At 19.1% G+C, this 491,509-nt stretch overlaps 2 protein-coding genes across 5 annotated transcripts; both read right to left on the bottom strand.

Annotated features, from left to right (window-relative positions):
• Nucleotides 1-52,295: 52,295 nt before the first annotated feature.
• Nucleotides 52,296-52,715, bottom strand: LOC133666454 (uncharacterized). Its single transcript, XM_062077412.1, has one exon. The coding sequence runs from the start codon at nt 52,713-52,715 to the stop codon at nt 52,296-52,298; it is 420 nt and encodes a 139-aa protein (XP_061933396.1).
• Nucleotides 52,716-92,466: 39,751 nt separating this feature from the next.
• Nucleotides 92,467-395,692, bottom strand: LOC108003087 (basement membrane-specific heparan sulfate proteoglycan core protein). 4 transcript variants are annotated; one of them, XM_062076951.1, is made up of 7 exons: nt 395,194-395,692; nt 385,614-386,814; nt 194,741-194,910; nt 180,072-180,282; nt 172,228-172,339; nt 169,742-169,924; nt 92,467-93,648 (listed from the first exon to the last, which is right to left on the bottom strand). In XM_062076951.1, exons 2-7 carry the CDS (start codon nt 385,681-385,683, stop codon nt 93,606-93,608), a joined length of 789 nt encoding a protein of 262 aa, XP_061932935.1. In that variant the 5' UTR covers nt 385,684-386,814; nt 395,194-395,692; the 3' UTR covers nt 92,467-93,605. The 4 variants fall into 4 exon arrangements, with proteins under 4 accessions (XP_061932935.1, XP_061932933.1, XP_061932932.1 ...); XM_062076949.1 differs by having other exon boundaries at nt 169,746-169,924; nt 395,194-395,690; XM_062076948.1 differs by having other exon boundaries at nt 169,746-169,924; nt 395,588-395,690.
• Nucleotides 395,693-491,509: the final 95,817 nt, after the last annotated feature.

The raw sequence follows: 491,509 nt of genomic DNA, 5'->3' as shown, positions 1-491,509 counted from the left end.
AAAAACGAATAATTTGATTTGAAAATTTCACAACATAAAATTTAAAAATCATATAAATGAATATGATTATTATTAGTATAAATTATTATTTTAAATATAAATAGTATTTTAAGTAATTCACTTTTTTATTTTAAATATTTTTATGAAATGATTTTTATGAAATGATTTTTATGAAATGATTATATAAATTTAAAAAACCAGATAATTTGAAATTAAGAAATAATAAAATTCAAAACTAATTCTTTGTAACTTATAATCTGTGGATTTTTAAAACTTTTACGTGCAAGTGAATGATTGAAAAAAAGCATGTAATATTTTTGGCTTTACTTACTTATGATAAATCCTAAATTAATTTTACATTTTATTGAAAATTCATAAATATAACTATTTTTCTAAAAAAATAAACAATAAATTTAATAATTATTAAAATATAACAAAAAGACTAACGTTAAGGACTTGTGAAGCGGTCCCGTAACCTGGTCTATATTTTCAATAGTTCGAGTACCATCAATAATTTATGAGCGGGTATTGTTTCCGCTCACTACGATGCGATCCCGCGAGGGCCCATCCTTCGAAGTCGTTCTCGAGCGTGAACATTGATCCTTTCTCTATATGCATTTTTCCCGAAAAGCAAAGATTGGAGGAAAATCAAGAATTGTAATAATAGAATTGATATAGAAATAAAAGCGAAAACAGATAGAATTCGAAAACGATATACTGTACATCAAAATACAATTAAAATCATTATAGTTAGCCGCAAAAAAATCAAAGTATCATCATTCGTTCACTCAGAACTCATAATATAAAAAATATACAGTCAATATAGTAAATAGTTTTTCGAGCAGTAATCAGGTTAGGCACTTCATTTGTGCAATATTTGAAGTCGTTCACCAATTTCGACTACTACAGCTAATGCACTTTCATTAAAATAATGTAAATAATTAATACAACTACTGTAAATAAACAAATTTCAAATTATTACATTTTTAAAGAAATAAAATTGGAAAGCAAAATATAATAACTTATTCAGAACATTTTTTTATTGATTTTTTTAAATTTTTGAGATTTTTTCAAAAGTTATAAAAATTATATTTAGTTATATTTTGCATAATTTAATGTATAATTTAATATTAATACATATTATATAATTTAAATAATATATAATTTATTAATATATAAAATAAAACTCGAAGAATATATTTTCTTGTACTTTTTTGAAATTTTTTTATTTTGAAATATAATATATCAAATAATAAGTATTTTTCTTAAGTTATTTCTTTTATAAAACTATATTCTAGTTCTCTATTCTATATATAACAAAAAATATGTAATATGTTTATTATATTTTGTTACTGATCGAAAAAAGAACTTATTTTTAATATTTAAAAATTTGAGGTCAATGAAAAATTAAAATCAAATAAAATAATTGTACCATTTTAATTAAAAAATTAATTTTAAATTGTATTACTTTATTGATATATATTTATTTACAAAAAGAAAAATTATTTTGTTCCAATGAATAAAATATTAAATAAATATGTATTAAAATTGAATAATTTAATTTTTTGCATTTTAATCATCATATTTTCATAACTAAATTGTTATATTAATATTATGTTTGCTCAAATATCAACCACATATGTTAAGTTATATTTAATAATCATTAAATACTATATTTAATCAGAATAGATAAATCAATAATCAACAACTGCTATCATAATATACTGCTATCATAACATTCAAATAAAATATTATATATTTATTTCTGTTTCATTAGTATATTCATTGATATATATATATATATATATATATATATATATATATATATATATATATGTATGTATGTATATAATAATTCCAAAGTTTTTTTTTTGTGTACCGATAAATGTTAATTATTTTTATTTGAAATAATATTGTTTTAAATTTTAATTTGTAATTATATTATGAATGAAATAGGGTATAACTATATACTACCACTGTATTAAATAATTAGATTAATCTATCTATAATTATTCTATTGATCTTTATAAACTAAAAATATGTTTTTAAAGATATCATTTTAAGTAACATTTTACATTAATTAATCTTCGTTTTCGAAATATATTCAAAAAATTTTTAATATCATATTATTCGTAAAAAATTCTGCATATACATATGATAATGTATGCGTAAACACATTAAAATAATTAAATTAATATATGTATATGGATTATATGTACTGGTCATGCTCAATTGATCTTTTTTACAATATAAAATTTTGTTCAAATTAAAATGTAATATAATTGATATAAAATTAAGAAGTATAGAAAAGGAGTTCATCATTTTGTTTGTTTTTTGTTTGTTTTGTAAAAATGAATTTACTTATTTTCTTTAAAAACAAAATAACAATCTTTTAAATTTTTTGATTTTTAAAAATGATTATATATTTTTATATTATAAATATTCATCAATTTATTTTTTTTCATTTTAATGAGAAAAAAATAGCCTTCTTAAATATATATTTTTTTTAAATTAGAAAATTATTTTTTTACTATTAACAATTTTAAATAAATTTCTATTTTTTAAATTTTTATTTCTTAATTTTTAATTTATGATTATATATTTAAAAAATTAAAACAAATATTCTCTGAAAATTTTATACTATATAATATAATATACTATATTTTCTGAAATATTTTTTATAAAATAGATAATTGAATCTTGCTTTAATATTATTTCATTAATAGTAATGAATTACAAACGATAGCGATACATTCTGTTTTATTGTTAGATAACATAAACGATGTGTTGCTTTATAGCGACTAATCATATCGTTGCTATTCTATATTTGCTATTTTGATAATGTTATAAAATCTAATAATTTATTATTATTTCAATAATATCATTTATATTTAATACTAGAAAAATTTTATTAAATCATTCTTAATAAAACACATTATAATAATAAATATTATAATAATAAAAATTTTAACATCTTTGTTTGTTGAATATTATTTATAAAGAAATAAATGTTACTAAACTATAGAAATCATGATAACTGAATTATTTTTATTAAAAGAGAGATAAGGAAACAAATAAAATAATACAAATAAATTAATTTTAAATAACAAACTTAAAATAATTTATATACCTATAACAAAGAGAAAATAAAAAATATCGTATTATTAAAAAAGCGAGCTTATAAATTAATAATATATTCTAATTGTATGTTGTTTCTCGTTTACATAATCAAATATAAAATATAAAATAATATAATAAAATCAAAAATAATATTTAATAAAAATAATATTTTTACTTATTCCAATAATTTTTGTGGAAAAAAATTTGATTATTTAATAATTATTTTAATTTATTATTTAATAGTTATTTAATAGTTATTTACTTATATATATTGCAACGATATCTCCGATTATATCATATGATCTTATCATGTGTTGTTACAAAAAAATTCTATTTTGTACTAAAATCACTAATGTGATTTTAAGTAATAATGTGATAAATAAACTTATGAAATTTTTTCTATTCTTATATTGAACAACAATATTGTAAAATATTTCGTAAAATTATTCATACATTATCTCTTTAGCATTTTTTAAAAAGATGTTTTATTAATTGTTTTTGAAATATATTAATATATATATAATATTATGATATAAAATTAATACGAAATTATTATTTGATTATATATAGATATATATATAAATATGTTATCTTCTCAAAATTTTAATTCATTATAACAATTGAATCATGTTATATCCTTAAAAATAACAATAATAATAACTAATATATAAACTAATATATTAATAAACTTATGTTTTGAAGCATATTATATATGTGTGTTTCGAGACATATATTATAGTATATACACATTATTTATTATTTATTAACATTATTATTTTTAAAAATATAATATGATTCAATTATCATAATGAATTAAAATTTTGAGAAAATAAGAGAGGAAAAAGAAATCAAAAATTTTAATTTCGGTTAATTAATTGACATAACATTAAAGACATTCGGTACAATATATTGAATTCTATCATACATATATAATATTAAATATGACTGTCACTTATCTATTATTTTTATAAATATTTACATTATTATGCATAATATTTACATTATGCATATTTATATTATGCATAATTTTATAAATTTATGTGAATAAAATAAAATGTATCAAGAAAAATCATTAATATTCTTAAGTTCTAAATTCTTTCTAACTTCAATAAAATATTTTAATTTCTTACATGACAAATAACATATAAAGTTCAAAAATGACTTTGAATATTTGAATTGAATTTAATTGAATGGCACTGGAAGAATTACGCATGTTTATATAATATATAGTTATATATTATAAGTCAACTGTTTATATTGTAAGTCTTAAGAACTTAATAATTTATTCTAATTATTTTTGCGGCTAATAACTGATTGAATTTCGCAATTTTTAATTGATATCTGATTGATTTCTGCGGTTTCTGATTTTTTTTGGAAATTATCGCAGATTTTAGATCTTCCTCTAGTAATTATTTTCGAAAATATAACTAAAAAGAACTCAAAAAGAACTGATTGCACTGGAGGATGATTTCCAAGAATAGATCTTTGATTGTATTAAAACATGTGGGGCTCAGGATTCTTATAATTAAGAAGTGGTCGCAAGATATTTGGCATACAAATGTCAATTATGAAATGACTATTGATATTATATTTCAGTTTCTCGAATAATTGTTATTAAAAATTTTGAACAATGTAAAAAAATCTGTAAATTAATATTAAAAATTTAAACAGTTGAATCCATTGAAAAGTAAAGTTTAAGCTATTTTCATAAGTCAATCTTAGTTTTCATTCTTCAATCGTAAATTTGTTATTGATTATTATATATTGATTGTATAAATAGCAATATATCGATTGTCATTTATCAATTATTGATTATATAGTATTACTACAAATTTTGAAATTATTTCACTATAATGTATTTTACCATAAAAATATAATTTTTTTAACATTCATTAGTTGTGTTATGTTAATATATGATGGTAAATAAAACATTTTTGTTACACTATAAAATTCTTATTATTTATTTTAGTATATGTGCATTATTTGAATTTTCATTTCATTCTGATCATTTTTTAATAAAAAAATTGAAAGAATATATATTAATTTTATTATTAATTTATTAATTTATTAAATTATTTATATTAATTTTTCCTGAATTTGATTATCTTACTATACTTCTAAATTTTACATATAAATATATATTTTTAAATAGTTATTTTTAAATAGTTAAATAATTATATTTTTAATATGTTATGTTTCACAGAAAATTTGAAATTTTGCTTAGTGAAATAGAAAAATATAATAGAAATATGAAGATATGTTTATATATTTTTTTATTTATTATTATATATTTTTAATTTTTATATATTTTAATTATTTTATTTATTTTAAATATTAGACTCAAAGGATATTTCTCTCATATGTTATTCTAAAAACAAAACAATTACGAAAATAATTTCATTGTAAAAATCCTTACTAGATATATAATGAGAAATTTTGCTCAATATAATAAAAAATATTAATATAATTTAAAAATATATTCCAAAATATAAAAATTTTTTTTTTAAAATATGTATAAGTTGAGGACATATTATTAATACAAACGATGTTTTAGCATTTAATGAAGATTAATAAAATTATGATATGAAATCATTCATATATACAATTATATATTATTGCAACGAAAAAATGGAAAATATCGTAATGTAATAATATTCTGATCTATCATCAGGTACGAAATATTATTCAATAAAAATTATTCATTAAAATATTAATAATTATTGAAATATTAATGAAAATTATATCAAAATTAGTTTTGAATATAGATAATTATAAGTTTTGAATATAAAATATAGATAATAAAATTTGCAATTCTTTTTTAAATGTATTTTCATAGAAATGTTATAATATATATGTAGTTGTGTTTCCAGAAAAGTAAATGATTGAACTATTTATAGCAAAAAAAAAAGAATGCTAAGATTATCAATTGATACATATAATATATATATAAGATTTATCGATTTAATATATCATATTTTTATATGTAAGATATTATTCCATTTATCTCATTCTTTAAATATTAAATATTAAATTAAAGATAAATTAAATCTGAAAATTATATGTGTGTGTGTGTGTGTGTGTGTATGCGCGTATTATAAAGAGAAAAAAAAATAAAAAAAAATACAATGTAAGAAGAATGCAAAAATCAAGATTTCAAGAAAAAAGATTTCATTTGCAAATTTTATTATTTTATTGTAGACGCAATAAAATAAAATTATAGAATTACAGAATTAATAACGGTAATCACTGGATATTTTTTAAAAATTTGTCTTTATTTACTTATAATTGATAGATAAAATTTTAATTAAAAGATTTTCAGATCTTTTAGAAACGATTTTATGGAATGAAATTAATTAATCCAAAAGCACTTAATAATGATACATAAATCAGATTTGTAGATTTATATCCACGATATTTTATGTCAATAATATAAATTAGTAATGTAAATAAGTCATTGTGCAAAATGCTACATTTCCAATTGTTTAATTATTGAAGAATGTATTAAAATCTGTATAAAAAAATAAAAAAATATGCAATATATAATAGAAAGTTTTTTTAAAAAGCTTTTTTTTAAAAACTTTTTTGTATTAGAGCCATTAATAAATAGCTTTTTATAAATTAATAAATAGTTTCTTTTTAAGTTATACGAGCTATTGAAGAAGATATTACTAGATGTTTTATCGCTTCTATTAAATCTCACAATGTATTGAAGAGCTAGATTTATTAAAAACTAGAATTGATTTGTAAAGCGATCAAAGAGCTTGAATTTTGTCTTCTATAGCTTCAGCATTTTTAATAGTTTAGGTTTTAACGATAATTTACGAGCAGATATAATTTCCTCATTTTTCCAAACTGTCAATAGCAGTCACTCGAGAATGATATTGAGATATAACAGCGATGACGACTTCACAAGTTACACTTGCGCGTCAAATACCTTGCAACCACCATAAAAACGAAGAGTTCTAACGCGAAGGTCCATCCTTGGAAACTGCTTTCCAACATGATTATTAATTTTTTTAATCTCTTTATATTTTTGCCAAAGATGGAGAAAAGATTTGCCAAGAATGAATGGAGAAAAAAATTAAGATCCGCAACAATTGTTCAGAAATACAATTAGAAGGCAGACAGAGTTCGGATAAAATGAATTAAAATAAGATAGAATTTAAATTAGATAGATGTCAAATAATCAGAAATTGTAGAATTCAATTAGTCGTCTATCAGCCGCAAACGGTTAGAGCCAATCACTATTAGTTCATTCAATACAATTGTATAGTCCTATAACTATAGGTGATTTTTCGAGGAATATTCGGTATTCTTTTTGTGCGATATTCAAAATTATATTTAGTTGGATTTTAATATTTGATCTTTCGAGTCGAATTAAATCGACTAAAATATAGTCAAGAAGTGAATATTCAGAAATGAATTCAGTCAATTCAGCATCCAATAAACAGTGTTGAAAGCATTTAAGGATCATTATTTGAAGATTCACTTTAGAAATCCTCTAGTGGATTCAATTTAAAAAAAAATTCAATACAATTATCACGAAAAAAATATATATTGAGTTTCTGACATCTAGCATAATAACAGCATTTCAACAATCATCATTGTGACAACAATCAATTTTCACATTATTGATTTATTTTCCTAACTTAATTCTGATAAAGGAATTTCCATTCCTTTCCTTAGATTAGCAGAAATGAAAATTCAATTAAAATCAGCGAGCTAAGTTTGATCAAGACATCACTGACAAAATATAAGAAATTCTTAGAAGAATCTAGACAATCGGCTCTTAAAAAACGATATAAAGCGTATTGTTTTTTATATGCTAGATATGCATATCTAGGAAAAAAATAAAAAAATTGTCGCACGCATGGAGGTAGAATTATTACATGTAATTCATCGTGACAACTTTAAAAATACATTTTAATATAATTTACAATACAAGATTTTATAGAGAATGCAACAAAAAGAAAATGATCTCTCTTCATTATTAAGACCGTATCCGTTCAGCTAATATATCCATAATTTTGTCGCAAATAAAATTATCAACATTCGATGGAGCTTCCAAAAATTGGATTAAATTCAAAGATATATTTATTTCATTGGTCCAGAATCATAAGTCTTTATCAGACTTGCAAAAATTTTATTATTTGCATTACGCTCCTTATACAATTCAATCCTTAAGTATATCCGAAAAAATAAAAAATTACAGATTAGTCTGGAAGAATCTACAGATATGATATGAGACAATCATGAATCTTCACTATTATTATGGAAACGCACTTTTAGATCTGCTATTGATCGTAGACAGATTTTGCATCGCATTAAGAGAATTCATTGAATAATCATCTTCTCGTGCTGGGGAAATTAGATAAACCAGTATCGTGGGATACTATTGCATTGGAAATCCTCTTGAGAAAATTAGACGCTAGACGAATGGAAGCACTATTAACTTTAGTGCGCAAACATTTAGAGATTTCCGCGATTTCTTAGAAGATCGAGCGATATATTTAGAAATGTTCACGGCGAATAATCAACAACAGATCCATCAACACACTGACTAAAGTTAACGGCGGCGCATGTAATTAACATCTTTTTTGCGTGTCCAATTCATTAGAGCAACTACTTTTTATTATAATGTAGAAAATTCAAGAAATTAAGTTTAGAAAAAAAACAAAGATAATAAAATATGAGAAACTTTGCTTTAATTGTTTGCAATCGGAATATCGAATAAAAACGCATGCGTCGATTTTATAAAATGTGCGAAACACATACATTATTAGATAGAGACAATTTTCAGGCCGAAAAAATTCAAGATTTTTTTAATAGAAAGTATGGATTGGAAAAATTGACAAAGAATATTCTATCATATAATCCTCATCTATTGCAAATATTGCGGCTTATTTATTATCAAATGAATATGTCATATTGTCGATCACAGTCGTTACGTTTACATGAGAGATAGGTGCGGAAATAGACAGAAATAGTCTTATTAAATTTAGATTTAGATTTTCTATTTAATGTAATATCATTATGCAAAATATGTAAATATATAAATCGACTGGAAATAAAATATAAGAAAATAAAATCGAATAATAATTTGAATATCGAAATGATTCAAAAGTTAATTAGTATCAAAGGAACTGCACATTAATATTTGCTTTTTATATAATAAGTTTAGCACTAGCATTTCATGCCTGGCCATAAATAAAATTACACTAAATATGAACTTCTCGTTAACAAAAGAAAAATTAAAAATATTGCTATACATTAGCCAAGGATTAACTGATCTTTAATTTAATTAATGATGAAAAATAGACATGCTTTTTGGAGTAGACATTTTGAAAATTGATGTGCAGAGTAATATTGCGCAGATCTTTACTTATTATGGTAAAGGATCTAGCTCGATTGGAAGCTTAGCGGTATCTTTATAAGCTACATTTGACATGCGCCATAAATATCGATTTGGACAAACAATTTATTAATTTATTAAAATTTAAATAACAATGTAAACTATATAGGTCGAAAAACTTTCTGGAGAAGAAATTAATTAAACAATCGGAAGTATTAAAATAGATTGCTTATTTAATTTCAGAACAAGAATCTCGTAATTTTATTTTCCAAATACTTATTTATACAAATAATAATAAGAAACAAATATATCAAACTGTTACATGCCAACAAACAATAAAATTGCATGAGCGATATTGGTCCATAGCCTGCAAATCTTCAGTTAAAAATATGGTAGTAAATCGTAGTAAAAAATGCATAAGCTGTTTTAAAACAAGGCCATGATCCTTAAAATTATGCGTAGTGGCTCAATTTAATGCATAATGGACCAGCCATTTTCTACTTGCGGTCTCAACTATACGTTTGTTTTAACACGTGACAAAATCTATAATGAAATATTATTTATTTTTGTATGTTCGTCACAAAAACCGTATACTTAGAATTGGCCACAGACTCGACTGAGGAATTTTTAAATTGTTTATATAGATTCATAATCCGTAGAGAATTAATATTCTCAGAGAACAAATTTCATAGATGCATGAAATGAAATTTGTTCTTGCTTATAAGTTAAATGTGTTTTGAAGAGCAAAGAGTATAATGCGAAGATGTCGGATGCATTGAAAAAAATACAAATATAATATTTTGATGAACTATGAGTGTGGTGAGATCCATCGAATATCCATCGAATTTATGTTGGATTATAAAGAAATATTCGAAGAGTTATACACTCTGCTAATGTAAATGAAATCCTATGTGAGTTATCCTTCACTCCATATATCTAAATCCTTTCCAATTCATTTCTTCATCAACGATGTACTGATACAACAGGGAAAGAGAAATCAAAATAAATTGTTTCAATTGATATCAATTAATTTAACAGATGTTTCAGCATTTTTGGCAGAATTGAACAATGCAGCTTAATAGATATTTTGCAAGAAAATGATTAGTAACAAGATGAGAAGAAAACTTATTCTCTCTACAATGATGCATGGATAATAATTATGCAATTGCACTTGGAAGAAATTGTATCTTGTATATAAATCATTATATTGTATAAAAATCATTAGCGGCATTATTAAGCAACCAACGTCAAAATTATGCATCCTATTCATATGTGAAGATAGTAGATCCAAACAACAATCAAGGGGAAACAAATCAGTCGATGCCAGGAACTGGAAACGCAAACTATTAGAGAGATATTTTATAGAATTGAATTAATATATTAATATCATTTATATTGTATATCAGTTACAATATTTAATGTAAAAACATAATTTAATCATAAGATATATAGTTTGATTAGCATAATCGATCAATATTGAAATCGCTAGTGATTTTAAGATGCGTAGTATGTTAAAGATAAAAATTAGGATTAGCTTGAATATTATTTTTTATAGTTTTAATGTTTTCAACAGTTTTACAATTTCAATTTCTTTATTTTTTTCTAAATTCTCAATAGCAATTATTCGAGACAAAGATATAACAATGATGATCATTTTACATCATACTTGCACGCCAAATACTATAGAAACTACTATATTAGTTGTAGAATCTTCAGTCGCTACAATTCCCACTTGCAATTTCGCAAACACTATTCTTCAACACGAATATTGATTCTTTTTAATCCCTTGTTTGTATTTTTGCGGAAGATAATGATTGAAGAAAAAAAACGCGCGATAATTTTTTAAAATCACAATTGGAAATCGGACGAAACATAGATCAGATCAGATAGAATTGAAATAAAGTTCAGATCAAATCATAATTAAAATTCAAATAGTAGAATAAAAAGTGTAGAGATCGCAGATCATCAAAGAGACTGCATTCAATAGTCGCATTAAAATCAGTCAGATTTTAATTATAATTGAAAACGGCAGAATTGAGTCCACAACAATTAGAACCACAAACAATTAGAATCAATCATCATTAGTTCATTCAAAGCTTATGATACAAATAATTATATAATATTATAATATTGCGGATTAATATTATCCTTTGAGTGATAATATTCACATCCTTTTGTGTAATACTCATAATTAATTCGATTTAAAGAATAAAAAGAATATTTTAAATCAACATTCGAAATATAAATTTTTAGTAAATTTTGAGCAATAAAAATAATTATAAATAAATAAATATTTAAATATTTTCTATATATATATAGAAAGAATTATATCAACAAATTTATAAAAATATTTTTTGATATATTTGTTTCCTTATCATTTATTTTTCATTAATTTGACTACTGTACAATGCTCAGCAAAATATATAATAGGTGAATTAATACGTATTATACCATTTGGTATTTATAGTGAATCTTTCGAATTTATCCTGCAAAATATCATTATGAATATTAATATTAAATATAATATTGAGCAATAAGTGCTATAATATATTTATAGAAATAATAGATTAAGTACAATCTTATTCTATTGGCAGGGAAGTAGATATATATACAGACTGATTCCAATGTATTATATTGAAATTTTTTTATTAATTTCAAAAACTAAGAAATATTCTAAGTTAAAATTTTATATTTATCTTTTTTCCCTTCTAAATTCCTCAAAATTTCATTATAGATACTTAGGTTAAATCATTCTAATCATTATTTTATTTTATGCATATTAAAATGAGTATTATATTTGATATATGATTATTATATTGTTGTTTTTATAAATAGTTATATTATTAATTATTTTATATATAATTATATAAATATTATATAATTATTATATAATTTATTAATATAAATATAATAATAATAAGAACAATAAGTTAAATATTATATAAATAAAAATCAATATCCACAAAAATAAAAATTTCCATTTAAGAAAATCAAGTTTCATATTACTCGCAAAAATTCTTAAATGAAAAAATGTAGTTTTTTAAATAAAAATAAAATTTTTTAATTAAATGTTTTCTTTTTTATCTCTAATTTCATGTAAAACAAATTAGATAAAAAAGAAATATAAGGATTAGATTAAAATTAAAAAAAAATTATATATTACCAAAGTTAATATTATATATACCAAAGAAATATCATATCTTTTTATATATTTAATTTATATTTTAATATAAATTTTATCAAATATAAATCAGCATATATAAATATTTGTGTACACATTATTTCAATAGCATGTTATAATATTAATTGAAATTCTCATTATAAATATCTTGCAAATCAATTAATGATCACATTATTAATTATGCTTTATATTATGACATAAAATACAGATTATAATTATTTATTAATAATATATTCAGTGAAAATATACCTATGTAATGAAAAATTAATCGATAGTTTTGTACAATTATAGTGATAAAATTCATATTAATCACAAAATAATCCTTTATATATATATAATATATAAATATATATTATATAAATATATAATAGATAAAGTTCATTGTTTTTATATAATACATATAAATTTTTGTGCTTTATTAAATTTTTATGAGTTAAAACTTTTTACTAAAAAAAAATTATTTTTATGACTATTTTGAGAGAACATTTTTTTATGAACGTATTGGAACAAATGTGTCCTCTTTTCGATAACATAATATTAGATTATTTATATATATATATAATTTATTTATATATATATATATATATAATCATATATATATATATCATTCGTTTTGTTAAACTTTCTAATAAATTATTTAATTAATTATTTATTTTTAAAAATATATTATATTAATAATTTTATATTATATATATTATAATCATTTTATTAGATTTAATAAATAGTATGTGATTTTATTTTATAATAATTTTTATTAAATTTTTATAATAATTTTTATAATTAATTTTTATAATGCAAAGTATATAGAGATAAGGATATGTATAAATTGTATAATATTTATGTAATTATGAGTACTCAATAACAAAAGCAATTAGTATAATAATTTAACTATTTATAAGCATAATTTACACGTAATTTCTCAGCTAATAATGTGTTTCCCCTCTCGAATTACTTTATGAAGTCATTACTATATTGGTTTAATGTAAATATGAACTCAATGAAAGATCAAACAATTTTCAATTTATATATGAATTTACTATCAGAATGAAGTTTTGAATATTAATTAAACTTTTGAAATTCTTTATCTTTCTTTTTTATCTTTGTAAATTCTTAAATAATTTAATAATCGTAACGGAATATATATCTCAATTTTCTTCAGATAAAAATTATACGTGTAAAGATAAGAACATAATTATTTTCAAAAATCTTTAAAATTCTTTAAAAACTTTTTAAAAAGTAATAAATTAATAAAAAAGTATATATCATCAAATATCTTAAAACGAAAACTTATTAAAAAGAGTTCAAATAAAATAAGTTTTTTATATTATATATAATTTGTATTTTATAATTGTCATATTTAACTTAAGTTTCATTACAAATATATTTTATAGTTTCAGATAATATCAGATAATAAATTATAATTTCACTTTATTTCTAATTTTAATTCTTATATTCTTATATATTCTTATGTTCTTATATTTTTATATTTTTATGTTTTTATTTACTCTTATGTTTTCTTATATTTTCTTATATTTTCTTATATTTACTCTTATGTTTTTATATTCTTATTTATTTGTTTAATATATACATTTTTATACATGAACTTATTTAACTTATACATGAACTTATGAACTTTATTTAAATATAATTACGAAAAATTTATAAATAATCTTATATTTTACTTGTTAAAATTATTTTTTTAATGTAAGAGTTAATATTATAGAAAATTTGATAAACAACAAAGATTTGAAATTTAGATTTTTTAATTAAACATATTTTTTAGCATAAAATGAAGCATTTCATAATTTCCATTAAGAATATAAAATGTTAGTATATATTTTATAATATATATTTTTAATATATATATTTTTAAATTAAATTTTTTTAATGTTCATCAAATTCAATCAATATGTGTATTTACAAATTTTAATATCGAGGTAATAACCTGCATTAATGGAATAGTTATGTAAAGAATGTAATAGATGAAGCTTTATGGAATGTACGTGAGTACCATATAGTATATACGGAGAATAAGGAGAATATTAAGGATATACACATATGTATCACATATGTATTATATATTTTAATGGAAATAAATGTTATTTTTAAAATAATTAAAACATTTCAACTCTTATATTATATATTAATTATAATTCCATAATTACAAATTATATTGCATTTTATTATTTTCTTAAATATATATATATATATTATATGTATATATAATAAATATAATAATCTTAATTCACTGATCTAATTTAAGAAAATACAATTTTTATAATTCTGTTTAAAAAGATTAGAGATAAATATATTTGTAAAATTTTACTTTATTCTATTTTAAAATTCATTTATGGAAATTTTATAATTCTCATTTATTTTATATTTAAATTACGTTTAACTAGAATTTTTTAATATCTATAATATCTAATAATAATTGTAGATGTTATAAAGAAATTGCAATATATTAAAATTATACATTAAACATAAAATATGAAATAAATTATCGATCTTGAAATTAAAAATTTTAGAACGTATTTTAAAATAAAATTATTTTTTAGATACATTAATTATAGAAGATATTTTTTAAAAAAATTAAATTTTCTGGAAGTAATTATAATATCTATACGTTTCGTTAGTAGTTAAGTTTTCAAATTATTACTTTTTCAAATTCACATATTCTTATATCTTTACATTATTGGAATTTTATATTAAGAATTACACTTAGTACACATAATATATACAACATAAAAATATTATCGAATATTGGAAATATTATTAAAGTACGTATCAATATATTTCATTTTTAAATAGTTGATTTTTTTAAATACAACTTTATATTATTCGATATGCATATATATAAAGAACTTAAACATATTCAATATATTCAATATATTCATTCATTAAAAGAATATATTATTATAATATTTCATAAATATAAAAGATTATATTAAAATCTATAATTTTTAGAATAATTTTAGTAGGTTTTTTTACACAGAATATTTCTAAATTTAAATAATTAATTAAACAAATTTAAAACAATAAAAAATAAAAAAATATTATAATATATATATTAAAATTCAATTAGATTCATAAGTTTTTTAGAAATACCAAAGTTTCATAAAGCATTGAATTAAAACTCTATAATAGATATTATTTTAATACACACACACACATATATATATATAATTTTAATAATTTTAATAAAGCATTCATATTGCAAAGCATGAAACGAATATAATCGAATAAATATTAAAAACAAAATGCTGTCTAAGTATGATTTTGCTGTGACAATAAAACTGAATTCATTTATAACGAAGATGAAGTTGAAATTATCGCGCTGCATGTTTATGTTTGAAATGAATCACCGTATTGTTAGAATCATTGTATTTACTGGTCGATAGCTTTTTAGTTGGTACGGTTCATTAACACTGTCAATATGCATTTCTACCTTCATATATTCCAACAGAAATCATTACATTGCATTGTAATGGAAGATAATTATAACTGTTACTGGTCTTTTGAATGTATTGATCAGTTTGCAAATCAAATCCCAGAATTACAATGATTTTCATATATGATATTTTCATATAAAAAGGATATTCTCTTTACAGTGAAATTCTTATTTTAATTATAATTATAATGATATAAACTTTTATTATTATTATTTCCTATTATATTATATTAATGTGCAATATATTATTGCTTTGCATTTATTATTTTATGGATTGATAATTGAAAATCTAAAAATTATAGTGGTCGGATATATAAATATATTAGTACAATACAAATAATTTTTTAAAAAATCAAGATATAAGTTAATAATTAAGAAAATAATAATTTATTTTTTCTATTATTATTTTATATTCTTTACTTTCAATTGTGATTGATTTTAAATTATAATTATAATATTAGAATAACTTATATTATATTAAATTAAAATATCGTAAAATTATATATATTCATTTTTTAAATTTATACCATTTGTTAAACTTACACCATTGTGATTCTTAACTCTCCAATTAATAATAAGAATATGCATATTTTTACAAAAAATTTAATATGTTCAATTGGTTACAAGAAAATTTGATTAATTACAAATTAGGAATTAAGAAAGCAATTAAAAAAAAGAATCCAAAAATTAATTTCAATTTCGGATTTATAATATGTTTCAGAAAAATTTGATTAATTTATTCATATGTTTTGATTTTGTAAAAAGGAAAGATAGAAACTAATAAAGAAATACTAATAATATTAATATAAGTATATAACATAGTATAATATAGTATAGTACAATATGGTATATTATAATATAATGCAATATAATATAGTATAATATAATATAATGTAATATAATATTGTATAGTATAATATAATGTAATATAATATAGTATAATATAATATAATATAATATTGTATAGTATAATATAATGTAATATAATATAATATAATATAATATAATATAATATTGTATAGTATAATATAATGTAATATAATATAATACAATATTAATATAAAGAAAAACTAATAATAACAAAATAATAAATCTCTTAGAAATAAAACAATAAGAAAAATTACTAATATAAAAATAATAAATGTTTGCATTTGTGAATCAAAAAGAAAGAAGAAAAGCCTTTTGTACAATTTTATTATATTAGGTATGCAAATATGTTCTTTCCTCTTTTTTTTTCGAAATTCAAAATTTTACATAAATCAGGTACAGGATTATATTTCAAAGTATTCACTTTTCTTTATGATATTTTCCCATCTGGTGAGTAAATTATAAATTCCATCCTTAAAAAATAATGGCTGCTTGCTGGTTATGAAGTTATCAATACATTTTTGGATATCTTCTTCCGAATTCAAGTGCTTATCCGACAATTGATGTTGCAAACTCCGAAAAAGATAATAATCTGACGAAACCAGGTCTGAAAATATTGCATGTGGCAGGACTTCCCATTTCAATGCATATATTGTTCCGCGTTTGCACCGTATGGCTAAGCATTGTCGTGCCACAAAATCATGTGTTTTGTTCCTTGTTCAGAAAACGGCTGTTTCTATTCTAGTTAATTATATAAATTCATTAATTGATTTTAATAATATTCGGCAGTTATTATCCTTTTAGGTGAAAGCAGTTCATAATGGATGATTCCTCGGAAATTCCACAAAATAGACAGCAAAACTTTTTTACAATGCAAATTCAGTTTTGTTACTGAACTTGATAGTTCCTCGGGATTAACATTTAGATGATTTGCGTTGTTTAGAATTGTCATGTAAGACTCATTTTTCATCGCCAATAATAATTTTGTGTAGAAAACTTTTCATTTTATGCCCTAAAAATAAGGTAACAGAAATCTCGAATCTGTTTTTCTTATTCATTTCGCTTAATTCATATGGAATCCATCACTCTAACTTCTGAATCTTACTCAATTATTTCAGTCGGATAGATACTATTTGTCTGGTGACTCCTAATTTTTCTGTTAATTCTTTTTGCATCTAAATCAGATTTTTGTTGAGCAATTAACTTACCGTCATCAAATTTTTTAGTGCAGCTGATCTTCTTCTAAATTAAAATTTTCGACTTTAAATCTTTAATACCATTTTTTCGCATATTCTGTAGATACAACGTTCTTCCTTCTCCAGTGCTACAAAAACTATTTCAATAGCTTCAACAGATTTTCTAAGCTGGAATGCAAAAATTAAACAGTGACCTAAATGATGCTTCTTGTCCGCCATATTGTTCGAAATTGTTGCATAGACTAGACTTTTTAGAGCATCACGTTTCTTTTTAAAAATAAAAGAAATCTTTCAAATGGCATCACAAATGGGAAGTAATTCGAATTTAGTCGAAAGTTATAATAAAAAAAAGGGGAAGGAACTTATTTGCACACTTAATAAATTGAGTGCGTAAAACTTAATTATACAAAAAATTAAAACAAGAATTTTATAACTATGTTCTAAAGACTGTAGGAATGGAATTTTTGCAACTTAATATGTCTAAAAACTATCGACTTTTGTTGAAATTTTGAGGATATAATATTGAATCTAATTAAGAATTTCTAATTAATATTATTTAAGGATTAAATAGTATAGTATATTTAAGGATTAACTATTATAGATTAAACAGTAAAAAGTTCCTTGTGAATTACATATTTGTTAACTATAAAAGTCTTTAATTTGTGAAAACTTTAAGTTTTTGGTAGTTAATCTAATCAATATATCGCCTCATTTGACCAATTTCTTTTTAATTATTTCATTATGATATATAAATAACAAAAAAAAATAATATATATATATATATATTATATATATATAAAAAATGAAATTAGTATTGACATACATATATTATGAAAATTCATTTTTATCAATTAAATTTTGTACGTAAGTGCTTAAATATGTATATGTTTTTCGTGTGTTGATGTAATGAGTAAATATATTATATCTTTAATAAAAATTTTATCTATCTATTTAAGATATTTTATTATATATAGAAGTATATTAGATATAGTTATGGTTAATATGATTAAATCAATATTAGATTACGATTAATTAGATTCGATTGAATTATATTTGGATTTATTTTGATTAAGTAAATATTTTTTAAAAGTCTCATTTGAATATATGAGATAGATTTTTTATAATACGAAATAATGGAAAGAACGCTAATATCATAACGTTAATATCATAATGTAATAATATATTATATTTTTTTCATCTTATCAAGATCATTGGAATTGTTGATATTACAATATGGATCACAGGGAGTTTGAGCACACGAGCATATTATATAAAATGCATAACAATTCGAATAACTTTTTTACATATCGATTAATGCCAATGTCTACATTTTATTCAAGATCTGGAATTTAACCGATATGTAATATTATTTTTTTCATTATTTATTATTATACCAAAATAGTTAAAAAAATGTCTTGTTTGAATTCATGAAACAATACATCGATATGTTCATCCTATCCCAATTATTTCTGAGTCATAAAAGTATAATTAATTATATTTTTTAATTTATTTTTTTTAAATATTTTAATTTAATGTAAATTTTTTTAATATAAATTTTATAAAAAAAATTTATATTTGAAATATTAGTAGCATGGACCATAAATAACCTAAAGTTAATCGTCCATGTAGTTATAAATCAATCGAACGTCTGAAAGTTAATGTTTCAAGCAATTTTTTGTAAATATATATCCAATGTTTTATTCATATTTATTCTTTTTTAAATTCTAAATATGTTAAATTTAAAACCTATCCAATTATTTATAGGAATATTTTAAGAATATTATATCAAAAATTTAAAGTAATTTCAAAATAAGATTATTTATGATTGGTTTTATATATAATATAAAATTAAAGTAATGGTATATATACGATATGATGCGCGCAATTTCAGTATTTAAGACATTTTGTATAACTGTATAAGAATTATATTATGTATAAAATAAGGAATGGGACACTATGGTTAACCTAAACCGCAATCGGAGAAACAACTATGAACAGTTGTATTCATGGCTTCTAATTATACTATAGATTTTACAAGCATCTGAAAGGTAATGAACATCCTTTAGTATACATTTGGCGTTTTAAATGTACAAGAAAATGTTTTTGTACAGCGCATATGCCGAAGTAACGAGAATAAGTTGGGCGGATATTAATTGTGAACGCGGCTGTGCACGCTTTTAATTAATGCTCTTTTAATTAAGACCATAATTATAAGTCGCCTACTACAGATGTTGTTTTGTGTTCAGTTGTAAAAGAATCTCTATGATGCTTTTCTCTCTTTTGGAACTTCTCTTTGACCTTCTGAAATCGTTTTGGGCATTATATTTGTATTTAAGAAGTACCACTTTTATTAGAAATTGCGTATGAAAACTCGAAGATATATTTAAGCTAATATAAATATCTATCTATATTATAATATATTATAATATATTATAATATATTTTTTATAAAATTTAATTGCTATTTAATAATATTTTATATTAATAATTCATTAATAATAATATCAATAATTTATTAATTTATTAATAATTTACAGCAAAATAATGACAATGCGATAGTAAATGTGATCTTGAATAGTAAGAATAATTACTTCATATTTTTATATGCGAAATAATAATAGTTCATGCTATTAATTTTCATTTTTCTTGAAAATGATAGATTTTAGAAAAAAATAAAAAAAACAAAATCTTATTTACTTTTCATGTGCAATTTTTTAAATTTATAAATGATTTAGAAATAACAATGTTATTACTTTTTTTAAATTGATAAAGGAAAATGTGCTAATACAATTCGTCAGTGTTATATTTCTTTTTGAAATCTGATTAATAATTTAATATGTATTATGAAAATAAATCATTTTTTAAACTTTTATAAAAAAGGTAATATAGCTCCTTAATAAAAATTATAAAAAATGAATCCTTCAATTTCTTTAAATCATTAATTTTTATTAATTCATTTAAAACATTTTTTATATCTTTTATTCTTTTTTCATGTATTGTTGCATTTATTAAATTTTTAACTATTAATTCATAATCTTTTTTGAGACTTCTATCTCGAAAAAATAAATGATATTCTATATTTATGTAATTATAATAAAAATCAAGAATGAAATATATTAGTATAATTATAAAGGATAATAACTCGCTAATAATAATAAGGAAAATAATATGCAGTTTATTTATTGTATTTAAAATTGAATGTAAATACAATATATTTATTAACTTCAATCCATGAAGTTATATAGTAACAAAATTAATTTATTAAAAAATTCTATGTCTGTTAACAAAATTCTATTTTAAACGATCAAAAATAAAATCCATATGCCAATAAAAGTTTACATATGTCATTGAATGAATGTGCGAATTCATGAAATAAAAATGTTGTTGGTTAAAAATTCGAAAGATTTAAGATTTAAAATATTCCTTTAATTTAGATCAATTAGTTTCAATAGTTCAAATCTATTCTGAATTATTCTGAAAATAGTTCAAAAATTAGAATTCTTCTAATTTTTTCTCGAATTTTACAAACGTTTATGCCTTCTGAAATCCATTTTTTTTATTTCAAAGAATACTTATGGAGCACATAAACAATGACGTAGCGAATCAATTTCTTAATTGTGACATTTTTAAGTTAAAAAAAGTTCTTAAAATTAAATTAAGGAAAATTCATTATTGTACTCAGGAAAACTGATCCACAAGTATTTGTAATAAATTTTTTTCAAGTGTAGAATGATGCTGATTGTTAAAATTGACATGGAGAAATATCAAATTCGAAGATTACATTCACACTTTAGCCACCAAAATGTTTTTAAAAAATATATAATTGCAAAATATTCTTTAAAAACTTGTGTCAAAAATATTGTTCCCATGTATCCCATGTATTATATGCTGTTTGTTAAGTATCTTAACAATATTAAAATTGAAATTCTATTATTAATTATTATTAATTAATTAATTATTAATTATTAATTTTATATTTCAAGCGATTTTATAAAATCGCATATAGATAATATATTGAATTAGATTTAATTAATTATTTATATTTATTGAGAAATGTTTAAAATTATTAATTAATAATAACATTGAAAAACATAAAATTTTATCAATAGATAATAATCAAAGTAATTTTTATAAATACCATAAAAATAACTTTTAAAAAAAATATTTTAAATAAATATTTTAAATAATACTTCAAACAGAATGAAATAGACATTTATATGCCATTTAAAATATTAGAAGTTAGATTTATAATTATAATTTTAATTAATTAAATAAATATTAACAGTTAGATTTATAATTAAAACATTTAAAATCAACTTATGCTTGTATTACAAAATATGTATATAGACAGAAACATAAAATGAAATGCTAAAATGAAACATTAGCAGTTCCTTTAATTTAATTTAATTAATTGTTTTAATAATAATCTATTATATTTTCTTTAAAATTCATTTATTTATAAGAACATATTTCTTCATATCAATAAAATATTATAATGTAATATAATATAATTTTTCTATGTTACATTATAATCGAATATTATCTTTTGAATAAAATTTTAAATAGAGATTGAATATCTGTATCACATGTTTATATATCTAAAATGTATTTTTCGTCTCAACTAATCTAATAATACAATAACGAAGATATATTGTTACTATATATAATAAAAACGTAATAAAAATATTATATGATTATAAAAATTAGAAAAAATATTTTTATAAAAAGAAATCATAAATCACAAAATTAATCATTTATTAGAATCAAAGTATTTAAGATAATAAAATATTTTTGTTAATTATTTACAAAAAATAAATTATTATTTATAATAATAACTATATTATTTATAATATACAAAATTTTTCTCACAAACAATATAACTTCATCATCAAATTTTATTGCATTTTATAAATAATCCCATACTATACAGAAAAAAAATATCTTGAAAAGAGTTTTAAAGAAATTTTAAACTAAAAAGAAGCTATGTATAACGCATTATTCATGTAATCCTGCTTGTCGATTTTTCTACGAACCGAAGACAAAGAGCAAGGAAATAATATTATCCATATTAAGGTAAATATATTGACTAACTAAAACTAAAATTGCGATTTAAAATCTTGACTTACTTGAAAAAAACTGCAAATGTTAAGAAATAATAAAAAAAAAAACAATTTTCCAAATAACAAAAACGAAATAAAGCATAGCCGAAGAAATTGTTGGAAATATAATAAAAATACACAAATGCGTATATCTTATTCATCATCCAAAAAATTCTGATATTTTTTCTAATGCATTGTTGATTTATTTATGATAATGAATACATTTTTTTTTATATAATGATTTATGGGATTATATTTCATGCATTCTTTTAAGCGATGAATTTCTAAATAAAAGCTTTAATACGCTTTCACAACTAATTTACGTTGCATTTCAACAAATATACATATGTATGATAAATAATTTATTTGACATATGTTCATTAAAAGTTTTCAACATAAACAAGCATATCTAGTATTACATTTGAAATTGCCGAATTCAAGAAATAAATATAATGTTAGATTCACAATCTAGCGATAACATACAGACTTGATAAGTAATTAGAGAGTCATCGCGTAGTCTACTCAACATTATGTTGATGATAATGACTAAGGAACATATAAGTTATCCTTTATCCTTAAATTTGAATATCCTAAAATACTGCAAAATATTTTCAGAACTATAGAAAAGACCATAGTGAAATTACTTATTCTTATTGATAATTGACAACTATCGGAACCACAATAGTTTCATATGGAAAATTCAGAAGCCAACCAGTGTAAATTACATCCTTTGAAAATGATAATTAAAAAATCTTTTTATCGATCAAACTTTAGATTAAAAAATCAATTAAATAACTACTTCAATAGTTTAATATTAACTTAATTAATTTGTCAATTGAAGATTTAATATAAAGAAATTTTTGAAATTTTTATATAATTATTTTTAGATTATGTAATTAACTCTGATTGGCTTCTGACTTCTCCATGTGATATTAATTCATAACTCTTTTACATAAATTAAAACAATATTAAAACAAATATATAAAACAATTTTAATAAAATATAATAAAATATCCATAAACTATTATTATTTATATAATTTATTGTTTGTTTTTTAGAAATAACAAGAAATGTTATTAATGGTAAATTATTCAACAGATTGCGCCTTAAGATATCTGATTTAATCTCTTATATTAAAACTCCATTGTAATGATTAATTTATAAGATATTTTCTGTTTTATAACGATGCAAATTTATGTGCATAATATTTGCGTAAATTCGATAAAATTTTGTCCCCTATATATATTATATAAATACTGATTAGGTAAGATACTGATTAGGTACATAGTTTTTATAAGAATAAAGATTTTAACTTTTTAAAAAATATAAGTCTTTTAAACATTTCAAGCAGCGTGATTACGTATCAATTGAAACATATATTTACCTTAAAATCAATATGTTCAAAATGAAAAGGGAGCTTATCAATGTAAATTATACAATATTGAATCCGGCTGTAAATCCGATTATGTTATTTAAGAATATGTGAATATGCATATCTATGTATAATATGAATTTTCAATAATGTAATATTTTGCACAACAGAAAACTTCGTGAAGTGTAATATATTATAATTTTGAGAACACGAATGTCGATAATAATCTCTTATGGGAAATAATGACGTTAGTTTCCAGTGATTAATTGTTATTGACGCGATGTAAATTTAGACTTGAAAAAGATATTCAATGAAATGAATACATAATCTATATGAATGTGAATATCAAGTAAAATTTTATGACTTAATCTAAATAAAAATTAATTACATTAGAAATATGTATTTCACATTAATTTAAAAAATATTAATTTATTTATTATAATATTAAAATATAGAAATATATAATTTATTATAATTTATTATGTATTTATATTTATTTATTTATATTTATTATAGTATTTATAAAATACTAGCATAATAAATAAAATAATTTATTGATAAAAAATTTGTTGTTCTGTATAATTATTTGTCATTTTTGTATAATTATTTTATTTATTATGGATATTTTCTTTTATTAACGTTTATTAATCTTTAATATTAAAATATGGAAATTATCTTTTATTAATACAATTGTCTTTATTATTATTATTTTATTTCCAAACATTCTCTTTTAAAAAAATAAATGATTACTATTATATATAGTTGGTAATTTTCATCCAAAATTTCCATTCAAGGATATATTATAAGTATACATGGCACATGTGGTATATAAATTATTTCACCGTTTCTAGAGCAGCAAATCGGGAACTACCAAATTAGTAAGTTAGTTTTATGCAATTGTGCGCTGTGTAATACGTGTGCAATTTAAACCATTTCGTGCATCCTCACTCTGGCAACACTCATATTGCTTGTTCTCCCCAGATACTTCTGTTATCATGGGATTATGTAGAAATTACTTCCTTGTAATTTATAGTTATGGATATTTGCATTTATAATGTTGATATACTTTCTACTAAACGCGTGAAAATCTATTGGAATTCTTTTTGCTTTACTATTTAATTTATATAGTTTTAGTATTGTTTTCAATACAATTCAATTGTATATTTCGAATAGTAATTTTTAATATTTCATATTACATGTACATATACATATACATATACATATACATATTTAATTTCTGAATTTATGATTTCATATACATATAATTAATAACATAATGTGATAATTGTTTATAATTATTATAAATAATATTCATATTATATTAAAATTTTTTTATTTATTATTTATTTTGAAATAAATAATCCAACTTATCATTAATTATTATATAAAATTTTCTTTAAATTTTTTATTTAATAGAATAAAATAATTGTTTTCTTTGTACTGATTTAACGATTAAATCTTGTATTTTCTTATTGCATTAATATTTATATATCTTTATCTTTATTATAATCAAAAGATTATGTTACTAATCTTCTACAATATATTTGCTTGCATTATTTCACAAGTTTAAATTATGACAGAAAATAAATTATTGGATTTACAATTCATAAAAAAATATCCCAGACTACAAATTTTAAATATAAAAATTTTAAATATAAGAGCTTATCAAATGATATTTATATTCGATTGATCTGATTGTTTTTTCTATAATTTAGACAAATTTTTTTGTTTAGATATATAAATATTAAAAATTTCATTGGAAAAATAAAATGCAATAATGGAAATATAGCTCTTAGATAAAAATTTTTTAGAATTATTCAAAATTTTTTAAATTTTTCGTATTTTTAATGAAATTTAATAATTTAAATAATTTATTAAAGTTATTTAATAATAATTTTATTAATTATTTCAGTAATTATTACTAAACTATACATATATAGTACGTATATTAATAATTTCTGTTTTTTTTCTTTGCTTTAATTATAGCAAGATTATATTCTTTTCATATTTTATACTGTTTTATTGTATTTTTAAATTTTTTAATTCGTCAAATATTCAGAATTCTTTTGAATCAATATAATACCCAATGATATATATATAAATGTATTAAACAATTTTAGACATCCTCAATTCAATATTGAAAAAGTTATTTAATTATGTAAAATCACATTTAATCATTAAAAAATAATAAAATATATTATATATTATATATTATAATATATAAATTATTAATATATATATAAAACATATTAATAATTAATAAAATTTTCAATTAAATTTCATTTATTAGTCATCCTCAATTCATATTGGAAAAATTATTTAATCATGGGAATAAATTAAAAAAAATAACAAAATTATATTTATTATGTATTATAATATATAAATTATTATATTATATACGTATATAATATATACGTATTAATAATTAATAAAATTTTCAATTAAATTTTATTTATTAGAAAATTTTATTAAAAACATGAAAAACATTAAAAATTGTAAATAATCTTAATTTTTAACCAAAGATTATAAATTTTGCATATAATAAAAAATAAAAGTGAAAATAATGAATTATATTTTAATTTTTATTTTTTCAGATAATTAAAGATAGTTCTGCTAATTTTATTAAGAAATTTTTAGAATAAGAATAAAAATATAATTTTTTAATATTTTATTTTTATATATTGGGAGAATATAACATATATTATTTAATAAATTAATTTAATTCAATCTATTGATTTATATTTATTTATATTATTATAAATAATATTATATATAATAATTATATTATAGTTACCATATATATATATATAGATTTTTCTTTTAATTAAATATTAATGATTTTTATATCAATAATTGAAATGCTTTGTATATATTGAAAAATATGTGAAAATAATGATATATAAAATAAATTAATTTCAATATCGAAATATTTTCTATTTTAAAATAATTGTCGGAAATGATGGATCATAGAAAAGATTTCACTTTTTTCTTAATTTTAAAGAAATGAATTTTTAATTAATATACACATATAAAATATTACACATAAAAATCATTTTGAAATTGCATTCGCACTGAAAAAATTAAATTCATAGGAAGTGATAGTATAAAAAATATATATAAAAAAATCAATAAAAATAGTTATATTTTTTTCTTTAAAAATAGTATTGACCTAGTCCCGTATAAAATTATATTAAATGACACTTAAAAGTCAATGCGAATGTTTTATAAACTGGTTCACTGCCAAATAAAATATGACCAAGCAATATAAATTAAAGTTCATCGTTTTTATATTTCTGCAGGTTCATTTGCAAATCAAAAATAATAAAGGAAACTGTAGTTTGATTATTACATTTTACATTATTACATTATTAAAATAAATTATTAAAATAAAAGTTACATTTTTAAAATAAAGAAAATTTATTCTCTATGATTTTTTTCATATTTAAAAATATATGAAAATTTTTTTTGTATAATATATATCCAAGAATAATACTTAAATATTTAATGAAAGTACAATTGTAATGTTATTTTCAATATTTTTTATTTTTATCATCTATAAAGTTATATAACAATTTATTTTAAAATAGTATATATAATTGAGAATATTTAAATCTATTACTAATATATGTACTATGAAATTGCAATGTAATAATATGTACTTGATTTAGACGAGCAATATGATAATATTGTGATTTTATAAAGATAATACTTAAGTGTTTCGATTTATATGTATATTTCCAATAGTTGAATTCATTCGTATGCATTGCATCATTAGAAATGTCGTGTTTATCTTGAGGAAATTTTCAATTGACATTTTGCGATGAATATTTATAATGATTGATAAGTATTTATTTAATATATATTATAATATATATTATACATATTATATTTATTATATTAATATAATATATATTATATTTAGAAAAAAATAAATTTAACGTGAATAAAATAAAATAAAAATATTGTCATATAATAAATATCTCCATGTATGTATATATCTATTTAATATTATGTATATCAATTAAATAAGTTTGTCAAATAATAAAAATCAATATCTTCGAATGTTTAAATTTTTTAATTTTAATTTTTAATTTTTTAATTTAATTTTTTATTATTGAATGTTCATTAATTACTTAAAAAAATTAATTTTTTAATCAACAATTTCTATTTCATGATCGTAATATGATGATTCTTACGTTTTTAACTTTTCTTTTTCTGTTAAGTTTGAATGAATGTGAAATGTTGGAAATTGTTTTATTATTTATCTTTGGAAAAAGAAAAAGAGAAGAGAAGTATAATAATATCTATTTGCTTTAAGTTTTTCTGTTATATCTTTATATAGCTAAAATGTTATAGTTAAAATCGACGGAAATCAACATTTTAAAAAAGGATTTGTATTATAAATAAAATTTAATAAAAAAGAGAAGATTAATTTTGTGAAATTTAATAATAAAAATTGATAATTTTTTAAAAATAAAATAAAGGAAATTTGTAAAAATTGAAAAATTGGTTTTTAGTACTGAAGTGTCAATTAAATATTAGATTTTAAATGATTAATAATGTTAATAAAAATTTATTAGTTATTAGAACGGAAAATTTCTATTCAAATTTTATTTGTTATTAACATGAAAATTAAATTATCTTATCTAAATTATCTTCTTGATTCATTTAATATATGTTTAATTTTCATATTACGATTATAACTTTATAATTTTTTTAAGAGAAAAAATAGAAAAAAAACTAATATAAAATTTTCTAATTTAATTTTAATTAATAAATAATTAAACTTGTAGATAAAAACAATTTATTTTATAGTACTCAATAAATTTTGGATTAATAATAAAGAATTTTCCTCTAAATTAAATATAAAAGACATTTTAAATATAATATAATAATAATAATAGTAATAATAATATAATAACGTTTTAAATAAATGTTTAATGTTTAATAATTCGAATTATTTTTTTTTATATTTTCGTCGATTATTCTGTATAATTAGTATTATATTGAATTTAAAACGACAATTTGAATATATCGTTATTTTCTTGTGTAATAAATTAAATTGTCTTAATAAAATCTCGCAATGTGAAATATAAGGTGACAACAGCACATAATTATTACACGCATAATATCGGAAATGTTCTATCCTTGTATAGAATAAAAGCTAAATATTATTGCATACAATATATGAAAATGTTTTTATGAAAATATTTGTTTTTATAAAGAAATACAAATAATAGTACAGAATTTATTAATAAAAAATGGAATTTATAGCAAAAAATAAGTTTTATTTTAAATTTAAAAATAATTATAGTTATAATACCATAATTATCACTATGTAATTTATCATGTAAATTTTAAGTTATTACTATATTATTTACCAAAATTATTTTTCAAATTTATTTTGAATTATTTGACAATGAATAAATTCTAATATTTTGGAACTTTGAAAATTTAATTATTTTTCGATTTCATTTCATAAATCATAAATTATAAGAAATAGAAACAAATTTTTAGATTTTTCTTTTAATTAGATTATATATATACATATATAATTATTAAACATAATAACAAAAATTGTATTATTAGAGAAATAAAAAAAAAAAAAGAAAAACTTGAATAGTATTAGAATTAAACTTTAAATAATTTATTTTAAATAATAATTTAAATTATTCTAAATAATGTTAATTAATTTCATAAGTAATATATTTTAATTAAAGTTACATTTTTTAGTCAATTAAACGAATTTAAAGTTTGAATGCAAATTTTAGGAAAATATTAAATTAAAAAATTTATTTGAGAATTTTTTATTAAGAATTCGTTCTTAATTTTCAAAATTGTTTTAAATAAATATAATAATAATTATAATAATATTAATCAGAAACAATAATGATATAAATGTTTGATATATTAAAAAATATATGTATATTAAAAAATTAATTAATTTCATTGAAATCAAATAACAAATAATAATAAATAACAAATAATTTATTTCATAAAATGTTAAATAAATAATTTAATTTAAAAATTGCAATTTATTCATTTTTCATATGAAATATTTTCTGAAATATTTATTTCAAAAATAAATTGTTTCATAAATAATTTTACTGTTTAATTTTAAAGTAATATAATTTTAAAGTAATAAAGGAATTTTCAAAATTCCTTAAAACAAAATTATTATTACTTTTCATTTTTTCAATATTTTATTTGTTATTTTTATTGTTATAGTATTATCATCGTTTCTTTTGTTTGTTATTATTTAATTCATAAATATATACTTCGATATTCACTTTCATAATTAAAAAATTTCTGAACTAATAATAACTAAAGAAAAAAAGGTTTTGATTTTCATTTTTTTTGAAATAATTAATTTTTATTTGAATATCGGTTTTAAATAAATTCTTTTTAATCTGAATAATTTAATTAATTTAATTTGATTTTAATTTGAATAATATTAAATTTTGTAACTATTATTGCGAATAAACAATATTAAATTACTTTTCAATATGTGTAAATTTAAGAAAAAAATAATTTAAAAAGATATAGAAAAATTTATATAGTTAAAAAAATTTTGTAGTTATATGTGACACGAATTTTGATTAAACGATGAGATGGATTAATATTTCCATATTAATTTTCTCTTTTGTGAATATATCATAAAATATTTAATGAAAAATTTCTTTTACAAGATAAGACTGATAAATCGGACAATTTTTATCGAAGTTCAAAACATAATATATTTATTGATTTAAATTTTCACTTTAGTGAAAATTATAATGAATATTATCATTTTATTGATATTTTATTAAAAAATAAATTAACTAAAAAATTTGATATAAAACATATCTTATATATATTATTTTTCTTACATATTATATATTAAAGGAAAAATTTATACATACATGAATGAATATTAATTATAATTTAATTCTTTAAATCATATCCATTACAATATAATTATTTCAATTAAATTTGAATCAATTTATGGTATATTTATTTTATTATCATTATTACATTTTATAGTTAATATAATTATAAAAACGATATATTTTATAAAATATTTCTTTAAATTAATAATTATTTTATTTTCATATTGAATTTATAAATATATTACTTATTAATGTATTTAATTGATTCAAAATTTATTATAATAATCTAATAATTAATCTGATTATTAGTGTTTGTAATTTTATTGCATTCTTTTTTATTAACTATAATATATATATATATATATACATACAATATATAATATTATAGTAAATAAATTATTATATTATTATAGTAATAATAGTATATTATAGTATATTATAGTATAGTATTTTATAGTAACATAGTAAATTATTATAGTAAATAAATTATTATAATATTATATATTATATATATATATATATATATATTATAGTAAATAAAAAGAATGCAATAAAATTACAAACACTAATAATCAAATTAATTATTAGATTATTATAATAAATTTTGAATCAATTAAATACATTAATAAGTAACATATTTATAAATTCAATATGAAAATAAAATAATTATTAATTTAAAGAAATATTTTATAAAATATATATATATATATATTAATATATATAATATTTTATATGTAATATTATGTTATAATTTATTTTTGTATATATTCAATATTATATATATTGAAATATGTGATAATGAGAGTTTCTGAGCTTTTATATTCTAATCTATCTATTATCTATTTATATTTATTCTATTAAAAGTTTCTTAGCATTTTTTATTGAAACTTCAATTCATATATATAATAAAATTTTATAAAATTAAAAATATAAATATGATTCAATAATAGTATGACATAATGATATATACATATTTTGTAAATGCCTATTGTATTGAACATATTATAAAAAAGAAGTTTATCCATTATATCATTTGTTATATTTATTTTTGATATACAAAATATCATTTTTTCATTCTTATATTTTAATTTTTTTTTGATAGTATATGATAGTAAATATAAATTATTTACCATCTTTTTTAATTGATATTATTACAAACAAACAAAAATAATTGTGAATTTAAATGCAAAAATTTTTGTTAAAACAAAAATGTGATTCATTTTTTATTAGAATATTTTATAGAACATCTTTTATATTAATTGAAAATTGCGTACAAATATAAAATTGATTACAATATTAATTGTTATTTTAAACAATGAATTCAATATTATAGATAATAAAAATAATAAAATAAAAATCTTTTTGTAAAAATTTATTGTAATGATTATTTTATTTCAATACATAATGTATATTTAAATTTATACTTTCTAGATAGTCCAGAATTTAAAATATCGACTGAAATTTTATTCGCATTTTATAAAATATTTTTTCATATCGGCTTTTAATATTGTGCTTCGATGAAGTATGGTAAGTTTAAATTTTATCCATGAAAAATGTCGAATAATGAATCGATCAAGCGTAAATTCGTATGCTCGCAGGCTATACAACATCCATGATTGAACCGCATGCAGGCTGATTACGATATTCCTCAGGGGAGCATTAAATTTCATTTTAGTGAGCGAGGGAAAGGACCGAGTAACGTGAGGTTTGACGTGTATTATAACTGTTCATACTCTACAAGTTCGCAATTCATATTACTGAATTCATCATTCAAATGCTTATGCATTAATTGAGAAAATAAAAACATTTTTCAACAAATGAATGAATTTGCTTCAATGAAATATTTAATTTTTAATAAAAGTCGAATTTTTGATAAATTTTAATTGCCTTTCTAATTTAAGAATAGTTTATAATTTATTACATTATTTTTATATAGAAAATGAGAAGAATGAATATTATTTATATTATAAATATATAATGATAAATATATAATGATAAATAAAATATTTTTTATCTGAAGAGCAAAAATGAATCAATGTTCAATGAAAAGTTTATAACTTAAATTATCAGCATTGACTTCATGAAAATATGAAAACTTTACTTTCACAGTTTGTTTTTTTAAAAATGTTTTTATATTATGTTTTTATATGTTTTTATATTATGTAAAAAATAGAAGAGTAAAGATATTTTTTTTCTTAAAAATTAAAAAAAAATCAATCTATTATAAAGATACTGAAAAAAATTTTTGTGATTAAATCTGCAATAAACTTGAAGATTAAAATTTGCCTTTTACAATAAAAATAAAACTTACTATACGATTTTTTTTCCAATTTATTGAACTTTAAATATTAGGATTAGATGACTTTTTCTCTAATTTATATTTTTAACTTTGATATTAGGATTCAATATTGAATATTCGAAAATTGAAAGAGAATATTAAATTTTCTCCTTTTTTATGTATATTAGAAATTCAATAATTTGAAAAAAAAATCTTGCAAACTTGAAAAGATTGATATAAAGAAAAAATTTCAATTTTCAAGTCTTTTATGAATTTAGTCATAAACAAAATTTTCCAGTGTTTTAGATGATTAAATATTTCAAATTTATTATTTTTTTAATATTTTTATAATATTTAATATTTTTTGAAGAAAAATATTATTTACTTTTTTATTTGATATAATATTTTATGCATACTCAGGATTATGAGTGTTGACTGGACAGTAAAAACAATAAATAAAAATGTACAATAAATAACAATAAATATGGGTTTAGAAATGAATGAATATATTTGATTATACATATTTGTTTACAAAACATTTTGAAGTATACATATTGAAGAAAAACAAATAGGCACATACCAACTATGAAGTAGTGGTATTGCTAGTAACATTGAATAATAAAACCACAAATAAAATTTCAGTGAATTTTAAATTCTATAACACTCTCACTAAAAGTGAACAGAAATTTATTTAGTGTGTGTATATTTATTATGTTTGAGTGTTTTAGTTCTATGTGCCCATTATGTCTTCGATATTCTTGATATTTAATCGATTTCTTTATATCTCAAACACTGTTCTTTTCAGGGATTTCGTCAGAAATTCTGACGAATGCTATATGTTGCAGAATAAGCATCCTTCTCATTAAATTTATCTCGTATGAAATGATAGTGTACATCAATATGCTTACTTCTTCGATAAAATTCTGGGTTTTTAGTAAGTTTGATTGCACTCAACTTATCCACGTAAAGAATCTTGAATTGTAAAATTCTTAAACATAGCTAGATCATTGATCAGATTTTCATCCATATGATCTTTTTCACAATTTGACTAGCTGCTATATATTCGGTTTCAGTAGTCAATAGAGCTACTGTTCGTTGTCATATTGATCCCCAAGCAATTGCAGAATCGTCTAGTTTTAATATAAAACTAATAATGGATTTCTTAGTTTCAATGTCTCCAGCATAATTTGCATCACTGAATGCTTTAATATGATTATTCTGTTCGGTTGAAAAATGAGTACCATGTTTTGTTGTTCCCTTTAGATACTTGAAAATTCTCTTTATTGCATTCGAGTAAATTTTGTTGGATTTTTCCAAATATTGGCTGGTTTTGTTTACTGCAAATGTCTGATCTAGTGTCCACTAACAAATTAAACTTTCTACCGCTTGCCGATAAGAGAATTCTGATTTTTCCTTGTATCCATTTTTATGCGCCTCCACGCACAGTTAATGGTTTTGGTTTGCTAGGATTGCTACTGCGTTAGCATTTTCTATCCGAAATCGTTGCAAAATTTTTTTAATGTAAGCCTTCTGATGCAAAAATATGGATTCATCTGCCAGTCGCTCAATCTTGTCTTGAATCGTTGAACGCTTCTATTATTATTCATTTTCAGTTTGTAAGTCCATCGATTATTTATGATTTGATGATCTGATGGCGGATTTACTAATATCCATGTTTGAATTTTTCTCGAAGAATCAATTTCGTCATCCATGGTTTCTTTCCATTTGATTGTGTTGCTACACGCGTTATCATAACTTTCCGGTTCTGTGATTAGAAAGTTTCCGTATGTGAGTCTGTCTGATCGTCGTATTTTATTTCTTAACGTCTCTCAAACGTCGGTTCGTATTGATTTTTGTTTTCCGGATCATTTGATTCTTCATTTCTTCATCTAAATTTATTTGTTCGTTGTTTTCTGACTGAACAACAATTTTCGATTCATTTATTTTGGCTGTCTCGTCTTTTAAAAATTATAATATTTGAATCTGATTCCCATTTTTCATTTGAATTAAATTCGTAGTGCTGAACTGTGAATTTTATATTTCTATGTATTTTAATTTGTCCTCTTTCAGGAAGCCAAATCCGGAATTCTTTTGTTTCCATCATACCCGACGAAAACGTCTTTTTCGGTTTTGACGTCCCATTTTCGTCTCTTCTCTTTAGAGATATGGAAATATACTTCTTCTCTGAAGATTCTGAGGCTCTTCTTGAGCCACAGTTCAATGGGTGTTATTCCTTTCTCGTCGCTAGGTCCGGTTCTATTTAAAATATAAACGGTGTAATTAACTGTTTCAGCCTACATTTTAATTGATAATTTTTCTGCATATAACATTTTCGCTAAGTCAACTATGGTTCTGTTTTCCAGTTCAGCGGAACCGTTCTGTTTTAGAATAAATAATACTGTTTTCTGATGCGTAATACCATATCGACATACTAATTCCTCGATTTGTTTATTGGCAAATTCAAGATTGTTATCCGACTGAAGACTTTTACTAAATACTTATCAGTCTTCTTAAAGAAATCTTCTAGACTCAAAACCTGTTGACTAAGCAATGAAAACAATAAATAAAAATGTACAGGTTTAGCTAAATGAATATATTTGATTATACGTAATTGTACATACAGAAAAACAAATAGATACCATCTATGAAGTAGTGGTATTGCTAATAACATTAAATAATAAAACCACAAATAAAATTTCAGTGAACTTTAAATTCTATAATAAAATATATAGATTTCATGTTTTAAAATAAATTCAGATTAATTAATTGTTATATAAAAATTTTTTTCTATGAAGTTATAACAATTTGAAATCGATAATTTTTCGATTAAATATAGTTCACTTATGTTTTTCGCTATATTTTCAAATAAAATATATATAAATAATTAATAATTAATAAAGACATGGATTGGAAAGAATAAAAATCAAATGAAACAAATGAAACGTATAGAAAATGTTACAATATATAATTATTATTTTTTTATTAATTATTTTTTTAATTACTTTTTTTAGTATAAATGAAAGATGGAATGGAGCACTGTTCAATTCTCAGATCTAAAAGTGAAGATCTTTTATTATTATCTCTATTTATTATTATCTTAATGCCTTATCAATTGGTTGTTTTCAAATATACTCGTAAGCTCGATCTATAAATCAATCATCATTAATTCAAGAGATTTATGAAAAAAAGTTATTGATTTATTTTTAATCAATTGTATTTAATTAATTATATTTTCTAAATATATAATGAATTTTAATTATAATTATTATTGAATGAATTATTAAATTATACATTATTTTTTTCTTCTTACTATTATATTATAATTAAACTATTATACTTACTATACTATTATACTATTATATATTTTATTACTATAACTATACTTAAACTATTATATTATAATTAAAATATATTTATATAATATAGAGAAATTAAATTTTTAATGTTTCTTGACTATAAAATCACATATAAGAAATATAAAAAATTCCTAAAAATTAATACATGTTTTACTTCCATCATAAATTTAATATAATTGTAAGAATTTAATTAATAATTAAATCATACAAATATATAATCTAATTGTAATATCATAACAAATGCGAAATGATCTATATTGAAATAATATTAACTATTATGATTAGATATAATATATGTATCTAAATTGTAATCAATCAAATGTATTATATCAAAGGTATGCTATTACAGCCAATTATGATATTATTAATTAGCTGTAATAGCATTTGCTGATCTTATCCTATATCTAAGACAAATAATATTGAGTATCAATTCAATTTTAATAATCTCAAATGTCAAGAATAATTTTATTCATAAATTTTTTTAAAAAATAAAATTAGGATTATAGAGAAATTAAATACTGCGTTAAATATAAACATTATATTATATTATATTATGTTATGTTATATTATATTATGTTATATTATATTATATTATATTATATGTACATAATCTTTTGATATTGTTTTGATACATATATTAACTTTAAGAAAAGAATTTTTTTATATAGAAATATTATTATAATTTTTTGATAATTAATTGATGATGAGTAATGAATTAATTTTTTTTAAAAATGGTCAAGAAACATTTTTTTTAATCGTGAATAGTAATTGAATGTAATATAAGTGAATATAATAAATTCACAGTAAAAGAAAGTATACAATTTTATAAATCATTTTCCTTAAATAAAAATTCCTTTGTACAAAATCCGTAGATATTGGAAATCATACGCAGCTCACAGCCGCAAACTATTCTAAATTTTTTGTCAATCTTTTACATTCTATTCATTCTACTTTATCACTTTTATCACAAGAATATCTTTAAGAAAGAACTAAATTTAACTTATTAAATATGCTTCAAAAGAATTTACTATATTATAAAATAATTAAACATTGTATTAGTAATATTTAACTTCATTCATTTTGAGTTTTAATAAATTTTTTAGTTTTGTGAAATAAAATTGTTCATTTACTGTATAACCTACTCGATAAGTAGAATTATCTAACAGATACAAATGAAACTATTTCCTTTCTATCGATTTGAATACTATTGATAGATAATTCCGAATATGCGATTCAATTAATGCTACACACCCTTCCTAGCTATATATTTCGCATTACATCGCTAGGGATCGTGGCTGTACTGCATCTAATAACAATTCGCCAGGAAGCATGCCGTTTTCAATCAGTTGCAGGTAATATGGTGGATTATGGCCGATGTTGGTGCTAAACCAGTGTTCGACCCATTTTTCCTGTCGGTGGAGCAGCCTGAATTCAGTAGGGACCAACATAGTTCAATGAATATATTAATTGAATAATCCTAAGGTTTCAGCTACTCAAAGACAGCCACTTATCTGGCCTCTCCTGTCTCCTCTGACAGGGTCCCTGTTCGTGTTATATATGCAAATTCCTCGGCGAATTCGGTGTAATAGCCCCTCTTCTCTCCTCCCATCTCTTCTCTCTTTATCCCTTTCACTTCCCTTTGCCTACGTCTGCCTCCTCTCTTTCTCTCCAGAGAGCAATGGGCTAATGTGAGTGCAGTTAGGCGGCGCTAACCCCAATTCACCGTGCACTCCTGCAAATTCATTAAGCAATTGTGATTTCATCCACCAGCACTTTTACAACTGGTCCACTTTTATGTTCTCTCGTAAACCGACTTCTCGATGATTATGTGAGTACTGTTTTCATCAACAATACAATGCGATGTGAACTTCCAAAATAGCTTTTATGGTGATTTTGATCGTCATTATTTTCCATCTTGTCGAACAATATTTTGAAACAGTTAACACTAGTTTGTCGATCTTTTTATTCGAAGTGATAGAGAACAGGAATAGATTTTTATCACAGAAAATGCCTAATATAGAAGAATAAAAAAGAATATTGGGAATAAACAACAATGTCTCAAACTATTTATCTTTTATTTATTTAGGTTTATTTAATAATATTAAGTAATAAAATAAAAAATCTTAATTTTGAAAAAAATTTATTTATAAAATGCTAATCAGACACAAAACATAATTTCATGAAAAATATTATTTGATAATTGTTAATATACTTAAAGAAAATATATTGAATTTTTAAATATCGAATTTTTTTTTAAATTTATTCTTAAATTACATATTTTTAATCCTACATTAAATTTAAATTTAAAAATATAATATTATTTTAAAATTATAATTTTATTTAATTAATTGATGATTTTATTAAGTAACTTTCTAAAATGAAAAATATGTTGAAATGATATGTATAATAGTAAAGAGATATTTAATTAAAATAAAATTTATGCAATTATTAAGAATTATTTTAATTATTAAAAAATGAAATTTTTGGTTTTCCTATATTTTTGGTTTATTTATATTTTATATTACATTTACATTACATAACATTTCAATTTATATATCTATTAAAAAATTTTGTATACAAAAATAAAAAAAATTTTAATATTATTGGAAAATATAATTCAAAGAGATACATATAAGTGTTAAAAGACAAGGATATATTTGTAATTCTATGAGATAGAATTGCAAATATTGTATTAGCAATTGTCTTGAAAATTGTCTTAGCAATTATAAATAGTCAATCATAGTCTTAAATTACGAAAGCCACTTCATTAGTTTTCAACTTTTCTTACAAAATTTTCACAAATTTATATCTATAGGAATTTATAGCGTACTTTCTAAGATTACTTGTGATCTTTATTTCCATGCACGTTACTTTGTAAATCATTCTTATAAGTCATATTTACAAACATGATTTATAGATAATTATAACGATTTCTAAATTAAATAATTTTAATTGAATAAAATGATAGACAGTTGCCCAAAATTATTTATCATTTATGTAATATCCCATATAACCGACTCAAAAATTGTGCTAAATAAATGCCGATTTTTTTATCGATAATAAGCGATTCAATATTAATATATAATAAACACGAAAGTAATTAATCAATAGAATTATTTCAAAAACATTTCAAAAATATTGATAATTGTAATATTAACATATACTTATCATTAATCAATTAATATCGATTTTATACTATCTTCATTTATTAAATATTAATTGAAATTTCATTAATTTCATTGATTGATTAGATTGGATTAATAGTTTTAATTAGTTTTAAAAAGTTTTTTTTTTAAATTTGTTAGAGACAATAATAAAAAAATCATTATATATGCAAATGTTATTAATAGTAGTTTCATTTTTTTTCAAGTTTTTAATAGTGTTTCATTTGTTTTTTTAAAATTGTTTCAACAATTTTGACTTTTAAAAATAAATTAGCAACGATAGTATTTTTGAATCATTTATTAAAATATTCTAATTGCTGAGTAAATAATAAAAGTACTCGGAAATATTTATTTAAATTATTTTAAATCTGGAAAACTGATAGTATGATTATTTATTTTTTAATTGTTTATTATTTTACACATTTTAAAAATCGAAGTCAAAGCTTCTAAAGATGTTAACAGAATATTAATAAAGAATTTAAATGTGATCTGATCCGTCTATTATATATATTCGATAATGTAATATTAAATATAGATATCAGTATTTCTCTAATATATAAATGTCACTATACAAAAATTGGATTAAAATTTTTTCTACTAAAGACAAAAATATTTGATATTTATTATCATGATATAGTAACCTTAATTATCGTAATAATAACTCTGAAACTGTAATTTGTGAATATCTTGATATTCGAACCTTGATATTTGAAATATCTATTATCCTAACAATTTTTTATATTTTGTAACTTTTTATGACGATATTTATATACAATATACAAAAATATAAAATTTTTATTATCTAAACTAAATAGGAAAATAAAACCATTCGGATAAAGAAATAAATTTTTTTAGATGAATTATTTAATATTTTGAGGAAAATATATGCTTATTTATAATAAAATTAAGATAATAATATAATTTTTATTATAAAATCAGAGATTCTATATCTTTTTAACTACTAAATTGCACAAATTTTTTAATATATAAAAAAATATATAGTTTACCAATAATTTTTTATTTTATTCTTTTTTTTAATGATTGTTTATGCTTTAATATTATAATATTCTTTAATCTTTAATGTCAATAATTGTGGATTTTTCATTTCAAGCAATATTATGTATTTCTTATCAATATTTTCACTATTAATATTAATTATTAATTAATATATACTTTCTTAAATATTTTTGATTTCATTTTAATAATACAAAAATATATTAAATAAATATATTATGTGAATATATTTAATAATTTCAAATTAAATTTCATTTCCATTACTATACATTTAAAAATGTATATTTATATTATTAAGATTTCAACAAAATTTGAAGAAGGAAAAATATAAAAAAAGTTAATTTTAACCAATTATTATTTTTTGATATTAATAAAATAATGATAAAATTTTTATTATATATTTTTATTATATATTGCATACACAAACATAATTAATATATTGAATTTACTCTATTCATCATTCTAATTATTAATCCTGTGTTTATTATAGTACAATGTATTAAAAATATAAGATTTTATCTTTTATTTCACATAATAAATCTTGCTTCTGAATAAAACTTATATGAATATACATGCTGATGACATATGAATATATATAAAACTCAATAGAATTTTTCAGATGATAACGATACTAATATTAAATATTTTTAGTCAATTAACAAATTTATGATATATGTTTAAACGTTTAACAAAATATTCGATATATTTTAAACGAAATATGTCTCCTTTTTTTCATCTGAATTTCCATAATTTTTTAAAAAATTTATTTTAGAATAATATAACTTTTTTAAAAATGCAAATAAAAATATTAATACAAAAAACGCGTTATATATATATACAAATAAAAACTAAAATATATATATAAAAGATATGATTTAAAAATTAGTTCTTAAAGAAATAAGAGTAAAATATGACTGAAAACATTTATCAATTTATTTTCCCTGTAACAATAAATAATTTGTAAAATAGTATAATATATATAATGGTTGTATGACAAGAATTGTAAAAATTGTATGAACAAAAAACATTATAAAAACTGTATGATTTGTAAAAATAATTTTTAATGCTCAAGAAAATTTATGAAAATTATAAAAATTAAAATGTGTTTGATCATTTTTTTGTGAAATTAAAAAATCTGTGATTTTTTTATTTTGAACTTTAGAAAATTTCTTTTTAACTTTATATTCATATTTTTTTTATTTAATTTCATATAATTTTTTAAAAATTTGATTTATTTTTTTTATTAGAAAATAAAAATTGTTTAGCTTTCATTTCAACAGAAATGAAAGAAAATTGTAAGGATTTCTTATAATTAATTTTTAAATAACTTTAAATTCTTAAAAATTCTTTTTTTAATATTTATTAATTGAAAAAAAAAGAAGAAAAATGATTAATATTTTAAAAATTAAAAATTAAAACCATAATTGAATAGAAATATAAAATGAATTCAATTATAATTATAAATTAATTATATTTTTAAAATAGAAATTAATAATTCGTTTATTTTCGAACAAGATTAAAGTTTAACTAAATTATTCTTTGCAAAACGTAAGGTAATATTAATTTGGACATTATTAATTTTTAATTTCAACTAAAAATATAAATTTTGTTAAAAAATTTGAATTAATAGATAAATTATATAAATAATTATTGCAAAGAGAGAGAGAGAGAGAGAGAGAGAGAGAGAGAGAGAGAGAGACAGAGAAAGAGATAAAGAGAAAGAAATTAAATTGAAAATGGAAAAATATGATAAATTTTTTTCAAAAAATAAACAATGCAAAGATTACGATTTAAGATTGTAAATCTTATTATAAAAATTATTATATAATTATTACTTAATATATAATAATATATAATATAATATAATATATATAATATATAATAATATAATATAATATAATATATATAATATATAATAATATAATATATATAATATATAATAATATAATATAATATATATATAATTATAAATCTTATTATAAAAATTAATTATCACAAAAATTTGGAATATAAAAAAAAGATTTTAATTGAAAATTATTATTTATCAATACGTAAAATATTAAAATAAAAAATTTAATTAACAATTTTTCAATTTTATTAGGTTTTTTATTACATATAATGTATAAGCTTTCATTACAATAATTTATAGAAATTGTTTGAGTTTTTGAAAAAATTTTTTAATTTCTAAAAAATAGTTCTTTTAGAATTGAAAATAAAAAATATAATTTTTCTCCATTGATAAAAAAATTAGAACATACAACATTTTCAGAATTGAAAAAAATTAAAAAAATTTTTTTAGGTTATTTATTTTTTTTTTGAAAATTATTCGAAATATGACATGATTTTTTATATAAATAATAATAGAATAATAAGATAGAATTAAATTGAAAAAAATAATTTTATGATTTAATTATGAGTTAATTTTATTTTATAAAATTATTTTATTAATTATTTCAATGTTTAAGAATTCAAAGACACGTTTCTTGCTTATCTGATCAAGTTTAAATCGAACTCAAATTTTACATTAATTATTTTTTTTAAATAAAAAAAAAGTACTTTTCGAAATTATGAAAGAAATAAAAATAACAATAAAAATAATCATATCATTTGTGGCATTATTCCTTTAAGAAAATTTTTGATAATATTTACTCTAATTACTTTATTTAAAAATCTCATTGATATATTTTTCTGGTAAAAAATTACTTTTCAGTTTGAATATAAACATAATGTTATATTATCATGCGATCCAATCAGATTGTAAATTCGAATTATTGATGTTATCAAATGATCGATGGAAATTATCATTTGATGAAAAGTATGTTGAATTCATATATATGATCCATCATACAAATTCAATAAAACAAATGTCATCGTATGACAAGAAAACTATATTTTAATCCTCGTATCTATATTATAACTATTATTATGTAAATAAGTTTTTTAATTTATAAAAAATCATCACTCGTATAATATATATATATATATATTATAATCAATTATGATAATTATAACAAAGATAAAAAGATAAAGTTATATGATAGATATAAATACATTTGAATGTACAACTATATAATATTCAATATATTTAATTTTATTTAATTAGCATTTAATTTGTTTTTTACACATATATTCAATATATTAAAATATTTTGTGCCGAAAATATTTTATTAATTTTTCGATAAATAATGGAATATAAAATCTGACTAAATTGTACTGAATCATTTACATTCTCAAGTTAATCATTTAATTCTGCCCTAGCTTTAATTCTTTCCATACTACACTTTTCCTCAATATTTCTTTATTTTTTTATATATTGCAAAAATAATATAAAAATAGAATAATAAAAATGTCATAAAATATATCATTATTGTAATTCATTTCAAAATTTATAATTGTATATATATTCTTGAATAAACTTCTTTTAAAAAATTCTTCTACATAATAAAAATCCAATATATTATTTTAATATCAGAAATGGAATGATCTAACATTTATTATTCTGATTGAAAAAATTCTGCACAAATTGTGAAAGACAAATTAATAAAATTATCGAATGAAAACATCGAACATCGAAAAGAAAGAGAAATATATTTAAAGAGTTATCACAGAATATTGAGTATTGTATGTTTATTGCTATAATTTGATAATAATAATTGAATAATAATAGATCTTTTTATATTTTCTTTTTAAATTCTATCATATTCTATCTATAAATTGTTATCTCTTTATTTATATCTATAGCAATTTTACAAAATGTCTATATTTCAACATGAATTTTGCAATTTTTATTGGAATTTTTTATCAGATTATTATCTGTTATAGATTAGAATCTTTAGATTATAATTCTTTAATTCTGACAAATATATATATATATATATAGATTACTTTATGAAATAAATTGATGCAGTTTTTGAGCAAGCTTAACTATTTCAAATTTTATTTTTATTTATACGAAAATAGAATATGAATTGAAAATCAGAGAAATTTTAGAATTATTAATTTCATTGTATCAAAATTTGAAATCATTTAATCATTTGTTAGAACAATTCAATTGTATAATACAAGAATCATATGAGAATATAATCACAATTTTATTAAAAATTAGAAAAATTAAGTTCTAAAGTATTAACCAAAATTTAATATAAAATTTAATGAAAAAAAATATAATTATTTATATTAACGATATCACTTTAAATCAATTTGTTAACTATATTCATTCTGCAATTTTTACAGAAGGAAAAAAATTTAAAAATATTAAGAAAATTAAGAAAATTTAAAAATATTAATGCCATCTAATTATCGTTATTTCCAAAGAAATCTTTTATGTAATTTAGAGAGAAAATTCTTGTAAACGTAAGATTTATAATTATGTAAATTATATTAATGATTCTTATAGAATAGATTCTAATTTTTCTATTTGTGATTATAATATGTTAGATCAATTAATTTTAATTAAATTTCTATCATATTCACGACTTCATGTTTTATAAATATCGTTAAAAATTTGTAAATATTTCAGTTATATTATAGAAGAATGTAGAAAATAACAATCAATTAAATTAATATAATAAACTTTTTAAAGAGATTCAAAGCTCTAATATGAATTTAAAATAATGTAATGCTAATAACTAATACTAAAATAATATAATACTGAAGTTTAAATTTTTTAATAGGATTTTCAATTTTTTCATTCTCCAAATTTTTTCGATTTCAATAAAACAAATGAAAGTAAAATTCAATAACTTCAAATTGTGACAATTGCCGAATCTTTATTCAAATAATTTAAGCTATGTTCTATTCTTTCTGTTAAGGATAAAGTTTATGAAGCAATCGACTAATCTGGCCTGTGTTTTCAATAATTCGAGTACCATCAATAGTCTGAGAATAATTTTTGAGCGGGCATGGTTTTTTAACGTTTTCTAGATAATTTAAACAAAAGCATCACAGCAACGGCTATTTTATGAGCACGTCATGAGATAGACTATGTAGAAGCGAATGCGAAGGTCCTAATTTCTACGCGCTACGATGCGATTCCGCCCATCATCCTTCGAGGCCAGTGCGAAGATTGATACAACCCCTCTCTATGTGCATTTTTTCCGAAAAGCAAATATTGGAGAAAAAACTAAGCGACAGTCCTGTAATGGAGTTGATATACAAATAGAAACGAGATAGAAGTCAACGACGATATAGTATACATCAAAATACAATTTAAAATCATTACAGTTAGCCGCAAAGAGTCAAAGCATCACTATTCGTTCACTCATCAGAGTTCATAATATAAAAAACATACAGTCCTACAATAATAAGTGGTCCTTCGAGCAGTAACATCAATTTAGACCCATTTGTGCAATATTCGAAGTCGTTCATCAGTTTTCGATTTTAACACTTTCAATTAGAATTATTTCAATTCTGATTATAAGATTTAAAATTTGTTATTAACTAACATTTAGATTAAGACAAGTGGCATTGCAAAAATACATAATAATAATATAATAATATTAAATGAAATATATTCGAACGCATTATGCGTTGAATTATGCATTAAAAATGAAATGAAATTTCAGATATATTCTAAAATTATTAAAGATAAAAATCAAGACTTACTTGTGATATAATGAGACAGTTTGAATTTCATTTTCAATAGCTTCAGCATTTTTAACAACTTAAATTTTAATAGTAATTTACGAATACAATTTCCTTATATTTTTCAAACTCACAATAACAATAGAAACTAAAATATAATAGCAATCACTTTACATCTCACATCTGCGCATCAAATGTTTTGCGACATTATAGAAGCAATCGTAAAGATCTTAACTCACGCCTTGCAATGCGATTTCACAAAGATCCATTTTTGAAAATTGCCAATGCGACCATTGGTTTTTTTAAATCCTTTCTTAATTCGTATTGTCACGCAAGATAATAATTGGAAAACCAAAATCCATGACAATTTTACAAAATCAGTTAGAATTCAGTCGAGATACAGTTCAAATCAAATCGATAATTTAGTTCAGATCAAATCGATAATTTAATTCAGATACAGTTGTTAATCAATTGCAAATACTTAAAGCTAATCATTAATTTACAATACAAACAATTGTATAATTTTACAATAGTGGATATTTTTTCTAGTGATAGCATTCAGTTTAGGCATTTCATTTTATGCAATACTCAAAATATCTTGTTTAATTGAATTTTAACAAAAATTAATTAAACAAAAAGATTAAATGTTAAATGTTTTAGAATTTTCCACTAACTTTAACATTAATTAAAATTTTAAATTTTAGAATCTTCCATTCAATGGACAACAATTTTTAAACAACAATTTCCTCTTATTTTTATGGAGTTGCAATTAATTATATTGCAATTAATTTCTATTTCTATTATCTTGCTCTATTCCGTTTCGAATCTCTTTCTTCTCTGAAAATGATCCATTTTCATAGTTAGGATCAATTCATAAATGGAAACGGCGATTCCTATTAAAATATTAAATCCACATAATATCATAGAACATATATAGGCTCGAATATATGTTATTCGAATAATACATTGCTAACCTTATATGCCTTAGTTCGAATTAATGATACATCAAACATGATATACTATCATTTTAAATTCTTAATACGATTGATAATATATCCAAATATGAATTAATTATAATTAAATTATAATTAAGTTAAATTATTTAAACATTTATTTCTATTATAAAATACTACATTTGAATGTTATTTCAAAAGACAACATAGTAATTTTCGCTATTCCATTAATTGATAAAACTATATTTAACTTATACGAGTTAATTTCTCTTCTAATAGCAACAGTAATAACATTTTTTCTTCTAAACATTTTTTTTATTTTTTTATATTATATTGTCAATTTAAAATTTATTTCATCTTCTTCAAAGATTTATTAGATTGTATCTAGATTATATTTCATCTGATATTATATTTCACAAAGTATATATTAAATATTATAAACAAGAAGACTGGTCAACTTATGTGCGAGAAATTCTCTTTTCATTTCGTCATTAAATAATAGATAATTGTAAAATGAAAATTTTGAAAATCGAAAAAGAAATCTAAAAATATAAAAGCCAATTAGTGATTTGGATTTTAAAAATCTATCAGGTAATATTTATTTGCAGATATTATTCTAATCATATAAAGGATATATTGTCACATTAAATTGAAATTCTTTATTGAAACCATTTTATAAGAGTTATATAGATTTTTTGTATTAAAAATATGATATGTTATAACACAATATTAAAATGTAATATATTATATTATGTTCCGAGACTCGATATAATGAACATGAGTTTTTTTTCCCCCTTTTTTTTCAATATATTAAACATAGTAACAATCAAAAGATCATCAGGTTTTAAAATATTGAATATATGAAATTTTATAATGTAAAAATATAATTAACTTGCTTTCAATGTCTGATTTCAAAATGAAAAACATGAATAATTTTTTTATGATTTGTATGATGACTTTTTTATGATTTATTAAATTTGAATTTCATTACCACTCTGCATATACTTTCGATAATTGAATATCTGCGAAGAAAAATTATTAGCTAACAATAGTTTTAAACAGATACTTTAGAATAAATTTCAATAAATTTCTAAATAATAAAGAATGCATATTATACTATATGTATATAATGCTAATGAAACAAAATTAAAAAATATTATTGTAAAAAAATGTTAATTTATTTCTTTGTATGAAGATGTTGGATGTCAATTTTCGATTTTAATTATTGAAAAAAATAACACACTGTTTAAAATGTAATAATATAAATACAATTATTTATAAAAATTAGACAAATTAATAAAATTTTTTTTTATGTTTTGATAATATTTTTATATTAGCAATTATAAGATATAAATTCTAGAGAAGATAAATCGAAAAAAATGAAATTCTTTTGAAATTCTTAGTAGAATAAACTAATTTAAAATAATTATATTTTTGTTAAATGTAATTTTTGTCTAATGTAATTTGTCTAATGTAACTTCATTTATACAATTGGTATTAATCATTTAAATGCTTTATGGAAAAATATATTTATGGAAAAGAATTACTTAAACAAATTTTGTTTATATTTGAATTCAATAAGAAAAGATAATAGACTAATATAAAAAAAAAATGATAATTAGTACTTATGCATATAGAAATTTTTTAGAGATATAATAGAGACATTTTCTTATAGTTCTTCTGAAAAAATGAATAGGATAAAATAATTGCAAACTTAGCTGAAAAATTATATGTTATTTAAGTATAATCACTGAATCGAATAAATGAGACTTGATTATAGAACTAACAGAATAAATATTGACTGAGCTTGATATTTTCAATCTTTCCATAACAATTAATGCAGTAGAGATTTGAAAAATATTTTCGTTTTTTCAGATTTTCATCAATTCTATCACTAATTCAAATCAATCTGAATAGCAATTATAGTTCTACAAATAGAAATTCGGATCGGTATAAAATAATAAATAAATCTTCCGATCCAAATAAATATAAATATTTACTATATATATTCAATTTTTTTCATTTTGCTAAATATTTTTAATATTTTCGGTCAATATGCAAAAAAATAAAATTCATAAAGCAAACATTTATGTGAAAATATATAATTAACAGATTAACTATATTTTCAATAAGATGAATATTTATGTATATATATATTGTATAAAATATCGAATATATATGTATAATAATGATTAGATTGTGGATATTTATATATTTATGAAAAATACATGAAAAAATGAAAAAATTGAATTTAAAAAATCTACAAAATACATAAAAAAAAAAAAAAAATATAAAATATAGAACAAATTATGATATTTGAAAGATAAAATAAATTTTTATTTAAGCTCTATTTTTTTATTCATAAAAATCTACAATAATGTTCATAAAAATTTTATTTTATAGAAACATCTTGTACTCCATTGATGATCAATAGTGTATTATTGATTAGTATTAATGTGATATGTTATCAAAATCATGTTTCATGTTTCATGTAATTAATATTTTGTAACCATTGATATATTACATTATAGAAATACTAATTTTATAAATTTTTCAATAGTTTAATGCAAACAATGTGTGAAATCACGATAAGTTACAATTAAGTTACAATTAAGTTTTTTAATTTTTATAAATAAATTGCTAGTAATTGAGGATTTTTTCTGTAATTCTTTTAAATTATTTGTAATTATTATTAAATTTTTTGTATTTATGTTAAAAAAATTATGAAAAAGAAATGTGTTGGATTTTTATAGGAAGATTTTTACTTAATCTTGAATTTTTAAAAAATCAAACTCAGAAATCTCCAAATAAGAAATTTATATGATATGAAGATAACAATTATATTAATAAAAAGATTTTATATTATATTATACAAAGAGATTACTTTCTAAATTATTTGTGAAAGATTATTTTTAAAAGTCAGATCAGAAATAAATTTGAAGAGAAATATTTAGAAAAAAAATTATTGTTTAGAAAATATTTCAAAAGAATAATTTCTTGATTAACAAGTAATAAAATAAACTTTTAATTAAATATTTTATTTAAAAGAATATATTAATTCAATACGAGTATATATTAGTATTTTTGTTTTGATAGATATTAATTTTTTTTAATTTTTTTCAATATAACAAATAATAAATAAAAATAATGTATAATAATAAATGAAAATATTTTGATAATATTTGAAAATTTTTAATAAAAGAAAAAATTATATCATAATTTATTTAGCTACTGAACATAACAAATGATTGCATATAGAGAAAATTAAATTAAATAATCAATAATGAAATAATCTTACTGTATAATATTAATTTTAGAAAAAATAATGATATATTTTACGAGATTATCAAACTTTTAATTACAATTTCTATCATGTTCATAATCAAATCGAAACTAAATTCTTATCATCAAACCTGCATATTCGTGTTAATATCATAATTATTATTAAATATAAATAATTATAAATATTTTTAATTTTATTTAATTTTATTTATTTAATTTTATTAAGACAAAGATATTCATTTTCATCATACATATTCACACTACATTTATTATTAATATTATGACTAATAATTTATAGAATTGCCTTTTTGCATGAATAATAGCTTGTAATTTATTTAAATGTATTATATTTTTAACTAAATTTGATTATATTTTATTTTATTTCTAGTAGTATCTTCGGCTTTGATCGGAGTTGATTGTTTTAGCACAACTAAGATTTTTTCTAATAATTAGAATCTGAATTAAAATAATAATAATAAAAATAAATGAAATCCACTAAAATTTAATTATGTATAGATATTATATAAGCTGGCAAAATTCTAATTGTTTTAATTGTAACTAATTTAAATTTAATTTAAATCTATTTTGAAGTAACATCGTTTTCTCGATTTCTCCCTGTTAGCAGGGCAGTGAAAACAATAAATACGACCGTGCAAGTTTGCTGAAAGAATATTTTAATTATATGTGACTACATGTGGCTGCGCGCGTAACGGTTTACAAAAAAGACCTGAAACTATATACATCTAAGAGAAACAAATAGATGCCAACAAATAGAAGCAATGACATTACTACCAACATTGAATAATCAACCATGAAGTAATGGCATTGCTGACAACATTGAATAAAACCATGAACAAAATTTGAACTTTAAACTCCTTAACATTACCACTAAAAGTGAACTAAAATTTGTTTAGAGTGTCACAATTCTATGTATCTATTTTATCATGTCTTCGATACTCTTGATATTCAGTTGATCTCTTTGTATTTCAAATGCTGCTCTTCTCAGGGGTTTTCGTTAGGTCTGCTTATTGATTTTCCATTGCTATATGTTGTAGAAGAAACTCCTTCTCGTTGAATTTGTCTCGTATGAAATGATAGCGCACATCAATATGCTTACTTCTTCTGTGAAATTCAGGATTTTTAATAAGTTTGATTGTGCTCAAATTATCCACGTAAAAAGTCGTAGAGTTGTAGGATCCTTGAACATAGCTAGATCATTGATCAGACTTTTTATGATCTCTTTTACAGTTTGACTGGCTGCTATGTATTCGGCCTCAATAATCGATAGAGCTACTGTTCGTTGTCGTGTTGACTCCCAAGCAGAATCATCTAGTTTTAATACAAAACCAGTAGTGGATTTTCTGGTTTCAGTGTCTCCAGCATAATCTGCATCACTGAATGCTTTAATATGATTACTCTGTTCGGTTGAAGAAAGAATACCATGTTTTGTTATTCTTTTTAAGTATTTGAAAATTCTCTTTACAGCATTCCAGTGGATTTTATTGGATTTTTCCAAATATTGACTGGCTTTGTTTACTGCAAATGTAATGTCTGGTCTAATACCTATTGATAAATACATTAAACTTCCTACTGCTTGTCGATAAGGAAATTCTGTTTTTTCTTTGTGTTCTTTTTTATACGCTTCCTCGTATAGTTGATGGTTCTGCTGGAATTGCTACTGCGTTAGCATTTTCCATTCGAAATCGTTGTAGAATTTTCTTGGTATAAGTCTCCTGACGCAAAAATATAGATCCATCTGCCAGTCGCTCGATCTGTAATCCCAGGTATGTATTTATCCCATTGGATGTTATTTCAAATTCTTTACGAAGTTCAGCTAACAACTTTTTTATAGATGATTGGTTCGTTGCACTAATTAGCCCATCATCGATATAAATTGCTAGAATCAACCGATCCTTATTGTTTTCATTAGTAAATACATAATAGTCAGCACTGGTGGACGTGAGACCATGCTTCTTCAATATTTCTGTAAAATGGTGATTCCAACACCTTGATGCCTGCTTTAGACTATATAAACTGCGATTTAATTTGCAGACACGGTCAGTTCCGTCTTCGTATCCCTTCGGTTGCTCTATATAGATGATCTCATCAAATTCTCCGTAAAGAAAAGCTGTTTTTACGTCAAATTGCTGTAAATGCATTTCGTTCGAAGCTGTGATAGAATAATCCTTATTGAGTCGAATCTAGCTACGGGACTGAATGTTTCGTGATAATCAATCCTAGCTGTTTGTTTGAAATCTCTAGCAACAAGTCTTGAATCGTTGAGCACTTCCATCCTTGTTCAATTTCAATTTGTAGATCCATCGATTATCTATGACTTAATGGTTTGATGGTGGATTCACTAATGTCCATGCTTGAGTTTTTCTTAAAGAATCAATTTCATCATTGCTTCTTTCCATTTGATTGCATTGCTACATGTGACTGCATCATCATAGCTTTCCAGTTCATATTGTTCTGTTATTATAATGTTTCCGTATGTAAGTATGTTTCCTATCTGGTCGTCGTATTTTACTTCTGTCTCTCAAACGTCGGTCCTGTTCATCTAAATTTACTTGTTTGTTGTTCTCTGACTGAATAACAGTTTCTGATTCCGATTCATTTATTTTGGTTGTATCATTCATAAGTTCGTTCTGATGGTCAAGTATTATGATGTTTGATTCATATTCTTCATTTGAATTAAATTCGTAATGCTAATCTACAAATCTTACGTCACTGCAAATTTTGACTTGTCCTCTTTCAGGAAGCTAGATCCGAAAACCTTTTATGTTTTCATCATACCCGACGAAAATGCCTTTTTCGACTTTGGCATCCCATTTTCGTCTTTTTTCTTTAGGGATATGGAAATATACTTTTTCTCCAAAGGTTCTAAGGTTCAAAATGTTTGGTCTCTTCTTGAGTCACAGTTCAATGGGTGTTACTCCTTTCTTCGCGCTAGTTCCGGTTCTGTTTAAAGTGTAAGCGGTGTAATCAACTGCTTCAGCCCACATTTTGATTAGTAGTTTTTCTGTATGCAATGACGTTCTCGCTAAGTCAACTATAGTTCTATTTTCGGCAGAACCATTCTGTTCCGGAGTAAATGGTACCGTTCTCTGATGCGTAATGCCATATCGGCATGTCAATTCCTCAATTTCTTTATTGACAAATTCAAGGCTGTTATCCAATCTGAATATATTGATTCTTTTTTTTAAGTGATTATCGGTCTTCTTGAAGAAATCCTCTAAGCATTGTGATGTTTCTAACTTATTTTTAATGAAATATAGACTTTTCCAGTGACTGTAGTCATCTTTCATCATCATTAAAAAATATCGAGCTCCTCCAAGCGAATTTTCTTGCATTGGACCTGAAAGATCTGCATGAATGAGTTTTCCAATACGCTCAGATATTGTATCGCTTTTTGGAAATGGTAGTCTATGGATTTTCCCTATGATACAGTCAATTCACAGCAAAACTTTTGATCTTTAAAAGAGATGTTCTGGGATCTTAGAGTTTCCTTCACTTGATCCATATTCTAATGAGCCATTCTTTTGTACCAGGAGAAAAGAGAATTGCAAACAGCCATATTTGCCTGATGCTTGTTTGTAATTTATATTTATATTTATAATTATATATATTTATATATATATTTATATATATTTATATTTATATATATTTATATTTATATTTATAATTATATTTTTTATAATAACTTTGAATTTTATTACAAATGATTTACCTTTTCTTTCTCCCACTGTAGTAATATTTTCACTCTTTATAAAAATGCTTTTCTTTTCGTCACAATATTGTCGTAGTCTCTTGCATCCACCGAAAAGAGATTAAAACTCAGTTCTGGTACGTGGAGAATATTACTGAGATATTTTCGCACTCATCCTTTTCCATTGAAAGCAAGAATATCAATATCTCCTGATCCAATTGCTTGAAGTTATTTGCCATCGCCTATTTTAATGTTCTTTACTGTGTCAAATTTTTTATATGATGAGAACCATTCGCGACGGTTTGACATGTGTTCAGTTGCACTTGAATCCATGTGCCATACATCACTGGATGCTTCTAAATTATATTTTGCAGACATTGCTCCAATAAGTGCTTCTTCTTTCTTTTCTGTGTATTTTTCGTTTAGTGTTGTTGCTTTTCGCTTTTTACATTCCCTGATACAATGTCTTGGTTTGTAGTAATAATGACACACGCCTGGTCTAGCCTTTTTTGAAATTTTTCTTATATTGATTATTATTTTGATTATTACTATTATATTTATTATATTGCTTATTGGCAGTAAAAGCAATATTCTTTGCTCTTTCTTCGGTTTCTGTCTTTGTTTCCTCAATAGTGAATTTTGTGAGAGTTAATAAGATTTGTGAGAGTTCTCTCGTTGGGGTGAATTGAATTCCACGCACTAATAAAATATTTAAACGATGGAGATAATGTCATAAGTATTTTAGTAATAATCATGTGGTTTGGAATTTTCTCATCCAGAGTTTGCAGCCGATATGCAAGATTCTCAAGCTTTGCGATGTGAGTAGCGATATCATCACCTGGTTCCTTTTGGTAACTATACCATTGTTGCAGCAGCATATATCGGTTTTCTGCTCGTAAACGGACTCTAGTTTTTTCTACATGTCTTTGACTGTTTCACAATTGATAATATGCAGAAGTGGTTTCTCATCCAACGATATAGCAATTATGTGTTAGGCTATACTATCGAGTTTTGTCCAGACAGCTCGATTTGTCGCGTCATCTCCTAGTACGAACTGATTCACCTGTAACTGTTTCCCATGCTCCGCAGGATTTCAATGCAACGCGCACTTGAAATTTCCATGAGGATTCCCAATTCTCCAATTCTTTCAGCTTATTAATACAGTTTTCTCCATCACGATTAAGTTATGTTTCACGTTTGCTCAAGGCCGGATAACTAACCCACGTGTTTTTTCGATTTAATTGTACTTTTTCTAATTATTTATTGTTTCTTTCGTAACCTGGGCCCATAACCTGTTAGCAGGGCAGTAAAAACAATAAATACGAGCGTGTAAGTTTGCTAAAAGAACACTTTAATTACACGTGACTATATGTGGCTGCACGGTTTACAAAAAAGACTTGAAACTATATACATCTAAAAGAAATAAATAGATGCCAACAAATAGAAGCAATGACATTACTACCAATATTGAATAATCAACCATGAAGTAATGGCATTGCTGACAATATTGAATAGTAAAACCATGAACAAAATTTCAGTGAACTTTAAACTCCTTAATACTTCCATCTTTTCAAGAAAAATTAAAGAAAAATTAGAAGAGAGTATAAGTCTTTGAGATCTAAAGAGAGTATGCTCATGGTCTAGAAAGTGACCAATTTCAAATTATCCTCAATGCACTCAAAAAACCATATGCTGCGGAGTAGAAATGATAGGATTGATCGTTCATAAGTGAGAGTCCGACGATGGTGTGTCGCTGAATCACGTTCGAATGCCTGGAATCCATCGAGGATAGTTGTATCGATGCTGACTCTAATGACTTTATAGTGATATATTGTCCATTAGCAATTAAGGACTTTTTATAATTTTCTAAGTGCTTAGATTCTAAGCCAGATGTTCTAAGATTACGTTTACAACATAAAATCCCAATTTTGTTCTAACAATTTCTCTTTCAAGATTTTTAAAATATTTTTCTGTAATATAATATATTTTTTTTTTTTACTTCCTGTTTTTCGAATTTAGATCAAATGTATTTAATGAGATTTAAATCAAAAAATAGATAATGTGTACAGGATATTATAAAATTTATTGATATAATGTATTTACAGTGTTTTAAACTTTAATACTATTAAAAATAAAATATGTTATATATAATATTAAATAAAATTTTATTAAAATATGTTTTCTAATTTATCAAAATTTTTTAAAAATATAATTTATTAATTTTAATAATATTCAATAAATACGATTTTTCTAATTCCCAATAATACTTCTACATCATTATGTTTTCATATATATGTTTTATTATCGAGTCGCATCATTGAAAAATATTTTAATAATAAAAAAAGAATCGTTTAAAAATGTTTTAATAATAAAAAATACAAATATAGTGTTTTGAAAAAATCATATTATTTAATGACTAGTTATTTTTTATGAATTATGTAATATTTCTTTGATAAAAAATATGAAAAATAAACAAAAAGTTCTATATTATAGAGTGCTGCTCGATAATATTATTCTTTAAAAAACAATACAATGGCATGTCATTTCACTTTGTCATTAAACAATTTCAAACGAACATAGAGATTTATGGCTTTTTGTTTTATAGATTTTTTACTCGTTTTTACATCTTTTACTTTACTTCAAACAAAGAAATGAGAAGAGTAAATGAGAAATGATGTACTTATTTTGAGCAAGATAATGTTATCTTTTTCAAAATAATATTATATCATATTTAGCAAAAGTCAGAATTAATTCTAATATATTTTTAGCAAATTCTAATTTCTTTTTCTTTGACATTTAAAAAAATTTTTTCATTCTACATATACATATACCTAGTAAAAATAAAAAATTGTTTTTTATAAATTTGAAATATATAGAATAATTTCAATATCAATATAATCTTATGGTTAACTCATAAAAGTACAATTGATAATTTTATATTAAACATTGAAAAATATGATATAGAATTCATATTTAAGAAAACGATTAATTCGAACATACGATGATGAGAAATGAGAATTTTAATAAAAATTTAACTAAAGTCTCAACGTATTCAAATTATAATAAATAATATAATATATTTTTAATGTAAATAATGTTTAAAATTTCATACATAATTAAAAATTGTTATTTTAAATATAAATGAATTCGCTAATTATCTTTCTTATCCATGTTAATGATCCTGAAATAAATTGTATCATTTTCACCAATTTATATATAATTAGTGGTCAGTTTTAATTTTTAAATTATTTATAAAGTTTTCTTTTGATAGATATTAATTGTGAATGTTATTTATATTTATTCATTCATTATATTATTTACATAAACAATTGAAACATTGTGTAAGAATATCTAAATATATAGAATTCATTGTAATAGTATTGTTTCTTAGGAATAATTTGAAAATTAAAGCATTATGTATATATATATATATATATTACATATACATATATATATATGTACACATATATATGTTACACATATAGTTATATCTTCAAAGAGAAACTTTTTATAATATATTTTAATTTCATTAAAATCGATGAAAAGGGAATCAATGGATTTCCAAAACAAAAGTAGATTTTACAAAAATATTAATATATAAAAATGATTAATTATTTTATTAAGTTATAAATAATTGAAGTTTGTGTTAGATGGACCAATGCAAGAACAAAATATGACAGCGTTGTAACGGAAACAAAGCGGTGTTATTTTATTTTCACTCTGCTTCATCTAACACAAACTTAAATTGTTTATAAGTTAATAAATAAGTCTTTATATAATAATCCTTATAAAAATAATCAATATTTTCTTATACAATTTTTGTATTTATTTTGGTTTTTAAAATTAAAAAATTAAAAAATGCCTCAAAGATATTAATGCGATATTTAATAGTCTTTAATCTATTGAATATTCAATTTCGATATTATGTACTTTCGTAAAATTTTTCCTCATCAGAATTTATCAATCAAAATAATTAATTTGGATTAATTAAATCTGTTCAATAAAATCATTAGCAATCTCTTTCTTTAAATCGCTATATATTCAAAAAGTTTGCCAAAAAGTTTTGAATTAATCAGTAACTAAGTTTATTACGAATTTTTTTTATGAAACTTATTACAATCCATGCGTATTATATATATATATATATATATATATATATATATATATATATATATATATTAAACAATTTTTATATTTTATATTAAACAATATATCATAATTTTGCCAGAAATTCATTTATTTCTGATATAAAAAAATGTTTCAAAAACCGGAAATATCATTATGAAACAATGAATAAGTAAACTTGTTCAAAAAAAAAACGAAATTTCTATAAAACTATATAAATTTTCTTCACTTCATATGTATATGATAGTATAATTAAATATAACTAAATTGTATCATTAAATATTGTTACTTATGTACATATATATTTATACATATAATTTTCTAAAATTAAACAAAAAATATAGCAAAAATATATTGATGGCAATAATGAATTTAAAGTAATTATTCTTGTTTAAAGAAATAACGAATAATAATATTACTATTAATAAAATAAAGAGAATTTTGTAACTAACTACAATTATATGATATGTATAAAAAATATTACATTAAGATTATAAGAACATAAGATTATTATATAAAGAAATGCAAGATTAGAATTCATAAAAAATTACATGATGTAATACAAAGAATGGAAAATTGTAATACTTTCGGACGCAAAAAAATTTAATTTAGACAATCCGCACGGATTTAAATATTACAATTTATATAAAAATGAAACCTTAAGAATAATAGAAATTTTGATTGTAGAATTTTAATAATTATAGATTTTAATGATTTAGTTATAATTCTAAAATAATAAAATTTCTATAAAAATTAACATAAATAAATGTATCGATTTTTTAGAAAACATTTTAATTTGATTTATTGAAGAAAACTATAATAATAATATTATTTTTCAATAAAATAGTATAGCGATATATGTGAAAAAAATGGAAGAATAGTTTTAACAAAAAAATTTATAAAATGATTCTCGTGTTCTAAATCGCAATGCCAATAGAGAAGTTGTGGAAAATTTTATTATATGTAATGTATACAAAAATGGAAAAAAATATAAAACAATAATAAATAATAATAAAAAGTTAGAAAATATAATAAAACATGAATAGAATAAAATGAAAAAAATAATATTGTAAAAAATAGTATGAAAAACACATTTCTTGAAATATAATTGAAAATAAGCACAGTAATACAAGCTATTAAATTGCAAATTTAGTTTCTTGAAACAAATAAAAGATTGTGTTTGTGGAACTTTGATATATTTCTATGCATCGAATTATAATATTTTATTTATAATAAAAATGTAACAGTTTTTATTTTTGCACATCAATTTTTTATTCTTATTTCTAATAATTTTTTAATATTTCTTTTATTATTTAATAATTTTATTAATAATTGATATTTTTATTAAAAATAATAGTGTTCTTATAAATTTTATCCATTGTATAAGATTTACATCTAAGATTATTAATTTTAGATATTTTATATTTATTAGATATCTCTAGTAGCTCGTTTGAAAAAATTAATATAAATATTTAAGATGTTTACATAAATATTCACAAAATTTGTCTCATGAAACGAATTATATTTTTGAATTATATTCTATTATATATTCTATTATTCTGCATTAGAAATTAAAGAATATTTTTTAAAACTTCGAAAACAAATTTTCTTTTAAAAAGAAAGTTTTTCATTCAAAAAATTTTCTCGAATTTTCTTAAAAAAACTGAGTATCACAATTTATTTAACTGAGTATCACAATTATTTTCGTTTGTTTCATTTATCAAAACTGGTTTCATAAAATCAGTTTTATTTCATAATAAGTTTTCGTATATAAATATATATTCATTTAAAATAAATGTAAATAAATTCTTTGAGAATTTTTAAATAAAACCTATGAAGATATGTTTTACTAAATTTTTATTTCACTGGATAATCAATTAAATTTTTATTTAATTTTGGATAACTTATTATCACAGGATAAACTTATTATCACAGAAGAATATCAATTCTATTATATCGTCTCAATCTATTATATCGAGTAATTGAACTAGTATCGAATAATAAAATTAAATAAGAATTGTCAAGTAAACGACTTAAATTATATTAATCTTATAGCTTTAAATAATTCAATTCATTGTGATTCTATAAAAATAACTGTGAATTTAGCTTTTATGTATTATAAGGACTTTTTGATGAAAAATATTTTGTTAATCTTCTTCTTTAAGAAACCGATTGTTTCAATTAAAAAAAAAATGAAGATATAAAAGCATAATATTATTATAAAAGCATAAAATTATATAGTAATAAACTATATAGTAATTTACTGTCCAATCTGAAATTATTAGATATTGAATTAGATTTTCAACATCTATATTCTTAAGAAAAATAATTAGAAAGAAAATTTTTATTTAAAATTAAAAGTAATTTAAGTATTACACATTTTAATGTTACATTATTGTTATATTTTTTTGGTTAAAATGCTTCGTATTACTTATGTTAACATTAATAAAAAATTAACTATATAGCAATTAGATAAAAAATAATTATAATTAAAAATAATTATAATAGAGAGTAATTATAAGATAATAACGAATAAGAAAAAAGATTTTGTTTTTACAGTTAATTTTGACTATTTCCATGATCTCCCATGAAAGGTAATTTTTCTAAGCAAATTAATCAGTAATATCCTCCTTTAGATTATAAATCAATATTTTTTAAAATGATTTTAAATTTTCTGAAACAGCAGAATTAATTCTAAAGAAAAACTTCATTGAAATTTTATATTTTCGTTATATAAAAAATAAGTATTTAATAAATATAATATATTGGCTTAATTTAATTTTCCAAATTTTAATTTATTCCAAATCGATAAAATAGATAGAATAGAGATATTATTTTTCTCATAAATTTTAAAATTTTGTAATATTTAAGAATTTAATAATATTTTCGATAATTTAGAAATTAAAATTATTTTAATAGAATACTATAAAGGAATCTTAATTTTCAAGTTTCATAATTCAAATTAACTATTTCTTTAATTAAATTTTTATCCGATTTTCGATGATTTTAATTTATATAATATCATCACAAATATAATCTGAATGAAATCACAATTTTTAATTCCATAACGAATTCAAAATTAATTTTAATTTAATTTGAAACAATAACATTTATATTGATTTATTTAAATTATCAAAAAAAAAATTATTTAAATCTAATTTAGATTTATTTTTTATCTTCTGATATTTTTAATAACATTAATATATTTGATATTAATCAACATTAATATATTTGAAGATATTCCAATCATTTTCTCTTAAATATCAAATTAATAGTTACAATAAATCTAATATAGTGAATATTCCATTATAATATTAAAATGTAAAAAGTAATTTTCAAAGATTAATTCTTGGATTTCTACAAATCTTTTTTCATAATTTTCTTTCATAATTTTGTTTGTTAAGAAATTAATTTTTTAGTTCTTCATTTGATTTTTGTGAATTAAATTTTATTCTTATAATTAATTGTAAGAATATTTAAAAATCTTTTCAGATTCAAAATTAAATATCATTTTATTGTTAATTTTTCCATCAAGCTTTTACTTGATCTATTATTTAATCTATACTATATCATATCTTTGTAAAATTCTTTAAAAAATTATAAAGACAAGATTCCAGTGGTGGATAGAGAATTTTTTTCACTTATTTAACAATTTTATTATAATGGTTTTAAGAATTTGAGAATTACTTTATGGAAAGGAAAATGTTCTGAATATATTTTTTGGACGTCAAAATTTATTTTAATGTTGTAAAATAATAATATTAAAAAATGTTCTTCTTAATTTAAATAATATATTATATATATTATTATAATATTATATTATATTATGTATATTATTATAAATAAAAGTTATATATTATTATAATATATGTATAATGATATATAATATATTATATATATTCCATGTAAGAATTGTGATGGAAAGTGCATGTATACATGTGTCAAATGTTTTTTTATGAAATGCATATTTATATAGAAGTTAATATCTTGTAATCTTTTGTTTTTCTTAACGATAAATGGATTATATTATAAATGCAGTACATATGCTTATATAAGATCTAGATCTCGTATAATCTTAAGTTAGGTGACCGTATCTGACGATTAAAACACAATATGTAGTTACAAAAAACGTAGATTTTTTTTCCTGCCATTTCTCACAGTTGCATTTGATACACTAGTTCTAATTAAATTGATTTTTCTATTTGTTGCATTATTTCGTTTCAATCTATTAATTCTTTTATTATTTTATTGTTTTTTCGCCAGATATTTCTCTTATTATGTTTATTACAAATTTTGTGTTTTCACGAAGCATTAAAATCTTTTATATTTCAATTTACGATATTTATCACATTTTATTTTTGTTAAAAAAACATACTATGAAACGGTGGATCTCTCTTCATATTTCTTCCTTGTGATATTGACATTTTTATCAGTTGGTTTATAATTGGTTTTTTAATTGTTTTTTGAATGAACTTCTTTTTAGCTCAAATTTGACCATTTGTGTAGTATCGATCAAGTCATATTTGCCTTATTTCTTTTCTTTGTAGTATTTTATATATTATTTTTTTGTTTTTCATTTTTTAATTTTCTTCTATTGCTTTTTACCGTATTTGAAATTATAATATTCTAATGTAAACTATTGTTAACAATTTCTGATTCATCAGTATACCCAATAATTCTTAAACTCCGGATGAATGTTTCGTGATACATATGATTCATCTGGACTGGTATCCGGTTTCAATTTCTGTTTTGTCCTTAGCGTTTTCTAATAATTTTATATAATTGTTTCTGATAGTTGCGTCTATGATCATGCTAGTAAAATCAATTTGATAATTTGACATTATTGTTCTAGTTTTTGCGCAAGATATCTAATTTTTTCTAAGTTTTTTATTGTATCTTCCTCAAACTTTTATTAATTTTAATTAATTTTTCAATGATATGAAATGATTTTAAAGTATTTATAATGGATTTTCTAATTTTTACATACAAATATAAATTCTTCGAAATCTGATTTCGGATTCTTATACTTAAAACGAATTTTAGTATCTTATATATAGTGAAAGTCACTATTTTAATTTGCTTGAATATCATTTGACTTTTGTAGTCTCTCGATTCTTGGTTTATACAGTGAATTCTCGAATTTGCAGATGATAAATTAACATATTTTAATGGGATTAAATTTTGTCATGGAAGAATATGCATAATAGAAAAAAAAACTAACAATATTTATTTGCATCACGCTTAAGATGATTCGCGAACTGAATGTGACTCTTTTTCCAATTTCTGTTTTGTCCATTATATTTCTTATAGTTGATTTTGTCGTACTCGATTTTCTGTATTTATCGTATTCGTAGTTACGTTATTTAAGTTATTTATCGTAGTTACGATATGTTCACAACGAATACTAATTAAACTTTTCTTAAAAAGAGTGTTTTCAAAAAATTCCTTCCTAGTTCAATTGACAGAATCGTGGTTTCCTAGTGTGCCATGATAATAACCAATAACATCGAGATCTGATTCGACTTCTCCTAATTACAGGAAAAATTTCTCGAATTGAGCTGGTGTAAAGATATCAAGATATTGGTAATCAGATAATCATTGATCAATATATATTTATTATAGATTTTCTCGAACTAAAATGATATTGTCGTTGAGTTAGTCATGTCTAAAGTATGTCACTTTTGGGATCAGCTTCCATTCCAGCCAGTGTGAAACATATCAAAAATATACAATAATAAATGTCGACTAAATTCTTTTCAAAAATAACAATCTTTTTAGATAATATTATTTTTTATTTAAGTTTAATGGAGATTGATGATCGATAATAATAGAAAAAGATTTTCATATGAAGAAATAAATTGATTATAAATCTTGCGAGGAATAAATGCTCGCGAATAATATAATAATTAATATAACAATGATAGAAAAGTTTTATGCTATTAGTTATTCAAATATTATTTTTATTGGATTCTTAACTTATGAATGAAATATACATTTATTAATTCTTCTTGTATTATAATTGAGAAAGTTTTTAAAATTTTCAGAGAAAATTTTTTTTAATTCTTTGACATACTTAATTCATATTAAAAATATTAATTTAAACAATAATATTTAAATTTTTCAATTTACAAATGATATTTTTTGTTAAATATTCATTTCGAATTCTGTTAAGAAAATTAAGAAAAAAGTGAATGTAAGTGAGTATAAGTAATATCTTTAATTTATTAAGACTATCAATCTGACTTTTGAAAAAATTGTCTTGTATTTTTATAATAAAAACAAAATTTTGAAGGAAGCTCTTGTATATTCAAATTAAAAAATATAAAATCTAGTATGACAGTTAAATTTTTAGAAATTCTCTTTAATCGTTAATTCAGTTACAAAGGACATATTGAATCCATCTCTATAGAAAAAAATGTTTTAATAGATTAAAATAGATTAAATTTTAAAATTTATATTTGGTATAAAATATAATTGAAACTTTGTTCTATATTTAAACAATTATAATATATTATATAGTTAAAATTATATAGTTAAATATTTATCTTAAAGATTCATATAAATTCTGTTTTTCTTATTTTCATAATAGGCTTCATAACTCATTCTCTTTCTTTACTAATGAGAAAGAAAAGTGAAAAGGGAAATGTTGATGCTGCTCTTTTTTCTCTGGACATAAACATTTTTCTCTTGTTTGAATTGACAAATATTTTTTTTTGCAGAATGTATTATTATTGAGATTAGAAGTAATGTATCTTCATATATTTTTATATAATTTTATAATTTAAATATTTTATAATTATGTAAAGACTATATTAATATTTTAAAATCAATTTTATTTTATTCTATTATAATACAAAAATTATATATATATAAAATATGTTTTTTCTGCTTACATTAGTATATTCTTTCTTGATTTTTCATTCTGATTTTTCGTAAAATTTTAGAAAATAAATTAAAGATAATAATGAAAAATTCGAAGAAATTAAATAGAAAAAGAAACATATTCTCAAACATTTTTTTAATAATATTGATTCCAAAACATGATTTGTACATAAAACTCTTTCTAAAAATTTTTTTATACGAACCAGATATATTAGATATCATATTATTATGAATTAGCTATTTTATTTTTGATGAGAAAATAATCATTGATTGTGATTTTTAGAATATAAATTTGATTGTTTAGAATAAAATATAAATTAAAATATAATTATAAATAATATATATAATAAAGATCATTATATAATATGAAATTGATATAATTTATAACCTTTAAAGCCTTAAAGCTTAAAATTGGATTTTCTTTTTCTTATAAATATTTTTTTTAATTATTTTCAAATTTTCCAAAAACTTATTATATTATTATATTATTATTACCCATTATATATATTGCATTATACACTAATCTCGTAAAGAACTTCATAGCATTAAATAAAAAAAGACTATTATAAGCAATAATAGAAGAATAATAGATAAAAGAATAAGAAATAAATTTTTTCTTCATTAATATACAGAGTATTCCACAAATAATGATATAATCATGAATAAGTTGATTCCATATGAAAAAATAAATCAAGAATATAAATAAAATTTTTTCAGTTGGGATTTTAATTTCAAGTAAATCAAATTTGAAAATTTTTTTGTTCGATAAAAAAAAAATTTTGATATAAATTTGGATATAAAATAAATTATTGATAAATAATTATCCTATAAAAATAAACCTATAAAATAAGCAAATAATTTAGAAATTTTGTCGCTTAGATCTATATTTTTAGAAAAATTAAGATTGAATAGATATGTTAAGAATAAGAATTTGCAAAATTCTCTAAAAAATTACAATATTTTCAACGATGGAACGATAGAACAATTTTAATTTTTTAATTATTTGAACATTTTTGACTATTGAATAATTTTAATTTTTGATTATTATAATATTTTCAATTGTCACAAGTTTAATGTTTAAATTATTAGAATGTTTGAAACTATTGAACTAAACTATTGAATTAAAAAAAAGTTAAAAACCTTGAATCAACAACATTCTCAATCTTTAAATCTCAAATTAATAGAAATTTCAGGATTTCATAAATTCACATTCATTTAGTAATATAAGTAAACTTTCATTAATCTATGGATTTTGTTCTGAACTATTTAAACACATAATAAATTAATTTTATTATAAAATTAATAAATTGTTCCATGAATGAATTGGACTTAACAATAATATATAAATAATATAATAATATAACAATGCAAATAATATAAATTATATATCACATAAAAAGTTATTCATTATATTCATTATATATCATATAAAAAGTTATCTTTATAAATCATAATAACATATAATTCATAAGTATATAAATTATGAACACAATTATTTGAATAATATACAATTTCAATAAAAAATAATTAATTAAAAGTAAAACTAAATTAATTAAAAAGAAAAATATGAAAAAAATCTTAAATTTTTTAGAATGAAATTATCATTGCCATAATTTTTAGAAATATGGTTGGAAAAGCTGAAAATTGCAACAAAAAGAGCGTTTGTTAATTATACGTGGAATTGCAAATGTGCAATATAATATATAAGAAACAGAGTAAATTGGACACTGTGAAAATGGTACTGTATAACGTATAATGGTATCTTTAAATATGTAATTCAACGAAAGCAGTGCTAACCTAGTTACCAAATCAACATGATCATACCATTATTTGTTGCTTTCATAGAATGTTCTAATGTTTTAATTTATTTAATTGTACATATTTATAATAATTATATATACATGTACGCGAATAAGTAAATATTATCATATGATATAGTATAATATTATTATATATATAAGATATTGAAATATAAATATATTTTTAAATCTATTACTTATGACATAAATTAAAAATTTTTAATTATATATACTTTTTAAATATTATAATTTTTAAATATATAAAGTTGTTTTTGTGCTGTAATAATCTAAATAAATTAAAATAAATAAATTTTTGCATAATAAATATAACTTTATATTTAAAATTATATATAAAACAATTAGAATATAAATTAAAATAAGAATTTAAATATGATAAAATTTAATATATATTAAATTATAATTTTTTGATTATTTTATAATTTGTGAAAATAAAATAAAATATTTTTTAAATTATCATAAACAATTACTACAGAAAATATGATTACAGAAAATATTATCTATGTAGATGTAGTACTATAGATCTGTAATTCATGATTCAAATAAGATCAAATTCTACGATTCATACAATTTTTTTATATGAAAATTCGTTTTTAAATAAAAAAAATTCAAATTTGAAAAATTTTTAAATATAAATAAAATTAGCTAATTCTTGCATATAAATGAATCATTAATTATTTTTCATAAATAATAAAATAATATTATAATAGTAATAATAAATAATAATAATAAAATAATAAAAATTGTTAAAGTCAAAATCAGAGATAATTTGTATTTTATTTTCAACAATTCGAGCATTTTCAATAATTTAGCAGTAATTTACGAGTGAGTATAATTCTCTTCCAGATTTTTCCTAGCAATCGAAATCATAACTTTGCGAAGATCTATTCTTTGAAATCATTTTCCAATTGACAATTGATTCCTCTAGTTTATATTTTTACAGAAAATAATGATTGAAGTAGAAACCAAGGCCTATAGTCTTCGAAATCAGATAAAATTCAGCATACAATTCACATAAGAGTATAATTAGAATCAGCATTATAATCAATTATTAATTAGTAAATAATTAAAGTACTATTCATTCAGTCTAAGCTTATATAAAAATAATATTTTTTAATAATATTAAAATAAAAATTGTATTATACAATTCTACAACTATAAATGGTCTTTCGAATAATACTATCAATTCAAGTACCCCATTTATGTAATATTCAATCATTAAATTAAATAAGTAAATTCTAAAGAAATATTCGTAAATATTTTAGATAAAAACAAGTGAAAAATATAGAATAAAATTTTATCGTTGTTTTTGAAAAAAATTAAGATGAAATATATACAATCAATCTGTCAAATCAAAATTGTACAAGTAATTATATAATCAATGAATTTTTAAATATTTTCTTGAAAATTAATTTTTAAATGACAAAAATACTTTTTCATTTCGTTTATTTAAAATAACATTCTATTAATATTCATTTATATTTATAGCAAATTTGTTAATTTTTTATTTGAAAAATTTTTAAACTTCATTTACTTAAAAGCGAAGTCTCTCATATAATTTCATTATTCTTGATTTTTGTTATTTTGAGCTATATAATTTTTCTGACTCTCTATATGAATTACGAATTTTGTATACAATTACATATATAATTATCTAATTTAATAATAATAACAACAATAACAATAATAATAATAATAACAATAATAATAACAATAATAACAATAATAATAATAACAATAACAACAATGATAATAACAATAATAACAATAATAATAACAATAATAATAATAATAATAATAATAATAATAATAATAACAATAACAATAATAATAATAATAACAATAACAATAACAATAATAATAATAATAATAATAATAATAATAATAATAATAATAAGAACAACAACAACAATAACAACAACAACAACAACTACAGTAATAATAATAATGATGATGATGATGATGATGATAATGATAATGATTATAATAATAATAATAATAATAAAAAAGTGATAAGTTAATTAATATTTATATCTTAACAATTTTACAATGCGAAAATTTTACAATTTTACAATAAATAAAGAAAATTAAATTAATACTGTTTTTTTTATATTTAAATAATGATAAATAATTAAAATGTAAATGAAGATATATTTCAGAATTTCATTTAATGGACAAAGCGATAAGAAGAAATTAAATAATACTTTCCGAAGTGATATATAGTAGGAAGGTGCAAATACCTTGGCCATTAGTTTGTAGTTAAAATTTAATTCATGAGCGTGTTGCGCAAAACCGCATTACACGTTTCTGCTCTTAAACCTAAGTGCAGTAGTTGAAAAATAATTAGCATTGGTACATGTATTTTTTTTTTTTTTGCTATGATTGTACAACGATTTTTGTCATTATGTTTTTCTTTATTCTAAATGTATTTATTGTTCTCTAAAGAATTGAACTGTATTGTATTTTTGGATTATCAATAATTTTAGAAAATGTAGATAAATTTTAATCAGTGATAATAATTGTAATACTCAAAGGAGAATTTAATAATATTCAAATTATATCTTGAAATGATTATTTTATTTCGTTCAAGTCGTATGCATGTAATCAATTTACCAATCATTCTAATATTAATTTTTTGATCATTATTTACATTTATTTTATTATTCATTTATTTTTTTAACAATGAATTTTGTATAAATTTCATTTAATTATATTTCATTATAATATGTATTATTCACATTTTATTATAATTGTTTTTCAATGTTTCTTATGCGTTTAATGGTTGCATTTTTTGTTCCGTTTAATTTGTATATTTATACAATTTGGTTTTGTTGTATACTAAGATTATTTTTTTTTATTAATAGTAAATATTTTACAAAATGCATGTTGGTACAAATAAAATTTTTCTATCTTTATATGTGCACATATAAAATATAAATTCTATTACACATTAGTGCTTCATAAATTTAATAATAAAAGAAATGAAATACTATTGTGAATAATAAGAGAAATTATAACAAGTTAAGACATGTAATTAGTTAAAACAATCAAGTATATTTTATGATAATTATATCAATGATATTATATTACTATTATATTACTAGAAATATTTTCTAGAAAAAATCGATATATTTAAATCAATTTATCAATTCAATTCATTAAAAGATTGTAAATTGATAATATAAATTCGAATAATAACTATTATCACTTTTTATTTTTATTTTGAGTATTTAAAATAATTTTCTATTTTTTCTATTCAAATCATTTACTTTTCATTTTTTATTTTTTACTTAAATAAAACTATAAATGAATTTATATAATTCTTTATGCTTATATATATATATCTATAAACTTTTATAATATATAACACATTATTATATTTATAAGAATTTAAAGTCGATTCAGAAATGAAAATAAAAATTGTTATACAAAAATATTAATTAAAGTTAATTAAACTTAATAAATAAAGTTATAAACAATTTAAATTTTATTAAATGATGAAACGAATATCTTCATATTACTGCATAAATATTTTGCATATAATATTAAAATAAATTTTTATTTAAATAGTTATACAAAAAAGATTTAAATTTTATTGTTTATTTAATATATTATTTTAGAAAATTATTTATATAATATATATATTAAATATTTAAAAGTTAAATCATTTTAATTATTTATATTTTTTGCTACCTATAATATATTATTATATATTGCTACCTATTATATATTTATTACGTATTTATTATTTGATATTTCATTACAAAAATGTAAAAATATTGTTTTATTATTATTAAATATATTTATTTGAAATAATTATTTATTCATTTATTTCTTTTTATTCGTTATTTTTATCTGTTATTTTTATTTCAAATAAAGAAGTTTAATTATGAATTTATTGTAAAAGAATTTATATTTTTAATATAAAAATTATGTCTTAATATATCAGAAATATTTCAAAATTCATGCAATTACAAAATATCAAATAATTCAAATATTGATAGTTAATTATATTATTAAAAAAGAAAATTATTTATTTATTTAAATAAATTCATACATAACTATATAAAACAATTTAGTCAAATAATAAATTATTTAATCAAATAATAATTTATATAGTTATTCAAATGTATTTATTTTTTTAATGAATTATAAGAATCTTAGAAATTCTCTCTTAGAAATTAAAACAAATTGTAAAATTTGATGCAATGTCTAATAAAACCTATTTTTTAAACTATATATAAAATTTTTATAAACTTCATTTAATGCAAAATTAAATTATTAATAATTTAAAAAAACATTTGATTTATTTTATTTTTTAGAATCACTCTTTTTTTTATCTATTTTGTCCGAAACAACTTTAAGAAAAATAGGTTACCTTTATAATATAATATATAAAATATATAGTTTAATGATTTTAATAACTATCATAGATTTATGTAAAAATTTAATAAATATGATTAGATTTTTCAACATTAATAATGTATTACTTGTTTAAATATAACTTTAATATTATTTTATATTAATTAGAATACATAGATCACTACGATATATATTGCATTCCATTTCACATAATCTATACATTTCTACATTTCATATTTTTCTTTCTTTCATAAACGTAAACTAAATTTTCATAATCTTATTTTCGTTTTTTACTATTTTCATTTAAATTATTTTAAACTTTTTTATCTCTAATGATAGAAGAAATTAATTTTTTTTAATATGTCAGTAATTTTTTTAAAATTTCATCATAATATTTAAAAATATTTCGAATTACAATTAAATTTTTTCATAATTATATCTGATATACATTTTTTCATTATTTTTATTTATTTTAAAAATATTTAAAAAATTTTTTACGTTTCAATAAAAAAATTTTAAAAATAAAGAAATTCGTTTTCATTAACCAACATAACTCAGCACAGTCAGACTGAAAGCATTTTGCTGAAACAGGAGAACAATGAAAAGACTCATCAAACTAAATTTTCAATTCTCCAGTAAAATTGCGCTTCGTCTGTACGATAACCGAAGCCTGGGTTTCCTTCAACAATTGGAATTATTCTACAAATTGCTCATTTAAAGTGCAGAAACGTCAATTTCTGCAGCTCTCTTGCTTTCGTTGTAGATAATAAACCAATTGTAAGTATAAAATGAAAGTGAAAATTAGCATTCTAATTTTATTTTCTATTTGATTTATTTTTTATTTTATTATTTTTTTTATTAGTTTTGAATTATTTTTTATTTTAATTCAAAATTAAATTAAATATATATTTTTTATTTTATAAGAGAATTTTATATAAATATGAGATTTTGAGAAAGATATATAAATGAAAAATTTTATCGTTAATTATACATGAAAAGTTATCTGATTAGATAAACTAATCATTTTAAATTACATATATATATTGTTATAATGTATATATAACGTATAAAAATACTGTTATATTTATCAAAAAATGAAGTATTTATACTTAAAAAAAATATAATTATAAAAATATTTATAGTAGGAATTATAATTATATATAATTGTACTGTAATTATATAATAACTGTATATAATTTGATAATTGATGATGATATGTGAAATAGTTCTTAAAATATATCAAAATTATTATCTTAAACATCTTTTTCTTATTATATAACTTATTATTATGTACAAAAATATTTTCTATCAATATTGTATTTATAAATATGTAAGTGAAGATGATTTAAAATAGATTACGTATGTCTTATATATTTATTATTATATTTTGTATTTAAATTATTTAAAATATTTTTATAACTATATTTTATTATATTTGAAATGTTTATTTAAGCTTCAATTAAATACATATTATTTTTTTAATTCGATTATAATAGTGTAATTATTAGATAGGTTTAAATAGAATTTAAACTTTTGATTTTTAAATATAATCAAAATCGAAATTTAATCAACGCATTTTGTTTTCAAGTAAAGAATAGAATAATTAAAACTAGAATATCTTTCAAACGTTGTAAATTTATTTAACTACGATGAATTGATATAAAATATATAATATAAAAAATAGTATAATGTTAAGAATACTTTTGATATTATTTGATTTTAGAATTATTTAGAATTATTTAGAATTAGAATTACTTATTTTAAAATTATTCAGAATTTAGAATAATGATTTAAATAATAAATTATAAGATAACTATGTATAAAATTTCAAATAAAAAATAAGACAATAATCATTTATTTTTATAAATATGTATATAATTCACAGATTTTTTGATAAATAACTTATTGATTTCTAAGTTAAAGACATTGATTTATAAAGCAAGTTATTCTTGCCTTATAAAACAAGCAGGTTCCAATTTCAATCGATTGGCTCTATTTATATTTGTTTTAATTTTTTTTTATCTATCATATATAAATAATCAATATATGTTATCTATATAAATTCTTATTCTTAGTTGATAATAATAATTTCATTTACATACAAATGTAATGATCCAATTATATAACACTTATAATAACACTTATAATAACACTAACAATTATAATAACACTTCCAATTATAACTTCTTAAAGAAAATATATTATAGCATTTAAGAATGTAATTGATAATTAAATTTAAGTTAAATATATTTTAGAATTTTAGAATTTTAGAATTTTAGAATATTTTAGAATTTCTAACGCTTATGAAAAATATTAAAGTATTGTTTATTTTATATATCTTTCTCTTATAAGTCACATTCTATGCGCAAAAAGAAATATTAATAAAAAAATTTATTTACTGTAATATTTTCTATTTGAAAAAATATGTAATAAAATTGATTAGTTGTTTCACTCCAAGTTTAATTTATTTTTTTCTGATTTAATAAAAAATTGAAAATTAAGAACTGTTTAGCATATTTTCACCATATCCATATATTTAAATAATAAAACGATTTGTATAATATGTACCTATATATGTAACTGTATAGCATTTATAATACATTTCGAAACATTATATCATGACATTTATTCGTCTGGTAGAATTTCAGTGGTTATCCACGATGACCACAGGTTAATTTAACGCACGTGAGTATAAATACGTGGCATGCTTAAAAATTTCTAGATATCATTCTGCAGTTTAAATTAGTATTCTATATTTACTTCAATATTTGTTATTTTGGCATTCAATTGAATATTAATATATTATTTTTATTGTTTTGATAAAATATATTTCAAAGAATGAAGAAAATATCGATCACATTAGGATTTCTTTATACAAAAATATGATCATTCATAATTTTTATCAATCATTAATTAATCATTTTAATATTTTATCTATACTTACAAACATTCAAGTAAATACTTTTAATTTAAACAAAAATATTATAATAATAAACGAATGATAAATCATTGATAATGCACAATTAATATATGAATTTATATTTATAATTCATACATATAGCTATATATAGCTTATATACATTTGAAATAAGTCTTATTTAGTAATTAATAAATATTTATATAATATATTTAATTATATATTAATTATATAATATAGACTAATATAATCGATAAATTCGTAAATAATAAATTCAATTTATTAATAAGTTATTTTTAAATCTAAAGAAAAATATAAATTTGACTATCAAATAATTATTTAAAATGTATCGAAAATATTTTTCTCCTAAACAAAAAAAATTAATATAGCATTTTTTTTACAAGCAAAATCAGAAAAATTTCTGAAAAATGTGTAAATGTATTGAATAATTTTAATAAATTGTTTAAAATTTTTTTGCTTTTATATATTTTATTAGATATTTTAAGCGTTCAAAAATAATTATAAATGAATTGATTGTAAATTTATTATGTTAATCTTGAAATATGCACATTATTAAATTTTTTCGCTTTCTTTATTTAATTAACAAATCGAATTACGTATCTGTATAATAAATTTACATTAATCCTAAAATATATTTTTACATGATATAATATTATAATAATATAAGATTGATTATATCAAAACATATTTATTTACATTCTTTTCTTAAATCTCATGTTTGATTTATTTATTTTTTAAACATTTATTTTTTATGAACAACAAAACATTTATTTTTTATTCTATCAAATATAAGTGTATATTTTTTAAAAACTATATATATTATTTATATGAATATAAAAATATTTTAAAAACATTTGATATTAGAGATCATTTTTTTAAAAATCTTATTTTAGATAATTATTATAATAAAGAATTAAATTTCTTCTCGGAAAGTCTTAAAAACATAAATTAATCATACTAATATAAAGATTCTGTAATGATATTAAAAATTCTCTTCAAAAAATTTCATGGATATGGTTCTTTGATATTAATCAAAGATATAAAATTATTTGTATTTATTATAATATAATATATATTATAATTATATAATTATTTGTTGATAACAATCATTATATAAAGGGTTGATATATTTATAGAATATATTTGAAAGATTAATTATAAAGATTAAAATAAACACAAAAGTTGATACAATACAATACAGTACAATAATTTTTGAGCAAGAGTTTATTATTAAGTAATTGAAGTATGCTTATTTTAAGTTTTGAAATAAATATTTAATGAATAAGTTAAAATTCTATGTTATTAGAAAATTTATGCAATATTCAATATTCTAACTTCTTTTATTTTAAAGAAACTTCTTTTCTTTTATTTACATTTTGATTTTAAAATCAAGATTTTCGATATTTTTAGTATAAATAAAACTTTATAAAAAAAAAGAAAATTATTTTTATGAAATTTAATAACAAGAATTAATTAAAAAAATCAAAAAATTTATAATTTGAAGAAAAATTGTTATTCAATAATCAATTTCAAAAATTTCAATTCAATTTCAATTCAAATATCAATTATTTATACAATTATTAAATTCTTTTTAAATTTAATAATAATATAATAACAATAAAAAATATTTATTTGTTAGAATAGAAGATTTTTATTCTTTATAAATATTGCTAGAAAAATAATTAATAGTTTTTTGATCTATTGTGTATTCGACATATGTCTAATCTTTGCATTTAATTTTTCATTTTATTCTAATTGAATTTATTGTAAAATTTGAAATATCAGTCTAGGAGAAAAAAAAAAGAACTAAAAAAATATATTTTATTTTCAATTGCTAATAGATTAAACTTAAAAAAATTTAATAAAAATAATTGATACAAAAATTTGTAATAGTCAACAATATTCAGATTTTTTATTAATATTTGACGAATCTTTTTTAACTATGTTTATTTTTTAATAAATTGTTTTCTTTATTATTTGTTTCTCTTTATTATAAAAAATATTAAGTAAGTATTAAGTAAATAAAGTATTTAACAAAAATAATAATTAATCAAAAATAATAAAAAGATAATAAGAAATATTAATATTAATATTTAATTAATATATCTATATAATTTGCACATAATTAATATAAAAATGATAAAATTTCTTAATAAAATAATTATTTAAAAATGAAAAATTAATTTAAAAATTTATCGTTATTAAATTTATATTAGGATAAACAATAATTAAAAGAATTACAAGAGAATTTATTTTTTGAAAACATATCAATGATTTATATATCAGATAATATTTATTTATCAGATAATATTTACATTTAAATTTTTTTTTCATTTAACAGTATTAAATTTATTATTGATTAATTGTAAATCGCAAAATAATAATTAACGAATAAAAAATATTACACAAATAAATAACAGAAATTAATGATTTTTATTTCCAATAATTTATAATTTTATAATTCATATACTTCATTAAAGTTAAGAACAAAAATATTTAAAAATTTAATAAATTAAGATGGAAATACTGTTTTAGAATATAGAATAATTATCCAAAAGATGATGTACATATATCAGCTTGTTAAGTCTAAACCTTTATTGCGACTGTCTTCGTTCGTATTTCAAGTTAGGTCAGAGTTAGGTCAGAGTTAGGTCAGGGTTGTGTACTCGTTAATCAAAACAAACACTAGAGGAAGAAATGCAATCATACTGTGCATCCTAAAGTATTTAAACGCTTTGCACTTGTGAAATAATTCAGGAACTAGAGGCATCTTGCTACGACTAATTAGCATCGTCCAGAAGGATCTTTTTGTATTTAGCGTGTAAAAGTAATGAAACTGGCTCTCGCGTTCCTAACCAAATATAATATTCAACGTGTATGCTAATCGGTGCGTAACGCTAAGCTTAACCGTGGTTTGAATTGTGGTAGGGCGACCACCGTTGAAATTATTACAGTGATAAAGTAGAGGTTAACTGCGGATTCAATTAAAAGAACATTAGATTTGGGGTCATGATTAAATTGCAATCAGATTTGAATTAAGCATTACATTTCTGCAAGAAAGATTTCCAAGTTGATAATAGTCGACATTACTATAGCTTCATTTAATATTGTACAATAAGATTTTTGTAAAGTTATTTATTATTAAATTTCATATTTAAAGAAAACGATTCGTTTGAAGTGATTTGTATAAAACTTTATTTTTTCTTTTCCGATCAAATAATTTTTATGTTAATTAATTAGTTTTTAATTAAATCTTGCGAATAATAATTAATTCAAGCTTAATTTTCTAACTCATAATATATATTTATATTATCTTATGGAAAAATAAACACCTATCAATTTTAATTTAGTCTGGAATTAATATAATATTATGAAAAAAAATAAGTTCGAACAAATATTTTCCACGCTGATGCAATTTCTATAGGATATTATCAGCTCGAAAGGATTAAATCGATCCTAATGTTATTGTGCTAAGCCGGAGCTTACGTCAAAATTGTTCTCATCGACGGTACATGGTTGGTTAGCGACACCGAACAAGAACCAGGGAATTTGCTTAAGTGCCACTAACATGTAAGTAGACGTGCCAGGTATGAGAAATGAACATGTATTCATGAACGATACAGGTGAATGGACGATATATCGTTGTGTACCAAACTATGCTTATACAGGTATCCAAGATAATGTTTATCGATATCGACGTGGAAGCTAAATTCTGACATCGGGGACCAACTGAAATGCAAATCACTGTGCATCGCATTGACGATGCATTCATAAACAAAAGATGGTTATTCGAACGATGCTGTCCTCAGAGAGATTATACAACATGAAGCTATTTTTTTATGCTATCTATCATTAATATATTATCAAATATTATCATTCAAATTAATTCATTATTTTTTGCAAATTAAAACATAACAAATGATAACAAAGTATTGCGTTTTTTAATAATATTAACTTGAAAGGATGAAATAAAACTGTCAAATAATTTCCATAAATTATCATTATTCTTTAATTGGTATATGAATTCTGGTACAATTGGATTCAACATAAACGATCAATTGATATTATTAATATGTATATATATATTAATATTATTTTTTAATTTTCGATTAGTGTCACTAACGTACGTATTTCGTTTGCCAACAATTATTTAATTTTATTACAATTTTGATTAACTTATTCGCTACCAGTTTAATGTTAGCTCGTGCTCGTATCATATAATGATTTTATGTTAAAAAAAAATAGTGAAATTTCTTCATAATTTTTAACGAGAATTCTATGCGATATAAAATATAAAAAAACATGAATCATTTATTAAAAAAATAATTTTAATCGAGAACGAACTAACAATAGTTTTGTGTTGTTTCAATTGTTTATATAAGATTAAATCTATCATCTAACAAGCTGATCGACTTACAATTAGACAAATCTGGCGAATGCGTGGGAAACAACATGGTGCGAAGCAAAAGTTAGCTTTCAGCACATCTAATGCATCTTGTATTATATATGTAATGCAATCTTTGTATTATAAGCAGAATTTGGACTTCCAATTTCAAGGAAATCGATTGAACTGGACAACGTAAGCTAATTTACTGTATATATAAATTTCTATGAAATATCAATTCAATTTTTAAAACAAGATTAGTGATGTGAAAAAAATTTTAAATGCTTATTTGCAAAAGTTCATTGAAATATCAATCTAGCAAAAGCGAAAGCATGATAGGATTTATAAATAAAATTAAACTGGAATGATGATTATTTTTCATTTTCAATTCTTTGAGCATTGATGTGTTTTTCTTTTTTACTTGAATTTGTTTCAATACTTAAATAATATACACATTAATATTATAAAAAAAATAAAAATTATTTTTATTTTACAAAGAAACGTAAAAAATAAATTAAATTGATTATATTAATCACATTAATGAAATATATTTTCGAAATTAACATTACTTTATTGACTATTATTTGTAAAATTTATAAAATAATTAATTTATGCAATTTTTAAATAAACAATTTTATATGTTTATTTTAAAAACATTGTATGTTTCCTTATAAAAATGATTAACAATATAAAAATGATTAAGTAGTTAAATAATAAATAAAAAGATATTTTAATAAAATATACACATGCATAATATTTCGTAATATTTCGTAACAATTTCGAATTATTCGTTAATTATTTATTAAAAATATTTCATGTAAAGTAATATGATATCATTAATTTAATATTATTAATTTATTATTTTAATAATATTAAATATTATTAAATATTATTAAATATTATTTTTTTGTAAGTGAAGATTTAGAAGACATGAAGATTAAATTTGTTTTTTTTATAAATCATATATTTTTTAATAGAGTAATCGATATAGAAATATTTTTAAAAAAATTTAATATATATTTTGACTTAAATTTTAAAAACAAATATGCGAAGCGATGTCTTCTGTTGCATGTCTTCTTTATTTTTTATATAATAAAATTTTACAAAATTCAAGATAAAATGTTTCTTAAACTAATAATCTTTTACTTTAAATGATTTTTCATATCATTAAGAATAATCTATATGAATTTATATTAAATTTGTATTTATATTAAAAAACTTATAATTCTGTTTAAGCAAAGAACAAATTTGACTTTCATATGTATTTAAAATGTCTACTTATAAAAAATTAATAATACTATACAATTTTTATGTAATTTTATAATATATATATATATATAATGTATATATGGATGATGTATATATGTATGTGTTACTTTTAAAATATATATATATATATATATTATATAACATAACATATTATATATTATATTATATAATATAACATATATATTATTCTTTTGTATAAAATATAGAAGTTAGTCTTGTTTCGAAATTAGAAAAAGATTATTGCTGCTCATCTGCAATATTGATTTAAATAAGTAGTCAGTCTTACATGAAATTTTATAGCAAACAAATATACGTAATTGAATAATTGAATTATAAATAGTTATTTTGTTTATTGTATAATATGAAAACTAACAATGTAGGAAATTATATCTTATAAATAAAAAATATAGAAGATTAAGGACAAGATTATTAATTTTAGTGCAAAATGATTTAAAATTTTATCATCAAGAAATTATTCAAAATATTCTGATTTGAAGATTAAATGAAATATAGGTTTAATCAGTTTATGTTTGAATTATAGGTTTAAATCAGTTTCAAAATAAAAATGCAAAGATGTGAAAGTTATATAATAAATAATAATATTTTTATATTTCTGATAACATTTTTTTTTTTAGGAAAGAAACGCTATTATTACAAAGAAATTTTGAAATCGATGAATATTTTCTAATAAAAATTGTAATTTTAAATAATTTTAAATAATAACGATTATTAACGCATAAAAATAATAATTAAATAACTAACGAATATTAAATCGTTTATTTTTTATTAATTGCAATATTGATATAACTTTATTTTAATTTCATTTAATTTTCAATTTTTTTTTAGAACATACGCTATTTTTTGACGTAGCTTGTGATGGAGATGATATCGAAATGGTATCGAATATTCTGTGAAAAATTATTTTTTTATTATATATTATATAATAGTTTCACATACGTAGATAGAAAATTGAACAGTAATGTTTAATACTTCCATAAAAGCTTTGATTTATTCGTTTCTCCTAAAAAATTTTTCCATGAAAAAAATATTTTATATACGATATTACTGCTTTATTTCATATGAAATCTTTTTTTAAAAAATATAAATAAGATGTAAATAAAAAAAATTTGGAATATTATTCTTTTGATAATAATATATTATTTTCTTTCTTATAATTTTTTATTGTCATAGATATATTAAATATTAATATTATATATATATTCTGATATTCTTGTTTTCAAATATTTATGTAATTATTCAATTCTTAATACTAATTCTTAATGTATATAGTTTTTAACGATTCTATATTACATTTTTGCAAAATTTATTATATGCATAAATACATAAAAATTGACAATCAAGACATAAATAGAAAAGTAAATTTTGTACGAAATGAATCTTATATTAGAAAACAAATTTTAATAAAAAATATTAAAAAATTAATAAAAATTTTTAATAAAAAAATAATTTTTTGTTTTCTCTGAACAAACAGTCTCCATTATAAAACAAAATGCGAAACAGAAAAATACAAAACAGTAAAATCGACATTAATAAGTAAAACATTAATATTAATAAGTAAACATATTACTATATAACTATTTTTTATAGCTTTATTATCAAGATTATAATGAAAAAAGATTTAGTAGATAAGATTTGAACACAACTATATTTTTATACAACATATTATTATTGTCGATTATTTATAACAGATCGTTACACGAAATATTGAAGTTTTTTTTTATTTCCATAATGATTCTACTGCTTTATTTGATTTTGAAATATATTATATTTCATACGAAACATTGTTATTGAATGTGTATGTCCATATCAGTATTTCAATTCTGAATTAATACCAAAGAATCGAATCGCAATCGTTAAGTTTCGTATCAACTCCATCACTAGTGTACGCTCAACGATGCGCAATACAAACCGTGCGCGCGGACGATTTTCCTTTTTGACGTCAATGTCGGAACCACTGATGGTCGTTATAAATTTTTATCATGGCAAATTTTTATCGGTGATAGTAAAAATGTTTCGGCCGTAAATCCATTTGGTTGGAAAAACGCGGCGTTATCGTGTCGCAAGTTTCTAGATTCATTCGATGAATCTGAATTAACCTGGAAAACCACCAAGTTCGTTCGACTAACGAAGTAATTGATTCGTACGTTGATCTTTCTCTCTCTTAACGTTTTCTCGCTCCGATTAAATATTTACAATACACTTATATACGAGTCGATTTATATCTCGTCGATGCTTCATGTTTTCTAGAAAAGAAAGAAAAAAAAAAAAATACCGACAAATTGAAGCGTTTATCGTTTTTTGGCTGCACGTTTCGATATACATATATATCATATATTTACACGTCCTCTGTACCGTCGGCTGTTACGATGAAATAGACTAACGAGTCAATTTTTCGTTTTTTTTTTAACGGGAAAAAGTAAAGAGTGAAATGAATGTGGATTTCAGAAAAAATCAATCCTTTTACTTTTACTAAGAGTACTTTATACTTATAAGAAATGTATTTTCTTAAACTATACGATGGAGTAGTATACGTACGAGTGCTTATGTGAATCACAGACCTTTATTCAGAGAACGCTCATGAAAATTTCATGTAAATATGTGTGTATATGCTGCGTCACGTAACGATTGAGTTGAATTAGTGTTTCACTGTTGTTAAATTACGTAGTAGTATTGTACTTCAATATTCTCAATGCAGTTAAGGAATCAAATAAGTGAGGATTTTTAAATCCTATGTATCATATTCTTTTAAAATTATTTTTAAAATTAAAAGCATTAATATTTAGAATTTTATTAATGCTAATAAATATTAATAATAAAAATTAGTAAAAGTTTTAACTATGATTAATTAGATTTGTTAAATTAATTAAAAATGATTAATTACATTTTATTATTTAAATTTCAATGTAGTATTAGTTATACATCTGAGAGAGATATTATTAATCAAAGAAAGATATCATTAAGAATAACTTTATGCTAAAACGTAAAAACTTATTTATATGAAACGTTGCTCATAACGTTAAATTCTATTCACTGTTTTTTTTTTGTTTACGAATGAAGTATATTTATACAGCGCTATTTTATGAAGATAAATATCAGCAAATGAATTAATTAGAGTATCACGTTAAAAATAATTTCAGAAATTAAAAAATTCAAAAAACTGTTTTTATTATAAAATATTAATCGTGCACAGCTTTCAATATTTTTAATCTACATATACTATTTTCAATCTACATATATGTTTAGTTATTTCCATAAATATTAAAACATATTACAAAAAACAAAAAATATTTTATTGTTTTAATTTTATCTTAATTTCATATTGTAAGGGTATTCTGTTGCTATAAACTTTCTTTTTTTTTAGAATTAGATTGCAATTAAATGATCAAATAATAATAATTTATTAGCAGATATTATTGTAAGAAAATTATTCTCAATTTAAATTCCTCAACTGCAAAATATTCTAATCACGCTATTCAACGAAAGTCTAATTATTTCATTCAATTTCCGTGTGAATAAAAGATCGATTCCAATCGATTATAATTACTTTATAAAGATGATAAATGGGATCGTATACGTAGATACATCATTATTCGAATTATTTAAAATTAGTTTTTTCTATTTTAGTCCTCTTCTCAGCAGACAGACAAATCTATTATTAATTTTATCTATTATTAATTTTCACAATGATCTTATTTTTAATGAACTTCTCTTAAGTATTTTTTTAAAGTTTTATTATCTCATTAAATATTCATTATCTATGATTTATAGAAGTTTCCACGCGTACATTTACGATATTTTTACAATTTTATTTAAGGAATGCCTGGTCGACGTTTCCGCTTCATCGTATTGGCGCTTAGTTAACAATTATATCTTAAGTCTAATATCTAAAAATTATTTTATATGAGTGAAAATCTTGAAAACGATTTTACGAAAATGATCGATGGTGTTAAAATAGTGAAATCGACTTTTTTCGTGATACGTATTGTTTATTCTCGCTATAGCATATAATCTTATGAATGAATATTTTTTACATCTGCAATGAACTTCATTAATAACAATTAACATAATTTTACAATGATAATAATTATCATATATTCTTATTCATTAACTCCATATATGACATTATTATCATTCTTAAGATATATATTAGTACAAAATGTGAATTTAAAATAACAGAGATATATTTTTTTTTTTTAGAATTCCTATCAATTGAATATTGTACATTTTAACATGCTTTGTACATGCACATGTGGCAACTAACGATAGTGATTAAATAATTTTACAATTTTACAATTTTAAATGTAATAAATAGTCTATTAATAGCGTTTGAAAATTCAATATAGACAAATTAAAATTATCGTAATTGTATCGTAAAAGTTCCGTCCATCTCAGTTAAAAAAAACTTTGTTACAGAATTTATCGTTTTTTCGCGCAACAACGTGCAATCAATCTCGTGTATTTACGTTCGTCAATATTCAAGCTGATCACGTAACTTTACGTGTTCACCATACCAATTACCAGACCATGTCAAACAGCTTCAATTGTTTACATAAGCCGTTAGCAAAACTGAATGTACAAGAAATAAAATCGTTTGAAAAGTATATGATTTCCATAAGTCATAAAAATACAATTATTGTAGACAAATAAAATGTATCAAATAAATGTAAATACGAATATTAAAAACGAATATATAAAAAAATAAAACGAAAATAAAAAAATATAATTATCGCTTTTATCAAAAACTATAAAAAATATAGAATATAGAATATAAAGTATAGAAATTTATTTATATAATTAATGTCCAAATCAGATTTTTTTAAATAAAATATTAAAAATATATTTTAAGTATTTAGATGATTAAAATAAAATAATTAATTTACATTATGTACATTATTTAAACAGAATATTTAAAATTAATTAAGAATTTATAGGACATCTCAATATATTGGATCGGACATAAATCATCAATATTTACAAAAATAAAAATATAATTCATAACTTAATAACTTAACAAATAATGTCTAGCAATAATAATTGTATCCATATATATTTTAAAAAACATTTAATTATTTATTTTCAATAAAAGAGAATTAAATTGAAAAAGAAAAATTAAGTATATAATTCCAGAAGCGTAATTTCACTAAATTTTCATGATAAAGCAAAATATCAATGACTATTTATCAACATAAACAAATTTTATAGTTATTCAATATTCATTATTTATTCACATATTAACTTCGCAATCTTAAAGTATTCCTATATTTAGATTCAATCACCTTCAACTCGTTAATCCAGATGACAGAAGTTCCAGGATAAATTTATTATAGAGACGCCGCTGTACGCCAACACGTTGAAGTAGTTTTTCTGACATCAGATGAACAATTTATTCTATCAATAGTGATAAGTATCGAATTCAATTTTAACTCTTAGTTATTTTTTGAAATAAATTTCAGATAATAATACAAAATACATAATATTTAAATTTTGAAATTAAAAGTTTATGATGTTAAAAAATTTTCAGAGATTTGAATATATGGATTGAATTGATATCAATGTTAAAAAAAAAAGAAAAAAAAAGTTTATGAAATCATTTATTTTCTGAATAAAAATTCAAAAAATATTAAATATTCTTCTTAATGTATATGTTAATAGCTTAGATTTTTAAAATATTCAAATTAATATGAATCATAGTTCTGAGCTTTAAAATTTAAATATATTTTGAATTTTAACATGTCAAATTAAATTAAAATAAATGAATAATAAAAATAATAGAAATAAAATAATTGCTGTTGATAAAAATTATAACAAATAATTTCTTTACTATAAAATATGAAAAATATAAAAAAAAATAAGCAAAATATTTTTAAATTAATGATTTTTATGTAAGATTTTCAAATCTCCATCTGAAAAATTTATTATTGATTTAAATATATCCGAATAATATTTTAAAAAATTTTTTATTTTGAATTTCATTAATGTAAAAAGTTTTATGTTTATTGCTACCTATATGTCCACTTTCGAGCATATATCGCTTCATTACGTGATTTTTTAAAAAAATTACTAGCGGACAAAAATTTTTTTTAAGTATTTATATTTGTTCGACTTCGTCGGAAAAACTCAAATTGGGAAATATAATGATTTGATAATTGGCGTAGACTAGTGGAGGGCGAGCACAGTATGTCTAGCGCTAAAACTTATCGAGTCTATTTTACGTAGAGGGATATGTGATGGTCTCGTGCATCAATCCAAGATCAATGATCTGCCACGGTAAACTCCGTGTCGAGTAACTGGTCTCTCGAATTTCCTCTACCGAATTCGAGTCGAATTCGATAGAAACATGGTCGACTTGATTCGAGCTGGGGAATATTGGAATGAACGAGTGCCAGACAAATGGAATTCGTTTCTTTTTTGCACATTCACTTTTTTAGGAAACTGTGGATAAATTTTACCTCGGTGAAGCGCAACGTAACAGAGCTCTGATTGTTCGAACGACGCCCACGTTTAAACTTTTCACTACGGTTTTACGATTCAACCATATAAGAGAAAAACTTTCTCTTCTCTTTACTATATTCTGATACATACTACTTAGCCATTTAAAAAATATTTTTTCGGTATAGATTTTTTTAAAAATTCTAAATTTCTCTTTCATTATCTTAAAAAGCCATGTAAAAGCCATGTTTTTATTATTGAAAAAATTTTTTTATATTAGAGAAGAAGAAATAAATTAGATTATTAATAATTAAAGATAATAATAAAGATGTATAAAATTATATTCATGATTATATAATTTTTCATTATTATTCTTCAAATAGTATTTTTGATAGTTTGATTAGTATTTTTGATAGTTTATTACTCTTTATTTATTATATGCATCAGTAATTTTTTTCTATTCTAAAATATATATATATATATATATATATATATATATATATATATATATATATAATTCTGTAACTTAGTTTTTAAAAATTAAAAATTAAAACTGGAATAATATTCAAAATTTATTTCCAAAATTTAATTATTTATCCATTTATTCCACTTCATTATTCATTTTCTTATTGTGAATTATCATATTTGTTTTTAAAATTTTCAAAAATCAATTTTATTATGAAAGTAGTAGTTTTTTAATTTCTAATTTAAAAAATTAATTAAATTCACGTAAATTACGTAAATATTAAAAATAATTTTAAAAATTAGTTAAATTCACAATTAGTCAAATTAGTAAATTAACGTAAATATTTTAGAATGTGAATTTCAATACTGAAAAATTAATTTGGTAAAATAAATAATTTCCTACTATTAAATAAATGAATAACTAAATAAATATATATAATAATTTCTTACTACTAAATAAATAACTAAATAAATACATATAAATGAATCTTAATGTGTTTTAAATATTTTATAGATAATAAAATAGAAAGATATAATAAAATATATTTTATAGATAATAAAAGAAAAATATAAAAAATATATACAGAAAATACATTTCATTGAAAATGTATAAAAACAGATTGGTATTAAAAAAATAGACTTGATAATACAAAAAGAAAATAGAAATAATAACTTGTTTATTTTTGTTATTTCAATTATTAAATTAAATAATTGAATGAATATTCACTTATTAAAATAACATTTTCTTCTAATATTTTTGGAATATATGTTAATTAATTAAGATTGATTGGAAGTTTTTTTACATGTAGTTAAAATCAATATTTCATCATACATTATTTACGCAGAATTTAAAAAATCTTGTAAACTTAAGAAAAAAATATTTAGGGATCGAATCATGTGGATCGCGTTATCGATATGAATCGATTTTGCGTCCATTGGTAGACTTTGAGAAAAGTAGAAGCTCAATAGAGTTCTAAATATTTGTCTGCTTGAAATTCAAGCGTACATGGAGCTAAAAGAAAGGCAGCAGCTCGCTTCTAACATTCTAGCGGAATTCCAAACCAAGGTTTTGTCATAATATTCGGGTCACGGTAGGTCTTGGAGCATGGAAAATATGTTGCTTCTTATTCAAGAATTCGCGAACCAACCATTATGTTATTCACGATTTAAAGCAACATAATTCAGTTATTTATGTTTATGTTTAATAAAAGAGACGCTGAAAACGAGCGAAATAATTTTTTTCGTAAATGGTAATTTCCGCTACAAAATTGAGCTTGACTTAGTCTATATTCTTTCAGAGTTTCATTCTTTTTCTTTCAAATTTATTTGTTGAAAGTGTAGTTAATATAAAAATAAATATTTAATATATATATATATATATATATATATATATATATATAATTTATAAAACAAAATTTTATAAAATAAATTGATATTTTTTATTAAAGAGAATTTGAGAATTGTTTCAAATTTAGTGAATTCACCAATTCTTATATGCAATTATATAATATATAATTTTTTTATATATAATTAAATATATATACGTAAACATATAAACAAAATATTAATAGAAATGTAATTTCTATACGTAAATAAATCTGCATATGGGTACTGTATGTATGTTATTTCACTTATCAATTTAATAATTTTTGAATATACAAAATATTGAAATAAATATATTGTACAAATATCTAGTTTAGTTCTCTTTTTTCCTAAAAACTTTATTTCATTATTAAAACAAGATTTCAATTAAGAGAATTTGAAAAAAATATATTATATTTATTTTTACAAAAATTAAAATTTAATATAAAATAATATAGATGAAATAAATATTATCTAAATATTATCTATTGATCCAGATCCATTCTTTTATTTTAAATTCAAGATGTAGAATAAATAACAATTATATAATGATTTAAAACCAAACCAACAAAAAGCATTTTTATCATTTGAAATACAATACAATACAACAGGCAATACAATACAACAATATATTGCTTTGAGTATATTTAATCTTTGAGCTTAATAGATACATTAAAAAATTCAAAAAGATTCAAAAAAGATACAAAAATTTAAATATGAATACATATGTTTGAAAATATACAAAAAAGAAGAATATAATAAATGAAAAATATAAATTTTTTTTATATTGTAAAATAAATAAAAATATATTTTTTAAATTTATTTCACGTTAATAGTGAAAAAACAATTAGAAAGATATTTTCAAAATTAATCAAACTGCATAATTATTGAATATATATATAGAAATAATATTTATATAATGTAATATTGTTTCTTCGAATTCTTGGGATATACAATTTCTTGTAAATCTAAACATAAATAATTTATTAGAAAATATAATATTTTTCATAATAACAGATATGTTTTATTTTAGAAAGAATATAGAACTTATTAAATAATTATAAATAAATAAAACTACAATAAAAAAATAAATAATTGCCCATTAATTTTGTAGTATAGGCAATATAAATAAAATATAAAACATATTTTAAATATGTTCATTATCTTTTAAAATAATATATAATAATAATAATAAGTGATCAAAAGATTTCTATTAATATTATATTAAATTTTCACTATAATTTAATACTATAACTTAACAAAAAAATTAAAAATTGAAAATAATTTCTTACTTTATATCGTTAATATTTAAGTAAATTAAAAAAAAAAATATTACTGATTTAAAAATACAAAACAAAATATTATAATGCATAATATTATTTTATATTTTTTTGAAAATTCATTTTCCTATTTTTTATAAAAATAAGAATACACAAAATACAAGAATATATAGCAATTTATCATAAAAAAGACAAAATTGTGTGATTTTCGTTTTATAAATTGTAGATAACATATTTTTAAAGAATCATTGTTAAAAATAATTTAATTTGATACTAGAAACTTTTCAGAAACGTACAAGAGAGGTAGGAAACACATATATAGAAGAGAGTAATTGGAAACAAAAGATGGCTAGAATAACGTTATCTGATATTTTGTTAGTTATACAATTTTGTTAGATACAAAAAGTATTTGTATTTTTATTTTTCAATTAAGTAATTTTTTATTATATTTTAATTTTTTTATAATCGTGATCAAATATTATACAATTAATGATATTAAAATATAACATACTTGAATATAATTAATTGATATGTAAGTATTTAAATATAGTAATGAAAGTATTTTAATATAATATTTCTGTAACTAAATATGTAAATAAAGAAATTATATACATTTTGTAATGTATATAAGTGAAAAGATATACATTTAAATGAAAGGATAGATATAATTTATCATGTTAAATCATGCAAATTGTTAGATGTTATGTATAAAGTAAGTTTTATTATATAAATTTATTATAAAATTATTATAATTAAATAAAATTATTAAAAATTATTATAATTCAACTGATACAAGATATTATTTTTTACATATTTTAAATTAAAGTAATCTTTATTTACTTTTTTTTTTCTGTAATTAATTTTCTTCTATTTTCATACAAAAAATTGAATAACTTTTATGCAAATTTTAAAATTAAAATTTGTTTTCTGAATATTACAGCACAAAGTTTACCAAATCAATATGTGAATACTAGTACTATTAATTTCTCTGTTCCTTTTGCAGGTTGATCGTTTGTCATTGTCAGACGATACTATTAAACCAGGTGCTGCTATGTGTCGTTTGATCACGAAAATTATTGCGGCTACATGTGGAATTGTCACAGTACAAGTAACCCTTGTGAAAGGACATCTTTTGTCGTGACAATACCATGGCATACTCCCACCGTTTGAATCCTTCTACACATGCATATTGTCGATCAAAAATAAGTCATTTCTGATGAGGAAAGTGGCAATCATGTGGTATTAACAGCAATAAAGGAATGATAGAGGCAATTGGACTATAATAAAGCAATTCGTGGAAATGATCTATCGTATGACTGCATGATTCGATTAGATACTAGATATGACTAAAAATAGTTTAAATTATGTTTCTAAATATTCAGAATTTATACAAATTAATATAAATATTATTTTATTAACAAATAAATATGAATTAAAATTTACATATAAAAAAATTTGAAAATTATGTAACATTCCTTTTTATTAAATGAAAAATATTCTAACAAACAATTTTGATTAATTGCTTGATTAAATACTTAAATTATTATTAATAATTATTTCTTTCATTTTTTAAAAAGATATATATAAATGCATTTTAATAAATAAATAAAATGAAACATTAGAGTTATAAATAATAATTTTTAATAATAATTTTTCTTTTCTTTTTTTTTATATTTTAATTTAAAAACAAAAAGAAATCTTCAACGATCTTGAAAAAATATAAAATATATAAAAAATTAATATAAAAATTCAATGTAAAAATTTATATTTCAAATAATTAAATTAATTAAATTATATCTATTAAAATGATATCATGTCAATAAATTCATTTCATGAAATATAATATTTATATATAGTAATCTTTTATATTCATTCATATTATTCTTAATAAGCAATAATAAATAAACAAATAAGTACATTAGATTAATTTTTTTAAATGATTTGAAAGATTTTTATAATCAACAATAAATTATATATATATATATTGCATTTTTATTATTTTGTTTCAATACAATATTAAAAGATTATTCAATTTTATTAAAAGATTATTATTAAATTTAAAAATTAGATATTAAAAATAACGAATAAATTAAGAAATAGATATTATAATATAATGATAATCTTCTGCTAGATGCTAGAAATAGAATTAAATACTATAAACACTGCATTTCAAATAAAAAGATAGATATATTATTTATATATAACATATATATATGTTTATATGTGTTTATATATATGTTATATAACATATATATATGTTTTATATATTAAAAATACAAATAATGAATTCATCGAATATTCTGTATTAAATTGTATTAAATCAAATTTTTTATATGTTGAATTTAATTAGATTTTAACTCTTCATATGAAAATGAGATTTAAAAAAAATTTTGTGTTTTTTTTGGATACGTTCGAACACAGAACTCTCTATATTGCTACTTTACTTCTTGCATGTTTTAAACTAAAATACGTATAGTTTTTTAAAGCATAACGATTTGAAGACTACATGTTTTATTTCGTTTTGCAACATATGAACAGCAAGGAATGTTACTGAAGAAACGTGGCAGTCATCCAACTTGGCAGAAACTCGGTATACTCGTTTATTATATTAATTACGATAACGAGCAGCGCGCAAATCCTTGATTATCGCTGACGCTTCCGTGGATCGCATCTAACTGTATCATACTAAACACCCATTTACATGTTGTCGAGTCTTTTTGTCGAGATTTTGGCTGACTCATTTATTTCCGATCTTTCTTCTGCACGAAACAAAAGAAAAATCTTTTTCGTGAATCCGTACAATCTGTGTCACAATAACTGTCGATTAAATGTAGCCTTAGAAAAAAGGAATCATCACTGAAAAAACAGTTTCACGTCATTACGATAAATTCGGAACATTTACGGATATCAAAAGGGAAACGGCTAGCGGCAGTAATATGTCGCTATATATTTACTATTGCGGCATTTGGAAGCAATTCATGTCAGCTAAAACGATCAATAGATTCACGAAGATTATAAGAAGTCAGAAATCAGTCACCAATTATTGTTCCCGAATTATTCGAGATTTGATTAGGAAAGTCACTTTGATAATCGCTGGTTCATCTGTTCTTTTTTCTCTGATCAATTTTAGAAGCAAGATTCAAGATATATATATATATATATATATACATATATATATATATATATATATATATATATATATGTATATATAAGTTATATATTCAATATTGAAGATGGTTGGTGCTAATAAAGATAATATTTCTTTCTTCACTCTTGCTCGCTTCTTTCCAATTTTTCTTTTTGATTACGAAAAACGGCATTCGCTCACGTTCTTACTGAAAGAGTCTGTGATCGACCAGTCACCTCGCAAATGAACCGGCGTGCAGGAGCAATAGAAGCAACGCGAGCGTTCTCGTTGTCGCACCGCTATTGCTCGAGTTTCCATGTTGCATGGCTGCTGGATGTTCTCCTGTAACAAACAATAAGTCGGATTTTAAGTTATCTTATAAACTATACAAGTAGATAAAAATTTTATTTATCCTATCCAAATTTTTCTTGAAAGTTAATCAATAGTTTTCTTGAAGTTTGTAAATAATTTATTATAGCGTGATTGCGAAATAATGTTATATAATAATATATATTTATTATATATTATATAATAATAGTAACTTGATATTCTCAATATTTTCGACGGAAATAAAAAAAATTGAAAAATTATAAAAAAGTTGTAATAGAAAAAGAATTTTTTTGCAAGAAATTTTTTTTTCGGGATAACTCAAATTAAAATATCTATCATTATTAGAAGATAAAATAATTTTTTTATTTTTTACTTAATGTCAGTTTAATTAAAAAAGAAATTTTCAGAAAATCTAATTTTACATCTTATATTTTTTATCGATCGATTAATCGAAAAATTTAATAATTACATTATAATTAATTTATAATTTTGTATATATCGATTTAAAATAAAAAATAAAAGAAAAAAGGAATATTGAAAAATTGAAAAATTAAAAACAAAAAAAAACGAAACGAGAAAAATATAAAAGATGCTAAAGATATCTTCGCCTTTTTAGCTCATTTTTAACTTATATATGTTGCTGACGACATATTAAGCAACAAAAGAAGAGTAATAAATAGTTGGAAAAAAAATACGTACATGTATCATGACATTTTATGCATATTTATACTATAGTTTATATAAGAGTTTCATTAAACAGAACTCTGCTGCGTTCTCGATATACTATAGTGGATGTTCATTGGGTCTTGCATTTATATGTGTCTTTGGGTTTATATTTAGAACGACCTGAGGCGACATCGGAGTATTTCTGTCACGCGTATATTCTTGCTTGCTAAATGTGCTAGGATAGTAGAGAAAATGCATGTCGAGAAAATCGGCTAGCAGAGGAATAAGCCGACTGAATTGTTGGGAATATATAGAAATATAGAGGCTTATGCCATGTTGCATTGCGCAATATAGAATGAGATTCACAAACGCGTTATCAATTTGAGAACAGCTACTACTTTACGATATTTCGGACAACTTTTTGATCAAATAGTTGGGGAAACATATTGATATCGCACGCACCACCAGTGGAAATTGAATACGCCACTGTGTGTACATTGAATATGTTGCTTCGAATCGAATTTTCGAGGTTCTGATTAAAAGTTACGTGGCTGCGTATTGTCGAGGAAATTCCTTTTCATCAATAGCAACGTAAATATATGATTAGTTGCATTTTCATTCGGCAATAGTTTTATATCGTGAAACATATTTTTCGAGAAACAATGATTACACATTTTTTCAACTATTATCAATTCAATTTATTAATTAATATCTAGATTATTTTGTATATTTTAGTTTTCATATATTATTCTGTGTTTATTATTATGTTTATTATTGTACTATTGGAATAATTTTAGATAATTATTATTTATTTATTTATAAAATTATTATTTATATTGTTTATATTTATATTACAAAAAGATCGTCTTCTGATCTTAATGATTTAATATGTTAACATCTTGAGTTATGAAAATTTTACTTAGTTATTCATTAAAATTATTAACTAAAACTATTTTTTTAAAACAAATTAAATCAGATCATGTTAATTTTAATCAAATTTATTGTTAAATAATTGATAACTAGTTTTTCGACGGCTAAATTAAGAAGATTAATGAAAATAGATTAATAATTAAATTCATTTAATTTTGATTTAAAATGAAATTAAATTTAAAATTAACATAAATTAATTAATGATAAAAAAATTTATTTAATTTTTAACTTTATGATTTATATTGGGTTTAGATTAAATAACTTTTTAATCTATTTTAAACTATTTTTGTTAATAATTTTTTGATAAAAAATAAATGCCGCCAAGTAAATCGTTCACAATTACTCAGTGCGATAACTTTGATAACATAATTAAAAAGTCATCGAGAAAAAGTCGAAGTATAATATAAATATTTATTTAATGTTATTAATGAGATTGATTCTATTTTAATATTTTCAAAGTATAAATAGATTTATTATTATTTAATATTTAATCATTTAATATAAATTAAATAATTATTTAAAGTTTCTTATACTTTTTTAATTTTTCTTTCAAAACTATTTTTATTCCATGTAACTTTGTCCTTAAAATTAGCACATATATATAGCAATAGTATATATTATATGTAACAATAATTAGAACATTTCAGATTTATCAGGTAAGTTTTTCTTTAGGATTCTTTATTTTAATATAATTCTTTGACACGTATAATAATGTATATTTACATGCTTGATTAAAAAAAGTATTTACTTAATAATTCTGAATTCGAAATTATATATAAAATTCTATTATATATAAAATTTTTTTAAAGAAATATTTATATGAAAACTTAAAAGTGCAATCAACATTATTTAAAGGATCAATATTATAATTATTATTAACATATGAAAGCAACTTAATAGCAAAGATTTCTGACAATATTTATATAATTGCTATGCTCATTTATTTCTGTAATTTAATTTGCTAATGTACATTTTCTGTTGAAATGATTTTCTGATGCTGAAAATTATCGCAATAACCAATGGAAATATATGAAATACAAAGCATTTTAATTGAGTTATTAACATTACCGTATATTATTAAAAACAAACTAATTTATTACATTAATTTACATTAATTATAATAAATTAAAATAATATAATTCAAATGTCGAATCAAAAATAAATCATTAAATGAAAAGTATTATTGAAAAGATATTGAAATCCTCTATTGATAATTTAGATTTTTTCATTTTTATATTTATTTTCATGTTTATAAAAAAATGTTTATAAAAAATATAATAATAAATAATATAACATGCTTTATTAATTATTTAAGCAAGAAAATATGTTTATATTAAATAGAAATTAATTATCTTTAATAATAAATATAAAATAATTTGCAAAACAAAAAATTGTTGTTCTGTCTAAAAATAAATATTTATTCTTTATAAATTAAAAAAGTAAAAGAGCTCCTTTTAGAATATATTTAATAAAATGTTTAAAGAATCGATATTTTTACAAGTAAATTTTTTACATTATCATGTATAAATTAAAAGTTTAACTCATAATAATATGATCACTGGAGATCATATAAAAAAGATAGTTGTTAAATGATGTCATGAGAATCAGAAATTAATAAAGAATATCTTCTTAAAATTCATCTTTTAGTATTTTAGACGAGATTGAAACTTTTATAATATACATATTATATGAGAGATATTTTGAATTATGGATATATGTGTAGCGAATGTATATATATTATACATAAAATTAACTAATTTTTTAGTTAGTTAATTTAGATTTTTTTAATCTAATTTTCGTTTATAAATTAAAAAAAATATTATTAAAAAAATTATTTGTTGTAATTGTTATTCTTATTTTTAATATAAAAATTTTAAAAAAACTTTCATATTATATATTTTGTTATATTTAATTGTATATTTAATTATATTAAATTATATTTAATTATATTAAATTATTAAATTTAAAATAAATTTAATTTAATTTAATTTAATTTTCTTTCTTTTGTTTCTTTTTTTTGTTACACATAATTATTATTCTAATTACAATTTTACATTTAAACAAAACAGTTTAAATTATGAATTAAATTATAAGAAAAATTATTAGCAAGAAAGTGAAAACTATATAGTGAGAGTATAAATGAGTCTATATTCAATAAAAAATTATCGATATTTGAAATTGTTATAAAATTTTTAAAAAGAAAAAAATTTGAATGAAAATTTTTTTGGTTTGTAAGAAAGAAAAAAAAATATAACAATGAACTCATTTTAAAGAATAACATTTTTAATTTCACAATCCTTAATTTGTTTTTTAAAAATTATTTTATATAATGTAATAAATAAAAGAGTAAAGATACTTCTCAAAAATTTGAAAAATCGATTGTAAAGATACTGAAAAACTTTTTCATGAATGAATCCATAATAAAAAATAAAGTTAAAAATTAAAGTTTTTTTTTAGAATAATTTTCTGAAGCTTATTATTTGATTTTTTCGCCAAGTTATTATCGAATATTAAGCCGAAAATTCAAAAGCACTAAATTTTTATCATTTCCAAAATTATACTTAAAGCTAGATACAAAAGTTCAATAATTTGATGAAAAAAAATTTTTTTTAAAAATATTATGAAAATAACAGAAAATTGCAGTTTTTAAATTATAAAAATTTTTTTATGTTTGTACTGTCTTTACGATGTCTTTATAGCCAATTGAATTTTTTAAATTTTTGAGAAAAAGAATATCTTTATTTTATTGTTTATTTTTTATTTTGTTGTTATTCTATCTATATCTAAATTTAAATAAATTTATATATGAAAACAAATTTAAAACTGTAAAAATAATTTCAATTTTAAAAAAAAGTTCAAACTAATTGTTATACAATTTTTTATATAAAATTATAAAATTTTTATTATTATTTCTACGATGGTAGAAAATATATCAAATTATATATCAAATTTATATCAAATTTGATTTTACAGAAAAAAAATAATACTATATACAATTCAAAGAAATATTGATTTAAAATTATTTTTTTATTGAAAATTATTTTCTTCGATTACAACTCGTTTAAAACAAAACTTTATATTTTTTATCTATTTATCTTGTAAATTTAATTTTAGAGTTACATTTAGATTTAATACACAATAAAAAATCTTTCTATTTTCAAAAAAAAAAAATTCGTTCGTCTTATTTCATATCTTCATTTTGTCAAAATATCAATATTTTCCACAAAAATATGTTCATATTTGTGAAATGATAAGAAAAATTAATTGGTTCATCTTCTCTTATATTAATTATATTATTATAATATAATATTATTAAACAAATTGTACTTTAGGTTAATTATATTTATATTATTAATAATTTATTTATGGACACGTATATCACACTTAAATTGTATTAGTTTCGAGAAACATCGAAAATCAAAATAACTTAAAGATATTATATCATTTTCCTTACACTCTAATATATAACATTATTTTTAAATTCAGAAAATTGTTCGAGTTTATATATAAACAACAAAAAAAAATATAATAGCTTTTATTAATTTATATTAGTTGCTTAATATATTAGTTGCTTTGATATTAATTTGAAATAAAAAAAATTAATAATTAATTAATTTTAAATAATCAAAAATCAAGAGATAAGAGAATTGTAATTAAGTATTTAGTTTGGAATTATTTAAAAAAAAAGAAATATTATTACATTAATAATTAAATGTTAAAAACATTAAGAATTAATAATTATTTTAATTAATCAATTGTTAATTTCAATTAATATTTTAAATAAATTTTAAATTAGAATATTAAATTTCTTTCTACAATTTTTCTTTTAGTGATAGAACAACATTGATTCGAAAAATTGAGTTCACTTACAAAGTTTCGAGATGACTATCAGAAAATTGGAAAAGCTTATACAAAATAGCGAGCGAAAAATTCGAATATCCGTAGCGATATCTAACGCCCCAAGGCAATAGATTTCATTCGCGAACACCTCTACGATTTCGCCTGACACTTTCGTTGGATCGAATATATTTTTTCCCTGAACATTCTGTGGCGACTTGGCCTAATTTACGGTGTGCAATTCAACGAACGAGCGCGCATAACAAGAAATACTCATTTTTCAGTGAAAACGACCATCAGCATACCTCGAGAAAAAGTATAAAACCGCAGCTATGGAATGGCAAGTTTCTTCTAAAATATATTATCAACAAGAACGTTCAGCTTGTATCCTTCGTTCATTAAATCGATGTTAAATTTTTTATGAAACCTATTCGTGATTGATTAATGTTTTTCGATAATTTAACGTAATATTTTTTATTATTTCTTCACATAAAAATAAATAAAAAATATAAGTTTTAAGAATTGAAAGGATTCACTAAGATACAAGTATATTTTTCAAATGTGATTCTTTAACAAATAATATGTAAACGAAAATGTTTATCATGAATTTCGAGAGTTATAAATGTATGGAAAGAATGAGCAATTACTCAGATGTGAAAAATCACATAAAATATTTGGCAGATGTGATTATATGTTTTTTAAGAATGTTCGTTCAAAATAAATAAAAGGATATAAGAAAAAAAAAAAGAAAAAATGTACAAAATTTAGAATTTGAAAGATGCAAATCCTTAAGTTTTTGAATTAAAATAGCTAAATTAAAAGTAAAGTTACTTTAAAAATAAAAAAAATTTTTTTAAATTGTATTTATTTAATATTAAAAATATTTGAATTCTTATATAGAATGAACAATAAAATTTAAAACAAATACATATTTATATTATGTATTTAGCATTATATATACTATAAATATATTAATAGTAATAAATTAATTATTATTTATTGTTTATTACCAATTTTAAATTTAAAAAATGATCCAAAAAAAAGATATTTGTTTTCTTCCGTAAACGCTAAACTATATTTTCATTAAAATAATTAAATAGGAGATTATATTATATATTAATTATAATACATATACAATTATATTGTAATGTAATATATTGTAATATATATATAATATTGTATTTTAATATTATACAGCATAATATATTATAATTAATATTAAGATATATTATTATACATATTATAATATTGTAATATATTACAAGTATTATAAATTCATATAATTAGATTTAGTGCTCTTCATGAGTTATGATTTTTTAAATTACTAATTATGTAATGCTTAATGAATTAATTCTTTATTTATTTTTTATGATATATATATAAAATATATTCAATTTTATTTAATACATATATATTTAACATAAATACATTCATATAAATAAAACATTAATGACAAAAGTTCATTATCTAAAATTAGATAATTAAATATCAAAATTAAGATAATGATTTATAATAATAAGTTTATACACAAAGAGTTATTGCAATTAAATTTTGCAAAAATATTGATATATTAAAATAAAAATAAATTAAATTGTCATATAATACTCAAAAAAATTAATAAAAATTGATGACTATTAAAAGAATTATTCTGTATGAAATTGTATTTTAAGTAAAAGATTATATTAATCTAGATTTCTATTTCAATTTTTTATATATCTAATTAATAATATATTTTTAAGATGTAAACTTATATGCAAAAAGTTTATATTAAATCTGAAAATTTTAATTCTAATGAAATTTGATATGCATATTTACTGTAGATTATGTTAAAAAGTGAAAAAAATAGAGATTTGTTGATAAATTTGTTATCGTACAAGATATTTGAAATAGAAAATTGAAAAAAATTATTATAGAATATTTTATTCCAAATGATCTATTGACATAATAATTTCAAAAAGTATATCTATTGTAAGAATATCTTTTGAATTTTAAAAATATTTTTAGGCATACTTTATACATAAAGTAAAAAAATTATATTTATTTGCTTTTAACCAATAATTTAAATATCTACTGAATCATTTTTGAAAAATATATTTTTGTAAAAAAATATTTAAAATGAAAATATTTATTATAATAAATATAATATATATAAAATTTATACGATTTACTAAAATAAAAAATAGAAATATTTTGTAGATATTCATTTAAAAACTTAATTCTTTATAGTTTAAAAATGTTATTTATTTGAACAAATTTAATAATACATATGTAATATATATTATTATATTATTAATAATTTAATAATACATACACATAATACGTACATAATAAAATTTATATTTACTTAACGATACTCCTCAAACTTACAATTATCAAAATATAGTAAGATCTATTTTTATGCACCAGTTCAGCACAAAAAATTTTATTAAGTGAGAAAGTGCGAAAATTTTGAAATTCTTGGCTGGAATAGCTCTGAAGTCTTTTAAAGAGACAAGGAAGTTCATGGAATCCGTCAGAAACACAACTCGCAAAACACACTTGTCTCGTTTTAATTTAAAAGAAGAACGCTATATCCTGCCAACACGTTCCAAGTATTTTATGAAAAACAGCGACAGTTTCAAACATGTGTCAAGACTTGGACCATTCTTTCGAAATTTATAAAACAATTTTGAGTTGTGAAACATAGATTATATTACATAGATATTTTAGACGCTTTTTCTTTATTGAATATAATCCATGCATGAATTTTTGCAATTTGTAGAGGTACGGAAAAAAGAAACATTAAAAATTCAAGTTGTAGAGAAAAATAAAATATATATATATAAAATATATTCAATTTTATTTAATACATATATATTTAACATAAATACATTCATATAAATAAAACATTAATGACAAAAGTTCATTATCTAAAATTAGATAATTAAATATCAAAATTAAGATAATGATTTATAATAATAAGTTTATACACAAAGAGTTATTGCAATTATATATATATTATATATATATTATATATTATATATATATTATATATATAATTTATTATATATATATATATATATATATATATATATAAAATATTATAATATATATATATAATAAATATAATATACATATAATATAAATATAAGAAATATAAATATATATAATTTGCATAATTAATTTTTCAATAATTATTCTCAATCTAATCTAATACGTTTTTCGTATTTTTACGAAAGTATAAAAAAAATAAAATATATGTTAACATTAAATTTTATATCAAATCACTTAAAAAGGAAACTCTATAATTTGAATTTCTGTAAGAATTTCTGACTAGAATTTTATATATAATACAATTTTTCTTTGTAGTAAAAATATTTATAAATATACATACAAGTTGAAATATAAATTTTAATTTGAGTTATTTTTAATTATATCTAATTAAAATTAATAAATTGAATTTTAAATCAAAATTTATTTCAAACTTATATCTTTATCTTCATGCCTTTATGATTTCTATTGCTTATATCACAATTCCTTAATCGATATCATGTTTCTTTTTTTTCAAATGTTAAAATATTCAAAAAAAAAAAAAAAATAACTTACGAATTTTTTTTTTTGAGTTTTTATAATTAAACAAATTTTATTCTAATCCTTACATCTTCTAATATTAATTTGTAATGTCATAAAATTTAACTATAATGTTTTCATATATCATATTTTTATTTTTAGTCAAAAATTTAAAAAAGAAAATAAAATGAAATTTCTTTAACTCGAAAATTTCGTTTTTTTCTTAAGATTCGAGCCATCATAATCAATTGTATTATATAATGTAATTTCTGAAAAAAAACTTTTTTTACTTTGTAGATGCAAATGCAGCGTCTTTAGTGGCATTAAAATTAAATAAAATTAAATTAAATTCAATAAACTTCTAATATGTATTATATTCAGTTTCTAATAATAAAATTGTTTAATAATAAAAATATATATTTTGTTTATTCTTAATATTTATATCTTTAATTTATATCTTTTGTTTTACGTAAAAAATATTTGCTTAAAGATAGAAAATCGTAGAAAATATTTGCTTATTCACAAAAGATTAATAATTATTTTTATTTTTATTTTTTTTATAAATATAATAGTTTTTAAAAATAAAAAAATTTGTTTTTTTTATATATTATTTAAAATGAATAATTAAAGTTGCTTGTTTGATTTTAATAAAAGATTTCTTATAAATTATGCATAAGATTTCATATTCATAATTTCTAATGTCGTTAATTCATCGATTCAAGTAGCATACATTAGAATCCTAAATTAGAAGCATAAATTACATAATCCAACTAACATATTCCTAAGTAGTCCTTTGTATAAATTTCTCAACGTACATCCTAAATACGCATGCTGCTAAATAATAGATGTGAGCTCACATCTCGCTTCTATTGCGTAAAATAAAATTTATCGAAAAGATTGGTATGCACATCGTTTTCGAAAAGAATGGCACGTAACAGAAACTTTGGAATACCGGCAAGATTAAACAGTAGAGAACAAACAACACTTTCGGAAGCATTAATCAGATTAGAAATCGTGAGAAAGTGCTTAGGATTTCCAAGATTCAGGTGAATTAACCGAAGCTTATATAATATTGCATGTATGTATCAGAATGCGTAATATATTGGTTCGTTTACGGTTCGTTTCAATACCGCTATACCGATGTACATAATCTTGGTTTCCTTTTGGTGCCAAGTTCACATTCCTGCGTATGTTACAGTTCCCATATACTACATGTTATTCTCTTGCCATTGCATTTATATCGCATATGTTGCCTTTCAAGACATTTTACGTTTGACTGTCGTTGATTTAGAACTTGAAAATTAACTGATGAAAATTAATTAATATCGTTATTACGATAATGATGAAGAAATGAATTTGTAAGATTTTCATCGTTTCATGAAATTATTTATCAGTTTCTAATGAAAAGAAAATGAAAAACTATATAATATGCAACATATTATATAGTATAGTTTAATATAGTATATGCAGAATTTATTTCATAAATATATTATGTTATTTTCCTTTCTTCATTAATTTCTAATTTATTTGAAATAGTAATATATAAATTATGAAGTTTTATAAATTTACACTTTGTAATTATCTTTTTTAATTATTTCAAACTTTTAAGTAAAAAATAAAATCGTGTAAATTGTACAAAAATCAAAAAATAAAATATTTTCAATGAATTTTTCAAAATAACTTATTCTATATAAATAGAAGTTTGATAATATTTGAAAAATTTTATAATATTATATATATTTTATAATATTTTATAATATATATATATATATATATATATATATTCTTCTTCGCTTATTTTTATTCTATTAAAAAATAATAAATTTGTTTTATTTTAATATTATAAAATATAAAATATATAAAATATAAAATACATATAAATTATAAAATATATAAATTATTAAATTATAGTATTAATCATCATTATAATTTGCATTTTTTATACATTAAAACATTATTTAGTATTAATTTATTTATAAAACATATGTAATTTCATTTTTTAAAATAGTTGTTTTACATTAATAATAAAATATATTCAATAATTTTATTGCTAACTTTATGAAAATTAACACATTATCATTATAATATTTAAAAGAAATATTTTATTATAAATTTTACGATATATATATAATTTATTAATATATTTCAATATAATTTTCATTACAGAAAGCAATATAATTATTATTTCTATATTATTTTATATTATTATTCTATATTAGCAATATAATTATTATATCGTATATAATTTAATATTATAAAAAATTAAAAAATATTTTTTTTTATATTTATCTTTTCTAAAAAAAACTATCTTTTTTATAATAAAAATTTTTAATTTAAGTAGTATGCATGAGCATTGATAATATTAATAATATTATATTTTAAGATATATGTAATTAGTTGTAAAAAATATTTCAAAACGTTTTTGGAAGAATGTATTATTTAATGAATGATTTAGAAACATTTAGGAAGTCTAATTCTTATTGAGTCAATTTTAAATAATGCATGAATTTGTTCCGTTTTATATCGCAGCAATTCACTACTAGAACGAATGATAATTGATTAAATTATAAAAAGTAATTTGACAAATTTTACAACAATTATAAATTCTCAACAATCATAAATCTTATGATTTAGATTGTTATCGATGTCGTAAAATTTTTAAAATAATACGAAATGCAAAATTTATGGAAATATCATCATACATTTATTATATAAATATTATATGTAATAATTATATTACATATTAATTATTACATTATTATTATATATGTAATATATATATGCAATAGTTTATTACTTATTATTTTTTAATTTATTGTTAATACTGAAATAAAAATTAATATTGAAATAAAAAAATAGAAATTTTTCAACAAATTTTTGTAATAAATTATTAAAAATTATATTTTATAACATGAAATAAAATACTTTGAATTATTTTATTTAAAAATCTATTTTTTTGAATGTATAGAGTTTTATTAAATATTATTTTAAAAAAACTGAATTTGCGTTAAAAATTACAAGATTGTGCAGATTTTCTATACTTTTACCATGTAGCTATGTTCTAGTTTAAGAGTAATCCAATTAAATATGAAAACGTAAAAGAAATTCTGCCATGTTTGCACCAGTCTGAGTTTGCAGATGATAAAAACATTTCAAATAGAAAAACTTTGATGCCAGTAAGAGACTTTAAGAAAAATTGTCACTTTCAGACTAAGTTAAATCGAGAATACTTTCGGTTACAGTAAACTAACTTAAACATTATTAAAAATAAACTGTCAAGATAGTTATATGACTTTCTCCAAGAAAAAACTAATAAAGAAAAATAATAAATGAATCGATAGTCTTATTTTTTATATCAGTCAAAAATGTATAATTATATAATTGTATTCATGTAATAAAATTTTATATTATTATATGAGTTATAAATTATACGTTTTTTTTTATTTTATTATTAAATTTTATATAATATCATTTTATTTCAATCATCTCTATATATTTTTTTACATTATCCTATATCACTTTATTCAAATGTTTTATTCGTATGTTTTTTTTACATAACGCAAATTTATAATATATAAAAGAATACGTCGTCAGAAAGCATGTAAATTATAGTCTAAACTACATGAATTTTTGGATCAAATTCTTTTAAAATTCAAAGCAGATTATTTTGATACGTGATTTACTTCGAAAGGTCTTTTCTATCAACTGAATATTAGATATCAATACTTGAGAATCAATACTTGAGAATCTCTTATCGAATCAATAAAAGCAATTACAATTCAGATATATCTTACAATTTTATATTAAATGCTGAATATTTAGAACTTATCTTATAATGATATTTTAAAATGAAAAATTTTAAATGAAAATAATTTTTTTTTAAATAAATTTTTATATTAAATAAATTCATTGTGAAATTGTATATTTTTCATTATTCAATAAATAGTTTATGTATGTAATAGTTTATATATATCAAAAATTTTATTTTTTAGTTTTTTAAATTTAAATTTTGATTAAAAAAATTTTAATAAAATAAATATATCGAAATATGTAATATATGTATTTTCTAAGTATTTTCTAAATATCTTTTCATATTAATTCGCTATATATTCATTTGCTAATTTAAATCATAATAAGTGATTTACATATATATTTAATTATTATATAAAATTATTTTCTTTTAAAAATACTTATTTTATTTTGCACATTTTTTCACATTTATCTTTTAATTTTGCTTATGCTAATATTATAAATATATAATAAAATTCAAAAGCATATAAAGTTAACAAATTTGAAATCAACTTGATTTTTATAATAATTTACATAATATTTTCAAAATTGATTATTTATTATTTATATATATGATGATACTTAAATATATAATGATTGTTATGTAATATTTGATATTAAACTATATAATGATATTAAATTATCAATTCAATTAATTGTATTGATTATTATAAAATTAAATTTATATTTGTAAGTCAATATTTTAATATTTATCTAAATCATAAAAAATTAAATAGAAATAATTTTTAATTATAAACCAATTATTTAAATAAGAAAACAATAAATAAATAAAAATATATAATTTAAAATTTAGAATAAATGTATGAAAATACTGAAAAGATGCAAGGAAACTGAATGAAGGCAGTGAATTTATTTTCAACGAAAAGCGTTTCAATCAAGATGCAATTTTGTAGGCAAGCAATCTTGGATTACAGGTAAATCGTTTAACCGAGAAGTTTCTTGAATTAAGGCTTTACAAATTAATACCTTATAGTTACGATGTTGGTATTGAACCGCGAAACAAGTTGTTTCGATTAGAAACTCGATTTATAATTATATATGAGAAAGCGGTTGAAAACATGATATAATTTAAAAACGAAAAAGATTTTTTATTTAAATATTACTGTTTATTGTCAAATATACATTTAATAATTAAATAATTAATAATTAAATATACATTTAATAGTTATATAATGTTAAAGAAATGAGAATTATTTATTCTTATTCAAATAAACAATTGTTTTGGAAGATTATTGAGGTTATTTTTCAAAAAATAAATTTTAAAAAATTAATCTTATTACTTTATTAATAAAATTTTCTTAAATAAATTTTTTAAATGAAATTTTCTAATTCATAGAATTAACTAATAGTTTATAAATAATGATTATATAATCTAAAAAGTACTTTTATTACTATTCTTTATTACTTTAATAAAGAAATAAATAAGAATTCAAAAAGTATTAATATAAATAAAAATATGTTATAAATATAAATATGAATTTAAAAACAATTTGATTTTTTAGATTTTTGAATTTTTAGATTTTCGAATTTGTAATTTAGAACTGTGTGAAAATTATAAGAAATAGAAATTTCTAAAAATAATTTATTAAAAATCTTATTGTTCTACGTGTCACATATTATTTAAGTAATCTTCTCTAAGATACCCTTTAATTCTTTAATTCTAAATTAAATTTAGGTTTCTGAAGATTGAAAAGTGAACTCTTAGTCGAATGTATAAAATTTAAATTAAATTAAATTGAGAAATAAAAAAATAAATAGACAACTTAGGTTATTAAAAATAAACTAAACTAATGAAGAAAACAGTAATTTTTTCTCAAGAAAGAATATCCTCTTTTTTTTACAGTTTTAGTGTATTTTCTCTGAAAATAAAGAATAGACAATAAAATAACAAGCTGTTTTTTTCAGAAATACGATTAACGCTGTATATATAAATTTATGACAATTCATTTTATAAAAAAATCCACATATTCTTAATAAATATCAATCTGCACTTTGAAAGCTTCAAAGTTTATAGAATTTTATGTCTTGAACTACATTCTTATATTTTGTCATGTAATAAACTCGAATTAAAAGCATATATATTTTTTGTGTCAATATTTTCTGAAATAAATGTTTCCTTATACATATACATTCCCAAAAATGATAGTGATTTTTTATGTTTTTCAAAAGTAATTTAATATTATATCCAAATATATATCCAAATTTTACATACATATTTATATAAAGTTATATTACTATTACTTTTTTAATAATATAAAAAATACCAAATACAATTAAAATTTCTTTTTTTCTATAAATTTAATTTTCTATAAAATTAATTTTTGGAGAAACTAGATGATAGAAAATAAATGATAATATATATATATATATAAACAAATCAATGAGATTTTATTGTTTGAGAATAGACAAATCTTTTATATATTTTTGAGTACTGAATGTGAATTTAATTGTAAAAATTGTTTATTATATTAAATATGGAAAATATCAAAAATATCAAAAATATCGAAAAAGTATTGATTTTTTCTATATTTACTTAATATTCCAAAGAAAATTTTTTTCAATATTTTTCAACATTATATAGTAAAATCTTATATATGTGGATTTTTTTATAAAATGAAATTTTTTAAGAATTAATTATTAAAATTATATTTTTTGTATTTTATAACATTTTTTCTATTTTAAAATATGTGTCATTTCAAAAAACAATATTATTTTAAAATATCAAAAGCTTATAATATCATAAATATTTAGTATGATGAAAAAAAAAATTGTTTATAATAATAATATAATATTTATAATAATAATATATTAATATTTTAATATCTTTGCAAAATATATTAGAAAATTTGTGTAAAATTTAGAAAACAATAGATTTGTAAAAAAATCTTCTAAAATCATAATATCCATAGATATTTACATAATAGAATTTTATTGCAAAAAAAGTACAAATTATTTTTTTTTATAAAAAAAATTAAGATTTGAATTTCTTTATTGAAGAAATATAAATTCATGTACATATAAGAGAAACAAAATTTCATAATAGATACTTAAACAAATACTCAAAACAGATATTTCATTAATAAACGTAATATTTTAAAAAATTTTAAATTTACTAAATATTTATAATAAACAAAATAATTTATAATAAATAAAATAATAGATGTTTGGAAAATATTATTTCATAATGGATTAAAATTTGAATTAAAATTTCGTTCAAAGGAAAATAATTGTTCAAAGAAAAATTATACATTTTTTATAATTATATTTATTTTGTTTTTTTATAAAATTTCAATTATTAAATCAGAAGTGATTTGTCATGTATGTAATTTATAATTTAACATATTCATGATATAATTTAGATAAAAATATAATAAAACACTGAAAAATAATAAATTTTTATTTAAAAAAACATTATCATAATCGTGATCAAAATATAATTAATAAATTAATATAAAATATAATAAAAAGATATCAAAAAAATAAATAATTGCAAATATTAAATTTCATATTAAATTTATATCTTATATTATTTAATTTTTTTTCTTATATAGTATCATCTGTTGACATACTTTCTATACATATTCTATATATTTCTGTATATAATTAATAAATTGTTTATTATTAAATCGTTATTCTATTTCTATAAATATTTCTATAAATAAATTTTTGTAATTATGATTAACGAAATACAACTTAAAGAAAGATTTATTTCATTTTCATCATAATATAAATTATACTTTGAATATTTTGTTTTTTGTATCAAATATGTTTTGTAGATTTTTGCATAAATTCAATATTCAAATTTTATAAATGCATAAAATATCTGTAGTATATTTATTATTTAAGAATTAGATATTATCAAAAATGTGTATAAATTAAACTTAAATATATATTTATTATTATTACTAAGGAATATTATCTATTAATTATTTACATTGAATTTTATATTGAATTTTTATTATCAATGATATATTATACTTTTGAGCTACTTTTGAACATATTTTTTATGACGAATATATATGGGATATATCTACATATAAAAATAAATTACGCTTATTGTTTCATTTATTAATAAAAATATATTATATCATATTATTATATAAATCTATATTATTTCATTTATAAATAAAAATACTGTTAATTTAATGCGAAATTTATGTCGTTATCGTTATGTGAATCGATATATAAAATAAAAGTATTAATTTATTCGATAATTGCAGAATAGGATATGTCTCATTGATTTTGATGATCTTGAAATATATTGACAAAAATATCATTTTGAATAATTTTTCTTATATTTCCTACATTATATGTATATAATCAATATACAGCCCTAATTTTCGAATTATATATATACAAAGAAATCTTTTGATATTAAATATGCTATTTTTAATGTTTGATCTATATTTTAAATTTAATTTTAGATCTATATTCTAAGATTAATTCACAAGGAATTTGTATTGTAAATGTGTGATATTTTATAGATATGAAAAATACATACTAGATGTAAGTTTGATCAGTATTTTCTTGAAATTTCGTATTGATTAATCGCCAGTATCTTGAGAAAATATTATTCCATATACTTTTTAGGATTTGAAATATCAGTTATATTTAGGTTAGCTTATGTTAGATTAAATTATAGAATAAATAATTATAGTCATAATAATAATATATTAATAAATAATATCTATAAATTATTTTTTATTCATTATTTTTTGAAAACTATTGTTTTTATTTTTTAGTTAATTTAATTTAGTTAATTTAACTTAATAATGACTTAAATGTAACTTAGGTTTTAAGTTATTCAGAATTTGCTTTAATGTATCAAATGAAACCATTAAAATCGTCTATTCATTTATTTTAAATAATTAATGTTTATTCATTATTCATTTATTTTTTATATAAAAATTATCAATTTTTGTTTGATCAATGTCTAAATAAATTTTGTTTCATAAAAAACGTTTCATTATATATTAAAAACAAAAATTACAAATTAGTTTAATTTGTAATTTGATAGTGAAATCAAGTGAAATTAATCGATAATTGAATTTTATAGTGAATAGTGATATCAATCAATATTGGATTTAACAGCGAAATTATTACTATACATATTAATACTATTTCTATCATCATTCATAATATGAGTATATTTATATTACCGCTGATGAAATTCAATGTTTCTATATATATTATTAATATTATTAGTGAGATTATATATAACGAACTTGTAATTAATTTCAGAAGCGATAAATTTTATATAATTTCATATAACTAGACATAATAAGCGTCATTGAATAATTGATATTAATTCGATTTAAGTAATTCGATAGATATATCTGAAGTATAAACGTGTTAATTCATATATGATTTATTTTGATTTATCGAAACAATTAATAGTAAGTATGACATGAATCATTAAATGATTTTGATTAAAACTGGTAGAAATTAAAAAAATATTCTATATATTCGGTTAAATGCACATTTTATGCTGTAAATTGTATCAATTTAATATATTATTTTAATAATTTTTAATATTTGATAATTTTTGAAAAATTATAATTATTTTTACAAATATAAAAATATACAGTCTAAAATTATGATTAATTAGGAAGTGATATACTAATGTATTTATATTTTAAATGATATACTAATATATTTATTATAGTTTTTCTATAATTTAATAAATATTACTTATAATATATAATCTGTAATCTATAATATATTATAATATAATATATTAAATAGTTAAAAAATTTAATATTATTTTTAATATTTTTGAGAATTTGTAATTATAAAATTAGAATTTGTAATTATAAAATTAGATAACAATTATTTTACAACTAATTAAAATGATTGTGCATGAGTTAATTAAACGATTTAAATTTATATTTTTTAAATCAATAAAAAAGTTTTTATTATTGAATTATTATTTATTTAAAAATTATATAATATATATATAATTATATATTATTTAAAAATTAAAAAATAATATAAATTTCAATTTTTATTTTTTTCATCATTTTAAAATTGTTTGAATAAAGATATTTATTTATTTTTGAAATTTGTCTTATAAAGTATGTATTCTCAGAAAGTGGAGCAGTTTCTAGAATATTGGAAAAGCTTAAATATATAATGTAGCTAAAGTTAAATAAAATATATAAATACTTAGAAATATTAATAAGAGTAAAAGAATAAATATTTTATAATTTATTTTACGTTATTTATTAAAGAATAGATTATAAGAATTGAATGGAAATAAATCATAACTATTTAAATAATTGACTAATTAAAATTAAAAATAATATGTATTTAATAATATATAATATATATATGTAATTTTAAAATATTAATATATAAGTTAATATATAAGTATAGTTCAAATAACATTAGTTCAAATAAATAATTCAAATAAACATTTGATTTTAATATTATAATTTAACATTACAATTTTATTCTTTTATATCATTTTAATTTAATTTATTGCTTCAAATATTAATAATTAAATAATATATAATATATAATAAATAAAATATTAATAAAATAATGATATATGACTAATTTTTGCAAATAATAATAGAATAATATCTTATACCATCATAATTTTTTTTCTCAAATTTTAAAAGAATTTTTAAAATTTTTAAAGATTTACTTATACTTTTTATTTTGTAATTTATTCTTTGAAAATTCAATAGAAAAAAATAAAAGATAGATAAACTATATTAAATCATCAGAAATTGAATAAAGAATCGAAAAATTGAAAGAATAATCGGATATGAATACGGTGTTTTAATCGAAACGAGAGGAAGTAATAGGAGTGTTCAAGTAGCATCTGTTAAAAAATTTAATTAAATATTAACTTGGCTGGTCAAATTTTGATGGAACGCTTGTATACTTTATTCACAGTACAGATTTAATTTCGTCTTTCGCCGGGAAATTAAAAACGTATGCCACGAAATTCTCGATAGTTTTATTTCCGAGAAAGTCTCGAAACGTTATTTGCTTGATGGTACGTGAGATCCAAACGAGTGCATCAAGAATAGTTTCTCTCTCTCTCTCTCTCTCTCTCTCTCTCCACATTTCTCGTTTTTTTTCTTTTCACTTTTTCGAATTTCAAACGATACGATTTTCGTTAAAATCCGAAGCAAGTCAACGAGTTTTTAACTTCATCTTAAACTTGTTAATTACCGTGTCCCAAGCATCGATTTTCGCTCGAAATTCGATAGAACCGTACACCAAGACTTTTTACAACTGCCTCCAGCGATGGAAGAACTCTTTAATTAAAAATACTTTTATCCTTGAAGCAGGAATGAAAAGAAAATATTCCTAACTTTTTTTTGTATGTTCTCTTTTACAATCGTTTTTTTTTTTTTTAAATTAGTCTCGTTTCTTTGAACTTGCTATTTTCTTTCAATAATGTAACATACTGTTTCAGAAGTTTTCAAGAAACATATTTTTAAATGAAATTGTAAAAGTCTCACATGTAATAATAAATAAATACTATTACAATGAAAATAAATAAAAGTCAATAAAAGAAAATAAGTAATGTTACCTTATTTTAAAGAAAATAACTATATATTATAAAAAGTTAAATTTATTCTACTAGTTTACAGATTTATCAGTATATAGATATTATTAATTTGAAATTTAAAAAATATTTTTTTATAATTTTCATATTATTTTTTAATTATTTCAAATATATATATATATTTACAAGTCAATATTTTTAGATAAGCAAAACATAGTTTGATATAAACAAATTTTATGTTATGTTATGTTAAATATGAAAAACATGCTAATTATTTTTAAATACTTCGAAAAAAAGTTTTGGATCATACTTATATCATTTGCTTCAACAGAGAAATAAGAAAATTTACAATTAATGAAAGCAGTATATATAATAAATAAATATTTAAAAATTTATTGAAGTATGAATATTTTAAGTATTTTATAATTAGTTTTTAATGTTTACTAATATTTTATATTTTTTAGAAATTTCTAAATTATATCATCATTGTTAATAACGATTAATTATCATAAATTTGATATAATAATATTGAAATAATAAAAAAAAATTAATGATATCATTCTTAATATCTTTTACATCTTCAACTTTATGATATGTCTGATATGATACGAGTCAGACTTGAAGATTGTTAAACTTTAAAAGTAGGTGATCCTTACTTAAACTTGGAAATTGTAACAATAAATGTTCTTTTCAGAGTATTGCATTTCCAATTTATTATGAGAGAAAATTTATAATATATATATAATTTTTTTAAATAGAATCTCAAAAAAAGTAAATTTAAAATAATTATTTCATAGATTTTATAAACTTTCGGAATTTCGAATTCATAGATTGAATTTATTCTATTGTTTGCAATGTTTTATTATTTTTGTTCATTTGCTGCATTACATAATATAATCATACTTTTTATTCAATTTACAACAAATTTAATTAATATTAAAATATTAGCTGTTTATTATTGTGATACTGATTTTTTACTTTCTTAATATATTTCTTTTTTTGAATGAGTTTTAAATTCTTATCTTAATATAACAAAAGTTTATTTATCCTTATTTAACTTTCTGATTTTCATTATTTAGAAAATGATAAAAGTTTCTTTTGCTATTATTCGAGAACTTTAAAAATGTTCTTCTTTGACAATTTGATTTAAAATTCTTAAGTATCTCTTTTATTAGAAATTTTAAAGTTTACTTTATATGATGTTATCTCTTATTCTCTATAAGAGATAATCTATCGTTCTTCCCTCCTATCTTTTTATGCAGTAAAGATATCAAAAAAGTTTTCTTAATATCAATTTGAACTAATTTAATGCTTTGCATAGTTTTAATTTTGGTTCTTTTGACTTAATAAATCATTAAAACAATAAGTTCGAAATTCATGCAATATTTTTAATATCTATGTGTAATTAAATATCTATGTCTAATAAAAATTCTATTTATTTATTATTCTGAAATTTTTGTTAAAAAGAAATTTCATAAGAAATTATAGAATTGATATTTTAATAATTGATATTCAAAAATCTCCAGAATATTCAAAAATCAGAAAAAATGATATAATTTGCATGCATTTGATCTTTTATGCGATAAATATTATTTAAGTTATTAAATCCAAAAAACTTATTTCAACTACAACATTTCTAAGAATATTTTTTAATATGTTTGAACACCTACGAATTTGAAAATTATATTTGAATACCTATAGCTGCAAAATTAGCATTCAATTAAAGCATAAAGATCCGGTAATGATTTTTAAAAATTGCATTAAATGTGTATATAGAAATGAAAAATGAACAAAATGAGATACTGTTCCACAAAATTTTCACTGAGAGATTTAAAACGAATAAAGAGCCGTGAAAGTATAATGTTGTTATGCGTGATATAATAGATTGCCGCTTTAGCATACGATATTTATTTTACCGGCATGTTACGGGTTGAACCTGTTACACGCTACATTTGCCTAAGTATCGGAGAAAGGTTAGCTTATCTCAAAATCTTTTTATTGCTTATTTAGGTCGACTAATTATTCTCAAGTCGTTTCCTTTTTTTCCATAACATTAACAATCTTTTTAAATCTTACAAATTGGATAATATTCTTGACAATGAAAAATTATTATTAATTATTATTATTATTATTAATCAAAATTAGAATAGCAATGAGAAGATGCTTTAACGAAGAAATCAAGCACAATTTTAATTTATGCATTATTCGAAAAATAAGAAATAAAATATATTTTATTAAATCTATTCAAAAATATATGATCATATAAATTTCTGTTTGAACGAAATTATTATACAAGATGTCCTTATTGCAGATACAAAAATAATATACAAAGAGTAAATTTTTTGATTAAATTAACTAGATATTTAGAAAAAAAATCTATATTATATCAGCTCTTTAAATTATACATTATCGAAATTTTTGCTAATAATAAATATAAACAAAAATTTAATATAATAGAATAGAAATAAAATAATAATAATAATAATAAATATAACATTAGAAATAATATTTTTTTAATATCTTATTTTATTAAAGCTATAAATATTTAATAAATTCAAATAAGTTTAATATAACTTTAAATAACTATATTTTAGTTAATTAAAATTTAATAATATAATTGTAATTTTATTCTATATTTAAAAATTCTTTTAAAATTAAGATCATTATAGAATATTTTAAATTTTTTATGTATATTCACTATAAAGATTAAATATTATTATATTATTATTATAATATTATTATTATAAATTGAACATGATTGATTAATTTCCTAAATCATAATACGATAAAGTTTCTTAAATCGATTATTAAATAAAAAAAACAAAGATTATTATAATCAAATTGGAAAAATAGAAGAATAATTATTTTTTAATTATTATATACAATGTTATTATAATAAAAATATAATTATATTGAATTATAATAAAAATATAGAAATATAATAAAAATAGAATTTTTACTAATATATAATAATATATAATAATAATTAATCTTAAATATATTATCAGCATATGATTTTAAACTTTTTCCTATACATCTATATATTCACAATTTCGAAATATATATGATAAATGTTCATGATATATGATTATATATATATATATTTTATTATAATTTTTTTTTTATATTCATTTCCTATAAATATACTACTATTAGTACGAGTGGAATTATATACTGTAATATTTAAAATATAAAATTATTTTTAATAAAATCAATCAAGATTATGTAAAATAGAAATCTCATAACGTGTTAGATAAGTATCTAATATCATAAATGAGACTGATATTGTTTTGTCATGATCTATAACGGCATTATTTTTAAGAAATAAAACTTATCGATCGAAAACTAAAATGTATTTGTAGTTTTGCTTAAATTTTTCGTACGATACAATTGTATTTGATTAATAACAATTGTCAATTTATCTAGGCAATTGGTGGTCACATTAGCGGTTCTGTATGACTATGTGCCTAGATTATATGTGCCTAGAAAGCTAACCTCAGATGTATGGAAGCAATTAGCAAATCCGTTGCCGTCAATGTTTGTTCGTGAATGATGAAGGTACCAATTATTTTAGTGATTATGCTCTCTGATATCCCGCTCAGAATTATATATATATATATATATATATATATATATATATATATATATATATATATATATATTCTATAGTTTAGCTACATTTGAAGTAGTTTCATTAATGTAATTCTAGAGAAATTTGTGAAGACAGAGAAGACAGAGATATCAGAAATAAAGTTAAAATAAATAAATATATTGATTATGTAATTAATTGTAATTTTGTATTTTATTGAGAATTTTCTATACTATAAAGTACAACGTTTTTAAAAATATAAAAATTGAAGAAATTTTCCTATAAATCGATATGATTTAATCAATATGATTAAGTTGAAAAATTATTTTTGACATGAAAAGATTTTTGTTATTATTCAATTTTAATATTTAATAGTATTGATTAATATGAAAGCAAGTATGAACAATAATTGAATAAATATATATTACAATTATATATTATATATGTATTATAAACATTAATATATATTAATATTTATAAAACGTAATAAAATTTGTGATATATATTTATAGTTCAAATATCTATTTATGATTATTTTTATAAATATCAGAAATATAAAAAAATTTTTCGAATGAAAGTTGATAATATCGAGGAAATTAAATTATGATAATAATAATTTGATGTTGAAATAATATTGAAAAACTCTAAGATCATAATTAAATTTTTAGATCGAATCCTATATTTTTTTTTTTATGTATATAAATATATTTTTATATATTTTATATATTTTTATTCATTATATATATTTTATTTATTTATTATATACATTATTATAATTTATTATATACATTTTATTTATTTTTATTTATTCTATACTTTTTACAGATATATATATATATGTATTTCATCTAAGATAAGATATATTTCATAAAGATAACCATTTAAATAATTTCTACAATTATAATAAAAAAGATTAAATATAAAAGATATTTTTAATATAAAAAATATTTTTCAAGGAATTTATAATATTTTAAAACAAAACTTGCTAAGAAATTTTCTCAAAGTAAAGATTTCATTTTCAATTTTTTCTATATATGTATATTTTTTTCTTTGCATATTATATTATAGTCATTAAAACATATTAAGAAATAATAAAGACATCTAAATATTAAAGCGTTTAATTTTCAAAATTGAAATTAATAATATGAAATTCATTTCCATCGATGTTATTGATTATAACAAGCAAGAATTTATAAATATGTAATTATTTAAAAGATATGATTGCTAATATTATTAAATTTGTAAATCACATTTGTTTATCATTTTTTTAAATTATGATATTATCATCAAGTGTTCAAAATAATATCTTAAAAAAAAAAAACATTGATGATTTTAAAAACTTTTAAAAAATGATTTTAAAAAAATATTATTTGTAGTTTTTATTATTTATCTTAAGATATCATATAAATTGTATGAAAAATATTTTTTGTATTACAATTAGAGAAAATTTAAATGACACATATTTATTATCAACTATATATTTTTAATATTAATTAATATTAATTATTTCAAATTATAATTAATATGGATAATATTAATTGTTATATTCAAAACACTATTTTATATAGATGTTTGATTGTTATTTTTTTTATAAATCGTTGTTAAATTATTACCTATCAAAAATTTAAACTTATTAAAATCGACATTATGTGGCGTTTTCTACGAAGAGGTATTCAAGAGGTATGAGATATTCAATCAGATTTCATATTTTATAATGATTAAAAAAATTGATTGTTTGTATATATATATATATATATATATTGATTTTTATGTATATATACATACATGTGCATGTGTTAAAATTTAAGTATTACGCTTTTATCTTAACTTCTTATTATTCTTAATAATACAATAATTTTTTCATTACAATTCATTTCTATAATCTGTGTTAAAATTGCTTTATCATTTTTTTTATCAACATTTCAAATGTTATTTTTAAACATGCACTATTCTATATATATATATATATATATATATATATATATAATACTATTAACTACTATTTATATTATACTATTATACTATTTATATATCAATAGTAGTTAATAGTATTATATATTAACAAATATTACAGTATTATATATTAACAATTCAACAGAAGTGTTATAAATTACTTATTTTAAGTATCTCCATAGAAGGAAATATATAGCATATAATTTAGCGATTTTTATGACCTCATGATAATTAAAATTTAATTCGTTTATTCTGAAAAGTTTTATTTAATAGTTGTATATTGAATAAAACTTAAAATTATTAATTAGCAATACGTAAAATAACTTTAAAATAATTCAATAAGTTATGAAAGATATACAGATAATGTTTTAAACGCTACATTAATATTAATTAAATATAATATAAATATAATTCAAATATATATTAAAATATGTAATAAAAAATACAGAATTCTATCTAAAATTTAATTGTGATCTTCATGATTATCTAACATTATCTTAAAACCAATTATTATTATTACATATCTTACTTTTAGATTGTAAATTTCATCTAAAATATTTTTTCATATTTTTGATATTTATAGAAATAATTAATAGATTTACGACAAATATATTTTACGAGTTTCTATCTTATTCTTCTTTTTTTTATTATTATTCTTCTTTTAAATAATAAGTTTTAAATTCTAATTTTTCATGCAGTTTTCATAAACAAATGTGTATATATATATTAAATAATATATACTTATTTATTTTATCATTGGATTTATTAAGGAATCATAGGGAAATTATTATTTATTTTTTTCTAGAAGTCTTATTTATAAATATTCTTTTTTTGTGCTTTCCTGTTTATCATAATCAAATAATAATAATTTTTAACATTAATTTCATGTCAATATTTAACAATGTATAATGATGCATAAACTTAATTAGATATTACATTACAAGAAAATTCATTTAATTCAATAATTCTGATTTTAATAAAATAAAAAAATTATGGAGAATATTACGGAATAGGATGTGAAATGATTCTATCAAAAATAATAGCAAGAAAGAATATATTTAATAAAGGAAATAGAAATAAATATGTTATAAAAAAAATATATTATATAAATGCTGATGTCTTTGTTCTACTACATTGAATCACTATATCGCATCACAATGATTTAAAAAGGAGAACAAACAAAACAGAATCGAAATAACGATCGCGGTCAGTGACATCCAATTCACATATAAATATATAATAATTAAGTCGCATCTTAACATATAAACTCAATACAAAACATAATAAATTATACATAAAATATTTTTTTGTTGATAGAAAATGTCTTTCTACGCAAATCAACCAAGTTCAACATTTTTCGTGCTTTAAATGCTATTTTGATTGGAAATTTTTTTTGCAATAGAATAATTGAAATAATTTGAAATAATTTTATCATTAAAATTAAACATTTTTTGTATGAAAAGTTTTATTTTATTTTACACTAAATTTATAATAAAAAAAACAAAAAAATTAGAAATAATTTTTTTTTCAATATATTTCAATATATTTTACTTTTTGATGAAATTTTATGACTATATACAGATTAATACATTATTTGGAACAACTTTTTTTAAATGGACTATATATAAAGACATAAAATTCAGAATTTTTGTGCCTTTTATGTTTTCATGTAAATATATTATATCCTATATTTCTACAGTATATATTATACTGTATATGTAAAATTTTTATTAAATTCAGAATTATCGAATTAAATAAATTTTTTTGTAATATAATATATGATAATATAATATAATATATGATTAATTTGATGAATTACTACTATAAAAGAATTTCATATTATTATCATCGTTATTATTGTTGTTGTTGTTATTGTTGTTATTCTTGCTGTTATGATTGTTATTATTATTGTTGTTATTATTGTTATTGTTGTTGTTATTTCAACTTAATGAATTTGAATTTAATTAAAAAAATTGATTATATAGTGAAATGTGCAAAGTTTCTCATAAAATACGTTCATATGAATAAATTTGCAATTAAAATGAACATGCATTTGAATAATTAAGACACATAAATAATTTAATCAGGATATTCTATCTATTCACATTGATTTCTAATTACGTTTATGTGTCTTTATTACATATATTATTACTTAAAGTTTTAAAACAATTATTATTGTATTTACTTCAAAACAAAAACAAAAAAATAATTATAAAATGAAATAAAACTATTCTGGAATTCTATTATTTAGAAGATAACTTGCACAAATAATTTATCAATATAAGTTTTACACAATACAATTAAATATATACATATTCAATAAATCTAGAGATATGTATCTTCTGTTTTCAAAAAGAAAAAAAATAATTAAACAGAAAATTATCATTAAAGATATTATATTACATAGATTATATTGATTATATATTATATATTATATACTATATAGATTATATATATATATTACAAATTTTTGCAAATTTATAATATGTACAATATCGATTTAAAAAACATAATATGTATACTGCGTGACTTTAAAAAATAAAAACATGATATGAGTTTATGATAAAAGTTTATTTGGTTAGATTTGTTTGGCACTTAAATAATATTATAAAATACACTTATAAAATAAAATCGATATTTTCTACTTATTTACTTAATCAATTTAATCAAATTAATAAAATATCTATCTTATAAAATATTTATTTTCTATTTGCAAAAAACGTGCCGAGATTTATTAAATATATTCCGATTATATTATATATTTTATTATTATATTTTAACATCTCATATTCTTTAATATTTATCCCTTTCTATATTTAACAATTTAGAATTAGAAAAAGAAACAACGAAGAAATAAAGAAAAAGAGTGAAGAAAAAGAATGAAAGTTCAAACAAACGTATTTATATATTTTTTTGTATTAAAAGAAAACACAAAAAAAAAGAATAAGAAAACTTTAAAAAATATTTGAAGACGACAATATATGTACAAAAATTAGAAAAATATTAAACGTATTAAGGTATTCAATAATAATAAGTCAATATACTTGAAAAATAATTTTGATACACTATTAATCAAAATTTATAATATGATCAAAATTATTGCTATTTTTAAGAGATAGTATATAATATTTCAATCATTTGAATGGCAATATTCAAGTAGTAAATGACAATTAATATATTTTTAATTTATGTATTTTTAAAATCGCTTCTTTGCATCTCAATAGCAACAATCCTAAATCTTAATCCATGTAAAGTGATCATTTAGCAAAAAAAAAAAAGAATAGTCGAACTATTAAAATCCAATTAAGTATTACTTTGAGTATTGCATAAAATGGAGTGTCTGAACTGAATAACTCGAAAGACTATATTATAGTTTAGGCTATAATTATCTGTATTGTGAATTTTAAGTGAAATGATTCAATGGAATTAACTTTTTATGGCTGATTGAATAAATTCGATTTTCGACTATGATTTGACTGATTTCTGCGACAATTGAATGTGATTTTTCCAACAATCTAATGATTTCTCTGGATTGTGTCTGAATCGATCTTATTTAAATTGTATCTGAATTCTAATTAATCTGATCTGAACTCTATATGAGTTTTTATTCTAACTATAATTTTGAAAAATCGTTGCGGATTTTAATTCTTCTTTCAATCATTATCTTTCGCGAAAATGCAAACTAAAACAGGATTAAAAAAAAAAACTAATGATCGTGTTGGAGAGCAATTTCCAAGAATAGGTCTTTACAGAGGAAACTCGGTGATAATTTCATTCTTATAGAAAAAAATGCTTTTTTTTCCCTTCGAGAAATGAAATGCTTCAGAAACATAATGAAAGGATTGATATGAATTTCATGTCATGAAGTCTTACAAATTCTAAAAACACACTATATAGATTCGGTGTTTAAAAATCATAATAACAAAATTATATATAAAATACAATTGTCATTTCAAATCTGTAATAAATAAATTATCATTCAATTTTTTATCTATAATCATTAATTTGTTTACAATCTTACAATCTCATCTTGTTTATATATCTCGAGCGTTGACGTAAAAATTATTTTATAAAAATCATATACTGAAAAATAATTATTTATAAATTAAGAATATAAACTATTAATTAAAGCTATGATCATTATGAAAAATATTATAGTTTAAAAAAAAAATATTTTAAAAAATCTTAAAAATTACAAAGATTTTTAAAAAAAAAGATTGTTTCACTAAAATAAATTTAAAAAATGTAATTTACTAATTAGATATCGATATTTTCATTTTCATATATGATATTATATATGATTATATAAATTTTATAATTGTTTTAATATTTACATTAATTTCCAATATAATTATAATTATTATTTGTTTTTCTATTAAAAAAATTATTAATTATTTATGAGTTTAATGAATTGTTTTTTAGATTATTAGGAAATACTTATTAATATAATACTTTATTTAAATAAATATAATTTTCTTTTTCTAGGGTTTTTATATTATATATTATTAATTAATTATAATAAAAAATTGTATAATTATTATTAAATTAATATTTTATGTTTATTAAAAATTGAAAAAATAAAAATATTTTATATTGATTATAAAATATTATATTATATTATTATTTTTGTTTTGTAAAAATGTTGAGCTAGATATATTATCTTTTCTAGAAGAATTTATTCAAATTAATATTTTATAAAATAAAGAAAATGTAAACTGATATATTAATGATTTCATTATATATGCTTTAATATTTATGATTTATATTGAAATATAAAACATAAATATCTGATTTTTGATTTTAATATGATTTTTGAGTAATAATTTATCTATTTATTATATTTATTAATTATCTATTTAATAATATTCAATTATTGATATTAGAATATTTTCATTTTATAATCTTTAATATCATATTATATTAAAATTTTGATTTTATCATAATTTTTTTATGATTCAAAAAATTAATATATAAATTATTTAGTTATTATATATCTATAGTTATTATATAATAATTGATCAAGTGCTACTTCAAGTTCTAAAAGCACATATTTTGCTTCTAACGCATTGATTTTTCCTTTTTTTTTTCAAGAATAAAATTTTCATGACGTGATATTTTTAGCAAGTAGTCAATTTTAATTAATTATTTTTATCAAAATCAATTTGATGAATTTAATTTGGTAACATTTAAATCAAATATACTTGATTTTTATTATATAATTTATAATTATATAATTTATATAATTTATTATATAATAATATAAACACTTTACTATACATACATTTTTTAGCAAAGTTTAATTTTTCAAAATCAATTATTCTTTGTTAATAGCTTTGTTCCAATATCTCAGAAGATATAAACCATTTTAAAAAATTCTTTCAGATCAAGGATCATTTTGAAATATGTAAAAACATTGAAAAGAGACTTAATGGATAACCTGATTCTCTCTCCAAAGGGACCGGTTTTATGAAAATTTTGATCATATAGCAAGATACTAGCGGTGTGACATATAATCCTATTAAAATAGAATCTGATTTGCAACAAGTCGTAGCGAAACGTACGAGAAGAAGTCGTACATCAGCAACCAGCTAGAATTATTGCTGGTTTTTTATGAGACATTAATAGGTGGGTATTCGGGTCAGCGAATAGGCGGCTGCTAATACAATGTACCGGTGGTACATCGTGAATGAAGCAAAGCTAACCCAGCACCAAGTATTCATCTCGAAAAGAGGAAGGATGAAGATTCAGGAAAAAGAAAAACTCGGACGGAGATATGTAGCCAAGTTCATTTCGTGGAATAGGAATAGGAATACTAACTCAAAGCATGCTGCGTATGTTGCCTATCATACAGGTACTTGCATCATTTCTATTAAATTGTTACTACAGTGTTTTTTAGCACTGGATGCACCATTTTAATCTTACAGTTCGTAAAACGTGATTATATTACTTTATATTGCGAATGATAATATTGTAATAATAATAATCATTCTTAAATTATAAGTACTTCTAAATAAATTTCTCTATTTATATTCAATATGTCACAACATTACTAAAAAATAAAATTTTTCTTAATAATAATTTTTTTTAAATATATAGATATAGATATATTTTTATAAATATATATATATTTTTATATAGGTTTAAAAAAAATTTTTTTCAATATAAATATTTTCAATGGAAACTAGTACTACAAAAAAATATATTTTCAATCACATCAATATTTGAAATTAATATAATCAATTAATAAATTATGTGCATTATTTTTTATCTTTATTTTTAAATTAAGTGAAATTAAGGTATTATATGGAAGTATATAATAATTCTATATATGGTTGAAATACTTTTGTTTAAAAAAAAATAACTGAAATTCTTTTTTAAATCTGTAATCATCGAAAATAACATAATTTATTATAGTTTATAAAAAAACTACATATTCGATAAATATTTTATACAAATATTAATAATTATTTATTAGAAATTTTTTTCTGTTCAATTTTAACTAAATATAATAATATATCAGCATGAAGAAAGTTAAAATATAATTAAATATAATTAAATACTACATTAGAAAATAATTTAAACAAATAGAATAATATAATATATATAAAAATAATATAATATAATATACATAAAATTTACATTAAGAAATTTATCGATATCAAAATAAAGATTAGGGAAAGAAAAATTTAAATTTTTTAAATTTCATGATATAAAGATATGATAAATGCAATTAAAATTTCTACTTCTGTCTTCTTTTATGTCCTATATCTTTAGCACATCCGTTTTGTTCTGAAAACATATATATATATATATGAATAAAACCTACATATTAAAAATACTTTCACATTAAAATATCTTTATATTTTTTTTCGATATTTAATTAATTTCATTCTGCGTAAAATATACTTTCAAATTAATATAAATAATAATAAATATAAATTATTTTGTAAATTATTATTATATATATCAATTTTAGTCACTAACCACTATGCATTTGTATTGATAATAATATAATCAATATTTATTATAAAATCAATAAAATTTTGAATAGTGCAATTCATTAGAGATTATTGATGTTACAAATATAAATATAAAAATTGTAGATAAATATGATATATGTAGATAAATATAGATATATGTTGTACGTAAATAATAATTCGGTTACGATTACAATAATTATCAAATATCAAAAAACTTAAAAATTATTATATTTAAATAAATAAAAAATTCATATATTTATTTTTTAATCATATTATTATTATAATTTAGTTTAATTTCCGATTAATTGATCAGCGATTAATTTGGATTATCCGATGCCTCGTTTACTAACAACAATACCTTTATATTTTATATTTTTTGACATTCTGTTTTATTATTTTACTTTATGAAATATATGTTATTTTTTAAGCTTAATATTCATTAAATGTTATATTAAAGTTATTAAGAGATCTGATATTATATATTAGTTATTAAATGTTTTATATTATAATAGATATATATTAAGTTTAATTATAAATAAAAATATCAGTATATCTAAATATTCAAAATGTAAAGTGAATTATAAAATTTATAAAAAAAAAAGCAATTTATAAAATTGGTATTTCTAATATTTTCTTCCAGGACAGTCTCTTGTTTAAATAAAATATTGTGATATATTGAAATTTTATTTATTGTTTTATTATTTTTATTGTTATAATTTCATATTATACTCTCTCTTTACAAATATTAGAAAAAATACATAGATACTTAATAAAAAAATATTGTTATTAAATATTGTTATAAATATTGTTATAAATCAGTTTTAATATTAATAATTAAAACTAATTAAAAAAAATTTGGAAATTATTATTAGAAAATTATTATTATTAGAAATTTAAATAAAAATATTAGTATAATTAATAATATAATAAAATATAATATATATAATATAAATATTAAGTTTATAATAAATAAAATGTTTAGTTGGAATCAATGAGTTTATTCTTGCATATATAATTTAATGCCACAAATACTAGCTTGTGTACTATCTATTATAAATAATTAATATTATTTATAAATATTATAAATAAGTCAATTTCATTTATAATAAGTGCAATAATAATGGCCCTAGGCAATTAGAAAAAATATTTAACCTATTATAAGTTTATATATAATATAAGTATTTATTTTTAAGCTCAAAGAAATATTTGCAAAATTAGTATTTCACATTAATTTTTTATTCCTTTCATATTTAATATAAAAAAATAAAATTCCAAATAGATAAATTATGATGAAATCTACAAATTTTCTCAAAATAATTTTCGTAATATATAATGTAATATATAATGTAATCTTGTGTCTTAATTAATTTAATGTTAATAAAATGTTCCTTTGCGTTATTATATTCTCTATGCGAATGAAAAAATGTTTAAAAATATAAAAAATATAAAAAGAATTATTACAACAAATATAAAAATATTGTTTTCAACATATTTTGTGTTAATATGAATTACATACAGATTTAGAAATTCTATATTTCTTTAAATTAAAATTAATTAGTTTTTATGCAGTTAAAATCAGATATTCAACAAAACTATAAAAAATATTCTAAAAAATTAATAAAAAATGTACCATATAAATAAAATACATATCTATGAAAGATATCTTTGAAAATATACTATATATATATTTGCAAAATATCAGTAATTTTATTACATTTTTAGGTATTACACATATTTACGTAATATAATTTACATAAAATATAAAAATTTTTTTAAAGTTATTTATTGAATTCATTTATTTCAAAATATTAATTTGTAAGTTAAAATTATTATTAATTATAAAAATTCATAGAGAACATTTTTAAATTTATTTTAGCATCATGTCCATTTTTGGATTTAAAATATTGCATGATATATTATGTAAATTTTTCTTTCTATATCACAATATTACCGATGACAAAACGGCTTTTCTTATTACAAAAAATCTAATGATTTTTTACTTCATATTTAACAATATTTTATTTAATATTTGCAATATCCAGTAATTTCAGGAATAATTCTTCAAATAAAAATGAAATAAAATTCAAGAATAGAAAAAATTGAATTTTTGATTTTTCTTTTTAATTATTGAATTAATTAAAAATGACAGAAAATATAATTCTATAAGAGTAGCATAAATGCCAAAAAGCCTACTTACACAAACAAATGTAACTATAATTCAAACAACAAAAAATTTAATTTTTGATGAAATGATTTTTATAGCCAACATATGATTTTATAGTCAATATATAGAACATAATCAATAATATTGTAGTCTTTCTTTTATAACTTATATGAAATATAACACTAATATAAAGAATTAAAATAATATTTATTCTTTTGTTTATATATTTATTATTATTTGTATTATATATATAAAAGTATAAAATTAAATAAACTTAAATTTCTATACATATATTTTACATTACAACAAATTATCATAATCACATAAAATCACAAATGAAATTTGAATTACAATTTTTTAATAAGAACTATAAAAAAATGAAAAAGAAAATTAAAAATTTTGCAAAATTAAAGAAATTAATTTTTTGTTTTATTTTGATATTTCCATTATAAGATATAAGAATTCAAAAAATCCATAATGCTTAAGATATATATATATATATATATATATATTTCTTCCAAAAATATTCTTGCTATTTTTTAATCCCCAATAACTAAGGATAAGGACTAAGAATAAAAAGAATATTTTTATATTTGATTTTCGATATATTTTATTCTTCGAAATTATTTTAAATTTTTAAAACATTAACACTTATAATAAACATTCTAATAAAAAATATTTGCATAAAAATTCACAATCCAGTTAATGAGTTTATAATAAAAACTATATATTTTTTGATTGATATGTTTTAATTATTACTTGTTATTTATGTTTCTTTATTTATAAAATACATTAAAAATAATGAACTTTTTTTTTCTCTCAACTATTTATTTTCTTTTAACAAAAAGCTATATTTGCAAAATATAATTTTAATAAAATGCTGTTTGAATTGAATTAATAAATTTTTCAAAATTTTTTTTAATAATTTCCTCTTATAAACATTATATTGCAATAATATAATCTAGTTCTTTTAATTTAATTAAATAGGCTCTTTTTAATTTTAAAAAAATAATATGCAATAATAATATAATATTTATTAATATAATATGTATATAATGAAAAAATATAAAACTTTTACTTTTATTTTTATATTTTGCTTTTATATTTTTTTATAATTGTAAAAAAAATGAAAAAGATAAAAATTTCACTTTTTACTCACTATTTTCATTATATTCAATATAAGGAATAAAATCAAATTTTTAAATTAAAATTTTAAAAGTTTAGTTTATATCAAGTTTTATAATGACAATTCTAAAATTACAATAACTATTTTAAATTGAAACCTATATATTTTTTTTTTATATTTATGGTTGTCTAAACGAATTCAATAATCTGTAAGATAAAATTTAATGATTATGCGATAACTGAAGAGAAGCGACAATATTGAACTCTACAAAATTCATTCATTGAGAAATTTTCAATAATGAATAAAATCGTGAGAATTCGCAATTTTGCAAATTTTTAAAAATCTTAACAATTGGTTTTAACCTATCAAATACATGTCACGATTATTTTTGTAAAATCATGCAAAAAAATTTTGTTTCATAAATTTTTATTAATTGTTAACTATCTATTTTATTTATTATTAAACAATGGATTACATAATTAAATAATAGATATTGAATTTATCTTAATAATTATTATTATAATATATAAAAAAATATATGAATTAATTAAAAAAAAATTGTAATATTATCATTATAAAATTACTACTTATTGATGTAAATTTAAACAATTTGTTATATAGTATTATAGTACTATATAATATTATATAATTATATAGTATATAAAAGAAACAAAATTTTTGTCTTTTCCATTTTTTTTTAAATCTATTACTTGCAAAAAGTATGAAGAAATATAGAATAATATTGCAAACTATTGCATAGTAAATTTAAAAATTACTTATGATTAACAAAAGATATTTTATTAATTAAATCTCATATTTTGTTAATTATCTAATATTTATTCATTAATTATTTTGTCTTTTTAATATAAAATTAATTAATATTATTTTTATAAATTAATTAATTATATTATTAATATAAAATTTACTTTTGTTTATTAAAATATATATTAATAAATGAATATATGAATATAAAATATATTTCATATCTTTTGCGAAAATCATTTAAATATAGTATAAAATGTTTTTGCCATTCTGATTTTATATGATTTTTGATATATTTTCTTGATGCAAGTTCTGAAATATATTGGTAGACTTTGAAATTTGTTAGTACTCGTAAACATAAAGAATAGAAGCAGAAGAATATCTCGAAACTATTCCCATCGGAGACGACCCATTTTATTTCTACAGAAATATTTTAAGATATAGAGATGTAAAAGATGATGCCCATGTTATGGCTATATTACTTTCTCGAATCAACGTATATATAATTCTTGGGGTTAGAAGAGAAAACACTATTTTTCTGAGAATGTTGTTTATGTTATTGTATCTATTATTCTATTGCATCAAGCTATTGCATACGATTTAAGAAGATACGTTTTTAATAAGATATCTTTTTTTATGCACTTGTAGTCAATATTTTCAATTTTTATTTTTTTTAAATTGTATTCTTAATAATTATGATTATATCTTAATAATAATTATTATTATAACTATAAATATTATGACTACATTTTCAATAAATATAGACTTATATTTTTGTTTGTAATGCATTTCTAATCAATATTTGTTTTTTTAAATTGAATTCATAATTGTAATAATAAGTATATAGATTTATTTTTAAAAATATAATATGAAATTGTGCATATGTTAAACTAAAACTATAATCAGTTATTCCATAAAAATCCTATAATACAGAAATTCCAATGCCATACTCATATAATAAAATTTTGATTAAACGAGAAATAAACTTAAATAAATCGATATTCATCGGATAATCGAGGCTTGCAGAAAATAAATGAAAAAAATTTTTCATTTCTTTTTATATAAATTGCATTTCTTTATGGTTCATTTTTATTCATTTTAAGTAATAATATATTCATATTATTCATTTTACTTAATAATATAATTAAATGTAATATGTATCAATTATAATAATTATCTAAAAATTATCGATTTCAAAATAAAATTAGTGTAAAAATGTGAATACATTCAAGAATAATAACTCTTAAGAGTTATTATCTAGAGTTATTTATGTGGATATTTATGGATGGATATTTGTTAATTGTTATTGTTATGATAATGAAAATGATTATTGAATGATTTACAATCCAATATCTTTTAATGAAAAATAATTTCTGAGGAGTTACTCACAAATGTACTTATATTTTTAATAAATAGAAGACGCTGAACCGAGAATTTCGATAATTCCAAATAATTACAAACTGATTAATGGAAATATCTCTGTTTTTTTTTTATTTTATTAATTCTGAAATAATTCTTCTGACAAGAAAGATTCTTTCTTCCAGTACAAAGTATTTTTAAAATAAAATATTTTTTATTTTAAATTATTTTTTTCTTTTATTTTTTATAATTTAGATCTTTCTAACTTATTTATTTGATTTCCATGAACTTCATAATTTCATTTTTTACATATTTACATATTACATATTTTATATATGTATATGTATATATGTATATATGTATATAATAATATGTACATATATGCGCGTGTGTGTGTTATTAAAATATTTTTTATAGAAATCGAAAAGATAATCTGATATTTCATTTTTGATTAATTTACAACAAGAGTTAAATAGAGTTAAATAGACCTTTATGAATATATACAATAAACAAACATATTTTACAATAAATAAAATAAATTCAAACAATGCTAACTACTCAAAAAAATATTATACAGGATTTAAATAGAATTTAAATATAAGCTTGAAATATTGAAACATATTATTTTACTTCATTAAAAATAAAATGAAATTAATTTATAAACAGAAGAAGATGGAGATTAATATTTACTATTTTTACACGTTATGTTACAAAACATATCATTTTCTTATGTTATTTTTATTTTTCAGATAATTCATTTTGTCTTTTTCAATAATAATTTATTGAATTAAGGAATAATTAAGGAACATTCGTGATACTGTAAACTACATTTTAAAACTTTTTAAATTTTGCAATGTATGTCATTACATAGTAATAACCTTTTATCAAAATGATGTAAATATAAATTATTATGTTCCAAAATGTAAAATGTAAAATATAATTCCAAATATGGGATATTTAATTCTAGTAACCGATATTTAATTCTAATTTACTACTTTTATATAAATCTTCTATATAATTTTATATAATCTTATATAAATATATTGCTTAAAATGTATATTTCAGAACGTCAAAAATTAAAATATATTTGACAGAATAAAAGAAATTGAAATAAGAGGATAAAGAAAAATTCTGAAAATAAAAAATAAAAAATAAATGAAATAAAATATAATTTATTATTGTAATTATTTATATTAAATAATAAACACATTATGTGATTATACGTATATTGAAAATGTTGAAATATATCTATATATTTGTGATTATTATAAATAGATTGTAAATATTGTACATAAATAACATTTCGATTTAAGTTTATCTATTTCTTTAAATATTTTTTATCTATTTATTTTTAAATATATTCAAATATTTCAATCTAAAAATATGTAGTTTTTTTCAATTATTTTATGAGATTCATATTTAGATCATATTTTTAAAAACGAAGATTTTCTTCGTAATTTTTAACTTTAATTATATGATTTATAAAACATTGCTTTTATTTAACTTATTTTATTCCATATCATAAAGTAAACATGTTTTTTATATATATTGAAATTTATATCTTAAAAATCATCAACAGCTTTTATAATAAATCCTGAAATGAAACTGTTAGCTTATATTTAAATCATTTTCTCTAAATATTGAATATTCGTTGTATGATATTTGTATATGATGTAACCTTTAAATATAACAAGTGATTATATTATTTACTAAAAATAGAGATATTATTTTTAATGGATTTAACAATGAAGAAGACGACGATATTTTTTCAGATTATGATTAATCATTCAGTATTTTAGAATTTTCAATTAATAAATGAAAATTCAAAATTTCTAACATGTCACATGATATAAAAACTAAACATTATATTAAAATGTAATTCTTTTATATTTAAATTATATATATTTTAATAATTGTTAGAATTTATAGGTAATGCCATTACGAATGCTGAAAATATACCTATTAATTTCGATTATTTTATATCAAAGAAATATATTATTAAGTTTATTATTCAAATGGAAGATGAGATAATCAAAACTTAATAATTAATTAAAGTCATCGTCTTTCATAATTTGTCTTATTATAATTTTATCTATAGGATATAGTTTTAGCATGATCATAACTCCTAAATGTAAATTAATGTTGTATTAATTATTGGAAATTATAAATTATAAATTAATAAATGATACTAATATTTAGATTCGAATTGGTAAATATATCAATAACATATTTTTCTTATATTTAATGTTGTTTATTATCAAAATAAAAGTCAATTTTTTTTTGCTGCATTAAATATTTTTCCATTTCTAATTAATCCATGTTTACAAGTTATATATAATATTACAAATATTCAAAAATGATTTATTTATGTTATAATTTGTTATAATATAAAAATATAATATAATATAATTTGTTATAATATACAAAATTTCATTATTATTTATTATTATGTAAATTTTATCGAATATAATGCAATATACATATTATATAAATTTTTCAGTTAATTATTCATTTTTCAATTTGTTATTTTAATTAATGATTATTTAAAAGCAAATTAATAATTAATAAAAGTATTACTGTTAAATTTTAATTAAAAAACAAATGAAGTATAAATATTTTAAATAAATATATATTCTTTTATGCTTAATTTTGTTGAATTAAAAATAATACTGTTAAATTTTAATTAAAAAAACGAATAAAATATTTTAAACATATATTTTAAACATATTTTAAACATATATTTAAATATATATTTTAAATATATATTTTTTTATGTTTAATTTTGTTGAACTAAAAATAATAAAAATAATAAAATACAATAAAAAAATAAATCTATTTATGATCATATTTTTTTCACAAAATATTATAGACAAATATTAAAAAATCTATTCTTTTTTATTTTATTTTATTTCACATTTTATTTCTCTCTTCCTTTCTTTTGTATCAAGAAATAGAAGTATGCAATTTGTTTATGTAAACACAATATGCAATAGATATTTGTACCTCCGTTTATATCGAATTCAATCATCGAATTCCATGGAGTTCAACGATTGTTGACCCAGATGAAACTAGGTAAATTCAGCGCCGGCGCCCACGTTATCTGCTACGCGGATGACATGCTTATCGTAGTTGCTGGGAGAAACTGATCGAAGATCATTCGCCTCACCGAACTGCGTTGTTGTGGAAATTTCAGACTAGAGCTGAAAGTGATTGTAAAAAACATAGAAGTTATAAGCTGCTATTCTACAGCAACTGCTTCATCCTGAATTTGTATAGATATGATATACATACATATAAATAATATAAGATTGTTCTTGTTGAAAAATCTCGTAAGATAGAAGTGCAAGAATTTTTCACTAGGATCGATTATCCCTATTTTTGATAATTTTGAAAATTGCGCGTTTAGCTTTCTAACTTATATGCTATATAATTTTTTTTTTTTGAATATTCAGAATTGTGAATAGAGAAATCCTATTTATCCTATACGCAAACAAGATATAATTATTTTCATTCATTAAATCATTTTACGATAAATCAAATTGGAGCTAAAATATTAATTATTTCGAAGCACATTAGCATAAAACATTCAATTTATTCATATATACACTATTATTATATCATTTTCTTAACTGAAAGCCTTTATTGAAAGTGTTCTCTCTGAGTGTTCTCTCTCTTCAATTTTAATTTAAATCAAATTAATATATATAATCAAGTTAATATATGTATTCATATTAATTACACGCTAGAATTAAAAATTAAAATAAACATTTTCTTCCATTGTAACCAATCAGAATTTCATTCGCGGGACTTATTTCCAGCAATACTTAAATTTTAATAATGGTTAACAACCTGAACAATTGTTAGCATTTCGAAAATCAGTTTGATTGTTTAATCGCCTAAATGGAGAGAACGCATTATTAACGTCATTTACTTTAAAAGAATATAAGAAAAGAAAATGCTGGCTCTATGTTTCTGAACTCTATGACGCTATAAATGAATTAGCAATGATGACAAGTTGACAACACAAACTATACTAACGAGTAAGTATTACAATGAAAACACGTTAGAATTACTAGAGGATATAGAACAATATCCCATGAAGAAATGCAGCATCAATACTGAAGAGGCTCTTGCTCTTTGAACTATTAGAAGCCCTCATATAATTAGCAACATACAATTGCTAAAATCGTAGGTGATTCAGATAGAGATCCGGATTTGCATTGCAATTTTAACGCGATATGATAGAGTGGCTTAAAATACCAAGAAAGTTTGGGAATAGAAAATATATTCTTATATATCTATTCTCAAAGGAACGAACTCAATTTGAACATTGCGCGGCAAAAATATCTGTATTTTCGATGCTTTCCTAACATATCGAAGTAAATCAACGATAAAAATTCTATATTAATCGAATCCCTCAACCGAAAGTCTTAAATATTTTTTAAAGATTTTCCTTGTATAAAAATTTTCCTTAAAAAAAAAAGAAAAAATTAAATTTAGTATGTTAAACTTTCTATTAATAATAATTATAATTTTGTTATAAATATAATACATTCAAATCATTTTCTCTCTTATCTCTCAATATCTCGATTGATATTTAGTACATAACGCAAATAGATTTTTTATTATTGAATTAAATATCTATAAATTTAATTCAATGATCTTTAAAAAAAATAATATAATAATATAATAAATATATAATGTAATTATAATATATAATTATAATAAATATATAATGTAAATATTTATGATAAAAAAGAAGTTATGTCAAAAATTAAAGTACTAAATTATAAATATTTATAATTAACACATTAATATATATATCTATTTCTACTTGTATCTTGTATTAAAGTATATCTTTATTAAAATAATATTTTATTGGTTTAAATTATTATTTATTCGAATTTCATATTACTTTATTCTTTTCTTTCACGTTACGAGGCATTTAATAAAAAATACGATACTTTGTAATATTCTTTTCGATACGTGCATCAGTATGTATCTATAAACATCGTATCGATTTAAGTTGGTGAAAATATATTGAACATTATCCCATTACTTCTTCTTCGCTTTTCATCTTCCTTGAACAAAGAAAACCATCGAACGCCGCCCTGTATCTAATTTTCACCGCCCGCTACCCAAATTAATTACAGCCGACCGATCATGTTGATTCTGGAAAACCATATTTTCACCGAGAACAAACACGATTCAGCTGAAATAAGTGATACAGGATCGTAAAAAACATAGTAAAGAGAATGCAACGATAGCGCAATCGATGAAGAATGAGATGTTTCTTGCACAAAAGTATAAAATATATTCAGATGAAAGAATAATTTCCACGCGAGAACTCCATGCGCGCATGGACTTACGGATTAAAAGTTTTTCATCGATAGTCTGGATAATTGGTTTAGTTATTGGATCTTCGGACTGAATCGCGAATTCGCAAACGTAGTATCGCTTTGCTTTCCTCGCTTTTCACCACAGACTTTCCAATTTCTGTCCACCCGATCTTCTTAATCCTCTATATTTTCTTTTTTTCCATTGCGTTGGCTTTCTAATTTGTATATATCATTCGACTACGTTTAAATTCGATAAATCTATTAAATCTACATCGTTATAATTTTTATAATTTTCACTTTATTGTAAATCACGAGGAAAATGTTAAATATTGATAAATAAATTTAAAAATGGTTTTTATATAATAATATTATACAAATTTTATTATTATATATAAATAATATAATTATTACTAAATATAGATAATATAGATAATTATTACAATATATAGTAATATCTATAAATATGAATATATAAATATAAAGTATAAAAATAAATCTATTTTTATGTAAATGATAAGTAATGTATATTATATAAGTTTATTTGAAACAAATGTTGCTTAAATAATGTTTTTAACTATTTAATTAATTTTTTTAAAGAATTTATTTATTTAATTGAAAATACTAAATGTGAGAATAGAAAATATATGATATTATATTATGATATAATAATGCATTTTCGATAATATTTGAGGTAAATATGCCATAATATAATTTATTAAAAATAAAAATAATTTAATTACAGATCAGAAAAACTTATTTATGAAACGAAATTTATTTGTTTATGTTCGTTATGCTCTTTAATAATTGATTATGAATATATAAACGAGTATTATAAAATAAGTTTCTTATTTTTTTCATAATTCCTATTATAAATTAGATAACAATAAGTTAATAATATAGTTAATAATTAAAAAAATTTTAGAAATAAAAAGATTCTTTCAAGTAATAAAACAAAAAAAGAAAATATCTTTTTCAATAAAGATATTGATTATTGATCAACCTAATTTGTAAGCACTGAAATTAAAGAAGAATGACTTTGTGTATATTTTTAACATAACATCGACCTTCTATTCAAAAGCTAAGGTTTATCCTGGTCGCATTAATCATTGAGATGGAAACTGATGGAGCAGTTGCATGACTTCCATCTCTTGTCCCTTTATCTATCTTTATCCATATGTATTATAGTACATAGTTACTGTGCAATTATATGAAAGTGAAACATATTACATATAACACATTTTACATATAAACATATTAATTAAAATTAAATAAAATTTTATCCATGTCAAAATCTTTATTCAAGATTAATTAATTTAAAAATTAAGAATAGTAAAAAATGTAATAAAAAATTTATGAAATTATTAAATTATTTGTATAAAACAAAAATTTGTATAAAATAAAGTATTACAGAATGAAAAAAAATAAATGCTTTTGTTTGCTTATAAAATATTGCTAATATTAATATAAATTTTATTTCGAAATTAAAAGAAGACCGACCTATTTTCCTCATAAAAGCATTAATATTAATTTATCTTTTTATTTTTAATACCGTCCATCAGTAAAAACAAAACAATTAATATATCATTTAACATTTATGTGCGCACATGTACACGAATGTAATAATAAAAATAATATTATATGAGAACATAAAATTTTCATTTTAATATCTTTAATATCTTTAATCCATCCATTCATATGAATGATGTATTTGATGTATTACATCAAAATGTTATTCGTTTCAAGAATAATTATTATTTAATTTTGTAATAAATTTTCATAATAATGTAATTTTTAATTTTATAATATTATTTTTATAATCTTTAATTTTTTAAATTTTTAATATTCAAACATATTTTTTCTTTACAATAAAATAATTTAAAGTATTCTTTTCATGTGTAAAATAAAAATATATCAATAATGTATTTCTATTCGTTTTACAATCCGATTCAGATTATGTGATAGATTTTTAAATGAATTAATATAAAGAATAAAAAATAATATATAATATAATATATATATATATATATATAGAATAGAAAATAATAATTAGAATTAAGAGAAAAAATAAAAAATATTAGAACAGTTTTGTGAAAAAAAAACAATTTTTGATATATTCTATCAATAAAAAAAAAGAAATTTAATTAATTTAATCGTATCTTATAATCGATAAATTTTTAATAATTTTTAAATTATATTTTAAATTATAATAAGAAAGAAAAGGAATCAACTTGTATTAATTGAAACACTCAATTCTATAAAATTACGATAGAGATAAAGCTAATGCATTAATCTAATGTTCGGGGAATAATAACATCAAACCAAGCGGAACGTCAGTATAGAGACCGAACCGCAAATTCGAAATATCGACGAGCTGGTGCTATTGGTATCGCCGCAGATTGTAACGTTAAACTGCAATTTCTAATGATTATCGGAACACAATGTCTATGCACTTTCTGCATCCCAAATGCCTCATTTCATTTCTCTTTGATTCCTTTTAATTTCAATGGCTTCATGTCGAAGAATTCGTATGAGCCATTGGATTTTCTATGGCATTAAAAGATTAGCGACGTTATCATGAATCGGTACAATATTGTTTCACAGAATACGCTTGATTAGTATGTTTCGCATTTTCGATTATCCAGTATTAAATGAACTATCTACTTATTTTAATAGGGTTTCCGAGATTCTAGTTGCATAGTAATTTTCTATGTATAGTATATCATATATAGAATTTATTTTTTTTATTGAAATAATAAAAGTTTTTAGCATATCTTTTTTATTATTTTATTTAATAGTATTTTAAGGGAAAACTTTCACAACATAAAAATATTTCATTATATTTGAAGATAATATTTATTTACTTTAAAAAAATTAGTTATTTACAATTTTTTCTTTTATTTTACTTTATTATACTTTATAAATTATATATTGTAGCAATTTGAAATTTAATTTTGAATAGCTAAAAGAACGATAAATATAAATAAAACTTTGTTCAATAAATGTTCACGCGATTTATGATCTGTCTATAATATATAATCAGTATATATATCTGTCTATATTCAAATAAGATTTTCTCACATGGAAGCTTTTTCTCATTATCGGTTGCTAGTCTTCTAAACTTAAACAAAGGATTTAGGATGATATTGCCTGATATTATATTATAACATGGTTTTAGAGGAAATATTTAAATTTTATATTTATAGACAATATTTAAATTTGTATATTTTTTTAAGATAACTTAACAAAGCAACGTAATTCTAAGAATAATATATTCTAAATGCTCATTTAACCAACATCATCCTATACTCAAAAAAATGTATGATAAATTTATGATCGCTAATCATATCAACGCTAATTATTCTCTAATATTTATCACATATCTTTGTGCAATATTGATTATCAGTCTAATTCGAGGAATTTCGAGTATTGTAAGTAAGGGGATTGATTTTATTGACTATTCATATCCGATTGGAAAACGATTAAACTGTGAAAAAAATGTTCGAATAATTTTCATCAAAAAGTAAAAAATTGAGATCTAATTAATTAGATCTAACACTTTAATATCTGATTATTCTAATTGTTAGAAATGAATAAATACTTTTCTTTGTAACACATTGTGCTTTGTCCGTTATCTAGTATAACGTTATGAGAGATTCAAATCTTATATAATAATATATAAAACAAGCATACTGCAATTATAATATAATTATTGTTATTATTGTTACTTGAAAAAATACATCATTTTTTATAAACATCCAATTGATTCGAAATATCATTCTACACATATATCTAACGAGTTTCTATCCATCAACATCGCGGACATAAACAAATTTATAATACAATAAAAAAGGAATTTTAACACATTAAAAATTAAATTTTATTTAATTTTTTTTTATTTAAAAATGCAAATACAAATTATTTTGAATAGAATTCTGACCTATACATATTATTACAAAGAATATATAAATATATATATTTAAATTATATATAATTAAATTAATTAAATACATATAATTAAATTAATTAATTAAATAATAAATATCAATTGTTAATAATTAAACATGCTTAATTTTGTCTTATTATATCAATTATTTATTTAATATATTTTTGTTGTAATTATTAAAAATTTTCAAGAGAAAAAAATTTCAAAGAAGAATAAGAAAATTTCAAACAAATTTTCAAAAAAAGATGACTAATTCATAAATTACAATATTTATAATAATTTATAAATATACATATACATTATATATATACATTATATATATACATTATATACATATATATATATACATATATATACATATATATACACATATATATACATATATATACATATATATACATTATATACATTATATAAATAGAAATATACATTTAAGAGAAAATTATTATAACATCTGGATAGGCAGCATTCAATATATTAATAAATGTATTCATAATTTTTAATATTGTATTAATTTTTAAACATTGAAAGTTTCTTATTAACATCTTAATCTATCAAATTAATAATTATTTGAAGTTAACATTTTAGATTTAAAATTTATTCTCATTTCAAAATTTCATGTCGATCGGCCATCGGTATTTTTTGAAATTTTATTCTATATCTTTAAATATTTTACTATATCTTTAAATAAAAAAAACTTTTTCTGCTTCGAAATATATAAACTTTTACTTATATTTTTGATTAAATCATTTTTATCTATATACGTTATCAATATTAATTTGTTACAAATCCAATTAAATTATAATGATATATCCATAGTTATTTGTTAAGGAAAGCTTTTAGGAAGGATCCAAGTTAATAGAATCGATGTTGGTCAAGCTGATGCGTGTATCTGATAGTCAGTGGAAATCGTCGTTTTCTTTTCTCCTTGGGGCCTTCGTTGACAGCAGCCATTTCTTGTCGACGAAATACGAGGTCCGATTTCGTATTATCGCGACCTGTCGACGTCATTCCGTGGCTTTAATTATGCAAGTGGCATATCTAGCACCGGCAACGGAAGTTTGCCATTTATTGCTTTCACTGCGTTAGCCATGTCTCTACACGTTTTCTCCTAGCGTACATCTTGCATTAAATACAGATAACCGTTGGCTTTTTCCGCCTTCTCAGCTAGAACACGGTCGTCAGTCTCATAAACATATTAATTCAAAAAATCTCATGAGTTTTCTGTCTATCATTTTCGTTTTCATATTTAATTATAAATAAAAGATTATCTTCATACAGGATATATTCTGTCATTTATATTAATAATAGCTTCTATTTTAAATAAATAATCAATAATACACAAAAAATAAAAATTGATCAAGAAAAAACTTAAATCAAATAATAAATCTGAAATTAATTATGATTTGCATATATTATTAAGAATATGATGTGAATTATTTTCAAGAAAATTGAATATCTACGATAAGTTTAATAATCCACAGAGAGAGATGAGGACATTAAGATTGGCGAAAAGATTAATCATTTTTGATGTTATTATTGATAATTTAGATTAAAGACAATATTATATACTGTATATAGTTTTACACATCAAACAAAATCGGAAAAAATAGAAATTTAGTTTTATTGCGTTTTAAAGTACTTAAATAAAATTTTTAAATTTTATTTTTTTTGTTTATTATGAAAGTATTAAATAAATTTAGTTAGTTCATATAATTTGCTAATTAAAAAATTTTAATAAACTCTATAATCTTAATAAACTTTTAAATTTAAACAAAAGATTTTGTATAGGTGCCTTCTATCTAAAATAAAATAAATAATATTATATTAATAAATCTTGTTCTGTTATTCGAGATATTCAATTTTTATAGATAATACATTATATTCAATTCTACTTCGGAATTTCAAACACTTTTTGCAAAAAAAAAGAAAGAAAAAATAAATGTCTTTTAATTTAATTTTTAATTGCCAATAAATTGAATTTATATATGAATAAATATAGAATTCTTTTATATTTTAGTTAATTAATTCTTGATGAAATAAAAATGTTCATGATATATTTTATATGAAAAAAATTGCATTAGAGTTTTTATTATTATATTGAATAAACTATATATACTATATATAATATTTTTATATATATATATTACAGATAACATAAAATCATTTAATTGAAATATAACAAAAAAAAATTCAAAAATATAATTTTTAATATATCAAATATTTTATGTTATATTTTCAACGTACATTTTATATAATATATTATATAATATTTTAGAATATTAAAAACAATGGATGCAAAAATAATCTTAAAATATTATATTTTAATATTGTTTGTATTTTAGCATTTCAAAAAAAAGAGAAGATAAAATTTTAATTCTTTAGACACAAAAAATATTTTTTTATAAATTGATAGAATTTGACAAGTAAATTCCACGAAAATATTACAATTTTTTTACAATTTTATTACAACTTTAGTAATTCATTATTAAATTATAAATGTTAATATAAATCCATTTTGTAAATTCATCTCAAACTTATTCCAAGGAATGCAATTATTTAAAACAATCTTCAGATATTATAAATTGAATGTAAATCAAATATGATTTCAATAAACAAAAATTTAATTAAAAATTGATATTCTAAATAAATGCTGATAGTAAATATATTACTTATAATCTCATCAATTTGTTTCATTAGATATTTAAGTATCAATAATATGCATTTTGAAATAAATATAATTTTTGATTTTTTGCATTCCTAAAATTGAAATTGTAATTTTAAAATTTATTAAAACGTATAATTGTTAAATTTTATTAAATTATATAAAAATATTTTAATATTTTTATGTTCAAAGATTTAACGTTTCTTTAAAAGAAAATATTAATATTATAAATTAAATAATATAATAATATTATTGAGTTTCGGTCATTATTGCTGACTCTCCCCTTTTTCTTTCTGTTTCTTTTCCTCTTCCCCCCCTCCCTCCTCTCTTCTTCCCTTATTCCTTCTCACTCTCCCTCTTCCTTCTTTCCTTCCTTCTCTTCCATACACAATATTATTATATTCAATATATATATTAAGACTAAACATTTTTATACAGTACTTTTAAATAAATAAATAAAATTATATATAAAATATGTATAATTAAAAATTTTTACATAAAAATATTTTTACATTATGAACAATTTAATCATTTTAACAAATTTTGACAAATTGAAAATATTTTAGAAAATTTCGTAAAATTAACAATAAATACGACTATTCTTTATTTAGATAAACTAATTCTAATCTTTAATTAAGACTGTATTAATTAGCAATGCTTTAAGTTTGCTTGAAGGCATTACAAGAAAAAATTTTATCACTATTCAAGAAAACTTTTTTTCAACAGATCCATAAAAGTAGATGATTATCTTGTTAAAAAAACAAAGAAAATTGTTAGCATTTGCAAACTGGACGTCTTAGCAAACTTTTCTTACAAGTATGATTTATTCTGTTCAACTATGGTTCTGAATTATGTTAAATTTATATATATATATAAGAATTATATTTCATATTTAAGATAATTTTATTAATGGGTTAATAAAAATATATTAAACTTTGTGTTATTATTTATTACTTTATTTGATGTTAGTTTTGAATAGATTGATTTTAATTTTAGTTTTTTTAGACTTTTAAATAAAGTTCTTTTAACAATAAACACTGTTTGTAAAATATTATCAATTTTATAAGAAAATTTGTTAGTTATTTTAATAAAATTTTATTAAAAAACTGGAAAATTATTCAAATTATAAATAACACAAAATGTAAATTTTAATATTAACTAAATCATGTATTTCAAATTATAATAATTCTAATAACATTTCTACACTATTGCTAAAAATATTTAAAAATGTAAATAATTTTTATATATTATTCTTAGAATTTCAAAAAAAATAAAATTATAATTTTATAATTTTTCTCAATTTTAATTATTTTATTACAATTTTTTTTAAATTTTCTTTTGTTATTAAAATTATTCAGAAATCGGCGATAAAATAAGCTAATTTTGCACAATTTCAATTATTTGGATAACAAGTTGAAAGATATGATAATTCGATTTATAATTTAAAGATTTTTCTTTTAATAATAACAATTATTTTTTAAATAACAATTTTTTTTTCGAGATTTTAGTTTTAGTTTTTGAGATATTAACAAAAATTATTCTGATTATTATTGAATTTTGTCTATGAATATGCAATCACTATTTATTTAATTTTTATAAATCTAATAATTAGTATTTAAAATGATATTTAAATTGGTAATGGTAATGAATAATCATAATTTACATAAATAAATATAATTTACAGTTAATATCTATTCATAAACAAAGTAATAATTTTATAAATTTTCTGGATCTACAGAATGTAAAAATATAAAATAATTTTTAACTAAAATCTTTGATTAAAATTACAAGAACTGAATGATAGACATCAACTTTATACTATTATATTTATTGTCACAATATTATTTTATATTATTTATATATTATTATTATATATTATTTATTTTAGTATTTTATAGATTCAAAAGATAGTTAAAAAAAAAGCAGATATAAATTATAATTAATAAGTAGCAGTCACATACTAATGATGCACACACTGGATTTAAATATATATATATATATATATGAAATTCCATATAATAATTATAATAAAAATAATATTCTTGTTTTTCAAAAATTTCAAAAATTATAAAATTATAACTAGAATCAAATAGTTTTTATATGCGTAGAAAAAAGTTGTTAAGACTCTTTTTCTTTATAATATATCTAAAAATAATTGAAATTGATAAAGTAAATTGATGTATTCTTTTTTTTACAATTATCCAATCCAATACTTATATCTCTATGAAAAATGAATTAATCTAACAGTAAAAATAATTCATATAATTCAAATTATATTACAATCGGTATTATTTTAATTGAAAATCATTTTAATTGAAAATATGTTGAAATGCATATGAATAAAATATTTTGACATGATGAACAAAAATTTTTACATTTCATACTTTTTTTAGAAAACAATAAAAAATATATTACTTTTTTGATCACTCGATTGATTTTAGTAATAAAATAAAATGCTTTGTAAAAAAAATTAGATTGATAAAAAAATATAATAAACATTGAAAAAAGTTACAAAACTGCAGTTTTATCTTCATAAGAATTTATATATTTTGAAAATAAAATTACACAAACTATTTTTTATTCCACAAACGATTTATTCGTATCATTTAATTTCTTTAATAAATTCCTAATTCTTAAAAGCTACCATAGATAAAATTTCTAACCATTTTCATACAACTTTTTTAAAAAGTAGAAAATAATTTTTTAAAATCTTTTTTTAAAAAAATTAATTTTAGATGATTTTAAACATAAATTTCTTAATTTGTTTATTCATTATATTTTAATTTAAAAAATCAAATTTACAATACAGAATAAAATTATAAATTCTTTTTACTTTATTTATCTTATAATTAAAAATATATTTATAATTATTGGAAATATATTATAATAATTAGAAACGTTGTTTTGTTTTGCAAAATTATAAAACAAAATTTAATAAATAAAATTATCAAATGAAATTTGTATATTTGCAAAAACGATGAATTATTTATTTTTTTAAAGACAATTGTTTATAAAATAAATAAAAATAGTTAAACTATAAATTATTATAAAATATTATTTAATTATTTATAATGAAAATTATTCCTAATAATTCATAACTTGAACTAGTTAAACAATTCTTTCTTTTATATATTTCTTTATTCCATATATTCATCTTATATATTTCTCTATTCTTTTTATATATTTTCTTATATTATATCTTAATCAATTTTTTTCTATATATTAGTAATTCTTGTTTTTAAGTCTATGTGGAATAAAATAATATTTATTATCTATTTATTATATCATTTAATATATTTTTATTTTTTTTTGTTTCTTTTTAATGAAATAAACAACCAGTTCTTAAAGTTTTTCAAAAATTAAAATTACGAATTTATAAAATTTGAATAGAATAGAAATTGATCAATAAATGAAAATTGTTAAGTAATAATGATTTTTCAATTAATTAATAATGAAATAATATCTAATTAATTATTAGAGACTATTTTTATTATAACTTAATATATAAATGATATTTATCCTTTTTATAAATATTAATTTTCTTAAAAAAATAAATAATTTATTATAATAATTTCTCTGAATAGTACAACATTTCTTTTCAACTTTGTTTTTATGTAATACAAAAATAAAAAACAATAGTTCTAATTACGAAACAATATATTACAACATAGTTATATAATATAATAATAATATTTTTATTTGTGAATAAATAAGCTAAAAAAATTTATAATTTCGATAGCATTATAATATTATAATAAAATAAAAAAATATATATTACACGATTTATTAAAATTTATTAAATCTATCAATATATCTATGTATGCATTGACCAAAAATTATAACTTTTTTTCTTCATTTTTCTTTATAAAAAATTATAATATCTGAAAAAATTCTTTAACAGAAAAGTAAAATACACATATAAATTATTGTTTTGAAATTGTTTTGTCAAAATCGTGACAAATTTTTCATATACTTCTAAGTGAAAAAAAAATTATTAAACTTAAATTATTAAATTTTTTTTACAAGAAATTATTTATTACTTAAAATTATTTGAATAATATTTTTTTAACAACATACATATTTTTTGAATAAAAGATTTTTCTAAAAGTGTATCAAAACAAATTAATTTAGTATGTTGTAATATACATGAAAACTGATTAGGTTAATGCATTGATTATTATATCAGCACTGCAATTTTCAGTAATGCCGTGAGAATTATAAATAATCGATATAATCCAGTTTAATAAAAATATGTAAAAAAAAATGCAAAGAAAAATATTTATAATTCTGTAGATGCAATTAATATTAAAATAGTGGTTAATATACTATATACGATCATAATTATGTATTTTATCATGTTATGGTTTTAATATGAATAATCTCTCTTTGCTAAAGGCAAAACCAGTAAAATTAATCTGGGCAACTAATATATTATTTATATTTATAGCAGAATTGTTACTAATAAGAAAATATATTTATATGTACAATTTTGAAATAAAATTTATATGAAAAAACAATTTTTAAAAAAATGTTTTATATCGATTTTATTGATGTCATTTTGATTATTTATATTGAAGAAATAAAAAGAATTTTCAGAAGATGAAATTCACGTAGAAAATATTTATAGATATATAAAAAAAATATTAAGCAAATATAATTAGTTTGACTGATCAACTAATTGTCAATAAATCAATTCATTGCATGATTTAAATTTCCATAATGAACATCATTCGCCATTTCGTTGGAAAATGAACATGCTTTCCTTTTGGACCAGTTTCAAGACAGATGCAAATGTAGCGATAAAGCAATCAACATCTTTCTGATTACACTTAGTGAGCTGCAATTTGCATCGTCCACGATGCAATTTGCTATGCTGCAACGCTAAAGGCTGAAACACCTTCCTCTAAGAAATTACCTAGGACTTTTGAAGATATTCAGAAAATGGTTCGATAAGCAAGTTAAAATAGTTAAAGTTTTCCAATTATGTTGGTGACCGTTTCCATTTCCTTGTTCAATCAATTTTAATCATGACATGTTTCTGATACATTTCTTCTGAAGATTAAAAGTCAATTAACTTATTTTTATTTAACGAATTTTTCTTCATTTTCTTATTTCATTCAATGGAAAACATCAAGAGACTATTTATATTGAAATTTTTTGTGCTAAAATATTAGATATCATATAATTAATGACAATATTATTTTAAATTTTTTTTCTATTTTTAATATTCTTCATTTTTATCTAAATCTAATAAATAAATTGTCAGTATTTTTTTTTATAAAAGATAGATTTTAAAAAAAATGAAAAATTATTTTGTTTAGTTTTGATCGGTAATAATAATGATCGATAGTGTTTACATTAATATAATCATTTATAATTTATTATATATATTTCTATATATTTTGTTTTTGAATTATTTAAATTCATAAAGTCTCAACAAACAATTATGTCATGATTTTTTTTTAAATTAATATTTATATTTTTTTATATTCTATAGATGTTGCCAAAATAAATTTAATGATATAATCAAAATAAAGATTAATGAAGAGAAAATAATGTATAAAAATTTTTTTTCATGTTCTTTATATTAATCTTATGAAAGTATCGCGATTTATCTTTGACAAATCAAGATTAATGAAGAATATAAAAATTTTATGAAACACCGAAAATTTTTATAATTTAGTTCATTATTAAAAAATTGAAAAAAAATTTTTTTATATTCCCTTTTGAAATAAGTCCATGTCATTTTATGGATACAAATTTAATAGATATTTTCATCGATAAGAATTCATTGACATCAGAATCAATCAATTTGATCAATAATAATAATGATTAACAATATTTATATTAATATTATAATATATATAGTTAATCGATTAAATTTACAGTATATATTGCGCATTACACATTTTGTTTTTCTGATTGTTCCATATAAAATGTATAATTATGCAATTATAATTACAACTGTTCGTTTGATATAAATTGATTCAATATTAAAACAAAAATTTATTTAAAAAATATCATTTTATTTATTAATATTTATTAATAAATATTAATATTGTCAATTGTCGGAAGTAATCGAAGTAAAATCTAACCAATTAAATTTGTTAAATCCTTGAGAAAATAAATTTTCAATAAATTCATAAATACATATGGTTGTTATTATCCTTAAAGGACAATAGTATATACTAATATATATACATATACTGTTATGAATATAGAATTCAATAATACACAAAAATCTCAATACAATACAATAAATCAATAAAAATTGATTTCTGGATCAATTTAAAAAAATTATGATATTGTCATTTCACAATTATACATTTAAAAATATTGATCATTTGATTATTGTATAAAATATAATAAATTTTATTTTTTGAGAATATTTATTTTCTTCTAAAATATATTACTTGCAAAAAAAATATTGAAAATTAATAATATTAATTCTATATATTATTAATCGGGAAGGAAAAAAAACTAATTAGAGGTTTAATATAAACATGTTGAAATTAAATAAAATTTCAATTTCACACATATAAATATAATATAAATAAAAAATTAGAATCAATTTTCAAAAAATTAAAAGTTTGTTTTTTTGCGAACTTTTATTTTTCTACTTTGCTTTATAGTTATTCAATCGTTCTAAAATGCACATTCAATGAAGAAGAAATAAAAATAAGAAATTAACAGATAGAAATAAAATCTCACAGAATGAAAATCTTAATTAAAGAAAATATAATGAAAATTAAATCTTTTTTGATCAATATTATTTGTATACAAATGGAAATCTCACATATGAAACAAAAACAATAAATATAATAATAAAATGCTGATCCTAATCAAACTATCGGATACGCAATTAAAGTAAGTCAAGAAATTAAACTTGTGAAATATACGAATTCAAAGTCAACCTTTTGCCCTTATTAAATTATACTCTGTTCGTTGACTTTATCACATCATAAATATGTTTGCAATCTTTTCATTCGTTCGTTCCGGTTCTTCATGTTAACCTATCATTCAGTCTGTTTTCAGAGCGATTATCTCTCACGCAAATCGAGCATAGACCCACCTCAGCTGTAATTCGTCGACCGCATACAATTCGTATTCCAAAATGGAGAGTAGAATGATTGTCAAGAGTCCAAGAAAGACTATCCCGGGAACATGACGGGGATCTTTGTCAATTTAATAAAAATTTAGCATAAGCTAATGCTTTTTAAATATCACTATGTTGCAAACAGGAAATGAAATTTGTTGCAGAGGATTTCAAGAGTTTAGGAGTTTCTATGATTTATAGCGTTTTAATAAAACAAAATTTTATATATGCAAAATAATGTTTTTAGTTCAATTATATTAAACTAGTTTAATTATATTAAATTTAGTTCAATTATATTAAAATTATAAAATTGAAAAATTACTTAAATTATGATAAATATTTTTTATGTTAATTAAAAAAAATTGTGAAATTTTGATATATAGAATTGAATATGAAATAGTTTTATATTTTCTAATAGTTGCAATAAATTAAAATTATTTTAAATAAATTTTGTAAAACTAAATTTTTTTTCGAAAAATCTTTTTTAATAAATCATAAATTTTTATCTCATTTATACATATAAACTTTTTGTTTTTGTATATTAATTTTTATGAAATATCAATTATTTTATATTATCAGTTATTGTAAAAATATATTCAATTATATACATAGTCTAATTTTCGATTTTCAATTTTTAAATATTAAATTATATATTAATATTATTCTTTTGAAAATTTATTTTGAAAAAATTTGAAGCATATAATGAAAAAAAATAAGTTTAAAATTAAACAATTTGAACTTTTTTAGAGAAATATTAAACAGATTATTTTACATATAAGAAAATTTTTTAAAATTTTTAAAATTAATTTTAAAAAATAATTTTATAAATTAGTATTGTTTAGAATTTAAAAAAAATATTATAAAATTAATTATGATTTTTAATATTTTTATCTAATGAAGGTTTAAAACATATTTTTTGTAAATTTAAATTATATATATGCATAATATTTTATCGAAATCAATTAACATTGCTATAAGTTACAAATGATTAGAAATTTTCATTATAGACTCAGATAAAAAAATGAAAATCGTAATTTTGACTAATAACAACTGATAAAAATTTTGATAATTTTAACTAATAACAACTTCAAAAATTTTTTTGTCTTTAAAAAGTTTTCTTGATTCCTATGCATTTTCATGAAGATTAATTTTTGCTTATGTATCCAACAATTTTCAAATAAAAAAAATCAAAATTTGATTAAAAGTAATGGAATTCATTCACAATTAACATATTTAGTTATTACAATTAGTTGTAAATATCAAAAATTGTGAAATTCAGTCAATTATTAATCACAAAAATAATTAGAATCAATCATCATTGAGTTCATTCACAATATATAATGTAACGTATACACAATATAAATAGTTATTTCACAAATGTGATTAATCTTTTGAGCGGTAATTCTATTTATATAATACATTCTCTTTTTATATAATAGTCACAATTAATATACAAAATACATATGATATAAAATGGAGTAAATTTCTAAATTGTTTAATTTTAAAAAATTTGTTTAATTCTTAAATTTTGTTAATCATATTCATACAAATTTTATTTTGCATAAACATTAACAGTTTACTTTAAATATTGGATTCAGTATCAAACACGTCAAATAATAGATTATGTTCATATAAACAAAAAAATAATTTTTGTGAAATTTACGTTTTTTAAAACATAATTTCAAAAAAACATTTCATGTTTCTCACTATCATGTTTCAAAAAAATTAAAAAATTTTATTTTATTTTTGTTCAAAAATAAATATTATACAAATATACAAAGGAATCATTAAAACATTATTTTTTATAATAAATATATATAATTATTTTTTATAATTAATCATATAGTTTTGTCTATATAATTTTTTCTTCAAAATATATTAAGTTTTCCTAATCTCTCCTATATTAATTTTGCAAATTCTATTCATTCTATAATAATATTTTATATTTTATGATTAATGTTATGTCAATAACTATAATTTAATAATTTCTTCCAATTTTGATACATTATTCTATCATTCTTCCAATTTTGATATATTATTCCATTTTCCTTTTTTTTAACTTTATTTTATTATTTAAATTTTAATTTTTAAGATTTCAATTATAATCTTGAAATCTAAAAAAATATTTTTATTTATTTTTATTATATATAATATATATAATAAAATAAAATATAATAAGATAAGAAAAAATTTTACAGTAAAAAAAAAATTGACGTAATTTCAAATACTTTATATGAATAATAATAATTTTTGTAATTAATATATCTGTTAAATCTAAAGACTAAATCTAAAGAAAAAATAAATATATATGATATAATATAATATAATACATGTTTTAAATCATTAAATTGATTTGGATTAATTTAAGTACTTAAAAACTGTTCTTTTGATATTATTTAAGCTAGATCAAAACCAAATAATATTTAATTTACATTAGATTTATGTTAGATTTCAATTTCAGCCTTACTTAAAAAATAATTAAAAATATATTTTTTCATATTCTTCCAATTGGAATTTTGTTTATAATAATAAGATATAGTTCTTTATTAAATTAGATCAATATTAAAAAATTAGAAAAAATTAACTAAATTATTTACTATTATATTTACTATTGTATTTTATTTTATTTTAAAAATTTTTTACATTGTCTGACTTTCATTATCCGATTAAAAATGAATTTCGTCTGATTATCGATCGATATAATGCTTTTTTATGATATTGTAACGATTATATATACTTCCAAAAATGTATAATTAAAAAAAAATGAAATAATAAGACTGCGGAAAACGAGCATTATTCCGATCGATAATCTACTGATATTCATTTTCAATCGTACAACAAAAACAGAATAATATGAAAAAGCTTTTAATAAATAAATGATAAAGCTTTTTTATGATAAGTAAATCAATGATAATACAATTAATTTAAATATATAATATAATATAATATAATATAATATATAGTTATATATATATATATATATATATAATATATATAATGAATTATATGAAATTATATATTGTTATAATACATATATAATTAGTAAAAATAAAAATTTATCACTTTATATACATATACATACAACTGAATCTACATAAAATTATAAAAATATAAAAAGAAGAAACAAAATTTTTTTAGTTTGAAAAAAACTAATAGAAAACTTGTCAATCTAACAGACTAATTTTCAACTTGAATACGAGAGAATGATTAGTAAAAGATTATTTTTTGTGCAAAAATAAATAAAAATTGTAGATTAAAATTTTTTATTTTTAAGAAAATTGCAATAGATCAGAATTTTTTTCAAAAAACTGTATTTTCAATAAATTTAAATTTTTTTTATTTTTATGAAATGTCTTGAAATATAATTAATTATAATAAAATATTTCATTTTATTTATATTATATTATAATATTTCATATTATAATATAATTATTTCATATATTATTATATAAGTATAAATATAAATATAATATAATTAAATATAAATAAAAATATAAATTTTTTTCATTTTTTATTTTTTTTACATGAAAAATAAACTTCTATCAATAATCAATTCGTATCTAATTAGGAATCAATCAAGATTTTATGAATTTGTTTCTGTGAACAATTTTTTCAAAAAAAACTTGAAATAAAAGAATTTTGTTTATTTTTTTTATTTATTTATATATTAAAAATATATAAAAAATATTTTTATATTATTAGTTAAATATTTCGTATCTCTTAAATGTTTTATCTTTTTTAATTCGGAATAATTAAATTAATTGAAAATTTATTTCATTGAGAGTTAATTCTAAATTCATATAATTTAATAATATTGATTTTATTATACAATCACAATATAAATCTTCATTATTTTATATAAATAGCATCTCATGCATATCATAAAAGTTAAGTAATAACTCTGTCTTAAAATTTAAATAATTTCTATGTTCTTTATATTTATATTCATTAAATATATATATTTATATTCACTAAATATATCTTGCTATCCGAAATATTTTTTATGACCAGACTTAAAAATCTTTTATATTTTTCTACAAGTATTCACTTCATAATATTTTAATTTAATAATAATATAATAATAATTTGTTCTGATTATGTATTTGAATAATTGATAATTAATAATTTGAATTTTATTATTATTTTATTTTTAATTATTTTTATTTTTATTATTATTTTATTTATATACATATATATAATATATTTGAATAATATTTGAAAATATTAATTTTATTAAATAATAATCTGTATTCAAAAAATATCTGTAATTAACATTATCAATTTTTATATATTACTAACTATATATTACTACAACTTAATGCTTTAATGCATAAAATGAACAAATGAATGAACTGGCATTTCAAAACTACTATTAATGGCAATGGAATATTCCATTTTCCTTTGTAACTTTGATAAGAAATTTTTTTTTTATTTTTTTATAATAAATTGGAACGTAGTATTCTGCACGATAATGTATGTTTGCATTAATTAACTGTTTTATCAGCTCTTTGTTTTCATATGAAATATATGGAAAAATTCATTCATAAAATAAAATGTAATTAGTTTTATATCGTCAATGATATAAATTTTTGAAATTAAATTATTTAAGTCATTGAAGAAAATATTTATCATTAGTTTTTATGAAAAACGAAAATTTTTAAATATCTATATAAAATCTATAATAGATATTATTATTAATTTACTTTATTCATTTTTATTTATTATTATTATTTATTTATTATTCATTTCTATTTAGTTTATTATTTATTATTATTTTTATTAACATCTTATTTATTTTTATTCTATAATATTCTAAAAATATTTAATAAACATTATCATTAATTCAATTAATTTTTAAGAAAAATATGTATGATAAAAATATATAATTCGCTCTAGATATTTAAGAATATTTTGTTAATCAATTTAGCTTGTGATGTTTTCGTTTAATGCTATCAGTGAAATTGATATTTTTTATATAATTTTTAGTTTAATAATATAACATTGATTATTAATTCTCAGTTTATGTGTTATGTGAACACATATAGAATATTGGAATGCATAATACTATGTTCTAAATAACATGGTTATGAACAGCAGTTTAAGCTTGGCCTGTTGTAGGCTTATTAACTGTCAATAAATGCGCTTGCGCGGTTAATTGGAGGTTGGAAGTTCATGCAAAACGGATTAAAGATAAAAGAGGTTAAACTGCGACCGTATAAAACACTTGGTAATTAAGCACAAATCACTGTGAAAATTGTGCTCGATACGCGTAGTCATTCTTCAGAAGAAAAAGAACCGATATTTTGCAAACTAAAATAAAAAGCTTCTACAAGTACAACTTGAGTAAAGATAAATGAAAGAAAAATTAGAATCGATTATCTTTTTTAGATAATGTTGAAGTTGTGATATTTGTTGTAATAGAATATCATCGATATATATAAATAAAATTATATATAAATAAAATAAAAATAAAATTATATATAAAGGGTTGCATATTGAATCAATATTTAAAGTAAACTATCATTTTCAATTTTTTTCTTTTAACTTTTCAATGTATTTTCCAAAAATAAATTTTAAAAATTTAGCTACAAGATTTTAATTTTTTTAATTTAATTTGTAAAATTTCTAATCGTTTATTTTCCAAGGATTAATTCTATATCAAAAGAAATAAAAAAATGTTATTTGAAATTATTTTTAAATTATATTTTTAAATTATTAAAACTTATCAATTTATAAGTTATGAAATTTATAAACTAATATTTATATTTTATAATTTAATGTATAATAATTTCTTAATAAAATTTTTTAATTAAAAATGTAATCATTTTAATAATACTTTTATTATTAATAATAATTTATAGTTAATTAAAAATAATGTAAATAGTAATATTTATTAATATTAGTTAATATTAATTAATAATTCAAATAATTTATATAAATGAAAAAAATAAAAAAAATTAATATTGCTAAATAGAAATAAATATTATTTTATTTAGAAATTAACATTATATATAGACCTTTATTAATTTTATGTAAATGATTATATGTTATGATGAACAATTATTTGTAAAAAAAAAAGTTATTTTGAATATTAAATATTCGCATTCATGTAGTGTTGCTGGTGAATGAAAAATCAATAACTTGTAACTGATGATATATTTTCTCAACAATAAATAGATTATATTACAAATGCAGTATTATAATATTATATTACTACATAAGAGTTTGATTTTTCACGATGTCATAATAATCGTGTTGTCAGAATATGATGTATAATTACAAAAAAAATTATTTATTGATTATACGGAGATTAGAATATGATATTTATTATAAAGATTTTTTTTCTTATTTTTTAGTTTATACTTTCAGAAATTCTTTTTACAGTCCAATTGAGAATATTGCAATTTCTCAATGGAACATGATAATATCTAATAAAATTGCAATCAGCATTTTAACTTGTGATATCTTGAAATTAGAAAAAAATTTTTTTAACTAATTTTTTTAACTATTTTTTTAACATGATAATTAGTATCACAAAGATATGGTGATAGTCAAAAATTAATCAGTATTTATTATAAATTTTCCTGAATATAGTAATATTATTAGTTGCTGTTGAATCAGCTATGAATCTAGTATATTATGCTTAAAGCTTGAGATTATATTGTCAGATTGAAATATGTCAAAAATATACAATTGAAAATGTCCTAAATTTTTCTCAAAAATGATCTTGATGTCTTTTGAAGCAACATTATTCTTTGTTTAATAGTCACATGTACGATCGATAAAAACGGAAAAGGTTTGTGGAATTTCTTTAATAAACAGATCATAAGTCTCCCGAGCATTTATTATATTACTTGCGAACAGTTAAATTTTATTACAATGTCATAATAAAAAAAAATAAAAAAAATTCTAAAATCAGTAAAAATTTTATGTATATATATTATGTATATATATATATAAATATTTATACAATATCTTTAATTTCTATGAATTATTAATATTATATGTTTTATAAAAAATATTATTAAAGAAAATAAGAGAAAAAATTTTATATGTATATAATTTTATAATGCTACGTAAAATAAATAGGAAAGGTAGAAGATAGGAAAAAATGTAAGAGATGGGAAAATATATCATAAGACAAAAATGAAATGATATGAAAAAAAATAATGTTTTGCATTCTTATATATCAATAAATATGAAAAAAATAACTATAATCATTTTATTGAAAATCTACTTTATTATCTATTTTATTGAAAATCTACATTTACAACTTAAAATTTAACAAATACTTTTTTTTATAGAGATGTTAGAATTTATGATATATCTAAAAAATATTTAATAAATCTTCTATTTTAAAATAAGATTTTTTTTTAATTTTTAATTTATTTTTTTTATATCTTTTAATCTTTTTTATTTCATATATATATATATTCATATATTTATTTTATATATTATTTTATTTCTTTTTTATTTTATATATTTCTTAATAAGAATCAAAAAGAAATGTAGATATTAAATTCTTGATGTATGAATGATATTGTAAATTTGGTGATAATTAATTTTCGGTATGTCATTATGTTATTAAGAAAAATCAGATAAAGTATTTATTATTTAATTTATATTCAATTAAGGACTATAAATCAAATAATAATAAATTTCAATAATATAGTGAGTTAAATTGATTGAAATTTACTAGTTCCATATCGAATATCTGTATAACCATGTTGACAAATTTTAATTAAAATAAGTATATTAATATATAATTATATAATTATATTAATATAAATATAAATATAAATATGTAAGCATATAATAATATTCTTATTTTAATTAAAATCTTATATTAATATAAATATATAAGTATATAATAATATACTTATTTTGATTGATTTTAATATGTACATATATTAATTAATATAATTATTTTATTAATTTTGATTTAATTCTAGCAAAAAAATTTACAATATCTTTATTATTAAAAATATATTATTATTATTAAAAATTATTAAAATTATCAATATTTAAATAAATATAATAGATAACAAATGTTGTAATTATAAAAAAATTATGTTTCATAATAAATAACTTTTTTATGATATTAAAATGATATCATAAAACGCTATTAATATACAAGAAAAGTTAATATTTTTAACATGATTCAGATGCTGTAAATGATTATTGATATCCACTCGAATTGGGAAACTAAAGTAATTTATAGAGGTACCTCGTGATTCCTGAAAAAAATTTGGCATCGTTTCAAATCGTTGTAAAGTTAATCGAGCTCGCACGAATGTATCGACATTTACTGGCTGGCTGCGATTCCATTGATAAATTGCATGTTATTATTTCCATGTCACTGTATATCTTTATAGGATAATAAATGGATGTATGTATACACAATCATATTCTATCATTTTATTAAATTTTAACTTGAAAACTTGTGAATCTTTAAAGAATTTCACTAATAATCAATATGAAAATTTATCTGTTTAATTGTTTAATTCAATTCTAATTAAAATGTATTTTATGGATATGTATATTATTCAGAGAACCTTCAAATTAAATTGAGTAAATATTTAATTATATTTCAATATTTCATTAATTAAAGTATCATAATTAATGATAATTTTATCTATTATATATAATATATATAAAGAATTAGTTTAAGTTGAAATGAATATATAGATAAATAAGTAGTTTAAAAATATAAATGAATTTCGAATTAATATTAAGTAATTATTTAGTAATTTTCAATAAAATTATTTAAGATAATATGTATCAGTTCTTATATTTCGTTAAAGTTTGGAAAGTTTTAAAGACATTCATCAATTTTAAGGATTGTCATGTTTATTTATTTTTATTAATATAATATAGAAAAAAGAAAAGTGAATGAATAAGTGAGTGAGTGAGAAAATATAAGAGAGAAAAAAATAATATTTTATTTTTAAATCATATTAATATTTATTATAAAAAAAATAATATATTATAACAAACATATTCATAGATTTATGATTATTTAAATTATTTAAAGTAACAATCAATCAAAAATTAAAATTTGTATAAATGACATTAATATAAATCACGAAAATATTTTATATAGTTAAAAAAAGTTATTAAAAACTTTGATTTAACATTTCAAATCTATTCTAAATTTGTATTATAAAATATTATTAGAATTTTAAATATTAAATCACTATTGACTTAGGAGCATTTAATTATACGCAATCATTATTGCATAATCTATTATACATTGTGTTGATGCGCATTATTATCTTGTCAATTATTCATGGAAAATTATTATTTAATAGTAGCTGATCGCTTGTGTCATTTCGTTGGAGAATATATTCGATTTTATCGGTTCCGATAAAATACAGTTTACGCTAAATTGTGCTATCATCGGTTTGATCCCTCATGATGACCTCATTTCAAAATTGTTCGCTTTTATCACTTTCGATGAGAAACTTCACCATATATTCCATGCATGATAGCGTTAATTTGAAATATCTCATTTTATAAAGAGACTATCATGTAATTAAGCTTTGTTTTCTAAAAACTGTTGCCGTATAAAAACGATATTATTATATCAATCTTCTTCTTTATTAACAGATATTTATTCTTTGAAAATTACAAGTCATCCAATTGTAATGCAGAATATTTGGAACATTATATATTATCATTGCGGATTTTTCTTAATTCGATTTATTTAGAACTATGACGATTTTCTATTAAAATTTTATTTATATATATCCTGAACTTTCAATAATAATTATTTTTAATCGAATAAAATTTTAATAAAAAAAATTAAGAAATTTAACAAAAAAATTAAAAAAAATTGAATGAGTATGAAAACACATATATCAACAATACAATATAAATAATTTGTTTTATATACCAAGTATGTAATGTTTTGTATCAAAAATCAATGTTTTCCGCACTAAATAAATCACAAGTGTAATAATATTCTTTATCCAAACGTGAAACAATAAGTGATTTTTTGCATGAAAACTGAATAAACATAAAATATGATCCTTTTGATTTCTCGCTATCTATATAAAGCTTGCGAATTCATAATATAACAATTCTTGCATATAACGGCATTCAAAAAAATGGTTATTCAAAAGAAATATGCATATCTGATCGTATCTGCGATGAAACTTTCATGTAAAACAATTTAAATAATGCTACCGCTGTTAATCGTAAAATTTTTTGTTTTAGGATATAATTTAGTTTTATTGTAACAATTCATACTTCAAATTAATTCTTCTTCAAATGGAAATTATATACGATCAAATATAACATAATATGCATCAGTGAAAAATATTGTAAACATACATCAATTCCGAAATTCCGAAACTTTAAATATTTATGACTCCATACTTCCAACATTCAATTAAATCTAATATTTTATAAAATGTACTTTATAAAATAAGTTTTTTTTTTTAAAATATGTAGAGTTTATAAAAAACTACTATAATAATTTTACTATAATAATTCTTTTAAACTATAATAATAATTTTTAATATTTAATGAAAGATTTTTAATCCAATTTTTATATTTTTTATTTTACATGATGTTTTGTTGAAAAATTGTTCATTCTTATCGGGTAAAAAATATCAAATAAATTATACTTGATAACAATTATTCGAAATATATATTTCATGTATATAGTTAATTTCTAAAATATTTCTCTTAATTTCTAAAATATTTATTTTTTTATAAATATTATAGAACGTTTATTAATTAAATAATAATTTATATAATTCAAATTTAATAATTAATAATTATTTTTTAAATAATTTAATTTATTAATAAAAAGTTATAGAAAATATAAATTTTATCTAATTTTACAATGCTTTAATAAAAATTCAATTTATCTTTAAAAAATAATATAAAATAATATAAAAATAATATTTTAATATATCTTCGATAAAAACGAAAGATAGAAAATGTTAAATTTTTTAAGTAATTTGTAGGAAAGAATATTACGGCTGGAACTTGGAAAACTCTATAGCAATATGCATATAGTCATAGGAATTGCAAAAAAATTCGAGTGGAGGCCTGCATTGCCGGAAACAATTTTAGATTTTTAGAGTTTGATATCATGCTGATTTTTAAATAATAAAGAGAAGAAATTAACTCGAAAAGCATAAATTTATATTCTAATATTAATAGTTATATTAGTTATATAGTTATATTAATAGTAATATTAATATTAAAACTAAATAAACATAGGTTTAATTAATTTATTTATTTCTCCATACTTTTCAAATTAAAATATGACATTAGATTTTCAAAAAATCTAGAGAAATTTCTTTTGACAAATCTGTTAGGTTATCAAAGCACCGCAATTCCAAAATTGAGAAATATTTTGATATAATTTTTGATAGAATTTTGTATCAAATTCTTAGCATTATATGTTTGATATCATTATCAGTATTCTCCCAAAGTAAAAGAAGGAAAAAGTTTAGAAGAATTCAAATGTTTTCAGAATTTCATTAAAAAATTTACTAGATATTTTAGAATAAAACTGCCGAATGAGGATAATACTACTTCTTTTAAAATAAGTTAATTCTCTTGTAGCGTATTTATATATAAGAAGAATACATGACATCACATTATTCCCATTGCCATTACTAGATCATGTGACATGATGCGATGTTACCTTTGACGGAAATCTGGTCATGTGATGTACTTTTATGTAATGTATTTTACCTGATCTACCTAATGTAACAATGGCAATGAGAATAATGTGATATCACGATTCTCATTCTGCGGAAATTCAGAGGGGAATTGTACCACTTTAGAGGTAGAGAAGATAATATACTGTTCCCGACCGACAACTCTGCTGTGGGGCTTTTAGTGGGTAAAAATCCCACACTACCAGGCTATCTAAGGATTATTCCTTCTCCAGGGTTTTGATTGTCTTTAAAACATTTCCCTTATATAAAAAGAAAACATTTCTCTTATATATAAAAGAATATTTTATATAAAAAGAAAAAAATCTAAGAAAAGTATTGAAAATGTTTATTATAAAATTAATTTAATATACTTAAAATTTTTTTACATACAATATACATATATTATTATATCATATAGAAAACTTTTTAAATAACGATGATAATATTTATTGTAAATTTTTATGAAAACTACCATAAACTACTGTAAAAGAAATAAACTTAATTACGATTGTAATGTTAATTACGATAATTAAAAGGAATAATGTTTCAATATTAAAACAATCTTTATAAATAAATATAATTATAAGTTGATGAAAATTATTGTAGGTTAGCTTTTTTATCAGAATATATAGAATATAATTGAATAAAATATATTTATATTATACGTATTTGTAATATTTATATTATTATTATTTATTATTTATATTCTTTTTTATATTATTAAATATTTTACTATTAATAAATAAAAATTAGATTTCCATAATTCGAAAACTATAAATACATATAAAAAAATTCTGATAAAATAAATATATAAAAAACTATATATTAAAAAAAAACTATATTTATTTTTGTTTATATACTTTGTATTGTTTATTTACTTTCATTTTGTTATGAAAATTTTTATAATAATTAAAACGTAAATTTACTTTAATTCGAATTATTTGCCACATGTTTAGATACCACAATTTTTTAATAATTATATATTATAATATTCCCTTCTTTCTTTCAATCGTATCACATGTTTGAAAAAAAGATAACATTTATAAATTTTTTTTTCTTTATTGATAAATATATATAAATCAATAAATATTATTTCTTATACAAAATTTATATATGTTCTGTTTATTAAATTAATTAATTAAATGTAATTTAGTTTTTTTCTTAATATTTGATTTATTAAAATTTAATTCTAAAATAAATCTATAAATAGTACTATTTAAGACTTTATCATCATTGGTATTTAAAAAATTAGCAATTATATAAGATTTAAAAATGCTAATTTAGTTTCTATGCAAAAAGGATTATTGAATTCATCTATTATTAATACAAATAATTTAATAGATAGTAATCCTTCGAGATTCGTGATCGAATCTAACAAGCTTTCTAAATACACGGAATATCTAATTTCAATTCAGATTGTCAGTTAATAGATTTTGACAAGGAACAGATGAAATTGTATATTCAATACATATACCATGTAACCATACGTATACATAGCAAAATCTTATGAAATATTAGGAAATTCATATGAAATTGTAACTTACAAATTGCACTGATTGCATACTTTCCATTCCCCAATTATTTCTCGCATTGTTTCGATAGAAAATGAAATTTTTTTTAGGAAAATTCTAAGTTCAAACAACAGATTGTTATGTATAATTATTGTTAATTGTCTAGACAATATGTCAATAATTGCCTTAAAATATATTATCAAAAATAAAAACACAATAAATAATCATGATTATAGTCAATGTAATAATTTTAGAATTTCTTTTTTTTTCAATATTTTTACGAATATCTAAAAACATTGCATGTTTAATAGAATGAAATATATATATATTTATCTATATATTTAATTTTTATTATGAAAAAAGATTATAATTTCTTTCAAAATAAATTCGATTGTAATTTTTTAAATTTTTATTACAAAAATTTTAAAAATAAAAAATTATTACTACCAAATATATTAAGATTAATAATAATATCATAATAAAGATTATGATTTAAATTAGTGAATGTAAAAAGAAATGTCTAAAAAGAATTTAAATATAAATACATGATTATTAGACTATAATAAAGTCAAAGTTTCCTGCAAAAGTAAAAAAATGGATGTATAATATATAATATATATAATGCTGCGAATTAATTTTTATCGAGAAATGTTCCTGATAGAAACATATATGGACAATGTTTAAACTTATTAATCTTATGATAATATCAAAATAAACTTGAAAATAAAGTTAATAGATATAAAACTATATTCTCTTTCATCGGAAAAAACTTTTTAATATACTATGTGTCTTTAGTGTATTATTCTTTTATCTCTTTGCGTTTGTGTAAGAGTACAAGAAAATCCCCCTTGCTTTTTTAAAGATCACTTGCAGATATACAAATATATTTAGATTTTTAAAAAATTGAATAACAACGCAAATTTCTAGACTATAGTATAGACTACGTATGTGTATAATATAATGTGGACATTAAATTATTATTAATGCTACTACATTATTATTCACTTAAAATTTTTATATATTAAAGCATTAATTTTCATTAATGAAAAAATTTTTGAAAAAATCGTTTATAGAACACAAATATTAAAAATCTAAGATGAAAAAATGAGGTAATTTTTTTTTATGGATGATTTAATGAATTAAATCAAATTAGAATATAAAAATATAAACATTTAAATAATTTTTTCTCAAAAATTTTTAATAAATCCTTTAGATTTGAATCTCGAAATTTCATTTTTCAATAAAGATTATAAGAATACATGTTACAGTTTGATACAAAAAAAGATTATTCAGTGAATTTTTAATTAGTTCATTAATTAATCTTTTGACCTATGATGATAAATGATGGTACTAAAAATTAAAAAGAAAAATAAAAGAAAAAGAGAAAAATCGTTAAAACTTTTGTAAAAAAAAATTTATGAAAAGTATTTGAACAAAAAAAATTGAAAGAACTATCTCAAATTTTAAAATATAAAATAAATTTTTATTTATAAAATTGTAAAACATAACAAAACATCTTAAATTTTAAAACATAAAATAAATTTTTATTTATAAAATTGTATATTCATTATAAAAATTCAATGTAATATTAATATGATAATAATAAATATTATTATGTCATAATAGCGTGTGTGTGTATATATATATCTTATTTGATATCCAATTATTTTTTAAATTACTTCATTTTTTGAAAAAAAAATTTTAAATGAAGAATGTTTCAAGAAGAACATTTCGTAATAGTCATATCTTATTTAGATAAATATGTCTTTCATTTCAAGATTTTATTTTTTTAATGGAACGATATGTTTATGTATATATTATTAAATAAACATATAGTTCATTAAATAACAAATAATATGTTGTTCTAAGATTATTCTAAATCATTTATTGATTTTCAAAACTTATCTTCATTAAATATTCAATATTCAAAAATTGTTTCTTATCTTTTATATCCAAAAAAATGACCTTGAATGTCAATATATTAATTGATTCTATCCAACATTGCAGGAATAGTGTTTAAGAATGCATATTTTTATATAATATAGCAGACTATTATTGATAAATAAAAGTAATATTACATTAATATTTTGAATCATTACAATTGAATCGATAATCTTCAGGAAAATGAAATCTAATATTCTGAAAATAAATTTTAAATGATATTAGAATAACAATACATTAGATGAATATTATGGATAAATTTATCTTTGTAGGATCTAAATAGAAACATGTAATTTCATTAAAAAAAAAAAAAAAACAATCACTTTGAAATCTAGAAAATACAATCATTTAACTAAGATTTGTAACTATCATGAAATAATTTTTTTAAATACAAAACAATTTTCATTTGAAACATTTTTTTCAAAAATGAATAATTTAGAATATGATTATGTGGATCATTTCAAATGGAATATCTAATGTATATATATATATATATATATATATATATATATATATATATACACACACACTTTTATTTATATTCATATCTTTGAAAAATTGATTTTTAAAAGCAAAAGTAAAATTCAATAGAATTTCAATAGAAAAATATCAATTGATCAATTTATAAAATTATGAGCAACTGAAATTTGTGTTAGATGAAACAATATGTATATGATTTATACAAATTCAAAATTCATTTTTCTTATTGTTTTATCAAAGAATTTTTCTAAATTACAAACTTTCATTGAATTCCTATGCTTTGTGCTGTTTTCTCAAAATTTTTATCTTTTTACAAAATTTTTATGACTTAAAATTTTAACGATTTATAATTGAATCTTTTATAACTTTTCAAAATTCTAATATCCAATTTTTTAATATAGAAACGAAAAAATACAAAAAACAAATTAATAATATAATTCATTATATATTCATATTGAATTTGTTTTTAAATGATATTTAAGATTATATTATTAATAAAATTGTTTATAATATATTAATATTTCTTAAATTATAAACAATATAAATAGATATTTTATAAATAAAACAAACATTTTTTATTTCATTCTTTTCTTTTTTTTTATTAATAATGCATGAAATTTGAAGAAAATAATGTATTTTATATATATGAAAAAAATATTTTATTGATAAATGAATAATTGATAAATATAATAAATATAATAAATATAATAAATATTCATATAATGAATATTATATGAATAATTTGATATATTATAAATAAATATTATATTACGTAATTATTTTCAAATGATCTACAAGATAACAGCAAGAAAATTTCTATTCTAGTCAACATGTAATACTGATATCAAATTTACTATATACAACTCGCTGATGCTAAAAGCTGATGATACCGATGCCTGCATTGTGCTTCTCTTTTTATAACTTTATATATCCATTTAAGTCCATGAAGTTTATCTATGCTCTAATTTATTAGATTTGTCACATCAGGAATTTATAATATTTATAAAATCTACACGTTTTAAAAATTCGTTTTATAATTTTTATTTCAATAATTTATATGATAACGTTTTAAATTTTTATTGAAAATTTCTCAAAAATGGAATTATACATTTAGTATACAAACTGATTATAAGAATACATTATAATCCAACATATATCTGATTTTTTATCAATATTTTCATTATCAATAAACAGGTATATAAAATATTTTTAATTTTAATTTAAATTTTAATTTTACTGATTTTTACTGATAATTACTGAATATAAATCGTATCTGAATGTAAATTATATTTCTCTAGAATATAATTTATGAAAAAAATCAATTTAAAAAAAAATTGCAATTTTTCAACTTTAAAAATGCTGAATTATTCACTTGATCTTAACATGAAATGATTCTATGGACCTGTGGATTTTTCCTATAAAATGATACAAGTAATTATTGGATGGTAATTATTATAAACATATTTAAATAACAATCACAATTAAAAAAATATTCTTTAATTTATTTCAAAAAATAAAAGTTAAAAAGAAAATATTATATCATAGAGCAGATCTTCTTTCTGAAGAAAACTATAAAATTATTTTTTTTTTTTAATGTATAAGTGAAATAGTTTAGCAAAACGATGACAGTGATATTCAATAAGGGCAATTGTTTCATTGCGATTTTACTATATTATGTGGCGATATATTGTGCAAACGAGTTGTCATTATTATATAATGACATATAATGAATAAAGACAGTTGCTTCATCGCTCATCTCTCAATGTTTTTCTTAGCAAAAACATGTATTCTATCATATAGTTTGACTAGATTTTCTTTGAATCTTTAATTTTTGAAATAAACTAAAGAATATCAGCAAAGATATAATTAAAGAATATCAACAATAGACATGTTTTAAATATTCTTTCAAATTTGATTATAACTTAAATATAATTAGATTAATTTAAATATAATTTATAATCAAATAATTATTTTGTTATTTTATTTGAGAGAATTCACAGAATCATTCAATTGAATAATTATTACTATAAAAATATAAAACACTTAAAATATAATTACAATTTTTTTTTAAAATTGACTTTTTTTCAAGAACCAATATTTCAAGTAATGTTTTATAGATAATACGATTTATAGATTCATATTCAATACATTAAAGTATATAAGAAATGTCTTATATTGAAAATTATAAAATAAAAAAAAAATTAAAATTTGTTAAACAGTATTATAATAAATTTATTCATACTAATAAACAAATAAATAATTTAGATAAAATTTTCAAATATAGAACAATCATTTTTCTATATTAAATTATATTTATTCAAATCAAGAAATTATTCAATATCCAATGATGACAGTTTATTTACTTAAAAATTCCATATCTAAATTAAATCAATTTTTCAAAATAAAAAAAAATAAAACAAATAATGTAAATAAATAAATATAATGCAAATAAATAAATAATTATTAAATTTTGCAATAAAAATTTTTTCAACAATATTATAATTTGAACGATCAGCGACTTCAAATATTTTCATTTTTCAAATATTTCAAATTGTTGATAATTGCTGGAGAATTTTATATCTTCCATTATAGATATTATAATAGATTTATTAAACTTTATTATTATTATTAAGTTTTACTAATAAAATTATTTGAAATTTATATAATATATATTATTTATAAAATATCAATTTTTTTATTTTTTGATATTTTCTTAGTTTTATAATAAAATCAATTCCTTTGATTAATATAAAAAAAAAATTAGTAAATAATTCTTCAAAATTTTGTATTTCTTAATAATTTTGATTTAGTTTAATAAAATATGAGTTTTTTATTCAATTTTTTTTATTCAATTTTTATTATTCTACTTAAAACGTTTTAAATGAAGATTCATAATCATATATCGATAAAAAATAATAATTATAACAATAAGATTAATACTATAGTATGTAAGATTAATAATATAGTATGCAATGAATTTTTGAATAAATAAAATTTCTCTTTTTAATTTAAAAAATGAAATAAAAGATATAATTTAAGTCAATTATGAAATTTTTAATTTTTCTATGGTATAGGTAAAATTTTTTAAAATTGAAAAATTTAAAACTTCTACAAAAGTTTTAAATTTTACGAGAATATCAATATCAATAATTAAAAAATTTATATTCAAATGAAATGGTTTTTTATTATTCTAACTCACCCACCGTTGAGTACGTGGACTAGAACACTGGCTGATTCAGCCGTAGACGGAGCACATGTATAATTTCCAGAATCAGCAGGTAACGCTCTGGATATCAAGAGGCGCGACGTTCGTGTTTGTTTTTCAGTTACTACATTGATACCTCCTCTTTGACTGTAATTTATCACGTGATCATCTTTATACCTGAAAATTTACAATTTTATTTAACTCATCTAATTATTATTTAAACTTCAGCTATTAATAATAAAGTACATAATTTTTCTAGTAGAATTTGTCACGACATAAAAGTAATATATATGTTAATAAAAATCGATATTATTAATTATGATTATTTAAGTAATCCAAAAATATTAAACAAACGAAATTCATCATTTTATCGTTGATGAATGATCATTGAAAAATACCGCTAATATATTCTTAATAACAGATTCCTTTTTTTTTTCTTTTATTTACATTTTTTTCATTAATTATCACCATGTATATGTAATTGTATATTTCCGGTTAGAAATTACCTGAATAAATTTTATTCTATCTTTTCTTTAAAATTTCGAATAATTGTTTTGTTTTGATATTTAAATTTATTTATGCACCATTTTAGCTCTACTCATGAATACTCAGCAATTGAACAATAAATATTTATATTTTATATTTTTTATATTAAGGAATAATTAATATTTAATTGGTTTTGATGTGTTTTTGGTTATTATCAACAATTACGTAAAAAATTGATATTAATTGATATCGAAAATTGATATTAGTTGTTGTTTTAAAAAACGATTTTTGATATCTACTCAATTAATAATTTCTTGTTTTAGAATAAGAACTAATCTAAAAAAGAATCTAAAAAAGAATCAAAAGAACTTGTTTACGATTCATCTAAGAACATTCAATAATTGAGAATTAAAAGAATGTTTTTTTTTCAAATGAATGGAAATTTAATTTAATTGGAAATGATAAAAAATATAATATAAAAGTATAAAATCAATTGATGGAAAATTTAAAATAAAATGCTAAATTAATAATAAAATATTATAAAATATGTAAAAATGTGAAATATTAAGAAATCGATTCACTAATAGAAATTAAAAAAAAATATGGAAGTACAATATATTAAAAAAATATTTTAAATAAAAATTAAAAAAAAATAATGGAAAATTAATTAATTATTAATTAAATATTGATTATTCTTTTTATATTCAAAAATATATTCAAAAATAATAATTATTTAATTAATAATTTAACTAATAATTTTTATATTTGTTTCGAATGAGGATCAAATTTTCCATCATATTTTTTTTAAATTTCATTTGCTTTTCCGAATATAAATTAAATATTTATGGAGAACTGGAACAATATAAGATTTAATAAATTTAGGCATTGATCTTAGAATATAAAGCGAAACATATAATTGATCGAAAACTTTGCAGATAACTATAATATTAAAAAATTCAATTTGCCAGAAATCATCCTAATATGTAACTTTAAAAATAACTTATTATAATCAACTATAAAATTATATAATTTAAATATAATTTAGCATCAAATATAATTTAATATTATAATAATAATAATTATAATAAATTAATAATATAATAATAATAATTAGCAAGCAAATATAATTTAAATATCTTGAATATATATGTAACTATTCGACTTTGTTTTAATTTATAAAAAATAAAAAATTTACAATTATTTTTTAAGGTTTATAATATTTATATTACAGAAATTTCACATGACATTCTAATATTATTATTATTGTTATAAATTTTCTAATATTATTTAAGTTTTTTTTATTTGTCTATTCTGAAACTACAGAATATTAAATAGAAAACAATACGATGTCTTATATTTGTGTCCCTTTTTTAATCATATAAAATAAGAATGAAATAATTATGTTTTAACATAATAAACATATAATATACAAACATATAACAAAAATTAATATTGAAATAAATTTATAAATTTATATAATGAAATATATATAAAATTTATATATAAAATAATGAGAGAATATTTCTCTCTTATGTTAATATATGTAATTAAATTTATTATTAAATAATATATAATAAAGTAAAAATAAATATAATAATAAATAGAATAATAAATTTGTAATAACATCACAAGAAATCTTAATTAAAATTTTTAAATTACAAATAAGTAATGAAAACAATCTTTAAATTTTTAAATTTCTGATTCATTTTTGGTCTTTTTACTTCATTATTCTTTATTAAACAATGAAAAAACTTTTTATTCAATCACTCATACATTTAATCATTAGAGAAAACAATGAGAATAAAAACAGCAATTCCAATCCAATGATGATTTTCCATTTGCTATTAATGTTTTGACGTTCATTTTAGCATGTAATTGAGAACCGTCTCGACGAACATTCCCATTCATGAATGTGTTCATATTACGTGGTTGTGAGAATATGGTATTTATAATCCAGCTTCAAATCGAATTTACGAAAGTCTAATTAAACTCACCAATAAATGAAGGACGGTGGTTCAGGAGTCTGCAATACTATACAGGTTAGATTGATATCGCTTCCACTCTTGATGTATAGTTCTGAGTTACCATTGATCTTCGCCTTTGACACTATCAACATAATTAATTTGATTAATTAATTTGCATAGATCAATACATTTCTAGAAAGTATATAATTATATGATTTAAATAATTTTTTAAAATTTACTATTGTGTAAAATAATAATTGAAATTAAAAAAAATGAAAAAAAATAATATTTTGTATGTTAATATTTATATATTTATAAATTTTTATATATAATTTATATATTTATATATAATTTTATATATTTATAAATTATTATTTATAAATTTTATTAATTTTTGATATTAGAACTAAAAAATTAGAATAAAAGTTTTATAGAAAATTTATAATGCATTTGTTACTACATATATATAGTGTAGTTCATTTTGTGTTATATTAATTTTACTCAATATGTAAAGATGATTTCATTTATGATATTCATATTATATATATTACTCATTAATAATGTAATAATTACAATTTTTCATAATTTTTCATAAAATGAGAATGAATATTTCCAATCTCTATAATAAATATCTATAAAGAAAATAATCATAAGAATATCATATTAAAATTTAAAATAATATTTGAAACCAGATTAAAACTATAAAAAAAATAAAATCAATAAAAAACAATTATTTCTATTTATTATTAAATATATTCTATATATTATATATATTATTCTATATATTACTGAAGAAACTGCAATTTTTAAAATATGTAATTTTTGTAATAAATATATTCATTTCATTTCATTTTAGGATAATTAATTTTAAGAACAACTTTTTTTTTAATCGAATTACATTTAAATTAATAGAAAAAATATAAAAGCTTTTATTTTTAACATAATATATTAACAATATACAAAATAAATATAATTTCTTTTTAAATGAATATTTAAAAAATAATATATACAATAAGTAATAAATATGTAATTGAATTATAATCTAAATGATAAGTGATGGAAAAAAAACAAAAACACATATCAATTATTAATAAAAATAAATAATATTTATAAACATTTATTATAAAAACACTTTATATTTCACTTTATAATTTAAAAATACAAGATTATTCCAATGATTTATATTTTATATAGCTTTCATGCAATTATCTCTTAATCGCAATAATCGATATAATTTTTTTCTTCATTGTATTATATGTCTTTAATCAATACATTCGTTTTAAGATTCTGTTCTTTGTTTTAAAGCTGTTCCTGTTTTCAATCCAGAAATAATAACTCGAGTAACTTTTATTATCTGATTCGATTATTTCTGATTTGATATTTAAAAACATGATAATATTTAAATTGAAAATATTTATATCAATTTTATCAATTATATATTACATCCAACTCAAATAAAGAAAAAATTTTCAATTTACATTTAATTTAAAAAAAACTAAAAATAATGCATAATACAATTTTTTTTTAATTTATTTAGAAAGCTTTTTCTCTTGAAATATCGATACACTATTTTTTTCAAAAATAAAATAATAAAAAATTTTTTTATATTCAACTCAAATATAAAATATGAAATACTTTTCTGAATTTCTTGAAAAATATACAGAATTAAATTAAATTAATATGTAATATTAAGTATTATATTTATATTTCTAAAAATTATTTAAATGTTCTATCTTTTTTAAATTTATCGTATATTGTAAATATGTTTTTAGTTTATTTGTAATAATTTTACAATAAAATTAATTTTAAAATAAAAAGTATTATTATTATGTATATGATCATATAGATCATATCTCTCATATCAGAATTTCGAAATCCGAAATCACATATTTTTCTATTCACAGATTTAAATAACTAAATATATTACAAATAAAACATTGAATCAATATATCTATCATTCACTTTGTATGATTACTATTAATTCATCATTTGGAATGCAATAACTCCAAAAGAAAATTTTGAATTATTTTTAAAAATATTATAAGTTATAAAAACCGATTTTTTTATGATAAATAAGATTTGATGAATTCATCGTTTATCATAACATAAGATTTTATGCATTTATAATTATAAAAAATATTTATAAAATCTAAAAATATGCTATATGGATTCCTTGAATTCATTTTAATTAGTAGTATTCTAATATTAATCCTGGGCAAATTTTGAAAAATATAAATATAATTCTTGTACCAAAACTGCAATGCACCGTTATTTAACATCAGAATAAAATAAAGATATTATTATAAAATAAAGAGATTATTATTAAACAAATATTATTTATATTAACATGATTAATAATTAATCATGTTATCTTGAAACTTATTTCAAAAATAGCTTATATTATGAATGTTAATGATATTATTTTCTTCTGCTATCAAAGGCTTTCGATGATCATATGGTTGACTCATCACTTTTACATCTGTAGGCATTAAATTACCATATTGTACATACGAATGCCAGAAATTCTTTGCTATTAATGTGATTTTAATATATCTCTTGATATCGTAGCCCTTACGTTTCCATCGCATTGAGCATATATTCACAACATATTAAAATATTCATATTTTTAATATATATTTATATATTTACTGTGATACAATTCGCATTATAATTATATAATAAATATGATTTATTATAAAGTTCTAATATTAAAACATTGAAATATTTGTATGCGCATGAAGTTTACTGATTTCATAAAATGTTTGAGAATTTTATTTCATTCAAGTAATTCAAGAATTAACAAGCTTCTAATTTTCCTTAGATTTTTTTTAGAATATTTGTGTTCTTTGAACTTCTCTCCACTTGCATTATGGTTCTTTATGGAGCACATATTGATCAATGTCAATATAGGTCAATCCCTAATTATGGGGTACTCCTAATTTAAGAAAAATTCTTAAGATTGCAGAAAAAATTATATACAAATTCATTGTTTTCAAGAAAATTTATTGAGTAATAAATTGTGAATCTTTTAAATTTTAGAATAATATCAATTATATTGAAATTAGCATTGAAAATATTGTTTTAAAATCTTTAAATTTCAGTGTCGCTGAATTATTTTTAAAAAAGATATAATTCTATGGTCTTAAAAATATTTTTCTTAAAAATGGCACAGATTTTGTTAAATATTTATTAACAAAAAATTTGCATATTTCGAAGAGAAACTTATTGGATAAATATACTTACTGACGAAGAATAGGAGAAAGGAGAGAAGAAGAGAGAGAAAGAGAGAGACATTGGGGATTTATAGAATTTAGGATAAAATTTACAACTTTCTAAATATTTTATTTTTAATTTAAAATCTTATGATGAAAAAACAACTTTATTTAAAAAATATCAAATCTTAAATTTTTATTCAACAAAAAATTTTTTAATTTAATTTCTTCTTAGGAAATGAAAAATTTTAATATTATAAATTTGATAAATTTATAATTTGCTTCGGTTTTACTTAATATATATTTAAATAATATCAAATTACACTTTTATATCTTTAATGATTTATTAAATAATAATTCAACATGAAAAAATAAATAATAATTGAATATAAATTGAAGTGAAAATGTAATATAAACTGAATATATTAAATTTTTATTTCATTTTTTAATTGTAAATACAGTGTGATGCTTATTAATATTATTATGATTATTATAAAATAAATTTATTCAATATACATTAAATTCATAGTTTTAAGAAAATTTATGACACAGTAAAATTGATTAATTCTGAAAAACTTTTAAAAATATGAGAATATGTCAATTCTCATGGATATAGGATTCGACATAATTCAATTAATAATTCAAATTAAAATTATTTAATTAAAATTATTTATTATTAAACTTGTAAAATTAAAATTAAATTATTTAATTCAAATTATTATATTATTTAATTAAAATTACAAGCAATTTTTATAATTTATATAATATCATAAAACTGTATCATAAAGTTTTGAATTTGTAAGAGTTTATCCATAATTAATTTATAGGCTACATATAATAATTTAAATTTATTTAAAAAATGATAATTGATTTAAAAAATTAATTAATTATAATAAAAATAATAATTAATTTGAAACATTATTTATATATATATAATAAAAATAATAATTGATTTTAAAAATTAATTTATTGATAAATTTAAATTAAAATTAATTATGACAAATTTCTTTAATTACGTAAATATTTAATAAATAAGAATCAATTAATTAAATAAATATATTTAAAATATATTAATAATAAAAAAATTTTCTATAAAAAAACTTAATTTTATGTATTAAAAGAATTTCTTTTATAAAAAAATTCTATAAATTTGTAATATATTAGTTGAATTATGTCGAATCCTGTATTATTTTTAAAGAACTCATAAGATTATATATTTTTAAAAAACATTTCAGTTGAAGTTTAATTAAAATATAAATTTTAAAACGATATTCAAATTTCACAATACTATATTATATTTGAAGAAATTTATTATAAATATTTAATCAATTCTCTTGAACAACAGGATTTATGTATGACCTTTTTCTTCAGCTTAATTTTAAAAATTTTCTTTAAATTAAGAATATCCCATATTTAGAGGATTAATCCACATTGTCTATAGCATTCTCATGATCCTATTGAAAATCTACAATTCGATGATATGAACATGGAAAGAAATTCAAAAGATACAAATATAAAAATCTAAGAAAAATTAGAAGCTTATTAACATTTGAATTATTTGGATGAAATAAAATTTTCAAACACTTTGTGAATTCAGTAAACATTATATATATATTTCAACATTTCAATGTTTTAATATTAATAGTTTATAATAAATCATATTTATTATATAATTATAGATCGCAGTGAGTATATAATACAGGAAGTATAGAATATTTTAATGTTGTGGATATTGAAAATTAAATATTCTAGATATATATTCAGCGCAATGGAAATAGGAGAACTGTGGCTTAAAGATATCAAGAAATATCGAAATCATATTAGTAACAAAGAATTTTTAGTATTGGTTACTCGTGGATATAATATAAGTAATTTAATGTTGCAGAATTGAATCATTCACGTAATATGCAATCATTGAGAGCATTAAAGACGAAATCATTAGCATTTGCATAATTTTTAAAGTAAGTTTTAAGATAATATAATTAATTATTAATTAATTTGAAAAATAATAAATAATAATAAATATTTAATGATAAATATCTTCATTTTGTTTTAATGATATTCAATTACAATAATAATGCATCATAATTTCAAAAAACATAATATATTTGTACAAATATTTGTAGATACAAAATTTATATTCTCAAAATTGTATTTAACACGAGAATATTATAATATGTGCAAAAAGATATTACATAGTTTATATAAAAACTTATATCACAATAGAGGATGGATAGAGTGAATTTTATCATAAAAAAATCAGTCTTTTTCAGAATCATTAATATTTTTAACGCAAAAATAATTCAAAATTCTCTTTTGAAATTACCAAATTAGAAGTGATTAGTCTAAGATCGTATAATAAAATAAATGACAGATATATTGATTTAATGATGCTATATATATTATTTTTTAATAATGTTTTATTTGTAATTATTTATATTATTTGTATTATTTGTAATAATTTTTTTTTAATTATTTGTAATCCAATTATAGCATTACATATAAATCTATCAAGAATTAATTTTGCAATAAGAAAGATATCTAAAAAGAAGATAACACATTTCAAAGCTCGAATTGAATTTTTGGTAAGTGATTAATTTTATGTATTTATTTAATGAATTGTTTTTTAATCTAATATATTTTGTCAATTTATAATATTATTGTTTATTTTTTTATTTCAAATATATATTATTTATTATTTATGTGTCAGAAAAATTTTATATTTGTCTTTTTATACTACAATTTTATGTTATTCATTTTGAATGATGAATAAATTCGATTTGTTTGTTCTACATGAATAACAATTATTTAGTTCATTTATTGTTTGCGATATAATTCAATATAATTTTTTTTCAAAAAAAATATTTCTTCTATTCAACACGATTTGTTTGTTAGATATTGCTTAAACTTATTCGTGCTCGATGGTTCGTTGATAACTCTATTCATTTCTACTATGCTTTATGATTAGTAAATATTTTTTTGTTAACAAAGTTATAGCGAAAGTTTTTGCAAAAGAAAATGTTACTTGAAATTAACTTATAAATCTCCAATTAAGATTGTTCTCATATTTTTTATATAATATGGTATGTGTTTTTCATCTAACTTTTCATGATTTTTTAATTATTTAATTATTTATAGATTATTTTTTAATTTTTCTTATTTTATTTTTTTTTTAATATAAAATCTATATATATAATCTTTATAATTGAAAATAAATGTTTTGAATATCAAGAATAATTATAAATTATATTATATAAATATATTATATAAACATAAAATTATATATAATAAATTATATATATATAAATTGTATAATTATAATAAATTATTTATTATAATATAATTATAATAAGTTAAAAAATTAAATTAAAATACAAATAATTCTGTTGTTTCTATAATTATCGCTTTAATTTTGTACATATAATATTTTTATTACTGTTAATTTATTATTATTGCTTATTATAATTATTCAATAATTATCAGTTCTATTAATTATAATATTATAGTTTATTATTATATTATTTATTATATTATTTTACATTTATTATATTATAAGGCGGATAGAAAAAAATTTTTTTTAATATTAATTTTTCTACATTTTTTACTTATAATGAGATTTTAAGTATTGAAAATACATTTTCATTTTTTAAGATTAAGAATGTATAAATATATACATTCTTATAAATTCTATAAATTCTAATTTTATCTTTTAATTTTAGTTTTAAGTAAATTTTTTAATGCATTCTTTATTTATTATATTTTTATTGAGTAAAATAGAAGAAATGAATAGAAGAAATAGAAGAAAGAAAGGTAATTAATAAATTAAAACATATATTTGATTGAAATACATATACTATAAAAGATAAATATATATACTATAAAAGATAAATATATATATAATTATATATATCATAAATATATAAATAAACTATCATTTATTATTATATCATTTATCATTGGAAATTTTGACTATTTAAATAAATGAAATTCAATATAAAAAAAACGATTATCCTAATATTTTATTTCAATAATTTGTCTTCTTCTTAATATCCTCTTAATATAGAGAACTTTATTATAATAATACAAATATAGTTTGATAATAAATTTTATTTAGATTATTTAGATAGTTTATTTTATTTGGAGAAGTTAAATAATTAATTCAAAATGTACACAATTCAAATATAATATTGATTTATTAATAATAATAATGCAATTCCTCTAATAATATTTGTTTGCTAATTTGGTCTCAAAGATTATATTTAAACGATTTTTTTATAGTAAAATGATTACAGTAAATTGATGAAGGGACAAAGAAATGAAAAAGTTGAAATATAATAAAATAAATAATAATTTGTATAACAATAAACTAACGTTGTAAACTTTGTTTTTTTAAGAGTATGTGAAATTTACTACTTTTTCACTATTCATTTTATTGATTTTATTGATCGAAATATTTATATATAATTACTAATTCATAAAATAAATAACAAAACAATTATGTAGAATATAAATTTATAATTTTACATTTTTTTCACTCATGAAATTAAAATGACCGTTGAAAAATGTTTTATGTTGATGTAATTTTATAATAAACTTTTTTTATTGTTTGACAATGAGATTTATTAAAGATAAAAATTATATTTGTACATTATGGATACCAACCTACGACACTCAAGTTAAAAGCCTGACTAATTTTGGATTCAGTTGAGACTTGACATTCATATGTTCCGCTATCTCGAACCTGTGGTGAACTAATTCTTAAAGTCCATTCATCAGATCCATCTCGGTGTAATGATTGGAAACGTTGATCATTTGTATACGTTAAAATTCCTACAGTAAGAATATGCAAATCTCGTTTCCTGATCCATGAAACCTGCAACGAAACACAAAATTTTTTAGATAAATAGCTTCATGAATTAATAGGAAAAAAAATTGATAGCATACAAAGTATAGATTTCATTATTTTTAAAACAACAGTTTGTATCACAAAGTTGTATTTTATATTTATATTTTATATATATTTTTAATTTCTATTTTTATATTTGTATTTTTTCATTATATTTTATTGGTCGAAAGTTTATAAATTAAATTTATAAAAATTTATAAAATTTATAAAGTTTAATCATAACATTATATTAATTTATAATATTATCATAATATTATTTATGAGATTTGCAGTTGTATTATAATATAAAATGTATGGAGATATGAAATATGAAATATTTTGATTATTCTATTACGTGGAAATATATAAATTTTTCGATCAAAATTTTAATTTAATAATTTTTCAAATTAAATATTAATATTTTAATATTTTTAAATGCATTTTATTCTTTTTAATCTTTTCATTCAAAAAAGTACTATCAATAAAGAAAATAAAGTCAGCGATTCATTTGAAATTTCTATTTTTATTTTTATTTTTATTATCATTTAGAGATATGAAAAAAGTGTCAAAGCAATAATTAGAAAAGAAAAAGGTAAAAAATGGTAAATAAATTGTTTGTGAGTAAGATATATAAATACAACAATAAATTCATATAATCTTTTACTATTGCTCGAATAATTTTACAAAAACGAACTGAGTATTTATTGGATAAAGCGAACGAAACGAAAACAGAATTTATGATCGTACGCTTTGGTAAATCCAGTGCAGAATTATTGAGAAAATCTTCTCCCGATTCGATACGCATTGTTCACCGAATTTTATATTACATTCAATCGCCTGTAATCACCACAAACGAAAAAAACAAATGAGAAAGAAAAAAGAGCAAAAATATAACTAGTAAATATAACTAGTAATTGTAAAGAATAAGAGAAAAAGAAAGATGAAAATAAAAAAAGGAAAAGGAATCAATTTTAAAATGAAGCTCTCGATGTGAAAACATATAATTGATCTGTAATATAATTTTCGTTTACAGTTGCTTCTATCGAATTCAATTATCGATGACTGGAAATTTTAAACTTATAATTTCTCGCAATAGAAAATTTCAATTCAATTTAAAAACAGTACTGAAATATTATCTTCTCCTCTCTTTTGAAGAATTTAAAATATGTAAATACTAAAGAAAATTTTGAACAATTTTATATATATATATATATATATATATGTAATCGGCAATCAGCCTTAGTTATGGGCACAATATTTTTTTATATATACTATTAATATATATTTTAATATTAATTTTATTTAATATTAATATTAATTAAACGTACATATACTATTATATATATATTAATATATATATATATATATATACTATATATCATTAACATATGTTCTAATTTTGATATAAGATTTTTATCTAATCTATATGAATTCATTAAATCTTATCATATTCTAAATCATTTCAATAAATTTTTATTGGTTGAGATACATAAAAAACAGTTGCGAAATTTCTTAGAAATATTAAACGTCGTACGTCATATTTCTATTTCTCTTACGGGATTTTTGGTTTATTTTTTTTATATGATAAATTATAACATTACGAAATTATAAATAAAATAGATTTTACTATTAATTTATTTATTTCAATTAAAGATTTAAGATATTTATTTTTTTTAAATTCATTCATTTCAAAATTAAACTTGTTTAATCGATATTTCTATACACCAATATTTGTTTCAGTTTTTGCAATCAATTTTTTAAAAATATTCCACAAATACATATATAAACAATATGTAATAAAGCATACTAAGCAACTTTCTGATTATTTATTATTTAAAATTTATAGTGATTGATTCATAAAGTTTCTTTTTATTTTTTATTGTTATTTGAGATTTTATGAACATTTAATTTACAAAACAAATTTTCAGTAACAGAGAAAATATTAAAACATACTTTGAATATATTGGAAAATAAAAATAAAATAAAAAAATATTAAAAAATTCCTTTGTTAAGGAAATAGTAAAAATATTCCTTTTAATATTTTAAATGTAGGAATACATATATTATATATATTGCTCAGTTATATTTTATAAGTAAAGATGTATATTATTTATCGCTGATTTCATATTTTCATTGTTATAATTTTTTAACAATATTTAAAGTAATATATTTATACAGAAAAATTTTTTTATTAAAGAAACATTATTTCAAAATCTTATAATTTTGTAATAATAATAATAATAATAATAATAATAATAATAATAATAATAATAATAATAATAATAATAATAACAATAACAATAATAATAACAATAACAATAACAATAACAATAACAATAACAATAACAATAACAATAACAATAACAATAACAATAACAATAACAATAACAATAACAATAACAATAACAATAACAATAACAATAACAATAACAATAACAATAACAATAATAACAATAACAATAACAATAACAATAACAATAACAATAATAACAATAACAATAACAATAACAATAACAATAACAATAACAATAACAATAACAATAACAATAACAATAACAATAACAATAACAATAACAATAACAATAATAATAATAATAATAATAATAATAATAATAATAATAATAATAAAATATAAAATTTAATATTCAAATTAATATCAAATTAATGTTCTGTTATTTTGTTATAAAAAATATTTCCGATTGAAATTATGAATATAAAACATGAAAAAATTGTAAAAATTCTCGTATTCAAGAAGATTCATATACAAAATTTTTATTAAGATGGAAATTTTCAAAATATATGAATTTTTTGTAAGCTATTACAGGAATAACTTTATGATTAACTTTTTTATTTCTTCAAAATTATTTATCTGAATATATACTTATAACTGAAACATTTAAATGTTGGATAAAAATCTAATTATAGGAAATTTTATCTTTATTTCAAATCGAATTGTAAAAATAATATAAAAATTGTTGTCATTTAAGAATAATATCAAATCAGCATCAATTCATAATAATTATTAAATTACACATTTATATATTTAAATAGAAATATTTTTATTTAATATCAAGCATAGCATGGACATGTCATTGTACTGTTTCATTAACAAACTTGAATATTTTTATCACACGATTATCCTATTTATTATCCTAAGAATATTTTATCTTATTACGAAATATATATCTTTTCTTTCATGTGATTGAAATAATAATATTGAATTAATATGTTAAATTATATATATTAAATTATATATATAATTATATATTAATGTGTTAAATAGTGGATAATAGTTAATAGATTACAGATTTTTATATAAATATATTTTTTTGTATAATTTATATAAATAATATAATATAATAAAAATAAATACAAAATAAATGTTAAATATTTTTACTTAATATTTTTTTAATATTATTAATTTATTAATTTAATTTAATATTTAAATAATATTAAATATTATAATATTTAATATTTAAATATATATTAAAATATTATAATATTTAAATATTATAAGTAAATTTAGTCTTATTCTAAATATAACTTTTAATATATAATATATTATATAAGATTAAAAACAGAAAAAATTTTGAATAATTTATTCACGAAAGAAGTAGAAGAGATTGCAATGTACTGAAATATTACAATTCCATTACGATATATTATTAATACATTTACGATATATTAAGATTCTAAGATAAAAAGAGTTTTTCTAATGTACAATTTTCTCAGTTCATTTCAGATAAACAATAGTAATTAGAAATATAGTATTTTAATAGTAATTTAAAAAAAAATGAAAAAAATTTTATTTTTATATATAACAAATAATATATATAACAAATAAATATAAAACTTATATTAAATTATAACAAATAAATATAAAAATTTTATTAAATTATAACAAATAAATATATTAAAATGATATTTTGCAAATATTGTATAATTTGATATAAATTTTAAATATATGATATATTTAATGTAATATTTCATCTAGTTTTAACTGCAAAAAATTCACAATTTAATTATTAATATGTAATATATTGATACTGCTCTGCTGTAGTGTTAATAAATAAATAATGATTATTTATGAAAATTACTTATTACTGAGCTAATTTAGCATGTAAATAATAATTAAAAATATCTTCGCGTGATTCAAAAATTTAGATAGTCTAAGATAACACATCCTATAAATTTGTCGATCTGTCACTATTTTATCTCATATTTTTATATAACATAAAGTTAAATTTATTAAAAAAAAAATTTAACTTTGATCTTTTTCTGTAATTGTTAAGGGATACTTTATATATTTTATTATATATATAAAATTTATTATATTATTGTTATTATTATATAAAATTATTAAAATTATTAAAATTATATTATATTTATTATATCATTTAAATAATTGTTAATTTTAAGACATTAAAAATCATATGATATAATTAAGATTATATGTATAAAAGAATATATATTTAAAATATAATGTTGTCCTTAATAATATATATATTACTTGAAATCGATAATAAGATAGTTTTTCGACAAATTCATCCAATTTAACTTTCGTCAAATATAATTGGAATATACTAGAATAAGTGGTTCGAAAATAAGTGGCTTATTAGACAAACGCTTCGTATTAAAATGGTGTTGAAAACAAAATTGATGTCTCCTGTCCTTACAGGAAATTACTTAGTAAGACGGGATTTGCCTATTACGTACCGGTTGAGAAAAATGCAGAAATATTGCATATTTTTCTATGATTTGCATATTTTGTTCTAATAAAAAAGATACAATATATTTTCTTTAAGTATAAAATTATTTTTGTATTAAAATTTGTTTCGAATAAAATTAAATCAATTTCTTCTGTTTATTATTTTTAAGATTTCAAAAAACATTTTAAATTTTCTTTTATACAAATTAGATAACATAGATTTTATATAAGATATAAGATAATTTATAAACCACCTAAAGTTAAGTATTTTACATTTAATATTTCAATTATAATAATATAAATATAAAAAATATAAAATATAAAAAAATACTTGTATGTAATATAAATAATATCACAAAATGAATTTTCTACAAGAAATATTTTTCTATCATTTTAAAAATAAACTTTATTTCTATCGGAAACATTATTTGAAAAATTTTTATAATTTATTGCAATTTATAATCAATAAATAAATAAATAAACTATAAACCTATTTAAAATAATCAAATTGTTGCTTATACATAAGATATCATGATGATACTAGATATTTTAATTTATTTAATTTAAATATTTTATTAACTTCAAAAAACTGTATTTTTGCAATAAAATAATTTTAATTTGAAATATTAATAACAAATATTATATATATAAGTGAATAATATTAACATATATAGAAATGAAAATTAAATTTAAAAATTAACTAATTTTAAGATAGAAAAAAACATTAAGATAGAAAAAAATTAAATTTTGAATCATAAATTATATCATATAATAATGAAAGCAAATAAAAGAGAAATTAAAAACATAATATTTTAATTCATAGATAACGAAAGCATTTAACTTTTAGTTGTTAAAAGTTGTACATATTTTCCTTATTATTACTGATATGAATCAAAATTGTATTTTGTTTATTATACAACTTTATAATTTGAGATGAAACATCTTTATATAGATATGCTTTATTTACTATAGAACTTTACAATTTCAGATCAAATAGCTTTAGATACATCAATATGGAATAACAACATAAATATATACTAATTAATTATATATAGAACTTCTAAAAAGTTAATTCTAGAAATCAAAAGAAATACAAAAAAATTGATATTTCTATAAATTCTATATAAATCTATTGATTTTATTAAAAGATTACTATAAATAATTTAAATTTGCATTAGAAATAAAACAAAAATATAATGAGAAGTCTCTATTTCCATTTTTATCGCCCTATTGCTTCTGTCTTGCTTCATTTAATACAAAATTAAATTGCTTATAATTTAATAAATAAGTTTCAATTGACATTTTTATATCAATTTTTGTATTTTTTAAACTATATAGAAGCAATTTTCCAAAAATATTTCACAAATATATAATAGTATATAATAATATTATTATTCTGTATATTAATATATTTATTTCAATTTTCAAAATGTATATGTATATGTAACATATATGTATATATAACAATATGATATAATGAACATTATGTTTATTTTTGATAAAAAAATTATATTGAAATATAATATTTATATTTTATTACAAATACCGAGAAAAATAATAAGTTATACTTACTCAAAAATATTGAAATATATATATTTATAAATCTTCAGAATAATATATTTTTAAAGAAAAGATTTTAAATACAAAAGTTTCACAAAGTTTTTTTGACGTTATTATTGTTTAAAGTTTTTTTTTTAAATAAAGACCTACATTTTTCTTCATAAATTTTTATTTTACAATAAAGGAAAAAGAAAATTAAACATTTTATTATGAATATTTAACATTTTATTATTGGATGTCATTTTAAATGATATTTAATAAAACAAATCCTTTTTTAAATTTTATTATTATTGAAGATAATATTTGTTTATGTCTTATCTTAAATCTATGAATTCAGCTATCAATATGCTATGATTTGTACATATAGATTTATTGAAAATAAATAATCATTTATTCTCATTATAGTAAATCGGTTATTTGTTAAATTTTATTGCTTTATTTTATATAATATCACATAGATTTTATATACAAATTAAAAAAAATTAGTAAAATACCAAATTACTATCAATTTAAAAGTTTTATTGAAAAGACAATTGAATTTTTCAAAACAAAAGAGATAGCAATTAAATACAATTACTATAAAATATTCAGACACTAATATATATTTAATTTTAATGATCTATATCTTTGTTAATTAAAAAAAAATGAATTCAAATTTGTTTCTTTTAATAAAATACTTAATATATTTTACAAATTTGAGCAATTTCATTATTTAACTTGATATAATAAAATATTTTTATTAATTAATTAAATCACTACTTTTTGTTTCACAAAAATATTTAGATATAATAATTTTTTTATAAAATAAATAATAAAATAGCAATTTTTTATTAAAAATTATTTTTTATTAATTTCTTATGTGTCTTAAAAAATATTAAAAGAATTCAACAAGCTTTCCGGTTTCATTAAGCATGCTAAATAATAATATCTTATAAAAAAATTCTAAATTATTTAAATAATATAAGATTATTATATCGTTTATTAATAATTATTAATAAGTTTTATCCAATCATGATGATTATAAATATATGTGACTTAAAAAGAAAATATATTGTACTTTCTGAAAAATAGCTAAAAAAAAATTAATAAATATTAATTTGCATTAAATGAAATGAAATTTAAAAAAAAATTTAAGTAATTATTTAAAATAAGAGAAATAAAGAAATTAAAATATTTTTATTCTAATAAATTTTTTTTATATATAATATATAATTTATAAAAAAAGTGAAAGTGCAACTAAAAATTTTTAAAGAACGAAATTATTGAAATTATTTGAATATATATGCGAATTTTTATTAAAGTTAGGATTTTTGAAAAATAAAATGCTCTTATTAACGTAAGTACTTTTATTAACATAATCTACGGAATATTTTTGAAGTTACTATATGTATACCTACTATACATACTATACATACCTACATATATGTATATGTTTAATTGCTGATTCGATTATTGTACATTTGCCAACTAGCGTTGTATTATTCATTGTGTTTTGATTTGTGTGTGAATTTGAATCTATCTATCTTTATAGTCAGATTTTTTAATAACTCGTTTTCTTTTTTATTAAGTATTTAAGAATGTTTTTTTGAAAAAATAAAATAGTAAAGAATAAAAAGTGAAAATCAGTTTTGGTCAATTAAAATATGAAAAAATACAAAAAATTCAAATTTTCACAAAAATTAACAAATGATCAAATTTTTGATAACATTGAAATTTATAATATAATATTTGTGATGTAGACAAAAAAAAAAGAATTGTAATTGAAAAATTAAATGATAGTTAAAACATATGCTATCTGAATGTTCTAAATAAAATTATTATTGTATTTCTTTTTTCTTTCTGCAAATCTGCAGAAATAAAACAATCCTCGAATTGAAATTACGAACAATATATATAAAGTATGATATTAATTTCAGTATTATTGTAATTTTAATTATTGTAATTTCTATTATTCAAAGATTATTTTTCGTTTATTTTCATTGAATGCTCATATTTTCTACAAATAAATAATATATTACAACAGTGTAATTATTTCTGCTAAATATTTAAACTCTAAGCTAAGTTGGAATCGTATTTTTGCAACTTTTTCCAAAAATCATCTATTATTACTCATGAACATTTTTGACCAGTTCATTTATTATATATATTTTATTTGTCGCAATGAATATATTAACAAAAAAAAAAAGTAACAACATATATTCACTGTCATAAATATATGATAGTAAAATAAGTAATAAATAAGTAATTATAAAAATTTCAAAAAAATAATACTATTTTTTAATATTTTGATTATTTTTTCAAAAAATGAATTCGAATTTTTTCAAATTTACTCTAATATTAGGAAAATAGAGAATATGTTTTCTATGTCATAAAATGAAATAAAATATTTTTGATTGATAAAAATAAATCATTTAAGTTAAAATATTGAATTTTTTTAATTTTTTGATACTTATTACATAAATTCATTTCATTCATATTTTGTTATGTTTCTTTTTATAAATAAAGTACCAATATAAAAAATAAATATTTAAATTCAATTTATATTAAATTATAAAAAAGAATTACAAGAATTTCGTGTTTCTACTATTTCTAAAATTAGTTTCACAAATATGATTGTTTATGCATAAAATTTCATATAATCGATTAAGAATAATAATAAAATAAAATAAAACAAATAAGAAATTTCAATTAATTGTCAGAAACAATTAGACGTTTATGATAGTTTTCAAATTATAGAAAAAAGTTTTCCCATATTTTATCCGCGAATATCTTATAATAGAAAGTACTTTCGAAGATAAGTGCATGGGTCAACATCGAGTAGTAACATTACTCGTTATCGATGTTATTCATGCATCACCGCATGACGCACAGGAACCCGTCAGAATCCAATCACCGATCGTAATCGACGATAAATCAGATTTCCCTTCGCTTTGGCCCCACTTCAGCTATCGTACCGCATGCACGGTTCTCTATCTACGAGAAACAGGCGTTTATATTCGCAGGAGTAAAATCAACTTGGCAACACTACGTTCACTGTTGTTTGTCACAACAACTACATACCTTTTGTTATTTTAAACGATATTTAAAAGCCACTGAAATATCAATGAAAATGAAAACATTTAATGATTGCTTTTGTTTGAAAGATTATTACTAAACTATCAGTTATTTTTATAAAGCGTCACTAATAAATACACATACACATATATACTTTAATAATTGAAAAATAGATATGATATATAAAAATGAATTTATTGATAATTTCAAATCCAATGTTTATAAAATAAGTTTTAAATTATATATAAAATATTATATTTTGTATAATAATTTAATAAATACATAATTAATATAATCGTTATATAATAGATATATGTATAACTATATATATTTTGATAATAGAAATAATTATTTTTTATATCGATTTTTGTGTGTTTAATAGAATAAGAATAGATAAATTTAATCAATTTCGATAATTTTTAAATATATTATATAAAGGATGAAATAAACATTTTTTTAATCATATAAGAATCAGCTATAATTTTCTAAATATTTCTAAAAAGATATTATTATTATTATAAAATTTTTCATATACATATACATAACAGCATGTATGTATGTATATAAGTATAAATTTATATATTATAATAAGTATATATTTATAAATGTGTAATCCCAGCAATCTCTTTTGCAAATATGTCGAAAATTAGCTTTATATGTATATTGATTTTAAACAATTTTTTTTCATATGAAAAAAATATCAATATTATATGAATATAAATTGTTTAAAATCTCATTCATTGTCTAATATATTAATTCTAAAATATATTAAAAAATATAATATAAGCGAAATATATTTTTTTTAATAAAATTAATAAAAATTTATTTCATTTGATTGTATTTTAAAATATAATTATATTTATATTTTTTATTTTTAAAAGATATTTATTTTAAAAATATATTTTATTAAATATTTATATTTATATAAATTACATAATGATTAATTGATTTTAAGCATATTTTATTATATTTATCAATAAAATATATTTTTATCACGTATTACAGAATTGATTATATCATTTATAAAATTATTAATTTTTATTAATTATATAATTTAAATATTTGAAAAGTAAAAGAGGAAAAGTAACAATTATAGAAATGTATAAATAAATACACGTATAAATATATTGAATAGCAATTAACAATCATAATATGGCACTGATCATAGTATTAAAGTACAAATTCTGATTATAGTATTAAAGATATTTAAAAACTATTTGAAAATTTCATATTTACAGATATACTGAATATAAAAATTTGTGAATGAAAATATCTTATATTTTCTAAAAATAAAGCATTTTCCAAAAAAAATATTAAATACATATTTTATAATTAAATACAAAAATTTTATGATTTCAATAAAGAAATACTACTATTCTATTTATATATTATTTATTACATATTTTTAAAGTTATTTTTAAAGCTTTTTAAAGTTAATTTTTATATTTTATCTTCTTTTTATACTTCATCTGATTTTTATTTTTTGATTTTTTATTTTTTTTTTAATTCTTATTTATGAAGGAAGAGAAAAAAAGATATTGTATTTAAAACATTTTTATATATTTTCAATTTCATTTTAAAAAACTATTTAATAAAATAAATTTTTCGATTTAATTATTTTATTGAAAAAAAGATATACTCAATCTTTAAAAGATATACATAATTTTTTTATTTTCACTAAAATTCATTTATTTTCAAGAAATCCAACGCTCATATGTTTACTTCTATGCTTTTATGCTTCTAAATTTTTATCTTTAAATGAATTTTTATATTATGAGCTCTTATTCTATTGTTATATGTATTTTTTTTTTATTTTATCTACAAATTATTGATCTTGAACGATGCATCTTAAAACAATAGCAACGTTATATTTACTTAGCAATTATATATATTTTATTATAGAATTTTATAGAAATTTATATTTCAGACATATGAATATTATATTCATTCATTATATCTGAATATATAGACCAGATATTAACATAATTGACTTGAAGAGAAATCAACAACCAACTCATGTCAACTTTGATACTGTTGAGTTGAATATTAACTTTAAAAAATAATTAATTAAAATAATTAATTAAAAATTTCGAATAAAATTATTTTAATTAAAATTATCTTAATTAATTAGTTATTAAAATGCTTGAACATTTATTCGTATTATAATTAATCTTCTGTATATAATTCTGGCATTTAGCACTACAGTTATTCAGTTTTTTGAATAATAAATTATTGAAGTAATTTATTGAAATAACTTTATTCTTAACTTTAACTATTAAATTTTATCTATTTATTCTTGATATATATACGTTAAAATTGATAAAACTATATGTTAATATATGTTAACATTAATATAGATACGAACTTTACTTCAATGTGTATAAATATACTTTCAAACAAAGTAATTGCATACAATCTATGACATTAAATGTTTCTTAAAATCTATATAATTTATTTTAATTTTAAATGTATTTATTTTTTTCATAATAATAGAAGTTTAAATGCAGTTAGCATTTTTTTATAAATTTTATTTGCTTAAGTGAAAAATAGATAAAATAATAATATGAAAAAACATAAAAACAGATTAACAAGTTTTTTTTGATTTAAAAAGAATTGATGAAAATTTTTAAATCTGAATTTTTAAATCTGAATTTTTAAATCAAACATAAAAATTGCTTATTATGTTAAAAAATAAATGAATAAAAAATATTGATTTGAATTGTGGTTATATTTCGAAATATAGTCAAAAAAAATAATTTTTTTCAATATTTTTGTCAACTCCATTAATACTTTTCTTGCGAAGTCAAATTTGATTTATTATCAGGACTTTTGTCAAGATATATTAGTTATTCCATTTTTAATATATTCAAATAGAAGTTAAAAAAGCATTTGCTTTGATGTTTGAAAAATCATAATCCATATTTTTACTTTATTAGTCTCTTTGAAAAAAATAAAATAGAATTTTCATAAAAATTTCCTTCTTATCATCAGTAGAAAATTAAAAACAGAATTTCAAAGCAAGAATATATCGCAAGAAAAAATCTCATGATAGTAATTATAAAATTAAATTTAATTTCACAAGCGAAAAATAGATATAATTGATAGAAATATTGAAAAAAATACTATAATTTTTTTTAAATTATATTCTATAAATATAATTGAAATTCGCAAAAATCGATATTTTTTATTTTTTTATTTTAACCTTCCATTATATGCAATTTTTATGCTCAGATTCAAATTTAGTGCATAAAAATATACCAAAAATCTTTTCATTCTCAAACAAAAATATTCGTTATTTTTTTTTTTTTTAGATGTGTACTATCATTTTGTTCTACTCATTTTTCGATTTAAACAGACTTTGTAGAATGTTAAAATATTTTATTTTTCTCTACATTACTAAAGAAAAGATACTTCATATATACATAAAATTTGGATAAATTAGTTTCGAGAAACAGAAAAAATCACAGATATATAATCCGAGATATATATCCGAGAATGCAATGATTTCATATAGTATGATATAGTATAATTTTGTCACCGAATTTATTATATAAATCATATGGTTACTGTTTTAACCATTGATAAAACCAAATATAAAAAATGAGAAAATTGTTTTTATTGTGTACATACATTCATATATATGTTTATAATATGTCTTCTATGTTATTATTGCTTATTGTGGAATTTGCTTTTTTCTTTGATTGTTTACAGTTTAGTTTCTTATATTGAATGGTGTCATCTAGTATGATTTGAATCATTGTATGTTTATTTTTTATAATATAATATGTTGAATTTTTAGATGTTTCAGATTTGATATATTATTATTCATATATTTATATTCATAATTTCTGTTATATTACTATGAATAAGATTTTCTGTTTTTTTTATCAATAACTAGTATTATATTAGATATAATTAACGTTGTTTCAATTGTCTAGATTTTTTTGTAGTATTTTACAAATTTAAATTATCTTTATTTAAGTTATCTTTTCAATTTATTACTATATGTCCTATTTATAAAATATTTTAATATTTCTATAAGAGAATAAATATAATAATTTGATTATGCTCAATTTTTGTCATTTTTGGAATTTTTTATAAGTTATTTAGGCAGAATATAAAATTGGCAATAAAAGTTAAATATGTATGTAAATTCTTCATTTATCATATTAGCTTTTAAAAATGAATTTATTGATTCTCTTATATTATTTTATTCGAAAAAAATTTCCTTTTAATTATTAAATATGAAATTATTAAATAAATTATATGATAATATTATATGAGTTTTGCTTTGCATATTTGATGTATTTTTAACGCAATAAATTTAATATTAGCAATAATGAATAATAATGAATAATTTTGTTCAATGTAAAAGCATAATTTTTTAATAATAAATCTTTTCAATTATTATCGCTTTTTAAAGTTGGGAAAATGTTATTTGAAACTTATTTTAACTTTGTTTTTGATGAGCATTGAAATTATTATTATTATATATATAAATAATTATTATATAATATAATATATATAATGATTATAAAATATATATTTACATCAATTTAGAATATAACAGATTACTAATTGAAAGCCATTTCGGTGAAAAGATCACCGAAATAAATATGAAATTAAATTAAAAAGATTTGGCAAATTAATTCACAATTATTATCTGAATATTTAATTAATTTTTGCAATTGCATAATCGTTTATGAATATAAAGAATTTTGTTAACACAATAAATTAAAAACTCACATTCATAGCAATATGTATAAACAGATTTAATAAGATGATCTTGAACTAACTTTCAAAACATATTTAAATGATTAAGAATTATTTTAAAAAATTGTACATTATATGAATTTTATAATTATTTGAATTTTTACATTTTATTGTGACTAGTGTTCCATTTTTGGTAAAATAAAAAACAGAAAGAAAATATATTCATAATAAAATGAGATTTAATCACTAGAAAAATTGATAAATGGAAGAAACAAAAAGATGAAATAAAAAATATAATAAAAAACAAATACGTGATATCGAAAATTTCGTTAACTAATTACTCATCTGTATAACAGTTTTGTATTCTGATTAAATTACTGGTAGTTAAGCAATAAGGAAATTTGAACTTACAGCACGATCACCAAGATTGCGCACTCTGCAATGAAGAAAAGCGGTTTGGCCGACGGTCGTCGTGGTTTCCCTTTTTGTCGTATTGTCGAAATAAGGCTGACTAAAAGGTTGCTCCCAGTAAGAAGACGGATGATGCTCTACTACCGATCCTCCGCTCTTCGCTGTGCATTCTGCCAAAAGTAATAAACATCGTTAAGGGAATTTTGTTCTTAGTAAGTTACATCAATGATGCGGTTATTTCTACTGCATAATTTTGTTACGAAGATAGATTGAAACATAGTCTACGATATTTCGAAATAGCAAAACAAAATATTTTATATGACGTATAAAAATAATAATTTCATTTAATTAATTATTCATATATTATATTCATTTTATTTAATAGATTTAATATTCTTAATAAAATAAAAATTAATATAAGTTTTAAAGATTTCCTTAATTATTATTAATCTTTTATAAGACATTTTAAAAGAGAATTTTAGATTTTTAAGTTTTTTAATACTTATTTTTTAAAGTTATATTTATTTTATATAGATTTATAACTTGTTTTGTATAGAGATTATTAAATTTTGATTAAAGAAATGTTAATTTAAATTGTTAACCAAAAACTTTATGAATAAATATCACATAATACTTTATGTAGCGTCATTTTTAAAAAACTTTCATTTTCATATTTTATAATTGAATATTTTTAACCAATTATCATATTATTATTAGCAAATAGAATGGAAAACTGATTTATTTTTCCTACAATATTTGAATGAATTTAATATTTTGATAAATTTTGTTCGTAATTCATTTTAGAATGAAAGTATAGTTTAGAAAGTATATATTTTACTCGTATAAAACAAAGTCTTTTATAACCTCCTTTATAATAAAGTCTTTTATAATATTTCTTATATACTTATATATTTATATTTTATTAACTTATATATTTTTTAAAAGTTGTCATACAACTTTTCATTGCTATTTTATTGTATTTTAAATAAAAATGAGTCTGATAATTAAAAGCACGATCAAAATTGTGCAGCATATTTCTATGTATAATTTAAGTATATATATTTAATATGTGTTTAATATATATTTAATATATGTTTATTATATATTTAATATATATTTAGTATATGTGATTTAATTTGTATTTGTTATATTTAAAAATAAGTATTAATTTTGGTTACCTGGCTAGTTATTATTTTTTTTATATTGTTCTTGAATGTTTATTCAAATCAATTTAATTTTATATATTGTATAAACTAATTATATATTATTATGTATGTACTATATACTATAATTATATACTATAATTATATACTATTATATACTATAATATATTATATATTTAATATATTTAACAAATATATTTACTATTTTACTATTTTTATAGTCGATTCCATAGATTTTTTGGAATTGATTAATTTTGCACATGGAATGCTGACTATGATTTTCCTAACTAGATCAAAATATCATTCCAAATTGAAAAAATGAAAACGAATTCAATTTATTGAATTTTGAAATTTATTATACGAAATAGTACTAACGAGAAGATTTTACGCGGAGCGAATTTCTTCTAAATTATATATTTTTATATGTATGTCTAAATCATTATACGAGAATCTATTAATTATATTATATAATTCTATATTTATATTCTAATAATGTATATCAAAACAAAATCATTATCACAAGAAATTGGATCTTTTCCCCATTTTTCAAATCTGCAAAAGATTAAGAATCCAAGAAGATGTAGCTATCCCTTAGAAAGATAACCAATCCTGAATAATTTTCCTATAGTTCGCTCATAGATATTTTAGAAAGAGGATGTGCGAAATTGTCTATTGTGGATAACTGTCTGAGTTTCCTTGTTAGGGCATCAGAATTATTGAAAGTAATTATCAAGATCCACGATCTTTTGAAAATTACTCTTATAGTGACATATTATTAATCTAAATTCAGGAACTTTCTAATTTTTTAATGTTTAAAAATAAAATTCCCAATTGACAAAATTCCAAAAGCCTTATTTAATAGTTATATATACAAAACTACTCGTCTCTGGACTTAACGATATTAAATATATTATACACTTATATATACATACATACATATATATATATATATATATATATATATATATATAATCAATTTATATATAAAATTTGTAGAATTGAGAAAAAAATTTCATTTTCATTTCTATTCGCCATTTCAATAAAGAATTTATAAGAGAAATAATAATAAATCAAATTGATATAAATCAATTTTCTTTTCAAAATTCAATTTTTGAAAAAATTCAATTCAAACATAAAAACTAAAGACTCTATCTTTAAAATGAATTCAAATTATATATGGCTATTATATATTTTAAAAATTATAATAAATTATCAACAATTTTTCAAAAATGAATAATCTTTTAATTTTATGAATAAAGATATGATTATAGTATTATAGAAGTAGTACCTACAATTACTTGTTACAGTTTCGCGAAGTCCCACTAATTCTACTCATTCAAATAGTTGTAGTAGTTCAGTTCAGTTTTGAACTCATTCTCTTCTCCATTAATAAAGTTTTCACAAATTGACGTAGTTCTTGTTTCACTATAATTTGAATGCAGTTTGCCGTTGTGTAAACTTTCAACCTAATTTGTAATATTTACAAAAACATCTTTTGAGTTGATTTTCAGAATTTTCGCAATTCAAATACAAAATAATTAGATTCAAAAATATAATATAAAATATAGAACATACAAATAAAAAATAATCAAAATCTTATAAAATTTTATAGAGAAAATAAATAATTTTATACAGAAAAATAATTGTAATTTTATTTTTAACACTTACTTTAACACTTTAACATTTAAATATATATAATCTTAAAATTTGAATCATCAATATTTTAGCAACATTTAAATAAATTAAATTTATAATTTTTTTTCAAGTATATAACAAGTCTTTTTGAAGTACGTTTTTCTTAAGAATAATATATTGATAATAATAATATTTGTATATATTATATTAATATTTTATTAGTAATGAAAAATAAGTAATAAAAAAATAAGAGAATTGAATTATATATAATTTTGATTGATTGAATTTTCTATTTTTTATAATTTTCTATTTGGACTTTTAATGTCGTTTTATATTGCAAATATAATTCATTTTTTTTTTAATTAGTTATCGGATTATAAATATCATCGTGTAAAATAGTAGTATTCAGATAGACAAGTCAGTTTTTATTTTATCGATTTTAATTAGTTCTATTGATCATGAAGATGTCCAATTGTAAATTCTGTTTATGCAAGGTATTATTATTCAAGACTGTGTATCACAGCAGAATTTGAATTTTAATGAAAACGTGTCTGAAAAAATTAATATAATCAATATTCGATAACTTATTAATGACGCAAATGTTTTAATAGAATTTTTTCCACGAGAATTATTTTGGTATTTGAATTAAAAACTTGCAAACAACAAATTAATAAATTTTTAGAACGGAAATTGATCATTTTTCTTTCTTATCATGAATTGCATATTTTTTTTATGTTTTTATATCTTGGAGCTTAATTTTTTTAAACATGTGATCGATAAATGCATTTTCATATCAATGTTTTGCGTTATTTTAGATAATCAGTGTTACAAAAAATATATCAATTTGATGCATTTATAAACTTAAAATTTGAAATTTATTAATTATGAATGATTATAAATTTATTAATTATATATAATTGTTACATTCTTTTTCATTTATTCTTTAATAAGAATATTTTGAAATTATAAAAAATGCTACAGTTCTATAATAAAATTTAAAAAAAATTAATATTTTAAGAAATTACTTTATAATTTATTAATTGATTATTGGAATTAATTTTGTAATTTATAAATGTTTGATTATTCAAAATAAAAGATAAATATATTAATATTACTTTAATATCATTAATAAACATTTTAGACTTTGAATTATACTAAATACATAAATAATTTTTATTTTTATAACTAAAAAAAAAGATATTCTTTACAAAAATTTACGCAATTCTGAATGAATATTACGAAATTTATGAATATTACAAAAGAAAAATTAAAATTATTTCAAGTTATTAGTGAAATAATCATTCCTGAATTATCATTCGCGAATCAAAAGATTTTCCTTGTTTTCAAATTTCCAGAATTCATTGAAACAATATTATAGGAATTCAAATACAATCTTTGCAGCTGCGGCATGATTAATCGGACACGACTAAAATTTGAATCGATAATTAATCGCTGGTATAGACTTGCAACAGAATCGCGTGTTCTCGTTTAAGAGTCCTCTAATGGTTGGTTTTTTCACCCGTCACTCAGTTCGTTTGTCCTGGTGCTCTCATTGTTGGCTAAAAAGCTACGTTACACGAAACATCTAATCATAAGATATTCAAGTAATATCGGTCAATAAACTCTTGTAAAAAGGATGGTAATTGGTGCCGTGCTTTAGCGGAACATGCGACATGTAAAAAAATATTTCGCTTTTGATCAATACCGTCATTGAGTTTTCGCATTCGAACGCAAACGAGTAGAACGCACTAAACATGGTTGTTGTTGCTTCAAATCAATTCAAACGTCATATCAGTCCGATGAAACGATAATAGCTTGTGAAATGTGCTTCTACAATCTGTGATTTTCAAATGATCGATGACTATTTTACAAGTAGTGGTTTAAAATTTTTCAACTTTTAATATATTCTAGCCATTTATCTATGAATCAAATTTCAAATATTTTCTTTTCTTTTTAAATGATAGTAACAGAAATAAATATTGTTTTTCATTTATATCATATAATCTCATAACTATTATCAAAGTTATAATTTTCTATGAATATTGAAATGATAACTATTGAATGAATATAAAAATATTAATACTATTAAAGTATATAATTTTTTTTCTATATATATATATTATTATATTTAATAATACTTAATAATACTTTGTAATATTAATAATATTTTCATATTCATTCAATTATTATTATTATAATATATATAAATAATGATAATATTTATTTATCATTTTAATATTTATCATTTACAATATTTATAAATTTATAATATTTTAATTATTATCATATATATAAAATAGAAGAGCTACATAAAATATTATTTTAAATAGTAAATAATTCTATTTATTTTATGAATGTAATTATAAAAATGAATATAATATGAATATAATTCTGTATTATAATATAATTTATTCTATAATATAATTCATTTCATTGAAAAATTTATAAAATATGTACTTTTATGAAATTATTTAATATTAAAATATAAAATATTTTTAGTTAATATTGTGCTGTTTTTCAGTACTGAATGATATTTGGAAAAATAAATATTTGAAATAATTGTAAATTTTATATTTTTTAATTTAAATATATAGTTCAATTTAAATATAATGATTTAAATAGGATATAAAATTTTAACAAATAAATATTTTCATTTTAATAATTTGAATTACAAAATAAAATATTTTATTTTAATAATTTGACATAAAAGAAAATATTTTAATTTTATATTGTGTCATTTATAACGAGTCATTCCATAAATGTAATTTTTTCGATTAGTTTTTTGACGTAAAAATTTTTTATTTCGAAGATTATATTATATTGAAAAAAAATTTAGATAATTATAAATAATAATAGTAAAAAAATATTTATATTTATATAAAAATAGTTGACTAATTGTTGACTACGATTTTCGATACACAATATATAAAGAGAGATTAATAAACCATTTGTACTCATAAATTGAATTCGAATCATTTTTAACAATAATAATTAAAATAAAGAAAATAAATTAAATTAATTTATTTAAAATGAAAATAAAAATAAATTAAACAATGATATTTTTTAACAATTAAACAATTAAACAATTAACAATTATTATTGTTCGATAATTAAATAATTTAAAATGAAATTCAAATATTTTTTATTTTCTTTTTCTTCTTTTATTAAATATTTCACTAATATATAAATTTCAAATTCAATGGAGATCTATTTTAATTCTATCTGAATATTTTATTTTACATATAAATATATAAAAAATTTTCTATGAAATATATTGAAATTGAATGATTTTTAAATTTTACTAATTATCTTATTATAATTAAAATATAATTATTATATTTTTATAAACAAATAAATAATTATTTAATATATCTAAATTTTAGACTAATTTAATTTATGCATCTAAATTATTAAATAATGTTTTTATATTTTTCTAAATTAACTATCTTATAACTTATCTTATAACATATAAATACATTATATATATATAAATTATTATTCATTCTAAAGTTTAAGTACATTAAATAATATCATTATCTTTATTTTATTTTAGTATAATTTATCTATGATCTTTATTTTAGTAATAATTTAATAATTATCTTTATTTTAGTATATTTTATTTTTACTATAATTTATTCATTTATAAAAATAATAATCATTTATAAAAATAATAATTATAAGATAATTAGCGAATTTAAAAAGACAATTTTAAAAACTAGAAAATTATTTATATGCTTATATATAATATGTAATATAATTTTGTAATAAAATATTTATATAGAATTGAAATAGATTACCATATATTAAAATTCATATATTGATGAAATGTTTAATAAAAAAAGAAAAAGAAAATGAAAGATAAAATATGCGAAATAAAAATTTACAAAATATATAACTATAGCTATTCAATTAATATTTCAATTTCTATAACGATATAATTTTAACGATTATATTTTAATGATGCTTTCATTGAAATTTTATTGAGAGTATATAATCATAATATCTGCATGAATTTCTTTATGTATCTTAATAAAATCTGAAAAATTTATAAAATTTTTCATCTCCATAATTTTAATGTTAATTAATATTAATTTTAAAATCAATTTTTTATTTAATAGCAATGATATATTAAAATTAATAATCATTATATTTTATTTCATAGAATTACACATTTGATAAAGTATTTAAATTGTTAATGATAAATAAAAGATTAATATATTTTATAAGAAAATAATGTTAATGTGATTTGCAATTTTAATATTTAAAAAAAAAATGAAGAAATTTGATAGTACAAAATATATGTAAGAAATAATATTTTGTGAAATTTATAATTCGAATTTCAAATATATTACATACAAATATAATCGTTAGACAGAATAAATAATAAATTATAATAAAATAAGATAAAATAAAATAAAACACACATATATAAGTTATTAATAGAAAACTGCAGAAATAAATAAATAAACAAATATTTCATGTAATCTTTATTACTTTTATTGTATATCTACATATATAATATATATCTACATATATGAAATATATAAATAAATATATTTTATATAGATAAAATATATAAGTAAAATAATTACAACTAAATATAAAAAAATTACAATACTATAATTAGAAAAATTCAATGATTCTTATATTTAAATTTTAAAATTTTATTTTAAAATTTAATTATAAATTTATTATATTATAAATTTATTATATTATAAATTTATTATTTATTATAAATTTATATAAAATTTATTTCATTTATAAATTTCATAGGAAGGAATTATTTAAATTTGAAAAAATCGTTATAAACTCTCTGTCAAGTTATATATGAATAAATCATAAAATAAATCATAAAAGAGATTAATACATTAATCACAAATCAGTTGAAAAATAATAAAAAAATTTTTTATTTTTATATTCTCAACAGAGATTCAAAATATAAAATGTTTTAAAACCGAAGTCTCAAAATAGTAATTGTAAAGAAGTTCGTTAACCTGCCTTGTTCTGATTGAACTTCAGTTTTGAAATGCTTTAGGAAAAAGTTAAGGTGCTTAATGGCTTGAAACGAACTATTCGATAGATGCCATTTGTTGAAATGCTCGATATTTTTTGCCAATTTGAATAAACATCTTACATTCGTTTCATCACCGTCAAAATAGTTCATCATAGTCAAAATAGAAAAACATTGATCAAAAAGTTCACGGAACCCTAAACTACATTAAAAATGTTTTAACATCTGTGAAATATTTAACGAGAAGACGGAGGATTTAAAAAGACCATCGATTTTTATTCTTGTCTCGCCGACTTACAATTATTCTGCAGAGATGATATTGTTATCTGAATTATTATAATAGAATGGAAATATAATGGATATTTTAAATGCTACATTATTTGTATAATTATCATGATATGAAAATTTAGATAGAATGCTTGTATTTATAATTTTTAAAATTTTATAATTATATATATATAAATTTTTATATAATTTAAAATCAATTAAATTCATATATATTCATATAATATATATAATATACATTAAAATTATATAATATTATAATGTATATATATATATATATATATATACATATATATATATATATATATATACATATATATATCTACAAAATAAAAGTAATAAAAAAAAGAATGTATCTATTTAAAAATATTTTTTATTTGTACCTAAATTTGCATTATATATATGTATAACAGTATATTATATACTATAATAATAAATTGTTTATATTATAATTTCTTTTATAATGCTTTTCTAAAAACTTTTATTTTTTTTTAATTTTTATTATTTCAAAATCAAGAATATTCTTACAATATATAATTATTACACTTATTGTTTCAATACAAATTGAAATATAATGTGAATTAATATAATTGTAATAAAATTGTATGATCATATCCATCGAACATGTATGATTCTACTGTAATCTCAGTTTTTTGATTTATCGATCCAAAATTTTGCATACATATATATTGATACATATAATATATTGCAAAGTAAAATAAATCATAAGGAAAATAAAAAAAACACAAATATTCATGATGTTATTCTCGATTTTTCTTTCATAGTTCAATGTATTCAATACAATCATATATCTCTTCAAAATCAAGTAAAAATATCATAGCTAGAACAAATAATTACCATATTAATTACCAAATAGTTGTCAAATAATTCTATAAAATTATTGCTTATCATACAAAATGTTGTTTTTTAAAAAAAATTTTGTAATTTTTTTTTATAATATAATAATATAATAATACAAGAAAAAATCGAAAAACATCGTCAAAATATCTTGTTCAACTATTGCTAATGAAATAAATGAAATGTAAAATCTCTTGCTAAAATTCAAGAGTACTCTCGACATTATGAATTGTTCCCTTTGAAAGTTAACACATAACGGAAGTAAGTTTCTACGCATTCCAGCTTGCTTTTTGTACATATATATATTCCCATACAATTTGATATTAATACTAATTTGTCACACAAAAATAAATCTGTTGTTCCATTTCTTTCAATTTTCAAATTGTTATTCAATCCTAGAATAAATGTTCTTGAATTTTACAAATGACGAAGTTTTCTTTTGGGAAGTTATAATAAATAAATATATGTTTGTATATATATTGAATGAAATAAAAAATGCGTTACAAATTATTTTTTTTTAAAATGATATCGATATATATCACTTTTTCCAAATTATATAATATTCCATATTATATAATTATATAGTTATTAATAATTGAATAGAATTTAATAATACAGAAAAAAAAATGTTTGTGAACTATCTTAAAAAAGATATTATTTTTTTTAAATAGAATGATACATTAATTTTTTATTTTTTTAGTATTTACTATTATATATTATTTACATAAAATATATTTCTAATTTATATATTGTTATAACATACATATTTTATTTTATATTTTAATTAAATTATTATTATAATGTTTTAATATTTTTAATTTATATAATAATACAATACAATAAACAAAGATTTTAAAATTATTAAAAGTACACAACATATCTTTTTTATTCTTATGTAAAAAATATTTATTTTTTGTTACATCTCTTTAAGTAAAATAGACATAAATATTATTTGATTCAATACAATTGTCAAAATAAAAATTTAATATACTATATAAAAAAATGAAACAAAAAATTTTTAGAAATTATCAATTATGATAATAGAAAGAGATAGAAAAATAGATTTAACAAAAAAAAGTGATATTTAATGTTCTATATTAAATCTCATATTTTTATAATATTTTCATAATCTTCTATATAAAAAATATTTTATTAAAATATATTTATTAAAATTATCATTGTTTTTTTAAACAAAATCATAATTATTAAATCATATAATTTTTTAAAAAAATTATTTTAAACTACTTACGTCAAAAAATTATTAGATTATAAAATATTATAGTTTGAAATTAAAACTTTTTATATAAAGGACAAAAAAAATATAAACAATAATTTTATGTATTTCTTATTTAATTATATGATAAATTTTATAAATTTTAAATTATTACAGTACATTTTAAATTAATATTTTTTTTAAATAAAAATAGTTTAATAATTTTTTCTAGAAAATAAAGAGCTACATTCATTACTATATTAAAAATATAGTATATAATAATAGTATATAATAGTATAATAGTATAATATAATATAATATAATAATATATAATTTAAAAAATTAAAAATCATTTTCACACAATTTTGACAATTCATTGACAGAAAAATTATTAATATATAATAATACTTATTATATACAATAATGTATTTTTTCGTATCAAACAAATTTTGAAAGAATATTTTTCTTTTCTCAAAATATTTCATAATATATTTGATAAAAATAAATTATAAGTATTATAAACATGTTTTATTATAGTAATATATTTTTTATTATTATATACTATATTAATATATTAATATACTATATTAATATACTAATTAAATTCGAAATAAATCTATTTTAGATATTCTTATTAATATATTTTTCTATTTCTATTTAGATTTATTATTATAAATTCTACAATAGATATACATATATCTAGATAAACAAAAAAATATATAATTATATATATGATATATTTAAACTAATAAAGATTTTGAAATATTTAAAAAAATTTTATTTAAATTTTTCCTTAAAGTCATAAAGAAATAAAATTCTATTTATTATTATATTTTTTTTAATAAAAAGTTTTTCAAAAAATATTTTAATTAAAAAATTCAAATAAAACTGTAATATTATTTTACAATCATTTATTTAATTAAATTATTTCTTTAAAATTTTTTTCTATAAGTATAGTTATAAATGATAAGTAAAGTAAAAATATATAGTTATGTATATAGTATATAACTATATATATATATAGTATAACAACTATATATATATATTATATATATATATAGTTGTTAAATAAATAAATGTAGGTAATATCCATTTTTCATCTCGAAAAGATGAACTATTTTATATTATATATATACATATATAAGATCTTTCTAATTGAAATAAAAAATATTGAGAAATTTTATGCTTATAGAATATTTTGCATATAATTAACTATATTTAATTAAAAATGTTTATCATAATACTTATTGTTTTTATATATTTTTTACTATAATTTGGAATGAATTTGATCTTTCAACTTCTATCTTTACTTCTCAAAACTTATTTCTTTATTCCTCTTTCTATTTCAAAAGTTTTTGTTTTGTTTTATTATCATTTTTTCCAGTTTTATCTTTATTTGCTGCTTTTAAAATTTCACTTGCGTCTGATTGTCAATTGCTAAATATTCCTAAGAACTTGTTTTTCTCTTCTTTTTCTCTTTTTTATAATTTTTTTTCATTCATTTTTATTTTCTCTCTATATTTATTTTTCTTTTATTATTTTTCTCAATTTATGATTTTATTCAGTGAAAAAAATAATTTTAATTTTATTGTTTCAAAAAATATAATGCTATATTTAAAAAATATAATGCTATATTGAAAAAAAATCTTAAAAAAAATTAAGCATTAAAGTTTAATTAAGCATTCTAATATGGATAATCATTTTATCCTATCAATAATAATAAAAGTTACTGTAACTATTTTAGTCTTAGTTTGTTTATGTTAAAAGTAAGTTTTCTAATAATATCAAAAAAAAATACTAAATTTTATTTTTGATTGAGCGTATTCAATACTATTTTTGATTAATTTTAAATTCGTTTATTTTTCAAAAATAAATGTATAAATAAAAAACATTATTTTTTCCTTCTTTTTCTTTAATATTCTTTTTTTTAATTTATTTTTTAATTTAAAAATATTGAACAATTAATTTAAATAATTTCTCTATTATTTTAAAGTATTTTTATTCTTGATATTCGATACAAAAGGTTCTTAGTATGATTTTAAATTGTATTTGAAATAGATCACTTTAACCACTATCAATAAATGAACCTAATTTCGATAAAAGCGCACTGTTTAACGATATTTTGATAAATCAATGTGGATCGAATTCTTGACATCTTAATATCTACATTCAATACATGTTACTCTCAAAGAAGAGATAAATTAAACTTTCAGTTCCAAAGAACAATTATAGAATAGATATCTTAGAGATATCTAATCTGCTTTTATTATTCTTTCACAATGTTCATGTTATGAAACGAAAACATTTTAGATATACTATATATTGAAATCAAGTCTAACTTTCCACTAACTTTGGATTAAAATTTAATGTGTTGACTAGTTAAACATGCTATATTATCATGGAAAAGTTTGCTGGTCTCTGATGCATGAAAAAATTGCAATTCCTGAAAGAGCAATCGTGCGCGTTTCGTGCAATCTTTTTGGACTCGGTATGTACTGGGATTGAATGTAAGTTGCCGCCATTAACGAGTATGTTTATTCAAACGTGCCTTTCTTCAGCAATAAATACGAACCGGGTTACATAAATCGTGCAGAATGGTGTATGCTATACGAGGGACGATCCATATAACCTTAGAAACGATGCTTCCCTGTTTCCTGTAAATGTGAAACGCCAAGAAGGAAGATTTCTTGTCGTTTCATTTCTTTTATTGTATCAAAATAAAATACGAGAAAATTTTTTTATTATTTTACTATTGTTACTTCATAAAAGTTAAACGAAGATAATAAGATTTTTTTTATTCTTTATTTTATTTTTTTTCGCAAAATTAGGACATTAAAAAAATACATTAATTTTTAATATTTTTATATTTTAAATAATAATAAGTAATAATAAATAAAATTATAAATTTTTTATTGTTTCATATTTATATGTATTTTATAAGAAAAGAAGAACAAGAAGTTAAAAAAAGAAAAAAAAGGGGAAAAAAAATTCTTCGTTTTATTTTATGATATTATAACAGATGTTCGAAAATTTATTTAATTTATTTAATTCTTCTTTTTTTTTTCTTTTATTTATTTATTATAAAAAATAAAAATTGAAAACTGTGATAGTTACTTTCAAAAATTGAAAATAAAATTTTTGATCATTACATTTTTCGTATTGTAAAATTGAATTATGTAAGATTCATGTAATCTTTAGAAAAATCACGATAAGTTAATGTAACATGTTTTTGAAATGAGAAGAATAAATTAAAATAGAAAAAAAGGGAAATGAACATAGTTGAAATTTAAATCAATAACGATTGATTAAAGCTTTTTTTATAATGAACAAAAAATAAAAAAATAAAATTAAAAAATTTCATTCTATTATTTAAAATAATAATAAAACAAAAATTTTAATTTTTCAAATTTTGTTCAATATATAAAATTGTATATAATAAACTGTAAATATGTAAAACTGTAAATATTAATAATATTATCTTTAATTTGAATTAACGAATATATATCGAAATGATATTGAAGTTTTTCTATTCCTCAGCTTTTGTGTATGTATTGTATCCAATATTTTTAAAAAAATTAAAATTATTTTTATTTGTATTATTTGTATTATTTTTCCTAATAATATTTGCAAATGTCATCATGATTCGCCAATTGATATATAATTATTTTGTGACTAATTTATCGCCGATCAAATAAGTATTGATTATTTGATTAAAAGAGCGAATTGATAACTATCATCTATATTAAGAAGTAAAAGCAGAATTTTTAGAAAATTTTTATATTTATATATAAAATATATTATGAATAAAAATAAGAAAAAAAATTATAAAGATTTTATAAATGTAAACTCATAAGTACTTTTAACAAAATTAAAAAGTTATCACAAAAATATGAAGAGACTGATTTCTTATTTGATACAGAATAGGACTTGCTTTTATTTATTCGATTTACATAAATATATTTACTTTTGAGATCGTTGTAGATCGGCAATGATTAAATTGTAATCTTTTACTTTCTTATAAATATATCGAATTTTATATTTCTGTTTTATTAAAACAATATTATTTTAAAGTGAAATATTATAAATATATATATATATATTGTATAATATATAAAATATACAATATTATACTAAATATAATTATATATAAATGATTGATCATTTTAATAATTTGTTTGCATTTACTACAGTATTTGATCATACATATGAAATTACGTTCCATCATTTTGAAAAATTTTTAATATAAATGTTTATTTTATTCTCATTTTAAAATGCTTTAATTTATTAGGAAATATTATTTAAAAGAATTCGCTTTCGTATTCTATTTCTTTCCACTTCAAAAAATTTTGGCATAGATTAATTGTAAGCGAGTTATTATAATAATGCTAATAAAATTTAAAATTTTATAAAATATAAGAAAATAATATTCTTAAAATGCTATATTTAAAGAAACTAGAAAAAATATTTATGAAATATTTTTATATATATGAAAAATTTAAGCTCGAAATTTTTTAAATTATTTGAGCTATAAATTTTGCAAATGTAGAATATGAATAGTTCCATTAAATAATTAAATAATTTATTATAGAAAAAAAATTAATGCAAAATAATACTATTCAAATAAATATATGTTTTTAATATTGTATCTGAATCAAATTATAATATTGTACTGAATAATTCTTCCAATTAAAATTATTCAAAAGAATGCTTGATCGTTTCTACTATTATTCTTTTATTTATTACGAAAATCTTTTGAAAAATTTCTTAGATTTTATGTTTTTTTATCTCTTTTTTATATTGCTTTGCTTCGTTAATGAATGTAATTTAAAATAGCGATATACATATAAACTTTCTTTAACGAAATATTAACGAAAGATCATAATAATTTATACGGTTTAGCTATTAATTTCTTTAAATATGAAATTATAGTATATTTAGATTTTATTTATAATATTATTTATAGTATATTTAGATTCATGTATGCTTTTATATGACAATTTTTCATGCATATTTAAAATTTGAAAATTCGTTTGAAAATTTCGTTTTGAAAATTAAAATTTAAATCAAATATAAAAAAATAAAAATGAAAAAAAACTGAAAAATTTTTGGACTTTATTATTTTAAATATTGACTCTTTTATTTATAATATTAAATTATTAAATGTGCTATTTCGATTTATAATTTAAAAACATAATTTTATTATTTTTTTTTTATTTTTTTATAGTTCATATTTCATTGAAGAAATATTCTTTTACTAGTAATACTAATCAATAATAAAATTTGATATTTAATAAAAAACTTTTAATAGAACTTTTTCTTTAATAGAAAGCTTTAATAAAACATCCTCTTTTTGGAATATTGGAATTTGGAATATCACTTGGAGCTCTTATGAGCATCATTTACATTATAACAAAAAGTACACAAATAGCTTTTGATCTTTGAAAATGTCTCGTAAATTTATTATACTTATCAATAAAAGTAAATCTGATTAATCTGCTTATAATTCTTTCACTAAAATGTTTAGATTTCAATAATAAATTTTAGATAAAACCGTTCTCATTTTAATCTTATAAATAATTCTTTTGTTAACAATAAGTATTATAAATTATAGTATTATAAAATGATATAAAAATATTTATATATATCATCATATATATATAATAAGTCTTAAATTAAATAATAGATTTTATAATTCGTTTCGAAAATTAGATAAAATTTTATAAAAAATATATAATATAATTATATATTATAAAATATAAAATATTATATAATATATTATATAATTTATTTATTATAAATACATATAATACATATTTATAATAAATAAATATATATAAATATTTTATAAAATCTTAACTAAAATATATATTCTTTTTAAAAAATTCAAAATAAAATATTTACAATATTAAATATAACATTATATTATAATTTCTATAAAAAATTATATGAATTATAATGTCATCATTTTTTATTATAAATTTAATATCATTGATATAAGAATAGGATTTAAAATTTTCAGTAAAAATACTTAATAGTAATATAGTTTACAGTAATAGTTTATAATTCATCATTCATAGTATTTATAAGCAAACTAAATTATATGTAGTGTAGTATAAATTTATAATAAATTTAAATGAACATAAAATCTTATATTATTAATTTAAATTTTAAATCAGTAATAACAATGTAGTTTATAATTATACATGCAATAATAAAAAGATACATAGTTATTTCTGTACGCTACATTTGATTGATGTCATCATAAATTTCACAACATTACTTGTTTCCATCTGCTTCTCTACACTCGTTATTTGTCGGCGCATTTATCAGCGATTTAAGAGGCATTTCCAGGCTCATTGCAAGACGCGTTCTATTTCGGCAAATCTGTTTGAATTTGTTAGTTAGAATTGTGGATTCTCGTCTTGAGAAATTTCAAACTTAGAATTGGAAATTTATTTGAAATTTTTATTATTGAAAGAACAAAAAATAATTAAAACGATCTTTTAATGCAAATTTTAATAGGAATATATTTATATATTTCCCAATTGAATTTAGTTCAATTGTTTTTTGTCTCAATGAATCAAAATATTTTAAAATATTTTTTATAACATTCTGACATAATAAAATTTCTTTATTGAAATAAAATCGATAGAATTGTATTGTATATGTATTATTTAAATAGTTTTATTTACTTAAAATTATTTAAATATTTAATTATAATAATTATATACTTTTTAATTAATATTAATTATAATAATATTTAATAATAATTATATTTAATTATAAAATAATTATTCAAAATAAAAATTAAATAAAATAAATAAAGTACATAAATATGATTATTTTTCCATTTTGTAATTATATAATATAAGTATTGCGATATAAAGCAAAAATTTTAGAAAGAAAGAAGGAAAAAAGAATAATAAGTAAAAAGAAAGGAAGAATTCATTTTGTTCAAAACTTGCATGACTGGACTTATCAATATGATTACTCAGTAAACTTGTAAATGCTTTCAATATTGAGATACAGTGGATGTAATAAAGACCATAAGAATATATTGTATAAAGAAGATTATTAGTTAAAAACATAGAAGAAGAGAGAGAGAGAGACTTTGAGGAAATTTACAAGAATAGAAGAATCTGTTGAATATTTTAAAGAATAATATACATAAAGAAATTTAAATTAATTTTATAATCAATTTTAATTAATTATCTCTTTGAAAAAATATTTGACTATAACGCTCGAAGATAAAAAATAATACAAAGTATATTAGTTTCCTACTCGTGTTTCTGCTCTCATTATGTAGAAAACTATTTTTGCATTTTATTCTATATTACAAAGTGTTTGCATTTGTACTTGGAAATGAGCTTTCGAAATAATGATGAAGATATAGTTACAATGTATTTTTTAAATTATACTTTAACTTTGTGTTTTACATTATTTCGTAATTTGAAATTGCATTACGCTATTTGTATTTGAATTTGCAATTATGGCTAGCAGAATTTTATTTCATAATTAAAAATTATTATACGATTATTCGTGCATGATAATGAGACTTTATTTTCTGAATTTTAATAAAACTTTAAATAATACTATTACTCTAAATAATATACAATAAATATTTTATATAAAAATTAAAAAATTATTGTAAATATAGTTTTGCTACATACATATAATATAATAAATAAATTGAATTTTTTAAATTAAATTCATATATATCATAATTGTGCATAAATTGATTAATTTTTAATTATTTGTTTTTTACGCAAAATTAATTTTACGAAATATATTTTGAAACATTTTTTGTTATTTATATATAAATAAATTTTTTTGCGTATAAAATTGATAATATAAAAAATTGATAATTTGATTTACGTGAGTTTTTTCTTTTAAATCATTTTAGAAATTATATATGTTAATATTAACATATTATTGTATTATATTAAATTTCAAAATATATATAGTTAATATACATACATAATTTATCTCATAATTAGTAAGTAAAAAATAAAAAAAAAATGAAAGAATAAATACAAGTTTTACATTTTTGAAGAAACAAAAAAATAATTTAATTTTTTAATGAAATCCTTTAATTTTTTAAATAAAATTCTGTATATTTTATATTTTTTTACATTTTTGAAGAAACAAAAAAATAATTTAATTTTTTAATGAAATCCTTTAATTTTTTAAACGAAATTCTGTATATTTTATATTTCTTTATATCGTGATAGCACGTGTAATATTATTTCATTCATGTGTTAAACAATTATTTTTCAGATCTGAATAATAAAAGTAAAAAAAATATTTTATATCAATGACAAGTATTTATTTTTAATATGATTTAATATATTCGATATGACTTTCGATATTTTTTATAATAATTCATTGTTACAATATTTATACATTTCTATTTCTAACAATTTAATTTTCATATAGATATCATATTATATTTTTTGTTTTTCAATTTATTGCATCTTTTATTTCTTATTTTTTTTATCTGTCTTTTTTTTATATCTTTTTTTTCTATCAAATATCGTAATATTATATCAAACATATATCATTATAGACAAACAAAAATTATCCTGAACAAATAAAAAAATAATTAAATGTCAAAATATTTTGTGATTAATAAGAAAATGTTTATGATGTAATATTTATATCTAAAACTTCATTAAATAAATAAAATTAAATAATCATTGAAAAACTTTCAGAAAAAAAGAAAAATCTAATAGAAGAAAAGAAATGATGCTGGATAACAATAAAAAAACAAGTCATACCCAATTATATAAAATTGAAAACATATTGATGCAAAATAATAAAAATATTTTTAATTTTTAATCTTGAAGGATTTTAAAGATCATTATGTCAAACAAAAATGACTTCCTTACATATTCTTTTATATAACATAAAAAAAAAATCTTTGATATTTAAAAAATTAAATTAAATTCGTTTCATTTAAAAATATTGGAAATCCAATTCAATAAAAATCCAAATCAATATATTATTATGTTGATCAAAGAAAATTAACTTTTTTTCCTTATATTATTATTATTATTATATTATATTATTATTATTATTATATTATTATATTATTTCCTTATATTCATTTTTTTCTTATATTTATTAAAAATATATTTATTATTATTATATTTCTTATAATTTATTAAAAATATTAATATTATTATTATTATTTATTATATAAAAATATTATTATATAATTATATATAATAAATTATACAATAATTAATAATCATGCGAATATTGTATATTTGTATTATAAAATATCCTGTATATTATATATTTTTATTATAAAAATAAATATTTAATAAAAATATATAATATTTACGAAAAAATTGATTATATTTTTAAAATCGCATATAATTACATAAATTTAAACATTTTGTAATATATATTTTGTAATAATAAATAATCCTGAATATTTTTAACCTCATTATATATTTTTTATTTTTTTTTTATTTATTTATAGCTTTTAACTTTCAAACAAAACAAAATTAAAATTGCAAAATTCTATATTATTTACTTCTGACATATTTCTATCATACCGTTGATATAGCTTTTACTCAGATTTTTACTTTTTCGTTTTTATTTAGATGCATATTCAAATAGTATTTATGATCGTGAAGTTAGCGTACGATCACGGCTCTGGGGATTTCTCAAAGATGTCCAATGGCGTCACTATAAAGCGATAAACTAGAAAAGAAAAGTAGAAAGAGATAGGAAACGCTTTTCCTTCACGGAAAATGAACCATCTGTCCTAGATTCAATCTCTAAAGGAACAAGACGAATTCCCACGAGTTTCCAAATGTAGGACAGTGAAATGTCAGGCGAGCAAAACAATTGTTTTTAAGGATTTCGAATTTGTTACGAGACGACGAGTTCATCAAAGTTCAATTTCAAAGTAATCTAACTATGTTTCGTTTCTAATTTTTCATTCAATTTGCATATAATCTATTAAATATTTCAATGTAATTATTATTTTAATGTAAAATTCTGACGTAATAATTATATTTATTTATTTTGTTATCTCAGAATTTAATATAAAAAATTTTTAATTTTAATTTCGAAAAAATAAAAATAAATTAAAAAATATTAAAAATTATTCCTTACGAAATTTAATTTTTTTGTCAGAAAGAGTAAACAGTCATAAAAAATATATATAATTGAAAAAAAATCATTAATTTAATAATCTCTATCACATTTTATAAATATGCTAAGTATGAGTCAAAAACTTTACAAATATTTTAAAAAATTTGAATTTATTGAATAATATTAAAATTTAACAAAACAATATAAAAATTTCATTAAGAGTTCATTCAAAAAGTAAGAATTAAGTAATTTTATATTAAAAAATAATCAAAAATATAAAATAGAATTTTTTCATTTGAAGTTTTATTTTCAAGAAAATTGACTTTCAACAAATCTGCATATAAACTACTTAATATTAAACTTTATTTTTTTACATAATATTTATATAACTTATATTAATCCAAATCTTATATTAATCCAGTATTTATATAATATTGTCTTACTAATATCTTTTGGTTTTAATTTCATTACCAATTTTTGTAAATTCATATTAATGTATAAATATGTATAAATAAAATATATTTTAAAAATTATATGTCTTGTTTTTACTAATAAATAATCAATAGATAGAAATAGATAGAAATAGATAGTAAAATATTGATAAAAAATTAATATTATTTATAATATTATAAATCATTTAATAATATAATGCATTTTATAAATCACATACAGTTTATATTGAAACTTATTCAATATTGATATAAATAAAATGTCATATTCAAAAAATATTTTCTCATAAATAAAAAAAAAATTTATTTTATATTTCTGATTTATTTTTTTCATCTAAAATAAATCTTTGCTTATATTTATTAATTGTATTATTATATTATTGGAATATACAATATATATATATATATATATATATATATATATATATATATATATTCAAAATTAATATTCATAATATTAATAATTTTTGTATGTTGTTGTATGTAAAGGAATTAAATAGAAGAAAGTATATTTCTAACTAAAATTACTCATGTTATCTAATGTTTATTTAATATTACCTATATTTTAAAAATTAACATGACATAATTATTTCGATAATAGATTTTAATCTTTTACCAAAATTATTAATATATATAGAGATACAGAAAATATAACAATATTAAGGAAGCAACAATTATGATATCAAAAATTAAGTTAATGTGACAATATTTGCAATAAAATAAATTTGATAATTATAATTTACTTTATTTTAGAATTTTTATTCAACATAACAAATATTTAAAAGTTTTTATATTGTTTTAAGAATTTAATTCATGGAAAAATATGGGAAAATTGATTAAATTCTGTTCCAGAAAGAAAATCCAGAAGATCGGATATAAAGATCGGATAAAAAATGATGAAATGCACTTTAAAAATATTAATGAATATGCTAATATTTGTAACAAATTGAATTTTAAGCGATTAAACTTTTATGGCATTCAAAATACCATAATAATGTAATAAATTTCTGATCCTAAAACTCACTAAAGATAAATTGAATTGAATTTTATGATTTATTTATTAATTTTATTTATATTATAATTACATATTTCATTTAAATATATATCATTTAAAATTAAAATATTCACATATCAAAAATCACTATTTTTAAAATAAATATCTATCAATTTTTGAAATTAAAATTTTTGAAATGATATTATTATGAAAAATATTTATTTATCAAAATAAATTTATTAAAATTGTATATTAAAGATAATTTAATTTCTCTTATATTTATTTTTTTATTTATTTAATCTTCCATTAATTTATTGCATTATTATTAATTATATATATTAATTTATTTAATTTATATGTTATTATAAATACTAATTTATCGCATTACTAATAAAAAAAATGTAAAAAGAAAAAAGAAAATAAAAATTAATAAAGAATAAATATAATAAAAATAGAAAAATATTTTATGCATGTCAATGTATATATAGAATCTTTAGTCGATTTTAAAAGACAAAAGGAACACAAAATTTTGTATATAAATATTTATATATTATATAAATTATATATATATATATATAAATATAAATAAAAATGTTAAGACTTATTTATTAATATATTTAAGTTATGAAATAAGATAATAATAAAATTAAACAGCACTATTGTATTATGTTTTGTCTAATTAATCTAATATAAATTTAGTAATAATAAATAATAATTTAATAACTAAGCCAAATTTTTGTATACTAAATTTTATGTTTAAAATTTCTGAAATCGATTTGCAAAGATATCCCACAAAAATATTAATATCTCAAAATTATCTCTTTAGAATTAATATAATAATGAAGATTTGAAAAATGTATTTTCATATTATTCAAATTTAATTTCAATATTATATAAATTAATTCAATATTAATTTATTAATTTATTTTTTACCTTTGATGCTCACATATGATTTTATTAATTGCAATTCTAGCTGTTGAATACTAAAGTAAGAAAGCTAAAGTATTGTATTTTCAAATCAATGAAAAATTGTTATGCAATCGATTAAAGCTGGAAGTAACTTAAATCGATTACGAGATTTAAATACATATGTTAAATAAATACGTTTGAAGGAAAGGAAATGGACCAATTGAAACTAAGAAATTCAATTACATCGAATGAAGAATTTTAATAAACAACGAATCAACTATGAAAGTAGAAACTGAATTTCAGCATTGCTGTAATATAACAGTGTTTCATTGTGAAAATTATTTATATTTCTGTTTTCGCGAAAATGAATGATGACTCAATTACATGAAAAATTGCCTACTGATAGGAATATAATAAACTATCGTTCAAATAAGAATGATGTTGATGACTTTTAAATTAATAAAAAATCAATAAAATACGCAAAAACAGATAATCTCCTAAACTTATTCCAATGATGAAAATATATAAACTTTTTTAATTTCTCATAATAAAAAGAATACTTAATCCGAAAGTTTTATCGTAATTAGAAATAGACAAATGGTTATGACAGAAAAATGAGAGATTTGAAAGCTTTAAGTGATCAAGGATCTTCGAGGATTTAATTACAAAAATAAAAAAAATATACATATTTGAATCTTTATAAATTTTTGTAAAAGCTATACTTATGTATAAATAATCTTATAAATTATTTATAATCAATATAAATCGAAGAATATTATATTTTATATTCTTAGAAATATATATAAATATTATGTATAATACATATATGTATTACACATAATTAATTATAAATAATTATAAATATATTATGAATTATTTATAAGAATGAGAAATAAAAAAATTATCTCAATTTATTATTACTATTTTAAAATTTAATTGAGACACTTTGTTACACAATTTTAAATTGGAAAAGAAACTTTCCTTCTATTTTCAACTCCAAAAAAGAGAATACAATTCATTGACTTTGACATATCACATATTCTATATTAGATTATATTAATAATGATACATCGTAACAAGTTTTTGCAATTAATTCTTTTTAATTATTTACAAAGAAACAATAGATTAATTACACTCATTGAAAAATCAAAATTGAATATACATTTCCTCAATATAATTCTTTTGAAAATAAAAATTGAACATGAAAATTGAATCTGGGAATAAATTTGTTTTTCCATTAATTTTTTCATTTAATTTTATATTTAACATTTGTTATTATCTAATTACGGCAATTAATATTATTAATAATATTATAATAATAATATTAATAATATTAATAATGTTATAATAATAATATTATATTGCATTATATTGCATTATGTTGCATTATATTAAATTATATTGCATTATGCTGCGTTATGCTGCGTTATGCTGTGTTATGTTGCGTTATGTTATGTTATGTTATGTTATGTTATGTTATGTTATGTTATGTTATTAATAACCCCGATATATAATGAAATTTTATGACAACAATTAACTAGAAATTCCAATATAAATTGATCTTCATAATCAACAAATATTTTTAAAAAAACTATAGTATGCATGAATCGATATCTGTAAGTATCAAATATTGAGAATATTAACTATTTTATTCGTTATATAGGATAAAAATGAAATATCTTGTCAGATAACATGTATTAAAACAAGCATGTTGAATAATTATTGGGCAAAATTATATTGAATTCATGAAATCAATAATTAAACTAATTAATTATTATTCATGTATGTATGAATAATATCATTCGTTCTAACTGAAACTGATTTTAATTCATATCCACTATTTTAATTTTGAAGCAGTTTTGAAACTATTCTATATCGATTACATGTATATCGATTCTATCATTTCGTTTTTTATCTTTTACTTCAGTTCTATATCAATTATATCTTAAATCGATTTTATCATTTTGTTTTTCTGTTTTTCTTTTGTTTTTTAGTAATCTATTGCTAAATAAAGTTTGTTTAGTTATTATGTCAAATAAAGAGACATATTTTATAATTATAAATAAATAAAGAACAATAACTTTAAAACTAACAGAGTGTAAATTTATTATTATTATTAAATTTAATTATATTAATTCGTATAATAATGCTAATAGCAATAATTTAAGTTTATTTTGCAGATTCAAATTTATTTTATATAACATTTTATTTATTTGAATAATAACAATTGCATAAAATATTTAGCAAAATTTATTATTAAATAAATAAATAATTGATGATTTTAATATATGATTGTGATTTAATATCGATATGCAATGAATACAAAATCTTATTTATACAATATAGAATTGATATATTGATATAAATATTTCAGAATTGATTTACATATACAATAAAGAATATAAGTAAGCCAATACTCAATGAAAAATTGTGAATATTTCAAATTATATATTATTAGGCAATGTTATAGTATTATAATCTCGTAAAAAAAAATCGTACAATAATCCTCAATTTGTTTTAGAATATGAAATTTTTACTTTCGCAATCCTAATTTCATTATATTATCTAAATAAAAAAGTAAAGATACTTTTCTTCTTAAAAATTCAATCGGCTATGATATTGAAAAATTTTTTGTTGCAATAAGTTCACAATCGAGTTGAAAATTGAAATCTTTTCTTTATAATATGATTTCTAAAATATACTATACAATTTTTCTGACCAAGTTATTGAACATTATATATATTTGAAAATAAGAATTATTAATAAGTAATTTTTTTTAAATTTTCATCAGTTTTAGTTATATTACAAATTCAATAACTTGTTAAAAAAAAAATCAATCGATAATATAAAAAAATATATATATTTCAGTCTTTAAATCTATTGAATTTAGTATTAAAAAAAATTTTTTATTATCTTTACAATTGAAAATTTTTTAAATTTTTAAGCAGAAAAATATTTGTATTTTTCTATTTATTATATAATATAAAAACATTTAAAAAAATTAGAATGAAAAAAAAGAAATGAAATGATTATAGAAGTAAAAACTTTAAAATTATTCAATCTGATTTTTATTGATATTAATATATTATATTATTAATTTATAAATTATGTTAGTATTTTTTTTCTTGAATAAAATTAAATATTTTCAGCATCAAATCATGATAAATATACAGATATATTTTTCACAATATTGAATTTGTTATTGAATTCCTAAATAATTCTCTAAATATTCAGATAGAATACAATTAAATGTAACTATCTGAAATTCAAAATATATACAAACATTGTATTTACAAAACGAAATATATTGCAATTCAAATATTATAATTATAGTCATAGCGTAGTGTAGTTAAAGTATAAACATTGTTGCAATGTTTTTCAGAAATGTTTTAATAAAAAGTTTGATATATTTTTTATGCTCGGTGAATACCAAAAAAATGCATGTAAAGTTACAATTTATATTGCAACATATTCAAACAGACATCATTTAAAAATATTTAATAATATTAAAACATTTTTACGATTTCATAGAAGTATTCAGAAAAAAATTTAAATAAAAAACATATAGTTATAAATAAGTGCTACTGTAATTTTAGCATATATAACAAAAAAACTTTCCATATTTCTATTTATTATTACTATTGATATTAACTTATTTAAGTTAATTAAAAAGAAATATATTCACTATCAAAATAAATATAATGTAAAACTTACACATAATAATAAGTAAATTATCATTTAAATTGTATAGCATAGTTGATTGAATATGTAACATAAACAGACTAATAAAAAAAAGATTATATACGCTTCACGATAACTATTATTTTTAAACAATATTTATTTATTTTATTGTGAAAATGGTAAATTGTTTAAATTTAATTATTACTAAATATTAATTTAATTGTTACTAAGAAAAGCAGTTTTAAATAATAAAAATTGATTAAAAACTTAATAAATTAAAGATTTATGAAAAGCTTATTTAGAGTATATTGATTATATTAATTATATTGATTCGATATTTTTTACTTCTCTTGTTAAATACTATAAATTTTATAATTAAATAATCTTATAATAAAATATTTTTTTTATATTATTCTATATCGTGCCCGCGTTATTATTAGAAATCGATTGAAAGTTATATGTATTATCATTAGGTATATATGTGTACATCGAATGCTTTTTCGACTGAAATGTATATTTGTATATATAAAAACTTGTAACTGCCAATATATTTTCTTAGGGATAAGTATGCTATACTTGGATCTATATAAAAATTAAGTCTCTCACAATGTTATAGTAAATAATCATCATATCCAATGATCAAATGACGTGTTTGCATTGTTAATTAATCCTTTTTAATAAAGGCTCGTATCCTCAGAAATTTATTCCAAATTCAATTTAGAAAATTATGGAAGATGATAATAATAATATTGCAATCATTATCTGATTTGCGATAAAGTTAAAAAAATTAAAAAAGTTTCCTCAAGTTCAAGCTAAAATTGTATAAAATTGCTTGAATTGAACTAGTGATTAGTGTCATATAAAAATATCAAGATGATATTGAGAAATCACCGTATATTTATTATATATTTCCTCGAACTAGAATGATGTTGATTGCTGTTGAGTTAGCCATATTAGAAGTATGCTTTTCTTGAGATCGAGTTGCGCTCCAGTCAAATTGAAGTATTAAAATATATAACTATAAATGTTAACTAATTCTTCTCAGAAACGATAATCTTTTTAGGCAACATCATTTTTTATTTGGGTTTAATGAAATTTAGCGATCGATAATAATAGAAAAATTTTCCATGCGAAAAATTTCTCCAAATAATTTAATTATAAATCTCGCAAGCAATAAGTATATGTGAATATCATATATATAGTACATATATACTACGCAGATATATATATAATATATAATATAAATAAATTATTAATAATTAATATTCGAAAAGTTAATAAGAGCAATTAACTATTTATTAAAATTGAGTTGAGTTAATAGGATAAATCTTTTACCCAACAAATTTTTAATACATAAATAAAATAATCAAGATAAAAATTATAGAATTAAAATAAAATATTATTTTAATTCTATAATTAAAGAAATAAAATATTATTTTAATTCTATAATATATTATATTATGTAGAATTTAATTTTAATATTATAAAAAATGAGAATAAATATACTAAAATTCAACAAGTCTATTTATATTATTTGCAATTTATTAAAGTGTATTGATTTTTGATTAATTAATAGATGATAAAATATGGAGAATTTTATAGTGACAAAATTTTTATCGAGAAATCTTATCTTTGAATTAAAATTGAGAACGATAAATCCTTAAGCAAAATAATTAAATTGATTGATATAAGTACAATATCTTGCATTAGATAGAATTATAGAAAAAACGCATATAAAATATGTATTTTTAATTGTCTACAATTTTTTTCCTTAAATAACTTAAATTTTAATTAAATATTTATAATAAATAAAATATACAATTGTTCTTGAATAATGATTTGATTCAAATACGAAAATTGTAATATATTGTAATATAACTAAGTATATTTATTATTTATGAATATGGAAATTCAAAAATGAGAAATAATAATTAACAGAATTAATTTCTGAAATAAAATAATCAAATAATATTCTTTTTAAAAACTTTCATTACGAATTATTTAAAGAGTTAGCTAATTAATCAGCTAGCTAATAAGCTATAACAATAATGTTTGATATCTATTCAAGTGATCAAACTTGACAAACAAGTCCAAATAATATATTTATATATCAAGAAACAATATATATGTAAAGAAGAATATATAGAACAAGTATATATCAAAGAAAATGTTGAATAAAAAATATTCTTTCATCGAAAAAAATAAAAAAATAAAAAATTATTTTTAATATAGAAATTATAATTATATTGTTAAAATATAATAAAACTTTCTACTGAAAGCAAATAGAATAAATAATTTCTCTACAATTTTAATTATACATTATTTTAATTATATATTATATGATTTATTATATATTATGATTTAATTGTATGCACTATTAAATTTCATATATTTTATTTGTGTTCGATTCCATACTGAATTCTAAAATTAAATATTAATTTAGATTAAAATTTAAATTTAACTAAATTGATTTTTTTGTTTATTATTCGGAATAATATCAATATTGTTATATTGTATATTAAATTAATTTTCATAATAAAATGTTTTTATTAATAAATCAATTTGAACGATATTTAATATTTATATAATAATTATTTTTTAAATTACATACTTAATATTTATTATTAATACTTATATATTCATAATCAGAGGTGTTTTCACAATAGACACAAAAAATCTTATTAGATATAGACAAATCAAAGATCTCTTGAATTTAGAATATTAATATCTTATATATTGATAAAAATTTATTTAACTCAACGTAATTGTAAATAAATTAAAAAATAAAAAATATTATTTTATGATTCAATAATAATAGTAAAAAAATTTATGTAATTTAAAAAAATTATATAATTTAAAAAATTTAATAGATAATCCCTTATTGTTATTTCTGCTATCCATTTACAACTACTTACATTCTAGGCTTACCTGTTTTATAATTTCTCATAGTTTGTGATGGATTTACCTACTGGAAGATTGAATTTCAAACTTTCAGATTCATACATTTACGTATAATATATTCAGATGTCGAGAGAATGGAATTGAAACGTAAAACAATATTTTGACAAGAGCATTCGTCGATTTGATGGATTATTTCTTTAAAGTTTGTTTTAACCATCTCAAGAAAAATGGATGGTTGAAAGATATCAAAATAATGGTAATGCATATTATTAAATATAAATAAGTTAAATATGCATTTTTTCTTTCCGTTTTTTCTTATTCAGGAAAAATTTATTTTACTGTTATTATTTTCTTATATAATCTTCTTTTTAAAATATCTTATATACTTTATTATACAATATTTATAAAAATTATTATTATATAATATATATAATCGATTAACAATTAATTTTAATCTTAATAAGTAATTATAATTCAATTCAAAATCAAATTCAATTTTTGTTTTAATACAAGAAATAATATTTTTTTTCAAATTGTTCAAAACAAATCCTTTTTTCATGAATAATGTTTATATTATATAATATATATAATATAATATAATTATATAATATATAATATAATATATATAATAAATATTATATAATATATATAATATATTATTATAATATTATATAATATACATCTATATAATAGAATATAATAGAATATCATCTTGAGCGATTAAGCTCGTGTTCATCTTAGATTAATTAATCGATAAAATTGTCACAATTGGAGTCACAAATGCATCCACGAAGTATCATTGTTTGGTGCAGATTTTTGGCTGGAGGTATTATCCTTTTTTTCCATTTTTCTTCGAAAATGCGGTTGGTCAAGCAATAACAGTTAATGGTGTTCGCCATCGTGACATGATCATCCAGTTTTTTCTGCTTAAATTGCAAGATATAGATTGCAAGATGTAGATAGATGTAGATAACATATGGTTTCAATAATACAGTGCCACATGCGACATATAGTCCGAGAAACAATTTAATTACTGCATGAGTCATTTCCTAATCGTATAAATTTTGATGATCAGAACTGACCGTTCAAATCATGCGATTTAACGCTGTTGATTTTTTTCTTTAAGGTTTTTTGAAATCTTATGCCGATAAGCACATGATCGTCCATGTGTTGAAAAAACAAAATTAAACATTGTATCAACGAAATTCAGCCACATTTATGCAAAATAATCACGGAAAATTTCAACAAAAGTGTGCATATATACCAGCAAAGCCATAGAGGCCATTTAGCCAATATGCTATTCCATATATAAGCTTACTGCATACTTTATCAATCAATAAAAAATTGTAAATTTTTAATTATAAACCTGTGTTTTTTATCAAAATTATATATTTATCTTATGTGAATTTTGGGACTTTATATTATCAATGAATTCTGTCTAATCTGTATTTTATTTCTATTCTAATTGAACTAAAAGATTGTTCTGAGTTTTGATTTTTCCTCCAATCCTTGCTTTTCATGAAAATGCATACTGAGAGAATGTTAGAAGAGAATCAATCGTTGCAATTAGAGAGCGGTTTCGAAGAATGGCCTTTACGGGGTTACGTCACAGCACATAGGAATCAGGACCCTTGTGTTCGCTTCCATGATGGTCTGTCGGAAAGCGTGCAAGTGTGACTTGTGAAGTGGCCGTTGCTGTGATATCTTTGTTTAAATTAAAGATCTGGAAAGAGTTAGAAAACCCATTCATAAATTATTGTTAGGCTATTGAAAATACTCGAGCTGTTGAAAATAAAAGCCAGACTATTCATTTCAGTTGTGGATCTATCTTTAACATGACATAAGAAATAGAAGTCTAAAGCATATATAAAATATAAAATATAGCAAATATAAAATCTATACGATGCATTAAGATCTATCATGAATAGCTCTTTTATCTAAGATACAAATTTTCATTATTAATCTAAATACATACTTATACATAAGTTTAAGAAACAAAATACTCATTAACAATTTTTAATAAAAATATATATGGACATTAATATAAAATTATAACTAATATGATTCTTTATTGTACTATTTTTAACTATTAATAGAAAATATGAAAATGAGATTAAAATGAATCATTAAATATTAAAAAAATATAAGCTAATAATAATTAATTATTTCTAAACAATATACAAAATAAATAAAGTAGATAAAGATAGATATACAATAAATAATAAAATATATAAAATAAGAAAATTTTCAAATAATAACAAATATTATTTTTATTAATATAAGATCGAATAATCTGTATAAATGAACATATGATGATTCCTTATAAAAAAAAATAAAGTAAAGTAAAGTAAAATAAAATAAAATAAAATAAAATAAAATTCACTAAGATCTCATTTTCAATAGAGAAAATAAGTATAAGTGAAATTAACTAATTTCTGATGACATATAAATAATTTTAGATTGTTGTAATATTAACAAAAAATTTAGAATTAATTTTATTTCGTTTAAAAATTAGTTTTTGAAAAGAGCAAATTTTTATTCGATGATTCTATTATTTAATTATACATATAATTAATCTGAATTTTTAAAATTAAAAAATTTCTTAGAATTAAATAAATTTTATTCCATGTTTTTTACTTATTTTTAAATGTAAAAAACGTTCAATCGATATTCATATATTAAAAATTAGTCAAATATATTTAAAAAATTTTTAAAAAACTTTTCTTGATTGTTTCGAAAATGAAATTTCGAATGAAAAAATTTCATTTTATTTCATTTTTTTATTTATTTCTTCATAAGATCTGTTTTTACTTATAGATATTATTTAGTCAGATTTTGTATATAATCAAAATTATTTTAAATTTAATTCAAATATTTATTTATGGATATAATGGTTTATTGATTTTTTGAATTAAATGTTTGTTTAAATTTCAAATAATTAATTAAATTCGTTATTATTATTAAATCTTCTTAGTTATTAATGATTATAAATATTTTTAATTATTAAGCTAGTTTCTCTTAAATATCGAAATTGTTTATTTTGTTTTGTTAGAAATTATTTTGTAATAGCAGTTCAATATTAACTCTCTATCTATTAAATTCTACTATTATATTGTTCAAAATATAAAAATCATTGAAAGCTTTTAATATTGAATTACTATAACAAAACGATTTCTAATAAGATAAAATAAATAATCTCGATAAATTTTTAAAAGAAATTAGCTTGATATCTAAAATTATTTATAGTTCTTAATAAATAAAAAGATAATGTGATTTTAAAATGATATCTTTCTATTAAGTATATTTCTATTAAATTTATATTATAATAAAATATGATATTACATAATATTACAATAATATTATATTATATTACTATAATATAAAGTAATCAAAAAAATTAATAAAAAAATATAAAGTTTGTATATGTAAAACATAATAAGTAACTTATTGTAATTGCTATATTATAAATCCAATAATATAATATCATAATATAATATAATATAATATAAATAAATATCAATTTTTTGTAATAAATATGAATGTATAATTTTTCTTAAATAATCGATTCTGTTTTTTTTCTTAATAGTTTGTAAAAATTTTCATTAAGTTGAAGAAAAAATTAATAGAATTAAAATGATAAGATTAATATAAGAGAAGCAGAGTTTTTTCTTTGTCACTTTTTTGACATTATTTTATAAATTTATAATAATGATTTATGAGTTATTCTGGAGATAAATCTATAATAATTTTTATAATTGCTTTCTTGCTGAGTTTTTTCATTTCTCATGATTTTCGATTAAAAAAGATAAGTATATTTGTTATTATGATATTTTTCTTTTTATTATACTCTTATGAACTATTTTCAATATTTGAAAGATAATATCATTAATGTAACTTAACAATTAATAATATACAATATAATATAAATAATATAATATAATATAATAATTTTTTTGGAATTGAAGAATATAATTATATTTTAATGGTCTTTCTCAGCAAGAAAATGTTTAATGCATGTTTAATAGCTAAATTTTGATATCGCTTCTGGAAGTCTGACTCTAAAATATAAGTTATGAGAAAATTACTGCATATGATATATTACCTTGTTGATTTCTAACGAAATGAGTGAATTCTTGATATTTTCTTGATATTGGTTGCTTAAAGTAGAGAATATTTCAGGTTTTGTGTCTTGAATTTTGAATAGAACGAAAGATCTGTTTAAATTGATTTTGGTGCATGATTTCATCTATAATTTCAGAAGTATTCTCTATTAAAAAAACTTAATTCTTATTTTATTTTGTTTTATTATTATTTTGAAAGAAAATCATTGATAATGTTTCGTTGAATCGAAAAATGAGGATTTGCTAGATAGTTTGAAATTTTAATCGTGTAAGAATTATTGAATATTTTTTTTATATATATAGATAAGATCATTTTATTAATTTTTTTTAAACGAGTTATTATAAGAATTGATTTATTGTTAGAATTCTATTAATTCTAAATTTTCTAAATTCTAAATTTTATTTAATACTGTAATTATATACAGTATTAAATAATGCGATCAAGAATTTTAATTATTAAAAAACGAAGTCATAGATCATTGATTCTTGTGATTCTTTTTTAGAATCATTATATATATATTTTTTTAAATTCAGAATTATTTAATAAATTATTTAATAAATAATTTTAGTTTTAAAATTATTTAAAATTAAATTTCAAAATTACCTAATAATTTTGAAACATTGCTTTGTTCTTTGCTTGATGAAAATAATGATTTCGAATTTAATTTGCGAAAATTTGAAGTTTGATCAATAAATTTAAAATTTTCTTAATACAATTGTAAATTTTCTATATTATTTTTATGTTTTATTTTTGTTTGTATTCTTGTCATTTTCTATTACAAAATTGTTAAAGTACCGATAAAAAATAAGCTTTAATTGAAAATGGTATAAATGACATCATTTCAATTATGATGATCAATATAATATTTGAAATTGATCTTTATAGGATTTTGTTTTCTTTTTCTACATTGTGATAAGAAATTGATAATCTTAATTATTAATCTAATAAAATTTTTAATTAAAAGTTAACTATATTTTTTCAAAAATTTAACAATTTGAAAATAAATCAATAGTTACTATATATTTTTCAAACTTTTATCATAAGTTAGCATAACCATATCAATTAAAATATATATTGAATTTTATACTAATTAATCTAAGTCTAATTTAGAATAAAAATTGCTAAAATCAGCTTTAATATAAAGTAAGAATTATTTAATAATAATTATTTAGGACAAATTCAGGACTTATAAAGCGCTCAGATATCTTGACTTTTGTTTTGAACAGCTCAAATATCTTCAATAGCCTAAATAATTTATGAGCGGGTATAGTTTTTTCATTTTTTTAAGATCCTTAATTTAAACAAAGATAACGACCACTTCACAAGTCACACCTTGCACGTCTTACATACAACACAAGCAAGCGCAAAAGTTCTGATTTCCATGCGCTATAACGCGACTCTGTGAAGGTTGATCCTTCAAAGCTGCCCTCCAATTGGTTTCTCTAACCCCCTCTTAGTGTACATTTTCATGAAAAGTAAGGTTGAAGGAAAAACCAAGATTTGCTACAATCTTGTAATTCAATTAAAATAGAAATAGAATACAGATGAGATAGAATTTAGTGACGATATAGTTTGTATTAAAATATAGTTAGAATTATTAACTAGCCGCATTAAAATACAGTTAGAATTATTTACTAGCCGCAAAAATTAAAATATTACCATTCATTCACTCAAAGCTCGTAATGTAAACAATTATATAGTTGTATATAAAGACGGAACTGAGTAGTTTGAACAGTTTAAATATCATTTATGCAATATCCAAAGTCGTTCAATTTTTGATTTTAATATTTGATCTTTCGAGCCGGATTCAGTCGAATTCAATCGGATTCAATTAAATGAATATTCAAAAATAGGCTCAATTCAATAATTAGTAAATAATGATGAATAGCAATCAAGAATTCTGATTATCAAAAAAGAATTCATTTCAACATAAAAAAACTGTCAGTGCGTTTCTAATTCGATCTGAAAGAAAGCTCATCAACACCAATATATTGAGCTTCCGATCTAGCGCCATTTAATATCAGACAATTTTGCGGTCTCACAGTAGCCTAACTATAATCAACTCTAGCATTGTCTCTCTAATCTCATATCTAATTCTGGTAAACAAATTCTTGTTCTTATGTTAGCAGAAATGGAAGCTCAATTAAAAGCATAAGTTAACGAGCGTAATTCGATCAAACCCCATTGACAAGAAATTTTTCGAAGAATCCAAGCAATTGCGTTTACGGTACTCAAAAAACGATGAGATGTGCAGCTCTTTATATGATATATATGTACATACGCAAAAATATATAGAATAAATTATTGCAAGTACCAAATCAAAATAATCATATGCAGCTCATCGCACAAGTTTAAAAATGCGTATTTCAATAATAACCATAATAGAAGATTTTATAAAAAACGCACGCACAGATCAAGAAGTATTCCTAATGAAGATTAGATCAATCCTTCTCTCACATCCAGCAGCAATTTCCAGCAATTTTATCCCAAATAAACTTGCCAATTTTTCTCTAAGGATTGAATTTCAGAGATACGTTCATTTCATTATTTAAAATATATCATATTTTATTTCATTATTTACAATATATCATTATTTAAAAATATCATATTTAAAATAATGAATTTTTATCTATTAAAGATTTCATTATTGAAGATTTTATTATTTGCAGGCGTTAAAGAATCATGCTGTTCGCACAATCTAATGCTTAGGCTTATCTAAAGCAAATTACAGGCTGACTTGAATTCGCTTCAGAAAAAATTATCCAAGCAATCGAAATTGCAAACACAATATCAGAATTTTATGACAAAATATAAAAGATTAAGTATATAGATTAAGCATATGACTAGATTACCTCAAAATGAAGAAGATCATTCATATTACCTCCTCTATTATGTCGTTTTCAAGATTAGTACGTAATACGATGACAAAAATTCGTGTCGTGATTGATGGATCGACAAAAACTTCATCGAGTCTATTGCTAAATGATATTTAAATAGTAAAACCAATTACAGGACAATTTATATTTTCTATTTTATTTCGGTTTTACCGAATACAAATGTTATGTCAACAGATAAAAAAGATGTATCATCAAATATTAGTATCAGGATCGCAAATTCCATATTTTGTGGAGATCGAATCGAATCAATTAATACGTAGGAATGAAATACAATTACTTATAATACCGCATCTGCATCATTTCTAATTACATATTGCAAGAAATAGGAATCAAATGTACCAAAATTTTTTCAGAAAGCAATTGTCACAATGAAAGACTTTTATATCGATTGTCTATGAACGGGTATGGATATATTTCAAAATATACGCAAAAACGATGGAGATCTAGAATATTTTAGCACGAGCAAGATTTCTCTTGCGAAATGGTTTCCAATTGTTCAAAAATCATAGCTGATTTCCCACAACATTGTTTCTCAAATAAAAATAGCAACTGAAAAGGATTCTAAAACACTGGATTTATTATAGTTGACCATCGATGATGCCCTTAAATTTTTTGTCATCTTAATCATTCATTCGCGGATGATCAAACGAATGATATTATTCCAAATAATGCAGATTTACGACCCGTAATAAGAAGAATTAGTAAGAATTAGTAAAATCCATATTTATCCAGGCAAAGATTTTTATGCAAGTGGAAAAACCAGTTAAAATAGAACAAGTTCTCGTTCTCGCCACTGATAAAAGCACTGAGAGGACCATCCGACTAGCAGAACTTGAAGCAGCCTCCTTTGCTATCCGTCGATTGGAGCTTATAGCGCCTCGGAAGATCTCGGACTGCCTATTCGTGGTCGTGGTTATAGATTGGCGAAGAGTATATCCAGCTGAATAAGATCATGAAGTACCTCGGTCTCTATCTAGATAATCTTTGATGTTTCAATGTTTATTTTGGCAATCTAGTCCCCCGATTTGAGAAGCGGCTACTCTTTGCCGGTTATTACATAGAGGGATCTGAGAAGAATGTTCGCTTCCATGAAAATGTACAGAGCATGCGTTTATTTACATTTGCCAAATAGATAAATGGGAAGCACGATTACTTTGCACAAAATCCAGAATAACTCTCCTTAAATCAGTTTCTCTTCCGCGATTAGAATATTGTAATGCATTCTTATTATTATAATTGATATCAAAGATTAAAGCTGCATTCACTTAAACATTGTTCGCGAATATTATTTCACCATCGTACTTACGTGGATAAATGATTCACCCAGCAGATGGTAGACTTTCGTAAATAGTAGGATTGTGGAAATACAAGTTGCATAATGAACATAATGTCACATAATTTCACTCAATAATCCAATCGATTTTATATCTCGCAATGTGAATTCCCAATCGTTATAAACCAACTTTCTATAGGTCAGGACCCACAGAGATTAGCAGCAAATGCTAATGAGTGGTTTGTTTCAACAAATAAATCGATCAAAAAAAGATAAAAATTGCTTTGATGAGTTGTAAACAGGAAAACGATTTATTGCGGAGATACTCTGATTATACGCGTTTATTTCACATTTGATTTATTGCATTAGATTTATTAACAAAAATAAATAACAGATATTTAAAAAATTAGAGAGAACTTAGAAATTTGACTGCTGTTAAATTGACGCAAGCTTATAAAATATCAGAACACCTTTCTTATAGAAATAAGAGGAAATCTTTTCAGCCGAATTATTGTCAAAGAACATGTAAGCTATTGCCAAAATTCAGGAAATTACTTTCATTGTATATATTTTTAGATAAAGATAGAGTAGGCAAATGCGAAACGCCTCATATCTTCAAAAAAGACTGTAACATTATTCTTTAAATATCCATTTAGATTATTATATGTCAACAAACAATAGCATCATTGTGAAAATGATATTGGCCTTGTAAATCCTCAATAAAGAATATCATAGATGAAAATATATAAAATATTTTAAAGCAAAGCCTCGATCCTTAGAATACGTAGTAGATCAGTTACGAAGATTCATGCGGTTCATGCGAAGAATACCATTCCAGTAATTTTCTACTTGCAGTTTTGACTACACAGATTTGTTTCTAATGTATGAGAAAATCCGTAGCATGATCATAGTGAAATTCTATTTATGCATTTTTATATATTTTATCACGAAAGCATATACCATACATCTAGAATTATGGACTTCTCTATTAGGATTTTTTTAAATTATTTGCCTGGATTTGTAATTCGCAGAAGACTATGCAGAATAATATTTTCAAATAATTACATAAATTTTATACACACGCGAAATGAACTCCACGAATTAAACATGCTTTTAAAGAGCAGAGAACATAATATAAAAGTGTCAGGCATTAGAAAAGTATAAAATACAATATAAAATGACATTTGAATACCGTATGCTTCACATTTTGAGTTATGAGAGAGTGCAATAAAAATCTATCAAGTCTATCACCTGTGATGTATTGTTGTTGAATAAAAATTGACATATATACTTTGTTAACGCAAATAGAATCTTGTCTAAATTCCCGATTTATCACACCTTTATCATCCGATGATCTGAATACTTTGAATCCTCTAGGTCTCGCTCAATCAGTGATGCGATGCCAGAGAATGATTTGCAAAAAGTGAAAGTGAATTGCTTCGATCGATATCAGTTAATTCAACAAATGTTCCAGTATTTTTGGCAATGCAGGAGTTGTTTACAACAATTATAGTAGAGAAATAGTTGGCACAAGTCAAGGCATCTTAAGAAAACGACTTGTTAATAATACAATAGTTAATAATAATACAATTGTTAATAATAATAAACAATAGAAGAAACCTATTTACAATGATGCATAAGTAGGATGATGTTGGGATAGTTTCATATTGGGATAGACGATATTCCATGCGTGGTCATCATAAAAATCGCAAGCGGTCAGTAGCGAAGCTGTCTATCCTGTCATCAAAGATAACGGATTATCATTGAATCCAAGCAATGATCAAAGAAAAGCGAATTAGGATACTTCAACTCATCTGGATAGAGTGTAGACATTTATAAAGACATTATAAAGACATTTTGCAGAGTTAATGTTAGCGTTAGTAACATGTATTACAGTGTTGAAGTTGCTAGCAATTTCATCAAAAATTCAATCAAAAATCTTTGAAAGAGTCATTTTTTATCATTTTTTAATGTTTGAATATAAAATCAAATCACATCATTTTTATAATAAATATAAAATTAAAATATCACTATTATTAAATCTTATATAATCATGAAAGTTGTTTCAACAATTATCTTAATTTTTTACATCATTATTCAATATATTATACATTTTAAATTTCAGAACAGTTATTATCTATAAATAGAAATAACTATATCCTATATATATCATGAAATCCTTATATAATCATTTTTAAATTAATTAAAAATTTATAATCTTATTATTTATTCATAATACATAATGTAAAGGATATTTAAATAAGAATAAAATTTTGTGATTATACAGTATATATGATATATGATACAATTTTTTTTAATTTAATATAATTTGAATGAGATGAAATTAAAATTTGAAGTTTTAAAAAAATTTTTTAAACGTAATATAATCTGTAATAACACAAAATAGAAAAAAATTTTAAATAACAAAATATTCAGAATTTAATGTTCACTTTATTGTAAAAAAGAAATCAAATTATGTTTTTAAGTGAAATATTAGAACACGTTTATTCAGAACATGAGAAAATATTGCAATTTTAAGAATTTCAAAATTGTTAAAATATTAACGAAAGAAGAATAGAATTGAAAGAAGTATTTAGAGAATTTTTCATATATTTTTTATATTTTATATCTCTTAGAAATATTATATTTTTTAAATTTCTTAAAAAACTTCGGATTAATTGAAATAATCTTGGAACTTAAGATAACATTTTTCATCCAATGATAATCAATATTATCCTACACTATGAGAAAATTTACATACAATTTTCCTAGCTTAAATCGAAAAATTTTTCTTAAGCTTGAAGATTATGCAATTAAGAGGCTAATTGATGTCACTGGTTGTTTATGTGTTTCAGCAGAGAACCGTGATTTTTCAAGATGAAATATATAAAAAAATTTGAAGTGCACGATATTCTTTTTAAAATTCTTTTTGAAGAAAAATCAAAACTTTGTTAATTCTCAAACGAATTCTTTCAAATTTTAAACTAAAAAGAACTTAGTTAATAATTCTCGAAAGAACTTTTTCAACTTTATTAATTTTTTTCAAAAGAACTCTGTTAACTTTCGAATGAACATTTTTCTATCTTTGAAATATTTTATCCGGAGAAAAAAATATCAAATCGTTAAATATTTTAATAATCAAAATGAATTTATAGAATATTAATTATTATTTTGAATTTTGTAATAAGTCAATTTTATTACTAAAAAATATATGAATGGATTCGAATTAATAAAAGTTTTTCTCATTATACTCTCGTTAACGAAGTATTTCATGTACAATTTTTTAAATTTTATATATATCTTTAATCAAATTATGATTTTTTCATTAAATATTTATTCTTTTATTATGAAATTTTATAAATTTTTTATAGAAATATGATATCAATATCTTAAATGATTTAGATTACTTCCAAAGTTAATATGTAACAATTATATGTAAACAATGATTATGTCAGCAGAAATTCTTATTTATGAAAATAAAATAAAAATAGATATATTTTTTTTCATAATTATATAAGCCTCATATAATATAATTATATAATCCTATTTAATTACTTTCAAATGTTGTTTTTTCCATTTAAGTATTTTTATGTTTTTCTTTTTTTTCTATTTAATTATTTTTACGTTCTTTTTTTTTCGATAATGAATCGAATTTAATACTTATTATTAAATAATTACTTACTATTAAATAATTTTAGCATTAACAATTATCAAATTTTTTATAATTATATATATATTTTCTATATCAATTCTTTTAATTTTTCTAATATTTTGTGCGTAATTAAATAATCTTTTTTTAATATTTTAATATACAGTAAACTAACATTATATTCGAACATACATTCGAATGGTAATTTAAACCATTTAAGTCATTATTTTTTTTTGTATTCTTTGAAATTTTATTAATTACATTTTGTATTAATATTTCTATGAAATTATTATAATTTAATAAATATAATTATATTTTCAAAATTGCATATTATTAGGACTTCATAGAGTCGATTATTTAACAAATAATAAAAAAATTTATGTGCTAATAAAATAATGTTTGTTAAAATTAATTAAAATAAATTAAAGATAATTAAAGATAATATTGTATTGAAGATATGGAATATGTAAAGTTCGAATGTCCATATTGAATTTGTAAATTTCAAAGTTCAAATTGAGAGTCCGTGATATTCGATATTCTAAGTGTGTTTTTGTCCATTTATCGTGTTCATTATATAGTATTCTTTTAATAAATTGATATTAAATTGTGCAAAATTCTGAGAAAATTATCATTTTATATTTTTTAATATAGTATTCAATCAGATTCATCAAATCTGATTCTTCTTTTGTTAGGAAAAATCCTAATGAAAAAGTTTGGATTTGTTCCATTTTTTCTGTTTATGTCCAGTTACCCATTTTTTGCAAAAATTTTGTCCAGATATTATTTCTCAGATTTTCATGTTTTACTCATTGTATTTATAAATATCTCAAGTCCTTAATGTTAAATAAAGTAGTAATATTTAAAGTTATAACGTCTTTTTTTTTGCTAGAAACATTAAGGATTTTAATATTCAGTTAGCAATTAAGTAAAGATGTTAAATATAAATTAATTATTTAAATAAGTCCTTGAAAATAATAAAAATCATATTATAAGCTTAAAAAATGTGAAGACAATTAGAATATATCTATAAATATTTTTATATAATTATCAAAAAATAAATAACTAATGAATTATTAGAAAATATATCATTATTGAAATAAATACAATCTTATTGAGTCATTTTTCATAACTTCATTATTAATTCAATTTACGATGACTTTGGAAAAATTTTATATGATATAATAAGATCAATAGATATAATGCTATATTATGAATTTTTGAAAAAATCATATGTGTACTTCTCTAATTTATTTTATAATACAAAGTTTATATGAAAATGTATAAAAATGTAATTAAAATAATTATTAATCACATAAATAAATAATATTAGAAATTAACGATTGATATAATACAATTATATAATATACAATTATAGTAATAATATACAATTATACAGATATTTTTCTATAATTTTTCTATATTAGAAAATAATCAAATAAAATAAATCCAAAAATATGATTAATAAAACGATTTATTCATACTTACAACAATTGTAGAATAATTTCAAATACTGTAAATTATCTTTTAGTAAGTAATCTTCTTTCTTCTTATCTTCCGAATGTGAAATAATAATCATGAAGTTATTTCTTTCAAAACAAAAAAAAAAAAATAGAAAAAAAAAGAAAAAAAGAATAGCTAAAAAATTAAATTAATATTTATTATTATTACACATACATATATTATATATTCAACGAATAAATTATATAATTAAGAAAATCTTATTTACTTCATGAAAATTAATGAAAAATCATATAAATCTAAATAAATATATTGCATAAATGCACAGATATTGTATGGATATTATATGTAGGAATAAATTGAAAATTTTAAATATAATGAAATTTATATTCGGAATTATTTAATATTTATAGATTTTTAGATTTATAGATTTTCGAAAGAATCATTTGAAGTAATATTTGTTATTCACTAACTTTTGAGAAATCTGAGTTAAAATAGAATTGAATAAAAATATGGCTCGAAATTGGTTTCTTGAATTTTTTTTCTTAACAGAAACAGTTCAACGTAAATGCGATTTTATCTAGTTAGTCGAAATGATACTAAAAGAATCTATCCCAGAGGCAGAATCTATTCAATGGATCAGACCATCGTTGAACCGTCCTCTTCGCAATCGATTGAAGCTTTCTTTTCCTTTCAATCTTAATTCAACTTTTTCTTTATCTGCCTTGTGTTGAACGATCAATTAGGATAGTTTGAAAAATATATTTATATACAGAGATATATAAATATATGTATATACAGAGAGAGAGAGAGAGAGAGAGAGAGAGAGAGAGAGAGAGAGAGAGAGAGAGAGAGAGAGAGAGAGAGAGAGAGAGAGAGAGAGAGAGAAATAAATTCATATTAGTCATTCTCGCACTCTTTTTTTTGTTTTACTTCTCTTATTATCTTTATACTTGATTATCATCCAATGATAGTTTAAAAATATTTACTTTTATCATAGTTGTAATTGATCAATTTTTTTTCAATTAATAAGATAAAGTGTTTCTTTATTGCAATTAGTAAATAACATTGCATTCTATAATCGATGTAAATAAATAATTAAATTATAAGAAATAAAATATTTAATGAATATATATGAATAAGAATAAATACTTAATGAATATATATAAATAAAATACTTTTAGATAACAATTTTATTTTAATATTATAAATAAGTTTTCTTATATACCCACAATTATTATTTATAGATCAATAATAAAAGGAAATATTAGATACATATCAAAATAAGAAAATATTAATAAAATATAACGATAGAATAAAATTACAATAGAATAATTAAAGATTTATTTTTTTTATTATTTAGTTTATAAAATATATTAATATTCTAAATTATGTTTTGATTAGATATTTTGTTTTAAAATTAAGAATTACTATTTATATTTTTTTAAACCATAAAAATTTATTATTTATATAAATATCATATAAATAATATTTTCTTTATTTTAACAATTATAAATCTATTCTAAAGATATCTTAATATAAGAACCAATTAAAGTTAGACTTAATTTTAAATTCAATAATTCAAATGTTAATTCAAATTAATATAAAAAATATAAATAACAATAAACAAGTAAAAAATGTCAATATGAAAATGTTAATAAAAATATTATATGTAATATTTATATTTTTTAAGATTTTATACATTTATAAAATTTATTTAAAATTTCTGTTCAATTTCAACGTAATTCGAAATATATAGAATATTGATTCATCTTAAAAATAACGACTATTTTTTAAGATTTTATACATTTATAAAATTTATTTAAAATTTCTGTTCAATTTCAACGTAATTCGAAATATATAGAATATTGATTCATCTTAAAAATAACGACTAAAATGCAAGATAGAATTGAATATTCTATCTTAGCTATTAATCTTCATATGTTACTTTTAATCCTATTTCCAGATTTACAAAAAATTAAGTATAATAACAATATGTGCATTTTTATATATTTAATAATATATAGAATATTTTAAAATATGTAGATATAATTTCAAAAAAGAATTCAATTTGTTAAAATAAGAAAAGAGATAAGTATATTTGTTTGCCTTGTTTAGACATAACTAACCTTCGATTACATCAATTGTTCACTTTGTTTATTTTCAAATTAGTGGAATATCTTGTTTTTAAACATTTTTTGATGAATTTATTTACTTGATCAGAATTAATGTTGCTCAAACTTGCTAGTAATTTCAATACGTTCAAAATAGCTTAAGATTATTAGTATAAAAATCTTCAATAAACAAACAAATATTATGATTTAATCAAGTAAGGCCTATCAATTTAAGTATTAAGAAATTGAAAGTAAGAAAATAAATTTTAATAAAATTGCAAATATAAAAATATGCTTTTATTTCGAATTTTTTTATAAAAAATAAATTCTAATACAATATTTTATTTTAATTTATTTTAATAAAATTTTAATTATTTATTTATTTTAATAGAAATTAAATTTATTAATCTATTTAATTTATATATTATAATATATAAATATAATGTTAATTATATATAAAGAAATGTATTTTAACGTAATAATCAAAACAATATAATTCAAATAAATATACATCATATATATTTTATATATTTTTTATATAATTTAAATTAATAAGAAAACAGAATATTATACATAATATGATCTATAATTTATAGTATAAATAAAATCATAGAGAATATATTTGTATATGTCTCAAAAGATAAAATAGAATTCTAATACAAAATAAAAATAATATCGAATATAAAATAAAAATCAAGAATAATGAAATTGTTAGAACTATCACTTGAAGAAATTTAATTTATAATTTAACGTATTTATAATTTATTATATTAACGTATTATATTTAATGTAATTAAATTAATTTAATTAATTTATAATTTTTATCAAATATATATAAATTTAACTAATTTTAATTAATTTTTAGATAGATACAATTATAATATAATAAATTTTCAAATTTAATTTTTTAAAAACAGGACTTCAAATATACTTATTTTATATTTTTATATTTTTTATATTTTTTTCACATGGAATAATTTTTTAGTAATTATTATCTAATCTTATCCAATTGGAAATAATCTAAATATTTCAATGAATTTCAAATGTATTTTTAACGTTATAAATTTTATAATATATATTTTATAATTAAATTAATGCAATTTCGTTATTATTGATTTTCATTTTATTTTATTTCTTGACTTCATCATAAACAAGTCGCCTTGTATATATATATATATATTTTTTCTCTAAATTATTCTGATTTTATTAGTGAATATGAGTGAAAAATTGATTTCTATTTAAAAAAAATACATTATTTAAAGATAAATATATTCTCTAATTATATAAAAAATTATATAAATAATTATCTAAAAATAATTGTATATACAAATCTTTCTCTATTAAACTTCCTCAAATTTAGAAATAAGATCTGATACAAAAATGTACGAAAAAGAAACTTTTTCAGATATGTTAAAACAATTTGTCTATAGACTATAGATGTCAAAGAAAAATATATTTTCTTGTAGAGATTTTTGTCAGTTTCCAGAGAGAAAAAGAAGCGACTGACGTTGTGTGTTCTTGACATTCTAATGCAATACGTGAATCGATGTTCCATCAGCGTAAAGTGGAAAGAAAGGTATCCAAACGGTCTGCTTTGAAATCGATTCTGAAGGTTTATTCCTCTCCTTTAGCTGTTTCTTTTTGTATCTTTACAAGTGATTCAACTTGTATTGTTTCGAGTACGAAACAAATACGTTTCTCAACATATTTTTAAACAATTATTAAACTTCTGCAAAAACATCTAATATTGTTTACTATACAAATAATTATATTGCTGATTGAGTGAACTTGCGATTGATAAAAATATTAAAGCATAATATGAAATATATTGAATTGATTCGTATTTCAATTTTATATTTTAATTTATTTCTTCCATTGATATCCCTTCATATCTTATGCTTATTCAATTTATATCTTCTTCTTCTATTTCTTATTTTTTGCTTATTCAATTTATATCTTCCTTTTATTATTAAACCAAATATTATATTTTTTATGAATTTAAAATTTTATTTATATATAAATATTTTATTCATATATTTTGTTATCATTATTATTTTATTATTTTATTATATATATATATATATATATATATATATATATATAATACATGTATATTAATATATGCATTATATATCTTATATGAATGACATAAATGTAGAATATTCGATTAGTGATGTCTAAAAAAAGAAAACATGATTTTTAAAGCCAAAATAAGATAAATAATATTATATATATATATATATATATATATATATATATATATATATATATATGATAAAAATTAAAAATTACAATATTATTTTTGTTTTATGATGTTGTTATGATAATTGAAAATCAAAAATATATATGTATCAATACAAGTATTTTCCTTTAAAATGAATGAATATAAAAATTCAACAAATGAAGATCAAAATTCTAATTCTTATTGAATTGATGCATTAATAAATTTCTTCATATAAATTGTAGAAAAGAAAATTACGATATTAGAGATTTAATCTGAAGAATTTATTCTTCATTTTATATACAAATCATAAAATCTTTAATTAATTACTAAATTAAATTGCAATAATTATTAAAAATAAACATATCTATTATATAATTTTATATGATAAATTTATAATATTAATACATAATTTTTTTATACATTTATTGAATATTTAAACATATTTCAGTTAAACATATAAAAATCTAGAATCTAATTATTATAATAATTTTATCGAATTTTATTAATTTAAAAAAAACCATCTTTACTTTTAAGAATTTATTATCATCTGAATATTTTTTATATTTTATATTTTATATTTAACAGGAACTATATTTTATTTGTTAAAGTTCATGCTTCATTCGAAATTTTTCGTGACGATCCAAATATGAAACTTAAAGTAAATTATAATAAAATTTATAATATTTGTTTTAAAATATAAGAAAATAAATTTAAATGATATGCAATTTATACAGAAATAATTACTTCCATTTTATTTTAAATTTCAGCAAAATAAAGAATATTAAAAAAAAATTTAATTGAGTAATCATCTGTAAAAACGATAAATATATAAAAAAATATAATAATAAATTCCACTTGCAAAAGCAATTGTCTAGAGTAATAAGATTCATTTGATAATTTCTTCGTTCTTACAAGCTATTCGTTTTTCGTACAATTATTTCGTTATTTGTTAGTAGATCAGATAATATACGCAATGTCTACGATTAAATCGTGAATCAGCTAATATCGTCATACCCGGTATTCGTCAGTAATTCAACGATTTGAGCTCAACGTTCCGCTGCTATGCGATATTCGTTCCTGGCAAATGGCCAGCTAACGTCGACCATGAAGCAAATGGCCCTACGAAGGTAAGTTCACATGCCATTCTGGACGAATATCAGGGTGCATGTAGTCATGAGCGGAATATATGGTATGCTCTAAGGAATCCGATTGTATCGATACTCGATGTCGTTCATTTCCTTCTCTCCTATTTCGCAAAAATTATTATTTATGGACTTTATTGGAAAATGAATTCAACTTTTAATGCTGTTTCTTGTTATCCTTCGATATATTTTGTAAACTGAATTTTTTTAAATCAAACATATTTATTTTTGTCTTCTATTTTGTTCATACGTCATTGTTTTTCCTTTATAATATTATATAATGAATAAATACTATAATAAGTTCCAAATGATTTTTTTGTAAAAAAAAACTATCAAATGTATAATATCACGTATGATGATTTTTTAAAAAAAGTTCAATTGGAAAATTATTTATATGTGAATATGTGATTGAATAAAGAATTATATATTTATTTTAATTTATTTCAATTTATAATGCACAAAAAATGATTTTGAAATGTAAATTTTTATAACAATTGAATTTAAAAGCAATTATATAAATTTATATAAAGAATAAACATAAAAAATATTTTTTAAATTATATTTAAATTTAATTTTCATTTACTAAGATGTGCTGAATAGATTAGAATGAAATGATAATATTAAGCGAAAATAAAAATAATTTTTTTAATTTTCATACAAAAAAATTTAATATTTCATTATATATTTTTTTCAATTATTTTAATACGAATTTAAAAATTAAAGCAAAGTTATCTAATTGATTAGCTTATAATATCAATTAATACTATTTTTCATTTCTATTTATTTTTTTTATATAATATAATAAAACATAATAAAATATAATATAATACTGATAATATAATACTGATAATGAATTAATAAAATATAATACTGATTTGTTATTAAAAAAAATATTAATATCTGATGAAGAAATACAAATCAATATTTATCTGTTTTATAAAGTGCTCAGAAAAAGAACTGAATGATTGTTTAGAATTGTGATTATCAATATATGATTATTTTTATAGATTATATATATATAATCTATAAGAATATATATATATATATATATATATATATATATATATATATATAAAATATATAAAATCTATATATATATATATATATTTATATATTTATATATATATATTATTAATAATTTAATAATTGATATATCGATAATGAATATAAATAATTAGAATTCTACTTTTTTTTATTTTTATTATATTATTACAGAATTACTAAAAATATTGTTAATGAGTATATATAAATCAATAATATTTTATTGACATATAAAAAATTTTTTATATTTTAAAAATATCTTTAATTATCCTTTAATTTGTGAATAAAGCTTTTACTTTTTAGATAAATTGTGAATGTAGAGTAAAGATGATTTTATTAATTTAATATTTATAATTTTGATATGTCAAAATTTTATAGATTTATTATAAAATATATATTAAATGTGTATTTACTTTATAGTATATAGTTATATGTGTATTATGTGTTTTAAATTATTAATTTAATTATTTAAAGCAATAAATTCTTAAAAAAAGAATTTGCAATATAATCTATCACTTAATATGTCATATTATAATATGTCATATTATGTATGTTAAAGATAGATTTATATTGGAGAGATAATTGTCCGTAAGCAATACTCGTGTAAATATACATGCAAATAATTAATAGATAATAGAACACAAAATTCATTCCTAATAATTTATGAATGATTTTCTGTTCCATTTGGAAGAAAAGATTCAATAAATAAAGTTTGAAAGAATATGATAATGACAAAACTATATATCAATGTAAAATGCTATCTAATTCATAAAAACAAAATTATTAAAAATTAATTCAAGAACTAACTTTATTTTTGTAAAATCATCGATCTTAAAATAAAAAATTAAACATAATAATTATGAAATAAAAGATGATTGAAGAAATATAGTTCATTCTGATAGTAGCTAATGAATATAAATTCAAAAACAAAAACTTTAATTTTGTCACGATTTTTAATATTATTAATAAAATGAAAATAAAAAAATTTGAAATTATTAATACTAATTTTAAAAGATATCTAAATTTTAATTTATATCATGACATCTATATTACAAAATAAATAAAGTAAATATTATTTTTTAATACGAATTGAAATAATCATCTATCATAATAAAGCGAATCATTCAGAAAATTATTTTGTAGATGCAATAATGCTGTTTATCAGTTTACTGGAGAAAAACAATTTTTATAATAATGTAGTTATAATAAGAAAAAATGTTGTATACATGTAATTCAAAATTTTAATTATAATAATTAATTGTAACTTAATATATGCCTTCAGTATAATAATAAACATTTAAATGTTTAGTAAATAATAGTAAATAATAGTAATAGTAAGTAATAATAAAACTAATTAAATTTATATCGTATTTGAACTTATTTTAATGTAAGAAAATCATATAAGAAAATACAATTTTGTAATTTTTCATTAATTTTTGTCCCATTGTCCTTATGTTATAATACGTTATCAGTAAGTGACATTGCATCTACAATTTAATTTCAAAGACTGTCTGAATTAATCTTTGAAAAATATCATTTTTTAATGAAAATTATATTATATTATAGATTAATAATCGATATTTCGCTTTCATTCTAAATATTTATCAGAAATATATATTATATATATATATATGTTATAATAAATTATAATAAAAATATATATTATTTATATATATTTATAAATATTATAATATAATAATATATATAATATAATATATATAATATTATATTATATATTACATATTTTTTAATTACATACTTATTTTTCTACAGTTTCTTTTATAATCGGAAGAATTTGAAAAATTCATTACCATTATATTTGTAAAAATAATATTTATAAAAATAAAATGAAAATTAGGAAATAAATTTTTTTTTTACATATAATTTAAAAATTTCAGAATAATTTTTTTCTTTTAAAAAGCAAAATTTTTTTTTTTATTATATCTTATGTTTTTTTTTTATTGACATCAAGTATTAAAATGAAGGAAAAAAGATATCAAATATTAATAATGAAGAGAAAAAAATAAATTTGAATTTCGAAGGAATGTTTATACAATGTAACGTCATACTATAGTTGGAAATAATATAGAGGAAATAAACTAACCAGGAAGACATAAATTCAGTTGACATTCTACATTGGGAATAGTAGAGAGGAACAAACTACTTAATTAAGAAAGCATAACTTTAGTTGATAATCTCTAGCACGATTGTGAAAGGAAGATTGCTAAATGCGTAAAATACGATGATAGACTAGATCCTGAAAATAACAAAGAACAAAAAAAAATTAATTTCATTTATATCACGAAAAAAGATTCTACATGTATAAAAGTTGATTATATATCAGATTATATCTTAAATAAAGTAAAAATAATAAAAAAACAAATTAATTAATTGAAAACTAGGAAAAAAATTGGAAAGAATTTTAAATATAAAGGAAAAAAAACATAATTAATGGAAAAAAAACAAACTGTCATAGATTCAGTTGACAGTCTTTAATTAATTTATTCACTTTTTATTTATTATTATTATCAATATTTCTAGAATATAGATCTAATTTGTTTACATTCCTTTTTAGTTTATTAGTTTATCTTCTACTACTTTCAGCAAGAGTTTGATAGACAAAAGTCTTTATATTCTATTCTCTTCCGTCTCTCCGACGAAGGAGAGGTTCTGATATAGCCAGACTATCAATTGAACCTATTTCCCAATTAGTTTATGCTTCTTTTAATCTATTTTTAAAATATAGTTTAATATCAAATTTTTTGCATAGAATTTTTTTGATAGTTTTGGATATGAATTTATGCTTTCATGTCACATTTTACGTAGAAAGTAATAAAGAGAGAATATACTAACAAAATTTTGATGAAATTCGATTTTATATTCCATATAGTATTACGAAATGGTAGTAGATAGGTAGCGTTGTCAAATTTCGTGTTTCTTTTTATTATTCTTATTGATATAAATTTAATATCAGATTATATATATATATATATAATTCATCAATAATCGATATCTGATGTCATTAATGGTTATCGTAGTAATATATCTATAAAATAAAAATAAAATAAAAAATGAGAAATTCAATTTTATAGATAGACAATTATTTTCAAATTTTAGCAATATCTGATTTAGATATATAATATAATCTAATATCTTTGTCTGATTGTTGATAATATTCTCACAAATATAGATTGAGTTTAATTATTAAAACTAAACTTATGTATTAAATTTAATATAATTTCATAACATTATAATATATTATAGATAATTATAAAATATGCAAATAAAGCGAACCAATTATTAAATTAATTATTAAATTAATTATAATTATGAGATGATTGATAATCTCATTAGATTATAATTATAAGTAATGAAGTTCATTGCATTTTTTCTGGCGTCTTATTTGATATAAATTATGACAAATAATATCAAATTAATATATATATTGCAATATAAATTTATTTTAAAGTACTGTTGGTATTCAATTTTTGTATTATTATAAATACCAAAACTTGTCATTCAAATTTACTTTTATTTAAAGTTATTTATTCATTAAATTGTCAAAAAGTTACATATACAATGTTATATTATATAATACACACATATATATATATTATAAGGTAATTTCGTATTAATTTTCTTGCATTTAATTAATTACATTTCTATTTTATATCTAATATCTAGTTTATTATGTTAAATTATATTATTTACTTGATAGCATAATATAAATGCATTAGCAATGAAAAAAATAATTATTTTTACTATATTATTTTATTTATCATTTTATTCTAATTTTTGTTATATATATATTAATAAATTAAAATAATATGTAAATAATATATTTATATTATAACAATGTATATAATAAGAATAATTTATACATAATTAGAATAATTTTATTTATTTAATTAATAATTAATAATTATGGAGTACATTTAAAAATTTCAGAATAATTTTTATATCAAAGAAAATTATTTTTTGTTTATTAGTTAAAAAACCAAAATTAGTTTTAAAATTCATAAATTTCAGGTTTTAACATAAATTTAACTTCTATTTCACAGGAAATATTTTGGAGTTGGTATAAAAAATTACTAGTTTTAATATTATATTTAACAATAAAAATTAAATATAATTAGTTATAAATAATTATAACAAAAATGATAATTCTTTAGTTATTATTATTTGAAAAAAATACAATATTTAATTTTTATATATAATAAATATACATAATTTTTAAAATAATTTATTGTTAATTTAATATATATTTCATTATAATGAAATTTTGTTAATATTTAATAAATTTAATATAATTACCAATATAAATTACCAATTTAAATTTTACCAATATAAATTTTGGTAATATTTTTTCTCATTATTTATGTTTTAAATTTTTATTAAAATCCTTCTATTAACAATTTATATTTTATTTTTATATTTTTATTTTTATAATAGAATAATGTAATAATAAGTATATAATAACTTTTTTATATATAAATGACATTTTATTAAAAAATATGAATATTGTATTTATATAAAATTATTATTCTGCGAAAATTAATTTTTCTTCCTTGAATTGATATTTATTAAATTTAAACTTTTTTCAGATTTTTCACATCTTTTCACATTTTTACTTCTATATATTTTACTAGTTAATTAAAGATACACACAATATAAAAATTTTATTTTTTATTTTATTCATAACAAATATTAATGCATTATTTTTGCAAAGAACTGATACTATATTTGCTAATATTTCGTTAGCTATTGATTGTAGCTTTATGTTGTGTTCCAAAATTTAAGAGTAATGAAACTAGTTTGAAACTTATACCGCGTTATCTATAGCTAGTATATATATATGTAAAATTGCAACATGGATACATAAATATGTGATCATAATAACATCTATTTATGTGCATAGTAATGTGTTTGTAGATTAGTTTGTTTACAAACACAAATAGAAATAGGAAGTATAAAAAACAAAATAATATATGTCTTTCTTATACTCAACAAATATAAAGACAGATGACATGGTTTAACATAATTTAGCTTGATAATAAACATTTTTTGTATAATTGATCAAATAATTAAAGAAATATTAGAAATAATTGAAATCTATAAATTAATATGAATAAAAAAGAATGATATGAAAATACAATCTAATAATAATTTAATTTCCTAATAAATAATATATATATATATATATATATGTATTTTATTTTATATTATATACATATATATATGATTTAAAAGAAGTTCGAAATTTTGTTTCGTGCTCATTGAATATTCTTTTATAATATTTTATTAATAATATTCATAATTTAACAAATTACATATAAGTCAAGGATTATCACAAATTCATTATAAAATTAAAATAAATTCATTATAAATATTTCATTATAAATAATTCATTATAACTACGTAATATAAGTATTTTATAAATTTGTATTTAATATATATAATAATAATAATAAAATATTTTAAAATTGATTAATTCATTTTTAAAATGTCATTTATTTTATTATCAATTCTTTTTAATTATTTTATTATTATACAAGAAAATTCATTAATAATTTTTTATAACTTAATTAAAATTTATTACAATTTAGATAATTTAGATATCTAATTTATATGTAACTTGTAAAATTTTAATAAATTTATTGAATATTATTAAATATTATCTCTTCTACGAAGGCCCGAAATATCCTTTAAATAATTTAAAATCAATTTTATCTCTTTTCTTTGCACTGGATACATATATTTGAAATATTTTAAAAAATAAAATAAATTGAGATTAGAAAACCAATAGCAAATATATTGATTAATTTTTTAAATATGGATATTTATCAATTATTTATTGTTATATATAATACATTTATATAATACATTTGATATGAAAATTATTAATTTCCTATAAAAAGTATATAACAAGTTTTTAAGAAGTATTAATATTTATATGCATTATATATTTTTTTTAATAATATATCAAATACAATACCAGAATTAGATTAGTAGATACTAATCTTTCGAATGGGATCAGTGCCAAATTAACTGTACGGACAATTGAAGCACGAGATTAAAACATGCCAAGTACAAATCAGCAGTACTTTAGTAAAATAGAATTGGCCAGATTGCTGGAACGATCTCTGTGAACATTGACTAGTTAAAGCCTTGATAAACTACGTTCAGTATTTTAAATTCGACTGCGCGTGTTCAATCTCATTTACAAAAATTTCCAATGTTAGTCAAACAAGGAAAAACAGCACCAATAATTTTAAAAGTACATAATTCAATATAAATTAATTTAATATATCTATATTTTATTCAAAGCAACAAAGTTTTTTAAAAATTATATTTATGATATTATTAAAAGAATTTAATCTCCTTTATTATAAAGTTATAAAAAGTTATAATAATGATTTAATGAAAAAAACTCAATTGCAAATTACATTAAAACATATTTTATATCTTAATAATCTAATATAATATTTAATTACAATGCATGTACAATACATAATAAATTAAAATATATAGTAGAAATATTATAAACGTATAAATAATGATGATATAAGTTTTATTGAGATCAGTGATTTGGACTACTGAGCGATAATTATATTTTGTTTAATATAATTACTTTATTGACAAATAATAACGTTCAATAAATTGTTTTTCGATTTTATTAATTGAAGCAAAAAATAATAAAAATATATATATATTACTTTTGTATGATTGGATTTTCTTAAAGTGATAAAATAAAAAATTCTTCAAAAAAATGTATTCGAATATACTTTTTTGAAAAAGAAAATCTACTCTGTATCTCTATATCAATTAAATGAAAATCTATTATCAGTTTATTATCTATCGAAATACATATTATTAAAAGAATTTGAGAAATTCTTTGAAACACACTTAGATGTAAATTCATAGTTCGTAAAATTTTATTACATAGAGATTTTAATTCTAAATATATATTAGAATTAAGAATAATAAATTTTGAAGAATAATAGAGTTCCATCTATCAATAAATAAATATACAGATATAAATAGATATGTAAAATTAGTATAGGCAATTCAATTAATTGATCGTGAAATAAAACTATTTACTTGATTTTATTTACAAAAAAAAGAAAAAAGACATTGCATTTTATTTTATTTATATATACACATATATCCAAAAAAACAATTTTGATTTATCTTTTAAGATTTATCTTTTATCTTCCTATTTGATATGCCATTCTATTATCATTAGCAATCATAATATTAATAAAAGATGAGAATCAATCTCTCTCTATATATATTTTTTACAATTTTCACGTATAATATTGGAATATATTCAAAATATATTTTAATTATTTAAATTTAAAATTCCACAAAAAACAAAAACAGATATTGAATAAGCAGAAATTAATGAAACATTTATGTACGTAGTATGTTTTTATCAAATGAGTAATGCTAATTTGAAAATTACAAAAATTATTATATAAATTCAAACCTATTCAATATACAATGCATTCAACACATTTATTTTTTTTTATTCAGCAATAAATTATTCATCCATCAAAAATAATAAAAATATTTAAAAGATAGCAAAATTCAGTAATCTCCAGAGAAAACAGAAATGATGATAACAAAGCAAAACGTAAAACTTATCACATATTCATAATAGTAGTTAGTGTTGCCTCTATTCGGAATCTCTATGCAAAATTCTATGCTTAAACTTGTGCTTATGTCACATAAAAGAATATCTCTTTCGTCGACTTCACAAATATCAAAAGATATAGATTCACAAAAACATTATTATACTTTGGGTATTATTTATTCGGGAATTAGTTAGATTATTCCATTTGATTTCATTAGCTGAAGAAATTTTACTGTTAAAAATCTAAATATTAAATTTTTAACTTTAAGAATATAAAAATACATAAATAAGCTCATTTGCTTGATAGAAAAATAAGTTCACATTTGGCATAAGCCTGTAAATATATCATGAAAAATACTCACAATAGCAGGAATATGAAATAAGCCTTACAATTTATCCACAAAAAATAGAAAAATAGAATCAGAAATCACATTTTACGGAGCTTATCATATGACATGCTAACATCACTCAAAGAACAAGAAGTTAACAAATTACTAAATTGTTTTCTATAAACTTGTCTATCAATTAAGCACTTCATAATTAAGCAGAAAAGAAAATTTTTTAACAATTTTAATAAGTTTGAATATTTATCATTTGAAGGCATAACAAAGCATAACAATTTTTTCTGTCATATTATTATCGTTTGGCTTCAATTTTTGATATATTCATAAAATATTTTATAGCATAAATGATCTTATAAAATAATTATATTTATAAATTTCTTTTTTTTTTCTCTTTATTCTCATCTGATATGTTGATTCAACGTTTAATAAAAAACAAAAGATATATAAATTTTCTTAGTTTTGAAAATTCAACAACGAAAGTTAGCAGCATAACAAAGCTATATTTATTAAAAATAAAAAATTTATTTGGTTTTTTTATATTATATCATAATTAGACTACTAATCAAAATTTTATGTTAAAAAACAAATTTAAAAAAATTACTAATTTTATTTATTAATAATAAATTTTCATTAATAAAAAATTATTAATATTTTTAATTGTATAAACAATTAATAAATATTTTACCAGAAGTATTCATTAAAAAAACAATTATTAACTTTAAAATTTTATTTTGTATTTTTTATTTAGAAATTAACGTAAAGTCGAAAAATAGCCGAAAAAAATTGATTTCAGACAATAAAAAAAATTGCATAATATATATTTATATAAGTTACATATTTTCAAAGTTTTATAATTTTTTAAATTATTGGTATCTTTCCTTGCTAGTAATATTAATAAAATTTAAAAAATATCTTAAACAAAAATAATCGTATATAAATATATATTCGTATACATATTTTTTTTATATAATTATAATTTATTAACTTATAATTAATTTTATTCTAAATTAGATAACATTATTTAGTATCATTATTATCATAAATAATTATCATAATTATTATCATTTACGATTATAAGGTTATAAGGCTTTACGATTATATTTTTATTAAAATTAATATTAAAAATTATTATCTACAGGAATTATGTAAAAAGATTATATTTGCTGTAACTCAAATTTTCAATGCAATTATTAAATTTGCTATAATATATAATATAAAACATATTAATTAATATGTTGCTTGTATGTCAATATTTATAGATTCTTCTAAGATTTGATACTTTGACATTACTCCTTCATTGACGTAATTATTGGTTTCTTTATTTTTGCAATAATTTTTTTGTCTTTTAAAATTATATAATAATAAATAAATATAATAATAAATTATATAATAATAATAAATAGATAATAATATTTTTTGAAATTTGTTTTTTGCATAAATATTTTTGGATTATATTTTAAGATGATATATAATTATTTATAACATAATAGCTATTAATATTGAATGATTTTTTCATATTGTTTTTATTTATTTGCAAATTTAATGAATAATAATTACGATGTGTTGATATTTAAATATAATTCAGAGTTGCCAGAAGTCAGTTTTTTTCGAACATTTATTATACAATTTGTAAATTCTATTTTTAGTACTCTATTCAATCAAGAAATAAATAAATATTTTAGATCATGTTCATTCATTAATGCTGGTATATTTTATACTAGTCAAACTAAACAAAGTAATATAACGATGAAACATTATTAATTCAATTATACTTTAATATGCACTTTGAAATCAGTTTGTCATAAATGAATTGTAACACTAACATCATACTAATTGCAATATTGATCTTATTTTATTATTATTTACTATTATTAAAATGATAAAAATTTCTTTTTTATTTAAATATATACAAATTTTATTATTTGAAATTCTAGATATATATTTTATTGCTAATCTATTTCTTATATCTGTATATTCTATAATTTAGGAATATGTTATCAAAAAATTTATTAATATTCTAATTAAGAAGTAAATTCTATAAAATAATAAATAATACTTGTGCATTTCGAACAAAAGCAGAAATCAAAATGTATTTCAAAGAGCATAATAACATATTTTAATGAAAGTTACATTGAATATAAAATATAAATATATCAATAAGAAATGTAAGTATATCAATATATAATATGACTTTTTTATTTTTTACATGATCGTAAACGTTATGCACATAAATGAATTTATTTTGACATACAATCTCATATAAAAATATGCAAAATTAAAAAACTGAAAGTTATCTTTTCTCGAAAAATATTGAAGGTATAAAAAATTGATGTATATCACTACAAAGCTTATAGAAAACAAAAAATTTTACTTTCAACATTTTTTTTCCTAATATATTTTATGAAAAAAATACTGGCTAAAAAATCTGAATATTATTTATATATGTAGACAAAATTCAATATAACAATACTACAAATTCAATATAACAACTACTTTTTCCAAATATTTTGAATTAATTTTATGTAACCAAGCGGTGCTTACATAAAATTATTCAATATTAGTTATAACATATTTAAAAGAATTATCGAAATTGAAAATAATATTCACTTTCTAAATAATATTTTTTAAAAATTATTTAATATGTTACTTTTGACTTCATTTTATTATAATATTTAATATTTTAATAATATATATTTTTTTCTTTATTCTATAATATCTTAATTTAATATAAATAATAATTAAATATAGTCTAATATATATATATAAACATAAATATTTTTAAGTAATATACTTCAATATTTTTTCAAATAAGAATTACAAACGCATTTAAATTCTTTTAAACATTTTCAATTCTCTTGTAATTCTTATGTTCTACAGTAGTTTTGTTTCTTACACTTGGATGGATTAAGAATTTCAGTAACGGTTGAAAGTTATGTAGAAGATTAAAGTTTTAAACTCAAATGTAATTCTTGCAATAAGTTTCTTGAGAAACATTATAGCAAATGCTAAATAGATATGCACAAACTTTGAAATCAACTTTTATAACAATTTGTGTAGATATTTCATTAAATATTAAATGAATAAGTTTTCAATTAATAATTTCAATCAATCGTTTCTTTTAATAATTTTGAATTAAATAATTTGCATGGAAATTCTAATTAATTATTTCTTTTATTTTCAATATATTTATAATTATTTCTTAGAATGCAGAGTGGAAATGAATTTTGTTATTGTTCGCACTCACAATAGTCATGCATAAAAGCTGGTTAGGTACATGTATATGTATATTGAATGCTCTTTTGATTGAAATGTATATTTGTATGTGTAGATATTAGTGTGTATAACCATTGATATTTTCTTAATGATAAATGGATTATATTACAAGTGTACTAGAGTATAAGTTCACAAATGCTAATTTCTCTTCACACATTTTAATGAAGACTCGTACTCTAGAAATCCCTTCCAAATTTACGATTTCTCAGTGAAACACAATAATAATCAATAATATCGCGGTCAGTATCTGACTTGCGATATCTCTAAGTTAGAGGAAAATGTCTCGAATTGAATTGATGAGTGCAGCATCAAAAATTGATCAATATATATTATCAATATATATTTATGATATTTAAAGTAGAATATTTATTGCTATTAGTCAGTGTCTGCAATATATCGTTCTTAGGATAGGATTTCATTCGAGCCTGAAACATGTCAAAAATATATAATTATAAGTATCGAATAAACTCTTTTTAAAAATGACAATCTTCTTCAACATCAATTTCTAAGCAACATCATCCTTTGTTTGGCTTAATGGAGGTCGATGATAATAATGAAAAAAAATTTCTATGCGGTGAATTTTTCTGAATAAAGATGATCAAGATTAATCATAAATTTCGCGAGCAATAAATACTCGCGAACAGTTCTTCTATTTATAATTCTGTATGAATATTTCATAATTATCAATTATATTTGTATCAAGTATATTACATTTATAATAAATATTTTAATTATATAATAAGTAGACAATAGATGTTTATGCATTTTGAACATTTAAATGTACAGAAAATTTACAGAATGCATATGATATGCAAAAAAGGATATAAAATATATTATACATTATGATATTTAAAGATTAACGCAAATCTCTAAACTTCATTTTTTTAATTAATTCTATTTATTTATATTTTTTATTTTTATATTCGTAAAAATTTTATTTTACAAATATAACTCTAACAAAGTCTGTAACAAATATATTAAATAATTAAAATATTCAAAATATTTTTTTTCTTCTCTATCTATAATTGAGAAAGAAATTCTGTTTTCGTTTCAATTAACTGTGTCGATTTAACGCTTATTAAATTATTATTGTTCGATATGCAAGTCAGATATCAATTTCGCTTACAAACTATCTCATAAATGAATCCATGCAGATTTATCCTGAAGCCGTTAAATGATCACATGTTATCATTTCCATGTATAATAGGAATGAATTTCTCATGTTACGAACCATGACGTTATGTATGCATAAATACCATTCTTGATTTCAGTTTAGTATTTTGAATTGATCACATTTGGAATTTATAATGTCAATGTTCCGTAATGTATGAAAATAGGTTTAGAATTAAATTAAATTAGAAATATTAAAAAGATGTAATATTGTTTTCAAATTGTTAATATATTTACAAAATGATACATAATTTTGTATTGAAGAATAAATAATATTTGAATAAAATGAAAAAATGAAAAAATGAAAAAAAGAATAAAAATAAATGTATAAATATTTACTCTTTTAAAATAAATTTGCAATAAAAATTGTCAAATTCAATTCAAATTAGTAAAAAAAGTAAAATGGTAATTAATTGAAATCATTTATCGATTGTAACCAATATTATTGAAATATATAAATATATATTATCATTAAAAACATAAAATATAAATATTATTAAAAACATAAAGTAATTCTGTAATATTATTATAAAAATGTATTATTAGTATTATTTAATATCATAAAATAACATTATGAAATCATTTCAAAATATCTGAAATTTAATAACATCTCCATTTTTGCATAATTTTAGATTATACACAAAAATTTATAATGAATTTCGATTAGTAATATAAAAATATAAAAATATAGAAATATTATTTTTCTATTTAATTTTTTTTCTCTATAATAATACAAATCTTTTTCTCAGAATTTCAATTACAAATAATTACAGAACTTCAATTCAAATACAAATAATGTATAATATAATATATAATATATATAATTTTCAATAATTTATTTTTTCTATCTGTTCGCGCCCGCAATAGTAGTATTATTAATGGTTTGGTAAATGGAATTTAATAGCTAGGTGTTTATAGAATATCCTTCAACAGATAAATATATATTTTTTAAAGATGAATGGACATTTTTGATTACACGTGCAGTACGCATGTCTATAAAAGAGTTGGATTTCTCACTATTTTAAACCAGATAATCGTGCCCAACAGTCAGAGCACGATGTAGTGTTAGAAGAAACTATTTATAGTGTCGTATCCAGCGATCAGACTACGGTTTATAATATTTCTTTATAAGTAATAATAGAAAATTGTGTCCGACAGATAGAGCACAATGTGTTCACAAATTATCTAATTGTCGTATTCGACGATCAGAGAGTAGAACATGTTCACACTGAATCTTTATTACCATGAAGCTCGTGTCTCAAAAAATCTGTTCCTTGGAAGGTTTAACTGGAAGGATCTCAATTTTCTAGTATGGCATGTCAATAACCAATAACATCGTGATCCAAGTTAAATACTTAGTTGGTGACCTGTATAAAGATCTCAAAATAAACGGGAATATATCAGCATATCTTTCTTAAAGATTTTCTAAATTAGAATAGTATTATTTGTTATTATTTGAATTTGTTATTAAAAAAAAAAGAATAAATTGTAATTAATTTACAAAAAATAAATTAAGACATGTTGAAATAGAAATCCATATTAACGAATCAGAAATTGTCTTTCGATCAAATATAAATTCAATCATAATATAAATATTGATGGATTGATAATTATAATCATACAAATGTACTACAAAAATAATATTATTAAAAACAAAAATCAGAATTGATTTGTGAAGAGACTAGATAATTTGAATTTTATTTTCTATAGCTTTAACATTTTCAATAATATATATAATAATAATTTACAGTTACGAATTCTATTTTTCAAAATAATTTCTTTTATTTTTAATATATTCATTTGAGACTAAAATATAACAGTAATAACGATTTAATCACAAGTTACACTTGAGTGCCAAATATCTTGTGATATTTGGACCATAGAAGCGATTGCATGACTCGCGCTAGGATTTAATCTTCTGATACATTAAAAATCGCTCTTTAATGCCACCACAATTAATTGTTTTATTAATTAATTTAATTTAATTTTCATTTTTGCAGAAAATAATAATTGGAAGAAGAACCAAATCGGCGACAATTTTCCAAAATCAAAGTTAGAAGTCAGACAGAATTCAGAACAAATCAGATATTAAAATAAAGATAGAATTTAGAGATCGATAGTTAAAATTCAGATAGAGTACAGATCAAATCTTAATAATTAAAATTCAGTTAGAAATCAGATCAGTAGTTAAAATTGAGATAGAATTCAGATACAGTATAAATTAGAAAACAATTAGAACTCAGGTAGAATTCAGATCAGATTAATAATTAAAATTGAAATAGAGTTCAAGTCAGATCACAATTAAGTTAAGAGAGATCGAGGAGATCGTTGCGGAAATCAATCAAATCATAATTAGAAACTGTGAAATTTAATCAGTCCTCAATCACTCATAAACAGTTAATCAATCATAGTTCACGCAAGATTCACAATACAAACAATTATACAATTCTAGATAGTGTTTCGAACAAGAATATTCAGTTTAGACATGTTCTTTTGTACAATACTCAAAGTCACATTTAATGAATTTTAACAAATATCGAAAATGATTTATCGGATTCATTCATGCTAAAAGAAATTTCGTTCATTTATTTCTATTTTAAAATGTAGTAGCATGAAGATAGTATAAGATATACATATTAGTGTGTACGGATAAATGATCATATTTATTTATATTACATGAATATAGAAATATATTTCTCGCAAAAAAAATATTAAGAAACAGATATTATACAATTCCAATATGTATCAATTTTTTTTATAGAATATTTTAAAATTATTGCAAATGATTTTTTTAATAAATGGAATTTTTAAAATTATATTGTATTGATTTTAATATTAATACAAAAATATATTGATATTATAATAATTAAAAAATTAGTATCATAATAAAAGCCTGAAATTTAATTATTATTAAGGTCTAATCAATTTTAATTATTGCACAAAAAGATTCTTGAATTGATTATTATTTCTCGAAGGACCATTCATTGTTATGGAATTATATAATTGTTTATTAAGTATAATATAATAAGTTTATTTATTATATATAATAAGTTCATTTATTAAATATAATTGTTATTTAATGAATTTTCAGTTAAGATGACTGTTTGATTTCTATAATAACTGATTTACTTCAGAAAAAATTCTATGTTGAGAATTGATTAACTTTCAATTTTTTGAAATTCTAATTTTTCCTCAGCGAAAATATAATTAAGCAGGAACAAAAAAAATCATCACGTTACAGGGCAGTTTACAAGAATTCGTGTCATAGAACAAGATTTTTACGACTGCACAAATTTGAGTTATAAAATGATCATTACTATATGTACTAGTTTCTTGAATAATTACTATTTAGTTTTAAGAATAAGAAAATTATATCTGCTTGTAAATTATTATAAGATTGGCAGTCCAAAACTATTGAAAATAAATTTACAATTTTAAATTGACGATGAATTATGCATTTGGAATATTAATTACTAAATAAAGATTATTAAAAACAAAATTACAAACAACTCCAAATGTTAATATAATAGTAAAGTTTATTTTCATATTTATCATACAATACAATTATTGACAAAAAATATTATACTTATAATTAGATATAAGAAATTAGACATTGCAAAACAAAAGATTCTATAATCATTCTAATTTATTATCGGTTATATCATTGGCAATTTAGCAGTTTATTAGAAATACAATTAAAAATTATCTTCAAATATCATTTTTAATAAAAATGCAAAAGGATATATTCATAGGATATATCAATAATATTATAAATCAAAAATGTTAAAATTAATAATTTTAATTATAAATTACGATTTTATGTATCACATGTTGTTAAGAACAATATAAATTATGTTTATCATATATATTTTTTTATATATTTATATATTCAACGTTCAAATTGATTTTTTCATTAATCTTTTGATTCTCTTATATTCTTATTATGATAATTTTTTATCTTTATATTTTTTTATTCTTTTAAATATTTTAATCACAAATTATTTTCTGAAAATATGAGATTTATGAATTTTTCATTAGTTTCATATTTAATAATATAACTTTAGTTGCAATAGATCGGATGAAAAATTAAATTAATTTGAATAATTATATAAAGAATTTCAGATGAATATGGATAAACAAAGTGCACGTTTTTATTTTATTTTAAGGTGTTTGATTCATCCGAATATCATATAGACAAGCTAATCGTGTGAATATACATTCAATATAGTAATAATAATCTAATAATCAATAATTTAAATACAAAAAAAAGAAAAATAAAAAGATCTCTTTTTAGAAGAGATGTTATATTTATATCCATATGATTATAAACAATGATTATAATTTGTATTTTTATATATAATTGCCTTAGCATTAATCACTTCTATTTTGCGAATTGAAGAATTCTTTTATTTTAGTAGTTTTACATTGCTTTTTGATATCTACATATACATATGTGACATTAATTTATATATAAACTAGGCTTCAATATATTAATAAACATCATAACGAAAGTGCATACATTCAAATAATAGTAAATTTGTGATATTTTAAATTTGATCAATCAAAAAAAATATGTTCATAAATAAATTCTTATAAATAAAAATTCACAACATATTTTTTTCTATTTAATAATTCATCTTCATTTATAAAATATTTTTTAGTTATTATTAATAGTTATTTGTAACATACCAAAAAACAAGAATTATATGTGATATATAGAAATTTATATGTAAAAAAACAATAGAAAGAAAAACTTTACAACAAATTATTTGTAAAAAGATTCAAAATATTAAAAAGCTAATAAATTCATTAATTCATGTATTCATGTATGAGCAAAAAAAAAATATCGCTACATCAGAATTAAGACATTGTTATTTTAAGGAAAGAAAAAAATATTTATCAATGCTAAGCAGATAAGTACAAAAATTAAAATTATCAACAGAAATCACTCGAATAATATCATTGTCATCAAGATTTATTTGAAATTGAATATAATATTTAGAAAAAAGTTACACATTTCAGAAAAAAATACTTAAAAACGTTTAAGTTTTACTAAAATATATTAAAAATAAATCTAAAACATTCTAAAAGTCTACAATTTGGAACTATGCATCCAAATTTAAACCATTGAATAAATAAAACAAAGAAACAATGCTCAAAAGTATTATTATTTCAACTATAAAAAATAATTCTATCATGGTATGGAATTATTTTAATGATATAAAAATTGAAGAATTAGTAGTTTTTAATATTAATAATATATTAATAACAGCAAAATACATAAAAATATTACAAGAAAATTTATTTTCATCAATTGAGAGAGACAACAAAAGGATTTATATTTCTACATAATAACAATCGAAACATACTGAAACATACAAAAGTTGTTAAAAAATTTATTAAAAAATATATTGTTTTTTCTTAGTTATTACAAAATCCTAATTTAAATTCAATTGAGCACTTATCAGACTTAATAGAAGAACTTAATAGAAGAATATAAAAAAACGAATGATACATAAAATAAAAATCAATAATAGCTTTAAAAAAGATATGGAATAAAATTCCATATTTACGCAAGAAACATTAACAAAATTAATATTAGGTATATCATACTTACCACTTGTTAAAATCATTACAATTAAAAGCTATTAAACTTCTTATTAAATTTTGATTATTGTGATTAACAAAATTATAATTTCGTTTATAAATAATATCAATTTAATTTTCTATACGTTAACTAAAAATAATGATTAATTTTATTATTAATTCAACATATAAAATAAAATAAAACTTTTTATAATATTGTCTTAAAATATGTGAAAATATATTTTTGAAAAATATATTATCTTTTGTTCATTTTATTTGTATCAATACTTTATTAAAATAACTAACTTTAACTTAAATATTGATGCTATATAAGTATGCATATGTCAATAATTTTTATTAATGTTATTGCAAAGAAAAAGAGAGAAAGAGAGAAAAAAAGAATTATTTTAGATTTCCTAAATAATATATTTGAAAATCTTTTGTTTAAAGTAAGTATAATTTAATTATGAATTAATAAAAAGAGTTTATTTTTGTTTGATTCATTTATTTTTCGCTTTTTTAATTCATATCTTTTTATAAATTCCGATTATATCTGAATATTGATTAATCAATTATATGAAATCTATTACTATGTTTTATTCTATTATATGAATATAATTTTTCCATGGAAAAATATAATTTTTTGCTCTATTTATTCTAGATTTTTTTTATTTAATTCTGATATTTATTGAATTATTATTAGTATTAATAGATTTTTGTATAAAGTGAGTTCACGTTCTCGTGTTTTTTATTAGTTTATGATTATTACATGATATTATAAAATCATATTTCCGATAAGATATACATTTTATGGCTAAAGCTGTAAAATTAAAATAAAAGAAATTAAATTAAAATTATTAAAACTGTATAAATATATTCAAATAGTATGATGACATGATTGAAACTAATTTTAAATATAAAAAGAAAAACTAAAAAAATGAAACTAAGAAAAAAAGCTTCGTAACAATCAATGTAAAATTTTCTTTTTTCTTCAAATATTTATTTGTAAAGAAATTATTGAAATTAAATCCTTAATTTATATTAAAATAAAAATTTAAATTGCACTTCATAAAAATAAAAATCAGAAAATTTTGTATAAAGTTTTTTGTTAAAGTTTTGGAATTGACTATTTTCTATCAATTTAATATATTTTTAAACATATAAATATTAATCATCAATATATAATTTTTTTATAATCGTTTGAAATATATAATCGTTTCGAATCGATTATATAATTCAAATATAAATAATAATTAAATAAATATAATTAATTTTTTACAAAATATAGAACTTCTATAAATTGACAAAAAATAAAATTTCGATATCAATAAGATAATAGATTCAAAAACTTAAGATAATTCGTAAATTACACAATCTCAGATCTGAGATAATCAAATATCTGAAGCTAAATGTATTGGCCAATTTAGCTCGTTTGCTACATGGAAGCTACTTGCCTTACAGAACATGTAGGTTCAGAATTTCAATTCCTGATTGATCTCCTAAGCACTTGCATATATGTTGGTCACTATTATGTTCACTATCGCAAAACTAAATAGTTTCTGCTATTATGAGATTACAGTTTAATAAGTTAGGAATTTCCATTATTAAATTCATAATATTCAATATTTCAATATTCAATTTTCATTCAATGAAACATTCTATCACAATTTTTATAAAATTCCTATGTTTTTTAATTAAGTGAATATATTTCAAAATACTAATAATAATAACAATAATAATAATATTAATAATAATAATGAAACTATTCAACTAAAAAAATATGATGAGGCAAATTCTTCGTTTGCCTTATCAAACTCTATAATATTTTTAAAATTTCCATCACTGATATAATAGTGAAATAAATATAATCATTTTATATATCGCATGATAAACGAAATTGTGAAAAAAAAGCAGGATGAAATCGTTCAATTACATCCGCAGCATAGATCTTTAATTTGATGATTACGCATCGAAATACATTGGAATTAAATATTTGAATTTGACAAAGAGATCTTTAAAATAAAGATTTTAAAACAAAACGAAACAAAAAAAGATGAACTATAAAATACGTAAAAAAAATTAGAGAGGAAAAAAAAGAAGAAGAAAGAAAAAGCGATCCAAGAAATCAGGCTCAAATAATTTTAGAAAGAAATATTAAAGTTAGGAAGTGAAAATAAAGCTCAAAATTAAAATTAGAACAAAGATTATGAAAATAGAAATAGAAATAGAAAGATTAATATATAAAAATATTAACCTTATGCGCATTTGGTCATCAAATGTGTTCCAAAATAAAAAATATGTTATAATTGTTTTCTTATATTTTATTTTATATTTTTGTGAAAAGGAAAATCTTTTTTTCTTTTATTTCCATGCAAGTAAATTTTTCTGTATATGCAAGTTATATTTTTTTTTGTTTATTGATAACATCATTAACTGAATATTTTATTTTTTTATTTTCATATCTCGGTGTGAACACAATTTTATGGTAAAGAAATTACACATGGAACGACGAAAACGAATTTTTGTCACGTTCATAATGAACGTGTTTCAGTCTAATTTCACCTGAATTGCGTACTTTCACGAGAATTTGCATTTTAATCGTTAATATCCCGTTATTGCGAATTTGTGCACCGACAAGCAATTCTGCTAAAATTTGTTCAGGCAAAATTTTAGGCGAATTGCGTTAGATAGTTCATTGAATTTCTGTAATGGATTTTCATATGGTGTAAATATCATTTGCATCATAATAAAATGCATGGATACATATAAAAATAATTCGCAAAACTACGATTTAATTTATATAACAATATCATGAAATAAATATATCATGAAATAAATATATTGTATACGAATAGTTTGCCGAAATTGGCATATTTAATTTCTGCAATAATCGCATGCAACTATATTTGCTAAATATACAAACATATACGCGCTATTTCTACTGACACGTGATTTAAATATTAAACACTTGCAATATTTCTCTTATTTAAGTTTACAGAGAATAAATAATCAAAATAAAAAAATTCATAATGACATTCAGATTGATGAAAAATACGAAAATACAAAAAATACATTTCTCGCTCAATTATATATCAATGTTCATTTCATTCCATTTTAAAATATTAAAAAAAATATTTCAAGTATAATAAATAAAGAATAAGATTTTTTTGTAAATTAAAAAAAATTTATAAGATTTATCTATAGTATGTTTTAAAATATTGAAAAAAAATCGACATGATTTGAATGAAAGTTCATAAATAGAAAGAAATAAAGCAAATATTATCCGATTAATATCCGATATATTTAATTGTTACATAACATTTGCAAAATATAATATTAACTTATACTAAAAATATTGATCAGTTGACCTAGTAATTGAAAGCAGAAGCAAACTAAGCAAAATGATGCTGATCGAATATTGAAATTTCTCTCTGATCATTTACTGAATGTATTGATAGGCATACAATTTTCCATTGCTGAATTATTTGCATTAGTTCACAAGCATTTGATGTGAGTAATTTAGAATATTTAACAAATGTGAATTACAATTTATAGAAGTAACATATCATGTCCTCGATGAGCAACTAAATCTTAGAAGCTATTTTATAGAGAAGTCTTCTTGATATGAAATAGGTGGAAAGTTTGACTCTCCTAGAATTTAATATAGTTGACACGAGACGTTTTAATGAAGCATGCGTCAAACGGGAATTTGGATTCCTTTGAGTTTCAAAGACTTACGATGAACATAATTGAGTTGATCTGAAATTTATTTATTAAAATAAAACTGAAAATTTTGCAATTAATTACTTGTTTCATTAATAATATTTAATAATATTCATATATAATCAATAGACTGTAACTTATTAATATAATGGGTTTTTCCATAAAATATATCAATTTGATATCCATATTAGAGTGATTTAATTCAAAAAATAATACATTAAACAATGAAAAAATAGACTAGAAATTATTAAAATCTTACATTACACAAAGGAAAAGTTCTTAAAATTCATAATACATGATCACAAGATTTGAAAGATTCAAAATTACAATTAAAAGTCAGAATTTAATAATTTGATAAAAAATATTTGATAAAAGTATTAAATGCTAAAGTAATATTACGAATATTAAGTATTATAATTTAAATATAATATTATATATTATAAAAGATTATTAACATTATTAATATTATTAATATTAATCTTATATTAATAATATATTATTAAGATTATTATTAATAATATTATATAAGATTATATAATATCTTTTTTAATGCAAAAATAATGATAGAGATAAAAAATATGTATAAATTTAATTCTCCTATGGACTTACTAAATTATTAGTGATCAGCTAATCAGCATTGGAGACCACGCACTGAAATAAATAGTAGATATATTGATTCAAGAGTACATTATTTTTTGATGTTTTATAATCAATTTAGTGTTAAAATAAAATAATGCATTTTAAAAGCTCGAGTTATATTTTCAGATGAATAAATGAATTTGATTTAATTAATTGAATGAAAATAAAATGTGTATATTATAAATTAAATTATATATTAAAATAAATAAATTAAATACTTAAAGTCCTCTCAAAATATTCACAAAATTCAAGTTTTATTTAAAATATCTTAAAATCCAATCATATTTTAACTCAATTATCAATATTTTTATATATAAAATATTGAGAAAAATCGATAAGCAAAAAAAAAATATTTTTATTTAAAAAAAATAATACAATTTTAATTACATATGTACTATTGCACTTATATATGCTCTTTGAATTATTTGTTTCTTGTTATTTTTGTATCGCTGCAACGATAACAAAGTTGTAAAAATGTGAAATAATTAATTTTTGCGTAAATATTAAAATAAAAGATATTTAATTTATTTCGAAAAATAGCAAAATTTTTAAAAATAATACAAGAGATCCAAGCTTAATTCTGGGATTGAGATATTTTAATTCATAAAAATGAATTTTTTGTTTGGAATATGCATGGATAATTCATTCATAATGTAAGGATTGTTTTTATTTGTATTTTATTGTGTGAACAAAACAAAGCTAGTTTTTATTTTTATTGAATATGATATATATTCATATATTCATATGGTATTCATGAATAGGGTGCTTTATCCATTTTCAATAAATATGAAAATTATCATGAAACAAATATTCATAAAAAGTATATAAATCTATAGAAATAATAAATCTAATAAAGAATTTATCTTAAGAATTCATTTAAATATAAATAATAAAAAATAGAATAGAAACAATTTGTATTAATTAATATTTTGAAAATTGAATTCAATTTAATCATTAAACAAATATAAATATTTCAGTTTTCATTTTTCATATTCGCTATAAATCAAATTAAACAAACATCCAAAGTGAAGAATCTAAATTTGCATTAAAGAAATATTTTTTGATTGATTCATCTGTTATATAGCGATATTGTCTGTCGTCACAATGTGTTTATATTAACAAAAAATAAGCGATTTATGGATGTATATGATAAACGAAATTCTATACAATAACATATTTTTTTTTTCAAATTTACAAAAAGTATAGATATTACTTTTTTGAATTCGTTATTTAATTTTTCATTTTATAAAATAAAGTTATTTAAAAAGGGATTATAATGAAATAATCAAAATTATGAAAAACTACATAATTATCGATAAATTATACATTTCACATATATGAATTTCATAAAGATTGAAAACAAATTTCAATAATTATTAAGAAATTTAAACACATTCAATTAATTTTTCCATTTTATTACTGATAAATGCTTACGTTTCTATCAATTATATTAATTAATAATGCATCAAATTGCATTATTATATTATCAAAGTCATTAAATATCCCATTAATACTATCAGTATCGTTATTAATTATGGTTATTAACATCCGTTCTCTAATATTGATGTACTGAAGCGTGAAATAATGCTTATTAATAATCACCTATTTTACTTTAATTTTATCATTAATGTAAAATGATTCTGTTACAATACAATATTATCAAACAACAGCGATAGATTACATATATAATTTACATACATTGAAAGCTTTACTTAAAAATTTTGATTTATTAAATATATTCTCAATTGAAAAAAAAAATACGATCAAATTATAAATTTAAAATATTATTAAAGAAGAATCACAAAGTCTTATAATAATAAAAAATTGATAAATATTGAGGGCAAAATAGTACATTAAGTATATTAATAATTATTTATTTTATTTATAAGACATATATATAATTAATAATACTTAATCATAGTGAATGTACCCTTTATTTTCTATAATTTCAATTATTTTCAATAACTAATAGTTATATATTACATTTAGTATATAGTTTTTTTTATTTTTTCTTCATTAATTAATTCATTTCAAAAGCATAAAAGCGTTTTTCAATTTTGTAATATTTTTATATAATTATTTAATTTTATATTATCCTGCAATCTCTTTGATTAGAAGCCTATTAAAAATACTGATAAATATTCTTATAATTTGATTGTAAAAACAAATAAAAATAAAAATAAATAATGATAAATAAACCTTTAATGTATAAAAAAAACAAAAAATAAGATATGGAATTAAATGTTAAATAATTATATTGAATAATAATTATGATAGAAAGAAATAAAAATTATATATATATATAATAATTTTATTACATATTATTATGTATAAGTTAGTAAAATCGAAAATAAAATGAAAAATCTAATCTAATTTCTAAGTCACAAATTAAGAATAAATATGATAGTAAATATAAATTATTTGAGACAATAGTATAAAATATAATAAAAAAATATAATGAAACTCGATCAACAAAATAAAATGTATTTCAAGTTGAAATTATTGAATTGTCGTACAATATTTGTAGATAAATTTAGGAAAATCCTATAGCAGATATATCAGTAGGTATCGGTTAACACTCCAACAGTTCATTGAATTGAAAGATTGTTAGAAAACCATTGTTTGCTAAAGAAAACAAATAGAAGAGATTTCAATATGTTTGGGAATATTATAATTGACAAGTATAGTAAAAACAGATATTATAGATAGATGAATCAAATTTCAAATTAAATAAAATTTATACGTACGGACAAGTAAAAGAATATTATAATACATATCGAAGAATATTATTAAATATGTTTGAGATTATTTGAATAAAGTTTGAAAAAAAATAAAATAGCTGAAAAGCTCTGAATGAAATTATTTATAATTTTTAAAAAACGGTATAAAAAAAATCATCATTATAAAAGAAGATAATATGAAATGTCTTACTTAAACTTACTTTTATATTCATATTTTTTTTAATAATATATTAATATAATATATTCCTAGTATTGATAATATTATTTGTGCAATCAAATATTACTGTTCGCGAATAAAAGTTTGCAAAATTTATGATCTGCCTTCTTTGCACGAAAACTTTTCATTATTGTTGAATTGCTTATTTAATTTAAATAAAAAATTTAAAATGATATTGTTAATGTACAATGTTACTTTTGAGAAATTTAGATAACACTTTTAATTGTATATTTTTAAAATACTTCAATTTAATTGAAATGCAATATGATCTTGAATTGAGGTATGATATGCTCTAGTTATGGCAATAAAAATCAATTTACTATTGATTAGATTTATGATTAACATTCGCGAATCAGATCTTAAATATATGTTCTTGCGACATTCATTCCGACTATTTTGAAGAATTTATCATTAAGCTTGAGGACTGATTTGTCATTGATTATAATGTTCTATGATTCTTCTAAATTGTCTATGGAGAAATTTTCTATGGGCATAATTTTTTAGCGATATATGAATTTAGAATTTGTATTATCAATATTTTGATGATGAAAACGATGTCGTATTGTGACCAGACGCAACCAGACACTATAGAATTTATAAATCCATTGTCATGTTTTTTTAATCGCTGGACGTGATATTCTGACTGCTAGATATTATATAGTATTGTATTGGTCTTGATTTGAGTATCAGACACGATCATTATGAATTATTATGAGAGACTGCGGTTTCATATAATCAGTGTACCACACTCCATTCAAATACAATCCATTTTACTCATCAATAAAGGTAGGAAAATACACTCTACATTCTGCATTTAACTTCAGCCAGAGAGACATGCATCTATTTACGTTCCACACCCACTCAGCTATTCGTGATTGTGAATATCTGCATATTTTGTTTGATGGCAAAAATATGAAATTATATTACATTATATTATTTAGTTTTAGTTGTCATTTCTCACTATATACATATATGTACAGTTATAAATAAAAAATTTTTATTTACATTATGCGAATATTAATTAACAAATTAAAATTAATTGACAAATTATCAATTATCAAAACCAATAATAATTTTATATAAAAGATTGAATATATAGAGTATAATTAGTTAAACAAAGCAAATTTTTTATTATTAAAATCAATTGATTTCAATTTTAAGTTGAAATTAATTTTTAAAAGTATTAGTATTTTTTAATTTTTTAAAACATATCTTTTTAATGATACAGAATAAAACAAAATTTTAAATTATAAATTATTCAGATTTTTTTTAGTACTCTATTATCCTTTATAAAAAATATTTCCAAACGGAATTGTATTTGAAAAATGAAACAATAATGAAAATTCTCGGACTGATTTCAGGTACTCAAAGAGATTTTTCATCAAAAAAGCGTTCAATATATATATAAATTTTAAATTAGATTAAAATTTAATATTTAAAATCAAGATTTTCTAGGAAACGAATTTTTTTTTAAGATTTTTCTCCAATTAATCTTATCTTTCAATAAGAATGTGTACAATAATTCTAACATTATTAACCGTTCAAAATCAATATATCATACAATATTTTCATCCATTATCAATTTATTTTTCAAAATTAAAAATAATTATAAATATATATAAGATATTTAAAACAATATATATTTATAATATTATTAGAAATATATATTATAAATATTTAAATATTTTTTTAATTATATATATTATATATAAATTATAAATATAATATATATATATATATATATATATATATATATATATATATATATAAGATAATATGATTCAGGAAAGAAAGTAAAAATTAGATGACATTATTAAAATAAAAGAACTTAATATATGCTGGAATTCAACATATGATGGAACAATTACATAATTCTTTATAGATAATATAATATGCTGGAAAATTTGAATAATGATAAAGGAATAAGAATTTGATTAAAATATATAAATAAAAATAAATAAAAAATAAAAATATATAAGTAATATAAATAAATTTATTTCTTTTTATTTAAAAAGTTGAAATTTATTTTTGTTTTTCGAATGATATTCAAAATATAGAACATATATATTATTATATTTATAATAAAAAATATTAAAATCTTTATTTTTTTTAAAAACATTTTTGAAAAACATTTTCAAGATAAACTGGTCCAATTGATTACGAACTTATAGCTAAATATTGTAGAAAATATATTTAAAATATAATATAATAACAATATGTATAATATAAATTATAAGACATCATGATTCAATATATATGTATACAATACTCTCAGAATTTCGATATATATATATATTTTTTCTGTCCTAACATAAGCCTATTATTATAGTTTTTACAATACCGAGTACAATGTAAACATTGTAATAGAAGAATATATAAAAACTGTTAAAAATTTAAAAACTGTTCAAAAAAAATTTAAATATATGTATATAATATTATATAATATTACAAAAGTATGAAATTCCTTTTTTTTTCTTTTTTGTACATCTAATTCATAATTTTTTGTATTCAACTTATTATTTTTAAAAAATTTTTTTAAAATATTTATATAATATTTACATAAATATAGAATCGAAATTTAAAAAATTAATTAGAAAATATTATTAAATTATAACTTTTATATAGAATAGATAAATGTTTATTTAACATTTTTCTTGATTTATAATATATAGGATTTAATAACCATTTTCTTGAATAAATATATAATATTTAAAATTAGAAAAATATTTACATAGAAGTTAAATTGTTATAAATTAATCATTATATTTTAAAATAAATTAAGAAAAACGTTAGTTTTATTTAAAATATAAAAGTTTATATTATAATAATGATTAATTATTTTGTACTTTTTTTATATTAATAAAATTTAAAAATAAAGCAAGAAAAATAGGAAAAAAATATTTAAAACATAAGAAAAAATAATTTTAAATACTATATAACCCTATTAATATAATTTTAATTATTAATTATTTAATATATATAATATATATGTAAAAAGAAACTAAGGGAACATAATTTTATAATTTTATAATTTTATAAAAATTTTGTAAATATCGTCATGGTTATAATAAAATATCAAAATATATATATATATGACAAGATATTTAAAGCAAATATAATTATTTTAATTTTTGTATTCATGAATTATGTAAAATGAATATAATAAAATATTAAAAAAATAAAATTTAAAATTTTAATATTTTCTCATTTTATATTATATATTCTTATATTATTATAGACTATAAATTTTTAAATATTGTAACGATATTGATATGAATAATATAAATTACACAATTATATAAGTCTACACTTATAATCTATTAATTTTCTTTCAATAAAGTTTGCTCATTTGTTATACATGAGATTGAAAATAATATAATTATCTTGATTGGATATGTCTCATTCTCATGCGTTGAGATCTTTTTAATTAACTTGTGTTTTACACATTTTTTTTTTAAGTGAAATAAATGTTCAAGAGCGTGATTTTCAAGATATCACTCTTTTATAATATTTGTCTTAATATTTAATATTAAGACAATTGAAAATAAAATTCGAATGATTAAATTATATTTATAAAGTTATTATGTATTCTTAAAAAAACTATTAATAATTATATATTACAATTATAATTATACATTAATAATGCGAATACTTTCAATTATGATAATTAAAAAATTATTTTATTGATTAAAATTTAAATTATTTTATTAAAAAAATATATATTATGAAGAATAATTCTAAAGAAATTCTAATTATAAAGAATTCTAAAGAAAAAAAATAATAAGAAATTATATATTTTTCTCCACCAATATTATATGAAGATTTACTTAATATTATAAACATATTTTAAAAAATTGATAATCAATAATATAAACAATCCAATATTCTTTAACATAAACAAACATAAAATTTTTTAAATTTAAACAAAAAATATATTTGATAAATATTATTTCATAAATAATATAAAATATTTCAAAACTCCCATTTATGAGAAGTTAATACATAATTATGACAAAACAAATAAATTGATAAATTGACAAAACAAAGGTTAGTTAATCTCATACATCATAAATTTTACAATGAAACATTTAAATATTTATACAATAGTACATTATGCAGCATCATTTGAATCATGTAACTTTGAATCTAATACTCATTTGATTTTAACGTTTCGAATATGAATATAAAAAATTGCAATTAATGCTATATTTTTATTTTTATCTATGTTCTCAATATTTGTATCGTTCTCAAAATCCATAATATTAATATAAATAACAAAAATTATACACCATAATTAAGATTTGTTAATAAACAATAAATAATAATTTCTTCTTTGGATGTTATAAAATTTGGATTAAAACCTATTTTTATTAAAAAAATTTGATCAGTTTTATATTTAATTATATCTAGATAATATTTTTTTATTGATTTTATATTTTTTAGTCATTGTTCTTATTAGTTTATTGTCATTCATATCTTTCAGTACAATTTAGTAATATAATTCAATATAGTTTTTTAATATCATTTAATAAATTTAATTATTAATCTGATAAATAATTTTGACGATTCTTATTAGATTTTCATTTAAACAAAATATATAAAATATATAAATTTTTGCCATAATTTATTTGCTATTTATTATAGATTAGATATGATATATATTAATCTTTGATTATATATCTTATATTTTTTCAATGTACGATTTTAAAACAATAGTTCTAACTATTTTTAATCTTAAATTATGTGGATTGAGACATATGTGTAATATTGACTATATTTTCACTGTGTATTTAATTATAAAATTAATATTTCATAAAAATCAGTTCACAGTGATATAAATTTTATATAAATAAAATAAAAATTTACATTTTTCAGTATGAAAGTGTATTTCCTTTAATAAAATAATTTTACATTAATAAATTTGCTAAAAAATAAAATAAATAAATAAAAAAATAAATAAAATAATGGAAAAATAAATTAAAAGCTCTTTAAAAAAATCAAATCTCTCTATGTATCAATCTTCTCTCAATTATATTATGATTTTCAATTATTAAATTATTATAAATAGGTAACTATTACAATATTATTAAAAATTACAAAAAATACAATTTAGAAGAACATGATAATGAATATAAATTAAAACATATAGAAATATAATTGAAAAAATGTTTTTCCTATATTATTTTTTTATAACTTTTTAATTATATAATGATATAGTAATGATATATGGATTCTCTATTAATAATAAAATGCAAAAAAATTATATAAATCTTCTTTTCATAAATAATTATTTTGTGGAAAACATATAATAATCAGATATAAATCAGATATAAATTTCATATAAATGATATTTTTGTTTTTACTAATGATATCATAACTTATCATACATTATCATAACTTATAATAAGTAATTAATTGGAATTTTCCTAGGAAAAAAATATGTAAGTTGTAGTAATGCTATTTTAATATAATAAATAGCAATAACATTTATTCTTGAAAAACAAATAATATTTTACTAATCTATTGAAATAATTGCATTTTAAATTATAAGTTATAAATTTTACGAAAAAATCAATTATATTAATTACAAGAGGAATAATTATTTATAAAATACGATAATTTTAGCTTAGACAAGCAAATTATAATCACTACAAATTAATTAATTTGAAGTAAATTATATTTGTAGATATATAAATTTATTTTATATCTATTATAAAGATATAAAATAAATATATCTTTATATTATGTTAAAAAAGCATTGAAAATTTATTGTAATAATATAATATAAATTTTTACATAAATATTTAATAGTTATTATTTAATTATTTAGAAAAATATGATCGTAAAATAATCAATTACTAAAAAATTTTGATTGTGAAATAATTAACATATCTAATAATTAAAATTTAATATATAAAAAATACACGAAACAATATTCAATTGTTTTCATGTCTTTCTTATTTTTCATATGATAAATTTTACATATAAAATAATAAACTTTTAAATTAAAATATCTAAATTATTAATTTTTGGATCAATAGATAAATTGATATTTTTTTGTAAAGAATATCACATTATATCAATTAATATAATAAAAATATATGATTATATTTTAAAAAATTTAATAACTATTAAAATTAGTTATTAAGTCTACAAAAAAAAATAATGTTAGAATATATCCTTTCTATGAAATATTTTATATATATATATATATATATATATATATATATATATATATATATATATAGAGAGAGAGAGAGAGAGAGAGAGAGAGAAATCCTCATATCCAAATTACCAGGGAGATAATATAAATGGCCAGATAGTAAAATTTTCCAATAATAGAACAATTAGTTTCTTTTGCATTAAACTTCATTTATTCAAATAGAAATGACAGTTGACAAATAGAAATGACAAAATTGACAGTTTTTTTCAATATCTAAGGATCTCATATCTTTTTAGCCGCTATAAATTTTTTATTGTAAACAGCTGCATAGAATTACATTCCCTCAAACCATCGAATCATGTATTCTAATTTCACTACGTTATACTTTCACTACTTTCAAGATCTTTAGTTATTTTGTATTTCTTTTCAGTAGTTAAAATTACACGTTTTTGTTTACTTACTATTACCGTTCATTGTTTCAGATTGAATTGATATGATTACATTTAACAGGTCCAAAGTATTTATTACATCTAAAAACATATTTACATTGTGATCTAAGTATATATATATATATATTAGTATATAAACATGTACTATATACAAATATTAAAATTAAAACACCATTATGAAAATAATTGAAATTACATTTATGTAATTATAATTTTTTGAGTAAAAACTAATATTAATTTCGATAAAACAGTTATGTATTTATGTTATTTATGTTATATTATTTATGTTATAATAATAGAATAATGTAAATATATTATAATATAAATATTTATAAAATATTTAGTTAGCTTTTTTGGCAATTTGTTATTGTTTATTTAAAAAAACATTTTATATATAAATTTATATTAAGACTTCTTCTTGAGAATTAATAATCGATATTTTTTTTCAGCTTTTACTCGTATCATAACTTATTCAAAATACTATTTAGAATTTTACTTATAATATTTAATTAAGGAAATCACATAAATATCAGAAAAAAATATGTAACATATATTTCATTTCACTTATGTAAAATATGAAAAATACATATTTGCATAAAAATCCAGTCTAATAATTAAAAGTAAATAAGAATATGCATATATAATAATAATTAATAAATATTTGATCATAATGTAGTTGAAAATATATATCTATTATTTCTCATAAAAAAATTGATATATATAAATACAGAGTCAAATATAAATAATATAAAATATAAAGAATATTATAATAAAAAATAAGTAAATTATAAAAAATATAAATTGCATTATAACGGTTTATTATAAATAATTTACAATTCATATATAAACGAACAAATCATTGGTAACTATCAAATATTTTTTTAGCGTTTGTTTGTATTTTAAATTCATCATCGTAATGAATCGTCATTGATGATTAATCATTTTTTTAAATATCATCGTGAACAATCACAAAAACTTTACATAATATATAAATGTTAATATGTATATTCGTAAAATATCTTTAGAAAATCAATTTTATAGGCTAAACAAACATAAAAATTGATATACAAAAATATCAATTGAAAATTATTTTTATTTTTATTTCTATTTTCGGTTTACTTTGATTATATAATGTAAATTTTAATTGCTTATAATTTAATAAGCAATTAAGATTGATTTTTTTATAAATCAATATTTTTAATGTTTGTTTCCATTCTTAAAATTAATTTTTTTATTATAATATATTCCTTTTCATATAATTTATTAATACATAAACAAAGAATAAAAAAAAGCGAAGATTATCAGTTACAAATTTTCATGCATGATATTAAAATCCAAGAAAATATGTGTAAGTATTGCGCAAAAAGAGTTTCTTATTTTTAACTAAATAATTATAATAACAATATTAACTGAATAATGCTTAAAGAATCATCCATGTTATGAAATTATACAATTGTTTATATTATGAATCTTGAATAAGTTTAATAATGATTGATTCTAATTATTTTTGAAGTTGATTAACGATTATTTGAACTCCACAGTTTCTAAATGATATGATTGACTTCTGGTTTCTAACTTGACCGGCGATTAATTGCAATCTAATCGATTTCTGATCTGACGTTTAAATGATATCTAATATTAACTGAATATATTCTGAACAAATTTCGTATCTTTCAGAGATGGATTTTTTAGAAACTGTCGCAGATCTCTTTTTCCTTCAGTTATTATTTTGATGAAAATGTAATTAAGAAGAGATAAAAACAACCAATGGATTGCATTGGAAGACAATTTCTAAAGACCATAGTAGGGTCGTATCGTAATGTGTTGGAATCAGAACTGCTCTGGTAGTTAATTGAAAAGCATTTGGCACATAAATTTAATTTATGAAATGATTATCATTATTATATTTTAATTTATATAATAAATAATAAGTATTAAGGGACAAGATGAGAAAATTATATTCTTATAATTGTATATTTGTAAATTATTGCTAAAATGGTGGAAATTAAATTGTTGAAAAATGTTAAAATTATTGAAAAGTAAAATTTAAGCTATCTTGACCGCTTTATAAATATCATAGTTTTTGTACAATAATACAAAAGGAATTAATATTTAAAATGATCTGAATCATTATAAAAGCTATCACAATAGAATAACAGATGTTCAAATTACATTGGAAATTATTAAGAAAACCTAAAGCATAAAATTGATTAATGATGATGAAATATGATATTTCGTTTCTAATTTCATTTCATCGGAGTTGTTCGTTACTTAATAGACAGCCGATTTATTGAAGTATAAGCTTATAACTAAGTGTCTCTATATTTTATACTAAAATAACATAATTAATTTTTCTTATACGAAAATGAAATAGTATTTCATTAAGAACAATAGTTATTCATTCGAGAAGTTGATTAAGAGATAAAAAAAATATTTTTTGAAAGAATAACGAACTTAAGTAAAAGACCTGTCTCTTTGAAAGAAGTTATAAAACGATATTACAAAACAAATGCTATTGAAATTATTTTTAACCTAATGCTAGTAGAACAAACTTTCTTCATTTTTCATGTGGTTCTTAATTAAAATTTAAAATTTTCTCCTTTTTAAAAAGCGATTGTAAGATTAACTTCATTTTATAAAATATTTATAAAATTTATATTTATAAAATATAAATTATTTATATTAATCTTTTAAAAAATGATTAATATTATTTTTTTTAGATAATAAAAGATAGTTTGAAAAAGTAAAATGAATCATAAAAATAATTAATAATGTTTAAAAAATATTAATCATTTTTTTAACTAAAATTTATTTCTTTTAAACTTGCACAACAATAATATTTTAAAAAAGAAAAAGAAATGAAGAAATGATATTTTCTTTAAAATGTCTTTTTTTCAGATAATATATGAATAACTGAAATAAAATTGAAATATTATTTAAATATCATAATATTGATTAGTGTAATTAGCAATTTATTATTGTTTAACATTTGAAAATTATTTGAAAATTAACTATTTCATTCATAAATTTTCTTAAAATTTTTTTCATAGTTAATTTTTATTTTATAAAAATTAATAATAAAATATTTAGATTATTTATTAAAATTATATATTTGAAAATATATTTGAAAAGTATACAGTTTTTTAATTAGAAACTAATATAAAAAATTTTCTTCATTTATTATTATCATAATATATTTATAAATTTTAATCGTTATTGAAATTTTAATCATGAAGTATATGTGATTACATAAGTTATATGATTATATAAAAGCGATTAGCTATTAATACACCAAGTTATCTATTTATTTTTTAATTTGGAAAAATATTATTGGTATCTGCCAAATAAAAAAAAATAATTTTTCATATAAAAAAAAAATATTTATTCACTATTTTTTTTATATACATATGAAAATATATACATATTTATATAAATGTATACATAATATATATATTTATATATTTATATAAACATAAAATCAAGAATATATTATTCTAAATTACTCTAATTCAATTATTCTAATTATTTTATATATATTAATACTTTTATTGTTTAGATTTTTATATATTGTTATAGATTCTTGTAATATTTTAAAATATTTGATATACTGTAAATATTTATTTTAACATCAATATAAATAGTATTCATTTAAAAATATTTTTATGTATATATTCATTAAAAAGGAATATATATTTACAGTAAATTTTAATTTAATTCTATATTATATGATATATTTCTACATTGATATATTTCTGCATTAGATTAATATATAAAAATCTATGGAATTAATTATTTATAATTATAAATAAATGAATGTATACAATAATATATTAAATAAAATTTTATATATAATAAAAAAAGATTTATATCAAATAAAAAAAAGATTAGCAAAACTCAGATTATAGCTACATATGTTTTCTTTAATAATTCTCTATTTTCAAATATTTTATATAAAGAAAACGATAGATATTTTTATTGAAATTATAAATAAATTCAATAATAATTTATATTATATATGAATATTATTTTATATTATATCGTTTTTATATTCTACTCTGTATTAAAAAATTAAGCCTAAGCTTTTATTCAAAATTGAATGCTTATGTTGATGCCGAAATTTTACGAAATAATGTAATTTTAAGACACTATTTTATTAGATAAAAAAAGCATTAATATATTATTTCAAGCTAATTAATAATTTAATTATAATAATTCTTAATCTTTCTTTAATTTTTGTAAAATTAGATATATGAATAAATAAAGTTTTTCATGAAATTAACAATTGAGATTAACATATGTTGCAAAGTAACTATGTATATATATATAAATAATAGTATGAAAAACGTGTTCTAATAATTATTAAATTTAATTATTAAATTATTTTCATATATAACTCGAGAATTAAAGTCAAACTTTGAATATGTATAAGAAAAAGTTCTTCCAAATAATATATTTTAAGATCATTGAAATTAATTTGGAGATAACTTCTATACAATTTTATTAGTTAAAATATAAAATATTTTTATTTGTAATTAATCTAATTATGTATTTGAAATATCTTAAATAATTAAAATAAATATTTAAATATTCTAATACAAGAGTTATTTATATGTTACAAATAAATAATGTAGTAACATGCGATAAAAATCAGAATAAAAAACTAAATAAAATTTGTTCGAATGATATTTCCAATGTTAAATAGTAAAATGCAATGAAATTTGCGGAGAATTATAGTATTATAGGAGATGAAAGTACATGCAAAACAAGTAATCCGCACAATTCTAGAACCGTGAAAGTTTCGAATCGATATGCTTTTTAAGCAAATTCGACAATGAACGCTTACGATTCCCATTTTATTGACCTAGTAACTCCTTCGTATAGTTATATACAAGATGTTAATATATTTATGAAATATTTTTAAAAGATCGATTTCAGAAATTAAAACAAACACAAAAGTTGGTAAACTAAAGGTTGATTAATTGAGGTTTACTTATTAAGTTATGCAAATGATGTTAAACGAAATAAGTTGCGAAGATAGAACGAGACTATGATAAAAATAAAAATATCTCACTCTATTCCTAATACAGATTTGAATAGTTAATTATTTATAATAAACTTTAATCGATATTTTTATATAACTTTTGTTTTAGTTTCTGAAGTTAGTTTTAATTATCTTAAACTATTTCTGTTAGAAATTTTTCGTTTCAGTTGTTTGCGATGAGTAATAAAAATGATAATTTTCTTTATTTTATTAATTTGTCGCATGAATAAGTAAGAAAAAAAGCAAAAGTATCTCAATATTAAAAATTATTATAGTGTTCTTTTTTATAATTTTTATAATTGAATGAAAGCATACACTTTTTTACTATTATTTAAATAATTATATCTTTTTATGTTATAAACTTTAAATTTCTTTCTCTTTCTTTTTATTAATATTATTTAAATTTTTATAAAAAAATTTTATAATATATAATTATAAATTTAATAATGTAATATTAAATAATCTATAGTCTATGTTGCAAATTTCAAATTTATTATTCACTCAAATTAAAAGATTATATTATTAAAAAATAAATAAATAATAAAATTGCTATAGTTTAATTAATTTTTTAAATTGTTTTTTAGTTTTTTTATTCTTTTTAACTAATTCATTATTTAAATATGTTATTCCTCTAGGTTTCTATGATAAATAGTATATAATGAATTCAATTCTAGATTAATTCAGTCCTCTTCTTCAAATAGAGAATATTGCCGCAATACATAGTCAATATTAACATGTATTTTGTAACCACATTGACACATCAGATCATTTACCAACTTTATTCAAGTGAATTTTACAGTAAAGATTATAAATTGTGTTTCTATATTTCAATATATTAATTATTGTTTCACATTTTTATTTTTATCAGTATTATTATTATTTGTTACAATATCGATTTTTACTATTATTTTATTTTATTTAATAATCAAAACATAGTAATTTCAAAGTTAATAATATTTATATGGAAATTATTTTATCACAGAATTTTTATGTCATCAAACCTTTATTTTCTATAGATAAATTTAAATAATTATATAATAAATAAAATATAATATATTAAAAATTTATAAAAATTTCTAGCAAAAATATATGATCATTTTTACAATATAATATTTCGCAATATAATTATAAACTTTAAAATTAAACGACAAACTTAAGATTATCTTTTTTTATCATCATGATTTATTTAATTTACTTTTTTTTTAAACACCTTTAAGATATTGATTTGGAATTAAAGCAATAATTCATTTCTTATTTTTTGAATAATATTAAATAGATTAATCTCTCACATAAAATTTCTCAAAAACATAAATCATGATTTTAAATTTAAACGAGCAAAGTTAGAATTTTAGAATAAATTCTAAATTTAATTTTTATTTTATTATATATATTTCAACGGTTGAATTCTATCTATGAAAATATTATGTCATTTTAAAACTATAGGCAAATCCCATAACATAGTGCATGTATAATTGAAATATTAGTTGTATATCTATAATTTATATTGTTTTAGATTTCGATTGTTATCAATTACTGAATGAATATAATGAATATAATGACAAATCACACTTGATTCTTCAAATTTATTATCTACAATTTACAGAAAATAGAGAAATTTGTGAATCATTCACTTTGAAATTATTTTGAAAAAATATATTAAGCAAACTAATTAAAATATCATTGTGACTTATTAAATTTTTTTCTTTTAAAGGAAATTTTAATCCTCTATATTAAATATATTTATCGCAATAAACTTATTATAATTATTATCTAAAATATACATATAGATATAGATATATATAAATATATATATCAATGTATAGACAGACATATAGAAATTGAGCTATCTCATTCTTTTTTGCTTTTTTTAAAACTTCAATTACTTATAATTTAATAATTAAAATTTTTGTTATAAATTTATTCTTAAATTAATCTTTAGAATTGATTTTCTGAAAATCGATTCTATTTCAAATATATTATACTCATCATAACAAATATTTAAATAAAAATTAAATTAAAATAACGTTACATAAAAGCATAGTAAAAAAAAAATATTTCATATATAATTTAAAAAATTAATTTAAAGAATTTAAAAAAAAATTAAATCTCAATAGATTACGATTCTAATATCTTTTGACCCTATTCACTTTTTTCATAATATTATGACTATGATATTCTGTTGGCAAGACAGTGAAAACAATAAATATAAACATACAAGTTCTGCTGAAGGAATATTTTAATTATACGTGATTATAATGATTGCGCGTAACTGTTTACAAAACAACTGATCTATACGTATCTAAGAAAAAGAAAGATGCCAACTATGAAGTAATGGCATTGCTAACATTAAATAATAAAATCATAAATAAAATTTCAGTGAAATTTAAATTCTTTAACACTCCCACTAAAAGTGAACTGAAATTTGTTTAACGTGTATATCGAGTGTCATTCTTGAACATAGCTAGATCATTGATCAATTTTTTTTTTTTTTATATATATGATCTTTTTCACAGGATTTTCGGATGGAACGTTGTTATCTCGCGAAGCATTCTCTTTGCTCATCGATTTTAATCGTCCTATCGACATTTCGTTGACTTCGTGACTGTTAATGATCGTATCTTTATTATCTCTAAAACTTCTATTTTTTTTTTTTTGAAATTTCCATTTTTCTTCTTTGTACAAATTGACTTCGATCGCTGATTCTTTTGATTTCATCTATTCTCGACATCGTGTCTATTTAATCTTCTCTTCCTCTTTCTACCTTTTAAATTCTCCTCGCTTTTACCGTTACAAAAATTGTCAATTAATAGATTAATTAATTTTCATCTTCCTTCTACTTCGTCGCAAAGAACGTTTTTTGATTTTCTTCCTTCGAATTGGACTCTTCTTCAAGTTCGAAGATTTCCTCCTTTTCTGTAAAGGATTTTCTTGCGATTTCGGCGTATTCTCGCATTTCTTTATCTTCCAAGAAGGGGTAGGACAATGATCCTTGGGTGCCGATCAATGGGTCATCCTCGTCCCTTCGGATCTTTCTACGCCTCTTGCATGATTCTGCGTTGCTCTTCTTCGTGTCCATCAATGTTAGCGCTATTCGTATTACTTGTTTTTCGCTATCGATCTCAGCTTTGATATATCTCAGCTTGTTGATGACCGAAATATTCGATGCATTGCTATCCTCAATGTTGCTGGTCTCCGAATTATTTGTGGTGTCCATCACGTTCGACAAGTTCTTCACGAATGTTGCCATAGATTTTGTGTACTCGGATTCTTCCATGGACGAGCTATCGCTACAAAATAAACTGTCGCGCGAGGACTCTCGAGTATTCCTATATTTCCGCGATATCGTCCCGCACGACTCTGCTTTGTTTTCTTTCTTGGTTATGTTTATCATTAAAAAATATCGATCTCCTTCAAGTGAATTTTCTTGCATTGGAACTGGAAGATCTGCATGGATGAGTTTTCCAACGCGCTCAGATATTGTATCACTTTTTGGAAATGGTATCTATACATTTTGCCTATGATGCAATCTTCACAACAAAACTTTTGATCCTCAAAAGAGATGTTCTGGGATCTTAGAGAGGATCTGGGATTCTGATGAGCCATTCTTTTATACCAAGACAATAGAGAATTGCATACTGTTATATTTGCTTGATGCTTGTTTGTAATGACTTTGAATTTCATTACAAATAATTTACCTTTCTTTCTTTCTTCCACTGCAACAATATTTCTTCATGAATGTGCATTTCTTTTCATCACAATATAATCGTAGTCCCTTATCAAGAACTGCACCCGCCGAAAAAAGATTAAAACTCAGTTCTGGTACATGGAAAATATTACTGAGATATTTTTCCCATTCTTTTCCATTGAAAACAAGAATGTCAATATCTCCTGATCCAATTGCTTGAATATATTTTCCATCACCTATTTTAATATTTTCTACTGTATCGAATTTTTTGTATGATGAGAACCACTCGCGACGATTTAACATGTGTTCAGCCGCACCTGATTCCATATGCCATGCATCACTGGATGCTTCTAAATTATATTTTGCAGACATTGCTCCAATAAGTGCTTCTCCTTTCCTTTCTGTGTTTTTCGTTTGGTGTTGCTGCTTTCCGCTTTCTACATTCCTTGATCCAATGTCCTGGTTTATGACAATAATGATACACGCCTGATCTAACGTTGCCTTTTTTGAAATTTTTTTTATATTGATTATTATTATTATTATATTTATTATATTGCTTATTGGCAGTAAAAGCAATATTCTCTGCTCTTTCTTCGGTTTCTGTCCTTGTTTCCTCAATGATGAGCCTTGAAATAAGGTTTGTGAGAGTTCTCTCGCTGGGTTAAGTTGATTCCCACGCACTAATAAAATATTTAAATGACGGAGGTAATGTCATGAGTATTTTAGTGATAATCATTTAGTTTGGAATTTTCTCAACTAAAGTTTGCAGCCGATGTGTAAGATTCTCGAGTTTTACGATGTGGGTAGCGATATCATCACCTGGTTTCTTTTAATAACTGTACCATTGTTGCAGCAGCATATTTACATTAGTATCGGATTTTTGCTCGTAAACAGACTCCAATTTTTTCCACATATTTTTAGCTGTTTCACAATTGATAATATGCAAAAGTGGTTTCTCAACGATGTAGCAATTATGTGTTGGGCTATACTATTGAGTTTTATCCAGTAGCGCGTACTCGATTTGCAGCGTTATCTGCTGGTACGGGAACAACTGATTCACCTGTAACTATTTCCTATGCACTACAGGATTTCAATGTAACGCGCACTTGAAATTTCCATGAAGCCCAATTCTCCAATCCTTTCAGCTTATTAATACGGACGCTTTCATACTCCATCACGATTAGGTTATATTTCACGTTTACTTAAGGCCGGATAACTAACTCACATGTTTTTCTGATTTAATTGTACTTTTTCTAATTATTTATTGTTTCTTTCGTAACCTGGGCCCATAATCTGTTGGCAGGGCACTGAAAACAATAAATATAAACGTACAAGTTTTGCTGAAGGAATATTTTAATTATATGTGATTATACGTGATTGCGCGTAACTGTTTACAAAACAACTGATCTATACGTATCTAAGAAAAACAAATAGGTGCCAACTATGAAGTAATGGCATTGCTAGCAACATTGAATAATAAAACCATAAATTTCAGTGAACTTTAAATTCTTTAACATATTCCTATAACATGCATTGAATAATAATTTACATTTCATAAAAAATTATAAAACATTTATAGAAAACTATTATATTTTATTCTGCCAAAAGAATCATAACATATGATGAAATAGTTGTTAAGTATAAATAAATTAAAGAGTTGAATATTTAAGAGCTGTAATTAAATAATATATTGTAATGTTATTTTAACCATAAGAGTATTACGAATGGCTAATAAAAACGAAAACATGAATTTGACCATAAAAGTATTAAGAATAATATATATAATTTATACATATTATTTATACATATTTATACATATTATTATTATACATATTATTTACTTATTTTAAACAAAAATTATATTTCTATAATTTTTATTATAATTGTATGTATAAATATATATATATATATATATATATATATAATATAATATATAATATAATATAAATAAATATATATCAATAAATTTTTTAATTACTTTTTTCTATTATTTAGTTGATAAAATTGATAAAATAACTCAAAATAAGTCTTAAATTAAATAAAAAAATTATGAAACTTTAAGAATATCTAATATACATAGTAGATAATATATTATATAATATTATATCACTATATGATATTACTATATAATATACATTTTTGTAATTATATGTATCTATATGTAATCTATATAGTATTATATATATACAATATTTTATTCTCAAAATTCATTATAAGTAATTAAATCCTTAAAAATTTTATTATAATCTATAGTAGAAGAACTATTATTCCATCATATGATATATAAAATATAATAAATTTCTATATTTTAAATATTATTATGTAAAGTTTCATGAACGATAATTCATAATAGTAACATTATATAAGATAAATATGTGGGACATCTTTGTAGAAAATATCAAAATGATGAAAAAAGTTTATATACACATATATCCGATAAAGCTTAATTATGGAATTATAAGCATTTTAAGTTTATATTAAATAGAGCGAAATATAAAATAGGGCGAAAGAGCGAGAACGCTCAGCTGGATGCGCGGCAGTATTGCAATGTCGCTTGCGGAGCCCCTCAATGAAAATAAATATACTGAGACTTTTTTATATACAATTGATTATTTCAAATAAATTTTGGTGTAATGTAATATAATATATATATTATGTAATTTCTTATTTAACAAAATCTTATCTGGAATAAGATTTAGTAAATTACAAAATATTAACATATACACATATACTTTATATAAATCCATGAACTATTTTATTATATATTATTATTAAATTATTATTTTTAAACATATTATTTAAATCCATAATTGTTATATGACACTCAATCTGCTTATTTACCGAAATACATAAATCAAAACACACTCCCACAAAATTTCAGATTAGAAAGATTGAATGTATTTTTTTACACATAAACTTACTTATCCTCACAAGAAAGTCACTATGATACTTGAATCGATTTGAAATTCATCGACCAATTGAAGCATCAATTAAAAATCTTTTGTTTCTATTTCACTTAAATTCAATATTTTTTATTCCAATATAAGATTATTAAACAAAAAAGTTGAAATTCAATGAAAGTTTATATTTTAATATAATATAATTTTAATATAATGCCAATATTTTATATTCACTAAAAAAATCATATAAACATTACATTTTTCTTTTTCACATTACTATTACATATTAGATTTTTTTTTATTCATTATTCATATTAATTTTTTTGAATAAAATTATTTCGATTATTATTTATTATTTAATTTAATTAATAATTTTATATGAAAATTATTTAATTAAAACTTTATTTTAAAGAAATATTCAAATATATATTATTTCATCGAATTCTGAACTGATTCCGCGATGCGACAATGTGTTACTGAAATAGCATTGCTAACAATTAAATGCTGGGCGTTAGGAAAAGAAATTTGAAAGACTTGATAGAAAGAAAAAATGATAATAATATTAAAAATATTATGTTTGTGTGTTTTAAGTATAAGAATACGAAAATCTAGTTTAATAATTTTTCCCGTTGTTCTGTTCGTTCAGATAATATTTTTAGAAAATATTTAATTTTTAATATTTTATCAAAAATTCTATTATAAAAAATTTTTAGATAAAATTGTAATTAAGTATTGTAAATATTTTAAGTATGAAATTGTAATTGTAAGTATGAAAAAATATTGAAATTTTAGAGATTGATTTCAAATATATTTCTTATCAATAAAAAAATATTTTATGTATAACAAAAAAAGATTATTGGATAAGATTAATTTTAAGATGAATCACAATATATCAATTGTTAGCAATGTTTTCAATTTTGTATATCATTATAAATACTGTAAGAATTATTTTGATAAGAATAATATGCGAATAATATGTTCCACTTTCTTTTTTTAATTCTTAGAGTGCTTTTAGTTGATTTAGAAGAAGTAAAATCTAATATATATAATGCTCATTCCGTATTCGTAGATTATTTTCCAGAAGATTTTCAACATAGAAACTCATAACTTAATTTTTTATATATTTATATATTTATATATATGTATTTATATATTTTATATGTTAAAATTCACATTTTTTTTAATTCTGAAATTGTAGTAATAGAATCAAATATATGCATATTAAGTATAATCGATACCATATAAACAATGTTCGAATTCATTATAAATATTCATTATGAAAACAAATGAAGAAATCGAATTCTTGTTGATTACACATGAATCTTTTAGAAGTATATATAGTATATATTATAAATATTCATATATTGAAACTTTAATTAATATTTACATTTAAATAAAATAAATGTAAAATGTAAAACATATTCGAATCTAATCATAAATATATTATTAATCCATATATAATAATAAAAAATATTACAGTAGTCTGACATCTATAAAAGACAAAAAATTATTAAATTAACATAATTAAAAAGATGACATAATATTATTTTAATTATATTTTATGATTCATATATTTATTACATTATATTTATTTATTATTATTACATTATTAATTGATTAATTAATTTACAAATTTTTTTTCAATTTTTGTTCATGATTCCTGTTTTTGAGAATAGTTTTTCAGAGAATATTGATATATTAAAAATATATCAATATACTCATTACTCTAATTTGGTGATATAAATAATTTCTTATAATTTCTTATAATGTAAGATATTTAATAATATTTTTAAATAAGAATGAAAGCTCATTTATTAACTTTATTATTAACTTTATATTATTAAATAGTTTTCTCGACATTAATTGTTATTAAATTATATGTATTTTCATTTAAAACTAATATCTTTATCGAAAGAAGATCAAAAGAAAATGAATTATTTGTAACATATTTTGCTCTTTCATATTTGAAAATATTACTTATATTTATTATTCTGTTGATTGTATTCATTAGGAAAAATTTAATGTTTTAAATCGTGGATTTAAAAATATCCAATTATATACAATTTATTGTTTTTAATATCTCATAAATATTATTGTATATAATATTGCAATTTTTGTAGTAAGATGCTTTTTAAACTAAGATTATCATTAGAATTGTAACAAAAAATTGTTTCTTTATTGGTATTACTTTTGAAATTACATTTATTTCAGTAATGATTTCTTTTGTAATTAGAAAAAAATGCGCAATATTGGAAAAATTTATTCTGCATCTAATAATAATTTAAAATTGAATGAAGACTAAAACTATAACATGTTTTAGCTTTATTAATTTTTCATATTTCATATTTGTAGTTCTATCACGTTTCAATTTCTAATATTAATATATGATATATATTCGTGTTTCTTCTAAAATATTTATGTTTTGCATATACTATACTTAAAATATGTTATTAATCGTCGACATTTATCTTATATATTATATTACTAAGAGATTTTTTTAATTATTGAATTTAGCATGTGTGCAAAACAAACAATTTTCATAATTTTTATTCCATTTTTAATTGCTATTTTCATATTTGATACATTATTAATAATCACACTTAATATTTTTTTTATTTCTAAAATATTTATTCCAATCTATGTTTTTCAAATTATTTGAAATTATATAAATATAAATATATATAATATAATATAAATATATATATAAAATAGTATTTGCATATAATATTATACATATATCATATTTTTAAAATGAAATTTTTAATATAATAAAAATAATAAAAAATAATATTTTTAGCATGTATATATATAAGTAGTATTTGCATAAACGTTTATAATTTTTATGATTTTTAATATATATATTTTTTATAAAATTAAGATTTAAAAAAATTACGGATAATAATAAATATAATAATAATAAATTCAAGAAACTATATTTATATTTGTCTATAAGTTCATAGTAATATATATTTTTTGTGCATAAAATTATTCTTATTATATTTTCCTTAGTTTTTTTTTATTTATCCAAGATTTTAATTTTAACTTTTTATTTGGAAGACAGACTTTGAATTATGGAATTTTAATAAAGCAATGTACTATTTCCTACAATGTATAGAGATTAAAGATCAATTGATAGTAAATTTATAATTAAAGAATCAATTTTTATTTTTCTAAAAGTATTACATGAATGAAAAAAAAATACTATATGAAAATACATAATTATAAATATAAATTAAATTTATATCAAAGTGAAACAGCCAGTAAAAGTATAATGAGCAGAATTATTGTGGGTTTTAAGAATTCGAATTTATTTATATATTATTATTTAATATGTGTAAAGTACATATGTGCAAATCGATCAAATGAATTCTGCATATTTGCTTGTATGCATAATATCTATATGCAGTCAAAACATGATGTTGTGCTTAAAACAAAACCATATGTATCTTTGTTAATATAATAAATACATTCTCAAAAGCCAAGATAAGTGAAACTAAGTTGAGAGCGGCAAGAATGATTTTTTCAATATCTGACAAGTGACCATGAATATTTTATCTAATCTTATTAATATAAAACTTTATATTAATAAAGTTTATATTAATATTAATATAATACTTTATTAATATGAGTATTGACTATAAATCATATCAACTAATAAAAGCAAATGTCTTTCAAAATAGTATTCTAAATTTGATTTTTTATATGCGGATGATACAAATTCTCACAAGCGAATATAAAAAAAAATCTAAATCTAATAAAATATTAATGCAATAAATACGAAATAAATGAAATAAAATTATGATATTTCTATTATCTCAAAACATATCTTCTTTTAAAGATTTTTTTAAACAAATATGATTTTAATATTAAATAAAAATATTTTTTTTAATATACAAAAGTTTAAAATGTTAAATTTCATTAATGTTTGACTTATATTTAAAAATCACCAAGCAATAATTTTTTTCTTTCTAGCATTTTAATATAATTGACTACATAATTGCTTATTCATTGAATAATATTTTCTAAAATCGAATTAATAGTTTAAAATGATATATGATTATTTTAAAAAAATGATTCGACTCTATTATTACTCTATTTATAATTTTTTTGACTTTTCATATTAAAATTATTTGTTATATCTTTCATTGTGAAAGAAAATATTTAAATCTCAATGCAATCTCAATATTATTTAATAAAATGATATCCAATTTTTTAATTCTTATGTCATAATCATCATAATTGTCGATATTATTTTACATCCTATGTAATACATTAATATATCAAAAGCAGAAAAGAGCGAATGTATTAATTATTATATATATGACAAACAATTCATATTTACAGAAAAAAATAAAATAGATCGCAAACAAAATGAAAAAGAGTTAGTCAATCAAACTCGAATCTTATAAATAATGTCTAAACATAGTAAAATATCTTGTAAGAAAATATTTTCATAAATATTGTTTAATATAAAAAAAAACATTATGTGATATTAATATTTTTCCTTAATAGATGCACAAAAATCATATTAATTTTAATTTTTTAAATAAAATTATTTAATTTTTAATATATTAATCAATGAAATGCCTTATTTGCTATAAAAAATACATTATTTATATCAGAAAATCATTAATTTAGGATATTGTAATTTAATGCTTAAATAAATGCTTAAAATAAATCTTAATACATAAACAAGAAATGCAAAATGATACTTCGTGCTTTCTTTGTCTTTCATAATAAAATTTTATATAAACTTCAAATTAAAATATCTTCTAAATTATCTCCTATCTCCTATCTCTAATGATGAAATATAACAAAATACAATACTATGAATTAAATTATTATATATTTTGATGTTAATTGGTAAATCACGATTTTTTCAATGAAAATTATTTTCGATTAAATTTATTTTATTCCAATACAAAAGAGAGATAATATGAAACGAATTGTTTATATATTGATTGTTGGTATTATACTTACGATTTATTTATAAAACAATAAACTAAATCCACTTTAAAGTAATATTTTTTTTGTCAAACAATACATCAAAAGTCGAAAAAAAATTTTTTAGTAATGTTTTTTATATTTTTTCAATTATATTATTTAATAATATATCGATATTTATCTTATATATTACTTTCAATAAATATATACAATTTTATTTTAAAATATATCTTTCTTTATCATAAATTTTTCATTCAAAACTTTTTTTTTAAAGGAATTAATTACATCAAATATTTTTCTTTTTATACATAAGATAATTTCAATGAGTGGTATTACATATTACAATGATTTATTATAAACGAATTACATTATCTTATCTGAAGATAAGAGAAATATAATTTGCGATATCAAATTTCTATTCCATTATTATATAGTGCATCAATATCTTTTATAAAATATTTATTTGTAAAACAGAATGATCAGTATGACGATTGTCTATTAACATCAAATAAATACCAATGAATCTATGAAAATATCCATGAAACTTCAATTTAAAAAAAATATTTTTAATAAAAAGATAGGAAGAAATATTTCAAATTTTAGTAAAAATGATCGCTTCAAATTTGTTACTGATAATTTTAAAGAATATTTATTATGGATCCCAATTTATTTTAATTATAAAGTATCTTTAGTTACTTTATTCAATTACTTTATAAAGAAAAAATAAATTAAAATTGAAAAAGAAATTATCTTTAAGTATATTATACTATTGATGAATAGTAATTATAGATATTTCTTTATCATATTTTTATATATTGATTACAATATATTTTAATTAATCATTGGGTAAAACATTTTATACTTTCTAACATATCCGCAGAAAATTTAAATTTTTTCTTAATGAAATATATCAGGAATGAAATATGTTTTAATTATTTGCATTAGTATATAATAATAGAATTAATATGAATGGTTTAGTAAATTTATTTAGATAATTTAAGGATATTTTATGCCACACACATGTAATTATTCACAAAAAATATTTATCTTTATAAAGGAACGAAACATCTTTGGAAATTAAGAGAAGAAAGGAAATAAAATAATCTAACATTTTTATTATACACTTGTTATACACTTTTTTAGAAATATCAATATTGATATGAAAGCTAAAAACAATTAAATCTAGCTGAACAAAAATTAATTTTATATTATTGAATAAAATATTATATAAGTAAAAGTCTTATAATGCAATACTAAATACAAATACTAATTATAATGCAATTTTCATAGTCTCAAATAAATAAAATATAACTCAATTAAGTGCAGTCCTAAAATTAAAAATGATAGAATATAACTGAATCGCATTGTTATGATTTTTTAAAAGTTTTTAATTTATCAACAACAGAATTTTAAAGCAAATATTATATCTTTAATTTTTTCTATTATTCAAAATATAATTAATAAAACCTTTAAAAAATTATATAAAAGAAATGAAAGAATTTAAAAACATTTTAAAATTATCTTATTCATTTCAGATTTGATAAATATTTAGTTTTCCAAATTATAGAAATTTAACTTTCGAAAATATTTTAAAGATATCATAAATCTCAAATGTGATTAAAAATTAATTTCTACTAATTTCTGTAAATAGCGTTGATGTAAAATAAAGATAAAAATAATATAATAATACATTTTCAACTATATTAGATTTTATATTTCAAAAGAAAAATGATATAAATTACAATAATTCGAACTTAACTTATAATACTTATTAAAATCTTAAATTTGAATAATTTTTATTATTTATTTATTAAAATTTTATTAAAATCATAAATAAATGTAAATCCAATAATGCAAATGTAATTTTAAAAAATATAATAGATTATCAAAATTGGCAAAAATATATTTAAGAATTTCAGCTATACCTGCTAGTTCTGAATATTCATTTTCTATCGCAAGAAATATTCCAATAGTTTATTCTAAAAAAATATTGATTTTTAAATATTTTTGTATGAGAAATGTATAACATAGAATTTTATAAATATATATGTACAAGATTCAGATTCAAATTCAAAATTGTAAATATAGTATATAATAAAATAAATATTGCCTTCTATTATAAAAATTGTATTATTATATATAAATTATATTATATTATTTCAATTATTTAATTTTTATATTATCAGATTAAATTTATTGTAATATAAGATTTATTAGAATTCTTTTTTCAATTCAAGTCGTACCGAAATTTTCAACTATTTCGAATATTTCAAAATTATTCCATATATAATCCATTATTGTCTATATTCATAATGTTTCATATAAAGTAAAATTATTAGTGATTTTGATAACACAACTTATTATTGATTTTATGTAAAGGATATAAATACAATTGGCTATAATAAACTAATTTTTTTGATTTATATTTAAAATAACAATAATAATGGAAAATAATTGAATTGATTATTATATTAAAAATATTATTAAAAATATTATAAAAAATTATATTAAAAATGATGCCATTCTACTTAAAAAATTAAAAATAATTTTTATATGTATTTCTATATTTTTAATATATTTCTATATTTTAATAAAACAGACAAGTTATAAAAGATTATGTCAGAAATATTTCAATAAATAATTTTTTTATTATATTGTTTTTGCTGAAATTTATCATTTATCTTTTATTAATTATATATCTGAGAAAAAGTAAAAAATACATTTATGTAGAAATGACCATATCAAAAATTCGAATTTTCAATTCTAGATTTCATTTGGTTTAACTATTTATTCATATATAAAAAAAAAGATAATTATATTATTTTTACGATGCATTGAAATATTATAATACTAAATAATAGTTACAACAGAAAAAAAAATGTTTCAATATTACAAAAAATCGATATCAATGAACCAATTGAACCAATTGTTAATAACAATAAACCATTTATAACAAAACTGAAAGATAAATGATGACTTTTTATATTTTTTACAATATTCTTAATTATCAGTTAAAGCATATTTATTATGAAGATAATAAAATAGTAAAAAAAAGAAAAAAAAGTAAAAAAATAGTGATGATTATTCTTACAAAAATTGAGTAAAAATTTATCAATAATGAAGATTGCTTTTAAAATTTATTAATATTAATTAATAATTATAATAAAAGATTTTTCAAAACTCATCATCGAAAGCATTTTAGATCGTTTTTAAAAGCCATAAATTTTACAGCAATATTTCTTCAGGATTTGAAGCAATTGATTTTATTGGAAAATAGCCGTCGATTTATATATGTCATAAAAATGAATAGAAAAATTATAGAGAAATGAAAAAATTGTTTAGAATATAAAATTGTAATAAATTTATAAAAACTTATACAAAATATAAACAATGTTTAATATAAAAATTATTATTATATAAGTATTTATTTTTATTTATTTTATATTTTTAATAATACAAATATTACTTTTATTAATTATCTAGAAAATTTCATATAATTATTTAATTTATTTATGAAAATATCCGAATATCGCATTTAATGAACAAATATATAATTTGCTTTATAATATTAAGCTTAACAAATATTTAGTTTATACAACGATCTTTTTTCTTTTGCGATTTTTTTAAATTTTGATTTATCTTATAAATATCTTCTATTATGGCATATTTTTCTTAACCTTCTTCTTTTAATGAAAAACTTCCTTATGTTTTATATTATAATTTATTATTTAATAATTTATTAAATTTTATTATATAATAATTTATTTTTTTCTTTGATCTCAATTCTCATGTTAATGTTTATAATGGCAGCTATATAGAGAAATTGAAATAATTCAACAGTATTATCTATATCTTCTATTGTTTCCAAAGGAATGATCAATTTTTCTATAATTTTCTTAATACATGAAATTTATTTTAATTTATCTAAAATAAGCCTTTTCTGTTTGAACCATATCTATAACTTTTGATTCAATTGTAACTTTATTCAATTCTAATATTAAAATTTCAATTTTTTTCATTATGATAAGAAATCGAGATATGGATCAATAAATTCTAATTGATAATTAAGAATAATCATTTTTTTATAGAGTGCTCTTTCCATTATCAAATTCCATTAATGAACTGAATCTTAAATATCATTGTTGCAGTTTTCTCCAATTATAATTTTCTTATCTAAAAAAAATGTGTTAAAATTATCGTCTATAATTTATAATTTATAATTTATAAATATAAATAAATAGCAATTGCATATTGACACACACACTCTTATAGATATATATATGTAAACAAAATTTAATACAATATCTTATAACAATAATATCTCATAATAATTAATAAATCTCATAATTTTTATTAGTATTTTGAGAACTATGAATTTACAGCAATCTAGATCATAATCATAAACTTCTGATTAAATTATCGCACATTTTAGCTTATTTAATAAATAAAATGGAATCATAAACTATTTTAGCAAAAGCGAACAAATATCGGCATTGTAATAATGAAATGTTGCTTAAAAGAAAATAATATTGCATGATGTAATTTCAAAATTTTCAACAATATATGTTAAAAAACTTAGTGTGGATTCTTGAAAACTTGATCGCGATTAATATTATCTTCAAAATAATATTATTGAGCGAAAAATCATGTTTTTAAAACACATTTTAAAAACAAGTTTTAACAAATTTAGTCTGCTTATAGAAATCTAATCATCCAAGAAAATGTTAAATAGCCAATAAAAATTTATATTTGAGAATTTAAGTGTTTGGAATTTCTGGACTTCGTGAATTTTTGAATAATTTAAATGTTTAAAAAATGATTATTTAATGAAAGAAATCTCTTGATATTTGATGAAATAGACATTTCAAAAAAACAAGAATAATCCAAGATCTAACATCAAAACTACATTTGTATAAAATATAAAATAATGTATCAAATATGAGATTAGATAATCTATAATAGGCCATCTCAATTCCTCAATATTAATCCAATTAAAAATATTTGATTTAGTATGAATAAATTTCTAAGAAAAATATATTTTAAAATTAAAAATCCAAATTAATAGCATTCAAAAAACATGAAGGTTTTTTCTTATCTATCGCCAAAAAGTTGATTTAAAGAATTCGTTATCATTATAAATAAATAAATGTTATCAAGCAATAATAATAAAAATAAAATAATACTATAAAATAATACATCAGATAATAGTATTAAATAAATTTATTTCTTAATTTTTTATACAATTTTAAATCTAAAATTTTCTTATAAAAAGAATTAGGATTTAGATTGTATATTCAACAGATTTTATTTTTTATTCATAGTTTTGTTGTAATAAAATTTCATAAAACTTTAAAAAAATCATAAATTTAATATTGTTTATATAGATTATATAAATTACACATATTTTTTTTGATTTAAATTTTAGCCCATTTATATACGTTGAAAGCGACTGACGATATGAATTGTATAACAAGTGCTAATTCGAAGAAATTGAAATAGTTTCGTATTTTTGATATAATTCAATAATATGTTTTATTTTTTACATCATTATTAAATAAATATAAATATTTACAATGAACATTCATGAATATAATTATATATAAAATGTTTTACATAGAATATGTTACAAAACAATGCCAAGGAAGTATGAAACCTTCATCGCAGATAATATATGTAATATATGTGTAAATTTAATGTAGAAAGCATTTCAGTTTCTGTCTTATTGTACTCTTTATGCAAATTGATATTCTACAAGATATTCTTCTTTTCAAAACAACATTATAATAGAATTATATTCTGATTTTTTATATATATTTTTATAAGAAATAGCAATTATATTTCAATAGAATATTATATTTTATTATTATATAAATTATTTTATATATTATTATATAAATTATTTTATATATTATTATATAAATTATTTTATATATTATTATATAAATTATTTTATTATTACATAAATATTATACAATAATATCATGTAATAATATCATGAATTATAATAAAATAGAAATATTAAAATTTGTTTGATTATAAATATGATTGGAAGATTAAAAAGGATTTATATAATATAAATATTTATATAAATCTGTATCTTAATTATAGTGAATGTGATATTTGATAAATATAAAGCAATCTTATGAAAATAGTCGATATGTGTTCTATTTTTCAGATGTTGTATGGAATTTATCTAGATAGATAAACATTTCTTATTTATTAGAAAATTTATTTATTATATCGCATTCAAATATAAATATAAGTAACAATTTAATCTGAACGTATCTAAAATGAAAATTCTGGATGATTCAAATAATTTAATCTTTTTATTGTTATTTGCTCTTTTAGGAAAACAATATTTATAAGTATTATACGAAATATTTTCAAATTATAGTATCTTTATGTATGCATTCAAAAGAACACAAGAACAGACTACAGATTATGCATAATTTGATAAAGAAATCAAAAATATCGATAACATGTAACATAATAAAGATGATATTTTTAATAACGAAGATGATATTTTTAAATAAATATTTTTGAATAAATCCTCGTTAAGTCAAGTCTTATTGAAATTGAAAAAAAAAGAGATCAAATATATTTTATAAAAACATGCTATAAAATCATATTTGTTTAAAAAATTTTTATCTTTGCAAAAATATAATAAGTATAAATATAATATAATAAGTATTGAAAAATAAAAAAATTTTGAATTTTTTTAGATAATATTCTTTGAAATTGTTCGCAAATAAAATGCTCGGAAACAATTACAGTTCGGAGAAATTCCTCATATAAATTTTTTTCTGTTATCGCTCGCAAATCTCTATTAAGCTTAAAGAATGATGTTATCCGAAAAAACTGTCGTTTTTGAGAATTTAGTTGACACATAATTATATATTTTTGATACATTTCAGCCTGGCTGAAATGAAACCCAATCCTAAAGATAACATACTCAGCTGAGCAACTATCATTCTAATTCGACGAATTTTTCTCTAACTTAGAAATGTTGCGAGTCAGACCATGATATTATTGGCCATTATCGTGTCCCATCAGGAAACCGTGATTTTCCCAATTGAACTAAAAAGGATTTTCTGAAGGCACGAATCTCACTTGAAAGAGAGTTTCATTGATCATCATGTTATATTCTGACTACTAGATATGATTACTTATTGTGAGAAGTACATCACATACATATCACACTTGTAACCGCTTATAAAATTCACTTATCATATATTAATTGTTACGAAATATGTCGAAAAGCATTCTATTAAAACACTTATTTATCTTCATTATAATATTACTACTATGAACATGACATATAATTAAGTATAAATATAAGTATAAAAGTAAAAAAAAAAAATAATAAATTATACAACTGGACTTATTCTTTCAATTTCTCACGAACTTTCTAATTTTTGTGATTAAGACACATGTTTAATTTTATAAAGAAATAAACAATTGACTATTGCAGACTCTCTTAATCATTGATTTTGTCGATTAATTGATAAACTTCAATTTGTAGAAAATTCTTTTAAATTTGTATTGTAAAAATAAAATACATATTAAATATGGCGAACATTGAAGTAATTAAAACATTAAGTATGATAAAGAATTCAAATTAACGGCAATTTTACTTCGAATTATAAACATTTTTATAATAGAATAGAAAAGATAAAAAAAATTTTCGTTCTATAGAAATTTTCAAATTATCGAGATTCAAATGAGATTTTATATATATAAATACATTCCGAAAGAATATTTACTAATTGTACGAAACATGATTGAATTATATCAATTATTTAACAAATATTTTTATTTTATTCATTACATTAATTCTCAATTAAGCTTAAAACTTATTTATTTTTAATTTTGTTAGAACGAATGCCATTTAATTATCATTTTTGTATTTATAATCTTTAAACAATCTGATGAAACGTCAAGATGTTCCAATGAAAAAGATTATAAAACAAAAAATTCCTGATGCTATTTTGTTTTATTTCATCGTTAGCCTAATCGAAATATGGATTTGGAATATTTGCCAGATCTTGGAATATTTAACAAATCTTCCACAAAATCAGCAAAATTTAACAAGTAATATTTTAATAATATTAATAATAATAAAATTAATTTTTTATTATTATTAATAATTTTAGAAAATAAGTTGTGAAATGATTTAACTAAAAGTACATTTAACAAAAAGAATATATTTAATAAAAGAAATAGAAATAAACTATATAGATAAGGATCATGCCGATACTTTTATTTTATTGAGTTCATTTTTAATTTTATCACATTGCATGATTCAAAAAGGAAAACAGACAAAACAGAATCGAAATAGATTGTATCTAGTAACCCAATTCATACATAAATATACAAGATACGAATCGCGCTTTTATATACATAAACTTAATAAATAAGATTATGGATATGATTTTATGAGATTCTTAAATATTTTCATCTATTAAAGTTTGTATTATAATATTTTAATTATTTTAATTATTATTTATATTTTTAATAATATAATTTTTGTGATTGTTTCTCAATTTATTATTAAAAAATTATTTATAGAATTTATAAATCACTAATAACTACTATATTGAAAAATTTAAAATTTTCATTAATTATTTTAACATCATTCATCTTATTAAGATTTATTTACTTAATTATTAATAAAACTTTTTTATTTTCTTATTATATTTTATTGTTATTAGAACTCATTAAAAATTTTAATTTTGTAATGCAATAGAATATTTTCAGTAGATATTAAATGTATATAATAAAATATATTTCAAGTTTTGTTACAAGTAAATTCATAAAGTAAATTCATAATTCATAAAGAAACATGATTTTTCAAATGTATATTTTTTTCACAATCAAATTTAAATTTAATTTTCGATTAAAAAAAAAAACAAAAAAGATGAAAAAGAAAAAGAAGAGAAGATTGAATAAATTTTGTTGCAAATATAAATTTAATATTTCAAGCTTAGTTATAAAATTTCTGGTAATTTTCCGTTAAAAAATGAAAAAGAAGGAAGACTGGAAAATATTATAGATATATTATATATTATATTATAGTCTGAATTTTAGATATATAATAGATATAAGAGATATAAGAGATATTAATATTAAAAAAAGTTACAAATGAAAATATTTTATAGAAATAACAAGAAAAATAATATTTCAAAAAAAAGAAGATATATTATTTTTATTAAAATATTAATTTGATTAAAATAAAATGAGCAAAGAAAATTACAAATAGATTTTACATAAATTATATTAAATATAATTTCAAAAATAATTTAAATATATGCAAAATATAATATTATATTTATATAATAAATAATATTATAATATATTATTATTTATAGATTAAATAATTCTTATTTCAATTAAAAATTATTATTATATTTATTATATTTATAATAAGAAGCAAAATTTAATAAATATATTAAACAATTAAATTTTTTTTGAAAATAATTATTTATATAGAATATATATATTTGTATATATATATTTATAACATATATAATAACATATATAATATATGTAGTATATATACATTCCTGATGTTCCAAATTTGATTCATATATATAATATATTTTTGCCACTTATCATTATTAATTAAAAATAAAGAAAAATTGATTCAATATAAGAATATTAAAATTAGATATTGATTTTATATTTTTTCACAATCAATTTTAAAAAAATATTCTTTTTTTTTAGATTTATGAAAAAAAAATATTTATTCATATTTGTTTCTTTATTGCTTTTGTGATTTATCACATTATGAAAATATATAATATTTATAATTATATTATATATTATATATACATTAAATAAAATGAATACTTTTTTAAATTTTATTTTATTTTCGTGAAATTCTAAAAATAAACGAGTATAATATAATTATTTATAATACCATAATTATGTAATATCTTCGCATGTATGTATAGCTCTAATGCAATAAAAGTATATTTGACATATTATATGCTGATTATTATTATTTCAAGTTTTTTTCATATCTATTTCTTAATTTTTATAAAATATTGAAATTAATAATGATTATAATTCAATGATTGATTCAATTGTTTTTTATTTAATTTTTATTTAAAATTTAAATAATAATATGGTACATTTTTAAGTTACTAACATGACAATAATCAGTACGAATGAAGCTTAAGCTTCATATTATTTAGTTTTAAAAATAAATATTAGTTGATTATTGGTATAATATTCGTTTTTTAAACTTATGTTTATACTTGTTATGTTATGATTACTATGTATAATCGAAAAGTATCAAAAATATGTAATAATTAAAAAAATATCAGCACAGTAGTATGAAAAATGACCATTATTAGATTGTCGGCTAATAATTTTCCAATATTTATTTGTGCTGATATTTTTGTTTAAGATAAATATGAATGTATTTTTTGATAATCTAATAACACATATCTATGGCCTTTATAAAAATTCATAGGAAATCTAAAAAAAACGGAATTAACGGCAATACATGTACTTTATTAAATATTCTTTTTAAGAGTCTAATTACTTTTAATGAATTCATAAGAATATTAGTTCATCAAATAAATGAATTTACTATGTTTAGTACAAATTAATATGAAATTCTTTTGTGAATAGGAGTCCTGAAATAATTTGTAAAATTATTCGATAAATATTTAATATCTAATATTATTCAAAAATATATAAAATAAAAATATTTATGTAGCTAACTAATACAATAAATAATTTTTCTAATAATAATTGATAATAATTGGGATCAATAATTTGATCAAATAGAAATCATGAATGATACATGAAATCAATTTCCAAACTTTTATCACTTTTATCATGTTTTATATACAACTCCATTTGGAAATATTTTTTTATAGTTTTAGATATTAAAATTTATTAAATACTTTAAAATTTTGTTCTTTCTATATTTAGTATGAATTATATTTAATAAGTAAAAATAATATTGATATTTTAAGAGATGATCTTCTCGAAATGATATTGCTTTATTAATTAAATTTATAATGAATAAGTACATAAATTATAATAAATTATATATAAATTACTGGAATTATTTTGTATATTACATGTTTTTATAGTTTATTGGTTGAATATTTATAAAAAGTATAAAAACTTTTGTAATTCATCGTATATATTTTTTATTATAATACTTTATTTTATTATTTTATTATATACTTTATTTTTAAGAAAAGTAATCTAATATATATATATATATATATATTTAAATAAATTTTATTAATACATAAATAATTAAGTATATATATTTAATTTAAATTATTTTATAAAGTAAATACATAGATATTTAATTATTATATATATTATATATATTATTATTTTACATTATAATCTATTTTAATTGCTACATGCTAAAATTGAAAATAATATTAATGATTTCGCATGAAACATGGTGTTAATTATTGAGCATGGAGTAAAAGGGTGGGTGTCTGGATCGATAAAAGAGTCATGTCGACTATAAAACAACGTCCGTTTCATCCAAGACGATTTCACAATAGTTGCCTCCGATGCAAACTGACGAAATTAAATCACCGCTTTATCTTAACATTCGATAAATTACGCAATTAATTAGTCAAGCAATTAAGCCGGAATCAGATGGTGTACGAATTTAGGAGGGTATAATTCTTAGTAGTGCGTGAGCGGGAACCATAAGACGGTTTGAGATGGCTCGAAAAAAAGGCAATTACCTTTCCAAGAACGCGAATGGGCTCTTCGCTTCGTGGAAAAGTGAGTTTATGATCAAGAGGTGCTTTATAGGTCAAAGGAAAAGGGTTGTTCAACCTCTTTTACCGAATACGTGGCTCGCTGGAAATAAGATTCGAGTACATTGACGAAGATTAACGATCGGGATCTCTATTATGGCGATTAAGGTGAATGATCCTAACTTTCGACCTCGATTTTAGACTTCTTACCTCTTTATTAAGATTGAAAACCCATCCGTCAATCGCTAGTGATGATGATGGTACAATAACTGACAATGATGAATTGAAAGAAAATATACTAGGTGTATCTTAAATTAATTAAGTGTAATACGAGATTATTTCAAATGTAATACGAGATTTCTATTTCATTTTTTCGAAAATTTTTTACATAAATTTGTAGATTATTGAAAAAGATAAAACTTTTATTCATATTGATAATTTTTATATAAATATATTATTTGAATAAATATTTTAAATTTATTGTTTTTACAAATATAATTGTTTTATATCTATTTTCATTCTTTTATTTTAAAACGTTATTTCAGTATGAATATTAATTATTGAACTTTTGTATTACTTAATATACTCTTAATCTTGTTCTTAATTATGAGACATGATGAGACTAACAACATGATAATGACGTTCTGAAATAATTAGGCTAGACATAATTATGTATATGTATAATAAATTCTTGTCTATGTATAATAAGTATAATAAAGATATTATTTTTTTTCATTAAAACTATAAAAACTATGAATTTTTTAATTCTATTTATATACAATTTTTAATAATGTTTTCATTTACAAGATTTTTGAAATTATAAATTTAATTAAAATACATATTATAATAGTTTGTTCTATAGATATAAAACAGATGTAAAAATCGAATAATGATAATTATTAATATACAAAAATAATAATTAAATATATATGTTTATTAAAAGTTATATATATAATTATTAATTATTATTATTAATTATTAAATAAAATACAAATATTAGATAGAAAGAAAAGAGATAGAAATTGTGAAATATATAGATTATATGTGTGTTTCATATAAGAAATAAAAACAGTATGTTTTTTTTTAATAATTTTTTTAATTTAAGTGTTTTTTTTAATGAATTTTTGGGAGACGAATATATCGAATATAGTGATGAAAAAATAGTTAGTATATTAATAATTAGGAGACATATTAGTTCTTCAAAATTAATTTTCTTTATATAAAATATTATTAAATATATTCTATTTTACTTGAAATCTAATAATGATCGATGATTATTTAATCATATATTTCCATACATGTACATATATTAATTTAAAGTATAATCATTCATATTTGAAATTTAATTATTTAAACATGAATAATTTTAAAAATTTCAAAGAAAAATAAAAATATATCATTATCCAGAAAAATTTTATACAATATTATATTTATTCTGAATTTTGAAAAATTTAATCCAATATTCCTATAACTTCCTATATCTTTTTCCTATAACTTTCCTATATCTCCTAGAAACTTATGCCAAAAATCAATCGATTAAATTTTTTACTATCGTTTGATCGGCGACTATAAAATTATATTATTCATTTCAATTTTATTACTATTCCATTTATTGACCGATAACACAACAATGCTAAAAATTAGTAGCATATGGTAACTGGCAAATAATTCCGATTGAGGAACGAAATTGGCTGATTTAGATACAAATCTGATAGTTTGGCACGCGTTTTACATTGCACTTTAGCCGAATTGTTAGTGTCTCGAATAGAAACCGATTTCAGGATTAAGAAGTTTCCTAGAATCCCAATCGTTCGCGGCAATTGATTCCGTAGAGTTTATAGCGGCTACTCAAATGTGTCGACATTTCTTGTTTGAATTCAACCGTTTAACGTAGAAAAACAGCCGCAATTTTATAGGGGAAATCGTGAAGTCGAACTTTGGGTCGTTCACGTCAAGATACGAATGGAATTGACCCTTTTATCGTGTCATGAAGTTGAGACGATTCGAATTCAAACAGTCCAAACATTTGAACTCGTAGTAGACAGTGACCGCAATATTTCACCTAAAACCAGAATGAAATGTTCTAGTTTCATATAATGTTCGTACAATAGTCGTAAAATTTCTGGTTCACCAAATATCTGATATAATACTATATACTATAAATGCTGATATAATAAATTTTTGATATTTTTTTCTACAAATGATATTTATATACATTTTTATATCTTAGTCATTAGAACTTAAATATCTTTTTTAATGAAAAATTTTTAATGAAAAATGAGTTCATGATATAATTTAAATGAGTTTAAAAAGAAATGTTATTATATAAGAAAAATTTTGTTTACGCTTATGGTCTTTTATATTTTTTTTACAAATGATTAATCACAAATTATGAGACAATTAATATTCTTTTAATCGTCTCAGGCATAACAAATTCTCTTCTATAATTTATCATCTGGATTTATAATATGATAAATTTTTTTTTAAATACTGAAAATTTTTTAATTTTTTAATTGAATGATATAGTTTGTTAACAGATTTATTTTATCTGATCCTTTTAAAGTTCCTTCTTTAAAAATATTAAAGGAAGAAATTTACTAAAAATAATCTATAACGTATATAATGATTGGCATAATTAGAACTATTCCATTCGAAGAAATTAAAAGAACATTACAATTTGTGTTATGAAATGTACTATTGCCAATGGATATTATTTTATTATTACTTATTTCGTGTACTAGTTTTATAATTTAAAATATTAAAATATTATAATTAAAATAATTTAAAATTATATTTATATATTATTACTTAATTTATAATATAATAATTAATTAATAATATATATTATTAATTAATAATATAATAATAATAATATAATAATAATTATATAATATACTATAAATTATATTATATTAATATAATTTTAAATTATTTTATAATTTTATTATATTTTTAATATTGATAATGATTCAGACATATTCGAATGTACTTACTTATTTATATCTTTAAATCTAATAAAAAAATAATTTTATGAAAAATATTGGTGATTTTGAAAAAATTCGAACAAATTATATAATATAAAAAACATAATAAAATATATAATATAAAAAAAATATAATATAATAAATAAAAATATAAAAAATAATATAATAAAAATATAAAAAAAATATAAAAAAATTTTTTTAAAATATAGAAAAAATCAGTTTCTGTTATTATTAAAAATAAAGGTATTTAGATGACTTATTTTAATTAAGACATCTATTCGAAACTTTTAGATGTAAATAAGAAAACAATAAGTATTTAATGAAATATTTTATATTTAAATATCTATATAAAAAATAAAACTTTTAAATATAATATTATCAGAGATGATAGAAAAATAAAGTTAAGTTGCTTTTTTTCTATAAAAAGAAACAATTATTGATAAGATGAATAGATAAAAGGATAAATTAAAAACTCTATCGAATTGGCAGTTTCCATTGAAATTGTATTTTAGATAATTGATTTTAGAGATGGAATGAAATGTATTAATAGTTTATATTTATATTTGTAATATTATAATTATATCTATATAATAAATATTGGTAGTATTTTTATCTAAGATATATTATACATTGTTTCTGAATGTCTATTTGTTGGAAAACAATCATAAATCAATGATGTTATCTTTTAAAAATTTATACAACATTTAATGCAAATATTAAATTGAATTGCTCAATAATTTCTAAAATATATTTTTTCTTTAGATAATAAATTTCATCGGTATTATTTATAAACAAATATTCAAATTTTATCGTTTTTCTTTTACTTTGAGTAACTTAAGTTTTTTCAAATTGTTATAGAATTTAAAGTTTACTGAAATTTTATTTATGGTTTTATTATTCAATGTTGCTATCAATACTACTACTTCATAATTAGTATCTATTTGTTTTTCTTTGATACTTTAAATGTTTTGTAAACAGATACGCATAATTATGTATAATCGAATATATTCATTCAGCAAACCTGTATATTTTTATTTATTGTTTTCACTGCCCAGTTAACAGGTTATGGGTCCAGATTACGAAAGAAACAATAAATAATTAGATAAAGTACAGTTAAATCGAAAAAGAAAAAGGAATATGAGACTGTTCGTATTAATAAGCTGAAAGGATTATAAAATTGGGCTTCATGGAAATTTCAAGTGCGCATTACTTTGAAATCTTGTGGTGCATAGGAAATAGTTACAGATGAATCAGTTCTTCCTATACCAGGAAATAATGCGACAAATCGAACATGCGCTGAATAAAACTCGACAGTACAGCTCAATGCATAATCGCTACATCAGTGGATGAAAAACCATTTTAGCATATTATCAACTGAAAATGAGTTAAGGATATATGGAAAAAGTTGGAGTCTGTTTACGAACAAAAATCTGATACTAGTATACATATGGTGTTGCAGCAATGATACAATTACCAGAAGGAACCAGGCGATGATATCGCTATTCACATAATAAAGCTCGAGAATTTTGCACATCGGCTGCAAACTCTGACTAAGAAAATTCCAAATCAAATAATTATTATTCATAACATTACCTCCGTCATTTAATATATTATGGGAATACTTACGTGGGAATCAACTCAACCCAAAGAAAGACTCTCAGAAATCTTATTTCAAAACTCACCATTAAGGAACCGAAGAAAGAGTAGAGAACATTGCTTTTATTGCCAATAAGCATCACTATGAGAAAAATTTCAAAAAAGACAACATTAGACCAGGTGTGTGTCATTATTGCCACAAACCAGGACATTGGATCAAGGGAATGCAGAAAAAAGCAGCAATACCAAACAAAAAATACACAGGAAGGAAAAGAAATGCACTCATTGGAACCATATTTGCAGAATATAATTTAAAAACATTTAGTGATGCATGGATTTGGGTGCGAACACATGTAAAATCGTCGCAAGTGGTTCATATAAAAAATTCGATACAGTAGAGAATATTAAGATAGGATTAAGAATATTAAGATGGAAAATATATTCAAGCAATTGGATCAGGAGATATCAACATTCTTGATTTCAATGGAAAAGAATGGGTAAGAAAGTATTTCAGTAATGTTTTTCACGTACCAAAAGTTGAGTTTCAATCTTTTTTCGGCGGGTGCATTTCTTGACAAAGGACTACAATAATATTTCGACAACAAAAAATGCATATTCATGAGGAATGGAAATATTGTTGCAGTGGGAGAAAGAAAAGATAAGTTATTCGTAATGAAATTTAAAGTCATTACAGACGAGCATCAAGTAAATATGGCAGTGTGCAGTTCTCTTTTCTCCTGGCACAAACGAATTGGCTCATTAGAATGTGGATCACGTGAAGAAAATTCTAAGATTTAAGAACATCTTTTTTAAGGATCAAAAGTTTTCTTGCGAAGATTGCATTATATGGAAAATGCACAGACTATCATTCCCAAAAAGCGATATAAAATCTGAGCGCATTGGAAAACTCATCTATGCAGATCTTTCAGATCCAATGCGAGAAAATTCGCTCGGAAGAGCTCGATATTTCTTAATGATGAAAAATAACTACAGTCATTGGAGAAGCTTATATTTTATCAAAAATAAATCAGAGACATTACGATATCTAGAGGATTTCTTTAAGAAAACTGATAAGCATTTAGAAAAAGGAATCAACATTTTCAGATCGAATAATGGCTTTGAATTTACCAATAAAGAAATTGAGGAACTTATACGTCGATATGGCATTACGCATTAGAAAATGGTACCATTTACTCTGGAACAAAATGGTTCCGCCGAACGGGAAAACAGATTCGTAGTTGATTTAGCGAAAACGTCGTTGCATGCAGAAAAATTACCAGTCAAAATGTGCGCTGAAGCAGTTAATTACACTATTTATACTTTAAATAAAACCGGAATTAGCGGGGAGAAAGGAGTAACAAACATTGAACTATGGCTTAAAAAGAAACCAAAAATTTCGAACCTCAGAACTTTCGGAGAAGAAGTATACTTCTATATCTCTAAAGAGAAGAGACGAAAATGGAACGTCAAAGCCGAAAAAAGCGTTTTCGTCGGATATAATGAAAACACGAAAGGATTCCGGATCTGGCTTCCTGAAAGAGGACAAGTTAAAATACATAGGGATGTAAGATTTACAGATCAGTACTACGAATTTAATTCAAATGAGGAATGGGAATCAGATTCAAATACCATAATCTTTAAACATTAGAAAAATGACATAATCAAAATAAATGAATCGAAAACTATTGTTCAGTCAGAAAACAATGAACAAATAAATTTAGATGGAGAATTAGATGATTCAGAAAACAAAAATCAATATGAACAGGACCGACATTTGAGAGACAGAAATAAAATACCACGACCAAACAAGCTCACGTATGGAAACAATTGTAATTACAGAACAACATGAACTGGAAAACTATGATGATGCAATCACATATAACAATGCAATTAAATGAAAAGTAGCCATGGATGACGAAATTGATTCTTTGAGAAAATCAACATGGACATTAGTAAATGCGCTATCAAATCATCAAGTCATAGATAATCAATGGACTTAAATGGACTAAAATGAAAATGAATAACGATAGAAGTGCAAGGCAAGAATCTCGTTGTTAGAGGTTTCAAACAAATTGCTAGAGTTGATTATCATGAAATGTTTAATCGTGTAGCTAGATTCGATTCAATAAGGATTATCCTATCTAAGGACTACCACAGCCTCGAACAAAATATACTTACAACAACTTGACGTCAAGATTTTTCTTCACGGAGAACTCGATGAGGTCATCTACATGCAGCATCTGAAGGGATGGAAATGACTATATTTGCAAGTTAAATCGTAATTTATATGGTCTAAAGCAGACATCAAGATATTGGAATCATCGTTTTACAGCGGTATTAAAGAAACATGGTCTCACATCCACCAGCGTTGACTATCGTGTATTTACAAATGAAAACAATCAAGACGATTGATTCTAGCGATCCATATTGATGATGGATTAATTAATGCAACGAACCAATCATTCATAAAAAATTTGTTGACTGAATTCCGTAAGGAATTTGAAATAACATTCAATGATACATATCTGGGATTATAGATTGAGCGACTGGCAGATGAATCCATATTTTTGCATCAGGAAGCTTATTCTAAGAAAACTTTGCAATGATTTCAGATGGAAAATGTTAACACAGTAGCAATCCTAGCAGACCAAAACCATCAACCATCATGGAGACGTAAAAAAATGGATACAAGAAAAAATTAGAGTTCCCTTATCGGCAAGTGATTGTCAGGAAATTTAATTGTCAGTGGGCACTAGACTAAACATTACATTTGCAATAAACAAAGTCAGCCAATATTTGGAAAAACCCAATAAAATTCACTGGAACCCAATAAGAGAATTTTCATAGCTAAAAAGAGAACAACAAAACATGGTATTCATTTTTCAACCAAATAGAATAATCATATTAAAGTAATGTAAATTATGCTGGAGACACTGAAATTAGAAAATCCACTACAAGTTTTATATTAAAACTAGGCGATTTTGCAATTGTTTGGAGGTCAATACGACAACGAACAGTAGCTCTATCGATTATCGAATACATAACAGCTAATCAAACTGTGAAAGAGATCATATGGATGAAAAGTCTAATCAATGATCTAGCTATGTTCAAGAATCTTACAACGATTCTTTATAACTTGAGCGCAATCAAACTTATTAAAAACCCTGAATTTTATCGAAGAAGCATATTGATGTACGTTATCATTTCATACGAAACAAATTCAACGAGAAGAAGTTTATTTTATAACATATAACATCGGAAGATCAGCAGGCAGATCTTCTGATGAAATTCTTGAGAAGAACAGTGTTTAATATACAAAGAAATCGAATATCAGAGTATCGAAAATATAATAGGCACGTAGAATTATGACATTCAATCATAATAAACATGCACACTAAATAAATTTCAGTTCACTTTTAGTGTTATAAAATTTAAAGTTCATTGAAATTTTATTTGTGGTTTTATTATTCAATGTTGCTAGCAATACCACTACTTCATAGTTGATACCTATTTATTTTTCTTCGATACGCATATTTCAAATGTTTTGTAAACAGATACGTAACAAATATATTCATTCAGTTAAACCTGTACATTTTTATTTATTTTTACTGCCCATCAACAAAAAATAAATAATAATTATTCTTCATAATTCATAATACAAATCAGTTTGAGATTTTATAATTCAAAATAGAACGAAAATATAGAATAATATTTCTTTTATAAAAAAATTTTTTTTTAAATAAATTAAGTTTAAACACTTTTTTTAAATACAAGTGAAATTAATTTATTCTTGATGTATACAAATCAATTAATAAATTATTAATAGGTTATTATTATAAAAATAAGCAAAAAATATACAATAATATTTTATTATATAAATTTTTGTTTTTGAAAAAATCAAGATTGAATATATATAATCAGAGAATTATATAATCCATAAGTTTTCAAATTAATTTTTAAATAAAAATGTGTATTCTATATTTTTTGCTCAATAGTTCATTTATATGTTATAAGGAATCAATTAAAAATTTCCGTCAAGTTTTTCCAATTTGACTATTTGAAAACAAACTTACCTAATTATATTATTCTTGATTTTCATTTTATTTTGAATCATAGAATTTTATATTATGAATTCTATGTATAATCAATCATAGAAATATTCTCTACATTCAGAACAGAAGTTAATTTTAACTGAAAATTATGATTTGTGAAAACTTCTATATAACACATAATATATTATATATGAAACAATTTTTTTGTCTCTTCAAGAGAAACAAAATCAATATCTAACATTTTTTAGAAACAATTTCATCTAAAAATATTTTTCATAATAGAATCATAGAGCATTAAAAATTAAACATTTTATGAAACTAATTTAAAATTTTGTTTTATTTCATATTACAACATTATATTTAAAACAAAAAATATTAAAACTTGAATGATTTCATTTTTTTAAAATAATGTTTTACTAAAAAAATTCTCACATGTGTAATCCATTATTTTTTATATATTTACAAAATTTCATTATGAATAAAAATAAAAAAAATTTTATTATATAGATAATTTGTTATATGATTATTTCTATGATTAATTATGTACATATCTGTACTTTAGATTCAGAGTATATTTTTAAATAGTAAAATGTCATTAATAATTTCAAGATTAAAAAGTTTCTATAAGTTTTTTTAATTTATTATGAATTAATTTGTAATATGAATTTATTAATATGAATTTATTTATGAATTAATTTTGAAGATGAATATATTATATTTATATTTATATATTTATTATATTATATATGTACCTAAATTAATAAATTATAATTTTAAATAAAATTTTAAATAAAAATATTTTTGTTATTATAAATTTCCACAATAAAATTATACAAACTGCAAATTTAATTTAAGTTCTATTTATACATAAATATGAAATTCAGAAACTTTGCATTACTGTAGAAAGACTAAAACTTTGAAATGGAAATGTAGACGTATGCAAAGAAAATTTAATCGAGTAGAAAGTTGAAAATGACGTTTCCATCATGTGACTCTTGAAGAGACTCTTACAAGTTGAAGATTGATGGAAGTCAAAAAAGTCCTACAATGTATAGTGAAGATTGATTTCGGCAAATATGGCGAATCAAGTTGGTTTATTTATGAAAATTATGCGGTGAAACAAGTTCGATACGACGGAAAATCATGCATTTTTCTTTTAGAATACTATGAAAGTATATGGCAGCATGTAAGCTGTATTTCATATCTATACATTTCCATCGAAGTAAAAACCTTTCATATAACATGTGAATGAAGTAAACAGAAGGTATCGACATGTTCTTGATTCGTTTTCTACAACTTATGGAACGATGAAAATAAATAACACTTTGATCAAACTATTGTTTCTTTAAAAAAAATTTTATATTATGAAGAATAAAAAAAAAGATTTTAATTGCAATACTAAGATTGAATATTTTTTATTTGAAATATAAATAAAGAATAAAATAAAATAATTATTTCAAATAAAACAAAAATATTTACAAATTTTAAAATATTACTTTAAATATAAATTATTTTTAAATAATAATAAAAAATAAAATATAATATCATAAATATTATTATAACTATAATATAAATTATTTACGTCAAAAAATCATTGATTTAAGAGATATTTTAATTTGAATTTTATAAAACTTAATGTCTAAAAAACAAGGAATATGTAAAATAATATTTATCAATTCATATTTTCATATTTTCTAAATTAAAAACTTCTTAGTATATATATATATATATTTTTTTTAATAATATTTTTTTTACAAAAATGTCAAATTGCATTAATTAGTATTTTAAAATATATGATTTATAAAAATCAATTTAATTTTCATATATTATTTACTTCATGTGAAATATCATATAATATCAAAAATCTATCTCTCTTGAAAATATTCAACTTCTTTATCTAAAATATTTTTTAATAAAAAAATTAATGAAATATTTCAAGTAATAAAATTGTTTTGTTCACTGTTTATAAAAAACACGGATTTCATTTCAGAATAAAAAATATATATGTTAAAAAATATGAATAAAAATATATAACAACAAATAATATAATTACACTAAATAATATAATTAAATAGAATTATTTTGGAAAATAATATATATTTCACATAGAAAAATTCATCATAATAAAGCATATTTATTAAATATTTTTATAATGAAATTAAATATAATAAGATTTCAATCAAGATTTCATTTCTTTTGTTCATTTTTTTAACTAATTTTTCTTTTAAACTTTTATGATAATTAATATTTGTACATCAATTATTCGCTACTTTTTAAAACTAACTTCATTAAATAATTATTAAATAGATCATAGATAATAAGTTTAATTATAACATAAAGGAATATTTAAACATATATAAAACGTGAAAATGAATTATAAAAAAAACAATTTGTAAAAAATTGCTAATTATTTTTATTCAAACCTTGATAAACTTCGATCCGAACTGTTTATCTTCTGTTTAAATCAGTTTATCGAAAGCCTATAAAAAAAATTTAGATAATAAATAAAATAGAAAATACTAAAATAATTTATTTTTTATATATAAATAATTAAATCGGATAATTAATATAGCAAATAAAAAATAAAATAAAAATTTTATTTGAATAATTATTTAAATATTATATTATTTAATTATAATACATTTTATATCATAGAAATAAGTCTAATAAATAAACTTTTATTCTATTTCTTGTGCAAGCATATTCCTATTCGCATAAAGTTCTTAATAAATATTTATTCTTTCTTCTTATTTCCTTGCTTATAATATATTAATCAGGATAGAAATATATTGTTTATATAATTCACTTTTGTCGACAATTAGAAGTAGAACACATTTATATCTTGACAATAAAATATTAATAAAAAAAATTATTAAAATATATAAGATACCTATATATGTTTTAATTTTATACAAATATTTTTATTATTTAAGATTAATTTAAAATGATTAAAACTAATGATAATTAAAATGTAAACTGAATATTAAGGACAAACACAAAACTTGTGAAGCGTTTAAAAAGCTGGGATTTTATTTTCAACAAGTATATTCGAATATTTTCAATAATCTAATAATAATTTATGAGCGGATATAACTTCCTAATGCTTTAAATACTCAATTTAAAGAAATATAATAGTAATAGTTACTTCACAAGTCATGTTTGCGCATCTAATAATGCCTTGCGAAGGACTACCGTGAAAGCAAGCACAAAGATCTTGACTCTCACGCGCTGTGACCTCGACTGCAAGGGCACATGCTTCATGCTGCTCTCCGCGTAATTATTCATCTCTCTAATCTCTCTAATCTTAGTTTGCATTTTCACGAAAATGATTGGAAAAGTCAAAGCCCAGTTTTCTAGATCAAATCAATTTTTATAGAAATAGAATACAGATCAAATAGAATTCGTATCAAAATCAAATAGCAACAATTCGTATCAAAGTTTATTAGAATTAGAATCGTCAATCAATCGTAAACATCTAAATCATTATTCGTTTACTTAAAGCTCATAATATTAATTATTATACAATTCTATGATAGCAGTCTATATAATAGTATTCTTCAGATAATAGCATCAATTCAATATGACATTTATGCAATATTCAAAATTGTTCGATTTAGATTTTAACACTGCATATTATGTTTACAATTTTTCTATAGAAAAAATTGCTATCTATTTCTAATCTTAATCAAGATTGTAATAAATGTGATGACATATTGATGAATGTTATTAATTATTAAGTTCATAATATAAATTTAATAATAATCGATCACAAATATAGGATTTTATGTCAGAAAAATAAGTTTATAAAATATAAATTTTAAATTTTAATTATTAAAAGAAAGAATTAAATATAACATTGCTATTATTTTTTAAATTTTATCAAAGTTATTGTAAAATGGAAAGAGAAAGAGAGGTAGATTAATATTTTATATATTATTTAAGTTTTATAAATCGAGTTGTAATTTCCATTTACAGAAAAATAGTTATCAACCAATTCAAAGTTCTATTATAACGTGATAGAATATTCAAAGCGCAAAACAATTTTAGAATAATTATTAATATTTCATTATGTAATGCATAATTAAAAAATATTAAAAATGTATTGAATTATTATTATTATTTAGAGATTATAATATAATAATATTGATTGATAAAATCAAAAATTTTATCTTATTACTTTACAAATTTTAATATATTTTTTAAAATTATAAACTTAAAATTTTTTGTAATCATAAAATTTTTTGTAATCTTATGATATCTCATTCAACTTGTCCAAAATATTAAAGAATTATTATTTTAGATCTTTAAAACAAAATAATATGAGTTATAATATGAGTAAAAATATCATATATTTTTATTTAAAATTAATTTCAAAGATTTTTTATTTATATATATATATATAAATTTTTTCTTATATTAAAGAAAAGTAAAAAGTAAAAAATTGAAAATTGTTTTATTCTAAAAAAATTTTACAAATTTAAAAAATCTTTGATAAATCTTTTTTTGTAATTTGTTTCATAAATATTTTATAATAAAAAATTTTATAATCATATTTGAAAAATTATTTTTTATTTTAAATTTTGAATAAAAAATGCACTTAAAATGTATTGTGAGAATGTTGCATTGAATTTATACTATATTCTTAATGTATGTTTGAATATTTAGAATATTTTGTATTCATTTATTTCTTGACTTTATTTATGCTTAATTAAAATTAAAATATTGCTATATTAAAATTTATTAAATACATAATAAAAATGTACAGAATATTAATACTAAATACTTACCAAAATACATCACACTAAATAAATAATTCTTCTACATATATTAACAATAAACACAGCCGTACAGAAACATATAAAATATAAATCCAATCATATAACCTCTCTTTGGTAAATTCTAATGCCATGGTTTATTTTTCATTCAAAATATCATAAAACGGCAACAAAAAATTGTATGGCATTCTCATTATGAAATTGTTTTCCAGATTCTTTGAAAAGAAAATTGTAAAAAAAGTTTCTTAAAATTAGTATATTAGATTGAAAAATTTTTAAAAACAATTTTTACTTCTCTATTTAATAGAAGAGATTTATTAAGAAAATTTAGACAAAAATAAAGATTTTACATTTCCTATTTGTAAATGTAGGTATATATCTATATATATACATTTTGTATATTAACAACGAATTAAAACATTATTATAAATTTACAGAAATATATGTTTATTAACTGCCCAGTATCTATAATATATAATATAATATCTTGATATAAATTCATGAACTACATACAACAACAAAGATGGAATAATTTTATGATATATGTGTTTTTAGAGTTCTATAATTCTCTCTTTATGTAGTTGCAAATTTAATTAACTAATCTGAGTTTTAAATGAGTTTTAAATCTGAGTTTTAAAAATATTTTCCTTCTAATTATCATTAATTAATTATCATTTGAATGATTCATAAAAAAAAAGAATTAGTTGTTGTATAATTACATATATAATATATAAAAATATAAAAAAATATATTTCATAAATATTTGATATAAAATGAAATTTGAAAGTATTAAATATTATAAATTGTTATTAAATTTTTAAGAAAATTTATAAAAAATATTGTAATAATATTGCAAATATTATACAATATTATGTTTTTAAAATTAATTACTATTTTATATATATTAAAATTAATTATTATATATAAAATCAATTGTATGAAAATATATTATATTTTCTTTTTTGATATTTTTTAATAGTTTAAAAAAAAAACGAATTCTATGTGTAATAATTAAGAATTTATTTTGATGATTTCATAGAAGGATTATAATATATTTCATAGATCATCTTTGCACTAACATGGAACAAATTTCATTTTTTATTTAAATCATGTTCGTGTTGCTTTTCCAATGATATAGCGCGATACACGAGCTGCATCTGGTCCATTTCTCATGCGTCAAAACTATTTATGGTTGACGCGTGCACCTCTTGTCGACAGTTTTCCAATGGATTCATGATAGATGCATATTTCCGGTTTTTTCTCCATACTGCTGCTGTGGGATCGTCGAGTAAATTGAACAATGATCGATTACACGATATGAAAAATGAAGGATCGACTGACTAATTGTCAATATATAGAAACGAACTTCAAATCGACATTATATATTACGTAAATAAACGACAAAAAAAAATTGATAGCGAAAAGAATTATAATATCGTTCACGTTCAAAAGAATTGTTTTGATTTTGAGAAGTAAATTCTGTCAGAAATTATACAAATTTATGACTGATTATTTTATTTTCACCGTATTGAAATATATACATATGTATATGAATATATAAAATATTATTTTATATATTCTATATAACATATATTACTTTAAAGGATCTTAAAACAAATTTATTTTTAATATTTTGCATTTTGTAGCAAAATTAAAATTTAAAGAATAGACATTTGATTTAAAATTTGAATAAATTTAATTTGAATAAGTTATTAGTTTTCATATTAAGTATGAATAAAATATATATATATATATATATATATATATATTCCACAATAATAGCAAAGAAATGTGTTTTATTTAAAGTTATATAATATGCACATTAAATGTGAATTAGATATCATACCAATTACAAAGATATAATTAATTTTACAAAAAATATTTAAATATTTAAATACAAAATATTTATTAAAATTTTATAAATAAAAATAAAATTATCTTTTTAATAGATTCTACGAATATATAATTATTTTTATATTTAGAAAAGGAAAAGTTAGAGAAAATTTACAAGTCACATTAATATAATTCATTAATATCAGAGATTTTTTTCTAAAAACATCGATCTGATACTCTATAAGATTTATAATCTGACAAGTCAAGATTCAAACTTAATGAGTCCATCCTGCAGTTCTTTAATGTAAAAGTGTACAACTTAGATACATCTCAAAAGAGATCTCAACACGAAATACGAAGAATCTTTTATTGTTATATAATAGTGATAAGCCAAATTCCGATTAAACTGAGAATATCTTTTATTCAATATAAATTCAGTCCGATTAAACTCAGAATACTTTTTATTCGATATAAATTCAGTCATATCAATCATATGTATACGTATATTTGTCCACTTATTGTCTATATCTTCAAATTCTAAAAAATATAATAATATAATAAATATCATTATATAATATATCATAATATATTAAATAAATATTTAATCTTTTTTCATAATTACATTATATATTTGTATTAATTACTAACAAAAGTAATCATTATTATTTAAATAATATTAGTAAAAATTTGACCATAATTAATTTTTATCTTATTCTTAACTTTTTGATATATACATATATGTATATACATATATCACATTATCTGATGTAATTAAAATATAAGTGTGATTTATAAATATTTACTTAATTTATCAATCAATTTATAAATATTTATAAATATTAATTTCTAAAAATTAATTATAATTCTAACTATCAATTTATTAATATAAATTTATTCAATAATATATTAAATTATTTATTAAATAATATAATTTAATTTATATTTTATATCAAATTTATATCGAATAAATTAATTTATTCGATTTTCTCAAAAACAAAATCTCATAATAATAAAAAAATTTTATTCCATATATTCGACTTATTTCTTGATATAGAATCATCCTTTTTTCAATTATATCAGCAATTATCAATCTATATATTTAAATATTGAAATTGAAAAACTATTGTTTTATTGGAAATTGTTATTTAAATAAATCAAAGAAAAGGAGGTTTTCATATTAAGAAAATGTTTAGACATTTAACAAATACAAAATAAAATAAAATAGCAATTTTTTATAAGATTTAAATATTTGTTATTTCTTAATTTTATAATACGATTTAATATGTTAATATAAATAAATACTAATTTATTAATTTATTATATAAATTTAATTTTATTATAATTATAATTATAATAACAAATTTTATTATATAATTTTATTTAAAATAATTTATTATTTTAAATAATAATTAAATAATTTATATTTCAATGTATTGTAAAATATTTTCATTGGTTTTTGTCTTATCATTTATTTTAAATTAATTTGAAGATAGCTTTTTAAATAGAATAAAGAAATATATTATATCCAAAAAATTTTATAAACCAAAATAAAATATAAAAAAAATATTGAAATATCTTACGAAATGCTGAATAATTAAAAAAATATAATATATAATTACATATATATAAATAACAGAATATGTAATTAAATAAAAGAAATATATAATCTCTTTAAAATTTGTGTACAATTTATAATTTCTTAAATATACTAACTTAAGTTTAAATTAAATATAAAAAATTTATTCACAATTTTATTTTTAGAATATTTCAAAATATTATAATATTAATGAAATTGATGTTTTAATTATAAATATATATATATATATAAAACACATAGTAACAAAAAATATATATATATATTTTTTAAATAAGAAAAGAAGAAACAGAAACGGAATTTTTATGATTAATAATTTATACATTTCGATTCATTGATTCATAATTCGAAATCATTATAAGAATATATGTTATTTTTTATTAATATAAATATAAATTTAATGAAATAATAATTTTTTTTTTTGGAATATATATTATTTATATATATAATATATAAATTATATATATAATTATAATGATATATAATATAAATTATATATAATATTAATATATAAATTTATTTTAATTTTTTAAGTTCTTTTTATACTCTTTAAACTATATTTCGAATATTTAAATAATGAAAGTAATATATTTTTAGATGATTAATGTTTCACATGATATTATCAATATTATAACATTTACTACATGTTAGAATTTTTATTTATGCTTTTAAATGTATACACATAGTTAAAGTTTAAAATGTCAAAAGTTATCCGTATTACATGTCCTCTGAATCGTTGTAAAATCTATTTATCTGACGATCTCTTTGGAATTACACGGAGAGTTTTCAACCAGAAAATCTGTTCAGCTCAGTGTCGCTCGGATATGTCATGCTACAACCGTCCAAATGTAATTACAATTATCGGTCTCGAAATAGAGAGAGGAATTACGAGAGTAAGAGAGGAATAGAAGCTTCTAGAATTTATTGACGTTTGCTTGATTCTGGTTCTCTTTGTATCATTTTGCATGTATCCATTTTCTATGATCATATTCCTTCCGGAAAATTTGATATCTTCGAGATGAATTGACTCTTTTATAAAAGATATCATCCAGAAATAAATATTCAGACTAAATATTCAGATATATGATGAAATACTTTATATCAATGAATGAATTCTTTTTAAATAAAATTACCGTTATATTCAACTGATAACATAATCATTCCTAATGTAATTTTTTTAAAATCATTAATTCATATAAATATTTATATGATTCATATAATTCATATAATGTTCTGTAACTCTACAAGTTTTGTTTTCTTTGAAGTTTTGACGTTTTGTAATGATACAAATTTTAGAAAAATTATATTTACAAATTTTTTAAAATATTGTCATAAAAAAATTTTAAATTTGAATAGAAAAATTATAATAATCAATAATTATATTTGAAATTGAATCTAAATAGTTTCATAAATTGAAAAAAAAGATTAAATTTAAAATATAAGGATTTTATTTAAATTATTTTTATTTAAATTATAAATTATAAATTATAATTTATTAATTATAATTATATAATAACATATCATATATTAAAATTATATAATAATATAATTATCTCTATAAATTAGCAGATAATATATTAATATAATAAAATATATTACTGTAATATAATACAACCGATAAAAATTTAATTTGAAAATTTGATTTTATAATTATATTTTATTTGCGACTGACAATATTAAATCAAAAGCATTAATATTCAAATAATGATTAAATTTTCTTAATTACAAAATGTCAAAAGAAATATAAATTATTAATTTTATATATGTATATAATACGTAATATTATATATAATAAATAATATTCCATCATTAAATTTATCAATTTAAATTCTTTCGAATTTGATTATGCTATTCAATATTTTAAAAAATTACAGCAGGAGATAAAATTTGTTTCATTTTCTCTGAATTTTCAGAATATCTATTTATTCTCTTTAGCAATATCCAAAGAATTCGTTAAAAATAATCTTTGTCTTGCAATTCACGTAAAATCGAATATTTCAATATATATTCAGTTATAAAAAATTGATTATTTATACGATTTATTTAATCTTTAATTGATTATCAGAAATATACGGAAAATAAAATAAAATAAAATATATTATATTTAAATGTTTAAAATTTTATTTAATTTATAATAATTTTATAATAATTTTATGAATAAAGTTTCTATATGAATCTAATTTTTAAAAATTAAATTGTCATATATGTATATACATATATGTATAATTATATTATAATATAATTACAGAAACAAAATAGAAAATATGAGAAGAGATCTAAGAGAGAGATTTGAAATATTGAGAGTAAGGCAGTCAGCGAGAAAAGAGAAAACAAGGAGAAAGGGAATGAGAATGAAAAGCTTGTATTTTTTTCTGTTGCTAGTAGAAACTCTTTGACTAACGAACCATGAACATCGAAGGTACTTGTAGATAAACGCGTCGGTGAATTTCTAGTTACATCATGCATTACTATACTACTTGCAAATTCATGACAGTCCTATGAATTTTCTTCTTGTCTTTCATTACCAGAAAAAAAATAGTTTGAAATATTGTTTAAATATTCAATCTTTCTTAGTTGCGGTATTTATTATTGGTAATTTTTCTCTGACAAATTTCATATTTTATCATAATTTTTTATAACTTTTTTTAGGAATGATCTTTTTTAAGAATAAGAATTTTAAATATTATCTAAAAATTTTTGCACGTTTTAAATTGTAAAAACACAAAATATGTAAGAAAGAAATACTAGAAAAGAATCGTTTTATCTATCTTTGCTTATTATTATTTACATTATTATAATTTACATATATATAATAATTAAATAATATATAAATAATGTATAATAATTAATAATATATATATATATATACTCCCTATAAATTTTTCATTTCATATTTTATATTTAATATTTATTAAGTATTTTGTTTATATTAAATATCTGTATATCTTCTTAATGTTCTTTTTTTTTTTAATAAATATATGAACATAATCAATTATATAATAATATTTATTATACAAAAAACGAAAAATAATTTTCTATTTAAATATTCTTTATTTATAATATATTAATATTGTTTTTGTAATTTATTATAATTACAAAATATAATATTATATTTATATAATTATAGAACTTATTTACATCCAACTATATATATATATATATATACATATATGTATATTATATTTATACATATTTATCTTTCTTATTTATCTTTTTTAATTAAATAATTTAATCATTGTTTTCAATAATTTTCTGTTTCAAAACTTCAATGCAATGTATTTTTCAATATCTAGTTCTTAAAATTTTAATATAATTTTATTGAAATTATCAGAAAATTTTATATTTTACAAAAATGGAAAAAATTCAATTAATATATTTTTCCGACTTATAATTATTAAAATTTTCTTGTCATACAAATACTTGCACAAATATCTGGACATTTTAATTATCTGTTACGGAAATATTAGATTTTTTTTCTAATACATCAATATATTAAAACTATTTTAATTTTAATACATAATTATACATAAATAATATATATAATTCTGCCATTCTATAAATATAACTCTGAATTACAAATTATAAATTTGTTGTAAAATTGTAAGTTTGTATAAAAAAATGCTTTAAATAAAAATTGTTTAATATTAAAATGTAATATTTATGATTAATAATTATTTTTTTCTATACCATTTCTTCTATTACTATTCTATAATGTTTCTTTTCTGTATCGAGATACTTTTCAAATTTTTTAATTATACTATACAACATTTAAATGTATACTTAAATGTATAAATAAAATGAAACTCGAATGTATACAGAATAAATAAAAAATTATTAAGATAATTGAAAAGCAATAATTAATAAAATATTCTTTAATTTATTTTATTTTTAATGTTAAATTCAAATTAAAAATCAAATTCAATTTAATTTGCAAATGTATTATATATAACCAATATTATGAATTAATTGCATTGTATTTTATTAAACATCAATAAAATATTAATATAAAATTTCTATCTTTTTATATTGTATAAATTCTCTTATGATTTAAAATTAAATTTTTTGAACAATATTATATAAATAATATAAATAAATATTATAATATTATATAAATAAATTAATAAAAAATATTGTTGAATATATACTTATTAAAAAAATTTTTATCACATTATAATAATTACTATTATAATTATAATATTATAGTAATTCAAAATTCAAAAAAAAAATAATAAAAAAGAAAAAAATAGCAAACATTAAAATAAAATTAATACTTGAGAATTATATGAATAAAAAATTCATGAATTTATTTAACTGAGAAAACATGATTTTTTTGAAAAAATTATTTATTTGATTTTTTTTTGTTATTTTTAATTATATATTAATATTGATATAGAGATAGAAAAATTAAAATAAAATTAAAATTAAAATTAAAGTATGCAATATTATATTTAAATTAAATAAATTTATTAAACAAAAAATATTTTTTATTTATAAAAATTTATTAAAATCAAAAAATTTGAGTTTATATGTAAATTCATTATAAAGTTAAAATTAAAATTTTATTTCATTTTGTACAAAATAATAGATTTTATAAATAATAAAGTGTAATGAAGTATCTTTATGTATAAAAAGAAAAATATAATAATATAGTATACTTATATATATACTTATAGTTTCTACACAAGAAAACATTATATATAGATTAAGTTAATAAGTAATGAACTAGGAATATATGAATTAAAGATACTGAATTCAGATTATGCTCACATTATTAAATGACTTGAAAATTCACAATAATTTCATATTTTAATTTATAATTTATAATTCATTTAAACAAAGAACAATATTCTTACTATAAATCCAAATGAAATAAATAATAAAAAAATTTTCTAATATTAGTACAAATATTCAAACAATTAAGTCTCACTATAGAGATTAAATAGAAATTTAGAAATACAAACATCTACAAGAAAAGATTTCCTTAGTGGTTAAAAAAAAATTATAAATAGATTAAATGCAATTGTAATAGAATAGATCAATTACAAACGATAAGATTACTAAAAAACAATATTCTTTTATATAAATTTAAATGAAATTAACGATAAAAAAATTTTTTAATTTTTGTAAATTTTGTAATTTCTTCTGTTATCCGAAAAAAATCATTAACATTTTTACATTAATACTCTAACAAATGATACTTCGTTCATAGAAATTGCTTATCTTGCATATAATGAAATCTAATCAAAATTAATTGTTGAATTAATTTTAAGAATATAACAAAATAAATACATTTCTATAATTTATTATATAGTAATATTCGATTTAATTGATACAACGTTCAAAAATCTAAAAAAATGAGAATAGTAGTATAAAAAATATAATATAAAAAAATATTTCAGATAAAAGTTGTTTAGTATAAGAAATATATTTTGTAATAATGATTTTTCTAGATTAATATGTAGAAATCATATAAAATCAACTCTAATTTTCTAAAATTATGTAATTATTATCATGTTAATACATGAATTGATGCAGCTAGTTATTTTCTACAAAAAAATACTTATTTAAAAGAATTAAAAGATTTAGTTTAGAAAGAAATCTAAAGCAGGACAATATAGCTTCGTGTATTTCTTATTCTTCTTTTATATATTAAGTTTAAGAACTTTAAATTACAATATTTTTTAAATTAAAGATTTTTCGACATAAATAGCTTAATATTGTTTTCTAAAAAATAACAAGTTGCACTGATTAACATCATAAAAATTATACAGTTTCATTTAAAAAATTGATCTTCGTATTCTCTAAATTATTAATATTATTAATATTATATATTATTAATATTACTAAAAATTACGAAAAATTAAATATTATGAAAAATTATTAATATTATACATTATTTTTAATATCTAATCTCTTTATATCAAACTTTTATTTTTGAAATATTTTTCCGTATCATTTCAGATATTTCCAATTAAATTGGATATATTATAAAATATTTATAAAAATGTCTCATTTTAATCTATCTCAATTTCTAACTTAATTTCTTGAACTATGTATTATTTAATAAATTTTTTCAAAAAATTTCTTTTGAAACTTATTATATTTCAAGGAGAAGATTTTATGAATTATATTAGATTTATTAGATATATTAAATTTTTCTACATAGAATCATATTCAAGAATTCAAAGTAATCTTTATTTTTTTAAATGGTACTATTTTTTTTTATTTATTTGAATAGTTCACCATAATTTAATTATATTAATTTTTATAAATTTCTCTTGATTATTTATTGCTTTTTAAAATTTACTTTTCTTAACTCTGTAGAAAATGTTTCTTATGTTTTATATTCAAAAGAATGACATTGATATAATGATTTTTTTATACCATTTATGATAATTCCACTTTTTCAAAAATATCACAAATATATAGTTTGTTGGCAGATATCCCTTATAGTTTTCATATTGTTAAAAATAATCAATTCTTTTCGAAAAATTTTTTTCTTTATGTAACATAAAATAATTTATATGACATAAAAATCTATAGAGATTAAATCTAGAAATTTTAATAGAAATTCTATTCTATTTCTTTTTTTTACTTATCAGTCATAAAATATTTAAAATTTTATGAATTTGGCAATCATTAAGAACCGGATCGTTATTATTATTAAAATCATATTTATGATAATTTCTGAAATATTTTCAAAAAATTTTTTGGTAAAAAAGTTATATTGGATTCCAGTTAATGTTCTATTAAAAAATATGGAGTCATTATGTAATCATTTTTGTCGCATTAAATATTTAACAATTATCGAAATTAATTGTCAAATGATTCATATTAATCTTTATCAGTTATTATGTTTATTCAATAGATCATAATTTTTAAAAATTATTTCATTGGAAAATAGTATATGAAAAAAAAGAGTGAGTTATATAACATTTTTTTTTTAAATTCAATAACAAAATTATAATCTTATAGCATAATCCGTTTCATGCATAGATATGTGATATGGATAGAAATGATTTTATTGTAATAATCTAGTAGATAATATAATGCATCATAATGGATTTATATATTTATTTATATACATATTTATATATTTTTAATATTATTATTTATTTATTATTATTATTTATATGGGTTTTTATATATTTAATATATGAATTTAAATAAGTTACATTGGAATGTTTTTATATTGTTAATTTTAATTTTAATTAATTTTACCTACGATGTTATCGTTATAAATTTGCTTGTCTAACATGAAACGCAGAATTTCGAATTATATAATTAAAATGCCAATGATTAGAAAATCTCTTTCACTACTATTATTAATCCTATTATTTTAATTATTATCAAAATTGAAATCATATCAACAATTTCGCTAATCATATTCCATAAATAGAATATTACACACCATAAATTTAAGAACATATCGTATTAATTATAATATACAATAATATTGTGTTCTTAGAAATAAATGTGAAGTAACTTTAATATTAGTAATAATAATGTAATTCGTATCATGTGTCATATCAATGACTTAATTTGACATTTGATGAAAAAAATTCTTCTATTCATCATATAGAGAATAAAATTTAAAGAATTGTAAAATTGTAAAACAGTTTATAAATTTTTACAATTTTATAATATATAAAGGATCTTAAAAGATCAATATCAATGAATTTATCCTAGAATGAATAATTATTTTATTTAAAAAAACAAAAGTCTCATTGAAAAATTTCACTTTTATTTAAACAAATTTGCGTATTATAAAACATCCATTTTGAAGCATATTGAATTTTATATGAAACTTTTTTTTAATAATGCTTACTTTTAATAATGCTTTAGTTTAGATGATAATTGTATTATGTATTTCGATTAATATTATGATTGTAATTTATTTTTTATGAATGTAATCAAAATAAAATTCAAATTAAATTAATGCAAAGAAAGAATACAATCAAGAAAAGCTCAGTTTCTATATATGAATGTTTTACATATGATGTTTTTATAAATGAATGTTTTAGATCTTTAAAATTAAATTGTAATAAGATGATATTATAATCGAATGATTATTTCCAAAAATAAAACATTTAAAATAAATATTTTTTAAGAAAATCCATCTGCTTTGATAGATACACAATATCTACAATATTGTCTACACAATATTACAATTGCATCAATTCATCAAATTTTAAAATTGTAATTACAAATTATATTACTTTTAAATATGATAAAATACAAAGTCTATAAAAAATTGATTTCACATATTGAATTCAATTTTTTAATTAGTTCATAATAAATAATATGAAGCTTATCGAAAATTTCTTTGAATCTATAAAATGATTTTTATATCAATATATTTGTATAATACTTATTCTTGGAAAAAGAATCCAAAAGTAACAGACAAATTTTTAAATATATATTTTAAATATATTTTTAAATATATAATTTATATACATATATATATTTATATACATATACATATTATTATATTAGTAAATTCATTGTAAAATCTTAAATAATGATGAATGTTTAGAATTTTTAAATCATAAATTCTAAAATTATTAGAAAAATTCATTGTCATCGTAGAACATATGTATTTTCAAGAAAATGAGCATTTTCTCGCATAATTGCATATAAGAAAATTTTTTAAATAATATTTTTAAATATCAATATTTTTAACAACAAATGGTTTGAAAAATCTGAAATATAAAATGACTTGTATGATTCACAAAACTTTTAATTAATAAATTTTTTTTGAGAGAATAGTATTTAAAAATATCATCTATGCTATAGTATAGAAAAATTTAGATTTTGCAAATGAAGGTAATAGAAATGCGTCAACCCATATCCAGAATAAAATTAACAGAAAATATATAAAAAGTATAATCAGCAAAATGCAAAAATAAGTTTTGCTAATTGAAATTATATTTAACAATATAGTACTATATTATATTAATGCAACATATTAAATAAAACATTACTAAATATTCAATTTATTTTTATTTAAGTTTGCCGAATCTTAATATTTAATCTCAATATTAAATCTTATAATATTTGAATTTTAACAATTAATAATTAATAATTAATAATAATAGATAGCTGATATATATAATATATAATATATATAATATATAAAATATATATAATATATATATAATATATATAATATATAATATATAAAAAACATATAATATTCTATTTAGAAAATCGAAGATTACTTTCGTTTCTAAACAGAAAGAAAAATTATCATTATGATATTTATTATAAAAAATCTATATATCTATAACTAAAATCTATAACTATAAAATCTATATCTATAAAAATCTATAACTAAAACTTTTCTCTTTATTACATTTATCAAAGATTTATCATTTTCGAAAAAAATGCTGGTCTAATATATTCTAATTATCCTATATACAAAGAAAAATAGGAAACAAAGCAGAATATTAATGTTTTTATATATTATATTTATGTTTAATACTAAATTTACGGAATCCATCAATTTGACAGGTTTTCGATTTTATGCTTAATTCAAAATATAAATTCTGAATATTCAAATATTATTTTTTAAACATTATATATTGGTTTTTAATGATATAATGCAACAAATATATATTTCTATTCGTTTTCTCATTTATATTTTATTATTTTTAGATGTTGTATACCTATTTTTACGAAAATCCATCAATTTGATAGGTTAATTTATATAAATCAATTATTGCAAAATAACAGAAATGAAATAACAATAAATAAGAAAAAATAATAACAAATGATGATGTATAAATATATAATCAAACAAATTGTTTATAATTGTATAATTATAATTGATATGAATATATAATCCTTTCAATGTTAAATTTTGTAGAGAAAAGATTTTTGTAAGTAAATCTATCTTATTATTTTATAATAACAAATAGATTTACATGATAAATAATTTCAAGTGCGTTTTGTAAAAAAAAAAAAAAAATAAGTGCTACTTGGAAACTTGGCAAAAATTTATTTTCGTAAGTAAAAAGTTGAATTTTTCAACATATTTTCAAAACCTACTTATTCAAAAAAATATATTTTTTTACATTTATGTTATTATGGACAAGTCTTCAAAAGATATGAAATTGATAGAAAGGAATAATAAAAGTAATAAAAGGATAACCAGCATAAATAAAGACCAATCTGGATTTTGATATAAATAAATTATGCGAAAGCGAGGAAGAATTTGACAATATAAACGAAATTGAAGATTCTGAAGACAATGGGAGTGAAAATTATCACAATACATACCATAAAAGAAAAAGAATGCTATTATTTCAGATATTGAAAACGAAAATGAATTAAAAGATGTTGATAATGAAGAAAATACTGTGAAAGCAAGATCTCGTAGATGGTCTCTTCATGTGTTTTATAATTGTATTCAGTGTTTAAATATAAAGAGACCACTGGAATAAATAAAATTCGAAAAAGTTTTTTCTATCAATTAGTTGAAGAATTGTGCCGTTACCATCATGACAAATAAAATATTAACTTCAATTCAGTATTTGGTTCTAACTATATTTGCATTAAATCTAATAAGTTTATGTGCGGAAAGTATACATCCAAGATAAAGTTTATATGTAAAAAATGTATTGAAGACAATAAAATCTAAATAAAAATAAAAATAGTAAATAAAAATCTATAAATTTTAAATAAATAATTTACAAAAAACTGCATTTTAATATACCTGTCAAAAAGACGGATTTTTAGTGTTAAATAAAAAGTGCGAAATTTTATGATATTTTTTATTTTTCAATCTAAATAGTCATTTTTTAAAGTATTCTTTTATTAACTTTTTTATTGAAAAATTTATAAAAGTTTTAATATATATATTGTGGTATAATAATTTATTTTCTTATCTTAAATATTGAAGAATGATTGTGATAAATAAAATTACAGTATTTTATAGTATATTTTGACATTAGTTTTTTATTTCAAGTGTAATTTAAAGTGTAAATATTAAATTTTTTCGAAAATATCTTATATACAATTACTTTAGTTTAATAGAATAGAATAAAATAAAACAATGTTCTAAGAATTAAAATAATATTTCACAAAGTTATTAAAGTTATTAAAGATTAAAGTTATATAAAAAAATATTTTTAACAAAATATTGTTATTTGAAGATTTTATTTTGTTTATTAAAAAAAAAATCATTACATAATTCAAATTATCTTTGTAAATCTTTAAATAGCAATGAAGATTTTAAAGTCAACATTTTTTTTTAATGGAATATATATTATAATGGAATATATATAATGGAATATATATAATTTTAATTTTGTATGTGTATATTTAATGTATATTTAATTTAATCTATTTATTTCTTATAAAAGAATGCTATGCATTTCTTATAAAAGAATATTATTCTAGTTATGTCAAAAAATCATTAGTTTAAGAAATATTTCAATTAAATATTATTCCAATTTGGAAACTAAAAAGATGATAATTGTAATTAGTTCTATTTCATTACAGTAATTTTAGATATAAAAATGAAGTGCATTTTCATTTTATTGACATTATTTCTCATTAAGTGAAAAATATATAATACACATTTTATTGAAACATTTTTTTTTTAATTTCATTTTTTTATAAATATATTTCACTATTTCCATTTAAAGAAAATACTTTATACATATAAAAAAACAAAAAGTTTTTTTTAGTATATATTTATTTTTTCTTAACGTTATGGTTAATTTAGTCTTAGTTTTATAATTTTCTTAAAAATATGATTAGAAATTTCAAAAACATATCTTATAGTATATAATTAAATTAGATTATGTATATTTAAATATTTTTAATGTTGTTTGGTGTTTCATATTCAGATCAAAAAAATTTCAAGTATTTTGATAATAAATAGTAATGTGGAATAATAAATGAATTGATATAAAATAAAAAACATAATGTGCATAACAAATTTAAAAGTTTTTAATTTTAAAATTTTATTTTTATTTTTCTTATATTATTATGACATGCAAAAAATTTTAAATAAAATACAATGAGAAAAATAATAAAAAATAGATAAAATACTCTTAAAAAAATACATAAAAATGATAAAATACTCTTAAAAAATATTTTTAAAAATTGTATTTTCAACAAATACTATATAATTAAAAATTTTTTAATTATTTATTTTCATTCATTCAATTCATGATTTCTTTTAAGATTCAATTTAAAAATATTCTTGACAGTATATTGTACATATTAAATTCATAGCAAATCTGCATATGCAGTACAGCAATTTCCAGTAAAAAAATTTGTTGGTAGAATTGCAGTAAATGAAAAGTTTTCAGAAGTAATCAAATATGATTTTTGTCTTTTATGGTGCATCAAAAATAATTACATATATCTATCCAAGAAATCATATCATAAAAGTTAAATATTTTTTGATATTTAAAATGCTATAAGAAATATTTATGATAACTATCATTGTTAAATGCGTCAAGAAATAAATGTTTGATATTTTTATAAATTTTTATGAATCTTCATAAATAATTATATTTTTGAATAGATTTTTAAATTCCAAACTTTTTTCATTTGCAATTAAATATATAAAATAATTTCTATTAAATTCAATTAAATATATAAAATTCAAAAATATATAAAATATATATATGATTCGAAGCATACAAATAAAATATATATCATTAATTGCAGAAAAATAAGTTATTTATCTCTAAATATATTCATATATATTACTTATATATTCTATAATGCTCATGCATTTTAAGTATTATGTAAAATTCTCATTACAAATTCTCTCATCGTAAAAATTTTGGAAAAGATTACAGTTAATACACAGTAAACATAATAGAATAATTTGGGGGGGGGGGGCCATTACATGAAAGAAAAAAATAGATAAAAATATTTAAAAATATAGATTATTAATTTTAAATTTTTGTCATCACATAATATATTTGAAATAAAATAGAAAATAATGAAACTAAATTTAATAACTTAAATGTCAAATTATTAAGTGAAAAAATAATAGGAAACATAAAATCAAATAATTTATTTATCAATAAGACAATATAATACTATATAATACTATTATAAAATATTATTTTTAAATAAATAACGTTCACATTCTTTGCCAGCTAATCAAATTTTAATAATGTTGTTAGCATATAGAAATTATTATTTTAATTAATAAATAAAAAAGATAAATAAAATATAAATCTTTAATTATACATGTATAATAATAAATTTTCTTAATATGTCATATTAATTAGATGTAACTTGATTTACATATGTTTTATATTAATAAATTTTTTATAATTTTTATAGTTAGAAATAATTGATTTGGTTGACTGATTCTTGAGAGAAAATAATCGTATTGAAATAACGTTTTGACCATTATATATCACATGTATCAAAAGAATTAAACTTTAAAATTATACATATATGAATAAAATTTATATATAAAATTATATATGAAATCAATCGGTTTTCAAAAAAAAAACAAAAGGTTTTTGCAAAATGAAATTGATTGTTCGATAAACAATACGAGGTGTTAATCAAATACCAGAGTCGAATTCACATGAAACAAAGTCTATGCAAATTCACTCGACGTGTCTGTCGGATGTCTCGAATATAAAGGGCAGACGCATCAGTAAAATAATTTCCATAAAACATTCTCGAAGGAATGAGAAACGAGTAGGAATTTGACTACCCAGAATCTATCCATACTTATGTTTTACCTTTATGTTCCATTTATTTTTACATTGATTAATTTTCATTGATGATATGAATTAATTTTTATTAATATTATTTTATAATTATGAAACAAACTAGAGCTGAAAATAATTGAAAAACATTTTCTAAATCAATATTAAAAAAGACGAAATGAATTCTATTTCTTTTTTTAATGATAAAAATATATAATTATAATTAAATATTAATTATAATAAGTATATAGATATAATTATAATTAATGTCATAATTAAATAATTATGAATAAAGGCAAAATGATATATAAAATGTAATATAATTTAAGATATAATAATTAAACTGAATGATGGATAATATAACAATTAAACTTATTAAAATATCGATATTTCAATCATCCTAATTATCTTTCTATAATATTTATTTCAATTTAAAATTTAAAACTAATGAATAGAATATCTGAAACTAATAAAATATAATATAATTAATATTAATAAATTGTTTATTATTTTACGTAAATTCTATATTGATAAAATAATTCTAATCTCTAGAGTCCAAAATTTGTAAGTCCGCTAAACATATAACATATAACAAGTTATTTCATAAATCATTATTTGCAATATAACTATTTTTTAGAAACCAATAAATTATTTATACTGCTATTCATAATTGATTTTTATACAAAATCCATGAAAATTTAATCAATTAATTTACTCAATTATTCGTTTCTACATAAATTCTTGATTTTATCAAATTCATGATTTTATCAAATATAATTATGATTATCATTTAAAATATCATATAAAAATCATATAAAAGTCATATACATATTTATTATGTTTTGATATTAACATGTTTATTATATCTATTATTGTCTTTTATTATATTATATTATAAAAGAGAGAATACTTATTTTATTTTTTAATATAAAAAGTCTTAAAAGAATAATAAATAAAAAATTTAATAAAAAAAAATTTTTTTAAATTTTGATGATTTTTAAATGAAATTTGTTGCATAAATATAAATATTGTGGATTATTATATGCAGCATTTCTTATTTTTTTTTTTTTTTTACTTTTTCTAAATAAAAACAAAATCTGATTAGATAAATTCGGGTAATAATATAAGACATTTATTTTTGAAGGAAATAAATTATAAAATTATGTTAAAATATTAAATAAAAAAATTTTATTAATAATTATTATTAATAATTATATATAATTATATATATGTACAGTAATTAGACAACTTATTTTATTTTGTATTTTGTTTAATATTTTCTTATGTAAAATATATAATCCTTTTTAGATCCATATAATAATAATAAGCTAATAATAAGCTTATAATTAATGATAGACAATATATCTCTATAATTTGCCATTAAAATCTTAAAAAAAATTTAATTATATTAATTATATTATCAATCAAGTATCTCATATTTCTACCAATTTAATTTATTTCAGTTTTTCTTATTGTAACATACATTAAAATAATTTTAAATATTTATCAATAAATTGAAATTATGAATATTATAATATGATTTATCTTTTTTGTTTTTTTAAAAATTACAAAATAAACTAAAATAAATAAGAATATAAATGATAGAAATGATCTATTACTGATGTTTCTTTATTATTCATAATATTATAATATTGATGATCAAATTAATGAATAGAAAAGATATTTCTCGTTCTGATTCATGATGTAGTATAATAATGTAATCGCAAAGAGAATAATCAATAAGAAAATAATAATAATCATTAATATTCGTCCTAGCTCATCGCGTCTTTACGAGCAAAAAAAAGAAATAGTATTCTGCTAAAGGAGATGAATTTGGTGCGTCTGTGCATATCCGTCAGATGTTCGGCATGAAATGTTAACGAATTCGAAGTTCCCGGTGGTTTGAAGTCAGCCCGAATGAAATCGCGTCGTGGAATAATCTATCCGCCGCAGCAATTCGAAACTTCGATGTCCTGAGATCTTAAGTTCTCCTTGCACGAACTTTGGATTACACTTCGGCCGGAAGTGTAATCGACTTGAATTTCACAGCGCGCACCGGGAACCTGAGCAGATGGGATTGGCTTTCTAGACGCTTCAAAGACCCGTTTGTTCTTCAAGAAGCATTGCTGTTACACGCTCTTAATTTACGAAATTTTTTTTTTGACTTGAATGCTATTAACTCGTTTCGATCGTTGAAACGACCAGCCAATAATAGCCAACCTTGATGGCATGGAAATTAAGATGTTCTCCTATTGAATTTGATTAATTATAATATATATATAATTTATTTTATAAGAACGAAACCCGATATTTATCTGATAGCTAAAATCATTATAATTTTTTACAAATCTTGAGCAATTTAACAATAACTGTTTGTGTTATCATCTATTTTTCTTTTAATAAATATACTCCGATTTCAATAATATGAAATATACTGTCATAATTTTCTTTTATATATATAATAATTCTTTTAATTCTTTTAATTTTTAAGGTATCGTAAAAATATATTTTTTAGTATTATGTATTCAAATATTTCTCAAGATTTTCTCTTAAATTAAGAATGAATATTTACAGTATTTATATATTATGAATGTTTACGAGCATATTTATTGATTTTAGATTTGTGAATAGTTTTTTGTAAATAAGAGAGATTTTTGTAAATAAAAATATTCGGAGAAATTTCTCATAGAAACCTTTTCTGTTCTCTTATCACTTGCAAACCTGTATTGAGCCTGAATAAGGTATAATGTTGTCTAAGAAGATTGTCGTTTGAGAATTTTGTCGATACTTATAATTATGTGTTTTTGAATGCTTGGACTTGGCTGGAGTGAAGCCCAATTCCAGGAGTAACGTGCTCCGAACGTGATTAACTCAATGGCAGTCACCATCATTCTACTTCAAAGAATTTTTCTCTAGTTTAGGGATATCGTGGGTTGGCACTAGCCGCGATACTGTTCTCGTGCCCACTGAGAAACTAAGGTTTACTAAGGTTCTCCCGGTTTAACTAGAAAGGAATTTTCTGAGGACATGAAATTCACTTAAAAAAAATCTCATTATAAATATGTAGTTTGACCATCGGATACAACAATAGATAGTTTCTTCGTAATTACGTGTGAATTAACTATCAGATCGACCATTATTACTTACTATGCGATTGTGAAATTCTTATTTTATAGACCTGCGTATTTGTAACCGTACTAATACAATTCCATTCTCATGAAAAAAAATACATCAATAATCATAACAACGTCATCTTCTTCTTCAGACATATGTATCTTAGTCAAAAAATTCGTGTATCCATACATTTAACAATTCACTACAATATTACTACTGCGGATACAAACAATGATATAAATAATGTATATTAAATTTTAATTTATTAATATTTTATAAATATAATTTATAATTTCATTTATATCTGCATTTTACTACAAAACAAGCAAACTTTTATATCATCTTTTTAAAAATATAAATTAATAAATAATAATGAAAATATAATTCTCTAAAATTTAGTGTCATGTTGTTTTATGAATTATTTTTATAAATATGTACTTTATTAATATAAATACGATTTTTGTTTCTTTTTTCTTGTTATTGTTATTATTATTTGTTATTATATTGAAGCTTTATATCTACACTCCCAAACTTATCACTATAATGACAATAATATATATATGTAATATATGTATATATATGTAATATAAATAATGAAATAAGTATTGTGTCTTCACTCTCACATCTTATTTAAATAATATATCTCTTATAAAATATATTAAAAATATATTTCTTCGAGAAGATCTTTAAAGATACGTTCAATGCTAGAAAGAAATCTCGCGGAAGAAATGCGGATCTGATTAATTAATTATGGAAGAAAAGATCTAACATTTTTAGCATGGTATTTGTTATATATAACATAATCCAATTCAAATCATAGCTATTATTATAGTAGCTACTATTATAGTAGTATGTAATATCAAGATTATTACCTAAGTGTTTAAAATGGAGTTAGGCGAATCCTAAGGATTCCTCTTGTCTCTATACCATCTCCCTAGATTTCTTTTTAGTGAACTATTTTTATCCGCTTTTTTACTTATTTTGACTTATTTTATTGGAATTAAAAAATTAATCTTCTTGAAAAATGAATATAAGTTTTTGTATTTTAAGTGAAAATATATATAACTGTATAATTACAGAAAAAATATAATAATATAATAATAATATAAAATAAAAATATGTAAAAAATATAAAATATTCTTTTTTAATGAAATCTCAAAATACTTATAAATAAAAAATCAAAAGAATAATATTAAAAATTTTATATGAAAATAATTATATATAATTACTTCTTTAAGAAATTTATGAATTTATTACTTTTTTTAAATTACGACAAAATAAAATAAATAAGAATAAGAAGATAATGAGATAGCGCAACTTTTGAAAGAAATAAATTATGAAACTACAATCAACTGTGAATAAATTAATATTTAAAACTGTTAATAATTATTTCATGCTTCTTAAATATAACAAAATCACAATATATTTTTATTTTTTAATAATTACATATATAAATTTTATTTTCGATCACAATCAAAATAAGCATGATAAGTAATACATTCATAATTCTAATTCTATAATAATCTAAATTCCAATTTTTATATGTTTTCTTGATATTTAAATAAATTGAAATCCATTATATTTAATAATTTTCAGATATTATTTTTAAATTGAAATTTCATTTATTTTATTTTTTATCATTAAATCACAATCAAAAAGCATAATGTAATTTAAATATTCACTATTAATATTTCAAAATTAGGATTATTTTACATTCATAATTTTACAATTCATAATTCATAATATTATATTATATTATATATTATATCATAATAATTCATAATATTATATCATTTTATAATTACATTTTATGACATTAAATTATATTTTTTCTTTCTTTTAAAAATCACAAAATAAACTAAAATAAATTTTATTTAAATATACGCAAAAATTTCCTATAATTATAACAAAAATTCTTCCTATTAGAAACTATTTCCTATTAGAACTATTAGAAATAATTATTAAATAAAAAATTAAATAATAAATAATAACAATTTATAAAAAGTAAAAATTATAATATTCTTTTTATTTAATTTTTAATGATTCTATATCCTGATTGTGATCTTAATCTAGTGATCTTAAATGAAATTTTAGAAAGATATGAAAAATCTTTTTAAAGAAGAAGTATTATTGAAGATTCATATAAATGCTGCAGCATATATTAATAATTAAAAGATGAATACAATGTTCAAATTGATATGTTAATTTAATAATATATAATAATATAATAGTTGAAAATAGATTTATTTATTTCTAATTATAATCCATTATAATTCTATTCGTTTATATTGTTATTTTTGTTATATTGTTGTTATATTGTTATTATTATTTATATTTATATTATTATTCGTGTGATAAGTTCACAATTAATATTTAAAATAAATATAATAAAAAAAAATTGCAATAAAAACTTTTACTATAATCATTATGTTATCCTGTTTCATTGCTGGTTATCAGTTGCATATAAAACTATATGAGTAATAGTTTTTAAACACGAATTGAAATTAGACTCTTATTAATATATTTAAAGTTTAATTTTTTTCCTGAAAGAATAATTTAGTCATTATTTAAAAGTCTACATTACTTATTAATATTATAATGAAAGTTGTTAGTGAAATCTACTAATAATTAATAATAAGATTGATTTTAATTCACAATACTGATTTTTTTCAGTTGGACTATTTAGAGAATTCTATAAAATTGAAATTGTCATATGATTGTTACAATGCGATTAATATTAATTAATCAATAAAATTAAAATAAAAAATTAAAATTAATAATTTTTAAAAATGTAATTAATCTCATTTATATAATTTTATACACAAATTTTATTTTAGATATAATATAAATAAATAATATGATTATATAATATAAAATAAAATCATTTAGAATACTAAATTATTTTATTTAAAAATAAAATTTTCTTAATATTGCATATAAATTTTAATTACATTAAAATATTTTTAGTAATTTAAAAAATCAAAGAAATGTAAGAAGTTTAATTATATTAAATAAATTTAAAGAAGATTCATTCACAAAATAAGATTAAAAAATTATTGTTATATAATTTTATGATAATATAATAAAATATTATAATTATATAATATTATATTTGCTTATTTTGCTGTTATTTTGATATTAAATTTTAATTTGTATTGGATCTATTATTGTCAGATTGATTTTAATTTTTTTATAAATTATATTTTATATAAAATAAATATATTATTATAATTATTTTCCTTTATATTTATATATATTATATTATTTTACTAAAATAAAATGATAAAGAATTGTATTAATACTACAAAAAATTTTAATTAAATTAAAATATTTTAATGATTTGAAAGAATAAAATTAGATAAAGAAATTTAATTAAATTAGATAAGTTAAAAAAAAATTCGTAAAGAGATTAAAAAATTATCATTATAGAATATTATGCTTCATTATTTTAATAATGATTTAATATATATTTTAATATTAATTTTTTTTATTTTAAAATCTATGATTGTGAAATTAATTTTAATTTAATTTATATTTAATTTTTTATTTTTAAAAGAATAAAATATAAATTATATTTTATGTAATATAAAGCAGATATATTACTATAATTTTGAATTTATTATTAATGTGATATCATAAAAATTCAACGTCCACAAGATCGTGAAGCAGATGAAATAAACAATATAGAAAAGTATTTATAGTTTATTATAATTATAATTATGTAAATTGTACATTATATATATTTACAGAGAGTTTTAACTTTACTTGATTTTAAAAAATATATATATTATTTTAGATATTAAATGCATTTGTTTAGATTTAAAACTTACATTTTTTAAATAAATAATAGATTTTAATCATATAATTCTATAAATCTATATAGAATATAGATTTGTTTATAAAATATAAACATATTCAGTAATAAATATGTAACTATATTCGTTATATCTCCCACAAATTAAGAGAGAAAAATATTTTCAACTAAATTTGTCATCATATTTCAAATGTATATTGAAGAAAAGTCTAAGGAAATTTTTTTGAGAAATATCTTTGCAAATTATTATAGCTTCATTATTTATATTTTTTAGATACGTTAGATTCGTTTAAATAGATATGTTAAGGACAAGACCAAAATTTGTGACAATTTATCAAAACTGTAGATAGCTTGGAATTTATTTTTAACAGCTCGAGTATTTTCAATAGTCTATCAATAATTTATGAGCGGGTGTAGTTTCCTAACGCTTTCCAGATCCTCAATCTAAATAAAGATATAGCAACAATAGTCATTTCACAAATCACATTTGCGCGACGGATCACCATAGAAATGATCGCAAAAGTTTTTTATTTTCATGTTTTGTACGACCGGTATGTAATAATTGAAGAAAAAACCAAGATTCGCAATAGTCTTTTAAATCAAAATACCAATTAAAATAAAGTAGAATTTAAAGTAAATAAAATTCAGCAATATATAGTTTATATCAGAATACAGTCAGTCATCATTCGTTCATTCTATGTTCATAATAAAAACAATTGTATAATAACACAATTGTACAGTAATACGATAATTCTTCGATACCATTAATTCAGGCATCCTATTTATGTAAATATTCAAAGTCATTTAGTTTAAACTTTAAAAAGATACGTCTATAATATATTAGGAACGTAAAAAATTTTATTATATGTATTTAATAAAATATTAAATTGATACTATTAAAGTATTTTAAATATTTAAAATATTTAAAAATAATTTGCTTATTTTTTATATTTGTTTTTCACATATGAAATGAAATTGACAAGATTATCAATATATAATATACAAATTATTGTGTTCAAACTATTGTAATCTGTTTTTAAAAAAAATTCAAAGAATTTATAATAATATAACAAAAAAATAATTGATTAAGTATTTCCTAATTTTTTTCATAAAATGAATGTAAGATTGCATTCTTTCTCATACAATCATTTTTAATATATATATATATATATATATTTTATTGTAAATATTTACAAAAATCAATTTATAGTAAAGAAATAAGTAAATAAGTTTATATTATCTATTTATAATTAATTCCATCCATATGTAGAGGATGTCTCAAAAATATTGGAATATTCATAAAATGGAGATTCCTAAAATAATTTCAAATAATATTTTTCCTTGCAAAAATTTTCGTTACGTTTTGTTAATGAATTATTAACAAAAAATATTGGTTAACGCATACGAGCGCATAAATCTAATGAAGCCACGACAATAGCATAGACGTGCCGACAACGAAAAACAACATATATTGAAGAGAGAATATTGAAGGTTATAGTTTTTTCGTGATATAGTTCAATATAATTTTTATTGATAAAATATTCATATCCATATTATATTTAACATATTTTTTATAATACATATTGTTTGGATTTGTTCATGCTCGGCAGCACGTAGTCAACGCTACTGTTGCGATTTTTAGACTACGCTTTAGATGATTAACCAATATTTTTTTGTTAATAATTCAATTATTAACAATCAATTAATAAAATCAGAACGAAAAATGTTTTTGAAAAGGAAAATATTGCTTGAAATTATTAGAAATCTTCAATTTCCAACATTTTTAAGACATTTGTATATAGGCTGATTTAATATTTTGCAAATTTAGAACTAAACTAAATATCATTAGATTGAAGCATAAAAAAATCATTAGTTTTGGATTTCAAGATAGTATGTCTGTAGGAATCCATGAAAACAATTGTCATTTAATTTGAAGTTTTGTATTGTACTCAAAAATTATTTTTTAAAATTTTTCTTATATTCTAATTAGATTTTTACGTATTAAAGTTAATATATTATTATTGAAAAATAGTACTGTTATTACGCAGTCAATATCTTATGTCCCTAATTAAAATTAAATTATTAATAATATTGCGATTTATAGAATTGGCTTTTTTTATAGGAGATTATTATAGAAGAATTAAGTAATTAATTTTTTTATTAATAAATTTTGTTAATAAAAATCTATTTATATATCTAATATAAGACATTTTCGAAATTTGAATAGCTTCTTATTATTTATTTATGTGTTAATTTTAGATTTATTGAAATTAAGAATATCAATACAATGTAAATCATTTATGTTCGATCAAAAAGAGATTGAGATTTTATTTTACTAATATTTATTTCTCTTTTTTTTTTTTGATTACTTTATATGAAAAAAATAGAATATTAGAATATTATATATTTTTTAATAATTACTCTTTGTATTGCATCCGCGATAATAGCATCAATTGCAAATATTACAAAACAAAAAAATCGAGTTTTTAAAAAATATATATTCATTAAATAGCTTATATCATTGTTCTTAAAGATATTGTAGTTTCAATTATAATTTATATATTTTAATATTATGTAATAATATTAAAAATTACTCTAAAAAAATTATGTCTAATAGTGACAACGATTCAAACAAAAATTATTAGTTATTATAATTATATATATATATATATATATATATATATATATATATAAAATTATATAAAATAATTAGTTAGAAAATAAAATTGTAAAATTAATTACTAAAATTTTATTCGCATATTTTATGTTTAATTTTTGTTTGTAATTTTTTAATTTTTGTTATAAATTTTTATTAATTTTTCCAAAAAAATAATTTCTTATAATTTACATTTTATATTAATTAAATATTTAAAACTTATATAAATGTTATCTATATCATATTCTATACATAAAAGAAAATCTTTAATATTGAAATGAAATTTATAATTTTTTTCTATTTGATTGAAAATATCTTTCAATTCATTATTTTTCATAATATTAACAATGCTTATGAAAAAAATGAAAGAAATATATAAATAGCATCCTTTATGAATTCATAAATTTAGATTATCATTAGACTAATTTAGAAAAATGAAATATCAGTAAAAATATTGCTTATAAGAAAAATTCTTACCAATATAAATGAATTATTTTTTTTAGATATTCTGATATTTAGCAATAACAAGAAATAAAACTTATTTCAAAATAAAATTTTTATTCCAAATAGAGTTTTCTTTATAGTTACACAAAATTAATTATATAATATTTTTATTATGATGAATTCATACATTAAAAATAAATAATCACTTAAATTAATAATTATTTGAATATAGAATTTTTAATGACATCAAAAAATATTTTGAATAATATAAAATTTATATTGTTTCAATAATTTTAGTAGATGAACTCATAAATTATAAAATATTTTTTAACGCATTAGTCGATTTTTTAAAAAAGAATCTTATATCGAAGAATTAAAGTTTTTTTATAATTTTTCTTCGCCTTTAGATTGCTTATGAATTTATTTCTTTTTATAAAAAATTAAATAATAAATATAAGGATATATATTTTTATAGAATTTTTATTCATTCTACAACTATCTTTATTTGAGAATTTTATTTTACTATTGCTGTTATAATAATTTATCAATCTGAATAAAAAACGAATAATGTATATAATATATACATGCATCAATAGAAGATCGAACTATTTATTGAGATGATTTACATAGAATTTTAAATAAATAGATTAAATAAATCCATGTAATAATCATAAATATTAAAAGTGATTTAGAAAAAAAATTAATTAAAAAAAAAGTAATTTTCAATATCATAATAATGAAAATTATTATTATTATGTTATTTAATTATTATTATTACGAAATTTTAATTTATCAATTAAATTATTATTATAAATTAAATATATAATAAATAATAAAATTTTTGTTTGAAAAAATTTCAGTATAATATATAATATGTTTATAATCTAAATAATGTTTGTAAAATGCAAAGAATATACAAAAAGAATGACAAAATATAAATTTTTTTATAAATGATTTCATTTTTTAAATATTCATATGATTGCACATAATCGTATAATAAATATATATTTATTGTAAAAATATAAATTGCAAATAAAGTTGAAATTTGTTTTTTTGGAATTTAAAATTTTAACTCCGATCCGAATGTAATTATCATTATATACATAATTCATTATAATTATTAATTTATCCAAGAATTCATTCGAAATAATATAGTGTGTTATTTAATACTAATAACTAAATAACTAATTATTTAATTAATTAAAAGTTAAAGATGAAATTTTAATTAAATCAATAATTATATTATTATTGGTTAAAAGTACGTTACATATAAAATTTAATTATTAAATTCGATATAATTCGATATAATGTAGAAAACTTTTCGATAAATATATAACATTAATATTAAATTTGATTATAGAATTTATACAATTAAACAACAAATAAATAAATTTGATTTTAAAATATCAATTTGACATATACAATATAAATATAAATTTTTTTTAAGAATATTCTTTGATTTAACAATATAAAAATCTATAATCTTCTCTTCCACTGTATTTTGAGTACTATTTTCTCAAAGAAAAGATATAAGATAGAGCTTATTGTCAAATTTGTTGGAATCAGTTGCTCGACGACTGAATCATTTTTCACATAAGACATTTAACCTGGATTATGACGATTTATTTTAAGGATAGAGGACATCGTTCTAGAAACTAAATGTCTTTTCAAACTGTAGTTGTAAATTATCATGAAATACTCTCAAAAATTTTATAACAATATTATTTCAAAGTATAATAATTATAATAATTATTATATTATATATTATATATTATATATTATATAATAATTATACATATTTCTTTGACTCTTAATATTTAGTTTTCTATTTTTTATTATTATTTGCAAGAAATTTATTTAAAAAAATATATACTATTTATCATAATCATCAGTATGTCATATACAGAATATTAACTCTATGGATAATTAATTCTCGAAACCAGAAATGCAAATATAAAATATATAAAAATATCAGTTAAGATTTATTAAATTATAAATAATATAATTTTGTATTAAGATAAAATACGACTTAAAAAAAATAATATAGCTCTATCTTTGTATATTATTTTATTTCCATTTTGTTTCATTTAATAAAAATTTAAATTATTTATAATTCAAATAAATATAACAATTTATATTTTTGTACTTTTTTTAGAAGCAATTTTTCAAAAATTATTTTATATTATTAAGTACTTAAATATGATTCATATTTATAAAATATGAAATTGTTATACATAATTTTGAAATTCAATGTGCAATGCTTTAATAATTCAATTAATTTTTTATTTTTGCGCTATTACATCAATTTAAAGTTCATTTTTCATCGATTGTATTTACTAATTAGCACATGATAAATAAATTATGGAATTGTTTTCGAAAAGTATTTTAGCTGTGAGAATTGTAAATTATTTGCAAAATACGATCATTTCGAGAAGAAACACTTGTGACGAGAATTCGAAAAAAATCTCTCTTAACGATTTATATATATATGTCTTTGTAACATATCAAATATATAAAATAATTATATTGTAGTGATAATAAATCATAGAGGCATTTTATATGAAAGGTTAAATACACAATACAAAATATAGAATAAAATTTTATTATTTCTGGCTTCATTTTCGAATAAATAAATATATTACTTCTGGAAAATCTTGTACATGTAATTTTATATATATATATATATATATAATATATATATATATATATATATATAAAATTACATGTACAAGATTTTTCTTCTTATATATATATATATAAGAATGATTTATAAATTCGTGCTTATAATTTTGTATCAAAATAATGTTTCATATTACAAATTTCATATTATTAAATTTCACAAAAAAAAAGTTTTAATGTCTATTATATAAATTCAGTATTTTTATGAAATATATAAAATTTATAAAATTTATAGTGAAAAAAATATATAAGATATATTCATAAATAATGAAAGATTTGAAATTGGATAGGAAATAAATTAGATAAATTCGAATGTTTTGCATTTCATCTATAAAATATCTGTATCAATCTTATCCTTCACATAGCTCGTCTTTCTATTAAAAGACATTTCATTCTAGTCGAAGTCTATCTATTTGGACTAACCTCTCTTTTTATCAGAACAACGACACTGTTCCGATCTATAGATCCAGCATTGCCTTGTGGATGCGGTAAGTTTCGCGACTTCAGCAACTTTTATTGGAAAACTATTAACCCTGCACGTTCAAAGAAAGTTTACGTTACGAGTATCGATTCCGTTGGAATATTGCAAACGTGAATTGTTTGGATTAAAGCTGTGACTCTTATTAAAACGAACGTTGTCACTTCGATCTATTAACGAAAACTTTGTTTCCAGTTGAATTTTTCTGCTTTTCTTTTCATTTAAAAGTTCAGTGTTGTTAATTTTGTTCAGATTGCATTTTGATACTAAATGTAGTTACAATATAGTAATTTTATCGTAACAGAGCGCCATATAAAACTTTGTAAACATATCTATTGTCTTTTTTTTGAAAAGTTATATTAATTTTTGAAATGATTTTTAAAATACATATACATAATCTATCATAGATTCAGTAGTAGTATCATAGAATACCAATAAAATAAAGAATGAGGGAGAAATGGAATAATTTTTCATCAGTTATTAATCAATTATTGATCAGTTTAATAATAATTTAAAAATATTTTATATATATATATAATAGTTTAAAAATAATAATTATTAATAATGAATAATTATTAATTAATCCAATAATGAAACTATGAATTTTTTAAAAATCTATTATTAACATTTTTTTTATAAATATTAATATATATTTTAAAAAGTTCTTTTACGTTTCACAAATCTATAATTATTAAAATTTTTTCTAAGCAAAATCTTTACAATATTTTTTAATTTTTTTTCCACTTCATTATTGATGCATTGCATGATAAACTATAACAGATTAGTAGCTTAATATAAAAAATTGGCCAGGGAAATTAATACAAATGAGCATTATGTTGAGGTTTTGCATAAAAATATGTTCTCAGCAAACTAGATCGAAAGAGATCAACGTCGGACTTTGAATATGTCCCATGAGTTCCTGCTCATCAAAGCACTTCGATCTGACTTACTGGATGCTGTACTCAGCAATTTACGTCTTTAAGGTTATTCCGTTGGATATTATCTGAAAACTATTAATCTTCGGAGAATGATGGAGAACATGCGCAGGATCGCATGCTCAAAACGACAAATCGTGAGAGAATAAAGATTGTTTTTAGAACAAATGAAACGAATAATAATAAAATTATAGAATTCTTTTATATTCATATTCGAAAAGATCAAATACTTTTAGATATTGCATAATAAATAAATTGTTTTATTTCGAATATAATCATTGTAACATAAATTTTATTAAGTTTCAAAAATGATTCCTATATTTATATTGTACCTATTATTTATTATATCTACTGTATTTATTATGTTTATATTGTATCTATTATTTATTATATCTACTGTATTTATTATGTTTATATTGTATTTATTTATATATTATATATAGATCTTATTTGATTTTGATATCTTTATTATTTTTATATTATTATTGACACTGTTTTATAAAAATGTTTAATATGAAAATATTTTTGAGAAGAGCATATTATGATATTACTATATAATTTTATGTGAATGGTATAAAAATCATTTGATATTTTCTATAAAAAATATAAATCATAATACATGTCTAAAAATTTAAAAGATATTTCAATTTCAATTTTATAAAATTTATTATATGAAAGATAAATAATATACAAAATAATATTTGCCTATTTATCCTTTTTTTATTTTACATATTATTTATCTTATAAATTTTAATAATTCAAATTGAAATATTTGCAAAATTAATAATTTTTAAGAATATATATATTAATAATGAATCTTATTATGAATAAGATTATTATGAAAATATGAATTGTATCGATCAATGGAATAAAAAAATATATGATTTTATTTAAAAAAAAGTTAAAATTCATATGAACTTTATGTATCATAACGGCAGAATATGTATATTTTTTGATATTATTTAATTTTTATTTGAACATTATTTAAACATATTCTTGATTATAAGTAATAATATAGAAGAAAATTAAGATGTCAAAATCTGATAAGATGTATTTTTAACATAAAAAAATAATTTATATTTATTATATTTACAATATCTATAGATAAAATTAAAATTGTCAAAAAAAGCTTGCTTTAAGTAGTTGGTGAATTATCATTTTCAACTACAAAGAAATTTTTTTTTACAAAAAATAAAAAAAAAACATTAAACACAACATTGAAAATTTTCTTCTTCTAATCATTGCAATATTCTATTCGATTCCACAAAGCAATCGTTATCCCATTAATTCTTAGAACGAATCTTTAGAACCTCGCTACGCAAACATAATTACGTTGACGTATATAGTAATGTGATTCACTTGAATATACAAAAGGCTTTGCATATCACCAGACTATCGATTTTAAAGATTGATGAAATTGTTGATTCGATGAATTTCATTATCGATAGATTATTTATATATAATATTTCAAAATCTTTTATCAAATTTATAATACTTAAGATGATTGCTACTTAAAAAATTTCTTGTTTTATACTTATTCAATTAGTTATATATTTTGAGAAAATAATTAGTAAATGTAAATATAAATTAGTAAATATAATACAAAATACATATAATACAAAATAAGTTAAAAAAATATAAAAAATTTAAAATCATTAAAATTATCGATATTAACTTTATTATTGGTTTATTATTTAATTGATAATAAAATTAAATAAAAAAATAACACACATATGATGGATATATTCAATATTTTTTTTAATCAAAACGATATGCAAAAATTTTTTATTCAATATCTTCAAGTTATTTTTTCATAAGAAAGAATTCTTTTTCTAACTTTATTATTATTTTAGGTTCATAAAAAAAAGTGCTTTATTTAAAAAAACATTCAATTACTCTAGTTACAATTATGAAATAAAATACAATTATAAAAAAAGAAAGATATCAAAAATAATTATTAGATTGTAAATGATTATATTTATAAAAAATTTAAATGTATAAAAAGTATATAGCAAGTTCATAATATATAAAAACATATAAATTATTAAAAAAACTAATATTATTATATTTAAGCAGATTTTTGTTATTTTCATTTTTGTATTGTGATCATAAAAATTTTATTTTGTTTGAAAATTTAATAAAATCATATCTATAAATTTTACCTTTATTCTTTTTATATTGACATTGAAATATGTTTACAAGATTAACAATCAACAAATTCCTTATACATGTATCCATTGCTTCGTTTTAATTATATATGTACATGTAAAAATATTCTATACTAAATCCATATATAGAATGATCCATACATAATACAAATAAAAAGAAGATTCTATGGTTTGAAATAAAACGAAAATGAAAAATAATAATATTGTACGAGAGATTTTAAATAAAATTTTAAATATAATAAAAGAAAAATATAAATATTCTTATAATACTTACATAATATTATAAAAATTATATTTATATACATTATAAATATATTTTTATACATATTATTTTTATACATTATAAATATATATATATAATAGCTCATATATTTTCCAATATCGTAGTGATCAATTTCCAAATCTTAACTTGATTGAGCATTTATGGAAAAAATTAGGAACCAATTTTAAATAAAAAAAATACAGAAGTAAATTTTAAAATTTAAATGAGAGTAAATTAATTCTAAAAGAATTATGGTGCAATTAATAAGTTTATTAAAAACTATAATTCCGCAAACTATTTTATAGATTTTAATATAGTATATTCTATTTTATTATTATTATTATATACAAAATCTTTTATGTGACATATCTTATAATGATTTTTAATTAATTTAATTCATTCGATTCAAAGTTGTCTTATTTTAAAGATTAAAACTTATATTTTAATTATATATAATAAAATTTCAAAAAAGAAACTGTTAAAATAAAATTAAATTAAAATAAAATTTATTCTCGTATATGAATACTTTTATGGACTATTGTATATATTTCAACCGATATTAATTCAGTAAAAGATGATCTAAACTGAAGATTTCATTTTACCTTTTCATGCATTAGTTTTGATTAAATTAAATAAATTCAATAATAAATAAAATTTATTAAAACTTAATTTAAATCTAATATTTCAATCAATAAAGAATTAAAAAGCTGTGTTACATTATTACAATATTTCTTGTTAGTATATTTTTAATAAATAATTTATCTTTTTTTCACTTTTTTAATGAAATGAATATAAAAATCTGTAAACCATAATACTTATATGTTTAAGATTAAAATTTTAAAATTAAGATTATTTTTAAAATTTTATACTTAGTTTAAAATTTATGTAAAGATGAATTATAATTAAAAAAATTTGGATTTGCGTGCGTATATATACATATTCATATAATAAATTAATATATTTATAGAGTTTAGAAAACATTGCTAAACATATAAATCTTTAACAAAAGCTTAATAAATCAAGATTAATAGAATAACATTTTTGCGTGACTAATGATATATAAATGATAATATAAGAAAATGAGATATATCAAATATAAGAGCAATTAGAATAAATGGATAAAATGGATAATTTTTTATGTTTGCAAAAACTTCGTAAAACAAAAACACAGTCACAAAGAAAATCAAAATCATTTAATTAATATTAACATTCATATTCATATTATATTTTTTTTCTATTTAATTTTTATATAAAATGTAATTAATTCATAAAAATATAAATTATATCATTATGAAAATAATAAATTTTTTGCTTTAATAATAAAAAATATTTAAGAAATATTGATTTTACAAAATATAAACTCACTAAATAAAAGTTTCAAATTCAATATATTGAAACAAAATTTTTTAATAAAGTTTGAATTCATTAAATTTTATTTTGAATATTGTATTCGTTTCTTTCTGTTTTTAATATTTAAATGAATTAAATTTGTATCATTAAAAGTATCTATTAGTTAGTATAATTTTGAATAAAGGAAATATCGAAATATATATAAATATAAATATAAATATATATAAATATATATAAAATACATATAAATATAATAATAAAATATATAAATAAAATAATAAAATATATAAATAAAATAATAAAATATTAAGTAAGCATCAATATAAAATGAAGCATTAATATAAACATTAATATTATAAAATAATAATATTGTTTTTATTTAAATATTTATTAACATAATAACATACTAATGTCATAAATTAACATTATCATTTTTTATAAATTAATTAACATTATTATTAATTTTATAAATATTTATTATAAACATTTTTATATAATAATATATTAAAATGTGAATATTTCAGATTTATTTGATACAAAATATTTTATCTTCAACTAAATAAAATAAATAAAAATGAATGAATATTAAAATTTCAATATTGAAAATCAATTCATTCATGAATGAAATTATATTAAAGTTACATTATAATAATCATGAGAATATTTGAATGATGGAAAAGAAATTAATATTCTTCTACTTTCAATTCAATTCGAAAATTTGTATTTATTTCTTATATATTATTCACATAAATAAAATAGATAGATTATATAATAATAATAATATAATAAATAGATTAGTTATAAACATTGTAGTTGTATAATATGCTAAATTAATATTTTTATATTTATAATGAAAAATGCAATAAGTTTTATTTATTATAGAGAAATGAAATGTTATCATATTATTTATAAAAAAAGATGAATTTTCCATTCATGTTATTAATTTGAATTGTAGTATAATAGTAATATAATTATTCTTATTATATTATTATTACCAAAATCAATTATATTTAGAAGTCTCTAACAAATTTTAATCGAGTAAAATATAATGTTCTACAAATACATATTGTAATCACCATGAAATATTTTAGAGAAACTAAAATATATAGTGATATAGTTTCAATTTGTATTACGTTAAAATGTCATTTCTCAAGTTAAATTTTTAAATATTTACTAAAACTTAAAAAAAAATCATTATTAATTTTTTGAATGAATTTGAATGATATATGTTTAATCTTCACGAAAAATACATTAATTAATTGGTTGATTAGTTGAAAACGAAAATATTATAATTTAATTCGGTATTGATTTAATAATATATAATTTAATAATAATATTCAATCTGATTATATGAATTATAATTAATATAAAAAGATAACTTTTATTAATAAATTTAAAATTAAACTTAAAATTGATGTATAATATCAAAGATTATGTATCTAAATGGTTTATTTAAATATTTGTTAATTAATATATAAAATCATTAAATAATTCAAATGATACTTCTAGTCTGATAATAAGATAATAGATTTGCAATCAATTGCATTCATTACATATTTGTAATAGACTTACTTATAAAATAGTTTGTGTGATCTAAAATATTTTCATTATTTTTTCGAATGATTATAAATTTTTTATTGTTCAACCTTTGAAAATATCATATAATAATCATTTGTCAATAGAACAATAAATCTAATTGTTCATAAATGTTATATTATAGTTATATTATTGATTCTTAACTTTTTATTTATTATAAACAATCTTTAAACAAATTTTTATTCGTTTCTATGATATAGATTGTAGAAATGACCAAATTCTTAATAAAAGTTTTAAGTTTATAGTTTTATTGAAAATAATGTTAATTAAAATTTGATTCAATAAATTCAACAAATTCAATAGATCTTATCCATCAAAAGTAAAATTAAAACTATTACAATCAATTGATTTGATCAAATGATAATTTAATTGATTATTATTATTTTCTTCATTTATTTTTATAATTATATTTTTATAATTTAAATAATTTTTTTATCAACAAAAGATTGTTCGTTTTTTTAAATGAAATTTTTAAAATTCTATTAATATAATATTTCACTTTATGTTGAATTTTAGATATAAAACATAATATTTTACATTCTATTTTTACTTTCGAATGCTTAAAATCAGACAAATTTGTCATTCCTTTGGCTTGCATCTCTATTATTAATGTTGGTATCTTCGTATTTGGTACTACAATGGTATATAGAATTTTTTGATTATATTCCTTTACAGTCCAAGTATGCCTGCTAGGCACAGACAATGTCAAGCGCTCCATTTTCAGTATACCTTCTAATTGTTTCTTTGGTCTTGTCAGTATTAAGTATTATTTTTAAAAATACAAATGTTTGTATTTTATATAAAAAATATAATACATAAAATTAAATAAAAATTTTATTTTTTTAATATTTTTGATTATAATTGATGTTTATTTCAGAATATATATTATAAAAATAATGTTCATAAAATATATTATCATATGATATTATTATAATATATTTATATTATTTATTAGAATTATATAATGAATAAATAATTCTATTTTTATTTATGAATTTAATTAATTTATCGTAACAATTAAATTCTTACAATTAAATTCCGATTTTAATTTAAAATTTTAAGAATAGAATATAATTTTTTTTATAAATCTACTTTTAAAATCATTAATTTTTTTTTATAAGAATAGAATAATTTATTTTTAATATGCAATTCATTTATAAATTTATAATTTTAATATTTATATTATATCATTTTTAGACATTTTTATTTTCATTTTATTAATTGAAATATCTGAATATAGAATATCTGAATATGGTACAATATTTCATTTCAAAAATAGTTAATATTTAGTTAATAATTTAATATTATAATATAATATAATATAATATAATTAGTTAATAATATAATAATCAATCATAATTATATAAAGTTATGATATATACTGATGAATGAAAAAAAGATGTTTCTGTCAGCTGCGACATACTTCTATAACTGTTCAAGTATGAATAACGAATAGTAATTCGTGGAAATCCGGCGCCACTCCAGTTATGCAGTCGATTGGAGAAAGAATCAAAGGTATGGGACGTTTCCAGAGTGCATAATAAAAGATCGTTTATAAACGAGCAAACGAAGTTCGTGACAACTTCGCACATACTGCAATATTTAGGGCAAAAGTCTGAGATAAAGGAATTTCAGTCTGATAAAAGCAATTATGGAAAGTTTCAATAGCCATATTTTCCTCTATATTCGAAAATGTGTTGAATCTGTTTATTGTTGCTTATGAATTAAGTATTATATGTTTCGTGACGATGAACCATAAATAATAAAACAAAATTATTTATATTTGTACAGACTAATTGAGAATAATGATATTATTTCAAAAGAAAATTAATTGAGATTATTGAATGAAAATTATACTTAATTAAAAAATTAAAATATGTGCAAAAATTTAAATTTTTAACATATATTATTATTTAATTTGATACTGATAAATAATTATATTCAATTGTTTTTGTATATTATATATTACTTACATATTTATAGTATTAATATTAAGTGAAATTTGTAAAAGAAATCTATGTTTTAATTGTATTTAAGCATAGAATGAAGGATAAAATACATTTAAATAAAGCTTTTTGTTATATATTTAATTTATTGTATATTTAATTCATTACATTATATATAATCATTAAAGTGCAATGAATCAAAAGAAAGCAATTCGAATTTTTAATCACATTGTGTCGTATTTTATTAAAATAAAATATTAAATTATTATATATCTGATGTATTAATTATATGTAATTAAACTATTATAAAGCAAATGCTTATATATATGTATACAAAATATAGAATAATTAACATTTTAATGAATATAAATATTGCAATTTGCTTTTATAAATTATTAAAACTAAATATAATTATATTCTATTTCAAGAAACAAACAAATTAAATATATAGAATTATGCAAAATATATTATTTCACAGATCAGAGGATATTTTTATCTTTTATAGAATGTGATATAAAATATATATGTACTTACACAAAATTTTTACATACTTACACAATTCAATTTCTAACATTAGTTCAATTGTTACATATTTTAAAATTAATGACATATAATAAATATTAATAGAATATTTTTAATTTAGTTAATTAATTATTTAATGATATAATTATTTATTAATAACTTTTAATATTTAATAATAATCTTTAATGAATTAATTATATTATTTAATAAATCATATTTCTTTTTTCAAACATATATTCTCTAAATAATGTTGTCCATTCTTAAATAAAAAGTCTGATTTGATTAAAAAATTAAAATTACTTTTATTTTTATAATTACAAATATATTTTCAAACAAGTTTTAATATAGCTTCAATTTGTAGCTATAATATATAATATATAATTATTATATATAATATATAATTTGATTGGAATTTAAATGTATGATAAATCATATTACAATAAATGATATTTTATTGATTTATTGGATTCATATCATTCAATATTACATTCTGATATATTTATAACAACAGGAGCAATGTATTATATAATATACGAAAGAAGAAAACTAGGTGAAGCAAGGTGAAGAATGAAGAATGAAGAATGAAGAACATTGCAATTGAATTTTAGATTCAGAAAAACACATGCAAAAGACAATTTATTTTGCGATATTCAATTAAATTTTATCCGAAATTATTCAAAATTAAAAATTTTTATTAACATTTTTTTATATAATTACTTATAATACAATCAAATTTATGTACATATATACATATTAAATTAACACAAATGCCTTTTATATATATATATATATAAAGGTATTCGTGTTAAATTCATTTCATTACACATATTCGAGGTTTCATGCTTTAGAAAAAGCAATGAATTTTAGCACTTTTAAAATTGTCATAATATATAATACATAATTATTAAAGATATAACATATAAAATAAAATATAAATCAGTTTTTATATAAACACTTTATTACTTTTGCTATATTATATATATATATGTAAATATTTTCAATGAATTTAGATTTTATATCATATATATTATATTTTATTTCATTTAATTTCAACAAATTTTATTTATTCATAATCTAATTTCAATCAATATTTCTGAATACGAATTTTGAATACTAATCTTTAAAATTGATTCTTTAAAATATAATTAAAGTATCCTATGAATATATTAACGCAATAATAAAATTTAGTAAAATATAATAAAACAATATTAAATAGCAATAATATTGCAATTTATAAATCTATAATAATCTAATATTTATGAATTTCATTTTTTAATTGTTTAACAAGTATCAATATCGAAAAAACGAAAAATTAACCGAAACTATGACTAGAAACTAACGAAAATCTCTGCGTTGATGATTTTTTAATCGAATGAAAATTCAATCGAAAAAGCAATTTGACTGTTCTAGGGAACACGATATCGGTTAATTGCTAATAAGTGCAAAGCAAATATTGCTTCAATCACGTTCTTCGATAACGTAGTTAAAGTCGGTGACTGCTGATTGCGAGAGAACAAGTTGTGTGCGTCGCGTATGACGAACGAATTAAATTGCCAAAAATAACAAGATAAAAAGATTACTAACTTTGGTTGCATGGCTACCGTTACTTTAGTTTATTCCCGTAGACAATGGTTTCCTAACAGAAGAAAAGTCATAAGCCAATGATTGATAATTCAGATGAAATTCGAATTTAGTTATCTTCTTAAGAATTTCTCTAAATTCTAAATTTAAATTTTTTTCTTTTAAAAAGATTCAAATATATTTATGATGCTTTTTTAATAAATTCCAATTTTCAACTATTAATATAATTAATAAATATTAATACTTTATTAATATTTATTTATAATTTTAAAAATATGCTTAATAAAATATGCTAAGTATAGTGTTTATATGAAAATATTCTTGCTATTAATGTTTTAAAGTATAAATATAAAATCTAATTAAAATATAGATATATTTAGATATAATTATTATTTATATGATTAATAACCATTTATATGTTAAAAAGTTTAAGTCCATTAATCAATATATATATATATATATGCATTGTGTATATATATACACACAATATTATAAAATATAAAATAAAAAATTACAATTTGTAATTAAAAAGCTGTGTTATATATCTATATTACGTGTATTATAATCAACATTATATATAATTCACCATATTTGTTGTAGTTGTAACATTTCCAGAATTTAATTCAAAGATCTAAAATTCTATATTGATTAAAAAAATTTGAGAAAATTAATAATTAGAGAACAATATTTTTAATTTTTCAATTGAAATCAAAATTATTTATACTATAAAATATTTATAAAAAAACATAGAAACAGAAAGAAAAGAAAAAAACGATTCTAAACAATCGCCCTACAATTTTGTCTTCCTATCTCTCTACTGGATCCCCTTTTTTTTCTTCTTTTTCAGCAATCTTCACATTCTTTTTCCGCTTTCTGTTGAACTGGAATCACGGGATATAGATGCGGTGAGCGTTTCGGAACCTGTACAAACAGGTCCGCACAATACCGCCGAAAAGAAATAGATTTTCCACCTAACGAGACGGAAACCAACAAATAGCAATGTGAGGTCGTGCGTGCTGGTGGCCCATTGCCAACAACACATGATAAAACACAAGCAGTGCTTTTTGCTGGGGTGATGGTTGCATGGAAACACTTGTCCTTGTCTGTTCTTCGTCATTTTCACTGTACATTCGACTCTGAGAAAATAATTGCGGATTTAATATGGAAAAGCAGAAATTCGATTCCAAGGAAAATGAAAGCTCAGTGATTCTGAATCCTTTGATATGACAGAAGTTTAATTATTTTAAGAATTATCAATGAATTATGAAATATGTAAATATTTTTATTTTCTTATTGATCGCAATAAAAGTTTGCACAAAAATGAATATATATATATAATACAGAATTATATACAATTAATATAAAATTATATAGAATAGAATATTATATTTCAAATTTTTATAATATACTTTATTTTTATAATATATAATATATTTCAAATTTTTTATATTATACTTATGCTTATAAATTATTTGTTATTCAATTTAAAATATTTTATTTGAATAAATTAACAAAGAAATAATTTCACTCATTAATTAAGAATGAAACAGTTTTAAAAATACGATTGCAAAATCTAAAAACATTTAGATCGAATAAAAAAAGAAAAAAGTTTGCCATAAGAATTAATCCATAAAAGGGCTAAAAGTTGTTATAAGCATGATATAAAGAATATACAATTTTTTTTCTTATATAATAATAAAAAAAGATCAATTTATTTCTTTTAAGATTATATTTTCTCATATAAAATTAAAATAAATTAAATAAAAAAATTTGTATTAAAAATAAAATTTTGAAATTAAATCTATTTATCTGAAGTTTTAAAAATTTTTAAATATAATTTCTTCTCTTCCTTTTCTCTTTTTCTCGCTCTCTTTAGTTTCTTTAAATAATTTTTTTACAAAGTTTATTAAAGTATTAAAATTTTAAAAATATTAAAAGCTTATTTTAGATTTTGACTAAAAGAAACAAAATCTAGATTGATTTTAATGTATGATACTATACATGATAATTTCAATAGAAATCTTTTCTAGTTTATGCTAAAAATTTTATTATTTATTTTCTAGTCTATTTTAGTAATCTGAGTAGTCTGAAACAAAATCTATTTAAATAATTTCAACGTTAGAATATTTTTCTTGAATCGATTCAATGTTTAGTATTTGTAAGACTTGAATTTTTAATCGTGTGATCATCGAGAATTTTTCCTTCATTAAAAGAAATCATTCATTAACTTTGTTTAGAAGAATTAAACAAATTAAATGTTCTTATAATTGCTCTTATTACTATCTTCCATAACGCACCTTAACGTTAAAAAATAAACAGAGTCATAGATGACAAATTCAATTTAGATCTATTACCTTATAAATATTTATAAGTGTTTTTAATTTATACTTGAATTATTTTAGTGAATTTTTTTCGGATATTCAAAAAAATTTTTTTTTTTAGATTTATTATATGTGTATATATTTTCATATACAATTTAGAAAAATTATTTCAAAAATTTTAGTAAGGTTTCTTTAATTTCAAAATTAATAAATTAAGTGCAATTATATTTCTTTATTTGATAAAAATAATTTAGAATTTGGTTATGAAGCTTGAAATATAAATCTATTAATATAGTTTATTTATTATGAATTGTAAAATCTTTTATACTATTCCTGTATTTTTTAGTTTATACAAATTTTAGTATTATTATTATAGTTTGTATGATCAGTATAATATCTAAAATTCATTGCAGTTTTTTATTTTAATAAATGCAATAAGAAATTATCATATTATTTTATTATATCGAATTTTTTCATAATTTTCTATAAGATTTCCTCGAATCAAATAATTTAAAAACAAAATAATAATCACATGTCAGGAATTACTACTATAACAATTTAGTTATAATAAATTCGTTATATGGATTAAATCCTAGATTAACTAAATGGTTTAAGTTTGAATGGAAATATTTAAAATAAAAATATTTAAAATCACTTTAGTATTGAAACATAACATCAAGAATATTTATATCAAGAATGCAATAAAACTATTAATGAATTTTTTCATTATTTTATATAGTATTAATGGAGCGATAGTTATCTGGGATTGTTGAATTTTTGCTAGTTTAATCAAGATCAAAATGATTTTTCATGCTTCCAATTTCATTTTTCTAAATGTAATTTAATATATTTTATATTTTTTATATATTTATTTTATATATTTTATATATATAATTTAATATCGTCCACATTTACTATGTTTGATCAGAAAATTATTGGCAATTCCAATAAAATTTAGATTTTCTTATTAATTTAAGAGAATATTGATAATCAATTTCTTTTTTTTAAAGAATATGTTAATAACATCTAAATCATTAATTATTTTCAAATAATTTTTGTTGAGTAATTGATTGAAAATTTCTATGAGTTGAAAATTCTTAACTGTAAATAAATAATTATATATTTGTCAACAAATTTGCAATTTAGAAAGGCTGATTTATATAATTTTTTATTAAATTATTAAATAGCTAATGTTACTCTTATAACAATTTTCATGTATTGATTTTAATTTGTCAACAACTATCGTATGAAATAAACTATAATGAAAATATAAAGTCTATTTATGATTGTTTTTTTGATTTCAATTTTAGATTCAAATTTTATTATATTTTTCGATTTTTTTTTTAATTTTTTGAATAAAATAAAATTCTATATAAATATTATTCATTTTATTCATTCAAGCAACGTTTTTCGTTATTCAAATATTCAATTTTCATATTTTTAATATTTATTCAAATAAGGTGCTATGTGGCATTTTGATTTTATCTGAACTTTTGTTTTGAAATTAGACAATCGATTACACTTTTTAAAATCATTAATTACATTTATATGAAGAAATTATTTAAATTTATCTATTTTCTAGTTCAGTTAATTATTTTGGTAATCAAATTTTCAACGCGAAGATGGAAATTAATGGAGCGATTCGAATAGATTTCTTATGAAAGTGATCATTATATCATTTAGTATTTATTTTGTTTTCATAATTGTTTTCATAAATGCAATACTGTACTATAATAAATTAAAAATTATAACTTAACATAAATAATAGATAAAATGTCATTGAAGAATGACTTAATTCATTATTGTTTTCAATAATCTCCTATCTCGAATTAAATTTTTCAAATCCATAAATATGACTATGATTGTAATAATTATGTAGTAATAATGATTGGTAAAATCAAAATAGAATATTAGAATATAAAATAGTCATATTAGAATAATTCAGAATTAAACTAACTAACCTCCGATTTGTTTAATGAATTATTTAAAAAGTATATTGCAAATATAAATATTTGAAAAAAGATAAATTTTTATTGCTATTGTTTTTATATTATTTTATATATGTATTTATTTAATCTGATAGAAAATTATTTCGCTTTGATCAAGGTTATGATTTTTCCACTTGTAATTTAATGAGTTCTACGTTCTAAGGTATTCTTTCAATTAATATGATAAAATTGATCTTTTGAAAACATATGACATTTAGCATGTCAATATTGATTAAATTTTATAATTAAGATAGATCGGAAAAATAATCATTTAAATTCCATTGTAAAATAATAATAAAAACTTTTTATGATAGATTAAATAAGAAAATTAAATAATAAATATTTATAATAATTAATGAAGGAGGATTTTTTTTAATTTATAATCCGTTTTACAATTTTTCAAGAACAATTTTAAACATGATAACTTTAATATGTTAATCTTGATAACTTGAACATGATAATATCATGAGTGTGAGTTTAATAATTTTATTTGAAAAATTTCACATCAAACTTTAAAGTTTATTTTTAATATTTTATTAAAAATGAGAATATTTTTTTAAACTTTTTTTATCATAATTATTGCTAATATGTATAATTGAATAAAATTTTCAAATGATTTTAGAAATTGATAAATATTAATAGTGTTAATTTGAGTTGAAAATTTTAATCTGTTTAAACACTTTTTTTATATGAGTAGAATGTACTCATTTTTTATAATTTGGTAGTTTTTCTTTTTTTTAATTAGAAAAATATTAAATATTTGATGTATTTCTTATTTTTTGTAAAATAAATAATATTTTTTATTCATGCTTTCTTGTTGTAAAACTCTGTTGTATGTGACTTGCAGTAAGAATATATGTTTGTTTTATAAAACTTTGAATTCTTAGAAAATTCAATTATATTTGAAAAAATTTTTTACAATTTCTATAAATATTTGTTTAAAATAAATCTGTCGAATAGATTTAACTACAAATTCTAAAATAATTAAAATTAATTTTAACAGCATTCAATTGAATGAAATTCTAGGCAGCATCTGTATTTGCATTGTCTGCGCATGAATCGACATTCTGTTACTTCTGTAACTTTCGTGGCTCCAACAATAAAGCGTAAAAGTTATCAGCATGTGTACTTCACCACTATAAGAGTCAACAAGTTGCTTGAAAAGTTGCATCTTTGGCTGATCCAACAGAAACAAGGGTCAGCGAGAATTTCAAGATGTAAGTTTTGATGTACGAATTCTATAACTTTTACACAATCTTATCGAAGTATTTTCGCTGTTTGTATGAACGATGTTATGTACTCAATATATATAACATGAACATATAATTATACTATAAAATATAATTTTACTATAAAATAACTCTTCACTAAAAATGTTTAATTTTCTTTCTGAAGTTATAAATTACGTATCTCTTATATTAAAGAAATATTATTATTTTTATAAATATTACTACCAATAAAAAATTTTATAAAATATTTTATAAAAAATATATATAAATATTTGATTTTTCTTCAAATATTATATTTAAAAATTATTTGACATTCTTGATTACATCATTTAGTTCTTCATTTATTATTTATCAATTATAGTATTTAATATATATTATTATATTTTTATAACTGTCAATTATCACATTATGTGTTATTAGTATTCAGTTTCAGTATTCCAATACTCAGTTTATTAAAATTATTAATATATAGATAATAGATATAGATATAATATAGATATAGATATAATAGATATAGATATAATAGATATAAATAATATATTCTTAATATATCTACATATTATGTTATTTTATTTAATTTTTGAACATTTATTTATTCTAATTTATATAATAATAAATAAATATATATAGATATTTATGAATACATTGTATTTAATTGAGATATTGTATAAATAAAATATAAATAATATATGTACACATAAAAAGAGAAAAAAAGGTCGATAGTTAGTAAATTTATTATATTTGTCGTTTTAGAAAAAGTAATATATAACAAAAAGTAATATCCGTAAGATATAAGAGGATTGATCAAATTTATAGTAATATATTATTATATTTATAGTAATATATTACTATAATAATATATAAGATAACAATTTAAAATGATATGAAGTAATATTATAATTTACTAATTTAAAATGAATAAGTAAATAATATCTCATAATAATTTTGAATATGGTATATACAATTATTGATATCTTTATTAAATTCCTATTACTAAAAATAATTCGAAATCTTATTTTTGTATAGTTTATAGTTCCATTCATAAACATCCTATAAAATAGAAATATTTTGATATATATCTTTTTTTATAATAAATGTGCATTATTATTTATGCTTGATCCGATATAATTTTTTCTTTTCAGAGTTTGTCTCAATGAAGCACACTCATATCGCATAAAAATCAATTTACCAGACGTTGATCTGCTCAAATAATCAAATGAGAAATCAACACATATAATAAAAATATTTATGTGGCGATGGGTGGATATTTTTATTTCAAAAGCATTATTGGAATTGCGGCAGCAATTTTCCTGGCGTATCGAATTGCGGAAAAATAAGAGGAAAAGCAGAGAAAAAGAAAAGCCTACGAGTGAAGAAATCTATATTTATATATATTTGTGATATGTAATATGATATATAATACCACCATTTCATCGCATCTATATGTTCTTATCAACACTATGTAATTCTCGCAAAAATTGTACTACATTAGAGATATATGAAACAGGTCATCGAATTTGAGAGATGTTACTCTTTGAATGTTTGTGTATAGAATTCCCTGTCTATTATTATGTAACATTACATTAAATTATACCAATTCTCGTATGAAAACGATATACCGAAAATAGATATTTTATTATTCTTTTTTTTTTCGCAGCCAGTTCACGAAATAATCAGCACGGAGGATCTGTTTGGGAAATTTTTTTGTTACACACGATGAAAGTTGAACTCATTTCAAATAAAATATTTCATACATTTGAAAGAGTTTAGATAAATTTTTATTTTTAGTCATTTTTTATATTACATATTAAACATAAAACTACGTTTAAAGCTATTTATATTAAAATATGCTATTATAGGATATATATAATAAAATATATTTATTATAGAATATTTAATATACTCTAAGAAGTGTTCAATAAAAAATAATTTCATAAATTAATTTGACATTTAAAAACAGTAGAAAAAATTTATAATATGTATTAAAATATAAAAAATTTTGTATTTTATTTTAAATATTTTTATTTCATTAGATAAATTTCAGATAAATTAATTATAAAACGAAATAGAATAAAAAAAAAGAATAGTCTGATTAAATTCATTGAACATAAATATATTTATAAAAATATTTCATTTGTACATGCATTCTACGCATATTAAAAATTTCAATTTAAAAAATATTAATAATTTAAAATTAAATAAGTATTTTATAAACTCGATAAGCATCAAAAGATATTAAAAGAATAAACAGATTAATATAAATATTAATTGATAAATTGATATAAACTAGTCTAATTTTTAAATTTAAATTTGAATATCATTTTTTATTACAATACATTAAATAGATAATAGATTCAAATCGATTTGATAATTTATTGTATTGTATTTATGAATTTTATTATATCGTATTTATAATAACATAATATATATTTATTTAATCTTATACTAATTGTCTCTCTATGATTTTATATTCATCATCAACTAGTTTATTTTATTTATTTGATTATCATTGATCTATTTTACTTATCTAATTCTTTATATGTAACATATATTTATTATACTTTTAATTATTTTTATAATAATATTAATATAAGAAATAAATATAGAAATAATTTTATAGAATAATTTTTAAAAAATTGTTTTATGTTTTAAATTTTATTACTGGAAGAATTCTAATATTTATTCAAAAAATTATCCAATAAAATCTATGCTTAAAATTTTATGCAAAATATAAAATATTACATTAAAATTAACTTTGTTACTTTTTTAACGTAACACCAAGTCTTAAATAACTTTTATAATAATTTTTTCGTCAAACAAGCAAGCAAATTTAACTCTGTTTTTGATCCAATAATTTATAAAAATTTTTCTTTCCTTATTTATTATTAAACAATGTGATTTTTTTATTTATATATATATAATATATATAATAACTATGTGATTTTTTATCGGAGAATAAAAATTATATTACGATTATTAAAAAACAAGATCGAAAAGAGAAGAAAAGCAGTCAACACATATATTGAGATCCTTTTTCTAATATAAAATAACATTGCGATAAAAGTTTTGCGAGTATCGGTAAGGTTGGGAATAACAGAAGAAAAGCAATTTATTGTTTCATCGAATTACCAGAAAAAAACTAAGACGCACGGCAGAAAGTTCTATAGAATAGTATTTGAACAGTGTGCACACAGAAATACATACTTGGCATATGCTGAGTAAAAGGTGCTCCACTAGAAGAAGAGAAATACTAGTACGCAGTGTGAAGAGAGAGGTTCAAGATGAAGATAAAGATCGTACAAAGGATAGAAAAGGGAGAAGGAAGGTGTAGAAAAGATACAGATGCCTCGAAAGAGGTCAGACAATCCACAGATGTTTCAGGATTGCAGCTATTCTTTAACCACAATAAGAGACACTAGAGGCTATATCCGCCACAGTGCACTATTGATTTTAAAAATGATGAAAATGTAGTTTTATCTACGAATAATATCTGAATGATATGATTTTCGCAGTGTACTAGAAATCACGAAAAAAGAAACAAGAAAAATTGATATCAATCAAATATATTGAATTAGATTTATGTTTTTTGCTTCATGTCTTTGTTTTCATCTGCATATCCTTAATCAATGAATATATTTTTAAATTTTTAGATTAATTAAATAGAAATATTAACTGTTATTTAATATTACAAAAAAAGCTTTTATATAAAAAAAATATAGAATTAGCAATATTATAATAACTTTTATTACAATAAAAATAAAAAATTATAAGAAAAAAGAAAAAAAAATTATCAAAATTTATTTTACTGTTTTAAAGTTACTTTTATAACATTAAGAAAATGTTCTAAATAGCGTATATATAAATATATATAGTGCCTTGCATTATTGATTCCGAATATGATGAAACATAGTTTCATCTAAGTATGAATGGTACGAATTTCATGGTATATTCAGAAAGAAGGAAAGAAATTTATGTATTATCTAGATATATTGTTCCTTATGGATTTATATACTATATATATGATTTATATATATGATTCTTCATGTTAGAAGCAGAGCTAGAACTTTTGCAAAAATTTAAATTCTTGCAAACGTATAGAACAATCCATGAACCCTTTCATAAAATACATATTTCTATTTCTATTATATTTAGCTTTTCTTTTCTTTCTAAAAGAATATATATGTATATATATCTAAAAGAAACATATATATGATATAGAATTTATCTGCTGAAATTTTGAAAATATGTTTTCTTTTCATCTTTGCTTCGTTTTTATGAATTTATAATAAATATTTCTAAATACTTATAACAGATAAGATGTTCCTGAAGTCATACATATACAAACAATACAAATAATACATAGTAAATTGTAATGGCAAAAAGTCGATAAATACAAAATATTACACATTATTAATTTTATATAAATATTAAAATAATTAAAAATTAAAACATTAATTATAAATAATTTAAAAAATATATAGAATTATAGAAATTTAGAATTATTTTTTAAATGATAAATAATTAATTGGAATTATATATATCTGTAAATCTAAGAATCTTTTTGTTTTAAATTGATATAAAAATCAATTGAAATAATTTTCATATATATATATATATATATATATATATATAATTTTCATATGATGTAGTAAAAATATAAGAAAGTAATTATGGCAAAAGTTTGAAATATTTTATATATATATAGTGATATGAAAAACTTTCTCAGAGAAAATAAATGTGATATTGTTAAAATGATTCTAGTCAATGACACCCAAAGAAGTACCTTATAGCGAATGCGATATTCGATGGTATTTTATATCGCAATTGAAAAATAACTACGATTCATAAAACATTTTCACAGATTCTTTGACCTAGTTTTTAATGCCGATACATCCGCGTAAAATGGTTTTTTCACAAGGTTTTAGGAGTACTGGAGGAATATTTGATAGATGCTATTGAAAAAAATAATTGCAGAAAATGTATTTCTTTTTTTTGCAGATAAGTTTTAAAAAGTTACATAAAATATTATTTCAATATATTTTTTATGTGAAAAATATATAATTAATGAAAATAATAATAATAATTGATATTATTATTACATCAATCATTCGTTATATCAATAGGTAAAGTAGATTAAATTTTTCTTACAAATATATTTATTATAATAGTTATACATAAATAATATAATAAATTGCCAATAGATAAAGAATTTTAATAACATGTAAATAAAATTTTAGCGAATAAATGAAATAAATAATTTATGAATATGTGAAATATTAATTTAATTAACATTATAATTAATCATAAAGAATAATCTAATACTTTATTTACTTTGAATATTTTTATTATATTATTTATAATATTATATTATTTGTATTATATTATTATTTATTATATTATTATTATATTATTATATTATTATTTTTATTATTTGTAACAATATAAAAAATTTTATGTATGATTCTGTTTAGTATGAAGAATAATTTGGTAGAAAGATAAGTATATTTTGAATAAGATAAGTATATTATGAATGGATGAGTTGAGGACATTTCAAAGTCATCTGTATTTTTTTAAACTAAAATATTGTAATTTTTTTATATCTGTGATAAGCAGCTTTGAAAGTAATAGATATTCAAAGATATAGTAATTGGATCATTCTGATATATTATGAAGAATGAAAATTCAATTTTTATATTTCATGCATACTAATAAAAAACAATTTAAATAGTTTATTAAAGATAACATATATAAAATTAATATCAAATATAAATTGAATTAATTAGGAACTTAAGAAATTTAGATTTATTTTTTAAATGATAAAATATTGATACTAATATTGTAAATGTAATATTATAAAACTTTAGAAATAAAATTTAATATATAATTATTGTATTTATATTATTGTGTTTCCAATTACACAAAAATGATAAATTTGAATCTAATAGTTTAATTTTTCTAAATGTAAAATAAAATAAAGTACATTTATTAAACTTCTAACAATCATTTCATCTTAGATAAATATATATATATATAAGCTTAGATAAAAGCTTATAATAATCACTAATGTCTTTTAGATTACAAAATGATAATTTCGAAACATAAACTATAAATATTCAAAATTTAAAAAAGTGGAACATTTGATCGAGTTTCAATCAAGACTTTCAAATTAATTATATATGATGTACATGAAATATGAAGTTTCTAAATCCGAATTAATAGTTCTCAAGTTTCTTTAATAATATAATAATATAAAAATAATATTATAAAACATATTTTCAAAATAAATATGTAATAAAATTATATTGAAATCAATTTATTAATAATAACTCTTATTACAGAATTCAATATTATATATTAAATATATAAAATATAAATAAATATTATATACATATTAATATAAATATAGATGGTAACTATCAATTCAATATTTAATTTTAAATAATTCAAATTTAAATAATTTTATTATTAGTAAAATTTAGTTCTTATTTGAAATATTCAATTTATTTATTTTTCTCGTATAAAATGTTTTTTAAAAAAAAGGAGTAATTCTAAGAAAATGATGTTATTTTATGATGTTATTTCAGTAATGAAATTAAACTTTGTTTAAATAATACTAATTAATTAATTATAACGATTACTAATTTAACGATACTACATACATATAAATAGAGATACTACATGCTGATTACGGCAAACAATCTTATAAATATAGAAGTACATGTCAAGATTTCATAAATATCATGAATAATTAAAATAATATTAAAAAAATTTGATTAAAAAATTAATTGTTTTATTAATTTCCATATATTATATGTATAAATAAATAGTTATGTATAATAAAAATATGTAAAAATTTTAAAAAGATAATCAAAATATGAAATAAACTATGTTTAACTACATTATATATTTCCATTAATTCAATTGTCATATAAAATGTTTTAATAATTACAATATCAGAATAATACATAAAATGGTGGACAAAAGTTTATTCATTAAAATAGAATAACTTTTTAAAAATCGAATTAAATAACTTGAGTTTTTTTAAAAAATTAAAAAAATTTAGATAATATATGAAAAAAAATTGAAAAAATTGTAATTAATCGGAATTGTAAAGAAAATAATAAACAACTTTTTATAACTTTTCTATTTTCTTAATGAAAAATTAATTGTAATAATATATTTAGAAAATAAATTTCACATATATATATATATATTTTAATTTATATATATAATATATTTATAATTTATACTATCTTTATATATAAGATATTATTATATATAAATACTATCTTTATATATAATTTTAAATTAACTAAATTTTCTTTTAGTTTATATATATATATATATATATATATTTTTTTTAATTTATATATATAATATATTTATAATTTATACTATCTTCATATATAAGATATTATTATATATAAATACTATTTTTATATATAATTTTAAATTAACTAAATTTTCTTTTAGTTTATAATCTATTATTATATTATTATATTTTTTTTTCCTATAAATAAATCGGTTTTATGCACTTTCATTCGATTAAATTTACTTTTTATCCATGTATTTACATTATTGTATTTATATTTTAAAAATAACTATTCAATTTATTGTACCATACAATAGATTTTGTCTATCTTATTTTCTTTCATATTTATTATTATCAAACGGTTTATCGCTTCTACTAAAATTCACAATTGCAGTTAAGTAAACGAGATCACACACTCTAGGGGGCAATGTTACTTGCAGTTGCAAACACAATTAGTGGGACTTGTGGTTATTTGCTCTTTATGTAAGTTTAGAATAGATAGAAATGCTAATAAATGTTGCACAACATGCTGAGAATATTCCATTTTGCTTATAAATATAATAATGTTACATTATATTATTATGTTATATTATATTATATTATTTGTCAAAGAAAAGATTGATAGTATGTAAAAAGTAATAAAACATGCATATAAATATATCATCATATACTATATTTTAAATTAAACGAAAATGATATTAAATATTTAGTTTAAAAGTATATTTTAAAAATATATAACTAATATAAAAATATAACTAATAAAAACGAATTATTGAAATTTTTTTGTTTATAATAAAAAATAAATATATATTTATTACTCAAACAAAAAGTTATAGAATGAAATTAATCAAATTGATTAAATTAATCATTGATTTCCTATTCATTTAATTCCTATCATATTCCAAAATTGAATTGAGTGAATTTTTTAATATAATTTATTAATAATTAAAAGAATTGAAACTAAAACTTTAAATATTATTCATTATCGTTTAATAACTTTAATCATTTTTAATATTTAATAAATCTTATATAATATTTAATAAATCATCTTTAATATTTAATATAATAAATGGAATTCACGAATATACAAATTCTAAAAAGATGTTATCCAAGATTTTGTAATATCGCTCCTAAAATATTAAATTTTTTTTTGTTCATATGTATTTCTTTCCTAAAATCGATAAAATTCATAATTTAATGTTTTAAAAATTTTTAAATCGATTTTGAAATCATTTCGATCACTGGGAATCATTTCACTCTTTTCGATGACTGGGGATAATTCTACAAAAAATTGATTAGGTTATATCTAACATGAATTGTCTATAAATTTAACAAAAAACATATTAACGACGACTATAGAGGGGATTTCTTTCTTATGCTTTTTGAAATAAGTGGAACAAAGATATCATTGATAGAAAGGAATAGCTTACATTAAATTTCATTTAAATAATTTTATTATATATTAAATATTAATATTATATAATATTATATACTATTATACTACTATTTCATTTAGATAATTTTATTAATATTATATACTAATTATATAAGGTTGATAAATTCCTTACATTTGATTTGTGGATATATATAAGTTTATTATTTTAAAATATTAGGTCTCATAAGTTTCTTTCTTTTTTTTGATTAACGAAATGAATAACAATATTTGTTGTTTAAGATTAATTTATTGCGTTATATATAAACCGTTGCTCTACCTTCTTCACCTTCTTCTATCTCTCAGGAAGCCTCATTATTCCTTTTTTTAAAAAATTGTTTGTAAAATATTTTTCAAGGTGCGCTTTTATTTCGCTTATAGATTAAAGCATTTATCATGAAGAGAATTTTTTAATAACAGGAACAAGTAATCGGATAGAGCAAGATCTGAGGAATATAGAAAATGCGACTATCGCAATCAAACTGTAACAGCTTTTTTCTTACAGTCAATATGAGGTATTTTGTATTGTTGTGATGGCCTCGTCAATTCGCAATTTTGATCATTTTTCTGTTATGGAATTTTTCAATTTATCAAACTGATTGTAATATTTTCCAAAATTAATAGTTTCACCTTAAGAAAGGAGCTCATTATAGACTACACTTTTCCAATCGCACTAAATGGATAAAAGAACTTTTTTCATGAAATCTAAGTTTTGCAATAATTGAAGGTCTATTATCCTTAAATCAAGTGCGTTTTCGATTCATACTTAGATACAAAAAAGATCTCTTTCATATCGCTGAAAAAGGAAATCGCATGTAAAGACGCGGTTCATAAAATCAATCTTCGTCAATAGTTGTGGAATCTAAACTTTACACTGATTGACATATCCCATCTTGGTCAAATGATTATCTACCATTTTCCTGGAAATATTGGTGGTATTCACTATTTCTTGCACAGTATATCGCGGATTTTCAATAAGCATGGCCTTGATAAAGTCCGTATTTGTCGTTGCTGGGCAGCTACTGCGATCTTCATCTTTCAAGTCAAAATTGTCAACTCTAAATCTCTAAATCAATTGCAAATGGTTGTAATAGTTATAATAATCGTAATAATTGTAGCACCACTCTCATAATCAATACAAATCTCATTTGCAGTATCATTTTTTTTAAAGTAATAAAGTATAATGCAAATATTTCTTTTGGCTATTCATATTAAACGGTGTAAAAAAAAGTTTTAAAAAACATTGTATTATCAACGAAATATACTTTAAAAGAGCTCTGGAATGACTGAAAATGATGCCATAAACAGCTAATAAATGAGAATATTCGTATAAAAATAATCAGTTAAAGTCATTCTAATATATTTGCCTGGTGCAAAAAAACTTATGGAGCATTCTAATATATAAGATGTAATATATTATAAAATATCTTTGGAGGATTGATTCTAAAAATCAAAACAAAATGATATATAGAAATTGATATATAGAAATATATATAGTTTGAGATTTATTTATTAAATTATAATAAGTATAATATTATAATATAATAAATATAATATTATAAATATATATAAATATACAAATTATAATAAATTAAAATTTGCATTTAATGAAGATACATGTTAAATATATAAAGTGAAATAGCTCAATATCTATCGTGCTTATGGATTTTCGCTTTATTTTATTTATTTTTATTAAATTAAAGAAGAATGATAAAATTGTAATTAAATTTTTACAATGAAAATGCAGAATACAGATTTAAATTCTCTTTTCATTATAAACCGATAAAATATTTTATTTTCGGATAGACATTCCCAAGACTTATCAATTCTAGAATAGGAACAAATGAAATTGCATCGTCTTGCTTCTCTTTCTTATGCTATCTCTTTATTGTGTAACTGTTTCATTATTACTAATCTCTCCATTTGTTCTCACTATAAAAATAAAACTATAAAAAAATCTAAAAAATTAAATAGAATTTAATAAAAATAAAACTTATAAATAAAATGTTAACAATAATATTATTAGATTATTTAATGAAAATAATTAAATTAATCTATTTAAAAATCTTCAATTCATTATATATAAATATAATTTTTTTTAATAATTCTCAATAAGAATGCAATTATTAACAAACAAAAACATTATTCTTGAAAATCTAAACTAAGTTAGTTAAAATTATATTTAATATGAATGAATCTAATGAATTAATGTAGTAGAATCGTGGTTCAAGAAAATCATTAAAATAATGATAAATATTTGATGATACAATTCAGCTATCAGATATAATTCAGCTATCGGAAAAGTTATCAAAATATCTCCTCGTCTAATTGATATTTTTAGCTAGCTGCGACAAAAACGTTTTATCATGTTTAATGGAAAGTTCAAATTCGCTCTTAATAGCTCTGAAAAGTATGATAATTTTATAGATCATTTGCATAATACTGCCGATTACTCGTGTGAATCACTTTGATAAGTTCAATAGGAATAGTTTATGCTCTATCCGTTCATCTATTTCACTGTACACATTTTTCACTACGAGTGATTATATCTTTTGCCATTTGATTTTTAAACACAATTTAAAATAATTTTAATTTAAAAGTAATTTTTAAAAGTTAAAATTATTGAAAATAATTTTTTTTTCAAGTAATTTTCTTAAAACAAAAATAGTAGTTCTATTTGCATTTATATGAAATAACAACAATAAAATGTAGATTCACAAAGAATAAATTCAACAAGAGAAAAATATATATGAAGTAATTATTTAAACATTTTGTACAATAATATATTATTTAATATCAATGTTGTATCAATATTTTTGACATTTTTGGAAAATATTCTCCTATGGAATTAAAAAAATACGTTCTTAATCCACAATTAAATTGATAATAATCCGTTTGAGTTGCTCCTTGAACATAGCATAATAATATCAACTGCTACAACTTCAATAGAATGCCGCAATGTCTTTGCGGTGTGCTTCTCTTTCTATTTCCAAATAACGAACTTGAGTTTGACAAATTGGGTTCTCAACTTACAATCAACCACATTTCGCAAACGTGTAACACGTCTGTTGGGCATACAATTTTAGAGAAAACATCTTTCAAAATATTCAAATAGTGAAGTATCAATGTTAAATTAAGTCGCTTTAAGAATATTTTAATTAAATATAACAATTTTGTCTTGATTATATTAACTACGTAGTATAAGAAAAGATTTTCTGTAATAATAACATTTATAACAAATATAACAAATAATAAATAATTTTATTTTAAAAATTTTCGTTTAAATGTTCATAAGAAAAAAATAACATACATACAAGTAATTAAAATACGAAAAATAATAAAATAAAATTTTTTATTCTTAAGTTCTGATTAATAGTTATTTGTTGTAAATTTTTATAAACTTATTTTAATAAATTCGAAATCTGATTTGTTGATTGAAAATAAGCCTATTATGATAAAATAAAATTACATATTCGTAAATAAAAAAATTTCTAATCAAAATTATTTTTAAAATTTTCATTTACATAATCATCACTATATTCTTCTTAAATAATAATTATAAATTTTTACAAACATGGCAATTCAATTTATCAAGAATAAAAGATACATTAAAATATAACATTATATTTTCAAAATTTTTATATTGAATTTTTATATTGAAAAACTTAACAAAAATTTTGTGATAGCCATGAATATTTTAAATTTCTATACTCTATTTCAAAATTTAATTTCAATGAATAAATTTATTATTATTTAGCGAATTTATTTTATTGAAACTTGAATATATAATACTTTTAATATTTATTTTGAATTTATTTTCTTCTATTTTTTTATATCAATTTTTACTTAATTTATTACGTGAAGAAATATTATCGATGATTGAAATAAATAAATTTTAATTATTTAAAAATTTACAAAAACTCAAAAATATTACAAAAAATGAGTTTTTCATTTTAAAATTTTCTTAAAATTTTTTTTCTCATACAAATTTAATACAATTTTTTTTCACATATTTTATTTTTTATACGATTAATTATTTTTTTAAACTTAAATTTAATACATATTTTACAAATACTAAGAAAAAAAAATAATATTAATGTGATACTGCAATGAAAAAAAAAAAGATAGAAAAGGAAAAAAAGTGCAGATTTTTTTAATCTACTCATGAATGTGTCTATAAAATTATCTTGAATTGATGCAAGTCATTATTTTAGTTAGTTTAAAAATTAAGTTATAGAATGATTTATAAATGATTAAATAATAATATTTTTAAATATGTTTTTGATCAGGCCGATTAGCTTTCCTTAATTAATTTTGATAAATTTAAAATATATTGTAAAGGATTTCATTTTGAACAATTTTTTCCTTAACATATAATTAGCAATCGGCTTTAATATATGAATTATCCGCAAATATACATTCTTTTCTTATGAATAATAAAAATACATTAAGAAAAAAAATTAAATACATTCGAAAAGAGACATTGATTGTGAATATCTCCAATATCTCCAAATTCCTTTCATAGACATTTTGCTATTTTATTTTTGCGCTGCATCATTATTTTTATTTCTATTTTCTCCAAAGTTCTTTATAATATTTTTCTTTTTTTTTCTTTCTCGCTTTTTAAACAACACCGAACTTATATTTCTAAAAGTTTTTATAATAGCTTAATAGCTTAATAGCTTATACAAAACTGAAACATCACTTTCCAGTTAACTTTAACAGTTATTGACCTAAATTAATCAATTGAATTGATACATTGCAACATGTTTTATATAAAAATTTTTAAAAATGATAATTCGGTATTGTTTAAATAAAAACAAATAAAAAAAAAGAAACAAAAGAAGATATGAGATTTATAATGATAGATCTGAAATATCTATGTATCATAATAAATGCTATTTTTGTTGCTCTACTAATCGAAAAATATGAACAAATTATAAATAAAATGAATTCAAAAACTAATGAAAATTTAATATTTGTTTTCAAAAGAATTATTGAATTGATCCATGATTCCTTTCAGATTTTCTTAAATAGAATACGATGAATAGAATACGATGCAGTAAACAAAAAATTGAATCTTGAAAAACCTTGAATTTCAAAGTTAAAATCATTTTTATATGCATATTTATTAACAAATCTTTCAGAAATATAGAATCAAGCTGGAATACTTTTTACTTTTTATATATTTTATATGAATTTATATATTCGATGAAGTTATTAAACATCTACTTCTTTATAAATTTGAATTTTTTTCAAGATTTCTTTTATATATATAATAATGAAAAATAACTATGATCATTATAATTTTCGTTGACTAAAATTATTTTCTATTTTATTATATCGCAGATCTGAATGATCGTAGAATATTCAAATTATAAATGAATACTAAATATAATATTTTTTTATTCGTATTTATACAAATAGTTAAGAAATTCCGATTATATATCGTATAATCTTACGAATACATGTATATATAAAATTCATTGTAATAATATTGAAAATTTTTATGAATAACTTAAAAACTAAAATCGATTACTGATTATAAGATTATACGTAAAAAAAAAGAATTAGTTAAAATGATATCTTTATAACATATTTTAAATTCATAAAAATATAATGAGAGAACTAATCAACAAATTCACTTATATTTTTAATATCTTTATATTAATAAGCTATTTATAAGCTATCAGAATATTTTCTACGAATTTAACGCTTTATTAATATATATTATACTTCATTAATTCTGGAGAAAATAAATTTTTATCTATTAATTATTTGTTTATAAATTATTTGTTGAATCAATTATTTTAGTGTTTTATGCAATGTCATATACATTTTATATACATGGTAAAATCACTGATTCGTATATTTTTGTGATTTTTTGAAGATTTCTTTTGTCAAAAAAGATTATATGTTATTATATAAATACTACATATAAATTATATGTAGTATAAAATATAATAAAAATTTAAACAAAATAATATTAAAGAAAGTAGATATATAGTATATATTTCTTTAAATTTTTAGAAGATACCAAATTCTGTGAAATATTATTTTCGATAATAAAAATAATTAATTTTATTAAAATGATATTGAATATTAAAAATCATATCTGAAATAACTCTAACAGACTAGAATATGAAATTAAATTGCTTTATTAATATAATACATATACAGCAGATTATAGTGCAATATAATTCAATTATCATGAAACAAAATTTCGAAAACTTAATAGGAAAGTAAAAAGATTTCAAATATAAAATTTTAATTTCAAATATTTATTAAAAATTTAGAAATTTTTCGATATTATGCATTAAATATTCACGTATACGATCACTTATACACGTATAATTTATATATTTTTGCTTTTATATATTATAGTCCAAAGCATAATGGGTAAAATTATTATACTCATTGTAAATAAATAAATATATATATATATATATATATATATATATATATATATATATAGTGAAGTTGAACATTTTACGGATCCTTCAAATTCACAAAATATAAATTAGTCTTTAAATGGCTAAAATTATGATGATCGAAGTTATAACAATAAACTCAACAATAAGCATAAGGCCAATTTTGCTATCATATAATTATAATTAACGGTCATATAATTAAAATAAACGGTTATTTTAATTTCAATCTTCTACAGATATTTTTATATTTTATTTTATATTTTATTTTATTCAATCCGAAGGAGATCTAAATGTTTATTAGATAGATATTATAATAAATTCATTACAATACATTCATTATATATCTTGGATACTGATTGTTATGTATTATATATGTTTATACATATAAATATAGGCAGATTATAAATAGAACATTCTATACTGAAGTCGATATCATTATTACATTATTGGTGATAAATTATTACTTAACGATTAATCCAAAATTGACTTTAGATGTAACCGAATATCGTATATTCATTTAGATAAAATTTTATACAATTTTTAATAATACTAACGTTTGTTACTAAATAATCAATACATTGTTGATTTAATATTAATATATAACTAATTAATATATAACTAAAATTCTATATAATTAATATATTCCAAAACCAATATAGAATAGATTTAACCATAATTTAAATTGTTTCAGAATAAATATAATAACTATAGAATTAAAAATAAAAAATAGAATTATATACTATAAATAAAAATTTGTTATATAATTTTTATATTATCATTTCGGTTTTTAATAACTCTATTATTTGATAATTATGATCATTATTGAAAATTTTAAAATTTAGTAAGATTGTGAAAATGAATTAAATTTAATTCATTTCATATTGGTGCTTTATTACTTTCATTTATTCAAAGTAAAAATATGTAATTCTAATTCTCGATACAAAACAAAATAATAAAAAATTTTATTAATAAATTTCATGATATATTACCAAATATAAAAAATTAAGTTTTAAGAATATTTACATTTTATAGGCAAATTCACTTGCAATAATACACTTGAAATTTATTTGCTTATCGTTTCCAAACAATTGTCTATTGTAAACACAATGTTTTCAAAAAATTCAAAACGAAGCATAACAGTTTTCTTAATCGAAAATATATATTAAAAAAATGCTATCAATAATTCATATTCATCCAGCTATTCAGAATTAATTAACATTTTAAAGAGTTTTGAGTGTTTTTTAGATAAATTTTTTTCCTTTAAAATATTAAAATAGAATAATTCATTTTGATCATTTTAATTTTTAAAACTGTGCAAATCATTTATAATTATTTATTATAAATAATAAAACTGTCTTTCGGTGAATTATTATCATCATATTATTGCAGATTTTTAAATTCGTTAGCTAAATTAAAATGAGCAAACCATACAAATAATATAAAAATTTTTTTAAATGAATAATTTTAAGTAAATACATAACTTTAAATTAATAACATAACTAAATTTTTTCTATTAAATATTTCAATTTTGTATTATATCAATGACATTACATTATTATTAATTAAATTCCATTAATCAATTATTGTTGTTTTTTTCAAAAATATAAATAAATCGATTCATTAAATTAATTTAAACATAAACTTTTTTTAAATTATAAAAATTAAAATAGATTATTTACACAATCAACATATATTTACATAATTGATATAATTGAATTTCTATTAATAATTATTTATAACCATTATATAATGATTTTTTATAACCATTTTTATTAACAATTATAATATTTATATATTATAATATTTTTATTCAATTGTCAAACAATAATAAGATTGTGATATATTAAACTAACGGAAAATCATTATAATATCAAAAGCTTTGGATATTCGATTTATTTCATATTAATTAGAATCAAACAACAAATATGTTTTTATCGAAAATATTGTAATAGCGAAAATATCGTAGCGCATTAAAAATTTTCAAATTTAATTATCCCCGTTTTTTAATTAACATGTTATATTGTTTTTCCATCGAATTATTAACTTAAACAGAATAAATTTCGGTCGAATTAATAGCATAAATTTGTCTTCAACCTCAACTGTTCGTCAGATTTTTCGAAGTTTTCATCCATAATACATGTAGTCAGATCAAGAAATAAGGTTTTCGTGAAAATTGCATCAAAATGAATTTTTTTGAAAGCGTCTTGTAAAATTAGATTTTTAAGCAATAGCTTATTTATTGATATTTATATTGTCGAATAAATTACTTTTGATGAAATCAATCTTTCTGTTCATCATTTATTTCTTTTTTAAAAGATTCAATTTAACTAGATATTGAGATGTTATTTTTACATGAAAATTGATTCGTGTATACATATCACAAAATTATCACAAACTATCACAAAACAAATTTTGAGAGTTAATATTGAGAAAGTTTTCATAAACATCATAAAATGTGAAATTAAATTCATTGAATTATTATAAGTTTTATTTTGATATTGCATATGGAAAAATTTTTTTAATTTCATTTTTATTAATAACTTTAATTACTTTAGTTATAGATTAAATAATATATTGAAACAAGTAGAAATGATCAAGATAAATTGATATATTGCAAATATATTGAATATTTTATCTTAAATAAATCAAAACGGAAAAATGCTTCAAACTTTGATATAAATGTTTAAACTTTTAATATAAGATAATATATATATATATATATATATATATATATATATATATATATATATATATTTATATGAATATTTTCATAAATTATTAAGTATATTAGTAAAATAAATAAATATAAATCTAATTTTATACAATTTATAGTTATATGTTAATCAATTACAGTTATATGTTAATCAAATACCGTTAATCAATTTTTATTTAAAATTTTATAAATTAACATTCCTATTAAATTCATTTTAATTTTTTTTGTATTTATTCTTAAAATTAAAATAATTCTTTTTTCATCTAATGATATATATATATATATATATATATATATATACACACATATATTTATATAAAGTTATATTTTAAATCAATTATTCAGTTTAATAGATATTATTTAAAACAATTAAATTTTGTAAGCAATATAATTTTAATTATTTATTAATTTATATTTATTTATTATTAATTTATTTACATTGACATTATTATTAATTAATTATGTTATATTATTAATTATTAATTTATATAGATATAACAAAAATGTAACGGAGAATTTAATATTCAGATATTTAAAAAATTCTGATAGAGAATTTATATTTTCGTGATTTATATTAAAAATTTTCTTTTAAATGGTTAACTTAAAAAATAAATCAATACATGAAATACGCATTATTATTCCATCTCATATAAATATAAAAAATATATAAACTATAGTACAATAAATAATTATATTATTAGATATATGTTGAATTATATGAATATATAAATATACATAATGAATATATGCACTAAAAAATAATATTATGTAATAGAATGTAATTAGTTATTATGCAAACTTTTTATATCTATAATTTGTGTAATTAAACTATATATGAAATGTACTATATATAAAAGAAAATTGTATGTATATTCATTAATAGCTGTTCAACATTGAAATTTATATTCAATTTCTAAATATTTATTTAAATTCTTATTTATTATTAGCATATTAATATATGTATTATTAATAAATATATTGATCAAATAATTTTATTATGAACAAATAATTTATTTAAAATATATTTACTAGATCTCAATTTACAACTTTATTAAATATTTTATTATAAAAAATTGTAATAAATAAATTTAATTTTATAAAATCTCAGTGGAAATATCATAATAATAATTTTTTATAAATATTTCAACTAAAAATATACATTTTCACTTAGATAATATATATAAATAGACATTCAATATTTAATGCTCTGATATAAATTGTTTAAAATAACATAAATATATATGATTAATAACCAAAATAACATATTAATAATCAATAAATTTTAATTTTATTTCTTGTATTATAACTTGATAATTTTTTTATTAATTAAAGTTTTTTTTATTGTTCTAACATACATTTTATTTAATTAATATTAATGAATTTGAACATATATGTATAAAAATTTGAATATATGTGTATATAAAAATTCACGCTACAGATTATTGATACAGATTATTGATACAACTTTATGAATCAATCTATCAAAATATGTATATTATATTAAATATGTATAAAATATATTTAATGTAATATAAAAAATAATAAATTATAAAAGTTAATTTTATTACTAAATTATTTTCTTATTATCCTGAATTTTACAATATAATTATATATTTTTTTATAATATTATATAAAAGTTTTTCCAATATCGCTTAAATATATAGATAAAGAAGTTATTTTAAAGAAATGATAGAATTTGATTTATATTGAAATGATTGATATTGATTGAAAATTATAAATAAAAAATTTTATAGAAAAGTATTATTTTACAAAAATTTAAATTGATAATATAAAAAATGGTAATTTAATATAAGTTTTCAAATAATCATATATTATTTCAATTATATCATAAAAAACATTCATTTGAATTGTTAAATAATAAAATATACTTTTTAAAATAGAAATCAATATCAAACTTTGCATTATCACAATAATTAAATAATGCTTTAATTAAAAAAGTTTTCATAAATTGCATCGTACAAACTTTTTAGAATTCGTTTTATGAAACAGATTCTGGTAAATATTGAAAATATGTATACACTTTCAAGTATACATATGCATATAAATATATTGCATAGGCATCACTTTTTATGTTATCGATTCCCTCTTTAGCGACACAATTTACTCTATGCGCAGCACAATATAATACACTGCAAATATCCGTGAAAAGACTTCGAAACCATCCGCGAATAGTGAACTATCGTATTATCGTGTGTGTTGTAATATTTGAAAAGAAGATGAATGGGATACAAAAATGGAAACAAGTACATTTTATTCTGGATCTGCCTGAACTTATTAAGACTTGCCAGAATCATGTCTTAAATAACTGAATAATGAAAACCAACTCATAAAATGTATTTTCGGAAAAGAATAATTAAGCGAATTTCTAAAAAGTAATATATTTTCATATCCTTGTAGAAACGTATACAAAAATATATTTAGATTTTTATATATATCTGAAAGATTTCGAAAAAAATATCGCTAAATTATTCTTTTATTTTTTTGCACATTAATCTGTTGAAGATATTTATTAATGTATATGATATATATGATTATTTAGAATTCAAAATTAATATTTATATGTTGACTATGAAGTATGACTAATTCTGTTTTTTTATACAAAGAATTGTAAATTATAGGCATTAGAATTATAAATTCTTGTGAATTTTGATAACTATAATTAAAAATTCAAATTATCGACAGTTTGTCTTTATATAATCTTTAACAAATTTGAGGAATTTTAAAGAATCTTTCTATTTCATATCCTTTAAAGATAAGCAAATAAATTCTCAGTTATTTCTTTTTAAAATAATATTATCATCATGAGTAAAATAATACTTGAAATTCATAATAGTTTTTACGATTATAAATCTATTAGAACAACAAAATAAAATAAACGTTTCTTCAAGAAAGGATGTCTCAAATTATTATTTATTTATATTAATTTGTATAATTAATTATCATAATTGAAAATATTTAAAACATCATTTTATTCCATTAAAATTATTGATAAGTTGCCTTCTCTAGAAGGTTTTCTAGACGATTTTAATTTCTTTATCCATGAATCCATCGTATGGAAATCAACTAAACCGCGATAGCGGTTAAAGACACTTAAGAATGCTTGAACGGAATAGCTGTCTTTTCTTAATTGTAAAAGCATTCGAAGCTTCTTATCTACTGGTATTTCATGACTTTTTACTGATGCTGCAAATTCCCGGGAGAACTGTAGTTTTCAGTATTACAAAAAACCTTGCGTGCGTATTATTCAAAAAATTCTTCACAAATGCTAAACCGCGAATGAAATGTTTCATTTACGTTATTTTTAATAATATATAACTTTAAATATTAATATAAAATTAGTTTTATTGTATACTTTATGATCTATATATGATTATATATTAAGTTAACTTTATTTGAACAAAGATAACCTGCTGAATGAAATCTTTGCATAAATTATTTTATATATTTACAAATTCAATATAATAAAATAACAGAAATAACAGAATAAAAGCAATTCATAACTAATAAAAATATGTATCTAAGTTCCTGCTTCATAAAAAATTTATATAGAATTCTTAATATTTCATCTATTTTATTTACATTAATTTTTGAAAATCATTAATAATTATTAAAATCAAGAAAATATAATTTCTAAATGGAATATTGCTAGAAGTTTATTCTACATTTAAAAATGAAAAATATAAAATAAAATTAATTAATAAAATAAAATTTATTTAATTTATATATATATAAATAATTTTAATAATAATTTAAGTAATATACATATTATTAACTGTGTGTGTGTATACATTTTATAAAATTAATATTTTCTTAAAAAATTAAAATTTCTTCATGTTTATTTGATAAAAAACTAAAGGAAAAAAATTAAACATTACTTATAAAATTTGATTATGAAGTTAATATAAATTTTAGACTATTTCTGTCGATTTAAATTCTAATACCAAAAATAGGATGGAATAAACTTACCAATCTGTTGAGGAAGGAACGTGATCAATACAAATACAGCGTAGAGCCATCTTCCACGACGGTTCTTCATACTGTTACTTTCTTTCCTTCCGTTTTCTACGTTTATCCTTCTGGGAAAGAAGGGTCTCGATGAAACACTTTTTATTAGTTATTCACAGAAATGATAAAATATGATATCAGAATATAAATACACCCACTTTCAATCACTTTCATACTGTTTTCCTAATTTATTTTTTTTGTCATATGTAAATCACTGCCTAAAATCATAACTAATCACAATTGCTTCTCGCTTAATTTATTAATCACTTAATAATGATCACACTATAATGCATTGAACAAAAACGTCGCTACACTATTTCCTTATCATCAAGATTCATAATTTCGATATCGTGACGCAAAAATGCGTAATAGTATCAATCGATAAGGATTTTACGATTCTATTCGGTACTTTTTCCTTGGTGACCAAAAAGACGAGAATGCAATTGAAGGAATTGTATTATTCATCAGACACGTGGTTTACTCTGAACCAGGATTTACAATCATGCATTATCGATTCGTCGAATCCATTTGTAAGGTTTTACCAGCACTGGCTGTAATTTCGATCCTCTGGTGTTTTAATATCGCGGGAAATTGATCTCTTGAGAATTAAACTCTTTTGCGCGCGAAAACCACATGCTTTCACTATATTCTTCGATGAGAGTTCTTTCTGTTCGTAATTCAATACAGTTGTTTTCTTTTCCTGCCTCAAAAAACCTTCTGGAAAGATTGGCTTATGTTTTTCTCGAGTTAAGAATTATGAAAAATTGAATCACTTATTCTAAATATACGTGAAAAATCCACAATTGACTTTATGAAATTCTCAAATATTGATGAAAACACTTAAAAAAAAAGAAGAAAACACATCACTAAGTATCAAACACTTCTCGAAATTTTTTTTTCCGTTACTTGAACGTTGGCACAAGTAATTGATACAAATGGATGTACAAATGGATTCTTCCTCTCTATTCATTTAATTCAAGCTCTGAGGGAAATCGTGCATTCGTTCGTGTGTATCACACGATTCGACCATGGATCATTAAACGGGCGTCATAGAGCGCATTAATCGCCTGTTAATCTGCCTGTCTTGTCTTCATGTTTCATTACTTCGTGCAATTTTTGAACATTTGATCAACTTTTTTTATTCCTCTGTACCAATTGAATTCTGAAAAAAAAACAATTTGATTCCATTAGACATTAAATTAAGTATTTTTCGTAATGAGATAACAATACGGATGAACATTTATTAAAAATAATTTTACCGAAATAAGACTTTATAAATATGAATGAAATATAATTATAAATATAAATGAAAAATAATTATTGATGACGAATTATTGATGACAAATTTTAAAGAGGATAATATTAAGTTTTATTATCGACTTTTATTCGTTTATTTTTCTTTTTCAGTTTTGTGAATTAAAAATAGACACTCTCATCCTTTGTGCCAATCACGTGACAGCTTTATCGGATATTTTTAACAACGTATCAGATTTCCGATAACTGGTACACTGTTCAAGTCTATCAATTTTTCTTGTATCGGTTAGTAGGCCAGTTTGAACTCGAAATTTACTCACTAAACTGTGAACGAAATTCCTTCATAGAAAGTTATCGATTTATCGATATAATATATTATTTATTTTTAATTTTATTTTGATTTATAAAAGACATTAATAAGGAGAATAAAAATTAATTGAAATATTCAAAATTCATATACTAAATTCATTATTAAATGTTTTATATTATTATATAATATAAATTATATATTAAATGTTATATATTATTACATTATTATATATTATTATTTAAGAATATATTATAATATATTATTAAATATTTTAATGAAACCAATACAAAAAAGTAAATAAATATTTATTATTATATATTATTATATATTATTATATATTATTTTTATATTTATATTTATTATATATTCAATGAAAAAATACATTTTTCAACAAATATGTAATATAAAGTCATAAAAAATTTTTTAATTATTAATATAAAAAATTATATAATATAAAAATGATATTTTAATACGTATATAAATACTTAAATAGAAAATAATTAATTAATAATATTAATTTTAAATGTTTTTATATAAATTCATAGTAAAACCATCACAGATAGAATCATTATATTGATAGTAAATTTATGATGATACAATTTTGTAGTTATACAAAAAAAAACAAAATAAACTTAAGAGAAATTTTAATCATAAATAATACGCAATTACATTATATACATTATGCAATGTCATATATTAGAGTGATATAATTTGAAATATATATTCTAAAATATTGAAAAATAATTGAAAATGAAATTAATAAAAAAAAACATGTACATTCAACATTTGATGATTTATGCAATAAAAATTGGTTCAAATAAAAAATATTTATGAACAAGAAATTATGTAGATATAAGTATGAAATGAAATTTTGCTATTTTTTTAAAATCAATTCGAAATGATTATAATTTTATAATTATAAATGTTATTAATTATATATATTATATTATATAATTTAATAATTAAATAAATATTATATATATTATATTATATATTGTATTATATAATTATATATTATAAAAATTCTATTAATTATTAATAGAAAAAATATTTAATAAATAATGAAATTAAATAAATATAATAGTGAAAGAAGAATATAATGAATATAATATAATTAATAAAATTAATAATAGAAATAATAGAAATATATTGATAATATTATAAAAAATATTATTTTGATAATATATAATATATAATAAATATAATAAATATAATTAAATATAATATAATAAATATAATAAATAAAAAAATAAGAAATATTTATATTTATTTTAATCTTTAATTGATCTAAAATTAATATTTTAAAGATATCTTTTTAAAATATTATATCTTATATATTATGTTTATGATATTTTATATTTTATAAATAAATAAAAGAATTTTAAATCAATGTCAATTAATTTAGTATTATATTTAAAGTAAAAAATTAAATAAATTTTGTATTATTTGTATATTTTATTCTTTGTATGCTATTTTATGAAAAATCCTAATTTTAACAAATGTTTGTATGTTAATTAAATATTGAAACATCTTAATATTAATAAAAGTTTTTGTGTATGAAATATATGAATTACAAAATAATTTTTTCTTAACAAAAAATTTCTTTGATAAAATTATTTAACAATATTTTAGCATTTACTCAAATTTTGAATGAAATTTTGTTTGAAAATATTGACTGAAAATAATAACAGAATATTATAAAAAATTATAAATTTAAAGTTTCGCTTAATTTCATAACACTATTAAATTATATTTAAAAATGATAATATATAATATTAATAATTATTTTCTTTATGTATTTTTTCGTGTAAGGAAAAGAAGATTTTTATGATTTTTGAGAAAATTTGTGTTTAATATTTGTAATTATTAATAAATATGGTTTCATAAAAAATGAAAACATTAAAAAATATGATATATTATTTCATGTGTGATATATACATCAAATTAAAATACAAATTGCAAGAAGAAAGCGATAGAATAGAAAATATATGTACAAAATAAAGTTCAAACTATCATTTTCAATTATTTAATTTAAATTATTTGTAAAATTATTCGATAGAATGTTTAAAATATTTATTTTCTCTATGATCAAAAATTGAATCGAAATAATAATATAAATAAAAAATATATATGTATATTATATAATAAATATATTTTTTTTAAATAACGGTGAATAAAATATTTTATTAAAAAAACAGATTTTTTAAAGTTTCTTTTTCGATCGAATTTTTCATCATACAGAAAATAAAATAAAAGTTAAAAGATTTTTCTATGCATTCTTTGTATATTAATAAATTTATATTATATTTTTATTATTATAATATTATTAAAATTATAATCTTAATTACATAATTTTAATTAAAATATTATTTTTCAACTTAATATGGAAATTACAAGACAGTGATGAAATAGAAAATTGTGGCTTAATGATTTGCTTTTAATATCATTATTTTTTATATCCAAGAACACAGTATATCACAGTAAATTCTAATACCAGATCCTGTTTTCTAAATCATTTTATTATCCTAGCATACTTCTCAAAATCCATTTCTTCGTCAATAATTTTTTTCTGATATGTCACGACAAGATGAATTCATAATCGATAAATGTACAATACGAAAAGACTAGTGATTGGTACAACTCGTCTAGAGTGCTTAAACCAATCTCGACAGTTAAAGGAGGCTGGTACAAATCCCACGGTAGTTAAGATGTCTTAAGCATCTTGTATATATTCGTTCAATTTTGAAACGAGATGAGTCTTTCTATCCTCGTCGGCGAGGCTATCTCAGGTTCGAAGTTCCGTAGCTATAACATCTAACAGATGCAGCAAGTCTTCGGAATTAAAGTAGCCTGAGAGTCATCGGATATATGTAATTTAAGATTAACCTACAAATCGATTAGGAATCAGAATACGGATATGAATAAATCATTTAGACTAAATCATTGCTTCTAATTAATAATGCTATATAATAATGATATATAACATTCGGAAAAAAAATTATAATTATTGTCAATTTATTTTTCTATGAATCTGATTATAAAAAATTTATATTACAACAAAAACTGATTTTGGAAATTTATTATCCATATTAAAGCCTGATTATGATATGTATTAGAATTACATTTATTTATATTATTGTCATTAAGCAATATTTTTATTATTCGCGACGAGAAAACTAAGTTTTTTCATACAAACTAAGATTTTCATTTGTTCACGGACAAAATATTTATGATACAAATTACAATTTATGTAATATTATATACATTATATACATTATCATATTTTTATATTTTTGCACTTGAATATCGCTTCATTTAAATAACAAACAAAGAAAATAATAACAAGAAAAAATAAAGGGAATTTAAAATATTATTCTTTATTATATATTCTATTTTATATATTATAATATTAATAAATTTATTCAAATCATAATTAGATCTATGATCTTGTGTGAATAAATTGAGTATGTATATAATAAGTTCACTACTTTTTTATTAATAAATTAATTAATTTCATAATTCTAATAAAATAATTATCGAATTATGTCATTTGAATTTTATTAGAAATATTTATTAGAAATATCGAGATATTTAAAATAATAAAAAACATCTCTGAATTGTCGAGGAATAAAATATTACATTACATAAAAATTTTATTGAAAAGGAAAACTGTTAGTGTCGACAATCTAGAACTTGGTCTTTTTATAGATTCTTCTAGTTACACGTATATTGGCTTTATTTCTTTTCAGAGATAATGCGCGAAACGTTTATACATCATAAAGATGAACACGAAAGTTGTATCATTAGTTACGAGTGCAAGCAACAGTTTGGATACAAAAAAAAGTGTATTTTACTTTCAAAAAGATTGCACGATAGAAGCAAGAGATTATTATATGTTTAACAATAAGATAGTTATAAATGGTAATTCAGAAAAAAATAAATATTCTAGAAATTCTTTTTATATGTTTTTTTTGTATATTCTATTTAATATAAAATTTTATCTTTACAAAAAATAAGATAGAAATTTCTTTAAAATATTTTTTGTGATTTATAATGGATTTATAATTTTTCACAAAAAAGAAAGAAAAAATTACAAATTTATATATTTCATTATGCTATGCTATTATAAATTTTATTTTATACATATTATTATATATATTATTTTATATAAACATTATATATTTAATGAGAGTGTGTGTGTGTATATGTGTGTGAAATCATATTAAAATTTTAAATAATAAAGAGATTGTTAATTAATAATATAAGTATAATAACATTTTTCATAATATATAACTGTTTATATAATAGAGGACTTAAATATATTAATGAAATGAAAATCATATTTAATATTCTATTTATAATAAATATTAGGAAAAATATAGTTTTCTATTTAAATCTAGTATCTATTTAAATATATTTTCATATATTATTTATATATATTTCATTATATATTTTCTTTCGATAATTTCCATTAATATTTCTTTAATTTCTTATCTATAACAACAATTTTGCTATGATTTTAGATTTTTACTTTAAGTATAAAAATTAGTATAAAAATAAAATATTTATAAAATATTTATGAATAATTTCTTAAAATCATATTTATATAAATAATTATTTTATATTTTAATAGTCTTATTTAAATTCATAATAAATTTTTTAAGATATATGATATTGATATTACTATCATAATAATTTGTAATTGATGTAAAACACGTTTATAAAAAAATGATGTCAGATATACTTTACGAGAAAAAAATGTACAGTAATATTTTTAATTATTCATTCTCTCAATGAAAAAATTTAATTATAAAAATTATAAAATTCTGTAAGTGTAACTATTATAATTTTATTTCTTTATTTTTATTCATTTTATTGTTTAAATATTTAAAAAAATACTAAAATTTTAATAATCGCATTATTTTTAAATAAACATTTTTTATATCATTTTAAATGAAATTTTGAATCGTAAATTATAACTATCAATAATAAAAATATGAAGTTAATAAAAAGTAAATGTCAAAGACTTTATGAAATTAACAATAAAAAAAATTAATAAGAAATATCAATCATATTTTCCGTTTTAGATATTTTAAATTTTAGAAGAAGAAAATTATTGCTAAAAAATTATTGCAAAATTCATATATAGTTTTATTTATCGATATTCACTTCGTAATATTAAAATTAACGCACAACAGAATGCTTCTATGTTGCAAAATTAATGAAAAATTAAAAATAATTTTTTATGCGATATTAAAAATAAATGCTTTATTAAATACCATATTTTCACTTCTTTCATGGGAACAGATATTTTAAAAATATATTAATTATCTATGCAACATTTAAATTTTATTACTTTTATCACTTTTATAACAAATTCACATTAAATAAAATAAAATAATAATATTTCTCATATAAATTAATAAATAGCTCAAATAACAAAAATTATTTTAATTTTTAATTGGAAAAAAGAAAAAATATCTGAAAAAATTAAAAAGGATAGATGTAAAAATGTAAAGTTTTGCGGAAGTAAAAATAATTCTTGAAATTATTCTGGATGACACTATAACTCTGACCACTTTATCGTTGCACTGCATTAAATCGAAATAGCCGTAAAGCCGTATCTTTCACTTTACACTTAATCGAACAGACGGTACGTTGCACAAACTCACGTGAAAAGCACGTACAGTTATTAACTGATCGCAAAGGATGCAGAATCCATTCACTCTCACCGTGAAAAGTACGTCACCGTGTTGCACTGTGCATCACATGATCCCATCTAATCTGACAAGCTCAAAAAGGGAACGGCGTTACAAGAGATTGGTCTGTCGTGCCATGTAACTGCTTCATTTTCCAATGAATTTCTGAGAGATTTTCTCCATAGAAATTCTATCTTTTACTCAATTTTTTTAAATCATTGAAAATTCATATATTAAATAAATATATGTTGATTCTTTCATTATTTCTTATTTCATTATTCATTATTTTTCGTTTTTATTTTTATTAGTAAGTAAGCATATAGATATATAATTTGATATTTACTTCTGATGCTTACCAATTGCTCTTTCTCTCTAGCTTATTCTTCACATTAATTTTAATTTATTTTAAATAACATTATATTAAATTTACATATATAAATGATAATTGACATTAAATAAGATTTTCATATCATTTTGTGTTTTTGTTAAAATTAAAGATTTTATGATGTGTCTGCATTAATTGAAATAATATTCTTAAAAATATAGTTTTTTTAAAAGATATATTTTTTTTGATTTTCAGATTGTAAGTTCAAATATAAAAATATTTTATGATTAATATTTTAATAAATAGAAATAAATTTATCGTTTAATAAATAAAAATATATAAAAATATATAAATATATATTGAATAATTAATATCATGACATTTAGACAAAATGTTACAATTATATGTATACATAATGAGAACAACATAGAGAAAATTGTTTATTTAGTAAACCAAAAGAAAATTGCGTAATTTTTATTTTAATTATAAAAATAATTACATTCCAAAAACATATTAAAATAAAAATTTTTTATATCTTCTTGTTACAATAATTTTAATAATTTATAAATTTTAGTTTATAGATTATGTAATGGATATATTTTGAAAAAAACAATTCTCTAAAACATATGTATGTAATATATATTATAATAAATTGATAAAATAATTTTATTTTAAATTTGATCTTAAATTAGGAAATGATAAATCAAAAATATTTTCAAATACAAATAGTTAAAAACACAAATACAGTTTTTCAATAATTAAAAAGTTAAAACAATTGTAATTCTTCGATGAACTTAAGAAAAAATATAAAATATAGATCACTTTCTTATTACGTTTAGAATAGAATATTTATTTTATATTCTTTATTTTCTTATTTTGAAATTGTATCAATCTCTCTTTGAATGAATACAATTTCAAAATATAGATTTTCTTTTGAAATTGATTGTTATATTTGTTACGTATTTAAAATCTAAAATAATCTAATTAATTTCTTTAATTTTTTGCACTTTTATTATCTCAAATTATTTTTTATATAAACTTTATAGAATATGTAATCTTTATATATAATCTTTATAACAGGAATAATCATAACTATTTATTCTTGTAGATATTATAATTAAAGAAAACAAAGCAAATTTACAGTTCTTTGTTTATTTAAACATCTATGAAATTATTTTGTATCATTTGCGAATTCTGAAATATTTATAATTTTGTTACGATACAAGCAACATATTTTTATACAAATTTTTATACACAAGAGAAATCAATAAATTTTATGAATAATTTGATGTATTTTATATAATTATTTTTCTTTAAATTTTTATTTTTTTTAAATTTTCTTTAAATTTCCTTTTAAATGAAATATATAAATTTTAAACAAGAAAATATTGAAAAAATATAATAATAATGTAATACTATTTTTTGTGAATAATAACATCTCTTGAAACTTTAAGTTTAAGCTTAAAATATTTAAGAACATGATTAATACGATCATTAGTAATAAATTTTAATAAATTTTTTATAAAGAAAGAATTTTCAAAATATAAAACACATATTGTTTTAATTATTAAAATCATTTCTAATACTATCAAAATTTGTAATAAAATTAATTAAAAAAATATTTATCCATTTTTATCACATTATTATTTATCACATTATTTGTACTGCAATAAAGAAAAAATCAATAATATATTTTTACAAAAATAAGAATGATATAAAATAAGAATGATAAGAGAAATAAGAATGAAAATAAATGAAATTTGAATGAATATTTAATATTATTATCAGTTTGTAGTAAAAATTCACTTATATTTATATTCTTTGATTTGATATAAATTTTTGAGAAATTTTAGAGAAATAATCAATTATTAAAATTCAAATAAAAGAAAAAAGAAAAGGGAAAAAATCAATTGGAATAACACATAAAACAGTCACTAGAAATAAATCGCCCACCCTTTGATTCAGATGGAATGATCTAATCGCAAATAAATGTTATCAAATGTAGTTGAAAACTTAATTGATTAGTGGGAAAGCAAACTTCTTAGATGAGAAACACGCTGCGGGTGTTCCGAATTATCGCAAAGCTTCACATCGCCTCGCAACAAAACCAGAACATCGACGAACTCTAATTGCTGGCTGCTAAGCTCAGTTACGCACTCATTCGCACGCGCAAAGCGCCTGTACGATGTTTAAACAGAAATGTTTTAATTTATTTGACGAATCCACTGTCCGCGCTTTTTATAACATTCGATTCACCACGTGGTGATAAATAATTATTGACGAAAAATACGTAAAAAATGTTTTTTCACAAGAAAATCATTTTAAATTTAATCACAGACATTCTTACAGATAATCGTATATTAGTGATAGACGTGTTGTAACGGTGAACGAACTTCTATCACGATATTACACATACGATGTTATCCTCGCATGGCGGCTTGTCCGCGACTAAAAGAGCTTGCGAGCCAACCTCATCTGTGTTTCCCAACTTGGCCGCTACAGCGCTGCCACCCTTACTCGAATTCATCCCCATTCTTCCTCTAACTTTTCCCTCTCCAATCGCGATCGTTCTTCTTTGTCTTCTACACTTCCCACGATCCATCAGTCCATTGCTCGATGATAAAAACAACTCTCCATGTTCCTTTTTAAACATTGCACTACTAAATTCGTAAAATGATTCTTGTTTAATGGGCATTTCGTTTTTCTATTTAATATTTTCTATAGAAATTTATCGATTATTTAAATTCGTTTAATTTAAAAATTTGTTAATTCTAGTCCTTTTTTATCATTTAAAAAGATTTAACAGAAAAACCTGGTTATACCTGGTTTACGCTTTCATTTCTGTTTTTATTAGCAGAAATAACATTTTAACTAAGAATAATTTCAAATAATGATTTATTTAAATTTTTTTCATTATAAATAGCAAATTGTATGTGTTTTAGTATATATACATAATCCTAGATTTTTTATTATTTCGTATTACATTTCCAATTAATTTCATAAAATTAAATAATTAGATAGAAATAATTCTAACGTCACTATATGAACAATATAATTGCTGCGTCTTAGAAGCCTGTATGATAAAAATATGAATATGATAAAAAATTAGAGTTTTGTTTTACATGAATAAGATAATTTTTTTTTCATTTCTATTTTTCTTGTTTTATCATGATTGGATATTTTAGTTTTAAATAAAAGAAAACCAACAGGATCACAAGAACTTCTTTACATGAAAAAGGTAGAACGAATCGAAAAAGTTAGAATAATATATGTAGAATTTTATGAAAGAAGTAACTTTTTTTTTAAGATAAATAGTAAATAATAAAATGATTTAGATATAGATATAATTTTGATTATTTTACATTGAGATTAACAAAAAAGTTTTGTAATATATTGAAGTATAATATAAATGTTAGAAAATAAAAATTTTTTGTTTTATAATAAACTATTCCTCAATAAAAAAATTATTTATTTATTGTTTTAAAATAATCGAATAATAAAATTGAAATTTTAATTTATAAAAATATCGAGATACATTACAAATTTAAATTATTAAACTAAAGTGATGAGTTTTGTATAGTTGTATGATTATTTTTACGCAATAAATTCGATTATCGAATGGATAAAAAACAATACATACAAAATAAAAATAATAAATTTATAAAAATTTTAACTAGAAATAAAACGTAGGTTTCATTATTAATAAAAAATAATTTTTAATATATTAAGTAGTTTAAAAAATTATAATAAAATTAAGAAATTATCAAATCCAATATTTAACTTTTATAAAAGGTAGCTAAAATATTTTAACATAAATTTTTAAATATCCGAACATTAATATGCAAATTTCTCCGATATATTTTTTTTTTTAAATATTTTAATAATAGTTTGTTTTAACATAAATTTTTTTTATTTTCTAGCATCTATAAAATATATCTCAATATACTATAGCATTTTTTTGTCAATTTATATAAATATATATTCCAAATATAATATAATATAATATATATTTATTCCAAATATAAAATATAGAGATCAATGTTATACTAGTGGCTGATTATTTTCTTTATTCATATATAATCTAATATGTTATTAATAATTAACATAAAATATGAAATGAGATAATTATAATTATCAACTTATTGAAAAAAATAGTAAAAATTAGTACTTTTAAGAATAAAAGTATCATCTCAGAGCTGAATAACAAAACTGAACGATCTAGAATACTTTGTTGAAATGAATAGGGAACTCTTTACTCTTCAGAAGCAGAATTTTTCAGTTCAGGATTTAGATATAAGAATCGTAAAAGTAGAATGTATTGCGTTTTCAACAAATCAATGAATCTTTCAAGTAGTGAAATTTTCTAGATGTATCTATTATAATATTTCTTAAATATTCTATTGAAATTTACATATACACTATTATTTACGATAGAAGTTTATTAGTTTAAAATTTTTACTATTCAAAATAATAAGTAACAATATAATGCAATAATTTAATTTCAATTTATAAAAAAGTAAAAATATATTAATAAATGTAAAAATATATTAATAATTTTTATTTCAAAAAAATAATTTCAAAAAAATAAAATATATTAGCAAATTTAGTAAATTTAATAATATATAAATTATAAAATAATTTCAATATAATTTCAATAAAAGTTTGATATAAAATATTTATTATAATATTTGCTTTAAATAGATATTGATAAAAAGAAATTCAATTTCAATGGCGTAACATATGTCATCAAAATAAGAATACTATTCAGATTTTAATTATCGATCTTAATTTTTAATTTTTTAAAAAGTTAATAATAAATAAAGTTAATAATATTATATCTTTATTATTGTATTTCTAATGTTTAAAATTGATTTGATAAAACTATAATTATATAAAAAATATATATATATAATATATATGTAATATATTAAATTAAAGTATATATAAAATAAGATATTTGTTGAAATAATTTTTTAAATAAGAATTTAGTGTAATAATATGTGATATCATAATTGAAGATAGCATGATGAGAAATATTTTACAGACATACTATTTGAATTAAATTTGTCTTAAATTAGATTAAATTAGAATACTATTAATATAATTGTTCTGATAATTTCTTTCTTTCGGAATTATTGTTCATTTATCTAATATATTTCGAATAATTAAAAATAAAAATGTTGTTTGAATTAAATCGATTTTAGATTAGATTAGATTTAAACTATCTACTATTTACTATTATTTATTTAAACTATTGCTATAGTTAATTATTAGTTGATTATCATAACCAGATTAGAACATAAATTAACTCAAATTACATCAATTCAAACATTAAAAATATGATATATATTATAAAATTAAACATTTGTTAATATTTTCAGTTTTATTTATTAATAACTTTTTAATAAAGTGAATAATAACTTAAAACTTTTGAAGATAACTCAGGAGAATAATTTTCAATATCTATTATTCTAACAAAAAAAAAAAACTATTGAAAAAGTACATTCTACTCATAAAAGTTATTTTGTTAATACTATTCTTAATAAAAAACGAACGATTGCTAATGTATTTTGAAGATTATTCAAAAGAATGTTGTTGATAATATATATCAAGATCAGTCATCATTAAAACTTTTTATCAATATTATTATTGCCAATTTTATTCTTCTTTATATTATTTTTAGAATAAAATTTGAAAAAAATAAAAATTGTTATAATATAGTAATATTTTATGTTTATAAAATTCATTATATTTTACCATATTTATAAATAATTGCTTCAAGAATAGAATTGTTAAATTCAATCAATATTACATTCTCTTATTTAATTAAATATTTGTTTGATTTCAATATAGTTTTCTTTCTATATAAATTCTATATAATTGTTCTTTAAATATTATTTTTAGTATCATTGTCATGCATTAAGTAAAATGAAAAACAATGTATAAATTTTAGATGTTATTTTCAAATAAACATAATTAAAATAAAAAAAGAATGAACGGAAATAGAATGTTATTTAAAAAGTTATGAATAAAGAAATGTCTGATATATGATGATATAAAATTGTGTTTATAAAGTAATTGTTGATGGATTTACAATGTAAACATTCAATTACATTTATTTTTAGAAATATAAAGACAAATACAATATTAATGGCATTATATCGTTTCATTACATCAAATATTTTCAATATATCTATTGTATATATTTAATTCTATGTGATATATTAAGAATGATAAATTTGTTGATAATTATATTCTTTTTAAATAATTAATTACAGAAATCGAATTTCATTTTTGTGATATGTAATTGTTTACACTTTTCTTTTTTTCAGATTGGTTAAAAAATAATTAATCAAATATATTGAATTATGAAATGATATGTTATAAAAATTATAAATAGTTACTAAGTTAATTAATTATTTTTATAAATATTTATTTTGAAATAGAAATTGAATGTATTAAATTTTTTGAATTCAAATATTATTTATTAAATTTATAATGATAATAATTATATTAATATTGTTTATTATTATATTACATTAATAAATTATATTAATATTATTTAATTTTTTTTAATTGATTTAATATATACTTAAGTTTTAATTCAAAATTTCGATAATATGTTAAAATTAATATAGATGAGATTATAGAGAGAAATAGGTTAAAAGAAAATTTATAATATGATTCTGAGAAATTCAACTACAAATACTTAAGATATATAATTTATCCGTTTAGATTTATGTTACGTTTATAGAATTTTGTGATCAATATCAATGATAGTCATCATTTTGCTAAGGTGAAAGAAAGTTTATAAACAGCTTGTATAACATTGATTACATCTACTATGTGTACAAGTTTATCGAGAGAACTAGGAAATCTAACCTATTTCTGGTTCAGATAGGAAACTGAGAGTTTCCAATCTATCAGCCCCTCTTCTCTCAAATACACTCGAATCAGATGGATTTAAAGATAAGTAAAGAGTAAAGAATCTTCAGAAATAGAAGCTGTGTATCAAAGCAAAGAATAAACTATCAGAAATATAAAAAAAAACGGATGCACAGAAAAAAAAATTTGATATATTAACAAATATTGTAATTTGTAATATATAAATATGGAAAGACCAAATATAATGAATGATTCGTCATTTTTTTGTTTAAATAATTTTTTAATCATGCTTTCAATAAAAAAAATTCTGTACAAAAAAGGAATAATACAAGAATAAGCTAGCTTATAATTTAAACAATAAAATTATTTTTAATTTAATAGATAATTTATTAATAAATTATATTATGTATATAGTTATATTAATTTAATATTAATGAATAGTAATTTTAAATCTATAATTTAAATCTATAAATAAATCTATAAAATAATATAAATCTATAAAAAAAGTTATTTAACTTATGTGTCATTTTGAAATTATTATATGCAATTCGAATAAAATATATAATTATTAAGTTTAAGAAATTGTAAATAAATAAAAATTTGAAAGTATTCCTTAATTAATTAATATAAAATAAACAAGACTGAATATTGAATATTAAATGAAAATTCAATTATAATCATAAAGAAGAAATCATAAAAATTGTAATTTTGTGTACACTACCTTTTTTTTATCTATTTATTAAATGCAAATAGTATTATAGTATAAAGTAATATTATTTTTTTTCTATTTATTTTATTTTTATTTATAGAATCAATTAACAGTATTTATAAAAGCTCAGAAAGTATTGAAATGTATAAATTGTAATGTATTCTTAGGAATAAAATGTGATTAATACTATTTATATATTTTTATTGACATTAGTTCAAAATTAAAAATAAAAGAATTATATTTAAATATATTTAAAAGAGTGTTCATAGAAAATGCAAGAAATAAATATATTTCTTCAATATATATGGCCATTATTTATCGTGTAATAGGAACATTATATGTTAAAATGATATTCCTAAAGAAAAATTTGAATATAGAATAGCAATGTTAAATTTTATGTGATATCGTTACTAGCAGATAAAACACATCGAACGAGAACAATCTTCCAAAAACGAAATATTCCTTTGCAAAATATTTTTTTCGATATTGAAACGGGAATTCAATGCATAATGCATTACTTGAAAATATATTTTATGAATTTTTCCTACTAATATTTTATTGTTAACTATGATCATTCATTTTTCGAATGAAAAATAAGAAATAAAATAAATTTTAATATTATATATATTATGAAAAAAATTATTATTAATTTGTAAAATATGTGTAATATTATATATTATACATGTTATCATATTATAAGTACATATTGTATTATCATATAAATAATCGTATTTTAATATCATATAATTAACCATTTTCGAAATAGTTAATCATAAGGATATTCTCGAAGGTATAAGCGATCAAATAGCGATTGTATATATAAAAATTTTATAGTTAAAAAATTTTTGAATATAAATGAAATTGATTAATTTTCGATTTGTACGAATAAACTATTAATAGAAGGATTAGTAGTAGTAGAATTCTACATGTAGAAAGAAAAAATATCAAATAAATTTTTTCATTTAAAAATTAATTTTCGAAAAAATTGAATTTCGTCGTTTAAAGACGAAATTTTTTTTAATTTTAAATATTTAATCTCAAATTTTTTAAAAACAAAAATATAAATGATAAAATTTTATTAATTTTTTATTATTTATTTATTTATTTTTTTGCTTATTTTCACATATAAAATAATCATTTATTAATAATTTATTTATATTATATATTAATTATTTATTAATAATTTATTTATATTCATTAATTTGTCAATTTTATTTGTATATGAAAAAATTTCAAATATAATTTATTTAAAAATTGAACGAAAACATTATTATATATTTGTATTACTTTATATTTAAAATCAACATCCAATTATATTTATTATTTATATCATAATTTTTAATACTGTATATATATTACAAATATATTATTTATATATTATATTCATCAAATATTTTTAAGTATAGATTTACGGATATTTTTTATATATCTAATTCTATGGATAAGCATCAAATTAACGCATATTCGTTAAGATGGATAAAACACATAAAGATTTTCAAGATAAGAAGGTTTCGAAGAAAATGAAAATGAATTCGCATATATATTTATTTTATTAATTAGATAAAAGAATATAGTAATAGGAATGAAAGGAATAGTAGGAGAGAAATATAAAAAATTTCTGTAATTTATGATTTTTAAATAATCTTTGTGAAATTTGAATGCACTAAAATAATGTGTCCTGCAAATCTATTGTTAAAAAATTGATTCTAGATATTAAAAAAAAATAGAAAAACTGAAATATAAAAATACATTGAAGCTTATTAAATTATAAGCAATTTAAATTTGTATTAAAGGAAGCAACAAGAAGATTAGGTTATTCTATTTTTCTTCATCTAATGAAAATTTAAATTATTTAATAAACCTTAACCAATATTTTAAACTAATTTTTATATTTTACTCTTTAAAAGAATCGCAAGAATATATATCAATACTCTGTATGATAAATATCAATATCATTATTAAAATTTATTTTTTCATTTAAATATTTTAAGAATTTATCCATTATTATTTATCAAAGGTAAGTTCTTTTGTACCATTTTATTCTTTCTTTTTTTTGTATAATTTTTATTCTTGAGTATCGACACATTTATAAAATTCAATTGTTTTTTTTTTAAATGGAACTTTATAATTTTATTTATAAAAATATTAATGATATGATCATAAATTGAATAATTCATATTTGGATTTTCTTATAATACATGCATTTAATTATTTTTTTTATATTTACAATTCTGTCACACAATATATTAATTTTAAACATTATTTTTTATTTTTTATATAATCAATAAACTATATATATTTAATAATGTTTCTCTTAATAATAATTTGAACGAAATATATTTTTCTATTATCGATATTATTATATTATATATTCGTATGTATTTATAAAAATAAGAATTTTCTTTGTAATAATATTGTTTGAAATATTATAAAATTAGTGTTTCAATAAAGCATTATACAAAGTGATTAGTGAAGTAATATAAAATTATTAAAAAATGATTTTTTTGAAAGAATTTTGTTATTTTATAATATAGTAAAAAATAATTTTTCTATTTTTGTAACTTTCTTATTATTATAACCAATTCATTAAAAAATCAAAATGTCGACTTTTCGTTTGCTTTAAAATATACTACATATTGCATAATTAGAGTCATTGACTCTTTATTTAGATATTGAGTTCTTAATAATAATTCAAAACTTAAATTTTTAACAAAAAAAGTTTTTCGATAAAGCGTCAATTATATTATTAAAAATTTTTTCCTCTTTCTTTCATAACTAATTCCTCTCGTGTGTCTTTATTCTTTTCTTATCATTTCTTTTTTTTTACTTTTTTTATAATTTATCTTCCTATTCTTCTTTTTTTATTTTTTATTCTTTTTTCTTTTCTTTTTCACCGTAGATCATTTTCTTTCTTTTATCTATTTTTATATTCGTTTTCCTGATTCATATTTCCGTTGATAGCTAGATCTCTACCACTTCCTCTCATACTACAAATCCTTTGTTATTCTTTTTCTACCTTTTTTGTTTCCTTTTATGTTGCTTTTTTTTTTTTACTTCATTTATTTTTCCTTGTTCCTTTGCTAACCTATCCTTTTACTTTTTATTACTGTTTTTTTGTTTTTCTTTATCAAATTGTTTTTCCTTGGCTCTATTTGCTTTTCTTTTCTTTTTTTTATTAACTAATTTACTTTCATATACAAGAAATTGAAAGCTATAGTGCAATTACATAAGAATAGTAACATTTTTTGCCAAAATAAATAAAAACAATAAAATAAATTTTCTTGTCATTTATTTTGCTTCCATATTTTTCATTTTTATTTTCTATGCGTTTTTCGATTATTCAGAAATGAATCACTTAATGATTTTCTTTTAACAAAATTATAAATTAACAAAATTAATTCGTCATAAGAATCTTCCTTCTTATAGAAATTCTCTATTCTATTCGGATTGTTTTGTTTTTTATATTATTTAATTTTTTTTAATTTAATTTTTTTAATTATTATTTAATTTTTTATAAAAAAATTAAATTGTATTGTTTATTGTTGAAATTTATATTTAACTTTAATTTCAAATTAGTTAAAATTTAACTATTTAATAATCTTATTTAGGTATTTATTTTATATTTAATTTTAAATTTATTTTTCTTATTTATTTTATTGTATCTCTTCATTAGCTATTAACAAAAATAATTAATAATTGTCGATATATTAAAATATAAATTAAATATATTAAAATTTTAAATAAATTTCAAATTAACTTTAATAGAAGTGCATTTGAATTAATTTTATATCGATTACATTTATCGCAATATAGAGTTTAAAAACATTATACCTTTATATCAATTGTATTGTATTGTAATTTGTTAGATATTTCTGACAGAAAAGAGAATAAAATAATTAGTAAAATAATCAAATAAATATTTTAAATATATGATTTGTTTTGATTTAGTATTTGAATCAATAAATTAATAATCAATTATATATATTATATAATCAGATAAATGAGTATTAATATACTGTATATGTGTTATTATATAATACATTACTTAAGACGCAATATAATTTATAATTTACAACTGATGCGAATGGATTAAAAGAATGTAATATACAGTGCACATCTTGAAAATTATAAAAATCAATGCAAATGATATCATAAATTTTTTAATTTCTTTTAAATATTATACTTAGAATGAATTAATATTTAATATTTAATATTTAATTTAATTTAATATTAAATATTTAATTTTTGTATCTTTTTAAATTTTGTAAATTTTTAAATCTTACTTTTCTATATAAAAAATATGATATTGAAGAATAATAAATAATCTATCTTATGTTATATATTTAAAAATTAAAAAAATTGATTATTATTCTTCTTCCAATGATTTTTTAAATAAATATTTTTTTTAAATATTTAATTTTACATTTTTTATATTTTGTTAAATAGTAGAAAAGAAAAAAAAATGAAGTTAAATATAAAAAAAAACATTTTAAAAAGTCTGAAAACACAAGTTTGTTTTTTTCATAGTATTTTTCCATTTTTTTTGTATTTACAACTAGATTTTATTTTCTATTATCTATTAAGTATTTTGAAAAATTTTAAATACTTTATCATGTTATGAATCAAAGCATGAGTTATAATATTTTTTATAACTTATAACGCATTCGATATATAAAATCAGATTATAATTGTTGAAATTAAAGACAGATTATTTTTTCATATAGTTTCAAATATTATAATAATATTATACAAATAGTTTCTATCGTGTTATTTAAAATTCATTTTTCGATAATCTATTAATTTGATGTACTTTATAATAAAGTATTTTATAATATTAATTATTATAATTTGATTATATGTAAGTTTAGTTTCAAATTTTAAATATCGTACTATATACTATTTAACAACCTATATTTTATAGTTTTATTTGAAAAAAATTTTATATTTCTATATTACTGATTAATTTCAATGATTATAAATATATTGGATATTTTAGAATATTGGATATTTCTGAAAAAATTAAATTTTTTGTAAAAATTTGTATACTATAGATTACAAGTAAAAAAGTAACGCATTTGTTTAATATCCAATTTCCCTCATTAACTTCAAATAAAATCACTTTAATTATATGTAAATATCAATTTTTCAATTATGAAATAAGTTTGAATATAATATAAAATTCGATAATATAATATGATAATATATATATATATATATATATATATATATATATATATATATATTTATTATTTTCTTGAAGAATCTATTGATCTCTTTTGTTATTGAATCAATGATGCTAAAAAATTTGTTTCATATAATTTAACTATCTTTTTAGCATCTACATGTCTGAATATATATAAAATGATGAATAGTAAATTAAAATATGCATTTCCAAATATTTTCTATGAATATTAAACATTTATTTAAATAGAATTTATCGATTTTTCGGATAAAAAAATTTAAGAAAGATTCAAATGTAAAAAAATTATTATTAAATATGATCTTTTTAGTTGTAATTAAAATTTTATGTATTCATATTATTTATTTTTCAATATGCTTTCTTAAAAGCAATGTGAATTAGTGATCGTACCAATAATACTAATTATCATGCAATATTATTCTCTTTTAAGCATAATATTTTAATGCTATGATATAAAAAAACTAATAATGTGGAATTCCAATTTGTTTTTTTGAAAATTAATGTATTAAATTTTGATTTTAATTTAATTTTTTTTCCAAAAAAAAACATTTATTTAAAAAATTTTATGCTTCGAAAAACATAAAACAAAAAAACAAATTTTCTTATTCAAGAATTTTTTTGCTTTTATCCAAGATAATATGAAATCCTGAATCTCTTGTATGCAAATTTTAATTTATGTAGATATATTAATTATAATAAGTCTATATAATATATATATAATATATTTGTTATTGACTATATATATATTATATATAATATATACTATATTATAATATGATTATATATATATTATATAATATTATATATAATATAATATATATATATATATAGACTTATTATTAATATATAATTATATTTATATCATATAAATAAATTATAAGTAATTATTTTTAAAATATTTTTTGAATATAGAAATGTAATCTTAATAGAAGACACATTGAAAAATAAGAATCATATTTAAATTAATATTTAAATCAATAATGATAAATTAATATTTTAAAACAAAAATACAAAATTAATTCTTTTTAAATTTACTATAACGTAAGTCTGACATATATATATCTTCGTGGTATACATTATAATGCTACTATGAAATTTGAAATAAAATTAATTAATCAAATTTGTTTTAAGCCAATTTAAATTATACTCGGAAACGTTTAAATTAAATGTTGATATAAAAATAATTTAACAAAGAGTTAAAAATATATTGAAAATATTTTAGAAACAAAGGAAATGTATGGATTATAAGATCAATTTTTTGAAATTATTCAATTTATTTAGTTATATCTTCTTATTGATAAGAATTTAATTAAAGCTAAATATAAAGTTAAAAAAGCATTTTTCCAATTATAAATATATAAAACAACCATGAAAATATATCTATTTCTTTTGAAAATTTTTTTAAAAACATTTTGTTTTCGCATTTTTTAGGAGAATTTAAAAGGCAGAAATCATAAATCATGATAATTTTTACATAACAGTATTTAATAGAGTATATTTAATACGAATATGAAACAATTCCAATGTCAGTACTTGTCTATTTAAAAATTATAACAATTAATATATATCAAATATATGTACATAAGTATCAATTGTTATATTATATTTGTTTTAATGCAATAATTATATATTTTTTTTTTTGATAAAAATTGACTTAAAATTAATTACATAGTGTTAGAGAGCATTTTTTTCAATGTTTATATATTCAACAAGAAGAATATATCTATAAGAATATACTTGTTTTAATTTTTTGAGAATTATCGTTCAATAATATTTATTTTTCGCCTTTTTACTAATCTTTAAAAAGGAAAGATTACAAGCTATCATGATGAATTTTGCGTAAAAGTATTTGTTAGAGCTTCTTAAAGATCAATATCTAAAAATTTTTTACAATAATTGTATTATATATAATATATAAATGCAAATTTCGGTAATTGTGTTTATTTATAAGAATAATTTAATAATTTCATTATATAGTGATAAAAAGCATTTTTTTAGCTCAAAATATACATAACAATTATAAGAATATACTTGTTTTGACTTTTCGAAAATTATTCTTTTTTGCAATTTCACTTTAAGAAACTGAATTTACGAATTGATGAATTTTATATAAGATTATTTGTTAAAACATATTTAAGATGGATACATGAAAATTTTTTGCTATTATTTGTTTATTTTGTTTATAATAATAAATGCAGCACATGTGAATTAAAAATTGATTAGTCAATTTTCAAAAAATCTATTTCATAATTATTATTAATTATTTAATTAATTAAATAAAATGTTTAATTTTTATATTTAATTATAAATATAAATAATTATTATAATATAAATAATTAAATAAAAAATATATAATAATTTGCATTAATTAATTTTTGAGATTCTTATTTTTTAGTTATTATTAATTATTTAATTATTAAATAGTTGAAAATTATAATTTTTTTCTTTAATTATGAGAATAATTAAATAATTATAATATTAGAAAGAAATATAATAATTTTAATTAATTGATTAATTTAAAATAATTAATATAAAATATATATATTCGACATATAAATGATTAAAATCGGAATTAAAAAAATAGCTTTTTGTATAAATTTATATTCATTAATATTCATTAATATTCATACATAACTTTACTATGATTTTTTTCTCTGTTTTGATCATTTATGAACCATTTATTGATTTGAAATTTGAAAATTAATAATTCAATTATTTATGAAAAATATGTATAATGCTTTAAATATTGATTTACAATAATAGTTATACAATATTTTTGATATTTAGAATAATAATTACGTGTATATAATAAGTATTTAAAATATAACTATATATAGCTAAAAAATTAAAGAAAATATTTATTCAATTAATATGATCAATAAATCGGATGCTATATTATTATTAAAAAGTATATATTTCATATTCAAATATATATTATAGAATATATATTTCACATTAATAATAATAAATTAATATTATAAATTTTTTTCGTATAATATAGATAATAAAAAAAAATTTCTTTATCACAATAATGTAAATTCAAATATTATCTTAATTAATTTAAAATATTACACTAAATACTAAAAATATTACAATTATTTATAGTTGAAAAAATAAAATAAAATAATTACAAAAAATTAAGAAAAAACTTCTTAACGGAAATGCTTAATATTAATATTAAATTAAAATACATTTAAAATTCATTTCTTTAATCTCATGTCACTTTTTTCTTTTTGATACAAATATATTCTATTATAAAATAGATATTACTCTGATTGATTTTATTATAAGATTCCACTTTATTAATCTGATATCCATATTATTTTCTTTATTAATGTTTATATTTTTTAGAAAAAAATTTATTTTTTATATAAAAAAAATCAGATTGGAGAAAAGAAACCGAATATCATTTTATATTTCTTTTTTATAATAATCTATTTTAAAATTTGATCAAAGAAATCAACATATTTGATGACTTATATTATTGTTTTTATTTAATAACGAGAAGATTTCATATAAATATTTATTTATATAAATATTTTTGTTATATTTCTAACATTTTTGGATTTTTTGGACAAAAAGATGACAAAAAGATCGCAAAATGATTGCTTTAACAAACTTTTTAATGTGATAACATTAGATTTTTAAATTTATTATATAAATTTTTAAACTTATATCAGAAAAGATTATAAATCTTTAAATTAACACAATTTTAGATATCAAGTTTTGACAATATATCTATGCTCTAATAAAATACGAAATATAACATAAAATGTTATCTTTTAAATTTCAAATCAATTTATAATATTCTATTTTGATACAAAAATAATTTTCAATAAAGTTATAATTTTGATTCTCTGGTTTTAGTATAAATTTATCTTCTCCTTTACTTATTGCTTCTACACTTGGCTCACATAGTTCTGAAGTGTCTATTTTACTCAAAATCGATCCTATCTAATTCCGGCCATTCCTGAAGTTTGTCTTGCATAGTTCTTGTCTGTGAAAATGCAGTCTAACTTTTAGTGATGTCTCTATTTCCTTATCTTATCGATAACATCTTTTCTTTTTTTAAATTAAATTTCCATCAAAATTATCCAAATGCTTTAACGAGTATTGTCATCTTGTAGATAATTAATTTTTAGCATGAAAATAAAGTGTTATAAATTGTTAAATACAGTTACATAAATGTTACATACTGTTACACTCATACTATTATCGATGCGCAGATATATTAAGTGACGCGTTCGCAAAGCGGACGCCAATTTCTTTGACGGATGAAATAACGAGAAAATACTATTTAATAGTTAATTGTGCCGATTTTATACCAGGATTAACCGAGTTTCACTTCTCGGCTGTCATGTGTAATTAATCGTATCAAAGATATTTTAGAAAGTTTTGCTTTGACAAAAATTTTTCTGCTGAGCCAAGGCATAATTGAATTGCTATTAAACTTTTGAATAGACTGTGTTTCAAAAATTAAAGTTTTAATACATTTTAATTTTATTATTATATTATTATTTATTATTATATTATTTGTTTTATTTATTATTATATATTGTCTTTATTTATAATATAAAATAATTCTTATTAATTAATTAAGATTTTAAATTATTAAAATGGAAGTCAAGTGTAATAAACATGAAGAATAAATTTTTTTAAATTTATTGATGAATAATATTTTGTTATTTAAGAAATTGTTTTCTTAGAAATTTTAAATTTAATATATATAATTTTATTTTGCGTTTAGTCTTTCCTTTTCTTTTATTTTATCATCATTTACTTATATCAGATATTTTTCTTGATATTTTTCATATATTTTCACAAAATAATGAAGAAAATTATTGTTATAAAAAGTTATGATATGAACGTAAAATTTTTGATATTAAATATTAATTATTAAATAGTAACAGATTTCATAAAAATTAAAAAAAAAATTAAAAAATTAGAAATATCTATATGATTCATGAATCATTAAATGTCTTCAATTTAGAAAATATACTGATATACATTTCTGCCAATTAAATTCATATCAATCAAAAAAATTTACATTAGTGAACGTGTATTTAATTTCTTATTATTTTAATTTCTTTTTATTAATAATAGTTACCAATTATTAGTTACCTATTTTATAAATCTTAATAATTAATGTTTTATTTAATAGATATTTTATTTAATAATAATTTTTGTAATTAATCAAATTAGGAAGTCTTGTACAATTCATGATTATTTAGTATTATTTAATTAGTATTATATAGTATTATATATATATATATATATATATATATATATATATATATATATATAATATATAAGTATTATATATATATATAATACTATATATTTATATACATAAGATGCTATTGATTTAGAAGATATTAATATTAATTTTTTTTTAAAGAAATTGTTTCTATTCTAATAATTATAATTATAGAATTAATATATTAATTTTTTTAATGTAAAATTCATAAGTTCTTCTTTATTATATATTTATAATCATAAATCAAACACATCTTAGTAAATTATTAACAATTATAAATAATTATCTATTTTTGTCATAGAAAATATATAAAAATATATCAAATTAATTTAATTAATTTAATTTTTATTTGCCTTTTATTAATGTCAAAATATGTTGTATATTCTTTTCTAAGAATTAATTTTTATAAATCGTAAATATAATTTTATAACACTTTTTATTCCACGTTTATATATGCATTTTTAAGAAATAATATCATTTTAAAATACCAGAAGAGTTTAAAAAAAAGATAATGGATATTAGTAAGCAAAAGCATAAGTAAGCAAAAAATTCCATAAATTTAAATAAATGTTTATTTATATATATATTAGTAAATATAAATAATCATAAATCAATTTTAAACTAATCAATTATTAATTATTATTTTAGTTAAAATTGCAATTTAATTTAAAGTAAAATATTTTAAAATCTTTTTTGATAAATAAAATTGAAATATAAAATTGTAATCCTTTAAAAAATTTATTAATTCATTGTAAATTTACGTATATTATCGATTGTATAAGAATATATTTTGATTTAAATTTAGTTTGATTAATTATTTTTATCTCTTATTGTGTACATGATTAATTAAATAATTAAAAAAATTTAATCTTTAGTTTATATAAAATAATCTTTAATATATTCAATGTATTTATTCGTGGTCATTGATTCTATTATTGTATGCAATATCAAAAGAAATACAAATATAAATTTTCACTAATAAAAATTCACTAATAATTTTTAATTATTTTAAATCATAATTGATTTCATTTTTTTTAATGAAAAAGAAATTTTAATAAAAATATATTTTTATTATTTACTTATAAATTATATTTTTAATATAATTCTGCAATTAATATATTCGTGAAAAATTTTTAGAGATTGATTCTAGAAATAAGAAAAAATACACAAATTATTATACATACATAATAAACACATATATAAAAATGTTAGTTGACATTTATTTATTATTATTATTTATTATTATTATTATTAAGTTATAAACAATTTATATATTATGTAATAAGCAAATTAAATTAATAAAACAAATGAAGCAGAGACAAAATGAGAAGTGTGATGAAACTTACTATGTCTATGTTTTATTTTGTTAATTCATATAATAGTTTATAAATTAATAAATAACTGACATTTTTACCTTTATAGTTATTTTGGAATCTAATTTGGAAACTAATTTTCCGAAGTGTGAATATATCAATATCCTATTTATATATATTTATTTAATTACTATTTATATAATTATTTAGTATTTATATTTTTTTTATGTATTATATAATTTTTATATTTGTAAAATATATGATAAAATATAACTTAATATTATATAATGTATATAAACATATATATTGTTGTTTATTTAATATCCATTAAATATTCATCATTAATCAATAAAATTATTTATTTTCAAAATTTTTAATTTAATATATCTATTATTATAATAATATCCTAACATTATTGTATATTAATATAATAACATATATATGTGAGAATTCATTTCATTATTTTGTTATTTGCATTTTTCTTTTTATTCATTCAATTATATGTAAAATGCAAATTTATTTTAATTATATCTTAAAAATATGCATGTATGTTGCACATATCTTAAGAAATTGCACTGTATGCGTCTATTCTAATCTTACTTAGTAAATTCCGATAAAAAAATCTAGTCGCAATAGCGTTTATCGTGTTAATCGATATATATAATATTATAGTTACGATATTAGCAGCATACTACCAAGAATATTGACTCTATATATCAACCATCATGAAATTTTTTCCAAAGAAAATAATGACATATAATTAATAACATATGATTAGAAGTACAATATCAATATTTCAGACAAGTACTAATAATTGTTCCATATATAATATTTTTATATATATCTATGTTATTTATGTATATGTTCGTTCGCAACAAATTGTTTCTATAATTAGTTGTTGACAAGAATGCAAGTTTCAATGTAATGATGCAATATGAAAATTATACGACAAACAAGAAAATTATGTTTTTTATTTCATCTTATTGTTGCTTTTGTTATTATAAAACATTCTTTATTTTAGCTTATAACTAATTGTAAAATATTACTTTTATATTTACTTATTTAATAATACTTACTTAATATTTTTAGAATTCAATCATAATATTTCAATCATAATAAAATAATATTTTGAAAAATCTTGATATTTGATATTTTTGATATTTTTTTTTATGCATTAAATAACGATTAAATATGAACAATATAGTCATGAGATAATTATTAATTCGAAAAATTATATATTAAATTATTATCTTTTCATTGAACAAAAAATAAGACAAAATAAAAAATTTATTTAAGAAATTAAAAAAAATTGAACATTTTGAAATGAAATGTTGTAAATATGTAGAGTATATGTACTTAATTCTAAAAATCAAACACAAAAATTGAAATATATAAAAATATTGGTTGAAACTAATTTATTAACTTATTATTTAAATTTGTGTTAGAAAAAGCGAAACGAAAACAGAATATAATAGCAATGTAACATCTAAGACAGATTGTTTTGCTTCTTTCAATCTAATTGAAAGAGCCTTTTCATATTTTGATTTTCATTATTTATATATTGATTGATATAAAATGTTATTGAATCTAAAAATTAAATTGAATGAAAACATTGAGTATATAATTTATTCAATTATCTCAGTCATTTCTATTTTTTACATTATAATTTTTGTATTTGTATTATTCTTTACATTATAATTTTTATATTTTATATTATTCACTTTTACATTGTATATTTATATGTATATGTATATAATTCGTTATTTTATTTTTTTTAATCATAACATATTATTCATATATTTAATTATTTTTTATATTCATTTATTTTCCATAACTATTATAGTATTTTTTTCAGATAAAGAAATAAAACATTGGCAAACAAATTTAACATTTTTATACAATTATTCGTATTAATAACACACACACACACACACATACACATATTAAGGACAGATCCAAGATTTGTAAAGCGGTTAGACTAGCTTTTATTTTCAATAACTCGAATACTTTCAATAGCTTAACAATAATTTATGAGTAATTATAACTTTCTAACACTTTCTAGATCCTTAATTTAAACAAAATATTAATAGTTACTTCTCAAGTCAAGTATTTGCTATGTAATGGATCATCGTGGAAGCGAACACAAAGCACATGACCTTCACATACTGCGACGCAATCCGTCGAGGCCAATTCTTCAAAACTGTCGCAATGATTGGTTGACTTCCTCTTCTCTTACCATGCATTTTCATAAGGATTGGAGGAAAAACTAAAACTCGCGAAAGTCTTCTAGATTAGTTTGAGTAAAAATAGAATATAAATCAGATGGAATTCAGCAACGATACAGTTTGCATCAAAATACAATTGGAATCATTATAGTTAAGCGTAAACAGTTAAAATATTACATAATATTAAAATATCATATTATTTCAATCAAAACTCATAATATAAACGATTATACAGACTTATAATATAGTTATACTAGATCGTTTTTTGAGTATGCAGTTTTTGAGTTTTTTTCAATGCAAGCATTTGTACAATATTCAAAGTCGTTCAGTTTTAACTTTAACAATATATATGTATTATATTTAATAAATTTCAATCATTACATTCTATATAATATTGTTTATATTATATTATATTTTATATCAAAAGTGTAAAAGAAATTTGAATTTAAATTATATTTATACATTTTTTTTATATTTTCTTTTGTATTAATTATATTTTTTCAATTTAATTATATACATATTAATTATTATATTAATATTAATAATATCAATATTAATACTACATCAGACATGTTTACGTAATATTTATGTAATAATCTACAAATAAAAATTATCTTGATATTTAATTTGAAATGTTAAAATCGCAATATTAGTTCTATTAAGTAAAATCAATTATTTCAGTAATATGTGCACATGTCAGATGATTAAAATATATGGTACATTTTTTTTAACGTTTTCAAATCTGTAAATATTATGAAAAATAATTTTTTCACTCTTTTTAGAAATTATTTAATGTAATAATAAAGAAGAATAATAAAGCATGTATATATCAATCTTTATTTCATAACTTACTTCTATAACCTTCTAAAAAATTGAAAAAATTATTTTATGATCTTATACATTTTATTATTATAATTATATAGAATATATATGTATGTAATATATATATGTAAAATACATATAATGATAAAGATTGCGTGATTTGTTTACAATTGTTTTGTTGTTTTTCTTGCAATAAAAATCTATCAATTATCTAACAAATTCTAACTTTAATATAATATATTATAATTTAATAATTTTTTTTCAACAAGTGATATTTTTGCGAAGAATATCAGGAATTACACCAATTATTATTAAAAAGTATTATACTTTTTAATAATTATTTATTTTATTCTTAATATTCTATTAAGAAAAGAAGTCAATGTTTTCTTATTTCTAGAAAATTTATTCTTATTATCTTGCATGATGTCTTTTGCCAAATTATTTAACTTTAATTTAAAATATATTTTATCATCAATTTCAATAATATTTGAATTAGATTTAAATAGATTAACTTCTATAAGAATGTATTAAATTCATTTCTTTTAATAGATTGAAAAGAATTAAAAAAAATATACTTTTATATTCTGTAATATTTTACAATAGTATGGAAATTAATTGATTTAATAGAGTGATAAAAACTAATGGAATAATCAAAAAACAAAACAAATCTGAACTTAATAAAGATGTATTATATTTCTTAAATGATTGATTATTTAATCAGTCAATTATTATTATAAGCAATGTAAGAATTATATTTCAAAAATAGTACATAATTAGAAAATAAAGCAAATTTATTTTAGAGTTCTTGATTGTTCGAATTTTATTTATGTAAAACCAACTAATAATTCAAAATTATGAAAATGCACTACTTTTTAAATTTTCTGTATCCATTTTTTTTATTGTATTATTATTTTCTTTAAAAAAAACATTTTATTAGTATAATACACAGAACTATAAGAATATAAATAAAAAGATAAAAGAAATTCAAATATAGATAATTGATAATAGATAATGATTTTATGTTTGTTCAAATAATTTTCAAAATTCATTTAAATAATAATTTTCCACTCAGCATATTTTATCTTAATTAATGTATAGAACTAATGCAAATGAATAATTAACAAGAATAATTATTTAGATATCCAACATGCTGATATTATTATATTCAATTAAATTCAAATAATTTAGAATTTATTCATTCATGATAAAAACAAAATATTAATTCTTTTTGATATTACTGTTAATAAATGAGTAGATAAAATTATAAAATACTTTTTTTAATTTATTACAATTTTATTTTGCATTTTTAATGATATATTGCTAAAATTAATTAAATCAAATGATTAATTAAATTAATTCTTGATTGGATATGAATGAACTGTCGATATTCAATTTCATCATATCAAATTCAATTTTTCAAAAAATTTACTAATAACAAATTACAAATTTCTAAATAAAATATTATAAATTTTCATCTGTTTTACTAGTAAAACAATAAATTTAATATAATTGTTTAGTATTATAAAATAATAATAACTAATATAACATAATTTGTTAAAGTCAAAATTGAATGACTTTGAATATTGCACAAAAATGGCCTAAACTGCTGCTACTGCTCGAAAGACCATTTACTGTAAGATTGTATAATCGTTTATATTATGAGCTTTGAGTGAAAGAATGATAATATTATTCGCAGTTAACTACAATGATTGTATTTTGATGCAAATTATATCGTTGCTGAATTCTATCTGATCTGATATTCTATTTCTATTTTAACTAATGTAAGATTCTTGCGAGTTTTGGTTCTTCCTCCAATCCTTATGTTTCGTGAAAATCCACATTAAGAGAAGGTTAAAGGAATCAATTATCGCATTGAAGCGATTTCGAGAAAGAAGCCCTTGTAAAATCGCGCTGCATGTGAGGATCAAGAACTTTGCATTTGTTTTTATAATGGTTTATCGCAAAACGTGCAAAGCATGACTTTTGAAATGATTGTTGCTTCTATTTTCCTATTTAAATTGAGAATCTGTAAAGCGTTAAAAATCTATATCTGCTCATAAGTTATTGTTATTACTATTAAAGATATTGGAGTTATTGAAAATAAAAGCCAAGTTGTTTAACCGCTTTAGATGTTTTGGATCAGTTCTTAATATAATATAATATATATAATAATTAATATAACTTAATGTAATTAGAATTCCATATATAAATGTATAAATAAAAAAAAATTTTCATGTACATAATTGATATACAGAATCATATAATTGATAATATAATTGAATCATAACGATAGCATATATCAGATATATGATTCTATAAAAGATAAAATAATATTAAAATAAAATAAAATAAAATAAAATAAAACAAAATAAAATAAAATAAAATAAAAATAAAGAATAAAATTTTTTCATTCGATTTTTCATTTTGAGAATTTTTCGATGAAATTAACTCTAAAATTGTATAGTATAAATTTTATTTTATTATATAAGTATATATAAATATATAGTATAACATATTATAATATTAGAGTATCCCATAAGTTTCTTTCACCACGCTAGGAATAATAACTGGTTATTTTTATGTGAACATGCAAATTTATCTATTAGCCGTTAATGGCATCAATTTCAATTATTTCAGAGTTCTTTTAAAGTATGTTTTATTGATGACACAGTCTCTTTTAAAACTTTTTTTTACACCGTTCAATATGAATATGAATGCATTTGTAGCATATTATACTTTATTGCTTTAAAAAAGATGATAATGCAAATAATACTGCAGACGAGATTTGTATTTGTTTACGAATGGTATTACAACTATTACGATTATCCGCAATTGATTTAGAGCTAGCAATTTTGATTTGAAAGATGAAGATTGCAGAAGCCGCCCAACAACGACGAATACGAACTTTATCAAGGCCATGTTTACTGAAAATACGCGATATATATATATATATATGTACATATGCAAGAAATAATGAATGTCATTAACATTTCCAAAAAAAAAAAACGATAGATAATCACTTAAAGATGAGATATGTCAATCAATGTGAAGTTTGGATTCCACAGCTATTGACGGAGACCGATTTTATGAACTGCATCTCTACGTGCCTATTTCTTTTTCCAGCGACATGAAAGAAATCCTTTTTTAAAGAAACTTATTACTAGAGATGAGATTTGGATTTTGCATCAAAATGTGTATTGAGAACGCACTTGATTTAAGAACAATAGATTGTTGCGAAGTCTCGAGAAATTATCTATTTTTTCTTTTATCCGTTTCTTTTCATCTTTTATTTATTTAGTAAGACTGGAAAAATTTAGTCTACAATAAGTTTCTTTCTCAAGATGAAACTATCAATTTTGGAAAATATTGCAATCAGCTTGAAAAATTGAAAGTTGCCATAGCAAAAACAAAGTTGGCGAACTGACGAGACTATCACAATAATGCGAAACATGTTGCATTGACTGTAAAAAAAAAATTGTTATAGCTTGACTGGGATATTCTCTCGCATCTTCTGAACCGCAGTCAGATCTTGCTCTATCCGATTATTACTTGTTTCTCTTAAAAAAATTTTTTCCATGATAAATGATTCCAATCAATAAGCGAAATAAAAAAACATCTCAAACAATATTTTGCAAATAAACCCCAACAATTTTGGAAAAAGAGAATAATAAGGCTTCCTGAGAGATGGAAGAATGATAGGAAGAGTGATAGAACAGAACGGTTCATATACAATGCAGTAAATAAACTTTAAACAACAAATATTCATTTGTTCATATTCGTATTAAAAGAAAGAAAGAAACTTATGGAACATCTTAATATAGAAAATCATAAATAAGGCATAATTTATCTTATTTTTTTTATTTTTCTAAATTATATTGCCGTCATTTTTTATATTTATAAAATTTATTATTAATGTTATGAAGAAATTATATTGAAATTTTATTTTATTATTATTTAAAAATTGTTGGAAATTGTTTCTCATTATATTTAATATACTTGTACTTTTTTTATTAAATTCTTATAAACACTGTGCTATATATTTTGTGCAGTTATTATGCATATTCTTATCATATTAAAAGTAAAAATAATTTTTTTTCATTAGTCAATGTTTATGATGATGTTACATCTTCTATAATGATGTAATTTATACATAAAAAATAAAGATAATTTCATACATAAATATAATTTCATACATAAAAATCAAGAGAATTTAAATCAAAAGATCGTAATGGCCAATATATTGTATCGTGACTAATTCAAATGCAATAGTGTTCGTTTAAAAAATTTTTAACTTGATAATTGTAGTGTTTGTGTTAGAAAATTATATTTATTTTTCTATTAATCTAAAAAAAGATCAACCCGGAAATTCAAAAAAATATAAAATTTTGGGAATAAAGTTTATAATGTTTATATAGATATTACGCAATTTTTTTTTTGCTGTCCGAAATCAAGAGATGAAGAAAATGAAATTAACTATCAACTAAAATTTAGCTATTTTTTAATATTATAATTATATTATATTATACTTATATTATAATTCGTATAGTATAAGAAATACAAAAAAAATTTTCAGAAAAAAATTGCTTTTTTTCAAAAAAATATTTAGTAAAACATTTATTAATTGTCTATATAATTTAAAAAACTTATAAACAAATAAAATTAGTAATTTTTTTAAATTTTGTTTTTGAAGTTTAATTAAGCAGCCTATAAATAATTATACAATGATATAAAAAAATATTGTTTATTTTTAATAAATACAGTTTATGTTATTGAATTTTCAAAATAGGAAAATTTATATTATACACTTCTTTTAGTAAATATTGGATCAATATTAAATGAGAATAAAAAGAAAAAAAAACTATTAAATATAATTATTTTATAAAATTTTTTATTTTTAATATAGTTGTCAAACCTCTATATTTTTTTTTATATATTATATATTATTAAAAAAATAAAAAATATTACGGTAATAATATAATCTATGTAATCTGTAGTTACTATTATACATAGTTACATTATATTTTCAACAATATTAATTTGCTTTAAATTTTCGCTTTTTATTGTTCTAAAAAGCAATTTTAATCTCTGCATAGAACAATTTTTATTTCAATCATGAAATAGTCTCTACATCTGAGAAATTAATTAAAAAACTAATTTAATGAACAAATATTTATTTACTGAGTGCGAGATTTCGGAATATTATTTCGGAAATATTATCGGAACATATTTTATTGAATTCTTGGATTGATCATTGTCCACCTATGTTATAAAATAGTATACTAGTTTATCAGCATGTAAAGATATTTATAATATCGAAACTATGGGAATAATTTATGCTACATGAAATAAAAATTAAATTACAATGTCTCATTCATAATCAATTCTTGTTATCATAATATTACGATGTATTTGTTTATATAGGAATGAATGTTAATCAGAAACCAATAATTTTTAAAATTTAATAAAATTCGCTTTTTCACAACACAATTTTGTATGATTATCTCTATATGATTATTTCTATATGCGGCAATTTATTATATTATATTATCATGTTATTATATCATATACATGGTAAAAAGTTCTATATGTTTATAACATTTTTTTGAAAAATTTTATTATCATGAAAAGCAATTTATAATGTTATATTTGCATGCTTTTACTTACGCTTTATTGAATCTGGTATTTATTATTTTTTATTATCTGATATGTAAAAAAAGAAGTTTGATGACTATATAAAAAATAAAAAGATGTTACAAAATAATTATATATATAAATTTTTTTTCTTCTTTATTTTGATCTGGTACGTTGATTCAGTGATTAATAAAAAATAGAAGTAATATAAATTTCTTTACTTTTGAAAATTTAATAATAAAAGTCAACAATACAACAAAACTTTATTTATTAAAAATAAACCATATTTTTTTATACAATTATATAATTATTGATTATATAATTATTTATTATTATACAATTATATAATTATTCATTATTATATAATTATATAATTATTAATTATATATAATTAAATATATAATTATATAATTATTTATTATGATCATTAAAATTTTACATTGAAGAACAAATTTTAAAAAAATTATTAATTATTTTCTTTATAATTTTTTAATTTAATTGTAAATAATTAATAAAAATTTTATTAGACGATAGTCTTTATGAAAAAGAATAACTTATATTTTGCGTAAAAACTTTTTTTGTACATCTTATAGTTTGCGAATTATAACATAAAATAGAAAAATAGTCAATTTTTTAAAGATTGATATCATTTCTTTAAAATAATTTCGGACAAGAAAAAAAATTGCATAATATATTCCTACATAAACATTACATAAAATCTTAAACTATCTCAATATTACATAATATCTTAAACTATTTAGAGATATTTATAGATATTTCTTAAAATATCTCAATATATATTCTAAAGTTCCATAATTTTTTGAATTTTGCGAATTAAAGATCTTTTCTTATAAACAGTATATAATTTAATAACTCAAATTCTTTGAGAATTTATTTTCAAAGAAACCCGAATAAAATAACGTTTTTATTTAAAAGAAATAATTCAAATATTCAAATTTTATCTTAGTTGAAAATATATTTTTAAAATATTGTAAAAGTTTTTATTCCATCATGTTATGAATATTTAACATGTTATTTCTAAATTTAGTTTCATAAAATTTTTGATAAAAATTTTATAAGTATAAAGTTAATATAATCAATAATAAAATATTTTTTGTGTAATCTCTATTAAATAGTTTCTACAAAATAATTTAATAAAATTATAAAAATATATTTTATTCTTATACAATATAAAATGTTTTATTAATAGCCATTATTGTATCTTATTGTAAACTAAGATTTCTTGCATATATTTCATTATGATTCATTATGTTCTCTAATATTTATTTTTCTCTATTCACGCTAATTAGATATAAATGATTATAATGACGAAATGATTCGAAAGAAATATTTTCTTCAAATATTTGATGTATTCTTTTAATTCATTGCACATTTATTGCAATCACATTATTATATGGAAATTATATTATACAATCATTATATATATCATATTAATAGACTAATAGATATTAATTGTTCATTCAAATAAAAATTTAGAAATGGAATTATTGCAATACATTTCATTAGTAATAAACACAAGAAATATAAACATAATATAATCTACTGAAAAATAAAATTAATAAACTTATTTATCATATTATGCTAGATCAAATTTTAGAGTTCATTTTTTTCAAAAATGAAAGTTGAGTAAAAAAAAGGTTTTTTTCTTATTATAAAATTTATTTTATCTTGAAGAATTATATTCTTATATTAAATTGTAACTTATATTTAATTGTAACATCAATTACAAACTTCTATAATTGAATATAATATAATACAAATCTGTTGACTGGGCAGTGAAAACAATAGATAAAAAAGATATGGATTTAGTTGAATAAATATATCTAATTATGTGTAATTGCGCATGTATGTTACAAAACATTTGAAGTATGTGTATTGAAAAAAAAGTAAATAGATACCAACTATAAAATGCTGTTGCTGACAACATTCAATGATGAAAGCACAAATAAAATTTCAATGAAATTTAAATTCTATAACAATTATCATATACATATATCAATTATAATATATATATACACACACATACACACGGAATGCTTTTATATTTCTAAATATTTATATTGATAGTAATTGTTATTATGATAATATCAATTAAAAAATATTCTATCTGATTATATGTATATATTTTCATATTTTGAAGTTTTTCATCGCTATTTTTTTTTACACATCACAAGTAGATTTTACTAATAAATTATTCAATAATGCAATAAAATTTAAATTTGTCCATAGAATATAAAAGTTAAAACTTGTATCAACATTATTAATTTTATTCTATATTTTGTAATTTATATATCCCTTATAAAAATTAATTGACATAGAAAATAAATATTTTTTTAATGTCTACAAATCGTTTGTTTAATTTAAATCTTTAATTTTAACTCAATATAAATTTTTATAATTTAATTGCGATTATATGCAATATATATAATGATATTCAGCATATTACTTTACGATGGATATATATCTGAATTTGCGAATTCAATCTCAATTATATTATATAATATTATTATAATTATATTATATTATTTTTTCTTCGAATATCCGTTTTCACGTTAAATCTAATACTAATAATTAACCTGATTGCTGATTAAAATTGAAATCTATATTGTTTCGAAAATAATTCAAATTCAAATTTTTTTTTAAATTTATCCAAAGTTCTTTAAAATTTGATATCTTAATAAATATTTCAATTAACTATCTGGAACCATCGATTTTAAACATTAAATAATTTGATCGAATAGCTTTCAGTAAAATTCTATTAAACATTATATCATCATAAAAAATTAATTAAATTTTTAAAAAAATATTTAAAGTAATTTTTAATTATTAAGTAATTTTGATAATTAATAAAATTTTCTAAAAATTCATTTTCTAAAAATTTAAATATAATTTAACATGCAAAAAAATTTAATACAAATAATTATTGTAAGATGTGCAATATTTTTTTATATAATATTTTTTCATAATTATTTGATGATAATCATCATTACATATAGTAGTATATTTTTTGGATAATTCTCTTAATGAAAAATAAATATTATAAAAGAGAAAATATAAAATATTAAAAGGCTCTGGTCTGATTTCATGTACCAAACATTGAAATTAAATTTATAAAAATATCATAATACTCTACGCAAATTTATACCGCAAATCAAACATATTTAATTAAGTAATTTAAAAAAAAATATATAATTAAATATAATTAATATGAAATATAATTAAATAACGAAATAAATACAATTGAATCACTATTAATAGAAGAATCCTATTATTTATAATGATTCCTTATTATTATAGTAATAATGAATAAAACATTAATTAATTCTGCATTACATTTTCTTGAAAGATGTACATGAAATTGCAGTAAAGTTGATATCGTCTGTATGAAAGTACCTAATTAACAACTTTCTAACTTGATAATTTATTCAAGAGGCGTTTATAAATGTTCCTTCCTATAATTTGTTAATAGATTTTGCGAGAAATACCTCATGTATATTTGATTATACAATATCGTAAATTCATTTCATCGAAGTTGCATTCATAATATTTTCTAAATTCGCTGTGTTTAACATTAATTCGGCTATCAATTGCTATAATAATTTTTGATTACATAAATTATTATTTATCATTTTTATATCCCAATATCATGAAGAAATATTAATGAATAGAAATATTTATTTGTCCTATCATAAATATTGTTATTATTAATTAATTATTAATTATTAATTATTTAAAATTATCAATTAATTAATTAATCTCATGATTCTGTTTAGTTAAATTTAGTTTACGCAAGTACGCACACAAATATCTCATACTCTTAATAATTTTAAATTTCTTTTTTATTTTTTAATTCTTATACATAATTGAAAATAAAAAATTTTAAATAAAAATTTAAAAAAAAATTTTTTATAATTTTTTATAATTTATAAAATTACGGAATTTTTTTTTTCCTCCATTGATATTAAATTGTCAATTAAATCAATATTCATATATTTGATTTTATAAAAAATTAAGAATAAAAATATTTTTTCTTATAATTGAATTATTACACATAAATTTATGTAATCAACTGATCAATCATAATCAACAAACGGAATATTAAAGTTTTTTTTAATATTGTAAAATGTGCGTGGAATAGAGTTATCATATAATCAGAGTATATGATTTGTATATGATCAAAATTGCATGTTAGTTGTCACGCGATAGCCTCATTATCAGTAAACGTTTTCTTAAAACGAGATCTTAAGATGCGAGAACAATAATTTCAAGAAACGCAACGCGAAAACGAAGTCTCATCCTTATCGTCACCTTCGTCATTTTTTTTTACTTCTTCCTCTTTGCTTCGTTTGCGGAACTATAGTCTTAAATCATAACTACATGTACTGGTTAGAATGGCGCAAGAAATGAAGACAAATGCACGCTAGCGAGTGTTGTGAAGAGGAAATGCGATAGCTGCTGTCTCCGGACGTTGCATTGCGTGCAGAAGCTCTTGCTGTTCGTGGCTAGACACGAAGAGAGAGTTTACATCCGAACTTTCTCAAACTTCTTCGATAGATTCTTTCCCTTGGTTTATGTTGATGAAAATTTAAACGAAACTTTATTTTGTGAAGAATTTTATGAAAAGTTTAAACATTTGAAAATGAAAATTTGTAAGCATTTAATGAGCTAAACTACTCTTTATCGCATTTAAATTTGATTATATACGAACTATCGATTTTCCTCAATTTATTTATTATTTATTATTTATTATTTCTTTTTAAAATATTTGCCAATATCATTTAACATTATATATTATCTTTAATCACTATTGTGACTTATAAGTATATAGATATTTTTCCATAATAATGATAAGTTTAAAAAAAAACATTTTATAATCATAATAATATTTATATATTTTATAAATATTATACGATTGCTTAATAGTTAAAAATATATGTTATATTACATATTTTTGCTTTTGTAATATCTTTGCTTTTGTAAAATTAAATTATATACATACACACAAATTAATATCATCATATTTTATTGATTATAAATCAATCACAATATCTAAATAATTATGAATAAATAACATATATAATAATACAATTAAGAATGTTATTAATTTTTTTTTATTGTTATGACATATTATGACAATTTGTATTATATTGTTTATATTACTTATTACACTATAAAATAAAATATTTTATTAATAATTTCTGTTTATCATTTTATATAGTTTAATATATCAAATTAATTGTTATACAGAATATATATCTTTCATATTGTTAAGACAAACGAGAAGATAAATTTAAATCTCATAAATTAATTATATATGTATCCATGAATAATATGACTTCAATTTTCTTTTCAAAGGTTTGTATGTGATCAACATGTAGTATTTGAGAAATCTTTATTAATTCTAAATCTTATTATTACTAATGATATTACTAATGATTTAATAAATGATATTTATATATTATAATTAAGAATTCTTTGAAATAATCTCTTGTTATGTTATTATTATATTATTATATTGTCGTATTATAAGCAATCGTACTTTATTATCATAAATTTTATATTTAATTTAGAGCGTTTGACTACTTGGCACAAGTAGTCGATTCTTCATCATCTCATTTCAATATTTCCACGTCATATGTTATATATTACAAAAGTAATAAAATTTGTTACTTTTTAGGAAAAATCATCGAATCAAAAAATTTTTTTTCGAAAATGAAAGGAAATCAAGATAACGAATGAGTAATAAGACCTTAGGATATAAATCAATATAATCATATTAGAAATCAATTTTATAGATCACTTTTTGTACATTTTAGTATAAATTCAATAGCACAGAACAAATTATACTTGCAAATTATATTTTATCTTCCTTCTTTATCCAAACAAAAGTTAAATTAACATTATTTCAATACAAGTCAGAGGTTAAAGATCCATCCTGTTATAAAAAGTAGTTAATCGGTATCAAATTCCTATCACAACAATGGCTTCCATTACATGAATCAATTAGGACTCATCTTAGGACTTACAGATAATCGGCTAATTAAGATTCAATTCCTATCACAATAGTGGCTTTATCATAATTCAATCAGGATTTATGCCATATTACAAATAAGTCAATCAAAATCCAATTCATAGGAGTGGCTTTTCTCATACAATGAATTTGATTGATATTTTGTTTGATATCCAGATAAACAGTCAATTTTTATTATAACAATGAATCCTCTTATATTCAAATTAGCAGCCTATCAAGAATCATTTTTTTCTATATTAATGAATGGTCCTTTATCTTTATTATTAGTATCAATATTTTTAATATTAATACTAATTTTTAAGATAAATGCATTCGCATTTATGTTTCAATATAATATAAACAATGAAAAGATAAAAATATAAAATACAGTATGAATAAAAGTAGAATGTTGAAACTTAAACTTACACTTTATGATACTCATTTTTTATTTTTTTTCAAAATTTAAATTTTGAAAACTATTTTGTCACGATTTAAAAAAACAATTTGTCGAATTGATTGTATTCAGTTTAACAATAAATTGATATATCATAAACAATGGAATATTTGCTAAAAAAAATATATTTTTTAGTTTTGGAACTTCATGGAGAACTTCATAAGATTCTATAATTTTGTTTATTTTATAATTTTGTAATTTTTATTCATCTACGATTTCATCTTTCAATCTCTATCTTCAAGGTACAATTATGAATAGTATAAATCTAAAGGTTCACGTAAAAATAAAATTTGAAAGAAATTTTTTTCTAAGTCATCGAAAAACATATTTAATTTCATCATTTTAAATTTGAAACACATATTAACATCAAGAAACACAGAGCTTTAACATTAGAACCTACTGCAAAGTATTTTTAGTTTCGAAAATTATAATTCGTTTGGAAAACATTGGAAAACACTTGTCGCTTCAATTAAATAAAGAACTTATAGTATAATATGGCCATTATTTTTTTTAAATTATTTTTGATGTTATATGTATATATAAAATGAGCAATCAAGATGTACACTTATCGAACAATATTCTTAACATCCAATGATAATGTCATTTATAAATTAATTATATAATTTTATAATTAAAATTATAAAATTATTAAATTATAAAATTAATTTTAGCAAAGAAAATAAATATATAGAAATTCAAATTGAAATTTAAAAAAAGCTAATTTTATAATATTCGCATTTTTATAATATTTTCAACAATGTAATGTCTTATTAAATTTCATTATTTCAGTTCGAAGAATTATAATAAAATACTGCTTCAAAAGTTTGTAAATGCATTACTTATGTAATTGCACATACAAAACACAACAAAAAAAAATTTTATGGAAAAACTTATCGTCGAAATTGATAAATTAATATATATTAATTAAAATTATATTGAATCTTGCCTTTTAAAACTAGATTCAAATTTTAGAAATTTTAAAACCGAGATATTTTAGATTTTATTTATATTTGATCTGATTTTGATTTTGGAAAAGATTTTTAATTTGGTTTAGTTATTATAGTTTTTAGTTATTAAAAAATTAAATATTAAATATAAAACAATTTTATGGTTATGGAATTCTTATTAAAATAAATGTTGCATAAAAATTATGTTATATCTACCGAAGTATTATATATTTTTTCATCTATATATCATCGAAATTAAATATTTCTTATAAATAATTATAAATAATTTTATAAATATATATATATATATAATTATAAATAATTGTTGAGTACTAAAATTCATTAAGTCAAGTCCACATAATTATAAGAAATCCAATTTTATCCCAGAAGTAAACTTGAAAAAAGATTCTTATTTGAATTTATTTCTGAGATGTGATCAATTTCTCCTTTCAATATATCCATAGTATGATGTATCTTTGGAGCAAAGACAAAATTAGTCAGTTCAACAGAGTGAAAAATTCTATCAAAATATTATATTCAGATATATATGAATATTCTTTCATATAACAAATAATTTATAAATAATTTAAAGAGATCATATTTTACATAAGAGTGATATTGATAAAATAATTTTCATAACTTTATATTCAAATTAATAAATTATTTTGCAATTATTATTTCGCAGTAATATTTAACAAAGACATAAATGGATAAAACTTTGTTATATTTTTGTTATAATTTCTTCAAGAAAATAAGTAAATAATAAATATTATTTTTATTTATTATTTACTTTTATATTCAATATATTTAAAATAAAAAAATAAATAAATTTTATTTTTATTCTTTAAATTCAAAAATTTTTCTTTTTTTAATGAAATGATTTCGTTACATTTTAGATTATTGTTCATAAAAAAAATTGATTGATATTGTTAAAATATTTTAAAAAGGATATCTTGAAGATAATGCCGTTTTTAACGGAAGTGTTTAGAGAATTATATATTTCTTAGAAACTCTTAGATACTGATATATGAAAATGTGATTTTAATGTAATTAAAATGTGATTAACTTGAAATAACATTTTTCAGTCTTATTAATGTCAACGGCAATTAATCCTATATTTTTATTACAAATATTTGCAAATCAATTTTCTTGGAAATAATGGATGGGCGGCATATTTTTAATTCTAGGAATTGAGAATTTCGCACAACCAAATGATATTATTGGTTACTTGTATGTCCTGCTGTAGAATTCTTTGAAATGAATATAGATAAAATTTCAAAAGAAAAATAAATATTTAAATCGGAAAAAATTAGAAATTTTAATGAAAATTTTTTAATTAAAAAAATATTATTAATCTTCTTGTTGAATTACAAATCTAAAATAATTTTGTTAAACTCTGAATTAATCGAACAGTTTGGATTAAAAGAAATTGAAAAAAAAAGGAATTAAAATGAATTTTCAATTTTTGAATCTAAAGGAATGTTAAATTTTGAAAAAAGAATTCTATTAACTTTGAAAGTTAAGAAAGTTAGAAAGAAAGAGTTTTTCAAATTTGGAAGATTAAAAATAATTTATACATATTACATATTATAATTTCATAAACGGAATATTTTGATCCTTTGAATTGAATCTAAAGAGAACTTTAAAATATAAATTTTGTATAATCAAATCTGTTGTCGGTATAATATAAAAGTATAATATAACATAAGAATTTTAAAAATATTTCTAAATTTGTATAAATATTTTTATTCCATTTGAATATCATAATGAACTATATCAACATTCTGTAAAATATTTGATTTTCGAAAGACTGCCTTTTGTTAAACTACGAAATTAATAAATTTTAAACTATCTTCATACAAAAATATACTGTTTTAAAGATACGATTGAGTGACATTATCTTGATTATTTATTCTCCTTTTCTATAAACTAACTTTTTTTTGTACTCAGATAGCATGAATGCCATTTTGAAATCTTTTGTCAGAAAACATATCTCATACAGATCTATTGGTTCGTTTCAAATCTTATTTTGATATATACGATCGAAATTTGAATACATCTGCGCTTAAACTTAACTTAAATAAATAAAATAATTCCAATTTTCGAAGAAATAAAAAAAAATATATAAAAAGAAATAGAAGATGGAATTAGAAGTAATTCATGCTATAGTGTGAAACAAATTTAAAAATTTATATTATGAAATCACGATAGTTATTGAGTCCACTTTATAGTCCAATAACAACGATTTTGCTCGAATTGTATATCTCATATTAATAATATCAAACATTAATATTTATAATAGGATTAAATTATCAATAAAAATATTAAGACACTAAACAAATAATACAGAATAATATTGTGCCGTGAAGACAATGTCGTTTTTAAAAGAAGAATTTAGAAGATTCTTGGAATTATGTATTTTTTAGAAACATTTTAACATAACTGAGGTATGAATATGATCTTGGAATTTGAAATGATATTTTCTAACAATATCAATTTCAACGGCAATCAATATCATTCTATTTGAGCAAAATTATTATAAACACTTCCAAATCAGTTTTCTGTCATAATCTTTCAGTATCGTTTTAGAAATTTTCTTTAGATTTCATTTAATAAAATTAATAAGAGATTTGGTCGACAATGTCATTGGTCATTGGTCGCTTGTGTGTCCCACTCAAGATCCATGAATTTGCGAAATGAACATGAATGAGATTTTAAAAGATATGGGCAGTTTGATAAAATTCAAGGAAATCAGAACTTTTAAAACCATCGAACTATTGAAAACTCTGAACTAAGAGAATATTTTTATCTATTAAATTATTAGAATGTGTTTGAACTTTTGACTTTTGTAATCTTAAACTAATAAAACTTTTAGAATTTCATTCGTTCATGACAACATAAATTTTCATTAGCATATGAACTTTGTTCTTAATCGTTTAAAATAGAATTTTATTAACAACGAACTTAGTAATGAATGAATTTTATTGCTATATTTATATTGCTTATATTGCTAAAAATTATCACAAGTTTAAATACGATTATATCATATTATTGACAACATTTCATAATGAAAGCAATGATAAAAAATTTGGCTTATTTTATACATACGTTATTGGAAATATATATAGAAGCAACGTCAAAATATAATTTTCATCATACTACTTCATTCTTTAATACTGGAAATAAGATATTCATTTCAATTAAATAGAAATAAGATATTATCAAGACTAAGATTGACTAAGATAAAATCCGTACTTTAATAAACTCGATAGAATTGATATAATTTTCGACATATGATCATTTTGATATTTCCAATATATCAATAGACTCTCGTTAGATCTTAATAATCCCATATAAAAAAGCAGAGATAGTTATCCCATTGCATAGTATACAATCAGAAACATATTCATATTACATATATTGATGATTACATTAATGATACACACAATATCGAACAAGCAAAATAATTCTGAGAACAACAACTTGAATAACTAAAATTTCTTTTCAATCGACTCAATTAAAAACAATTTATAAAATATACAACAAAGATAGATTTAAAGTTCATTAGAAAAGCAATAAATAACTCAACGAACAAGGAATACTATTAAAACAAAAAACTATCATTACGAATAAAATACGACAATCCAGAAGCGATAAATAGAATTGTATTCCATTCAATCAAAATTCAAATTCAGATATAATTATTTGAAATATTTTTTATCAGAACGATATTGTGAAATGGATGATCATTGCAAGAATTTAATAATTAATAAAACATAATGATCACAGATTGAAGAACTTTCAAAAAAAGACAATCATATACATAATTCAATAGATAAAAAGATTTTTTTTTAAAATTTCATTCATTTTATTTTTAATATTTATTATACTATATTTCTACATACTGACAAAAAATATTAATCATAAGAAATTTTACATTTATTTTTAAGTTTATATATGATTATCGGCACATTTTAGACTTCTTGGAAAGGGCAATAAATTAAGAATTTATAATTTATTATCAAATAACTTTTTCTCATAAATAATTTTAGATATTGTCTGAAGATTTAATTCGTAAATACTCCGATTTAAATCATAGATTGCCGTTCCATATATTTCTATACAATTTTTGCTACAAAGAAGATTGCAGGATTGCATGTACACTTTATCTCTCACTACAAGAGTGATTAGAAGAAATTCTGGAACTACATTCTAGGAAAAATAAATTCATCGGGATAACAATAATCAAAATATGAGAGATATGATGAGAGATGGGACAAAAGATTTGAATTCTGCTTTTGGATATCGCGACGTGGTTTGAAACAGTCAAAATGCGGAAAAAACGATAGCATAATTATTTATTTAAAAAAAAATTTTTACATTTTTACATAATAACCATTTTTATAATTAATTATAAAATTTTTATTATATTATATAATTATTATAAATATAATTATTATAATTAATTAATTAATTATAAAAATAAAATTTATTTGTTAATTAAAATTATTATACTTCTTTATAATATTGTAATTATTTAATTAACAATACTTATAATTAAATATAAAAATTATATTTTTTAATTAATCAAATCCATAAATATATATGATCTTTACATAACAGAAACGTTCTTGTTGTATATTATTATAATTTCTAAATAGGCAAATATTGGCAAGAAATTTTTATATATTTATTTTTAATATACTTTAAATATACTTTATTAAATAATCTTATACAAAATTCATGATAAATTTTCGTGATTTTCGCTTTAACATTTCTAAATACTAACATTTATTAAACATTTCTAAATACTAAAAAATGAAAATATATGGCATTTCAGAAAGGCTATTTTTCAAAAAGATCAAAATAAATATATTCTCATAATTGGTGCATAAATTTATGAAAAGAATAATGAAAAGATGCTTTTTAACATTATGAAATTTGTTTTAATAAAATTCTTACTAATAAGATGATATAACGAAACAAAATTGAATAATTTTAGAAAAACGATACGATTTCGTAATTCATACATTTTTCTTTATTTTCAAGATACACTAAAAAAATTCTATTTTCGCTAAATAAATTCTATATTTATAATTTATTTTTATATCAATATTTATTATTTCGAATTATTATGAATTATCAAAAAATATAAATTAAATTTTATTGATTTCAAACAAATTTAAAATATTGATTTTTTTCATTCTGACCATTTTGAATTATGATGTCACAATCACATTATCTTAAGATATAGGAATCTCATCTTAATTCAACTAATTGTTAATTAAACTAATTAAATAACATAGATAAATATTAATTTAATAATTAATATTAATATTTATAAATAATATCAATGTGTAAATTAATATTTATATAATATTATATAATATAATATTTTATTTATTTATTTTATTTATTAGTATAATATTTTTATCAATTTACTTATTATTATTAGTAAATTGTGACTTTTTGTATTTTTACATACTTAATTTTATTAGGTGTAAGTGATTATTTTATATATATTTGGAATATAAATGCATAAATATCTGCAATTTTCTTATAAAATTTTATTGTTTTATTTTAAACGATTAAAAACAAATTCGTATAAGGAAACAAATAAAAGTTTACATATGAGTTCAGTATATATTGAATTCGTGAGTTTACAAATTCTATGTTCTTATGATTAATCCAAGATTCGAAAAAAATTAAAAAAATTTTTGATAATTCAAAGATTAGAAAAGTTTGGATTTTTCTTTCAATTTATATAAACGCTTATATTCCTTAAAATTCTACATTCATTTCACATTCTATTAGTGAGATACATAAGCAATAATGACATTCTCTGGTGAAATAAAATGTCTCAAGTCCAAAGATCATGTTCATATATTATTTACGCCAAAATGTTTCTAAATAAATATACAATTCAAAATACTTTAAATATCTTTCTTGAAAACAGTACTGTTCTCACGCAATATCACTCCTTATGTCTTAAATATATCAATCAACATATTAGCTGCCTTAAAAATATATTGAATATATAAAATTGAATATACAAAATTTGAATGTACAAAAACTGCGGAATACATATAATATATAGAAAAAATATACATAAAGTACAGTAAGTATTAAATATGATATTTAAGGAATGAAGCAAATTTCTTAAGTACTTTTTTTTTAATTATATTCATAAAATTGATTTTGTATAAAAATTCGAAGTTTTTTAAATCATCATTTTTAATTCTATATAATTCTATTTAGCTATGTAGTATCACAACGAAGTATAAGGATTGCTTCATAAATAAAAGAATATCGATTTTTTTAATTCTTAAAATACAGCAAATGTTTCATAATTATAAGATCGAATTACAGCATAATTTTTATTTTTATAACTGCAAGAAAAAAACTTTCCTTATGACAAGTAATTTAATTTTATATTAGACGAAGCAAGAAGCAATGAAATGTCAGAAATAAACTCATTTGATTTCATTATAATTAAAAAAAAAAATAAAATTAAATTGCTTGTGATTTGAAAAATAATTTTCAATGAATATTTTTACATATCAAATTTATTTTGCAATTATTTCTTAATTTATTTTTGATTAAAAAAATCTAATCAATTATAAAAACAATAATCAACATTGATATTGTTTTCATAAAGGTAAAATGAAAATTAGAGAAAATTAAATATTTTTTATTAGCTTTTTTCTTCTCTCGCAATATCCTTTTTTTCTAACAAAATATCAAATCTCTTATTACATTCTCCTGAACTTAAATTTTGCGATTCGATATTTATTTATATCAAGGTTATTATAGCAAATATTTTTTAACTTTCTTAATCTTTATCAGTTATTAATGTATAATATATAAAAACTCATGTAATAATTTTTAATTAAATTTTTGAAAAATTTTTAAATAATCATTAAATAATTTTTATCATGTATTTTTAACAATCAATATAATTCGTTATTTATAATTCGATATTATATAATATAAATAAATAATTATTAAATGTTAAAATCTAATTAAGTGTACTGAATATTATAATAAAAAAAAGTACTTGAACTGAATGTTATTGTTCATAATGTTATTGTACGATTATAAAATTATTTATATTATGAGTAAACTATAGTGACGATTCATTATAACTGTTTATGCTTAATTAATAACTGATTGAATTTTATTTGATTTCAAACTGTGATTTGTAGCAACTGTGGATTGTAGCAAAACTATCGATTTGATTTGAATTCTATTTCTATTTTAACTATTTGATCTGAATTTTGTCTAATTTCTAACTATTGATTTAAACTCTATCTAAGTTGAATTGTAATTATCGATTTGTACTATATCTGAGTTCTAACTATTATCTGATCTAACTTTTATCTCAATTTTAATTATCTGATCTGAATTCTGATTTTTAATTTCTCTTAATCTTGAAAATTTATCGTGGTTTTGGTTTTTTCTTTAATTATTTTATTCTCCGAAAATAAAAAGAGGAAGAATAAAAAGAACAAATGGTATTGAAGGCCAATTTCCAAGGATGAGTCTTTGCATAATCATATCATACAGATCAGGATTCTTCCAATTATTTTTATGATGATCCATCATAATATGAAATAAAATAAATGAAATAGCTATCACTGTCATATTTCGAATGACTGCTATTGATAAATTATTGTTAAAAGTTAAATTTTTGGAAATATTGAAACTATTGATATTCTATCTATTTTAATTACTTCACTAGTTTTTGTTCTTAAAATTTTTTTAATAAATGTATTTTTAATAAATTATATAATTAACTATTTGATATTATATAATATGTTTTGTTATAGTATGTTTAGAAGATATAGTAATAAATTACATTAATTTATTTTATTACAAAACTTATATAGAACTTTAAATTTAAATCATTTGGATATACTTTTATCTATTCAAATCATTGGATATATAATCATTTTGAACAAAAATAAATATTAAAATAAATGCAATTTTTTGGCTTGATTTTATTGTTTAATTTTATTATGAATAGCTATCTTGCGATATCTGAATGCGAAATTAAAAATATATATACATATATAAAAAAAGTCTATTGAAAGTTTATGAAAATAATAGTGAATTAGAAATTATAGACTAGTTATAATCATTGAATTTTAATTTAATTAAAAAAGTATGGAATTTACGCAACAACAAAATAGAAAAAGTATACACAAAATCAAAAAAATAATTATCGATTAATGATTGATAGAAAATAATAATGTATAATATAGAAGTATTAAAAAAAAAATAGAATTAATTAAAGTGATGATATTTATGCATAACAAATATCTATATTAAGAAAAAGAAAATATAAGATATTTAAATAGTTTCTGATATACATGCTTTTTTTCATAATATAGATATTTTTATAATAAAAAATCATTTGCAATGTGACAAATAATTTATGTGATAGAAATATACATAAGTATTTTTTTATTTTTATTTTTTTTTGTATCTATATTGATTAATATTCTTCGGTTAAAATTCAAAATCAATGAAATGTCAATTTATAATTGTATTCGCATTTCTTGATTTTTGATAATTATTATTACAATATTAAATTTCTAATGTAAATATTATTATTATAGTAAAATTATTATTATAAGTTATAATTATTATAAGTATAATTATTATAAATTAATAAATTATAAAATAAAATTTAAAAAGATTTTAATGTAAGGAGTTTTATCATTTTCTAATTCGTCATTTTCTTTTTGATATAGTTTTATAGATCTTCATAGTAATAGCTTACATATTAAAATAGAAGTGAATCTATTTCTTTAATTCTCAATTTTTTTTTGATTAATTATTTTATTTCTCCAGATTCTAATATAAAATGCAGAATTTAATAAGAATTTATAATTTCTTTTTTTGTATTGTAATTCTGTATGGACTTCCTAATTTTGAGAAATGATTTCATTAATGAAAGTTCTATTGTTTGTAATTAATAAAGCTTTTTTGAAATCAAAGAATATAAATATACTTATTTTTTTTTAAAAAAACTATGTTTAGTGTGTATATTTAATAATTTCTGTAAATTGATGATTTCTTTTGGGAAACTGATTTTAGATTACAGATTATTGAAAAATATATGCATCTAATTAGTTTTCAAATCCACTAGTGAAAATAAAAATAAATTCTTATATTTGTTAAAAAACTTTTTGATAAAATAATGAACATTTTAGATCTTGTATCAAATTTTAAATTAATTAAAAGATTTAGATTGATTTCAATTTGTAACATGTTTCATAATAATAATTTTATTAGTCTTTTCGAATTTACTAGAAGATTTATCTTTTAATTCCTGTTTTATTTTATGTATTTAAAAATCGAATCATTTAAGCGTTAATTTTAACTATCGATTTGAAAAGATATTCTAAAATGACTATAGATCAATAGAATTTTATCTTATTAATATATTTTATATAAAGAATAGTAAAATATAGGAAAAATAAAAATAATAATATAACAATTATTTATATAAACAATCCATTCTCTAATAAAAACAGGTTTCATACCATTGATATCATTACATACTAGGATTATATGGCATATTCCTTAACGGATGCGTAAAGTAAAAAAAAATAAAAAGAATTTTAGAATACAATCATAGCTTTATCTTATCCATTCTTATTTCTTAGTAGCATAGTTCCATCATTTTTTCTTCTATTTATATCTATTACATCAACTTAATTTTTATCATATATCTAATTTATTTTTTAAAAATGTAATTTTATTTAGCAGTTTAATTAAAATAATATTTAGTTTTAATATCTATGCATCGAAGAAATTGTCGTTATATTGTTTTTTAATGAAACAAAATTTTATAATATAATATGTCAATGTATTTCATTTTCAAAAATAAGATTTTTTTATTAGATATGTTGCACTTTTTTGTTTATTCAAAGGATAAATTTTGTGTTTTATTTCATTTTACTAATTATTTAGTATAGTTATAGTTCCAAATTATTTCTTTTATGATTTTATATGTTACAAATTATGATTATATGGTCTATATATCTATTTTATTTTATTAGTATTGAATTTCTAAAATATTTTAACTAAATATTTTCCTAATTTGATTATATACTCATAATGGATTTTTGCAAATATGAATATTTTTACGATTACAAACCATATATTATTATACATTATATATTATACATTATATTATTTTATTATACATTATACATTATATTATTATACATTCATCTTTATTTTATTTATTATTGAATCTCATATCAATTTTAACTTTTTAAATATTTATTTTTTTAATATAAACATCAATTTCATGCTTGTTTATTCATTTGCTTTACAAACTATATTAATTACGTACAAAATATCAGATCTACTGAACAATCAGACCTATTAAAGAATTAATGGCTTTCTATAATAAATAAATTTCCTATTTCTTTTTTTTATTTCGCATTTAACAATTAACCACTCTGAATTGGAATTTGAATCAAAGATGCATCAAAAAGCCGAAATTTATTAAGTATTTCATATATATAATTTTTTCTTGAAGAAAACAATTTTTCCCAATTTATGAATTGAATTTTTATTTTCTTAAACTTAAAAATTGTTCAAATTTAATCAATTTAATACATATTTCTAACTTTGAAATGAACACAAAACAATTGAAATTTTTTTCTTATCTTTACAAACAATAATTTCATCATCGAATTATATATTAAATAAATATAAATATATATTTTATGATTTATAAATAAATAGTTGTCACTACATAATTTATAAACTTCATATTTTATTATCTGAAAGACTAGCAAAGATCATAAATATTTTTTAATATTTTATATTTTACGGACTTTTGCGTTCTCAAAATCTGTTTGGATTGTTATTTTATAAATTTCTTTATCCATTTCTTTTTATTATATATTTTTATATATCGAAAACTTTTTGCTATTAATTTTATCTTGTACTAGGAATTTTTATTTTTTCTTTTAATTTTTTTTTTAAAAAATCTATTTTTTCTTAAGAGATTAAAATTTGTCATCTATTATTTTCTTTCATTTATTCGAGCTTATTTTACAATGAAATATATCTATTGTTTTAAATATTTAAATATTTAAATTTTAAATATTTCAATTTAAGAAAATTGGAAGAATCAAATCTTAACTTCATTCATTATTCATTTATCTTTCATGTTCTTATATGATGGAATGATGGATTTTCTATTTTTTTTCTTCTGATTTCAAAAATTATTTTGTTATTTGTTCGTCTTTCTTCTTCTGAACTTTTAGCCTCATTATAATTCCTTTCTTATTTTTTCTTTTGTATTTCTTACTCTTGTATTTATGTTTTTTCAATATGCTTTATTATTTTTTCAATTTTTATTTATTATTTTGTTCTATCTTTGATAATATTAATTATTTCTTTATATTTTCTTTCTTCATCTTCAAAATTAATCTCTTCGTGTTTAATCTCTTCATTTTATTTTTAATCTTTTCTTTTACAAAATATATATCTTAAAATTCACATTTTATTGTTATCTTTGAACTAAATTCTTATGTCATTTGATTTTGAGTCGTAAAAATATTTGGTAAAGATATCTTTTTTAATTTTTGAATCCTACTTTTGTCTTTGTAATTATTTAATAACATATTTAATAAATATTATTATAAATACATATATATAACTAATTTACAATTAGTTTTGAAGAATTCTTGGTTTCGATATCTTCCTATGCTAGATTTTATATAATTGATAATTTTTCATTATCGTAGTTAAGGATATAATTGAAACATGATAGACTGAAGTTACTTGCTTCTAACTAAAATCTTTTAAATAAAGATTTGCTAGCAACAATTTTTAGCAGTTCCAGAAAGTTTATTTTTTCTTTTCATCCATTTTGCAGATTGTAATTCACTATTTTTTCATGCTTAATCTTTGTTCAAATGAATATTTCTGAATTTACAAATTTCAAATTGTCTGTTTTTACTTTTTTCAAGTTTAGTTTCTCCCTGTTTTATTTTTTAAACTTTTAATATAGTTTATTCTTTGCTTCTGATTTATATTTAAAGATATAGAATTTTCAATAGTTAAAAAGAAGAAAATATCAAAAGTTTTTTATTAAAAATCTCTATTATATCAGATCTTCTATTTCTTGAACTTATCTTTTTCACATTGTTCACATTGTTTTTATATTTTTCACATATATATTCACTGTTTTTTATCCAAAATCTTTTTAAATTTGTTGAATCTCAAATGAGCAATTTTTTTGTGACATATTTTTTTAATTTTTCCTTTATGAGATTAAGCATTTCTTTAAATTAATTTTTTTAAATTATTTTTAAATAAGTAATTTGCATAATTTTCTTTCTGTCTCTGATAACTATTTTTTTTCAATATGACAACTTTTTTTATTCTCTATTCTTTTGTTGTCTCTTGAGATATAAGATATTTTCTTATCTAATTCTTTCGTTGGAGGCTTGTCAAATATTGACTATCATGATATTTGGTCTTTAAACATTGTTTATTTTCTATATAAAACTGTTATCTAAAATATTTTATAGTTTTTATAAATTGTTATAATAATATGTGTTCCGAATTCGAGATGATTATCTTCGAATAATTTATTTAAGCATAATGATTCTTCATTTATTCCAATTCAAATCCTTGACTTCTTGTATTTATGGATTAAAAATTCTTTTATAATTGAGAGCTTCTCTTTTATAATATCTTATTTTTCAAATTTATGATATTGATATAATTTTCTTTCATCTGTCGGTTATCTTCTGTTTTAACATTGCATAAATTAAATTATATATTCAATAATTAGTTATAAAAGAATTTTTCTAATCAATTTGGTTTAAAATATGTTATTGTAAATTCGATATTACACATAATATATTTAACATTTGTGATATGTATAGTTAGAGTTAGTTTAGATTATATTAGAAATTTATATAATTAGAATAAATATTTATTGCAATTATGATTCCAGATATTCGAATATATAAATTGTAAGATTGTTTTTTCTGTCAGTTTTTGGGCAGAAGAATCTTTTTCCAATACATTAGCGGGAATCGTAGGATCACGGTATGGAATTCGACATAGTATTAATACATTCAACTTAATGGCAGTGTTAAAATAGTCGATTGTCAAGAGAAAGCATGAAGGAAATACATTTTATCTTCTCAGCAACCTTAAAGAAAGATGATACGGGTAAATTGCGATTGTTTTGCTGGATTTTCAAAATCTCTCTATTATTATGTCAAAGATCATGTCATGATAAAAGTTTAAACAGATAATGTCCGATCTTAATCATTCGAGATATCTAAATTTTTTAGGATATTTCTTTTAAAAAAATCTATTTAAAAAAAAGATTAAGTAGTAATAGAAAGAAGATTAAATTAACTAATCTAATTAGTTAGATTAGATTTTGAACAATATAAGTATTAGTAATTCATAACTGTTTTGGCTTTTACTTATATCGTATCGAAAGGGAATTCATAATTTTGCTACCATAATAATATCACGGATGTGCAAAAATTGAGCCAGACCTTATTTTGCCATCAGTCATAATGAGTAGATAGAAGAGGTAGAGCAAACTGGAATGATGAAATATGCTTCATTATGATATAGAATGGGCTCGAAATACAAATGCTTAAATCATTCGCATATTATTGCAATTCGCGTTTTATAAGTTCGGATATCTGAATATGAATTGATCAAAAGATTTTAACTAGTCCTCAAAGATTTGTGTTGTCGATAGTATTAATATAATCTAGATTCATAGTGATGTCTATTTAGTTTTAGATTATTAAAAAAGAACGTAAAGAGAATATGAATTTTTCAAAGTTCTAAAGAATGAAGACGCGGATAGATTACAGAAAAATAGTCATTATGATAATCGATAAAAGTATAATAATTCTGGTTCTTTCCTCAAAAGATCGGAGAGTCTATGAGGATTTTTTCCATATTAAATAAAAAAAAATTAAGTTAAGTTTGATTAAATTAAATTTGGTTATATTAGAATTACTAGAATATAATAAACTAAAATTAATATTCAAATCTAATATAGATAATTAATGCATTGTACACTAATTTTTATCTGAAGAATTTGTATCGATTTTGATTATAAATATAAAAAAGTTAAATTTGAATTAAATTATTATATCTGATCATTATGAGGTAGTTTATTAGACAATTAATATTAAAAAATATGTTGCTACAATTATAGACAGTTCATTCTAAAACAACAGTTTTTTTAAATATTTCGAAAAGATCGGAATGACCGTTAATATCTATAAATTCAGAATACTGAACTAGGTTTGCAGATAAGTTCTTTTTAAAATTATATTTAATAAATACAAATATTGCATTGATTTCAATATTTATCAATTAGTTCCACAGATTTTGAAAACTATTCAAAAAGAATAATATTTTAATAATTATATTTAAATCATATCTTTTATATAAAAGCTACTACTGAATCATTATTATAATATAAATATAAAATTTTGTTGTAAGGAATTGAATTTCTTTGTATTGAATTGAATTTTCATAGGTAATGTTTAAATTATGGAAAGCAAAGAGATAGATTAATAGATTTTCGATAATATCTTAAATTAATTTTAATAATTAATTAAAAAATGATACTTAATTTATAATGATATTTATATATATATATATTATATCTATTTTTTTCATCAATTATATGCTCTACTTTTGAAAATATTGTAAAGACACAGAAGATATTAAGGATAAAGTCAAAATTGATTTATGAATTGACACAATAATTCAAATTTCTTTTTTCAATAACTTTATCACTTTCAAGAATTTAGATTTTCAATTTTTAGCAGTAATATGAGAGAGTACAATTGATTCACATTGACACTTATTCGTTTAAGATTCGCATATATTTATAAATATTATTTCTATTTTCGAAAATATAAGGAATTTAAATTGCATTTATAAAATTTTATTTATAAATATAACTTAATTCGATTTTTTGTTATTGATGATGAAAGGGAATCTTGAATTTTATGTGTTGATGATTTTGATAACTTGGTTATTTTCTATTATAAAGGACTATCAATTCTATTTTTAATAAGCTATTGTATAGCTTATTAATCATTTATTATATCATAATTTATTTAATTCAATGTTTAATAACATAACGTTTTTATTATAATTTAATTTATGTTATATTATTATCATATAATTCACATGGATGCAAATATTCTACATTACATTTTCTTATTTTCTCATGAAAAATAATGAACAATCTTGGAAATTTTTGATATCAGATTGTAACATATGAAATTTTCTTTTTTTGTCATTAATTTTTATCTTTTTTTAATTTAAAAATTATTAAGTATAATTTAAAAGCTATTAATAGCGATATTTTTCCAATCAGATTCCAATTGAAATATTCCATTTATAAAAATTAATAATTTTAATTTGGATATATTTCTAAGATTGCTATTTTTCAAATTACTTTTCAGATATCAAATATTTTATTTTCTAAAAACATTTAATAATAGTAAATAATTAGTTAAAATATTTAGTTCGTAAAATATGGTAACTATGGTTGGTACATTTTATATTTCAATTTAGTTAATTTTTATATAGTGATTTATAAGCTATTAAGATGTATTGTTGTTACGAAAAGAAATAAGTTCACATCTAATGAAAATATGAATTATATTTTAATTACAATTAATTTTTGATTATATGATTATCCTATTGTTTTTAAAATTTTAAGAATAAAATTGTTTTCTAAAAATTCATGTTGAATAATGAGAGATACATTCGACAGAATAATTTATTAAAATGACGAAATTTTTATTTGAATGAAAATTATTAATAATGATATTTTTGTATTTTTTCCAATTTGCAATTCATTTTTTCGAGATTAATAAATAATTATTTTTTAAAAATGTATATAATGAAATGAATCTTATTAAATTGCATATTTGCATAGTTTTTAATAAATTATTCTTTAATTTATTCTATAACTATTGCATTTTTGCAATTGATAATGATTTTTATCTTTATATCTTTATATATGACAATTGAAATATAAAATCCGTTGAATTAAACACAGATAACAAAGGACTATAATTCTTATGCTAATTGATAAGATCACTTTTTTCTCTTGCAATTCCATATTTATACTTTAGAATCACAAATTTTACACTTTAGAATCTTATAATTGATATTGCGCATACATATATATAGGATTAGATAAAAAATTAAACATAAATAAATTATTTTAATAGACTGACATGATTTTTTTGTAAAGTTGAAATAATAAATATATAAAAATTACTTTCTTAAATTGATGAATAATTTTTCTTCATTACAGCAAATATTGCAGTATATAATACAATAACATTAATATAGTAAATAAAAATATAATATAGAAAAAATAAAATATAAATAATTTAGCTTTTTATTTATAAGATGGAATAAAATTTTATCTTTTAAAATTTATTATTTTATATTATTGGATTAGAAAAAGTCCGAATGATTAAAAATTTGAAAACTATGATCGTATTTAATAAAATTAATTTCAAAACAAAAATTAAGATTCTCAAAATTTTAAAAAATATTTTAAAAAAAATATATATATATATATTAATATTATAGGAAAATAAAATAATACTATCAATAAATATCTCAAAATAATCTACAAGTTACAAAATACTTCGTATGAATACAAATATAGATATCTATTATTTCAAATATCTTCTATATTTTTAAGGTATTATAGTCTTCTAAAAAAATTAATTTTGAAACAAAAATTTGAAAAAATTTTTTAAAATTATAGTAGTTTTTGATTAAAAATAATTAATGTAATAATTATTATTAATTACTGATAACAATTATCTCAATTAAAATTTTTGATCAGAGAGAAAGAGAGAAATGATTGAATCTAAATTAAAGATATGCCACTGTGTAGCGTTTCCCTTTAATGCATGAATTATTACTCGTAATCAGATTTGTCAGATCAGCAGAGAATAGCATTATGAACCAGCATTATAACACATTGCATAAGTGTTGAGCGACGCGCAATGGCAAACTGGTTAGAAGGCTGCAGCTCTATATAAAGTGAAAGCAAATAAACGTAAATTGCATACGTTTGAGGTTGATATATGGGCTAACGTTGTGACGTACAGCACCGTGTACAGAATCTTCCGCGGAATTACGGATTTAACATTTTGCTTCCTCGTTAACATGCCGTGTCATAATCCTGCCAGAATACAACCGTTTGCCATAATGACAATTGAACGATAAGCGTATTTGTTTTTCCAATCTTTAAAGCACATACCAGTTGTGTATATACTCATTATAATGAAATTTTGATTTCTAAATAAGAAATAATTGATTTAAATAAATTTTTAATAGATAAATATTATACATAGTTGTATTATATAATATATAAATATAATAACAATAAAATAAAAATAAAAAATAAAATAAAAGTTTTTCTATCGTAATTGCTTATAATTATAACTTATCGTAGTAAACAAAATAATTAATATAGTAAATATATCAGAAAGTCATTCAAAAGTTTCGAAGATTATTTTACAATGATTTCGTATATAATTAAAGGAAAACAACGATATGATTAAAAAACAAAAAAATTCTCGAATTTAATGAATTTATTGTTATTATTTAATAAATTTTCTTTTAATGATTAATAATAATGTATTTAACTGATAAAAATTTAAATTATCCAGATAACTGTTGTTCTTCACAGTTGCATTGTGAGAGTGCTCAATTTCTAGACATCAAGATAAAAAAAAGTTGGACAATGATCACAGCAATTGTTGTTTGCTTTTAGCAGCTACCATGTCAATAGCTCCTTTCGGAGAGATTTCTTTTGATGGGAATTGAATGTTCTCATGAAAGAAGAAAGAAGTAACTAGAAAAGCTGGCTCCCGAATTTTTGCACGAGATAATAGAAAGATAACGGGAATTCTTTTCCTTCAGTGTTAAAGCGATATTGATTCAGGATTAGAAAGGAAAATGGCTACCAGTTTTATTTTATTTTCTTACACGAGACTTTTGTATCTATAAGCGGATCGAATAAAGGATACGTTTGATTAAAAAACCTATTTAAAGATATGACTCCATAACTCCATGTTTATTTGTTTATATTTTATTACCATCGAAAATTTAATCTAAACAGAATGGAAATTGAAATCTCCTTACATTCAATCTTGGATTAATTTCAATCATAGCTAAGCTTCTTGTTTATATCATTATTAATGTTTATAACTATAACGTAATCAATAATATTACAATAAATAATAAGTAATATTAAATATTTTTTTAATATTATTATTATAAACATTCATATTGTATAACATTTACATTTTTTTCTATTTTCATAATTCTAATTATCTCGAGTTTTTATCTTTTTTTTTCATTTTTCTATTAATCAATTTCTATTAACAATAAGACATGGCCTATAAATCTGAAAACATTACGAGTGAAGAGTCATTATGTTTCAAGTTAAACTATGGAACAATTGCATCGCGACGAACAGTTGAGACACGAGAAATCGATGGGTGTGTTTGAATTCGAGCTGCATTCATTATTCAGAAAGCTCTCACGCGGTCACACATTGCTTCCTAGCAAACTTACGTGTAAATCGTAGCAAACAATTGGTATGTGCAAATCCCGTTTTTCCACGATCTGATTTCATTTAACGAGAAAGTTAAACTATTTTTGTTTATTCATTTGATAAATAATTATTTTCAAATATTTTTTATTTTTCCTATCTTTTTCATAATTAAATGATTCATTATCTTTTATATATTTCGTGATAAGATGTTTTAGATAGATTGAAAGTAAAAATATATATAGTTAAAGTTTAAATATTTATATTGAACATAGAAAGATATAATTTAAAATTAATTATATATTATTAGATATGATTAAAAAGTAATCAGAAAAAATTGAAAATAAAATTTAGTATAAAATTTAATAAAAAGTTTAATAATAAAAAATAAATTATACAAGTAATGAAATTACTGTCTTGTCAATTGCAATATATTACTTTTATCATTCATCGATTTTTTCTTTCTATAACATTTCTTTAGTTTGTTTGTTCTCGCGTGCTCACAAAATAACGTTAACAATATTGTATAAAAAACGATAAACTTACAATATATACATCGTACATTCTAGAGAGAATCGAAGTCAGCAATTTAAAAATTGCTATAAAAATTTCATTGAATTTGTAATAGAACTGCTGTATTGACTTACTATTAAAATTTTTTTCTGAAAAATTTTTTATTTTTATATTGTCTGAAAAAATGTCAATTATATATTTGTTTGCATAATAATAAAAAAATTTAAATAAATTAATATAATTTTGATAAATATAATGTTTTTAATAAAAGTCGAAATAAAAAATGATTTAACATCGTTAATAATGATTTTCTTGCATTTAACAAACAATAATTATCTTTTACATTAGTATATTAAAATAATTAGATTTTTTTTATATATTACAGATTTTCGATATACTTGTCGTCAAACAGGAAATATGAAATAATAAGAAAATACGAAAATATTTTATTTCAGAGATAAGTGAATATCGAGCATATCATAAAATAGCTACAAATTAAAATATGTTTCAAGGATTTAGCGTTAATTATACTATAAGAAAAAAAATTTATCATAAACATATATCTTAAAATAGATTTTCAAAATTATGCGCAAATAATTTAATAATTGAATTCAAATAATTTTTTTCTATATAATAATTATAATATAATATAATAATTATAATGTAATATAATATAATATATAACATAAAACGCTAGCATAAAACTCTAATATTAGAAAATTAAAATAATTGTGATATTAAGAAAAACATGGAAATGTAATAAAAGCAATATAATAAGGTACAGTAAAGATTCCATATCCATATTAAAATAAGATAAATTGTGCAGATAAGGGAATTCTTGGATAATAGAAAAATTTCTTGTTTTATATTAAATTTGATTTATTTAAATAATATTGAACATATTCTGGGTATAGTTGGTTATTAAATCACAAATTTTTTCAATATAAATAATATAAATAATTAAAATAATTATTTTTAATTATTCTTAATTATACTTTATCTAATTGTCATCTGAATATTATTCTCCTTATGTATACAATTAATACATTAGATAATATAATATATATTTTTTATTATATTAATCAATTATCAATTATTTAAAATATAAGTTCTTCTTTAATTTTTCATGCAATTTTAAAATAATTTTATTTTTTTTCAAATAAGTTCATTAAGTTTTTGCTATTAATATTAGCATCTTTCAATACGTTTATATTATTTTCACTAATTTTATTCATTACTTTCGAACTTTCATTTATTATCTTATATTTTTCTCTTTTACCAATTATTAAAATTTACACATTTTAGTTAACATTATTATTATCTATACATCATTAATTTTATAAAAAGGATTTTTTCGATCAAACACAAAAGAAGATCTTACGTGTAGAATAAAAATCTTGATTACAGAACTTATCGCAACAATATTATTGTTTAATACATATTTTTTAAACTTATGATACTATTAAAAATCTTTATCTATTTTCTATTTAATTTATTTTTAATATATATATTTAAATATCAACAGAAATCTTTGATCTGCTCAATAGCAATAACAGCAAAACTTTTTCAAATCTTTTTATCTTAAGATTTTTCAAATCTTATTTTAAGACCTGAAAAAATTTGTGGATTAGACAATAATAAAATATATAGTAAAAATATAAAAGTATTTTGACTGACACACAGGTGAGATTTTTTAAATATAATTTTTAATATAATATTTTTCAATATAATTTTTAATATTAATAAAAAATTTCGTAGATTTGATAGGATACAGATAATGAACGGAGAAATGATTAAATTTCTAAACTGAGGTTTTTTTAGGCTGGATCTAAGAAAAATTTAACTTTAGAGAAGATTTAACTAACTTAATAAGACATCGAAATATATAAAATAATAAGTAGAATTAGTTAATAGTTAATTTTTTACAAAATAGTATAGGATAAATAGAATAAACAAATTCAGAAAATCGAATAGAATAATATGAATTTTGAACTTTGTGCAACTTTACTGCAGACATTCGAACTTCGTACTTCATTATGCAATATTATTTTTTAATTATTTAAATAAACATTATTTTTACCTTTCAAATAAATATTTTTATTATTTGTTACATGATTATATATTATATAATTGATTGTAATATAATCGATTGCACAAACTACAAAAGTCTAACAGTTACTTTCATTTATTTTAATAATAATCAGAATAATATTTTATTATCAAAAAAAGTAATTGTTACATTATAAATTAAAAATAATTATAATTGTAATAAAATTAAAAATAATTATCATAATAATAAAAAAATAATATAATATTTATATCATTAACAGAGTTAAAAAATTAATTTATTATAAAGTTTAAAATAATTATTAAAGATACAAGTCACATTTTTAAATATTCTTCATTTGTTAATGTAAGAAATAAGATTTATGTAAATAATTATGATAAATATTTAAATAGTTAATCTAGTTAATCTACAGAAAAAATCTTCTTATACTATTCTATAGAATTATTATATTTTATAAAAAAATTAAAAATAAAACAAATAGAAACTTACAAATTATAAAAAAATTATAAAAATTAAGATTTAAGGTATATAGATTAATATATAACTATATATATAAATATATTATGTTTATTATGTTTATTATATTTATTATGTTTATTATGTTATGAATTTATGTTCATGTATCTTATTCCAATTATTGACATGAAAAGCATTGCAAAGCAAAAATTAAAAAAAAAATAGAATATTAAAACTGTATACAAAGAAATTGTAACATTGTTGTTAGCAAATGGCAAAATGTATAATAAGTATTTATATAATCATTTATATACAGAATTCAAATATTGTAATTTGAATATAAAAAAGAAAAAAATTATTTAAAATATTACAAAATTATTTAAAAGACAACAAAAAGGAATATAGAATGCATAGTTTGTAATTGTTAATTTATTATTATTTATAATTATGAATTATAAAATTTAAAAGGAATAATACAAGAAATAAAAAAGCACAAAAAATTAATAATGATTATTCTTATTCATTAATTAAGAATATTTAAAAATAATTGCAATAAAATTATCAAAAAAATTAATAGAAAAAATAATTTAGATTTTAATAGATTCATTATATGTAAATTTTTTATTGAATCAAATGTACATCAAATAAAATAATCTATAAGGAATATTATGTATATAAGATGATTAAAAAAAATATTGCAATTTATAAATATATGGTTTATAAATAAAACAATGAAATCTTGTAATTATAATAATGAAATATATCAAATTTATCTTAATTTGAATTATTTTAATTATTTTAATATAAATATAAATAATTATTTCTAATTATTTTAAATATATTTGACTATTGTCTAAATAAATTATATTGATTTAAAATTTTATTTTTTTTATAAGCTACATTATTTATAAATTGTAATTTTTTTAAATTATCTAGCTTACATAATATTTTATACATAATTATATAGCTTACATAATTATTTATAAACTAATATTTTTTATCATTTTATGTATGCATATATATAATATATAATATACATTGTTAATAAATTTATCAATATCCAAATTATTTTTAGGCTTTTTGATAGTTTTCATTAAGAATAAAAAACATAATTAATAAGTAAAAATAATTATATTTAATTATTATATAAATTTTTCTCAATTAATAGAGAAATGGTAATATTATTACATTCACTAATTTTTTTATCTTTTTATTCTTCTTTTTTTTAGTTTTTCTACTAATTTTTTAATTATTTTAAATAAATGTTTGATTTTTTTAGGTTTAAATTAAATAATATTTATATCACATGTTTAATAAAATGTAATTACAAAAATATTTTATGCATATATTTTTGTTTTTTTTTTAAATATTTAATTATACTTTAATAACATATAGATATTGCAATTCTTTTTTTGTATATTATTCCATATATGTATTTATTGAAATTAATTGCTTTATGAATATTTTTTTACACTCATTATAAGAAGATTATATAAGAATATATATAAAAAGATTTAATTATTCTAATAATTATTTTGTAATCTTTTACATAAATTTAAGACAAATCTGTTTCATTAATCTAAAATTATAAGATAACTCTGATTATAAAATAATCTTAAATATATTAATATAAATTTATTATAAATATTATGTAACCATAATATTTATGTTAAGAACAAACAAGGTTTGACTTGTAAAGCGGCCAGATTGTTTGAATATCATTTTTAAAAGCTTTAGCATTTTTACCAAACAATTTAATACTAATTTAGTACTAATTTATAAAGTACAATTTCCTAATGTTTTCTTTCCTCTATAGCAATCTAAACTAAAATATAATAATGATGATTATGCAAGTTATATTTGCGCACCAAATGCCTTATGAGAGATCATAGAAACAATCAAAAGAGTTTTGATCTTTACGTGCTGTGATGCGATTCCGCAAAGACCTCCTCCTTCAAAATCGATCTCCAACACGATCAAAATTTCAAATTAGTTTCTTTAATCTCCTTTTAGTTTGTACTTTTATAGAAGATAATTATAGAAGATAATAAGATTGAAGAAAAATCAAGATTCACAACAGTTTTTCGTGATCAATCATCAATATAAAAAACTGGATGATTAAATAAAATTCAGCATAAATATAGTTTAAATCAGACCATAATTACAAATTAGATCAAATAATAAAATAATTGTCAATCAGCATCAATCAATAAATAATTAGAATAAATCATTAGTTCATTTATAATATAAACAATTATACAACCATAGATTTTTCAAACAGTAGCATTCAGATATCCCATTTTTGCAATATTCAAAATACCAATATTCAATTTTCACTAATATTCAAAATTTCACTAAATTTTAGATTTTTATTACTTAGTTCTTAAATACAAGTTCTTCAAGAAATAAGTTCACTTAATTCACTATTCATCTAGTGAACAGTGGTGAATAGGAGTCAAGAATCTTTATTATCAAAAGGGAACTCATTTCAACATCAGAAATCAGCCAATGCGTTCCTGATTCGATTTGAAAAGCAGCTATCATCATAGAAAGTATCGAATTCCTGATTTGACATTTAGCCAACATTTAGACAATACCTTATATTGTATCTTATATCTGCAACAGCCAATATTCTAATTGCAATCAATTTTGGAATCGTCTATCAATTCTCCTATTTATTTTTGGTAAGCAAATTTTATGTTAAAGATGAAAATCATTAGTTAGTCAGCGCAGTTCAATCAAAGTCTCGTTGACAAATTTTAAGAAATTTTTTTAAAAATAATGAATCAGTAAATAACTTACAATAGTCAAAAAAAAAATATGAAACATATATAACAATATAATCCGTTATACAATAGATACATATATGCGCAGAAAAGCATAGCACAAATTGTCGCAGACGTTGAAAATTATTGCGAAAATATATATTTCAATTTAATCACGATAGAAAATTTTATAGAACTTTATAGAATTTTATAGAATTAGATAAATCGATAGAATTATGGAATACTGTTGTACTGGGAATTCTCTTAAAAAAATTATACGCAATAAGGCTAAGCAAATAGTAAGAGCGAGTAATTAGCTCTAATACGTAAACCTATATTTAAAGATTTTTAGGAGCTTTTAGAAAAATAGATGACATATTTAGAAAATTTCGCGGCAAATAATTAACATCAGCGTATGGCAAATAATTTATAGTAATGCTTGAAAAATAAACAAATGGCAGCAAATCCAGAAAAAACGAAACGGCGGTGTATATTAATATCTTCTTCGCGTGTCCAGCTTGTCAGGATAACTATTCTTTGTCACAATGCAAAAAATTCAAGAAGTTTAATTTAGACGGAAAAATAAAAACAGTACAACGTGCGAAACTTATTCCAATAGTTTATAATACATTTATAATATTATCACGTGAAGGCGTCAATTTTGTAGAATATGTGAATGCAAACATTACACACTATTGCATCGAAACAATTCTCTTGTAAAAAAACTTAAAGTCTGTTCAGAAAATCTTGAATTGGAGAAGAATAATTCGGTAAAGATCTCATCAGTCTCATCCTGAGTTATTCATTATCAAACGAATATGATTCAAGTAACCCTAAAGTCAATCATACTATTCTTTGTCTTCTCTAAAGCCAACAACAAGATGATGAAAATTTATGTTTGATGAATTGGTAAAAACTTCATCACACCTATTATTAAATAATACTTAAATAGTAGAACTGACTGTTCAGAATGATTTATTCTTTATTTTATTTCGATTTCGTCAACACAAGTATGTCAATAAATATAGAAAAAATATATCGCTAGTATTAATTAGAGATCGCAAATTCCAAGATATTTTATGAAGATCGAATCGGAAAGTGAGCATATATGAGCTAAATACAGTCGTCTACGATACCATGTCTATATCATTTCTAGCCACATACATATTGTAAGAAATAGAAATGCACTAAAATCTTTCCAGAAAGCAATCATGTCATAAGACTCGTGAAAGGCATGAAAGAGTTTTATATTGGTGTTAACAGGTATATACTTATTAATATGTGTGAATAATATCTAATATAGTTAATATATATATATCGAAACTCTGACAGAGTCAGAGATCTTGGACATTCAACAAAAGCAAATTTCTTTTACAAAAATGGATTTCTAATTGTTCAACTGTCTTAGCTTTCTCAAAATATGATTACACAAATAGAAATAATGATCAAAAAGAACTTCAAAACATGGGTTATCATCTTGATGATGAACTTTGATTCTTTATTATCTTAATCACACATTTTTGTATAATTAAACAAGTGATACAATTTCAAAAAATACGATTTACGGTTGATTAGAATTTAGATTAATAGAAATGACCCGAGTAAAAATGCTCATGTAACGTCTGTGGCAAATTTAATTAGGAACAAATCCTTTAGTAATTCTGATTAAATTGTGAAATGTTTCGATCAAAATAATTAACAGTATTCACAATTCCGCGCCGCATATTAACAGTAAAAAGTTGCATTTATTGACGCTTTGAGAAAGTATGTGGAGCAGATATAGAATATAAAGAAAAACGCGGTAAAAACCCAGGATTTTTTAAATCGGTTTCTTTTCAATAGCTTAAAAGTTTAGACATGTTCTTATTTATGCAATTAATGTTAAAAATTAAAGCTGCACTCACTTTAAATATCGTTCGTAAGCACTATTCATATTGCTCACGTGAACATAAATAGTGAACATAATGGTTTATCTAACAGATGGAAAATCTTTATAGCTAATAGGATTGCGAAAATACAAGACCTGTGCGTGGCATCACATGTTTCATGATAATCCGGATGATCTTATACTGCGAGTTCTTAATCTCTGCAAGCTAATCACTAATCAGAACTTTGTTAGTTAATAACAAATGCTAATGAATGGTCTATTTTAGCAAATAAATCGATAATTATATTAAAAGAATAGTAAAAATTATATTAATAAGTTCTAGATAGAAAAATAATTTATTGCCAAAGTATTTTACATGTATCATATGTGATTACACATATCTTATTGCTATTGTATTACTACATATTACTATTGTATTAGATTTAATAGAAATTCGCGCAATAAAAACGAATAATAGAGATTCGAAAAATCAGATAGATTTTAGTACGCTGATAAATGAATTGAATTGACACAAGATATGCAAGCCAAATTCAGTAAATAACTTCTATAAATTGTATTCTTAAATAAAGATGAAATTATAAAAGATTACGAAACATGCATATAATTTCAGAAAAGATCTAGCTAACAAATCATCGGTCAAGAAAAAATAAGAAAATATATAATATAAATATATAAGAAATTTTTTTAAGGCAAAATGTTTTCTTGATCTTAGAATGTGTAATGGGTCAATTACGTATAACTAGCACAATCCTTCTTTATTTACGATCTGGAACTATATAAATTCGTTCATAACACGTGACAGAATACGTAACAAAACTATAATGAAATCTTACTTATTTATATGTTTTGTCACACCATATACTTAGAATTGCCCACAGATTTGTTCTCTAAAGCATTTTTAAATTGTTAATTGTTAGATTCCCCGTAGAAGATTATGCAGAACAATATTTTCAGATAATAGAAGGAATTTCATAAGCTCGCGAAATAAATTTCATGAATTAAGTGTGCTCTTGAAAAGAAAAATATAATACAATACAATAATATAATACAAAAGATGTCAGATATTGAGAAAATACATATAAAATAACATCTGAATCCTCCGAATACCTCATATTTTAATAAACTATGGAAGAGTGTAATAAAATTTATCAAATTCCATTTGCATTCGTATTGGTAAATAGAAATTAACATTCAAAGAGCTATACATTTTGCTAACGCAAATAAAGTTCTGTCTCAATTCCGGATCCCTTATCCCTCTATCATTCGATTACAACGATTACAATGATTCTTTGACTTCAGATCATTTTTTGATTAGTAATGCATTTATCATAATGCTACGATTAGCGAGACGAAAATGAATCGCCTCGATCAGTTAATTGATATTCCAACATTTCAGACAACGCTGGAGCAAAGAATACTTACAGCAATTATAGAAAAGGAATAAATGATATAGATTAATAAGCATTTTGTGTATATATATAATCAATAGATAGAATAATAGGCCTAATAAAACAAGAGGAAAATCTGTTTTTTTTACAATGATGTAAAATTTTACAATGTGTAGAATCATGCAATTATATCTTAAAACTGACAATAATCCGCGCATGGTACTGTAAAGGCCATCAGTGACACCAAGAGCATGATAAAATAAATAAAACATCCTGCCCGTACACAAAGTAGATTATCTTTGAATCCAAACAATTATCAAAAGGAAGTAGATCATTTTATGACATGAAAACGCAAACGATATAGAAATACTTTATGAAATTGAGATTAATATATTTTAAGGTAGATAGTATAGTAAAAAATAAGAACAAAATAAGAACTGACTTTTGAAACGGTTAAACAACTTTACTTTTAATAATTCCATTTTCAACAATTAGTAGTAATTAAAAATAAAAAAGCAAGTACAGTTCGTTTCTAGATCTTTAATAGCAATTCATATTAAGATATAATAGCGATGGCCATTTCATTAGTAACATTTGCCAAATACCTTATGACGAATTATCATAGAAGCGATCGCAAGAGAATACATGTAACGACTTTATGCGCTGCAATATGATCCCGCAAGGATTCATCTTTCGAAACCATTCTTTAAATTGATTCCTCTAATTCTTTATTAATTAGTATTTTCATGGAAAATAATAATTGAACAAAAACTAAGATCTGCGATCAGTTTTCCAGAATTAGATATAATTCAGCATAGATGTAATTCAAAGCAGTTAATTAAATAGAATTCAGTCAGTTATCAATTAGTCGCAAATTAAGTAAGAGTAAACCATTATTAGTTCACTCAAAGCTTATAGTATAAAAAATTGTACAATTCTAGAATTGTAGATGGTCCTTTAAACGATATTAAGTTTAGATAATCTATTTATATTATAAATTTTTATTTAAAATTTTACTAAATTAGATTTTAACAATTTATGTATAAAATTAATAAATAATTTTTTTTATAATTTTATTTTCATAAAATATTTAATATAATGTGTGCATATATATATATATATATATATATACATATAATTTTATGACTAGTAGTCAACTAAAAGTTGACTATTAGTAATACTAATGGAATAATAAAGCAATAAGTTTTTTAATTCGCGATTCAATACAATCTTAAATATTTTCATTTTAGCACAGTTTAATGCATCAAAACTAAAAAATCCAAATAATATTAAATATAATTACATTTAGATAAAATATTTTATCTCATTTTAATATTTTGATTATTCGATATTATTATTTATAACGAAACATCTATCAGATAAAAGTTGAACAGTATCAAGAAGTACATATTCTGATATTATTAATTCTTTTGCATAAAGATCATGTAAAGTTAATTTTGTGCTTTTAAACAAATTATTAATACATGCTTAAAAATTATTAATTTAAATATTTGAATTTGAATATTTGAAAATTTATTATATGAAAAAGAAAGAAAAATATTATATAACACTTTTTATGTTCTTTGTTTTTTATACAAATTTTATACAAATTTAACGGATTTTATATATTAACGGTATTGCTTTTTAATTCTAGGAATTTTCATTATTTAAAAATGTCGCATATTTAAGAAAAATTAAAATTTTGTTAAAATATTATCATTTTTCTAACTATCAGAACTATTATTGAATTAATCGAACCGGAATCCGGATTAACAAGAACTTGTTGAACTAAATAAATTCTTTCGAATTTAGAACTTACAGAATTTTGTGAATTCGCGAACTCAGTATTTGTATGTGAACTTTCATTTTCATACAGACTTTGTATTTGAATATTTTAACTAGAACGTTAGAATTTTGTAATAAATCATTTTTATATATCATTATTGTATATTTAATAATATATATAAGTAATTTTACTTATATATAATAGAATAATAATAGAATTATATATAATAGAAGATAATAGATTAAAACTAAACTTAAAATACACTTTGTACGAATTATTATGAAATATAAATAAAATTCATAGTAACTATTTAAAATAGGATAATTTTTCATTAATTTTTTTTCGTTAATATCCGATTTGAATATGTTGCTGAAATTAATATTTTGAATAACTTTTTTCTTTGCATATTACGGCTACTTAGCTTTAATTTTTGAAATATTTGCAACAAAAGATAACATATTCAAAAATAATAAAAACTAGTAAAGATTTTTCTTCTATTCCGAATAATTATTAAATCACTTATTAGTATAAAATATATTGTAGAATATTATTATTTGTTTGCGAACTAGTAATATATTCATAAAAAGCTATTGTTTTTAATGTTAAACTCATAAATTAAATTCGTTTCTCATAAATAAGATTTTCATATTTAAACAAAATTTAAAACTTATTATTTAATTTTTATTTATAATTTTTTGAGTTTTTGGGAATAAAAATAAAAGTGTTATGATTTTCTATATTCAATTACTAAATAATAGATATAATAGTATGACTATAAATATAGTGTAATAGTCAAAATAAAGATTTATCCGATGTTTTTATATTGTAATATAAACGAATTATGAGTGATTATAAGATAACCATAATAATATTTTGAATGTTTCCTGATTGAATAAACTAACAGGAAATTATTAACTTCTCAACAAACAAAAAAGTGCGGAAACAATATCTTTGCGTCTTTTAATGCGCTTCTGGATGAAGAAACGAGGGAAAAGAAAAACAAAAGAAATCAACTACGAAACTGGAGCTCACATGGAAAATTCATACATTTCGTGTATAGCCGACTATTTTTCTACTCCATATTTTCTCTAGACTCTTTATCTTGTTTCTTTTTGCGTTTTTCGTTTCATAAAAAGTTTATTGGAATATTTTACCTAGTTGCATGTACGATATCAAATCATAACTAAATAATAGTTTCTAAAAAAACACATTATCCTAATATAATAAAGAGATATATTAAAGAGATAATTAAAAAATTGATAAGATAATTAAAATGAATGACATTTCTATTATATATTGTCATTAATTTCATTAAAAAGATATTAGTTGGGCAATATTTTATTATTGGTATATTTTCAAAATTTTTGCTGTGATTATGCTATTACTATATTTCTAACACGTAAAAAAAAATGCTATTATTAATTATTAATCATATATATTTTTTTATAATTACAGGAATTTGATCATTTCTCATATTTAAGCTCATATGTATTTATATTATGATTTCGAAAGATTATTAAATATATTGAATATATTGAAATCAAGATCTTAATTGAAATAAAAATGAATTAAAACAAGAGAAAATATATTCTTAATAAAAACATTTGTGGAAATTCTTATATTTATTAATAAATGTCAAAATTTTTTAGTCTTGGATCATATAGTCCAAAACTTATAGTCCAAATTAAAATTAAGTTAATTATACAGATTACTAAGTTAGTCAGAAAAATTAAAAAAAAAGATCTCTATGAAAGTTATTTTAAATATTTTCAAAAATCACAATAAAAAAATCAAAGTAATAACAATTATATTACAATCATCAGAAAGATTAATAGAAACTAAACATTTTTGAAAAAGAAAATCAAAAATCAATAGAATGTCAAAAAGATTTACATGTGTTAAACATGTAAATGTGTTATAAAAAATTTAGTATGATAAAATCTTAAAAGAAAATGTTATTCTTACCATTTATTCACATATTCTTTAAAAAAAAAAATTATAAAGAAATTAATAAGAAAATATTATTCTTATCATTTATTCACATATTCCTTAAAAAAAAAATTATAAAGAAATTAATCAATAAATATCAATCAATAATATCAATCAATTTAAAAATAAATGAGCATACTGTATTAACAAATTATTGATGTATAATTTTCTTCTTATCATATGCAAATAACAAAGATGTGTTTGACAATTTACATATTAAATTTATTCAAACTCAAACTTAAATCCTCACTTACATAATTATAAATCGTGATTTATGCATGACAGATATTGATACATGTATTATATTATAATATATATATATTATTGTATAGTATATATATATATATATATATATATATATATATATATATATATATAGTATAGTAGTAATATATATAGAAATATATATATATAGTACAACAAATATTAAATAAAGTTAAAAAATAATTTAATCTAATTTATGCATAAAAAAGCTAAATTAAAAATGGCTTAAAACTTATATTATTAATTAATAAATTATTATATCACAATTATATTAATGTGTAATTATTATTATGTCATCACGTATAATTATTATTATATATTATGAATATATAAGTTACATTCAATATATTATATCAATTTTTGTAACAAAAAACGCAATAAAATTCTTTATCGAAAAATTTACAAGTAACAATCATGCTTTTGAACTTAAATTTTTACTTAATATTAAAAATTAAAGCTTAAAAATGTTGAATAATGAACAGTATTGTATTTAAAAAGAATAAATTAAAAATTAAAAGAAATATTTACTTGCATTAACAATATTTGTAACAATTTTAAATAAGAGAAAATTACTTTATAATCGAAAAATCATTTTGTTTATTATTGTTTATACTTATTATTTATATTATTAAGAAATAAATATATGTTACTTTAAAAGTAATTCGCATTAAAAATCAAAGTTTGCTATAATAAATTTTGAATTATTCATAATATTACTTTTATGAATAATTATATATTTTTTATATTAATTATATTATTTTTTATGTTTGATTTCTTCCATCATAAAATCCGAAACAATATTGATTTTTTGTAAATATCATTAATAGAATTTAAATGCTAAATTCAATATAAAATCCACATATGAATTCAAAGTTTAAAATAAAATATCGAATATATAAAAATATTAAATAAAAAATACACAAAAATATACAAAAATAACTTCTGATAATTTATATACAATTTCTAATAATTTAGTTCATTGAGTTCTATATATTTCTATTATATAATACAATATATAATAAGATACAATAAGAGAAATTAATATGTTCAAAAAATTTTGAAATTATATATATTCACGTAATATGTTCAAATAATTTTGTCTTTTTCGATTCGGCATATTATATATTATATATATAAAGAGAAAAAAATAATTCATTCATTTGATATCTATTACATCAATAAAAATTAGAAATTTATAACATAATATTACATTTAATAAAAATAGACAAAGAGTATACATTTTTTTTTAAAATGATAAAAATCCTGAGAATAAAAAAGAATAACATTACAATTAATTAAAACAATCATTATCTGTAAAATATACAATCACAGCAAATAATAAAACGAGAACCAAAAAATATATTAGAAAACTGAAATAATAGAAAAAAGAATGGAATATCGTGGTTCTATTAAAACATAATTTTTCTACAGAAAATAACTAAGCTTCAATAGAGAAAACCAAATACAATTAGGTTAACAATAGAACATACTCAATATATTAAAAACTAGAAATCAAAAATATATGAATATTATAAAAATAAAATCATCAATGAATATTTATTCTGTGATTCTAAACACAATAATACAAGAAGAAAATTTAAAATATCCAATGATGTCAGATCATTTTTAAATAATAAAATAACTTTAATTAAAAAAAAAATAATCATATTTTTATAACAAAACAATGTAAAATATAAAAAATTCTTTTACGAATAATTAAGATAATATGATAATATTCTAATGCAAATAATGTATTATTTTTTATGATTTAATGATAATATTCTAAGGAAGAATACGATTTTAAATAAAATAAATAAAAAAAGCACATTAATTAAAATATTTAAATCACGAATAATTAAGAAATAATAGTTTGAAATTTAGAAAATATCTGAATAATTAGCGTTTTGTCTGAAATGTCTTCTATATATTTAGTCAATGAATTTGTTCTCACACAAAGAAAAAAGTAATTTATTGAAGAATGAAGAAAGATTAAACTGTTTAAAATGATTTTATTCAGTTTTCAATAATAAAAAACAAAACTTTATTAAGATTTGTATTAAAATTTTATACATTTAATAAAAAATTTATCTGAGATTTATTTAAATATGAAAATGAAAAATGAAAATTTTTAAGCAGAAAAAAATGCTTATTATTATTTGCTTTATACATTATAATTTACAATTTTTTTAATTAACTTTATACATTTTATATATATAATAATATTTTAATTAAAAAAACTATTGAAAAATTTTTTTTAAATTTTATCAAATACCTAAATCTTAAATTAAACTATAATTTTTTAAAAAGATTGATATAATATTTTCTATTTAAAACTTATACTTGTTTTTTCATATCCAATAATAATAAAAGTTTAATAGAAATATCATATTTATCTTATTTCAAAATAAGATAACATCAACATAACATCAAAAATAATATACATAATAATATCTTAAAAAAGAATCCTAAAAAAGAATACAAATTTTATAATCATATTTTCTTCAATAACAAATTCTCTAGTACTTTTGAAATTTTGTCTTCGAGATTCAATTATGTTCACAAATCACGAACAGGAAAATCACGTCATTCATTATACTTTTGTGCACGAACTCTGTATTTAATATAATTTTATTACGCAAAATAGAAATTGATAATTGATATTTTTAATATAATAATTAAAATAATATATAGTAATAAAATAATATTTTTATTATTAATTATTAAAATAACAATCTTCATATTTATCAGTTTATGATTGATTATAAGCCAATCATAGTAATTTCGTTATTATATTTGTTACATATTTATCATTGATTCTGTAATTAATTAGTATTTACCACTATATCCTTCAAAATCATTTTACTCCATGAAAAGGTTCGATTAATTGAATGATTGATTGATTAATTTAATTACATAAACACTATAATTTCTGCAGTTTATCAGATGTTCATCAGATGTGTTACTGTTATCAATTAATTTCATATTCATAATAACAAATATGTGTGTATGTAGAATATATATATATATATATATATATATATATATATATATATATATATTAAATTAGAAATATGGCTATCGATAAATGTTAATAATATAGAAATGTTATTAATTATTTGATACTTCGATATATCAATATGTTGTTAAGATTATTGTTAAAATTTCATATATATGCATATATGAATAAATAGATATTTTTAAAATAGATATCTTTATACTACTACGATTCGGCAGATTTATGTTTCTAATGATGCAATGCATACGATTGTATGATTTCTATTATTATCACGGAAACTACTATACAAAAATTTCGAATTGATGTACTGAAGCCATAAATATGCGATTCATCTATATTTATAACGATATAAATAAAAACGATTTAAGTTTTAAATCATACTTAGTTATTAAGTTAACATATTAAATTATTTTTTACTATTTTAATATATTTTTTTTTAATCAATGATCTTTATATCATAAAAAATTCTATATATTTTTGAAAATTATTTAATTTAATTTATTATATATGAATATACATATTTGTTAAAATATACAAAGTATATATTACTATATTAAATATATATATTAAATATATACTACATACATTATTATATTAAAGTATACAACTTTGAGAAAAATTTATAACTTTTTTCAAATTATGAGTTTCAAACTTCAAGTATTATATTTTTTTTCCGAAATTTAGAATGATTTAATACAAATAAAAAAATATAAACTAAATAACCTAGTTGCTCGGAAACTATTCGAAAATTTATATTTCACATTATAATAGCGATGTAAAAGCATATATAATTTGAATTATTAATCAAATTTTTCTGAAACTATTTTAAAGATATAATTCAAAATGAGATTGCAATGAAATGAAATTAAATGTTATGAGATGGTTTTCAGTTTTTAATAAACAAAGTAAATAAAAAAATGAAACAAGCAAAATAAGATTAAAATTAAAATAAATTATTTTTAATATATTTTAATTAAAACAAATAAATTTTTATTACAATTAATACTGTATTTTATTACAATTAATGTTGTATCATTTCAGTTCATCTGTTTTTGTTTTAACGATATTTTAAAAATATATTGATATATTGCTTTTTTTATTATCCTTATTTATTTATTTAAATTATCAATAACTAATCGATATAAATACATCTGAGTAAAATATGTCTCTGGAAACTATTTAGTAAATATTAAATAGAATGCCTAATTAAATTTTTTATTTCTCATATTCTTAGATTTGTTCATATAAAATTATTATAAAATTAGAAAACAAAGTAATTATTTATGAATTTCTTTATATTTTCCAATTATTTTCCATATATATATTTATATATTTTATATATATTTTATTCTTTACATTTTTCAAAATTAATAGATCAATAGATCAGTGAAATGTTTAATTAATAATTTATTATAATTAATAATTAAATTAATAATTTAATTAATAATTAATAATAATTAATTATAAATTTAATTAATAATTAAATTAATAATTTTCCATAAAATTAAAAAACAAACTAATTGTTTGGGAATTTTTATATATTTCTTTTTCTGAGATCAATAAATCAATTTTCAAATCAATTGAAAATAATATCAGGAGATACACTAATTTATATATCAATAAACTATAAGTTTTAATTTACTTGCATAAAAATTAAAAACAATAATGAAGAATTTCAAACAATAATGAAAGATTAAAAACAATAATGAAACAGCAAAATTTTAATTAAAATAAATAAAAAATATAATTTTATTTGGATAAAATTATAAGATAATAACATTTGAAATAAAAGAAATACATATTTAAACAAAATCAACAAATCTTTTTTAAAATTAGTAGTAAATTAATCATCCTTTATTTTGAACCTCGATCATTTGTTTTAATAAAAATTTACATAATATAACTTTGATTAAATTTTTAATTTTTTAATATTATTACTTGACAAATATTTATTTGTTAAATATTTCCATATATTTTCTATAATATTATAATTCGAATCCTGATCTAAAATTGATATATTTTTAGTAATAAAAAAGTTTTCTTTAATTAGTTTTTTTATGGTTATTATGGTTGGTTGAATTATTATACTAAAAATTTTCTCTAGCTTTTATATACATTCTGAATCTGTACTTTAATTAATTTTTGAATATTTAATATTTTTTATTATAATAAATACAATTTATTAATAAACTTGATTTTTATTTTTTTGAAGGACAATATCTGCACAGAATATTATCGAAAGTCCATCATATTAATGACGATTTAAAATTTTTTCATTTTTTCAAAGTTTATAAAAGTATTTCCACTTCTCATTATGAAATAATAAATTTTTCATTTTTCAATTTGATACTTTAATATACATAATATCTTTAATTTAATTCAAAATGTTAAAAATATCTAAAAAAAAAAAAAAATACAAATGATATAAGAAAATATTTTAAATAAATATTATTTATTATGAAAAGATATTATAAGATATAAAAAGATTGTGCAATATGAATATTTTTTTTAGATTGATGCGTAAAAGTTAATTTTAATTTTTAAATAGTATTTTTAATGTAATAGGAAATAATTTGTGAAATAATTTGATCAAAAATAATAGCAAAAGGAATATATTTAATAAAAAACAATAGGAATAAACTATATACATGTGGATCATACTTTGTTCTACAATCTTGAACACACTATGTTGAATCAGATGACAATTCAAAAAATAGAATAGACAAAACAGGATAGAAACAACAATCGTGTCCAATGATACCCAATTTATATATAAATATATAAGATACGAGTCGCGTTTTTATATATATAAACTGAATACTCGACAAATCTTATAAAATTATACATTCATGTCGGACAAATCATATTTATATTCTTTTAAAACCATTGTAAGATAACAAATTCTAAAATTTTTGCTTTAGTAATGTTTATAAACGGATTAATTAATTGTTTATTGTTTAACAATTATCATCTATTTCTTCTTTTTCGCAAAAATGATATTATATTTTTAAATAATTTAATATTTAATATTTAAAAAATAAAATATTTAATATTTTTAAATATTTTATTTTTTATGTATATTTTCAAATGATTGTTTATATGACTTTGAATTTTTTATTAAATTACAGCTTGATTATCATAATAAATCGGCGTTGGCAAATTTTGAAAATAATTTAATTGAGCAAAAATTTACCATGTTATTTTATTCATTGTCACAAAGCTCTAAATTTAGCTTTAGTTGTTGAAGAAGGAACCAAATTGATTGTTTATGTGACAACTACATTACAAGACTATTACTGTTCAAATGACAAATTCATCCAGTGATGCTTTTTCTGATTTATATTTATATTCTAATAATATTTATATTTCTATTTATACTGTTTATCTAATCAGAGTTTCAATATATAATTTAATGTTAAAATTGAATCTTTTGACGTTTGATCATAAATTAAATTATAATTTATTACTTCTTTTAAATATTTAAATTTTATTAAATTTAATTCATTAACTCCATTCCAATAATTTCTTGGTTTTTCTGCAAATTGATTTAACACGTTTACAATGAATGTCAGATCAGATCTTGTAATTATTGTTAAAAACATTAACAAACTGATAGCTTTATAAGAAAACAATTCAACATTTTTTTTGTTTGTATCAATAATCTTAATGAATTTAAAAAACATTAAGAGCATTACTAACAGGTACTACAACTAGAAAACAGTATGATTAAATTTATTTAATACTTTTTCTTTCAGAGTTCGTAATTCTCTATTTCTTTCTATTCTGACAAAATATTCAGCCTCGGAATATTTTATTGTGAACATTCAATTGAAATTTAAAAGTAGATTATTCATTTTTAAATGACTATTATAACAGATTATATCATTATTAACATACAATATTACATACATAATTAAAGTTTCTGAAATCAAATAATACAGATATTATTTTTAGATTATATCAAATCATAAAATATAATTCACTGGTTTCTTTATTCTGTTGTCTTGGTTTATTTTAGTCCATATAAGATTTCTTTCGTAAAAAACACACACGATCATCTGTTTGAAGCCAATTGGTTGCTCTATGTAAATAGTTTCTTTTAAATCATCATTCAGAAATGCAATAAAAATCTTTACGTCGAATTTATCAATTCCAGATCGGTTGCACAGTAGCAACCGATAACACCAATCTAACAGTATATTTCACAATCCGAAAGAACGTTTTTTTTGTAATCAATGCTATGCTTCTATGCATAGCTTCTTACGACAGGTCTGGCTTTGTATTTACAAATTGTTTTATCTGTTTTATAATTTTTTTTTTTTTTAAAATTCGATTAAAAATAATATTAATTTGGTCTTAGAACTAGAACGTTTTATTTTCTTCAAGAAATTCAAATTCTTCTTGATTGCTTCTATTCTCTTCCACTTAAATCTTTTACTTCTAATATTTTTTGAATTGTTTTTGTCATAAGCAACAAGAAATGTTTCAACTATTTCAGAATGAGTTTCTGTTGACATTGAATATCAAGAAATATCTTCCAAGCAAATAAAAATCTCGTTGAATCGACTGTCAAGAATTTTTTATTTTCTTTAATAGCAATTCATCTTTATTTTAATATTTGCTTTCATCTTTTTTTTTATTTGTCTTGTTATCAATAAACTTAATTATCTTATATTTAGGGTTTTCGTTGAAAATAATATCTCTACGAAACTAATATTTCTTTACAACAAGATTGAATAACATATTTAATAAGCCATGTTCGCTTTCTTAACTTGTCATCAAATATTTTTCTAAATTTATTTCCTACTTGCTCCTTTCATCTTTTGATATATAAGCATAACAATCACTTCTGAAAATTCTAGCAGGTGCTAGAGATATGGCTTTTTGCCATGTCATTTTTCATATGGTTGATCCTTCTAAAATTTCTGTAACTATCCGATTTTTTAAAAACTATCACTTTACCCATAAATATAATAATTTCTTTGCATGTAGACTTCGCTAATTCGAACATCCAACAATTGTTCTGTTTTGTCTGTCGATAAATCCGTTTCTGGTACACATTATCTTATGTTTAATGTTTTTCGAAAGTAAATAATTTTTTATCGCTATAGAAAATTCTTTATCATAATTAATTCTTAGTATTTTTAAATTATGTCCATCTGCTTGTACATTAGTATAAAATTGTTTCAAATAATTGAGAACTTCTTTTCTTTTTCAAAAATAAATATAATATAACATAAATATAACAATAAATATAACAATATCTTGAATCATCCTTCAATAATAGAAAATAACACAATCTTTCAATACATAATTAGTTCATCTTACTGCATAGATCAGATATAAAATACTTTTGCATTCTTGGATCTTGCAGATTATTCTTTTGGAAAAATTGTTTGATGCGACTTGGCATATAAACATACTTCATGATAGATATCATTCATTTTTCATTAAACTATCTTCAAATCTTGTACTCAAATTTATTATTATATATCACAATGTTTCAAAATTTATGTTTTAATCTTATCACATTCTGCTAACATTTATTAGCATATTTGCTTTTGTTATAAGTATCAATATAAAATTTAATTTATATAATTTGTTATTATAAGTTTATTTCTCTTAACAATTAATTTATCGTTTTTATAGAAATATATATTTTGTCTATCGTCTTCAAAAATAACACTTATTTCTTTTTCAGAAATTATCTGATAAATTTTTTAATTGTGGTACATATAATATGTATCTACCGATTGTGTGACACATCATATAATCCATCAAATATTTATCACTTCAATATTGATGTCTTCTTTGCCTTTAACATATAATGTATCGCCTATGTATTTTCTATGTATATATTTACGTATATTTTTGATCCATTCTTTTCTGAAACACATATGTTCCGTCGCACCCGAATCGGCAAACTATGTATCTTCATCTTTTAGTGGAACATTCTTCATATTAAATAATTCACCTGAATCAGAATGTTTAATATTTTTATTTTTATTTTTATTCTTTTGAGCTAAGAATAATCCTTTTCTCTTATGCCTTCGTGCCTTTTTCAATGCACAATCACTAATCCAATATTTTATAAAAATGACATATATTATTTCTTTTTATATTTATATTAGGACCAGGAGAATCACGAGAAATCAAATATAAGAATCACGATGATTCTTTTGATGTCCTCTCGTATAGACTTCTTTCGTCTCTTCATGAGATATTTATATATCTCGCATTTTTAACAACATTTCTTCATTTATTAAGTGATCTGTTAATTGTTCAATTATATGCTTATGATACAGCATATTATGGCTATGCGAACATTATCATATTTTGTTTTATATTCATATTCTTAAATCTTTATGTCAGTGAAACTATTTTCGAATCTGCGATGGATTCTTTCGGATCCATTTTTACATTTAAAAATTGTATCGATTTTATATCGATTAATCACTTTTCTTAACATATATGGTACAATCTTGCCAACATTTGTGTAACAGTAGAATAAATATCTTAATTGATTTAATTCAAGATCTCTTATTAAAAATGCTTGAGTTTCAGTATCCTTTTAAATTCATGATATAATATCTGTTTTATTTTCAGATTTGAAAATCAAATCATCGATATACATTTTCAGTTTATTTTCCATAGATTTTTATTTGTTGTTTTCAGAGCTGATAATTTTAGATCTATTGAAACGATGAAAATGATACAGTTTTACTTTTACTTTAATCATTTTTATTTTATTTTTAATTTTAATTTTAATAGGCATAAAAAAATTTTTTGCATTGAATATATAAAGTTTCACAGCAATACTTTTTATTATACTTTTTAATATCAAATCATTCACTACATGATAATGGAAGACATACTACACGATAACTAGAGCCATGACCTATTAGGAAATAGATTGTGAAACGATTTGATTAAAATAAAGAATATATAATAAGAAAGAATATATTTAATGAAGAAAATAAGAATAAACTATATTATATAAGTTGTGGTATAAGTCGTGCCGATGCCTTTGTTCTATTGTGTTGAGCTTACTATGTTGAGTCAAAAAGACGTTCAAAAACAGGAACAAATAATACAATCGAAATAGCGATCTACATCCAGTGACACCTAATTTATACATAAATATATAAGATATGAGTCGCATCTTTATATGTATATGAACTTAATATAATATATTTGTGCAATTTGTCATTTTTAAAAATAAAAAAGATAATATCAATATATTTTTATTTTAGCAAATATTGTAATTTAGTTCATAAAAATTATCATAAAACAAAAAAAATGCGATATCTTATTGCTTATGTTTTCTTTATCTTCAAATAATAGCTTTTATGAACTTTAAATTAAAATATTTTTTAAATTAAAAATTAAAAATTTTTAAATATAAATAACTTAAAAATTTTATATAAACGAATAAAAATTTTTTTATAAGAAATAAAACTAGCTATATCAATTTATGCAATAAAAATTATATAATATAATATTCTATTTAATATTCTATTTAAAAAATTAAAATTGATATTCATGTGATCTTTATTTGCTTATTTTAAAAATATTATATAAGTATTTCTTTACATAAAATAATTTTTGTTTGATAACATTTTTTTATATTATTTTATATTCTTTCCAAATATTTAAACTAAAGTTTATATATAAAATTTATATATAAAAAAATTTATATAAACCATATTATATATATAAAATATAGAATATGTATACATAATTATATATATATATATATATAATTATATAATTTATATATATATACATATAAAACATAATATATAGTATGTTTATATAGTTTATATATATATTTTTACATATATCGTTATAATAAAAAAATTATAAAAAAACTTTCTTATTACAAAAAATATTAAAATTTTAGATTAATTAGCATGCTTTTCAGATCTTAATATTAAAAAAAATATATGACGAAAATTTAGTATATAGAATTTAATAGTATATGAAGATATAGAATAGTATATTATTTAATAGAGTAATATATGAAGATAGCAAAGAACAATATTAAAAGAATTAAAAGAATTAAAAAAAGTGATTTTCTTTATATGAAGAGATTTAAATTAATAACAAAATAATTATACAAAAGTTTATAAAATTGACTAAAATAATTAATCAAAATAAAAGACAATTAATCTATTATTAATATTAAAAAATATTTAATTAATTATTTAATAATTTTGTTTAATTATATAGATTTTATTTATTTTAAATTTTATTTAAAATTGTATTTATTTTATTTGAAAAACTTATTGTAATATTGAAAATTTATTTAATTTATAAAAATATTACATATAGTAACTAAAATTGATATTTGTTTGCATGTAATATTTAAATATTAAGTATTATATAATACATTTAAATATTTAAGTATTATATAATACAATATAATTGTATTTGTTGATAAATGAATTATAATATTATATATGTAATATTATAAAATATAAATTTAATGATTTTAGATTTATTTTAAATATTTCAGTAGAAAAATTTGTTAATTTCTTTGAAATATGCAAGATTATAAATGTTTATTATAAAAACTGAAAGTTCTCTAAATATTTTGCATATTACGAAAGCAATCAAATAATATATGATTTTAATCATACTGTTATTTTTTAGATAAATGATGCATGATAATTGAAGTATCTATATAAACTATAAGTAAAATCAATTAATTGCAACAATTCTTTCTGTACTGTAGTGGTTCTGTCATTAAGTGATGAATAAATTTAGTTTTAATATCATTTCAGTTTCCTAACAATTCTTATATAGTTATGTTATAGTTATAATAGTTTCAAAAAATTTTGTAACGTTAATTCTTTAACATAATCTTTTAATATAGAAATGTTAACAGAAAGTATTTAATTATTTTAGCACAATTGATTATTGTTTTTGTATTTATAATTATATTGACAATATTTAAATATTTAATAAAATTAAAAGCAATTAAGAAAAGAACTTTCATAATAAAAAAGAAAATAAGTGAAATATTTTACATCTCAAAAAATATTCTCTTATTCAATTTTCATATTTAATTTTAATACATATGATTTTTCATCATACATTCGATTTTCTTATAATAATCAATTATTGTTTAATTAACTATATGTATTTTTTTTATATAACCATAATATATGAAATTTAAAAAATAGATTGTTTTAAAATAGCTTATTGATATATTCCTAAAAAAAAAATATATCTAAAAATTCTGCAAAAATATTAATTATATTATAACGTGTACAGCATTTTTATTGATAATTTTCATTATCACAAAATTTCAAAAGATAAATTAAAAATCAAGTCACATTTTGTAAATAAAAATAATAAAAATTCAAATTAGAAAAAAATTATTTAGGCAGTTTTATCCATTAAGTTTTTCTTAACACTCTAAAAGAATGTTTCACTATATTTATGATCTAATCTTCGAAGTTATTAAAAAGTTCAAGCATTTTTTTTCTACATTTAATATTATAGTATATGTCTAAAAAATATTTTATATATTTAATTATATAATTATTTTGATTGAGATCTCTATATTATGTAAAAACTGTAATGGAGAAATAATGTTTTAAATTTAATAAGGAAAACAAATCTATTTATTACTTTAATTTAAAAAGATTTTAAAATTTTAAATTTTCAAATATTGCTATTACTTTGTATAATTATTTGCAATATAAAATGCAGTTTTTTTATTTATATATTTAAATATTGAAATATATATCATAATCATAATCATAATTATATTATAATATTTTTATAACTCTCTTTTGACTATTTATTTTGAGTATTTTTGAATTTTGTAATAAAAAAATCTAATAATTTTTATATTATTTTAATTATATTTCTTAATCCTAACATTATAATTATAATAAATTTTTAATTATTAATATATCTTAACCAAATAGAAATATCTTAAAGTAAAAAAAAATCCTAGAATTTGAGTTTACAGAAATCATGCAAGGAATATTATAAATTTATTTTTAAATTATAATATATTTATATTTATATATATTTTAATTTATTTTTAACATTATAAATTTGCTATAAAATTAATATTTAAATTTTAGAATAAAAAATTCTGATAATAAAAATAAATAAATATAAAAATGTATAAATAAATAAGTATCATAAGTATAAGTATATGATATAAGTATGATTTTTATTGCTAGAAATTTATAAAAAATTTTTGTTGCAAAAATGATTTTGACGTAGATTTTCAAGACTACAAAATTTTTTTTATTGCTTATCATATAATATTCTTTGCAAAAAACAAAAGTTTTAAAGGAATTAATAAATTGCAAATAAACCGTTTTCTTGAAAAATAATTCTAAAGTTTTAAAAATTCTTTAATAATAACTTTTGAGTTATTAGAAAATTTCTAGCTAAATATCTGTTATATTTCTGATAATAAAAGATTTAAAGGAATCAATTTCTTACTCTGTATCAGTATTATTAACTATTAAGTATGATGATATGTTTATTTTTTAACAATTTAAATTTCTAATAGCTTTTTCGTCAATCGACGTCAACAGTGAATCAGTTTCTCATTAGTATTCGAAATGATATTAATATGACATGATACGAAATAAAAATATTAGCATAATGCAACTAACGATGTTGGAAATTATAATCCATGAAAAATTTATCATAATTCAATAAGTTTAATGGAAGATAATTATATCCAAGAGAAATTTCTAATCAATGAAAATTTAGATCAACAATTTAATAATATGATATCTTGACAAATAACAGAGATCGAATTTCATTGGCAAAAGAGAACAGCTCACATCACGTTCATAAATCTATTAACATATTTACATAACACAATTTGACGAGGAGAAATAAATTATATGACAAATAATTGTATCATATAATTTACGAAAAAAGTCTAACATATAAAATTTTTATAAAATTCAAAAAATGTAGACATTAAAACAATCACATAGTTCGACAAAATTTCTGCCGATGTCAAGAAAATTGAAACATTATTCATTTTTTTTTAGAACATAGCTTTTTTAGAACATAGTGTATTATTTTTAAATGAATGAATTTTCGAGTAAAAATATTTTAAATCATAATACTAGGATTTGAATTTGCAAAAATCTTCACGCAATTTCTTCACGAAAGAAGGATATTTAAGGATATTTTACTATTAACATTTAATGAGAAGTATTGATTTCATTTATTATTATTGATTTCATTTATTTCAAGTGATAAGTACAATATATTTGTTTTTTAAGATAACCTGTTTTTTAAATTACAACAAATTGTACTATGATATATATCATATCATTCTATCTGTTTCATATATAATTTTCATCACATTTGTACTCTATTTGTTCGACAATTTTTAAGTGTTTTAATATGTTTAAATCATGATAGAAAAGACTTAGACCTATTCCATATTTGCAATGTCTTCGTTTACCAAATTGAATTTTATTTTTTTGAGAATAATGAAAAATCTTGTTTATAGTTCTGATAAGGAATTTAAATCCATATTAAATCAATTTCAACATCCATGGCAATTTAAATTTTTCAATTATTTATTTTAATCCAGACATTTGTATAAAAGTTCAACAGAATATGATAATTTGGTTGCTAATGTTAGAAATGATTATTAAGATAGGAGAAACATGCCTGCTATAAATAATGGATTTTATTTTTATAGCATTAATTAATGCTATAATAATGGTAATGGATTTTATGGATGCAACATAAAAAAAAGTCCAAGAAAATAAATATATTAAACATATTAAACGTAAAATAAAATCATAGTATGCAAAAAAATTTAATAAAATTAAATTTATACAATTTTAGCATTAAAATTTCTTAATCAAACAACAAAAATATTTTTAGAGTTTTAGCATTTGTCTATTTGCAAAATATGCTTTTCATTCAGAAGTTCGTTATATTCATATCTAGAGGAGACCACAATGGAACAGATTTTGATTTTGATCTATCGTAACTTAATATATCTTTCAAAGATTGGCAAATATATTGATGGAAGTTAAGAATATCATTTTTATTATCGTATAAACTATTGTACTTAAATAAATCAATTCGATATTAAAAATCAATAATTTCTAATTAAATATTATTAAAGTCTAACTAAATGATTTTAAATATTGTACAAATAGATATCTAAACTGATGATATTATTCGAAGGATTATATACAGTTATAAGCAGTACAATTATTTATATTATAGGCTTGGAATGAATGAATGATAGTTTCCAACTATTTGCGATTAATTGACGACTAACTATAATACTAACGTGATTCCAATTTTGATATGAATTATATCGTTGCTAAATTCTATCTGATTTAAAAGACTATCACGGGCCTTGGTTTCACGAATTATTATTCCATAAATCATTATTCAGTGAAAATGTATTAAAAAAAAATTCGTTTCCAAGAAAATTCATTTGCGACCTATGATTGCTTTAAGATTTTTGTTTGTCACAATGAATATTATACGATGCAATAAAAAAATTTAATTTTGAAAATTTATATCAAAGTTATATTTGCTGCAAAAAATTGTAAATTTATTTTATTAAAATTATTCTCATCGATCCAGAAATATCATCATGCTATGATAACTACAACATTTATTTTTTATATATCCTATATATAGTATTTATTTTAATTCATTTTAATCTGTAAATGAAATTTCTTATATCATTATTTGAAAAATATTTTAAATGAAATTGTGTAATTTATTTGTTTAATATATTGATCTAATAATTTTTACAAAAAATTCAAAATATTTTATTTTAAAAAAGCATCGATAAGTTTAAAATTTTTTTTTATTTCCAAAAATATTAATTAAATTATAAAATTATAAAAATTATAAAAATTACAATAAATTTATTTTCAAAAAATTATAAAATATTTTTAAAATTTCAATCAATTTGAATATATATAAAATAATCTTATAATCTTATAATAATCTTATAAATATATAAATAATCTTAATATAATCTAAATAATCTTATAAATATATATAAAATTATCTTTGCATAAAATTCGTGTTAAGAATATTTGAATGAAAAGAACAGTATTAATACTAAATAGAAAATAATAATCAAGATGCATTTGTTGTAAAGAATTCGTTTCGTATGAAATACAATTGGTGATATCAAAAAAAAGTAACTAAATATATTTGAAGACTGCAAACCATTTTATGACATTTTCATTTCCGCACCCACATCAGCACGACAATGAAAATAAAAGGAGATAACATGACAATGATGATAGATTTAACAAAATAAATATAGTTTAGAAGATTCGACTATTTTTAGTCTAACATCAATCTGTATGCTGTATGCTGTGATTTATATTATATTATACTATTACTATTATATATTATATTATTATATTATTACTATTATATTATAATATGATATAATATAATATAATTTATATCACGAAAAAAATATAAATACAAGAATTTATATAATATAATTGAGAAAAAAAGTATTTTAATAATATAGTAATGTAAAATTTCTTATTGCAATATTAATGTAAAATAGATAATATTGAATAAATATTTTCTATTTTACATTAATACTGAATATATTAAAAATATAGAATAAAACAGATAATAAGAATTTTTAAATAGATTTTTAAAAATTTCTAAATGTTAATTAATATTTATATATATATATAAAGGATATGTTTCATTTGAATATTATTGAATATTTTGGGAAGAATTAAATTATAAAATTGAAAAAAAAGAAATTGTACAAAAGGAATTTGAAAATGTATCTTATATCATAAATTTTAATATAGAAAATTTTAATAAAGAATATTTGCAAAAATATAATTCTAAAATAGAAAGCGATTTTAATTTTAAAACTAAAAAGAATCTGCAGATTGTTACTGCATAAGCAGCACTCATTATAACTTCACTGAGGGCTTGTATAATTTGTAAAATATGTCAAAGAGACAAGTTTATTGCAGTCTTAATTTATACATTTCTATCGTATTTTACAACTCTTTTATACATTATAATTTTTCTATAATATTTATTTTGTTTACAAATAAAATTATAAATAATCATAAATAAACTATTAACAAATTTTATATATAAATGTATATTTTTATAGAAAATTGGATATTTTATATATATATATATATATATGTATGTATATATGTATATGTATTGTATTTGAAAGATTTAAATCTCGAATCCAAACTACATAAACATGTAACATAAAATATTTTATATGACAAATTAACTAATTTATTAAAAGAATAGAAAGAAACATATTTTCTGTTATTTATATATAACATTTTTTCTGTTATTTAGTCGTTTGTACAAAAAAACAAAAATAAAATAAAATTGATTCTAAGAGTTTTATCTATATTTAATTTTCACATATAAGATAGCCTTTTTGTTTCAAAATAATGCTATAAGAGAAGATAATTATTATTCAATAAAAAAAATTATTCAATAAAAAAGATTTCATATTTTATAATTTTTTTTATTTATATAAATGTAATACCAATTTTTAATTTCATTTCTTGAACATATACATATAACATCACCACATAATATTCATATAATACATCATCATATAAATTAGATAAATTTGAATAATAATTAAATTATATAATTATATATATATTATAAATATATTATATATACATATACATATCATATAACTATATAATATATAATAATATATAAATACATATTATATTATGTAACTATTTTGATTTATTTGGATTTATTTCAATCGGAAAAATCAAATGCATTAATTTTCTTTATTGTATAATTATTTTTTTCTATTAATGCATTTTTTTTAAGTGTTTGATTCGTTCTCTTTTGTTATATACATATCTTTTTTCTTTATTATCTAAATCAAGCATTATAATTCGATGTTGATATAATGCTTTTATATCAAATTGTCAATAGCAAATATTTTTTAATTTTCTTTAATGTTTATTGAATATTGATGGATAATACATGTAATTCGCTATATTCCATGAAACATATATTATATTATTTAATAATTTTTTTTATGTATTTAATAGTATACTTATTGATATTGATGTAATAATATTGATATGTTCTATTGCGCATTTTCTAGAAAAATTTTTTGAGTATATTTGTATCATGAATATATATATAATTTTTGTGTATATGTGCATATTTTATTATATTTGCATGAATATCATGTACTTTTCATATATTTATCATGCATAATCATCCGTAATCCAATTATAAAATTTATTTTGAAAATTAGAATAGATATAAATTAACACTATGAACATATGAAAATTTTCTTAAATCAAATACTTTTTAATTAAAAAATTACATTAAGTTAATATATAATTCATAATATAATATAATATAATTCATGAAAATTAACAATCTTAAATTATGAAATTCTTATAAATGTATAATAATAATCAATAATAACAATATGTAATAATCAAAGTAATAATAAAATAACTTCAAATCTTCAAAATTATAGAAATATAAATATTTTTTTCTCAGTACATTTGATTATATAATAATTATTTATTTATATAATATCTTTAATTATTCGGAATGAGATCATCATTTTAATAATTTTTAAATATATAAAAAGCAACAATTTTGAACAATTTATATATTATTCTTGCTTGGCTTTAGCCTTGAGATATTTAGGAAAAAATTACTATTATTACATAGAATTTCTTCTAATATCCGTAATTATATGTACATAAGCATTGTAATTTATTTTCTATTAATGTAATATGGCAGCAGATAGATAGACAATTAAGACATATGATTGATGAACTAATCAAAAATTTTTAAAAATTATTTATAGATTTAAAATCTCAAATATAATAAAATTGAATATTTCATGAATTTTTAGAATCCATATAATGTAAAAATAAAGTAATTTTTGAGTGACAAAAATTGCAATAATTGAAGTTATAATGAATATTATCATTATTTTTTATATCGATTGTTATAATTTTAATCATTATAATAATTCAAAAGTTGTTTTATATTTTATTTTCCAGATCCACAAAATGTCCAAACTTGATATTGAATTTAATATTTTAATAATTTAATCATTATAATCTAAGAAAGTAACTTTTTGGTGAATCCATTTATTATATATTGTGAATGCTATCCATTGCGATATGTTTATTAGAAACGATAAATGATGATTTTACATACATGCAATTATATACATATACGTATATTTTATATAATAGCAATTTTTTTGCAATATCTTAAAAATTAAAGCCGAGTAGTGGTAATATGTAAAGAAAAAAGTTAATTAAAAGTTAATTAAAAATCTATCAAAAAATCATCAAAATCAATAAGGACTATTCCATTTCGAATAATTATATCTTCTAAAAAACATATTATTATGTTTATATCTATTATTATTATCTATTTATCATTGTTTCTTTTGAATCAAAAACAAAATTATTTAATTTTAAAATATGAGTATTTTATTATTATTGGAAAAAAAAAAGAAATGAATTGTCTTAGTTTTTTAAAAAAATGATTTCAATGCAACGTTATGGAAAAATGATGATGATAGGATAAATATACGTAAATAGATAAATACGTAAATATACGTAATAGACTTGAAAAAGAAAAATATAAATATATTGTATATAGATATGTAACATAGATATATCCCTTTACGGAAATGAAGCAATCATTGAGAATTGACAGTTTTATTACTATCTTCGACTAATATCTAAGTATCATTGACACTTTTTCCTCGCTTTTTCACGCAGAATAAGTTTTAACTTCTTAGAAATAGAAATTTATACGATGAAGTAGAACAGACAATAGCAAGAACTTAAATAAAAAAAAAAAATAAGAACTTCTTCTGATCTAACAAAAAAATTTTATTTCCGGTTTCATAATATAATCATGCCATCCTTTATTCTTATATATCTATTTTTACCACAATATGTAAAAAATGAATTCGATCCAAAATATTTTATATAAAATATCTTGAAATTTTATTTAATAAATATAGAATTATTTTTATAAAGCACTAAGATTAAAATCTATAATCCATAATATTTAATGAATATTTATTATATATTGTTCAATATTTATTATTTATTGTCAATAACATGAATTTTTTAACGAATTTTATTTTATAATATTAAAATAATTTTGTAAAATTCTTTGTTTCAAACACGAAAATAAAATTAATCTATTATTTTTATTTTTTGAAAAATGAATTTTTATTAATTCATTTTAGCAAAAGATGAAACATGTACAACACGCCTAATCTTAATGAACTAATTTTAAGGAATGAAAGATTAGAGATATAGTATAAAATATGAATTAAGATTTGCATTTGATGCACAATTTTTTCGTAAAGATTTTCATCTATTTTTCTTATTTTGCGAAAAGCAAGTATATTATATATTATTAAAAACATTTTTAATAATGATTATTTTAATAAACTTTCTTTTTTCACAGTGAAATGCGATAGATAGTGAAAAGATTAGCAAAGATATATTAAAAAAGAAAGAGAAAAAGAGAGGAATCGAATAAAATTTTTTAAGTTATTTGAAATATTTGTCATTTCAAGATTCATCAATTCACTCCCAAGACTAAATAAATCTATCCATCAAAAATTTTTTTTCATCCTATTTAATACTATTTATAATACATTATACCATATATCATAGAATTTAATCAAAATTTAATCGACGTAATTAAAGATTTGGATAAAATAGATATGTTTTTAATGACATTGAGAATTTGTTATAATTCCTTAATTGATATAATCAGTATTGCTAATGAATAATAACAATTTTAGAAAAGCTATAAAATATTCAATTATGTTATAACAACTTCCGCTCTCGAAAAATTCGATACTTTAAAACTTATTCCTCTTGCTAAATTATTGCTCTTTCGAATATTTCTTATTTTACTTTAAGAATAATTATCCGGCTTTATTTTAATAATTTTCTGAATATACTTGCTCATTCTAAGTTTGAAATAATTTTATGAAGAAAAAATTATATACAATTATATGCAATTATATACAATTATATACAATTATATACAATTGCAGAATAAAAAAAACACACAATTATCTATGTTCGAAGACATTTAGTTTATTTAAAATTTATTGTATTTAATTGTATAGAAACTAATACATTAGAGAAAACTGATTTTAAATAGCATTGAATTATAAGAATATCGATTATTGGGCAAATTTAAAATAAATGGTCAGAATCAGCAGAAGAATTAAATTAAAATAATCGACATTTTAGTATATATGTATTTTTATTAACACATCTTAATATAAAAAATTATTTCAAAATTTATTTATAATATTAAACTTTTTAAGCTTCCTGTACATATTTGATTAAATAATAAAAAAGTTTCTTTACAATCAAGATTACAAAAAAATTTTATTTCCGACCTTAAATATGAAATGGAACACATAACAATAAAATGTATTTTAAAAGATAATTTTGCTCGAGATGAATTTTATTATGCATTTTCACCAGTGTATTCGGTGTATCCGGTTGCACAGTTAAATTATTTTAATTGCGGCATTCTGTCAGTATCAAATGTGCAAGATATTTTAATAAAAGTAAATTAATTAATTTTGTTGCAAATCAATATATTCGCTGTCTGTTATACAATTAACGCAAATTTTGTGATTATAATATTATTGTATTATATTAAAGAAAATTTACAATACATACTATACTTTATATATAACTTGTATACACATATATATATATATATATATATAAATATTGTATCGATTTACGATTACATTAAATATTAACACATTCTAATATTAAACAATCGAGTACTTACTTCAAAATTAATAATTAATAAATCACTTTTGACTATAAGTTCTAATACATTTGATAATAATAAATATGCAGTATATTTATATTAAATGGAAATATATAATTTTTATACATAATTAATTAAATCTGCTGAATCTAATATATTTAATAAGATAAATTTTTTTTATTTAATAAGATAAAAGTGTAAAATAGTAAATTATAGCATATTTATTTATTTTTCATGTACTTAAAATATTTATACATCAATATTTACGAGAATAATGTGAGATTTCTACAAGAAATATATAATCTAGAGGAAATTCGTTGAATAAAGATGACATATTTTAATAAAAAATTATATAATTTAATTATATAATAAAATTACATGTAATCATAATTATAATTTTTATTATAAATCAAACAAAAATATTTAAAATATAATATAATATTATATAATAATATTATATAATATATTATATAAATATTATATAATATAATTATATAGAATATTAACATTGAAATTAACATTGAAACATTGAATTTGAAATATTTTTCTTTTCACATTTTTGTTTCTATATTTTAACTTGAAAAGTAAAACAAAGCATTAAAAAAATTAAATTTCATTATATTATTATCTTTTAAATTAAATTAAATTTAAAATTGTAAAATGGAATGTTTATATATTACATATTATATATGTTGATTGTAATCATATGTCTGAGTTTATATGACAAAAAAAATAACAAGATAGTTATAAATATTCAAAATAAGGAATTCATGCAACAAAGATGTATTGTAGTAAAAATATGGGATAAAATATGGGAATTGTAATAAAATTTGGGATAGCGTTCTAAAAAATTCAGGTGTCTAATGAATATCAAATTTCATATTGAGATGAGATAGAAAAAGAAAAGGATATAAAATTATATTAAATATAAAATTTTAGATTCGAATATTTTTGAGACATTTTAGTATTGTAATTAAATTTTATTTCTCTTTATATATAAGTGTTAATATAATTGTTTTTCCTATGAAAATCATTGCCAAATATCGAGTAGCCAAATAATCTTGATATTTATAAAATATTATATTATATTACCTTGAATTGGTTTTAAATGAAAAATTGCAAATATTGCCATTTTCTTCATAAGGCTACTTTTAAATTTTAATTCAATATCCAATACAGAATTATATTAATTTGTTATATTAATTAATTAATTATTAATAAATTATATAAATCCTATATATATGAGACAAAGTAGTTATTCAAAATTTGATTATAATGATTACTATAGTAAAAATTATTTTATTAATATTTAACATTTAGTTAGTCAGAATTCAATATATTAAAAGCGTTATATATATGTACATACAACTTTCACAATATATAATACTAAAAGTTTTTTATTAATATATGAAGAATTATTTAATAAAGATTCTAAAATTTTAGAATAATAATGTATATGATCCATATTATATAATTTTTTCTACACCTCACCAAATTTTTATGTTTATCAGTGATCTTTCAAAACAATCAAATTTCATTTTTATAAATTTGATTTCATATATACTATTCATATATACTATTTCATATATACTATTTCATTTATATATATATATATATATATATATATATATATATATTATACTATATATATCATATAATTATATCATATTATTAAAATTAATAATATTTATAATATTGAATATGATAAAAAATTTTTACATATATATATTTCTATGAGTTTTATGTATATATATATTATGTATATAATATTTTATATACATGAAATTTATAAAAATATATAAAAATATATATAAAATATGAAAAATATAATAATATAATAAAAAAATTATGTAAATTAATATTTTACATATATATTATTATTTATATAATATGTGAAATTCATAAATATATTTTGTGTGTATATATACGTGAAATTTGTATAAACAATTATTTAAAAAATATATTTGAAAAAGTAATTTATATTTTTCTATTTAATTGAAAATAAAAATAAAAAATTATTTAAAATTTAAAGTGTTTTGTATTGTATTTAACTATGATTGATTGCATAAAATAAAAGAATATTTTTTTGAGAATAAAAAGAACCATTTTAATTTGAGAAACATATTTTATCAATCAAACTTTCAACTTTTCTCGGTATATGTAAAAAAAAAATTTAAGAAATGATAACTTGTCCGATAACCAAGCACTCACAGAAACGATAGAATACAATGATGAATAGTGAAGCTATTAAACAAGCATGCAGGTGGATATGGCGGAATCGGGGAATGGTGAATACGAGGGTTTGCCTAGACGGGAATGGTAGGAAGCAATTAATAACTTTGTTGTGGCAGGCAAGCAGACCTGTAGGCAGACAGGCAGGCAGGCATAGTAGCTAGAGCTACGTTGCAATAATTACGACGTCACGCCTCCTGCCCAACCTAATTAACTAATGCTACCCTCTCTCGCTTGACTCCCTCGTCCTATCTATTTAACCCCTTATTTCGCTTGGTGTACGGGAAAGGCCATTCGTTAACCGTGCTTTATTTTTGCCAATTCACAAGTTTTCTGTGCATAATAAACATGTACGAAAGACATAGTTACACCACTTTTCTGTTAACAATAGGAAACAGGCGATACTCTTATATGTTGCATTGTCGATCCATACATTAGAAAATGCAGCCACTAAAACATTAAATCCAAATGAAAAATCGGTGCCTGTACTACAGAAAAGCACCATAAAAAAAAACAATTATGAAAACGAGCTTAATGAGATGCGCTTACCCAATTATGATTTTCTACATTTGCCATGATAATATGGAACGATAATTTTAAGATTTTGTTGTTTGGAAAATAGTCAGATCGTAATAACAGATTATGATGGAAATAGTTATTTAATGTCAATTAATGTATTTGTGCTTTTTTTGGTATTACTAAATAAAATCTTATTAAATCGAATTTCTTATTTATTTATTTATTTTTATTTATTTATTTCTTAATTATTTATTTAATTTCTTATTAAATCTTATTAAATTCATTTATTGAAAAAATAATTATACTTGTGCAGTAAAATTTGTTCGTTCAATTATATGTATTGTTATTAGTAAGCTTTTTCATGCTTGAGATTGAAATGAAAAAAGAAAAAATATATATTTCAATATATAATAATTATATTTCAATATGTAATAATTAAATCTCTTTTTTTAAAAAATTCTTGAGCAATGAATTCTTTCAAATTTCTGATAATTTTTTGGCAATAAAATTTAAATATTAAATGATTTGTTATTAGAAAAGATTTTTAAAATTTTTAAAAGTCGGAATAAATGATAATTGATGATATTATGAATGAATATAATAAAAAAAATAGAACAAACTAATTAAAGTAATTTTTGTTAAATTTTTTTGATAGTTAAGTTTAATGTAGTTTTCGTAAAAAAAATGTTTTAAAAATAATTTGAAGAAGCAGAACAAACTAAACAGAATTGAATTTATTAAAACCAAGAAAGTTCGAATATCGAAGTAATTTGAATACTTGAGAGATTCAATTTTTTCAAGTGATTTTTGTGATTCGAAAAGTTTACTTACTTTTAAGTCATTAGAACTAAATCAATAATTCAAAATCTACAAATTATTTTTAAAATATAAAATAATATATTTAGTTTAATATTTAATATTAAGATATAATAATATAATACAATAACAAAATAAATTAATAAATAAAATGATAAAAAGTATTAATTTTAAATCTTAAAAAACCATTATATGCATCTGAAAAATAAGAAAGAAAGAAAATTATGTAGTATCCAAATCAAATGAAAATTGAAATTATTTATTTTGATTTAAGTAACATGTATGTGATTAAATTACGTAAAATAATTAAATTAAATTTTCTTTACAAAAAACTAAGAATTAAATTAAATTTTCTTATACTTAATTAATCAAGTTATTTGATATTAGATTTAATTTTAATATGTTTGTTAGATATTATCTACATTATATAATATGAAAAAAAATGAATTTATTAATCTATACAGCGAATTATTAAGAAAATAAATTTATCAGTTAATGTATAAAGATTTTTATAATTCTTCACGATACTAAAATATATATATACAAAGTAACTAAAAAATGTAGGAACATTTATTAACTACAGATTCCTAAGATTTTCAATCAAAAATTTTCCTTTGTAAAAACTTTTGTTTAATTTTGTTATATTTTTGTTATATAGTTATATTATAGTTTTAACGAATAATTAAAAAAAAAATATTGGCCAATCATGAAACTCAGAGCCATAATATTATAGTATTGACTACATGCCGCTGACTGAATACAAATAAGTTCAAACAAAACATGTTGGAGAAAATATTATATTTATTCGTTATTATTGATAAAAAAAATATCTATTATATTCAAAATACTTTTATAATTTCTTTAACATATGTTGCTTGATGTATATGTATACACACAATATAAATATATGTACATAAAGTCAAATTCATTCATTTAAAATTATTCTTTAAATTCTTCTTTCATTTTGAAATTTCTGTAAATTTTAAGTTATTACTCCTATACCAGATCTTAAATACATTTGCTCAGAAAGTATTCAATTTTCTTTTACTATGAAAGACTTTGTAGAAAGGTAAACAGTTCGCAATTTCCTGGAGCGGAGTGAGAAATTTTTAAAGCGATCCAAGTGGAAAATGGATAGAAGACAAAAAAATAAATGTTAGTGTTATTACTTCTGCAATCGTTGCAAGAGAAAATGAAATTACGGAGAATATTAATATGTATATCAAAGATTTTTAATTTATTTTCCAGAAATCATATATGTATTAGCATAAAGTGTCTCAATGAATAATGAATATATATTATAAAACATAAATATAGATATATTAAAAAAATTATATATTATATATTTTCTACAAAAAATGTCAAAAATATTTCAGTTTTTTGTAAAATAAAGAAAAATAGTTAGTTTTAAAAAATTTTAACAAATTAAATACAAATTATAAAAGTTTTATAAAGATAATATAATGACTTTTTTAAAAAAATAAGAAAATGTTAGAAGACAGATATAAGATAACATATTTTCGTAATATTAATTGTAATATTAAATTAAATCTTTGATTCAAAATATATATAAAATATCACAAAAAATATAATTATTATAGAATATTAATATTAATATTATTAATACAAAATATCAATATGTATATTCGAACAACTTTAAAAGATTTTATTATTCAGTATTTTATTATTTCATCAAATTAAAGTCAAAATAATTATAAAAATTAGTATAAAAAAATATCAGTTGAAACTTATTTATTAAGTTATAAAAAATTTAAATTCGCATTAGAAGCGAAGTAGAAATAAAATATGATGGCAGTATAATAAAGAAAGAACGAATTAAATTTATTTCCATTTTACAGACTCGTACTTTGCCTAACATAAATTTCAATTCAATGATAACTTAATAAATAAACTTAATAAATAAACCTTAATCGACATTATATATTATTTATATATCAATTTTTATATTTATTTTGGCCTAAAAAGTTGACTTTTCAAAAATATCGTGCGAATATAAATGAATATTATATTCAATGCTTTATAATTATATTCAATATTATTTAAATGTCATATTATTATAATTCTATATTTAAAATGATAAAATATTTAAATTTTACTAAATAAAATATAAATAAAATATAATTTATTACAAATTAGAATTTTTTATATATTATATATTATATATTATATATTATACTTAATAAAATAACAAATTTTCAAAATAATTCTAAAAAGAATTATGTAAATCTAATAGAAATAATTTTTTATTGTGATATTTAATAACAATAGAATATTATATAACATATATTGTATAATATATATTTTGTTATTTATAATGGAAGGATATAGTGTTTTAAATAAAAAAAATGTGATGAAAATTTAGTAGATAATATTTAGTTTAATATTGAATGTTTATATTTTTTTAAATTTTTCATCTTCCTCTTCTTGGTTTTTCATTTGTTACGCATTTTTTTTCTTATTTTGGAAAGAAATTGCTGTTGAGAGGAAGGAAAACCTAGATTATATGTGCACGTTCTAAAACGACAACGCTTGTACAAGCCGAGTCTGTCAAGCACATCGCCGATATAAAGACGATTTTAAACGTTCACTGCCAAGCGAACCGACGCTATACCATTAAAGAGTAATTTCCAGCAGTCAGGTAAAAAAGACACAAGACTTTTTGTGATGTTACCGTCAGGTGCTTTCCCAGGTAAGTGGATAAGGATACCATGACGCAGACCAGGATCCCAGACTAGATATTGCAACTCTTCCTTTTTTACGATAAAACTATTTTTTCGTTAAGCCCTTACATGGCAATTTTATTTTACGATATATGCTAACATAAAATGTGATTTTTGTTCGTAAAATTAAAATTATTTCAAATTTCATGAATTTTAGTTTTCAAATTAACTTCAAATTCAATTAAAGTTATGATAGAAATGAAATTTTCTTTTTTTTGAATTCTTGTTTTTGTTGACAGTTCGAATGATTACGATTTTACTAATATGAAAATATTAAAATTTATAAAAATTATATAAAAATTTAAATAATTATTTACTAGTTATTTCATTTATAAAAACAAATAGAAACAGTAGAAAATATTAGTACAAAATAATTAACCTTTCATTTTATGGAAAATATTTTTTTGAAAAGAAATACTTTCTCTGTGTATATTCAAAAAATTTTTATTATTAATTTATAAACCAGTCCGTTAACTATAGTTATATATAACAAATGCAAAATACGTATTCAAATATATTGTCGATCAATCACAATTCTCACTAGTTTGCTCTGCCGTGAAAGGAAACTTAACGAGAATATCCGTAGCACAACGAACGAAACCTTTTTTGTCATAATATCGAAGCCTGCAATCTGCCATGAAGAACAGCAACGAAACATTCCAATCAACAAAACGACAGCTTCGGTCGGTGCATCTCTTACTTTTTTCTTTCTTTCTTTTTTTTTTTTTTTCATTCCAGTTTAACTTTGCTGTTTCCATTTCACAGTTCTCTCTCAGTCGTTCGCAAGGGAGACATATTGCAATCGTACGTGACGTCGACGCGATTGCCACTTACGAGTATCCCCGATTGGGTATCATCGTTTGCTCTGCCGACAGTGATCGGCGAACAGAAGCGACTCGTCAGCCGTATAACGACGCAGGAAAATCCAATATTCGTGTAGTACACGTGCCATCCTTTCTGTATATCATGAATCCAATTTCGTGCATTTCCGCGATCAAAAGGCTTGATCTCTAAGTACATGCAATTCCACATCATCGGCAAGCTTTTCATTCACTAATTTTTATCATTTATTCGTGAGGCTTACAATTCTACCATCGTAAGACGTGAAAATGTTATTATCAATAGAAAGAAACTAATAGAAAATATATGAGATTTCAAAGTGTATTTTTAGATATAGATTAAATTTGTTGTTCTATCTAAAGTATTCGTCTGCAAAATATTTAAAAATATTCGAATTAGAAATTCAAATTCATAATTGTTAACATTCAATATTAGTATTCATTTCAAGAATTTCTATTCGATATTTTATATAAACGTCTTATTAAAAATTAAATTTTATTTTTATCTATACTTATACAATATATGAAATTAATTATTTAATCAAAAAATATTTGATTATATATATATGAAACACTGATTACTATTTAATCAAAAAAAGCGACATAAATCTATTTTCGAAACTTAAATTCATGTCAAACTTGATTCATTTTTGCATAATTTACATTTCGAGATTTTCATGTATTATACGTAATTAATTTGAATTATAGGAGCGTGTTATATGACATATTTATTTGCAATGCATTCCAGAGAGAGTGTAAATCCAGTTTTCTATCGCATCAGTACGGTTTATATTGATATTTAGCTGTGTACGTATCCTTCTCGCATCGTAAATCCCGTTTCGGTTCAACTCTCTGCTCTTCTACATTCCTGTCGAATGTTATATCTTGCGCTTGCGTAATAATGTGGAGAGAGACCGATTTGCGATGATGGGAGCAGAAAATAGTATACTATAAATGCGTCACTTTCGCTCACTAGTTTGGTAAACGCAACCACCGTTCCTCTTTCTCGATATTTAAAAATGTTAAAATCTTTTTTCTAGAAAAATGAGAAAAAATTCGTTCGAAATTATTCTTTTAAAATACTTTAATATTGATAGTATGATTGATATTTTAACATATATTAATGTATATAATAATATGTTTATTAAATTTTTAATATATTAAAATTAAGTTTTTTAAATTAAATTGATAAAATTAAAAATATTTTATTAAATGATATAATATAATAGAAATATTATTATATGTTCAAATTAACAAATGTTTGATAATAAATTTATGGACTATATTGAAATACATATTCATGAATTTTTCATTAAAAAATAATATATTAATTCGAATGAAATAATGTACATGTAAAGATTAAACTCGATTACCATCTATATTTATTCGAAATTATATTCCGTTCAGAACCCATAAAAAAATGCAATTTTCATTCATCAAATCAATAGTAAATAAATTATATTGAAAATTTTAAATTTCAAGATAATATATATATTATTAAATTTTTAATCTTTTCTTCTTCAATATGAATGTTAAAATCTAAACTGAATGATCGAAAAACCCATATCCGAAGAATCACCTATTGTTATTTTACAATCCTTTATATTATGAATTTTAAGTGAACGAATGATAACTTATTTTAACTGTTCACAGCTGATAATGATAATTGTAATGATTCTAACTATACTCTGATGCAAACTATTGCTGAATTCTATCTGATTTGTATTCTATCTGTATTCTAACTGATCTAATCTAAATTCAATCTAAATCAAAATTGTCGCAAACTAGATTTTTTTCTCCAATCATTACTTTTCCTAAAAATGTGAGGGATTAGAGGGATTAATTAAAAAAATTAGAGAAACTAATAGTCTTGTTAGAAAGAAGTTTCGAAGAATGAACTCTCGCGAAATCGCAGCCTGTGGGAATCAGGATCTTTGTACTCATTTTCACAATGATCCATCATAAGCTACTAGGAGTGCAAATGACTTGTGAAGTGATTATTGCTGCTATATTTCTGTTTAAATTGAGTATCTGGAAAACATTAGAA

Source organism: Apis cerana, linkage group LG7 (assembly GCF_029169275.1).
Source record: "Apis cerana isolate GH-2021 linkage group LG7, AcerK_1.0, whole genome shotgun sequence".
NCBI lineage: Eukaryota > Metazoa > Arthropoda > Insecta > Hymenoptera > Apidae > Apis > Apis cerana.
The sequence above is the reverse complement of the archived record's forward strand: the minus strand, read 5'-3'. Positions and strand labels throughout refer to the sequence as shown.

Bases quoted from the DNA above. Each gene is read 5' to 3' on its own strand.
- LOC133666454 (XM_062077412.1), bottom strand. From the start codon at position 52,715: ATGTATTTATCAATAGGTATTAGACCAGACATTACATTTGCAGTAAAC.
- LOC108003087 (XM_062076949.1), bottom strand. From the start codon at position 385,683: ATGAAGAACCGTCGTGGAAGATGGCTCTACGCTGTATTTGTATTGATC. The intron at 172,340-180,071 runs GTTGGTATCCAT...TTATGTTGATAG, and splicing joins TTTTAACTTGAGTGTCGTAG to TGTCAAAGGCGAAGATCAAT. The intron at 93,649-169,745 runs GTGGGTGAGTTA...TGTTTGTTACAG, and splicing joins TCTAGTCCACGTACTCAACG to GAGAACATCCAGCAGCCATG.